At 35.1% G+C, this 523,413-nt stretch overlaps 1 protein-coding gene and 1 long non-coding RNA gene across 4 annotated transcripts; both read right to left on the bottom strand.

The window, feature by feature from the left end:
- Positions 1-36,100: 36,100 nt before the first annotated feature.
- On the bottom strand, positions 36,101-450,447 carry BRINP3 (BMP/retinoic acid inducible neural specific 3). 2 transcript variants are annotated; one of them, XM_079900069.1, is made up of 8 exons: positions 449,936-450,447; positions 430,787-431,072; positions 255,460-255,650; positions 233,602-233,792; positions 186,927-187,032; positions 180,496-180,732; positions 126,332-126,554; positions 36,101-37,536 (listed from the first exon to the last, which is right to left on the bottom strand). In XM_079900069.1, the coding sequence occupies exons 2-8, from the start codon at positions 431,020-431,022 to the stop codon at positions 36,420-36,422; spliced, it is 2,301 nt and encodes a 766-aa protein (XP_079756195.1). In that variant the 5' UTR covers positions 431,023-431,072; positions 449,936-450,447; the 3' UTR covers positions 36,101-36,419. The 2 variants fall into 2 exon arrangements, with proteins under 2 accessions (XP_079756195.1, XP_079756194.1); XM_079900068.1 differs by lacking the exon at positions 449,936-450,447 and adding an exon at positions 436,360-436,430.
- Positions 450,448-470,465: 20,018 nt separating this feature from the next.
- LOC307194791 lies at positions 470,466-515,649 on the bottom strand. Of its 2 annotated transcripts, none has more exons than XR_013830627.1 (4): positions 515,418-515,649; positions 491,726-491,859; positions 475,060-475,149; positions 470,466-471,172 (listed from the first exon to the last, which is right to left on the bottom strand). It is a non-coding gene; the product is annotated as an uncharacterized lncRNA (long non-coding RNA). The 2 variants fall into 2 exon arrangements; XR_013830628.1 differs by having other exon boundaries at positions 470,466-470,741.
- Positions 515,650-523,413: the final 7,764 nt, after the last annotated feature.

Below are 523,413 nucleotides of genomic sequence, written 5' to 3'. Positions count from 1 at the left end.
TACAAAGCAGTGGATCAGCAAAACTTGTACCTATGAAGAAGAACTTGTAGACACAAATTACTAGAAAAATATTATTTTAAATGATTAATAGAAATACATGGCATGGTAACTGAGCTTTGGGGGTATATGTGTGAGTGTACTTGTGCATCCATATATATGCTTAACTGTTTTGAAACCAGTATCATTATTATTAGATAATTTGATTTCATTAATTCTTGTACATCATTTGGTGATCTTTACAAAGTCCTATGTTGTACAACTCTTTCACATATCATCACATGTAAAATAAAACCTGAGAATATTTAACACTTGGCATTGAGATAAATTGTAAAAATATTTGTTCTGCAATAATTTATTGGTGGTGTTGGCCACCCAAGCCAGGGGCATTTCTGGTTTGTTTACATAATTAATTTAAAATCCTTGTTTAATTCTTTGTCTATGTGTGAAAGTATAAGACTAACTTGTGTTATTCTGGCTATGTGGGAAACACTATGTGGAGTTCTTGGTTATTCTCTATTATATTTTATATTTATTCCACTTATTTGTCTGTGCCATAAACAGTTTGTTATCCTAGGGACTATAGATTATCTTCACTGGGCTTTGTGTGTTGAATGGTATAACTGGTGGCCTGTTCTATTGGAATAAGACATTCATGGTGATCCCTTAACCATCTTGCCTTGCTGGTGTTCTTCCCATCTCCTTTCTAGCTGATGCTGCTGAACTTCAAAGAACCATTTGCCTTCTCCATATGCACAGTCACCTCATCTCATGCCTCAGAGAAACTTGAAGGCACATAAAATTTATTCCTCAGCTGTCACTCAAAGGGTTATTTGAGAGTTAATGTATTTTCAAACTGATACATACCATGGGGAACAAGAAGGGTGCTGGATTAAGTATGGTCTCTGCCTCACACATTACATAGTTATTTCTAACTTATCTGGCTAGGACCATATTGACTTGGGGCCTCTCTGAGAAACATGTAACTTCCAAAGTCTATGTCAAGGTATGACTCAAGATAAGTCCTGTATTAGTTTGCTTGGGCTGCCATAAAAAGATACTACAGACTAGTTGGATTAAAAAATAGGAATTTAACTTTTCATAGTTCTTGGGGTTGGAAGTCCAAGATCGAGGTGTCAGCACATATGGTTTCTCCTGAGGCCTGTGTCCTCAGTTTGCAAATGGCTACCTTCTCACTGTGTCCTCACATGGTCTTTTCTCTGTGAGCATATATTACTGGTGCCTCTTCCTCTTCTTGTAAGACACTGTCATGTTGAATTTCTGCCATATCCTTATGATCTTATTTAACCTTATTCACCTCTTTAAAGACCTTATCTTTGAATATAGTCATATCAGAGGTTAAGGTTTAAATATATGAATTGGCGGGGGGCGGGGGGGGGGAGCAAATTCAGCCTCTAAGTCCCAATGTTCTCAATTAGTCAAACCTATTCAGATATTTTGAAATCTCCAGTGGGTGCAGCCAGTGACCACTCTCACACTTTCCTCAATGAATAGCCATTTCTGTAAGTCCTGCGAAAATTCCAAATGCTCCAGCTGCCCAGTGCTTTCTCCAGAATAACCTGGGCACTCCATGCTTCAGTAAATAAAACTTCAGTTCTGACTGCTGGGGACCTCCTTGACCCTGTTCCAGTTCTATGGCAAGCATTAGGCCTGGTTGGTTAGGATTAATCATATTGTCCCTCCTTCCTGTAACAAGGATTTTAACAAGAGTTTTAGATGATTCATACTGCCTGAGATGACAAATATTTAAAGGCATTAAAATATCAGAAGAATTAGTATAAAATGTGATTATAACCAACGATTATTTGTGTTCCTATTGCTTATTTATAGACAAAGACTGAAATTAGAATTCAAAATTAAGTAATTAATTAACATGCCAGATATACAGACAGAGGCTAAAAGAATTAAAACAATATCTAAAATATGCTGCTTACAAGAGACTCACTTTAGCTTAAGAAACCATGAGGCTGAAAGTATAGTAATCAAAAAAGATATTCCAAACAAATAGTAACCAAAAGAAAGCATGAGTGGCTATATATATGTCAGACAAAATAGATGACTTTAAGTGCAAAACCATCACAAGGGACAAGAGAAGGTCATTAGATAATGAGAAAAGGGTCAATTCATCAAGAAGATACCATGGTTGTAAAAATATATGCACCCAACATGGAAGCACATAAATATATAAAGCAAATATTAACAGAACTGAAGGAAAAAATAGATAACAGTACAATAATGATGGAAACTTCAGTATCCCAGTACAATAATGATGGAAACTTCAGTATCCCACTCTCAACATTGAATCATCCCAACAGAAAATCAATAAGGAAACAGCAGACTTTAATAACCCTTTGATCAAGTGGAACTAAGAGGCATACATATAAGATTCCATCCAACAGCAACAGAATATACATTCTTCTCAAGTGCACACAGAACATTCTCAGGATAGATTGGACATTAGGTCACAAAACAAGTTGTAACAAATTTAAGAAGACTGAAATCATATCAGGTATCTCTTCTAACCACAATGGTAAAGAACTAGAAATCAATAATAGAAGGAAAATTCACAAATATGTAGAAATTAAACAAGACAATGCTGAACAACCAAAGAGGCAAAGAAGAAATCAAAAGGAAAACCAAAAAATACCTTGAGACAAATGAAAATGGAAACACACCATACCAAAACTTATGCAAAACTCATGCAGCAAAAGAAATTCTAACAGGAAGTTTATAATGACAAAAACTTACATTAAGAAAAAAAGAAATATCTCAAGTAAACAACCCAAATCAACTCAAAATGGATGAAAGATTTAAATATCAGACTTCCAACTGTAAACCTACTAGAAAGAGAAAAAAGGGAGAAAGCTCCTTGATATTGGTCTCGGCAAGGATTTTTTTTTTTAATCTGATACAATATCACTTCACAACTGTTGAAATGGTTAATATCAAAAAGACAAAAGTTAACCAGTGTTGGCAAAAAAGAAGCCCTGGTATACTCTAGGTGAGAATATAAATTGGTATAGTCACTATGAAAAATGCTATGGAGGTTCCTCAAAATATTAAAAATAGAACTATCATATCATCCAACAATCCTACTTCTGGTTACATATATGAAAGAAATGAAATCAGTATCTTTAGGAGATATGTGAACTCCCATGTTCATTGCAGCATTATTCACAATATCCAAAGTCTGAAAACAACCTAAATGTCCATTGATTGACAAAGAAAATGTGGTGTACATATCCAGTGGAATATCATTCAGCCTTAATTAAAAAAAATGGTGATCCTGTCATTTGTGACAACATGGATGAATCTGGAAGACTTTATACTAAGTAAAATAAGTCTGAAACAGAAAGGCAAATACTGCATGATCTCACTTATAGGTGGAATCTATAAAACACAAACTCATAAAAGAAGAATAGAGGGGTGGTTGCTGGAGGCTGAGAGGTAGGGTAAAATGAGAGATGTTGGTCAATTGGTAAAAAGTTTCAGTTATGCAGAATGAATAAATTCTGGAGAAAAATGTACTGCATGGTGATTATTGTTAAAAATATCATATTGTGTACTTGAAATTTGCTAAGAAAGTAGATCTTAAGTGTTCTCACCACACACAAAAAAAGCTGCTATGTGAGGTGATGGATATGTTAATTAGCTTGATTGTGGTAATCATTTCACAATGAATGTGTATATCAAACTACATTTTATACACCTTAAATATATACAATTTCTATTTATCAATTATACCTCAACAAATATGGGGGGAAAAAAAGGCAGCCCTTAAGTCCACAATAGCACTCTAATTTCTAAGTGAGCCAGAATATTGATTTACTATTTAAAACAGTTCATGTTTATTTTTCTGTTACTTATACCTAAAATGATACTAACAGATGCAGCAGGGCAATATGATATCCAGGAATTTAAAATGGCTTTATTATTTCAAAGATATTATTCCTTCTAGTTTTATTAAGTTGTATATAAGGGTGAACAAAAAATAAATCTGGGAAATAAATAATCTTTCAGGCCTTTATGAAAACATAATCTTTCAGACCAAAATGTGTTATGTTTAACAGCTTGAACTTATGGAACAAGAGACTGGGTTACAATCCAGATTCACTTTTTTGCTGTTGATTATGTTCTTTTACAGGTATTCTGAGGATTAAATGAAATATTTGTAAAATGTTTATTAGAACATTGCTTGCCACATAGTATGGACTCAATAAACATTGCCTATTTCTGTCTTTAGGATTGAGAGTATGCTCATTTTTTTTTTTGTGTGTGTGTAGTATAGAGTTTATTATTTTTAACATCTTTATTGGAGTGTAACTGCTTTACTGTGTTGTGTTAATTTCTGCTGTATAACAAAGTCAATCAGGAGGGCAGACAGCAGAAGCAAGAAGAACTACAATACGGCAGCCTGTGGAACAAAAAACCACACTCACAGAAAGATAGACAAGAAGAAAAGGCAGAGCGCTATGTACCAGATGAAGGAACAAGATAAAACCCCATAAAAACAACTAAATGAAGTTGAGATAGGCAACCTTCCAGAAAAAGAATTCAGAATAATGATAGTGAAGATGATACAGGACCTCGGAAAAAGAATGGAGGCAAAGATTGAGAAGATGCAAAAAATGTTTTAACGAAGACCTAGAAGAATTAAAGAACAAACAAGCAGAGATGAACAATACAGTAACTAAAATGAAAAATACACTAGAAGGAATAAATAGCAGAATAACTGAGGCAGAAAAACGGATAAGTGACCTGGAAGACAGAATGGTGGAATTCACTGCCATGGAACAGAATAAAGAAAAAAGGATGAAAAGAAATGAAGACAGCCTAAGAAATCTCTGGGACAACATTAAACACAACAACATTCACCTTATAGGGGTACCAGAAGTAGAAGAGAGAGAGAAAGAACCCAAGAAAATATTTGAAGAGATTATAGTCTAAAACTTCCCTAACATGGGAAAGGAACTAGCCAACCAAGTCCAGGAAGCACAGAAAATCCCAGGCAGGATAAACCCAAGAAGAAACACATCGAGACACATAGTAATCAAATTGACAAAACTTAAAGGCAAAGAAAAATTATTGAAAGCACCAAGGGAAAAATGACAAATAATATTCAAGGGAACTCCCATAAGGTTAACAGCTGATTTCTCAGCAGAAACTCTACAAGCCAGAAGGGAGTGGCATAACATATGTAAAGTGATGAAAGGGAAGAACCTACAACCAAGGTTACTCTACCAGTCAAGGATCTCATTCAGATTCCATGGAGAAATCAAAACCTTTACAGACAAGCAAAAGCTAAGAGAATTCAGCACCACTAAACCAGCTCTACAACAAATGGTAAAGGAACTTCTCTAAGTGGGAAACACAAGGGAAGAAAAGGACCGGCAAAACAAGCCCAAAACAATTAAGAATATGGTCATAGGAACATGAATATTGATAATTACCTTAAACGTAAATGGATTAAATGCTCCAACCAACTCTCTGAACGGATACAAAAACAAGATGTGCTGTCTACAAGAGACCCACTTCAGACCTAGGGACACATACAGACTGAAAGTGCGGGGATGGAAAAAGATATTCTATGCAAAAGGAAATCAAAAGAAAGCTGGAGTAGCAATACTCATATCAGATAAAATAGACTTTAAAATAAAGAATGTTACAAGAGACAAGGAAGGACACTACATAATGATCAAGGAATCAATCCAAGGAGAAGATATAACAATTATAAATATATATGCACCCAATATAGGAGCACCTCAATACATAAGGCAACTGTTACCAGATATAAAAGAGGAAATCGACAGTAACACAAAAATAGTAGGGGACTTTAACACCACACTTACACCAATGGACAGATCATCCAGACAGAAAATTAATAAGGAAACAGAAGCTTTAAATGACACAATAGACCGGATAGATTTAATTGATATTTATAGGACATTCCATCCAAAAACAGCAGATTATACTTTCTTCTACAGTGCACATGTAATATTCTCCAGGATAGATAACAACTGGGGTACAAATCAAACCTCAGTAAGGTCTTTTGTCTCTTTAGGTAGGTTTATTCCTAGGTATTTTATTCTTTTTGTTGCAATGGTAAATGGGAGTGTTTCCTTAATTTCTCGTTCAGATTTTTCATCATTAGTGTATAGGAATGCAAGAGATTTCTGTGCATTCATTTTGTATCCTACTACTTTACCGAATTCTTTAATTAGCTCTAGTAGTTTTCTGGTAGTATCCTTAGGATTCTCTATGTATATTACCATGTCAAACAGTGACAGCTTTACTTCTTCTTTTCTGATTTGGATTCCTTTTATTTCTTTTTCTTCTCAGATTGCCGAGGCTAACACTTCCAAAACTATGTTGAATAAAGATGGTGAGAGTGGGCAACCTTGTCTTGTTCCTGATTTTAGAGGAAATGATTTCTGTTTTTCACCATTGAGAATGATGTGAGCTGTGGCTTTGTCATATATGGCCTTTATGATGTTGAGGTAGGTTCCCTTTATGCCCACTTTCTGGAGACATTTTATCATAAATGGGTGTTGAATTTTGTCGAAAGCTTATTATGCTTTTATTGAAATTATCATATGGTTTTTCTCCTTCAATTGGTTAATATGGTGTATCACATTGATTGATTTGCATATATTGAAGAAGCCTTGCTTTCTTGATATAAACCCCACTTGATCATGAAGTAAGGTCCTTTTAATGTGCTGTTGGATTCTGTTTGCTAGTACTTTGTTGAGGAACTTTGCTTCTCTGTTCTTCAGTGATATTGACCTGTAATTATATTTTTTGTGACATCTTTGCCTGGTTTTGGTATCAGGATGATGGTGGCCTCACAGAATGAGTTTGGGAGTGTTCCTCCCTCTGCTATATTTTGGAAGAGTTTAAGGAGGATAGGTGTTAACTCTTCTCTAAACCTTTGATAGAATTCACCTGTGAAGCCTTCTGGTCCCGGGATTTTGTTTGTTGGAAGATTTTTAATCACACTTTCAATTTCAGTGCTTGTGATTGGTCTGTTCATATTTTCTATTTCTTCCTGGTTCAGTCTTGGACGGTTGTACTTTTCTAAGAGTTTGTCTATTTCTTCCAGGTTGTCCATTTTATTGGCATAGAGTTCCTTTTAGTAGTCTCCTGTGATCATTTGTATTTCTGCAGTGTCAGTTGCAGTTACTTCTCCTTTTTCATTTCTAATTCTATTGATTTGAGTCTTGATGAGTCTGGCTAAGAGTTTATCAATTTTGTTTATCTTCTCAAAGAACCAGCTTTTAGTTTTATTGATTTTTGCTATTGTTTTCTTCATTTCTTCTTCATATATTTCCAATCTGATATTTATGATTTCTTTCCTTGTGCTAACTTTGGGGTTTTTTTGTTGTTGTTGTTCTTCTCTCTCTAATTGCCTTAGGTGTAAGTTTAGTTTGTTTATTTGAGATTTTCCTTGTTTCCTGAGGTAGGATTTTATTGCTGTAAACTTCCCTTTTAGAACTACTTTTACTGCATCCCATAGGTTTTGGGTCATCGTGGTTTCATTGTCATTTGATTCTAGGTATTTTTTTTAAATCTCCTCTTTGATTTCTTCAGTGATCTCTTGGTTATTAAGTAGCATATTGTTTAGCCTTTATGTGTTTGTATTTTTTACATATTTTCTCCTGTAATTGATATCTATTCTCATAGTGTTGTGGTTGGAAAAGATACTTCATACAATTTCAATTTTCTTAAATTTACTGAAGCTTGATTTGTGACCCAAGATATGATCCATCCTGGAGAATGTTCCATGAGCACTTGAGAAGAAAGTGTATTCTGTTGTTTGTAGATGGAATGTCCTATAAATATTAATTAAGTCCTTCTGATCTAATTTGTCGTTTAAAGCTTGTGTTTCCTTATTTATTTTCATTTTGGATAATCTGTCCATTGGTGTGAGGTATTAAAGTCCCCCATTATTATTTTGTTACTGTCAATTTCCTCTTTCATAGCTGTTAGCATTTGCCTTATGTATTGAGGTGCTCCTATGTTGGGTGCATAAATATTTACAATTGTTATATCTTCTTCTTAGATTGATCCTTTGATCATTATGTTTTGTCCTTTTTTTGTCTCTTGTAATAGTCTTTATTTTAAAGTCCATTTTGTCTGATATGAGTATTGCTACTCCAGCTTTATTTTGATTTCCACTTGCATGAAATATATTTTTACATCTCCTCACTTTCAGTCTGTATGTGTCCCTAGGTCTGACATGGGTTTCCTGTAGACAGCATATATACAGGTCTTGTTTTTGTATCCATTAAGCCAGTCTGTGTCTTTTGGTTGGAGCATTCAATCCATTTACATTTAAGGTAATTATTGATATGTTTGTTCCTATTACCATTTTCTTAATTGTTTTGGGTTTGTTTTTGTAGGTCTTTTCCTCTCTTGTGTTTTCTGCCTAGAGAATTTCCTTTAGCATTTGTTGTAAACTGGTTTGGTGGTGGTGAATTCTCTTAACTTTTGCTTCTCTGTAAAGGTCTTAATTTCTTCATTGAATCTGTATGAGATCCTTGCTGTGTAGAGTAATCCAGGTTGTAGGTTGTTCCCTTTCATCACTTTAAATATGTCCTGCCACTCCCTTCTGGCTTGCAGAGTTTCTGCTGAAAGATCATCTGTTAACCTTATGGGGATTCCCTTGTATGTTATTTGTTGCCTTTCCCTTGTTGCTTCTAATATTTTTTCTTTGTATTTAATTTTTGATAATTTGATTAATATGTGTCTTGGCATGTTTCTCCCTGGATTTATCCTATGGGACTCTCTGCACTTCTGGGACTTGATTGACTATTTCCTTTCCCAAGTTAGGGAAGTTTTCAACTATAATCTCTTCATATATTTTCTCAGACCCTTTATTTTTCTCTTCCTCTGGGACCCCTATAATTCTAATGTTGGTGCTTTTAATGTTGTCCCAGAGGTCTCTGAGACTGTCCTCAATTCTTTTCATTCTTTTTTCTTTATTCTGTTCTGTGGCAGTTATTTCCACTATTTTATCTTCCAGGTCACTTAGCCATTCTTCTGCCTCAGTTATTCTGGTATTGATTCCTTCTAGAGTATTTTTCATTTCATTTATTGTGTTGTTCATCAGTGTTTGTTTTCTCTTCAGTTCTTCTAGGTCCTTGTTAAACGTTTCTTATATTTTCTCCATTCTATTTCGATATTTTGGATCATCTTTACTATCATTACTCTGAATTCTTTTTCAGATGGACTGCCTATTTCCTCTTCATTTCTTTGAACTGGTTGGTTTTTACTTTGCTCCTTCATCTGCTACATATTTCTCTGTCTTCTCATTTTGTTTAACTTTCTCTGTTTGGAATCTCCTTTTTGCAGGCTGCAGGGTCGTAGTTCCCATTTTTTTGGTGTCTTCCCCCAGTGGGTGAAGTTGGTTCAGTGGCTTGTGTAGGCTTCCTGATAGAGGGGACTGGTGCCTGTGTTCTGGTGGGTCGGGCTGGATCTTGTCTTTCTGGTGGGCACGGCTGCATCCAATGGTGTGTTTTGTGGTGTCTCTGAACTTAGTATGACTTTAGGCAGCCTCTCTGCTAATGGGTGGGGTAATGGGTGGGGTTGTGTTCCTGTCTTGCTAGTTGTTTTGCATGGAGCCTCCAGCACTGGAGCTTGCTGGCCATTGGATGCACCTGGGCTTAGTGCTGAAACAGAGATCTCTGGGAGACCTCTTGTTGATTGATATTACATGGGGCCAGGAGGTCTCTTGTGGTCCAATGTCCTGGACTCTGCTCTCCAACCTTGGAGGCCCAGGCCTGACACCCAGTTGGGCACCAAGATGCTGCCAGCCACACAGCTTAGAAGAAAAGGGAGAAAAGGAAGAAAATAGATAACAAAAAAAGAAAACAGATAGAACCCCAAACCCAATGGTAAAAGCAAAACTAAACAGACAAAATCACATGAAGAAACATACACAAACACACTCACAAGAAGAGAAAAAAGGGGAAAAAGTAAGATAAAATAAAAAAATAATTAAAATTAAAAAAAAGTAAGAGAGCAACCAAACCAATAAACAAATCCGCCAATGATAACAAACACTAAAAACAAAACTAAGATAAACATAAAATGAAATCAGACACAGAAAGCAAACCCCAAGTCTACCATTGCTCCCCAAATCCACTGCCTCAGTTTTGGGAACATTCATTGGCTATTCAAGTGTTCCACAGATTCAGGGTTTATCTAGTTGATTGTGGGGATTTAATCTGCTTCTCTTGAGGCTGGATGGAGAAATTTCCCTTTCTCTTCTTTGTTCGCACATCTCCTGGGGCTCAGCTTTGGTTTTGGCCCCGCCTCTGCATGTAGCTCACCCTCAGGCATCTGTTCCCCATTCAGACAGGAGGGGGTTAAAGCAGCAGCTGATTAGGGTTCTCTTGCTCACTCAGGCCAGGGAGAGGGAGAGGTATGGTGTCATAACTGGAATGCAGGGTGAGCCTGCTTCTGCAGAGGAGTGACGTTGCAACAGCCTGAGGCATGCCCTGTGTTCTCCTGGAGAAGTTGTCCCTGGTTCACAGGACCCTGGCTGTGGTGTGCTGCACAGGCTCCCAGGGCGTTGTGGGTAGTTACCTACGCTTGCACACAGGATTCTCAGTAGCTGCAACAGCAGCGTTAGTGGTTCATGCCCATCTCTGGGGTCTGAGCTGACAGCTGCGGCTCATGCCCATCTCTGGAGGTTGCTTAGGCAGTGCTCTGCCGTCTCTGGGCACATGAAGCAGGTAACCCATCTTCTCGTGCAGCCTGAAACAATGGTCTCTTGTTTCTCTGGCAGGTTCAGATTTTTTCCCGGACTCCCTCCTGGCTAGCTGTTGTGCACTAGCCCCCGCTTCAGGCTGTGGTCACGCAGCCAACCCCAGTCCTCTCCCTGGGATCTGACCAAAGCCCAAGCCTCAGCTCTCAGCCCTCACCCATCCCAGCAAGTGAGCAGACAGGCTTCTCAGGCTGGTGAGTGCTGGTCAGCACTGATCCTCTGTGCGTGAATCTCTCCACATTGCCCTCTGCACCCCTGTTGCTGCGCTCTCCTCCGTGGCTCCGAAGCTCCCCCCCTCCCCAATCCCCGTTCCCACCAGTGAAGGGGCTTCCTAGTGTGTGGAAACATTTCCTCCTTCACAGCTCCCTTCCAGAGGTGCAAGTCCTGTCCCTATTCTTTTGTCTCTGTTTTTTCTTTTTCCTTTTGCCCTACCCATATACGTGGGGAGTTTCTTGCCTTTTGGGAAGTCTGAGGTTTTCTGCCAGCGTTCAGTAGGTGTCCTGTAGGAGTTGTTCCACGTGTAGATGTATTTTTGAGGTATTTGTGGGGAGGAAGGTGTTCTCCACGTCTCACTCTTCTGCCATCTTGAAGGTCTCCTCGAGATTATGCTCATTTTTAAGATTATCATTAAAAAGAAATAATTATTAAAACCTATTTTTAGACAGAAATTATCTTCAAGTATATTTACATGAACTCACCACAGATTTGTACAAATTTTCATTTGAGAAACACTGATGTATAGAAAATTACATTGTTCAAGAAATAGCTGTCCAGATAGATTTGTGTTTCCTTTTCCATTGTGTACAGTTATTGCTGGGAATAGGCCATTCAGCCAAGGACTCTGTATTCCAAGTGCCCTTGTGATTAGATGCTATTATGTTTCTCACCAAAGAAATATTAGTAGAAATGATGTTACTGTGTAGCAGAGAATTTAACTTTGCTCAAAGAAAGGTCTAGTCTTTGGCCTTGGCTCCTAAGAGATAATTGCTGAACCCTTGGGATGCCCTACCTTATAAATGTTCCTCTGTTTACCTGAGGGCTTTGGGCCATGCCAAATAGTCTAACTATGTGATTTAGCATGAAGTTTTTAGTTCACATTACATGAGCTTGACCACTGGAGGAGGAAAGGTGGTTGGAACTGAGGTCAACCATGTAGGCAGTCAACCAGGTCTTGTGATATGCCCCAATAAAAACTCTAGAGACTAAGGCTTGGGTGAGCTAACATGGTGGCATATTGTCACACATCCTTGCTGGGAAGTTAGCATTGTCCATGACTCCACTGGAAGAGGACAAACAGAAGCTCCACACATGGAACTTTCCTAGACTCTGCCTGGTAGTGTCTTCCCTTGACTATATTTAATCTCTATCCTTTCCCTGTAATAAACCATAACTGTGAATGTAAAAGCTTTCAATGAGTTCTATGAATCCTTCTAGCAAATTATTGACTCTGAGGATAATCTGAGGGCTGCAAAACTCTTCAGGTGTTGTCAGGAGTGAGGATGTTTTAGTGGATTATTCCCTAACCTCACTGTCAATTTCTGGCTAAGGAGTGTAAGAAATGTGTGTACCTTCTCTTAGCTTAGAGCCTGTTCACAAACTTGATCCAAAGTATTTTTGACCCTAAGGGCAGATAGATCTTTAAGATGAAAGGAGTCTTGTCCATGAACCAGGCTTGTGGACAATTAGTGGGAATGCTGCCCACTGACCAGGAACATTCCAAATGACATTATTTTATGAGCAAAAATTGAACTTCTATTTATTTAATTGAAATTATTGCCAATATTATAACAGTATTGGCATAATTAATATACTCCTTATCAAGGTTTTAATATTTCTTTGATTGAGACAAATTCTTTGAAAAAATGACATAAATTTAAACAAAAAATAAACAAACTTGTTGCAGACATATCAAATAGTGTCTGTTACTATAATATGTTGACTTTGGAATCCATATTTTCTTGACTCTTTATGTCTCGAGTTCTGTTAGATGCATTTAGGGGTATTTTGGGTAGCAAAACTATTTTACTAGTAGTGACTATTCTACTCAAGTGAAAACTATAACTTTCTTATCACTTATTTCTTTCAATTATAAATATACCTCCACATTAAATTATAATATGAATGAGCAAAAATTACTATCTCTACATCCTCTATAAATTATTTTAAAGAACATAATATTTTGAAATTTATTTTAAGACACCAAACCAAAAAAAAAAAAAAATTAAAGACATTAAAATTGTCTGTCCACAACTTGGAATTTAATTCTACTTCATTGTTTCATTATTTCAACCAGTATCAATTGCCACTTAATTTACCCTAACTCTGTTTTCCTCTTATTCCTATTAGAATTTCCTTTGAAGCATCCTGGCCATTGAAATGCAGCCCCAGGTTTTGGCCTCTATGTAGCCAGTAGTGTTTCAGATGTCAATACAACAGGCTGTGAAACAGAGTTTCATTAGCCTGAAAAAGGTGATTTATTAGCTTGCCTTCTAGCAAGTTTGAACATTCAATAGCTGCTAAAAATCTGCAAATAAAATAATACCGCTCTCTACACTGAATCTTTAAATATTTTTGTAACTCAATATGTTCAAAAAGTAGCTTCCTCATACAATGTTTCAAGCTTTTATATTAATTATTGACTATTAGAAGATGATAAATAGACAACAAGAGGAATTCTTTTATATTTGTAGTTAGAATTATGAATACATTTTGGTCTTATTGGTTTATTTAAAAATCAATTCAAAATTGTCAATAGATGTCCATTCACTTGATGGTATAACATTTTGCTAGGCTTAAGAAATAATAAGCAATATATATCAAATGAAAATGGGCAATCTACTTTCCGTGGTTCCCTTTTACAGTCGAGTTATTTAATAGGAATTTAGAAGAGTGAACTTAGGAAACACAGAAAACTTCCTAAGCAAGTAACATAAAATGTTTTTCATTTCCACATCTAATTTAAATATGACATACAATCCTAGTTGAGAATTTCAGGTTTTCACTAGATTTTGTGAAGACAGAGACACTATATCTATCTATCTATCTATATGATCTGAAAACAAATTCAAGCTTTTTGGATCAATTCTTTTGAAAATATCCTGTCATGAAAGTTTTATTCATTTAGAAATTCTTGCCCATACTGATATTGCACCAAATTATTGATGTGTACTCTATAAAATTTCGCCTAGGGAGAAATATGATTCAAACCCTTTTAAAATTCTTTTTGTTTCCTTGTAACTTTTCTCTCTTACAATGTTTGTTCATGTCAATGAGAAAGAATGGCCTGAAGCTTTTTACATCCATAGCTAAGTCAAGAATCACCTAAAATACACTTTAATAATAATATGATTCTCCCAAATCCAACCTGCCTTTTTAAAAATTAATTTTTATAGGAGTATAGTTGATTTACAATGTTGTGTTAGTTTCTGCTGTACAGCAAAGTGAATCAGTTATACATATACATATACTCACTTTTTTTAGATTCTACGCCCTATAGGTCATTACAGAGTACTGAGTAGAGCTCTCTGTGCTATACAGTAGGTTTTTATTAGTTATCTATTTTATATATAGTAGTCGATATATGTCAATCCCAATCTCCCAATGCATTGGGGCCAACCCTGCCTTTTAATAACATTGATTCTGGATCAACACTTCCATCCTCCTCAGGATCACTCATGTACCCATATGTGCCCACTTATATTGTAGTGATTCCCTTGAGACTCCTATTTTTACTATTTTTCATTTCAAAAGCTTGTTACTGTATGTAGTTAAACCAACAATGTTTGTTTACCGTCTCATCACCACAATTCTCTTGATTTCCTTTCCTTCATGTACCTTCATTCTTTCAACTAGTTCCTTATCTTGGTATATGCATGTGACTGTGTGCTTTCCAGTCTAAAGTACAACTTTACAATAGCAATTTTACCATGAATCCTCTTCTACATATGGGATCCATTCCACTGCTTCCTAAGGAGCTCTTAGGAGCTAAACTTTCCTCTTTGTACTCTACTCTCAGTGTTTTCCCAAAAGGCTGAGAGGCGGGGGGATGTACCAAGGAAGCCAAAAACCAGGAAAGGCATTATAACATTGGTACAAAGTGGAGGTAGCAGTAATAGGAGTTGACTTATGTTGGAAGGTGTGCAGATACTCATATATGTTTTATTCCATGTCTTGCTCCAGTTCTGCATTTCTCAGGAATGTATTTCAAAATATCTGCAGATGTTATTGAATACCTCTGACAAAATATGTAAAGATATTAGAAGGCCAATATAGACTGACCCTTAGCCCAGATAACATAACCAAACTTTTAAAAAAGATATTATGCTTTCTGACCTTTACTTTCTCATCATCCATCCTCTCCTTCAATAATGAAGAGTTTCATCAAATGATTTCGTTGACTTTCTATAGCTAAGATGATTAAGAATGACAATCTTTGTCCTAGCTGCTACCCACAGTCTGTGACTCTACTGAGCGTCCTCTCCTTTTACCTATTGGCTTGTAGGAAGAAACCAGGTTTTTCTATTTTTTTAAATTATTTGTTACCACTTCTTTGTTTCCTCTGTCGACTTATCTTCTTATATTTATTTGTTCAGAGTTCCATCTGTGATACATTTCTGATGATTCATACTTGTTCTATAATATTTTGTCCATGCCTCTGGCTCTATACTACTGATATATGTGTGACATCTAATATATATTTCCAACTCAGGTTGAGCTAAAAATGTATACATCAAGATACCCCTTAGATAATTTCACCTGAAAGTTTCCTCAAAGTTTAACTTCAATATGCCTAAAATTAAACTCCTTATCCTTTTTGCCAAATTTGCTTTTACTGCCATATTGCCCATCCTGTTGATGATGTCCACAAAGTGGATGATATCCACTTTGACCAGATATCCATGGGCATTATGCTAAGTGAGATAAGCCAGTTACAAAAGGACAAATACAGTATAATTCCACTCATATGAAGAAGGTAATGTAGTCAAATCATAGAAACAGAAAGGGCTGGTGTTAGGGGGAGGGGGGAATTAATGTTTAATTAGTATAGTTTTAGTTTTGCAAGGTGAAAAACTTCCAGAGATGTGTTGCATAACAATGTGGATATACTTAACAATATTGAACTATACACTTGAAAATAGTTGAGTGTAAATTTAATGTTATACGTATTTTACCACAATAAAAAATTAATAAATGAATAACTGGATAATTTAGAACTAAATGCTTAAAAATAGAAGACACTCATATTTACACATATATTTTATCTGTCTAGACATATAGAAGTCAGCCTAGAAGCCATAATCCTGACCTTATTTGAACACTTTAATTTGGAATAAGTGTAAGAGATGCTTAGGCACCAGGCCTATGTTCATAAATCCCCTTTTCACTTTATAAGAAAACCATGGATTAATTTTCTAACAACTTTCCCTTCGTTATTATAGTAAGCTAAGTAATAGCTTACAAAAATGTCAAGTCCTAATTCCTTTAAATGTTACCCTACTTTGAAAATGGGATTTCGAAGATGTGATTACATTAAGAATTTTGAGATGATGAGATTATCCTAGTTTAGCCTGGTGAACCTTAAATGGAATCATGAGTGTCCGTCTCAGAAAAGGTTCAGAAGGAGATCTGACAGCACGCACAGAGAAGACAATATGAAGTCAGAAAAGAGTGATGTCCCCAGGAGCTAAAAATGCCGGCAGCAACCAAAAGCTCAAAGAGACAAGGAATGGATCCTCCCCACGAGCTTCTGTAGGGAGTGTGGCCCTACTGGCATTTTGATTTTAGCCCAGTAACACTGATTTCTTACTTCTGGCCTCCAGAAATGTGAGAAAATAAATTTTAAATGTTTTAAGCTTACCCAGTCTGTGGTAATTTGTTTCAGAAGCTACAGGAAAATAATACAGCTGCTAACTTCATAGGTATATGAGTCGTGCTTTGAATGCAAACAAACAAGTAAAACCCATAAAATAAATGATACAGACTGAGTCAAAAAGAGCTAAGAAAGAAAGAAATTAAGAACTAAGAACCCAAGGGATATGGTTAGTATCTGAGAAAGTAATTTGGTTATAGTATTAAGTATGCAGTAATTTGCATTTGGCTAAAGGAAAATTAATTTCCAGGGTTTTCATATTATCATGCGTAAATGCTCAATTATCATTTTAAAAAACATAAGAGCAACAAGTGAAGTAATTGAAGTGAATGGATAATTATTAATACAGTTTAAAAAGTTGCTAAAATTATTTCTATGAATCTAACAGCATGAGTCACTTACAGTCTCCAAGGTTTTCTTAAAATAGAAACCATGAATGAAGTTGCTAAAAAGGATATACATATAAGCACATACCATATATCATATTGTAATTTTTAAAAGAGATAAAAAGTATAGTCCTTAAGAGCAGAGAGTCTGGTACTAAAATTCCTCTGTCTAAATCCCAGTTCTATTATTTACCAGCTGTGTGAACTTGGGTAAATTACTTCACCTTTCTGTGCCTTGGTTTATTCAATCTGTAAACTAGTGATAAAAATAGACTTCACTGGGTTCTCTGTGAATTAAGTAGGTTGATATTTGTATAATACTTAGAACTATGCCAGGCATTTAGTTCTGTAAAAATGCCTGTTAATAAATAAACAAGAGAGACTAAAGTACTCCATTACCACTCAGGGCACAACCTAAATTTATGATTTTTAGGACACACTGGTGATTTTAAGAAGTTTTACCAATTTTATAAAAGTCTTAGTCTGTTCTCTTATAACAAAAATATCACAGACTGCATGGCTTAAATAACAAACATTTATTTCTCACAGATCTGGAGGCTGGGAAGTCCAAGATCAAAGCACAGGCAATTTCAGTCTGATGAGAGTCTGCATACTTGTGCACAGAAGACTGCTTTCTCCCTGTTTCATCACATGGTAGAAGGTGTGAGGGAGCCCTTTGGGACCCCTTTTATCAGGGCACTAATCCCATTCATGAGGTCTCCACCCTCAAGACCTAATCACCTCCCAAAGGGCACACCTCCAAATACCATCACTTTGTGGATTGGGTTTCAACAAAAGAATTTGGTGGAACACAAGCATTCAATCAATAGCAATAAAAAGCTGCTAGTTTTGGAAAACTAAAAGAAAAATAAAATAATACTCCCATATTAATGCTATGCATTAGGAGTAACTTGTTTCAGAAATGTTAACATAGAAAACAAATATTGAAAACAGGAAATAGCCTGATCAGGGCATGCATGCCTCAGGATGGTATTGGAGAACTATAGATGAATCATGACCTTGGACTCTTCTTTCTTTAGAATCCATGTAGGCAACTTTACTTTTGTTGAGATATTCTTCCTTTGTAAATGGCAATTCGATTGAAAATGTCATAGCCATCTTTTACACTGATTTATTTTCAAAGTTTTTTTAATTAACATTTCTGAATAGACAGGTAAATCTCTTATGTGCTGATTTTAACAATTCATCTTTTGGAAAGGTAGCATGTCTCTAAATTTTAGGTATACTTTTCTGTAACCTCTTGAATCAACATGACTAACATAAATTTTCAGGAACTTAATTTACTGTAGAAAGTGAGTTAACCTAATAAATCATTCATTGTATATTCTTTCTATTCAATCTCACCCTTCAGTCATCATGGGACAATAGACATTATGATTTTAGCAACTGCTGTATTGGAAAACTTAATTGTGGCTTTGTTATAGCAAGTGCCAAATATATCTGATTGTGTATAGGAACTTTTGCCAGGGGAAAGTGGCATTAATTTTTAAATCTCTCTGAACAATGAGTATATCATTGTCTTCAGCAATGTTTAAAGTATTTTTTACTCTTCTAAAATCAAAGTGTTTGGATCAAGGGTGAAAATTAAACTTTCAAGCAATGATAAACACATATATTTCTTGTTACCAGCACATGCATTTTCATTCCTAAATTATACATCATTTGCTTTATCTGGAATGTCCTCTCAAACTCTCTTAATTTATTAAGATCCTACTCTTATTTCAAGGCTCAGCTAGAAGCCATCATCACCATCAATATTTTCCAACAGCTTTCACCCAAATAGAGCTTTATTATTTGAATCATTTTGCACATGAGGTCATAAAAATTTTAAAGTTGAAAAAGAACTTAAAGCACAAGTAGACGTAACTTTATATGGGAGAAATCCAGGTCCCAGAGGAGTTAAGTGGCTTCCCCACTGCAACAAAATGCTTAGCATACACACACACAAAATTAGAGTTCCCGGCTGCTATTTATTATTAAAATAGTAGTTTTTATATTGTATATTTGTGTTTTTAGGGGTCCATGAAAATCAGTCAGGTGCTGCTGAAGAGGTCAATGGTGTTGTTGAATGACCAAGGCTTAGTTTCCCACATGATACTTCAAACTAGAGTGCAAGGATCATTTTAATTTGTACTGTTTACATGAGCTTTAGTTAGAAGAAATGGTCTTATTGTTAAAAAATAAACTGCTACATTGAAATTTTGCTCATTTCCATGTACTTTTTCCTTTGTGTTGCTGTCTAGCTATCATTTATATATCCGTTCATCCATCCATCTATCTGTATGAGTAGATAAGAAACAATGTATATTTCCTGTCACATGATTTTAATGTTACTGTCTTCAAAGGGAATGACAATGCCTTATATCATCTCCCACCTACCTAGTTGATTCACAACTGCCTAGAATAAACTATGTATTCAGTATAATTTCTGATATTGATGATAATGAGAGTAATGAAATCAGCTGAAGTTGAAACAGTATGTAAATTTTATATGTATCAACATTTGACATAACTGACATCAACATTAATTAATGAAATTAATGATTCATTAAATGAAATCAAATATCAGAGAAACATGTCTTATAAAGCAGAGTACAATATGCATATGCTCAACTATATTAAAGGCAGTTTAAGATCACCTTAATAAATAACATTCTATCTATCTATTCAGCTTTAAATTATAACTCTAGAAATTAAACATAATGATAATGAAAAATTAACTCTGTGGGTATTGAAATGACAGAGTCAAATTTATAAGATGGCCTTTTGAAAATGTTTGCATGTAACTTTGTCATCTGCCTATAATGAAGGGACTAAAACTTATAATAGCTGATATAAAATTTCTATTTCTATCTCACATAATATTGAAGGAATACATAGTTAGCCCAGCAATAATGGGTAGCTGTTTCATTTCTCATTACGTGGTTTTTATCTTTGGATCCATGGCTCTTCCAGGTCCTGACATAATTTTTGTATCTCAGCAAGTAAGGAAGGGATAAATGTACAAAAAACTGTTCAACCATGTTTCTTTTAAGAAAATGCAGGGTCAGCTTCAGGGATGTGCCACCAAGTGAGATTCCAAGGACCCCAGACTTAGAAGAGCCTCATGCTTGAGTTAATGCTCTATTGTCATGATCTTGAAATTATTAATTTTTTAAAAGGCCCCCGCATTTTCACTTTTGCATTGAACCCTGAAAATTTGTAGCTGTCCATGTTAGATTGACCCAGACACATTACTTCTTTTCATCTCTTATTTGCCAGAATTTGGTCACATGACCACAACTAGTCCCAAGAAATGCTAAGGAACGTACTATCTTGCCTGCTAAATCTCAGGAGTTCTAATATTAAAAGAAGCAAAGAATATTGCTGCAAATGGCATTATTTCATTCTTTTTTATGATTGTGTAATATTCCATTGTATATATATTTACCACATCATCTTTATCCTTTCATCTGTTGATGGACACTTAGGTTGCTTCCATGTCTTGGCTATTGTAAATAGTGCTGCAGTGAACATCCGGGTCCACATGTCTTTTTGAATTAGAGCTTTTGTCTTTTCTGGCTAGATTATCATACTAAGTGAAGTAAGTCAGACAGAGAAAAGGCAAATATTATATGATATCACTTATATGTGGAATCTAAAAAATAGTACAAATGAACTTATTTACCAAGCAGATACAGACTCACAGACATAGAAAACAAACTATGGTTACCAAAGGGGAAGGAGGGGAGAGGTAAATTGGGAGTATGGAATTAACAGGTTCACATTACCATATATAAAATAGATAAACCACAGCATTTACTGTCTAGCACAGGGAACTATATTCAATATCTTGTAATAAACTATAGTGGAAAAGAAGCAAAAAAGAATATAAACATATGCATATATATGTATAACCGAATCACTGCTGTACACCTGAAACTAATACAATATTGTAAATCAACTATAATTTAAAAAGGAAAGGATGAATATTACTTATATCTGGTGAATTCAACCACACTGTCTGCATTTTCCTTTTTCATTCCCAGAACATAGCAATAGGACAGGCATACGGTTGGTGCTTGGCATTTTGTTGTTGTTGAATAAATGAACATGTGGATCAATAACTGAATCGACAGAACAGAAACAAACTTAAACCTTTCAATTTTAGGTAAATGCATGCATGCCATCAAGGCCATTAAGAAAATGAGACTGGTCCAATCTAATAATATTAATATATCAGGTAAACATTTCCAAAGATTAGAAAATACTTCCAAAATTTTGGCTCATGATAAGCAAAAGTAGATAAGTAGTAGTCCTGTGGAGTTCTAGTTTTATAAGTATAAATCATATTTGCTCAAACCATATGTTACAGAGGTTTAAAACTTCATGTTCTCTAATCACTCAGTATGTTCTATCACTCCTGGAAAAAGAAGTCTTAATTCAGACACATTTGGATGTCCTAACTTCCTCTTTATAACCACCTTAACTAAGAGAAATATGTTTTTTAAAAGGAGGGTTAACATGACCTAGTGGCTGCTGTTTTGGACAGTATAGCATTTCGCTGGCAAGTAGGAGATAGGAGAAAAATACCTTTATATTTTACATGTGAAGCCCCATTAGAGGATTAATAAAGCACAGACATGGTTTTATGTAAAGAAGAGAATTTTTAAAAAATTTCAAATAAACTTGCTCTTGACAAAATAAAAAGTAAATATAAATAAATAAATAAAAAGGAAGGATAGAACAATTGCTACGTGATGCTAGGTACCCAAATGTAGGGTGATGCTCATAAAAATCACTTAAACAACAAAATTATAGCAATATAAGGTCAGTATAGAGCAAAAGAATTTTATGTGCCAAAATAATCGCTATGTTTTATATGCTATTACAATAGCATAAGGTAGCTAACGGTCATTTTGATTACTTAGCGTACTTGTACGTGAAATTTAGAAAAAGTTTCCTCAAAGAATTATAGCAAAATTGCAGCAAAATTACAGTGAGGAAATAAGCGGAGTGTAAAGTTTGCATTTCATATAAAAAAAACTAGTTCCTGCTCAGTTACTGAATAAAATGATTCTCATTTTATTGTAACTTAATTACTTCTTTAAAGTTCCTGTCTCCAAATACAGTCACTTTCTGAGGTACTGGTGGTTTGGGGGTACACAATTCAGCCCATAACAACAGTTCTTGGATATTCTGTTGTGCTATTGTTTTCATTCTTTTCCTCTTTGATTTCTAGTTAGGGAAATTTTTATTGACCTAACTTTAAGCACATAGATTCTTTGATTTTTTTTTTTCAACTGGTACAATCTACTAATAAATTTATCGATGGCATTTCTCATTTCTGTCAGGGTGTTTTTGTTTTCAACCATTTCCCCTTGATACTTTATTAGAATGTTTTTCTCTCTGCTTATATTACTAATATGTTTTTGCAGGCTGTCTACATTTTCCATTAGAAGCTTTAACGTATTAATTATCGTTATTTTAAATTCCCAGTCAGAAAATTCTAATATCTCTTTTTTTTCTCTCTTTGGCCCGCCTTGTAATTTTTTGTTGAAATGTAGACATGTTGTATTGGGTAATAGACACTGAGGTGAATATGCCTTAGTGAAAACTGGCAACGTCAACCTGCCGGTTGGGCTGTTTAATGTTTGCTGGAGCTGTAGACGCCAGAGCCTTCAAATTCCTCTATTTCCCTTGTTTTCGTCTCCCCTTTTCACTTTGTTCCCTTAGTATTTCCTCTCAGAAAGAGTCTGCAACTTGCAGCTATTTCAGCTTGACCCACTGTTATTATATTGGAGCCCTGTTGGTGTGATGGTAAGTATGGGAGAAAGAGCAGAAGTATTCTATAATTTTTTTTTTTTTGGCTGTGTTGGGTCTTCGTTGCGGTGCGCAGGCTTCTCATTGCCGTGGCTTCTCTTGTTGCAGAGCACAGGCCCTAGGCGCGCGGGCTTCAGTAGCTGGGGCAGTCGGCCTTTGTTGCTCCGCAGCACGTGGGATCTTCACAGACCAGGGCTCGAACTCATGTCCCCTGCAGTGGCAGGTGGATTCTTAACACCTCGCAACCAGGAAGTCTCCTATAATCTTTTGATTAAACGCTAGTCTTTTAGTGGATCTCTGGATCTGGTTGTGAACAAGTGTTTTTCTTTAGTGGTATAGCTTTCTTGCCACCACTTACACAAGAAAAGAAGTCTACTGGGGACTAGAATAAGCAGAATCCCCTTCCATCAGATGGGATAAGCTCTGGTAAAAGCTTTTCACCTGGAGAAAGCTCTGGGCATATTTCACGATGACTTCTCTTCCCCATTCTCTGTCAGACGTGGGTGGTTATCCTTTTTGATCTTCACTATGAGGACCAGTTGGGGTTCCCAAAGGTAAAATTTACAAAAATGGAAGGCAAGCTAAGAATGCCCCCAGGAGATTCTTAACATTGTGCTGGACTAAACTCAGCTTCCAGTAATTCATCAAAATTACTATTTAGATCTTCCCACCAGTTTGATTCCAGCAGCTTCTGTTCCAGAAAAAGAATATCTTGGTTTTTATTCTCTAGATGCACTTGTTTCTCTAGATATGAGGGTTGAGGTTTGTTCTGCAAACACAGTTCTCTAAGAGTCAATGAAAGTCACTTATTTTAAGTTAGATCCATTTTTTTCTTACTCTGTGGAGAGAAGTGATGACTTCCAAGCTCTTTATATGTTAACATTGAATCTGGAAGTCAAATTATGAGGTTTTATTTTGTATACTTAATGCATTATTATTTTACTGCATAGTATTTTCCTATGAATTTAACATATAAAATTTAATTATGATCATATTTGATTGAGAGGATATTTCATGATTTAATTTTTAAGAGTTTAGAAGACTCCATCAGCTTTCTGTATGAAATTAGATGGTTAGTACAGCCAATGTTAAATTATATAAAGTAAACAGGATGGAAGCAAAGCATAGAAAATAAAATTTATGAATTATGGTCAAATTTTATTTGTATAATTCCACTAACCCTCTCATTACAGATACAAAAGTAAGAGTAAAGGCCCCTTCTACCCAACCCTTTCTGTTCTGTTTTTTTTTACCATACTGAGACACTAAAGAGCAGTGATAAGATTAAAAATTCTTTGTATGCTCAACACCTAACACAGTCTCTGACATATATTAGCAAATATTTATATGATAAATCAATAAGTGATTTAATAAATACTGATAACATATGAAGTGAATCAAATGCAAAAAAATAGTAAGCAGTAAACTGGAAAGTGAATGATCAAGGCCTTGACACTCTATATTTACCTAAATTAATTTTAAGTAATTCAATTAAATTTTGAATAAAAAGTACATGTTAGAATTTCTAAGTTAACAGCAAGTGAGTATTTTATCATTTTAGACTAAATATAGACTATTAAAATTTGTAAAAGTCTTTCTAGGAAAATACATCACAGATGATAATGTGGTAAGCTGGATAGTAGAAACTTGTGTGTTTTTTCCCCCTTATTTCTCTTTTTCTTTAACCAGTCCAATATTGATTAATAACAACAAAAATAACAAAACAATATTTGAATTCCTTTAGTGGGGCAGCACTCTACAATTCCCTCCTTGCTATTATTTTGCCTTATATGTTTTAATTTCCTGGTGAAACTGAATGTATTTGTGATTAGTATATCTGATTTAGATTTTTGCTATTTCAAAAGAAAATAGCAGTTACATATAATGTAAATTGATGAGAATATTTTTGTTAGAAAGAGGTATTTATTAAACCGTGAATTTAGTATAGGAGATAAGAGCCTACCTGGTAAAGTTGTTTTGTGGAGACAGAGAACATAAAAATGATGTATTTTATTAATTATCTTATTACTTATTAGAATTTTTCTGGCCAAATTAAACAAGACAATCTAACACACTAGAGTGTAGAGTTCCTTAACTCAAGAAGATCATAGCGGAATTTTCATAAATATTATTGAAACAACACATTTAACACACTCAATACTTCCTTATACCTAATAAGTAAAACTCCTTTTAAGTATTTTACCTCACGCATTTTACAACTATAATCTGCATTTAAAAGATTTACTATAATATTTTTTCATTAGTTTTAATGTTTAGAAGTTTTCTTTTAAAGAAAGATGTGCTTTTATATTTATTGAAGCTGTGTATAATTATTATATAAACATTATAGAGCCTGAAAAGCCAGAAAATTATTTGGCATGGCTAAATTTTATTTTAAAAAGTACATAAGTGTTATTATGTTTTTTTAAAATATTGATGCTGCCAGCCTTTTACCTTAGTAGCCTCAAAGTGGAGGAGGGCTGTCCACTACAGGAAATAGCATATAGCAACCACTTACTTTAAAAGATTTATAAAGTAGTGCTTAATAATAACACAGTGGTTCATGGGTTTCCCTGGTGGTGGTGCAGTGGTTAAGAATCTGCCTGCCAATGCAGGGAACATGGGTTCAAGCCCTGGGCTGGGAAGATCCCACAAGTTGTGAAGCTATGAAGCCTGTGCGCCACAACTACTGAGCCTGAGCTCTAAAACCCATGAGCCACAACTACTGAAGTCCACGTGCCACAGCTACTGAAGCCCATGCACCTAGAGCCTATGCTCCACAACAAGAAAAGCCACTGTAATGAGAAGCCCGTGCACCACAACGAAGAGTAGCCCCCACTCACTGCAACTAGAGAAAGCCCGCACGCAGCAACGAAGACCCAATGCAGCCAAAAATAAATAAATAAATAATTTTTAAAAATAACACAACGGTTCCAGTAACTGTGGTTTTCCACCAAAAATACTTTATTTAAAAAATTAAATACATTAGCTTTCTTGTATGAAATGCAAGGGAATAAATTTCTTGGGAAAGTTATTTCATTTCCCACCTTCTTCCCTTTTAGGTTGGGTAGTATGGGTGGCTCTTTAAGAGAAGGACATATAAGTTTATATTTAAAATGAATGTTTAAATTATCAATTTTTATTAAATATTAAAAGATGAAGTGTCTCAGATGAATGATACTGAGATGTAGCAGTGGAAACAGCCATATGTTGCTGATATAATGACCAGTGAATACTATTGAAAGCATTGAATGATGATGTTCAAATTTAGAAGAAAAATGAGGGCTATCACTCATATAGTGTTAACTTTTAGCTGTGATGATTTCAAATTTACTATAATTTAAACAATGCAGAAACCAAAACAATCTTGAGAAAGAAAAACAAAGCTGGAGGTATCACACTCCCTGATTTTAAACTATACTACAAAGCTAAAGTAATCAAAACAGTATGATATTCCCACAAAATCAGACTCATAGATCAATGAAACAGAATAGAGAGCTCAGAAATGATTAAAGACTTAAATATAAGGCCTGAAACCATAAAAATTCTAGAAGAAGACATAGGCAATACAGTCTTTGACATCAGTCTTAGCAATATTTTTTTTGGATATGTCTCTTCTGCCAAGGGAAAAAAAATGTGACTACATCAAACTAAAAAGCTTTTACAGAGTGAAGGAAACTATAAACAAGACAGAAAGGCAAACTAATGAATGGGAGAAAATATCTGCAAATGATATACCATTGACCCTTGAAAAACATGAGTTTAAACTCTATGGGTCCACATGGATTTTTTTCACTAAATTTGTACTACAGTACTACACAATCGGGCATTGGTTGAACCAGAGGATGTGGAACCAGGGATACAGAGGGCCAACTGTAAAGTTATACACAGATACTTTACTTCACAGAGGGTCAGTGTCTGTAAACCTTGCGTCATTTGAGGGTTAACTATATTCTAAAAGGGTTTAATATCCAAAATATACAAATAATTTAAAAAAGAAAACAAAAAAGAAAACCAACAAAACTGCCAAAAGTATACAAAGGAAACATACAACTCAACATAAAAAAAACAAAAAAAACAAAACTCAATTTAAGAAATGGGCACAGTGGATTTCCTAGTATTAACAGCTACCTGCATGTGCCCAGGACAGCAGACTGGGTCCTGGCACCCACTCGTGGATTTCCAAGTAGGGGGAATTCAGATAAACCCACACATCTATGGCCACCTCAACTATGACAAAGGAGGCAAGAATATACAGTGGAGAAAACAAAGTGTCTTCAATAAGTGATGCTGGGAAAACTGGACAACTAAATGTAAAAGAATGAAATTGGAACACTCCCTAACACCATACACAAAAATAAGCTCAAAATGGATTAAAGACCTAAATGTAAGGCTGAACCTAAGTGTTCATGGATAGATGAATGAATATAGAAGAGAAGATGTGATATATGTGTGTGTGTGTGTGCATATATATATATAAATTTATATATATAAAGAGGGTATTATGTTAAGTGAAATAAGTCAGACAGAGAAAGACAAATACCATATGATCTCACTTATATGTGGAATCTAAAAAACCAACCAACAAAACAAAATTAAAAGACTCATAGATACAGAGAAAAAATGGGTAGTTGCTGGAAGGAAGGAGGGTAGGGAAGGTGTAATAGCTAAAGCAGTTTAAGAGGTACAAACGTCTAGTTATAAAATAAATAAGCCATGGGGATGTAATATACAGCATAAGAAAAATGGTCAATAATATTGCAATAACATTGTATGGGGACTTCCCTGTTGTCCACTGGTAAAGAATCTGCCTTCCAATGCATGGGAAGTGGGTTCGATCCCCAGTCAGGGAATTAAGATCCCATATGCTGCGGAGCAACTATGTCCACGTACCACAACTACTGAGCCAGTGCACCTCAACTAGAGAGCCTGCATGCTACAAACTACAGAGCCCATGCGTCCTGGAGCTCACGCCACAACTAGAGAGAAGCCCGTGTGCCGCAACGAAGAGACCATGCGCCGCAACAGAAAGATCCCACATGCCACGATGAAGGTCCCTCATGCCACAACAAAAGACCCGATGCAGCCAAACCAAACCAAACAAAACAAAACTTTGTATGGGAGGTTATGGAAGTAATCATTTCATTATATATGCAAATGTCCAATCACTATGCAGTACACCTGAAACTAACCTAATGTTATATGTCAACTATATATTCTTTCTCAGTTGATATAATTTATTGCAGGTAACACACAGTTTAAAAATACACCAACACGGGCTTCCCTGGTGGCACAGTGGTTGAGAGTCCGCCTGCTGATGCAGGGGACACGGGTTCGTGCCCCGGTCCAGGAAGATCCCACATGCCGCGGAGTGGCTGGGACCGTGAGCCATGGCCACTGGCGTCCGGAGCCTGTGCTCCGCAACGGGAGGGGCCACAGCAGTGAGAGGCCCGCGTACCGCAAAAAAAAAAAAAAAAAAAAAAAATACACCAACACAACAACAGTACAAAATTAACAACACTGGAAGTTATTTGCCCCTCAGGAAATACTAACCAAAAAGGACTGCATGAGGTTCAAATAATTACAAATAGGAGCTTTTTATTTTAAAGAATCTTTAAATTTAGAACCACCTTTCACATTATTCATTCACTGAACCAATCAGTTATTGGGCTTATACAATGTGTTATGTACTGGAAACTTTGATTTCAGGCTTGTCACTAACTGCACATATTAAAGGTTTATAAAAAAGAATATGAATATGTATGTATTCTGCCTTCTGGAATGTACAATCCATTAGATATATAAAAAATTAAGTTCAGTAAAATATCAAAAATGTTTTTTAGCATTTTTACCTTGTTGCAGTTGGGGTATAAAAGGTAATGGTTCCTTTTGCTAATGGGAAGATGAAGAATAAATTCAAATATGAGAATTTTTCATCTGACTCATGAATGAGAATTACTGTTATTACTTTTTAGAAGGCAATCAAGGGCTAGAGGATGGAAGAATGTCACAGGCTGAATGGAGAGTGCTGCATAAGAAAAAGTCTGTAGTCCTGAAAAAGCATGTCACCTTTGCACTGAAAGCACGCTTATACAGGTAGCTTATAGTTCCGTGTGAAATAAATGCTTTTGAAGAGGAAGACAAAGAAATAGTCAAGGACTGGATTAAGAACGGAATTACATGCCAAATAAAGGGTAATTATAACCCTATTCTGTAGAGAGATGTCTAACATTTTCATTTTAAAAAGTTTATAATTTAAGAGTTCACTCTGGTGACTGGGTGGAAGTCTGAAAAAGTATGGAGACCAATAGTGAAGAACATGTACTGTGGGCTTCCATGAATACAGCACACTCAGCAATATGAGAAAAAAAAGCTCCCTGGTAAACACTTAAAACTGACCAATTAAATAACTATTCAACTATCCTTTTAAGCAGAGCTAGCAAGAAAGCAAGAGAAATTGTCAGAGCCCCCAAGTTAAGCAGAAGTGGAAAAGCAGAGGCTGCTGTCAACCTTGGGATAATGGAGGAAGCGTGGGGAGGTTGGTGATGGCAGAGGGGGAGCAATTGGAGTCTTGCTAAGCAATTAGTTCAGATTTTAACCAGTGTACGAACATCAGGACAGACCTTGAAAATGTATAAAGAAAAACTTTCAACGTGCAGGTAACAAGGTTGAATCAAGATGGCAGGATAGTCTCTCACCTAGAAAACATCACTTTAGAGGTGAAGCTCTCAGGCAAAATAAAAAGTAGGAAAGTGTCACACCTTGGGGCTGCACTGTCAAAAGGGTATCCATTGGCAACGTGTGATTTTGACCCCTAGAAATGTGGCTGGTCCAAACTGAGATGGGTGTAAATGTAAAATATATACCCGATTTCCAAAACTTGGTACCAAAAAGTAATATAAAATATTCCTTTATTAACAATGTTTCTTACTGATTACATTTGAAATGATAATATTTTCAATACACTGATTTAATTAAAATATGTTCAAATTTATTTCTCCTTTTTAAAAAATATGGCTATAGGAAAATTTTAAATTACATACATGCTTGCATGTGTGGCTTGAATTATCTTTCTATTGAACTGCTCTGTCCTGGGGAATAATTTTTTAACACAAGGGATCTCTCTGGCTAGTCACTGTATTATTTTTTGGTGATAGTGTTAACTCCCTAAGCGACTAGAATTTAATTTCTTCTTTGCTTTTGCTTTAAGATATAAATTTAATTATTGAATATCCTTTTCCAAATAGAAAATCAAATGATCCAGCCTGTATGAACCATCTTCCCCTTAATCATTTAAAATGAGAATTTTGTTATAAATGCCATTTTCACAACTATTACACTATGTTTCTGGATATTTTATTTTTTCCACCATTTATACATTTTAATGTCTGTTGATGAAAGTTCCCACTAACTAGTCTCATTTTCAAATTGATTGGTTTGTTCACAGCCATTTGTTTCCCCAAACATATTTTTAATTATTATGTTATGTTTATAATAATGAGATTCTGTTAAGATCTTATTTAATTGGAAGTAAACTTAAAAATTACTTTGAGATAAGAGTTTACATCTTTTACACTATTGATCTAATTTCTGAAAGCATATATGCATTTTCCAAACCGTCAGTTTAGTTTGGTATTTTTTCTTTGCAATAATTTTATTTTTTACATTTCTCTAGTTAAGCCCCTGTCTTTTACATTACAGTTTCTTCATTAAAGACTTTGTCAACTTATGGTGAGAGAAATATCCAACTACATTAGAAATAAGAGTTTAATGGCTTATTCTTTGCTATAAAAACTGAGGCATTTTTTGTTCCCATTACAAACTCATCATTGGTGGTTTATCTAGAAGCATTTAAAACATTTATTATTGTTATTTTTATAATAGTTTTTATGTTAATTATGCTGGATCTCTTAAATACTAAGTATATAACCTACATAAGTGTAGAGTATAATCACTCTACAGAGAAATTTTTACTTATTTTTTCTCTCATTGTAATGATTGGAATGGATATATTTTAAAGGACCTGCCCACGTTACTGTAAAAGAGCAAAAAAAGCTACATTTCAAAATCAACAAGGTGGGAGATACCTCTTTAAATAGTTCTGTGTAAAATGATTAAATTGATTTCAGTTTTTTTGTAGTATATAGTTAATTTTAAAGTGTATTACTGCTGGCACTTAGAGTGTCGTAGCCTGTTTTTTTGCTACAAATCCTTCTTATGGGCTCATTTTTTCCTATTTATTTATTCTTGCACTTTTGAAAACCCTTTCAGGACTGCTTAATGCCCATAATAATGGTGACTGGAGGCACAGACAAGTTAGACACTCGTGGTTATGTCACTATGTTACCTCGAAATCCTTGAATTCACTACACCCTCTGAACAGTGCTTTACTTATTGTACATACTGCGGAGACATTTAATTAATCAAGTGTTATGCAGTATGGTTATTACGTGATAGTTGTACTGTAGAATCATAGAACAAAACAGTACTTCAGTCATTAAATGGTTAGTCTGATTGCCAGCACATGAGATTAATTTCAAGTGTGGAATTTTTGCTTTGAATTTCATTTATATGTACTAATTTACCACACTTGGCTGCATGACCTCAATATCAAATGATCTGACGTGGATAGTCTCATTCATCAGCCATTGATAGTTCATTAAAACGGCTAATGTTGCCTTCATGTAAAAGAAATGGAGATGCCTGTAAAAATGTTCAGCTAAGGCATATTTTCCAAATATTAGAATATTATGGAGGTGATTGAATTATAATTTGTCTTTCTATCTCTGGGAAAGCCTGGAGATAGAACTATAACTCTGAGGACATAGATGGAGAGGGGAGGAAAGTAGAACATCGATCGTTGTAGAAAAGTAGTCCGGTGAACGGGCATGGCAACATGTAAAGTCTCAGGTTTTAAAATTTCAGATGATTGCACTATTATTGCCAAAGAATACCACATGCTTAACATCCGTGACTCTGAGTTTTCAAATTATAAATACCTTATTTATGGCCAGAGGGAAGATGCATTTTTCCTAAAGGTTTATCACTCCAGTTAAATGATCTGGGCACCAAACCAGAATGAGGTTGTTATGTTAGTTTCTCTAAGGTTGACTTATTTGGTATGTTCTTTTCAATTGTCACATTGATTTGGGAGACCTATATGTAGCTTCTTAAAAATCTTAGGCCCAGTTAGTTATTTAAAAGTTGTATTTTCTACTAGGGTTCCAAAACTTTCAACTTTTCTTCCAGTTGAATTCCTATATCCTGTAACTCCCACTTCACAAATATATATAGTGTTATTTTGTTCTCAAATTCTTTCAAATTATTTATTTTCTAGGTCTGTTCAACCTGAAGATATCTTAAATATCCTCCATAACAAAAGAAGGAGACTCATTTACAAAAAGGGGACATATCTGATTAGAGGGCGGGGCATGGTCCTGGTTCCTTCCAAAATAGTTCTTCATGTTAGAGGAAGAGGGTCTGGAGACACCCCCTCGCGTGGGCCTCGGTTCTTGGTAAGGACGCAAAGAAGAATCTGAGGTCTTACCCGTTGCAAGAGAGTTTACTGAAGATAAGGAGAGAACACCTCAAGAGAGAGGTGGGCCAGGCCAAGGAAGGCAATGGCCCCGGAAGGCTGGGGTGTAGAGTTTTTAAGCAAGGTTTTTGCATAATCTAGGAGGTCGTTTATTGACAGTCTTAATTGACAGCTGCCGGTTATATAAGAGGCTCTGCTGCGCATGTACTTCCCAGAATTCAGTCTGCCTGTTATAATTGGATGTAGGTATTCATAGAATATTTATGAACATTTAATGAGCCCAGTGGCTGCCAAAGGTTATCTAAGGACATGATGGCGTGAGGTGTGCGCATGTGCCAGAGTGGGGAAAGTCCCTCAGTCGGCCAGTGGGGGATTTTTCCAGTGCCCTATTTTGGAGTACTGATGGGGGCATGTTTGGGGCGGGGTTAGCATATAACTTGGCGGGATTAGGCGGCTACTGGACGTTCAGCCCACGGGGCACCTTTCGTTGCTCATGGCTAACTTCCTGCCTAACATTCATATCGTGATAAGAGTCACAAAAAAAAGGGAGGCGGGAGGGAAATTACTTTTCTTCATTATTTAAATCAGAGAAGACCACCAGCTATTTCAGCATTTTGGTTTTTTTTTTTTGAGCTGACAATGATCATTTGAATACTGATTTAACTTGCTAAAAATCAACTTGAGGTTCCTGGGACAGGAAGGCAAATCAAACTTATGATAATCATCAAAATAGCTAGAGGAATAAGAGATGTTCCTGGAAAATCATATACTCAATAAATTGTGAATTTTCAGAATTTCAAGTTTCATTGAATTTATTAAGTTCAATTAACCCCTAATTTAGAGACCTACATTAGAAATATCAAAAAAGAAATCAAATACCCTGTCTTTTAAAATATGATTTTACATATATATATTTCAACGTTTGCTCGAAATAACATTTTGAGTAAAGTTATTTTTATTAAAAATCTTCAAATTCCTAAAGCAATAACGAGCAAAAATGTTTGCATATAGGCAAATTCAGGAAAAATGAAATGTTCACAGACTGCATTTTTTCCCATATGTTGGCAAACAAATGCTGAATTAAACTAGATTATATTGTCTATTGCTTGTTGGACACTACTGGTTAACATATGAGAAAGAAAAATACAAAAAGATGTTGATCCCTTACCCTTTAAATCTGTACGGGACTTTAGAATTTGGTTAGTAGGTTTATTTATATTGTATTCATGTTATCTTACACCCGGCATTCAGAGAAAGACATTCTTATTACTTTCCACTTTTAGGGGAAAAGCAGACTCAGAGATACAAAGGACTCACTGACTGACACTGTTACCAAGACAGTTAGAATGAAGATAATTTGATCCTATCCAGTTGGACTTTTGTGCCAACACACGCCAGGCACAAGAAGGCTCAGGATAGACCCGTAGTCATGTACTTCCTTACCTGTAGCTGTAGGAGCTTCTCTCTCATAAGTCAGTCAGGGCAGAGCAAGCTGAGCAATAGAAGAAGTAGCATTGCTGACATTTTCCTTAAGTTCCAGGGAATGATTGCTGTTCGGAGGCCACTGGTGACCACACATGTTGCTCAGGTGGTTTCCGGGATCAGTGGTTCTGGACATCTGGGCCTCCAAGATGCTTCTGGAAAAAGTTTTAGTGGCAATTTTGACTTTTACAGCAAATGTCTTTTTAAATGTATGATCTATATTTCATAAGCTTGGTCATTTTGTGGGTGATTGATTTTGGATGATACATTCTGGTTTATTTAATTACTCCAGTGTACTGTGAAGGTATGTGTTTTATAATGATTTAGACCTCAATTTCATAAGAGATTCTTGTTTCGCCATAAACCTTTGCATGTAATGAGATTAAATACAGAAACAGGATGGTTCATTTAAAACTCAGTGGCACAGTGAAAAGAAGACAGATTCGTTGCAGAAAAGTTTGTGTTGGAATCCTGGTCTTTTAACTTGCTTTGTGATCTTGGGGAATTTGACAAACCACTCTGACCTCTGTTTCTTTGTTTTTTTTCCACCAAGAACATGGGAATAATAATCTATAGCCTAGTACTGTCAGAATTAAATGAAAAGAATATGTATTATGATATCAGAAAGATGGTGTTAAATAATTGTGTATATTTTCAACTGGATTACCTATAATAGCAAAAGTAAAAAAAAAAAAAAAAAAATCAGGTGAATAAAGAAAGAAAAGCAGCTATCCAGATACTGGGTGTAAGAACTATGCTGTACATATGGTAGATTGAATAAATATTTGTTGTCTGAACTAACTTCTCTTAAAATGCTTTGGAATCCAAAACAAACAGCTTAAGGGACTTCCCTAGTGGCACAGTGGTTAAGAATCTGCCTGCCAGTGCAGGGGACGCGGGTTCGAGCCTGATCTGGGAAGCTCCCACATGCCTCGGAGCAGTTAAACCCGTGCGCCACAACTACTGAAGCCCGTGAGCCACAACTACTGAGCCTGTGCTCTAGAGCCCGTGAGCCACAACTACTGAGCTAGCACGCCTGGAGCCCATGCTCTGCAACAAGAGAAGCCACCGCAATGAGAAGCCCGCGCACCGCAACAAAGAGTAGCCCCCGCTCACTGCAGCTAGAGAAAGCCCGCACAAAGCAACGAAGACCCAAAGCAGCCAAAAATAAACAAATAAATAAATAAATTTTAAAATAAAATAAAACAAACAGCTTAAGAATACAGAATGTGGGTGTGATGTTTTCATCATCAGTCTTACTCTTTTCATTCATGTCATAGGTTCCCTACTCTGTGCCTTGAGGAATGACTTCATGACCACAACAGGAAAGCTGGGCTGGACGGTGCATTTGTTTACATTACAAGAAATGTTTATGAAATATTTAAACAAGAGCTGAGTAATAAATATCATAACCACACTTCACAGATACATCCATATATCTAAACAAAAATGCAATTTAAATTCACAGATAAAAAAGTATGAATTATATTATCTGATATTACACTGGGTAATATGGGAATTTCAAACCAAAAATTTGGACTAAAACTGGTTTGTATTGAAAGAGTTTGCTATTCAAAATATACTTTAGTAATACTAGTTTCTCTGAGAGGAAAGAAAATGTCTATTTACACTTGAATTAGTTACTTGATCATTTATTTTACACCAACACATTACAATTTGTGAATTCTAGAAATGTTATCTTATTGACATTGGTACAGTGTTGGAATAACTAGGTTTTCAGCACTTGAAATGAAAATGATTGTGCAGAGTATGCTGAGTGTTGGTTGTTAGAATGTAGAAAGAGAATGACAAAGCAAGTTGCTAAGGAAATTAAGGGTTTACTTTCTCCACGATGTGCTTATAATCACACTGACTTTTCTGTATGTTTGCCAAAATGTTCTGATATTTAGCTGCGAAATAAGTTTATCTGTTTATTTTAATAATGATGGTGTCTCTAGGAATGGTTTACAAGTATAGATAATAAAGCACTGCCATTATGCTGTTAACCATAAAAATACAACTGAACGCTAAGCATTCTACCTAGTTGAGTTTCCCCTACAGTCTGTTGAAAGGGACCTTCAAGTGTTTCAATTAAAATATCTTGGGGAATTTTCCCCAGGTTCTAACAAGCTATATCAAAATAGAACTCATTTCATGGAAAAAAGGAATCCCACAGCACTTCTTTTTAATAACTGTTCAGCTACAAAATTTTATTGGTATCTTTTTATGTTCCCTCTAGAGGATGTAATGCACAAAAGCATTGCCACGGAACATATAAAATTACAAATGAAATTTATTGTAAAAAGTAGAATGTCTTCTAGACTGGCGTCAGTATTTATTTCATTCAGAAACCAAAACTGCAGTATAATATATTCATTGTCAGCAAGTTCATGTGTGTAAATTGCCATCCAATGTTATTGACTGATATAAGACAGATATTGAAAAGACAATTTAAATTTACTCTTCCAAACATAAACCGTTCCACAAAAGCACTGTAAAAACTCCTTCAAGATTTGGGGTTGTGCTTGACATTTATGGTTAACTACATAATTTGGTCGTGTCATAATCCACTGTGTTTGGCAATTTGGCATTAAACGCCTGCAGAGCAGATTGGATCCTCACCACCTCACTAGTAGACAGCTTGAGTCTATGACGAAGCAAGCAAGAGAAGAGATCTAGACGACGCTGACCGGGTGGGGAGAGTTTATTTACACGGTCTCTTATCTCTAGAAGTTGCAAAAGTGCTGAGTCCTGGGATCCCTGAGTATAGGGGTAGTCCAGCTGCAGAATCAGGTCCCGAATTGCTTCCGGGTCAAAGTGCATGCTGTAGCCAAACACTTGAATGTTATTGATTTTCATATAACCCAGGTTCCGGGAAGGGTCGATGAACTCCAGAGGTTCGTAGTAAATGCTCTCGTTGCCGTTGGGGCCATTTGACTTGATGCGACTCCTCAGGTAGATGTGCACTGTCTCAAAAAATGTCTTCCACTTGTTCCCCAGAGTCAGCGACCAGTTGTAACACTGCAGGGGGAGGTCCAGCTTAGTCCGCTCCCAGTCGGGGAAGCTGTTTTCATCCACAGGCATAAACCAGCTCTCAGAGTGGCTGCCTCCGAAGGGATTGACGTAAACGGCCAACACCGGCTCCAGGGTGCTGTTTTTAGTTAAGCAAATCTGTAAAGAGAGACCCAGGATCATGTGGACCAGGCTCGACTTGTACTTGTTGCTCTTCAAAGTGAGGAGCATCCGCTTCCGCCAGGAGGGGTCGAACCAGCTGTTGAGGCGCATGTCGTTGCTGATGAAGATCGCATGGACCTCTAGTCGCCTGTCCGTTTTCTGCAACAGGTACTTCATCTCGAGATCTTGCAGGTCGGTCTCGAAGCCGATGTAATGATCGGTGGACTCAGCGACCTCGGGCTTGCAGAGCCCCTGGCTGAGCATGTAGCCCGTGTTGCAGGTGCCGCAGCGGGTGCGGTTGTCAGGGGCGCAGGTGAGGCAGGCGGACGCGTCGCCCACCGTGCAGGGCAGGAAGGCCGTGCAGACCACCTGGTCATTGGGACACGTGCACGAGTGCGTCTCTTCTGAAAAGCTGCCCAGGAGCCCATTCTCATTGCAGTAGAGAAAAGACTGGATGCGAGTGAGCCAGTAGGTTGAGGTTCTAAGAATAGAAAACAAAAGGAATCTGCATAAATGCAAAGGCGTTTGTGTTTGTGTGTCCTGCAATCAAGTTACCTTAGGTTTGAAAGCTTCACTATCACGTTCTTAGGTCCTTCCCAGTTATTTAACTGTGATATTAAAAAAACCCACCATAACTGAAAAGATATATACACATATAATATTCATATATTTAAGTATTATGTATATTTAAATTATGTATATATGTTTTCATTCATCATTGTACAACATTAACGATGGATACACTTGATTTGAACTGGAAAACTACATGAAATACCTTCTGAAGACATTGCATGGCATCTCACTAGTGTACTTGGAAGCTGGCTGTGACTATAAATGGGTTGGTTACAGTTTTTTTTTTTTTTTTTTTTTTGCGGAACGTGGGCCTCTCACTGTTGTGGCCTCTCCTGTTGCGGAGCACAGGCTCCGGACGCGCAGGCTCAGCGGTCATGGCTCACAGGCCCAGCCGCTCCGCGGCATGTGGGATCTTCCCGGACCGGGGCACGAACCCGTGTCCTCTGCATCGGCAGGCGGACCCTCAACCACTGCGCCACCAGGGAAGCCCTTGGTTATAGTTTTGAAATGATATCCAACAACGGGAAGTAAAAATGGTTTTATCATCAAATATCTAGAGTAGAATTAGAGTGTATGAATGACGATTGTTCATTCATTCACTCTTAGTTTCACAGAGCACTAATGCTGCAGGAAACCTAAATAGAGAGTGAAATAAAAATGAGAGAAAAACAAGAAACTTTAAATTGTCAATCAATGGATTTAAATCCTAGGGTTTCATCAACATTGAAAGAACAAGTACCCACTGAGAGGGAAAATATTATTAAAACATGTTTGATTTTTATCCTTATGGTCTGCTCAAGAAAATTGTTGAAAATATCTCATTAAAACTAACTACAAGTTCTCTTAATAAGGGTTAAGTGTGTTAGTTGAATGTGTTTGATTTGGATCATTAACATTATTTATATCCAGAAATCAGGCTAATCATGATGCAAATTTAAGATCTTACTTTTCCTGTTTTCCCACATTATTCAAACTCTTTTAGTGTGTTTAAAATCTCAGTAAAATAATGAAGGAAAAGCGAGTGGCCGTGTAATCAGATAATTCTTTGTTTTTATCTTGCTGCTTTCTCATACTAGCTGTATGATCATGGAAAAGTTGAATGGCCTATGTTAGTGATGTCTTCCATATTGAGTTCTTGTGAGAAATAGGCTCAGACTGGATGCATGTCTTTAGACAACTGTATAGAGCATGTGTCACAGTAGACACTAAAAATTGCATCTCTTTTTGGTATTCTTATGCCTTTCCAGTGTTCATTATTCAGTACATATGAGGTTTTCTACAAATTGTATATATTGTACTCAATCCTTTAGACTTATTACACTGCTGCCATTTTAAAGAATTTGTATATGCTGGTAAAATACAGGTATTAATCTGTGTAAATAATCAATAAAAACAATTTTTTATCACATTCAGAACAACATATGGGCTAGATATTCATTTTTGTACATTCATTTTTGGTCTCTGCTCCTTCCCCTTTGCAATATAACATTTTTTTTTAAAGTAAGCTCCTCCCTGTTTTTCCAAATAAATTAAATAACTCCTTAATTCCCTCTCATAACATTTACTTATTTTTATTCGTAGTGCCTTTTTCCACTTAAAATGTTATATTGTGTACTTACTTGTTTATACTCCATTTATCCCATTAAATATAATATTCAGCTTGCCTTTTTCCACTTAAAATGTTATATTGTGTACTTAGTTGTTTATACTCCATTTATCCCATTAAATATAGTATTCAGCTTGCCAGAATCATATATGCTTTGCTTATAGCTTTATATCCCATGCCTAGCAGAATGCCTCTCATACTTAATGAATATTAGATCAAAGGCATAGATGAATTAAAGGAACATTTTCTCAATAAGCATATTTTTAAGTGAAATTTAAAGCCCTAAACTGCATATTTAATACACTTTTAAAGACCTAACTCCCAAGTTGTGGTTTCACAACATACACTTTGACATTTGCACACAATTAAATCTATAAAAAAATCTTAGTAAACATATATTTTAAAAAACGTTTCTTTTCCAGATTCCCTAAATGGAACTGTTTTCTGTAGACCCAGAATAAAAGGTAAAACCAAATCAAACCCAACCAAAACATGAAACATTTTCCTCTTAATTATTTCTTACACTGAAAAACACTGACTGGGAAACTACATCTACAAAATTCATTTCTAACTTTCTCAAGATACTTTAAAAATAAGTTCTCAGGAAAACTCTCCCAGGAGGATGCCTGGGGTTGTGAAATAGGAATGATTGGCACTTTGTGAGCCATACATCTCTATATGAGTATCTCTCCTCCTCTCCTCTGGTTCCTTGTTTTCTTGCTGCAGAATAAATGTGCAAAGTTTCCTTTTTCTGGTTGAGGAAAGAGCCTGATTCATTATTTCTGTATTCAGTCTCAGAATATAGAAATTATTGCTGACTTGTTCTTTCTGCAGTTACTGATATATTTATTTCATCAATATGCTCTCAATGAATTAATCTCTCTCCCTCTTGCCCTCTTTCTCTTTCTCTCCTTCTCTTTCTCCTTCTCCTTCCTTCCTCCCTCATTTCTTTCCATTTTTCTTTTTCTTCCTTCCTTTTCTTCCTTCCTTCCTTTCTTGCTTGCTTGCCTCCTTGCTTTTTCTTTCTTTCTTTCTCTTCTCTCTCCCTTTCTCTCCTCTTTCTCTCTTTCTGTAGTTCTATTTACATCTATCTACTATAAGGCATATAAAATATATATGCTATCGGATTGAAAATTGTATTTTCTTCCTTGGAACCAAAGCATAAATTCCCTGAGTCAATTCATCTCTCACTGTAAGCTCTTATCATGTTTCCAAATCGTAAGGACAAACAAAAAACGAAATAATAGACCTAAGACTGAAGGCAGAGCTCACAAAACTAGGGCACCACAGAAAGACTCATTTGGACACTTTAGAAAAGCAATGGCTTTTCTAGCTTTCAGTCTTTTCCAATCCTTTTCACGTCCCCACAGATGCATTACTGAAGGAATGTGTCCCAGCTTCATGGGTTTCAGTTTGTCATGTATGACTATTGATAACTTGGTGTGCTGTCAAAGCTCCTGTTCCCTGAGACAGAAGAGCTAACACGTGGATTTTCTTCCTTGCTGCTTCTTGTCCTTCCCCCATTACCTACCTTTTGACTGTTTTAGTGCATTTCACAAGTAGGGAATAGATTTTTAAAGGAACAAATTTCGATAATTAGTCTTTACTCTTTGTAAAGTCTTGGTGAAGGCAGTGGTCAAAAATAGAAAACAGAGCAAATTTCAGGACTGTACATGCATTATTCACTTACCCAAAAGATCACTTTTTTTTCCCCTGACAAAGTAAAATTTAACTGTTTTTCTTTTTAAATCTAAACATTTTTTTTGAAATGTCTTCAACATTAAAATTAGGTGGTAGCAAGTATTTTTTTAAACTCTTTCTTTTTATACCTAAGTATTAAAACAAAGTAATGCTACAGTTTCTATTCTCGTATATAACTTTTATTCACATAAACTATTTAGGATCTACTAGGGCTAGGACAGAGGATGCAGTGTTGAAAGATGAGCTCCTGGCAGGCAGGTAGGTTTCTTTTTATCAAACATGTGGTCTTGTCCCTGACATCTACTTAATAACACTTCAATTAATATTTACTAAACAAAGGAAATAGGAAAAGAAGGAAAAAGGACGGAGAGAAGGAGTAAGGAGGGAGGGAGAGAGAAAGAAATTAAAGTGAAGGAACTACACAGATTATAGAAGAACAGAAGAAAGAAACTAGGGGAAGACAGTATTAAAGCCATTGACTTGAGAATGACAATGATATGGAACAATTCAAGGGATACAGGAACTCCTTTTCCATCAGGAAGTAAGTGTGCACGTGAAAATAATTTCTAAAAAGCTTTAAGATGATAGTGTTACAGAAAGAAAAATACCTTCCAGAGTTAAGTTAAACTTTTGGAAAAAATATAATTAGCTAAAAAGCCGATAGCCTGTTTTTATTTGAAAAATCAGGTAGCAAACTAAGTTGAGAAGATTAGACGTACATTAAGTTCAGTTGTCTCTGTTTAATCTGTAATATTCTCTATGTAGTTAAAATCTGCTCTTCTCTACAGGACACATGTTATGTGAGTGTCAAAAGAGCACTAGACTGGGAGAATGAACACTGGATTTCTAGGTCAGACTTCACCTGGTGACCTGGGACAAGTCACTTAGCCTCTTTAACTATGAGTGAAAGTTTTAGAATTCCAAGAAACATTGGTTCAGATTTTGATTCTGCACGACCCTGGGGAATGTGTACAGCTTTCTGAACCTCAATGGCTCACCCTGAGTTCACCTGTTGATCTGTTGTCAGGATGAGGTGATGTAACAAATCCCATCCCACATGGCACTTGCCATCTGGTTCTACCAGGATTAAGTCACTAGCCACTGCAGCTGCTGTCCTTCAACACCCTCCGAAAGGAGTTCAAGGTGGAGATCGGGAATGAGGCACTCTGTGCTCTGGGAAAAACTGGCAGAAAAGGCGTTCAGATAGTTAGGTACTGCCAGGAGAAGAATTTATGAGCCCAATTCTTGTATCTCCTCATATCCAGAAAAATGCTAAAATCCTTCATGGTGACGTCTGCTCCTCGTGACTAGCAAACAGCGTCTGCCACAATGTGTGCTTGACTGTGTGTACCCCCCCTTTACTAAAATCATATAGAACACTGACCTTCCCCCCTATCTCTTCAGAGCCATTTCTCAGAGCCATCTGATATGCTGTCTCCCAGGCTATAGTCCTCATTTTGCCCCCAATAAAACTTAATTCACAGCTCTCAGATTGTGCATTTTTTTCAGTCGACAATGTTAAATGGGATTGGCAAAACAGATTCCTGGACCCCACCCCAGACATACTATAAGAACTCCTAGGAGTAGGGCTCAGGAAGCTCTTTTTAAAATATGCAGTCCTACAGAAAAAACCAGTCTTGGCAAAGCAAAGAGCATTGCACTAAGAGAACTATATTTGCAAAGGACTTGAGGTTAGGAAAGGTTTTGTTTTAAGGAACTAAGTGAGAGCCAGTACAGCTGGAGTGAAGAGAATATCAGTGCAATATTAGACTGTGTAGTAAGTAGTGGCCAGATCAGGCAGAGTATTGTTTAGGTTTTAAATTTATTCTATGTGCAGTAAAGAGTGGTAAAGAGATTTAGCCAGAAGTCGATTGTATTAAATTTAACAACCATCTTTCTCCTTGTATTATACCAATAGTATTTTAAATATCACGTAAAGCTGATGTACTTTTAATAAAATGTTTTTTTTTTTCAGGGCTATAATAAAACAAAATAAGCAGTCCTGGAGAAATGTTTTGTACACAGAAGCTGTAAGTTTCCTATGTATGAAAATTAACAACCAAAACAACATTAGGGGCTCTTTAAATATCAATTAGCTCTCAAGCTGTAAGAATATGTCCAGAAGAAGGTAGGGAAAAGTTAAAATTTCTGTAAAGAGGGCAGCAGCAGATGGCTTTGAATTAACATGCATTTGGGGCCTTGTGGCCACCGTGTATGCTAAATTTGCAAACCCTGCAATAGAAATCTTTGGCATGCACATACACAGAAGAATAAACCAAACACTAAAGCCTACTTTAATAAATTCTACTGTGTTACAGTAATAATAATTAGCTATTTAGTGAATTTCTCTCATATCAGGGCCACCCACTTTGTACTTGTTATTTTTAATTCTTCACAGTAACTTGTAAAACTTAAACCCATTTTAAAATTTGAAAAATACTGAGGCTCAGAGTTTCAATGACTTTCTTGGTTATGTATCTATTAAGTATTACAATGAAGACAGACTCAGAGAAGCAAGTCTATTGTTTTTATAATGTGTGTTGAATAGTGAGGAAAAATGCTTAACAAATGACTTTAGGAAAAAAATATTTCCATGCTGGACAGCATCAAAGGTAAAATAACTTTTAATTATTAAATAAAATTAGGCACTTGAGTGACAGCCCACTATATTGGCTTCAACCCACTTTTGGGAGCTAAACTATCAACTTTGAATATTGTTTCTTAACTCATATGGAAAATGGGAATAAAATATAGGTTGTTGTAAGAATTAAAGCACAATTGCTGGAAAAGCCCTTAAAGAGTGCCTGTGCACAGAATAAATGGTAAATAAATGGAAATGCTTATTCTTATAATCACTGTTATTACTATTGTTATCTTTTAAAGAAATAGCATCATATGTACTTTCTTTATTACAAATGCTATTTTCTTCCAGGAAATGGAAATTTTCATTTTATCTTCAACCATTTGTGTACTACATGCATAATCTTACTCTTTATCTCTGCAATTCACTTTTATCAAATAGACCTAGTTATTGATAACACCACCAAGACTGTATCACATCCCAAGAAAAAGAATATCATTGTCAAAGGTCCCTTGGTTATGAGTCTCCCAAGGAAGCATATGTATATATATGTATCACATGTGTATATAGATATACATCTATAAACCTATAGATGCATATATACATACACATTTTATTTTTATAAACTTGAGTTCAAGTATCTACTAAAACTTTTGGCTTGCAGGAAGACAATGGAAAAGTGAGTGAAGCAGTTGAAGATGTAGGTCGTATTTTAAAGATAATATTAGCCAAGGTAACATTCATTAAGGTTTTCTCATGTGCACAGTCTTTTTACAGGCATTATTTCATTTAATTCTCCCAATTCTCACTCCTTGAAGTAAGGACCCTTGTTATCCCAATCGATATTTAAGGACATGAGTTGTAAAAAGCTTAGATAATTAGAACTTATAGAAGGTCAAATAGCTGGTAAGTGGTAGAACTGAAAGTGTATCCTGATCTTTATTACTCCCAACAATTTGGGGGGTATGACACCAAAAGCACAAAAGATAAGAGCAAAAAAGTAGTAAGTGGAACTATATCAAAGCAAAAAGCTTCGGTCCAACTAATCTGTAATTCATTTGGTTGAATGGTGTACACAGAAAAATCTGCTTACTTCTTAGAGAGCTACTGAAACATTTTGTCCACATCTGTGCTGCATTTAATGCTATAGTTCAAGAAAAATCAATAGATATGTCTTCCTTCTACTTATAACATAAAATATGAAAAGAAAAAGTCAACATTCAGGGTATGAAATGTGAGGCACACGAAGAACACAATTACTTTACTGGACATAAAGGGAATATATCATCAAAAAAAAAATAGAGTCCACGTCTAATTTTCCTCCAAAGATTACCAAAAATCAAAATATTTTGCCCACTAAATCACATTAGATGTTAAGTTAAAAAGACTTGAAAAGTATTTATTATGTGCAAGTTCAGTCTATTAAGTATTGTAATTGAGGAATACTGACACAAATGCAATTACTCTGCAAATGTGAGTAACTCAGGTCTCTCCTATGTGCTTTTATAACATCCTGATTTTCACCCACCATAATATTCATTATACCAAGTCATTATTACCCAATCATCTGTATCCCTCATTACATTATACATGCTGTGAGGGAAAAGATATATTTGTTTACTTCATCATTTTATTATCATAACATACCTAAATCAGTTTACAGTGTTTATGCTTAAGTTTTCCTATTACAACCTTTTGAAACTATTAGTCTTAAAATATGTTATGATGAATCCAAATATGAAAATCTAAACAATATAAATAGAATACGTTAAAATAAAATTTATGAAAAGACCATTTTATTTTATCTTTCACAGATCTGTTCATCTCTGACCCTAATATTTCAAGCTAAATATAAATTTGACATGAATGAATAAATTAATGAACAAAAAAGAGAAACTAAAGAAGCAACTTCAAGGCTAAATTGTTAATTCCTTGGTTGTATTTATTATTTTTAGTATTTCATATGATTTTCTTGATATCCAGTGAGTGATAAACATTTTCAAAAACTGTCTTATTTACATAATTTCTGTTTTTCTTTAAAGTACATTTCATGACCAACTTCTCATCAATTTAGAAAAAAACAATAAAATGTTCTTGTTGGGCACTGAAAACTTGAAAACAAATTAAACTATCATTTAAGTAATTTAATCAAATTTTAATATGTTTCTAAAAGTGATCCTATTTATATCTAAAGTATATATTTCAATTAAATAAAGAAAACATAATTTGTCCAAATTCAATGTCCCTCTAGTCATATAACCATGAACACAATTATGGTATGAACTGTCTATGTTATGCCTGCATTTGTGTGATAAGCATCTCTCCAAATTGAATGTCTCTGAACTCATTTTCTTCTCTCCTAATACAACCATGATTGTTATCTACAATGATGGATATTAACTCATCCCTTCCTGTCTCAACTAAAGTAAAACTTAGTTTCTGGAGGTCCTGTACCTTCTCTTTTTGTCATTTTATTACATTTGTGTACCTCCAAGCTAATCTTTCTAAAACTGATTTATTTCTTATTGCATGGCACCCAATATCCTTCATATAAAATATATATTTTGCCTAACTTTTAAAACCCTTTACAATCAGACAACACTTAGCTTTCAGTACTCTATAAAGTATGTTTTCCATTTAGGCTCTCCCTGTTCCCCTCCCTAAATACGCCAGATCAATTTCAACCACAATGAATTTTCTTGTTACAGAGTTTAATGTCCTTTCTCTTCCGCTTCAATGCAAATTGAATCATTTCTACTGTAAATAGTTTTTCTTAATAATCCTACTTACAACAACTTAATTCTTTGAATGAGTATATTATTTATCTATATTACCGTATTTGTAATTAAGCCACGTACAGCCATATATTACTGTTTAATAGATTCTTATTTCATTATTTCAACTAAAGTATACCATTCATTATAATAACTATAATTTTTACATGTTAGTTTTCATAGTTGGAATATAGGCTCCTCAGAAAGAAGAAAATGAATGTCGTTTCATTGGAATCCCTAGAGACTAGCAAAATTTCTTCCCATGCAACCCTGCTAAACCAAATTGCTAAAGCAAAATTGAATTCTAGATTTATGTTTATGGAAAAATGTCAGAGGAAATACTTTTAAAAACTCCTCAACACAAAATGCCAAATAATTCTGGCAAAAAATTTTTAAATGCATTTATGATGCAGAAAAAAATATGGAGTAAATTTCAGCTGCTGAAACTGAACTAAAAGAATATATATGTAGGAAGATGTGGGTGTACCTGATCTAGAGGTTTTGGTGGCTGTGTTGGGTATAGGAAACAAAGTCCAGAACAACTGAAGGGCAAGAAGTTGAATTGGAGACCTGCTCTAAGAAGCTGGGAAGACTGAGACTATGCACTTAAAGAAAGAGTCAGCTTAAAAACAAAACAAACAAACAAGTAAACAAACAAAAAGGCCTAGAAAAGGAAGAGAGCAAAATGAGTGCCTGCCCTGACCTCACTGTTAGTAGAAAATACATAATCTACAAATTCAAAGTTTTTTGCAGAAAGTACATAATCTAAAAATTCAAAAACACCAGTGAAAATCATAACTTATTTTAAAGTGCTCCAAATTGTTTTATTGTGGCAAAATGAAATATATACTTTCTAAAAGAATGCACATCCTTAACATTTTATGAAGGACTTGAAGAATCAATACAGATGAAATTATTTTGACCATGAACTCACAGTAGGAAAAAAAAAAAAGAAAGAGGAATCAGGGTCCCAAGATTAAAAATGTGCAAAAGGCATAATCTTAACACCACAGACTACAGAAATTGAATTATGTGATATTAAAGTCAATTATCAGAAACATATTTAAATAATTTCAAGGTAAAGTAAAATATGAGAGAGGCACCAGGGGTTACCAAAACAAATCTGAAAAAACAAAGGAACTAACATGATGATAACGATGATGATTTTAATTTAAACCTTATTAAAATGTAAAACAGCAGATTAGCTAAACTGAGCACAAAACTGGTGAATTAAAGATAAATGAAATAATAATACTGAGAATATACACCACAGAGAGGAAAAGAGATTGAAAATCTAAAACATATCTAGAGTATTATGTTACAAAAACTGACAAATACCTAATCAGAATTCCAGCAGCAGCAAACAGAGAAAATAGGGGAGATTCTATATAAAATTATAGTAAGTGAGAATTCTTCAAAATCAATGAAATACGTAAATCTTGAGATTCATGAAGCACAAAAAATTCCAAGAAAGTTAAATAAATAGAAATACATACCTATTCATACCATACTTAACATGTAGTTCTTGTTATATGCAACAAACTTTTGTTATAAATAACAAAAATTAGAGGTAACAAAACATAAAAGTATTAAAAAAAATTTAAAAGACATTGAAGCATAAGTAAATCAATGCAGTTGCATTCACAATATTCACAAATAGAAAGCCTCGTTAGGAAAGATATCAATTCTCCACAAATGTATTTCTATATCTAGTGCAACTCCAATAAAAATTCCTTCAGCTTTTTTTTAGTTGAAAATCAGTTAATACTAGAGTAGTTTGTCTTCAATTAACCCTCCCAATAATAATTTACAAAATTTGAGCAAAATAGAAAGAACCACTAGTTAAAGGAGTTATAGAAAGTCCAAAACAGTCAAAAGCTAAATGAGTTTTTAACCTAAAGGAAGGGAGCAGCATGAATGGAGAAACTGAGAGTTGCAGTCCTCTAGTTTTGCCCTAAGGACACTCCCCAATCTGGGCAACACGGGGAGGATGAAACTCAGTCAGAAACGACATTCTTAAAGGCTTGATGTGTGCAGAATGGAAATGGGGAGTTGCCAGAGAAGATGTAACTTGAGGAAAATAATTCTGAAAGAAGCAAAGGAGAGAGAAAACCCTGAACAAATTCCCCTCAAATCCATGACTGACTCCTAAACTCTACAATTGTGAGACAAACTTTGAGGAGCCAATCAGAAAGCAAAAGCTGAAAGATCTGCAGTGCTTAATAAAGGCTGTATTTCTTGCCTATCACAGATGAGACAGTGTTCGCAGTTTGGATATCTCCAAAGTAGAGTGGTTTGGTAAACACATTCAAATGCCAGAAAAGCCATGTCTTTGTAGTTAAGAGCCTCACAAGACTAAAGATTAGCCCTAAACTAAGTGTTGAACTAGGACAGACTCACTGTAATAAAATGTTAAACCAAATATCTGCAAAGACAATGTAGTCAACAAATAATAAAACTGCCTGCCAAGTTAAAAATCAACATTATTCCAATAAAATAACATACTTCAGAGTCAATATATACTATCATCTACAATACCCAATAAAAATATGTAGTTATGAGAATTGTGAACAAGCAAGCAAATGTCATTCATAGCAAGGAGACAAAGCTATTGATGGAAACAGATCCTGAGACAGTCTACATCATTGGTATTTACAGACAAATGTTGACCTGAAACAAAGAAACTGCCAGATACTTCTCCAGCAAAGATGGGTTTATTCAAATTGCAATTTTACCTATTAAAATAAAACCTAAACCTCTAATTATTCAAGACAAAAAACCGGATAAGGCATTCTGTGCTTTGGAAAAACAGGTCCCTTAGATAATTAGAGTTCTCTCAGAAAAGTAAAAATGAACGCAGATTCCTGCATCTTTCCATTCACAGAAAAACACTAAAATTATTAATGGAGATATCTAATCTTCATGACAAGCAGTAACCTTTTATTGAGATGTGTTTGACTGCCTGTTTTCCCTAGCCCAAATCACATATATCTGGCCACTTCTTCTTATCTCTTTGGAGCAGTTCCTCGGGGCTATCTGAGAGTCAGTCTACTGGGTTATATTCCTCAGTAAGACGCTAAATAAAACTCAACTCATAGCTCTTATTGTGTGTGTGGTTTTTTTTTTTTTTCAGTCAACAGTTTTGACAACCATGAAGGACACAGAGCAGACTGCTCTCCTTCACGTGAACTCTACAAAGATCTGGATCCTTGGTACCAACAAGGGCCCCTTATGCCCATCTACCTCCTTGGTGAATCCAGATGAATTGGGTGAGTCTCTCCTGGTCTCGGATCTCCCATCTTGGCTGACAATCCTGGGCTTTATTCAGTGGTTGCTAAACTCCTTGATATAACGCCAAGGTTTCCCTTGGACTTAAGTTCAAGAAGAGGTATCTGGATTTCCCAGTTGAAAGACACTGACAAGATTTTGCTCAGTTGAAAGACAATGAGGAGGTTTGGACTGGGTTATTAGGTAGGAGGCTGATCTGATGCCTTTGTTAGAACTGGCTATTTTAAACAGGGTTAGTTGGAATAATTTGAAGATACCATATGAGAGCTTTCAGCTCCAAAGATAAGGGCCACAGCTCTTCCCAGTCGGTACAGCTTTCTCAAGCAACTGAGAAATTTATGGGAGTGGTGGAGGCAAGTCCTCATACCATGCAGCACTCTTATAGGGAAAGCCACTCATTAATTTAAAAAAACTCTCTTGTCTAGGGATGCACACATAAGGATTTGCCATCCATTGTTCCGAGCACCCATGATGGTTTTAGACTGCCAGAGGGAGAAACCAGAAACTGAGACATAAAATTGCTGAAATAACTCAATTCGAGGGTAATACGTACAGGAGTTAAGCTCACAAACAGCACAACTGCCTACCACACAGTTTTCAATACTAATTTTATCCTGACAAACCAACTTTAAAATGAGGAATAAAGACTTCTGAACAAGACAGAGGGAAGTCAGATAGCCAATCACAAACTAACACAATACGTATGGAGCTTATTCTTGCAAGTGCTCAGTTTATTGGGAACTAAGAATATTTTGCCTCGAAATGGCCAAGATGGAGCTCTTTTAGCATTCCAAAACTGGCTTTTGTGTATGCAGTTAAAGAAAGCCAGCTTGATAAAACATCTTTTCAAAATTCTGACCCTAAGGGAACAAAAGTCCTTCTAGGAGGCTTACATTTCCCTCACTGTGCCTTTGAGATGTAAATGTTGTACAGGTCATTGAACTCTGACCTAGACCATCTCCAATTCCTGAGATTAAGTTAAAACAAAAAAGGGAAAAGAGGTCTTTGAAACTTCAACAAGTAAATTTAACTTATTCTAATTGTTACTCATAAACTAGTGAGTTTTATATTGTAATACCTGATTCATAACTAAGTTTTAAAAATGGAAACTATGAGATCTCTCTTTGTGTCTATCTGGATGTATGTATGTCTGTGTAATCAATAGATTATAAATATATGTTTCTACCTTTGGGTGGTATTGCCAAAATTAATTGTAAATGAGTTCTATTTAATAATTTAAGAGAAAATAAGTGCTTATATAAATTCTCAGAAACTAACCCAAATGAATTTCAGGTTCATGTGATCTGGGAATTATTCAGTATTAAATTAATATTCGGTATTAAAGTTAGTTTAAGTTTGTTGGTTTAATTCATATAGATATGTCTTTAGAGTCATCAACAGTAAGTATAGTACTTTTATTGTACGTAGGTTTACTAAAACTCAAATAAGTTCACATTATCTCTATTACAAAATTTGTTAGCAAAAATTGGGGGATGGTGGCTGGCTTGGTCCAATGTCTCATGAAGTTTTCATGGGTAATCTAAGTATAATTGTTGGGAACAAGTGAATTAAATAGACATAAACGGAGTAAGAGCTTTTAGGTGAACTCTTGAAGAATAATTACGTTTTATGGTGCGTCTACTTAAAAATAGTTTCTCCAGACTTTTGGTAACCTGAAACTAGAGTTTTTCTAAATTAAGTTAAATGATGGAAGTTTATTGAATATCTAGATTCCCAAATAAAATAAGATACTGAAACATTAATTACTGAGCATAGGCTCTTACAAAGAAACTAAAGTTATTTATGACTATTAATAAATAGGTTTGGTACCACACTGAGACATTTTCTATAAGAAAGTACATGTTTTTGAAATTATGAATAGTATTTATAAGTTTGTCATTCTACAGAATGCTAATGTAAAAGACAGTTTATAATTGCTTACTTCTTAGTTTTCACTAGAGCTTAATATTTCCAATATTTCTAAAAGCTTAATATTAAGCTTTTAGAGCTTAATATTTCTAATTAAAACCACTAAAAATTAAAAAGTAAAACATCTTTGTATGCAAGGAATAAAGTAGGTATAAGGAATGGAAATGCATTTTGTAAAGTGAAAAGAAAGAAATTTTGTCCTAAAAAGAGGCTAAGATGACAAAAAGAGACAATCTGAAGGTGAAAAAGGAAGTTATAGAAGGTTTGTGGAAAGGAGACGATGGGAAAAGAGTTTAATGTGTAGTCAGGACTGGCTAATTTAGAATAAATTTGAGTAAATAAATTTTAATATTAAAGGTAAGGTGGTGCAAAAGTAGAATTTGGTTTTCTCTCTGTTAAGAGGACAAGACTTCTTTATCTGCTTTTGAAAACAGATTGTAAATTTCTTTACTGTTTAAGTAATCTGTTATAACTTCCTGTATTTGCCTTTGAAATATTTTATTGTCATTTTGATTAAGTGAATAAGTATTGTTTCACAGTGATCTATTTGACCAAGTGTTTTAAAACCTTTTGATATCTTTGACTAACTTCCCAAATCAAATTCTAAATAAAGTTCTTCTGACCTCTATCTAACTCTGGGATGTTTCAGGGCCCCTGAAACATCTCAAAGAGAGAGATTAAATTAAGTAGCCTCATTTGGCATGTTAAATTAGATGGAAAGCATTGTCAAATGAGTGGTAATAAACCTTCTTAGGTTATATTATATGGATAAATGTTAATATGAATGTTCTAGAAACTATTTGAAATTTCTAAAATTTGGATATGCCCTGGTATAATGTTATCAGTCATAATTCTAGTTATTATTTTAAGAGGTTATATGTCACAGAAATAACCAAATTTCTTTGACAATTGCATTGTAATCAGATATTCAACCATGCCATGTTAAGTCTTGTCACTTACAGATAGTTATTGTTTTACCCTGATGCTTTTGCAAAAATGCTTCATCTTCTAGAAGATCCACAGAAACCACTTTTTTTTTTTTTTTTTTGCGGTACGCGGGCCTCTCACTGTTGTGGTCTCTCCCGTTGTGGAGCACAGGCTCCGGACGCGCAGGCTCAGCGGCCATGGCTCACGAGACCAGCCGCTCCGCGGCATGTGGGATCTTCCCGGACCGGGGCACGAACCCGTGTCCCCTGCATCGGCAGGCAGACTCTCAACCACTGCGCCACCAGAGAAGCCCCAGAAACCACTTTTTGACAAGTATAAGTTTCTGATAACTTTCAGGTCCTAAGAATGAACTGGATAATAAATCAAAGAATTCTAATGGAAAATCTGATGGTTTCATGAAACTGTTAACAGAAGATATAGGTCAACAATAATTAGTTACATATGGCTGAATAATAATTTTTATTGCTTTTTGTCTGAAATATTACTGGCTTTAATCTTTTTTTTCCCAGATATAAGGAAACCTTTCCCTTTAAGCTAATTATGACTTACAGCAACTTGATAAATTATACCTTTGTAAACAGAATTGAAACATTTACCTTTTCTCTCTACCTGATCCCTCCAGAATTTGGAAACACTGATTATATTAGCATGAGTTTGACTACAACGTCATATTTGAGAATATGTATAGAATCAAATATGACCAGACAGCTTTAAAGAACTAAGATGGACTTTGTGGAGCCACAAAGCCCCTTGGAAAATCAACCTTGTGCTTTGCTCACAGGGTTCCCAGAAGCCTTATCAGCTAAATAAGGAAAGACACTTCCTGGCAGGTGCAGGAACCCCAACATATTTTGCAGACCTCGAGAAGAGAGGAATCCATCCAAATCTGTAGGTATTGCAGGCAGAATCCAATGGCAATTCCTTGGCATGGCTTTTCTGTCCTTGAGAAGCCTTTTAAAAGCTCAACCTGAGATTCCTTATGAAAAGTTCCAGTAAAGGCAATTTAAAATAACATATGTGATCAACTACTTATGTAAATAATCAGGCCATATTTACTGAAACAAGATTCATTTTGCAAGCAAATTAAGCTATATTTTGGTACAAAATTTGGCTATATTTTGTAGAAATGAGGGTAACTTTAGAAATAAAAAATATGTTTAAGTGGATATTAAGTTCTAGTATCATTAATATTATTTGGGATTCTGTATTTACTGCATAAGACTCACTTCCAAGATGGCTCCCTGTTACTATGTTGCATTATTGTAAGGTTTAATTGAATCATTAAAAGGATACTCTATGCTCGTTTCTGAAGCTTATCACAATAATCTGTCTTTGGACAAAGATCAGATACTCCATGACCTGTAACCAGGAGGTTATGCATACTGGAAATACATCATTTAAAGGACATTTTCCTACCTAGATGGAAGGATCCTTATCAGGTCCTCTTAACCAGTTCATATATAGCAAAACTGAAGGGAAGTGATTTTTGGATTCATATTTCCCACTTAAAAAAGGCCCCTGCATCAGCCTGGTCTACAGAGAGGACAACCTCAAACTCACTTAAAAACAATGCTCAAACAGAGGAAAAATCACATCAGGACAAGAAGAAGATGACATCAGAAGTAGACAGCTATCCCAAGATGCTGAACCTGACCCATATGATTATAGTATTTTCTTGATTTCTTAGACCTTTTGCATATAAATCAAATGTTTTTCTATTATGTGCACAATCCTATGCAGAGTTTAAAAATCAATCAAATTCTTGGGTTTATGGTCAATTACCTATGTCTAGTACTTCTGGTTACCTTGGTGAATTTCTCCTCTCCTAGGTTCTGATTGGATGACCCTTAGGAAATTTATTCTAAAAATAAGAAGTTATACTTCTGTCTGAGCCATTACTGATACTACTAGGTGGGTCCCCTCACTTGGCCAATAATCATACTTGCTCTGATTATGGCCATAAGGGTGAATTTTCTTTAAAAGTTAGTTAAGCTCAATCAGAGCAATTGGCTAAATTTCAGTCAAAACCCATAACTGCCTCATTTATTAGGAGGGACCCTTCCTCAGTTATAGGATAGATTTATATGGGTAATAGCAGGCTTCAGTCACTTAAGTTTAAAACTCCCCTTATACTGGGAACAACTGAATCATGCTAAGAGTAATCAGCATAATGACACTAGGAAATTGGGCTGAGTGCCTTATGAAAAATGCCAATATATCATGGCCCTTAAAGGTAGCAACTGGTATGAAAGAGACTGGGTCAGATGACTGGGGATATACTGGGCTGTACCTAATGGAAGTTCTTGGCTTAATTTCTTACTTATGGCTTTACTAATGCCACTAGCTATATTACTTAAATTCTGCCTATTCTATAAGATTGTTCTTTCTTTTATTACCCAGTATATAACTGAGCCTCTGACAAAAATAATGATGACTAAGGAACTGGAAATCATTGACTAAATACACAGTTTTATACAAGATTAAAATGATTGTAATAGTGTAACTCCACATTTGGGAAGAAGCCACAGAGAGAATCATTTCCTAGAGCATAACAGACTAGGAAGACAGGTGGTCCAGAGACTTTTATGGCTAACAATAACAGGACAGACCAATAACAGCACACTGAGTGGCCTATTAATGAAAACTTTTCCTGAACTAGGAAAAAGCCTTCCTACCACTGTGGAACAAATTTGTCATGAAATGCTTCTCAAAGCTTGGTTGAATTAATGACCAAAAGTGGGGGGACTGTAAAACAAAGACTGTTGCCCACCACCTAGTTCTACAAGGATCAAGTCATTAGCCACTGCAGTCACTGACTGACAGTACACCCTGAAAGAAACTCAGGACAAAAACAGAATAAGGTACTCTGTGCTTTAGAGAAACAGGCCCCTTAGATAGTTGGAGATATTTCAGGGAAAAAAAATCAACAAACTTAGATTCTTGCATCTTCCCATACATAGAAAAGCATTAAAATCATTAACTGAGCTATCTGATCCTTGCAACTAGCAGTAGCCTTTTATTGAGATATATGCTTGACTGCATGTATTCCCTAGCCAAAATCCTCCTACCTCTTTGGAGCAGTTCCTCAAGATACATCTGCGAGACTGTCTCCCAAACTAGAGTCCTCAGTAAGACAACAAATAAAATTCAACTCATAGCTCTTACATTGTGCTTTTTTTTTTTTCAGTTAACACATAGTACCCTGTATTTACTCTAAGCTCTGTATATAACATAATTTATTATGATTATCTGTTTACCTTGTGCCCTCCTTTAGGAGAATGAAGTCCTTCAAGATAAGATTTGTGCCTAGTACAACACTTGGCACAGGTTAGATATTAACAAAAAATTATCTTGATAGTAAATGACAAGAAACTGGTAAAATCATGCTTTTATGTGCCACACAAGGAAATCTAAAAATGTGCAAATTATAATTTATAAAGCATCAGTATGATGTAGAATATTTTGTCATTCAAATTACTGAACTATGGGTAGTATAGAAATGATGTTTATTCTATAATAAGAATACCAGTGCTCTACACTAACCAGAAAATTGCAATAATTTTATTGACCTTGTGAATTATGAGTGTGATAGTATACAGGAGCACTCAGAGTGCTGATTTAATCATTAATCTTTATAGACAAGACATATGTGATGTCATTCTGAAAAAAAAACAAAACGAAGTACCTGCCAATTCAGAAACTGGAACAAAAGAATATAATGTCAGACTAGTCAACGGTATTAACAAGTATTTAAAACTATCTAAATAAAGGGAATGGTAACATGAGAACAAAGAAAAGTGGGGATTCAGTGAAGTGATATTTGGCAATGTTTATCTAGCATCATCCAGGGATGAAGTTGTACTTACTAAATGATGAGTGGGCTCAGACCTCTTGGCAAGTGATATGTGTGTCCGTGAATGTATCCAGATATCCAAACGTAATGTTATTAGGAATGTGCAGGGGAGCAAAATTTGACACACCAAAATGTCTCTTTGGAATGTCGATTATTTTCAGCTGAGAACAATCAAGGCCCAAAAGACTCAGGAAGTTTTTCTTTTTAGTTCTTAGCTGCCTAAAGAACTTAAAGTGCCTGTTCCCAGAATAGAGCTTTCACCAGAGAGATCAGGGTCAACTCTGTGTAAAATTGTTTCTGCATGGCCCAGCAAATATGTTTACAAAATATTTAGTTTTCTATCTCCATGAGAACTGTCTTGCTCCCCTTTGAAGCCCCAAACCACTACCCCCAACATCCTCTTTTGTCTTTAGCTGAAGATGGTATTTTAGGTGAGGTTTTTGGCCATTTTGGCCAGTTAGTTTTTCTTCGTCTCTCCCATATATATGTATATATTATTCAACTTCTGTTTGACTGTCTCCTGTTAATCTGTCTCATGTCAGTTTAATTCCTATATCAGCCGGAAGAACTTAGAAGGGCAGAGAAAAATTTCTTCTTCCCTAACAAATGAAAGCCAATTAAAATTCTCTTATTCTATGATATGTAAAGTTTATGATAATAATTTGGTTTCCCATGTAAGTTTCCTATAAGAATAAATCTGATCAAATTATATAAGTATTATAAGTCACGTGACAACTATGTCACCAAATAACAATATGAACTATATATTCTTCTTCAGGAACTTGACTGCCTGGGCTATGATCCTTAAATTGGTCATCCTTAAGGACCTAATGTGGATGGAGATCCTAGAGCTTTATAGTTTCAGAAACTGGACCATTGAAAAAAACACCAGGGAAACATCATCTTCCAGGGGTCCTGCTTAGGTAACGTTCATCAAAATACCTCAAAAGTCATACCCTCAATGCAATGGCTCTATATGAACACTGCTTGTGCTGGCTACAAGGACCTGTGCTCTGAATTATAAATGTGGTTAATGGTTACACCATGGTATCACCAAAAAATGAATGGGTGTCCATGGTCTTTACACATGTCACCTTTTATGGAAATAAGCAAGTACTGTGGTTGTGTATGTGTTAAATGTTGCAAAATTTATACAAAGTTTTAAGGAATGACAATTTACATCTCTAAAAGTTGGCTTGCTTAGCGTGCTAACACCTTTGACCCTATTTCACATGATATTGTTCATCAGGATGAAAAAAATATAGGTATTGCAATAGATGGAATGTTTGTATTCACTCAAAATTCATATGTTAAAATCCTAATCTCCAATGTATACTATCGTATTGGGAGTTAAGGTCTTTGGGAGGTAATTAGATAATGCGGGTGAAGCTCTCATGAATGGGATTAGTGTCCTTATAAAAGTTTCTAGAGAGCTATCTCTATCTTTCTACCATGCAAAGACTTAGTGAAAAGATGGCTATCTAGGACCCAGAAAGAGATTTCTTACCAGACACAAAGACTTAGTGAAAAGATGGCTATCTACGACCCAGAAAGAGATTTCTTACCAGACACTGAGTCTTCCAGTGCCTTGATCTCAGTCTTCCAGCCTCCAGAACTGTGAGAAATAGATGTGTGTGATTTGAGCCACTCAATCTATGGTATTTATGGTATAGCATCCCATACTGACTAAGACAAGTATTATCTTCTAATTTTTTTCTTTTTTTAGCAAACGGAAGCAATCCAGCATGTCTAGTCTTTGGCCTCATTATTTTCTAGATGAGACTACAGAAAATGATGAATTAGTTTAAATGACAGTCTCACATCTATTCAGAAAACAAATAGTAGAGGAAGCACTTTAATCTGTGGGTTCTCAGGCAGACATGAAATGTAGAACATCCCTTTTTTTCAGTGCACAAGATGTTCCATTAACCATAATGTATCTGATTGAGAAAAAAAATGAGTCACTCCAGATGATATCAGCAGCGACACAAATCAAATGGGTATTCGAAATGTACTGTTCTCTTTTATTTGCAGGGTGAACCACGACAATACAAATGGGAGCCTCTTATCAAGTGGAAGAAAGACAGAAACTTGTGTCACTTTAAGAACTTAATCTGTTCTGTTGGCAGGGGAAAAATCCCTAAATTCATTCCTTAGTGTTGCCAGTTTAGCCTTAATTTAATTTTGGACAGTAAATCCACTTTCAAATCATTTGAAAGTGAGACATTATTAACTTTTTAGTTACAAATTTATTTTAAATTAACTCTGTTTTTCTATTAATTTATTACCTTTGTCATTTATCACCTTTTGATAATAAAATGATTCCTTGGGGGAATAAAAGGAAAAAGACACATTAAAAAAACAAAAAAAACTGCTGAGACCATGGTGTAAAAAGATTATATGATTAATTTCTTTCATGTGTTTACATATGATACATAAAGTAAGTACCTATTCTAATAAAAATGGTTTGACTTAATAAAATCATATGCCATTTGCAAGTCAAGGATTAACAAAGGCCATTCCAGACATAGTTCATCAGATCCATTAGAATGTAGGTACTAGAGGTCAAAACCACATTCTCTCCAGTCCTCAGGTGTGCCATTGTGTAATAATCACAAATACATAAAGAGCACTTACTATGTGCCAGGGACTATTTAAACATTTTACATATATTAACAGTCCTTGTAACAACTCTGTGAGGTGAGTACTATCATTATTCACATTTCTAGGTGAGGAAGGAACTAAGGTACACAGGGTGCCCCTTAAGTGACAGCACAGACTCTAAAATGAGCCAAAGCCCATGCTCTTTACCACCCTTCTGTATGATCTATGGTACTACTGGCCCAAGAAATACATACAAAGTAAATAAATGTTGAGAAAGGACATTTTTCTAGATAACTATAATTTCAGTCTACCTTCTAAGGTGACAGTTGTCTAAAATGTTTTGGCAGCCCAGATTAGCTTTGGAAAAAAATGTGAAGTACTATCCTGTTTCTGGGTTAACCAACACAAAGTGAGATGAGAATGTGACTCACGCTGGCATCTTACTATCATCATGGTATTTAATAATCTTTCTACTCTTTAGCCAAGGGCACTCTAATAAAACCCATATTTGATACATCATGTTAGAGTCAGGAGACAGTGAGAATCATGCAGTATAAATGAAATTCTGAAGCGACTTGGGTCAGAGTGTCCCAGAATCATTTTATCCACATAAGCAAAGAAGGAGTGAACCCACTTCCTCTTCTGTTTGCAACTATAATGAAGACATTTTTAGGTCACGTGGATCTTCCATGTAAGAGAAACAACAACAAAAACTAAGTGGTTACAGGGCTAAAACCAACTTGCCTTTGATTCTGGAAGTTATTATTATGTAAACATGAAACTGAGCAGGACTTTGTGGAGTCCTCCACAAAAGCCTTTCTGTGCCCCTCCTTTCTTGTTTGTAGGAAAAAGGCTTTCAGCCTCCTAAACCTTCCCTGAGTTCCAAAGGGCAGATTCAAACAGTTACTAATTAGAGAAAGGAGAGAATGCAGAAACAAAGGAAAGGCAGTCAAGAAACAATAGTGCAGTGATGGGGCAAGGTCCTGGTTCCTCATCCGGGGACATGCATAGCAATCGGATACATATCTCTGAGGTCTTCTGCAGGAACTAAGGCTCTCACCCAAGTTGAGCATGGTAACTTTAGGCTAAGCACAAGCATGTGGACCCCAGACTGGCTGGAACCAGAAGGCTGAATTTTTTTTTTTTTTGCCTTGCAACATGGCATGTGGGATCCCAGTTCCCACACTAGGAATCGAACCTGTGCCCCCTCCAGTGGAAGTGTGGAGTCTTAATAACTGGACCACAAGGGAAGTCCTGAGAAGGCTGAATTTTGAGATTCCTGGAACACCACTCTGTTACCTCACCGCCAACCAGTTAGAGGAAGATCACACACCCAGCAGACCTCCCCACAAATTTTGCCTACTAAAAGCTCTTCCCCCAAAACCATCAGGGAGTTTGGGTCTTTTGAGCTGACCTGTCCATTCTCCTTGCTTGACCCTCGCAATAAACCTTTCTGTGCTCCAAACTCTAATGTTTCATTTTATTTGGCCTCACTGTGCATCAGGCACATGAACGTGGGTTGGACAAGCACTTTTAATCATGTTTCCTGATTCTTCTAGAATAGGACAAATCTGTCTGAAAATAATCATGAATTGGAATAAACTGTTTCATTAAATGTTTAACCTAGGAAAGGGAATTAGCTTGGACATTATGATAATCACATACTTCTCTAAATGCAGTAGTTTATTCAAGACTTCTTCCCATTCTCTTTTTACTTATGAGGTCATCTTAACATACATCAGAGTGTTACAGTATCTGGTTGTGTGAGGGCCAAGGGAAGCTGAGGAGGTAAATGAGAAACAACAATATGATTTGTCAGTTAAAAATGGGTGTCTCTGGTGCCCAGTGCCCTCATGATGCAGTACAGCAGAGACCTGAAGCGCCACTTGGCTTCTCTGTTTCTGAACGAAAACATCAACCTGGGTAAGAAGTATGTCTTCGATATTAAAAGAATCTCCAAGGACGAGTATGACCATGCTAGGAGGGCTCTGTACAATGCGGGTGTGGTGGATCTTGTGCTGAGTAGCGACCCCAGCCCCCCGAACTCTCCCCTGAAGTCCTCGGAGAGCAGCATGAGCTGCGGCAGCCGCCAGCAGCCCCGGGCCCTCCAGGAGAAGCTGCGCAAGCTCAAGGAGGCCATGCTGTGCGTTCTATGCTGCGAGGGTGAGATCAACTCAACCTTCCACCCCTGAGGCCACACTGTGTGCTGCAACGGCTGTGCCGCCCAGCTCCAGTCGTGTCCTGTCTGAAGGTCGCGGGTGGACCACGTCCAGCAAGCCTACCTGCCAACCCACACCAGTCTTCTCAACCTGACTGTGATCTGATCCACTGTGCACTTACTGGACATGCCACGTCTCCATGAACTGCACTAGTGTAAACTATAAACATGATAGATTGTGGGCAGAATAAATCCTCCAATGCCCATCTGCCATGCAACGTTTAGGGAAGGAAAGAAAAAAACAAAAAAGGAAGAATAGAAAGACTACTACTACTCCTCACCGCGAAAACGTACCATGCGTAGATCAGCACCTCCCAGGTGGCGACCAGGAAGAGCTCTGAGACCCAGACACATTCCTTGGACTTTTCTACTTTTTATGATCAAGTAAAGAAATCAGGAAGATCTTTGACGTCAGTTAAGTGGCAGCATAGCCCCAAAGTGGGTACCTTTTAGAAACTGATGTTTAAGTCTCCTTTACGTATCCCAAGGTAAGTTTCCTACTTGCAGCCAATTTTGTAAGAATTCGTTTTAAGGATTTACTTGGTTCTTTTTGTACGGGTCACGGAGCACCGGACATTTTTAATAGGAAAATTTTTTTTAAAGACATAGTCGTCATTTTAATGTCATTTCTGTTTTTCTAACTTGTTCAAGAAAGATTGGGAGGCAAACATATTTAAAAATCTATTCTGGGACTTTTTTAGAGAAGACACAAAGCTGTCAGATTTAAACCAGTCTGACCAGTGGAAAACAGATCACTCCACGTGGATAGTTTCCTATTCTTTCTCCCTCCCCCTCTCCTTACCCCGTCCCAAAGCCTTTCAATTATAAAATGCTACCAGTTTGGTTAGACGATTTCTGTGGAGTAGTCGGCACTTCTTGGGCCTCTTGAGTTGGTGGAATATTTTAAGATTGAAAAGGGAGCACATGTTCCTTGGAAGGAAGAGCATTGCTCGCTGAGATGAGGCTTCGTGGTGTGCAAAGCTGGGGTAGTTCGTGAGTTCTCCGATGCACCCTGCTCCAGCTTCACCTGGTGGGGTTGCTTTTGCTTGAGCCATCATGCCTTTTACAGACTTATCATAGATATCCTAGATATTTAAGCTTTTTTCTTTTTTTTTTTTGGGTAGTAAATGCTTAAGTATTAACTTTTTGTTGCCCCTCTATATATTTTAGAGGGGTTTCGGTTTTTTTTTTCTATATTCTTAATCATATTTTCCACTCCTACTTGGGCATTTTGGACGCTGGTCAGCTTGTGGGTTTTCTAGGATGTCTTGGACCTAGATGACTTTACTGGGTACAATACTAGCTAAGTTAAAGCTAGAAACCTACATTGTCACTTTACTGAGATTTCTGAGTATACTTTTCATATTGCCTTAATGCAGCAGTAATGTATTTATGCATTTATTTCTTTGCACAGACATTTTCTCAGATATTAAAGCTCTACTTTTTATGGCACATATTAGCATATAAGCCTTTATTCCAAGAGGTATTTATTTTTTCACTTGTAAAAAAATGTTTTACATAAAGAACTCTGTTATATCTTAAAAGGACTTCTGTCTTTTATATTCAGGATAATAAAGATGTTAAAGAAAAAAAAAATGGGTGTCTCATTTGCTGTTAATTGCCTCTCCAATATCCACAGGTCCCTTATTCCTACTAACAGAACCTTGGTTTTGTTCAACGCAAGGTGCCCAAATTAAACTACTTTCTCAGTTTCCATTGAAGTTACAGGTGGCTACATGGCACAGTTCTATTGTGGCAGAGTCTATGATAGCTTTTTTCTCCTGAAAGAAGTCAAAGGCCGTGGCTTGCTGCACCTCTTCTTGCTACTTATGTAATAGAGAAGAACAAATCTGACTCCATATTAGAGCTGTTCCTTTTACTTTACCCTTTGTGCTCTGTTGCCTGGGCTGAGGCATGCTGGCTCTGCACCTTTTGTAAAAGAATGTTGCTTATAGCCTGAAATATACAGGATAGCCTATTCTCAGGGCTCTGACCTTTAAGAGTCCCTTCGTGTAGAGACAAAAAGTTGCAGAAACATTTGTTTTGTTGGAGACTTAAAGGAACATCTGAGCTGACCTACAGGGACAGCTGCAAGAACAAAGGATTCTGTCACCGAGAAGTTTGTAACAACCAGCCTCACCCCCTCCCTCACCTTGCTTTAAAAGTGCTTTGCTGAAACCCTTCGGAGAGTTTGGGGTTTTCGGGGGCATGAGCCACCCGTCTCCTTGCTTGGCCTGCAATAAACCTTTCTCTGCTCCAAACTCCAACTTGCGGTTTGTTTGGCCTCACTGTGCTTTGGGCACAAGGACTTGCATTCAGCAACACACTGAAAATGGTTGTGGTGTCTTGAAGCTACAGGAGCCATCTTGTGATTTCAAGAGGAAAAACCCCCAAAAAGCATGTAAGGTATGTTGAGGGAAAGGCAAAAACAAAAAAACCAAAAAATAGAGATAACAGGTCCTGAAATCATCAAGTTGCAGAACCATTGCCAAGTTACTTTCCACGGAATTTTTTTTCTTTGAAAAAGAAAAATCCTTATGTTTTTAGGCTTCAATTAATCAAGTTTTCACTTACCTGTAGTAGAATATTGATTACTAGGAACCATTTAAAGTTTCTGATAAGTGTTCGAAATTTGAAAACAGATAAATAGTCCCTTGATCTTGCTCCTGAGACATCAAGAAACCTGCTGTGCTTGGATACTGAGAGATAGATATCTCAGGTGGAGCAACTTGAAATAATCTGCATCCTAGCTGTGAAAGCTTTTCGAAGGAAATACCCCATACTTGTTTTCAGGAACTCTAAAAAGAAAGCCAAGCAGGCCAAATCCTTGGAACAATTGCAGAATTAAAATGTGTAAAGACTGACAACCTGAAACAGAAAATTGAGTCTACTGGTTCCACCTACAGGTGATTTTATGTCACTGAACAGAGCCTGAAAACACCTAACACAACAATCAACAAAGGTATTAACAACTTGGGAAAGAGTGTGGCGTCTTCAAGCATTATTGGATAGACCTGAAAGCTTTTTAATTCTTGTTTAAAATAAAAGCCTTTTTAAAAATTAAGTGTTTTTAGCCTCAGTTAGCTGTAACCCTATAATGCATTTGTTTCTAAACAAAGTCAAATTAATGCTGAAATGATATGCTGTTTTCTTGGTTCATGAGGGTTTATTCAAATTTCAAATAATAATACATCATTAACTTAGCTGATATCAAAATCACTGAGTATTTCAATGTATTAGCATATCATGAATTACTTGAATATGGCGCCACAGAATCCAAGTAGAATACTGTATCTAAATACTTCACAATGCTGTTTTGGTTTTGCACTGCAAACTTTAGAGAATCCATTCACAGTTTTAGAATGTGCAACAAAGTCAGTAGGCCAATGAATACATACTGAATTTTTTAAACCAATGTATGCTTTTCCTCCTCCAGTGAACCAAAAGTCTTTTTAGTGTCTTCCTAACAAGTATTTGGGATCTTATAAGAAATGTTTTATTTTTCACTTCAGTTTATTCCCACATATATCACTCCTGTAAAGGATCTGAAGTACAACCTCTTCCTATTCCTCTAAATTGAAAGAAACATGTCACCATATATCAACGCCTTAAATTGTTTTAGTGAGAATTGTACTGAAGCATTACATTTCCCAGGAAAGAACCTAGGAGTAAATCAAACCTACAACTTTCATTTCAGTATTCAAAGCATAGTTTTTCAATGTAAAATGAAAATAACAGAGTATGTTTTATTCATAAAAGTATTAAAAAAACTGTGTCAAATCCTTCTACTCTCCCATTCCTGCTCTTCCTTTTATTCCCCCCCACTTCTTCTTTTTCTTAAAACATCTTTAAACACTTATGCAAATGCCTTGGATTATCTTATTTTTATCTGGAGAGGATATAGGTTGAGGTGGCACAAGCTGTGCTCATGAACATAAATTTCCAAATCAACGGATCAATTCCATTCCCAAAAAGTCAGCCCATTTAAAATATACGTGGAAAACAAAGGAAATAAATCAAATCTGTCTCACAGAATTGTGCTAATTAAGTCAACCAAATATTTTACTTTTAAGGAAACACATTTAGTAAGTTTTTATACATTAATTCATTTTCAGACATCTGGAATTCCAGAAAAATAAAGCTGGGTAAGAATCAATCAGAATCAAGTAGAACCACTTTCTCATTTATAAAGAGTGTATATATACATACACACACACATATATATATATATATATATTATTGTGTGCATTTCTCTATCATATTGCTAATATAACAGAACAACAATGGCTGGATTTGAAATCTGGAATGGGACCTGTCCAAGCCCTGGTTTGGGGACTTAAAAGCTATGTGACTTGAGGATATCATTAACTTCTCTGTGAATCTTTTTTTTTTGGTTTACAACACAAACTAGGTTGTACTAGACTATTTTTAAGTTTCGCTCCAGCTTGAACATTGTACTTTCTATCTAAAGACTCAATAATTCTGTTTTTTCACTAACAATACTTATACAGTACTCTAAAAAATGTAGTACCTATACATAAAGCTGTAGTACCTATAAAAAAGTCTGTTAATAAGAGCTGAGTAGTACTATCCAAAGGAAGGCAACCATCTTCTGTTCTCTACAAGTATTTTAGAAATAAGTTTGCCACATTGTGTTTGTATGTATTTATACTCACATTGGTCTCCTCTGAACTCACTGTGATTCCATTAACAGTTAAGTAGGGTCGTATTGCTTCTCAGATCAAAACCTCCTAGTTATCTCATTTAAAATAAAGGTGGAAATCCTTAGAGGGACCTCTAAGACCCTAATCATACCCCCACTACTCTCTACCCTCCCCAGGACCTCTTTCCCACTCTCTCATTCCAGACACACTTTGCTTCCGCCTCTGGGTATTTACATTTGCTGATTCCTATTCCTAGAACTCCCTTGATAATACGTCTGTATGGTTTCCTGCTTCATCTCCTTCAGATCTGTAAACTCATTATTTTCTTCATTGAGTCTTTTCATAGATATCCTATTTAAAGTTGCTGGCCACCTCAGCCTTCCCTAGACCCTTCTCTGCTTTACTTTCTTATAGCTCTAATATTTCATATGGTTTTAAATGTTTCTCTTCACCAGAACGTTAACTTTAGTGAAAGGTAGGAATTTTTATCTCACTTCCTTATGGTTGTATTTCCCAGAAACACGATCTGGCTCATGGTATGCATTCAATAAATTATGCTGAAGAACGAATGAATTCATTTTCAACAATTTATAAAGGGAGAGGCATATTTAGTAGACACAAGTAAGTAAAGTCTGTTCAATTTGCCTATGTTAAATTTACAGAAGGTTCTCTTACGTATAGTATGCTTCTCAGCAAATTAGAAATACATTTACTTGAAAATTATTAACCATTACTTCTCCCTTTAGCTCCCAACCCTAGGGTTTGTACTTCAACCATCAAAGCTCCACTCCATTTCATTTTCTTTTATCAAGCACTGGGATATTTGGAATAAAAATTTTTAGTTAGGGGAAATTTTTAGAATACAGCAAATGTGAAGAGCAAAGAGAAGGACCAATCCTTGAAGATCTTTGTCCCTTATACATTGACAAATATTTCTAGATCCCAGCTTCTCATAACATGCTCTGGATAGCATCCAGCTGCCTTTCCCCTGAAAAGTAAATGAATGTCACTCCCATCCAATATTGAAAGACCTCTTGCTCTATCATCAGTATTGGAGTTCATTATTTTCCACAGTTTCTTAAAAACAAGACCATGGGAAAGGAACTTCTATGCTTTTACATGATTTTAACAATAGAAATCAAGGTCAAACAATTAAAACAATAAAACTTAGGAATCCCCAGCCCTCATGCTCAGTGCTTTTTGGACAGAGAGATGGGGACAATCTCTGAGACTAAGAGAGAAGCCCTGAATGGTCATAGTCAGTGACAACTGTGGAAAAGCAAAGGTGACAGATAAGTTCTTCTTGTAGCTTTAACATTTAACTTAAGACTACTTTAATGGCTCTGATTACACATAAAACATGGTGGATGAAATTGATTTTCTGAACATGCTCTACATAGCTTTCTATTTGGTTTTCCTACATATTAATAGGAAAATTAGATTTCAAGTAAATATATATATTTCTCTGAGGAATCCTCTGAGAAAGAAAGCAACTTTATGAGAAAGAAAGGTCATTATGGAGTTCTGTGGTCCATCTTAACCTTGCTAATCTATTCACTCTATTCCTCTTCTTTTCGTTCTATACCATAAAGGGTAATCATCATTCATTGTCTCCTACAGAGTATAAAATCAGAGGAAAAACTGAAGTTGTTCTCTAAAGCTACATACAGAATTGCTTTTACTGGTAATTTTTATCTACATGATGCTATGTTACAATAGATCCTGGCAGCCTTAAATTTCTCCTCAGAGTAAATGTCATGTTGCTCCTGAAAAATACTAATTGAATGTCTCTGCCTTTCACAAATATAGTTAAAAGCTACCATTAATAGCTGAATATTGATTGAAGCAGACAACAACTGCTTTTAGAATCAAAGACTTCAACAAGTAATGTGTTATTCTGGAAAGTGGGAATACACACCTTTCAGATATGCTCTGGCATATCCTCCACACAAGAAAATTAGCTTTCAAAGTGGTACGTCAACATTAATTTTCATAGTTTTGTAATATCTCTAATCATAACCAGTGGGGTTAGACAAAAGCACCTGCTGTCCTTTCTGTTATTTGTTTGACAAATTAAATTCAGAGTAGCATGACTACAATATAACTGGATACCCACCCCAGGGTAAGTGTCCTCAAGTGTTCTTGCAAGGTCACTGGTTCGTGTTAACATTCTAAAGGGACTAAACAATTTCAAATAGACACATTTCCATTCCCCTTCTGAATAGATTTTCTGATTCAAAAATTGAGTGAGATAAATATATATATTTGTTTATGGAGTAGTTACCTGAAGAGAAATTGAAGGGATGATTTGAAGCTATAAAATTATTTGGTTATTTGCATATGAAACACTTTTGATTCTATCATGTTCTCCTACTGCCCAATGAATTTGAGTGTTTTGTGTTTCTTGACATTCCTATACACAGCTTCCTGTTTTTCTACATGACTGTAAAAAACAATGTTTTGGGTATAGGACACCATAATCCTCACAGTTATTCTCCAACTTGAAAAGATTATTACTTCTTTAAATCAAGTTATGGTTGATGAAAGGGAGCAATTGCCACTATTTGGTATTTAAACTGCTACTCTGCACAAAATATACTTGACCTTCTCAACATAATGCCTTTGCAGAATACGGAACTAAAAGGACTAAATTCTTTTGCAATCCAATTGTTCCATGTTAGAGGTAACTGTCTCAGTATCATTCAGGATAAATTAATCTAAGAAGAAACATCTTGTTAAAGGTTTTATAGTTGTAGTATCAATCTTTAAACAGTTTTGCTTAACAAATTTCTACAAAAGACTCCTGTTAGTATAAACTAAAATGTGCACATAACAATACATACAATTTAATACATATTTAAGTTCCTGCTCTACAAATAACTGTTTAAAACCCTAAAAGACATAAGAGCTAATATTAAGCTTCCATTCAATATCTATTAATTTTTAACAGCTTGTTTAGTATGCAATTTTCAAACACACAAAAACAGTAGCGATTTTCCCTGAGGTTTCAAGTACTCATTAGCCGGCCTCAACAACTACCAACATTTTGTTTTACACGTTTTATCTACTCCCTCTCCACTTTTTGGTGGGGTTGGAGTGGTCTGGAAGGTTTCAGAGCAAATCTTCCACCTCATGTGTGTGTGATTCTATCAATATATGCATCTCAAAAACTAAAATGTTATAAGGATATTAACTTACATAATCACAACCATTGTTAACCACAAAATTAACCATAATTCATTGACAGTGACTAATATCCAAGCCATATTCCAATTTGCCTGAAAGCCTAAAAATAATTCTTTTTAATTCTTACAAATCAAGATCCAAAAGGGTTCTACGATTTCATTAGGGAGTTATGTCCCCTAAATCTTTTTCAATATTTTCTTCTTTGTTTCTCCCCATGCCATTGGCGTTTTGGAAATAAGACTAAGTTTTATAAAATATCCCACTCTATGGATTTGAGTGATTAATTCCTCCTGGGGCTATTTGACTTGCTCCCTTATCCCTAACTAATTACCTGTAGACAAAAGTTGGCGGCCAAAATGTTATTAGATCCAAGTGCATTGTGTTTTGGGGCAGAGGGTACAAAAGAATTTCATAAGTGTTGCTGGTATTTTACTATTTTTATATTTAAATTAATTTTCTGCCCTCCAATCATAAACACACACACACGCATACACACACACACATTCATACACAAACACACACAGTATAAACAGCTTAGCTTTCAAGCTGTGTGACTAAGAAAATTTCATAAAAAACGTTCTATATAGTGTAATTAAGCCAAAAAACAGGTCATTCCATCTAACCCTAGACTTCTATTTCCTCCTGTGCAAATAAAACTGAAACACTGCATAGTAAAAAATACAACAGAAACTAGATTAAGAAATGTGTTTACAACTTATCTAGTATTTGTTTTTTTCTATTTTTAAAAAAGCAAAATCTAATTTTTTTTAAAACTCCACTGAGGGATTATATGGGGTATAAAATTGGCTTTATTACCATTAAAGCTGCTGAATAAACTCATTAGCCTAATGTTTTTCTCAAATCATTGGAAAGTCTAAGTTGGATAATCCTTAAAGAATCTGCTTACTAAATAAATACATTGTTTGGCATTTAAAAAACAAACAACCCCCCCCCCCCAAACAACAACAACAACAAAAGCAATGGGTTTATAACAGACCCAGCCCTTCACCAGAGGGCCTTCACAAGGTCTCTAAGTAAGAAGATAAAGGGATGGAACATTTATTAAGCAGCTGTTTCAGGCACTTTACCTAACACATTCATATAATTCTCACTACTCTAAGGTAAATGTTATTGATACTATTTTCTTACAGGGCAGATTACTGAGACTCAGGCTGAGTAACTTTTCTAAGGTCATATAGGTAATGAGTAAGCAGCAACTGAGGGATTAAGCAAAGGCCTTTCTACTCCCTAGCACAACCTCAGAAGTATACACTGATGGCTACAATTATAGGAGAAACCCCTGTCCAAAATGGACTCTTCCACAGCTTATAATCTTTTATTATAAAACAGATTCCCTTGCATCCACAAAAAAAGCTTATACTTCAAAGGAGGTAATTATGAAAATATGGCACCAAGACTACACATTATAATAGAAAGTACTTGCTTATAGACCCAGCTTAGCTACAGACTAATGCTAAGTTTTCCTTTCAATTTTAGCCTTAAAATAATTACTTTGTGCATAAACAAGGTTATTGATTATTATTATGAACTAGTGTTTATAATTTTGTAATAGTTAAGTGTTTTTGTGAGGACTTAATTTTGCCATAGTGTTAATATTGACTGCCTTCCATGTTCCAGATACTTTTATGAACATCTTACCTTTATTAACTTATTTAAGACTCACGTGAACCTGAGATGGGTACTAATGTCTCCATTTTGCAGATGAGGAAAGTGAATTACAGTAAAGAGTGAAGTAATTTTGAACATGAACACTGAAATGGCTGAGCTGGGATTCAAACAGGCAATATGGTACTCCTATGCACTACTTAATCCTACATTTCCATAAAACTAGCTTCTTTATAAAGGCACAGTAAAAGGGAATGGCACTTTCTTCAGGTAATTAAAACATCAATCAATTCTACAATAAAAGACCTATCTATACATGAAAGAGGTAAGCAAGTGTAGAAGAAGGAATAGAGAGGAAACTTTTTTTAACATCTTTACTGGAGTATAATTGCTTTACAATGGTGTGTTAGTTTCTGCTGTATAACAAAGTGAATCAGCTATACGTATACATATATCCCCATAACCCCTCCCTCTTACGTCTCCCTCCCACCCTCCCTATCCCACCCCTCTAGGTGGTCACAAAGCACCGAGCTGATCTCCCTGTGCTATGCGGCTGCTTCCCACTACCTATTTATTTTACATTTGGTAATGTATATATGTCCATGCCACTCTCTCACTTCATCCCAGCTTACCCTTCCCCCTCCCCGTGTCCTCAAGTCCATTCTCTACATCTGCATCTTTATTCCTGTCCTGCCCCTAGGTTCTTCAGAACCATTTTTTTTTGTAGATTCCATATATATGTGTTAGCATACAGTATTTGTTTTTCTCTTTCTGACTTACTTCATTCTGTATGACAGACTCTAGGTCCATTCACCTCACTACAAATAACTCAATTTCATTTCTTTTTATGGCTGAGTAATATTCCATTGTATATATGTGCCCCATCTTCTTTATCCATTCACCTGTTGATGGACACTTAGGTTGCTTCCATGTCCTGGCTATTGTAAATAGTGCTGCAATGAACATTGTGGTACATGACTCTTTTTGAATTAGGGTTTTCTCCAGGTATATGCCCAGTAGTGGGATTGCTGGGTTGTATGGTAGTTCTATTTTTAGTTTTTTAAGGAACCTCCATACTGTTGGAGAGGAAATTTTTTAGGAAGTAGAGAAAACCTAAATTATTTACTCATTTGTTCATTCAAGAAACACTTATTGAGCTGAGATTTTTTAATTTCTGGCATATTCATCAATTCGAAGCTTCTTCTAACAGCCCATCTCATGTTCTTTCTGGTTTGCTTACCTGTGTTTCTACATTAATAATAACAGTTAAAATCTGGACTTTTAGAATCTGTTGAAATCATGTTTGACATAAGAAGAGAAACAAAGGATAATTGCTATTTATATTTCTCTGATTTTCTGGTTTGTAGCTAAACAGAAAATATAAAATTCAGTTAGACTCATTTCTGTGCTACCATTATGAAAATTAATATAAACGTTTACATCTTTTACATGTCAGTATGTCTTGATGGTTTGTAAATTTTCAGGTGTTACATTAGACTAAACATTTTTTATCTTCTCTATTTTTTTAACCATTTATTATCCAAAAAGTTCACTTACACTGAATGCAGATGTCTATATTTCAGATAACTAGCTTGTGCTTTATTAAGGCATTTTACTGTGTAAAATTATGTGAGGGACAGGGAGAGCAGCAATGAGGAGATTTAACTAGTTTATTGATTGATTAACGCCTTACATACATCTTTTTGTGTAATAAAATTTTCTAGATGGAAGCCCCAGCATCTGATATTAGTAGCATTCAAGGCGGACAACAGTTGTGCTGCTTGTGGACTACTCAAGTGGGGGCTGCCTGCAGGCCACTCCTCAGTACTGGGGTGGGCAGGACCAGTGTCATCATTCTCAGGGTCTACTGATCCTCAGAGTGTGCTGTCTGCCTTCTCATTTTGTGATAAACTAACGAGTCAATTTGTGACTCCAGTGTAGTAGAGCACAATTTGGTACCCAAAGTATTTCTTTGGCGTGCAGATTATTTTGAGCTGAAAATAATCAAGGCCCCAAAGATGCAAAAAGAAACATTGGTTTTTCAACCTAACTGCTTAAAAGAATTTACATAGTGGGCCTGTTCCCAGAATAGAGCTATTACCAGAGGTATCTGCAAAGAATATTGACTAGGTATGGTGGGGAAACTTGGACAAGACCTGAGATCCGTCCAATCTGTGTTCCATTGTCTCTTTATGGCCTAGCAAACATTTATTTACCAAACATTTGCTTTTTTATCTTTGGGTCAATTGCCCTCCTCCCCTTTGAGGTCCCAAACCACTCTCCCCAACATTCTCTTTTGTCTTTAGCTGAAGCTGGTATTTAAGGTGAGGTTCTCAGTCATTCTTGCAAGTTATCAGTTTTCCTGGGTCTCTCCTGTGTATACATGTTATTAAATTTTGTTTGCTTTTCTCCTATTAATTCTCAGACCAGCCGGAAGAACTTAGAAGGGTAGAGGAAAATTTCTTCCGTAAACATCTCATTGCTGCATTTCCTTATCACTTTCCTTCAAATTGCTAGATCAGAGATATTTTTATTTTTTAGTTTATTTTATCTTTTAGGGAAAGGAGGTTAACTGCTTTCTCTGGTCATTACAAAAGTCATGTTTAAAAAAACGCAGAGGCGAGTGATAAGAAGCTAGTGGTTCTGAATTCTAACAATACAGGATTCTGAAAAGCCCAGTTCTTCCTTTTCTCCCTTTAGGATGATCTTTTCTTTGCTGTACCTTATTGCATTGCAGTCAATACACGATGAAGTATTTGATAATACAATTTAATTTGACCACTGCATGAAAAGGGACTAGAAAATATTTTGTTATATGGGATATCTGTATTAGAAAATACAACATATAAGAAAAGAAAACACCTGGTAGATTTATCAACTAGGACACATAAATATTGTCATTATAACTAATGTTTCCTTATAATGGCAAGCATATAAATAAAATTTTACAAATCTAGGTTTTATTAAGTGCAGAATTTGCCTCAAACTGGCTGTACAACAAAAGAAAATACCCTTTTTTTTTTTTTTTTTTTTTTGCGGTACGCGGGCCTGTCACTGTTGTGGCCTCTCTCGTTGCGGAGCACAGGCTCTCTGGACGCGCAGACTCAGCGGCCATGGTTCACGGGCCCAGCCGCTCCAAGGCACGTGGGATCTTCCCGGACCAGGGAACGAACCCGTGTCCCCTGCATCGGCAGGCAGACTCTCAACCACTGCGCCACCAGGGAAGCCCTGAAAATACCTTTTTAAAATAACATTTGAATTATGTACCTACACTACTCATAGATAATGCATTTCTAGGTCTGTAGACCAAAAAAAAAAACAAAAAAAACCAAAATTAAACTATGAGATAACATATGGAATTGGAATTAAACTAGGGAAAATGCAAACAAGAGGCCATTTAGTATAACACAACATGTTGTCAACCAAGATGAAAATGCCACGAAATAAAACTACTGAATGATGAATAGATCAGACAAATTTGCAAATCTAAAAAAAAAGTCTTGAAAGACAACTTCCTACTGAATCTGGCACACAATGTCCTGGGCTGGAACTGTAGTTTGTTTTGTTAGAGGAAGACTGTGACTAGTATAATCTCCAACAATATGACAAAATGTGTTTCATTACTTGCGGATATGAAGAGAATGAAAATGGTATATTAATATTAGAGATAAAAACTGAAATAAAACAAAAGTGAACTACAGCACTGTAGAACCAAAGGCACAGAACAAGGAAAGTTGTACAATTAAAAGGGTAAAGCACACATTAAGGGAACATGAAAGCAAAGAGAATATGGAGTGTCAAAAAGCAGAGCTGGGTGAATACCCAATGCTGCTTAAAACCAATTTGTACAGATAATGCTATTGAAACGTGTCTTTGTATACATTTATTTACAAAAGGGAATAATATTTCTATAAGCCAATGCTAAAATTTTAATTACCTTATTACCCTTCTTTGAAATAGGCTAAAATGCAGATGAAAATCTGAATTAGTTTACTTATGGAAAACTTGCATAAGCATAAATGTGAAAGTATAGCCAGTAAGTACTTAAGTTCTAATTATGTGTCTAGCATCATTTTAGATTATATTATATGAGGAAAGTGGGAAGGGGAGGATTAAAAATTAAATAGATTTTCTTTGTGAATTCCAAATGCCTATTACACTAGAAATGCATAAACATATGTAATAAATATATAATGTAAACACGAAAGCAAATTATGGGTTATGCTAATAAGTGTGGTAGACGTTATAAAAATACAAACCATGGGGACAGAAAAAGACAAAAAGGAGGTATCATGTCAACCAAGGATTACAGAATGAATATAATATGGGTAAGTGGAGGGAGACGCTAGAGCGATATTATTGTGGAGAACAATACGTTACATAGCATAGTAAGCAATGGAGTGTCAACACCCAACTTTTTTCCAACTGCCTCTGGGTTTTTTTCACCTTTAGTCTCATATCAACTTAAATTCAGCATGTCTAATATTGAATTCTTCCATTTTTTAATATTATTTTTCTGCCTTTGGATCCATTGTTCATTCATATAGTCAAGACATTACATGGTCTTGAATTCATTCATTTATTTATTTGTTAATTCACATACTGATTCATTCACATAATCCCTGGCTAGATATAGATATAGAGGTTATACTGGGCTACATAATTCCCCCCCCCCCCCCGCAATTCATGTCTACTCAAAACCTCACAATGTGACCTTATGTGGAAATAAGGTCTTGGTAGATGTAATTAGTTAAGCTTACATGAGTTCAAGTTGGATTAGGGTAGCCTCTGTATCCAAATACTAGTGTCCTTATAAAAAGAGGAAGTGGCACAGAGACACAGACTCAAAGAGGGAAGAAGGGCATGTGATCATGGAGGGATGCAGCTACAAGCCAAGGAACACCAAGAATTGCTGGCAATCACCAGAAGCTAGTGAGGTGCAAGGAAGGATTCTTCCCCAGAGTTTTCAGACGGAGGTCAGCTCTGTCAGTACCTTCATTTTGCATTTCTAGCCTCCTGAATGTTATAAGAATAAATGCCTGTTTGTTTGTTTTTAAGCCACCCAGTGGTCATTTGTTACAGCAGCTCTAGGGAACTAATACTGATATAGGTAGAGATATTGGTAAATAGGGCTTCACTGTGCCAGCCACTGAGATTTTGAAGATGAGTTAAATTTGATCCCATGCTCTTCAGAAGCTAAGAGTCTAGTGCAGAAAATATGGGAATCAATTCTGAATTCTCCTTTTGCTGGAACAGAGTCACCATGAGCCCTGAGCTTCGCAGCACATTCTTGCCGAGTGTGCCAGATGGCAAGCCTTATCTGTCCCGATACTGGGCAGTTTCTGTAGCTCATCACACAGGTAGCTAAGTAGGTCAAGGCAACCTCAGCCTGATGGTGAGTTCGGTGTAACTATGCACCTCCCAGGGGTGGGGGACTAGCTTGTTTACTGATTACTATAATACTAGTTTTTTGCTCAAAAGGTGTTGGGCCCTTGGCGCTGGGTTTCTCAGCTGTGATGAAATCCCACCATATATAAAGCATCTACCTGGCCCCATCACTTCATCCCCGTGTGCACTGGAGGTAAAGGGAACTGATACAAAATATGCAGTTTTGTTCACTGCTTTGCTATGTGGTGACCAATAAGGTCCTTTGTCTCTGAATCAGGAGTCTTGTGTCTTTTGTCAACATCCATGAAAGGTAACACGCTCACAGATTAGCTTGCAAGTAGGGTAAATTCTCAGAATCATGAACATTTCTTGACACTTCCTTACTATCCAGTTATTTATTAAATTTTATTGTTTCATCATTTTCAGTGTCTCTTAGCCCTACTCATAATGCCACCAAATCTATTAGATTATTAAAAACATTTTTTAAACAATTTTCTAAATGAACATGCATATCACTCAGCAGGAGAGAAAAACAATTGAGTCCCCATTGCAAAGCTCCCAATGCAGCATTGTGGGCTCTTGCATCTGTTCACATGCAGTGCCTGAAATTTGTATTTTACTATCCATCACTGAGCCTTTCCTTCAAATTATTAGCTAAATAGGCTTACTTCCACACCTTTGTTTAAATTATTTCCATTGTTTAGATGACTGCATCAAACTTGGCTTAAGCCCTGCTCTTATATTAATGGACAAACCCAGTAGATATTCTCTAAACTGTCTTCAGTTCCTGTCCCCTTGGTGATTCTGAAGTCATTTAAAGAATTTCTATACTTACATACCATCTGTGCCCTAACTGAGCCCCTAAATGGTGCTCAGCTTTTGGGGCTAATCACAATATCTTATGTTTTTGTTCTTGGAGTCCAGCAAAATGTACAACCTATAGAAGCTTCTCAGGAAATAATTATTTATAATGAAAATAACAACATGGTACATGAAAAGGATACATGGTGGGATTTAAAGAAACCATTCTAAATTAAACAGTTTAAAACTTAGTTTAGAAGTCTCATTTGTTTATGCTATCTATGTATTTAAGAAATAGTTTTGAACATGAAGAACTGCATGCAACACTGTTGGTATAAAAATGAACTTGACCCCATGTCATAGCTTATCAGAGGAGACAGAGATGTGCAAAATTAATGTAAGAAGAAGAACAAAGAGGGGAGAGAAGAGTTGTCCCATGCAATTAGTGTGCATTACCATAAATTCAACTCTGTGCCTTTCAGGAAAGCCAAAATTAGTGTTTATATTTAACTGAAATCTTTACGGATATACAAATCAACCTCTTGAACATCATGAGCAAATATATTTCACTGAATGTCGTGAAGGTGACTAAGAAAATGAATTAGATCAGCATTCACAGTGTACCATGAGTCAGAGAATCATGGAAATTAGAGCAGAATAGCACCTTGGAGATCACCTTGTCCAACACCTTCATTTGGCAGATGAGGAAATTGAAACTATATTGGTAAGGATAATTTCCCAAGGTCGCACAGATAATTAGTAGCAGAACAAGACCTTGAACATAAGTATTCAAACTCCTAACTAGGGTCCCTTCAACTGAATAAAGGTCATGCTGTTCCAAAGCATTTAAAAATAGAATAAAGAGCTCCACAATCAAGCACATTCTAAAAGATTAAAAGTGAATATATATACATAATATAAAATGTTATAGAAAGATATGTAGATATGCACATATGTCTCTGTCCCTTTTTTTTTTTTTTTTTTTTTTTTTTGCGGTACGTGGGCCTCTCACTGTTGTAGCCTCTCCCGTTGCAGAGCACAGCCTCCAGACGTGCAGGCTCAGCAGCCATGGCTCACAGGCCCAGCCGCTCTGTGGCATGTGGGATCTTCCCAGACCGGGGCACAAACCCGTGTCCCCTGCATCGGCAGGCGGACTCTCAACCACTGCGCCACCAGGGAAGACCCTCTGTCCTCTTTTCAAAAAACTTAAGTATATACTTGTTCTTCTTAAAGTATATGTTGCACATTTCATCTTAATTATTCACATGAGGTCTTTGTTGATAATGATGAAGGCGTAAGCAGTGTGAACGAGATAGCTATGCTAGAAACGTAATTGCTTTTCTGCACAGTTCATTTGATTATATCTTAAGAATCTGCTACATTTCCAGAAATGAATCTAACACTTGAAAATTAAAATCACAATGGGATGGTATGGCAGAGACTACAACTTGTTTCTTAATATTCATCCTTCCTTTCTTTGCATAGCAATCAACTTTTTAGCTGAGCTGAGCCAAAGGCCACCTTTCCTAACCTTTCTTGAAGCTTAAGTGATCTAAGAATAAGTTCTGGTCTCTGGGTTGCAATTAAGATGATACATTCAACTTTTGGGTCATGCCTTCAAAGGAAAGAAGTGTGGTCTCTTTTCCATTTCTCCCTCACAGTCACTGGAATGGAGTCACTATGGTGACAGATGAAGCAGTCATCTGTACCCTAAGATCAGAGCTGAGTGTCGAAGATGGCAAAGCAACAGTTGGAAGGAACCCAGGTCAATAACACTGTGAAGCCGTGATACCAGCCCTAAAAGTCCTATGCAGTTGCTTACATAAGAGGGAAAGACACTTCAAGCCCATGTAAACTATCATTCGAGTCTTCCTTTCACAGCAGCTTATCCTACATCTGACCTCATACAAACAGGATTGATTTGGCTGGGGAATTTAAAAGTTTACATTAACAATTTTATGTGCAGAATATTAGACAAAATTAGATTTTAAAAATGGGCCTTTGCCTGATATCACACTGACAGCATTCTTTCATCCTAAGAAGAATTTGAAAATATAATCAACCATTTAATGATTCATTGAACAGAAACACTGATTTAAAAAAAAAAAGAATAATTTTATTAAATTGCATTTCTGCACATTCCATAAGCTCGCCCTGAATTTAGAGGAATAGCTGCTGTAATAAAAGGAAGTCAATTCCACATTCCCCCTTCTACCACAGTCTGCTTTGACTGCCTCTCCTCTGTGCTTTTCTGGATAACCCAGAGGTAGATCCCATAAACATACCTCTACCGTAGGACTTACCACCTGGTATTATAATTGTTTATTTATTTATCTTTATTCTCCATTGAAGGCAGGATACCTCATTATAGAGCTTTCAACTCCCAGTTTACAGATTCAGTGTCTTTGCATTTGTTATTTCCTTTTCCCAGATTTATCTGGCCAAACTCTTTCTCATCCTCATACCTTCGCTCAAATCTTACTTCTTCAGAGGCTCTTCTATGCAAAATGGCTCTCTCCTTCACAGTCAACCATATCAATCCATCTGTTTATTTCCTCCATAGATTTTAATCTTATCTGAAATTATCTTATGTATTTATTTGCCAGTTATTTATTACCTGTCTGCCACCTTGCAGTCTTCTAGATGCACCTTACTTAAGAGGAATGCTGGGATTCAGCAAACGCGAACATAGACACATTTCCTACCTTCACTGGATTTACAGGACAGTCAAGAAAACAAACACTGAACAAATAATGACTATGGTGATCATGAAGAAGGTGATGTGGCTCATATGAAAACAAAGTATTGAATTTAATCAGAAACAGAACCCATTTAACTCTTAAAAGTACGAATCAAAACTCACTGAATCTCAGCATTGTACACAATATTGAACAAAACTGCAAATGTGCATAAATCAGTAAACTGCAGTATGATGAGTCTTTTCAAATAAACTGGAATCTAAATTGATACATTTTTTACCTTTTACATGAGTTTATTTTTCTTTTCTCACCTAAAGGGGTAACAATATATCTGAATAGCTATTCCAAATTTTGTTTTTGAAACTGGATAACATTAATTCATTTTATGTTTATCTGCCTAAATAATACCCAGTAAAAATACATGTGGTCAATAATTTAATCTGAAGTATAAAAATATTTTAAAATATCTTTAGTTTTTCATTCATATAAAATGCAAAAGATTGGGTTATATAAAACATTTTGTAAAATATAAGATCAGTTTTTTTCTAAGTTATGTAATCAAATGTTCTACTAACACACATTTGGTTTTCATCCTGTCTTCTTTCTTTTTTTTATAAAACTCTGAAAAGAGTCTCTCAAAACTATACAATCTTGTTTTTGTTTCTCCCAAAATTGTTTGACTGAATAACTAGGTACTACAGCATAGCCAAGCTGACACATAAAAGTAACCATCACAGTGGCCTAGATCAGATGACATATGTAAAAGATAATCACATGGTAGTCCCCAGAAAGTAGCTACTTGCTTTCCTAGACTTTAAAATGGCTTTTAACTGTATTATTTTGTAATTTAGTAACAATTTGTTTATTCTGCAAATAGTTATCAAGGGACTAGTATGTGTTACATAACTGACAATTCAATTCTATCTGCCACAGACTATTTTTTGAAGCTTCTAACTGATAAATCAATTTACCTACATCAAATGGACAAGGCTTCGTTAATGGATAAAGGTTATCATTATCTACTCATTTCATAGAACTTAAATACCAACTTGGTCCAGAATTAAATTGTTTTTTTTCTCTTGGCCCTGCCACACAGCTTGTGGTAGGACCTTAGTTCCCCGATCAGGGATCGAACCTGGGGCCCGGTACTGAAAGTGCTGAATTCTAACCACTGGACCACCTGGGAATTCCCCAAAATTAAATTTCTTAAAAGAGAATTCTGCCTGAGATCTGCCAAAGCAGGATACAATGCCACACTTAACACACATTATTTGTTAATAAGATAGGTTCTCAGGGGCTTCCTTGGTGGTGCAGTGGTTGAGAGTCTGCCTGCCGATGCAGGGGACACAGGTTCGTGCCCCGGTCCGGGAAGATCCCACATGCCGCGGAGCGGCTGGGCCCGTGAGCCATGGCCGCTGGGCCTGCGCGTCCGGAGGCTGTGCTCCGAAATGGAAGAGGCCACAACAGTGAGAGGCCCGCGTACTGCAAAAAAAAAAAAAAAAGATAGGTTCCCAGCATTAACTCTCATTTGCCATTTGCCATGGCTTACCAGTTTAACAAATGAATATTGGAATGGCTTTACCTATGCCCCAAGTAGTGGATAATCAGGACAAAGAATAAACTATGCAAACCAATTTTCTGATATACTTGGGGCAGACGGATAGTGAATAAAACATTTACATACAGCCTGTGTTTAGCAAGTCCTTGCTGAATTCATTTATTTATCAAGGCTTGACTTGCACTAGATCAAAGAAGGCCTTTATGTCAATACCAATTAGACAATAAAAAGTATAAGAATACAAAATACTTTTAAAATCTTTTAAATGTGTCTGATTACTATTTCATAAGAACAAACACTTCAAAGTTCTGATTTGATTGGGTAAGTCTACCATGTTTATACAGGACTGTCAAATATAATTTTTACTAGGCTTTCATTTATACATATTTCAATTTCTGTCAAAACAAAAATAAATCAGATTCAATTTTATTTGATACTCTCCTCTGCACAAAACCACTCTATTACTGTCTGTTAGGTAAGGATCAAGATAAGGGACAGAATTGTGAGAAGGTTAATAACAAACAAACGCTACTCCTTCATTCTTTTTATTCTTACTGATCGTCTCCTCTATAGAAACCAATTCTAAAATTTATCCAGCTCAGCCAATAATTAAAAACAGAAGTATCTTTTGGAAGTGAAATGATAGTAATTTTTTTTTTTTTGGTCTCCTAGATGTAGTGTGCTCAGCGACATATTTTTGGTCATCTACATGCAAATAAGCATTGAACTGTAATTATAGTTTGTCGTGCTATATTATTTATCAGTTCTGGGGATACTTGTAATTTGTGCAGTAGATAATTAGGGCATTATGTTCTTTTAAATACCATTAAAAAAGAACAGGTGCAGTTTCTGAACAGTAAGGACAATAAGCCAATCTGTGTTTAGAGCAGCATGCCTAATGTGAAGAATGAGAATGCAATTGACATGATGAAGACTTTTAAACTGTACATAATGTTAGCAAATAAAAGGTTGTTTTTAGCTGCCTAGTTAGCAGTCTCATTCTTCTAGCATTTTGTCCCAAAAGTCACAGAAGATTTATAGCGAAGTGGTTACATTAACTCCATATGCTGTAATGAATAGCATAGAGAACACTACTTGCACATTACACTTCTCAAATCAATAAGGAATAAGAGGTAAATGATGATAGTAAGAATGTGAATCAGTCAGTCCTCTTAGCTTTTTTTTTTTTTTCCGGTACGTGGGCCTCTCACTGTTGTGGCCTCTCCCGTTTCGGAGCACAGCCTCCGGACGCGCAGGCTCAGCGGCCATAGCTCACGGGCCCAGCCGCTCCGCGGCACGCGGGATCCTCCCAGACGGGGGCACGAACCCGTGTCCCCTGCATCGGCAGACGGACTCTCAACCACTGCACCACCAGGGAAGCCCCTCTTAGCTTTTTAATTGTTTCTTTCTAGTGGTCTTTGTAAGAGTATAGAAGCATTCCTTCTTTGATAATGTTAAATTTGTAATTATTGGGTGACATATTAAACCTTTTTCAAGATTTTTCTCTCAAAGTGTTGAAAAGCTATTAGCCAGGATCATAGTGGAAACATAACCATATTCCTTTAAGAAACTGAAGTGCGTGTATAGAGTTAAGATGCTGTTGTACATTTATGATCTAATAAAAGTCTTCTAAAAGAAAAAAATAAAATGGTGCACAAAATTCCTTTTAGAGAAAAATCCTTTACAAATAATTACATATCTATTTTGGAGACATGGATTTATCGTCTGAATTTCTGAGTAAAAATCTCAATGTGATTGTGCTCACCAATAGGAGTTGTCAAGCAAGGGAAATAGTGCAGTAGCAAAGCATATCTTCAGCAAAGAATTCTGAAAGCTTGTCCAGATATCAATTCGACTGCTGCCATCAAGCTTTCTATCTGATTTTAGACACAATACTTTATCTTCCTAGTTTATAGGTTTGTCTGAGCAAATGAAAGAGTTGACTAAGATCTTTGAGCTGTTTGACCGTATGTGTGACTTTTTCTTTAAAAACAAACAAAAGTCCTTCTGCAATCTTTCCCAGCCTTGTTACCCCATCTTCACACTACCATTTGAGCAATCAGGAGTCTAAACCAGCCAGACTCTTTGCTCTCTTTTTGGTTTGTTAGTTTGTTTTACTTAATCTACATCTTTCATCAAAACACTTTTGACTCCTTCTTGTAAAGTAATTAATTAATTAACTAGTGGTCTCAAACCTTGTTAGCTGCTTTCATTTATCCTAAGCATTACTGTAATCATCTCAAGAGAGGAAAAAGGTGCTGTGAAGGTTCTGAGCAAAGCAGGAAGAGGAGAATTGCTGCCCACAAACTTCCCCTCAACCTCGTATTTGTTGAGCACCTACTACATTTGAGATCCTGTTTGAAGAGAGCCACATGTATTACCTTAATTTCCTCAACAACTCTAAAGTTAGCCTGGCATTTTTCAGGTGTCACCAGGAAGGGGCTGCGCAGCCTGGGATTATATTTCCCAGTCAGGTTTGCATCCAGCTATGCTGTGACCATGTGACAGGTTCTTGATATGAAGTAGGAATGGAAGATTTAAGTACTGATCTAGGACCTTAAGAAGCAAATGGTGCTTCTCCACACACTGCAGTCCCTTTTACCGGCTGGATGTTGATGTCCCAGGTAAACTTGGAAGCCACTCATAGAAAATGCAAAGCCTCCATAAATCAGGATCCCCGAAGAACTTTGTGGAGTGAAGTCACACTTTCCGACACCAGTACAACCCTGCACTCCATCCCCTACCAACCCAGAACCATCTTGGGTTCTTTCAACGAGGGACAACAAATCTCTATTGTGTTTGATTATACATTTGTGTCTATGTGGTCTATTAGTCAGCTTGCCCTAACTAATAAAGATGGATATTATTAGTCCCACTTTATAGGTGATAAAAATGAGACCAAAAGATATTAGATTACTTGCCAAAGTTTACAAAGTAAACAGGTGGGAGGTGCCTAAATCCAAAATTTTGCTACCAAAAGCTGTGCAAAATGCCTTCACTCACAGTGAAATGGATATGAATTGTGTTGACTGTAACCTATACTGGGGATTTATGAGATCAGATTTTGAGATTAGCTAGAAATAATCTAATGATTGAAAATGAGTATAATCTTCTCACTGAAAACCCCTGAAATAATAATAATAAAACAGAAGACACCATCCATTTCAACTACTGTAACTATTCTAAGTCAGTAAATCATGTATCTTTAACCCAGATACCAAGCTAGAAGCTCACATCTTCCTAATTGCTTCCAATTCCCACATCCCCACAACAACTGTTCTATCACCAAGGTCTGTCTATTCTATTACTTAAATGTGTCTCCTATTTATTCCCTTATTCTGTGAAAATCTTTGTCGCTTTTGGTCTGGATATCCCCTGACTCTAATGTCAATCTCTTTTATCTATCTTTCATACTACTACCAAAGAGAACTATTTAACAAGTAAATCTGGTAGCCCCATCGCCCTGCTCAAATAATCAATGGCTCCACATTGTGGGCTTAAAAAGCTGTCTATGATCTTGCCCCATCTACAAGTTCATTTTCATTTACCCTCTTTCTTCCCTTTGAATTGTATGAGTTGGCAACTCTAAACTACAGTATATCTCGGCATTATTGGATTGAGTATTCTGTATTGGTCATTTACAATTGCCTTTGGAGATGTTAGTTATTTTTAATAGATGTAATGGTACCTACACATAGAGTTGTTGAGACGACTAAAAAAGTATGCAAAATGCTCAACAAAGGTTTGAACTGCTCATAACAACTAATGTGTTAAAGCAAATTACCTGCCTAAAAAGAATGCCTGTCAACTGTCCATGTTAATTGGCAGCATTCTCTAATGTGAACTTCAAGAAGTACTCAGGATCTACATATTAAATATGCCAATGGCTAATACTCACAGATTTCTGAACACACTTGCAGTGTCCACACTTCTGTACATTGCATATGATGCTCTTTCTGACTAGAACCACCTAAAGATGGGTGATTTATCTGGCAGCTGCCTAATCAATCACTCTTTACATCTTAACTCAAATTATAACTTCACTGTGAAAATTTTATTAGGTTAATTTCACCTATGTTAACAGTACCCTTCTGTTACACAAAGAATTGTATCATATGGTGTCATATAGCACTGTGTGGCCTCAGATATTTGAATTATATCATATTGGGTTGTAGTGGAATGTGTTTCGATGCAATCCACCTGCATTGGATTGTATTTTAAGTCATTTGTATCATATTTTCTTTTATCCAATTGTAGCACAAACCCTGACTTAATAAATCTTACCCTTCCCATTTCTTAACAAATGTTTAGCACCAACTAGATATTTACAGAATCAAAGCCAGAACATAATAAAAATATATTTACTCAGAGTTTACAAGATATAGGGCTCCATTATGACCTACTGGTGTTGTGGTGTTTTTGAGATATATCTACAAGTTCTTTGACACTCCTTTTTTCAGCAAGTGGTGCTGAATTCTTTTCTCCTTGACTGTGGGCTAGATTTGAATATAACAGATAGAAAAGGAAGAAAGTGATTTTAGCTTCTGAGAATAAGTTATAAAAAGCTTTGTGTTTCCTTCTTGCTCTCTTGGATCATGAACTCTGGGGGAAGCAAGCCAGCATATCGGGAGGACATACAGTGATATGTTACTTTGACAGCACCACCTGTCAGGGAACTAGGAACTCCTTCCAACAGGCATGTCTGTGAGCCATCTTGAATGTACCTCCACCGGCTGCAGTCAAGTCTTCGGATGACTACAGCTTCCCCTTCAATTTCAAGAGAGACTGAGAAAAAAACATCCAACTAAGATACTCCCAAAATTATGACTCACTGAAACTATGATATAAGCATCTACTATTTAACCTGCTAAATCTTAGAGTGATTTGTTATGCAGTCATAGATAATTAATATTTTCTAGTTTATAGTAAGACAATAAACGTATTCTGCAAGAACTTGTAATAGTTTATTTATGTGGGGGGCTTATATGTATTCACATGACAAAAATATAATGTATTGATAAGACATTTTACTACACAGGGCTAAAATAAGTAAGTCTACAAGGGTTTACTAAAAAAAAAAATTACCGTGTCTTATTGAAAAAAAGAATATACGGCTCAGCAATCCCACTCCTGGGTATATATCACAGAGGAATTCTCCACAGATCAGAGGCAGAACATGAAGCTGCATGTTCCCTGTGGCATAGTATATGGTGGCAGGGGTTAGGAATTGCTTGGGTGCAAGTCACTCAGGAATGTATGGAAAGTATGGTGGATGCCAATTATGAAATACTGTGCAACAATTTGAAGTCACAAAATATAGGTAAAGGAAGATGCATGGATCTTAAAAATGTTTTATGAAAAAAAGTAAGGAACAAAATGCATAATGCAATTCATGAAAATTAAATATGCATACTTGAATATCATCTCTACATATTTTACAATGACATTCCACATTTAAAGACATATATCAAGCCCAATGGAAGGGGCAACCATCAGGATGGAAGTGGAGATTAAAGAATAAACATACAATCCATGTATAAGTAAAGTGAGACAAGGTCCTAGCAGAGAACAAAAATTATACCTATGACCTGCAGGTATGATTAACTCAAATCTCTGTACCTAAGTTCCATAAAAAACAAACTAAACCGATAAAACAAAAACCACCTACACCATTTCTTGTATTTTGGGCTTAAGAATACAATAGTGAAAAAGAGACATTATCTCATTGTGGATTTAATTCTCAATAAATAAGTGAAACAATAAACAAAAGCAGGAAATATTAAATAAGCATAAGCTCTATGAAAAGGTTAACCATCTGTTAAAGGCACAAGGGCTACTGCGGGAAGAGAGCCCTGCAAAAGCCTCTCTGTGGAGGTGATATTTGAACGGAGAGCTGAAGAGCTGAATGTTTAGAATTTGCTATCTTTGCAAAGCTGAGCAAAGGATATGTATTCCAGGCAGAGTGCAGATGCTTTGGCTTGGCATGAAAGGGATAACAAAGATCATTGTGGCTGCCACCTAATGAGTTAGCAGAGAGTGATAAAACAGGGCCCAGAACAAGTAGGATTACGTTAATCTTAGGAGGCAGATTTGGATTACAGCCTTAGGGTGGAATAGAAAGGAAGCAAGGGAAAAAAAATGTTTTACAATGAAAAGCAACCTGACTGCTATGTGGAGAGTGAATTTAAAGAAAGATGAAAGCAGAAGTGTGATGAGGCAGACCGGTTATGATACCACAGCTGTCGCTGTAATTCAGGAAGATGTGATGGTCGCTTAGGCATTGGTGAGAGAAGTAAGGCTAGAAAGACCTAGATAAATGGATTATAAATGTTTAGAAGAAAGCTAACAAGACTTATTGCTGGATGGTGTCTGTAGTATGAAAGAGAGAAAGCAAGGATGACTCCTATGTTGTTGTTGTTGTTTTTTTCCCCCGGTACGCGGGTCTCTCACTGTTGTGACCTCTCCCGTTGCAGAGCACAGGCTCCAGACGCGCAGGCTCAGCGGCCATGGCTCACGGGCCCAGCCGCTCCGCAGCATGTGGGATCTTCCTGGAGCGCGGCACGAACCCGCGTCCCCTGCATTGGCAGGCGGACTCTCAACCACTGCGCCACCAGGGAAGCCCGACTCCTATGTTTTTTATTTGAGCGACTAAGTGGACGGGGACACTGCAGTATAGATTGGTAATATGTCTTATGTAAATAATGGGTTTAAACTAACCTTTTGACTATTGAGTCACTTATCTTAAATCAGACACTGAAGCATGAACATAATTGAGAATTAACTGTAAAATGAAAAGGTATAAAATGAACATGGCTTAAAGTTTCCTCTGTTTACCTGAATAGAGTTCTCAATACATTTATAATAGTTAGACATCCCTCCAACTCCCTCCCAGAGTTACAATATGTAGGATTTGAGATTATAAACTTGAATATTACAAATCCTGGGTTATCATCATCTCTGCCTCTTATTAGATCCTGTATATGAGATAAGACAATTACCTCTCTTTGACTCTATTTCCTCACCTGTCAATGGGGATAATAATAGTACATTACCCGTGAGGATTACACAAGCTGAGGCATGAAAAGAACTTTACACAGTGCTTGGTACACAGAAATCCCTTAATAATGTGCCTCTCAGAAAGAACGCATAAAAACTAAATAGGTTATTTTCCCTTTCCTGAAATATCTATTTTCCTAGGTGAAATTGGGATAATGTTCATTTTCTCTGTTCCAGAAAGCATGCTAAACTTTGAGGACAAATATTGAGTCAAATAATGAATGGTTCTCACCATTTGGACACTATTATCTAACAAGAAAGAAAGATGTTAATCAAATAATCACATAACTCAATATGACACGGCCTTTGCGAAAGGTGCAAAAAGTACAGGTAGATTGTGTTATGTGGGCAGAGGAGGGGAAGGGGCATGAATGGGCCTAAGGAACAGCATGTGCAAAGGCTCAGGGTAGGGCAGGAGCCTCCCAGGAAGGCGGGGCTGCTGTGGGGCTGGAGCAGTGTGGTGAGGAGGAGGCTCCAGACACAGGCAGGGATTATACAAACCAAGCTGGCCAGATTGGAGACCTCCCTGTCATCCCAGAGCAAATGGGTGGGAATGGAATCACATGATCTGATTTATACAATTATAACGTATATCTTAGCCCCTGCTTTTTGGGAGGGGTATTTAATTTGCATAATGCTCACAAATTACATAAATGAGAAACGATGAAGTGCCAGCCTTTAGGATAACTGGTCCTGGAGAGCTGGAGCATGAGCCTTTAGGGCAGGACAACAATCCTCTGGAGGAAGCTATGAAAAAGCCAGACGTGGGCTATGTCCCGGGTCCTCTTTACTACAGGTTTAGTGACATGGATCACCTGCTTTAATCCACGTGGAATTCAGGGAAGATGTGACATCTGAATATACTTTAATTAGCATGAAAAGTGGTTGCCAAGGCCTAGTCTGGCCTTGTTTAAATTTAAATCTTTCTAAGAGACTGACATGGCCTTTCTGGAATTGATCTCCATAAGGCATTATAGCATTTGTCATTAGAAATGCATCTGGGAATTAATCCTTAAGAACTGCTATGAAAAATTCTCAATCTAAATTGAGAATCAGTAATGTTGCCATTATAAAATATTTAAATAAAATGTCTTTAATGGTATATATTTTGTTTAAGGCTCTCCATAAAATACATTTATGGAAATGCTTCTGGGAATGTTCCCTGTTTCAATCATGCTTTGATGCTTTTTTCATTTGTTGGTAGAATTTGGAGTTCTTTAGTTTTAATACAGTGGGGATGACACTTTCAAAGTTTTTGGAAATATGTTATTTTCAATGTGGTGCTTGTACTTTATTGTGGTGTACACGTATTGATACATGCATGGGCAACAGAACCCACTTTGGGGAATTAAGGTAATATTGTAGGAGTAACCAGAAATCGTTAAGTATATATGCTTCATATTCCGTGGAGGTAGCAATTGCCATGCCAATTACAAATATGTTTACATTTAATATAATGACCGGTGACATTTGCATCTAACACTTTGATTTTAGATTATGGCCCCAGGATAAACAAGAGCATCAATGCATTCACCTCAAATCATGATTTTAGAAAGGAACAGGTTATAAAGTATGAATAAATGAATAACTGTTTCTGCCTTAGTTTATATTCTTTATTTCATTTGAATATCGTAGAATCTTTACAATATATTGTAAGTGGAAAAAGGTAAGATAAAAAGCAGTATATGCCATTGCAGCCTATTTTGTTAAAATGTCTGTATATTTCTCTAATTCTTTATCTCTATACCAATTTATAAATGTATAAAATAATACCTACACTACTATAATAGCTAACTTCTTGCAGAACAAAATTACCATGGAATGTACTAAAAATTAAGTCTGGAAATAATAAGACAAGACACACATGCACACACGTGCATGTGTGCCTGTGTGAACACCTTCTATTCACTCAATTACAATAAGAGGCATGTGCCTTAGGTTCCTGTCTTTTTAATGGTAAAAAAATATATATATATATATATTCTAAGACAGAGACCCTAGTATAGTGTAATCTTATTAAAATCATATTATTATCTGAAATCTCCAGAATATTATATTATGATCATCTTTTTCATTTCCTCTAGCTTTTGTTTAAATTAAAAAATGCAATTCAATTTATCTGACTCAAGAGGAGTTTTGAAAAAGTTGACTTAGTTAGCAATGTACTCAAAGGTCTAACATACATAGTTTAACAAAAATCACCATTTTTGAAAATATATTCAGCCACCATAACTTGTCAGCTCAGTTCATGTCAGATGGAGTCCTTCTTTTCTCTTTCCCATTGGCAATGTGCTAGGTACAGTCTTTATCTAACATGTTATTGGGATACGCTTCTAATACTTCTTCCTGCCTTCCCTCTTTGAACAATCTCATTCATCAAAATGTTTAACTCCATGAAATAATGCTTCAATCATTACTGTCATCACTGAAACTTTAATCAACATGAGCTTACAATTTCAGTATATTTACTAATTTTGCTCTGTTCCATCATCCAATTCATTTTTATATACAAATTCATTTTTCATATAATCTACATGAGTCCTGTAATTTGAGAGGAATAATTATTCCTATCTCAACTTTTACTGATAAATAAATTTTAAAAGACTAGTCCAAAACACTAGTAGGAAGCAAATTTAAGACTAGAAGAACAGTGAAAGAAGTGTGTATGGGATAATCATGGTCATCGATTACTGAGCACTTACTATACATCAGGCATTTATTAAACACTTTCATTTAAAAATCATTGACTCCAAATAAATTAAATATATATTTATATAAAAATGCTTACAAGTGACTGAGATAAAATAAATACTCAATAAAATTGAGCTATTCTAAACCCTCACAATATCTAGATGAGCAGGTATTACTCTTCTCCAATTAGCATTTTGAGATCCCTCTCCCAATGAAGGCAGCTAACCATACTAATAAGGCAAAGAAGAAGTTACTGCAGAAATTAAGAAGCAAAACATCAAATTCTTGAATTTTCAGTTCAAACGTTGAACATGAATTATCAGGGTGTATGTGTGAGTCAGAAAATGATTTGGTAGCCCATCCCAGAGAAGAAAATTGGAGGGAAACCCAGAGGTTAGATATTGGTCACTTTCTGTGCTCTGTCCGCTGTGTTGAGCCTGAGAAGGGGCAGCATTGGTGGGGGGCCTGTAATGGGACCCTTGTTAAGCTTAGGGATCAGTGCAAAGGGAGCCAGCAGTCCACCTGCATATTTGCACAACTCCAGCTATGTGCAGCCTTGCAGAAACAGCAGCAACAGAGAGAAAGATGGGCGGAACACCCAATTCCTTCCTTGGGTCCAGAGGTGTAGAGGGAGGAAAAAATATCTGAATGGCCTGAACATAAAGATGCAGAGGGGAAGATGCAGAGGAGAATGTGTACATTTGTCAAACACAGCCTAAGTCCGAATCATATACGCCTCCAAAAGAGCAACAGCGATAGACAAAGCTGGAGTTCCACAAAGAGGACATTCATATCAGAGTGGGACTTAGCAAACCCTTGTTAGGTTTAGACTAACCCAAGGGTGAAAGAGGGGAAAAAAATTCTAAAGAGATGATCTTATAATTGAATGCAATGAAAATATAGACCAGATTTGGCCATTAGATTTAGGAAGAAAATACATGCTTAGATGAAATTTCTGCATTGAATAAAAGAGATGGATCAATGTCAAAAGACTGCATCAGAGGAAAAAATGATACCCTTTTTTTCCACAACTGAGGGTGTGGCTATCAAAGTCATGCTGTGTCTTATTTATATTTTAAATATGAAGCAAATCATACCAAATCTTCTCATAGGAAAGAGCATTAGAAGGAAAGGTGGGTAGATGACTAGAGGAAACAGTAAACATTTTCAAATCACTGTAAAATATGAGAGAAAATGCTAATTAATTGCTAAGTGATACCTAGAGTTCAGCTAAGCCAGGTCTGCAACCACGTAGTACGTGAAATAAATACATGCAGTTAAGGTTTTCTCCAGGCAATGAACACATAACGTTATCTATCTCTCTTTTATACCCAGTATTATATCTATTGTAACTGCATATTCAGTGTTCATTATGTTAAACAAGGGCTACACAATAAATAAAACACAATCCTTGTCTCTGAGGGGCTTACTGTCTACTGGAAAGACAGGCACAGAAGCAAATATATACAATAAAAATGCCATAAGTTTTAACTGAGGAATGGAGAACACAGAAAGGCAATTCTTAACGTTTTGGCGAGAAAGGTGGTTAAGAAAAGTTTTCAGGAAAGGAGTAATATTTCAACTGAGTCTTGAAAGATATGAAGAAATTTACCAAGCAAATAAGGAGAAGAAATAGAGTAAACATATTAAGAAAAGAACATCCAAGGTGGGCTAACTTGAGTTTTTTGTAGTTTGTTCTACATGGCCATAAGCGTTTCTCCACTTAAACTTTATTTCTCTCAAATGTTGTTTGTATTGATGTAACCCTATATACACATTTTCACTAATGTTCAAAACCATACTGATCTGTACTTTAAAACATGCTTATATCAGTCTAAAATAAAAACTCATATAGATTAAAAGTTACAAAATCTACTCCTATATATTATACTGTCATCAATATTGTATGTTTATTGTTGGCCATGGAGTCATCTGCCATGAAAAATTAATTTCTGTGGGATGCCTGTTTACTTAACCACATTGTATAAGAATGGGCCAGAACAGGAATATATTTAGGCATATAATCCTATTATTAACTATTGACCTTATCACATACATAAAAGTTAACTTTAGATTAAAAAAGGAGTTGTTTATTTACTAAAACCACAAACTTTAGGGCCAGACCTAATTTAATTTTGATATTTTCTCAACATCACAACGAACCTTTTACAAAATGAAATGCTGATATTAAAGCCTAAGGGTATGTTTTCAAACTTTGTGAGGTGAAGTGAACTGTATTTCAAAACAACACTCAACGTTGAGTTAGTCACACAATTCAGGGATCACAAAATTAGCATTCCATGGATTCATTCATCAGAAAGTCCTGGTTGCCTCTTTCCCCACATACTGTAAAGCTATTCATACCAGCAGCTTAGAACCCTTAAGTCTGCCAAGTTTCACAGGTGCCTGCTGTGGAGAATGCCCCTGTAGTCTGCCACTCCCCCCTTGCAAAAGACAAATCTCTATTCACAAGAGGGGAAAATTTACTAACAGAGAGGCTATTCTTCAAAATCTTTGAAGCCAATTCAATCTGGAACTTGAGCACTTGTACCTCCTCTTAACAACAGGTGCAGAATGATACACTGGCTCTCTTATAAATATTCTTGAAAGGATCGCTTCGCTTTAGCATTTTAATGCCATGTCGCTTTAAATGAGGCCAGCTTTTCCCAGGTCTCTTAATTTAAATGCATCAACTCTTCCATACTGTATCTAACTTATTTTACTAATGAAAATATCAAACGTCAATTGGTTTGTGTTTCCTGTGCAAATTTTGCTATCAAGAGATTAATATATTTTATAGGTTTAATGTTTCTTACATAAAAATCCCATTTCTTTATCTATACTAAATGGCTATACCTCTTGGTTATTTTCCAGTAATATAGATAATTTTATGCCTGGAATTTAAATACACACCTTTTTGGTTGAGACTGGAATTTGCAGATGATTGTCTGAAATGTGGAGGAAATTGCACTAGACTAAGGCTATTCTAGACTTATCACCACAATTTTCTAACTGTACAATCTTTTGAATATCATTTAATATTTTAATCTTCATTTTCACTATTTGTAAGACAGAATAATAAATCCAGCCTGTACATTTCAAAGAGCTAATGGGAGGACTGAATATAATATCAGTCTTGAAAAATGTACATAAAGTTTAAAAAATGTAAGAAATAAATATAAAAAGCAAATATAAAAAGGGAAAATCAAATATAAAATATAAAAGACCCTTTTCCCAGAAGAAAACTTTGGAGAAAATTTTTTCAACCTTTTGTTTAACAAAGCTTTCTTACGACTTGAAAGTGCTAACCATAGAAGAAAATAATTGATAAATTAGATTTCAACAAAATTTTAAAAATCTACTCTTCAAAGGACAGCATTAAGAAAATGAAATGGCAAGACACATACTGGGTGACTATATTTGTGATTCCTATATATGAGAAAAAACTTATATCAGAATATACAAAGAACTATTATAATTCAGTAAGAGAAAATAAAATGCTTGATAAAAATGAACAAAATATTTGAACATACATTTCACAGAACATGATATGACTAGTCAATAAGCATCTGAAATTATACTTAACATAATTTGTTATGGGGAAAGAAAATATTTGGTAGCATTCCAGTCAGAAGCAAGAAAACTGATAATTTACACATGGCTGTAGCTAAGAACAGAGCTAAGAATATTTTAATTTTTATATAGTTGGCTTTGGGAAAGAAATGATAGACTTCATCTTACTGTTTTTTGTTTTCATGGAAGATGCCATCTGAAAAACTACAATGACCTTGAATGCAAATTTCAGTGGGTTTTGGTTTTTGTTTTAACAGTGTTTAACAGCTTCTCAAAAATATTTTTGTACTTAGGAAAATGCAACTTACAAATGGAAATTTTATAATATGGAATTGAAGTATTCTTGAGACGATTTATTAAAAAGCTCACTTTTATTTCAGGAATAAAGTTTATTAGAAAAAATAAAAAAAGAATGACCACGGTGTACTGAAGAGACCTGAGATAAAAGGAAAGACTGGAAATATACCTGAATAACTATTATCAAAAAAGATTTCCTCAAAGTCTGGAAGTAATTTTATTTTTCCTTTTGGAGATTTAGAGTTTTTGCTTGAGAGATCTATGGTTTCTGAGCAAAGAACAGAGGGGGAAAGAGGCTAGAGATCCATTCTATTGTTTAAAATAAAGGTGATTTGCAAATAATTTTTAATAAAAAATTGAAAATATTTTCAAATCTGAAAATCTCACAGAATTATAATCAGCATGGCGTGGAAGAAGATGAAAGACTGTGAGTCTATAGGTTCATCTGGTTATCTTTATAGAGATGGTTGGCTCTTGGAGCACAGCAAGACTCTCAGCTCCATGTCAGACTACATCTAGCACGCTGGGATTGCTGTCCCTCTAGACCCTACATCCACTCAGTTCAATTTAATTAAGCCATGACAGGTAATAAAACAAAGGAAGCCAGATGAAGAAAATGTGACGCTCCCCAACATCTAAAAAAAGGGAAACTGGCTCACCAATGGCCTACTCAGAAGTCAAATCTTTCAGCCGCTAACTGAGGGATGGGCTCCCAAATCACCTAGCTCTGAAAAGCAACAGGGCTTGCTTTATGAGTTCCACAGGACCATAGCAAAGAAAGAAGCAGTTGCTAATGGGTGTGCAAGCACTCACTGCAGCTATGTCCCCAGGGCTCAGTGCAGAGGGAACAGGTAGAAAAACCCATCTCCCAGGCTTTCCTAGAAGGGGTTTGATTGTATATTTTACAGCCACTGCCTGAGGGTCTGGCTTCTAATTTACATGCATCTGGATGCTGACTGCTACCCTCCCCTTTGGGAGGGTATATATTTTCATATATAAAAATCATGTGATTATTCCAATGGATAAAAAAATTGACAAAATTCAACATCCTTTCATGGTAGAACTAAACAAATTCAGTATAAAAGGAGTGTAGTTCAACTTAATAAAGACCATATATGACAAGTCCAAACATAGCATCACACTCAATGGTGAAAAGCTGAAATCTTTTCCTCTAAGATAAGGAACAAAACAATAATCTCACCTCTTGCCCCTTTTATTCAGCAAAGTACCAGAAGTCCTACTCAGAACAATTAGGTAAGAAAAAGAAATGGAAGGCTACTAAATTGGAAAGGAAGAAGCAAAATATTCTCTATTTGCAGATGCCATTACATTATATACAGAAAAAATACCCTGTTGGAACTAACAAATTAATTCAGTATGTTTCACTTCTGTACACTAACAACATACTATTGGAGAGAGATATGGAGAGAACAATCCTATTTACAAAAGCATCAAAAAGAATAAAATACTTAGGAATAAATTTCACCAAGGAGGTGAAAGATATGTACACTGAAAACTATAAAACATTGATAAAATAAATTAGACACAAATAAATGTAAAGATATTCCATGTTCACAGATCAGAAAAGTTAATATTGTTAAAATGTCTATACCACCCAAAGTGATCTACAGATGCAATGCAGTCCTTATTAAAATTCCAATGGCATTTTTTACAGAAAAAGAAAAAAAATCCTAAAATGTTTATGGAACAATAAAAGACCTGAATAGTCAAAAAACAATCTTGGGAATGATGAACAATGCTGGAGGCATCACATTTCCTGATCTCAAACTATAGTCGATCCTTGAACAACACAGGTTGGGACAGCATGAGTCCACTTACACGCTGATCTTTTTCACTAAAAGTGCACTACGTGATCCATAGTTGCTTTAATCCACGGATGGGGAACCATGGAACAGAGAACTGACTGTAAAGTATTCGACTGTGTGGATGGTTGGTCCTCCTAACCGCTACGTTGTCCAAGGGTTAAATGTATACAAAGCTATGTAATCAAAATAGTATGGTATTGGCACAAAACAAACAGACACATAGATCAATGGAACAGAATAGAAACTCCAGAAATAAATCTACTCATCTACATTCAACTGAGCATTGATAAGAGCACCAGGAACACCCAGTTGGGAAAGAAAAAAGCCTTTTCAATTAATGGCAATGGGAAAACTGGATATCCACATGCAAAATGACAACTGAAACTGGAGCCCTAACTTACACTACTCACAAAAATTAACTCAAGATAGATTAAGGACTTGATTGTGAGACCTGAAACCCTAAAACTCCTAGAAGATAACATAGGGATTAGGCTCCTTGACATTGGTCTTGGCAATGATTTTTGGATTTGACACCAAAAATAAAGGCAAAAAAAGTAAAACAAGTGTGACTCTATTGACTAAAAAGCTTCTGTACAGCAAAGGAAACCATCAACAAAATGAAAGGTAACATATGGAATGGGAGGAAATATTTGCAAATAGTGTGTGTAATGAGTTAATTTTCAAAATACACAAGAAACACTTCAACCTCAATAGCCAAAAAATAAATAACTCAATTGGAAAATGGGCAAAGAACCTGAATAGACATTTAACCAAAGAAAATATTCAAATGACTAACAAGTACATGAAAAGGTACTCTACATAACTAATCATCTGGAAAATGCATATCAAAACCACAAAGAGCTACATCTCACACTTGTCAGGATATCTATTACCAAAAAGACCAGAGACAACAAATAGTGGCAAGGATATGGCAAAAGGGAACCCTTGTACACTGTTGGTGGGAATGTAAACTGGTACAGCCACTATGGTAAACAGTATGGCGGTTCCTCAAGAAATTAAAAAGAGAACTACCATTTGATACAGCAATTCCATTTCTGAGTATATTGCCAAAAGAAATGAAATCATTCTACAAAGATATCTGTACTCCAGTGTTCACTGCCACATTACTCACAGTAGCCAAGTTATGGAAACAACTCATGTGTCTGTTGACAAATGAATATATAAAGAAAAATTTATGTATATATGTAGTAGAATATTATTCAGCCTTAAAAAAGAAGGAAATACTGTCATTTGCGACATGGATGCACCTGGAGAGTATTATACTAAGTGAAATAAGCCAGACAGAGAAAGACAAATACTGTATGGTATCACTTTTATGTGAAATCTACTCTGTGTGTGTGTGTGTGTGTGTGTGTGTGTGTGTGTGTGTATATAAATAAAATATATACAAAACTCATAATATCAGAGAGTAGAATGGTGGTTGCCATGGACTAGGGCAAGGGGGAAATAAAAAGAAGTTAGAAAAAGGGTACAAACTTTCAGTTATAAGATGAAAAAGGTCTAAAGATCTAATGTGTAACATGGCGACCATAGTTGGTAATACAGTGTTGCATAATTGAAATTTGCTGAGAGAGTAGAATTTAAGTGTTCTCACCAAAAAAGGGAAAAAAATGGCAAATGTATGAGGTGAAGTATATGTTAAAGATCATGGGAATCTTTTCCCAATGTATATCAAATGATCACACTGTATACTTCCAATATATTACAATTTTATTTGTCAATTATACCTTAATAAAAAAGAAGAAAGGCAAGAAGAGAGGGAGGGAGGAAGATACGAAGGAATGAAGGAAGAAGGCTAGTCAAGCCTTGCAGCTGAAAGTAAGGAAACAGATAACTCTTTTCCCAAGGTAGCCTGAGGGAGCATTCTTGACTGTTCACCTCTGTAGGACCAGCAGCCCTTTGTGGTTATGGAAATGACAGTAGAATATCCTGAGTGGTGCTTCAACAAGGAACCTCCCTAACACTGCGAAAGTTCTCTACCTGATCAATGCATACTTTTATAGATGTACTAGGGCTGAATTTGAAATATTTAATGAAGAGCATTGCATGGATACTAACCGTTCAGAAAAAACCCCCAACAGCTAATAATGGAAATCAGTTCCTATGCCATAGTGTTCTGGCTGTATCTGAGTATCAGTACTGAGGTATACTTGTGACTATTTTAAGTCCTTTTAGTCAAAAGTCAAGGTGGTAGCTAAGGAATATCCCTGTAACAAGTGGTAACTGGGCTACAAAAATTTAGAATTAACAGTCTCTATACAGATAGCTTATTGGAAACAGTTAATTTCTTGAGAATCATATAGGTGTAACCATTTATAACTTTACCAAAGGATATTAGGAGTGAATCAAAAGGCCTTAGAGCCTCATAAGTTCATGCAAGAAAAATGACGTCTGGTTGGTCTGTTTGGGTATCAACTGTCCATGAAAATGAATAGGAGGGTTTTAGAATCCCATTCATTGTATGGGATTCTATAAACGTCAATTAATTTACAGTCATAGAAGCCATGAAGATGCATCAAGTATATTCCAGGAAATTTCAGTATGAATCAACACCTTTTTGAAACACAAGATCTTTTTTTTTCTCCCTCTGTCACTGAAGTGGCTCATGCTAGTATCTGTTCCCTGTGCTCACATAAAAGAATACATGGCATCTGTAGCACCCATATTTCATCTTTGATGTCAAACAAAAGCAAAGGTCCTAAAACAAAGCAAAGGTCCTTGGAGAGTAGCTAATTTCAAGTTTGGGGCATGAAAATACAGGCTGGGCCTGGAATACTGTGAAAGGATAATGTGATCAACTGTGATACCATCAAAGAAATTGGTAACCTCAGGAAATTGCAATGCAATATTATGTAGCCTTTCCTGTAGGTGGTCATTTTATTTCCAGTAGGATATTTTATCTAATTAAATTATACATTTAAGCATATTCATCTATAGTTTCCACTTTTGTGTTACTTTTTTTTTCACATTAAAGTTGTGTATCATACTAAGTGAAATCAAAGACAATATCGTATGACTTATATAGGGAATCTAAAATATGACACAAATGAACCTATTTACGAAACAGAAACAGAATCAGGGACTTAGAGAAGAGACTGGTGTTTGCCAAGGGGGAGGGGCCTGGGAGAGGGTAGAAGTGGGAGTTTGGGATCAGCAGATGCAAACTGGTATATATAGAATGGATAACCAACAAGGTCCTACTGTATAGCACAGGGAACTATATCCAATATCCTGTGATGAACCATAATGGAAAAGAACGTGAAAAAGAATGTGTATATATGTGTGACTGAGTCACTTTGCTGTACAGCAGTAATTAACATAACATTGTAATTCAACTATACTTCAATAAAAAATAAAGAAAAAGAAGTTGTGTTGTCTTTATAAAACAAATTGCCTTCCAGAGCTTCCTGTAGCCTGGAAAAAGCAAATAATATTCTTAACCTTTAAAGGCTGGAGAAATCTTGTCTGTGAACATAACTCATCTTGATACTTTTCAAACTGGCTATTTTATCACCTTTCCCTAATATCTGCCACCTCACCCCACCCCATTACCTCTGACCACATTTCCTATTACTATCTCTGGCTCACTCTATTCTGGCCACTGGGGCTTCAAAAAATTCCTTAGGCAACCTGGGCTCCACTGCCGCTCAGGGCGCTGTATTTGCCTGAGTACGTGTTCACTCTGCCTATAATTTTCTCCCCCAGATATACATATGGCTTACTGTTCTCTCACCTCCTTTTAAGTCTTTGCTGTCAATTCAATTTAAAATTGTACACACTCACTCACACACACACACACACACACACACACACACACACACACACAAAGGCAAGCATGCACCATCCTTGAGACTCTCTATCTTCCTCTCTGGTTTATTTTTCTCCATAGCCTTCATCACCTTCTAAATCAATATATAATTTGCCTGTTCATTTTCTTCCTCACCCACTAAAACATTAACTCCAAGTTTCCTGGAAATAAGTAAATACATTTTATTTTGTAGGCTGATACACCTTCTGTGCCTATAAATGACATTAAAGATTTGTTGAATGGACAAATAAATGGTTACAAGATCTAAGTAATATTAATTAAAAATTTTTTTCTTTAATATTTAAGGCATTTAAAATAATGAAGGGCTTTCCTGGTGGTGCAGTGGTTGAGCGTCTGCCTGCCGATGCAGGGGACACGGGTTCCTGCCCCGGACCAGGAAGATCCCACATGCCGCGGAGCTGCTGGGCCCGTGAGCCATGGCCGCTGAGCCTGCGCGTCCGGAGCCTGTGCTCCGCAACGGGAGAGGCCACAACAGTGAGAGGCCCGTGTACCGCAAAAAAAAAAAAAAACAACCAAACAAACAAACAAAAAAAACAATGAATTTTACTCTGAGTCCAGAATCTGTTATGTTCTAATAGGTATTGCTATGAAAGTCTTCATTTTAATGCTTTCTCTAGAATTTGAAATTCTCCTTTGGATTTTATTTGATCCAAAGGTTATCTAGGGATGGATTTCTTGATTTCCAGCCAGGTCAGAATTGCATTTAAAACATTGCACTTCAGAAACTTCAGTTAAAATATTTAACCCTATTAGACTATGGTTTAAAAATGGCCTAATAAGTCTCTACCTTTTAAACTTTTTAAGATCAAGATATTAATTTAACAATAAGTGGGTTTGTATGCTCTCTCCTGGACACATCCTCTGGACTGCTGCAATCATAAACCAAATTGTTACATATACTTGAGTATATTTCTAGACTTTACAGTATTTTCTTTGCTATTTAATTACTGTAGCATCATCTACATCATCATCATCACCATCAGTGCCATTATCAAAGAGAGATTTTTTTGAGTATTTAATAAATGCTGAGACTTTACATATATAAGCCAGTTTAGTTTTCATAATACTTCTACAAGGTAGGTACTCTTATTACCCACACATTATAGTTAGGAAACTGAGACAAAGAGAGGTAAAGTAATTTCTCAAGGCTATTCAGCAGTATAGTCAGGACACTTCTAAAACTCTATCTTATTTCTTTTTTTTTTTTTAAAAAACAAACAAAAAAATCCCATTGGAGAGGGTATTTCCCACTGATAAGAAGCCTCCAGTGGGGAGATATGTGAATGACCCACAAAAGTGATCTCTAAGAGAAAGATAAATGTGTGTTCCTGACATACAGAGAGCCCTCATGCCATGACACAAACACATGAGCAAAGGAAGACTGCGGCCTTTTCTCTGATCACTATTCGCCTGAGTCCAGCCCGAGAAGGGGGCAGAAATAGGATTCAGAGAGTTGGAAAGAGGCAGAGAAGAAAAATAAAAGTAGAAGAGGACAAAGAGTGAAGAAAGCAATCTCAGCCTGCTTCTTCCCAAGCTTCTGTATCTTAGTGAGTCTCCAGCCGATATATGGGCCCAGCAGTGGGGTACTTCAATTGGGTGAGAAACTGGAGCGTCAATATCCGACTGCCTGTACTTTCTAAATACTTTATAAGCCAGGTTTTTCATTAATGCCTTAGAATGACGGAAAAAATAAGGATATGCCCAGGAGTCATCCAGTGGTTGGGAAGAATAATTCCACAAGGTGTAAAATGGGGCAGTGGTGAGAGAGAATAAAGTCGCTTTTTGCCTTCCCCTTTCTCATTACAGCTTCTTCAGTAAACTGATAATAGTTTATATTTGTTTCTATCTTAAAACTCTGTGATGTTTACACTCTTGAGTTCAAATAAAACCTGGGTATGACGATTTATAAGCACTGCCATATTTCCTGTTCTATCATGTTTTAGACCAGGTTTGCACATTGAAAAGCATCCCAATCCTACAAGGCAGCAAAAATGAATGAGGCAGGCCAAGAGCAACACAGCGCAGAAGAATGAAGACTGGAGAATGCATGGCTTCTAAATGTTTTAGAAACCCTCTGTCAGTCAAACGACCTAAACGTGGAGACCACTCATTGAGGACTTTTATGTTAGGTATTAGATACAATTCTTCCCCTACCCTGGACATTGCAAGCCTACATTGAAATGAATGTGGCCATGGGATGGGCACAGGGAACAAGGCAATGTCACATGAACCCACCTCACATTCAGATGTACTAAGCTAATGTCATTTTCTAGGTAAGTGTAGAAATATTTTGGGATTTCCCAAATCTATAATTTATAATTTCTTGTCTACATTCTTAGTACAAATAAGAAAGCATCAAAATGTCATCTTCACATTAATAAGAGGACAGATGAGGAAAGAAACAGAAAGTGTGCTTCACAAAACTCCTTTTCCCATCCTCTGCTAGGTCCTGGTAATGAACACCAACACCAGCCATTTTCTTTAGTAAGGAAGCCACTTTTTAAAAGGTTTCTGTTCAACTCGTTAAATATTTACTGAATGCCTACTATGTGCAAGCAAATAGTAGGAGGTCAGTTTTGACCAGAAGGATCTGAAATCGCTAGTGTGTAATTTTGTCATTTGGAATTATGCCTAAGTAACAATATGACAGCCTAAAGCAAAATACCCTGCCAGCAAAGTAAGAGCTTCCTCAACCCAGAACAAAACATATGAGCAAGATAGAAAAACAAGATTTCAGAATGAGAACAGTCCTGTGCTAGGGGAAAAGAAATGTAATTTTATTTCATTAAATGCTTTCAAAATGATTCTCTAAAAAATGAACCCAGGATTTGTTATTTTACATGGCATCTGAAAATACCACAGAATCTTGGGTGTTGGAAGGGTCCTCAAAGGCCAACCCTATCACACTCCCACGTGGGGCAAGCGTTCTCCTAAGAGCAGGGCCCTTTCCATGTTCTTCATCCCACCTAAGCTTGGCCACTCATGATGATTATAACCAGGTTCTGGTGTTCTCAGTTGTCCCAGACCATATGCAACTCAGTGGTGGGATCTAGAAAGATCTGTGGTGCTGGGCAAAGGTTAAGATTCTGGTTTTACAAGACACATGGAAGTGAGTTTGAGAGTTGGTCTATAACAGGAAGTTACCACAGTTATAATTACCATGGTTATAACTTCCCACATGGGTGGAAGGACTTGAGAACTGAGACCATCATAGAGGTGGTGCTGGTGGTGAGGTCTGACAGCAAGAATTAGAATCTACCTGGATGGTAGAGCCCTGAAATAGACAAGAAAAATATTCCTGAGACCTGAGAACAAGGCAGGGACCCAGCATTAGGGAAGAGTCTCCAAGGGCACAGTAATGTATCTAACAAGACTGCCCATAGGCCACGCCTTGAACGACCAATAAATGTCTCTCTGTCCCTTCTTCAGCATCAGTCCTGGCATGGGTGATCTTTGCCTGCTGGTAAAGTTAAGTTGTTTTCATCATCCAGAGGGGGAGAGAGATGGAACAGTAAGGTCTCAACAGGGAACTGTGAGATTCCTTCCATGGTAGGGAAATATCTGATTTTCATGGAATTTTCCTTAAATGGAATGACTTTTTCTTCACATACTTTCTTCTGTTGATTTTCATTATTCTACCCTCTCCAGGTTTGTCTCTTATCTCATTAGCCACCCTTTTTACTGACTCTGCCTTCTCTAACTGAGCTCTAAATATTGAAAGCCCCCAAAGCTCAGTTTGGGGGCCTCTTTTATTTCCTTCTATCCCTAGTCCCACGGCTCAAGTCCCATCTATGTGATGATGACTTCCAATCTTTGTTTCTCCAGCCATGACCTCTCTTGTGAGCTCCAGACTCATGTATCTAACTTTCTATATGATATATCCACTTCAGCGTCAAATTGGGATTTTAACAGAATATATCCAAACCATAACTCTTAACCCTGTTTATTGTCCACAATTTGCTCCTCTCAGTATTTCCCCATCTTAATAAAGGGCAGTACCATCCAACTGAGTATTTTAGCAAAAAACCCAAGAGTCATCCTTAATTATCCCTTTTCTTCAATGACACCTCCCCCCAACATTTAATTCATCAGCAGCTCCTGCCATTTCTACTTTTAAATGAGATAGAAATTTTAAATTTCTGGAATCCACCCATTTTTCTCTTTCTACAGTATTAACACCTTGCTTCAAGCTACTGTCTTTTGTCCCCTGGAATTCTGCTATAGCATCAACTCTCCCACACTCCATTCTATGCCTAATGGCCAGAGTGATCATTTAAAATATAATTTCGATCATTTTACTTCCTGAACAAATCCTGTCCCAAACTTACACAATACATAGTCTCCCATCACACTTGGGAAAAAAAAAAACAAAAACCCAAAGAGACTCGTATGGGTTTTCTCTGTCTACCTATCTGAATTCATCTGATACCCCATTCCCCATTCACCTTCCTTCAGCCACACTGGCCTACCTTCTTGTCCTCAAGAGCCCAGGCTCAACCCTGAGTTTTAGCCTTTCACTTGATGTTCACCCTGCCCAGAAAGCTCTTCCTAAGACTGGCTTCTTGTCATTCTGATCTCAGTATGTCACTTCCTTGGAAGGTCTTCCCCAGCAGCCAATCTAAGGAGTGTGTCCCCCACCATGTGCTCCCCCACTTGGCCACACTCTCTCTTCGTATGTACTCCTTTCCTCATAGTTCTTACCTGTATCTAAAGCCATTTATCTTGTTGATTATCTGTCTCCTTATCACTAGAATATGGACTTCAGGAGAAAAGGGACTTTATCTACCATGTTTCTCATTAGATCCCTGTACCTGTACCTAGAAACACTGCCTACTAAACGTAGGTCCTTAATAATTATTTACCGAGTAAATGCTAACCCTACCTGGGTGTAGCTTCCATTCATTGATCTGCTGGAGATATGTTCAATAAATCAATTGTTTCTTCTATGTGATGGCCCTTTAAATATTTGGAGGATGCCTTTTATTATGTATGCACATATCTGTGTGTGTGTGTGTCTGTGCGTGTGTGTGTTTCTCCTGGATGAATATCTGCAAGTATTTAAATCAATTCTCATATGAAACGATTTCTAGGTAGTTCACTATCCAGGTCACCTTCCCCTGGGTAAACCTCAAGAGAAGATTCTCCAAAGTTAATTCCAGTGGTGTCTAAAAATAAACTGAAGGACACCAAAAATAGGTAGTGGAAAAAAAAAAGTGCTTTCAGGCTGGGATTAACAGCCAACTCCTGTCCTGGTCTAAAGTGTTTTTTTCTGTACTGCAGAATCTAAGGCACAGACAATCTTAAAAGATTTTCTTTACTCTTCTTTCCTGTAGCAAATAGCTCTACCCTATGGCCCCCCAGCTGTCAGCCTTAAACTCGTAATTTTTACTTCCTTACTACTTCCCAAGCTCTGATCTAAGACAGGAGAATTAGAAGACAAGTTTTCTGCTTGTATTTCCAGCCCTAGTCTCTCCTCTGAACTTTAGACTTGTACGTCTAATATCCTGTTTGGCATCTCCCTCAGTCATCTGATAGGTGCCTCAAATTCAACACGTATCCCGATGTGGACTTCTCTTCCCCTGCCCTAATCTTCTCTTCTCTTCTCTTTCCAGTGCCTGTAAATGATACCACCATCCACCCTGTCATCCAAGCACCAAATTTCAGTCATTAGACTCCCTCTTCTTCCCCAATAGTCACACCTAATCAATTTCCAACTCTGAAATTTTACCATTTCCTTCGCCTTTAGTGTCACATCCTAGCTCACACCATCAAAATCATCAGCTGTAGCCTCCTGAACTAGGCTCCCCATTTTCCCAGCCCCTGCCTTGCTCCATTTAACCCTGTTCCCTAAGTTGCAGTCCCAGTGACTTTCAGTGCAGCTCCCTTATGAGGGGACGTAAACTTCTTACCATGGTACCCAAACCTTTTTAAGCCTGACCTGTCTTACCTTTCCAGCGGCATCCACTATGTCCTGACTTGCGCTTAATTCTAAAAAACTAAACTAGGTTCCCCCCAAACACCGCATACTTCAATCCTCCATGGCTTGTCTTCTCCCTGTACCTGGGCTTCCCTTCAAACCTTTCTTCACCTGAACAAACTTCAAGGCTTAGAAGAGCAGCTGCTTCTTTAGGGAGCCTTTCAAACCCTCTGCCTGGGCTATGCACTGCCCTTTCCTGCTAGGATAGTATACTGTGTACTTCTCTGCCTAACTTCCCAACATTAGTTATTGAAATTGTACATTTTTGCACCCTTCACAAGGTTGAAAACTCCTTCAAGGCAGGAAATGTCTATTAATTATCTTAGTACCTACTCCCTGGACCCAGCTAAACAGGTAGCACATAGTAGGTGTTCCACAAATGTTTGCTGATCTGAAAGATCCTTTAAGAGGGGGAAACTTTAAGAGTTCTAGATACTGCACCCTTAGACCTAAGATAACATCAGGATACCCCTACCTTACAAAATGAAAGTGTCTGTAGCTTTCCATCATTCATAGTTCCTGATATTTCAAACCTTGTATTCTAAAACACTAATATGATTTCTCATGCCACCACAGCAGGATTCAGAGGACTTAGCATATAGTTATAGCACAAACCACTCTATCTTTCACGTTTTTAATCTGTGGCTACACCCATATAAAATAAGAGGATGGTAAGATATGTGTCTAAGGTCAAAGTGATGAAACTTCACATGATCTAACTGTGGATAGTGATTAGACAGTAGAGACTCCAGTGTTCTCTTTTTATGCAACATGTCTTAGTGTCTGCTCCCATGTTTCCATCTGGAAGACAAGGCTTAGTACTCATTTATCTTTGAGATTCTGAGAGTCTCTATCACAGTGTTCCACACAGAGAATGACCTCCATAAATGCATACTGAATTGAACTGAGGCTGCAAAGCGGGATGAAGTTACTTTGAGGTACCATTTTTTTTTTTTTTTTTTTTTTTTGCAGTACGCGGGTCTCTCACTGTTGTGGCCTCTCCCGTTGCGGAGCACAGGCTCCAGACGCGCAGGCTCAGCGGCCATGGCTCACGGCCTAGCCGCTCCGCGGCATGTGGAATCTTCCCGGACCGGGGCACGAACCCGTGTCCCCTGCATCGGCAGGTGGACTCTCAACCACTGCGCCACCAGGGAAGCCCTGAGGTACCATTTTTATTGACATCAGTCATGGGAAAAAAATGGAGAGACCCTTTCCTTCTCTTTACAGTGAATTTCCTTCTCAAATGCCTCTTTAAAAGCCAGGTGAAGATAATTGCAAGTCAGCTGGAAGTGCTGGAAGACAACTGGTATCGTGCTGGGCGGCTAACACGCTATGTCTAACTGGTGCAAAGTAAAGAATCAATTTGAAATCAAGATGAGGAATGGCATCAAGCACTTACAGACATAGTGAAGGGCTTTGCCGCCAGGCCCTGGGAGAGATAAGAACACCTCTCTTCCCTTCTCAGCTTCCCCTTGTGCTATCAGACTCCAGCTGGTCAGACCCTCAGATGCTCTAAAATATTCCCTAAGTAAGGCACAGCATCTTTGCCACCTTTTGAATTCAACAATATCAATCTTCCCCAACACTGATTCATTTGGTCAAAAGTCATCCATCAGGCGGAGTCAAGATGGCGGACTAGGAGGACGTGGAATTCGCGTCTCCTCACAACTAGCGCACCTACCAGGCACCGGTGGGGGATGACGGACACCTAAGGGGATGGCAGGAACCCCAGGTAGGGCGTGGGGGGAGTGAAGGGGGAGGAGAACAGGGCTTGTGCCCCTGAGGGGCGGCTGCGGGAGGGGAACGGATCCCACACCCGAAGGGGCAAATGGGGGAACCACTGGGAGGGAAGAGGATCAAAAGGGAGCATGGCCAGGTTTCCCCTGCCCACTTGGGCCCCAAGGAACCTGCTGAGATCCCAGGCTTGATCCTCTGCCCACCTAGGCCCTCTCCAGCCGCGCGGGTCCTAAGGGAGTGGGAGGGAGGGAAGGGCGAGCAAAAGTAAAGGCCGGACCTCCGGGACCCGGACCCCTGAGGGGTGGCTGGGGGAGGGGAGGAGTTCCTGCACCCAGCGGGATCCACCCACGGCTAGGGGTCAAGCGGCGACAGGGGAGACCCTGGGGGAGACGGTGGGGGAGGGGCGCGGAGCAACGGAAGGAAACGCGGCCAGCGCTTTCCCTGTCCACATAGGCACCGGGGAGACTGTTGGGCTCCCAGGCCTAATCCTCGGAGCCTCCCTCCTGCGGCGCAGAACCCAAGCCCCGCACCTACACCCCCATCCAGGGTCCTACCTCCAAACTCCGGAACTCCACACTCCAGAGGCCCTCCTTTCGACCTGCCGCCTCTCACTTCCTTGCAGGTACTAAGCAAAGACTCCGCCCCACGCTTGAACGTTGCCCCATGTAGGCCCCGCCCCATGCTCAAACCTATCTTATTTCTTTAGAATAGATCTTAATATCTAGCGATGCTTGTCTACTATCATTATCCCCCTTTAAAATATAATTTACCACTTTCCCTTACTTGTTTTTTTCAGATAAATTTTGATTAATATGCATTAAATTGCATAATATTAATTTGAAGAAAAAATAATATCTTTATAAGATTTTTTCCTATTCAAAAACATGACTAAGCTCTCCATTTGTTCATAATTTTCCTTAATATCCTAAATAGTTTTGTTTTAGCTTATTTCCTTAGTTATATTATATACTTTGACATTCTTGTGAATGTAGTCTTCTTTTCTATTATATTTTGTCACTGGTTTTGCTCATTTAGTAGGCTACTGATTTTTTTATTTTCTCATTTTGTAACTAATTTGTTTAAGGTTGTTTAGGTTTTGTTTTGTTTTCTGCTCTAATTGATTCTCTGGAGGCTTTCCAGATAAATAATTATGCCACCTACAACTAATAATCGTACCTTCTTAAATACTAATATCTCTATTTTTGTTAATTACATATTTAAGTTTTATTTTACTAACATAAGTTCCTAAACAAGAGTAAGTAATAAAAGCAATAGCAGACATTCTTTTCTTGGTAGTATATCTAATAAGGGTAATTTTTATATAATTATATCTAATAAGGATAATTTTTTTAGGAACAATTTTATGTACTTTTAAAAATTAATTATTCTATTAATATCGTGACTTAAAAAGTAATATTTTCAGAAGAAATATTTAGAGATTATAATATCTGAGGCACTGCATAATGCAATGTCTTTTTGTTTTCCTCTTATATAGGAAATCACTTGACAAAGCCTAAAATTCTTGAGTCAGTATTTTTCCTCGCAAAACACCATTGATTGATCTTCCATACTTTAGTATTTAGCACTGTATATTAAATTATTTTTTCATGCACACTTAGTTACATTTTCAGTGAAGAAAAATAAAAACTCTTTTGCTGTCACAGTCTTGGAAAAAGAAGACAAGCTAGGAGTCAGCTTCCCTCTGGTGGTTACAGATTGGCTTGCTGCATTCGGCTTTATATGCATAAACTACATGGGATCCTGTCAAGATGCTCTGTTCCTCTGGTTCTCTCTAGGGCAAGAATGATAGGAATTCAAGAAGCCAAACTGATCCAGGAAGAGTCACTAGCTGTGTCTGCCTTCAGGTATCCCATCCAGAGATGAAGAAGCCTTGATCTGTGACAGACAGATGCCGTGGTGGTCATCCTTGAAGACCGCATGTGACATGAAGATGACTGAGTGCACACCTCTGTCTTTTCTTTTGAGTCCATGCACACGATAGGCTGGCTTTTAAAATGTGTCACATCTTTAAATGCTTTGATGAACTAAGAAGAACTGAAATGGACTAGCTAAAAATGACTGACGTTAACTCAGAAATCACAACACAGCGCCATCCTTCTTTATAAATTTTGCTTGGTGCTCTGTCCTTTTCTCATCCAGATTCAGGTCTTACAAGAAAAGCTCTCTCTCTCTCTTTTCCTTCTCAAATAGCTATTAGTTTTCTCCTTATGGAAATTCTATTATGCATTCTCCATGCTCTTCATGTACTTTTCTCTTTTCCTCCATAAATTACATCTCTCCATTCTTTATTTGCTGTTATGGATTAGTTTCTTAAGATTTTCTTCTAATAAAGCAATTCAGTTTTCTCTAACAGTTCGCTGCCTTTGTTTTAGTCTTCAATTTAATGATCATATTTTTTTAATCCTTCAAAACCTTTCTTATTTTCTGAGGATTCCATTTCATGACTTTATGCTTCTGCACGTTTTTAATATCCTCTCAAATTCCTTAGCAATGAGGGATGAGCAGGAACTGGGAACCTTCTTTTAACAAACATGGCAAATTTGGGAAGCACCAAATACCATGGCGGTGGTATTAAGAACCCAAGCTCTGTAGCCAAAGTGCCTGAGTTTGGATCCTAACTCTGCCATCACTAGTTGAGTAATCTTTTTGATACCAGTTGAGCAATCTTAGGCAAATTGTTTAGATTATCTAAACTTCAGTTTTACTCAATTGTAATTTTAGGGTAATAACATTAACTACCTTGTAACATTGTATTAAATGAGCAAAAACAGGTAAAGCACTTAAAAGAGTTTGACGAGGAATCTGTGTTTAATACATGTTAGCTAATTATGACAGCTCTCAATAGCAAGTCAACCCTGGAATCATCACCCTTTATCACGCTATTTCTGTGGCCCTGCAATAAAGGCTATGTCTCCTTTGTTTGCTACTTAGGTCACTCTTTCACTTGGATGTGGTATATTGTGAATTGATCAGCTTTAACCTCATTCCTATTTGTTTCTTGCAGTATATCTTTCAAAAATCTCTCCATATTAATTGAATGATTCCATAACTTCAAGTAGTGATATTCTGTTCATTTCAATAGGAATTTTGATGAGGTTATGAAACAAAAGTCATGTATTTAGCTCATAGTCATGTATTTTCCTCCTTATGCTTTTAATACACTGTCAACTTGTATGTGTGTGTGTGTTTAGCATAATAGGATATATATATATACATGTGTGTATGTATATATTAAAATTGGTAAGCTTTCTTTTATATTCTTACTATTTTGCTTTTAGATTTGTTTACAGCTTATATGAACTAATTTTACTTCAGCTCAGTAAAAGATAATACCTCGGACTTGATCTTTTTTGTTTCCTTTTAGAAACCTACATGAAGTCTTCCTGCTGGGTTTAACAGAACAACCACAACAAACTGATCTTCATTTTCTCCTGTGTTCTTTTGTCACATCAGCGTTCTTTTGTGTTGTTCTATTTGTCGCTGTCTGAAGTGCATCTGAATTGTGAGATAGGGGATTTTGATTTTAACTGGCATTGATTTTTGAGGTTGCTCAAATGAAGTGATTCAAAGTTTTTGTTTATTTATTTTTTGTTTTCTTTTCCAGTGTAAGGGATTTAAGCTGGTAATATAGCTTTGTAATATTTAGTTTTCCCATCCTTGATTCATAAAGCCATTTGTTTTTAGAAAATAGTACCTTACTTTAATGCTCAAGGAAAGGAACTCCGGGTTTTGGTTATATACCATTACAATTACTTGCTATATATATGCATACCTGTGTGTGTATACATAAACACAGATACATACATATACATGTGAGGAATACATGGAACAAAATAATGATGAAAGGAAAGCTATTTGATTTTTGTTTTGTTTTGGTTTGGTTTTTTGTCCTCAGCATGAAGTTTATAAGTTTAAAGATTGCACACTGCCTCTACAAGGTGTTACCAAATTAATGGGAAAGAATTTAGGACAAATACTATCTTATTGATACATTTACGAGTGACAGTTTTGACATAACCTATTTTATCTACACACATTGAAGCCTCCAATATTATTTGTATAAAAACCAACTTTCATATAATATGAGAAAACTGAGTGTTATTCCTCTCTTATGCATATACTATTATATTTTTTGCAGAATAAGACGTTCGGAAATTCTATTCTACTCTAAGTTAGTCAGATCACACCTACATCATTATGTTTACTTCTGGCTACAACATTTTAATGGGGGAATATTCAGGAGGAGAGTTTCATGGATAACATAATAATTCTGATTTAAAAGATGGGCTTCGTATTTGAGATAATAAAGCCACCACAGCATCCCAGTAGTGGATGATGTTCAGATTCCTATTTATTTTGGCAAGTAAACATATACCCATTTCTTCCATAAAATAAGTAAAATTGTTTAGAAGTGATTCAAGTAGAAATGAGACTGATCCTCAACACTGATTTAAATATTTTAAAAAATTGAATGTGTATCTCTTCTAAGAATTTTATTGTCAATAACAGTGTAAGATTTGGAGAGACATTAGTGTCCTTAAATCTGTATTGATTCTCACTTTGTGGTCCAGATATGGTTAATAATTGATAGTTAATATGCTGTCAACAAATATTCAGTTTATTTCCTTGTTCTCCATAACATTTTTTTTTCCTCTGAGATGTAACTTCATGTACCAATTAATCATCACAGGAAGGTTTTTATTTAATGTAACCTTCCATCTCATGCAAAATATTGGGATGAAAATCACAGAGTTCAAGGTTATAAAAAAGAAATGTGACAAATGTGTGTTTTAGTAAATAAATTAGCATTTAATTTGTAGTACCAGATCAAGTAATTCCGTTACAGAAATAAGGTAGTGTAACCTCCAAGTCTTTCTGAGAAAGTAATTAAAATAATTATTTGCCAAGCATTGGTACCTAGCACTCAGAAATCATCTAAGAAGCTGAGAAGGGCTTCCCTGGTGGCGCAGTGGTTGAGAGTCCGCCTGCCGATGCAGGGGACACGGGTTCGTGCCCCGGTCTGGGAAGATCCCACATACCGTGGAGCGGCTGGGCCCGTGAGCCATGGCCACTGAGCCTGCGCGTCCGGAGCCTGTGCTCCGCAACGGGAGAGGCCACAACAGTGAGAGGCCCGCGTACCACCAAAAAAAAAAAAAAAAAAAAAAAAAAAAAAGAAGCTAAGAAAACAAAACTCTTCTAAAATCATCTTCAGCTCAAGGTAATTGCAAATATTTTATGGCTATCAAGGTGATTGCATTATAACTGCGGACAATTCTAGAAGCTGTAAATATTGGATTAAAAATGGTGGCACAGTGTTTTCCAAGTGTATACTTCGAGAAGGTAACAGGTATTCTAGGAAGCAAAAAGTTTGTTCTGGAAAAATCGATGTTTAAACAAATCTACTTTTTTTTTCTAATTGTAAGACATTGTAGAGCACTTGTATGCATATATACATTGTAGATTTCCAACAAAATTTATAGTAATTACAGTCTCCGAATTTGCTTGACCATGGCTCTTTAAAAAAAAGTATGTGTTATGTATTTATTTTAGAAAACAAACATTAATATCTCACAAAATGCAAGTTTTTAGTGGAACACAATGAAGGATTATCGTCAGCTGCTTAGTGAGGAGAAAATGAAGGCTTCCAAGAGCAGAGGCTTCCAAGTACCCTCTGTGGCATGAACCTGTGGGCAATGTCAAATAAGGAACTGATTCTGATTGTTTAAATGAAGTGGTACTCACTCTAAATAGCCCTGGGAAATGGGCATCCTAATCTTGCACACTATGGACTTTATTTCCAAGATTCTATGAATAGGACTTTCCTTTCAAGAAAGTTAACTGAAGTGTCATGGTAGTTCTCTGGAGCCGTCCAAATTGTTACTGTTCTCAAATCTGACTATTTAAGCCAGCAACCCCACTGAGTTACAGGGGGAAAAGTACTTGGGAGTGACATGCAATCTTTCTTGGAAGACTGTTTTAATGCCATGAAGATGGAGTAGGAGGTATTGAAATGACATCTGCACAGTAAACCACATGAAAACAAAAAGGAACAAATCTCTCTTATTTGGAATATCTGTATACTCAAGACTATTTCCCTTGTCTTTTGGCTTTCTTTTCCTCAGGTCAGAGAATAAACAAATTTAAAAGAAGGATAAGACAACATTATAAGATTTTTACTTAAAACGTATAATGAACTGATGACCTGTCATTTTGCACTATTCTCACACACATACAAATAAACACATACACGTAAGTCCACAGAATTTCCAAAAGGAGCAGAGCCTTTTGATTCTGTTAATATTATTGAAAGCAACTGTCTAAAAAGAATTTGGATCACTTTCCTGTATAGACTGTGGGTTGTAGACAGCATTCTCTAGGCAAAATTTCAAGGTGACAAGCCCTCTGATTGCTCCACATAATCTTTTATCCAAGAGGAAAAAAAAAAAAAAAGAAGGGCAAGCACAACACAATAATCCCACAGGTTTTTATTTTGTTTTAATATTATTTTTTTACTCTGCCTAAGGCTGAAGACTTCTATGACTAGTATATAATTGATTTAAAAAATCACAAATAGCTTTTTATACATAAGTATGAATTTGCTTTAGAAGAATTATTTTCAACTAACATCTAGCAAGATCTAATAAACCAAAAAATCATGAAATGAGCTCTGGGCTGAAGGTCAAATAGAAACATTACAGTTACAAGATAAGGACATTTTAGAGCCATGAGAACTGAAACACAGGTCACTCCAAGAGTTAGGTGAAAGGAAATAGCATGATAGAAAGAACAAATCTGCCTATTGTGAAATTTGTTTGGAAGTGGCCCAGTACCCAGGAGATTGGAGCATACCAACTATTTTTTTTTTCTTTTTTTTCTCTCCTTGAATTCATCTCTCTGGCTCCCTTGAATAAGAATCCAGTCACATATGAGTTATCCTGTACAAAGAACAATGTGTTTCTTACAGCATTTATGCCATTATCCTTATGACAAATTTTATTTTGACTATGAAACACATGAAAACACATTTTGCAGAAAATTCACTACATTAGAATTGACCTGTAGATTAAAAATATGATGTTTTTTACTTTGTAAATATTAAATAATAATTATTTAAGCACCTTCCATGTGCTGGGTACTTTATAGTTCCTCTATTTTTTACATTTCTCAATAACACATTGAAGATATCTGAATATTATATTAAACTTTTTAAATTTACTGATTCATTATTACCTAGCATATGCCTGTGAGTCATTGGAGTGGTTGAAACACAAAAAATAATAAAAAATTACTATGTAATATAGAAATATAAGGAAAATTAATATGTTGACTTTTCCATACAGTTTCATATAAAATTACTCTCAGCATATTCACTTGTATTAATATATAAGTGCTATTTTTAATTAAATCACAAATTCTGCAATATTAAAGGATTTTGGAGGCCATACAGTAAGGTACTTTCATTAGCTGGGATGCAAGTTTGGCTAGTAACATAAGCCAAATAATACTGGCTCAGAAAAACTGCAATTTCATCCTCTCTCAAATAAGAGTGCAAACATAAACAATCAAGGACTGATATGCTAATTTCAAAGAGATCAGGCTTTACATATCTTAATATGTTTTTTCACGTCATAATTTTTAGTTCTAGCCATCACATTTGCATTTTAGCCAGGGAGAAGATGAGAGTGTAGATGGCATGCATTCTTCTTTTTTTAAGGATCCAATTCAGAAGTTTCATGCATTCCTTCCACTTACATCCATTCGGTATCCATCCTGGGTTCAAGGGAAACTGAGAGGGGTGGTACAGCATGTGCTTTGCTAAAACCAGGGGTTGCATTATGAAAGAAAGAGAATTAAAGGAAGAAGGGATGTAACCTCTATGATAGCCCCACAATTTGTCTTCTAGGTCTATTAGGTCCTTATAAAACCATATACAAGCTCCTGTGTCCCTACCCTTTGAAGTGAAAGGCTTTTGCTTTAGTCTCCCAGGCCTCCCTTGAGTCTCTAAAGGCTGGCTCAAAAGTTAATGATTGGGAAATGTGAAGATGTAGAAACAAGGAATAGCTGTTGAGCCAGGAAACTTGTAACAATCTAGACTATAAATCCACCACAGAGCAGAATCACTGAACTCCCAGTTCCCTGAAAGATACAGATAAAGGCCTGACACACATTCCTAAGTTGTTTTTATAGGAAGCAGAACCCCACGAGATGAAAACTGCTGACTGCGAAACATAGACTCTAGGCTGGTTGAAACCAGAAGGTTGATGATGCTAGAAACTTCACTTTGATGCCAACCAAGCATAGAATTGTGCACGAGCTGATCACGCACCCTGCAGCCCCCTCCCTCCCTCACACTGCCTTTAAAACCTCTTCTCTGAAAGCCATTGGGAAGTTCAGGTCTTTTGAGCACGAGCGCCTGTTCTCCTTGATTGGCCCTGCAATAAACGCTGCCCTTTCCTTCACCACTACCCTGTGTCAGTAGATTGGCTCTACTGCATATTGGAGAGCAGATCCAAGTTTGGTTCAGTAACATTATAAGGAGTTGAAATTGACCTAGAGTGGCTTTCTCAAAGAGTGGTCCACTAGCCCTTTGGTGTGGGTGAGTGGGAAGTGGGAAAGCAAAGTAAGATCCTGTAAGGTGTGTACAAAGTGAAAAGAAGTATTTGCGCAGAAATGCCAAGATGTTATTTTTTTTTTGCATTCTGTTGACTTTTGCATTGATGGTGTCAAAAACAATGGTGGGTAAGCTACTGCAAGAAACTTAGCACAAATCATGAATGTACTAGTAGATATATATTCTTTTTGGCTACATGCTTGTAGGACAAAAAGAAAGTATATTTGGTTTTAAAATGTTCCTGGTGAGGCAGTAAAAACAAGTTTATTATATCTCAATTTTCAGTACAAGTCATGTCAAAACCAAATGGGCACATGAATAGTGCACTTGTGCTGCACACTGAACTACAGTGGTTGCCTTGAGCAACAGCACTCGTGCAGTTGTCTCAGTTGCAACCTGAGGTAACCAATGTTTTTCTGGCAACTATTTTTACTTGAGAGTATGATGACAGACCAACTCTGGTTATTCAGACTTGGATATTTGGCAGATCTGTTATCAAAACTGAAAACAAATAAATCTCTCACTTCATGACAAACTGATATATTTAAGGGCAATGTTAAAATTCTAGCTTTCAAGTGAAAATTAGAAATTTGGAAAACTTGTATCTGCCACTAAGAGACTAACAGCTTCCCAATATATAAAGACTTTTCTTATGAATCCAATGATGATATTAAGGAATGAGGTGTTTTTTTTGTTATTATATAATGATATGCATCAACATTTAGGAGATCTTCATAGTTGAGTGAACCAGTATTTTTCAAATGACTAACACATGATTTTCTATGCATAGGTAGAAGATCCATCTGAGGTACAAATCAGACTAAATAATTTAATGTAATAGACCTTAATATGTTCATTGCAGGGTTTTAGATTCTGTATTACAACTGACTTATAAGAATCTCCCACTTGTTGAATTTTGGTGTAGTATCTAAGAATAATATCCACAATTATTCAAAAAGGGCACTGCAATTCTCATTTCTCCAGTAAAACTGTGTGAAGCTACAAAACTACAGTTTGCAACAGATTACATGCAGAAACAGCAATGCAAATTCAATTAGCTTAAGCCAAATATTAAGGAAATGTGCAAAAATCATTAAAGTTTAAATGTCCTATATGTTAATATGTAATGAGCTTGCTTATTGTTCTTTAAATTGTATTAATAAGTACATATTTTAAAAGCTCTTAGTTTTAATTTTTACTATGGTAAATATAGACTTCCATGTACATACATACATATATAGCTTTACAACTTCCATACACAAAAGCTCTTTGGGTTTCTTAATAATTTTTATGTGTTTGAAAAGGTCCTGAGACCAAACAGTTGATAACTTCTGGTCAAGGTCATCATAGAGAATTTCAGCTAGAAGATTTGCCACTAAAATAACAGGAAAAAACTACACTGAACTCACTTTGTAGAGTGACTCTTAAAGAATGAAATTTAAGGTCATTAAAATGGGAGAGTTGAAATACACCTCCACCCCAAACTTTCCTTTTTTTTTGTTAAGGGAATAGTATCTATAACCCTATCATTATTCTTGCTCAAGCTAGCAGTAGCCTAAAAAATGCTTCTTATGTATAAATGCCTCTTTAAAGCATGTTTAGTCCATTCTTTCTAGGAATAAATACTGTAATATTGCATATAATATAACCAAAGTTTATTTCTGTTCATTATTAAAGAAACAAAAAAATTAATATTTTTTGTTTGCTGAGATTATATATTTTATAAATACAAGATAAGAATTATAAACCCTGGTCACTTTTTTGAATACTCAAAACTACTTAAAAATATCCTGATAATGACTTAAAATTCTTCTCATTTCTGTATTTCTATTGTTTATAAATTAGGAAGTTATAATTTACCTTCACAGATTTCGATTTTGTTCATGTACCAAATAAAATGTGATTTTTTCCAATGTTTAACAGCTATATTTACCTTATATTGTTGCTTTTAATGTTATGTATTTTTTTTTTTTTTTTTCGGTACGCGGGCCTCTCACTGTTGTGGCTTCTCCCGTTGCGGAGCACAGGCTCCGGACGCGCAGGCTCAGCGGCCATGGCTCTGCGGCATGTGGGATCTTCCCGGACCGGGGCATGAACCCGTGTCCCCTGCATCGGCAGGCAGACTCTCAACCACTGCGCCACCAGGGAAGCCCTAATGTTATGTATTTATAGTTCTTTATTAGTTTATATAATGTACATTAAGACTTGGCAACAACTTATGCTTTTTCATTGTTCGCATCCCCAGGCCAATAGTCTCCCAAATTGCCTCTCTCAACATTGTGTAATAATGGTGAATTTGATGATTATATTTACACTAATAATACACAGACTTCGATAAAATTAACTATCAAAACAAAGAAAAAAGCAAACATATTTACTGTACTAGACTTTGAGAGTCCTCCTCTGTCTCAAGTAAGTTTTATGCCATGTTGAGGATATTTATTACCACAGGAAAATCACATGTTCATACTTCATTATTACTGCTTCCAGGACATATTCAAAATGGAAACAGATTTTTATTAGCTTTTTCATATCATCTAGATTGATATCTATTTATATGTTAGATTTTACAAGTGAAGGAAACCAACTCCAATTAACTAATTTATTGGAAAGATAATCAGATGCAGTATCTCATGTGTTTGAATGTATTAAAAAGGAAAGTTTAAGGTGAAGAGGCACTATTTTGCAGAAGATTAGTGAGAAATTGTAAATTGGGATTCCAGGAGCACTAAATCATCTGAAATAAAAAAGTTTATAGAAAGATTTCAGTAAAGAGGGGACATATTGAAGAGAATGAGGGTCAATAAAGAGGGAAAATGTTTGGATATTCAGCAAAGGAGGACAGGAAGAAAGAAAATAGGCTGAAAAGGGATGAAAAAGAACGAAGGGAAAAATATGATTTAAAAGGATTTTTATACATCATTTCTGTATGTCAGATATTGGGAAACATCATTCGCAAAGATTTCTCCCCATGAAAATGTTAAAATATCTATTTTTCTTGTATGCATAATAGAGTGGTAACTGCTTGATGATGCATATGGGACAAAAAGGGTCATGTCTGAGTCAGAGAAGGAAAAGTTGAATAACAAAACCTCAGAACGAGAAGTACACTGGATCTAGAAGTCAAATGAAAGCAGAGGTTTGAATGATACCTGAATTCTCTGTCTCATATTGGGTCTACCTGCCAGCTTCATTGTCATCCACCATGGACAGGATGCCTGCACAAAAGAAATGGCTGGCTAGTCTTCTCACCCTCACATCTCAAGGTCTTACTAATAGAGACCAACCCTGTCTGCTACAATATGAATACTGTGTCCCCCCAAAATTTATGTATTGGAATCCTAACCCCCAAAGATGATGCTATTAGGAGGTGGGGTCTTTGGGAGGTGCTTAGGTCATGAGGATGGAGCCCTCTTGAATGAGATTAGTGTTCTTCACCAGAACCCCACCACGATGGCACCTAGATCTTGGACTTGAATCTTCAGAATTGTGAACTGTTGTTTGTGAGCCACCCAGTCTGTGGCATTTTTTGTGAAGAGCAGCCTGAAGAGACAAAGACACTGTCTCAGGTCCATTTGAAGGAATGGGGGACGGCATTCACCTGCTTAATGGAGAAACAAAATAGAACATGGGGCTTCCCTGGTGGCGCAGTGGTTAAGAGTCCGCCTGCCGATGCAGGGGACGCGGGTTCGTGCCCCGGTCTGGGAAGATGCCACATGCCGCGGAGCGGCTGAGCCCGTGAGCCATGGCCGCTGAGCCTGCACGTCCGGAGCCTGTGCTCCGCAACGGGAGAGGCCACAACAGTGAGAGACCCGCGTACCGCAAAAAAAAAAAAAAAAAAAAAAAAAGAACATGATATTCATATTGTAACAGATGATCCAATTTATGTAGAGTGGAAAACATTTTACATAAAGTAATAATTCATTGCTGTGTGTGTTCAGAGGTTGAACTAAAGTATTAAGAAAAATATCACAGAGCACTTATCAAATATGTATTGAGCACTTGCTGTCTGTGAATGTGAGAGTTGACTCTAGGAGCTCTAGCAGATAACTAAGCATTCAGATGTCTTAAAATTCTGCCTGCGTTTCATGTTTTCAGAGTTCCAGTGGGCAGGGCAATCCTTCCCAAACATGTTAAATATTCCCATAGTTTATTTCAGCATTCCCAGACTTTATCCTCCCCTACCCACAGATACTGTTCAGTCTTTCAACCTCCTTCTCCTCAAGTGTTCATTTTCTTTGTTCTTCCTCTTAGTTCATGATCATAGTATCATTTTGAATTGGACTAGAATTGGAGGAGATCATGAGGAGAGAGATGGGAAATTTGTCTGACTCCATGAAATAATGCAAATCTGCATTTGGAGATCAGCTTGAAATGGCACTTCAACTAAAATCATTTTGATATATAGGGTTTTAGACTATTCCTATGGTTGTTATGTTAAAGTACATATACATGTGCATATATATGTATTGATATATATATTATATATTAAAGTTTATATATAATGTATAGATCTATATATAATGTATGCATATAATATATAATATAATGTATGCACATGTGTATGTATTTATATATATATATATATAATTATATATGTTATTATTAGTAAGATAGTATTACTCCACAAATACTCGGGACTCAGGATTCAGTCTGGTTGTATAAGGTTTCCATATGATGGAGACTAAAGTAATAATATTCTTTCTTTAACATAAAGTGTATTTATAATATAAAACATTTCAACGATATACAAGTTAAATACCTTTAAAACACTTGATAACATTTTTAAAGACAGAGAATATATATTATATTAGAGCACAGGCTGACAAAATTTTTCTGTTGGAGCCAGGTAACAAATATTGTAGCGTTTCAGGACCGTGCTGTCTGTGGCAACTAACTGCCATTAGGGTGTGAAAGTGGCCACAGACAATATGTAAATATATAAGCATGGCTATTTCATTTATGCACATTTTAATATGAATTCCATACATCTTCATCAATCAAAAATATTATTCTCCTTTTGATTTTTTTCAACAATTTAAAATATAAAAAAACATCCTTGCCTCACAGGCTGATACAAAAACTGGTGAGGGCTGGATTTGGCCTATATGCCAATTTCTAACTCCTGTCATAGAGCATATATAAGAAGTACATGACATAGCTCTCAGATAAAGAATGAAATAGACCTAAACTCATTCTTCTTTGTGACGTTAGAGAAGTGATTTCATCCTATCTCACTTTCCATTGTTAAGGAAGAAGAGATAACTTTGTAAAAATGTTTTAATAAATTTTTAGTGGTTTACTGCAGCCACATGCACTGCCTCAGGAGAACCAACTGTGCAGACCTGCCCAACTCCACGTGGCGTGACAGCACATTGCTAGCTTGAAATTGACCATGGTGGAAATATTTATACTACAAGAACTAGTAAATTCTATAAGTCAGGTGTTTTTCTCCCCTAAAGAGTTTGTTGTTAAGCCTTTACCAACAGACCTTTAAATGTAATATTTCTATGGACCCTTGGCTGCTCTGTGAATAAGACATGACAGCACAAAATAGTATAGTTGAGGCACTTTATAGGAACACTACCTAATTACTTCTCAATAATTGTTACAAATATTTTTCTCTAATGAAATGAATATGTCATTTTTACTTATCTCAAAAATTTTAGAATAGCAACAAAAGTTGACTACCTCAAAGAAACAAGATTATCACAGGCTTTGGAATTTACTTCGGTAAGAAAAAGGATTTTGATGTCACGCGAATTCATGAGAGGGATAGTGGTAGCAGTGCAGACTTGCTATTTGGATAGAGGGCCACACGCTTTACCAGAAAGAAAGAATTACACTGTACATTATAAAGAAAAACTTCAACTGACCCGCATTATACAGGAAGTGTTAAGAAACAATGTTAATGGAGGCGTACTTTGCAGGTTTCATTTTAGTTTGTTTTTGTTTATTTTTCCAGACTTTAAAATATCAGATATTGAAAACCAGTTCTTAGGGTTAGATGAATTCAAGAGAATAGCTGAAAAAATTCTATAAAGACAGGGTAAAAAACCAGAATTTCTGCTAGAAGTGAGTCACTGATACTGCTTACCCACTTTCTCTTTCAAAACTTTCTGAAAACACACCCTACAAATTTCCAGCCTCTTTTCCACTGTATTCTACTAACAAACTCTAGTACATATCTTTTTGTTGTCCTAATGTAATTTTATATTATTCTATTAAAATGGGAAAAATAAAAAGCAAAACAGAAACAAAAATCTCACATTCCTGTAAACGTTCTGGGGAAAAAAATCCAAATTCAATAAAAATCTTTCATCTAGCAAGAAGTCTGTATTTTTTTTTACTGTGTGTGATGAGTAATAACCAACATAGTAATTAAGCTAAATTTAAAAAAGAAAGTCAAGAAAAGCCTTTGGCGATCTTTTTTTTTTTTTGTGATACGCGGGCCTCTCACCGCTGCGGCCTCCCCCGTTGCGGAGCACAGGCTCCGGACGCGCAGGCCCAGCGGCCACGGCCCACGGGTCCAGCCGCCCCGCGGCACGCGGGATCCTCCCGGACCGGGGCATGAACCCGCGTCCCCTGCATCGGCAAGCGGACCCTCAACCACTGCGCCACCAGGGAAGCCCCTTTGGCGACCTTTGATTTATTTAGTTCAAAAGTTTTGGAAAACAAATATTTATTTCTATCATTTACTGAATTTTGTTCCAAATAATGCATCTTTATTTTATGCTGCCTATTTATTTATTCTGTAATATCCAACTTGAATTATTTCATATTTTTCTTAAAAATCTTGCACTCTAATGACATATTTGAATATTTAATTTTTATTTTAATAGAAATTAATGTCTCTTTTGATATATTTTACCCCACTATTTGTTTCAGTTTCAGTTTCCATTTCTCCACTCATTCCTTAAACACATCCTCAGATTCTGTCTACATATTTCCCACGGTATTACATTCAGATCTTATGGTTTCACGTGCACTGATGTTTGCCATCTTACTCTCTCAAATCTCCCCTGAGCTTCAGACATACATATCCAGCTCCAGTTGAATGTGATTGAAAGAACACTTAAAGTCAACAAGTTTATAAGCAAACTCATCAATTTGCTTCCATCCCATTCTATTGTATTTCGTTTGAGGGTAGAACCATCTATTTCAGTGGTTTGAGGGTAGAACCATCTATTTTGAGGGTAGAACCATTACGTTTGAGGGTAGAACCATCTATTTCAGTGGTTTACAAACTCTATTTAACCCACACAGAGCATAAAGTAACAGTGTCTTTCTCCAGCCATAATTCTCTGTTAAGGAATATTTCCTTGAAGTATGCAGGCAGATATATAAAAAATATCCTATGCATGGAAGGAATAAGAAAACTTACAGGATGCATAAAATAACAAATCTTAATACCAGTGCTTGCAGAGAAATTTATAGCAGTGAAAGCCTATATTAAAAAAAAAAAGAAAGTTCTCAAGTCCATAACCCACCTTTTCTCTCTATGAAACTAGAAAAAGAAAATTACAGTACACACAAAGCAAATAGAAGAAAAGAAATAATAATAATCACAGTGGAAAAATCAAATAAAAAGGAGAAAAATAATAGAGAATATAAAGAAAACTAAAAGTTAATGTTTTGAAAAGAAACAAAATTGACAAACTTTTGGGCTAGACTGACCAGACAGACAGACAGGTGGGGAGAAGAGATGGATAAGAAAGTGAAAAGACTGGAAGGAGATATTTATATATCATACTACTGATAAGGAACTGGCATCAAAATACATAACTTACAACTTAATGCAAATAAAAAACAAACAAAAAATGAGTGAAGAAAATTCAAATAGATATCTCTCCAAAGAATATACACAATGGGCAATAAACACATGAAAAGATGTTTAACATCTTTAGTCGCTGGAGAGATATAAATTAAAATCACAGGAAGATGCCACTTCACATCCACTTGGATGACTATAATCAAAAGGTCAGATAATAAAAACTGTTGGTGGGTTTCCCTGGTGGCACAGTGGTTGAGAGTTCGCCTGCCAATGCAGGGGACACGGGTTCGTGCCCCAGTCCGGGAACATCCCACATGCCGCGGAGCGGCTGGGCCCGTGAGCCATGGCCACTGAGCCTGGGTGTCCGGAGCCTGTGCTCCGCAGCGGGAGAGGCCACAGCAGTGAGAGGCCCGCGTACCGCGAAAAAAAAGAAAACAGTGTTGGTGAGAATATGGAGTCATGGGAGCTGTCACTCATGGTTGGTGGAAATATAAAATAGTACGGCCATTTTGGCAAACACTTTGGCAGGTCCTCAAAATGTTAAATATAGAATTATCTTCTGAATAGTCAATTCTGCTCATAGATACATATCCAAGAAAATTGAAAACGTATGTCCACATTTAAAAAAAAGCACATGAATGTTGACAGCACATTATTTATATTAGCCAAAAAGTGGAAACAACCTGTGTCCATCAAACGATTAACTGATAAGTAAAATGTGATATACACATACTACTGATACATGCTACAACATAGGTGAACCAGAAAGCACTATGCTAAGTGAAGGAAGCCAGTAACGAAAGACCACATATGGTATGAAATGTCCAAAATAGGCAAATCTATGAGGACAGTTAGTAGATTAGACAAATCTATAGAGACAAATAGCAGGGATGGGTGTGGAGTATGGGGACAGACTGAGGTTTTTTGGGGACAGTGGCAATGTTCTCAGCTTAGATTGTGGTGATGGTTGCATAAATTTGAATATGCTAAAATGCAATGACTTGTAAAAAAATTCCAATAATTTATTTTGAAATCGAATTTTAAAAATGTGTAGACTCAGTTGTTTGGGATTTTTTTGTGAAAGAAATCTGTAATTACAGATTTCTTAATGATTTAAGCATCAGGTCAAACTTCAAGTATTTTATAATAGAGATACTGGTACAAATGCATACTTTCTTATGATTTTGTCCTAAATTTGTCCTTAGCTTTTCATTTTATGTATTTTCAACCTGACTTCTACTAAATACATGCAAATTTTTATTGTACTGACTGGTCAACACATCTTAAACTAGCAAATCTAAAACTCGTGCTTCCCTAGATCAGTTCAGGCACAAATATTTTAATAGTCTGTCAACATTCATAAAAATTGTTTGAAACTTTCCCATCAATTTTCATAGAGTCATGTAGAATGAGTTTTATGGTTTTCTGAACACAAAGAAAACACAAAGAAAAAATTAAAATTCTTTTAAAGAATTTAAAAATTAAAATTCTTTTATTTGAAAATCTTAAGAAATTTCACTTTTTATTCCTGCTTAGTTCCTAGGCTTACAATGTAACTGTAAGTCTTTGTGTTTTTATATTCACTGTGATACAATTATCAGTTGACTACCATGCGCAACAAGTTAGAAAAATTTATTGATTCAGATAGTAAAAGAAAAGTTAAAAAAAAGAAAATAGTGTATGTGCTCTCATTGTACTATTACTTTGGAAAATAACTACAATTAATTATTATGAGACTTAAGACTACATGTTGTTTTCTGATTATCTCTAATAATATAAATAACATTGCGTTATATATATTACTACATCTACATTCAGAAAATCAATAGAGCTGTCCTCAGTTGTCTACATTGTTACATGTCTTACCTTTGTCTTGGCAAGCTGATGAGGGGTTGTTTATGACATCTCTTGCTAAGGCTAAAGAGCTTGTGTACAATTTTCTGTGCCTTTAGGAAAAGTTGCTTCATGCTGTTCTCCAGTTGTTCATAGCGGCGCTGAAAATTAGAGTCCATTGTCCACAAATGCATTATGGTAGATGTGTTGAGGAAATAATTCATGGGTAGCCTTTTCATAAAGAACTTGAATTCATCTGAAAAAATGTCAAAATTCAACACTTTAATAATAAAATAATTATTTTCCCTTTTCCCCAAAACACATTTAGTATGTTAATGTTAAAAAAGAATACAATCTATTATTTTCTGTGTAGCAAATTAATGGCAAGAAGGAAATTTTTTTATGCTTTAGGATTGTTGTCTTTTTTTGTTCCCCTCAAGAAAGAACATTCACAGAAAAAGATAATTAAAAGAATCGTGCTACAGCAAATAATGGGGGCAGAAAGTTTAAGGTGAACTTAATTTTTCCACATTCTCCTTTCGATGGTATTTGAATTTGATGATACTGAAGTTTTTCCCATAGGTAGTGGTCATTAATCTAGCTTTCATTTTTTGGCAACAGTATTAATAATTTGTTCCAAGTATTGTTCGTTAAATAAATATTCTCAGAAAATTTCATTAAATCAGTATATATATATATTATCATTACTAAATTATTATATTGTTTAAGGAAAAAGAGGAAACTTTTATAGTGTAAAATATAATATTCAATGATGTACTCTGGTTGTTCCCTTAGTAACTGACCACATTTCAATTTGTTAAAACAACAGTTTAAAACCTAACTGTATAATTAAGAGAAAAAAATAAAAAAGAATTTAAAGCTCCAGTATTGGCTTTTTGTGTGTGTCAATAATTATTATGTCTAAATTATTTTCTTTTCAAATGTCTAAGTAACTAACAGTAGGAACAAAAGTTGACACTACAATAAAATAATCATCTGAAAGGTCTATTAATTATCTCAACACAGAAGAGCCAAAAGATAGAAACAACCCAACTATTCATCAATAGATGAATGGCTCTACCAAGTGTGGTATATACCTAAAATAGAATATTACTGAGCCATAAAAATGAAGTTCTGATGCATGCTACAACATGGATGAACCTTCAAAATATCATGCTAAAAGTGAAATAAGCCTGAGAACAAAGGACAAGTATTGTATGATTCCACTTATATAAAATATTTAGAATGTTCAAGTTCATTGAGACAGAAAATAGATTAGAATTTACCAGGGGATGGGGGAAGAGCAGATGGGAAGTTTTTGCATAATAGCTATAGAATTTCTGTTTGGGGTGATAAGAACTTTTTGGAAAAGAGACAGTGGTGATGGTTGCACAGCATTGTGAGTGTAATTAATGTCACTAAATTGTCCATTTAAAATGGCAAATTTTATGCTATATACATTTTACCACAAAAATATTTAAAAAAACAGAAACAAAGAGAGTAGAGCCTTCTCCCCATCTCTCCTTTTCTTCTTAAATATTATGATCATGGACTCAAAACATAAACTTTTTATTTATTTTAGTATTTCTTTAAAGGATTTATTGTGTTTAGCATACCACATTGCCCCCAGTTCCATGTTGGAGTGGCTGGGTTTCCTCAGCATCTATACTCCAGCACAGGACAAGATTTGGAAAATGTTTTCAGTGGCTGAAGATGTTTTATTTAGTAAGTGATACAAACCACATTTTAATTACTATTCTACCCATAAAAGTGTTATATTGCATGCATTAAACCTCAGTCTTTCTGTGCCTTAATTTCCTCCTTTGTAAATGAGATAGAAAGTTTTGGATAATAATAATCTCATTTTATTTTTAAATTCTATGGTGTTACTGTTGTTTTAAATGACTGTTAGTTTTAAATATCCAATTCAAAAACAGTTGTTTTCAAATAGCCAGTTACAGGCATTAGTGTTTAACTGAACTTGGACAAGGTATGTTAATACCGATTCCTTATTAGTAGAGAATGGCTCAATTGCAGTGTTTCAAAACCTCCAAATTATCATCCACATTTTAAAAAATATGCCGTTAACATGGGAAAAGATAAACTACACTGATACATATACATATTTAAAGCAACTAATTTATAGTTTTATAAATCAGGACTATTTCAATAATCAAATCCAAACTATTTCATCAGTGATGGAAAATGCAACTTTTAAACAATTAACAGAAAATTATATTCATGAATTTTGGGGTTGATATTTTTTCTAGAGGAAATAAATACAAAGTTCTGGCATCTTTTGGACATTAAAGGTATAGACTTTACCAGAAGAACAAGGAAAAAAAAAAACAAAAGGAAAAAATAGGACATTTTATTGCAAAATCTATGGGGAAAGATTTTTGAGAATATATCCATTTGATGTGCTTCAAATCATTTTTTTAAGTAAGCAGGGTATAAATAAGAGATACATTTTAAAATTCCAATTTCACAGTACCCTACATTTTGTTTGGTCCCATATGTCTCTTTTGAGAAACTCTCTCCTTTGAATAAAGAAGTTCGTGCATGGAAACTGGAAAGCATTCCTTGGATTATTCACAGAGCAGATGCCACTACTGTGAAAACTAATCATTCATTTCATTGTCATCTTTTACTTGAACACTTTTGATAAGCCTTTATTGTTTCATGGGTATGCATATTTTAGTTATTTTCATTGTTTGTTATAGTAGCATTATGCAAGTTTCTAAATCAGTAAATTTCATTCACGTTAAAGAATATGTTAATTTATTTAATTTTACCAAAGTGTATGTAATAGTGTATGTCCGTTGAAAACTGGCACTATGTAATTTCTAAGAAACAGTTTTAACATGACATTTGAATAATTACTTCATTATGAAGTCATTAAGAGTCACCACTGACAGTCACCCAAAACATTTATTGGACACCTGTTGTGTACAAAACATACAGATGTTTCAGTCTATGAGTGAGAATATGAATAAACCTTTCATCTTATTTTTTTAATGAAAAATAATATTAAATATTTTTAAATGTTATAATAACATCTTATCTAAAATTCATTCTACTTAGAAGTCAATAGAACCTCCAGAAATATTCCTGTGGATATCTTTTCTTTTATTTTTGGCAATTAGTAAAGTTCTTATTTATAGAATATGAAAATAAAATTTGAATGATACGTTAGAATTATTATATAAATCTAGAGATTTACGTAACTACAAAGAGAAAAGATAATGATTAGGGGACACCAGATAACACTTTACCTTACAATAATTTCCAAACCCATGTAGGAGATAAAGTGCTGTTGCTTTTCACATGGCAAGTAAACAATGACTAGCCATACTTTTGGGGGGGATAAATTTATAAAAGAAAACAAATTAATGTCATATAAAAATAGCCCCGGAGAAATACATTCAATATCTGAATTACTAGAGAGAGATTAATCTGGAAATCCCTGTTTGCTAAGTATGTATGAACTGAGTACTTCTGCTCAGCATAGTTTTGAGGACTATAGAGAAACAAAACAACAACAACAATAATACTAGTGGTAATAAACATCCTGTATGCTGGAAGGAATTTACAGTCAGTCGTCTTCGCAAAACTAATTCACGTGAAGCAAAAAATAATACGAAGGTAGTTGTATGATATTAATGAATTCTGTGGAGGTGAAGAGAATTAGGGTAGGTGACATCTTTCCAATAAATTATAGAAGACTAGCCAGGCACCGTGTTAATTCTCTAGATTACAACTATTCCTCCATTAAAAATGAGGTTTTTTCTAAAATAGCTGAGCAAGGTTTGTTGGTGTTTTTCCCCTCTCTAATGCAAACTCTAGTTAACATTTGATATCTAATTAGCTAATTTTGAAACTAATTCGCTCTCTCTCTCTGTTAACATGAGTTCTTACTTTGGTAGGAACTCAATTTTAAGTGCTTTAAATATTAACTCAATCCCCCCAATAATCCTTCATGTAAATTTTACTGGAGCTGTTATGTATGTAGAATGCTGACGATTTCTAGTTTCATGACTTCAATGTCAGCAAAAATATTTTATTAATGCTACTGCATTTGTATATTGATTTTATGTATTTATATATTTATGCACTTTATTCTCATGCTTCACAGTTGAATTAAATAGGTGAGAGTGGAGAATGGAACATTTTCAGGGTGTAAAAGAACCAGCCATAATACATAGAGCCTGATTTGTGTTTCTGCCTTTATTGATGAGCATGAAAAGCATTGACCAATGTATTGATAATGCATTTTCACATATTCAGAACCTCTGATCAGAACTGCTTTGGAATATATTTTCAAAGGTGTTCTAAAGCATTCTAAATTTTCTAGAGCTTTGGGAGCACATAAATTACTTCCTCAAAAGTGTATAAAAGTAATCAGATACTTTTGTATTATTTAGAGACAATTTCTTGAGTTATAAATCCACCAAAATATCCAAAACAGAAGCTGTTTCCATTAGAAAGTAGGACTATGGGTAGGGAGGACTCAGGGAGGAAACTTGTGCTTTTATGGTATTTATGATTTCATATGAATGTGTTATTTTACTAAAATTTAAATAAATACTGTGAATCAGTAAAAAACATAGCCAAAAAATACTATTAAATTGTCAGTACACTATGTTTATATCTTATGTTTCATACATTTACATAAAATGTTATTATTTAGTGACTTGCTAATATAAAAGTAAAAGTGTACTGGCTCACATTCCATGTTTTTTTTCCTGTATCAATTAACATAGTGGTACGCTCAAAGTATCTTTTCAGTAGAAATGACAATGCAATATGGATAATAATTTCAAGTATTATGAAAGCATAGCAATACTCTTACTACAATAACAAAATATTGTACAGTATATAGCAAAGTATGTAAAGAACATGGACACAGAGCAATCTTTAAATGAAAGGATGTAATAGGCAAAAAAAAAAAATGTGTGTCAAATATATAAGAAGAATCCATGCAAACATTTGTTTTTAAGCAGGAAGGATAATCGTTTCTCATTTTGTGATACTACTGGTCTAGTGTCTTCAAACTCCTCTCTCCTGCTTATGTTTGTAAACACAGGATTTTTTGAAATAATACACGTTAATATCATATTCTAGTAACATAAATTTTCTGTAATCTGTAAGTTAAAAAAGCAAACATTATCTCCTTATACTGAATGCAGTACCGAGGCCTTATCTATACATGAACACATGGCAAATATAGTCTGTTTCTATGGATGGATTTTTGTTTATCAGTTTGTTTAGCTTTCAGTAGGTTTATACCTATACGGAGTACTATCTCCAATGCTGACAAATAAATATCAAACTACCTACCACCGGACCTCAAAGTTATTGCTCAACCAGAATCCCTTCAAATAAAGCTGTTTCTTGTTTCTTGAGAATCACAGTTTCCTAGAAGATAGTATGGATTCTTCTATCTTCCTCTGATTTTCAAGGACAAAGATTTGCCTAGCAAATAAGTTGTGAACCTTGATGCTCCAGAAATGCAAGCCTTAAGTAGGTTAAGACACAAAACTGAGAAACAAATGCAAAAGTGCGTAGGAAGAAGGGCTGATGGGGAAAAAAAGTCAAGATAGAGAAAATTTAGGTAATGGGTGTCCTGAATGGCAGAAGTTACCAATGGCTGAAATGACAATCTAACCTTTGACGGAGTACAATGAACAGGCAAATTTTGACCCATTCCATAATCCTGACTAGAACTGGTTGATTTTTAACTTTTACAAAGTATTTTATTTCCTCCAAACATTTCTCAGGGACTATTTGAATCACTTGTACCAGTTTAGAATTTTGTCAACTTCTACAGTAAATCACTGAGACGACTTTGAGTGGTCACGTATCAATGCAAGTCTATTCAAACTGTTCTATAAGCCACGGGTATAGAGTTTACGTTGAAACTGACAAAATACCATAATGCTGCATAAAGTAAACGGCAAGCCTGTTTAATAGCTTGTGAACTGGCCAATTTTCTGAGGCTACAAAGGGGTTCAAGCGGGCATAAATCAGAAGTTGAACCTAATTCCTTAGTAGCTGCCTAGAAATAAGTTGTGCTTTCCCTGACCATTTTCTTTTTCTCTGAAAGATACATCATATTTTTGTATTAAAATACTTCAATACAGCAAGACAATGAATCTGTCCTTCATTGGATTGCCCTGTTTATGAACCCCTCTTCAAATGTTTGAGAACTTACCCAAACAGAGCTTTATCTCTATAATTATAACTAACTATGTTATTTCTATAGTTATAGCTTATCTCTCTAACTATAACTAACTAACCCTAACTACAGAACAGGCAAGACCCAGGTCTTGACTTTTCCAGTGGCCTTGCAGCTACAGAGTGGATGCATCATCTAAGATATAGAAATCAGGTGTACCCACGCAGAGTTTGGATCTTAAGCTGTTGATGCAATAACAAAGAGGATGCCTACAGCAATTCTCTAAGGAGATAGTGGTTACAGCAGTAATGGTAGTGCTATTGTATGGTCAGGCCACTCAAGATGGCTGTTCTCTTGCTCTCTGTCCATCCCCTGCTTGACCAGTGCCTGCTTCACCTACATCCCACTCACATAACTGACCTTCCTAAGTACTTGCCCCAGGCTTCAGCTAGTGATTGTTCTAGCTTTAGATCAGAACTCTCCACTATGCTTATCAAAGGGGGATGACCCTCTGCTGGTTTCCTTGGCAACCAATAAGCCAACCTGATGTCAATTCTCCTATAACTGGTAACCTCCCCCTGTCTATGGGAGCAAAGATGGCCACTCTATCCTGTCCTGGTGCCTGCAGCACACGATGGAGTATCACTCCAGGACCTTGCTTCAGACGTGTAAGCTCCCCCATCCATTAAACCCTTGAGGTCTCTGTCACTGACTCTGGGCTCTTTCTTCAGTCTGGAAGCTAGGCAAGTACAAGCCTTTCAGGCCTGCGGGGTGCAGCCCGACAGCGATCCACTGTTCATTGCATTTAGCAATGGTGACCTCACTAAATAAGTCTTCTGCAAGATTTTTCACTTGGTCCCAACTATGTAGCACAAGAGTATGCTTCTCTAGCTTTCTTGATGATTCTATATGCTACCCAACATCCTTTAATAGATTCCTTATCAGGTTGGGTCAGCTAGAGCCTGTTTTTCTTACTTGCAGCAAAAAATCTGGGTGATAGAGGTACTGGTATGAGAAGTGGTTTGGAAGAGTCTCCATGGACAATAAGGAGAGTATGTGCTTGGTTTTCTGGATTAGTTGGAAAAAAAATGCTTTTTAAATCCATGCAGTATTAAAGGTGGAAGTCTGACAACAGAAGTACCACCTGTGCTCACCTAGAATGAAGAGTTTGTTGTAGAAATGGCATTTGGGATTATGTGCCTACATAGAACTGAATGAGGAGCATAAAAAATTCAAAGACTGAGCGTGACTTGGTTACTACAAATAGAGATAGCTTGCTTAAAGAGCTCAAAATCCTATACCTTTTTTTTTTTCCCTCAAAGCACAGAATGAGTACTGGTGAGTACTGGAGACTTTCAAGGACTGTGCTAAAGGGATCTTTTATCTCTTGCAGCTGTAGGGCTTCAAAACAAACTTTTATCCCAAGATTGAATTTAAATTCCTGCCAGATCTGTTAAAGTTAGAAAGAACACTGGGAAGAGGTGGGAACCTGGGAACTGGAAGGTAGATGTGGGGGATGACTGGGATGAACTCAGAATAATCCAAAGCATTGATGCTTACTTTACTTGTCCCCACGAAATAGCCCCTTCTGTCCTGCCTGATGGACTAACTCTGTCCTGCTTTCAGTCACTGTAATGATCTTAATCGAAGGAATGACCTTCGTTAGGAAGCCAATGTTCATCACGTCCCACTTTCATCACCAATCATGCCCCAGGGGAGTTTACTGAAAATATTCCAATTTTCCAATGGTTCTCAAGAACTTGCTGATTTTTATTGGAGAAAGGACATTAAACGCATTGGTAAAAAGAATACCTGCCAGCATCTCTGATGAACATTGTATTCTGTAGGATGGGAACACCAGTTACTGTGTGAAATCAGATGGGATCTCTGGTTTTAATTAGGATACAATTACCCCTCTGTGACTGAAGCCTAGAAGCAGCTATTAACAATCAGAGGCACAGTGGACATGGGTACTGTAATAGGTCCCGTGTATTACTCAGAAAAGGTCTAACCTGTAGGAATTTTAGAGTTTGTTAATCAGGTCATGGTCCCTCGGGATTTAAATGTGGAACCAGTGCTGTGAGGTCCTATTTAATTTGTATAATAGAAAAAAAAGTTAAGTCTGCAACAAAGGCCTGACTTGAGTTTTCATGAGCGAGAAGAATGCTGTCCCTGGTCCTGAATAATTTCAAGGACTCAGAACTCCTGCACCACAGCTTAAGTAGAGCAAATAATTCCTTTGCATTGTGAACTAATTCCTTGGGCTCCTAAATGCCACAATATTCCATGAATCGGAGAGTGGCCTTATAGAAATAAGATAGCAAATTGGGTTTTCCTTGAATCCTCAAATCAGGTCCAGTGGGACCCTAACCCATGCCGTGTTTATTTTCCCAGTCTCTGAATAAAGAATTAGAATACAGCATCGGCTCCCTAGCCTATTAAGTAAAATCTATAAAGGAAAGATAAAATGAAGCTTCCCTCTCCTATGAAAAGACTAAATTCAAAGTGATGTTGCTTGTTTTTTATGCTTGACACCGTTGCAGGAATTAGAGATCGGCTCAACACTGAAAATTTTGAGAATCATCATCATATTCCATCCCTAATTAACTCACATGTTGGTGATGGCTCAATCATAGAGTAACTCTAATTAAAACTGCCATTCCAGATGTGGTAGCTTACTGGTGGCAGGACTCCTCACACTAGGGATAAAGTTTCTTCTCTGGTACAAACTCTTTTCTCTATCATTGTAAACAGAGAATACTAGAAGCAATTTTCTTTCCTATGCCAGCTGCGAGAGTGAAACATACCTATTGTATTCAAGGATCAAATCATTTCGCAGCCTATGTGCGACAACTTACTTCACAGGAACGCACACCATCTCATCTTATCACGGGACATATATTGTTAATGACATCATACTGAAAAGATGTGAAACACACAAGTGGCGGGTATCCTGGCTGCTGGCCCATACTTTAGCTGTGTGCAAGGTCTGCAAATACATTCTGTGAAAACTCAAGCATCTGATGCCTGAGTGAACTTTCTGAGAGTCCAGTGGATATCTTGTCCAAAGCAAAGAACAAGTAACTATTCCTCCAGCTCCCCTCAATAACAAAGATGTACAGATCTTGGAAGTAGCGGCAGAGGAATCATCTGGTAGCATTACTTACAACAATGACTTCAGTGATCTGTCTCGGGATGTCAGAGATGCCAGCTGCAGATTCTGTTGCTCCTTATATCCTCAAGCAATCACTCTTGCTATGTGATTTAGGAATCGTTCCTGGCACAGCCTCGGGGCCAGGCTCTCCAGTTCCCCTGCTGATTCTGTGAGTAATCCAATCCGATGTCTGAACATAAATTCCTTTTCTGCTGCAGTCAGATTCTATTCTCACAAGAATGCTGACTGATACAGCTAATGGGGGCCTCAAATGTAATTAGAATCTGGAGTTCAACAAGAGTATAACAAATATTTATTGAGTGTCTAATGTGTGCCAATCACTATACTAGTTAAGTGCTAAAACTACATTAATAATCATTTTTGTAGCTATGATAATAGTACTTTCTTCATAGGTTTAGCAGATTAAATTAGGTAATTATGAAAATGTAATAGAATACCTTTTACACAATTAGTGATAAATAAATGCTAGCTATTATTTTTCTTTTTATAATTTATTCCGTGATTCTATGTGTGCTGGGCTGAGCACTTTAAGCGAATTATCTCATTTAATCCTTCCAGCAGTCCTAGGAGATGGGTACTATTATTTCGGCATTTCACCGAGGAGGACGTGTGCCTTAGCAAGGTTCAGCCAATTGTTCAAAGTGACACAGTTATTAATTAGAGCCCAGAACAAAAGAAGTCTGAAAAAAGTATGGCTCCTGCCTTAATAAACATAAACTCTTCTGGGAGTTGACAGAAAAATAAAATTATTATTCCCTATATTTAAAGACTGCTTTTCTTTGGTAGACTTTTCACAAATATTATCACATCCAATCTCATAATAACCCTGCAGGGATCGGCAGGTTTTATTGAGACTTGATGTGAAACAATTTTGAATTAAGAGATCATTACACAGAGTCAACTGTGAGAGAAAAATGAGAAAAACAATGGACTCAAAGAAATATAAAAGGAGAGACCAGTTTCTATTTTTTCTGAGGGGCAGGACAATGTTTTAGTTTTCTTTGTATTCTCCCTTTACAAAAGCCTAAGACAGCACATTACAGAGAGTATGAATTAAGAATGTTTCTTAAGTGGCTTAACCAATTGACAAGATCCAGAAAGAAACAGTTGCAGTTAACTATAAACATGTATAGAATAATTCATTTGGAAAAGCAGAGTTTGAGTTTAGTCATATAAAATATGAAGCCATGAGTGGGAAAATAAAGTTGAAATAAGATGTGTAGTACAGTTCTAAGCCTTAATATTGCTATGGAAAAAGGATTTCAGGTTGAAGGAAACATTATGAGATAAAGGCATAGATAAATGTCTTAGTTTTATGGATAAGAAACTGACAAATGGGGTTCAGATGGTAAAGTTACAGTGTATGTGAATTTCAGAGTATTGATAAATAATCAAAATATCCTGCAATGACATGTGATCATTAGTTATAAACAAAACTGTAAGTATGTACTCATGATTACATAAGGATTTTTACATCTGGTATCTTTTAAGTATCAAGCACTCTTCTAGGCACTTAATTCTCTTAATTCTACATAGTACTTATTGCTGTTAGATCCACTGTATTAAAACCATACCTATGACTTAGAGATGCTGAGTAAATTTTGTCAGGTGGGAAGCCTTGTAAGTAATGCCTAGAGAAAAACTGCTGAACACAGAAGCAGTATCTGCCATGAGATCAAATCCATCTGAAACCTTGTACCCACCATCAGAGAATCCAGAGCCACGGTGATGCTGGTGAGAATAGAATTTACCTCATACTCTCTAAATAGGAAGTAATATTAAAGGATATATCCTTTCTCTTGAAACAGAAAAAGCATGCCAGTCACCACCCCCTGCCCCTTATACACAAATCGTCAATTTTTGCAGCAGTTTTTATTTTTCATCAATAATGAAAAATGGAGGCCAAAGAAGTTTAGTGATATCCATATGAACACAGGTCTACAGAAAAGTTGAATTAATACTTAAACTAAGACCTTTAGCCCATAATCTGTCTTTTATACTATGTGACCATCTTAGATGTCATAAACATACACGAAAATATATAATCAGTATTAAAATAATACTAATTCACATGTTATTTAACTATTAGAAACTATTTCCAAACAGGACAATTTTTAAAACTATGTAAATAAAATCATGATTTTTTATAATGTTCAAATTGGCAAATTTATAATTAAATACAAGCATTAAGGTTTTTATCTTAAGTTATTCTTATATCGTTTATTCCGGGTATAGTTCCAAGTATAGTTAGGACTCTCAATACACTATAGAAAAATTATCTTAGTCACTTCTCACTTGATGGAATCTTAATAAATTATCTTAGAACTTTGGAAAACCGAACTTTAACAAAGAGTAGACACACCTTTCAAATAGTGAAACCTCTGAGAAAAAAGCACCCCAGATCCTGCACAGAAAGGACAGGGAGAGTGTATCAAGAGAAAAAAGGCCTCTCCACCAGCCACAGGGCGTGTCTCTACACACAGCTAGGCAGGATTGGCTCCATGATATTCAACTGAAATCTGTTTTTTTTCCTTCCTTTTTCACAAGTCCTACATACAATTGAAGTATATACTAGAAGAAAAAAATATGATAAAATATTCAGTAAAACAGCATCAGTACCTGTGGTAGCAAATAAATGCCTAACCTATATAAACCTATATATGTGTGTATATAGATAAATATCCTTAATTCCATCCTCAAATATTTACATATTAGCTTTAATGTAGAATTAAGAGATGTTATAATCTCTATTTTTATCATGCCATGATTGAAACTGGTTCCTCGTATTTCTTGTTGAAAGCCTTTTTCTCTGAATTCAATTAACCAAATACACTGTGTGTTGTGTTCCTCCAATAGATTTTTCATATTACTCAAATTTGTCAGGAACTTGGCTTTTTGAATAAAGACAATATGTGATGCTTCCAATTGTTCATGCTTAGTCTATTTATTCCAAATGAAAACATCTCAGACTGTGGCGTTTACACTTTCACACTGCTGGCAGTCGTGCTCAGTTGTTTATCAGGAACTTGGCACCATCATCACCAATCCAAGGCTGAGAACTCTTTCCCTAAAGCCCCGTACTTGGACAATTCTGTGTTAGAGTCTGTCAATGAGAGAAACTTGTGAGGTGTGGAAGGTGGACATGAAATGGAAGCCATTATTCTCAGAAGTTTATGATGATGAACATGAGACAGTCACATACAGTTCTTTCCAAAATTCAGTGACATGGTGGCTTCTACAGCTAGACCAGGTTCACAGAAGTGGCAACTTGCCCAGAAGTAGCAACTTCCAAATACCTCTCCCTGGGCTCCCACTTCACAGTGGGCAGATGCTCGCAGCCTCTTGGACGTGTCCACAGACTCTGCCTTTTCCATCCATTCCATGGCTTTGAGATTAAGTGGATTATAGATGTTTCTCTAATTCCCTGTCTACCCCTTTCATTCCTTCACTTTCCAAGTTCCTCCCTCATGTAAAACACTATTTCCCATTTCAAGCCCCTTTATTCCCATAATACTTTCTGTGGCTTTATTTTCCTAAGCTCAGAGGAAGAAAGCAGGTGAGGCAGCTGTGGCTGATTTCCTACTACATCCATTGTCCTCTTACAGAACATTGATTTTAGTGCTGACCGCGATGGGTCCAAATGTAAAACTCCTTGCAGCCTCTGGTGGATATATGACAACGTCTGGCCAAAGTGACAAAAGCAACAATCTGCATCTGTGTGTTTTGCGGGGCAAGGGGGAACTTCTGTGTGGATAAAGTTTTGCTTTTCAGATTTAGGTACTGCCCTCTTTTTTCTCAGCCTTTGCTGCATCCTTCTGAGTGAACTGCTGACCGGAAGCTGGAGCAGCCATATTGTAACCATGGGGGGAAAAGCCAACGGCAAGGGAGACATTTTGGTCTTCATCTTCTTAAGCCCTTGAAGCAGTCCTGGTCTTACTACCTCACTTCTGTAATATGCAGATTGTTTTAACTGAGGATGAAAAAGAAAGAGCGGGAAATGCAAATCTTTAAAGCAATAGTTCCTTGATGTCTTATCTTGAGAGCCCCTTATGTTCTTAGAAATTACTGAAGACTCCAAAGAGCTTTTGTTTCTGTGGTGTATTTTATAGGTATTTACCATGTTAAATTAAATATCTAGGGAATTCCCTGGCAGTCCAGTGGTTAGGACTCCATGCTTTCACTGTCAAGGGCCTGGGTTTGATCCCTGGTCAGGGAACAAAGATCCCACAAGTTGTGGAGTGTGACACTCCAAAATATATTTACTTTTTCTTGTAAAATAACAATAATTAACCCTTTACATATAAACAACGTATTTTAATAAAACTAACTATATTTTCTAAAACAAAAAATAATAATTTGGGAGAGATTGGCATTGTTTTACATTTTTGCAAACCTCTTTAATGTCTAGCTTAAGAGAAAACACCTGATTCTTATACCTGCTTCGGCACTAGACTTACTGCCATATCACACACCCTGTGATTTCTAGACACCTTCACTGTACACTCAAGAGACAATGAAATTGGAAAAAAAGCAATGAAATCTCAAAATATTATAACAAGGGGCATGATCTCATGGACCTTCTAAAAGTATCTCAGGGACCACCAGGCTTCCCCTGAGGATACACTGAGAACCTCTGTTCTAAAGAAAATTATAATATAAACTGCAGTATTCAGAGTTTATGTATTAGGTAGCAAATATATATATCATGTAGTTAAGATATAAGATAGCTATATAGTTTTATAGGTAATAACAAACATTAATACTTATAATAGGGCTTAATACTATAATAGAAATAATAATAAACAGGATAAATTTCACAGTAAGAGGCAATATCACCTTTTATGTGCTTATCAACAGAAGATGGTATGTTTCTTATTTGAAGAAAAGGGAATCTGTGATATTTATTTCCCAAGAATTTAACATACAGTGTTTCATTTTTCAAATCATCTAAACATAATAATCAAAGATAAAAATCATATGTTAGTTTAAAGTTAACAGCTGCTGTATGCTTTCAAGAATCTTGCCCTTTTTCATCATAGATTATCTTGGAATTTCATGGGGCAGAGAAACCGAATGAAAACAGTTATCATCTGATTTTTTTCCTGAAATGTGCTGCCAGATTTCAAAATCGAAGCATCATATTTATTTGGTCTGCTGCAGTGGTGAGCTGCTATGACCAGAGCTCTGAAAACCACCATTACTATTCTTAGTGGAGAACTCTGAGTGACAGTCATAAAAGATATAAATGATACCAAACGGCCTGAGAACCTGATGCTTTTGTAGGCGCTTGGCATTATGTACAAGTGGTCTAATAATAAAATCATGGCAATATTACTTCTTTCTCACAACAATATTTTCAATAGTAATCTAAGCAATAAAAATAATAGCAGGTCTAACACCACTGGCAATATTAAATTGAAAAAGCAAACTGCAAAGCTAATGAACTTGTTATCAGAGGAATTGATCTATAATAGAACCAATATTTCAAGCTCCCAAATAAATGTTCAGTAAAATGATGCTTCACTATTGTGCAAGCATTATGGTAGTGATTTACCAAAGATATATGACTTCAAAATATCTTGCAGTCTTTCAAATGCTGGGGCAAAACATAAAGAACTAAAATGAAAGTACATTTATTTTAATGTTGCATTGGATTTTAGTTGTTCACAACACATTACTTAACTCATCCTAAAAAAAACTAGACTCCCAATTTCAAGAAATAATTCTTTGTATTGGAAATAATGGAAACCTTAGACCTTAGCCAGAAATGTTGTTGCTTCTCCGTATGAACAAATGCACTCAGTGCATTTGTTGTGCATAGGAACAATTCTTTATATATTACAAAAAAATTACAGGTTTCTTTTCTCTACTGGATATTAAGGAAACATAAAAAAAGATTACTATAAATTTTTACCTTTACAGGTCACTAAACATATAAACAGAAACTTATCTCTGTATTTATTTATCATCAATATCTATCTATCATCTATCTATCTATCTATCTGTCTATCAATCATCTATCTATCGTCTCTTACGTGTCTTGTAATTCTCAGGAAAGGCCACATTTTGCTGCTATAACAAACTGCTCCCAAATCCCAGATGCTTAAAACAACAACAATGTATTTCTTGCTAACATCACATGCACCATGGAGCAGTGGTGGGCTCTGCTGGGTCCCAGGCTCACAGAGGCTCTACCTGGAACTGCACACCCTGGAACATAAAGCCTTCCTGATCTTCACAGTAAGGAGAGAGAAAGTGACATGTGTTTTTGTTTTTGTGTTTTACTGCCTTAGCCCATAAAGGACACCTTTTACTTGCACTTATTCTTTGTCAGAATTTGTCATATGGCACTATGTAACTGCAAGAGGACTAGAAAAAAAAAGGGGAGTAAGTAGAATATCTGGTAAGTACTCCTCTCTCTGCAGTCTGCCCTCCTAATCATCAAACATCCTTCTCTGTTCTTCCCATGTGTAGAACATACTCCACTCTCCTCCAGGGAAGATAACACAAATATTCCATCACTGTATCAAGGGCAAAGCCCAGGTTATCTGAGAGGTGTGGACTAGTCTGTAAATCAAGTTCAGATATGGCTCCCATTTGTTTACAGGACAACAAATTAAAGAGATGAGTTATGTGCCTCCCATACCTAATATAAAAGGTGGGAAAAAGAACTACACTAAACACTACTATTTGTAAAAGATGTGAACAGGAGACACAAAGAGGTTGCTGTGAGCAGCCATCCTGGAACCCACCAAGGCACACACTGTAAGGGCTCTTTACCCCAGGGGAGGAGAGGGTTTCTTGATTAGGCCTGGCTTTACTGTCTGGGAGGTTCTTCCTTTCACGATTCCCCTTTACCAGTAACTGCATCCACAGTTCTTTTCCAGAGATAGTTCTTAGATCTGCTACATTTCATTACATTTTTGCCTTTCTCTCTCTCTTAGATCTAAAGGGGACTGACGACCTGGAAGCTGTAAAGATTCTAAAGGGAGGCCACATCCTTATTCTGATCTTTTACTGAACATGCATCCCTTAGGCTTTCTCTTTCTTAACTTCTTAGTGCTTGGAGTCAAGAAGCAGTTAGTTCTTTTAAGTCTGAATGCCTGAAATGTTTGGACTTTTTCCCTTTCATGTCCCAAAGAGAGCTCATTTGCTTCTTTATCATGCAGCCAAACACAGCTATTAGCTATCAACACATACCATGAAGGCTTTGCTCTTTAACCTCTTTCACTAGAGCTATAATTGAATGAGGCAAGTGGCTTCCCTTGCAAGTAACTGCAGACAACATTACCAAAGCACAACATGGGTAGACATCATTTCTTGCTACCTATTGATTGGCCAGTTGGCCAATATCTGCTTTGTTTTTGTTTGTTTCTCATGGAAGTATCTCACTACTAACATGCAACTACCATGGTAGTCAGGGAAGACAAGGTTATACAGTGACAACAAATCCAGAGATGACATAATCTGTGTGTCTTTGTCATTATTTTGGGACTCAATGTGAAACTATTTGTTTTGAAAAAAATCCTATACCTCTTTAATGCATAATGCTTATGCAAAAATTAAAAGTTACTTACCTAATAATTGCAAAATCAGAAAAATAATGTTTTGCTAATAAATTCCATATACCTGTGTTTACAATATTAAAATCCAAGAAGCTCTAAAATCCAAAGAAGAATTTATAATTAATTTGACAACCAAGCCCGATCTTATCTACTTTCTCTTGGAAACAAATCTTTCCTGAAGCGATATGAGGCTACTACATACTCCCAGACAATTTGGAGTGTTGTGTAATATGCAGTATTTGTATCATGTTATCATTCTAAAAGGTGAAATATTATGAATTCTGTAGCACATATTCCCCAAATATGTTTTGCATATGGTACTATGGACCTGTAATTCCTAAATCATGTAGAATAATGGGGTATCATGTGTGACTGCTTGTACATAGTACTTTGACACACATTATGTCTCCCCATTTTTAGTATATTTAAATTTGTGACCTTTCCCCCATTCACTATGTATTTTCTTTCTGATATGTATGTTGTTATTATTGTTAGTGTTATAACCCTCTGGGTTATAAAGATATTTATTCAGCGTAATTGCCTTTTGTATAAGTTAATATCCCACTTTGCAAGTACTCATTTTTGTCAATCAAAAATCCAATACTTTGTGATAATTTATGGCATGTAGGAAAGAGTAGAGAAAATATCTAAGGAACTAGGTAAAAATATTGATGCCAAAAATCTGAACACTGGTTCTGTATCTTCCTTGCTTACCGATGAAGATTAATCACATCTCAGAACATCCATGATTGCTTTGCCAGCACTGTGATAGAGATTGAATTTCATCTTTCTCTCAGCTCCCACCCATTACTTACATAAGTATCTATAAATGTATTGGCAACTGCTGTAGAGATGAAAGAAAACAGATTTGCTATAAAAGGAATATTAAACAAATTGGGTGAGTTAACCTATAAAACAATATCTGAGTAATAAAAAAGTCAAGAGAAATTTAAGAACTATAATTGGAAGTAATATATTTAAATTCAGTAGGTTTTATTTTGTACAAAGTTATGTGAAGTATTTCTATGAATAGAATGTGGTTACCAGCTTTGTGGGCATAACAGTACCTACTACATAGAGCAGACATCAGTAGAATAAGATCATACCTACCTTTCTCCTTTCTTTTATTACAATGTCAGCATAATATTTAAAATGTCCCAGCAAAGTCTTCCCTTCGCCACTTTAATAAGCAGATTTGACAGGTGCAGCACTAGCAGGGGGCTCATAATGTATTTAAGTTTGAAAATGAGGCAATTATATTACAAAGTTCTGATTGGCTACATTTTAATTTCAGAACTATGAGAGGCACTGATTTAGCTGGTGGCTTTCTGAAGTAACCTTATACATTTGCACCTGTTCATTTTATTAAAACAGAAACACCTTGCCAGAGGTGAGAAGAGGATACTGGTCACAGAAACCATGACAGCCTGGCCCCTCTGCTCTTACTATTGATTACATTTCTTGACAGTCACATGGGAAGTTAATTACTAGTAGGCAATTAACAGCCTCGCAAAATAATAAGGAAAACATAATTATATTGAGAACTCCCCGAGACTTTTTGTAATCTTAAATGTGATATTCCCAGGTCTCTGAATAGCTCTGGCAACCCAGATTTTGGCATTTCTTTTCGTCTACATTCTTCAACTCGGGTCCTGTCCTTGACAAAATGTGGTAATTATTAATACTATATTTCCTTTCAAATTACTGAAAAGAATACTAAATTTTCATCCGTCTAATTAAAAACTCCCCAAGGAATTTTTCAGTGAAAGCAAGATAAAATTTACTTTGCATATAAAGTGAATCATCTTTCTAGAAAAATAGATCTGCTTGAAAAAGACTCAGGATACCTTATCTAATATTAGTTTGTAATCTCGTTAAATTAAATTTCTGCCTTCTCTATTACAAGTTGGGAGCTCAATGAATAGATTCTAAATCCAGGCTATCTAGGCTTTGGTTCCCACACTGTCTTCCAGAAATCCTATGACCTTGGGGAAGGTTATTTACCTTCTCTGTGATACATCTGTTCTATAAAGTGGAGTAATGGGTTTGCAATATTTATTGTCATTAATTTTATCCTGAACACTAGGTGTTCCCGTTCAGAGAGAGGCACCTTATGAGGTACTTCACAACACATAATAACGTGTCCGCTCCTCTTGCCCCAGTCTTTACTTCGGGGCGACATGATGAAAGGTAATGCAGTTTCTTTTCCCCATAAGTAGTCCAATACCCTCATAGATGAGGGGCCAAGAAAAATGAACTGGTTCCACCTACAAAGAGAAAGGAGACAGCTGTCCCCTTCCCTACCTAAAGGTCTCCTTGGAAACAAATGAGCTTGAATCTGAACTTCAGCTCTTTGGTATGTGAATGAAATAGCTTCAGGAACCAGCTAACCTCTTGTGTTTCAAATTTTACGTAATTGTCTCACAGCCCAGAGTGTCTCCAAATTCTGGATCTTCACCCCTCCTTGAAAAGTACAGACCCAGGGAGACAGTCGCTGCTGTCTTCCTAGCCCTTTGGGGCTTAAGCAAGGAAATTAGTATGGGTTGTGACTATTTGGCTCTCTTGAAATGATAAAAGAAGTTTTATTATCCTTTGAAATCAGAGCAATCAGCTTCTGCATTAGGGAAACAGATCTAACCGTCATGGTAGGTGAACATGTCTTTAGGAGTCTAAGAATTGTTGCAGGACAGGTAAGAAATCCAGCGAAGGTATATATTCTCACAAGAAATAAGTAGCCACCTGAGAAGATCTGTGAGGTTTAAGTGAGTTAGTGATGAAATTACTTAATAAATCACTTATAATTAGCTACTCAAAAATAGCAAAAAAGAGTCTAGCTCTAACTGATTTTTCGATGACTTTAGAAGTCAATATATTACTTATTTAAAGATGAGAAAAACTTTAACACACTGTCATTTAATACTAAACCCCCTTTCTTTAAGTTTTTATTTTAAAATAATAAAAATCCATAGGGAGCTACAAATTTGTACAGAGAGACACCTTTTATTCAGTGTCTCCTACTGATTACATTTTACATCAAGATGGCACAGTATCAAAACCAGGACACTGACATGGAATAATGCAGGTGTAGAGTTCTATGCTATTTTCTCATAAGAGTAGCTATATTAATTACCACCACAATCAGGATACAGAACAATTCTCTTAATGCAAAGATATCCGTGCTTCTGCCCCTTTATAGTCAACTAATTTCTCTTCCTCTGACCATCCCTAACCCTGACAGACACTAACCAATTTTTTATTCGAAATTTGTCATTTTGAAAATGTTATGCAAATGGAATTAGAAGATATATGATCTATTGAAACTTTTTTTTTCATTCAGCATAATGCCCTCGAGATCTAGCCAAGTTATCATGTGTACCAATACGATTGCTCATTCCCTGTTAATGGTGAGTAGAATTCCATGGTGTGAATGCACTGCAGTTTATTTAACCAGTCCCCTAATGAGGGACGTTATACTTATTTACAGTTTGTCTAATACAAATGAATTGAACAATTTATATTTCAGGAAATTATTGATGAGATGTGAAGGCTTGACCCTGCCATTTTATTTTTTATTTTCTTTTTTGTTCCCTGTTTTTACTTTTTTTTTTTTCTGTCTTACTGTGCATTGCTTGGACATTTCTTAGAATTTTATTTTGATTTAGCTATAGTAATTGGAAGTATCTCTTTGTATAGGCCGATTTTTAAATACTTGCATTAGGTATTACATTTTACACATATAACTTATTACAGTGTATTAGCATGGAGATCTCGCCAGTTTGAAATGGAGTGTAGAAACATTACCTCCCCTTTAAGTCCCTTTACTCTTCTCCTTTTACAATATAATTCTCTTATGTATTTTCTCTACATACATGGAGAACCACATCAGACAGTATTATAATTTTTTTGGCTATCAAACATACTTTAGAAAACTCAAGAGGAAAAGGAAAGTCTATTGTATTTACTTATATATATATAATTATTATTATTTTTTTGCAGTACGCGGGCCTCTCACTGCTGTGGCCTCTCCCGTTGCGGAGCACAGGCTCCAGATGCGCGGGCTCAGCGGCCATGGCTCACGGCCCCAGCCGCTCCGCGGCCTGTGGGATCTTCCCAGACCAGGGCACGAACCCGTGTCCCCTGCATCGGCAGGTGGACTCTCAACCACTGCGCCATCAGGGAAGCCCTATTTACTTATATTTTTAATGTTATTCTGTTGTTCTTTCTTTTTCCTAGATGATCCAATTGCTTCTTTTATTATTTCCTTTTTGTTTAGATAAATTTCCTTAGCTATCATTTTGGATAGCTACGTTGGTGACAAATTATCTTAATTTTCCTTCATCTGAGAATGTCTTGAAACTCCTTAGTTTCTGAAGGATATTTTTCCCGGATATTGAATCCTGGTTAACATTTCTTTTCTATCAACACTTGAAAAATGTGTCACTTCCTCTGTTCTCCATGGTTTTCAATGGAAGTCATTCAACTTGTTCCCCCTTAGGTAAGGTGTTATTTCTCTCCTACCGTTTTCAAGATATTTTATTTGCCTTTAGTTTTCAGAAGTTGACTCTGATGTCCTCGGTGTGGATTTCTTTATGTCCATTCTGTTTGGGGAATTTCTTCAACTTCTTGATCTTGTAGCTTTATATCTTTGACAAACTAGGGAAATTTTCAGCTATAACGTCTTTGAATAATTTTCACCCTCTCCTTCTCTCTTTCCTGGCAGGACCCCAATGACACGAAAGTTAGATCTTTTTTTAGAGTACCACAGTTCCCTAGATCTCTGTTTATTTTTTTTAATTTAATTTTTTTAGTCTATTTTGTCTATCTTGTTTAGATTCAGTAATTTATATTGTTTTATCTTGCAGTTCATTGGCTCTTTTCTCTGACTTCTACATTCAGTTATTGAACCTATCTATTGTTTTGTTTCAGTTATAATGGTTTTCATTTCTAGAATTCCCAGGCGGTCTTCTCTTAATAACTTTTATTTCTTTTCAGAGTGTACGACAACAACAACAACAGAAAAAAAATTTATCCTTGCCATAAAAGAGGTCTGGTCTCTGCTCTCTGCTCTTGTGAGGTAATCTCTGTCATGCCTGTTAGGAGTGTCTTTCTTGCCTGGGGGGACTTGGGTTGTGTCACATAGTCTACCAGTTATTTAGGGAGGGGGCTGACACACCAGAAAGATAAACAATGTAATGTACTGTGGGGCTTTGGGTCACACAATATCAGTTGACCTGGAGACTGAGATTAACTACACAGGCAATCAATTAATCAACTGTGTCTATGTGATGCAGAGCCAAGTAAACACTCTGAACACAGAGGCTCAGATGAGCTTCCCTGGCTGGCAATATACCATACATATTATCAAAAACCAACACCCTGACTCTGCCAGAAGAGAGCAAAAGAAGATCCAAGTCTGGTAATTCCTTGGACTCTGTCCTATGCACTTATTTCCTGGTTGACTAAAATGTATCCTTTTCTTGTAATGAAGCATAATGAAGAGTATAGTAGCTTTTAGTGAATCTGTGAGTCCTTCTTTATCAAAAGTGAGGGTGATTTGGGGAAACTTTCAGACTTGTAATTGGTGTCAAAAATTAAAGCAGTCTTGTGAGAAATGTGTTGCCTCTACCTCAGCAGTTGGCTTAAGTTCATGCTGAGACTTTGTATTTTTTTCATTTGTTTGAAGCATGTTCATATCTGCTCATTGAAGCATTTTGTGATGGCTCCTTTAAAAGCCTTGTCAGATAAATCTGTATCATCCTGCTGTTGGTATTTATTAATGGTCTTTTCTCATTCAAGTTAAGATTTTCTGGTACTTCCTATAAGTAGTTTCAATTGAACACGAACCTTTTGGGTATTATGTTAGGGACCACCAGCTCTTATTTAAATGTGTTTTAGAAGGTCACTTCTGACACTGCTCAAGCAGGGAAGAAGGGTGTCACTTTATTAACGCCAGGTCAAGATGAAAGTCCAAGTTTCAATCTTGTCATACACTGAACCCCCTGGAAATAAGGGCTTTCCATTACTGTTAGAAGGGGGTGCATCTCGGGTTTCCCATGATGCCTCTGCTGATAAAGTCTTAATATGAGGGAATGGGGGCCTCATTACTGCTCTACACTTAATCTCCCCTGACACTGCAGGGCTTTGGTCTTCTTGCTCCTTTGATGGTAAAGTCCTGACTCTTCCCTAGGCATCCTCTGACACCATGGGGGTGAGGGTAAACACTATCACTCAGCAGGACTGAAAGTCCAGGCTCCCCACTTGGTCTTTTATGACACCAGCTCATGAGGGGGCATGGGTAACTTCATCACAGAAATCAAGGTTCACAACTTGGCCTCTGCTGGCAGGGATAGGTTAGGGCTGCAGGTTTTTCTGGGGCATTTGGCAGGAGTAGGGTATTTATTGTCTAAAAGTTTTCTATCTTTCCAGGTTGCCCCTTTTCTGGTCCTTTTACCTAAGAGAACATCCTTTCCTTGGGGTTTCTTTTTCCCCCCACCCATTGATGTTTTCATGTTTCTGGAGATTACATCACCAAGGTTTTTGACATATAAGGTCATAGAAAAGGAAAAAGAAAAGGAAAGTAGAAAACAACAACAAAAATAACAAAAACATAGGACTTATGGCTGTGTTTTGCTCATGCCCTGTGTTCCCCAGCCTGTCTGCTATCTTTTACACATCTTTTACAGGCTCATGTTTGTTTCATATATAATGTCCAGCGTTTTAGCTGAATTCTGAGTTTTAGCAGGAGGAAGAGAGAAAAGTATGGCTAAACCCTTTTATATTTTTCTTTATTAATTGTCTCACAACCACACTTACAGAAAAAAAAAAACTGAATCTCTGAGATATTACTTTATTTGAAAATTACACACTGGTAGAAAACTGACTGAGCTGGTGCAGCAATTTATCAACTTGATTCTATGGGGTTTTAATTGAAGAGATTACAAAAGTACAAAATGAATATAAATAGTGTACATATCACTGTCTCCTACACTTGTCTTACTATTTTGAATTTATATTATGCCATCTATTAGATTATAATACTCAGATTTGGACTCAAAAATGTAGCTGTAAAAAACATTCAAGGAATGGGGTTAATTAGGGCTACCCAATGAGTATAACATAAATATCTAGTCTATAAGTGAAAGAAATATTCTTTTAAAACATATTTAAAAGTAAAATTATTTCAAATACATTTGTGGAGCACCTATTCTTTTCACAAACCCAGGCCAAAAAAATGTGTGTATAAAGTACTATAATGAAGGCCACATCTTCCTCAATAGTAGATGGTGAAATCTCTGGGGCTGTGGACCAAAAGTTCAGTAACCATAAATGGCTCTCTTTGGTACTGCCACAGCATTCATTCACTCTGTTATCTTTACAAGCACTATCCTGAGCGCCTTTCAAAAACACGAACTATGTTTATTTCATATTTTAATCTTTAGGGCCTCACATTCCCATAAATAAAATACACAATTACAACTTGTTTACTTTATAAAAAAATGCCTGGGGAGAATTTCACATTATATTAGCAGTGTAATTTCTCTAAATTCAGAAATGGTGCTTGGTGAAGTGGTATGGTAATAGAAAAAGATATGTTTTTTTTTTTTTTTTTAAAACATCTTTATTGGGGTGTAATTGCTTTACAATGGTGTGTTAGTTTCTGCTTTATAACAAAGTGAATCAGTTATACATATACATATGTTCCCATATCTCTTCCCTCTTGCGTCTCCCTCCCTCCCACCCTCCCTATCCCACCCCTCCAGGCTGTCACAAAGCACCGAGCCAATATCTCTGTGCCATGCGGCTGCTTCCCACTAGCTATCTACCTTACTACGTTTGTTAGTGTGTATATGTCCATGACTCTCTCTCGCCCTGCCACAGCTCACCCTTCCCCCTCCCCATAAAAGATATGTTTTAAATGTGTCTAGGGAACTAGAATTCTGTATTTTTGAAGGACTCCTCAGATTAGTGTAGGGTCTGATCCATTTTGGCTTTTAGGTAAGTTTCTTCATTTTACAGATAATCCATTAGTGTTAAATTGTGTACTCAACAACTCAGACAGTTGATAAAAGCACAGATGGTGTTAAGACTCAGATTCCAGTGTTCTTCAACCACAGGCTTTTCAAACTCCTGGGTGAAGCCTTGATAGGAAAAAAATCTACCCCTCCCCCAACCCAAATGATTACATATTTCTTCTATTGGAGAGCATACAAATACTTGTCTTTCAAAATTCAGAATACCATTTTAATCATGAAAGAAAGTGAAGTATATGGAGAATTAGGAAACATGGGGAAAAACAGAGTGGTTTTTCACTAATAAAATAATTCTTACATTGAGCTCACTGGGATTTAAAAAAATCACTCTACACAATCAACTTTGTGTTCAATATGACATGATTTCTGTATTTATAAAATAACTTGGTCACCATCTAATTACAGTAAAATATATTTTGCTCTCCACAAAGCTGTTCTTTTCACTAAAAAGAAACAAGATGGAAATTTTCAAGTATTATCTTTAGTGGAAAATAATTTTTAAATGCAAATAGGAAAAATGTTAGGCATTATGAGCTAGTGATCTGTTAGGCATTATGAACAAGTGATGGTGGAGATATTTTTAAGTTCTACTGGATTGGAAATCAGAGCTAAAAATATTTAACTGCATGTATAACACAGGCATGCTAATTTCTAGGATGCAACCTCCCTGAACTTATCAATCATCAATCATTTAATTTCAAAAAGAAAACTTATTTCCCTACAGCAGTGGTTCTCTTCTCAAGCTTTGGTACACATTAGCATCGCGTGGGGTCTTTTAAAAGCCCAATCCAGGTTGCATCCTATATCGCTAGATATAAAGCAATATATCTAAGGATGGAATGCAGGTATCCATATTTTTAGTAATCCCCATGACTTGTAAATGAAGCAAAGTTTGGGAACCAGTGTTTCTTTACATTGGTGTTAAATACACTATTTAAGAGTAAAAGAAAATTTTTTTAAATTTTTCTTTTCTCTAATTTTTTGGCCACGCTATGCAGCATGCGGGATCTTAGTTCCCCAACCATGGGAACCCATGCCTCTGTGTTGGAAATGCAGAGTCTAAACCACTGGACTGCCAGGGAAGTTCCCAAAATAGATTTAAAGATATAAATATATGTAACATTTTTGTTAAATAAAGTGTTCCAGTCAATGTTTATCAAATTTCAAGATTTTTAAAAAACTAAGTTTTTGTTGTTCAAATTGACTTAATTTTTCACTAATTAAGTTACAACCAATTGTTACAGAGCTGTGCTGAACCTGAGTTTTAGAAATGTGGTCTCTGAATGCTCTTATTAGCTGACCTACTATTCAAAACTTCACAGGAAATATTTATAAAGCATGGTTTTAGATAACAAAGAAGCATTTTTTCTTTATGCTTAAAAAAGGCTTCAGCATATTAGAAGACATTTTAAAGTAAATTTTAAATGGAAATAATCCTTACGCTACTGAGCTTCATGTTTGATTTCAAATAATAGTTTAAGAACAAATCAATCTTGCTCTTTAAAAAAAATCTATATAGTGTTGATTAGTGTATTGACTCATGAAAGAACATTAAAAATGCTGTTACTTAAAGGAGAAACATTAAAGTGATATTCCTAAACAAGATTTAGTTGAAAAGTGAACAGTTATTTCATTTGGTATGTGTTCTTTGCATCAGCATCTACCAAAGTGTTCCATTTGGTATCAGTCTGCAGGACGGTTTCCCTTGTCAGGAAGGGATGTTAAAGCCTGCTCTAGAAGATTCCAATTAGCAGATTCCAGTTAGCATTAGCATAATCTTCCAAAAGGAAGGAAAGACTTTCAAGAGGGAGAACTATTAAGTTTGCAGGAGGTTTTGTAAGACACTCAAAAATATGCACCTATAGACAAGAAGGATAAATGGAATCAGTAGTGGATTTTCTACAAGATAAAATGTTTAAAAAAATGAAGTAGTTTAAGAAAAATAAATAAATGTCCATTTCTAGAAGCCACTCTGACTAAAACAGGCTGGGTTTTGACTTGTGTGAGGAAGAACTGAAACAAGATGATTATAACAGCTGAAAACCAAGATTTTCAATGTTCTGCTATAATTATGGAGTTTGTTGCTTCATGTTTTGCTTACATTTAAAAAATTTTATTTTCATTGGGTGATGATAAAGCAACCTTTGTGACCCTCAAAACATATCTGCTTTACTCTGAAGTCAGTTTTACAACATTTGTACAGAAAGTAAAGATGAATGAGTCCATGACAGCTCCGAAGCTCTCATCGTTAATGTGCTTTGTGTTCAAATTGTTTGAATTTGTGAATCTCTCTACTCTTCCTGGAAACGCTGAGTGGACTGATTTATGACTGACAAGAGATGACTGAATGGGCTTCCTTTAAAGAAAACTTATTGGGCTTCCCTGGTGGCGCAGTGGTTGAGAATCTGCCTGCTACTGCAGGGGACACGGGTTCGAGCCCTGGTCTGGGAGGATCCCGCATGCCGCGGAGCAACTAGGCCCGTGAGCCACAACTACTGAGCCTGCGTGTCTGGAGCCGGTGCTCTGCAACAAGAGAGGCCACGATAGTGAGAGGCCCGTGCACCGCGATGAAGAGTGGCCCCCGCTCGCCACAACTAGAGAAAGCCCTCGCACAGAAACGAAGACCCAACACAGCAAAAATAAATAAAATAAATTAATAAACTCCTACCCCCAACATCTTCTTTAAAAAAAAAGAAAAGAAAACTATCAATATGGGGGAAAGGGGAGGGGTTATAACATAAAATAAACTTGGGAATATACAAAAGTATCTTGAAAAAGAGTGAAAGAATATTTGAAAAGAGATAAGAGGTAATGCATTGAGGCCCAAGAAGAAATTTCTGCAATTTAGTCTTGTAAGATATAAGGAAGTGTGTTAGGCAAGTTTACCCAATGCTTTTACACTTTCAAGGATCTTTTAATATTACCAAGAGGTTTTAAGAACCTTGACTATAAAAAGAGTTAGCAATCTTATTTACTATTTTGGTGATTATATTTGGTGATTACTATTTGGTGATTATTTTAGTAGATGGAAAAATGAGCAAGCAGGCTCTCACCAAACACTGAATCTCAGCCTCCAGAACTGTGAGAAATAAACTTCTTTTGTTCATAAGCCACCAGCTTATGATATTTTTGTTATAGCAGCCCCAATGGACTAAGGCAGCCCTGACCTCATGTGGCTTAGAACATTTACTTTAGAAAAACTGCAATTGTAAATTCTGTCTCCGACCCTTTGAGATGTAAATCTTATCCCAGCCTCTGGACAGTTTTACAACTCAGGAATGTCTTTCTCAAGGACCTGGGAGCCGTCCCTTTAAAATATAGCCATTAAGAAAGATACCGCCCTTCTCTCTCATTCTCTGTGGGAAGGTAGAAGCCTAACTATAACCAATTAGAAAACACAGACGGCCTCTTGACATTGCTAACCTCTCCCCTGACTTGTCCTCCAGTACTTTTCCACCAGCTCACCCCAGTGTTTATAAATGCTCCTGCCTTTTGTCAAAGCAGAATTAAGGGGGCTTCCCTGGTGACGCAGTGGTTGAGAGTCCGCCTGCCGATGCAGGGGACACGGGTTCGTGCCCTGGTCCGGGAAGATCCCACATGCTGCGGAGCGGCTGGACCCGTGAGCCATGGCCGCTGAGCCTGTGCGTCCGGAGCCTGTGCTCCGCAACGGGAGAGGCAACAGCAGTGAGAGGCCCGCGTACCACACACACACAAAAAAGCAGAATTAAGGTCCATCTTTCTCTCCTATTGGAATAGTTTTGAAGAAAACTGTCCTTGCCTTTTTAATTTGTCTGTTGCGATTTTTTTCTTTGATAACATGGGCTGATTAACCTGGACTACTGGTGTGTGTTCTAAACGCCATCGTAAGTGTTATTTTGGTGGAGAGGCAGAAGATTATACACAAAGTAGAGCAGGAGAAGGAATGGGACCACAGGTGCAGAGATTGGAGTGACACAGGCATAGTCAAGAAGGGCTGGCAGCAAACTGAATCTGGGGGAAGCAAGGAGGTATTCTCCCCCAGAGCATTCAGAGGTAGGGTGGTCCTACTGACACCTTGATTTTGTCCCTCTGGCCTCCAGAACTGTGAGAGAATTAATTTCTGTAGTTTTAAGCCACCAAGTATGGTAATTTGTTATAGCAACCCTAGGACATTAATAGAGTTGATCAGAAATCATCTGTGTTTAAATCTATCTTCTTAAAATTATAATAATTAAACTATTGTAAAAATGTTAATTCCATTCGAAACATTTTAGATGGAGACCACTCTTTAATTAAAGCAATGCCATAAGAGTACCATATGTTGGCAACTGTGCACTGTTTTCATAAGAAAAAGCAGTAGTAAATGAAAGCAATCATATTATTTTGTTTTAGTAGAAAATGTGAAGTATTTTTTTTCTAAGTACTATTGTTAAAATGATAGAACTAGGATAAGCCACTTAAGCACCTGTTTTTAAGGAAGATGCTGTTTAAATAGATTAATTCAGCCAGAGCCCTGGAGATACTAATGAAATTCACCAATTTAGGATAAACAGCTTCCGTATGGATTTTTGATAAGAAAACAGCTGCTTCTAGATAGAAGTAGTAGTAGCTAAAGTCTGAAGGCCATGAAATTTGTCTGTTCTGGAAGATATAATATGCAAGGAACAGATGGTTAGCATAAATAATTCAAAATCACTCTACAGTCACTTCTTTGGGTAAAAACAATGTGTTGAACTATGTTTACAAGGTTACTTGAAACTTTAAGCATACAAACAATTTCTATTTCCATTCCAAGCTTGCTTTCAACATGCAGTTTCAAAACAAAACACAAGTTTTAATCATTTAAGTGTTAGTCCTCTAAAATCAATACAGGCAGAGATATGACATGCATTATACAAGAGCATTATACGTGCAATCATATGTGCAATCACGATTAAATATATCTAGGTCTCCAATGTAAATTTTGTTGAGGTTAAAATGATGTTCACTTACACCTCACATGTAGGTAAGTGAACATGTAAAACTAATAACAATGTTGATAACAATCAACAATGAATAAATGAAACTAACTTTTGCATAGCATTTTAGAGTTTATAAATATTTTTTCTAATCCTTCATCTAATTTTATTTAATTTTATATATAAAAATCTGAAATCATTCCATCAATTAAGAAAATAAAATACTAGCCCTATAATTTTATAATACTTTTTAAAGTTTTACATATCCCTTGTTAATTACTCTAATTTTTCTTTCTCTTCTTGAAAAGAGATTTAAAAATTGACAAATTTCTTTCCTTTTACTTCAAATTTTCCTACATATTATATTGATGAAGAATTCCTTTTTTCCTGCCTCATGGAAGGATATATATCTTTGCCTGTATTTACCCATGGCCACGAGCCTTTATAACATGATTCATAATCCCCTTTCTTTGGTTAATTAATATTTCCTTTTCACTGTTTCATTCTCTTTGGTGTGAATATGGGTCTTGTGACTTTTCTAATCAAACATTTACCAGACTCTGTATTTTCCTCAGTCCTCCACTGCAAGTTTCTTCCTCTTCTCATAATCAAATTTCTTGAAAAAAAAAAATGTATTTGTTGTTCCTACTTTCTTTCCACTCAATTATTCTTAAGCTCATGTTCAGCTACACAACACTAATACCTATGTATTTGGCATATGTTCTCAGTCCAAAACATTTCATGTCAAGTAACTATTGTTGACAGTGGCCAAGAAGATGTCAGCTAGAGTTTTCTGCTCTAGATCCTATGGAGGCTTTCAAATCTCCTCTGGCAACTTCCGTGTTACCATTCTCTAACCAAGATTATAAGTGTTACAGTTTCTAACCCTATAAAGCAGACATCGCCATCAGTCACTAATATATTATTCTGACCCTGGCTTCCAAGTTTCAGTCATGCTTCCCTGAATAGTAGATTCTGTGCCTTGAAAACCACTACAATTCTGCCCACCTACCAATAAGTACCCTGTCCTCTGAAGTCAGCCTTCCATCATTAGTCAGGTATGATGCCAAATGTGGCATATAGATTTAGCCTTCTTATGTGCTATAAATCAAATAGTCAAATTGCTTGCCTAACACCAGAGAGCTATTCAGCTACTGTGAGATTTAGTAATTTTCTGGATATTTTATATGAGCTTTGATAGGGCCTTGAAACTCTTGTGTACATCTTTCCTCCCAAAATGTTTAAACATGTATTTGTATTCCATAGTCAACAGTTAGAATAACAGCTTCCTGAACCACAAATTCAACAGAGAAGCACACATCTAGGTATTGATATTGAACTATTAAAAGGAAGCTATGGATAAACATAATTAGGGACTTAGGTACCTCAGCTGTTACTGCTTTCTGTACCCACAGTGGTTGGCAACATTTAATAGTAGTTCATTGTTCATTTGTATATTTCTTTTCTAACACTTAGGAGAATTTTCAGGAAAATGTTTATACTTTGTATTTCAGAATCAATAATTAAATTTAAGCCATCAGTCTTCCTAGGGCAATGCTTAACTCATTGAAAAAAGCCATCCCATGAACGGAGTCTAACTAACTGCTGGGAAAGTGTCAAGGATGCTCTTCACTGTACAATTTCTCTTTCAAACAAACACAAGCAGTGTCAGGCCTAGAATAGGCCCATTGTTATAATCAACAGAACAATAAATTGTATGTTAGCAAACAGGCATCTCGTTGCCCCTGTTATATATCCATCTTCTTCTCTCTTTTTCCATTATCCCTGGGGGTACAATGAAATGAAGAATAATCCTGAAATGGTACCTTATTCACCACAAAGGCTGAGCCTGAAGAAGAGGAAGACATGCCCCAGGCCTGGTAAACCAGAACATTTCACCCCAACTGCATCCCCTTTGACTGTAGTGATTAGTTCAGAGTCATGCACATAGTACACATCAGAGCTACGAGGCCCCCATCCATTGCTTTTTTTGCAACACTGGGAAAAAATATTCTTTCTCTCTTAGGCTAACCTGGCAGGATAAAATTCTAATGATGCTGATCGTTATCTTTGTCACAAATTTGAAGAAAACTGGACAAGATGAAAGTCATAACAAAGAAAAGAAGATACAATAGTTAAAGAGACAGATTCCTGATGACTGCAATCTGCTCTTCTGCTCTAGGCTCATTCTGCCTAAAATGAAAATCTGGCCACAGTCCTTCCCTTTAAAAAAAAAAAAATGACTTCATTTAAGTATAAATGAAATATTTTTAATATTAAAAATAAACTTTCATCATGTGACAAATAACTAAATTGCCAACCTCATTTCTACCCTTTTCCCCTCTATTTTATAACCTGGCGGTCCCTGACCATGACAGGCTCTTCCCTGGCTAAGGCCTACTTATCCTTCTAGGTTTAGCTGAAGTGTTCACTTCCCCAGAAGCTCTTCCTCACTGCTTCTCATCAACACACCAAGCTTTATTTTTATTCTTTGCACCAACACCACCCCAGGGCATACCTGTGTCCTATTTATATTGGTATCAGATGTTAAAATCTCTCTTCCCAGACAGATTGTGAGTTCCATAAGGACACAGTCTCCATCATTTTACATCTCTTCTGCCTATTCCTCAGTAAAGCTACTGTTTGTGATCATGGCAAATTCTTTCGGTGCCTTCTGCCTGGTTCCAAACACTACTTTTTCATCTTGAGATAGATTTTGACTTGTAATGAATTTAGAATTGGACTGGAATAGAATAGGCAGAACATGACCTCAGGCATCCTGGGGTTCACATTTTAGTCCCAACCCGAGAGAGGGCGTAATACACAAGTCAGGAACAAGTGTTGAATCACCTCCCAAGGCATTTAGACTTTCAGGAAACATTTACTACTATGTATGGGTCTTAGCAAAGTAGATATGTCAGCTGAGACATTGACATAACTCCCAAACCTAAATATCTACAAATTTTCATCATTTAGTCATCCGACGATGGAAGAAAAGGGTGATTTACTGTGAGGGCAGTTTGCCCAGCAAACAGCATCACTTATAAAATGCATTAACAGATCCACTATACTTAGGTATTATAATGGTAAATGTGGCAGCTGCAATTTTTACAAGTCATCTTCCTATGGGCTTAATGATTCCTGAGAAATATGTCACTGTATTGACTTGTATTCACTCTTCTTCGATTTTGTACCAGGATCGTCTCTGTAAAATTCCATTACTCAAATTTATGTATCATTCTCTCTCACTAAGAGTATTATTAGACATGCCTAGACTTTATTGTGGATGTGAGATGAAGTTCTAACTCCCATTTTATACATGGATATAATACTTTTAAATGAAGTACAATTCAATACAGGAAGTATATGTTTATTCAAGAATTATTTTTTTAAAAAATACCTGTGTTTGTTTCTCCAAAAGAATATGGGTGGAATTACAATGCAGAGAGAACAAAGAACATTTTTAAAAGACATGCATTACAAATGTATTCTCTTTTAAAAAAGATCTATTTATTAAAGTTTCAACTAACTGGATTCCTCTGCAGCTCCTCACCCTCCTGGGAAGGATTTTCACATCCTAGAATGTTATCATCAAAGCTAGCTTAGAATTTTAAAATGCTGAGAAATTCAAGCATTGTTTTAAAGATTGTTGAACAGATGTAGTTTCTCCTAAGAGACTTTCTTGATGGTAAATACTTTGTATTTCATCTAAAAACTTCAAAATATAAGTATCCATTTTAGCAGAAAGACATCAGGAAAGAAAAAAAATTATCAAGGATGGAAACTAAGGACATGTTGGCACTTATCTGTGGCTTCTCTTACTGCACAATTAAATACATTTTAAACTGAAAGATCAGTTTTTATTTTAAAAATTTTTAAATCTTTATTTTAAAGATCAGTGAATATTTTTCACAGAAATAAGAACACCCAATCAGAAGTAGCATAATATATTGAAAATTGGCATGTATAATGTATACTTGGGTTTGAGGGCAATTAAATACAATCTCTAATTACATTATATAGTTGTAGTCCTTTTCTAAAAAAATTAAAATGTTAAATTCTTGGGTATACAGATGTCATTTCAGACCGGGCATTAATTTTCAATAAAATTTGAATTAATTAAATTGATATTGAATAAAAGCTAATTGAATTTTGCCTTGATAAAATAGACCCCAACAAGACTTGAACAGTCCGGACAAACTTTCTAGATAAGTAAGATTCCAGCTGAGTATCATAATACAGAAATTTGAAGCCACATAATAGTAATAAGAAATGTTTAGCCTGTAAATAGAAGACTCTATGGTAATAAATTATTTCACTTCAATACTTTTAAAAAGTAACACTATCTAAAATTTTAAGTGGCTGCCATTGGAGAGCAAAAGTGATCTGGTCACCTTAGGAAGATCACCCATCAATGTTCAGAGTATTATATAAGTGGAATTCAAATATTGGATGGGTAGGACATATTATTTGATTTCTAATATATTCATCCAACTTCAGATTGTGATGCTATGAGGTGATTTCAGAGTCTGTCTGCCAAATAACCCAAAATACCATCTATCTCATAGCTTGGGTTTTCCCTTGCATTAATTTATACAATATACATTCTCAATACTTAAAGATTTATTTAGAACAACAAGTAACCTCCCTTAAGAATGAAAATAACTGTCACTTGTTGGACATTAGCATGGATTAGTTCAAGCTAGTTGTTTTCCTTCTTAAACACTGACATAGTTCAATCTGGTGAATCCACGTTTTTCATAGGAAGTGTGATAAGACTTTGTGACTATTTCCCCATAGTTGGTAACTTTTTTGTGATGTCCTTCCCTGTGGATGAATAATACATCCCTACCCTATTAAATTCAGGATTGGTCATATAACTTCCTTTGGCCAGTAAAATGTGAATCTACATGATGTATGCCACTTCTGAGCAGAAGCTTTAGAAGCCAACGTGCCGTTAATCTCTGTCTCTTCTCTGCCTGCGATGACTATGACTGTTCAAGTGAGAAACTATTCTGTCAGCCTGGGTCTCTGATGAGTAAGGAGCAGAGGGCAGCTGACTTGCAGTACACACGCAGGGCAAAGGCTAAATCAATGTATGCAGTTGTAGAGCTCTAAGCTTCTAGGTCATTTGTTACCTTGTCCGTTCTGGCTAATATGAACAACTGGAGTTGGTAAAAGACTATTCTGAGCATTATGCATTTTCAGAAGCAGACTATGTCCCTGGCTGGGGAGAAAAAATGATAGGGTCAAAGTTGGGGTATGGTTACATATGAACCTAAGGAAAGCCATTTAAAAAAGCCAGTGTAAGCTTATTATAATTCTAAATACGTTTAGGGCCAGGCCTACAGCCAAGAAAAGGATACATCCTTTCCCTCCAACTTCTATACGTTGAGCTTCATGACATTTTGCTTCCAAACCCAGAGCAAAGGTTAATACTATAGTGACACCATGTATTTCTATTATGAGTTACATAAGCCTTAAGGACTTAAAGTAGGAATGAAATGCTAAGATGGTATTTTCTTGTACGAAAACTTTAAGACAAACTATAATTAGATAATCACCCCGTGAGGAAAAAGAAGATAGGGAAAAACATTAGGCTAGAAAGATATCCTAATGTGCTTCGGTGGATAAGTTTACCCATTGCCTAGAGCAAGACTATCCATAGCCTAAAATAATCTTTCAAGTGAGCAAGTTTTGATTTACAGCTAAATTAAGGCTCACTGCTTTTCTCCATGAGTTATATGTAGAAACACAGAAATCATGGAATGTTATTTTATGTATACTGAGATTGAAGTGTAAAAGGGAGATGAAAATTACTAAAATCAATATGGAACTCTTCACAAATTCCAGGGAAACCCTAGTATGGCTTATGACAGGGTTCTGGTATTTTCCCTGTTCTGCTCAAACAAACAAACTGCCAATGATTAATAAGAAATCATAAAAGACAATTTTAGTCCATGATGTAATCAGAATCCAAAAAGAGCTCAAGGAGTGCAACAATGGCAGAAATATCCAAACGAAGTTAAATCCAGCATTTACTTCCAAAAAGTGTGTGTGTGTGTGTATGTGTGTGTGAGAGAGAGACAGAGAGAGAGAGAGAGAAAGAGAGAGAGAAAGAGAGGGGATCTGACTGGCCAGCAGGTTATGCAAAACATACTTAGAAAATTTTGCTCACAAGTCAATGTGTATGAACAGTATGACAAAACTGCCAAAAAATTAATGGATTCTTAGTCTGCATTTATGTCTGGAATAAAGGAGGTAATTATTTTATTTTATTTTACACTAATAAAACCACATTTACAGAACTGTGTTCTATTCAGTTCTGAATTCCACTGACAAACCACAATTACCCCTGAAGGATTATAAGAATGGTTAATGGTTTATAAATAAAGGATAATCTAAGAGAGTGGGAATACTAAATTTGCTAGTACAAATACATGGCAGATGTGACAGTTTGCAAACACCTGAAGGCTGCCCTGTGGAAGAGGGAGTAGACGTTTGCACTAGTACAGAGAAGGAGACTAAGGCTACTGGACAGAAGTTAAAGTTACATATATTTTAGCACACAGCAACATCATGCTATTTTTACAGAAAAGTGAGGAATAAATAAAATTTTAAAATAAATGAGTCATCTTATAATTAGAGCCATTCAAACTCATACTCCTCAGCTTCATGATATACTAAACTTCCCAAATCTAGAACTTGAAGTTAAATAATCAACACTAAACTGTATGAAGCGAGGATTCTTCATCAGGGAGGTTTGACAAACTGGTCACTAAAGAATCCATTAGTTTTAAAACGTTGAGGCACGTCTCTATGCTTCAGTGGTGTTTGGGGAAATTTATCTTGTTATTCTATGTGTGTTATCTTGCATAGCCAGTGCGACACATTTGGTCAACCTTCCTGGGATGATGCTTGTTCAGAGTTCACACAACACAGCTACCTGACAATCTGACATAACACCACACACTTGTTTTGCTGCCAATTAACTTCAAGATCTTTCCACTAACACTTTGTCAACTCCTTAAATGCAGTGCTGACTCTTGCCAATGGAAGGGTGATTTCTTCTTCACAGCTAGCTGTTAAGAGATTATACTAGCAAGATAACAAAAATTAAATGAGACTCTCAGTGACAGGCCATTTAGCTGCATAGCAGATGCTATGTGCACGCTATAGGTATCACTATAAAAGAATGGAGGAGGTTGAAGGGACATTGGTTAAATCAAAGGTAATATATCTTTTACAAACAGCTTTAATAATTGTTATGAGTCATCTGGCTATGCTCCACAAAATGTGCAGTTATCAATGTACACAGAATCTTGAATTATCATAATAGTAATGAAAAAATATTTTTTTATAAAAAGTCAGAGATACAGAAATACTATTGTTAGTATGACAGCCTAGATTACTGTATTTAAAATTAGAATCTTGCTGAAATATAGCTAGCAAATATTAACAGTGAGTGAAGGTGTCCTGTATGGAGTTCAACTCACTCTAAATAAAAATATTATGTTTGGGCTCTAGAGCCTTCTATCATTCCCTAATGAAAAAAGAAAATGATGATGTATATAATTCACTGTCAGCAGTTAGAAGAATTTAAGACATACAGAATTAGTTATCAATATCATATTTCATATACATTTACAAAACTCACAATGACAATGTCACTTCATGTGTCTACATTTATTCATTGCCTACATGTGTATTCAACTTTGATCACAAGGGCCTTATTGCAACCTCTAGATCATAGCAAGCCACTCCCTAAGTTAATATAAGCTATGACATATGGGTGAGGAATTTCCTTATGTAATAATAGCACTTGTTCATGAAAGAGCTTGGTATGCAGTACAAGAACCATGCACTTTTGTCTGAGCTTGATTTCCTTTTGCGTGTGTGCGCGGCATGTGAGATCTTAGTTCTCTGACCAAGGCTCGAACCCAGGCACCCTGCAATGGAAGCTCGGAGTACTAATGACTGCACTGCCAGGGAATTCCCTGAACTTGAATTTTTGATTTACCACAAATTAGATATGTTGGACAAGTAACTTAACATGTGTTAGACCTGGCTTTCTTATCTGTAAAATAAAAACAAAATACAGTCATCATATTAGTACTCTGTAGGATTACTTTAAATAATAAAGGGCATAAGGTCTAAACTGCGTCTAAGTGGTCCATATACTTTCTATTAAACCCATTAAATAATGAACTTGGAAAATATAGGAAATATTTACCATGATTTCTTAGAGAAAGTGGTCAAACTAAATGTCTCATAATGCTCCATTTTAATTACATAAATAAATCATAACACCAGGCTCTATATTTCTTTCATCTTCAGTGAATTAGAAAGTGTAGTCTTCTCATATGCAAGTCAGCAGAGGCTAACTTTTCCCAGCATAACAAACATTGCCAGGCTATTGCTAGGTTTCAACAACAAAGGCTTATTTCTTGCTCATATGATACATCCACCTTGGAGTGGGTGGGGCTCTACTGCCCACTGTCCTATTTCAGTGACACAAGCTGCCAGAGTCTTCACCATTTGGATCATCGTCAACTGCTCTGGCTGAAGAAGCAAACCTAAGAAATTGTGCCTGGTTCTCAAAGGCTTCCTCTAAGAAAGGAATGACAAGGATTGTTTCCTCTCATATTTCCTTTATTTCAAGTCGCATGGCATATCTAAGGATGCTGCAAGGTCAATTTTCTCATGTGCCCATAAGGATGAGAATCAACTATATTTTCTGAAGAGCATAACTGACAACTTTATATTCTATATCAACGTCATTAGGCAACCTGGAAATGTTGCTATATGCTTTAAATATCTAATTTTAAAGATTTTATGACTAAGTAAAATTTTCATAGGTTTTACCTTGACTTTGTGTTAATTTCTAATGCTCTATAAGTAGATTATCTGCATGAATCCAAAAGTCCAGGTTAAAATTCATATATTGTTGTCTTCATTTATCAGTGAAATAACTAACAAAGCAGTTCATGCAAAAGACAGCAAAATTAACTAACTCTGCACCCATATAAAGAGTTCACTCATTTTCTTTAGCGAAATGATTAAATTTCATAATAAATAGGACATTCTCTGAAAATGAATGAGCAGAACTACTTGTTAGTTTGCCATAAGGGGATACTGTCGAAAATGTAAATGTATACAACAATGGAATATTTAACACACAAAGTACTGAGTATACTACATTAGAAGATTTTAACAAAATTTATGAGACCAGTGTGAGGTAATTGTAGAAGGTATGAACACACTGAGTGTTGATAGCCTTTGTCATAGCTTCCTAGAATTTGGTTGAAATAAATAACTATTTTTATCAAAATGACCCAGAAGTCATTAGAAAAGTCATTACACAGATTCTTATAAAACTGAGCATACAGTAGCAAGTAAAAATTCTCTGAATACTCAGTATTATTTATTAATCTCTCTTCATCATAGTCTGTATTTATATGAGAAAACAAACACTTAATGAAGTCACCATTTATTTTATTTTTATGATGCTGAATCAAAGCCTTGAATGATTTGTTTCAGACTAAACTGGACAGGTGACCAAATTATGAGTTCTAATAAATATACAGACTATGATAGCTTTAGAACAAACACATACATATATTGAGAGATAATTCTTCATAACAAATACATTTAAACTGATAGAAAAAGCATTATATTTTTGTGTTCTGATGTTTCTATATAATCTATCGTGTTGTTGGGAGGAGAAATACATGGCAATTGCTCATGCTATTATTCAGATTTGAGTGATAGAAAAGAAGACCCAAAAAAAAGAAAAATAAAGCCCTCAAAATGCTTTGGTAAAAAAAAAACAATATAACATAGAGGTAAGGTATTTTTGTTTCTTAGAATTTTTTTAGAATATGCTTACTGAAAAGATGAATGGTGTTATACTTATTGTGACATTCTAAGAGGTGGTGAATGAGGTAGGTTGAACCAAAACCTCGGCAATGTTTGGCCAAACATTTATTTTGTTATCTCATTCATCAATCAGTCAATATATATTGTGATATATAATGTGTCTACTAAATATGGCACACTTTACTAGTTTCTGTGCAATGATAAAAAGACATATGATGTTCTCTGCCCTCAGGAAACATCAAACTTTTTTTAGATAGTTGGGATGATGGCACTGATCTAGGTACGGAAATACATCAGGCAAACTGGAACAGGTAGAAGGCATTTGGCAGAAGGCCTTTTGGGATCTAAATCAGGAGTCGTTACATAAAGCACCTGCTTGGCATTCTACAACCATCTTATTTCAGATGATGTTAAAAAATTAATTAAAGTACAAAATAAAATTTGGTTATGGCAAAGGTGATATTCCTAATATATTAAATATGACACAGCCAGGCATTGATGAATCAGAGTGGAAACAGTGAACAATCAGAACAAACAGCAGTGAAAACCAAGATGGTTCTGCTATATCAGTCTTGAAGCAGACTACTGTCTCTGGTGCTGAGGATATCTATAAATCACAGTAGAGCCAATGAACAGATTAACACAATAAACTCAAACATATTCTATACTGCGAGACTCACAATTGAGACTTGATATTATAAAAAGCTTACTTTCTTGACCTTACTCTTATATTCCAATTACCAAATGGTAGAAAATTACTGTGTAATAAGTATAAGCATATGACGGCCAAAAAGCTTTACTCATGAGAAGGCACTATTATGTGATAGCTAATTCAGAATTAGAATTTTATACCTACTTCCTCTAATCTAAATAAAGTAACTGAATGACAAATGAGGTAGCTGAAGTTTTAAGAGGTTAAGTGATCAAAAAGCTTGGTACTGATAAAGCTTGTTTATCAGGTGTTCCCCAATTTAGTTTGGACACAATTATGGGGACAGTGGGTTGACTGTGTCAAAGTTCATTTAACAATATATATATATCGCCTTTCCCTGCTAATATATAAGACTGTAGAACTTCAGATAGCAAGAGCAAAACATATATTTCCATCTAAGATGAGAATATGATATTTTTAGTTGCTGTTTTAGTTGCTGAAAAGCCAACTGTGCCTGACATTATGTCTATTCACAAATATTCTGGATCTTCTTCTAGGCATATGGTAAAATGGTATTTCTCTGTTCTTTTTGAAATTAGGCTTGGCCATGAACTGTGATCATAAGTAATGGGAGCTGCTTTTCAGCAGTTCTTATAAGAGCCAGTGACAATTTACAGCACTTTTTCCATGGCCTCCATGACCAAACCACTTCAGATGGTGACACTTCCTTCAGCCTGAATCCAGCCGTGAGGGCAATGCAGTGCAGACTCCAGCTAACCTGTGTGGACATGTAGACGAGTAAGAAATGAACTTTGTTTTTATATGAGATTTTAGGGGTGTTTATTACTATTGTCGTGTTACCAAGCTGATCTTGACTTATACAGAAATGGAAGCCAAAATGGAGGGGACAACCTGTGCTGAAGAAAGCAAAAGCGTAAATTTGTGACACCGACGTAGTGGATCATGGCTGTGTGTCACTTTATCAGAGGCTGGAATGATGACCATCACATTAACCAGTGGGGAAACAGCTGGTAGAAAGGCTGCCTGTGGTAACTGGGGATGAAGATCACGTACCCAGTAAACTCACAGTGCCAGGGACAATGCCAGAAAACAGAATGTTAGTTCTGATGAAAATGACTGTTTCTGGCAAGGTATGGCAAGATAGTACCCTCTGTCACAGTGACACATTGCTCCAGATGGAGGCTGCACTGTTAGCCCAAGTCCTGGAGGGAGCAGACGTCGAGAGGACTCCATAGCTGACTCGCCATGGACAAGTGGTGTGAGAAAAAAATAAACTGTAATGTCATACTCCAAAGGGAATTTTTGATTGTGCCTTTTTTAGCTAATTACCTAGATTGTGTGTCTGATACACTGCATGAAATTTAGAAGAGAATTAGTGAGTTTGAAAGCAAAAATAAAAGGGAATAAATAGCAAAACAATGAATCAGGTAGAGTTGAGGCAACTGCTTCTCAACCCCTAATATTAAGAGATAATTTATTTAGTTACAGTGGTCAAGTAAAAGTCAGTCTCATAACATGGATCAAATCTGGTGTGTGGCCTCCATGTTTCTTGTCAAGACCACAGAATAGGTTAACTTGTTTTAGGGAGTATGTCCAACAAAATGTGTAGGACCCAGTAAATACTCTCACTGGACAAGGCACAGATAAAGGAGTTTAACACAATCCAATGATTCAAATGAGAGAGGGAGGAAGGGAAATAGGGTGAAAAAGAAAAGAAAAAGAGCAAATTTGGAAAACAGATCTAGGGAAAACTGGGTGTGGCTGTTGTGTAATAGGGAAGAATAAATCTGACTCTATACTGGATCTGTTTCTTTCACTTTAACCTTTGTATTCTATTGCTTTTGCTACAAGTTAAGAATGTTACCTAGAGCCTAAAATATACAGGAGCCATTCTTAAGGCTCTGACCTTCAAAGGTATAACAGTTTTCCATTCATATAGAGATTAAAAGTTGCAAAACAGAGAATAATATTTGTCTTATCCAAGGTTTACAGGAACATTGTGACCTGGCCTACGTAGACAGCTGCAAGAACAAAGGATTCTGATACCAAGAAGTTTGCGGCAACCAACTACACCCCTTCCCCTTTCAGTATAAAAGAAGCCTGAATTCTAACTCTGGTAAGATGGTTCTTTGGGACACTATTCCACTGTCTTCTTGCTCTGCTGGCTTTCCAAATAAAGTCGCTATTCCTTTTGCCCTAACAACTCATTTCTTGATTTACTGGCTTGTTGTGCAACGAGCAATATGAGCTTGGACTCAGTAATAACTGGTCCATGGAACTGACTGAGCTCAAATGGATAAAAGATCAGTAAACTTATACATGAGTTGTAATGCGAAAGAAACTATGACTGCGGGCCAAAAAGCATGTGAAATTTAAGATTAAAATCACCTTTGATTCCCAATGTTTTCCACTTTGCATTGCTCAAACATCTCCTGTGGTTGCAAGATGGTTCTCTAAAGCTCTTCTGACTATGTTATTTTTTCATATCTAAGAAGAAAAATGTAGAGCACTTCCTATAACTATTGTGGAAAAAGAGAGAATCTTTTGTCTCTCTGAGATACTCCTAGGAAATATATATCTGGGTCTCATTGACCCAATTTTTCAGGTATCTTGAACTGATCTTTGTAGCTGGGGGAATGGATTCTTGTGATCTGCTTGCATTAATCAGAGAGCAATTCTGGATCTCAGTATGAGCTGAATCTCATAAACTGTGCAATACTAAGAATGGGAGTGCGAGTTCCTCAAAGAAAAATCAGGATGTTTTAGTGTAAAGGAAAGAGATAGAACACTGAGAGGAAACAGTAGGCTTTTATTAAAGTTATAACATGTAAAGTGGACTGTTAGCTAAACTTCAAATGTTTTATTTAGATATACTTATTTTCCCTGGAAAATATCCTTTTCCCATAAACTGGTAGTTAAATATCATCTGAGGGAGAAACTGTTCTCGTGAAAGAAAATTAAGAATAGTCTACATAAAAATAACAAGAAGAAATACATTATTTTTTTTAAAGTTTGTAAGTTTAAAACTTACAAAAGTTAAGTATAAAAGTTAACCCAACTTTTATACTACATTTTGCCATTACAGCATTAGAAAGTTTATCCATTTTCAGATGAAGTGTCAAATGGACAGTATTCTCTAAAAGTAACACCTAGACAATTTCATTACCAGGTGGCCTCCAGCTGCCATTCTTGGTTCATCAAATGAGTATCCTTACATTTAATAGGATATGATCCTGATAAAGATCTATGTGGATAGCATACAATACACCTTAGATTTCCTATACACCAGTGATAACACCATTTTGCTAAAGAGTAAAGAAGTCATGTCAAAAATTTCTAAAAGATTTATGTTCTCTGTAAACCAAGCTCTTTATTTTTTTCTTAAGAATATATATTACTTGTATCATCATATTACATAGTTACAGCTTAAATAATTAAGTTTCTTATTTATCCCCAAAAGAATTGAGGATAATTCAGAATATTATATAGGAAAAATACCACATTGCTATCTATTTAGTGGTTTTTAAAATTTTTTCTGGCAATTTTGTTAAATGGTTGCATAATCCAAATTAAAATTGTGGTTTTAATCATTTAGATGCATCAGTAAAACTGTAAGGACTTCCAGTTTTTTCATTAGGTTCGAATCCTTGATCCAGATCTGGGTAGAAGTAGTCCCTAAGTAATTGGTAACAAAATTTTTCTTTTTATCTAATTAAATATAACATATAAACAAGTTTTTGTTCGGCACTGCTACTGTGAGGGTGCATGTGAGTTCCTTTTTTTTCTTTTTTCTGTCTCTATTTTTCTCTATATCTTTCCCTGAATTTTTATCCTATATCCTCTCTTTCACTTTAATCAATGGTATATATATGCCATCATTATTTCTTATTAAACAACATTCATTTGTTTCTGAAAATATAAAGGTAGAGAATGGATAGATTTGTTTAAAATATAGTTCTCTCAACCAATACTTCTCTCAGATGGCAAGATATGAAAAGAGAAATGCATTCTATTTTGGAATTTTCTGACATTTTTATTTGCAGGGTGTGAAAGGTGTATTTTCCAGGACTTTTTTTACAGAACAAAATGAATCATATATAATCAAATTAAAAAATAGCTTAGCATTATATGCTAATCTGATCTACTGTTTGACTTTTACTCTTGGTGATAATAGAAAACAAATACAACAGAAAGATATTTACAAACAAGTTATCCTGACCCAATAAAATTCGCAATATATTTTGTCTCATTTTATGTTGTGACTGGCATTCTCATTCTGTATGGTTACTCTGTGCATTCTAATTTATATACTTCCACACGTATGTTGTAATTTGTGTTTAAGGAAGAATTTCCTAAATGCCGATGCATTATTCTATTTTGATAAAATAACAGATACAAACTTATTTTTTCCTCAGCTTCAATAAATATAACCTTCAGATACATTATTTGCATTTTAAATGCAAATTAAAATTTTTAAAAAATCAAGTTAATTTGAATTAAATGTTTGAAAGTAACCTAAGTTGCCAGCGCAATTTGTATTGTCTGTCTAGAATACACCTGGATTTGAATTTTAGGCTTGTAGATAAAAATACACAAATAACTATGTATTTTACCTAAAATTCAAGGAAATCTCTAAAGAGTTTGCTTGCACCCAGTGTCACTGCTTTCCCAATCACCAGGAAAATGAAATAAGCTGGTGCATTTCCTTACTATCAAGGTACTGAGAATATAGTCAATCAACTTAAAGGTGTCTGCGGGTGGTGGTAACAATTTAGAAATCTTTTCCCAGTGCAATCTCTGCCTCATTACTTTTTGTATTTTGTTTAACTCTATGGGGCAAAAAAAGTTTTATTTCTCAAAAACAAAAGCTCTTCTTAAAACTATCAGGCATGCTCATGCACAGGTTTCACTACTTTTGAAAGTAGTCCAGTAAAAATAGAATGTGTTAATCAGTCGTTTAGTTCCAAGAGTGAATAAGTGAATACGGTTTTGCTAAAGAGCTAATGTACTAAAAAAAATTTTCAGTTCATTCTTTAACTATCTACACATTGAAATTGATAAAAGAATACCCTCAATATTATCTAGGATGGGTCATAAAATTTACAGCAAAGTAGGGCCACTCCTCCAGTTAAATATGAATCAGCTAAATACACTGGATACCAATTGGAACAAATAATTAAATATAAACATTTTCAGTCTTAGAGACAGTTTCAGAGATATCATGTAAAAAAACAGATTTGTCCTGTAAATCATTGTTGTCCTAACATTAACACAACTGAACTGGTATGGTAAGAGTCTGGTTTTTAAACCTAAGATGGCAACCCAAATATGAATTAAGATTAAAATGTCTGATTTTATTAATAGTACTAGCTTTTAAGTAGTAGTTCAAAACCTCTGGACATTGAATATTTCTGACTAATTTTTGACCAATTTACTATAAATTTAGGCATACAATATGTAGCAAACTTTAAAAATATTGATTCATTCAATTTTTCTGAGATTATGTTCTTCAGATTATTTAGATGTCAAAATTCTTGTTATTTTTAAATTTTTAATTAAATTATGATATAAATACAGTAAAATGCACATAAGTATAAACCCAGAGAATTTTCAGAAACCCAACATATTACAGTAGCCAGCCTATGGAGCAAGGAATCTTGAGTTTTTAACACCAAATGAGACACCCAGACCCTTATCCATCACATCAGCCCTTGCCTCAGCAAAGGCACCATATTCCTGATTTGGAATAGCACAGCTCAACTTTGCCCGTTTTTATACTTAATATAAATGGAATCACTTTATATATATATATATATATATATATATATATATACACACACACACACACACACACACACACACACACACATATATATATACACCATATAGTATGTATACACACTATATATAAATATATATAGTATAGTATATATATACACTATATATAAATATATATATTTCAATATGGTTTCTTTTGTCCAATTTGATGTTTGAGAAATTTATTCTTATCATTCTGGATGGATAGTTCATTCCCTTTGCTTTATAGAATTCCATTGTGTAAATAGACCACAATTTTTTACTCTATCTTTGTGGACGAGAATTTGGTAGTTTCCACTTTTAGAGTGTTAAGAATAATGCTACTGTGAACATTCTTGTACATTTTTGTATATTTGTTGTTGCAAATATGCAAATATTTCTTTTGGGTTTCTATCTAGGAACGAAATTGCTGGGTCATAGGATATGACACATTTGCCTTTGGTAATTTTTTCCAAAGAGAAAAAATATTAATTACACACACCCACCGTTATTATGTGAGAGTTCCAGTTGTTTTAAGTTTTCACTTATTTTCTCTGTCTCTCCTTCCTTCCCTCTCTCTCTCCTCTCCTTCTTTCCTTTTCTTGTTTTTTTTTTGTTTGTTTTTTTGTAATTTTAGCCATTCTGGTAGATGTGTAGTGATATCATATGACAGCTTTATGGTTTTATTTACCTTTTTCTGATGACTAATGCCATTGAACACTTTGTCATATGATTCTTATCATTTGAAGTTCCTCTTTTGCAAGGTGTTGAAATAGTTTGACCATTTCTTTATTGCTTTGTCTGTATTTTTCTTATTGATTAGAAGGAGTTCTGTATATATTCTCCATAGGAGTTCTTTGGTTGACAAATGTATTGCAAATATATTCTAATGGTGTCTTTTGATTATAGAAGTTTTAAATTTTGTTGTATTCAAATTTATTTTTTTGTCTTTTACATTTAGTATTGGAAATTCTGTTCGTAACATTTTTGCTTATTCAGGAAGATCTTCTCCTATGCTTTCCTCTCAAGCTTTTATATTTCTTTCTATCTTTTCGTATTTAGATCAGCAATCAATCTGGGATTGAATTTTCTGGTGTGATGAGCAAAGATTCATTTTCTTTATGCATAGACGTCCAAATGACCCAGTATTATGGAAAATACTGTTTTTTTCCTTTGCACTGCAGGGTCACCTTAAACGTAAATCAGAAGGCCATATATATGTAAATCTTTTTCTGGACACTCTTCTCTTCCATTGGTCAGTATGTCTATTCTTAATTTCCCACAATTTACAAGCTTTAAGTATCTAATAGTCTCCCAGATTCATTCTACTTAAGATTGTCTTGGCGATACTAAGTCTACTGTATTTCTATATAAACTCTAGAATCAGCTTGCCAATTTCTGGCATGGGGGGAGAATTATAAGACGTTTTATTAGAAATGTGTTGAATAGATTATTTTGGGAAGACTTGACATCTTTACATTTTGAGTCTTTTGATCCAAGAACATGATATGGTCCTCTACTTAGGTCTTCCATTTTTTTCCTCAGATATATTTTGTCTTTTTCAGTGTGGATATTTTTACATCTCTAAAAAGTGCTGTTTTGTTAGATTTATTTCAAGATATCTGATATTTTTGTGTTACTCTTGTAAATGGTATCACCTTTAACAATTTCATTTTAAATTTGTGGTATATGGCTGTACAAATTACTTTGTATGATCTTTTATGCTGTGAACTTGCTAAATTCACTTATTTATTCAAAATAGTTTATCTTTTGAATTTTCTATGTACAAAATCATATTATATTTGAATATGATAATTTTATTCTTCCTTTCCAATACTTATGCCTTTATTCCTTTTTTTCTTGCCTAACTACACTAACTAGAACTTTGTGTACATTTTTCAATAAAAGTGGTGAGAATGGACATTGGTATCTCATTCCTGCTCTAGGGGGGAAACTGTTCAAATCTTCACCATTATACATGAAGTTTTTGTAGAAATTGTTAAAATATGAGGGTTCCAGAATTCCAAATTTGTTCAAAGATTTTTTTAAAAATCATGAATAAGTGTTTTTTTTCCCTGAATTTTGTGAAATGTTCACATGATCCTATTCTATTTCTTGTTTGTGATGAAATCTGATAGATATTTTGAAACAAATTAATCTTGAATCTTGAATAAATCTTCCCTGATATTCAATTTGTTTGTTCTTTCATATATTAAATAAGCATGTTAAAATGTCACACTATGATTCTGTATGTGTTTTTTGTTCCTTTTAGTTCTGTCAATTTATCTTCATGGTTTTTGGGGCTCTGCTTTTAAGTATTGACCAAGACAGCCTGAACATACGCCACAGCTTCACTAAAGTTTAAACAGGTTTCTTCCCTGACTTCCCTTTTCTTTAGAGAACTTGCAATTGTAAAGCATTTCTTTGTCCCTTAAAGAAGTAAATCTTCTTCAAACAAGATAATGTCATTCTCAAGGATCTAGGAGTCATCTTTGACTTGGAATCATCAAAGGAAGAGGAGATAGTATGCTTTTCTCCCAGTCTCTGTGGAAAAGTAGGAGACCAACCTCAATAAGGCACAATTAGCAAATACAGATGGCCTAATCAGGTGGTCCACCCTCTACTAAAATACCAGTGGGTCAATGATGAAATCCAAGGGAAAATTAAAAAATTCCTTGAGACAAATGACAATGAAAATAGAACCATACAAAATCTATGGGATGCAGCAGAAACAGTTCTTAGAGAGAAGTTCATAGCAATACAGGTCTTCCTCAAAAAACAAGAAAAATCTCAAATAAAAAATCTAACCTACCACCTGAAAGAATTAGAAAAAGAGGAACAAACAAAACTTAAAGTTAGCCGAAGGAAGGAAATACAAAAGATTGGAGAGGAAATGAACAAAATAGAGATTAGAGAAACAATAGAAAAAATCAATAAAACCAAGAGTTGGGTCTTTGAAAGGGTAAACAAAATTGACAAACCTCTGGCCAGGCTCACCAAGAAGAAAAGAGGGAAGACCCAAATAAACAAAATAAGAAATGAAAGAGGAGAAGTTACAACTGATACTGCAGAAATGTCGACCATTCTCCCTGCTACTGTCCTCTGGTACATTTCCATGAGCTAATCCCAAGTTTTAAAAATTCTCCTGTCCTTTGTATCAGAGGAGTTGAGTTCAATCTTCCTTCCCTATTGTAAGTCTCTATCCTTTATTACAAGAGTCTTTAGCAGTCTTACTTGCCCGTTTAACTGGTGTGGTGTAATTTTTATTTTGCAGTTCATATAAATTAATAATTATGATATTGATTCCTGTTGGATTGACTACTTTATTATTATGAAATATTTTTTAATCTCAATTAATGTATCTTGCTTTCAAATTTACCTTAGTATTTTTTGGCTAGTGTTTACTTTACATATTTCTCCACTATTCAACCTCAGTTTATCTATGTCTTTATCAGGTCTCTAGTAAACAGCAAATAGTCTTTTATTTATTTTTATTATTATTAATCACCAGTCCTACAATATTAGTCTTTTATTTAGACTATTTAGTGTAATAAGAAAATAGAATATTTAATATAATAACCATTACAGTGGAATTAATCTGACCCAACACATTTATTGTAAAGACAATCCAAACCTTCCTCTTTCCGCTGCATTGATCTATTTGACCCAGATGATTTTTCTCCTGTTTTCTACTTTATTTTCTTATTATGGAGTGATCAAATAATTTTTATCTTATTTTATTTTCTTGACTATAATTAAACATTCTTATTTTAGTAGATATTCCAGAGATTATATTATTCTTGATTTATTTCACTCTAATGCAAATTACATCTCTTAGCTCATCCTCAACAATGCCAGTACCTTGGGAGACTTTGAATATTAACACTTTCCATTCACCACCCATTATAACACTATTATCATATATTAGAATTCTACATATATTTTATGTTCACATCACCTCATAATTGTTATTTTGTAAGGCTGATATTCACTTATATTTACTCGTGTATATTTGCCATCTCTAGAATTCCTCTTCCCCTCTACATCTATATTTTCATGTAGCATTTCTTGTCTGAACACATCTTTATTTTCACCTTCATTTTTGAAACTCTTGTGGAACGTTACATAATTCTAGATTGACTGTTATTTTCTTTAGCACTTTATGTCAAAAATCTGTTTTTGCTTTTGTTTTGATAAGTCAGGCTCATTATGAGTCCAATGAAAGTAATGTCTTTTTTCTCTATGTTAGAAGAATTTTTTTTCTGTCTTTTTTCCAACAGATTTACTATGATACACTTATCTGTGGTTTTCTTTGTATTAATCATTCTTTGTGTTTGCTGTGCTTTTTGAATCTGTAGGTTGAATTTGGAAGTTTTCAGTTGAAAAAAATTTCATGCATATCTCACATGCTTGCCATGCATCTATCCAATATTTCGTTGTTGCTTTTCTCACTGCTTCCATTTCTATCTATTCCATTAACCTCTCTTACTGTTCACTAATCCTGTTCCCCACTATGCCAAGACTCCTATGAAAACAAAATTTTGAGTTATTTATTTCAGATACTGCATTTTTATGTTTTAGAAGGTCCTTCAGTCCAGTTGTATAGATTCCAAATCTCTGGTGAACTTTTCAATATCTCCATCTACTTTATCCTTCCTTTCCTTTCATTTTTTGAGCATTTTAATAATAATTATCTGAAAATTGTTCCTATTAATTTCAATATCTGGTTCATCTTACATCTGTTACCTGGTTTCTTTTTGATATTAGCCATAAGGTCTTATCTGCTCACATATGTTGTAAATTAGAGTTTTATGTTCATCATAAATAAAAAAAAATTGCAGAGATTTTAGAAAATGTTTTCCTCCTCAAGACGTCACTCTCTTCATATGTAACAGACACTATAGGGAGTTGATCCTAAAAAAATCAGGATATGAGCTATATCAGTGTGGGGTTATATTTGTAGAGAACTCAGTCTGGCTCTGACTCTCCCCTGTTCTTAGGGTATGGCCCTGCAGAACTTTCAGTTAAGGACCTGGTGAGTGTTTGCTACTTCAGGCCTGTAACACTGCAGAAGACTCAATGCTATCATTCAGAGGTTTTCAGTTTCCCTCTTTAGGAACATCCGCCATTGGTTAAGGCAAATGTCTTAAAGAGAAGACTGGTCATATATTTAAAACTCCTAAGCCTCCAATTTTCTCACTTTAATCTACTATGACTGCCAAATTTTCTTCTGATTTCTCTGTCCTGGAATGCCAGCATTTTTCAGGGACTAGTCCTAGATTCTCAGCTTCTAACTCTGCCCTGAATTGATAAATATGCCCCAGGGGAAAGCAGTTATAGAAACACAGTGTCACTTCCTCATTCCCTTGGGGGTTTTCCATCCTTCCCTGTTTTATTTTCAAGCTCTTCCTTCTAGAGAGTTTTTATCTCTTAAGCACCTAAAGTCTGTGGTAAACTTCATTAAGTTTGAAAAGACTTTTGAATAGTTCTTTAGCATCCAGCACTATCTGAAATTCAGCATATATCTTGTGGTAAAACTGAACTTCTTTAGTCTCCATAATCGCTAGAAGTGTGTTGATTTTTCTTTCTCCCATCAGCCACTCTCTGCCTGGGGAAATGCAGAGCTCTCAGGCTCTGTTCTCAGAATTAAATAAATTAATGAATAAAATGAAAGAAAGAAACAGAAATAAAGAAAGGAAGGAAACAAGCTATGGATCCCACACATCTCACGCCATGAATTTTAGTCTATTTAGTTGTTGTTACTTTTATGATCTATTATGTCTTTAAAAATATAATTTTAAAAATTATTCAACTTTTTAGTTACTATCAATAGAAGTATTGGACTACTTCAATCTACTACATTTCACCTGGAAACAAAAAACCCAATGCTCATTTGGTGATTTTTAAAAATATAGTCTCAAGGCAAAATAATAGGGGGGGCAATCCTATGTGAGTTCCACAAATATGGGGTTTCTGAGATTCCCTGGTATAACACATTATACATTATCTAAAAGTGTTGCATTTCATGATTATTTTTAACATCAGATGGTTCTACTTGAATATAACATATTAGATTTCCAATACATTACTTATGAGTATTCTATTGGAAAAACAAAAGAAGAATTTGAGGTTAGAAATAAATGCATTTCAACAATGTCAAGGAGATATGACTTTTTGATTCCTAGACAGTTTTTGCTATTTGTATAGAGAGAAATATTACCCTAATAGAGGAGGATTATATATTATACACTATTTTGATCAAAATATATCTTAATAAAATCTAAATCTATTAACTCTTTCTAAATCTATTTACCTACCCTTTTACTTTATAATTTGGTGGTTCTACTACACAAAAAGATGAGGGTTTGTTGAAACCATCAATTGTGGTTTTTCTTGTCTGATGTTAGCTGTGGGCTTGTCATATATGGCTTTTATTATGTTGAAATATGTTCCTTCTATGCTTAAATTAAGTGTTTTTATTGTGAATGTATGTTAAATTTCATTATCATTTTTAAGTGTGCTTGGTTAAATGAATCACTGGAAAAATTATGACATTCAAACATATACATCTGATCTCAGGGCAGTTAAAACCTCTCCTGTCACTTTGAAAGTTAGCCATGTCCAACACTTTTGACTAAATGCTACATAATTACACTCACCACATTCTGGGGATTTTTATTATTCTATTATCATGAATGATTATATATGTTGTTATCAATATTTTTCATTTCATGTTGAGGCATTCTTAACCTTTTATTAAAGTTCACTGCTTTATGAAATGAAGGCCATTACAGGTTACACAGTCCATAAGTAACAATATTGAAAACACAATTATGCACTCATAAAAATTCAGAAATAACAAAAACAAACTGCACAAACATTAAGTCAAAACTAATCTGAATTTGGTTTAAAAAGAAGTAGTTGAGTGAAAGTGTATGTGCATGAGATTCACTTTAATGTAAAGAAAGTATAGAACATTCGCACTTTGGATCTTGCCTCACAAGTGAATCTCAGGGGCCATGCGAATAGTCCAGAGGGGTATCAGAGGTATTGGACTAAGAACGCCGTCTGCCATATCAATAAACAAGAAACAAAGGCTGTTGTGGCCATCAGCCATCAGCCACCTCAGCCACTACAGCCACCCTGTCGTGAGCCCTGAGGGAACTCAGGGTGGAAACAAGATACCAGCTCTCAAGCTATCAGCCTCTGCAGCCACCCTTGTACGTGCACCCTGAGGAGGCTGAGGATGACAAAGCACAGGATAGGTTTCTACCACCAGGATGGCACCTAAAGCCAGGATAGCACCTCAGCTATTTGGCCCCAGATAGCTGAGGTGCATATCAAAGGAAAGAGTTCAATGAGCTTTGACTTTGCATTTTCCCATACCCAGAAAAGCACTAAATTCCTTAACTTGAGAAACCTGGTTTTCCTTAATTAACAGTATCTTTTGATACTGTTCCCACTACCTGGACTCTATATAGGAGTCTTCCAAAACTCCTATATATCCCGGCTTCTCCTTTACCTCTTTGGAGCCCTCCCTCAGAGCGATCTGAGAGTCCTGTCTCCTGGGCTTGAAGTGCTCAGAAAATCCGCCCAATAAAACATAAATACGTAATTCTCAACTTCTAGGTTGCACATTTTTTTTCAGTCAACAATTTAAATTCTTATATTGAGAAAGGCAGGGACTTTCTTCATTAAATGACTAATAAATCAGCTCAAGAGCAGGCTAGGTCCTAGTGCCAATAGTACATAGCAATACACAAAGTACCATATAGGCTTTCAGTAAAATACTGAATAACCGACAATGAAAGCAATACACGTGTCCATTTGAAAGAATAATAAGGATAAATTGAATAAAATCCTCCAAGTATGTAATAGTTTCTCCCAAAAGGGTAAAACAGTCTTCTCAATATGGCAATTTTTTTGGCAAAGTTTAGAAGTGTTAGATAAAATATATGTCTTACCTGATTCCTCAAAGTCGATGTTGTAGGATTTCCAGGTTTCAGTTATGCGAAGAAGATTCTCCTCCATGGCTTGAATGTCCATGGAGGGGCAGTTGCATTCTGGAAATCTGGGACCACACTGACACCAGCAGTCATTGTCCTTGCAGATAAACTCTCCCTCTGAATTGCAAGCAATGTAGCTCAAAGCTGCTTGTACAAAACGCTCCTGAAGGTAGTCTGGAAGGAGTACTTGCAGCCCTTAAAGAACAAACCAAAACAGTAAGTTTACTCTGATAAGGAAAAAAGCATAATACATATCTACATATTCACAAAAAGTCAAAATTTGAGTATATTGTTATGTATTTATGCATATTTTAAAACCATCATTAGAAAATTATTGAAGTCTGTAAAATTGCAAATATTTATAATTCTTTTTAATATATACTGACTCCATGAACTGCTCAAGAATCCTGGAAACGGACTTCCCTGGTGGTCCAGTGGTAAAGAATCTGCCTTCCAATGCAAGGAACGCACGTTTAATCCTTGGTCCGGGAACTAAGATCCCACATGCCGTGGGGCAACTAAGCCTGCATGCCACAACTACTGAGTTTGCGGCCTCAACGAGAGAGCCCATGTGCTGCAAACTACAGAGCCCATGAGCTCTGGAGCCTGCACACTGCACTAGAGAGAGAAAACCCTCACGCCACAACTAGAGAGAAGCCTGCGCGCCACAGCGAAGAGCCAGCCCACAGTGAAGATCCCACACGCCTCAATGAAGACACCGCATGCCACAAATAAGACCCGAGCCACAACTAAGACCCGATGCAGCCAAAATAAATAAATAAATTAAATAAATTTTAAAAAAAAGAATCCTGAAAATTATAGAGGTGTTTAATATCTCAGACTATTTGATTTTGTTTTTTAAACTGATTTGATTGGCATTTGACTTAACTGATCAGAATATTTGGTTATTTTTATATAATGTAGATGGAACCTATCTTCCCATACTTTTGAAAAGAGATGTATGCATTTATTTTACACTACTTGATTTCAAATAGTTTTCAATATTTTCATATACCTTTAGCTCATGTTCTATCAGCTCACATCTACATAGACATCATAATACAAAGGGTTTGTGGCATCAGCAAAAGAGTTATGAAATATTGCTATAATGCTTATCTCATGCCACTAACAACACATAACTTTATATGAGTTTATTTTTCATATGATCACTTAGATTGACTACAGGGAAACTATTAGACTGATTTAATTATTTCACAGTTTATTTCCTTGTCATGTATTAAGACAGCCTTAGTGATACAGTTTATTTCTTTTCTACAAGCAAGTTTAGTAAATTTGCTAACTCTTAAGAAAATATAAAAAATGAAAGTAAGGCTATAAAATTAACATTTGGAGATCTCTACTAGTTTTATATTTTAGCATTTCTTGCTATGGAGAAAAATCTAATCAAAAGGGTAAATATTCAATATAATAAAATAAACATAAAAGTAAGGGAAAACTTAGTCAATACCTAATTGCTATTTACTACAAAATTTGATTTTTACAACTTTTATATGTCTCCTTTCTAACAAAAACAAAAAACACAATTTTTTGATACAACCATCATCTATGAGATTAATTCAACTAAAATCGTGAATTAGCATTTAGGAAAAAATTCTACTTTGTAAATATCTTGACAATTATACCTATCTCATTCTTTCAGATTAATTCTCCCATAGGTGGGTCAGGAAAAGTACTTTTAGCACTTACATATTTACTTTATTATTCATTTTAATTTTACCTCAAATAAATAACATTTATGGAATGCCTTCCATTTGGAAGAGACGTTCTAGCGAAAGTACAAGTATGAAGATGACCGAAACATATCCCTGCCCTAAAGGTACTTGCAATACACTTAGGAAAAAATAAAAGAAGTAATATAATATGTAATATTAGAAGTATGTAATAATATTATACAATAGTACTTAATAACTACTAGAGTTGGGTTACAGATATTTCACTAGGTATGATTAATTGTTCCATAAAAAAGGTAGACTGGAACAGTATTTGACACGTGGATATGCTTCAACATTAAGAGAGGTTTTTTTGTGGCATAGGATAATACATTAACAACATCACACACAAATGAACTGTGGAATATATTTTTTAAAATAGCAACTAGCAGTATTGTTTTAATACATATACAGTATAAGAATGCAATGAGTGAGTTGCTTAGAAAAATAAATCTAGAGTAATGTTATTGAGGTTCCCATAACAGGGTGAAGTATATGGAATTAATTCATTTGTATTTAAATGATGTTTAACAATGAAGGTACTCTGAGTGGTACATTATTTCGATATAGAAGATATAAAGAAAAAAGATCAGTTTAGACGGAAGACTAAAAAATATCTAAACTAAGGAAATGGTGATCAAAAGGCAGTTTAGGAGACAGGAGAAGAGGAGTTAGAATCTACTAGACACTACTTTATTTGATGTAAGGCAGGTGAAATATGTCAAATGACCTGAAGGAATAAAATGATAAAGCTAGAAATATTCTTAAATGATTAGTCCTGTGGGTCACCAAATTACTGTATAGTTGAGAAACATCTAGTGATTGCTTCTGACAATTCTGCCATTCAGTGTTAAAAACAAAGTCAGAGTCTCTGTTAATACGACTCAGGAGTCCAAATATACTTATTTTAATATTGCATGTTTTAACATCTCAGGTAACTGTAAGTCTATGGACCAGATATATGGAACCCGCTGATTATGTCAACCTTAATTTTATAAAAAAGCACCCCCCAAAACAAAAAGAAATTCGAAGAATTTATGTTACATTTAAAATGTCATAAACAAAGTCATAATTATCATAATTTTCAGTCTGTAAAAATGATAGTGCCTTTGCAGAAATAGAGAAGGCTGGAAAAGTAATTTGAGGAGGAATGATTGGTGGCAAGAAACGATGAGTTCAGTTTTAGACATGCAAGGATTTCTGCTGTATTATCTGTCTTATCTATCTATCTATCTATATCTATCATCTATGCGTTTATCTATCTCTAAAGAAAGGAAACTGACATTCTGTAAAACCCACACTAAAAATAACAAAGATTTTTTGGAAAAGAGCTCTACAGACAGACCACTCAAAATTTTATAATTTTATAACTAGACCACTAACGTAAACAATAACTGATACCTAGAGAGAAAACTTGAACTGCCTTGGTAGACAACTCAGAGGGACTGGGGGCTGTCCTATAGACCATTTTTTTTTTTTAGGTACAGAAACAATAGAGTACAAAATATTGATAAATGAATTGATAGAGCTAGACTTTATGGGTTTTTTTTGCTAGAAATATAAATTAATATAAATTATTTCAATATAAATTATTTGCCTTCCTTTAAATTTTATATGTGTAAAGCTTTGAGAAAATTTGCTCCAACATATCAATAAACAATAGGAAAGAAAAAATATTTTTAAGCAATATCATCAGATTTTTATTACAAGCAAAAGATAATTGCATGGTGTCCCATCTTTAAAAGTTACATTAAATCTTCTATTTGATAATAATGCCATCCTTTGCCAATTTTGATGAAATAAAACATTAGGAACTAACTGATCCGGAAAAGCATTTGTTACCTAGTCATATGGATCATTCACTTTCTGGGAATTTTCCTAAAAAGTTACTGCCAAGATTTTATAACTTTTAATTACTACTGTTACCCTTTCACTCAAATGTACCTTGCTTGATATGTTAAATTCATAAGGGGTTGAGGAAATTGGAATATCGTTAATTTCAGTATGTATTTGCTCACACTTCTTATGAATTACTTTTTGTCATATGTTTTAAATATATTTTATTAACAATTTGGAGTTGTAGATATGGATATTTCAGTTTTGTTTTTTTTTTAATGTCTGTTCTGTACCCTAATTGGCAAAGCCAGACAGACAAGCAGGTAAATCCAGCTTACTCACTGCCAGAAAACATTTCATTTCATTTGTTTTCAGTCAAAATCAGTGTGTTAATGTGTAATGCATCTCTCTGACATCTCATTTATGAATGTCAATTCCAATGTTAAGTCATGGAATTCTTTCTGAATTTGTTGCCTAATGCTGTAGCTTCAATAATTCTTACTGATGCTTTCTTTGCTCTGATAAAATTCTACTTCAGGAGTAATTCTTCTTTTTCTACAAGAGTAGAGTTTTGGAAGAAGAAGGTCAATACTGAAAAACTCTTATAATTCTAGATTCCTCTCAATAATAGAGGTGAATTCAGAAGATCTCCAAATGGGTCAAACACTGATTCTAATGCTTCACCTGGTGCTTACAAACAAAACAGGAGACACTAACTCTTTCTTTCTCTCTCTCTTTCTTTCTCTCTCTCTGTGTGTGTATATATATATATATATATATATATATATATATATATATATACACACATATACATATATATACACATATATATGTATATATATATATACGCACACACACACAATATGTCATCTATGTCTATATCCATCTATCCATAAAACCAACCAACTTACTATATAACTATATAACTAACTATGAAAGACACAAAGACCTCTGGTGGTACCTTAATAAAAGATTCTTCAGAGACACAAGTTTTTCCAATTGCCACATATAGTGATCCAGAGTTTTTTATACCCTTTAAAGAAATGTACATTGGTAAGTTTATTCCAGAATTTGTGAGTGCTTTGCATTCTTTTTCAAAGTGGAGAAAAGCTACTTTTAAAGGTAGATTGAAAGGTGAATCAACCTGATACTTGTACTGTAAGTACAGATGAAATTTAAGAAAGAGTACAAGGGGAATTGAGGGTCTCAACATTGATTTCCTAATGTTATGTTTGGAAGGATCTTTGTTCATTGGGGTACAAATATAGTTGCAATAGACAACTGAAAATATAGGCCTAGCCGATAAAAAAGGTGAAAGAGATGCAGATTTCTGCCTTACAAAAATTGAGGAGAGTAGAAATAGTAGTTATATAAGGAGTATTGATTCATTTATTCCTTGTGTTAATTTTTCTTCAAAGAAGATTGGAGGATGAAGTTTTGTGTTTATAATATAATATTTTTAAAACTGAATACAGTGATTCACAAAGAGTAAAAATCAATAAATAGTGTTAATAAATAAAATTTAATAATAAATTAATTGAAATAAACATTTGATATAAACATTCTTTCTCTTTTTCTATTAAAGTTAATACTCTGATGGAAAGTTAATACACACATTTAAAAAGGAGTGACTAGTAGAGAATTACAAGTAATATTGATAGATTGGGTTTCTATTTAAATTAGAGAAAATATTTCAATAACTGTAAATCTAAAATTGACAATGATAAATTGGATAGCATTTAAAGTTTAAAAATGTTAAGTGCTTTCTTTGTGATTTTTATACAATTTAAAATGAATGAAATTCATTTATTATTTAGGGTAAATTTAAATAGCCTGATGCCATTACATTTTTTAGATGGAAAAGTTGAGGAAAAATGGCATATTTCTGAAACTTTTAAGCATTTTCATGTAAAACTGAATAATGTAAATACAGATCTAACCTCTGCAATTAAAAAAGGTAGACTAGAAAGAACAACTCAGAACTACCCCTTTGATCAGTCAACTTAATTTAGATGATCTGTCATCACAAAGACATTTCTGAACTTATTCAACTAGTACGTGTTTAAACATGTGGATTCATAACCTTTCCCTGCCTGTATGAATGAGTGATATACACATCCTTATAACCAGTTAGGATAATATGTATTTGTTAAAGTTATTATTTTAAAAAGTCCTCTATTGAATTATCTCACAAAATACAGTAACAGAAAGAAGATGATAAATTACCTTTATCACATAATGTATCTCTATAAATGAAATAATGCAAGTATAAGTATTTTGTTAATATATTCTTAAGTATATTTCTGTTTGTCAGAAGAGAAATGAAGCCTTAATTATCATATTAGGTTATATTTAAAATGTCAAATGTTCACATCACAGTATGCATAAATATGGTTACGATTTTTATCAGAATCTATAAGGAAGAAGTCAAAGCTCGGGAGACCTATGGAAAAACTGCTACTTACTGAGACAATGGTTACTGTATGGAAGAAAAATATTATCACAATACATTTTCAATTGTTATTGATTACTTAATTTAAGAAGTAAAGTGAATTTTGACATTCCCTTCATCTGGTCTAGAATGTTCATATCAGTTAAAAATTAGGAGATTAGCCTTTTATGAGAACTCTAAAAGCCTAGTACTGCACATACAGCTTGAAAGAAAGAAACAAAGAAAGAAACAACCAAACAAACAAAGAGAGAGAGAGAGGGAGGGAGGGAGGGAGGGAGGGAGGAAGAAGGAAGGAAGAGAGAAGAAAGAAATCATAACTGGATAACTGTCATGCAGGCTCATAGAGAATTAATGAAATTTCACCTACATACCTTGCAACTGAATCTTATTCTCAGGACTCTGAACCAGAACAGAACTGACAGAATCTAGGTTGTCATAGTTACTGCAGCCAAGAGGACCCGTCCGTGTTTCTGTTACCTAAAGAACAAAACATCAACTTTATTTTATATACCAGACTTTACCGTGTTCTTTCCATTCAATGTAGTTGTCACACACTGCTATTATACATCTGACAGTAAACATCACTAAAAGGTCTAGGATCTGATACACACCAACAGTACACCTAAGCACAGAGGAGACAAATGACGCCCTTTATCTTCAATTCCATTTCCTTCTCTTTGGCCAGTCATTCATCTTCAGAGAAAATAATGGAAGCCCTCTTTGGTCAACAACATCCTTCATATAAGCTCAACTGATTTTACCCAAGATAAGACAGAGCACGCTTTTAGGTAGAGAGCAAGTTTGACTCATATGAGAATTATTTTTTGTTTGTTTATCTTTCCTCAATAAATCAAAACCATTTACCAGGCTACGGTCTAAAGACTGATATTATTATTGTATTCTTCTACTTAAAAATCTATAATTTCCCATTCTTTTATGGTGGTATCAATGTCTAAACTCTTCTGCTTGGCTTCTATCTGCCCCACTTCTCCCAGCAGGCAGGCGATCTTGCTGTCCAGTTGGACTTTGTTAATTCTATGCCTTTGCTTATACAACATCCTTCACCTTATCCCACCTTTCTCCTTTTGGACTAATTGGTTTTCTCTATCCTCAAGATCAACGTCATGTTCAAACACCCACACAAAGTAGTTCCTAATGATTCCCACTTGCATTACTTCACCATTTCTATAAAGTTATGGTTTGCAGGGCCCAACCTTAGCACTTAATTATGGAATCACATATTGAAGAGTAATTTTTTTCCCATGGGTGTCTTGGATGGATGGTGTCAGGAGATGAGGAGGCATTTAATCAATTATGTCAGACTGGAAATTTGTCCTGAGGATATTTTTTTTTAAAACCAAACATTTTAAAGCAGAGGAGTATTGGAATCATTTTTGTGTTTTAAAAAGATATTCACAACAACCAGAATGGTTTGCAAAACATCATTCAGCTCATTTTATTTCACAGTTCACAGCCACATAATGGCTTCCCATCTAGCTCAGGGTAAAAGCCAGAGCCCTTTTCCATGGCTAAAAAGATGCCCTATTTTCCAGCTGCCTGTTACCCCTCTGAACTCATCTCTCTTCCACTTTTCCTCATTTACTCCACTCCAAGAACACTGGCTTCTTTGCTGTTCCCCAAACACATGCTAGGTATCCTCCTGCTTCATGATTTTTGACTTGCTGTTCCCGAACCTGGAATGTTCTTCCTCGAAATATTTCTAAGCTCACTCGTTCATTTTCTTCAAGTTTTTGTTCAAATGTCTCTCTCTCTGGACTTCTTGGACTAACCTATTTTAAATGAATATACCTTCCCATATTTCCCTCTTCCAACCATTATTTCCTTTGCTCCTTACATTGTTCTATCTTTTCCACAGAGGTTTTCAGCTTCTAACATGCTGTATAATTTACTCACTTAACATGATTATGGTCAACACCTCTTATTAGAATGCAAGCTCCACAAGTGCAGAGAATATTGCCTATTTGTTTACTGAAGTATTCACGGAACATATTATGTTCTGGTATAAGCTCATAGGTATTAATATTAAGACAAAGAGAAGTGGAGAGTGTGAGGGGAAAACCAAACCAAGGAAGATGTTAAGGCCTTTATCAAGATGATGAAGGTCTGAATGGAGCAGTGGCAATATGATTTATCTGAAGAAGATGGATTTTGAAAAACAATTAGAATAGGCAAGATTATGAAACATTGAAAATGTACATGATGGGAGGAGGGAAATTCAACAGAAGTTTCTAGCATAAGTGATAACATTAAGATATGAGGCAAAGAAGCTCCACTGTGAAGAGAATGTAAGGAAGCCTGGTTTTGATTGTTTTGACTCTGAGTTGAATAACACTCTTAGTTGGAAACATCCAGTAGAAGAAGTGACAATGTAGATATATTTCTTAGAAGTTACGTCGAAGATGGGATTACTATTTTAGGAATCAAAAACTTATAGGTGATAGTCAAAGATAGGGCGATGGACATTTTAGCTCAGGTGCATGGAGGGAATGCATAATTGTATCATGACAACTCTACCACATTTTCTAAACAACGAGTCCGTTAGAATAACCGAGATTGGCTATGAGCACACAGCAACAATTGGGAATGTGATTTACTCTTTCTCTAACACCACACTGACTGTGTAGTCCTCTACTGCTGTTCTCCAGTGATGACACAGAATATCCCTTATTTTGTTCAGGAAAATAATTTCTGATGTTGATATGTGTCACATACATGCATGTGCATGTATATGTGTATATGGTTAATATTAAATATAAATGATTAATCACAAATGAGTAAAAGGAAGATTAAGGTACCAAAGGAAATATTTAGAATTTAAGATCATTTAAATCTTCATCTTGTCCTATCAAGTAGCTTAACTATTTTCCCCCAACACACACAAATGTATACACACCACATTAATATAAAGAAATTCCAATGTTTGTCATTTTTAAGGAAGTTTTCTAAATAAAAGTGGCTTAAAGCACATACTCATTGACATAAGAGATCTTAGAAATTGGTATGCAATCTCCTGAACACTTAACCGTTGAAAGAGGATACGTAGTATTATTTTATCTCATTACAGACAGTCCCTTATATTCAGTTACTGTGTTCTTGAGAATAAATTCAGGAGATGTAAATAACAGTCTTATAAACTTAGAGGTTTGAATATCTCTATCTACCTCTATAACTATAGATCATTTTATTCCCTTACCTTTCACAGCATACAATAATAAAATATAGTATACCCTACTGATGACTTAATTTTGTTCTTTACCATTCACAGCTGACTTCACTGATCATTGTCTGATTTAATATAAAAATTCACAAACTCTAGCACATTCAATGATGCAAATCCATTTTTCCAATTGTATTATATTTTAAGAACCTTACATGTCAGCATTAATAAATGTGCCAATACTTATTTTATATGTTCAATACTAGTGAAAGGAATAAAAATGAAAAGAAAGTAATAAAAACTAGCTTATTGTACAAACAGTTCTATAGAGATGTTAACTCTACCAAAAAATGAATTGTGTAGTTGTGCCACAAAGAGCTTGAACTTTTGTTCATCAGCTGATGGATGAACATCTGATTTTGGAGTCTCCATGTATAATGTAACAAAGGAAGAGTTATTCAATAGCTAAACTTAAAAATGATTAAGGGCTTCCCTGGTGGTGCAGTGGTTGGGAATCCGCCTGCCAATGCAGGGGCACAGGTTCAAGCCCTGGTCCGGGAAGATCCCACATGCCACGGAGCAGCTAAGCCCATGAGCCACAACTACTGAGCCTGCGCTCTAGAGCCCACGAGCCACAACTACTGAAGCCCGCGTGCCTAGAACCCGTGCTCCGCAACAATAGAAGCCACCGCAATGAGAAGCCCGCCACGGCAACGAAGAGTAGCCCCGGCTCGCCACAACTACAGAAAGCCTGTATGCAGCAAGCAAGACCCAATGCAGCCAAAAATAATAAATAAATGTTAATTAATTAATTAATTAACTTAAAAAATAACTCTAAAAAAATGATTAAGACTGACAATAACCCAGTACTGATAGCATTCAGTGTTTTGATAAATGACATATAGAATGAGAAAAAACTTTTTTTTTTCACTTATCTGTTGGTGAGAAGATGTTGAAACAGGGAACACTGTTTTTAGGATACAAAAATGATGTCCTTTTTGAGGTGTTACATTGATTTGTGGTTTTATCTGAATATTATGAGGAAAATTAATGTTCTTGAGGGGCTGGGAAATTGAAAAGCAGAGTGGAATGTACAGAAATGGAAGACATGGCTAGGCCAGCTGTGGAATGTAAATTCAAAACTTTTCAAAATGTATTTAGCACAAATTTGTCTTCAAAATGTAACAAATGTGCTCTTCTCTAATTGACCACTTATGTGAACTGTGTTTAAATATATTGTTAAAATTCAGAAAGGATATTAAAAGTATAGTAAATGGAAAAAATGCCCATGTTTTCATTTCAACTTTTCCTATATTGTTTCTATTTCGTTTCATTAAACTGATGCCTATTATTTTCACAGTTGGAGAATTTTACAGAGAGTAAAAGAAAATAAATAATCTTCCTAATTCAAAGAGACGACTTGGAAGTAATTATGTAAACAATAATATAAATTCAACTTTATTTAGGTTAAAATAAAGTGGTATAGATAATTCAGTTGGAAATAAAAAGTCTTTGTTATTTTTGATCAAATCTTCTGAGTCTTACACATTCTTAAGATAATATCATGCCACAACAATGCATTGGAGTTATAAAATTAATTCAGCAAGAATTAGTTGAAGAAAAACTATCTCAAGCAAAAAAATAAACTATCTCAAGGAAGAAAAAAGTTAAAACAATGAAAAAAAAGTGGGACAAAAAAAGAGTAAACAAACAAAAACACATCACATTTCTAAAGGAAAATAGAACTACTAGTACTATAGTACTATTAGAGAGTCCATTGTCTTAAAATTAACACATTATATATATTTAAAATATTTCCAGTCAAAATCATAATCATGTTATATAATTTGAAGAAAATAGACTTAAATGAGAATGCTCAGGTCACCATCATAACTCCACTGCTTACTAGAGAGGAACCGATCTAAGATTCAAGTTTCTGTCTGGTGAAATGGGTAAAATTTTCTTACAGTGTAAAGAGGTTGTGAAGAAAAATGAGATAATCCATGATATGTGCTTATCATGGGCCTGGACCACAGTAATGATTTCATAGTAAATGTAAAATGTGTGTAAATGTTTACTATTAAAAGGCAGAGGCACAATAACTCTATGGTAAACTTACTGGAATCATTCATAGCCCACCTCTCAATTAAGGCTGTAAAATCCTATTATTTTTTCTGACATCAGTGCTGCATGTTAACATTTTTCTCTGTAGACAGAGAAAGGGTGCCTGTGTTTTAGAACATCCTAAATCAAACTAACCCTTAAATGAGGCTATGCACAAATTTTGTATGTCACATCGATAAGCAAATCAAGTACAATATAGTAAGAATAATGCACAACAAGACTAAATCAGAAATATTGGTATAGAAAAAACAATGGGTAGTTCAACTGCATAGAACAGAAAAGAACATGAACGGAAAAGAACAACAGCAACTACACTGAAAATAGAAAAAGTTTCCTTATCTCTAGTGTAAAAGACAATCAAGGAGTCTCTCAAAAAAGTATGCTTGTATGAGAAAATCTTTATCCACACTGAATGAAAAAAGTGAAAGAAAATGTATACGCACTTTGTAAAATTATACATACACACATATTATAAATAGCTCTGTGGACCTCCTATTGCTCTAAGCTTTTTTCAAAATGAAACAGTTTTAGTTCACCATTTTAACTGAACTGATTATTGTTTATCAACAACATAATAAAATGCATGATTGTATGAAGTGTATCTCTTATTGCAAATCTGTAAATACACATTTTTAAAGTTTATAATGTTCCTAGAAATTTTATCTGAAATCAAGAGGGAGAAATATTTTTACCTCCTAAACTCAAAAAAAGACAGGAATGTGTCTATTCTCTATTACAATGACTTGTTATCTATAAACTATTTATTGATCATATGATAATACATATGGAATAGCAGGATTATCGTTTGTTCCAAAATGTCATTTTTAATGACAAAATTAATAAATGTGCATGCTGGAAATTCAAGCAATGAAATAAATTGAAAAGCCCAGAGGAACAACTACTTTCCCCTGATTATATATTTGTCCTCATCTTTTTATCAGACTTGAAAATGGTTAAAATTAGGAGCAACTGCTATTCATGGCCATCGTTTATTCACAGCACCAAATTTTCATGTGCTTACATTTTTACAGCCATTTTCTCCTTAAAAAATATTGCATTTAATTTGTTTCAAAATTATATTAGAGTATATTGAAACAGTTTTTGAATAATTTCATATCACCATTGATTATGTATATGAAACAATAGAATATTGCTAAGTACAATCTGGCTCATTTACAAAGAGTTATGTGCAGAGAGAGGATCTAGTGTCTCCCTTGTGGATTTGATTATCTCTTCTAGAGACCTACATCTTAGCTAGATAATACAAAAGAAATGCTAATATTTAAGATAGGATCTTGCCTATTCCATATTATAGTAAGAGAAATGCATTTACACAGGGGGCTGGGGTAGAAGGAGCAGTGAAATTGGTTACTGGTACCTACATCTGGATGAACTGCAGTACCAGATACTGTGGACCACATTCTTTGTTTTTAGTGTGGACCACATTCTTTCATATTTCATTCAAAAATGCCATACAGGGCTTCCCTGGTGGTGCAGTGGTTGAGAGTCAGCCTGCCGATGCAGGGGACACGGGTTCGTGCCCCGGTCCGGGAGGATCCCACATGCCGCAGAGCGGCTGGGCCTGCGCGTCTGGAGCCTGCGCGTCCGGAGCCTGTGCTCCGCAACAGGAGAGGCCACAACAGTGAGAGGCCCGCGTACCGCAAAAAAAAAAAAAAAAAAAAAAAAAGCCATACAATATAGTACACTTCAAATGCCACTTCTTCCAGAAATAATCTTTTTAATCTTTAATCACCTAACACACTTAAAATTTTTTTTGTTACGAATTAATTAGAGGACATCAACCATATTTGTCTCATATTGAACTTTCAATGTCTTAACAAGTTTTCTCACTTAATATAAGAACTGGTAATTTTTTTCAAATAAAAATAAAGATATATTATTGTATAAATTTTTCCTCAAAAGTTATTCATTTTACTATCTCTTTCTTTATTAAAAAACATCAGTTAGCATCATTGAAATCTAATAAGTGACTCATATCCAGAATATATGAAGAAATCTATAGGACTTCTGGTTTCCAGTTCTGCATATATGGAGGTTGGAAGTCACTACTCCCTCCTAACAACAAGTCAAACCCTAACAATAATAAAAACAGACTGAACAATCAACAACTCTTCTTGGACCCATCAGAGAAGGAAGCAAACTGCTACCCACAAGATTGAAAAGACAGGGAATACAGGGAGTCACAGCTCAGAGCAGAAACTTGAGAGTTGAAACAAGTATGGAAATCAGTGCTAAGGTAAGAAAAACTGAACTTCCACTGACAAATGGCTACAGAGTAAGTGTGTGGAAAAGTCTGGGAGTTAAAAACTCCAGAGGGACCCAGTCATAAAAAAGAGTCCTCATCATATTTTGAGATTTACCTCCAGGGGCTCAATCAGGTTCCTACAGTAAATATTAAAGAAAAGTCCCCTCTTGCTTCCCACAGTGCGAGGGGAAACGGAACCATTTTGAAATACTGTGGAGCACTCTGCTCTCCTCTGCCCTCAGGGGAAACTAGTTAACCAGAGCCTAACTCTCTATGGGACTTTCTGAGCCTAACTGACCTAGGGGAAGAGGAATACCTAATTCCAGCCCACTTTAGCCATCTTGTCCCACTCCAGGGGTGAGGAAGAAAAAAACTGAGAAACTCTCACGAAGTTTACAGTCCAAAGGCATAGGCTCCATAAAAGACAGACCAAACTATAGGACCATGGAATGCTTCCCCTTCCCCACACCTCATCATCACATTACTAAAGGCCTGTTTATAGTAGCTCCTTTTACCCAGTACATCATGTCCAGCTGTCAAGAAAAAAAGTACAAGTTATACCAAAAGGCAAGAAACACAATCTGAAGAGACAGAGCAAGCACCAGAACAAGACATGACAAAGATGCTGGAATGATCAGATCAAGAACTTAAAACCACTATGATTAATATGATAAGGGCTCTAATGGATAAAGTAGACAGCATACAAAAACATAGACAATATAAGCGGAGAGATGGAAATCCTAAGAAAGAATGGAAAAGAAATGCTAGAGGTAAAAAGCACTGTAACAGAAAAGAAGAATGCCTCTGATGGGTTCATCAGTAGACAGGTCTGAGGAAAGAATCTCTGAGCTAGAGGATATATCAATAGTATCCTCAAAAATCAAAAGCAAAAACAACAAAGACTGATTAAAAAAAAACAGAATAGAATATCCAAGGATTGAGGGACAACCACAAAGGGTGTGACACAAACATAATGAGAATACCAGAAGAAGAAAGAGAACAAGGAACAGAAAAAAATATTTGAAGCAAGAATGACTGAGAATTTCCCCCAAATTAACGTTCAAGGTCAAACCACAGATCCAGGAAGATCAGAAAACACCAAGTAGAAAAAAATGCCTAAAAACGATACTAGGCATATCATTTTTAAATTACAGAAAATCAAAAATAAAGAAAAAATCCTGAATGAAGCCAGAGGAATAAAATACGTTGCCTATAGAGGAAGCAAGATACAAATTACATCTGGCTTCTCCTCAGAAACAAAACAAGTAGACATTGAAATATTTACAGTGAAATATTTATGGTGTTGAAAGAAAAAAACACCAACCTAGAATTTTGTACCCTACAAAGTTAACCTTCAAAAATGAAAGAGAAATAGACTTTCATACACAAAAATTGAGGAAATTTGTTATCAGTAGACTTGCCTTGCAAGAACTATTAAATGAAGATCTTCATAAAGAAGAAAAAATATTATAGGTCAGAAACTCAGATCTATATAAAGTAACAAAGAACATCAAAGAAGGAATATGTGAAGACAAAATTAGAACTTTTTATTTTTCTTATTCTTAATTGACCTAACTGATAATAGTTCATTCAAAATAATAATACCAAAAATGTATAAATTATGTATGTTTACATATATATCTTATGAGTATATATATCTTATGTGTGTATTGCATATACATATATACACATATGTGTATATATATATAAGTGAAATGAATGACAAAAATGATAGAGTAATACAAGGGATGGGAGGGAAAGTTAAGCTTATTTTGTTATTATAAGGTACTCACACTACCCATGAAGTGGTATAGTGTTATTTGAAAGTGGACTTGAATTAGCTATAAATGTATATTGCACACTCCAGGATGATGACTAGAAGATGTTAAAAAAAAAAAAAAGAATTATAACCAATATGTTTCAGAAGGAGAGAAAATGGAATAATATAAAATGCTCAATTAAAACTACAGAAGGCAGACAAAGAGTGGAGGACAAAAAAAGGAAAAAAGAACAAGGGCAACAAATAGAAAACATTAATGAATATGGTAGATATTAATGCAGCTATATCAATAATCACTTGGAACATCAATACGTCAATTAAAAGACAGAGATTGTCAGAATGGAGCAAAAAATAAGGCCAAACTATAGACTGTCTACAAGGAACCCCCTTTAAATGTAAATCTACACATAGATTAAAAGTAAATAAATGGAGAAAAATACACAATGCTAACACTAATCAAAAGAAAGTAAGAGTATAATTACATAACTCTCTCTCTTTTTTTTTTTTTTTTTTTTTGTGGTACACGGGCCTCTCACCGCTGTGGCCTCTCCCGCTGGGGAGCGCAGGCTTCGGACGCGCAGGCTCAGCGGCCATGGCTCACGGGCCCAGCCGCTCCGCGGCACAGGGGATCCTCCCGGACCGGGGCACGAACCCGCATCCCCTGCATCGGCAGGTGGACTCTCAACCACTGCGCCACCAGGGAAGCCCACATAACTCTCTTAATTTCAGACAGAGCAGACTTTGAAGCTAGTAAAGTAACAAGGGATAAAGAAGGGCATCACACAATGATGAAAATGTCAACTCTCCAAGAAGATATAATAATACTTAATATGTATGTGCCTAACAACAGTGCATCAAACTATATGAGGCAAAAATTAATAGAATTGTAAAAAGAAATGGATGAATCCAATAGCTTAGTTGGAAATTTCAACACCCTTCTATTAGAAATGGACAGGTACAGCAGGCACTAATGTAAGTAAACCTTACTTACAACTTACTGTTGTAAACGAACAGTAAAATGGCAACAGCAATACTTAAAAAAACACTTGACAAACAGACAACATTAGCATCTAATGATCATGAAACTCTGCAATTTCCTTATCAGGGAATTTAAAAGAACAATGAGGTAGCATTATCCATTCCCAAATGTCTTAAAATAGTATAATGATAGAATACGCCAAGTGCTGATAATAATGCAGAAGAAGTGTAATTCTCATACACTGCAGCTGGGAGTGTAAATTAGTACCACCACTTACACTTTAGAAAATTCTTTGAAACTATCTACGTAAGCAGATGGAGGCAAATCTTATGAGCCTGACCTACAGCCAACAAAAATATGAACATGTGTGTAACCTAAAGACACATGCAAAAAAAAAAAAAAGACACATGCAAATAGGTTCATAGCAACACCATTCTCAATAACCCCTAACAGAAAAAAAATCAAAATGTTAATCAATAATTCAATGTATAAGTAAATTGAGGATTTGAATACTGTACCACAATAAGAATAAATTAAAGTCAATGGCACAGAATAACTTGAATGAATCTCACAAATATAAAGTTCAGTGAAATAAGCCACATATATTATGCTTCCTCCAATATGAAGTTCAAAGTCAGACAAAAATAATTTATGATGTTACAAGCCAGGATGGTGGTAACACTTTGTGAATAGAAGTTACAGTAGAGGATACAGGGGGACTTCTTGGATTCTGGTAATGTTCTGTGTTTTATATAGATGATTGAAGTTCAAATGTGTTCCAATCTCAATACTACGATTGTGCACTTTTCTGTATATATGTTATATATGAGTAAAACATTTACCAATAAAAGTTGGTTAATATTATTCTCCTCATGAATTACATCAGGGCAGGTACCATGTCATCTACATCTACATCTGTATGGATATCTATGTATCTATCTATCTACCTATCAATTTATATTATATCTGTCTGTCATCTATTTATACTACAATACTAGCTTGGATCTTTGCACATGTATCCTTTCAAATTATTATTATAATGTGATTTTGTAAAAAAAATGTGCTAATCTGACACTGAATGATTGTGAAAAACAAATGACTTATTTTTAGATTATTAACATAATAGCTTACTTAATCAAATCAAATCCCCTTTTAATCATCTTAAAATATCATATTTATTTTATCTTTTTTCAAGGCCACAATTATGTCTATTCTATAATTGCACATATGCACATGATAAATCAATTCTATACACTAGGCACTAACTTATAGATTAATCATTCATTTTTATTTTGTAGTTACTCATAATTCCAAAATATATACTTATCTCTGATAAAAAGAAAATAGCCTTTTCCTAATAATCTCATCTATAGGTATAACAATCAAATTATGATTATATAAGCAAGCTAATTAAATATTCCATTTTTCCTAATGGGAATTAATTTTTAAGTTTACTTTGGTTAAAAGTTTTGAAATCCTTTGCAAATAAATCATTGTTTGATATTAAAACGATAAGAGTTTACTGAATTTCTATAATTAATACTCAAAACAGAAACCCTAATAATGACAACAGTATCAGAAAAAGATCCCATGGGTCTCTTTGGAAAGACTTCTGAAAGCAACGATGTTTTAAACAAAATTAAAAGCACTATTTCCCAAGAGTAGAACGTTATTTGAGAGAGTAAATATACTAAGAATCAGGAGACTGAAACCCTCAAGATATTTTAATATCTTACTCCTTTTTCTTATCACAAAATTTTCTTTGTTTCAATATGGCAATTATAAAATTACAATCATCTGCTTCCTTTTTTTTTTTTTTTTTTTTTTTTTTTTTACTTATTTAACAGTAAACTCCCTATTCATAGTTAAACACAGTACCTGGCACGTGGTAGAAATTCAATAATTGTGAACCAAATTGGTGGATAAATATTTACCTTTTAGTTAGAAGTCTTTATTTAAAAATACTTTAACATTTTTGAGAACCTCTTGAAGAAAATGGAGCAGTGCTAGCATATATAAATTTTAGAGCTATCAGGAGTCTTAGAAATCATCTAGTCTCACCGTCTCATTACACAAATGAGGTATCTGGAACCTAGGGAAGTTTTACCATCTCCCTATCACATAAGTGAAATGAGCGCTGCAACTGGGTCTTGAACCTCCTGACTTATAAATCATATACCCATTCCAAATATCATATCGGCTTTCCAAGCTCTAGACTTAACGTTTTTGAAACTTTGCTTGTCTTAATTGATCTTACTCATTCTGTCTCTCTCTTTCACTCTCTCTACCAATAAAGTTAAAACAAAGCACAATTTAATTGGTCTGGATTGAAATACAAGTCAATTAGAATGGTGTAGTATCTTGGTCATTCTCATGAACAATAAATATTGCTATGAATGTGCAGTCAATATAACTTTGATGGGAAGCCAAATGAGTTAGCTTTTATTCTAAGTATTAATGCTTTGAAATATAACTTCCCACATATTCTTAAATTACTCTAGCCCAGACTTCTGAAAAGGAAAATACAAGTGTTGATTAGTTTCTACTATGTCATAAAACAGTATGCTTGTTCTGTTCCTACACATATAGGATCTTTTACCATTGCATATGGCTAAATCTATCAAACTAACAAAAAGCTTTAGAACATGTTGATACCAAAAAAAATGTAATTTTGTATATATAAATTTATATATATAGTATATGTTATAATTGATTATATGTGATAATATCATATGATATAATACTTAAACATATAATTTTATGTATGCAGCTATATAAATTTTATATATTATAATATATAAACTATAGTTAAGTACATATGAAACTATACCATATGATATTGATATTACATATGATAATTATAAATTGTATATAATTAGAAATTAAATACATATATAACATGTTTCTTTCAAATGTGAATATTGAGTTAAAAGACATTTTACCATTTTTTTCTTCTGCCAGTCATTAATTTTTATTTCAAAATTTTACTAAGAACTTAACATCAAACTTCAGTTCAATATAGTTCTATTTTTTTATCCTGCTGCAATATTTCTTGGCCTTAATATTTAATTAGAAATGAATTTTCAAACACATTGTTAACTATATGAAGCATATAAAAATATTCATATTGGAATGAATATATCAGTAGCAAAGACTTCCTTAATTTTTAAAATTATTTTATTACTTACAATAGTTTTGTGGGAAAAGTGCAAGTTTGCGTGTAAAATGTATGTTCTCAAGTGAAAAATACAAAAGTATATCAATGCTAAATTTCCTTGCATCTCCACACAATAATACACATGACAGTACATTATTCACAATTAATATCATGATTTAAAATATATTTGACACTGTCAATGTTTTTTGAACCTGCTCCAACAATTTAATCGACGTTTAAAATAGTACATGAGATACAATCAGTGCTCAGACGACTCATATCTTTACATGAAAATCACAAACATGAATCAAAAATAAATTCAATGTAAAGGAGCAGTACCATTGTTGAATTATTTACCTATGCAAATGACTTTATATTGAAAACTATTTCCCCTAATTCAATTCCCCATAGTTTCAATAGATAACACACTTTCATCTATTAGAATCATAGATTTATAGGATTGTGGGGTTTTTTGACACTTTAAAAAATTGAACTATAGCTGAAGAATTGTATTCTTAAAAGCTATCTAGAGTTTATTCTAGGGAAGAACAGTGATACTTTAAATGTGAGGATAAAAAGTATAATTATAAACTATATTAAGTTATGTATATAAATTATAAAATATAAGGAATGAGAAACAATGTAGATAAAATATGTAAAATAAACTATTAAGTTTTGAGGAGAGTAATACAAAACACATGGCACACTTTTAAATTAGGGAGAAAACAGAGTATGTCTTCTTGGAGAGCAATTGCTTCAGTGCAATTTCCACTTATACTAGCTACTGTGAGTCCAGGCATGGCTACAGTGATTGACCTATTTTCTCATACCCTACAAATTATCCTCTATCAAAATAACACACATGTACATGACCCACAATCACCCACAGGTAAACCTGTTGAGAAAGACTGTGTGTGCCCTTTGAGCGCACGTTAAAATACAAAATTGCACAGGAAGCTAGAAAAGAGTTTTCTCAGGTTCTTAAAGTGTCTATTCAGTGTGATATGGAATAAGGTGAACTGGACACAATTTAGTCAGAAGAAGTCCAAATAACATCAGGACTCCTTTATGCTTAAACCATGGTTATCATGGAATTTAAATGTGTGGCACTTGATTGGTCTTGGAGAGGCCAAATCTATATGCTCACCCTTACAGATGTTATTTTGATTTATTTTTTAAATAACACAAAGCTTAAGATCACAGCAATTTTAAGAAAACTATAGCAAAAAAAAAGAAAAAGGTTTCATTAGATTTCTTTTCTTTTTGGCTTTCTGGGTCTTTTATTTGTACCCATGTATGTCTGTCACCCCCATGAATGGGCCCAGGAGGATCAACTGACCTCCTAGAACGCTTCATGCAGTGAGGGGATGGGGTGAAGAAAGAAAGAAGGAAGTGATTCTGATGCAGGGGTCACCCTCCACCCCTCCTCACTGGTGCGGTTGGGCGGGGAGAAGGGAGGGCCTGATTGTCCTGGTGGCTCAGCGTTGCAGGAGACTGGGGCCGGGTGTGGAGGAGGAAGGGCCAGGCTGAAGGCTAGGCTGTTGGCGTCTCCTCCCACCGTTCACTCTGGGCTTGGGTTTGCCATGGCTTCCTTTGGTCCAAGTTTTGGCCTGGTGCTTAGTCCTGTGTCCTGTCTGGCTATTGGCCCAGAGGCCTTTTTATGCTGCTGCTGCTGCAGGGCCAGCTGCGTGGCCCAGATTCTCAGTGGCCGCATGTAGGCCAGCGAGCGGAACACCCACTGCTGGCAGTACGCCTCCGGGGTCTGAAAGGCCAGGCCCAGGCGTTCCCCCACAGTACGGTAGCAGCCTTCAGCCATCTGGAAGCCTTTCCAAGTCAGGCCCTCTTGGATCATGGTGGCTGCCAGCCCGTAGCCCACAGCCACACAGACTTCATCAGACTGAACACTGGATCTATCAGGAACACCATGGACTGCATTCCATTCAGGGCTCCCATGGCCCCTCCTGCAAAGGCCTGGACATTGAACTCAAAGATAGTTTGGAGAGCACGGACCACATGTGGGGTAGGAAATACCTCACTGTCTCCTTCTCCTAGGCCACTGGCCCTTAGGAACCACTGGCCAGCACACTGGTCAGACATGATGCTATAGGACTGAGGCTGAGCGCTGCATAGTTGCAATAGCGGCCACTCCACAGCAGTCTCTCACAGGCCTCTTGACCCCAGCTAAGGATGGAAGAAAATTTATCCTGGACCTCCTGTGCCCCACACAGAGCCGCCATCTTGACCATCACAGCCACAGCTGCCAGCCACAGTCCTCCAGAGTAAGCACTGGGGTCTGTGGTGACCCATCCATCATAGGTTTGGTCTGCATAGCCTCCATTCTCAATGAGTTCATCTTGGTCCTTGTCAAACTTCATTTCAGACCCCATCACAGCCAGACACACAGGCTACATGTCCCTCAGGAAGCACTGGTCACCCATCAGGTAATAGTCCCAATAAACCTGCAGCACAAACTTCAAGTTCAGGCCCTTCCAGTCTGCTATTAGATTGCTAACTACATATATATATATATATATATATATATATATATATATATATATATATATATATATATATATATATTTATAAAACTGACATCTTTTAAAAAGCTGCATTTGTGATAGCTATAACTGACGATGTTACATAAATGGTAACCTTGTACCTCATTATATGAAGTCTAAAGGGATATTGTCATTACACTATAATTGGCTAAAAGTTTTCGATGTATTCAATATTCATGTGAAAAAAATAAAGCTTCACCACCACAGGGCAGTTACAAACAACAAACACAGATTGCAAGCCGGTTCAGGGCTGTGGCATGCCACCTGCACTGTGGCAAGAGTTATTAGGCCACCACTGCACATGTTAATGCTACTGTGAGCCTGAATGCCACTTCTCCCAGACCTGAGAAATTACACTTTAGGGAACTCAGGAGCCAGAGGTTTTTTTCTGTTGCTTCACATAAAAAATAGATGTAATCTCAGATAGCATTCATTACATTTGTTTTAGAAATGAAAGAAACAGAAAAGGTAAAACATTAAGAATGATTTTACTTTCTTCATTGTTTATTCTATGACTTGCAATCTCATTGCCTTTTAGTTGTTAAAGCTACTTAAAATTATCACGAATTTTAAAACGCAATGGCAATTTCAGAATACAAGTACAATTTTTTTGGAGTTCGTGTAAATCATGATATAAAACTAAGTGTTTTGTAATCATTTTCAACAATGATGTTGTCAGCTATCCTATACAAGTGAAAATTCAAAACTAGGAGTTACATGAAATGCTACATTGAATACAACAACATCACTGAAGAAATGGGATTAGGAGATTCTTCAGCCCCTATTGCCACTCCCTTGGAGAAAGTAATCTCTAACTGCAAAGGAACATGCATGGCTGTTTCCTCTGGTTTTTCTTATTCATTTCCCAAATAGTTTCTGTACCTCTTGATCCAACCACTCCAAGCTATTCCTCTATGTTGATGTGTTTTCTCTCTTCTTTGATGGAGTAAGCAAAGAAGCAGTTAGGCTGAATATACCAAAGATGTTATAGACGCTAACCTACAACTGAGCAAACGCCATTAAGTTCACAAACAAAAACCTGCTGCCAGGACGAGTGAGCAAAGGGTAACACTAAACAGAGCCACTTACTTCATTAATCCTGTTACATAAATTATTTTATCAGTGTATTTCTAAATCTATCCAATCTGCCCAATTGGTACTCACCTGGAGTCTCAGTCAAGCAGTTAACTGTGAGCTGATGCTCCAGATGATATAAACACTAACCAATTGACTTATCTACTTTGCTTCCTTTTGACAGAGTAGCTAAAAATATGCAGATGCAAATGTCAAGTGCTGGAGGAAAAGCACCCATCACCATATTAGAGGACGATGGCAGCTGAATCAAGGGTGCTGCCACTCTATCATGGCTGGTAGGGCATATAAAGCACACCCGGGACAATCTGTCTGTCAAAATGCCAATTGCAAAATGCTCTGCCACACTAAGATACTGAAGCAGGGCACTTGGTTAGAATAGGCTTATGTTGTGTCGCAAATTTAATAAAACTATTTCATCATTATTATTTTTAATTTTCTCCTTTAATTTAGGAGTCAGTAGAGTATCGTAACATTTCCCACAGCTCCCACTACTTTATTTCAAAAAAATACTTTCGCTAAAATTGTCGCATGACTCCTCTGAAATTCCACGTTTAATATGAGTGCTCCGAACTACTTATTAAAACATTTCTTACTGCTTCTGATTAGAAATGGAAAACTTTTTATTATAGTCTTTTGAAGTTTCAGCAGTATTGAATATTTCTGAATTTCTTAAGCATATCAAAAGCTTCTGACTTCAGTTATCTTATTATAATAGGACAACTAATACCTGTGCACAGACTGGCTAAACTTTCATACCAAGAATGTCATATTCTTCCATTTGTCACCCAATTAAACAAGCGCCCAGAGAACTGATAAGTGCACCACACTGAAACTCAACAGACTGAGGCATAATTAGAGAGACAGAATTGGATTTCTTGTTTCAACTGTCCATTACAGAAACGGTTCTGCTGTCATTCTTTTCTTTCTTCTTTCCTTTCTCTCTCTTTTTTTCTTCTTTCTTTCTTTCCTTTTTTTTTTCCAAAAAATAAATTGGCTTTGCTCACACACAAAACAGTTGGGGCAAATTCAAATTCTTTAGCAACTGATTATCACTAAAAGTCAGCACTAAGATAACTTCAAATGAATTGAAAAACTGTAAGAGAAGGCAGAATCTTATAGTCCACATAAATTACATATGCGTTATTAAAATTCTAAGGGCCAGAAAAAAGCAATAAATTGGCCAAGTATGTCAGCAATATCAAAATCATATTCTTCAGTGCTGTTCTCCGTCCACTTTTTCTTAGTTGAAACATAGACTGAGGATTATAATTAAGATAATTCTTTATCATAAAAAATTAATGGAAGCATAACAAAAGTGGCAAGGACAAAGTTTCATTTTCCAAGTATGTGTTTGTGTATTTCCTGGAATAAATTTAGGAGTAAAATAATAAAAAGCCAATGTGCACTCTCACTGAAATTTTTATTTTCCTTTTCTATTACTCTTGCCCAAATCCTATCTCCGTTATATTATTTCTTTTTATTTCCTTCAGAAACCAGGGTGCCAAAGGGACTTCTGGACCTCCATGCCACCTCTGGGACTTCATGGAGCCTTGCCGGTAATAAGCATTTCAGTGAGCCCCAGAAACCACGTGCACTGGAGTCCCCTGTGGTTATAAAGCACCAGGTACATGAACTTTGAATCTCTGGAAGTTCTCTTTAGACATACAACCAGGTGATTTTCAGCCACACTAAACACTAAAACCCTCCATGTTCACCATCCTAAAGGAGAAAATGATTCTTCAGTGTGTATACAATTTTGATTTTGTATCTATGAACAACTACAAAGAAAACACCTATTGATTCATATCTCATTCATTTAACATTGTTAGGAAAAGTTTTTTAAAGGAGCAATTTACTCTAAGCAACTCAACCTTGGCTAATTTAATTTTTTTGTAAAAAAGCTTTTGTTTTAATTATTCTCTATGGAAGATTTTCAAAATTAGAAAATAATCTGCCTTTTAAAACAAATTATAATTTCATCTTTCCTTGGCTCAGTTGGAAAACAAGTAGTCTTTACTTGCTAACATTGAGTGTATGAGTATTTGCCCGTGTATTATATGAGGCCTGATGAAAACATCTGAGCTGCTACTTCAGCTGTATTATGTTGAGGTGTTATTTCAGCTGTTCAGGTTGGTTGCCTGCTCCCCCTACTTTACTATAAATTTAATTTCCCTTATTGATACAACCATTGTGTCTCCCACTAGCAGCCATTTTTGTCTCCTGAAAGTCTATTACTAATCTATTATCAGTGAGGAAGTCAGATAAGCAAGCTGGGCAGATTTGTTCCTGAATAGTTTCTATGTGAAAATATGGCAGACGCCATATCCTAAAGATATGGGCTTTAGGAATGGAAATCTCTTTTGACTGATTACTCAGGAGTCTTCTCTACTTGCCTTTAAGTTTTCTGACATAATATAGTTTAGGTTATTGAAAAATAACACTCAAATTTTTTAAAGTGATATATTTCAAATTACAAGTATCAGGATTATGCTTAATCCTATAGTTATGCTAAATTTTCAAGCATAGAGGATGAAGCAATTAGGTTACCAGAAAGGGAAAAAAAACCCCGAAAGTACAGATGGGAATTAATTTCTATTTCTAGGTTTGTCACCTGTTAGTTGTGTAGCTACAAGTAAGAAGTTGCTGAGATTCCACAACAGCCTCCCCATAGATAAAGAAAAATACCTTACCTGAATTATCTCGGGAAAAAATAAATTTTTATATATATTATATTGTATTATATATTATACATATTACATATATTATATACAATGAACTAGTTAATTTCCATACAAATCCAGGTTTTTGTTATCATAAAAAAACTAAAGACTCCACGGTGTACTTCTCATATTAGTCAAGTTTCTGTTAGCAAGGTGGTAAAGTTCTTAGATATCAGAAATTGTGTATTTGTCCATGTTGATGGATCTGATATCTGAACTGCAAGTAAGAATTGCACTTGACATACATGAGTACTCAATATATAAGATTTTCTAAGAAAGATATTCCAAAGATAGGTAGGTAGATAGGGAGAGAGATAGAGAGATAGAAAGGGAAAGATATCTCAAGAGATCTATATCTGTATCTATATTTATATATAATCTATATATTTGTGTAATCTCTGAAAATGTAGATCAAATTAATTGACAATTTTTAAAGAAAACTATATATTTTGAACTTAAAATAATCAAACAATAAAAAGATGAGTTATATAGAAATATCTGAGTCATTCCTTATGGTACAGTTTTAAGACCTAATGTCAACATAAAGATGCTAAAGTTATTCTACTGTTTACCTGTCCTTAATAGTGTAAAACTGAAGTGAATAGTTTCTGGTCCTCTGTATTATACAGAATGATAATCTATCAAATCAGGTTATACCTCCTCAATATTTCTAAATTTTGCACTCTCAATAAAGAAACCTGGGTTCTAGTCCTAATTTTGTTCTTCCTTTTCCTGGAAGAAATCACCCAGAATAATTGGCCTTAGCTGTCTCACATATAAAAGGAGATAATTTAAGAAGATGATCTCTAAAGCCCTTTGATTAACACCTAACCTTATTTCAAATGGTGGTGGGTGGTAGAGGGAGGTGAAAAAGGATACCCCCCCTTTGGTTTTCTTTTTCTTTTTTTTTATTATGGCCTTTTTTTGCCTCTCACTGATCTCCTCTACACAATATTAATTGAAATATAATTATATGTATACATTTTTGAGAGATTAACACATATATGTTAATATCTTTATATTAAAAACTTGTTTCCATTAGTTCAACCATCCTTCAAAGATACTCCATAGAGTCAATATTGTCACTTGTACCTTGTGCCCAATGAGACTAAACCTTGGAAGGTTCAAATCCATCCAACTCAGCAAATGCTATCAAGGCAAAAAGCCTAGTTTAGTGTCCCTTCTTTGAATGGTTTCTTGTTTCACTCCTGTTTCAGAATTCCTTTCATGTCAACATATGGATTCATAGAAAAAAAATGTGTTTTTTAAACAAAATATTTTATCCATCTTTCTTAGTTATTTTCAGTGGAAGATCTGCATTACCTCTTGCTACATGAGAAGAAGGCTTTGACTTTCTTAATCACATTACATTAATTTGCTCTTTCTTTTTTATAGTCTCTGTTGTTTTGTTTTCCTGTTTGCTTGTTTGTTTCAATGGCAAAATCCAATCCATTCACATTTTGCCTTCTATTGATATTCTTGATTTGTATCCTTTTTTATGTTAGGATTGTTTTTTATTTTCTTTATTTGATTCTTCTTTTTCCCTCATTTCACTGATTTAATCACATTGTTATTTACTTCTTTTTTTCTCATATAATATAGGATATACTGTTGCACCTCTGTCTTCCATTAATATTTAGTTTCCCTTTGTCAATACTAATAATCAAAATTATTCTGTGCTATAATATGAAAATTATATTCCACAAAACTCTATTCCACAATGTGTCCCTTACCTAATAAGATGATATCTTTTGAATATTTTCTTTTCTCACCACCTATTCTTCACCTTTCCCCAAATGAATAAAGACCTTTGGAATCCCATTTTCTTCCACTTTTCAATCAAATACAAGATTTTTGTGTATTTTTCCCCTAAGTTTTTATAGTTCTATACTTCATAAGAATTACTTTTGCATTATGTGACTTATGTTTAAAAAATCTTGACTTAGAACTTATATTTTGTATTTTCAAAGACTGTATCCATTTACATTTAGATTGAACTCTATGACTGACTGTACGTGCACGCGCTCACGCACACACACACACAGACACACACATACAGTGTGGCTGAACCACACGGACTCCATTTTGTCAATTCTGTTTTAGGCCTTCTGTCCTACACCTTCCCTTTCTTTTTTTTATTTTTTTTATTTTAACATTTTTATTGGAGTATAATTGTTTTACAATGTTGTGTTAGTTTCTGTTGTATAACGAAATGAATCAGCTATATGTATACATATATCCCCATATCCCCTCCCTCTTGCGTCTCCCTCCCACCCTCCTATCTCACCCCTCTAGGTGGTCACAAAGCACCAAGCTGATCTCCCTGTGCTATGCAGCTGCTTCCCACTAGCTATCTATCTTACATTTGGTAGTGTATATATGTCAATGCCACTCTTTCACTTCATCCCAGCTTACCCTTTCCCCTCCCTGTGTCCTCAAGTCCATTCTCTACGTCTGCATCTTTATTCCTGTCCTGCCCCTAGGTTCTTCAGAACCATTTGTTTCCATTTGTTTTTTGGGGGTTTTTTTTGGGTTTTTTTTAGATTCCATATATATGTGTTAGCATATGGTATTTGTTTTTCTCTTCCTGACTTACTTCACTCTGTATGACAGACTCTAGGTCCATCCACCTCACTACAAATAACTCAATTTCATTTCTTTTTATGGCTGAGTAATATTCCATTGTATACATGTGCCACATCTTCTTTATCCATTCATCTGTCGATGGACACTTAGGTTGCTTCCATGTCCTGGCTATTGTAAATAGTGCTGCAATGAACATTGGGGTGCATGTATCTTTTTGAATTATGGTTTTCTCTGGGTATATGCCCAGTAGTGGGATTGTTGGGCCATATGGTAATTCTATTTTTAGTTTTTTAAGGAACCTCCATACTGTTCTCCATAGTGGCTCTATCAGTTTACATTCCCACCAACAGTGCAAGATGGTTCCCTTTTCTCCACATCCCCTTCCCTTTCTACAGGAGTGAGCTTCATCCTAACTCACAAGAAATGCACCCAAACCAGATAAGTTCCCAGTCAATTTTTACCCTTGCCTGCATCTGTTATAAAAAGTGGAAGAGTGCCTTTTGCTGAGGCAGATGCTTAATAGTCATGAGACCCCCAGGGGGGTTGGTGCAGACATGCTTCTCCATTGGTAGTCAGATTCTAATTTTAGCTTTGGCCCCTTTCGCTGCCCCTGTACTCCTTTCAGCAGCATGGAGTGCAGCTGAGAATGCCTCTGGATCATCATCTGCCTGATCCTGCCTGTATGTATGATACCCACAATAAACTTCATATTGCACATTATAAAGCTTCCTGCTTCATTTTTCGGTCTCAAAGTTCCTTCTCAGTTCAGAGGATATTATTGAATATCCTCGGCTTCCAATGCATACACACATTTGTATATTTTGAGATCCACCACTTACCACTACTTCCAATTCTCATCTTTCCTATCCTGCGATCTCTGGTTTTAACATTTATTATTTGGTTGGAATCCTTTTTAAAAATATAAGCTTCAGATTGAGTGCATGAATGATATATTTGCTCAATTTATGCATATTCATGAAATATTTTATCATTACAAACATTCCTATTTTCATAGTTATATTTTTTGAGTTATATATTATTTGAGTTGAAGATGTTTTACTTCTGTAGATTATAAACTTTATTTCTCTGTTATTTTTTATTGTGTGCTTTTTTCTTTTTTGTGAAATTTCTATATTTTCAAATGATATATATCTCCAGGATATATTATCTAAATGTCATCCTAATTTCAGATTTTTGTAGTTTTCTTTGTATTCATTTTTTTAGGTTTGAGATACACTTTCTGTTATTTGTTTATTTGTAACAATTCTCCACTAATTGGTATACTTAATCTCAACCACAAAGTATTTTGGGCTATATTTTCCAAGTTTTCAAGAATTTTCTCTTTCATCTATACTTATTTAGAGGCTTAGAGTGATTGTACTCTATGCTTTCTCTTTCTGATCTGACTCCACTTAAATAGGTTGACATTTTTTCTTTGTTTACTCACTGGGACTCCACTTCAACTGCTAGAATATTAGAATACTCCATTGGCAGTAATTCTGAGTAGTGAAGACTGTGCCATGTAGTTGTGGCCTCAAGTAGTACAGCAGTAGCTTATCCATAGTTCTCTTGCTCTGCTATTAAGATTTAGTTTCTTTACCCTGAAGAGCTTTCCATGCCTTAGGTAGGAAAACTTGCCCATTTATTCAACTACTCTTCAGCTCCTAAGGGTCAGGGAAACAAAGCTAAACTCATATGGTGCCAGACATCTTTGAGTGCTAAATTTTCCCTGGTAACAGTTACATCCGAATCCTCAAAATTAAGACTTTCAGAAGCTGCTTCTCAGGTCTGCAGTAATCTCAGATGGAAGAAAATGCTTCGCATATTCTCATGCTTAGTCTGTCCAGGGCCTGTTTTCCTTTGGGTATCTAAGCGTATTTGGCTCAAGAGGTTTGGATGGGTGGCAATGGGAGTGGGGGATAGAAGAAAGTCAATCCTCTCTTTAACCTGCTGTCGTGCCCAAACTCCCCTCTTATCTTTCAAACCGATAAGCTCTCAGTGATTGATCTAATTCACTCTCATCTCTTCATTTGTTACCTATATATTAGTGATTCTCACATATCTTCTCCTTATTAGATTCTCTCTTGAACTCCAGGACCCATAATTGCAACTATCTTCTATATGTTGCCATTTGGATTTTCACTAATACCTCACAAATTTTGTGTCACAAACTGAACTTACTATCTCTATCTATAAAACCTGTCTTCTGTCATGCCCTATCAAATTAATGGAAGCACCATATCCACCAATTCTCTCAGGTTTAAATCCACTTTTATCTTCTCTAGCTTCTTCCCCTATATGCCTAACATTGGTTAGTATACAATAATGTAAATTCTATTTTCCCAAACCCACATGGTTCTCTACTGCTACTGCATGAGTTAAGCCTTTTATCCACTCTTCCATTATTTACTGCAATAACATCCTAACTTATTTATATGCCATTAGACTTTTCTAATCTGATAAGCTCTCCATTATGGTTCTGAGTTATAATGTTGATAAATTTTTCATATAACAACAACAAAATTACTGACATGTGAAAAGATTGCTACAGACCCCCCAACTGGCTTCTTGCTTTCTTCACACATTTTTGTAACTACCTGGAAGTAGTTCTACACTCAATGAGCTGGTGCTAAAAACTGCTTTATTTTGATTTATTCTCAGTGGTTTGAGTGTATGCTACAATGGCTTGGTCAGGCTAACATTGAGCTCATGCTCCTGGCTGTGCAGTGAGCTCAGGTCTGCTCTACAAGTGTTCATTCTAGGTCCCAGGCTAAACAGACAGTGATTTTCTAGAGAAAATCTCTCACATGACAATGATGGAAGCACAATGATGGAAGCACAAAAACAGAAACGTAACCACAAAAATATATTTCGAACCTGTGTGTCATGTCCAGTAACTTTCTATTGACCAAAATCACATGACCAAGGATAATATTAAAGGGACAGAAAACATGTTCCCTAGACATCATCAGAAAAATTACAAACTCATTTGGCAAACGGTTTGCTAAAGGCATGGGTAAATAATTGGGAAAAGCTAAACGCATGGGTAAAGAACTGGGGGAAAAAAAAAAAACTCGATTTATGTCATTATAACTTTGCTAAACACTGCTCTTCGCAAATCAGTTGCAGACTCCTTCAGACACGCTGAAATTCTCCATATTCTTTAGCATGCCATATTCTTTCACATTTTAAAGCTTTTGTCTTCTGTCTGGATTTAACTTTCCATGATACCGCCTTACTATTTATCCTTCAAAACCCAGATCAGATATTTCTGAGTATTCTTATCAATTCTCTCAGACAAGAATCAATGAGTGTCCTTGCAGTAAATTTATTTTTGCCATATTGTCTTTCTCTGTCCAGATATCTGCCTCCCCAGACTAAATATGTCAAGGCTAAAAATCATATTATTTTAATTTATTTAGTCCTAATACCTAGCAGTGTTGAGTACATCACAGATCTTAAATGAACATTCACCAAATAAGCAAGTTAATTGGGTAATTTGTAAACTTCTGGACAATCTTACACTGATATAGGGCACTGAACACTATACCTAGCAATGACAGGATCATATGTTATGTATATGTGTTGCTTTAATTTCCAAATCTATTTATTCAACTAAGAGAAATTGTTTTAATTAATCTTATTAAAATAAAAATTTAATTATTAGATGCTTCAAATTTAAAAACTAGCAACTGATTTCTATCAAAAGAATCAAAAAAAGAATCAAGAAAATAAAAGGTTTTAAAGTAAGTAAAAATTGTATGTATTCATTTAAAAAATAAAAGAAATAATTTAAAATCTTAATCTCCTTTTTAGGTTATAATTTTCTCTGGGCATGATTCCATTTTGGATGAGATTTTTCAAACTTTATCTTGGACCAAATGTGAACTTGTTTGAAAGTTTGAACTAAATTGCTTTAGCCATTTTTGAGTTATGTGAAGGTGAGAGTACATTTTTCATGCACCTAAGATAGGCTCCAACCTTTTCTACTTACGTAAGTCACAAATGACTAATGCTATATATTTTAAACTTGACAGGATTATTACATTTCTCAAAGAAACCTCTAAATTTAAAAGAAAATATCTAATCATTTTTAAAATGACAAAATTTTCCATTTATGTGTCCAAAGATTGCTAAAAGAGGACTGTAGATTAAAAGTAAAGAAAATACAATGAAGGTCAACTCAGATTTCTGTCTAGATTAGATAGAAAAAGAGATATAGGACAAATATCAAATTAGTGTAGCATTTCAGGGCAGAAATGTTAGGAAGTTAATGCACTTTAAAGTGCACTTTAAAATGTAAAAGTAATTTAACCTCAACCTTTTGCAATCCAGCTGGAGGAAAATGCAGCAATCTGAAATATAAATTCTTTGCCCAGCACATTCTTGAATGAGTTTTGATCACTTAAACTTTGCGATCCTCTTAAGCAGTGTGATAGGAAAAATATCCGTTATCAAGTGGCATAAAATAGATTTGGTATTATATATCACATCACAAATTCCTTTTTAAACCTAGCTTAGTCTTCTTCAATTCCCTGGGCAAAAGTGTTAAACTTTTAAGGTAGGAAAATAATATATTAAATATTTAGAATATTACAGAAGAAAAATGCAATATCTTTCTTTAACTTTACATTTCTATCAATGACATGCCATATTTTCACAATCATTTGCACTCTGGCTCACTGAGATGGTTTTGGATCTCTATTCATTTCCTTTCCAGTTTCCACCAATTTGTTCAGCTTGTCCTTTATATTGTTACTCTAGTCAGTGATGAAATGGCTGAGTAGGAAACAGTCAAAAGCACTGCATCATTCAAATCTAGAGGCTACTCCCTATGGAGCCTTAGATGTAACAGGAAATAAGTCCTCCAAGTGTTGAACAACTTTGTAGTATGGTTCAAGAAAGTATTGTGGAGGATTTATCTTGAGATAGTATGCAGGCTGCATTAGAAAGGTAATAAGACAAGGTAAGGGAGAACATCTGGGAAGGTTTACAATGGGAAGTGCCTCAACTAGATTCCCATAATGAATGGAAAGGAAGGAATGGAAACCAGAGAAAGTTGCAGTACTCATAGACTGATTAAATACAGAGAATAAACAGAGAGAATAGCATACAAATAATTCATTTGTAATCATTTAGAATTTGATAAAAATGTGATAAACAGAGGAAAACATTTTAGGTTACTGAAAAAATTAGAGGGACCTTGGGTTTGGAGATGGGAATGGCAGTACATATTTAGGGGTTGCTGACATAGTGTTGATGGTTGATAAAATATAAAATACATAAAACAGATGGTCTTCTTTGACATAACTTATTGAATGTCAATACTTCTATTAGTAAAAATGTATCTCAAATTCACAATTATTTAGTAGCAACATCCTCCTTATATTGAGTTAAACTGATAGTAACTGGTATGTAGGTCATTTATTCCCTTATACTATACTTCATACCTTTTACTTTTCTATTAAGCTACAAATATTTAAGTTTTTTATTCTCTCTGAAAAGGTTTATTTTGAAGATGATCTTTCCTAGGATTTTCTCATTTTATCAACCAGTTAAAAATTGCTATAATTTCAGAGGGGACATATCAAATTTTCTATCATCTCCTTTAGTCATGAAAAACAATCACTTTGTTATAGGATAAAAGGCAAGTCAAGAACATCTAGACCTAATAATCTTATTACCCATAATTAATGATAAACTAGCAAAAATTGAACTTGACCACTCATGAGAAGAAGGTTGTCTAGATTTGAAAGCTCTAAAATTCTGCTTATTCCCCGAAACTTGGAAAGGAGAATTTTGGAATGTTCTACAAACCCTTTTCCCCAAAAGCCTTACTGTGACTTTGAGTGACTATACATAAATTCATCAGAAAGCCTAGCCTCCATCTTAGGTGTAGTGAGTTTTCATAAATTCCAATAGAGGACTGCTGCATTGTAGCTTAGTTCTAATTAGTAATCTGCCCTTTTCTACCCCTTGATTTGGTTCCCTCTTTAATAACTGACTTCTTTTGAAAAGGGTCAAGGGATCCTGACTTATTTCTTCTCTCTTTCAAATTGTTTTTCTGTATTAGAGCTTGTTCCTGAGTCCTCTGTTTATCTGCTTCATCTTGTAACCATGGGCATAATTTTTAAAATTTACATTTATATGGCACTTAATAGGTGTGAGGCACTGGTGTATAGTACCTTAAATATATTAACTCTTTTAATCTCCATGACAGCCAGATAATCTAAGTGTTATTATTATCTCCCTTTTACAGATGGTTAAACTGATAGAGAAGACAGTTAACTTGAGCAAATCACACAATCAGTAGATAGTGGAATTGGGGCTCCAACCCAGGGGGCTGTGGCTGCAGAATCAGGCCTCCTCACGGCTCTATTCCCTTGGCTCTTTCTGACATGATGTGACATACTAAACCAGGGAATATATAAAAATATGTAGAGAAAAAGTAAACAACAGGATCTATCACTCTTAATTATTTGACTCTATCCCCGGGAACGTAATAGAAGAAATTGAGAAAAACATGTAATGTCTAACAGTGGCTGGTTACCATCTGTTGACAGGTAGATGCATCAAATTCAGAACAATATGGGAGGTGGAATAAAATTCTTTTTATGTCATTTAACTTAATATGATATTTAGTGGTTATCTTTTTGAATGGAGACAGTAACAAGATCAGTGGTTGCCAGTAGGGGGAGGAGGGAAGGGATGAGTTGGTGGAGAATTTGAAGGCAGTGAAAATACTGTGTGTGTGATACTGTAATAATAGATGCATGTCATTACACATTTATCCAAACCCATAGAATGTGCAACACCAAGAATGAGCCATAATGTAACCTGCGGGCTTTGGGTCATTACGAGGTGTCAATACAGGTTCATCAGTTGTAACAAATGTACCATCTGGTGGTGGATGTTGATAATGGACGAGGCTGTGCATATGTGAAGGCAGGGAGTGCATGAGAAACATCTGTTCCCCTTAGTTGTATTGTAAACCTAAACCTTCTCTAAAAACAAATTCTTAATTAAAAATAAACAAATTTTAAAAACCCAGATAACTCAGAAACAATGCATATTCATTCCCATTCCAACTTACAGTTTCTTACTTTACTTCCCAGAGCTGTTATCAAATGCAAGAAAACCAACCCAGTTTTTTTTTTGTATTCATACACTAACAGTTCATTAAAAGATAATTTTGAAAAAACCAAATTCCTATTCGCTCAATGAATGAGAGAACACACACTGAGAACACTCAGCCTCTCTACACAAGGGTAGTCAGATATAGTGTAAAAAGGATTCAACAGATAGTCAATCTGTACTTAGTTAAGGAAGCCGATTTTTCCCTTCTAAGCACCTTTATCACTGGCAGCTGGTCTTTCACAAATTCAACAAAATGGTCAGTCACCAAGTACAGTACTGCATGTGTTCCATGCTTAGTGCTGCCAGCATTTCAAAGACCAGGAGATTCTGCCAAAGAGCTTCATGTGTTATTTACAGTGATGGGATTTCCTAGTTTAGCAGTGCTGTGGTCTTGATACTTTGGAGAACAGGAAGTAGAATATACAGAATTATAACAAAGGAAAAGAGAAATTCTATGCTCTTACTAAAAAATAAGGTATTTCCAAAAGAGGGTTTTGAATTTTCTTTCTGCTTATTAGAAGAGCTGTTATTCTGCTACTCAGAGGCAGAAGATACATGAGGATGCTGAAAGATAAAAGAGTATCGGGGATTCCTGTAAAACCTGTCAAAGCTGTTTCAGCATCCATGCTATAGTTGCAACCACTTACCTAATTTTAGCAATCTGAAACTCTGGGGTTGCTGCAGTTTCTGATTGCTACATCATCAATTCTGCTCATGCTGAGTTAGGTTCATTCAATTTCAATTAGCATTTATTGAGCTCCTATCTTGTACTGAGCTCTGGGTGGAGAGATCAGAAGATAAATAAGCTACTTCTTTGAATATTACACAAGCTCGATAATTACATGTTAAATAATTACAGCTAACACTTTATAGCACTTTTACATGCTAGGCACTTTTCTAAGAGCCTTTCAAATATTAACCCATTTGACCCTCACAACAAATCTATATGATCCTCATTCTAGAGACAATGAACCTAAGTCAAGGAGAAGTTGAGTGTATTAATTCATCTAGGTGTCATGGGATTTAGAAAACAGCATCCTGCACGAGACTATTTTTTTAAATTATCTAGCAATTTTCTGAAAATCCAGTTCTTTCCCCAGTCTATATCTTAAGTCCTCTCACTTTTATGCTACTGAAAGTTTGAATGGTATCAAATATTGAGGTGTGATCATAGGAGGGTAAGAGAAGGTCTTGAAATATATTATTTTTATATAATATAGAGTCTATTTTCTTACAATATAGTCTATTTTTATATAAATACTTATATAAATATTTTATATAATATAAAAATATATTTTTATATAATATACACTAATATACACATATATGTGTATATATATATGTCTCATTCCTAAGCTATTAGAATTATTCACCAGTCATTATAAGAGTTATTCAATAATTTATATTGGTTATTAATTATTAAATTGGTTATTTTTAGGATCTTCAGATTACTAGAGAATAGTACCCAGAGTTGCTATGTGTATTATCTAAACTGTCCTGTTACATTACCAACCAAAATGTATGAGTCATGCAAAGAAATAGGAAATTATTATCTGTACACTGGAAAACAAGCAAGAATACAAATTACTTGTGAGAGCAACCAGATGTTGTATTTAACAGAAAAAACCTTCAAAATAGACATTATAAATATCCACAGAACCAAAGGAAAGCAAGACTAAAGTAGCAAAGGAAAGTCATTGTCACATCCAATAGGAAATATTGATAAAGAGATGTAAATTATAAAAACAACCAAATGGAAATTCTGGAGTTGAAAAGTACAATAACTGAATTTAAAAAAAAATCACCAGAGGGAATCAACAGTAGGTTTGAACTGGAAAAACTAAGAAGTAGTAAAATTGAAGACAGATCAATAGATATTATGCAGCCCTGAGAACACAGAGAAGGAAGAACACACACACACACACACACACACACACACACACAAAACAGAGCCTCAGAGAAATGTAGAACACTTTGAGTGCATCTACATACACAGAAAGAGAGGAAAGGAGTAGAAAAATAGTTGAAAAAATAATAACAATAACTTCTCAAGTTTATTGAAAAACCAATAACCTACATATCCAGGAAGCTCAACAAACTCTAAGTAATGTAAGCACAAAGAGATCCACAAACTGACACATCATAATAACAATGCTGACAGTAAAAGACAAGGAGAAATATATAGTTGTAAATGCCTAAAACAAGAAAGAAGGCACTGGAGGAAAAAGAACAAACAAACCCAAAGCAAGCTGAAAGAAGGAAATAATAAAGATTGAAGTGGAAGTTAATAAACTAGAGAATTAAAAAAATAGTTAAGAAAATCAATGAATTAAAAAGCTGGGCCTGTGAAAAAAATCAAAAAAATTGACAAACATTTAGTTAGATTGACCAAGATAAAAAACAGAAGAATCAAATAACTAGAATGAAGAATTAACAAAGGATATTACTATTTACCTTAGAGCAATAAAAAGGATTTTAAAAGAATGCTGTGAACCATTGTACAACAATAAATTAGATAATTTAGAATAAAAGGAGACATTCCTAGGAAGACACAAACTACCAAAACTGACTCAAGAAGAAATAAACTGTGTAAATAGACCTGTAACAAGTAAAGATATTGAGTAGTAATCAAACAACCCACAAAAAGAAAGTGCAGGCCCAAATGGCTTCATCACTCAATTTTACCAACCACTTAAAGAATACTTAAAACCAATTCTTCACAAACTCCTCCATAAAATAAAAGAGAGACATTTCCCAACTCCTTTTATAAAGCCAGTATTACTCTGATACTAAAACCAAGAAAATCACAAGATAACAACAGACCAATATCTCCTACAAATATGGGTGTAAAAACCCTCAACACAAGGTTGGTTCAACATCCAGAAATTAATTAATGTAATACATCATCTCAGAATTTAATAAGTGAAAAGCATATGCTCACCTCATTAGACACAGAAAAAGCATTTGGCAAGATCAACACTTTTCATCATAAAATCATTCATCAAACTATGAATTGAAAGGAACTTCCTCCACATGTGAAAGAACATCTATGAAAAAACCCACAGCTAACATCATACTTAACGGTAAAAGAAAGGACGCTGTCTTCCTTAATCAGGAAAAAATAAGGATATTTGTTCTCATTACCTCTATCCATCATTATAAGAGACCTTCCAGCCAGGGCAATTAGGCAAGAAAAAGAAATAAAAGGCATATCCACTGGGAAGAAAAAGAAGTAAAATTACCTCTATTTGAAGATGACATGATCTTATATATAAACAATTCCATGGAATCCACTAAAAAATAAACTGACAAATTCAGCAAGATTTCAGGATACAGTATCAATTAAAAACTTCATTGTATTTTTATACACTTACTGTAATAATTAATTTTATGTGTCACCTTGATCAGGATACAGTGTGCTCAAACATTTGCCTGAACATTATTTCTGGGTGTGTCTGTGAGGGTGTTTCTGGATGAGATAAGCATAAGGGTAAACTGAGTAACACTGACTGCCCTTCCCAGTATGGGTGGGCATCATCCAATCCACTGAGGGCCTTATAGGGAAAAAAAATGCAAAGAAATAACTTGTTCTCTGTTTGACTATGGAGCTGTGATATATGTCTTCTCCTAAACTCAGACTGGAACTTACATCATCAGTTTCCCTGTTGATTTGGGCCTTTGAACTTAGCTGGACTTACACCATTGTCTTCCCTGGTTCTCAAGCTTTCAGGCTTAGACATAAACTATACCAGCAGAGGCCAGATCATGAGACTTCTTAGCCTCTATAATCATGTGAGCCAATTGCTCTCTAGATAGATAGATAATAGATAGATAGATAGATAGATATAGATGTAGATATGGATATATAGATATAGAGATATATATCTTCTATTGGTTGTTTCTCTAAGAAACCCTGACTAATATACTTGCTATGAACAATCTAAAAACAAAATTTGAAAAAAAATTTCATTCACAATAGCATGAAAAGGAAGAAAATCTTCCTTGAAGATGCCTTGACATAGAGCTTATACTTTAACTTCAGTCTTGGTGATTTCTATGAGTATTTCTTAACTGGTTCTAAAGTCTCTAAGGGGGGAAAAAAGTGTATGATGCTAGAGCTCATGCACTTCAACAGGAATAATGCTAGAAATGTTATGGAGTATAAAATAAAAACCTGGAGTGTCTTAATAATCTCCAGGAAGTTTCTATGACCTTACATGAGAAGAAAAACTGATGTGATCCAATATAGTGTTTTGAACAAATTTATATAGTTAACATGGGATTCAGAGAAATAGGAATGAAATAGCAGAGGCTAAAAGTAAGGACTTCCAACTCTAGCGAGGATGTAGAAAATCACAAGAGGCCATTGTTCTCACCCTAACAATGAAAATAAGTCAGATAAACTCAAATTCAAGGTTTCTTGATTTAACTATAAGAGTACAGTGGATGCTGTAAATGAACTAAAGTCCAGAAAATCACTAGCTCTTTCTGGGAGGAAAGGAACACAAGGCTGTTCTCATCTCTGGCAGAGAGGGAGGAAGATAAATCTGCCATTGATAAGGTAAAGGGAAACTAGAAAGAATGCTTAATGGCTCTGTCAGTCCTGATACGATGGATTAAAATACCAGGAAGTACCAAAGTGAGTATACACCCACACAGTAAATTGCTGCCATTAGCCTTTAGAGAGTACATGAATACAGCACATGGGAGGTTACGTGCAAAACAGCAGAGCTGAGAGAAATACTCTCGGAAGCACCTGGGCTTTCCGCAAGTACAAGGCTTTGGGAGAAACCCTCCAAAGTGCTTTTGGCTTTCACCAAGTTCAGGGCACAAAATGGGAAGAAGAGCTGGGAAAGATGCCTTTGAAGCATTTCCAGCTTCTACCAAGTACCAGGCACTGGCTTTCCAAATGCTGGAGACATGGCAGCAAGGAGGACAGAGATCCCTCAGTATGTAGAAAGAGAGGGCAAGACTAAAAACCAAAGATAATTCTGCAGGAGACTGGCAGCCAAGCCTTCATGCAGAGTTTCCCCATGATTTAGAAAGTTGGCAGCTGGGTTGTGAAGATGTGGTAATTTCCTGAATCTCACTCTTGGCCAGATCCTTAGCCCTTCTAAAAGCAAAGTGCTGATGCTGTCTTCAAACTGTTTTAAGCCAGAAGTCAATAAATCAAGTTAAATTTTGAAGAAAGCACAGGTCTACCTCAATTCCAGATTAGACTGACTCAGCTTCACATAATAGCAGCCTAACAGAGGAAGGGGTATGCTTATTTTCAGTGGAAATATTATTTACTTCAGTGTCTTTTTTGGTCTGTTTTTTTTTCTTTTTTTTACACACGATGTTTGTCAATAAAAATAATATGTGAAAAAGCATGAAAATGTGAACTCAAAGGGCAAGACAGGCAATAGTCAAGGGAAGCAGACTCAGAAATGAATAAGGTTGAATCACCAGACAGAAATGTTTAAATAATACTAATGACTATGTTAAAATATCTAGTAGAAAAGTTAGACAATATAAATAAACAAATGGGGAATTGCAGAAACTATAAAGAAACTATAAAAAATAAACAAATATAAATGGTAGAAAAGAAAAACATATCATAAAGGAAGAATTTATTTAATTGGCTTTACATTACACTGGACAAATAAGGAAAAAATGAATTAACTAAAGACGAGTTAATTCAGAAATTAATAAATTCTGAATTTATTAGAAATTAATAAAACTGAAAAGAAATTATTAGAATTTATTAGAAATTTATAAATTAACTAAAGACAAGTTAATTCAGAAATTAATAAATTCTGAATTTATTAGAAATTAATAAAACTGAAAAGCAAAGAGAAAAAGAATGGCAACATAATACAGATAGTACAAGATTTTAAGGACGATATCAAACAGTCTAGCATCAGAGTCCCAGAGGAGGCATCCCAGAAGGATAAATGGGAAGAAAACCACACCAAGGCATATTACAGTCAATCTCCTGAAAGTTCAAAACAAAGAGAAAGTGTGAAAATCAGTCAGGAGAAGTGAAATATTACATTCAAGAGAAAAACTACAATAAATACTAGCTACTCATCAGAAAAAAAATGATGGTCAGAAGACAATAATATAATAGAAAGAGAGAGAGAGTGAGAGAGAGAGAGAGAGAGAAACAAAAAGAACGGACTGATGGATGATATCTACATATATGAATGGGGATACACACATGTATTTTTTTTGTGTGTGTGTATTTAAAATAGAATGGAAATAATAAAATAACAACTAGATTTAATTTAAGTAATTTTGGGGTTTTCAGTATATAGAGCTTTTAAATCTTTTGTCAAATTTATATGGTATCGATTTTAATTTAAACTTCTGATTGTTGCTTATATACAGAAATACACATAGTAATATACATATATAGAATTACACATGAATTAATCTTGTATCCTTCAAATGATCAACTCCTTTTTATTTCTTGTACCTTTTAAAACTATTTCACTGGATTTTCTATAGGTACATGTCTTCTGCGAATAAAAACAGTTTTACTTCTTCCTTTCAAATCTGAACGCCTGATTTCTTTTTATTGTTTAATTGCACTGTCTAGAACTTATAGTAAAATGTTACTACTAGAATGTTTAGTACTATTATTAGTAGAATGTTTAGCAGTATTCTACTACAATAAAAGTAGTGATAGCATAAATCTTTGTCTTGTTCCTGAACATAAATGAAAAAGCATTTACTCTTTCACTGTTGAGTATCATGCTACCCACAGGTTTGCAAATCCTCTCTTTATCAAGTTGAAGAAGTTCTTTTCTCTTTCTAGTTTTTTTTTTTAATAAGAAATATGTCAGATTTTTTCTAAAGATTTTTCTGCAAGCCCTAAGAAGATACTATCTATCTATCTATCTATCTATAGCGACATGTATTTTGTTGATATAATAAATTACATTGGTTGATTTTTTAATACTACTCATCTTGGACTTCTAGGATAAATCCCAAGTAGTCCTGATGTGTAATCCTTTTGATCTATTGTTGGATTCAAATTGCTTAAATTTTGTTTAAAATATGTGTATATATACACATGAAATATATTGATAGTTTTATTTCCTTGTAATATTTTACTTTGTTTTTATATCAGAGTAATGTTGGATTTAAAGAATGATTTGATAATTTGTCAAGTGTCTCAAATGTTCTAGAAGAGTTTATATAGATTGTTATTATATTGCTTAAAATGTTAGAATTCAGTAGTGAAGCCATCTTGGCCAGGAGTTTTCTTTGCAGAAAATGTTTTTATCTAAACATCAATTTGCTTAATAAATTTAGGACTATTCATGTTATTTATTCTTGAATGAGCCTTGGAAATTGTCTTTCAAGAAATGTGTTTACTAATTTTCAAAGTGATAGTCACAATGTTGTTCGTGATACATCCTTACATTTAGAAACCTGTGTAATTTTACTGATGTTACTTCTCCCATTCCTGATACTCATAATTTGTCTATTCATTATTCTATTTCATAATTCTGGCTAAATGTTTTCCAGTTTTATTCATACACTAAAAAAACCCCACAGAAACAAAACAGCTTTTGGTTCCATTTTTTTCTCTATTACTCTTCTGCTTTCTATTTCGTATTCTATTTCTATTGCTTTCCATTTTATTTTACTTTGGGTTTAATTGCTCATCTTTATCATTAGTTTCTTAAGGGGAAATCTTTAGTCATTGTTTTATCACTTTTTTTCCCAAATAAAAACATTGTTTGCTGCAAATTTTCCCCTCAGTACTGCTTTACCAATATTTGACAGATCTTGATATGCTGTATTTTCATTATTACATTCAGTTCAAAATAATTTCTAATACGCTTTTTGCTTTCTTCTCTGAGCCATGGGCTATTTAGAAATTTGGCATTTAGTTTTTAAATATTTGAGGATTTTCCCGATATGTTTGTATTATTAATACATTTTCATGATTCGAATGATAGTGTTGTTTGAATCTACAATGCCCTTGCTGATTTTCTGTCTACTTGTTCTGTCAAAGATTGAGAGGAGGCTGTTAAAATCTCTGACTATAATTATGAATTTCTTTATTACTTTTTTCTCTCCTAAAATTTTGAAGCTCTGCTACATGTTTAGGATTATTATTTCCTCTGGATTAACTGCCAAGTATATCACTCTGAAATGACTTTGTCCCTGGTAAGACTCTTCACTGAGACATATTTTTCTTATGTTAAAATAGCCACTCCAGTGCTAGCATAGTATACCTACTCTCATCCTTTTACTTTTAATTATTTTCAAATTTTAAGTGATTTTCTTGTACACAACATATAGTTTAATCTTGCTTTTTAAAAGAATTCAATGTGACAATGTGCCTTTTAATAGGAAAGTTTAGACTACTGATATTTAATATGACTATTGATGCTATTAGGTTTAAGTCTATCTACTAGATATTTGTCTCGATTTCTCCATCTGTTCTTTCTTCCCTTTTGCTTATTTTTAACTTCCTTTGAATTAATTTTTAAGATAATTCTATTATATCACCTTTTTGTCCTATTAACTGTAACTCCTTATTTTGTTATTTTAGTGGTTGCTTTAAGGTTCATAGTGTACACACTTATCAGTCTACCTTTAAATTATATTATAGCATTTTACTGATAATACAAGAACTTTAAACTTTTATACCTTTGATTCTTGAACAACAGGGGGTTAGGGGCACCAAGCCTCCACACAGTAGAAAATATGAGTATAACTCATAGTTGGCCATCTCCAAGTTTCCTCTGTATCCTCAGTTCTGCACCCATGAACTCAGCCAACCATAGATTGTGTAGTACTGTAGTATTTACTATTGAAAAAAATCTGCTTGTAAGTAGACCCTTGTAATTCAAAGCTGTGTTGTTCAGAGGTCGACTGTACTTCCAGTATACTTCTTCTGATCTTCATGCTATTGTTGGCATACTGCTTATTGCTACATGTACCTCATCATACATTGATTGTGGTATTGTTTAAAGAATTGATTCTCTTTTAAAGAGATAATAATAATAATGACGATGATGATAAAAGATATAATGACCCAGGGCTTCCCTGGTGGCACGGTGGTTGAGAGTCCGCCTGCTGATGCAGGGGACACGGGTTTGTGCCCCGGTCCGGGAAGATCCCACATGCTGCGGAGCAGCTGGGCCCGTGAGCCATGGCCGCTGGGCCTGTGCGTCCGGAGCCTGTGCTCCGCAATGGGAGAGGCCACAGCAGTGAGAGGCCCGCGTACCGCAAAAAAAAAAAAAAAAAAAAAAGATATAATGACCCATGTTGGTACCATTTTCACTCTTCTTCACTCATTTGTGTAAATACATATTTCTGACTGACATCCGCTGCCTTCTTGCCTGAAAGATTTCCTATGTCATTTTTCAAATTACAAATTTGAAATTTTTCAAATTACATTTTTCAAATTACAAATTAACATGTTGTGAACTGCCATATGGAGGAGGTCACTTGGCAAATAGTTGAGGGTCACCTCCCACCAACAGCCAGCAAGAAAAGGGTCCTTTACACTGACAAGGACATTATTGCTACCATCAATCATGTAAGCTTGGAAAAGGATGCTTCCCAAGTTGACTGTCAGGTGAAAATCTAGATCTGGTGGACACCTTGATTTGAGAATTAGCTAAGCCATGTAAGCCATGCCTGGACTCTTGACCTTCCAAAAAAAAAAATCCCTAAGGCATGATAATGTGATAATGTGTTTTATTATGTCTCTAAAGTAACGATAACATTGCTATATAGCAAGAGGTATCTAATACTTCCCTCCACCTCCAGCCTCCTTTGGGGACTCTAACTACACATATTTATGGCTGCATGAAGTCCCAGGGCTCACTGTTGATTGCTTTTTGCATTTTGTTCTCTTTTTGTTTCATTGTAAATAGTTTATATATCTATGTCTCAATTTCACCTGTCTTTTCCTGTGCAATAAATGACAATGATTATGAGACAGACACAACTGTAGGTGTCTAATCTTATTCAGTGTATTTTTTATGTCACACATTACAGCCAATGTCAGGTCAATTTGGTTCTTTTCTCTATCTTCATGTCTGTACTAATACTTTAAAAAATATGGAATACAGTTATAATATCCATTTTAGTGTTCTTGTCTGGTAAGTTTAATGTCTGTGATCATTCTGAGTCAGTTTTAATTGGCTGAATGTTCTCTTCATTATGGTTTGTGTTTTCCTGCTTCTTCACTGCCTGGGAAATTTTACTGGTTTTTATCATTGTGAATCTTACTTTTTTGGATATTAGATTATTTATTTATTTATTTTGCATTCCTACAAGCAGTCTTGAGTTTTGTTCTGGGGTGTAGTTCTTGGAAAGGGTTTGATTCATGTTGGTCTTGTTTTTTATAATTTTTGAGGTGAGTCCAGAGAAGAACTTAATCAAGGTTGATTATTCCCCACCACTGAGGCATGCCATTTCTAAGCATTTCATGCAGCGCTCCATGAATTATTAGTATTTCCTTTCTGGCTTATGGGAACACTTTTCTAGGCCCTGAGTGAGTGCCAAATGCTGTTCTAGGCCCGGAGTGCATGCCAAATACTGTTCTCTAATCCTAATCCATGGTGTAGTTTTCTTCCCTGATGTCAGGTAATTTCTTCACATGTATGTACTCAACAGCATTCTGCTAAGTATTTGAGGGCAAACCTCTATGGTTCCTGGGGTTTTCTCTCTACATGGCTTTCTTCTCTTTGGTGTTCTGTCCAACAACTAAAAACACCTAGGTCTCTCAACTCTGACCTCTATCCTCAATTTAAGGAATTTTTTGGTCTCTGTCTGGATTTTCTCTCCCTGAACCACATCCTGGAAACTCTTTCAAGACAGCAAGCTGGGACAATCACAGCACTCACCTCAGTTGTGTCCATTTCTCATAATCATCATCCTTTATTACCTATTGTTCAATGCCTGGTAGACCATTATTTTTATATCTTTTATCACTGTCTTTGATTGTCAGGTAGGAGGGTAAATTCAGTCCCTGTTAATCCATCTTGGTTAGAAGCAGTTCTAACTACTTAGAGATTTAAAATTTTATTTAATATTGTTTGCTTTGCTTGATTTTATTTTTTTCAGGCTTCTTCAGGTCAAATATTCTTTGTATATGGAAGAGATAATTTAGTCAGCGCTCAGTTATAACACAGAAAATATAATTTTATATAACTTGTCACAAGAAAGATAAACACAAGATGCATTTTGAGTGAAGATAGTAAGACAACTGCGATGTGAGAGAGCAGAAAACAAATAAAATATAATGGCTTCAAACAGTATAGGCTTTGTCACAGGAAATAAGATTTTTGACTAGGAAAGAGCTGAAAAAAGAAGTATGGAATGAAACAGATGTTAAAATATACCACAAATTGAAGTTTTAATTTTTTCCCCTAATTTATATAATTAATATTTAATCTAAAAAACAAAGCTTAACTCTATTTTACAAATTTACCATTTGGTAGCCACTATATATATAAGAAGTTATTTTGATTAAAAAACAAACAAAAATAAAAACAGATTCTGCTTTTGCCCTCCAGCAAATTAGGGTTGTTTGTCAAAACTAGAGAAGACATGGCAGAGGGGAAATAAGTATCTATAATGCAAACTAGAAAAATATTATAAAGCATGTGAAAGTTCAGAATATGAAAAAAATATGATTCTTAATTATTCTGGAACTTTTTGCTTTCATGAATTTAATCATGACACTCAATTTACACATATTAATTATTATGGAATGATATATTTTTCCTTTATACTAAAAAAATTGGGGCAGATAAATAAAAAATTCAGATAGGTTTGTGGTCAACTTGATCAAAATTGTCCAACTTGTTAAATGTACTAAGCTAAAAGTACAGCTTGTACTAAATAATTAAATACTTTTATGTGTGTGTAAGTTAAAACATTCTTTTGAAACCCTAAGAGAGTTTGCTATTTAAAAGAGAGACCTTCCTGAAAATAAAACTAATATATGAAATCAAACCTCTAATTATTATGAATTATTTACATGTAAACTGTTTTACTGAGTTTTCTTGAATTAAGAGTTTTTGAACATATAGAAATTTAAAAATTAATTGTAAACTTTTCCTAATTTAAATTACCCCAAATCAAATAATTTACATATCAAAAATGCTTCTTGGAAAATTATTGTCAGGCCTAATTTTATCAATAGCTTTTCAAATTTATTTTTGTTCCCTGTGCTATACAGTAGGTCCTTGTTGTTTATATATTTTACATGTAGTAGTTTGTATCTGCTAATGCCAAACTCCTTATTTATCCCTCCCCACTCCTTTCCCCTTTGGTAACCATATATTTGTTTTCTACATCCATGAGTCTCTTTCTGTTTTGTATCCTTTTTTAGATTCCACAAACAAGTGATATCAGATGATATTTGTCTTCCTCTGTATGGCTCAATTCACTTAGTATGAAAATCTCTAGGTACATCCATGTTGCTGCAAATGGAATTATTTCATTATTTTTCATAGCTGAGTAATATTCCATTGTATATATACACCACATCTTCTTTATCCATTCATCTGTTGATGGACATTTAGGTTGCTTCCACGTCTTGGCTATTGTAAATAGTGCTGCAATGAACATTGGGGTTCATGCATCTTTTTGAGTTAGAGTTTCCTCCAGATATATGCCCAGAAGTAGGATTGCTGGATCATATGGCGACTCTATTTTTAGTTTTTTGAGGAACCTCCATACTGTTCTCCATAGTGGCTGAGCCAATTTACATTCCTGCCAACAGTGCAAGAGGGTTCCCTTTTCTCCACACCCTCTCCAGCATTTATTATTTGTAGACTTTTTGGTGATGGCCATTCTGACTGGTGTGAGGTGATACCTCAATGTAGTTTTGATTTGCATTTCTCTAATAATTAGCAATGTTGAGCATCTTTTCATGCGCCTGTTGACCATCTGTATGTCTTCTTTGGAGAAATGTATATTTAGGTCTTCTGCCCATTTTGTGATTGGGTTTTTGTTGTTGTTGTTGTTTTTGAGTTGTATGAGTTGATTGCATATTTTGGAAATTAAACCCTTGCCCGTCTCATAGTTTGCAGGTATTTTCTCCCAGTCCATTTGTTGTCTTCATTTTGTTTATGGTTTCCTTTGCTGTGCAAAAGCTTATAAATTTGATTAGGTCCCATTTGTTTTTTTTGTTTGTTTGTTTGTTTTTGCTTTTATTTCTATTGCCTTAGGAGACTGGCCTAAGACAACATTGCTACGATTTATGTCAGTGTATGTTTTGCCTATGTTCTCTTCTAGGAATTTTATGGTGTCATGTCTTATATTTAAGTCTTTAAGCCATTTTGAGTTTATTTTTGTGTATGGTGTGAGGGAGTGTTCTAACTTCATTGATTTACATGCAGCTGTCCAGCTTTCCCAGCACCACTTGCCAAAGAGACTGTATTTTCTCCATTGAATATTCTAATATTCTAAGGCATATCCTAATTTTATGAATAGATTTTGAAATTTTAATTTAATGTATTTTTATAATTTGAGAAATAGAAATGTAGCTCTAAGTTGTGGAGCCTCTTCTCAACATCACCTTCAACACCCTTAAGTAAACTATGCAGCACTAAAACATCACTTGGAGATAGATTTTTAGCTGGAATACTGACCTGTAAGTTAATTTTATCATAGTGTTTGTGCTTTTTCCTAAATTTGTTGGAAAAAATTCTAAACACTATAATTTTTAAAATCTTTCAAATAATTTTTCTATATTAGAAAAAATGCTAGCAATACAGTATGTTATTTTTTCTTTTAGAAAAATAACTTAGCTCTTTTAAATATTTAACAGTTACAAAAATTTTAATTTTATTCACTGCATGTAATCTGATATTTAAAACTTAAAGTATTAAGGAAATTTTTGAAAATCCATATACCACATCAGGTAATAGATTGGATTTTTCCCAAAATGTATATTTTGATTTTCTCATCATTGTCAATCACATATTAAAGTTTATTTGACTATTTCAAAAGAAACCTAAAGAATATGTTAGTATGATTATTTTAGATAACTTGAGTCAACTGAATTGAATCTTCTCAAAATAATTGACAATTCTAGACATTATACTTGACATGTTTTTGCACTAATAATTATATTGAGAAATAATATTTGATATAAATGCCATTATGAAATAGTATAACAGTTAATTACGCTCTATGGGCATTTGAGCCATTCATTTTTGTTTACAGATGTGTTAATAAAGTTCAACCTACATTTACATTCATAATTAGAAGAGGTTAAACACAACCATTTGTTCTATTCCATTTTCTAGAAACTGGCTCAGTTAACGCTATGTGTCCAACTCTTTTGTGTTTTTGCAAGAATTAGCATGATAAAAGAAGGCGTGCTTATGCAGATTTAATTATATTTTTGCTGTTATCAGATAATGATTTTATTTGACTTTATTTTTTAACAAAACTCTGTCTCCTAAATTCTGTGAATCAAGGGACATCTTCATACAACATTTGTCCAAGAAATTAAATGCCCACTACACGGCACTTAAAAACCCAAGGTGTTTTTATCTAATCAAAGAAATTGTAGACTTGCTACCCTTCATATGAATCTTTAAAATATAAAAGCAATGCACTGAACCTTTAGAGATTTAGTAAAGGAGTTAAGCTTTTGATTTCAAATATCTACAGAAGCACTTTGCATTGAGTTATTTATTCAAGTATAAAGGATTTCAGTAGTTGAATGCCCTTGGATTCCGTTTACACACCCACTACCCTCACCACTCAGTCCCTCTTACCCTGTTAACTCACATCTAAGCAATTAAAATCTTATAATTGTGGGGAGACATCTTTTATCTGTGTAGGGATACATTTGATAACTAAGGAAAATAAAAGATACTCTCCCCAGGAAATTACACAGGAGCATAAAAGTGTGCATGAAGTTCAAGGGCCATGTCGACCTGCTGGAGCATTTTTCCTGGAGCTTTCACAGTAGCCCAGGCTGCAGCTGACCCTGGGCCAGATAATCACTAGTCACTTAAAACTATAACTGCCTCAGGTGAGAACTCCATCCAGGCCTAAATTTAATCCTGAAAAGTCTGATCTCCCTCCCCTCTTTCCCAGTCCCTACTACCTCACCCTTGCCTGCCCTATGTACTTCCAGGATTATTTTCTTAGTCATGTTGCTGCCAGTACACACACCTCATTCTCTTTTTTTTCCCCTTAGTTATGCACAAGATATGTGTACTTCTCTTTACAACCCATCTCTGTATCATTCCCATACTTTTCTCTGTTTCCTCTCCTTGATCTAAAGTTCCACTTTTCCTTCCTGTTCCCAGCCCCACTACACACACTTTAAAATACTTCCGTTATGTGCTCTAGAACTCCCTTCCAAGACTAATGGGCTCCAGCATTTTCTGGAGTCCTTTCACGGTGAGGCTGTTCACTCTCCCACATTCCAGGTTACTCCTTTGTCTTCCCCAGAGCTGTTCTTAGATCACTCTTTTATGAAAGTCACTTCCCCTTCAGGGCTAGCTCATTTCTACCACACATGAAGCTTTATCATCTCCAGTTGTATCATCAGGGTCTAAGAACAATGCCTGTACACAATAGCCTGCACCATTAAAACATGTGCCTTTTGTGATACATACTTCTCTTGTGGGAGAAAAGAGTATGTACAAATATCCATTAAGTTTTGACATGAACTGTGAATGAATATTTCTTACTCAGTATGGATACATAAAGTCTACTGTATAATTCTACTTGGCACTGAGCAACAAAATCAATAGCCGTATAATAAACATATTTACTACTAGGATGTCTTCTTTTAGAAAATACACTTTAAGTTTCTGTTTATATCATTGAAATTGATTTCTGAAAAAGCCTATTTCTTCTCAGCAACCTCAAGCTAAATACCTACAACACTATCCTACCTTACAACATTTTTAAATTAACTACAACGTCTGCGTTCATGCTGGCTACATTTTTATCTATTCAGCATAAATATTATTTATACACTTGATTAGTCAATATAACGTAAGTCCTACAGTCAGGAGTAGACTAACTATAATTGTATAATCTATATCTACAGAAGTCTTTTACTTAACCTCATCTACTAGCAGTATTGAAGATGGGCAGTTATGGTTTGTGTAACCCTTAAGCTAAAGATATTTTCTTTCTTTTTTTTTTATTGGGGTATACTTGTTTTACAATGTTGTGTTAGTTTCTACCATACAGCGAAGTGAAGTAGAGTTCCCTGTGCTATACAGCAGGTTCTTATTAGTTATCTATTTTATACATATTAGTGTATATACATCAATCCCAGTCTTCCAGTTCATCCCACCTCACCCCCCCGCCCCCCGCTTCCCCCCTGGTGTCCATATATTTGTTCTCTACATCTGTGTCTCTATATAGCTAAAAGTATTTTCATGTCATCTTTTATTCTCTCTGGGACAGTCTTGAACAAAAGATGTACGTTGGGCTAATTTTTCTTAGCATTCTCAACATATCAACGTACTAACTTTTCAATTAACTGAAAAAAAAACACACATTAATTTTAATCTCATAAAGCAATAAAATGATATGTTTAAAAGAGTGCTTTTTACATTAATTATGAAATGTTACATTTGAAACAGTGGGAAATTCTCTTTATGTTTTATTTTGCTCTTATTAACTTAGTCCAGAATCACACTATCACATGTGCCAACTCTTTGGTCTGTTAGTTTTGCAGTGGCCACTGGCCAAACACAATAACATGCTGATCTAAACTGCCAAAGAAATATGTCAAAACATCTACTGTTTTGGAAACCACTGCCTTTCTCTCTCTGTCTCTGTCTCTCTCTCTTTCTATCCCTTCATTTCTTCTGAAAATTAAAGGTATCTTATTCTCCCATGCTCTCAGTTTTTGTAAAGTCAACCTTAGTTGTTTCAAAGGCAAAGGATTTTAGTGAACATACAGAGTTTATCCAGTAGTTCTAGATTATGGTGTATCTTGACTTCTAGAAACTTATAAACAAATAATTGTACTTCTTTGCTGTGTCTTAAAAACATGGGGGGCAGGGAATACTCCTTGAACCAGACTTAATGATTTTTGTGTCACTGACCCACTTTGAACCTAATAGAGCCCCTTCTCAGGATAATGTTTTTAAATGCACACAATAAAATATGAAGTTTTACAAAATAAATCAGTGTTATTAAAACAAAGTTTCATCTATGTATGTTTTGTGAGGGAGTCTGTGTACCCGAGGATAAACTGACACTACTCAAGTGTATTTCAATTAATGTTCTGACATGAAACACCTTGACCCAATCATCAAGTTAACAAAATTACATGAAAATATATACAATTTCATCTTAAATGTACTGCAACACTTAAAGCAGAAGGACACATTAACTTATTTTTCAGGACACAATTGTTTAAATCAGCGAGACATGAACATATAGAGACATGGATTTTAGAGACAGAGAACAAAATGGTATGACATAATTCTAGGGTAAACATACTCATACCTTTATGGCAGTGGATGCAATTTGAATGTGGTGAAGTCTCCGAAGGGTGCTGTCCCTGTCAATGAAATAGGAAGCAGCTAGTTGATGTAGCGTCTCCAGAGTGACCGAGGAGCTGTTGGTGCTGGGATCACTTCCTTCAGATCGTTTGCTCAGCTTCCGCTTGTCCACAAAAATTGTGAGTGACTCCTCTCCTGCATTAATAATATTTTACATTATTCCATTTCCCACTTCAAATCAATTTTTTCAACTACCTGCAGGTGAGGATGCCTAGATTACAGCCATAATGAAACAAAAGAGTGATAAACAACAAACAGGCAGGGAGTTTTACTTTTCTTTTGTTCACAAAGATTTCCCTATTATACCTAGAAAAGTACCCGGGATGTTGATGGTTGTGAATACATATTTCATAAATATTAAACAGCAAGCTTTTGCAGAACACGTTCTCTAGATTTTATTGACTTTCTCATACAGTTTAGCTTACCTAACACTCATTGGGTCTCAAAGCAAATTAAGATAGGAAAATATGTAAAACAAACTCAACCTTTACTACAGATCAGCATGGTAAATGGAAACATGACCAAGCATATTACAAAACATTAGCTGTTTTCAATTGTACCTTTAAAATGCAGAGAAAACATATACATGCATATACAGTAATATAAATATTTATCTATTAAATTCAGAGGTTTCCTACACATGGCATTAAATATTAAAATATTGTGTGTTAATAAGCTCTATGGAACTCACTAACCTCCATGAGAAGCTTTAGGTACTTGACAATGGATCCTCTAAGGTGAAATTTAAAGCAAATTACAATTAAGCTGCAATTTTCAATGTTTGAATATTGACAAAAAAGTGTCAATGCCATTCAAGTCTAACATTAAGAACTTGCCATCCTCAGACTTCCAGATTCTTAGATATTCAACTAGCATATAATTGTCAGACTTGAAGCTTGTTCTCATTCTTTCAGAAACCCATCTGTTTAGGTGGCATTAGGCCCACTGACAATTTGTCGAGCCAGTTTTCTAAAAGACCAAACAAGATTTTCTAGCGGACGAATAGGTTGCATTTCTTCTCCAAATTAAAAATAATACCAAATTTAAAATGCCGCAGCCTAACTGACCATCCAATTCTAAGTGACAGTTCATACTTCTCTGCAAGAGATCAGGTGAATTGGTATCAGAAATAAGGTGTCAACAATGTTATTTCGGAAAGTTGCATTCTCAGTTTGTATTTGGACATCAATATGCAAGCTGGAAATGAAGCAGACTAACTAGAATTGCTGAAGGAAAAAAAAAAACTCTCAAAAATATGAATGAGTGGGTCAAGTTATCAACAGCGTTAAGTCATGTACATGATAAACAGCTTTCGGTGGGAACATCTGAAAGCAAAAAGGGAATATATATGTCAAATATTATAGAAAATAAAATCCACGCTAATTATTTACCCCCAAAGAAGAGGATGAACTGGTGTGGAAATCTGAGAGAATACATTCTCAGAAAGACCACTGAATCTGAGAAATTCACCCATGTGCCCAAACAAACATCTTGTACATGGAGACAGAAAGAACAGCGTTGTGATAGTCTAAGAATTTATAATGCAGCTCGACGACACATGAAAGTGCTATGGTCTGAATGTTTGTGTCTCCCAAAATTCATATGTTGAAATTCTGTCCTTTTAAGATGATAGTATTAGGAGATGGGGCTTGTGGGAGGTGTCTGGGTCATGAGGGCAGAGCCCTCAAGAATGGAATTAGTTCCTTTGTAAAGAAGGCTCCAAAGAGATTCCTTGTCCCTTCCGCCATGTGAAGATACAAGGAAAAATCTGTGACCTGGAAGACAGCCCTCACCCAACCGTGCTGGCATTCTAATCTCAAACTTGCAGCCCCCAGAACTGTGCTGTTTATAAGCTACCTTATCTGTGGTATTTTGCTATAGCAGCCCGAACAGGCTATGAAATCAAGAGATATATCTTCTTAAGTAAGGTTAAAAACAAAATGATAATGATATCTTGGTGAATGTAATAAAAAAGGAAGCAAAGTTAATGATCTCTTCAGGACAAAATTATTAAATGAGAAAATGAAATAGACTGAATAGTGCTAAAGACTAAAACTTGCAAAACTGCTTTAATTGCAGCACTTTTCATAAAGCAGAATATACAGAAGATATAGGTTAAAATATACATAAACTGCCAGTATTACAAGACTCCAGCACACACTTTCTAGACCTAGATAGACCCAGTGGGGGTAAAAATGTAATGATAGAGATACACACAACCTACTTAATAAGGTAGATCTTATAGGTAAATATTAAACTTTATATTAATAAAGAGGAAATGAAAGCTCTTTTCAAGAGTACACAGAACATTTAGAAAAACTGGCCATATATTTTGTTAAAAAAAATCCTTAGTAAATTCCAAAAATTTGAAAAAAAAATATCATTTGATAAAGACTTTCTCCTTGACCAAACGCTAGACAGGCTCCTATGAGCTTGTTTCTTGGGCATGTTCTCAAGAGCCCAGTTTTAGGAAGAATCCTGTCAAGTCACTTTGGCAAGGATCCCCTACCCTGGACATATGATCATCTTTAACATCTGACCAAATTCCTCATCCCCTACCATCTCCCTGGTGATATTTGATAACCCTGCTCTGCTTTCAGCAAGAATCATGTTAGGTCTCTTTAGCAAGAATTATCCTACCCTCTTTGTAATTTTCCATCCACTAATCTGCCTACTCTGCTCATTGTCAATAAATTCCCACTTTTCCTGGTTCTGTTCAAAATTGAGCTCAGTCTCTCTCCCCTCCTGTAAAACTCCAATGCAGGAGACCCCCTGAATAAAGTCTCCCTTACTGTTCTTTAACAAATGTCAGAATATTGTTTCTTTAACACATTTACTGACTACAATATAGTACAATTAAAAATTGATAGAAAAATTTTTAAAAATTCATATGGATAAATTTTCTATTGTGTAATTCTTGAATAATAGGATACCTGAAAGCAAAATGACAAATTTTCTAAGAAAACCTGAGGAAAACAGTATATAATACAATCTAAGGGACATGGCTAAAGCAGTACTCAAATAAATATTCACAGCATTAAATATGTACTTTATGTAGATTATGAAAATATTTGAGATAGCCATATAACTCTAAAACTAAAAAAAATGACAAAAATAAGCTTCTATAAATTAAAAAGAACTAAAAGGAAGAAAACTAGTGTTAATGAGTTAAAAAAAAACAGAAGAAAAGAAGGAATAATAAATTCAAAAACAGCTTCCTTTGAAGGGAAGGAAAAAAAACAGATAAATACACCAACTCGTCAACCTACCTTTTTTAATAGAGAAAGAAAAATAAATAATAAAATAACAGAGTAAAGTAAACATATTATTTAAAAATAAAATTATTTTGCAAAGCTTTTGCAAATAAGTTTAGGTGTCATAGAACACCTCCACAAAATTAAAAAAAAAAAAATCAATCGGCCAAGATGGTTTCACAGGAGAGTTCAGACAAAACTCTAAGGATCAAAAAATCTGATACTATTTACTTAAAATGTTTCCAGAGGATATGAAATGAAGGAAAACTTTTAATTAGTTGTTATATATTGAGTAAAACATTGACATAAATATCTGGGGAAGATCACACACACAACAACAAAAACAACAACAAACATTATTACAACTTATTATTAGTGATGCAAAATAATAAATAAAGCAATAGTAAACAGTAACACACAGTTTTAAAAATGTATATCTCAAAAAGAATAATTCTAGGAGGGCAAGGGTCATTTGATATTAGGAAATCATTAATATAATTCAGCATATTAACACATCTAGAAAGAAAAACCTTGATGTCCATTAATGCCTCAAATGCATTTGATGAATATTTATACCTATTGCTGGGTAATTTTCAGTAAGTTAGGAGTCAGTGGAAAATTCCTTAAAAGGATAAAATATGTGTTTGTCAACCTAAAACCAACTGTCTTACTTAATCAGAAAACTCAGAAGTCATTCCCATTAAAATCATAACCTGACAAACAAACCCACAACTGGTACTACTTTTTGACATGATATTAAATATATTAAAATGTAAACATAGAAGAGAATAAAATTAGAGTAATAGTTTTTTAAAAACATTTAAAATTATCTCTTTTTGCAGATAACATGATTATTCATCTGGAAAACTCAAGAAAAGCAACGGACAAACTACTATGCAGAGTAACAGAACTTAGTAACTGCAGAAAATAATAAAAACTTTACTAACTCAAAAAATTGAAATATACAAATAATAGTTAGAGGTAATAATGGATTAGCATATACCATTTAAAATACCAATAAAAATGCAATACATATATGAAAAATTATATGCCACCCCTGAAATAACAAAAGTAAACTGAAAATGGCATGGAATTTCAAATAGGAATATTTAAATTAAATATATCAATTTTACTTAGGTTAATGTATAACTTTAATGCAAATATCATTTTTTGTTTGTTTCCTTGAACTAGTCATGTTTATTATAAATTTTTTAGGTAAAAATTAGTCAAAGAAAAGTCACCAGAAGCTTTCCAAAAAATAGGCAACAGTGAGAATGCCTTGCTACATATGAATACATATTGTAAAATATGTATAATTAAGACAGTGTAGTAAAGAAGCATGAATAGACAGACCACACAAACAGGAAAATTAAAAAAATTTAGTACATGATAAGGATGGAATATTAATTCAATTGGGGAAAGGTAGACCTTCTAATAAATGACACTTTGACATCAGAATGGTCATTTGCAAAGTAAAGGATATGATTGTATATGAGGAGATATTGCAAAAAACTGGAGACATGAATATTTAATAAGATGAAACTACTCAACTAGAAAAAAAAAGAATGAAAACACATGAGTGGGAAAAGCATTCCTAACTATCACTAAACGTCTGAAAGTAATAAAATAAAAGATAGATGAATTAGACCTATAAAAAGAGATTTTTTTTTTCCTAGCACAGAATCACCATAAGTAAATTTTGCATTGGGAAGAGATGTTTGCAACTTACATAAGGGACACATGGCTAATACCTCTAACATTCCAAAAACTCCTAAAACTCAAGGAAAAAAAAGAAATAAGTTTCGGGCATAAAAAATAGGAAAATAGTATTTAGATAAGAAGAGACAAAATGGCCCATATAAATTTGAAAAGGCTTTCAATCTGTCATAGTATGAGAAATGCAAATTAAAAATATATTGATATATCACGTAGCTATTATGGAATTTGCCAAAATTCAAAAATTTGACAACTTTGTCAAAGCTGTTGGCAAACTAGAAGGAAACGGGCCCTATGATATACTGCTGCTGGAGTGCAAAATGATGTAACTATGAAGAGAAATTTGGCAATAGTTAGCAAAAATTGACTCTGCAATCCTACTTTTAAGAATCTATCCCAATTCTCAGAAATGCACAACCTGCCGAGACTGAAACAGGAAGAAATAGAAAATATGAACAGACCAATCACAAGCACTGAAGTTGAAACTGTGATTAAAAATCTTCCAACAAACAAAAGCCCAGGACCAGATGGCTTCACAGGCGAATTCTATCAAACATTTAGAGAAGAGCTAACACCTATCCTTCTCAAACTCTTCCAAAATATAGCCGAGGGTGGAACACTCCCAAACTCATTCTACGAGGCCACCATCACCCTGATACCATAACCAGACAAAGATGTCACAAAGAAAGAAAACTACAGGCCAATATCACTGATGAACATAGATGCAAAAATCCTCAACAAAATAGTAGCAAACAGAATCCAACAGCACATTAAAAGCATCATACACTATGATCAAGTGGGATTTATTCCAGGAATGCAAGGATTCTTCAATATATGCAAATCAATCAACGTGATACACCATACAAACAAATTGAAGGAGAAAAACCATATGATCATCTCAATAGAAGCAGAGAAAGCTTTCAACAAAATTCAACACCCATTTATGATAAAAACCCTGCAGAAAGTAGGCATAGAGGGAACTTACCTCAACATAATAAAGGCCATATATGACAAACCCACAGCCAACATCGTCCTCAATGGTGAAAAACTGAAAGCATTTACACTAAGATCAGGAACAAGACAAGGTTGCCCACTCTCACCACTCTTAAACATAGTTTTGGAAGTTTTAGCCACAGCAATCAGAGAAGAAAAAGAAATAAAAGGAATCCAAATCGGAAAAGAAGAAGTAAAGCTGTCACTATTTACAGATGACATGATACTATACATAGAGAATCCTAAAGATGCTACCAGAAAACTACAAGAGCTAATAAATGAATTTGGTAAAGTAGCAGGATACAAAATTAATGCACAGAAATTGCTGGCATTCCTATACACTAATAATGAAAAATCTGAAAGTGAAATTAAGAAAACACTCCCATTTACCATTGCAACAAAAAGAATAAAATATCTAGGAATAAACCTACCTAAGGAGACAAAAGACCTATATGCAGAAAATTATAAGACACTGATGAAAGAAATTAAAGATGATACAAATAGATGGAGAGATATGTCATGCTTTTGGATTGGAAGAATCAACATTGTGAAAATAACTCTACTACTCAAAGCAATCTACAGATTCAATGCAATCCCTATCAAACTACTACTGGCATTTTTTACAGAACTAGAACAAAAAATTTCACAATTTGTATGGAAACACAAAAGACCCCGAATAGCCAAAGCAATCTTGAGAACAAACAATGGGGCTGGAGGAATCAGGCTCCCTGACTTCAGACTATACTACAAAGTTACAGTAATCAAGACAGTATGGTACTGGCACAAAAACAGAAATATAGATCAATAGAACAGAATAGAAAACGCAGAGGTAAACCCACACACATATGGTCACCTTATCTTTGATAAAGGAGGCAAGAATATACAGTGGAGAAAAGACAGCCTCTTCAATAAGTGGTGCTGGGAAAACTGGACAGGTACATGTAAAAGTATGAAATTAGAACACTCCCTAACACCATACACAAAAATAAACTCAAAATGGATTAAAGACCTAAATGTAAGGCCAGACACTATCAAACTCTTAGAGGGACTTTTTTATAAGAAAGTGTATGATACAAATATATGGATGGATTTCTTTTTATTTGGGGAAAAAAATAAAAACACTGGAAGGATTAACCAAAATCTTTTATCTATATTTACAGAGTGGAGGTAACACTTTGGGAAGAAAGGCTTCTCTGAATATACTTTGTTAAAGTTTTTTAAACACTGGAAAGATATTTTTAAATATTTTATTTATTGTAAAAATCAATCAAATCAAATAGAAAAAAAATCAATCCCTAAGAATTAAAAACAGAAGCCAATGTTACTAAATGCTTATTGTTTAGAGAAGTAATTATTTTAAGTGATTACAAACACAGTACTTTAAATGTAATCCAGTTTTGGAATATATTCTGAGGACAAAAAATGTAAAAAGGATCAGAAAACTTCATTCTGTAGTCTATTTGTAGGTAGGAATATTAGTAGTTGTAGTACAGTTTTATATAGTTTGTATGGTTACATATGGGTGTATGGGCACTCACTGTACAAGTCTCTCCACTTTGAGTGTGTTTGAAAATTTCATTTGAAAAAAATATCATGGCATAAGTGTTTACGTTTGGCCCACGTTTAAAATATGTTTAGTCATAATAAAATTTTCTTAAGTAATTAGTAAACTCATGACTTTAATATTATGACTAAAATAAAATTCTAAATGATTTGACAGTTTCAGATGATTCCATTTGTAAAATACATCTAAATCCAAGCTCAGCCTCAGTGCATCAGTAATGTTTTCTACAGATTCCTGTATTTAGAAGGACGCTTACTGTAATCTTTACTTCAATTCAGCAATACACAAATGAAGTTCAAAACACGGGTTCAACTGATTATTGGACATTACTTTTGCCTTCTGGAGAGGCATGAAAGCCATATAAATACGTGAAGAGAATCATCTTCACTATGTCTCTCTTGCATTGTAGTGATTTTCCCATTACTAGAGGTGTCCAACATTAATTATATGTCATAGAGCAGAAGAGATAATTAGACCGCTATAAAGGATTCTTTCACTGGATTATGAGGTTCTGTATGAAAAAAAAATGTAGAATTAATTATTATGGTTTAGGTGTAAGTCTACCAGCTACTGGTACCAAACAGATTCAGGTTCTAATGCTGGCTTCTACTTAGTAATTGAATGATCTTGAATATATAATTTATGATTCTGCTTCCTCTTACATAACATGAATATAGTAATTTCTTCTTCAAAGCATGGCTATAAGCATGAAACAGATAATATCTGTAAAGATATCTTACCACATGACTAGAATTCAGAAGTTGCTAGTACACATTTTTTTATTCATCACAATTCCTTAGAACTGCATAAAGCAACTCATTCCATATCTGGGCATTTCTAGTAATTTTAGCTATTTTGTCTTATTTGTGAGGAACAGAAGACTGTCCTAATTCTTTAATGATCTCCTTCTTTTATAAACTTATTAACTCTAGTCCTAGTTTGCGTTCACATATAGAAAGTAAAGATCTCCCAAAATAGTCCATTATATACTGTATCCCCCTAATCCCCCTATATGTCTTCACTCTTCAGGTGAAATATGCTATACCATTAATTCTTCTTAATAGGACCTCTATTGAGTCCTACCTCACCCAAAAAGGGAAAATAGCATACGCTAATTTTAGAAAGCAAATTAAATCTTACACCTACAGGAATTAGAAAAAGAAGAATAAATAAAACCCAAAGTTAGTAGAAGGAAAGAAATAAAAAAAGATCAGAGCAGAAATAAATGAAATAGAGACTAAAAAAAACAGAAAATATCAATGAAACTAAAAGCTGCTTCTTTGAAAAGGTAAACAAAATTGATAAACCTTTAGCTAGACCCATCAAGAAAAAAAGGGATGGAATTTCCTGGTGGTCCAGTGGTTAGGACTCTGGATTTTCACTGCAGAGGGCGTGAGTTCAGTCCCTGGTTGGGGAACTAAGATCCCGCAAGCTGCATGGCACGGCCCAAAAAAGAAAAAAAACAAAGAAAAGAAAAAAAGGGAGAGGGTCCAAATCAATAAAATCAGAAATGAAAAAAATTACAACCAACACCACAGGAATACAAAAGATTATGAGACTATTATGAACAACTACAGGCCAATTAAATGGACGACCCACAAGAAATGGACAAATTCTTAAAAAGGTACAATCTCTCAAGACTGAACCAGGAAGAAATAGAAAATAAGAACAGACCAATTACCAGTACTGAAATTGAATCAGTACTGAACCAGAAGAAATAGAAAATAAGAACAGACCAATTACCAGTACTGAAATTAAAACATCCCACAAACAAAAGTCCGGGGCCAGATGACTTCACAGGTGAATTCTATCAAACATTTAGAGAAGAGTTAAGATCTATCCTTCTGAAACTACTCCAAAAAACTGCAGAGGAAAGAATACTTCTGAACTCATTCTATGAGGCCATTGTCACCCTGATACCAAAACTGGGCAACAATATCACACACACAAAAAAGAAAATTACAGGCCAATATCTCTGATGAACATAGATGCAAAAATCTTCAACAAAATACCAGCAAACTGAATCCAACAATATATTAAAAGGGTCATAAACCATGATCAAGGGACATCTATCCCAGGGATGCAAGGATTTTTCAATATCCCCATATCAATCAATGTGATATAACACATTAACAAAGTGAAGAATAAAAAATAATATGATCACCTCAATAGATGCAGAAAAAGCTTTTGACAAAATTCAACATCCATTCATGATAAAAACTCTCCAGAAAATGGGCATAGAGGGAACATACCTCAACGTAATAAAGGCCACACATGACAAACCCACAGCAAACATCATATTCAATGGCGAGAAGATGAAAGCATTTCTTCTAATATCAGGAACAAGACAAGGATACCCACTCCTGACCCTTTTATATAACACAGTATTGGAAGTTCTAGCCACAGCAATCAGACAACAAAAAGGCGTAAAAGGAATCCAAATTTGAAAGGAAGAAGTAAAACTGTCACTGTTTGCCAATGACAGGACACTATACATAGAAAATCCTAAAGAAGCTACCAGAAAACTGCTAGAGCTCATCAATGAATTCAGGAAAGTTTCAGGATACAGAAATCTGTTGCACTTCTATAAACTAACAATGAACTATCAGAAAGGGAAATTAAGAAAACAATCCATTTACCATCACATCAAAAAGAACACAATACCTAAGAATAAACCTACCTGAGGAGGTAAAAGATCTTTACTTGGAAAACTATGACACTGGTGAAAGAAACTGAAGATGACACAAACAGATGAAAAGATATACTATGTTCATAGATTGGAAAAATTAATATCGCAAAAATGACCATACTACCCAAGGCCATTTACAGATTCAATGCAATCCCTATTATAATACCAAGGGCATTTTTCACAGAAGTAGAACTAATTTTAAAATTTGTATAGAAACAGAAAAGACCCAAATAGCAAAACAATCTTGAGAAAGATGAACAGAGCTGGAGTAATCACACTCCCTAACTTCAGACTACACTACAAAAGTACAGTAATCAAAACATTATGTTACTGGCATAAAAAAAGACACACAGATCAATAGAAGAGTATAGAGAGCCCATAAATAAACCCACTCACTTATGGTCAATTAATCTATGACAACGGAAGCAAGAATACACAGTGGAGAAAAGACAGTGTCTTCGATAAGTGGTACTGGGAAAACTAGACAGCTGCATGTAAAAGAATGAAATTAGAAGACTTTCTTACCCTGTATACAAAAATAAACTCAAAATGGATTAAAGACCTAAATGCAACACTGGAAACCATAAAATTCCTAGAGGAAAACATAGGCAGAATACTCTTTGACATAAATTGTAGCAACATTTTTTATGGATCTGTCTCTTAAAGCAAAGGAAATAAAAGCAAAAATAAACAAATGAGGCCTACTTAAATTTAAAAGTTTTTGCACTGCAAAGGAAAGCACTGACAAAACAAAAAGACAAACTACTAAATGGGAGAAAATATTTGCAAATTATATGACAAATAAGGGGCTATTATCCAAAATATATAAACAGTTCATACAACTCAAGATCAAAAAAACAAACAACTGGATTAAAAAATGGACAAAAGGCCTAAATAGACATTTTTCCAAGGAGCACATGCAGATGGCCAACAAGCACATGAGAAGATGCTCAACATCACTAGTAATCAGGGAAATGCAAATCAAATCCACCATGAGATATTACCTCACACCTGCAAGAATGGCTATCATCAAAAAGAACACAAATAACAAATATCAATGAGGATATGGAGAAAAGGGAACTCTCATACACTCATGGTGGGAATGTAAACTGGTGCAGCCACTGTGGAAAATAGGCTTCTCAAAAAACTAAAAATAGAATTACTGTATGACCCAGCAAAATTCCCCTCCTGGGTATATATACAAAAAAACCAAAAACACTAACTGGAAAAGATACATGCGCCCCAATGTTCATAGCAGCATTATTTACAATTACAAATATATGGAAGCAACCTAAGTGTCCATCAACAGATGAACGGATAAAGAAGATGTGATATATATATACACAATGGAATTCTACTCAGCCATAAAATGAAGGAAATTTTGCCATTTGCAGCCACATGGATAAACTTGGAGGTTATTATGTTAAGTGAAATAAGTCAGAGAAAGACAAATACTTTATAATATCACCTATATGTGCAATCTAAAAACTACAACAAACTAGTGAACAATACAAAAAAGAAGCAAACTCACAGATAAAGAGAACAAGCTAGTGGTTACCAGAGGGGAAGGGGAAAAGGGAGGAGTGGTATAAGGGTAAGGGATAAAAAAAATAAAAAGCAAATTCAAACTAATTTGATTTAAGAATATTTTAGAAATGTTAGATTGTCTCATGATACAACTGGAAAATGAAACAAAATAAGAGCTAGGGATTAACTATTTCAGAGTATTTCTAATTATAAGAATATGAAGGAGAAGACAAACATTAATATATGTTTCAGCAATCAAAGATGAAGGTAGGAAAATGATGGCCCGTGAAGATCATCATGAATATTTGAAGTTTTCATTCTCTATCTACTGGAGATTTTTGAAATATTTCTTTTGTTTTTCACAGAGTTCACATTTGCTTGTAAGGTACAGGTAAATGTGTCTTTAGCATTCTATGCTGAGAATAAATATATGTTACAGACAACAGGGAAAATCAAATGGAAAAACTTCGTTGTAAATTTTAATATACTTTTATTATTAATTATGCTGTTTATTTTTTAATTTGATAAAATTTAATGATATATTGAGGTAAAGGAAAGCATGAGTTTTGGAGTCAGGTGTATGTGAGGGCTTAATTTCATAGATATTAAATTTCACCACAGAAACCTGATCTTAGTCAAAATTGTTTTCTAGTGGAACTTTTAATCAGGATGTATAGGATGACTAAAGATAGTAGTTGATTATCCTTCCAATAAGCAGATAAAGAGAAGCCATTCATAAATTGCTTGTGGTTGTTCTCCACAAAGGAACATTATTCCATGTATGCAAAAGCTTTCATTGCAGTCAAGCATGTAAGGCAGTTTAAATCTGCAGTTTAAATTATCATAATTGTTCTTTTATGAATGCTTTGTTTTAAACCCTTACTTACAACAGACCAGACAACTAGGTGATGTAAGCTGGCTAGCTTATGCCACATTCCAAGTTTTGTAAATCATGGATTGTTAAATATCTAAGATATTTTGACAAGGCCATTCAGTCTAAATGGAAAATAAGGCTATTTCTTTCCTCCAAGAGATCTGTTTTTCAAATTATACACAACTACCTTGCTTTTGTGATGATATTCATGGTCTTTACCTTCTTTGAGACTTTCATAGTCGTCTTAAGAAAGAAGAATGCATTCTCAACTTTAATTGCAAATCTCAATATAAAAATATTCAGATTTGAAAACTGAGATATATTATTCAACTAAAAATTTGTGTTCAAATGTCATTTTCATTCACATTTTTTAAACCAGCTGTAGCTCATAAGCATGACATGAGTGCCAAAGGACATCCACCCATTTTGTAAAAACTAAATGTGATTTTGAAGTGATTCAATATTCTGAGTCTGTTAGAAAGTGAAAAGGATTAATGATTGTAGAGATAAAAAGATGTGATTATTTCACACAGAAATCATGCAGCTGTGCCTTTTACAACTAAAACGCTGTGGTAGTTTATGGACATTAAAAGCACATATTGAAGGATGCTTTCATAGAGAATGAGAAACAGAGGACAATAAAACAAAAAAAATCATGACTTTAATGTTATCCTATGATTAGTTCATAGGGTAGAAGTAGGTATATTTGATATGTTGTGGACCTCACAATTATGTATTTTTCTGTCCTGGTTTTCAGGTAATTGATGTTGTGTCCATGACAAACAGAAATGAAAGAACTTTCATACAATTATCTCTCCACTTGAACTTTCTCAACTGGCATTCTCATGTATATAGTTATTGGGGATAGAGGTAATACTTTCAAAATGTTAGAACAAAAAGCAATGGATAAGAGAATGAGTAAAAGAATCCTAGGGATAAATCAAGAAGATGCCGCAGATTATTCTTTGCAATTTTAATTCTGTCATGGATGTAAACATGTATACGTGTATTTATAGTCCATTGTAAAGAACAAGTGATGCCCTTTAACCTGGTATTGAAAATAAAAATGTTTAGATCAGTGAATACATACGAACCAGCTATGTCATGATTCAGTATAGGTTTTGAGAGGCATCAGAAAGTTACACTCATTTTTTTGCTTTTGCCCTCTGCCAGGAGGACAGCATGTTCCGAAGAGGGCCTTCCTCATCTTTATTCCCAGAATGAGCCAACAACACTCAGAGCAGAATCGCAGGGGATCCACAGTCAAAACATGTAATATCAGGGAGACACAACCATTATAGTTGTAATGCACTGAGATTCGAGGTTATTTCTTTTTTAACTGCAAGGAAGCTAACTCTTGGATGTCGGCTGTATTTTATTTTATTTTATCATTGCTACTGTCATTGGACTAGTATCCTGACCTGTAATGTGTACCGTTCTACCCAGGGAAAAAAAGGTACATTTATGGCAAATATCTTTCTGGTCATTCAACTTCCTTATACCTGAAAATCTTATTGTGAATGTCTATTTTGCTTTTGTGTGAGTTTTACTTATCAAAAACTGCTATTTGAGTAGAAATTCTTTGCACAGGAATAACCAGTGCAAATATAGCTTAAATGTAATTGTTTGTAGTTTTACTTTTGATGTATCGTTTTAGTTAAAAAATGTTATCCTATTGTTAGTAATAACAGATCATATTATTCATTGTGTTTTTTATCCCTTAAAAAACTCCCTAAGTTTTACTATATTTTAAGTATCACTGTCCTTTTGAAATTTTATTTCACTTTTCACAGTGTTTTACTTTACTCTCACTACTAATGATCATCCTTCCCTAGCTTAATGTGTTAAAAGGTATACATCCTGACATGCATCTTTCCACTAACGTAGTGTTGTAGAAAAAAATGGTGTTTTAGAAACATATAGAAGGGAAAAAATTCTAGAAAAATAGGCTTCTAACACGGAGCAGAGGCAAATATATAAAGACAGTAAAAAACAGACATGTTGGCTTAACACCAATTGGCATCTGCAAGATATTTTTGGAAGGAAATAGCTAGCCTTCTACAGCTTTGACAAAGAAACATAATATGTTTTGCAAAACATTCCAAAAGAAAACAACTGATCTTATGATTATTAACAGTTATCCCCCCTGAAAAGTCTGAAAAATTTCTAAATGAAATTGCCCAGATACAATAGTCTCTATAGAACGATGACATGAAAGAAGAGTAACTGGAAATATATTTCCAGTTCAAGGATAGAGGGAACAGAATACATCCTGAATGAAATACAATTAAGGTACTTCTATTTTGGAGCTGCTTATAAACAATGCTATAATGAACATTTTGTTATGTAAAATTACAGACTCTTGCTATTGTTTTGGTAAAATTAATTCTCAGAAGCGAGATTTCTGGAACAGTTAAGTACTCTCTAAATTTATATAGATACTCTAAATAGTGCTGTTCAAACTTAATGTGCATGTAAATCACCTGGAGATCTTGTTAACATGTTTCTGATTCATTAATCAGGGATGGAATCTGAGATTCTGCACTTCTAACAAGCTACAAGGTGATGTTGATGCTGTTGGATCATGGACCACACTCAAGTAACGAGGCTCTAAACCACAGTAAAATTTATTACCAATTTAAATGTCTGTCTTTATCAGTGACCTGTGTGTTCCTTTAAGGAAGGTGGTGAATCTTTGCACTTTTATAGGTAACTCAGTACATGTGTGTCAAATAAATGGACAGGTGATTTATCTGTCCTATTAAAGTGCTACAAAGAACAAGAAAGTACATAATCATATTTACAAAATTCTAAAATTTAGCATTTATCTTTTGACTTAGTTGCCAAGAACGCTATTATTAAGATCAACTGACATAGCAATTTTAATTTCATCTTCTTTGTTATCTTATTATTTTTATAAATGGGCTCAAATCACTTTAGTAGCAGCTGCCTTATAAACCATAAAAAGTGAATTAACAATATTATTTTAATTTCAAAGTTTTCATTTTATTTACCAGATAAACATGAGAGATAGGGATAGCGATGAGAGAGTGAAAGAGAGAAAGGACAGAGACAGAGAGATGAACTGATATAATTAATCTTAAGTAGTATGAGTAAATATTCGGTTTAATACCAGTAATGGCAGTACCATTATTTTAATAATTCCCTGGAATATAAAGCTTCAGAAAATTGTTCTTTTCTTCCTTTCAGTTCTTTTTCTTCAACAGAATATGTATTCTAATGGAATGCATACATTCCATGTATCTTCAATTATTTATATTTAATTAAGAAATTATATATACATATCTTGGCAGATTAACTTCTTTAAATTACACTACAGATAAACTAAAATAAAAGGATTTGTACCTCCTAAGAAGAGACAAAGTGAAAATGAGAAAGACAGCTGTTAATCTATTTTGAAAGAAGATGGTACATGACATAGAATTAAAAACTAACTGTGAATACTTTATACAGAATGTAATTCACATAGTAAAAAGTGAGAATTGAGTATTTCTGAAATTAAATAAGGATATTTGGAGTCCTATACTTACAGGGATGCTAGAATATAGGGAAAAAAACTAACTAATTTTCTATCATACCACAGCTTACCTCTGTTTTTTCTTTGAGAGATATACACACAAAAAATATGTATCATAAAACTAAATAAACTACCTTGCAGGCATAGTTAGTTATATACTATGTAGTTATATACTATGTAGTCACTGAGGTAATACTTGTTATTTTAAATAATTGCCCTAAGTAAGTTAATTTTACTCTGGACCACAATCAGGCATTTTTTTTCACTCCAACAATGAAGAAAATACTTTCTATATTTAACAAAATTAAATACCTGACAAAATATTTAAGTTGAGCAATATGGTAACCGCAGATACATGTTCAGAAGAAGCACTTTCAGAAAAAAATTTCAAAAACAAACTTGCATGTGCAAAAAACAACTGTAACTCTTTCTGCTAAAAATTTAATTATGGCCTTTAAAACTATGCATTCAAAGCCAGTGGTAAAAATGGAACTGTTTTTATGTTGCTGAGAATGAAAAATATTCTTTAAAGTTGTAAATGAACAAATCTTAATACATTATCCAGTTGCTCCTAGAATGAATTTTGGTCCAATAAAAAAAAAATCTCTATCAGGAAAAGAGTACTTTGGAGGGAAGCTATTTTGCCTCCAAAGTCCTCACTGTGTCCACATTCCTGACTCCACCCACAGAGGTGTAGTGAGCTGACAGACAAGCTGGGTGTCGGGAAGGGACTGGCATGAGAAACCCAGCCTTTTGCTCTTCTTCCTCTTTAGGATGTGCTGTCCGGAGAGCAGAGCACCTGTTTCCGTCAGCTTCTCACTGCCTTAAGCTTTAGAGAGCCAAGTCTCACCCAGGAGGTGTTCACATTCTCATGTGACGGTGAGTGGCTGAGGGCTTGGCCTATGGACTAATTAGACAAGTCTGTGTAATTCTGGAGGTGAAGATGAGGTCACATTTAAAATTACTATAAATATTTTGCTATAACATTTTTATAAATTTTTAAATGAATTTTTGGTTTTCATCTTCCTTAGTCCTTTGTCCTTTACTATGGATCTAAAATCCTGATCTGGTACTTTTAGCAAACACCCTCTGTCTGCTCAGTAAGCCCAACAATTTTAAGGTCTTTGTTTTCATTCACTTATTATTTTTTTGTATTTCTATATTCACTGAAATAAAAGATACACTTTTATTTCAGTGTTTGTCATATATTGTATTATAATGAAATATATTACAAAAACAGTCATGAAATATATTCCATAGCTAGAAATCAATATACCCCAGGAGTGCAATCTATTTCAAGATTGATTCTTTAAATTGAGTAGCTTATTTTAGATTTTAAACAGTGATGGAGTTTAGATATCATTATCCCAAATAGAAGCAAGCTAAATTACTATATTGATAAATAGTCTGGAAGCTATAAGATGAAACAAATAGGGAAAGTGATATATATTGAAGAAGGTTTTTTATGAATTATTTTTCCCTATAGGAAGATAATTCAATCACTGGCTTTATCTATCATAAAATATCCCATTAAAGGCTTCAAATATGCTATCCCAAGTTTTATGTCTAAGTCAATAATATGATGTACTAAATAACTCTTGGGGAAAAAAGACATTTTTCATTTATTTCCTTTTCACTGCTTTAATGCTGGTAGAGAGTATTTTGCACTCAACTTGTTTTGAAAAATGTTTAAATTTAGTTGAAGATCTAGTTACTTAGGAGGCATCTACTTATAAAATAACTGGCTTTTTCAGATGCAAAGTAGTATGTATAGACTGGATAAACAGCAAGGTCCTACTGCATAGCACAGGGAACTATATTCAATATTCTGTGATAAACCGTAATGGAAAAGAGTATAAAAATGTATATATATATGTATAACTGAATCACTTTACTGTAAAGCAGAAATTAACACATTGTAAATCAACTATATTTCAATTAAAAATAAAAAATAAGAAAATAATTTTTTTAAAACTGGCTTTTTGTTAAAAATATTTGCTTCTATACATGACACCCTCAGTGTGTTAATATTAGAGTTGTTCCTCAATCTGGGTCAATTAAGGAGAGAGAAAGAGAATTTGCTCAAGTTAAATACCACCAATCTCAATTTTTTAAGAAATAGAGTAATACAATTTCATGTTCAGTCAGGTAAAACATATGAAATTAAAATACACTTAGAGCAACAAAAAAGACAGTGTAGTTACAACAGCAATAATTTAAAAATTGCCTGAAATCAACCTAGTATATATTTTAATTGCAAACAGTTTATATCCTTAAGCTACTTAACTAATTTCATGCATTTTAGCTAAATTATTAACATCACCCAACAGAGAGATTCCTGAAGGAAAATATAAGTAACATTTAAAGACAAAAAGAGAATTCCAATAGAAAATACCAGGAACAATACATCCAAAGAATGGTCAGAGATTAGAAGGCAAGTGAGAGTGGCAATTCTATTCTTTTCCCCTCCCCACCATTGAAGAAATTGCTTGAACTAGACTTTTAAATAACTGAACTAAAGCAATTTTGAGAAAGCGTATTGTCATTATTAATCAACCCAAAGAAGTGATTTACCACAAAGGTTTTTATAAACCCCCTTTATAAAAACAAACAAAAAACATGCAAAACAAAAACTATTTTAAGACAACAGTGTGGCATTCATAATGCGGAAACAATGAAATAAATCAAAATGTCACCGTAATTTTGCTACTAAGGAACAAAAATGTCCTTGAGAATCATCTGTACTTTTGATCTCTTCTGCCTTCCCCCTTGTCCTTTCCTTCCTTTCTTGTTTGAAGAATACATTTCATGCTCTGAAATTCTTCTGGGAACTCTGTATTGTTGATACAATGGTAACGAAACCTAGGATGTGTTTCAAGACCACTGAACTTTTTAAAAGGAGATGTTATAGAAATAATTTAATTTTCACTTTTACTTCAGATTTTATTACATTAATAATCATTGTCAATACTAAGCCAAATAGACACAGCTTTCAAAGAATCAGTTTTCACAATTATGGGAATATTTTGTCATTGTTTTGCTATCCATACTGCTGTAGTAACAATAGCAATAACATTAATTCATGGCATGTTTATGCCAAGGACATTTTCCTACACTTACACTAATCTTCCCATGGCCTTGTCACACAGGTGTTACTCTCCCCCTTTCAACTAAAACAACCCCCTAAAAATCAGTGAAGTTACTTAACAGTTTTTAAAGTCTCACAATTGGTTAAAAAAAAAAAAAAAAAAGGAGCCAGGATTCAACACCAGGCTTGTCTGATCTCTTTATCTCATTATTTTAGTATTATTCATTTATGGAGGAAAGCAATGGAGAGAGAGTGCATATTCACTGCTAACCTTTCCTCTCCTCTTGAACCCCCTACATCTTCTGCCTTTAATTCCTTAGGGTTACATGGCAGACTTGTTTCTTTGGCTTATCCAGGGATCTCTCTTTCTCCACCCTCTCCATGCCTGGCTCTCCTGCTCTCCCTTTCATCCTGATTCTCTCCAATTCTGCATCTATTTGTTTAACTGACTTTTTTGGATCCATGGATTTTCTTTCTCATTCAGTCTTCTTCCTGAATTAGATCTCAATTATCCTCTGTCCATTTCAGAGTTTTGATGTTTATCTAGTGGACTGGGCAGCCTCAGCCTCCTAGCAAAGTGTAGTTTCACTTATTTTCATTTAACAAGTATGTAATGAGAACCTATCGTGTGCCAAGCACTACTATAACGTTGACTGAAAAAAATTCACAACCTAAAAGTTGAGAATTAAGTTTTATTTGGTAGACAAAATGGAAGACTTCAGCCCGAAACACAGCATCTCAGAGAGCTCTGAGGGATGGCTCCAAAGAAGTAAGGGCTGAGCCAGGATATATAGGAGTTTTGCAATAAAAGCAGGTAGTGGAACATCAAAAGATTGCTGTTAATTAAAGAAAACCGGACATCTCAAGTTAATGAATTTAGTGCTTTTCTATTTATGGGAAGATGCAAGAGTCTGGGCTCACTGAAATCATTCCTCTGATATGCACCTTAGCTATCTAGGGCCACTATCCTGCTTTTCTCCATCCTGAGTCCCCTCAGGGTGCACAGTCGGAGGCAGCTGCAGTGGCTGTTGGCCTGATGGCCGCAACATGCTTTGTTTACTGATATGGCAGGAGACATTTTCCATCCACAATAACTACGTGAGTAAATTGGTAACAAATATAGGCAAGATTCCTGTTTTCAAGAAAATAAAAAAATTCACATAATAATAAATACTATGAAGAATGCAGAGTGAGATCATGAAGTAGTAGAGAATATTGGTTGTCTATGGGCACTGTTGCTGGTAGGATGATTAGAAAAGGTCTCTCTGAGAAAGTAACATTTGAGCAGAAAAATATGAAGTTTCCTTGTGGCTGAAACATAGAGCATGATCAGGAGAGAGAACAGATGAGGTCTGAGATGAAAGCCAATGGCAGAGCATTCATGTGGTGCCTTAAGAAACCACAGAAAGACATCTGGATTTCATTTCAACTGGCTAACTGTAGGTTTTAATTAAAACAGAAAATGATTTGACCCAACTCAAGTTTAAAAGATCTGTGTGAAGGATGGACCTTAGGAATATTCTAAGAGAAACATGGTGGTGACTTGGTGTAGGGACACTGCGGTGGAAGTCAGGAAAGAGTTGGATATGAGATATATTCTAGAGGAATAAACTGACGTGACTTGGTGACAGACTGAACTGGCAGGTAAATGGAAAAAAAGACACATCCTCTAAGACTGGGAAAATGAAGAGCATTTTCACACTACCTCACCATTGGTGTGAACTAGCCTGCCCGGCTTCAGTAAACTTAACTGAGAAACTGACAAGGGAGCAGGGAATCACTGTTTTCATGGTGATTCCTATCCAATTTTGTCCACTGCTCCTATTATAGAAAAAAGTAAGATCTATTTAAAACGGAATGTTTGGACATTATTTAAAGTCCTACACAAAAGTAAATATACAGAATTCTGGGGTATTTATAAGTTTTAGAAAAATGTCATTTTCTTCCTATTACACACTATCTCCCCCCAAATCATTTAATGTATTCAAAATACTGAATTATACATCACCATGATAAAACACACATTTAATGGTATTACATCACATTGAGGAGGGTGACATTATTAATCTCTACTTTCATATCATGCATCTTCATTGATATTTATTACTCCCTTCACATCATATATCAACTACAATCAGAAATGTTAAAATAGCTCTAAAAAATGTAATTTTAGAATTTCAACATTTACTTTGGGACCTTTCCTGCTCTCTGTAACCTGAAGTCCCAGCTGTGACCTGATTGCTTATTATTCAATTTTTAAATAAAATTCGGCTCATCACCTTGCATTATAGAGTGTAAGAACTATGCCTATATTTAACAGAGGCTATTAGTTTGTAAATTGCTTTCAGGCAGAAACTAAGTGAAAATCCTCTACCTCATCATTGTGATCACCATACAAGATATTTAGTAATAGCTCAATAAATGTTTTGATTAAAAGTTAATGAATAAAATTTAGGATTATTCAAACTGCAGTGATTTGGATGAATCAACACTTTTCCTTGACTTATACAGTTTTATGCACAAGCACACACAGGCACAAATATTTTCAAAGAGTCGTACCTCCCAGAGTAGCAGATAGCAAGAAATGTGTCCCATATTTCTTGATAAGGTTTTCTGTGATTTGCTGAAGGGTAGGTCGACGTCCCAAAAGTCTTATGTTGCGGAAGAATTCAGGGGCAAGAGGCAGAGGGGAGCCAAGGAAATTTCTTCTCTCAACTGCAAGGTTATTTACTTTCCAGCGGCCAAACTCCCTGAAAAGCAAATTTATTTTTATTCATAAATACATAATCTATCTGAATGTTTTCATTTGAAAAGTTCACTTGATAGTTTCGTTGGGGTTACTACATTACAATGATTCTTATTTGTAATAATACTTCATGTGCTATGAGTAAGTAGGAGAAGCAATATTTAGAATTTATGTAGCTGGAGTGAATATCCTGAAACCAAGTCATGGAGAGGAAAAATAAACCACTTAAAGCAACAGACTCCACTGATTTTTTTTCCAAAGGAAAAATGATTTCAGGGCTTCCCTGGTGGCGCAGTGGTTGAGAGTCCACCTGCCGATGCAGGGGACACGGGTTCGTGCCCCGGTCCGGGAATCCCACATGCCGCGGAGCAGCTGGGCCCGTGAGCCATGGCCGCTGAGCCTGCGCGTCCGGAGCCTGTGCTCCGCAACGGGAGAGGCCACAACACTGAGAGGCCCGCGTACCACAAACAAACAAACAAAAGATTTCATTATGTATAGAATATTAATGTAGAATTATTTTTTAAAAGGGAAACTAAAGTAATATTTTACCATTTTCCAATGGAAATTGAAAAAAGAATAAATTTATTTTCATCATTAATGATAATTTTCTATTCACTTTAGAGTGGGAACTTGTCAAACCTCAAGAATACTAAGGCACTGTAGAAGAATTTTTTAAAATATGATCCAAAGAAAAACTTTTTTTATAATAATTATTGTTTACAACATAATTTGAAGCCCCAATTCAACTTAATTAGTAATTACTCAAGATGCAAAATAACTTTTAAGGTGGATATGGTCAAATTAGAGAAGTAGCAAATATGATTATAAAAAATTTATGTATAAAAAATGTATACACTTATATTAAGTTAAAGTCAACCTAATAATAATTTAGAAAATAACTATGGTGAACTGGATTGCCTGATATCAACCATACAGATTTTTTTCTGAGGAGCAGTCTGATAAAATCTCAAATACCTTCCACAGAGAAGACTTCCCTCTACTAGATTTAGACACTCCTACGTGTGTAATTTAACTGTTACTACTTAGCAAATAAAATGTTGATTAAATATTGTATAAATACTTGCCATACTTATTTATATTTTTGCCTCCAAAAAATTCCTGGAATGCACCACGAAAAGGTGCATGATAGATACATCTGTGAACCAGACTCTGCATGGAGTTCACATTCTAGAGAAAGTTTTAAAAATAAATAAAATAAAGATGTTAAGTTAAATTTTAAAAACATCCAGATTGTGACAAGGGCTGAGAGCTACCACAAACAGACTGCTGTGATGGGCCGTAGGGCTGTGGACAGGATGGCCCTATTTTATTTTAAGTGACCTGAGAGGGCAACTCTGGAGAGGTGGTATTTGATACTCAGTCTCTAAAGGTAAAATAAAAGAGGCTAGATGTGGGGAAGCACCGAATAGATTTACACAGAATAAGGAAAAACAGTAAATACTTCCAGGACCAAGAACCATGCCCCTGATAGAGTCGCTTGCCATGAATAACTTGTTCCTGTGACACACATCTGGCAGCCACACAATCCATCCAGTCTTTTGGAAGTTAATTATAAGATAAGATTCACTAAAGAATCTAGGTAAGGCCTTGGCCTGAAAATAAGTCAACTTAGTGTTTCCTTCATTGAGAAACTCTCGCTATTACCTCTGCAAATCAGCTGATCCAAACAGTTTTGAATAGTATTATTCTACCAATGGTTCTCAAATGTCAGCACCTATCAGAATCACCTGGAAACTCCACCCCAGAGTTTCTGATACATGAGGCCTCGGGTGGGGTCAAGAGTTTGCATTTTCAACAAGCAATGCCAGTACTGCTATTCTGGGGAACACACTTTGAAGAAAACTACTGATTAGGTAATTTGGTGTGTTGTTTTGAAAATTTACTCAAAGTGCTCTCTTTTCAGTAAATCTTGGGCTTTTAGAGATACTATACTGGATTTATTACTTCATATTTCCTCAGAAGAGAGTAAGAATGTCATTGTTATTGTTCCAAACTTAATTGGTATCAGTAATTTTTTGTCTTTTCATCTTGTAAGAAATTTACCTGAATGTATTTGTGCATGTGTGTGTTCGATATATATGTAGAATATACATATGTAAATACATATTCAAAACTGTGGAGAGCATTTAAAATAAAATATTTAAGTTTTAGTATTTTGTGAATATAAGGTATATAGTAATACAATGCTTCTAAGAAGTTGTTTATTAAACCATGACCTAAATAATAGCTGCTCATTAATTTCCGAACTTTTCCCTCAAATATTTACTTTTTTATTTGCTGAAAAAACTTTATAATTTTATCAAGGGATAGTAACATAGCTTGAACCTAAAGTTGTGGTATATCTTTTTCAATGGTTTAAATTACAAAATTTATAAACTCATATGTATATTTTCATAACTTAAAATGTGAGTTGCTAAGTGAAGTAATTGGACTTAAGTAACCAAGAAGATTATCAATGGTGGTATTTTACAACCCATACAAACTCTCTCTAAACTGCTGAGTATTTCTTGCTAGATGGCTGTGGGTAACTACATATTGGGAGAGTGCCATTCTAGCCTCCCTTATTTTTTTAACAATTTGTAAATATATAATACCAACCTGCAATCAGTACCAACCCATGATCTATTCTGACTTGAAATATTTGCAACTTTATTTAGTTTGTTCCTCTTAAATTTGACAAAGAATGGATGTAATATGAAAGAGCTAGAACAAATTTACATCATTTTCTGAAATCAGTTTATAACATTAATTTAACAAGAAAATTTATTAATGGTTTGCTACTTATTGTCATAACTACCAGATATCTTAGTAGTAATATAGATGAATAGAAGAAAACCTCTGACCTCAAGGGTTCCAAAATTATACTAAGTGAAGTATAATATTAATGAATAAATTGCAATTCAATGGCTTTACAATATTTTTATGTGCAAAAATACAAGTAGGCCAGTAGCTTATTGAGCACAACCCCTCTGCCCAATTCCTTGATATAAATGTTGCTAATCTAACTCACTTCGAATATGTTTTCTCTTCCCTTATATTCACACACTTCAGAAGGATATAAAGAGCCTAAGACTATGGACAACCTTCCAGGGAGCTTTCTTCATCTATCAGGTGCTTTTTATTACCGCAGTATGTTAACCTCAATTAAGTTTATGGTCTCAATTCACCTTTTGACATTTCATTGGGACAAAACACTTTGCCACCCCATCTGGTTAATTTATCCTCTCTGTCATGCAACACCAAAAGTAAAGGACAAACTCTTTGGAAGTATCACCAGACTAAGACTATAACTAAATCAACCAATCAACTAACTAACTGAATGAATGAATGAATGGATTTTAAAAAACAGGATTGTTAGTAACCATAGCAAATTGTTTTCTTAATTTTCAGAGCTTCATCTAAAATTCTTCTCCTAGTTTTTTTTTAAATATTTTCATATAAAGAATGAAGTAAAATATTTTACTTTCTATTGTGTATACCCCTGCAGCTTCTTAGGATGAACAAGAGCATGAACTAAAAAGAGATCTTGCCATGTAAATCTACCAAGATTACAGAGTTAGTAGTTGGTTTCCTTGCTTTCTAGCAAAGTCATCTAGTATACCATGGCTGATGTAGAGTATTTTGACTGTGGGGTAACTTGAGAAGGCAAAAAGGAACTAATGGTTGTACATAAATTAGAAACATATGGGCACAGTTTTTTTTCCCTTCCTTAAGAATAGATCTACTTCAGTTGGAACTAGACCACGCACTCATTAAATTTTGGAAAAACAAAGCAATGGAGTGCTGAATTGAAAACATGCTGTCTGGTATGATTATCATAATGAGAGCATTTTACCCAAAGGCATCTATGGAGTCTATCCAGATGCATTATGTTTATATTAAATAAGAACATTGTTGTATCTAACTAAATGCTGCCTTCTACCTGAAGCCTTCACAGAATGTAAATATCTTCTCATCATAACCTTTGGAAGTCTTTAAATGAAATCAGCACAATCATCATTGTTTAATTTAACTCAGCCCCTTTAGAATCACCACTAGTTTGTGGAACACATAAATGGACTGTAAACAGTTCAGCTGGAACATTGCTTTGAAAATGTTTTTTTTGGCTCTAAGGAGCCTCCATTAGTTGATTAGAGTTATATGTTTGCTGCTAAAAATTCTGACTTGCAAGCATCATTTTTTATGCGTGTCCATGTAATGTTTACTTTTCTACAACAATATATATTATAATTTTATCCCCACACATCTCATAAAAAAGGTTGGAAAACCAGAATGACATCAACAAATTCCATTTAAATAACGGTTACATCATTGCCACATTGCCACTGACCTTCCTTATTTGTATTTAAATTCTGTGTGAATGCATAAATGTACTCAGTATATTTGAAATATATTAACTACCATGATTTCTTTAAAATTACACATGTATACTTGGTTCCTGAAAAATACAGAATCTGCCACTGTTGATATTATATATTTTGGACTCACTACCAAAGGAAAGGCAACATAAAAATATTGATAAAATCAGACGACGCATTTGCTGAAAAGGCTTATCTTTAACTGCTAACTTAACACTAAATAAAGTTGTTTGTGTAAAGCCCTAAAAGTTTTTATTACATTACTTTTCACAATACTACACTTGTTGGCTTGCAATTTTAATTCTGTCAATATTCATTAACACTTGCAGACACAACAGAATATTAAAACAAAATATATTACCCAAGCACTAATCTGTGAACAAATCCAGCCTAAGAATTATAAATTGAATTGCCAATCTTTAGTAGTAATAACTTTCTAATTACATCTGTAAAGTCATACTGTTCTTAAGAAATGCCATTAATAATCAATACTATCCCCCCATAATTCTATTATGTGTAACTGTTATATATAAAATTGGCTCTTTTAACGTTCTTTCTGTAGCACTTCCACGTCTCACAAATGATGCTGTTTTCCATTTGGCCAGAACAAGGGAAATGTTCCTAATGACCTGAATAGCTGTAGCTCTGAAGGCAGTTTTTTAAAAGCAGCTAAATGCTGAGCAGTTGGCAGGGTAGAGAATCCACTCTCTTTCACCCTCCTGCCCCTTAATACACTAATATGTTTTTTTTTTTTTAATTTAACAGTAGCAGGGCTCTTAAAGCTTGGGAGGTATTTTGGTGTGAAGCTAGGAATTTAGAAGAATGAATCTATTTAAAAAAAAATGGAAGAAAGGCACAATCACAAATATGACATTTGTGAAATGTTTACATGCAGGATTTTGAGAAGCATCATTAATGACTATTGTGTTTTGAATGAGCCGCCAAATTCAGAGGAGAATGGAGAAGACAAATTAGCATTATTGCAACAAAACATTGCCCAACCCAGTAAAGCAACAAGAATTCATTGTAGCTGTAGCCTCTTGACTATATTATTGAATATATAAGATTGGAGTGGGGTTACTGAGAATTTTTAATGAATGGTCTGGTTTATGGCTACTAATGTATATTTTTAATTCTTAAAATATGTTAAATTTTTAGGGCTATGAAATAACTGAAAGTGATTTAATTTTATCTTATAGCTTTAAATCATTTTCTGTAGTTTAATAAATAGGGGTTTAAATGAAATTTTAAGGGAAATACCACAGAATTCAATTGTCATAGTTACTGTCATTATTCCCAAAGGTAATTCATTTCATAGGACTATAACGGTACCACATGCTTATACCCTTGCAGATATATATACATATATATATAAAATAGAGATTTATTATCCATTTTTTAATTAAATCACTCCTTTGAAGAGGTGTTAGCAAAAGTTTTGATGTAAAAAATATACATACATGCTGTCAATGAATTACTTTCTAAATTGAGGAGAGAGGGAATTATTTAACAAGCAAAAGCTTTTCTTTCTAAATTTTGGAAGTATAGTTTTAACATCTATTACAACTCATCACAATTATTCCTCAATCACATTCATATAATTATACAGATTTGGTAATTATTGATCAGTGTAGATAAGCTAAGAGACAAATACAACTGAGCTAAAATAAAATGTCTACTCTGATTCCCTGTGAAAAAAAGCAATAAACAAATAAAAATGTCTCTTTTTTGAAATTTATAATTAAAAAATTAATTATTTATTTGGGTTACTAAGTTGAAAAATTTACACTTCTTACATAAATTTAAATATTTTAGGGAGCTAGATAATGTTAGTTTTCCAAAGGAGACTGGATTTAGGAGTCAGATAGCTAAAGTTTCAAATCTCATCCTCACCAATTCAGTTCACAAAATTCAAAGCTGATTACATTTTGGCAAGTTCTTAACCTCACTGATGTAAAGTCATTCCATTTATAAGTGTACGTCCAATAATACTGACTCTGTAGCGTTTTTAAAGAAGTAAAATTTGTAGCAATTAACTAAAATAGTGCAAGGAGCACAGTTTACTTCTGTGCTCCTTGCTGCACAGAATTTTGGTGTGTGTACCACATTTTGGTGTGTGTACACTTGTGAAGTCACAGATTTTTGTCCCAGGATGTCAATGTGAATAAAGATAGCTAGCTAGCTAGATAGATCAAGGTAATAAGCTTTAGTGAAATTAATGAGTAAAATTAACAAAAGAATTTTTAAATAGAGCCACACTCAAAGAATCTGCAAACTGTTTTTCTCGGTCCAGGCACAGATTAATAAATTAAATGCTCATCAGTAAGAATAAATGCCAAAAGAATAGTTACCTGCTAATGAAAAATTAATCTGCATTTGATAATTTCTTTAAACATTTAAGCAATAATTTCATTGACATTTCTTTATAATGGTACAACCTCTACCGTAAACATTGGGACAAATATTTATAAATCATGAATTATGACAATGTGGCTAACCAATTAAATATCTGAGGTTGCAATAAATCAAAACTTCATATACTTCTTAATTTCAAATAACCTTCAAGTTGCCTCCAAAAAGGCAAGATCAAGGACTTTTTTTAGAGTAACTAAATGTTTAGAGACAGTGAATACAAATTGTTAATCTTTTAATGAAAATTTTCCATAATAAAAATTATATTTAAGTAATAGTAACTCAATTTAATAGAATATTTTTCCTGTAGTAAGTTTAAAATATCTTAAAGAAAACTCTTTTTAAATGTTATGATTTTTAAGGAAAATAAAAATGTGTTGTAGTAGGTCACAGGTTTTAAGATACATATAATTTATTTCAACTTTATGTCTTTCAAATCCACATGTCGTAGGGAGGCTGGATATGGTATTTTATGACAAAATAAATTTTCAGAAAAATGTATAATTTTAATTTTACAAGGTATAAATTACTCATTCCCTAAATTATAACCTTTCAGTTTGAGTCAGGCTTGAGTTGTCAAAATACCACTTTACACACAAAAAGCTTTTGAAACATAAACTGGTTATGTTACTTTTCTCTGGATATTATTGTCAGAATCTATGGATTACAAATTGAAACATATTATCTGACAGGCACTTAGTCCTCCTGTCTTCTATGCTTGGAATTCATATCAAATAAATTTGTTATACTTAAAATAGATAACCAAAAAGCACCTACTGTGTAGTACAGGGAACTCTGCTTAATATTCTGTAATAACCTAAATGGGCAAAGAATTTGAAAAAGAATAGATACATGTATATGTATAACTGAATCACTTTGCTAGACACCTGAAACTAACACAACAATGTTAATGTTAATCAACTATACTCCAATATAAATAAAAATTAAAAAAAAGAAAAGATATTAGTTGAATATCACCCACTATATAACCCTTCAAAGACATCAATAACCCATGGGGAAATTGCTGTCTTCTCTGCTCTGCCAACCCTGTCTCCAACTAATTCTGCTATGTATTCATAGCAGAGTATTCTTTTCCCTCCTAGTAGTTAATATATTTATCTGTGTGGTTATTCAATTAATGTCTGCCTCTTCCATTATATAATAAGCTCCACATAGACATGGATTATGTCTTCTTTTTACAACTATGTATTCTGAAGACTCAGATACATGGTCCATAGTAGTCACTCAATAAATACATACTGAAACAACAAAGGAGTGAATGTTATCATGTGAGCTAAAATGAAATAACCACCTAAGAAAGAAAAAGGCTGAAGTTTCTGACTTGTGAGCCCACGCCCTGGCTAAAGTTCACAGAAAACCAAGCTCATTGGAAGAATTCATTTTTCAGTTGGGCTCTTTGAGTGTACAAGTGACTAGGGGTGGTTAGGAGTTAACTATTTGCTTTAAATTGAGAATCACTAAGGACTAGGTAAAAACCTACTCCTACTAAAAGTTGAAACATATATTTGAATGTTGAAAAAAAAGCTACCATTGTCTGTGAGTACAGTGAAATCTACAGAGTTGGGGCTCACAGCCTCCATTAGCTAATGCACTTCGGGGAGAGGAGTCCTGCTATCAGTTATAAGAGGATCTTCAATCTTTCGTATCTGTGTCAGCCTAAAGGCAAGGGAAAGACACTGACTGTACAAACTCAAATTCCATACTGCTAGGGGATAGATAAATATATAATATATACTCTGACAAGTTTTTTTCCTAAAAACATTAAAATATAAGTTTTAACAGGCAATAAGTTTAAAGTCTGACTGGCAAAAAGCAAAATTTTCATATTATTTGAAATTTTGATTGTCAAGTAACATTTACCTCAAGATGGAATTTGAAATGATAGTTAAATTAGACTTGTGTTTAAAGTGACTCATTGGTTTAAACTATTGCACTGTGAGGTATATATGCTCTTCTTATCTCCTTTTGGCACATGAGAGGGTTTTGGTGCAAATTATTTCTCTAAGGGTGTATACCTAACAACAGCTTGAATCCAGGGAATTTGACACCAAAAGTAATGAACTTAACTTCTTTATAGATTAACAGCAACTTTGAAAGGTGGATTTTAATAGTAATGCATGATACTTGTGTGTGTAGGGATTGTAAAAGGGAGCATATGGTGAAAGAGAGGGAAAGAGAGAGAAATAGAGAGAGAGAGAGAGAGAGAGAGAATGGTGGAAAGGAAGGAAGTTGGGAGAAGTTTATCAATAAAATGGGGAGGAATGTGAGAAATATTAATATAAATTATTATAATAGAAACAAAATACTGACTATAGATTAATCCTTTATTGTCCTGACTAAACAGTCATCCAAGAAATACAGAATGTAAATATCTGTTTGGTAGAAGGAGCTAAAGAACGCTTGGGACTAATTCACATTTCTCAGAAGAGGGCAGTAGAATTGTAGGAACTGAATGATTAAAGAGGTTTACGATTAATTGCTTTCATAAGTGATATAGTACAGTCCAAACTCCAGCCTCAGAGTACAGAGAATAAAAGTCTCAGAGTGAGTCTCAGATGGTGAGAAAGAAAAGAGATTCTTCGACGGGATCACCCAGCTGTGATGAGGGAATTCAAGGATGAAATTGGGAAAATGATGGGAAAAATCTGTTACATCAAACAATCACTAAGCTGAAGGTTGCCAATATGTCTCTAATGCGTAAGAAGGATTCCAGAGAAGGATGAAGTACTGTAAACCCACAGGGAAGCTTAGATTCCATGATAAAACGTTAACATCACCGAACACAAAGGGAGGTACTCCATCACAAAGAGTGTTATTCCACAATGGGGATATTATGTCTCATCCCTTTACTGGAACTACTTGTAATGAAAAATATGCATGTAGAAAAAAATAAATTCATAAATATAATCAATTGATTCTTAACAAAATAAATGATGTCTCCTCTTCAAAGTTTGCTTAAAAAAAACAGGTCACTGGACTACTGAGTAGTACAGAACACTTTGAGAAAAACCTATGCAAATACTGAAAATATCTGGAAAGAACGGTTAATCACAGCAGAAAGAACCAAACAGATGTGCAGCCTAATTAGTGCAAAGTAAATAAACAAGCTATATTCAGTTAAAGTGCTAACACACCTATAGATGAAGAACAACTGAGAAGGATTCAGGGGGAAAACTGTTAAAAGAGAAAAGACTTTTTTTAAAAAAAATGAAAGGGCATAATGAAGGATATACCAGCGATGGCAGTGAAAGACAGTACTTTGGGAAATATAACAACCACTGAAATATAATCTTTGGATGATTATATTATCACTTCATTATTGACTCTGAAAAGGAAGTGAATAAACAGGTCTAAAATACTGATGAACCTAAAAACTTATCATGGAGAGTCACTCCATGTGACCAAAGAAAATAGAAAATAAAACGGTGAAACAATAATCAAGGGAGTATCTAAAGAAAATTTCCTAGAATCAGAGAAGAGTGTGGGTGGGGTAAAACTGAGGACACTACAGAGGAAAAATGAGAGCAAACAAAAGGAAAAATAAAAGATTTATATCATTTTGAAAGGAGAAAACAAAAAGTGTTTCCATCTCAGCAATAGAGGATTAAGAGAAACAAATGAAAATGGATATATAAAAGTGGTTGTTTTTAATTGCTCAGTCACCATCATAAGTTTGTAGTTATCAGCATGACAGACCTGTACATGATTTTTTAGATTTGCACCTATGTATTTCCTTTTTTTTGATTGACTGTAGATGATATTGTATTTTTAATTTTGGTGTCGATATGTTCTTTGCTAGCTTAGAAACGCAATTGATTCTTGAATGTTTATCTTGTATCCTACAAACTTATTAAACTCCTTCATTATTCTGGAGTGTTTTGTAGAGTCTCTTGGAATTTCCTATGTAGACAATTATGTCATCTGCAGACAGTGACAGCTTTATATCTTCTTTTCTCATCTGTAGAATTTTCACTTTCTTTTATTGCCATATTTTACTGGATAGAATTTCCAGCAATATATTGAGTAGAAGAGCTTAGAGTGGATGGATGTCCATGCCTAGTTTAATTTTGTTAAATGCTTTATCTTCATCAAGTGATGTGATCATCTTTTTTTTTTTATCCTGTTAATGTGGTGGATTATATTTATTAATTTTCAAATGGTGAGCTAGCCTTGCAACACTGGAATAAACCCCACTTTTTCATTTATGTATAATTATTTTTACATATTGCTGAATTCTATTTACTCAGATGTTATCAATAAACTTTTATCAATATTCATGAAAGAGATTGGTCTATAGTTTTCTACTTTGGAGCTGTTTTTTGTTCATTTTTTTTTCTTTTTTGGTTTTGATATCAGGTAACACTTGGGTGATAAAAATAAATTGGTATGTGTTCCTCCTCTCCTATTTTCTGAGAGAGACTGTGCAGAATTAATTTTAATTCTTATTTAAATATTTAGTAGAGTTTTGCAGTGAAATTATCTGAGCCTAGAGATCTATTTATCTGGAGTTTTAAAACTAAAAATTCCATTTCTTTAATAGTCATAGGGCTAGTAAAATTAAATCTTTTATAGTAGGTGTTCTATGAAAGTTTGTATTTTTGAAGACTTGGTCCATCTTATCTAAGTTGTCAATTGTATGTGTGTAGAGTCATTCATTGCATTCACTTATTATCATTTTGATATCCATAGGGTCTGTAGTGATAATCACTGTTAAATCCTGATATTGGTAGTTTGTGTCTTCTGTTTTTTTTCCTAGAGTTTTGCCAATTTAATTGATTTTTCCAAAGAACCTGCATGTTTTACTAGTTCAGTCTATTGTTTCTCTGTTTTTAATCATTGATTTGTGCTATTGTTTCTATTTTTAAAAATTTTGTTTGGGTTTATTTTGCTTTTCTTTTTTGAGGTCTTTTTATTGTTGGTACGCAATTTTTTTCCCTTTACTATTGTGAGCAGTTTGTGCTATAAATTTCTCTCTCAGTATCACTTAAACTGCGTACTATAATTTTTGATACTTTGTATTTTTCTTTTCACTTAGTTCAAACTATTTTTTGTTTATTGAGATTTATTATTTAACACACAGTTTATTTAGTAGTATGTGATTTAGTTCCCAAGTGTTTGGAATTTTTCATATTGTTTTGTCATTGATTTCTAGTATGATTTCATTATGATCAAAAAAAAACACTGTACAATTATAATTCTTTCAAATTTGTTGAGGTTTATCTTATGATTGAGGAGATCTTCTATTTGTTATATGTTCCATGAGTACTAGAATATCTGTACTGGGCTGTTTTACAGTAAAGGGTTAAATAAATGATTATATTCTATTGGTTAATAGTGGTGTTAAGTTTTTCTATATTCTTGCTGATTTTTTTGTCTAGTTGCTCTACCAATTGATTAGAGACACTGAAATCTCCAACTATAATTGTGGATTTTTCTATTCCTTCATTTCTATTAGTTTTTATTTCTCATATCTTGTAGCCTGGTCTTCTGGTGGACACACATTTAAGATTAGTATGTCTTCATACTGGATTGCTTTCTGATTACATTAGGCTGTTCTTTGTTATGATTTCCTTGTTTTGAATCTTACTTTATCTGATGTTAATGGATACTACTGCTTTATTTTAATTAATGTTTGCATGATATTTTTCTATTCTTTTATCATTCTGAAGTGAGGTTTATCATAGACAATCTATATTTGGCTTGTGTTTTGTGGTCCATTCAGCCAATCTCTGTCTTTTAATTAGAATACTTATACCATTTGTAATTAATGCAATTATTGATATTTTGGGGCTTAGTTATTTTTATATTTTATTTTGTCTCTCTGCTTTTCATTTTTATGTTTTCTCTTTCCTATCTTTTTGTAGGTTACTTAAATAGTTTTTAGAACTTCATTTTGATGTGTCTATAGTTATTTTGAGTACACATTTTTGTGTACTATTTATTATTGACTGCTTTGTATATTAATTTTTTTGCCTTTGAGGGATGGGCAATTTAATAGGAGAGATAGATATATGAACAGACAAATCCAATAAATTATGTGGATGAGATAATACATCTATGTGAGTCATATAGAAGGATAGTTCAAAATATATTCAGAAAAGATTAATATATGAATCTGTTACAGGGATGGTATGTCTAAGAAATTAATCATCAATTCAACCAGCCTCACTAAAGACTCAGAGTTATAACAATAAGCAGCCAGATGAGAGGAAAGGCACATTGCCAGAGTCACAAATATTTTTAATGAACCATAAGGATATAAATATATCTCTGAAAATGACATGGGAAAATATTTTCTTTTTCTTTTAAGTTGTGGCAAAATGAAATTTACCATCATAACCATTTTAAAGTACACAGTTTAGTAGTGTTAAGTGGTTGCAAGACTGAAACTCATTTCTCACTAAACACTATACCCTGGGCACCACAATTCCACTTTCTGTTTCTATGAGTTTGAATACTCTAGATAGCTCGTATAAATGGAATCATACAGTATTTGTCTTTTTGTGACTGGCATTTTATTTAGAACAATTACCTTAAGATTCATTCATGTTATAGCCTGTGTCACAATTTCTTCCCTCTGTAAGGCTGATTAATATTTTATTGTTTGTATACAGCATATTTTATTTATCCATTCATTCACTGATGGACACTTAGGTTGCTACCATGGTTGGCTATTGTGAATAATGCTGCCATGAGCATAGTGTACAACTATCTCTTCAAGACCCTACCTACTTTCAATTCATTTGGTATCCACAAAGGTAATTACTGGATCATATGGCAATTCTATATTTAAATTTTTGAGAAACTACCATTTTTTTCCCCCACAGCAGCTACAGCAGTTTACAGTTCTCCCAATGGTGCACAAGGGTTTTATTAATTTCTCCACATCGTCACTTAACACTTGCTATTCTGTGATTTTTTTTAAATAGTAGCTACATTAATGGGAATAAGGTAATACCTTGTGGTTTTGATTTGCTTTTAGCTAAAGACTGGTGATGTCGAGCATCTTTTTATATGCTTATTGGTCATTTCTGTATCTTCCTTGGAGAAATTTCTATTTAAGTCCCTTGCCCATTTTTAAATCATGTTTGTTTGTTTGCGAGTTTTAGCATACTACATTTTATATACGTAACTAACAATGGTCTACTGGTGTTAATCAACATTTTACCATTTCATTCAAGCATAGACACCATACTTCTATTTCCTTTTCTCTTCCCCATTTATAATAAAATTGTCTTAAATGTTTGTTCAAATTTATTTTGAACCATATAAGACAGTGTTATAATTTTTATTTCATAATTCAAAAATAATATAAAAAAATGGGAAGGAAAATGTTTTGTGCTTACCCATTTTTACTCTTATTTTTTCCCCTTCTTAATGTTTCAAGGTTCCTTCTTTTATCATTTTATTCCTATTTAGAGAACTCTCTTTTAGATTACATTTTATGGCAATAAAATCTCTTCATTTTCCTTAATCTGAGAATGTCTTAATTTTTCCTTTTATTCCTAACAATTGAATAGATTTCGAGTAGATATTGAATTCTGGGTTGACAGTTCTTTTCTTCCAGCACTTGAAAAAAATGTTCTGCCATTTCTTTTCAGCTTCCATTTTTTCTAATGAGAAATCTGCATTTAAATTGAATTTCCCCTAGTATGGTGTTATTATTTTCTTGTTGCTTTGAAGATTTTTTCTTTCTCTTTTGCCTTCAGAAGTTTGATATGATGTGGCTTAGTAGGTATTTCTCTACATTTCCCTATTCAGATTTTTCAGTTTCTTGAATCAGAGGGATTATGTTTTTTGACAAACTTGAAAAGGTGTTGTTTGTTTGAGTTCTTTTTCCTCCTTGCCATCTACCTTCTGGGATTTCAGTGACATAAATGTTAGATATTTTGTTATAGTCCCATGGATCTCTGAGGCTCTGTTCATTGTGTTTTGTTATTGTTTATTTATGTTGAATTTATTTGTTTTTGTTTGGGGGAAGCAATATATAACTATATATAGTTATTCAGATAAGACAATGTCTTTTGTTCTGTCTTTAAGTTCACAATTCTTTTTCTCTTTCCCTATCATTTACTGCTACCCAATCCATTGAGATTTTGCTAAAGAATTTATCATATTTTAGGGCAGTTTTAGGTTCACAGCAAAATTGGGGAAAGGTACAGAGATTTTCTATGTATTCCCTAGCTCCACACACGCATAGCCCCCCTCCATTATCAACATCACTCACCAGAGAGGTACATTTGTTACAACTGATTAACCTACATTGACACATTATAATCACCCAAAGTCCACAGTTCATATAAGGTTCACTTTGGGTGTACATTCTTTGTGTTTGGACAAATGTATAATGATACGTATTCACCACTACAGTATTTTCACTGTCTTGAAAACACTCAAAGATTTGCATATTCATCCCTGTTTGCAACAACACCTGGCAACCGTAGAACATTTTACTGTCTCCATAGTTTTGTGTTTTCCAGAATGCTGTAGCTTTGAAAACATATAGGATGCAGCCTTTATAGATCGGCTTCTTTCCCTTAGTAATACGCATTTAAGTTTCCTCCATATCTTTTCATGGTTTGTAGCTCATTTATTTTTAGCACTGAAAATCATTCCATTGTCCGGATGTCCATACCTACCAAAGGGCATCTTAGTTGCTTCCAAGTTTTGGCAATTATGAGTAAAGCTGCTATAAACATTTGGGTACAGGTTTTTCTGTGGATATAACTTTTGAAATCCTTTGGGTAAATACCTAGTACAATTGCTAGATCATATGGTAAGAGTAGGTTTAGTTTTCTAAAGGAACTGCCAAACTGACTTCCAGAGTACCTGAACCATTTTGCATTCCCACAAGCAATGTATGAGAGTTCCCATTGTTTTACATCCTTGCCGTATAACGTTGCCATTGTTCTGGATTTTGGCTATTCTAATAGATGTGTAGGGGTATCATTGTTGTTTTAATTTGCATTTCTCTGATGACACATGATGTGGAGCATCTTTTCTTATGCTTATTTGCCATCTGTATATCTTCTTTGGTAAGATGGTTGTTAAGAACTTTGGCCCATTTATTAATTGCTTGCTTTATTTATTTATTTATTTGCTTTATTTATTTACTATTAGGTTGCTTTCTTATTGTTGAATTTTGAGTTCTTTGCATATTTCAGATCAGAGTCCTTTATCAGATGTGTCTTTTGCAAATTTTTTTTCCACTCTGGGTCTTGTCTCCTCATTCTCTTGACATTGTCTTTTGCATAGCAGAGGTTTTTAATTTTAATGAAGTTCACCTTATGAATTATTGCTTTCATGAATCATCCTTTTGGTGTTGTATCTAAAAGTCATTGCCAAACCCAGGAACAGCTAGGTTTTTTTCTCCTATGTTATCTTCTAGAAGTTTTATACTTTTGCATTTACATTTAAGTCTGAGATCCATTTGAAATTAGCTTTTGTGAAGAGTGTTAAGTCTCTGTCTAGATTTTTTTTTTTATTTTGCAAGTGGATATCTAGTTATTCCAGCATCATTTGTTGGAAAGACTATCTTCACCTCATTTTATTGCCTTTGCCAAAGATTAGTTGAACATATTTATGTGGGTCTTTTTCTAGGTTATCTATTCTGTTCCACTGATCTATTTATCTATTCTTTTGCCAATACTCCACTCTCTTGAAACTACTTCTTTATAGTAGATCTTGAAGTTGTTAGTGTTAGTCCTCCAATTTTTTTCCTCATTATTGTGTTAGTTATTCTAGGATTTTGCCTCTCCCTTTAGAGTCAGTTTGACAATATCCATAAAATAACTTCTTGGGAATTTAATTGAGAAGTCATTGACTCTACAGACCAAATTGAAAAGAACTGACATCTTGAGAATATTGTATCTTTCTCTCCATTAATGGAATTATCTCTCCATTTATTTAGTTCTTCTTTGGTTTCATTCATCAGAGTTTTGTAGTTTTACTCTTATAGATCTTGCACATATTTTATTATATTTATACATAAGTATTTATTTTTTGTATTGTGTCTTTAAATACAAATTCCGCTTTTTCATTGACAGTATATAGGAAAGCAATGGACTGTGTATTAACCTTATATCCTGAAACCTCACCTGTAATCACATGAGTTTAGGGAGTTTTCTTGTTGATTCTTTCAGATTTTTTTTTTTTGACATAGATTTTCATGTTATCCGAGAACAGTTTTACCATTTCCTTCCTAATCTGCATAACTTTTATTTCTTTTTCTTGTCTTATTGCATTAACTACAACTTCATACACAATCTTGAAAAGGAGTGATGATAAGGGACATCCTTGTCTTAGGTAAAAAACTTCTAGCTTCTCACCATTAAATGTGATGTTAACTGTAGGCTTTGTGTAGATATTCTTTATCAAGTTGAGGAGTTCCCCACTATTCCTAATTTACTGAGAGTTTTTATTATGAATGGGTGTTGGATTTTGTCAAATGCCTTTCTGCATCTATTGAAATGATCATAAGATTTTTCTTTTCTAGACTGCTATGTGATGGATTACATTAATTTTCAAATGTTGAACCAAGCTTGCATGCCTGGGTTAATTCCCACTTGATCATGGTGTGTAATGCTTTTTTAAACTTTGTTGGGTTAAATTTGTTAATATTTTGTTGAGGATTTTTACATCTATGTTCATGAGAGATATTGTTCTACAATTAACTTTACTTGTAATATCTTTGCCTGGTTTTGGTATTAGAGTAATGCTGGCTTCTTAGAATGAATTAGGAAGTATTCTTAGAATGAATTAGGAAGTATTCCTTCAGCTTCTATTCTCTGAATGAGATTGTGGAGAATTGATACAATTTCTTTCTCAAATGTTTCGTATAATTCACCAATGAACCCATCTGGACTTTGTGCTTTCTATTTTCGAAGGTTATTAAGGATTGTTTCAATGTATTTAATAGATATAGGTCTACTCAAACTGTTTTTTCTTGTGTGATTTTATGCCTGCTGGATCTGTCCATTTCTGATAGAAGGATGTTAAAGTCTTCCACTGAGTTTCTTAAATCAATTTTTGTATTTTTCCATTCTGAAATTTCCATTTGGTTCTTTTTAAATAATGTTATTCTTTTATATAAACTTTTTCAAGAGTAATTGGGCCATGTGTTAAGAGACAACATCACAAGGCAAAAGGCCAAATGTCATGGACAGTTCTGAGGCCCCAGCCCATAGGTCTCCAAGATCCAGGATGGCCTCAGACTGTAGTTTTCCACACTGTCACCAGAGGGCACCCAAACTAGCCCATCAGGGAGTGATGACCTGGCAAGGAGGAAAAGGGAGTGGGTTTAATGAATTTAACTTAGAGCTTCAAAGATTTCCACTCTATCACTCTTCAAGATGTACCCTCCCTGAGGAGAAATGAAGATGATCATATTCCCTCACCATTAATGTCTTGAATAAACACTGTGCTGCTGCTTAAAAAAAGAAAAATACTTGAAATAAGTTGAGACTTTCTATTGCTTTACTGAGGGTTTCTATTCTTTTTTTCTACTGTTTAAGCTTGTTCATAATTGTTCAATGACACAATTTTATTATGAGTGTTTTCAAGTAGTTCTCAAATAGTTCTAATGCATCTGACATCTCAATGCTTTCATCTATTCATATTTTTTATTCCAATTGAGATTTTCCTGGTTTTTGGTATGACAATCAATTTTTAATGAAAACCTAGATATTTTATATATTGTGTTATAAGACACTGGGTCTTATTTAAATCATCTCTTATAGCTGGCGTCCCCTGATACCTTATATAGTGGAAAGGGGGAGCACTGCTGCATTGTTGCCAGGTGCAAGTAGACATCCAGTTTCCCTATTCAGCCTCTTTGGCACCCAATAGAAGAAATGGTTCCTGGGGTAGGTGGGGGGTGAGAGTTCCAGCTCTGAACTAGACTTTTGCTAAGTCTACCCTTGCTGTTAGAAGTAGTAGTATTAGTCATAAAGCTACTAATACTACTAGTACTACTAGTAGTGCTACTGTTCCCCACCTGGCCCCTACTGACACCACGGTTGGGGCGGGAGCTTGCTTCATTTCTGCTTAGTGTGGTAAAAGTCTTCTTATCTATTTGGCCTCCTCTGACGCCACACCAGTGGAGAGAGGAAGGCAAATCTGGTTAATGGCTTGGTGGGGGTTAACATGTGTGCTCCACATGTAGATTCCACTGACACTGTGAGGGAGGGGTCTTGTTACCACCAGCAGGGATGAAAAATTCAGGCTTCCACTCACCTGGACTTCCCTGGCACAACCCTTGATCCAGGGGTTGGCTCCCTTGTTACAGCACAGCAAGGGTAGAAGTCTAGGACCCATTTGGTCTTTGCTGGCATGGGAGCAGTAAAGACAGAGTGGTTTTCTGTAAGTGTTTGGCTGGGGTAGAGACATTACCATCTAATTTCTATCTGTTTTTGCTAGCCAGCTCCTTTCCTGGTTGTTTAGCTAGAGAGCAGGCTTTTACTGATTTTTTTTTTTTTTTTTTTGGGTCTACATTCAATGGCATTTCTGGCTTACTGGTGTTTTCACACCAAGTATGGGATATATGAGGCAAAAAGCAAATCTAGAAACTCATCAACTGTCAGTGCTTGGATTTCAACATCCCTAGCCAGTCTGCCTGCATCCCTATAACTTTTAAAGGCTCCTCAGTTTTGTTTTATATCTAATATCCAGGTTATTTTAGCTGGGCTTAGTGGGAGAAATCAAGAAAACTACACCTACATTTTTCCTTGCTATAACAATGCTAATATTTTTAAATTACTTTTCATTTATTTTATAATGGGTATTAAAATGTAATTGCATTATTAAATACAAAACACTGCGAAGAGGCTAATAATCCTGTTAAATGCTAAGGAGGAGTTACTAAACTTTCAACACAGGTGTCTGTGAAAAATGGTGAGTGAAAAATCCTTTCTACCAAGTTTACACACTTTTCTGAAGATCTGTGGAAAGAAAACAAAGAGAAAAGTGTATAGTATATTTTTAAATCTTTTAGAGTTTTGGGAATGTATAAAAATATAAAAGTGGTAAATTAGGAAACAAACTCAGATGGAAAAACCATCCATTTGCAATTACATAGACAATTTAATTTAGTAAAAGTATAATTGGGGTAATCTGAGGGAGAGTTATGTGTTCATTTAATCATAGGGCTTTTGTAATAATCTATAGAAAAGTCACATGACTGTATAAAAAATGCTATTTGTTAAGATTAAAATGTGAGCAATGGGACCTAATCGAACTTACAAGCTTTTGCACAGCAAAGGAAATCATAAACAAAACAAAAAGACAACATACAGACTAAAAGAAAATATTTGCAAATGATGCAACTGACAAGGGCTTAATTTCCAAAATATACAAACAGCTCATACAACTCAATAACAAAAAACCAAACAACTCGATCAAAAAATGGGCAGAAGATCTAAATAGACATTTATCCAGAGAAGACATACAAATGGCCAATAGGCACATGAAAAGATGTTCAACATCGCTAATTATTAGATAAACGCAAATCAAAACTACAATGAGGCATCACCTCACACTGGTCAGAATGGCCATTATTAAAAAGTCTAGAAATAATAAATGTTGGAGAGGGTGTGGAGAAAAGGGAACCCTCCTACACCGTTGGTGGGAATGTAAATTGGTGCAGCCACTATGGAAAACAGTACAGAGGTTCCTCAAAAAACTAAAAACAGAGCTACTATATGATCCAGCAATCCCACTCCTGGGCCTATATCTGGAGAAAAACATGGTTCAAAAGGATACATGCACTGCAATGTTCATTGCAGCACTATTTAAAATAGCCAAGACATGGAAGCAATCTAAATGTCCATTGACAGATGAACGGATAAAGAAGATGTGGAACATATATACAATGGAATATTGCTCAGCCATTAAAAAGAATGAAATAATTCCATTTGCAGCAACAGGGATGGACCTAGAGATTATCATACTAAGTGAAGTAAGTCAGAAAGAAAAAGAAAAATACCATACAACATCACTTATATGTGGACTCTAAAATATGACACAAATGAACTTATTTACAAAACAGAAACAGACTCACAGACATAGAAAACAAAGTTATGGTTACCAAAGGGGAAAGGGGGGTGGGGAGGGGATAAATTAGAAGTTTGGGATCAGCAGATACAAGCTACTATATATAAAATAGATAAAGAACAAGCACCTAATGTATAGCACAGGGAACTATATTAAATGCTTTGTAATAAACCATAATGGAAAAGTATATGAAAAAGAATGTGTATATATCTGAATCACTTTGCTGTACACCAGAAATTAACATTGTAAATCAACTATACTTCAATAAAAAATAAATAATAAGTAAAATGGGAGCACAAAACCAAGCATTTTCCAATAAAATGTATAATTTAATTATGTATAATATTGATATAAAAACACATTTTTCTATGTATGTATAGGAATGGCTTGTATATTCGTATTTCCCTAGATTCCTATGTTGAAAGGGTTTTTGGTGCCAAATTTGATAGGTTCAAGTTTTATTTTTTTATAATCGAAAGTTGTAACAATTATCAAACACACTCTATAAGAAAAAAAAGAAACTCACACAATAAAAATAATAAAGTCAATAACAAAAACAATCTATTACTAGTTACAACAGCAAGAACAAGAACAAAAAAAAATTTGTCTAATATGTGACTTAGTAATAACATGTAACATATGCCTTAGTTACTAACTTCTCACACTTTAATTATTCCCCATGCCTCCCAGAGACAGAATTCCTCTTGTTGGTTACTCAGACCATAAATGTGAAAAATAGGCAAGAATCTCAGGACTACAGAGTTCCTCTAAATAAGAATATTTTTAATAGTTAAATGCTGTACATACTCAAATATAATGCAAATATGACTTTAGAATGCAGAAAACACTCAGCTTCTATCTGCTGAATGTTATTTTAAGTGCTTATTAGAAAGCAAAATTAATGCTGACCATAAAATAGTTTTTAAATGTGTAGACTTTTAATAGTGTTTTTTCTTCAGTGGACAAACTTCAGAGAAATATACATTTAATTTTAACATCTAAAATAACTGTCTTATTACATCAAAGTGGGGTGAGGGGATTCCAAGGCATTTTTAATTTTTTGTACTGGTCGAGGACTTAATGATAACTCTAATATTAGATAACATATTTTAATTTATGAAGTTTAAGCATTAGCAGCAGATGGAAATTAAGTTTTTGTTAACTTTAACAGGAAGATCATGCCAAGAGGATCCCCAGAGAATAATTAAAATTGAGTTTTGTAGAAAAATTAATATTTTGAGGTCCATTGCAACCTAAGTTAAATTGTGTGATGACTCTTCTGATGATAATTTAATGAAAATGTTTCTTAGGAAGGAAAGAATTCAGGTGGCTAAGGTGACTGTGAGGTTGAAGATGACCATGGTTTTGGTAAAGCTGATATATTCTAATCAGAGACAGCAACTAGGTAACACAAAAATAATAGTAAATAAAGGCTGAAAAGGGAGGTGGTAAGAAAATACAAGTTAAATATTCAGACATCAGGCTAAATTGTTATAAAATTAAGCTGACAATGAAAAGAAATAAATTTTTAATGCCCAAAACCAGACACTTATTTCATTTATAAAGTTTATAATAAAATTGCAATTAAGTATTCGAACAAGTGACCTTCCTCATTCTGGGCTGAGCTTGAATAACTATTTTATAAATTAGGTATTACGACTCTTCTGAAAGAAGTAGGTCAATTAAAAGTTAGTAAAGCCAGAAGTCCAGATGGCATTGAATTCACCCAACTAAAATTAACTCTCCTGGATTTGGCTGATTCTCATTATTCAATTATTCATGTGATATATGTGAAAATCTGGCAAATCGGAAAATTGCCAGTGATCTGCTCTATCAGTGGGAGATGACTCAGTTCTCCTAATTATAGACTTAGACACAATAAGTGCCTTCAGACACAATAAGTGTCTTCTCTTCCCCCATAGGTATTTTGAAAAGCAACTGACTCTATAATATTAAAAAAAAATTAACAATCAAAAGAAAATCACAGGTAATTAATTTTTTCCCACAAGTTAGTAACACAAGTAACCATTCACATAAAAGGTAACAAGTAGTCATCTAATGGAGAAGTAAACTCTGTATTGAGTAAACTGATGAAGAAAAAAATTTAAGAAATGGAAACCTCACAGAGGAAGAATTCTATATTCATACATTTTTGCACTACATTGTTTTATGACCTTGAGTAAATCCCGTTATCACTCAGATTCTTAATTTTCTATGCTATAAAATCAAGCACATGCACTTAAAAAATCCTTGTCCTTTTTTCATATTTCTGATTTCCTGCTTTAAATTTATATAATTCTGTAGAAGAAAATTTAAACGATTAAACTTCTCAAGATTAAGCACATCTGTAGATAGCTAGCATGTGTTTCATATTATTTTAAAAGGACTTATATACTGAAAATTATTTTATATTGTACCATCATATCATATGTATATACTTTAACAACAAAATGTTGCTTGTTCACTTGTGCTTTTTTGTTTTTTTGTCAATATTCAACTAATACTCTGTGAAAACAATGATAATTACAATCAAAAATATAGATAACTTTATGTCTTCTCACTGAAGACTCACAATAACCCTATAAGGCATATGTATTTATTTTCAGTTTTCACTATTTACAGATGATGAAAATAAGGCATAGTTAAGTTAAAGTACTTGACCTACCTGAAACAGTGTTTAAGTCAGTACTGCCCAATAGAAATACTTTGTGACCCACAAATGCTATTGATCATCTGAGCAGGAAGGTGACATAATCAAAAGGCAAGTGAAGAGAAGGGTGTTGTGACCCTCAGGCTAGAAAACGGTATCTGAATTTTTTGTTGTTAGTAGTGTTTTTACATTATCATTATGTCTTATTTCTTTTTTAATTTTTTAAATTTTTATATAATTTTAAAGGTTACTTTCCATTTACAGTTACTACAAAATATTGGCTATATTCCCTGTGTTGTATAATGCATCCTTAAGCCTATCTTACACCCAATAAGTTTATGCCTCTCATCCCCCCACCCCTTTATTGCCCCTCCCCACCCCCCTGGTAACCACTAGTTTGTTCTCTGTATCTGAGTCTGCTTCTTTTTTTGTTATATTCATCAGTTTGTTATATTTTTTAGATTCCACATATAAGTGATATCATACAGTTTTTGTCTTTCTATGTCTGACTTATTTCACTTAGCATAATGCCCTCCAAGTCCAAGGGATATCTAAATTTAAATAAGCCATTTTGGAGGCCACTGAAACATTCTGGTTGTGAGAAAAGTGAGGCCAAGAATCATAATGACAGGAATGCAAAGAAAAGGAAGAGTTTGAAAGGAAACAGAAAGATATGTTTTTATTATCTATTTGCAATATGACCTAGCGAAAAACATAAATTACCTCTTCAAGATGATAGAATTCTTTTCAGATTAAAGCCAACGCTGAATGGAGGAGCATGCACTATTTTAGTGAAAATGGCTATGACCTGGATTTAGTTGATCAATTTGCAAGATAACAAACATCTCATCTCTGTAGTCCAACTGAGTAAATCAGTTGTTTATTTTCTGTGCTAGAGATCACTTAGCACAGATAATCAAGATTCCTTGTACAATAGCTACAGTAGACACAAGAATGAGGTAAAGAGACCAAGTCAGGAAAAATGGTTTACATAAATGTTGTATCTCAAAGGTAGATTGGATAATTTCTATGTGTAAAATTCATAAAATATTATTAGGCTATCTAAATAAAAAGTACTCAGATAATATTACCTTGATCTTTACATTGCTCAAATTTTATAGCCTTGCTTAACAGTAAAAATTACAATTGGCTGTACTAATTTCCCAAACAATGAAAATTGTATGGTACTGAGGAGCACAGAGTGCAAAACACTCTGTGTCTTGTTTAATGCATTTGTCACTTTACAGACTTGGAAACCAAGTTCTAAGTAGGCTTGGTTAAATGGCATTGCTAAGGTCAAGGAGTAATAGTTAAGAACATGAATTAAAAATTAAAACATAATTGGTACTAAAACATTTTTAGTTTTTCTATAAATTGAATGCACTGTGATGAACTGTACCTCATATTAAACACATCTTTAAATTGTTCCTAAAAATGAGAATAATATTATTAGTCAAATTTCAGAGAAGTCTGGGCTGTCCCAAAGTGAGTATGTTATGATCCCATCTCCCTCTGTATATATAAATAGCATTATACAAAGATTCACTTAATATGTTAGTGGATAAACAGAAATATCATATATTAATTTAAACTAGCTATTATCATAGTATGATGGTATTTACTCCTGAAATTCAAAGTCTAATTTCTCTCTTTGTAATTAAAATATTTTCCAGGGTAGATTTTAGTCATCAATAATGATAAGCAAGGCTCAATTCTACCAAAAAAACCCCCAAAAAACAAAAAGGTTTCCGTATTTAGAAACAGTTTCCTTTTTTCCTTTGCCTTACATATGTGCTTTGAAATAGTAACAAAAAGACAATTAAAATAATGAACAAAGTTTCCATTTACAGCAAAATGGTAGACTGTCTCTACCATGAAAGTAATTAAATATGCTAGACTAAGTCTTTTAAAATTGTTGAACTGAGAATAAAATTAGAATTCTTCAGAAGCAAAAATCTGAAAGAGCAAAAACATAGAAATAAGAAACAGTTTAAAACTGAATAATGCTATAAGTCAACAACTGTTGGACACAGCTAAAGTAGTTCTAAGGATGATATTTATAATCTCAAATGTTTACATTAGAAAGCCCCAAAATACTGAAAAGTAGTTAGATGTACACCTGTTAACAGGAATAAAAAATCACAGCAAGAAGAAAGAAGGAGAAAAAAAACAGAGAACAAAGTAACAGAAAAATACAACATGGAGAATCAATAAAAGACAAAAGTTGTATCTCTGACATAGGCAACGACAGATAGATAGATGATAGATAGTCCAATAGATAAATTGGACTACATGAAAATTAAAACTTTTTCTTCAAAGGATACAATCAACAAAGTGAAAAGGCAACCTACAGAATGGGAGATAATATTTTTAAATCATGTAACTTGTAAGGGGTTAATATCCAGCATACGTAAAGAGCTCCTTTAGCTCAACAAAAACAAAAAGAACCAACGACCCAGTTATAAAATGGGCAAGGGACTTGAATAGACATTTCTCCTAAGAAGATATACATATGGCCAAGGAGCATATGAAAAGATGCTTGACATCACTAATCACTAGGGAAATGAAAATCAAAACCACAATGAGGTAGCACCTCATACCTATTAAGATGGCTACTATGAAAGAGAGAAGACAGGAAGGAAGGAAGGAAGGAAGGAAGGAAGGAAGGAAGGAAGGAAGGAAGGAAGGAAGGGAGGAAGGAAGGAAGGAAGGAAATAAGTAATGGTGTTGGCAAGGATGTGAAAAAATAGAACTTTTGAACTTTGTGCACCGTTGGTGGGAATGTGCAGCCAGCAGCCACTGTGGAAAACAATAAAGTGGTACCTTTAAAAATTAAAAATAGAATTACCACGTGATGCACCTATTTTACTTCTGGATATACACCACCCCCAAAGTTGAAAGCTGGATCTCAAAGAAATAGTTGTATACTCATGTTCACAGCAGCAAAAGCTAAAAGGTAGAAGCAACCCAAATGCCCATAGACAGACGAGTGGATAATGTGGTATAAACATGCAGTGGAGTATTATACAGACTTAATACATTCTACAACATGGGTGAACCATGACATTCTGCTATATCAAATAAGCCAGTCATAAAAGACAAATACTGTATGATTCTACTTATTTGAGCTAGGTAGAATAGTCATAGAAAGTAGAAAGGTGTTTGCCAGGGCTGGGGAAGGGGCAATGGAGAGTTATTGTTTAATGGATAGAGTTTCAGTTTTCACAAGATGAGAAGATTTCTAGAGCTGGATGGTGCTGATGGTTGCACAACAATGTGAACATATTTAATACCACTGAACTGCACACTTAAAAATGGTCAAGATGGTAAATTTTATGTCATGTGTATTTGGCAACTATTTAGAAAAAAATAAATTTCTTTTTAAAAAGTATGATCCAGACACATATTTTCAGAGATGTGGAATATATATTTCGTATAGTTACAAAAAAAAAATAATTTGAGGAGAAAGGTTCAAATGAATGGTATGACTGGCATTAAATTCATTGTTTAAGATTTTTATTTTACAAATTTTATCCTGTGTTTTACTCTATATTGTACCATAGGATTCTATATAGGAGATAGGAAATTTTTTAAATGGGATCTTGTTGCCAAAGAATTATTTGAAAGGAAAGCACTTTTATTTTCCAGTCCCTTAGCAATTTCTAGATTGCTTCTATAAAGGGAGCTATCTCATGTTCCTTAAAAATAATTATACCTATTATAGGATATTTTACTCTAATTTATAATTTGCTAATCTGAAAATATTATTGTTACTTAATCCTTATGAAAATAAACTTTAAATCTCAAAATTAGTCTTCAGAATAACAATGAAATATACTCCTGAAATTAATCTCATGCATTTTATTTTAATCTTCTAGTGTAGTAGTTTAGAAATTTTGCCCAGTTTTACAGAACTCTCTTCAGGGACTGCAGCTATAAGACATGGAGTGGGCAACGGAGCCAATCTCTACTTGTCTGTACATTCTCTCCTCTTCGTTACTTTTAGTTTTTAGAATATTGGTGCTCACTTTTTTTTGTTTTCTTAAGAAAACTGTTTTTTAAGTGACTACTATTTAAAATAACACAAAGTAAAAAGCCCACAATAGGAAGGGTTAATAAGGAAAAAGATGAGGCTTCCCTGGTGGCGCAGCGGCTGAGAGTCCGCCTGCCGATGCAGGTTCGTGCCCCGGTCCGCGAGGATCCCACATGCCGCGGAGCGGCTGGGCCCGTGAGCCATGGCCGCTGAGCCTGCGCGTCCGGAGCCTATGCTCCGCAACGGGAGAGGCCGCGACAGTGAGAGGCAGCGACAGCGAGAGGCCCGCGTACCGCAAAAAGTAAAAATAAAATAAATAAAATAATAAGGAAGAAGATGGTATATTAAACCCGAAGAATTTACAGTTGATTGTATGGGAATTTTTTGTCTGTCTCCTGACTTTTGGTTTACCAAGAAAAGCTTTGACAGCTCACACTCACGTTTATAAAAGCACACAGGCTTTCTGAGGCCATTAATTTGTCATTCAGATGGTGATTCAAGTGCTAGTCCACTAAGATGAAATGAAAATACATTTCTGTAGTGTTTTCAATACTAATATCTTTTTATGTATGCTTACAATAATTTCAATACCATTCTGACATGTTTTATCAACCAAAAAATTTTGGAAGAAATACAATAGGATATGTAAAATGCCTAGCACAATGTCTGGCATTTAATTATTTACTAAAGGAGCACCGCTAAAGGCTAAGACCATCATCATTATGGCCATTTAAAATCTATATCGTGAGTTTCTCATATTGAATCCTCATAATTTTTTCCCTCTGTTACTGTTTCCTCCCCCAGTTTCTCTACCTCATTAATTATATAATCACAGAACAGCCCTCTTTGCAAATACCTGAAGCCTCCACCTTCTAACCCAAGGCTTCTTACTGCTCATCCTCAAACATCATCAACATTACTTATCCTATACTTTTCCCTCTCCAGGTCATTCAAAATACACAAGGTGAGAATAAATTAAATTAAGTGATTAGCCCATGATGCATTACAAAATGGCTATTTAATTTTCAACACAAAGGGCATAATTCAAGTCAATAAACATTGAATGAATACCTGCCAATGTAAGTAATTCCTTAACCATGGGCTGGATTCCATACTTTAAGGAAGGAACTAAGGACTCTCCATTTCCCTCACATCTTCTTAGCCACTTGGTAAATCAGTTCTTCATGCCAGAGCCTGGTCTAAAACCCTGGTATCTTTCATTTCCAAACCCAAGCATTTTCTCTTATCCTGTATTTTCTCCTTGATTCTAGGAGTCAGGAGTCTAGTAAGAGTGCCAGGGAACTAAAACAGTAAGCCCCAAGTCTCACATGTTAGTATTTAGTATCATCCATTTTTGTGGTTTGAAAAGGTAGGCCATTTATTTTAATCTTGATTATCAAGGAAGGCATCATAAAAGACACAGAATTTAAACTTTGCCTTGAAAACTGACAAGAATGTTCATATATGAGAAATGTGAGTAAAGCATTCAAGGTTAAAGGAAAGACTATATCCAAAGGCACACATAATAAAAAGTGCACTGAATGTTGATGGAACAGAGATTAATCCCAGGTTACTGAAAGGTAGACTGTAAGGAGGTAAATAATAAAATTTGGGAAAAAAACACAGACACAAACATGGTGGTTGGCAACAGAGTATAATGATTAAGAGTTTGAGCTCTGAAACCAAAAAGAATAGGAATAAAATAGAAGTAATAATGATACTTGTTTTGAGGATTCAAAGAGGAATGTTAATGAGTTAATCACAGAATCTGGAAAACAGTGTTAACCAAATGTCACTATTAATTTTACTGTTATCTTGAGTATATATAGAATAAAGATTGCTTTATTCTGTGAGAAAGCTTAAATCATCATAGTTTTATTTTTTAAAAAAGGATCAAAAAAACTTTCCTTGTATAAAAAGAAGTTTATTTGATCTTTTAGGTAAAATAAAAATACAAAAAAACTGGTGACACTGAATAGATGAGAGAGAGAGAAATTGGAACTAAAGAGAGTAGAGGGATAAAACAAATGTAAAGTCTATTGCCACAGATCAAAAAGAGTTTATAAAGACTGAAACATCAAAACTTATAAGGCTGGTGCCAGTAGAATGAACACTCACATGCCTGGAAGCATGTTGATCACATTTTCTGAATATAAATTCAAAGCATATGTATGGTCTTTTAATTGCACAGAATATTTAAAATCAAGACTGTCCAGAAAACTCCAGTCACAATAACTATTTCTAAGGTCACCTTGTAGATGAAAACACTTAATAATAGAAGCTTTTTTATGTTTCAGTAACTAACCACATTTGAAATATTGTCAAGACTTAATAGAAAATGATGGTCATTTATAAATTGTGTTCTTGAAAAGCTGAACATAACAACAGTCCAAAGAGTTCCTACATAGTTGAAAATGAGCTATAAATTAGAGACATTATAAAAGGGAATATACATGCATTTCAAAGAACTAAATAAATCTTGGAGTGGTATCAAAGCATGGAGGCAAGTCAAAATAGAGAATTTCTAACAATACATTTATATGCTCCCCAGAGGCATTTGAAAAAAAAAATTATGCATCTCAGTGATCTTCTAAATTTATCTACCCTACCCTAGAGTGTTGAAATATATAGAGCAGCTTTTCCTAAGTTCAAAATACCTTACTTGTAGATCTGGTTATATCTAAGTTGCCTCTGTGTCTCTAAATAGGAAATGAAACAGACCTTAAGGAGTATTTTCAATATTCTCAGGTTTTCTTCTGAAAAGATTCTTCCCAAAGTTACTGAGAGATTACAAATGTGAGAGGTACAAAGGTTTTGAAAGCAGAGTAAGATAAAATTTCTTAAATTAAAGCTCTAAAATACTGACCCCAAATCTTAAATTAAATCTCATTTTGTATCATCAGAAAATAACAGATAGCTAAGGATATGGGTGATATTTGGAGGAAATGTCCCATCATATGTGAAGGGCTATTTCTTTCATAGTCTCTAACATTTAATTGGAAATCTTTGCCAACTTGTGGATATTATAACCTATTCTGGGAATATGTGGCTTATTGCTTAAGCAAAATTGTCATTCTATTCAATTTGAGTTTAAAACATTCATTTCAAATTCACCAATGTAGTCTTGCAATAACTAATATTGTAATCAATTACAAACTTTACATTGCATAATGATTTTTAATTTACAAATAACTTTTTTTTTTTTTAATTTATTTATTTTTTTGCGGTACGCAGGCCTCTCACTGTCGTGGCCTCTCCCGTTGCGGAGCACAGGCTCCGGACGCGCAGGCTCAGCGGCCATGGCTCACGGGCCGAGCCGCTCCGCGGCATGCGGGATCTTCCCGGACCGGGGCACGAACCCGCGTCCCCTGCATCGGCAGGCGGACTCTCAACCACTGCGCCACCAGGGAAGCCCCTACAAATAACTTTTAACATATATATTGTCATGTTAAGATGGGGACCACAGATTACAAAAGATTTGCAATAAATTGAAAATAGAAAAGAATTAAAAGTATAATTGGCTGTACCTATTTGAGTGTAATTAAATATAATGGGAAAAATTGGTTGTCTAGTTAATGAAGTACAGGGGATTAGTACTTCCAGGGTTTTTTGAGACTATCTCAAGAGAAGCTGGTACTATGCTTAGTATATCAGTCCAACAAAATTTGGTAGTGTCTTATTCTGATGCATTTATATCAAGCCAATAAGTAAAATGAAAGTAGAAGAAATAGGTAGCATATATGAAGCAGGAGCATGAAAAAAAGCAGAAGTCAGGGTGGGGAGAGGTGAGGAGGGAAAAATGAAAGGGACAAAAGTGGTAAAATAATATGCACCAAAACAATAATGGGAACTGAACACATTTTGTTAAGTAGGGAAGGCTATCTAAACAGAGAGAACTACAAAGGAGAACTCTACAAACTATGTGATATATATTGGAACAGTAAATACATATAATGTAAAGTATATCTACCCATTTTTACTTGTGCAACATTTTCATTCATATAATAACATCATTAAAAATATGCTCCAGGGCTTCCCTGGTGGCGCAGTGGTTGAGAGTCCGCCTGCCGATGCAGGGGACACGGGTTCGTGCCCCGGTCCGGGAAGATCCCACATGCCGCGGAGCGGCTGGGCCCGTGGGCCATGGCCACTGAGCCTGCGTGTCTGGAGCCTGTGCTCCGCAACGGGAGAGGCCACAGCAATGAGAGGCCCGCGTACCGCACACACACACAAAAAATATGCTCCAGGCATTTTGATAAGTGCTTTCTAAGTTGTATCTCATTTAATCCTCATAACAACCCTTGAGGTAGCTCCTTGGACTCTCCCTACACAACAAATTAGAAAACTGAGGTTTAAGGACGTAAGTAAATTGTCCTGATACACACTAAGAAAAGTGGAATTCTAGTTCAGATTCATCTGACCTTGACGGCTTCTTATTGTTCGAGTTTTATGCCTCTATTATGCAGATACTTTGTGAACTAAATATTAAAACACTTTTCAAGTCATATTATCAAATTCAGAAAAACAGTGGCTAAGTACTTGAATGTCTGGGCTGAACTTTCTTCTGTCAAATGCAATTTTATAAAATAAAATATAGCTGGAAGAGATTTTAAGAGCCACCTAGTCCACTTATGGGCCTTGTTTTTTTTTTTTTGCTAAGTGATCTGATTTATTTTCAACCTATAATAGGTGACTTGTATATACAGAGACTGGGCTAGACATTTTTATATTTAAAAAGAATATTTTAAAACTTTGATCTCCATCCGGGATCAAACTGCATCAAAAATATACTTTTTAATGGAGAATAAAATACCTGAGAAATGCACACACAAATAATATGCTGTGGAAATGGAGAGAAAGGTATAATTAATGGTAACCAAGGAAATTAAATCTTAAGTAGGTTATACTTGAAGGTATTAAAGGATTATTAATATTTCAATAAATGAAAGATGAGAAAAGATTTATTCTGGGAAGGAGGGAACAGTATAGACACTGGAAATACCATTTCACCAGTTTTTCTCCCTTGTTTAATGGAAATATAACTCAGAAAAGTATAGTGATTATCGAGAAAGTTAATGGATACAAAGCTCATGTAATATTTGAAATAATGTAAATGTTACCACTACCACCAATGCTGTTGTTATAGTTAGAGAATAGAGTGGGCAGTTGCCATGAGTATTCTTGGAAAATACATTTTACAATGAAATAAATAATAGGTCATTTTACAGAGAATGATATGATATGGCTTAGGAATAGAGTATAATAAAAACTGACTGGAAAAAAGAGATATGACTATGGGATATTTTTTGACACAGTTTTAGAAAAATAAATTTAGGCCAGTTAATGGAGGATCTTAATAATAAAATCCATCGAATTTGAAAATTTATTTCTGGACTAATTCTCATGGCTAGGTCTTTGAGAAAGGAAGTAAAAAGATTCAATTTATGTTTTAATAACATATCACTTTACATACATATATTAATAGGCTTACCAATTAACAACACATATTATGTGTTTTAGTTCATATTATTAATTTGATAACTTTCAAAAGTAGGACACATAATATTTTGTGTAATTTGTAGATAAAGAAATGGAGACTTGAAACATTAAATGATTTCCATATCATTAGCTTCTAAGTGGTAGAGCCAAGACTTAACCTGGTCCTCTAACTTCAAATCTAAGCTTTCTGCACAATGTATTCATTCATTCATTTGGTTTATTTCTGGAGGAACTACTGTGTGTATGAGTATTATAATAGTGAATAATTCAGACGCAGCCCCTGCCATCATGCAGTTTACAACCTAGCAGTAGAGACAAAAATATTTAGGTTGTGACCTACAGTATAATAAGTGATATTTAAATTTTAGAAGTAGAATTTCAGGAGCACAAATGAGGAATAATCATCTAGACAGGGGAATAAGGGAAGGTTTCCTGGAGAAACAAATTCTGGAGTAGGCAGGATGAATTGGGAGATTGGGATTGACATATATACACTAATGTATAAAATAGATAACTAATAATAACCTGCTGTATAAAAAATAAATAAAATAAAATACAAAAATTAAAAAAAAACTAAACTAAAACTGGTTTGGAGTACACAGGAATGGAATAAAAAAAAACACAGTGACATTTTAAATTTTCAGATAGTTACTCTGCAAGTATTTGTTAAGTACCTAATATATAGAGGCTCTGATTACCATGAACAATGAAACATATCCAAAAGAAAATAAATGTCTTTTTTAATTAAAAAAAAAAATTCTGCAGTAGGCAGAATAATGCCCCCATTTCCAAATGTCCACATTCTACTCCAAAGAACCTGTGACTATCTTAGGTATGTGACAAAGGAGAAAGAAGTTTGCTAATCAGCTAACTTTAAAATAGGGAGATTATCCTGGATTAACCAGGTGGGCACAATGTAAACAAAGGGATTGTTAAAAAATGGACGAGAGAATCAAAAGAGAGAATCAGAGATGGCAGCATAAGAAAGACTTGGCTTGACCATGCTGGCTTGACATGGCCATAGACCAAGTGATGCTGGTGACCGCTAGAAAGAAAAAAGGCAAAAGCATTCATTTGGTTCTAGAGCCTTTAAAATAAGTACAGCACTACTGACATTTTCTTTTTAGTATGAGACCCATGTTGGACTTCTGACCCCCAGAACTAAAAGATAATAAATTTGTGTTGTAGTAAGCTATCAAGTTTGTGGTAATTTGTTATAGCAGCAATAGAAAATTAATACAGATTCCTACACTGAGGCCTTCAATGTACTAGTAAGAATCATGGCATCTCTATGATGAATCATTTAAAATTCATAAGCAGGGAAGTAGCAAAAAGTTTGTATTTAAGAAAATAGCACAAGTGTTAAAGATGTAGGAGATGAGAGTTAAAGGAGAAGGTAATTAAGACAGAAGACAAGTATTAATGGTAAGTTGACAGAAAGGTGTTAAAGATTGTGACGAAATAAAAAACAGGGTCCCTGCCTCCAGACCAATACATATTCTCATGCTAAAACAATCACATATAATTATAATAAAATTTGAAGGAGCACCACCATGCAAAATCCAGAGGGAGAATTGAACTTAAGGCAAAATGTCAGAAAGATTGTAAGGAAGGTCCTGAGAAAAAAGTGGTATTTGAGCTGTAAGAGAGTAAGATGAGTCAAGCTTCTTTAGGAGAAACGTAAAAGGGAAGAAGAAATAATCTCTAGTAGAGAAGAGCATGGGCGTGTGGCTTAATACAAGATTGATGTGTTGACAAATAATAACTTTAGGTGACTAAAGTTAATGTTTCCAGTGTAAAACAGCTCTAGGTCATGACAAAGCTAAGAATGTGACCAAGAAAATAGTTGTCCAAGTAAACCGAAGGTGAAAGGAGCTAAACATGAAAATGGAGAGGAACTAAAAGACTGGCATATGATGTGTGTGTGGCCCAAATGGATGTTTAAATTAGCCCCAGATATTAGTCAAGACTTGATTTAAGAGGAGTGTATACACTTTGTTATTAATCAGAAACTAACACTCCACTGTAAAGCAATTATACTCCAATAAAGATGTTAAAAAAAAAAAAAAGAGGCGTGTATAGAGCCTGGAGATACAGTCTCCAGAAAATGTCATGAGATGACCTACCGATCAATATTTTACAGGATGAGGAGAGGGAAGGGGGAAAATGGTCTGACAGTTTAAGCTTTAAAACAGCCGATGATTTTATTCAATGGCAGAAGAGATACTGACAGGGAGTAATAATATGGTAGTGGTGTAAGGAAGTTAATTTAAGGTAAGGAAGGGTGAGTGAGAATAAGCTTCTCCTCCTTGATTTGGCTGCAGGGAAAATAGCTTCAGTGGAGAGCTAGGTGTCAATTATACCACTACGAGGTAAAGAAGCTTACTATGTGGGATGTTTATTTACTGTGAAATCAGATGTTCCAGAAGGCATGGGGAAAATGCCAGGTAGGGGTCAGATTAAAGGGAAGTTGCTTCAGGAGAAACGTAGCAGACTAACATCTGAGAGACTAGCAGAGGACATAAACCGTCGGCACTCTGTATCCAGGGGTTCTGCATTGGTGGATTCAATCAACCACAGATTAAATATTTTTGAAAAAAATTCCAGAAAGATCCAAAAAGCAAACCTTGAATTTGCTCTGCACCCAGCCACTATTTTCAGAGCATTTATATTGTATTTAGAAACATTTACATTGTATTAGGTATTATAAGTAACCTAGAGATGATATAAAGTATACAAGAGGATGTGCATAGGTTATATGCAAATCCCATTTGCATAGGTTATATGCAAATGTTATATGCATAGGTTATATTGTTATATGCATAGGTTATATAAATGTTATACTGCATAGGTTATATGCATAGGTTATATGCAAATCCCATTTTATATAAGGGACTTGAGCATCCACAGATTTTGGTATCTACAGGGGGTCCTGGAACCAGTCCCCCGTGGATACCAAGGGACAGCTGTAATGAGCAGCTTATGTCCGGCAACACTAGGCCATGATGACCATATGAAGAATGAATGCAGAGTCTAGAAATCATAGGATGGAAAACTTGCTAGGGCTTATTTTAATAGCTCAAATAAAAAATAATAAGTAAAATAAAGTCACAGGAGGAATAAAGAAATAAGAGAATCATTACATATTTGAATCTATAAGACTTAGCCACCATAACCTAAAAGTATGAAAGGGAAAGGTGAAGGAGAAAAGTCTGATGTTGCTATTCTAAGAAATTAGAAGGCTGATGATGCTAATATAGGGACATACGCAATAAGGAGTGAGTTTTGGAATACAGTGTGTTCATTTTCTCAAATACTAAGCCTGATGAAGTAGGGACATCCCAGAGGAGGTACCTACCAAATCATCTGAAATTTTGTTCTGGAATTCAGCGATTAGGGGATTAGGTCAGGGATTAATCTATACTCTCCAAAATCATCAACACACAACTATAGTTAAAGCTATGTTAAACATATGATCACCAATATAGAGAAAGAAGTTTAAGAAGAAAAATATGACTAAGAACAAAACACTAAGAGAAATTATCATTTAAATTGTGGACAGAGTAAAAGGACAGAACAGAAAGCTATGAAATGTTCTGGGAGTTCGGAGGAGAACTAGAAATGATATAGACTTTGGAAGGTAAGTATTAACTGTGGTCATATATACAAAGTAGCCAAAAAATCATTGGAAATGTTAATTAAGCACTTTGTTTCACAGTTGTTCCAAGTGTAGCAGTGAGTATTAATTGATCACCAAAACCATTCCCTTTTTTCTTGAGCACACAGGTGGGCACCATGCTTCCTTCCCCTTTGCAGAGGATGTGGCTCTGTAATTGAGATCTAGCTACTAGAACAGGAGCGAAAGTGATGTCTACCACATCCATTCCTGGCCAACCAAACCGCCAACACAATTCACTATGTGCTTTTCCTATTTATTTTAGTAAAGGCAGCCTTAAGAAAGCTCTATTAAGTTGAGAGAGAAAACGGCATGGGGCAAGAAGGCAAATAAATACAGGAGATCTTGAAAACTATGACTCCATAAAGACTTTGAGTGGGATTACTTAAGATTGGAAGCAAATAAATTCAAAGAACACTAACTAGGGTTTTATGGACCCAATACTGACAAAGAAACCATAAAACCCGGATCAAATGAAACAATGAGAAAACATTTACCTGTTTAAACCTTGAAAACGTTTAACTGTTTGAAGCTTAAAACAGCTCTATGTGTCCACCCTAGAATAGGCAAGTGGGCTGCAGAAGCAGTGGTAGCCCCAAGGAGGAAACTCCACCTGATGCCCATTGCAGATATGGCCATGAAGAGCAACGGATAAGGAAGAATCTTCAAGAAGGAAGAGTTCAGGGCCACAGAGAACACAGACAACTAATTTTCTCACAGAGAGCAGAGCCTAAGTCTAATCAATCTACGTATTCCTAGGGCAGGAAGTCTTCAGCATGTCTACCAGCAGGGTTGCATACCATCTATTGGTCAATAATTACTGTATGTCTTCTATTCTTCTTCGGAATGAGAAATTGTATTATGGTTGTCCAGTCTCCAGTCCATAGAATAAGTCTTTTTAGTTCATTAGTTGAAAGAACTCTGCTACACCCAGAAATCTTGGGTACAATGACTTGATAAAACTTTGATCTGTCTTCCTTGGGGTGTAAGTGTATTCTATATATAAAAAAGAAGGTTGAATAGATATTTGATGTCCAGAAGGGTGGAATTTTACAGAGATTGCTACCTGATCGCCACTCTCAGTTCTTCCTCAACACAAAGCCAAACCACATTTTCTAGCCTCCCATATAGATAGAAGTAGCCACATGATTGAGTTCTAGCAAAAAGAAGGCACACGGAAATGAAGAAACTCATTTCTAAGCTTGGTGCATGAAAACATCTCATGACAGATCCTCCATGATCCATCCCAACCAGCAACTGCACACCAATGCAGTGGAAGATGGTAGAGCTGCCAGCAACACGGGCCCCTGAATGACTTCTACCAACAGGATGAAAAAAGGAATTAGTGAAAAGCCATCTTGAGCCATCCTCCCAAACTCAAGGCAAAGAACAAAAACATACAAATCACTAGAACAACTATGTAACAGACCAATCCCCAAGGATATTCACATTCGCAGTCAGTTTAATCTTTTCTTGAACACTAAGTTTCAGGAAATATTCTAAGCAGTGTGGGCACAGGTGAGAAAAAAATAGACAATGTCCCTAAACAAAATAATTTCAGGTAAGAATAGATGCTCTAAAGGAAAAAAAGAAAAAAAGCCCCAGCACTCTTACCTCTGCAGACCAGGAATACGAACATCGGAGTGTTCTGTGAGTGCCGAAAATGGTTTAGTCACTGAAACTTGGGAGTTTGTGACAGCTGCTAACGGAACCTCAACCCAGACATTCTTACATTCTTATATTCTAGATATAAGAAAATGGAGACCCTGAGAAGTCAGGCAACTTGCCCAAGGTTACACTAATTAGTATGTAGCAGAGTCAGATTTGAACCCAGGAAGTTTGGCTACAGGCGCTTCTTAACGTGTCTTACACGTGTTACTGTATGACAAAAAGTCTTTGAGATTGAACAAGAATAAGCACTGATGATCCTGGAAAGAATTATTTTAGAGTAGTCGTGAGGATAAGGTGTGATTGTGTACAGAAGATAAAAGATAGTGAATATAAACTATTTTACTGAATCTCTCACCTAAGATGGATCATTTTCATAGATCCTGACAAACTCAGCATTATAAAGCTTAAGAATTGCAGATACCCTTGAGACCTCTAAAATCTGAATACAATTGTATTTCTAGGCAAAAACATCAATGATAATATTCACCCTGAATATAAGTTCTGAAAGAATTTCTGGGCTTGTGTTAAATACATTTTAAATTCACTAATTTAGCATTCTTTTGTATTCAACAAAAGCAAATAAAAGGGTCAATATAGAAAAATTGTTAATTTTTGTAATGGTTTTCATTATGCTAAAATATCTCTAAAGTAGTTTGCCTTTCAAAACGCAGTTGCTCTCAGCAGCAGCCTATCTAAGGATCTTTAGAAAAAGCAAGACACATAGTAATTGTTGCTAAGTTTTAGGCTTAAAAATGGACGAGGCTGGCATTAGCCTATCCCAGCCTCAAACATTTCCAGGGGCAGCTATTCCAAGTTTTTCTCTCTTGTCTCAAACCTCCACAGAGCTCCCATGTTGTCCATAAACGGTCTTGCCTCCAATTTTATAGTAGAAATTGAGGTCATTAGGGAGAAAATCCTTTATATTCCTTATCTCCATTTCTTGAGTTGTCTGCCAAAGCTCCCATGCGCCCCTTCTGCCCCCCTACCTCAGGGAAGGTAGTGATGTCCTTCTACTTTAACTCCCTGTCCCATCTTCAAGTCCTTTGTTCCATCAATGACTCCCTTTATCTTGCATTTTCAATCGTGCTTTCTCTGCCATTCATTAGTTTCCCAGTTCTTTAGAAAGTCACTTTGAAAAAAAATCACATTGAACTATTGTCATTTTCCAAATATAGTGCATATTTCTTCATGTATCTATATGCCTTTCCCCATCTCATTCCCCTGCCTGATAGCCCTCTTCCTTACCTTTGCCTGTTTAAATCACATTCTTCCTGTAATATTTTGACCTTTCCTTCTCCTTCTCAGTAAAATCTATACCGGTTTCAGTGGACAGAATCATTCAGCCCTGTGACATTCTGGGTACGATTGATTGATATCTCTATTTGTTACTTGTGTTATAACATAGTTTATCTGTTACATGTCGGTCTCCCTCCTAGACTGAAGGCAGAGTTCATGTGTAAGCATAATCAGTCCTCAAAAGACCAGCATTTAAATGCTCAATATATATTTGACACAATGAATGAAAACACTATTCAAAGAAAGAAAGCAAAGAAAATACGCCTTTCCTCTTTCTTTATATTGGTAAAAAAAAATTGGACAAGGGAAAGTTTGCTCAAACTGATTCTGGATCTTAAAGCTAGACTTGTTGGATGATAAAATAAATATAGTAATACCTGTCTCTGCATCTCTTTCTAAGAATCTTTCTTCATTTTTAGCTGAGCTCTCATTCCCATTCTAATTTTATTTACCTTTATCTAATGTTTTCAAGTACCTTTGGATATGTAATGAGAATGTTAACTCCATGGTCTGATTGTTTCATTTCTATAAAGACCTCACCTTAAGCTCAATATCTTGATTTGTTCCAATCTGCCCTTCACTTGCTTAGAGGAATGAGGCTGGAAAAAAACAATTTATTGTTTCAAGTGTTTTTTATCCCATCAAGGTTTTTAAAAAATAAGTGCTTATATATTGTCACCAACTGTCCATGCAACCCTATCTTCCAACCTGCTTCTCAAGGTAATGCACCCATGGACTGAAGGTTCTCCTTGTGTCTTGTGATAAATGTGGGAGTAGAGAAAATAATTTTAATTATTATAATCTCCTCCTTCCATCTTTATTCTCCTGTGTAAAAGAATAAAGATAAAGAATATATCAGGATTAAATCTTTTGCAGATATGCTTCACCCAAATTGACCCTTGAATTATGAAACTGGACCACGTTCTGACTGGTTCCTCTTCCCTAAAATGATTACATCAGACATAGAGTCTTATATTTCCTTGTATTGTTCACTCATTTGATTAGGTGAAAAGTTTTAATTAATTTATCTCATTGAATGAGTAAAAGCTTATTAACAGGAAGAAATAAAACATTCTTTTGGTGAGCATATAATAATAATAATAAAATGATTATTAATTTGCTTTCTTGTTATGGCTCCCTTCTTGCCCTTACTTTTTCTGGCTGGATAATTGCAGTCAGAACTTTAGGACATTCCTTGCCTGTGGCTGGCTCAAATATGACACCTCCATCTAAATCCACCTTTTAAGACCTACACCCATTCATCTGGCTTCACACCCTCTTCCTGAAGCAAGGAGCACCACAGATTCCCTTACTCTTCTTTTCCTCTCTTCATGGTTCTGTCTTTCTCTGACACATCTTTTTCCCTCCACTGTCCTCATCATGGGTTTTAATACTATATCATCCTATGCATTCCACTGTCATAATTCCTATCCCAAGATAGCTTTTCCTTTTTTTTTTAAACTTCTCTCCTTCCCCTACCAGAGAATTAAGTACATCTTTGATAAACACTGTATTATATTTATCTTTGTATACTGATACCTGGCACTGGGCCTACCACTTAGAAGGTGTCCTAAAAATTAATTAATAACTGAAAAAGTAAAGATGTTTAGAAAATAGAAGAAATAATAGAAATCCCATAGATCATTGTTGAAATCTTGCTCTTTGTGCTATTCCTGTGTATTTATGTCTTTATTGCCAAATTAAAGTTGAGTTTATAACAAATTATCCTTTAAGATAAAAGATAAATGTTTAGAAAAATAATGAACTATCTTAGTTTTTCCATGATTAATTGGGACCAAGGCTAGACTTCTTAGTTAGACAACATGACCCTACCATCCTTTGGGTGAAAATATTGAAGAATAGGGTTAGGTCAGCAGACACAGAATAAATCAAAGCTAATCTCCACCATAAACTCAATAAACGATGACAAGTATCAGAGGTGGAAGGAAGTGATTACCTTTATATTTATTACCCTCAACTTGAACAAAACAACCATGATTTGAGTTAAGCTGAAAAAAACAAAACCTTTTAAAATACCTTTCGCTTATATTCTCAACACACTTCAATTAACTATTTATAAATCATATATAAAACAAAATTCCAAGGGAGAAATATTTGAAAAAAATAAAGTGTAAATCTCAAGAATCTTATATATCTAAATAAAAATTAGACTTCTGTATATTTGAAAATCTTACAAAATGGTAGAATCAAGTTTGTGTAAAGAATGGTATCTTATATGTTAAAATTAGACAAAGGGTCTCAATTAAGAAACAATCAAATCTTTTCAGTGCCACTGGTTTTACATTTTAACTGATGAAACAAATTAGGATATCATTTGCTCATCATTTTTCATGAATTGTTTTTTCATTATCTTTGGAAACGTTATGATGTCAAAAAACGTCCTTAATGCATTTTTATTTGAAAATAATTATGCCACATATTTTCACCTGAAGTTGATATAACCATAAATATTTAAACACAGTTGATTTCCATGCTGATACGAAAACTTCATACCATTTGGAAAAATTGTTGCTTGCCATAGCATTTAGTAGATGTTGTTTTTAAAACGTATGTTGTTTTTCATGTTACATGCAGAAAAAATATAAGGCTTACAATGATTAGGTGGATATTTTCTGAAATTAGTAAAAGGATGTTTTTAAAAACTAACTATATATATATATGTATATATACATAAATCAAATACTCTTTAAATCAAATATACCAATAGATTTCATATAATACATCTAGAAACTGGAGAATTTGAAATTTCAAGCAAATACAGTAGTTGATCCTGAAAATTTTCTCTGTACCTTACCCAGTTCTGGGGATGATGGGGGTGGGAGAAAGTCCTGAAAGGTTGGGCACTTGAGAAGAAAATCAGTCCTCTGTCCCTAAATATAGTCCATGAAAAATGGCAAGGTCCAGCCTCTTTGCTCCCAGCTTTGCCTGGGAACAAAATACAAGTCGGTACCCAATGTTTAAGCAGATACGCCTAAGAGTGATCCACAGGGATTAGAGATAGAGAGCACCTGTTTCTCATTCATGCTATAACGACATGGATGTGACTAAGTAAGCAGACAGATCTGAAGAAAGAGAAGTGGCTTTCTAATGGCTGAGAAAGGGGAATATCAGAGAGTGAATTTTATCAACTAAGGGCAGTGGTGAAGATATTTCAGTGGATGTCAGGATGAATAAATGATGATCCCAATGACCAGAAATAGTCCTCCCCAACATCTACCACCAGGTGCCATGTCAATCTTCCCAACCAATTTCAAAGAAAGGAAAGAGGAACCCTGGATGGATCAAGCTTAAATTTCTGCTATCCCGACAAATGAAAACTCATGTTGAAATGTAAATCTTCTGATAAAAATAAAGTTACATTCCTCTTACTTCTGCAATTGTGTGATTGTTAGCTGTGTAATCATCATTATCATCATCACCATGTCCGGAGTGCTCATTTTGCTTCAAGCAGTAATAACTTGCTTCACATTAATCATCTCATTTAATCTGATGAACCCCTTTAAAGAGTAGGTGACGTAACTCACATCTTTTTACATATACGAAGATCAGAATTAAGTAACTTGACCAAATCATACTTTAAGGATCCAAGATCCTTACTAGGATTGTAATAATTAGTTCTAGGTATGTAGATCAGCTACCTATAGAAGTACTTAGATACATAGATAGACTGCCATATGATAAAGACATCTCTTTTATACATAAGTCCTAGTCAGTGAGAATTTAATGATGAGAAAAGCTTTTTCCACCACAAATTTTTACCTAAAGTTGGATTTTTTTTTATTATTGTCACTACCATCATTTTTCTGTTTAACAAAAAAACTGGAAGAAAACAGAAAGGATATTAAGTCCCTTTGTTTTCATAGTCTCAAAGAATGTTGGGTATCAAAATGATGACTTGATTTTAAAATGCAGTTGACATGTTTAGTGATCAGATGGGAGCAATGGAGATGCTCATTAAGAACCATAACATTTACAAAAGGAGAAAAAAAAAACACTTCTAACTTTTGCAGTCTTCTCTTGAGGAATGCAGCATGTTGTAGTAATTTAATTTTCTTTTAATCTGATGAAATTTACCCAACTGAGCGAATAAGATAATAATAAATGATTTAATATTTAACAGATAACAAAATTGCATGTACTTCAGAGAAATGCTTAAAAGAATATGGAAAGTTTACACAAGAATTTTTTTCTAATCTGCATTATAACTAGTTATTTAACTGTTCTTTGTGGTTGAATATTATAGCTCATGTCACTGAGATTACACAAAAAAGCAAGACAAACATGACAAGCATGGCAGAATCATGAGACAGCTGCATAAGTACTGCAAATGAAAGCCTTCAGTTACCTGTAAGAAATTTGAAGAGAAAATCCCTCTGCAGCTTCACAGCTTGAGTGCGTAAAAGTACTGAGTGATAAATTCTTAGGTTTTTTGGAAAAAATATTGACAGTTTTACAACCTGAACTCTAAATAAATAAATGAATAAAGCATGCTTAAAGGAAGGCAAATATACCATAGGAAGAGCATGCTTCTGGCATTAAAGATAGGAACTCTTGAAAATAAATATATACAAATGACTGTTTCATGACCATTCGTTGGTTAAGAGCAAGTGAAATTGTTTTCAGCTTGTTCCACAATGCAAAAAGTGGAAGGAACATGTGGAAAAAATGCTAGATGTAGTCAAACCATGTTTTTATTATAATCCAAGCTACTAACTTCGTTTGGTAAGCAGCAAGGAAAAAAGATCCCTTTCTATGTTCTATAGTTATAAAATTTGAGTGACGTCTCAAAACTAGGAGGCAGAAAGAGAAAGAAAACTTAAAAAGAGGGGTGAAACATGAATAGGGTGAAAAGTAATATGGCAGTTTCCAAAATTATGTTCTATTCTAATTTTTGGAGATTGAGATCACACACACCTGTCTCCAATACATAATGAAGCTATATTCCACAGCCAATAACTTCACCACAAGCCACTGAACATAAACATTTTCCCTAATAAATAGCTGAATGTTATCGGTAATAAACAAGAAACTATTTTGGGGAAAATCTTAGCTTTGATAAATCACTGAAAAGTATAGTATTTCATTCTGTTTCCAGAATATGACGACAAATATTGCTCTTCAAACATTTGCCAAAGTTTGATAAGTGTTCCTTTTGATTAATTTTGGGGAAAAAACCAACTTGTTTAAACTGTTTCATCAATAATTTTTACTGTTGCTAATTATCAAATATTTCTAAAATATCATTTATATTTTAAATAATAATCAATGTTTATATAATTAGCTATATAAAAATACTTTGTAACCACAAAGCAATTATTATCTTGATGATATTTGTTGTCATAAGTTTCGTGATAAATTACCTCTAACTGAACTAGAAGAGATGCAAGGGAGCATGAAAAAATAGCGATATCTATGGCTTTTGAAAAACTTCAGTATCTTGCAAGCATTAGGTTAGCCAGAGGGAATAAGATTCAAAAACATGGGGACCTTAATAAACAAAAATCTGATAACGAACTGTGTTCAGAGGATGAAAACAAAAAGTGATAACATTAATATATTTCTGATTTTTTTCAGTGTGCTTGAATTTTAAAATAAGATTAAAAATTAAATAAAAGGAGTATCAGCAGAACAAATACAAGAAAGTCATAAATAACTAGCATGTGAAATACTGATACCCAGAGAGAAGCTTATGTCAAATACTGAAGGGAATAAAAAGATATTTTAAAGTCATTTTGAGTGATAAAGAGATAGATATTGCTTTAGACAGCAAAATTCTTCATTTGCTCCCAACTTCCTTGAAAAATAATATTGGAATGAAGTATCTGTTGGTTTTAGAGGGAATAAAGTTTACAAAAGGAAAATTATAGTGAGCAAGGATTTAAATAGCTACTTTAAATTCCAGATCTGGAATATTACTGCCCTCACTGCTGATAAATGGGCTGACAGAATGATAAAACTACATTGAGAAATAATGTACCAAAAAGGCTTAAGAAAAAACTTACACTGACTTTTAAAGGTTGGGGAAGTGGTATGAAGTAGATATTTAAACTTCATGCTGAAGACTTTGATATCAAGTCCATGCAAACATTTAATCAGAATTGTAAACTAATAGTTTGGGTGTAAGAAAGGAGCATTCCCTAGGTGCTGATGTAAAGACTAGGCCACTGAAGAAAGTTATCCTCGGGCTTCCCTGGTGGCGCACTGATTGAGAGCTCGCCTGCCAATGCAGGGGACACGGGTTCGTGTCCCGGTCCGGGAAGATCCCACATGCCACGGAGCGGCTGGACCCGTGAGCCATGGCCGCTGAGCCTGTGTGTCCGGAGCCTGTGCTCTGCAACGGGAGAGGCCACAACAGTGAGACGGCCGCGTAACGGAAAAAAAAAAAAAGAAAGTTATCCTCAGTTATCTGATAATACTCAAGTAACTAGGTAAGCATCTATTCAGAAGCCAGTTTTATAACATGCCCGTGTAACCACAGACCCAAATATGTTAGTCCCTTTGCTGAGTCCCTTTGTTATTGTGTTTATTACTTGTCCTGCCCATGTCCAAAAATATTTTTATTGTATCTCATTTGTACTATTAAAATTGATCCTATTATTACAAAATTTTAAAAAATATATAAACCAAACTATTTTATAAAAACTCAATCCTGTTTGAGTTCTCTGAGGTCAACTCATTAAAAATAATGAACTCTTCTTCAACTTCACTAATCATCAGGGAAATTCAAATCAAAACCACAATGAGGTATCACCTCACACTTGTTAGGATAGCTTTTATCAAAAAGACAAGAGATAACAAATGTTGGTGAGGATGGAGAGAAAAAGGACCCCTTATACACTGTTGGTGGGAAAGTAAATTGGTGCAGCCACTATGGAAAACAGTTTGGTGGTTCCTCAAAAAATTGAAAATTGGACTACCATACACATTATCCAGCAACCCCACTCCTGGCTACATATCTGAAGGAACTGAAATCAGTATCGCAAAGTGACATCTGCATTCCCATGTTCCTTGAGCCATTATTCACAACAGCCAAGACATGGAAACAACCTAAGTATCTGTCAACAGATGAATGGATAAAGAAGTAATGGTATATATATATATACAATGCAATTCGGCTACGAGAAATAAGGAAATCAAGTCATTTATGACAACATGAACCCAATCTTGAAATCATTTTGTTAAATGAGATAAGTCAGACAGAAAAAACACAAATACTGCATGATGTCGCTTATACGTGGAATCTAAAAAATCTTAACCTGTAAAAACAGTGAGCAGAATGTTATTGGGGCTAGAGGCTGAAGGGGAATTGGGGAGATGTTGTTTAAGAGTATAAACTTACAACTAGTAGCTAAATAAGTTCTGGAGATCTAATGCACAACATAGTGAGTATAGTCAACAATATTATATTATAAACTTCAAAATTGCTAAGAGATTTAATCTTAACTGTTCTCAACACAAAATAAATGATAACTATATGACATTAAAAAAGTGTTAACTTACGCTATTGTAGTTATATTGCAAAATATAAATGTATCAAACCAACACATAATTAACCTTAAATTTACACAAAGTTATATGTCAATTATATCTCAATGAAAAATGAAAAAAGAAATGAGTTTTTGATTGAATGATGTACAATTTCATGGACTTTTTTTTACCTATACATTGCAACCACTTGAAACCATCTTAATTTAGCTATGAAACTTAATTTATCTAGATTTATGAACTAAAGTGAGTGTGTTAGGACAATAGTTTACTGAGGATTGTTCATCATGCTTTTAAGAAGTCCAATATTTATTCAGTGTATAGTGAAGTCTGTTCAACACTCACACACACACACACACACACACAAAATGTTCTGTTACACCTGGACACACCCACAGACATCCAGAGGTGACCATGTGACTGATTTCTGCCATCTATTGCAAGCATATATGATATGTGGTTTCTTTCAGGCCTGGTCTATGAAAATCCACCATCTGAACTTTAACATGCTCTTTTCCTCTTCCAGCTAATTAAAATGGGGTTAACCCCTAGGGCAAACACAGAAACCACATATTAAAGAGCAGATTACCCAATTCTATTACATGAGCAAGAAATAAATCCATTTATATTTGAATCATGAACTCTTGTATCTATTTGTTGCAGTAGTGAGCTTACCAACACAAAATTTAGCAATATCACCAAGTTGCTTCCATTATGTAGACATGTTGATAACTTAAATTTCCATAATTCTAAGGAAAATTCTTTTGTTATCAGAGCATCACTAGTATTTTCTTGATTTGGTTGTGATTACTAGTTGTCTGTTTTTTTTGTTTTGGTTTGGTTTTTTTGCGGTACGTGGGCCTCTCACTGCTGTGGCCTCTCCCGTTGCGGAGCACAGGCTCTGGATGCGCAGGCTCAGCGGCCATGGCTCACGGGCCCAGCCGCTCCGCGGCATGTGGGATCTTCCCAGACTGGGGCACGAACCCGTGTCCCCTGCATCAGCAGGCGGACTCTCAACCACTGTGCCACCAGGGAAGCCCGTGTTCTTTTTGATAACAAATTTCTTCTAATTATCAATATTTTGTTTGGTTAACTTGATAATTCATAATAAAACATATCTACATCAACACTGTTTTGAACTATTCCAATAACCAGATATAAAGTATATAACATTTCTGTTTTCATATTAAATATTGATAAAGTGAGTATATATTTCAAAGAAGAAATACATGAGTGCGTATATGTGTATGTGTCTGTGTGAAATTGCACAATGCCATCTGTTCTTTATCTCTTAGTTCTTTCACTACAGGAAGGTGGGAATAAGTATGACAGATGAGTGCCAAAGGGAAAATTGCCCTAACTAAAGGTTCCATCATCAAGAAAACTTGAAGGTCACTGCCAAAGAACTCATATTTGGCTGAACTGGCATACTGTATGTTAACCGACTACTAATTATTCTTATTTCATATTGATCACTGCATCTGTCCATTCTGACCACCTCCCCCAGTGTGCTCAACATGTGAATTTAAATCTACCTGCTCTCCTTTACCAGCTTGTTCTCATCAGTGGAAAGAGTAGCCAAGCTTGAACTTGTAGCTATCAGAATTCAGTAATGTCTCCTGGTAGGATGCCACCAGGAAGACAGGCCTTCTAGAAACAATAGACCCCTTCTATTTTTTTGCCCTGTTTACATCTTTCACATTTCCTTTTTGGCAATCCCTGAGTGACTGGAAATAAAGTCACATTGCTGCATGCATCAAAGACAAGACATACTTTCACAGTGATTTAGTTAGTCTACTATGATTTCTCCAAGGGCAGTTCATAACAATGAACCAGATGATTCCTTTTTAATACACTTTCTCTGGAAAAAAAACATAAGAAAAACACAATAGAATATATGCTTCTTAATTTATCAAGACATTTAATTAAGGCTCTTGTCAATCCGGATGTGTTTCATTGTGAGGGGTTCTTCAGTGATTTGCTCCAGTTTTCCTGTTCATCCATCCATATACCTACACATTCATTATGTTAAACAAAATCTACTTCAGACCTTTTTTGCACATAAAACTGTGTAAAAATTTTGGATGCAAAGATGAAAAAATCTGTTCTTATCCTTAACATTTTAAGTATATTTATTTTTAATTATAATATCAATTATTACCAAACAATAGTTGTTACCAAATGTTATTGCCAACATTTCTGGATGCTTATTATGAGCCTGATGCCATGCTAACTGATTTGCATAAAGGATCTCATTTAACTCTTACAATAGCTAAGGTAGATTTTCTTTCCCTATGATATTTCGATGAGAAAACCAAAGTACAAAAAAAGTTAAAACTAACCCTAAATACACAGGCTATTATGTGGTGAACCTATGATTCAAGAACATGTCATTTTCTGAAGCCTTTCTCCTAAATTAAATGCATGCTCAATATAGGTACGGTGATCCAATTTGTTAATGACCCTAAGCTTAATGGACAGCTGTGCAGCAGGTGGTCAAATCTTCAATTTTTAAGCTATCAAAAGAGTGACAGAGTCAAAATAAAGATAAAGTTAATAGGATGAATGTAGCATATGCACATTTTAGTAGAGTTGAACCAAATATTCATTTCTAATGATCAAATTATAGCACTGCATTTTGAGGCAAATTTTTTTAAATATTTACTCCTCTGTTTATGAAAATGAATTTAAAGTTATACCTTTAAGATTATTTTCTAATGTAGGAATTACCTTAATCACATCCATAGCAATTGAGCATCAATGTCTACTTAAGACGTTTCTGTGGAAAAGATCAATTCCTCATAACGGAACCCAATCTATACAGTGTGATCTTTCTGAAATCTATCCCACTGCTTTCTAACTTCAACTCATTGATCCCAGTTCTGTCCTCTGAGGAACACATAATTAATTTACTGACAGATTCTACTTGACAGCCTTCAAATACTTATAGATCTCCATAATGATCCCAATGAGTTTCTCATTTCCAGAGTAACTCCTTAGTTTAGATACATTGTATTACAATAAGCACAATATTATAGGGGAACACCTTTCCTCCTCACCCCACATGTGCATACATAAGAACACTAAGGTCTTTAACTAAACGAATAATAAAAATGGAAATTAAAACAATTTAAATTCTAGAAACTTCAGGTTAGGTCCATATAAGGTCACTCTACAAATAGGGTGGAGTGGCTATTAAGTAACTTGATTCTGTCCTCTGGTTTCACTTTTCCTTCAAATTTCTTGTTTTCAAAGGCTCCTGGCTGAGTTGTTTTTAAGAGTTGGATGCTTCTCCATTTAAACCCATAGTCAAAAATATATAAAACATTTTTTTTTGGTTTCCCCTATCACAGTTGAGAGAAAATCTGTATCTTTTCAAGTTTTCTTTTTGAAAAGATATGCCATTGTGAAAGTTTCTAATTCCATTATAGTTTGTTAGTTTATTGTATTTTATATATGGGGTTTTTTCTGAATAGAGCCAGAGTGTATTTCCTCTTATTTACTGGAGACGCATGACTCTTCTACCCTTGAATAAGGTCAGATTCTACCCACTACATGTATTATAGAAAGGAAAATGCTCTGAAAATTGATCATGGTCTTTTCTGTATTTTATGTTTGAGCAAAATTGATCTCTAAGGTAAACTGTATTTCATTTAGGTGGTGGCCCTTAAATATGAAGTGATACTTGATCTCATATGGGCAGGTTCAAACTGGAAATTTCTTAATGTAGGAATGTGTGAAAAAGAAGTAATAGTCTCTGCAGAAAGAAGGAAGCATCAGAAACAAAAGAGAAATGCCTCTTGGAAGAGACTTCCTATGTTAGGTACGGCCCATGGGCTTGATGAATTTTGAGATTTTATTGATATAACCAGTTCGAAGATGTTTCCTCTTTTATATTCTAATTCCTCCCTAAGACTTCTTCTTTCGACTCTGTAGAGTCTCCAGGAAAACTTAGTTAACTATAGTTATCATTTAGTATTAGGGAAAGAAGAGACAATGGGGTGAAAGATTTGGGCAAAGTGGAGCAGAAAGACCTGGATCAAGATTAGAAGGTCATGATAAGATAGCTAGAAGATTAATAGAATTAATAGAATGGGCTGAACACCCACAACCAACACCACTAAACACATACCTTACGACATTTCATCAATCACATAAAAGATGGAGGCTAAAGTTACTGTGCTTTACTATTTCCCTCAAAGGATGAGTAATTCCAGAAAAAAGAGGACTTTTAGGTCCCTAAGTTACAAATATAGGCTAGTATCTTTACCTTATAAGGCATTTATTATATACTAAAACAATTAATTAAAAATTACCTAACATGTTAGTTTTTAAGTAATATATGTTTATATATTGAGTGGTTTGAACCACAGATTGCTAAAGAAGACATTTCAGGTTGGATGGATATTTAGCATGAGATGATATAAATGTGCTTCGTGTGTTCTGAAGCTTGCATAAAATCTTACTCCCCCAAAATGTTAGGAACTTCCAAAGAATATGTGACTCATTTACACTTTAGTATAAATCTGAATTGAAATTACCAAGTATTTTCAAACTAAACTCAAGGTAGTCTCAGGAAAATAATTTCAACAGATAAAAAATATAATATCACTGGGGAATCTTCTTTATAAACCAGATTTAAAAATCCTTCTGGAGCCAGAGAGCCTAAACTTGTCTTGTTCATCTGTATCATGTTCTTCAACAATTAAAGGTTTTCCCCTTTGGTATTTCAGTAGCAAACTCTAGGAATAGTGGGAGTGGAAACCTTCCTTTCCTCTCAGATGTGATATCTGGTCAGTCACAGAACTACTTGGTGATCTCCAGGAAACCAAGGACTATATAATGAAGTAAGCCCATCACTGTGGGAAGTCTGGCATTTTAGAATCCAGCCGTGTGATATATATTACAGCAAGTGGCTTAATTTCTGCTTCCCAAAATAACCACACAATGGTGACCATTGAGATTCCATCAAGCTACAGTATTCACTGATTCTATGATTATTTTCCCTTGTTCTTTGAATTGAAACTTCTGCAACTTCAGTTGTACACAAATGAGTAGGAGTTTAGTGAACACTCTATCTGCAGTTATAGCCATGGGTTACTTGGTAGGGCCATCTATGTTATACTGAGATCCTTTTGATGCTCTGAAGGGGCTTCAAGCAAGGATTACACATCTACCTTCTTTAAGCAATAAACTTAGAATCGTTACTCTGTTTTTGTTTACTCATTTATTATAAACTATATTATGGGTTGGATACTTGCATAGATTCTGGAAGAAAACCACATAGATCAACATCAACACCAAGGGAATTAAAATATCAGAAGGAAAAATCTAAAGCTAAAGCTACTACATTGTCATGAAAGTGACTATTCTCCACTCAAGAAAATGTAAATCTTATCAAGGCCTATGTGTGTTTAATGAGAATGTTAAGATAAATATTACTGTGTATGTTATTTACAAAGGGAACTTACTTTGTAGAAAGATGGGTTCCTGAAAATATGAGTGTAAATTAAAGCTGGTGTACACAAAATCACGTAACAAACTCTAATAAAATGTGCTTTTTCTACAGCACATTCACAAAGTGAATAATAAATAATATTCCACTAAACTGAAAAATATTCTCCTTTCTTTCCCTCCCTCCATTCCTCCCTCCCTTCATTCTTTCCTTTCTTCCTTTTTCTTTCTCTCTCTCACTCCTTACCTCAATCTTTCATTTTTTTGTAAATGTTTTTACCTAGAAAAATATCCACGAAGAGCATGATGAATATTTGATGAAATAACAGAATTTCATGAATGTCAGAGAAAGCAGGAGTTACATATAATATTAAATTATACTAATAATAACAGCAGGCATCTTTGAAGGAGAGAAAGATCTAAGTGAGAAGTCAGCCTCTGTGGACCATATGTTTAATGCTGAAGATGCTAGGCCTATGGGTAGATTTCTAGATAATCAAAAGAAGCTAAGAGTCCCTCTGTTGCCCATGCCCACTCTTATTCTAGAAAAAAGAATTGAACTAAACTGAGTAGTACCCTCCAATTCCCTATGCCTGTCAACTTGCTAGTTTTTGTTGCCTTCTTTTGACTTTCGATTTGGACACAGACTTGGACCCTATCAAAGGCCATGCTCAAACTTGTTTTAGTATGTGTTTTTAATTATGATAGTATCTACTTCTGGTCATAATTCCACATGAAATAGATTCTTCCACATGAAAATAAATTTTTTTGCCTAATTTTGACTTCATTTCCTCAGTTCTGCATTGATTATTCTAAGTGGAACCACTCCATTTTGTCCATATAATAAGCCCTTCATCCAAGAATTTGAAGGTAACAAACTCTGAGAAACTTGGTCTGACGTCCAGGGGAAACTATTTTAAAATTTAAGTTTGCAAAATTAGTGATTTGAGCAATTTGAGACAGCATCCAAGAAGCCAAAAAACTTTACAAAATAGTAGGAGCAACTTCTCTTCTGCTGTGGTATCTGAGGTTAGTCAAAAACGAGAAAGAATAGAATGCCTAAGGCTAGCTCTAGAGGTAATGTGTTGTGTTGTTTAGTTTTCAAGAGTTAAAGATTACTAGAGGGAATGCAGCAACATGGACGGACCTAGAGAATATTATACTTAGTGAAGTAAGTGAGACCAAGAAAGACAAATAGTATATGATATCACTTCTATGTGGAATTTAAAAATAATGAATCTATATACAAAACAGAAACAGACTCACAGACATAGAAAACAAATTTATGGTTACCAAAGGGAAGAAGGAAGGAGGGAGGGACAAATTAGCAGTGTGGAATTAACAGATATGAACTACTCTACATAAAACAGAGAAGCAACGCGATTTACTGTATAGTACAGGGAATTATATTCAATATCTTGTAATAACCTATAAAGGAATATGATCAGAAAAAAAGAACTGAATCACTTTGCTGTACACTTGAAACTAAAACAATATTGTAAATCAACTATACTTCCAGAAAACTTTTTTTTTTTAATTAAAAAAAGATTACTAGAAGAAGTTAAGGATTTTATATCTTGGATATTGAGAGAAATGTAAATTTTCTGTATGCTGACTGTACAACTGAGGAGGCAAACTTGAAATATATGGAATGTTAAGGTTGACTTGTCCTTTCAGCTCTCAAATTCCGAAGAGGGAGTAAGGTACTGATACCAGCACTGCTACTGGTTGCGACATTGTGCACATGTATCTTATTAACATATTTTCAGGACTAGAATATATGGAAAAAACAAAAGATGCACAGCAAAACATAAGAGATGTGTAATTGAAATAAGCTGAGCAAATTGTAAACACTTCCTTGTTTTTATCTATCAGTCTGCAGTACATTTGCAGTAGTGTTATCTTTTCTCGGGGAGCTGTGTCTTACCTCTACTCTCTTATAGATATTATTCAAGAACTGTGGAAATAATAACAGTTCCTCAATTTTTAATGCAATATAATGTAATTTAGACTTCGAAACAGTTAGTGAGGAGCTTTAACTAAGAAGGGCTTTGTACAGCAACCTCCATTTCACAAAGGCTAAAGGATAGTTGGCAATATATTCTGGCCTACAAAAGGGAATGGTTCCGTGTATAGTTTCAAGGTGTGACAGTTGATTAAAGCAAGCACACATTAAGGAGGCATGCCAATTTTTTCCCATCTATTTTCGTCCTATGAGGCAGAGTATAGGTGATCCTGAATGAAAAGAAAAATGAAGCTCATTCTTCAGCCTTCAGTATTTAAACTAAGCAGCATGCCTATAATCTTGAAAGAATGCTCAGCAACAAACCAATTTGTCTCACCCTCCTTAGGACAGCGGCCTTTCAAAAACTTCACAAAAATGGTTAATCTGCTTTGTCCCTGTTGCTCTCAAAGCTTCACAGAGCACTTTGTGAAGCACAGCTGCACTGCAGATAGCCCTACAGTGTCATTAAAATGGAAAGTATCTCTGGAAAACGATTGTAATCCTAGACTGGAAAAATAAAAAAATTGAATTCTTCCCTTTTCTATCTGGTAGAACCCCTGATAACATGGAGGACTCTTAACATAACTTTCAATAATATTTGTACAACTTGCACTAGAATCACAGCTCGATTCATTGTGCTCATGACCTTGGAGAAAATAAGAAGGTTGCTCGGGAATCTACTCTAAAGTGTAACAGAGAATCAGAAAAAGAAATGGATACTGTGAAAGGAGTCAAATGCAAATCTGTGAGGAGAGGCTCTTCTTCCACCACTCCGACAGCAGAAATGATGGAAATATTTCTTGTGTGATGACTCCTTTCAGAGCTGTTCATCCAGTGTTAGATATTCATGTTGATCCTGTCTGATTGCCTATCTACCAAACTCCTCCCTATACTTTAGAAAAAATATGAAAATCAACCAAATCCTTTCTCTAATAATATAATTCAGTTGGGCCTTTGTTCATCAGCTCATAGGTGCACTTTGATTTCTTCATTTCTTGTCTTCAGAAGTATTTTTTACTTAGCTGAGGTACATTTTAGATCAATACCTAAAATATACTACCTGGATATTGTGTGTGTGTGTGTGTGTGTGTGTGTGTGTGTGTGTGTGTGTGTGTGTGAGAATTATAACTTAGGATAGCAAAAGACATCGAGTTATTCTTCTGTGGAAAGGTACATCTTTCAAACTAGACTTCTATGTCCATTGGTCCATCTTATTAGATAAGTGTCTAATGACAAAAATCTAGTAAAATTTGACTGGCTGGACTTAGTAGCCATTACTGAGTATCAGAAAAAGAGAAGTAGAAATGGCTATCTTTATAATCACATTTAAAAGTGACTCATTGTATTATTTTATATATCAATTCTGTATACTGTGCGAAAATCAAAGATAAATAAAATCTTTAGATAAGAAAACGTTTCATTCAACTTATTATGGGAGTCCCGGCTGACCTCTGAGTTAAGTTGCATGTATTCTGATAGCAGACAGGGAGAGGACTTACTGACTTGAAAAGTTTATTAATAAAGGATTGGGAAAGTGGAGGACATTCCTCAGGAGACATATGCCCAACCACATGAGGTGTTAGGGAGTCTTTCTCTGCTGTCCACCCAAGAGCCAAGGTTCTCCATTCCACAGTCAAGTATTTGAAGATTCTGCCACTAAATAAAATATTTGAGGACATCGTTTTCTGTTTTAGCTCAAAACACTGCTTTGTGCTCTGTTTTTATGTTGACTGGGTTATCTCTCCATGGATTTACAAGTCATCCCTGGAGCTCAATGCAAAATAGCCTAAGAGCCTTGAAGTATAAACAATTTATACCAACCTTTCTAACATATCAGTTGGCCAGTCAAGACTAAGTGTTCCTCACACTCATGTTCCAAAAATAGAAGGTTGAGATTCAGTGTTTATACTGGATATAATAATGCAAGTTCTTATTCCATTTTTCACACATGGATATTAGAATAGAACCCTCTTTGTGCATGAGATAACCAAATCTTTTGAGTCCTCTCAAAAACATTAATGTGGGATACAATGGCAGACGCTCCTCCCAATGCCAGATACTTGATCCTCAGTTCATTTCCTAAAGTTATTCTCTAAGAGAAGGCTGAGTAGACTGTGTTCTGACTTAGAGACTCAAAGTGAGAAGATCCTGACAATGTATGCTTCTGATACTCACTTGTTAATCCAAAAATTATTTTTGATGTGTCTAGCTCTAGGAGATGTACTAGTTAACAGGAAAGACAAAACTCCCCGCTCTCATGCAGTTTACACTCTATTGAGTAAAAATTAACATTTATGATATTAGGGACAGAGGGACATGTTAGCACTTCTTTTTGCTTAGGCCAAGTGATGGGCTCCAGCAGTGGAAAGTACAATCTGTGGTCCAAGCATCTGGAACTTAGAAGACCAAATGCTGTCACAGCCAACGGGGAAGCAATCAACCCCTGATTAGTTATTTTTATTCTTCACTTTGGTACATTTAGCAAACATCCCATCCTTTTTCATGTTAACTCATGGCAGACACTCGCATAACCTAATGCAGACAACCTACACACAAACTAAAACTTAGTAGAAGAGATCATGTATCCTTTTTAATTACAAAATCTCTAACACCTTTATTACACATGATAGTCTATGATGTTTAACACACTTTATATATCCATCATGTTTCATTTGCACAAGATATTTAAAATACTTTTTTTCTGCATATTCCCTGGTATAAAACATGCCAAAACACAATGTGATCTCTAATGTATAGTTAATGCTGCCCAGTTCATAAACACATATAATGTAATACCACTGGTGGCAACAACAGCAAAAAACCAATCTATGAAAAAGGAGCACACATATATTCACAGAAAGGAATTAACACTCTGGATTTCAAAGAAGTGTCTTTTGACCTGGTCTTACAAGATAACATTATTTTGAGATGGTGATGGAGATGGGAAAAAAGAGGCAGATAGCAAAAGTACAGAGTTGGGAAAAAAAAAATACCCACAAATACATATGTAAATATACATCTACAAACATTTATGTGGGCCATGGTCAGGAAGTAATATTAACATTTTCATTTTTCTGCATTGTATTAATTTGCTATTTCTACTATAACAAATTATCACAAACTTAGTGGCTTAAAAAAACAAATTTATTTTCTTTAAGTTTTCTCAGTCAGAAGTCTAAAATGGGTCTTACTGAATAAACTCAAATTGTTAGCAAGGCTGCTTTCTTCCTGGAAGTCATACTGGAGGGTCTATTTCTGTGCCTTTTGCAGTTTCTAGAGGCAGCCCACATTTATTGGCTTGTGGCCCCATTCCTGTACCTTCAAAGTCAACAAGGATGGGCTGAGTCCTTTCCAATCTGCCATTTCTCTGATTTCCCTCATTTGTTTCTATCATTTGCTCCTTGCATTCCAAGGATATAAAACCTGGAGTCATCTGCTCCCATTCAAAGTGTATTAAAACTTTATCCCTGATGTCAAATGTTTGTATTTCAGGAGGCAGTCCTTTCCCCTTTCTCTTCCTGAGAAATCTGTGGGGTATTTTTATTTTGTTTTTACTGTTTGTATTTTTTACATTCCAAAGGATTTGTTTATATTAGGGAAGTAAGCTTTCTCTCCTTCTCTCAGGAGGGGTAGAAGTAGCAACTGGAAACCAGTTAACCTATACAAACTTCTAGATTCATGATTTTGAGGCCCTTGTCCTGCAGTACAGAACCCTGCATGTGCATCTCACTTCTCCCTTATGGCATCACCCCAGAGGTTGAGGTAAAGGGATAAATGTGATTATTGCTATAAGAAATAGTAACTCTGATCTCCAGAAATTAGTTTGTTTTCAATGAATGAACTTATGTTTATTCAATAATAAATAAATATAGATATGAAAAGCTTATAAAGAATGCCCAGAATGAAAAATATCTGTATTTAGCAGGTGCATAGAATACAGAATTCTAATATGGGCTGAAAACAAAATTATGTTAGGACCAAATGATGAAAAGATTTGAATATGAGTATAAGGATTGTGGACTTTACTCAGTAAAGATTGGAGAGCCATTGTACATCTTTGATCAGAACTGTGCTCTTTATGTTTTAAGAAAAAACATCTCTCATCGATCAAAGGATTGCTTAAGTTAAGATAAACAGGTAGATGTGTCAATCATTGTCTGAACTAAGAGAAGAAACTGGTGGATGCATAATGAGAACGAACCACCAGGGTTAGATTTCAGGAGCAGAGGAGTCAGAGTGAATAAAGATGTTGACAGAAAAATAAGACAACTTGGATTCAGGGAGGCAAATATTTAGATGTCTGTGGCACATATTGATAGAAAGAAGTTGAGCATTTAGGACAAAATTTGAGAGAAGGTAAGAATGGAGATGAATGAAAGCAGAAACTCTACACAGTAAAGTGAAAACAAAATGGTTTTTCTAAACCAGATTAAACTGATTTTGAGTATGAATTCTGCTACTTACTGTGGCATCTTAGGGAAGTCACTTAACCTCTCCAAGTCTGAGTTTACTGAACTACAAAATGGGAAAATAATATGCACTTTGAATAAGTACTGTGAAGTAGGACCTATAATGTAAGTAAAGTGATTATTTAAGTGTCTAGTCTATAATGTTTTTTCAATGATGATTTCTGTTATCATTACAATGAGAAGAAGAAGGAGAGGAGGAAGAGGAGGGGAAGAAGAACGAGAAGGAGAAGGAGAAGGGGAAGGGGAAGGGGAAGAGGAAGAGGAAGAGGAAGAAGAAGAAGAAGAGGAAGATTCATTATTATCATCATTATCATTATTTTTGTTACAGTTGGTACTCAGTTTGTTAGAGGTGATAAAGTTAAGGAAATGGATGAAATTGCCAAGGGAGAGAGTTTTCACTAACAATCAATAAACTGCCTCTATGTGTTCTTTAATTCCCTTTATGCAGCCAAAGGATAACATAACGAAATTATTTCTACTAAAAATGAAATGGGAAGAATAATATTCAGATATCATATTAGAGAGCAGATTTCTCCTTATAAATATCCAAAGGCAAAAGCTTCCCCCCCGAGACTTGCTCATAAATCCATATTGCCTATGAGATTATCTTCCTAAGCATGTTACTGCAATAATTTAATCATAGCATGAGGATACAGCATACTGTAGCATGGTATACCATGTTATGAGTAGATCTTGGGCTCATGAGCAAATATACAGAAAATAAATATGAATGGAGAAGTGTGTACCAGATACATGGTAAAACACACTGTGTTCACTAAGGTCAGATGTGGTGTCCTTCAATCTCAATTGTGAAGAACCTTCAGCCGTTACTGAATAAAAAGAGAACGCTTTTTGAAAACATAACTGGAGAATATTTTATTTGAGAATTCTCTGATAGGCATTATGCCAATTGTTTAATGTGCATTAATTTATTTCTCCTATGAGTTTGTCAGCTTAATATTCCCAATTTTAGCTGAGTAAACTGAGATACAGAGAAGATGCGCAAATACTCTGAGATCACATAGTTAGAAGGTATTAAACCTGACTATTACCCAGGCAGCTTGACACTGAAAAGGGGATACCTCAACTACTATTGTTAAATTGACCACCAACAGTACCATCTCAAAAGTTTTGAGTGCAAATATAAGCAGCAAAGCAATGATTGTCTACTGCTGCTATGGTATGAATATTTGTGTCTCTCCCAAAATTCATATGTTGAAACCTAATGCCCAGCGTGATGATACTGGGAGGCGATCAGGTCATGACAGCTTCTCTCTCATGAATGAGATAAATGTGCTTATAAAAGAGGCCCTTCTGCAATGTGGCAGACAAGAAGTCTGCAGCCTGGAAGAGGGCCCTCACCCTACCATGCTGGCACCCTGATATCAGACTTCCAGCCTCTAGAACTGTTAGAAATAAATTTCTGTTGTTTGTAACCCACTCAATCTGTAGTATTTCATTATAGCAGCCTGAGCAGACTAAGAAAACTGCTGTCTTCAGTTCACGTTTTTTACTCAATAGTTTTTTTCACTCATTTGTAAAAAAATGAAATCAGAAACTCCTTGCTATTTACCCAAAAGAGTTGAAAATATATGTCTACTCAAAAACCTGCACACAGATGTTTATAGCAGCTTTATTCATAATTGTCAAAACTTGGAAGCAACTAGGGTATCCTGCAGTGGATAAATGGATAAATAAACTGTGGTATATCCAGACAATGGGATGTTATTCAGCACTAAAAAGAAATGAGCTATCAAGCCATATGGAGGAAACATAAATGCATATTACTAAGTGAAAGAAGCCAGTCTGTAAAGACTTCATAATCTATGATTCCAACTATAGGACATTATGGCAAAAGCAAACTACGGAGACAATAAGAAGATCAGAAGTTGCCAGGAGTAGGGGTGGGAAGAGACCAATAGGCAGAGCACAGGAAATTTTAGAACAGTAAAAATACTCTGTGTGGTACTGTAATGGTGGATATATATTATTAGACATTTCTCCAAACCAACAGAATGTACTACATCAATACTGAACCCTAATGAAAACTATGGACTTCGGGAGATTACGATGTATCAGTGTAGGTTCATCCCTGGAAAAAAAATTCGCCATTCTGGTGAGTGTGGTTGATAATGGGGAGGCTATGCATATCTGGGGGCAGAGGGTTTATGGAAAATCTCTGTACCTCCCTCAAATTTTGCTGTAAACCTAAAACTTCTCTAAAAAATAAAATCTTAAAAAATGAATTCCAGGGCTTCCCTGGTGGTGCAGTGGTTGAGAGTCTGCCTGCCAATGCAGGGGACACGGGTTCGTGCCCCGGTCCGGGAAGATCCCACATGCCGCGGAGTGGCTGGGCCCGTGAGCCATGGCCACTGAGCCTGCGCGTCCGGAGCCTATGCTCCGCAACGGGAGGGGCCACAGCAGTGAGAGGCCCGCGTACCGCAAAAAAACAAAAACAAAACAAACAAACAAAAAACAACAACAACAACAAAATGAATTCCAACATCATGACATTCTTAGAGAATGCTTTTTCTGGTAGTCTCAATTTACTCTCCCGTTCATCTTGAAAAATGTAATGGGAACCAGACCGCAAAAGAAAGAATGTGTATAAAATCAAATGTTCACTGATGATCAATCATATATGAACCTCTTAGCTATGAAGCAGTTGAAAAGTTTAGCATAATAAAACCTAGCTCAATAATGATAGTAATAGGCTTAGTATTAAATTAATACTAGTCATAGGATAAAGTTCAAATATTTGAACAATTTAGCATTATTTTAACCTATATGCCATCAGTGACCTTATGGGAATAAAAATTCAGAAGAGACTGTTATGACAGGGTGATAAAGAACATGTAAGTAGAAGCAGTGAGCACTATGTGAGATATATAATCGGCTTTAATATAAGTGTACTGAATATACATTACACACATGGTCATAAATATTCTCCCAAATGATTAATGATTCTCTAAATCATGGTATGAGTTTCAGATCATTTTATTAAGTCCATTAACCCACAAAGTATTTTAGTCATGATCTTTGTTCCTTTTTATGAATATTCAATGTCGTATTCACTTAGAAAGTTGTAAACATTTGGACTCACAGATCTGGAAGCACTCTTGATAAGTTTGCTTGTCTCACCTCCACTCACTGACTAGTTGTGTACTTCAATCATTCCAGAAAAAGACACTTAGATCTTCTCTGGAGAAGAGAAATAGAGACACCGACATAGAGAACAAATGTATGGCTAACAAGGGGGAGGGGGAGGTGCTGGGATGAACTGGGAGATTCTGATTGACACATATACACTACTGATACTACGTATAAAACAGATGACTAGCGAGAACCTACTCTATAGCACAGGGAACTCTACCCAATGCTCTGTGGTGACCTAAATGAGAAGGAAATCCAAAAAAGAGGGGATATATGTATACGTATAGCTGATTCACTTTGCTGTGCTATATAAACTAACACAGTATTGTAACGCAACTATACCCCAATAAGAATTAAAAAAAAAAAAGAATTCCAAGAACAAATTATTTAAACTTTAAAAATTCAAAAAATGCCAATTCACCCACGAAACAAAGCAATAGTTTACGTCCTAGAATGGGAGTAAAACCAAGAATTGGAGTCAGGAAGACAGATTTAGGAAATCTTAAATTATTTCTTCCTCCCTCCTCCCTTCCTTTGTTTTCAGTGTTTTAACCTTTTTGTTTTGAGATACAATATTATTACTTGTGTTTGTTACTTATATATAGCTTTTTTCATTATACTGTGTAGGGATTAAAATAGTGTTAATTTAGAATTGGAAAAAATGAAAAATTATGCACATTTTGCAAATTCAGAAGATTATTGATAAAACAAGGTAACCTAACTTGGAAAACCTGCCATGAAATGAATTAAGGTACTAAGTCAAGCACAAAATATCCATTTACCCTCAGAAAAACAATAACCTTCAAAATATATGGCACAGTTTATCATCTGTCCCCTCAAAACAGTAAAATAACGAAAGGATAATCTACTAATTTAAATGAAGTAACATTTTCTTCTGTAAAACATTTGCTGAAAATCTTTTCCAAGTATCTTCCAGTTCTAAAATTAATCCTAAATATGGAAATATGTATCTTCTCCGGAAATGATCAACATCAGTAATAGCAGAAATATCCAGTTTATTTTAAAGAAGGTCCATATTTACATACATTATAATAACCATGACCTACATAAGAGAAAGATTAGATAAAATGGAAAATGATAATATTTCCGAGTATCAGACATTAGAACAATAAAATAGTTAAGAAAATGTGGCCTTTCTGGCAGCTAAATCATCTTAACAAACTTTTAAAGGCGAAGAGCAGATATTCACACAATGGTGAGGATAACCATCAACTGTACTGAAACGATCAGGCATAGAACAATTTTTGTATAGGCCACTCAAGGGAATATCCTAGGAAAAAACTGCAAAGGTGGTATTTCAACTGAGGTAGGAGAATATTGCCAAAATATATAATGAGGAAAATTTGCCTATTTATCCATATGTATAATATAACTGCTATAAGAAAATACTGGGGAGCACCTCAAAGCAATGGCTATAGAATGCTAATCTAATTGATGTCAGGGGCTCTAAGATGTAGTTCGTTACATGCAACAAATCCTGAGACGTTTTTTCTCTTTAGATAATAATGTATTACTTTTAGTCTTTGGTATCTTTGTACTATTGTCTATGATCCCCCAATAACTTTTTACTGTTTGAAAGCCTTAGGTTGGTGATGTTCCTATACTTAATCGCAACCAAAGAAGACTCATTACTTGTCAATTTCTATCTAATTGATGGGTTTGAATCTGAAAATCCTAGCCAATCTCACTGAATCTGGACACTTTTATAGGTTGCTTCCTCTCCCTAGAAGGCCCCTGTTAAATTTTTTCCCATGTTCTGCCTGACAAACTCCTCGTCATTGTTAACTCAGTTGAGGGTTGCCTGTCCCTAGCAGCAATCTCTGAAATGCCAAAGACTAGTTTATTATGGTTAACCTCAAACTTTGTGCAAACTGCCTTGGCCCTTATAATAGCTTTTGTCACACAGTATTATTATTGACTTGAATATCTTCCCCAGAAGAATGTAAATAGCCTGGGATAGAAACCATCTTATATATTTTTTTCATTTATTCAACCAATATTTATTGAGCACCTACTATGTTCCAGGAACTCTAGATCATCAGCAAACAAAACAAAGATCCCTGCCTTCATAGAGCCTACGTTTTACTGGTCATCAGGAATAATGTCTGTGTACTTTTGGTTAAGTATATCCCCATTATTCACTCCATGCTTCACTGCTTTGGTTCTACTTTCCTGGAAGATAAAACCAACATGCCTGAAACTAAAAGAAAACATTTATGTGAGAGTGTTTGCAGGTATTGGATTTAAACTGGGAGTGATAATGGCCACCTAAGATTAATCAGGGAAAGCTCCTGGGGTAAGCGAGCCTCAAGCTTGTTTTAAAGAAGAGATGATATTAAAATGAGAGGGAGGGACTTCCCCAGTGGCACAGTGGTTAAGAATCCACCTGCCATTGCAGGGGACACAGGTTCGAGCCCTGGTCTGGGAAGATCCCACATGCTGTGGAGCAACTAAGCCCGTGCACCACAATGACTGAGCCTGTGCTCTAGAGCCTGGAAGCCACAACTACTGAGCCCGCGTGCCACAACTACTGAAGCCCGCATGCCTAGAGCCCATGCTCCACAATAAGAGAAGCCACAGCTCGCCACAACGAGAAAAAGTCCATGCACAGCAACAAAGACCCAATGCAGCCAAAAATAAATAAATAAATAAATAAATTTATTTTTAAAAAGTGAGGGAAAGAGAAAAAAAGTGTCCTGGGTGGAAATACAAGAGGAAGGGCACACATATTAGAAAGTGCACATGATTCCAAGAGACAAAGAAAACTATTTACAGATAAGGCCAGAATTCAAAAACAACCATGGAACTCTCTTTACCCTACCCCTTTTCTTTATGGAAGAATTAGTAGAAACAATATAATCTATTGACACATCATAGGATGCCATATATGGATAATTTTCAAGAAAGAAATGTGCTTTCCAAAAGAGCATCCATGGATGAAACCACAGATTAAGGTCTAATCTCAACAAGTCAACCAGTTTTTGTGAAACTACAGAAACTGTCTTATAATTTTATTGTTGTATTCTCAGTAACAAGCACACAGAGGGTTATCGATAAATAAATATGATTCACTGAAGGATTTTGACAATTAACCAGTAATAAAAATATATGGAAGGCAGAAAAACACTATCTGCAAGCCACCAACCCTCCACACACACAAAGGCAGTAATAATTATCATCATAATAGCTATCTCGGAGAGCTTGCTCTATGTCAAAGCTTTATAGACACTATAGTTTTTAATTGTCACACCCATCACAAAAGTCAGAATTTTATGTCTGAGGAGACTGAGGCTTTAAGGGATTAAGTAATTGGTCCAGGATCTTGAATCTGGCTGCCTGATTGCACCTGTAGTCATTATGTTATAGTTCTTTGGCTTCCTATGTACTCAGTACTTCCATTTGTTCATTTATTTAAAAGTAAAGATTGAATGCCCATTATGGGTATACAACATGTATTAAAATGATAAGTTTTCCCATGCCATGCAAGCATGGGAAGGGAAAATATACAAACAAGGGTGGAGAGATGGCATGTAGCGGAAATGGAGGCCAACACTGAAAGCATCTATATCATAATTTTGAGGTAGCTGGAATGAATGCTATATTTTAAAAAAAGAAGAAATGATATACAGTGCAATAGCTTCCCCAAAATAGAGAAAACTTAATTTTCCAATTTGTCTGACCCTCCCCCAATTTGAGTTTTCTTAATTCATATATTTGTTAGAAATTCTTCCAGCGCCTTGAAAAAATTCTAATGAAATCCAAGGTTTAAATTCAGTATTTTGAAAAGCATGGGAATTTGCACATAGAACTATATTAAAGCAGCATCCTCTTTATTGCATTAGCAAATATTTCAGTTAAAATATAATTAACAAAAAGAAGGACCACTTTCCATTTAGTCAATTTAAGCCTGTGCTATACAATTTTAAGGCGTGTGTGTGTGTGTGTGTGTGTGTGTATCTATGTGTCTAACTTCAAATTCAACCCAGCCAATAATGAGGGAACCAATCAAAATGAACAAAATAGTTTTTAGAAGACAGAATACGGAAAATGCCTCAAGATAAGACTGGTTGATAACTTGCCATAGTGATAAGAATAAAACATATTCATGCCTGTATCTCCTACTAGTCCACAAATTTCAGGAAAGAAAGAATCATGACGTATACCTCTTTCATTTCAAGTTGCCATGTTTTGGCACACAATAGGCACTCAACACGTATTTGCTGAAAAGTAACTGACCACATACTTATTTTCCCCTAAATTAACAATTTCCAGAAACTGGCACAAAGAAATGTGAATTTCTCATTCTACTTGACAACGACAGAAAGGTTATTCTTATGTTTTTCCCTGGTAACCTTAGGATCATTGAAGGCTTGTGCTTAATACCCGTAAGGTAACCCCTGGATGCCTGAAGTAGAGCTTGCTTCATTTCTTTTCTTTTGCTTAGAACTTTTCAGTTACAATGCAGGAACTACATTTATGAGGAAAACTGTTCCCTTTACCTTTTCCACTATGTGGCCAAGTAGCTAGATCACAAACAAAGCAAAGAATGAGGTCATGAATTTAAGGCTTTTTACAGAAAATAAGGAATGCAGTCATAAGGAGGAGGATAAGTTGAAACAGTAATATTTTAATAAAAAAAGAATGGAATGGACCAAATTGGAAATTTAACCTAGGGAGCACATCCAGAATGTTACTGCTGCCACTCTGCTTTTTACACAACTTTCAATAAAATTCAAATAGGGAAGACAAGCTTACTGTAAATTACAGCAGATAAAGTACAAATAGCCATTCAGACAGACTGAACTCACAGAGGAAGGAAATGGCCTCTTGTTAGACCTAGAATTTAGGAAATGGAAGAAAATTCAGGTTTTTTACTTTGAATTGAGACATTATTGCCTTAGTCCTTTTGACCTCAAGACCTTATAAATGCTTGGGTCACGTGTTTCCAGCTCTGTAAATTGAGAAGAGTGCTCTCTCTATATGACTTCACTCAGTAAATACTATTCGATCAAGCTCAAAACATTCTGCTAGGACCTAGGAAAACTGCAGAGAAAGGCAGTCATCTGCAAATAATTCAGCTCTGTGGTCAGAATACTTTACATGAAATAAATAAAACCTCACCTTACTTCCAGGCTATCTGTGTCAATGACTGTAGGTCTAAAATTCTCTTGACACATTCTTAATGGTTGTATAAAGAATCCTGGGAGCTTCCTAGGATTTGACCTTCCTAACTTGTCCAGATTATTGTTCTGTGAGCAGTATCTCATTTACTGCTCCATATTTTATGACCTAAATGACCCTGCCAATATACTAAGCAGTTATATATCTCCCAAAGGGTCTACCATTTTGACCTGCACACACAGGTGTACTAGCAGAGTTTTGCTCCATGTTTAGCTTTTACCTTTAAATCCTCCAGGTTTAGGCCATTCATGCAGAGTCAAGAATAGAAGACACAACCCTTTGGAGTTCATTTTCAGTTTATCTAACAGCTACTTAGGATGAAACATGCTTCAATCCAGGCTCAGTGTGCATTCGCCCCCGCATCCCCACACACTTGAGAAGAAGACAAACATTTATTTAAAATACATTACGGTTTGTTTTTCAAGAAATATGGTATTACAATATTATTATTTTTTGTTAATTCCTATTATATGGTAAGGCACATTAAACAAATAATGAGGAACTTATAGATTCAGTCTATAAAATGTAATAGCTAGACTTATGTAGGTACAATTTTTCCATGAAGTGAAATGCTGATACTCCAGTGCAAGAATAATAATAAATTTAACACCTTAAACTATGTATTAAGAGATAGGCTTGGTAGCTGAAGGCCAATTGATTCCAGAAAATGATTGCAGTCTTAGTCTAGGTTTCAAGCTGGTTTAAATTTCTCCATTTTTAGAAAGCAAACCCAAATAGGATTTTCCCTTATTAGTCTCATGAGCCATTTCATGTCACCTATTTTGTAATTGCTTAATTGTAGAATAGTTTGCAGAGATTGTAGATGGGATAAGAGTAGGGTGTGGGTCAGCAGGCAAGTGGGGAAGGGGAAACAAGAGGATTAAGAAAGATAATTTTCTGGGCTTCCCTGGTGGCGCAGTGGTTAAGAATCCACCTACCAAGGCAGGGGACACGAGTTCGAGCCCTGGTCTGGGAACGATCCCACATGCCGCAGAGCAACTAAGCCCGTGTGCCACAACGACTGAGCCTGAGCTCTAGAGAATGGGAGCCATAACTACTGAGCCTGCGTGCCACAACTACTGAAGCCTGCATGCCTAGAGCCCGTGCCCTGCAACAAGAGAAGCCACCGCAGTGAGAAGCCCACACAGTGCAACGAAGAGTAGGCCCCGCTCGTCGCAACTAGAGAAAGCCCATGCGCAGCAATGAAGACCCAATGCAGCCAAAAATAAATAAAATAAATTTTAAAAAGAAAAGATTTGAGCATTTCACTATACATAAATTATATCTCCATTAAAAAAATTTTTTTAAAGAAAGAAAGATAATTTTCTGGAATGTCTTTAGGTGAAGAACTCGAAACCCATGTGACAGAAGGAGAGCTCAAGAGAGAGAAAGGGTTAGATTTAAGGATGTCAACCTATTTCTGCCCTGGTTGAGAATGTAATTTCTATCGGTGTCATTTAGAAGATACAGAGACCCTAGCCCCATAGAGACTAATGTACGTTTCTTACGAAGTCATTAATGGACTGTTAGTGACTTGGATTTCCAGAAAGGCTCCTAAAACGGACAGAGTGGTGGCAATGCCCCTTTTGTCCTCCTCACTTCCTTCTTCCTGTTGGCTGGAATAATATCATAGCAGCCAGTGCTCCAGTGGCACAAAGGACAGTAAAACGACCTTGTAAAATGGACATCACGTACTAGAAAGGTAGAGCCAAAAGATGAAAGGAACCAAACTAGTAATGACTGTATACCCCTGGATTGCTGGCTTTATTAAGAGAGAAAAATGAACCTCCAGCTTGTCAAACCACTGTGAAGTTAGGTTGTCTTTTAACGCAGCTATGCCTAATCTAAGTGAATTACTGGTCTCTCTTGACACTATAGAAGATGTGACAATGTTTGGGCCCATATCCAAATGACATGGTGGGCAGACACCTGGTGACCACCAGCTAGCATTTATCCTGTTCCCCACAGCCTCTGAAAGGGCTTCCCTAGGCAAAATCTATCCAGTTTTAGGCCTGCCTCTTTTGATATTTCAGTTTGCACTATAGCTCCAAAGCACACAAAGAATGCCACTTAGAGAATAAAACCTTTTCTTTTGGGAAATAGAGAGAGCAAGGGAATGAAAGACAAAGAGAAAGTGTTTTACATTTCTATTTCTCATCATATTTCAGACTTTAAGTCCAAGCAATTGGACACACCAGGCAGAGCAATTTACACTGGAAACATTGCTAATATATGACAAATCATTACTATAGTTATTTTGTAAATACTTATCATTTCTGTAATACTTTATTTTACAAATTGATATTATCAACAGTTTATGAATATTCATAAGAATGTCTGACAAAGCAATATTTGGAAGAGAAGTAGCTTTATAATGTAAAAATCCTTTGTGGCATTTGCAAAATATATACATATTGAACACTAGTAAGATATGGTATTGTCTGACCGTAAAAGCATGCAATTTTGAAGAAAAATATGCCTTTTGCCTTGTTGAATACAGCCAAGTCAGTTCAGGCTTTTCAACCTGTTAATAAGCATGTTTTCCAAAAGAAAAATCACAGAAATAAGTCCTCTATTAATTTCTAGCTAACTGTAGGCTAGCATAGATTCAGATAGATTTAAGAGTTTGAAGATGGATCAGTAGTTTCTTATGATATGGATAAGAACTTAACAAAAATACTCTTTGAAATGTGCACTTATTACACTGATCGAACTTTCAACATTTCTCAGATGAACATATCAGTGTAAGTGAATTATTTGGTAAAATATGAAACTTAATTATCTTTAATATGTTAATACGGTTGAAAGTTCTCTAGAAAGAGTGATTTGAACATACTTTGAATCAGCTTGATATAAAGGTTTCTGAACATTTTACATTTTTCATAGGAAAATTCCTTTGTTTTTACATGTTAAATATAGAACTTTACTTTTTTTGCAATCAACCAATAATATATGCTCAGTAATAAAAATCATTGCACCTCGCTCCAAATTTCAGGGATGGTTCATCAGACTAACTGAAAAATTGAAAGGAAATATGTATGTAGAAAAAAGTATCCCCTATAGAAAACATAAAAGTTTAGATGATCCGTGCATTTATATAATATGGTTCCTAGAGCATTTTGGCTAAAGAAAATTTGATTTAGACCTTCAAAAACATACTTAAACACCATTCTCAGGATTCTGTGAACTTTAATCTGTTTGGGTGAATCTATTCCACTGGGAGAAGCTTTGGAATTTCTGGGAGCATTTTTTTAAAGTGTCTAATGTGGAAGAATGAATACTAGACGTCTGTGGGTGCTAAATATTCTACAATGAGAGGGACAGTATCTCAAAAGAAATGTTGTCTTGTGAAATATCCACAATGATGTGCCTCCTGAGAAAACAGTGACTGATCTAGGTGTTATACATAATGGGAATGGTTAAATTCAATGATTTATATATATTTATATGTATAATTTATATATATTATTATAATTTATATATATATTGATATATATATATCAATAGATAGGAGCTTTTAATCAAAAGAGAATCCACTAAATCTGCCCTTCTACTAATGGAAGGAAAGGTAGTCCAGACATCTTTTTTTTTTTTTTAATTTATTTATTTTTGGCTGTGTTGGGTCTTCGTTTCTGTGCGCGGGCTTTCTCTATTTGCGGCCAGCGGGGGCCACTCTGCATCACGGTGTGTGGGCCTCACTGTCGCGGCCTCTCTTGTTGCAGAGCACATGCTCCAGACGTGCAAGCTCAGTAGTTGTAGCTCACAGGCCTAGTTGCTCCGCGGCATGTGGGATCTTCCAGGACCAGGGCTCGAACCCGTGTCCCCTGCATTGGCAGGCTGATTCTCAACCACTGCGCCACCAGGGAAGCCCAGACATTTTTTTTTTAATGTCAAAATATGTTTTTATGCAATGTCTCAAAGCTTCTTAACCTAATTTATACTATTTGCCCCATTTAACACACCATTCTTTTATCCTTATTCCAAAATCTTTCTGTACCACCCAGCAATAAAACCCATTCCTTCATTACATTTATGCTAAGGCATAAATATTATCATGATTTTTTTCTCAAGGGTAATTACACTGTAACAGACATTCTAATCTCTTTCCTTTGCTCCCCCTCTCTGTCTCTCTCTCTCTTTCTCTTTCTATTGCAATTTGAAATTAGGCAAGTGAGGACTCTGCATATAGAACATTTTCCAGGACTCCCAGGACTCAGAGCAGACACGTGTGGTTGTTACTCAAGAAAGATGCATTATCTTTGCTTCCTATGGACAACCACACTAAAAAAAAATCTTCATTTACTAAACATTTTAACTAAAATGATATATGCAGGCTCTCACCAGAGAACATGCTTTGTTTTAAATCTATTCCACATTTTACATATTGCTGGGCTTTTTATAATAAGGTACGTTGCTTATCAGGCTAGAAAAGAAGTACAACAATGTAAGAATCAAAATTGCCTCTAATTAGTAATACAAAATTCACAAAGTGAAGAAGCAAATGGTTACTATATTTTAGTATTCTTCAGCATAATGTAACACGTGGCCATAATAGTATTATAAGCCAAAAAATTCATAAGTAATGCCACCTGACTAGTGGCTAAGTAAAACTATGGTGTTTTAAAGTGAGATGATCCTGGAAGTGTGTCCGCAGCATCACTTCACATTAAAGGATACAATTTGGTTCGATTAAAACTTGATGATTCTGGTATAGAGAATGGTCATGGTGACTTATGCAAAATTAAACTCTGATTTTAAGCAGTTATAACTGAAACATGGCTATTACAAAAATAATGCAAATGAAATTGAATATCAAAAATGTTTTATTCTCCTTGTTTGATGCTTATGTACTTATATGTATGTGTGTAGCTGCACATAATTAATACATTTCCCTATCTTTAGAAAGAAAGTGAATGACAAGCCCCCAACCACTTTATCATTCTATTCCGAAACCTCAACTTTTTCTCGGTTCCCCACCGTGTCTAATTTGTTCCCACATTCTCTGTATTCCACCCCATATGACTATCTCTCAAATCTGTCCCCATTTCTCCATCACTACTGACACTACCTGTTTCAAATCTTTCCACTTGAATGTCCTCTAAATAATCTAGCCTTCAGTGTATTTATGAGCTTACCTTTTTGTTCTTAGTTGTGATTTCTAGAACACAACTCTAACCATATCAGTCTTCCTTCAATGGCTCCTCACTGCCTTCAAACCAAATCCAAATTCTTTTTTTTATTATTAATTTTTACTTTGTTGTGTTAGTTTCTGCTGTACAGCAAAGCATATGTGTACATATATCCACTCTTTTTTGGATTTCCTTCCCATGTAGGTCACCACAGAGCACTGAGTAGAGTTCCCTGTGCTATACATACAGTAGGTTCTCATTAGTTATCTGTTTTATACATAGTAATGTATATATGCCAATCCAAATTCTTAACGTGCAAGTCACTTAAAGGCTTGGTGCTGACCTACTGATCCAGTCTCATTTCTGTAGAAGACGTTTAGCAACATCTAATATTTGATTATTATAACTGGAAGGGGGTTCCACTGGCTTCTTATGGGTAGAGACCAGAGGTGCTACTAAACCTCCTACAATGCACATTCAGCCCCCCACAACAAAGAATTATCCAGCCCCAAATGTTACCTGAAGGTGTCGGGAAAGCCTGCTTCAGGACAAAAATAACGTCCTTTATGTTGAAATCCTTAGCACCTCACAGAGGGCCTGACTCTTAAAGGGGGTTTCATAAATTCATACTAAATGAATGTACATAAAGATATATGGTCGTTGTGCTATCAAAATTAAATACTGACATAGACTGGTTAAGGTTTAAAAATTAATTTTCATAATTTGTTCCCTCGTCTGTTCCTAAGCACACGATATTTCCTTGGCTTGGATACCCTGCCCACCCTCACATATTTCTAACATCCCATCAAATATTTTTTGTTCTATGTCTAAAATATATCTCAAATATGCCCATTCCTCTCTCCTCCACTGCCACCATCCTCCTTCAGGTCATAGCTATTTCTTATTCTAAATAGTCTTCTAAGTGTGTTTTTCTGTTTAAGCACCCCTTCCATCCATTTTATACAGAAGCCAGTGATCATCTGAAAAACATAATAATATTAATTATATTACTCCTCTGCTTAGCATGTGGAAGTTTTTTTTTCCATTTCACTTAAGATAATAATAATAATAATGATACCCTAATTAGATAGTAAAGACTCCACGTATTCTGTTTCTCTTTATTTCTGCCTTATCTAATTCAGCTGCATCAGTGTTAGTCTTTCCAATTCTTCACATTTTGTGAACAAGAAATTGCAATTTCTTGGAATACTCGGGCATCCCCCAAATCATAAATAACTATCTAGTATTGTTTTGTTTTGGTTTTTTTTGCGGTACACGGGCCTCTCACTGTTGTGGCCTCTCCCACTGCAGAGCACAGGCTCCGGACGCGCAGGCTCAGCGGCCATGGCTCATGGGCCCAGCCGCTCCGCGGCATGTGGGATCTTCCCGGACCGGGGCACGAACCCGTGTCCCCTGCATCGGCAGGCGGTTTCTCAACCACTGCGCCACCAGGGAAACCCCTATCTAGTATTCTTAATATCTCCAGTCACTATTATGAAAGCATAAAATGTTTACTCACTAAAAAGGAAACAGTAAGTTTAGTATTATTTACAAAGAACTATAGTCTACAGTAAATATTCAAACACTGGAAAACTCCAGCGAAAGTACTACGTGGCATTTGAATAACACATCATTCAGATCTCTTAGTAAGGTAAGAGCAACACACAGAATCACTTGGAAAATTGCCAAAGTAGGGATTTATTTTGCCTCCAAACTTGACATTTCTTGGAACACTTATAGGATTTGTATACAGTAAGTACATTAACTTCTTAATATGTATTTTATTTGTAAGAACAACTCACCTTTAGCCATAGACAAAGCCACAAACATACAGTATAATGTGGGAATAGTTACAACCAGGACTGACAGTAGACTGTGACCACATCTTTTCTACCTGCTACTGTCCTGGTTCCCCAAAATGTTGGCCTTAACCTTCTGCTCTATGTTGGCATTTCCTGCTTACTTAATATGAATTTTTCTTACTTTTCTGATTCCCCAACTGATTGTTCTCAGGAATAAGATTCAGAAAAAAACATTTAAATTTGCTAAGAAATATAAGGAAGAAATTCCCATTTTTGGAAACTAAGCTACACAATTATTCCTTCCACAACTCATGGTCACTAAGTTGTTCTCACAGTTTGGGGTTTTTCATGTGCTGCTCCCTCTGCCTGGAATGCCTTGCCCTTCAATCTTCATGGGACTCATTTGATTCATTCTTCAGGTCAAAGGTGGAATGTCCTTTCTTGAATGAGGGCATGTAGGAATGCCTTTCCAAGTCAGTCTCTAGTCCTAATCATTTCTTTCTATCTACCTATCTATTATCTATCTATATCTATCTATCTATCTATCTACCTATCTATATATATATCTACCTATTTACCTATCATTTATTTACCTATCTACTTATCTATCTCTATCTATCATCTATATGTGTCTCATCAAACTATAAAGGTATATATTGTATTTACTTAGGTGTTTACGCATTCAATATCTGTTTAATAGGTGACAGCCATTCAACATATTAGCCGGAAAGAATCATACCCATTCAAGCTTTGATTTCCATAAACAAAAACATGTTCTATTTTTTCTTCTTTTGGAACCACCTGAAATGTTAACTAAAATGATGTGTACTTCATGAGGGGAACACATCATGATTATTTTGTTTAATTCTATCTTTAGGTTTGAGCAGAATTCCTGGAATTTGGGAGGGTAGTGTATAAGCATTTCTTAAATGAATGGTGTATACCTGTTCATCCGCTTCTGTGATCTGGCTTTAATAAGAGGGAGAAAAATCTAATATTGTCTTTTTTATTGAAGTATAGTTGATTTTATGATGTTGGGTTAGTTTTAGGTGTACAGCAAAATTATGCAAAATTATATATATATTTTTTTCAGATTCTTTTCCCTTATAGGTTATGCCAAAATATTGAGTACAGTTCCCTGTGCAATATAGTAGGTCCCTGTTGGTCATTTATTTTATATACAGTGGTGCATGTATGTTAATCCCAAACTCCTAATTTATCCCTCTCCCCTCCCCTTTGGTAACCATAACTTTGCTTTCTATGTCTGTGGGTCTATTTCTGTTTTGTATACAAGTTCATTTATATAAGTTTTTTAGATTCCACATATAAACAATATCATATGATATTTGTCTAATATTGTCTTTTGAGGCCTACGGCCTGATAAAGAGTTCAGCGTTTATCAGACTTTAAATAACAATTCTTCCATTTAGGCTCAGTGGAAAGTGTTTGACGGGACAGCAGCAGATCCCAAGTGTATTAGTTACCTATAACAATTTTGTAACAAATTCCCAGAAACCTAGTGGCTTAAAACAACACAAATGTGTTATCTTAGTATTCTGGAGGTCAAAAGTCTAAAATGGGTCAGCATGGTGGCGTTCCTTCTGGGGGCTCATTGTGAACAATCTTTTAAATTCCTTGACTTTTCTAGCTTCTAGAGGCTGACTGCATCCCTTGGCTCATGGCTCCTTCCTCTGTCTTCAAAGCCAGGTGTGTAAGCATCTTCAAATCTCCCTTCTTCTCTTACCTTTAATGCTATGGTAACATTTTGCTCTCTAATTCTGACCCTCCTGCCTTTCTTATAAATGGATTAGGTCCCTTTGGATAATCCAGGACCATCTCTTCATTACAAGGTCCTTAACTTGATGACATCTGCAATGTCCCTCTTGCCATTTAAGTAACATATTCCCAGGTGTAGCAGATTAGGGGATTAGGGGTGAGCCATTATCCTCACTACCACATCAAATAATCCAGTTCTCCTATTTGAATGGAAAGTAATTACTCATTCACCAATTCACTCATTTAACAAATATGCAGTTCACTCAAGGAACTGCACTAGGCAAGATTCCCTTAAGGTACTGGAAGGAAAGGATGATAGGTCAGAAAACTAGGTTAACAGTTACCATATAGAATGAGAGTGATAAATGCTTTCACGGAGGAAAGGAAGGGGCTTCGGGAATGGCCAGCACCACTCCTAATAGTGTTTATTAGTGTTAATAGAGACTCTCCCCGCCCAAGAATCATAATTTACTTTAATAATCAAATTTTTATTTTATATTCAAATGGTTAGCACAGATAAAGGTAACTATAAGTTTTACAGAACTATGTTAGCCACCAAAAAAAAGTCCTGCACATCTTTTTTTAAGACATTTTGAAACTGACCTCATTGAGTCAACTACTTAACCTAGATTTTTATTTGACTAATGTCTGTGTTTTTAAATGTTTTATTTTTAAATAAATGAGATTTTTAATGTAATTTCCACAAGAACTTTGATTGTAGTATTATTTCACTAGCATTTCACTTCAACACTCTATGTTTAATACAGAATTTGGGGTCATTTTAGCTTAAAATTTCCACAGTTGGGATGCTGAATGTAAGGCCTTGGTGTACTCCTGAATCTGTATTTAGTGTAGCATCTTTTAAGAACATCAAAATGCAAGAGCGCTGTTTAATAAAGAATTTAACCCTGCTCCAAAAGAAGTCTAACCTTACCCTTAGCTCCTGGGAAGTTATATTTGTTTTCCTTGGGATAGCCAGATATTCATAATGTGATTCAGAGTGAAGACAGGTCACTTTTAAAAACTAAAAGACTGGGCTTCCCTGGTGGCACAGTGGTTGAGGGTCCGCCTGCCGATGCAGGGGACACGGGTTTGTGCCCCGGTCCAGGAAGATCCCACATGCCGCGGAGCAGCTAGGCCCGTGAGCCATGGCCTCTGAGCCTGCGTGTCCGGAGCCTGTGCTCCGCAGCGGGAGAGGCCACAACAGTGAGAGGCCCACGTACCGCAAAAAAAAAAAAAAAAAAAACCTAAAAGACTAACGGTGTGATTTAGGGTGGAAGCTTTTTGTCATGCAGTATCAGTACACATGGAGACTGAGAACCATGTGGGCAAGCAATCAATCATGTCTACATGATGGTGCACCAATAAAAACTCTGAACACCATGCTTGTGTGAGCTTGGCAATACCTCACGAGTATTATCACATGCTGAAGTTAGGAAAGCAGCACAAACCAACTCCATAGGGAGAAGACAAGGGAAGCTCCACATGTGATACGTCTTCAGATTTCACCCCATGCAGTTCTCTTGTGGCTGATTTTAATCTCTACTTTTTCCCTTTAATTAAATATAAGTGAGTATAATAGCTTTCAGTGAGTTCTTTGAGTTTTCACTTTCCACTCTCCTCCCCAAAACACACACACACACACACACACACACACACGAATAAGCCTTGGAGAACAGAATACATGTCTTTCTTGCTTACCATTTTAAACTCGCTGTCTAGCACAATATGATCTACATGGCACTCAACACATATTTTTTAAATGGATAAATGACTATTTATGCATGGTTGTTCTATTTTGATCTCAAAATAAAGTGCCATGCCTGTGTTTGTTCACCTTATAAGAATTACTATTGTCTAGAAAATACAAATATACATACACATATATAATTGCACATGGACACATTTAACCTTGGGAAAAATAAGTGAATTCACATATAATAACTTATTATTTCTGTTCTTGTTGCAGGTCCCGCTGAGATAATTTAAGTAAGAGGTTACTCTTCAAGTCAAAAGATCGTGGTTTAAATAAATCCATGGGGCCCACAACAACAAAACAAGTAGCCTCTTTAGTTGGGAAAAAGAAAAAAACATACAGGTGATGCAATCCACAACTAAAAAACAAACAATCTCAGGACAGTAATAGTTCATTCTTACTAACTGAACTGTTTCTCTAGCTACTTCTGACTGTTAGAGCTGCAGGTTTTTAAAGGATTTTCCCCTGCAGATGTGTATAGTAGTCTATCAGAATATATTTATGTTGTATAAAATCTATATAAATCATGAATAAGAAACATGATCAAAGAAACTTAAAAGGCAATAATTTTGGCCCTTTTGACAAAATTGGAATAATATCATAACCACACAGGTAGAAAAATATTCTGAAATGAGAAAAGTGTTTGTACTTAGAAGGAGCGCAGGAAATAGTTGAATTACTTCCATTTCTGAAAGTGGATTTCTTTTTATAATTCCATTGATAGTTTTAATCTTGTTTTAAAATTCATGTAAGATATCTGACATTTATGATTACACTCTAATATATGGCAATATGTATGTGTATCTTTGTATTACTAAAAATATTTTCATGTTTTATATCTCTCCCATTGAGTTTCAGCCAAAACATTTTTCAGTGTTTGCAGTCTGTCAACAATCTGTTAGGTTTCAAGGACATAAAGATGAATAAAACACAGGTGCTCTCCTCAAGGATCACAGTGTATGTGTGTGGGGGGGGGAGGGGAAATTAGATAGGAAAATAAATGATACAGTAAAAATATATCATTTCTTCAGATTGATTTTTAACTTATTCCAGCATAACTGTTATGCAGTATTATTATTTTCTACAATATAATTTCAAGGGATACATTAGTTTCCATTGTAAATATATAATTAGTATGACCAATCCCCTATAACAGAACATTTATTTCTTTCTATTTTGTATATTGCTCTATAATGTTTCAGTTAAAGAAAGATATTTATCTCAGCATTTCTCTTTCTCTATCTCTCTGGACCTCTGGAGCTAGATCAGTTTAGGGAATATAGACGTTTTTGTATACAATAATAAGGTAATGAGGTGATATAATCAAGGTTAAAGTTGATGAATTAAATTACTTAGAAAGGTATAAAGCAATATTAGAGCATAAAGACTGGAGAAAGGGTGACAAATTCGGAGAATCTGACAAAAAAATAACATTAAGATAGAACAGGGCTTCCCTGGTGGCACAGTGGTTGAGAGTCTGCCTGCCGATGCAGGGAACACGGGTTCGTGCCCCGGTCCGGGAAGATTCCACATGCCGTGGAGTGGCTGGGCCCGTGAGCCATGGCCGCTGAGCCTGCGTGTCCGGAGCCTGTGCTCCGCAACGGGAGAGGCCACAACAGTGAGAGGCCCGCATACCACAAAAAAAAAAAAAAAAAAAAAGCAAGAATCTCTATGTAAATATAAAGAAACAAGCCAAGACATGGAAACAACATGTGTCCACTGACAGATGAATGGATTAAAAACTGTGATATACGGGACTTCCCTGGTGGTCCAGTGGTTAAGACTCCGCGCTTCCAATGCAGGGAACTTGGGTTCCATCCCTGGTCAGGGAACTAAGATCCCACATGCCGTGCAGCCAAAAAATTTTTTTTAAATGTGATATATACATATATAAATATATATATATATATACACACACACACACACACACACATACACACACAGAGTGATCTTCGATGTTACTAACTGCAAAAAGATTACAACTCACTGAAGGCTCAGATGATGGTTAGCATTTTTTAGCAATAAAGTATTTTTTTTAATTAAGGTATGGATATTTTTTTAGACATAATGCTATTGCATAGTTAATAGATTACAGTATGAAGTAAACATAACTTATATATGCACTGGGAAACCGAAAATTTCAAATAACTCATTTTATTGCAATGGTCTGGAACTGAACTTGTGGCATTGCCAAGGTATGTCTGTACTTGCCAATTCAGAGTTTGTGGTGATTTTATAGAACATAACTACCATGAAGAATGAGAACCGAGTGTGTAGATATATATTACATACATATATATAAAATACATACATAATATATATAATACATACATATATATGTATATATGTGTCTCTTATATGTACGTGTGTGTATCACATATGTCTGAAAAGTAAGTATGGTGTACACAGGCTAATACTGGAGGCTTTATTGCTAAGTCAAGCACATGGAAATCCTATAATCAGCTTTACTATCTAGCACAGTATTAGATGTTCTCACCAATGTAACTGGTCAAAAGAGATAAATTAGAAGTATAAATACTCAAAAGGGAGCACTAAAACATTAATGTTTGCAGATGATATGATTTAAACCTGAAATTCCACTAGACTCAACTGAAAAACTTCTACAAAAAATAAATAATTCTTTCAGGTAGTGGGGTGTGAAATTAAAATACAGAAATCAATAGCCTTCATGTATACACACAATGACCAACTGAATATATAAGGTAAAAGAAGACCTTATTTATATTAGCAACAAAAGTAAAATCAAAAGCATAGGAAAAAACAATGAAAAATGGGAAAAGTCTACTTGAGAAAAAATTTTAAACACTCTTAACAATTACAAAAGTAGAATGAAACAAGTGGAAATGTATACCACAGAAAGACTCAGCCTCATAAAGTTGTCATGTGCAGGATATACGGAAAAATAAATTGGCATAAATATCCAGAAAAACTTTGGAAAAAGGAGTGACAAGGGGAAATTAAGCCTACCAGAAAACAAACATAAAATTACAAATTGAGTTATTGACTTCTAGATTAACAGACCAACAAAATAAGCCAAAGTTTCAGAAATGGACTCACATACATATAGAAATTTACTATATCATAAAGGAAGCATTTCAGGTAGGATTGGAATTTTAAATCAATGGTATTGTGATAAATTGGGTAGTTATTTGTGAAATAATGGAGTTAATACCTCATCATACTCTAAAATGGATCAAAATTGATCAAAGACATATACATACATACATACATATAATTTTTATATTTATCTCCAGCAGCAGTGTAGAAGACATGGCTAATTTATTTATGATCATGGAGTGGAAAAGGCTATTCTAACTATGCTTCAAAATCTAGAAGTCATAAAAAATATTTATTTCTACTTTATATAATTAAGAATCTATGCCTAGCTAACCCCCATCACAATAATCAAAGGCAAAAGGTATAACAAACTGAAAAAATTAGATTCATAGTACAGATAAAAAGTCTAACATACCTAACTTATAAAAAGCTCTATATATTAAAAGATAAATTCAATAGAAAATTGGTAAAACATATGAATAGACAATTGTATATGTTGAGTAATAAGTTCATCATCCCATATAGCTGGATCCTGAAGAAATAGTCTTTGATACTAACGTAATATCATTGTTTATATACAGGTACAGAAAGTTCACTTTAAAAGCATGTCAACTTTCATTTGCACAATGATCAGAGAATAATTTCAAAAAGGCACTCTGGGGCTTCCCGGGTGGCGCAGTGGTTGAGAGTGTCCGCCTGCTGATGCAGGGGACACGGGTTCGTGCCCCGGTGTGGGAGGACCCCACATGCCGCGGAGCTGCTGGGCCCGTGAGCCATGGCCGCTGAGCCTGCGTGTCCGGAGCCTGTGCTCCGCAACGCGAGAGGCCACAGCAGTGAGAGGCCCGCGAACCGCAAAAAAAAAAAAAAAAAAAAAAAAAGGCACTCTGAAATATTTGACTTCTGAAAATATTACCATTTTAAGGACATAGAATAAACAATGTTAGTGATTTTGTTTTTACATTTTAATTAATGAGAATTTTTAATTCTCCTTTCATGACATTCTTAATTTTAAATATACTATTCATCATAATAAAAACAAAAGTTTCATCAGGCACACTATCTAATTTACTCAGAAAAGCACCCTTCTGATGATTGTGGACATCTATAAATATTAAGGGACACACAATTTTCCAAGCCACAAACAATTAAGGGACACACAATTTTCCAAGCCACAAACAAGTGTAACCACATTTTTTTTTCCATTCTCGTAACAATCCAAGTAGTCAAAAATATCATATCCCCATTGTTTCAATGAAGAAAAAGAAGACTGCAAATTCTATCTCTGTAGTGTTTAATACACATAATAATTGATGAACATTATTTTATTTTAATATAGTAGCAGCTCACTGAGAAAAAAGACCTAAACAAATTAAGTAACTGTTTATGTTTGGGTGTTCTGGGGTTTTTCATTCGGTCATTGTTTTGATTAAATGATATACAGAAGTAGCACAAAATCTAGAATGTTCAGTATACTCAAAGGAATGCACATTATTAAATCTCATATTAAATCTGTGAACTTTCCTCAGAATTTGAAGCAGGCATAACTAAATTAGAGCTGTTTAATGAAATCATGTTATTATCTATCTGCCCATCTATTTATAACTTGTTTTCATAGATGTTTTTATAGATATTTTTAATTTTGTGTTTCAGTAAGCATTTTAAATGTGCTAGAAATTGTGCTATAGGCTTTATTTTTTTATTCTCGTAACAATGCAACTAGTCAAAAATATCATCCCCATAATATCTGTGAAAAAACGGAGGATTATAAGTATTCATATCTGTTTTGATATGGAATAAAAATAAGTCTGACATCACAGCATAATTTCTTATACAGCAGATAATATTGTCTCCTTAAAAATACTGTCATGGATATTCATCTATAATGAATGTACTTTGTTGAACTTTTGATATAAACAAATGCAACTACCTTGCATGGATATTAATTGATATAAGTATGTTACATTAGTAAAATAATTTTATCTATTTAAAGGTTAATGTTTATTTTTCTTTTAAACTCATTTTATCTTTCTGAGCCATGAGAAAGGAAAGAAGGCAGAGCTCAATACACAGGCAGGATTTAGGGCAGTGCTGTCCAATAGAATCTTCTATAATTATGGAATTGTTCTTTATCTCCACTCTCTTATATGATAGCCACTAGCCACATGGGAAGAATGGGTGAAGGTGGTCCAAGAGTGTAAACCTCCACTTATAAGATAAATAAGTTCTGGGGAAGTAATGTACAGCATGGTGGCTATAAGGTACTGTATACTTGAAAGTTGCTAAGAGAATAGATCTTAAATGTTCTCACCACACACACACACACACACACACACACACACACACACACTCAGACACAGACACAAGTTAACTCTGTGAAGTGACGGATGTGTTAACTAACCTTGTTTTGGTAGTCATTTCACTAAATCATCAAGTTGTAAACATTACGCTTATAAAATGTTATTTATCAATCATATCTCAGTAAACTTGAAAGAATGTGTTAAATATTATTTTATTGTTTTGACTTTTTAAAAGGAACTAATATAAGTGAAGAACTGAATTTTTAATTTTAATTTTCAATAGCCATATACGACCAATGGATGATGTATTGGACAGTGTACTTCTAAAGTTTATGCCAAACTACTACCCTGTACATGGTAGACCTCCTGTCAACCTACATCCAAGTATGTCTCTAATATGCCCACTTTTTTTTTCATCTTTCAAACCACGATAGCAACAAAGGGTACAATTTCTTTCAAATTAGTACACCTGGTCTACTCCCTGAAGTCCATTCTCCAGACATCAATAAAAGTAAATCTTCTAAAAAAAAAAACAAATTAACATAATACTTAACGGTGAAAGATTGAGAGTTTTTTCCCTAAAATCAGGCACAAGACAAGGATGCCCACATTTACCACTTCTATTTAACACAGTACTAGAGTTTCTAGTCAGAGCACTTGGTGTTGAAAAAGAAATAAATGGCATTCAAACTGGAAAGGAAGAAGTAAAACTATCTCTGCAGATAAAATGATCTTATAAAAAGAAAAACCTAAAGAATACACACACACACACACACACACACTGTTAAAGCTAGTAAACAAATTCAGTAAAGTACAGGACTCAAAATCAACACAGAAAAATTTGTTGTATATAAATACACTAGCAATGAATAAGCCAGAAACTGTATTAAAAGAACAATCCTATTTACAATAATGTTAAAAAGAATAAAATTACTCAGGAATAAATTTAGCCAAGGAGGTATAAGACCTGTATACTGAAAAGTAAAAAGCATTTCTAAAGAAATTAAAGAAGACCTAATAAACGGAAAGACATCCCATATTCATGGATTGGAAGAATTAATATTGTTAAGATGACAACATTACCCAGAGCAATTCAGAGATTCAATGCATCCCTATGAAAATATCAACAGCATTTTTGAAGAAATGTAAAAATCCATTTTTAAATTCATGTGAAATCTCAGGGGAGCTGAATAGGCAAAGCAATCTTAAAAAATGAATAACAAGGTTCGAAGACTCATACTTCCTGATTTCAAAATTTACCACAAATCCACAATAATTAAAATATTGTAGTACATGGAATAGATGTAGAGACCCGTGGAATAACATTTAGAGCCTAGAGATAAACTCTTACAACTATGGTCAACTAATTTTCCACAAGGATGCTGAGACCATTCAATGGAAAGGAACAGTATCTTCACAAACAATGCTGAGAAAATTGTATATCCACATGCAAAAGAGTGAAGTTGGAACTTTACCTTACACCAGATACATAAATTAACTCAAAATGTATCAAAGATATAAATAGTAGAGCTAACACTATAAAACTCTTGGAAGAAAACATAGGGGCAAATCTTTATCATCTTGGACTTGGCAATGGTTTTCAAATATGACTCCAAAAGCATAGCAGAAACAACAAGAAAGAGATATATTGAACTTCATCAGAACTAAAAACATGTATGGATCAAAGAATGCTATGAAGAAAGTGAAAAAACACAGAATAGGAAAATGTATTTGCAAATTATATTTCTGAAAAGTGTTTAATATTAAAAATATTTTTAAAGTTTACAACTCAACAACAAAAAGAGAAACAACTCAAGTTTTTAAATGGGCCAAGGACATGAATAGACATTTCTCCAAAGAAGATTTACAAAATGGCCAATAAGCACACTAAAAGGTACTCAACAGCATTACTCATTTGGGAAATGCAAATCAAAGCACAAATCAATACCAGGATGGTTATAATGAAAAAAGAAAGAGAACAAAATGGAGAGAGAGGGAGGGAGGAAGGGAGGGGAAGGAAGGAAAGAAGGAAATAACAAGTGTTTGCCAGGATGTGGAGAAACTGGAACCCTTGTACGTTGCTGGTGGGAATGTAAAATGTTGCAGCTGCTATAGAAAAGAGCTTTGCAGTTCCTCAAAACTGTATACATAGATTTACCATAGGACCCAGCAATTCAACTCCTAGGTACCTAAAATATTGGAAACAAGAACTCATACAGATGACTGTACATCAATGTTTATTGCAGCATTACTCACAGTAGCCAAAAGATGGAAATAATTCAAGTATCCATCAACAGATGAATAGATAAACAAAATGTGGTATATACATGTAATGGCTATTTTTCAGCCTTACAAAGGAATAAAGTTCTGGTACATGCTACAACATGGATAAACCTTAAAAACAGTATGCTGAGTGAAATAAGCCAGACACAAAAAGAAAAATACTTGTATGATTCATATAAAAATATTGAGATGAAATATCTAAAGTAGGCAAATTTATAGAGACAGAAAGTATATTAGAGGTTACCACGGCCTGGGAGGGGGGTGGAATTGGGAGTTATTAGTTAATGGGTACAGAGTTTCTGTTTGGGTTGATAAAAATTTTTCAAAACAGGTAGTAGTGGTGATGGTTGCACAGCACTGTGAATTTAATTAATACCACTGAATTTTATACTTAAACATTGTTAAAATGGCAAATTTTGTTATGCATATGTATTTTACCACAATTGAAAAAGGGGTAGAGTAACAATAAAATTCCAAGGCATATTTAAAAGAAACTCTCGAATCATATCATTCTATCACCCAAAAGTCCTCCAACAGATGATCATCATTTAAAAAATAAAATCAGGGCTTCCCTGGTGGCGCAGTGGTTGGGAGTCCGCCTGCCAATGCAGGGGACGCTGGTTCGTGCCGCGGTCCGGTAAGATCCCACGTGCCGCGGAGCCTATGGGCCCGTGAGCCATGTCCGCTGAGCCTGCGCGTCTGGAGCCTGTGCTCCGCAACAGGAGAGGCCACAACAGTGAGAGGCCCACGTACCGCAAAAAAAACAATAAAATCAGAATTCCGCACCTAGGCTTTCAAGCCTCTATGTATTTTGGCTCTTGTCTACTTCTCCAATGTGAAGCCACAAAATGGTCTTTTACCTGTTTCCTGAACATATTAAGCTTTTATCCACATTAGGACCTTTACATCAGATTTTTTCTGTCAACAAAGCCTAGAGTATATTTATGCAATGCACACATGTTGGCATTCTCTATAAATTCAATTTTCTTGCTGTTGAGAAGGGAGTTGCATAGCATCATAGTTAAAACCATCAATTCTGGAGCCAGATTATTAGGGTTTAAACCCAAGCCTCATCACATACTGGACCCATGACTTTGAAAGTTACTATGTCTCAATTTCCTCAAATGTAGAAAGAAAATAATAATAAAAATTGCCTTAAGAGATTATTATAGTATAGTGTAACATGTATGGGTAGGACATTAGTAAATTAATGAATATAGTTACGTCCTTAAACTAATATCTGGCTCATGGCAAACGTTACTGAGTATGTTCCATTTACTATTATTATTATTCAAGAATTATCTTACCTCTTCCTCCTACTTCCTGCCCCTTCCTTACCAAGAGAAGACAGCTGATGTACTCAGCAGGCAGCAACCTTCTCAGGGGGGTAAGGCCGTATCTTTAGTTTTAAAGGACTGACCTCAACTGAGCTAAATCAGACATGGGAATCCCCTTCCTGCTTGACTGTCTTTGATCTAGAGGTAAATATGTGATCAAGTTCTGGCCAAGAATTCCAAATAGAAAGTCTCCTGGCATCTCTCCAGGAAAGACTCACATCACTAATTGAAAAAAATCATGTTGCAGGGGAAAAAAGTGCCTGTTTTTACATTGCTCTGTTCTTTTTGTCTTGAAAGGAATTATGTGAAGATGTGATTTTGGAGCTACAGCAGCCCTCTTGCATCAGCAGACTGTTAGGAGGTAATTCTCCATGTTGTTTCTATTCCTATCATAACAGCTTTTGTTTTAGATTATCTTTTTAAGGATGTTTGCGTGGTGAACAGTCTTTAAATCTAGAAATAGTATTTCCCTTGGGAAAGAGGGCATATTTGTTTTCTGACTAGGATGATAAAGATAACTCCTCCCTCCAGTGCAAAGCGTGGGCAAGTTTGCTAGCTGTCCCCTTGAAAGATTTGGGATTTCCCACCTTGGGGCTCCTCAGTGTTCCTCCTACCTGAGTGTGTGTGCAGCTCCAAAGGGGCCCTGAGAGGTTTTCAGAGTAATGAGAACCAATATGAATGTGAAGCTTCTTATTCTGTCTCTGACCCAGAAGTTTCCCGTCTTCTGCCAGCTTTTATGAAACTGTGGCAGGTTAACTACTTATTTTGCAAGCAGGGTAAAGTCTCAGATCCTTTACAGCTTCTCACAAAGACAAGTTTAAATACAAAAGCCAGCTTGCTGAAAAGTACTAGAGCAAAAGATAGGAACTTCCTATTGAACCACTGTACTTAACCTGGAATACCTACCTCCAGACACATCACATGATTAAAACACACACACACACACACACACACACAAACAAATAAAAGACTGCTATTCATATATTCATCTGATGAACACATTCTATCTAAAAATATGAAGAAAATGTATTATACTCACTCATCATTTGCTGATTTGAGTACCAAGAAGAATAGGCTGGAATACCCATTTGAAGAGATGTTCTTTTTATTTAGCCTTCTCATACCTCCTGTAAAATCTGCTATAGTTCAGGCTCAACTCTTATAAAATCTATTATAATTTTGGTTCCATGCCACAAACCGCTAGCATGGCTGCTTACAATTATGTACCATGCCAGCCCTGAGCAATCAGTAAAACTATTTTTTTAAAAAATGCTGGTTAAATACATTGGTTGTAGATATATCTAAAGAGGTTGTTTTGCATGAGAATATTTTTGGTTTTCAAGAAGCAACCTCCTTATCTTCTCCCTACGTCCTGTGATGCTAGCCACACAGGACTTCATGGAGGTTCCACACACACCAGATGTTTGTCCACCTTTATAAATATGAAAACTCTGCTTTCTATTGCTCTGATGTTTTTATTCCACTTTGGTCTCTTGGAGAAGTTCTCTCTAATAAACTTAATGTCTTTGTTTTCTCAAATCACTCTCAGTCAGAATTCTCTGCCCTTTCTCCTATTTCCCTATGCTATTTTACACTTACCAATGTTTTCATCCATTTTGTGTCACATTGTAACTTGTATACATGCCTCTCTCCTCCATCACATTTTGTCTTGCTTTAGGATTTTTCCTGCATTATATTTTTGTAGTCCCACTCATTTTTTCATTAAACAAATACTTGTTGAGAACCTACTCTGTGCTAGCCACTGTCCTTGGCAATGGGAATATAGCTATATGAGAGTCAGGTTGAGATATTTTCTTGGCAGAACTTACATTCTAGTGAGAGAGGCAAGGTAAAAACAATAAATAAGTGGAGAAATACAATGACAAAATAAGTACAGTTTGAGATTAGTGTTATGAAGGAAAAAAAACAGCAAAATAACTGAAAAATAAAAAGTAACTGAGAAATCCAATTTGGACAGAGCAGCCAAGAAATGCTTTTCTGAGAAAGTAGCGTTTTGGTGCTGACTTGAAAGGTGAGAATGAGACAGCCATGAGAAAAGCCAGGGAAGCCCATTTTGGATGCGACACACAAAAGAGAAGACTGGGAAAGGGTGCCTGGAGACCAAGCTAGTTAGATGACAAGAAGGAGGGGAAGAATGATAGTAAAGCTTAGAGAGATGGAGAGAAGAACTGTGTGGGTTGTGCAAAGGGATTTAGAATTTGTCCCAAGAGCAACAGAAAAAAAAAAAAAATCACCGAATATTTTCCAAGAATTGATGTGATCTAACACACATTCCTGAGAAGTCACTCTGGCTTCTCTGAGGTACATTTATTCAGCACTGTTGGATGCCTGTAAACAATAGTCCAGGTCAAATAATGTGACATCTAGACTAAGGCTGAGGTATGGGATGGAGCAAAATGGATGAATTAGAGATCTAAAAGTGTTTATTAATGGATTGAATATGGTTAATGAGGGGAAAGAGGGTATTGGGAATAATCCATAGGTTTTAAAACTGAGCAAGCAGCTGAGTGATGATAAAAGAATGAAAGGAGGTAGAATTTTTGGAAGAATATCAAGAGCTCCAGTTTCAACATATTAATTTTGAGACAGTCATTTAATATCTAAAAGAAGATGTCCAAAACAGTAGATGATTATTAGAATCAGGATGGCCTTCTGAAGAGAGATCTGAATGGAAGAAACACATTTGATGTCTATAGGAGTAATACTTGTATTTAACACTATGGGTGGATAAGATTTCTTAGGAAGATATTTCAGTTTCAGAGGAAAAGATTACCAGGACAGAGATTCGAGGCAAGAAAATATGTAAATGAGGAGCATTAGATCAATTATGATCCATAAAACTTCTCCAACTGAACATGAGTTAAGAAGGAAACTTATCAAGTAACATACAAATAAATCTAGAGGTTGGATAGGCTTCAGAGTTTGTGGGGTCACCATTTCAATGATACTGACAACCCCTAGAGGGAGTTGTTATTTATGTTTACCCACTTTACAGATAACAAAACTTATTGTCATAGAAAAAAAAAAAAAACTTGGTCAAGTTTACATAATTAGCAAATAAAGGAGCAAGGCATTAAAGTTTAGACTCATTTCTCTCATACCACTCTATCTCTCATAAACAATATATATATTTAATGTTCCTCATTATGATATTCTAAACCTACGAAATTAGGATGGTAAATCCAGTTATCCTCATTTTTTTAATCAATGAGAAATACGAGCTTCAAAAATATTTGATGATCTGTTCAGGGTCCCACTGGTAAGTGGTAGAGTCATGGCTGGAGTTCAAGTCTCAAGTCCTGCCTAAATCAGTTTGCCTGTCTAGCCATGCCCCAATTATAAAAAAAGCTTTACATTTCTCCCATTATCTTTTTTTTTTTAAACATCTTTATTGGGATATAATTGCTTTACAATGGTGTGTTAGTTTCTGCTGTATAACAAAGTGAATCAGCTATATGTATACATATATCCCCATATCTCCTCCCTCTTGCGTCTCCCTCCCACCCTCCCTATCCCACCCTTCTAGGTGGTCAAAAAGTACCGAGCTGATCTCCCTGTGCTATGCAGCTGCTTCCCACTAGCTATCTATTTTATGTTTGGTAGTGTATATATGTCAATGTCACTCTCTCACTTCGTCCCAGCTTACCCTTCCCCCTCCCCATGTCCTCAAGTCCATTCTCTACGTATCTGTTTTCTTAACTGTATTATTTAAAAAACTTTGTGTGTTGGTCCTAGTTTCTCCTTTAGGCAATACTTTGCTTCCTTGACTTTTTCCTCCACCAAAAACACATCGGTGACACACACCACCTTCTCAGCATCTGTGTCAGCACAGGCTTTCAAGATCCACAAACCACTGGCATCGCTACTTACAATTTCGTGCTGAGCCAGCCCTGAGCTTCAGAAGCAGTACTCATATTATTTTTATTATAAGACACGACTCTCACTTACTAATTTAAAAGTGAAATAAAGGTGAAAAACCATAAGTATGTATTTATGTCTTATTTCTATTTTTATACATTGATACCTCTAACTTTACTGAATCTTCATATGCATGTATACCAATGACCTTGAGTTTTCTTTTTTTGCCACCTTTCCTTTTAGCCTAAATCATCTGAAAATATTCATAACCTTCTATCAGAGATTCATTAAATATCAAATAATAATAATGTAAATGAATGGTAATGAATAGCACATTTTTCATTAAATCCATCAGCTAATTCTCATTCATCTTCCAACCCAATTTCATTCAACACACACTGATATCTTGTAGGTCCTAGGCATATGGATCAGTACTTATTTCCAGGACTATTTCAATATTCTTTTTCTTTTCATACAGATAATTTGTGGAAATTAACTTCCTCAGATTTTATGTGGCAATTTCCATGTTAGAAAGTTTTATATTAAGCTTAAATCCTCTGGGTAAAGCTTATGATGTATGAATTTGAAAGTACAAAGGCACAAATAATCAGTAGTGGCAGAAAATTGTATGTACACATACAAAACACAGGTACACGTATTGCCTAAAATCATTTATACCTTGCAAGGAATATATGTGACAGTACATTTTCTCTTTTAATATTAACTGTTCTGTTTTAAAATATAATACTTCTCTACTTCAGGAAGTCAAAAAATTTGCATTACAATGAACTTTCCAGATCCATTTGCCCTTTTCATTGACATAAACATAAAATCAGAAAGAAAAAAAAACAAGATGCATGTACATACTTCTAAAGAACCTTGAGTTGTTGGTGTTGTTTTTAAAATTTTCAATACTCCCAAATTTTCCTAATTACTCCATACTTAGAAATCCTGTCACATCTTTCCTTGTCTACAAAACTGGGATTTACATGCTCCCTCCTAATACACCATCACCAGTGACAATATTGTTTTGGGTTCCCAGTGCATATTCAACTGCTGAGAAAATTAGAAATGTGTACTTGCTTAACAAGTCCTAACAAACTCATACTTCAGCTTAGTAGCGCAATAAGTTTTAAAAAAACAAAGAAACTACAAATTTCTGCAAAAGATCACAGTGAGCCAGGAGAAGAGCAGAGTGTGGCACTAATTTTCTTTTCTTCCTGAGAAAAGGACAGCCTACCACTGGCAAATGCTGAAGCCAAGTACATGTTTATTCAACTTTTTGTCCTTTCAAAACATGACCTTCAAAGTTGTCCTTTATCTGACAATTCAAATGTCCTTCTAATGAATTTCACTGGCTTTCACATAGTAAGTGTCCTATCATTATATATTTCCTTTGACAAAATTAGCAGCCACTGACTTGCCCACAGCATAGTTCCAACAGGTCTGTCCAGGTTGTGAAATCCAAAAGCATGCTCCTCGTTACGGACTTTGAGGTTCAAGCTGTGTCAATGAGGCACACCAACCCAATCCGGGCAGAGCGAATGCTGCAGCCATTCCAATTCACTGCAGTCATGTAGTCCTAGCCTCATTCTGAATTTTCTCAAGTGCTTTCACCACTTGGGTTTGGCAAATTGACAACTCAGAATAGATACAGTATTGATTTTTGTCTTCTCAGAGGTGCAGGTGGAACAGGGAAATGAAAGGAGGCTCTTGAAATTAGTAAATTGGCAGGCATCCATTCCTGGATGCATTTTTTCCTCTCTATTCATCTCACTTTGACCAGGAAAATATCTAACTGAGTGCTTTGTATGAGGTCATACACAAAGTAATCCCCTTGTTTTTTTAAAATATTTTTAGTGGACCATTAAATTCAGGAGAGCCTCAATTTCTTGTTCTAGTATTAAAATTACAATAAAACCTGACTTCTGATTAATTGAAGACATTATTTGCTACCTTAGGATTGCAATAATATGGCATTTGTAATTATGAGCACACTCAGAATGAAAAAAGCATCATGATTAAATTCCAAAATTATATTTTCCTTGTAAAGTCATAGTAATCTGTGGCCTATATTCCTCTTAGCAAATACTCTTATCTAAGTTCTAATAGCTTTCCCTGACTCCCTAAAGATTTCTAGAAAATAATGAACTATGTATCAATTATGTGAGATTCATATCTGTTAGTACATTTAGTATATATATATATATATATATATATATATATATATATATGTATTTTTTTTTTTTTTTTCTTGCTGTACGCGGGCCTCTCACTGTTGTGGCCTCTCCCGTACGGAGTACAGGCTCCGGACGCACAGGCTCAGCGGCCATGGCTCACGGGCCCAGCCACTCCGCGCCATGTGGGATCTTCCTGGACCGGGGCACGAACCCGTGTCCCCTGCATCGGCAGGCGGACTCTCAACCACTGCGCCACCAGGGAAGCCCAGTATATATTTTATGGTGTTAGAGACTGAATCATCTTTTTGTTAGTGAGCAAAATAAAGCATGGATAATGAAATAAATTTAAATCATACAGCCCTGGGTGTAAGTCCTAGCTCTACCATTATACCATCTATTTAACATGGAAAAATTACTCACAACTTTTAAACTTTATGTTTCTTGACCTCTGTATAGTGAAAATAAGAATATTGAGTTCAAAGGGTTATGTGACATCTAATATTTGTGAAAAGGCATTTCTTAAATTATTAAGTAATAAACAGATATTAACTATTATTGGTTTTTATAGGTAATCACTGTACTCTCCCAAATTTTATAGACTTCTACAATAATACATGCTGTGGATTATTAATTGATTACTAGGTGCTACTTGTTGTTATAAGTATCAATACTTGACATGTATGAACTCATTCAGTCATTACAATAAGCTCATGAGGTAGTTATAATTATCCCAATTTCACAAATGAGGAAATTGTGGCACAGAACAGTTTAAGTAACATCACACATCTAGTAAATAATGGGGCTAAGTCTCAAATCTCAGGCTACCTACATCCAGAGTCTTTGATTTAACTTAGTCATTACATTTTAATGCCTTTCCATTTTACATTTGCAAAATTACATTTCCTAAAATGAAAATTTTATTTACATTGCTTCTCTTCTATATTTTGTAAGATAAAAATAAAACAAAACCTAAGACTGAGGCCCTCTGTTACTTAGTAACTCCAAGACTCCACGAAGTATTGCAATTATAATTGGAGTTTCAACATAGAATCAGTTACTATAAGGATAAAGAAATTCATTTTTTTAAAGTATGGTTGTGATATTTGGAGTAAAAAGCATACATTCCACATAGTAAATGTTTAAAATATTTGTGTACTGATCATTAAACAATGTTCAGAGGGAGGTTTATGACGGAGAAGAAAGCACAACGTAAATCATCGACATCATTGAGGAACATTAATATGAATATTTCTCTTTTGTCACTTTTGATAAATATATAACTCCCAGATAATGAAATGTATTTGTATATAGCTACTCTTCCATGTGTGGGCAAAGATGATTGAGTTAAGCATAAATTTACAAGGGCATAAATTTCCTTTGGGTTAATAGTGGAATGTTAATTTGTGGGCAACATAATACCTGCTCTTCCAGTTAAACTGATACATTGTGAATCAGTACTGGTTTGATGGCCTCTAACTTTCTGGTAAATTAAACTCTTGGTTCTCACACACTCAATCCTAGAATTTTCCTTGTGGAAGGACCCAGAAGTATTAGCATCCTTAACCAGTTTATGGGAATAAAGGGGTCAGAGACTATCCTGAAACCCATGTAGCCACTTCAGCTCTAAAATAGTTACCTCTAAAATAGTTACCTCATTAGTTTGTGAAAACATATAGTATCATATCATTCCACATTACTTTACTGATGGAAGAGTCTTGGCCTCAAATTCCTTTTACATTACTTTACCGTGACTTTCTTTTTTGTTGAACTTTTATTTTTGAATATTTTATCAGAATAGGGTCATGTAAAAGTAGCCATCACAAGTGGATCTTTAAAAAAAAGAAGACTATTGCTTTAAGTTTTATATGAAATAAGAAGAAAACTTCATTTTTGCAAAAGGAAACACAGAGACAAATGAATTACATATTTGTTCTAGGAAAACTGAACATAAAATGCCACTTCTTTTTTTTTTTCTTTTTTTTTGCGGTACGCGGGCCTCTCACTGTTGTGGCCTCTCCTGTTGCGGAGCACAGGCTCAGGACGCGCAGGCTCAGCGGCCATGGCTCACGGGCCCAGCCGCTCCGCGGCATGTGGGATCCTCCCGGACCGGGGCACGAACCCACGACCCTGCATCGGCAGGCGGACTCTCAACCACTGAGCCACCGGGAAGCCCCAATTCTTATTTTCAGTAATGAAAACTGAAAACTCTGATCTATATCAATGAAATTAAATGTGTTTCCCCATTGTAAAGTTTTAATTGGCTCTAGTAAAATATTTCTGGAGAGAAATTTCACGTATATACCAAAATGAAGAAAACTATACATATTGTATTTTATGTTCCCCAAATTTCACTTTCAGGGACTTAGTCTATAGAAATAATGAGACAAGTTGCACATATATAAGTGTAAAAATAATAGTTCTTAGTCATCCAAGCACTACTCTAAGCTTTCTCTGGTACTCTCTTACTTTATCCATACCTCAACTCTATGAAGCTGATACTGTTACTATATTTTTCCATCATAAGTGATCTGAAGCTTAATAGAATCTAAGTAATTCATGGAGCACCCTGGATTAAAATTTAAGCAATGTGATTCCAAACCACTATATCATAATGGCTACAATTTTGTAATGTACATTTTTATCATCTTTGTTTAAAATATAAAAAATATTTAGAAACAAAGTTAGGTGATACGACATTGATAAAATAATGACATCCTTTCAGTATAAGTTATGCGGTTACTACAACAAATGCTGTAGTTCTATACTCTTTGACATGGGAATGTGTTTAAGGTATGTTTTCTAGTAAAGAAAAAAAAGTCAGATTTTAAAATCAATTCTATAGCAAGAATTTTAATGTCTAAGTAAAGATCTATACGCAAAAATGTGAAAAATCTACAGTTGGAAAATATCTACATAATTATATCTGGTAGAGAGATTCCTTATGGTTTTAATTTTACACTGATCTCCTTAGAAAGACTGATTTGTACAGATGCAAAATGGCCTATTGGATTAGTGCAGGAGCTCTGGAGTTGAGTGCCTGGGCGCATACATCAACTCCGTCTTTTGAGTGTTGATTACCAGCTGAAGGGTTACTCTGCTGACTTCCTTAAACCTCAGCTTCCTTTTCTGTAAAATGAAGATGTTAGTAGTATCTAGCCTAGACTTTCACTATGGATTAAATGACTATCCAAGTAAGGAATATACAACTTCTATCAGTCAATATTGGCTAGCCATTTCTTTACTATAGGGAGAAAATGATTTTATAATGTCTTTATGCTCTAATCATCCAATAATAAAAAGTATTTTTTAAAGATAAAATCAGGACTTATCATTTTGATTTTGTAAATGTTTTGCAAACCCCAATACCATCATCAAGAAATATCACCTCTTAACAATGGTGAGAGGAATCAGTATTATTCTGTATTGAGGTTTCTAAGAGCCACAGACCTCATCTCTTCTGATCATTGTTGTCAATGAGCTGGAGAAGGCAAATAATATATGGTTACCAAATTTGGATATGACATCTAGTTAAACTATAACTATTTTATTTTATTGCTGAAAGAAGAGAAGTAATTTGAAAGGCAAAATCAGCTAAAGCTAAATGATGTCTTTAATAAGGATAAATGCAAATTTCTGGATATAATTTCTAAAAATCAATAGTAAAAGTTAAAGAATAGAGGAACCTTGGCTTGAAAACAGTTCATGTGCTAAGGATCTGGGGATTTTCAGTTAATCAAAGCAAATAATATGACAAGCTAGCAGAAGCTAATTTAATCCTAGGCAGCATTAATAGAGTTATAGTGTGCTTATCATGGGAATTGATAAGCCCACTATACTCTGCACTGTCAAAATGAATTTGGAACACTATTTAATTCTGGATACTAAAACTTAGGAAAGGCAATAAAAACGAGAGACTATCATTCTTTGTTAAAGATGGGGACAGGTCTGTAATTTGATATGTATGAGAATTCTTTTTTTATTAAAGTATAGTTGATCTACAATATTATATTAGTTTCAAGTATACAACATATTGATTCGAAATTTTTATGTATTATACTTCCAGCAAACAAAAGTCCAGGGCTGGACAGCTTCACAGAGGAATTCTACCAAACATACAAGGAAGAGATAATACCTATTCTTTTCAAACTATTCCAAAAAGTTGAAGAGGAGGGAACACTCCCAAATTTATTCTACAAGGCCACCATTAACTTGATACCAAGACCAGACAAAGACACCTCAAAAAAAAAGAAAGAAAATTACAGGCTAAATATAGTTGCAAAAGTCCTCAAAAAATATTAGCAAACTGTATGAGAATTCTTGAAGAGACTATGCATGTTTAGAATGAACTTGAGTTGCAGGACACCATACTCTATTTGTTATTTTATTTTACTGGCTGTTTTTTCTCAGTCTTGTTTGTTTGCTTATCCTCATCTCACCGTCTCTAAGCATTGGAGTGCTTCAAGGCTTAGTCTTGACCTCTTTTTGGCTCTATTGACATTAACCTTTTTGATGACCTCATCCAGCTTCATGGCTTTAAAATGCCATCTTTACAATGATGACTTACAAATTTGTATCTTCAGCTTGGATTTCTTTGCTGGACTTTATGCTGCAATACCTAACTATCTTCTGGATATCTCTACTTGGAAGTCTAATAAATCTTAAACTCAATAAATCCAAAATTAAATTCTTGATTTTCTCCCCACCAAAATAATTATTCTAATTCCTCCTCTTCTAAATAAATGACTTCATCATTGCTGTTACTTAAACAAAGCATCCAGTGTCATCCTTGACAATTCTCTCTTTCTCACTTTACCTACAATTCATCAACATCTTCCATTGTGTGCACGAACTGTTCCGTTCTCACCAACTTCAAGACTATTACCTTCGTCCAAATCACCAACTCTCACCTGGATAAAAGCAACAAACTGGAGTCCTTGCTTTGGCCTTTGCTTCACTCAAGTCAATTCTTAATACAATGGTCAGAGTAGTACTTTAAAAAAAGGTCTGCTTATACATGTATGCATATACATTAATTATATGCGCACATATATAAAATTACGTATATAATTATTAAGAGCTGACCAACTAGTAAAAAAAATTCCCAAAGCAACAAATGCTCCTTCACTATAAATACGCAAATAGAGGCAGAATAAACATCATAAATCCTGAAGGAATTCCTTCTCTAGGTTGCTATTAAAAATGTATAGCACATTATATTCATTTATTAAATTATTTCAGGTTATGTGGAATATATTTCAGTATCCATAGGAGGAAAAATCACTCAGTCTGTCACTCAATATGATTTTCTGAGCTCCTACTATGTTCCAGACACTATAGGGTGCTGGGTTGAATCATGTCCCCTAAAAATATATGGCCACGTCTTAACCTCTGGTACCCATGAATGTGACCTTATTTTGAAAAAGAATTTTTGGAAATGAGATCATACTGGATTAGTATGATTCCAGTGATTGATTTCCCTATAAGAAGACAGAAATTTGGACAAAAAGACATACAAGGAAAATGCCATGTGATGACAAAGGCAGAGATTGGAATAATTCATCTACAAGTCAAGGAACACCAAGGACTGCGAGTAACCACCAGAAGCTATAAGGAGATAATTAAGTGTTCTCCCCTATAGCCTTCAGAGAGGGCATGGCCCTACTGACACTTTGATTTTGGACTTCTAGCCTCCAGAAATGTAAGTCAACAAATTTATATTGCTTTATGTCACCCAGTTTGTGATAACTTGTTACAACAGCCCTAGGAAACTAATACTAGCAGGTACTAATTATAGAGTGGTAAAGTCATAGTCACTATGCTTGGCTACCAGTGGGAAAAGCCATCAAAGATGAATAATCACCAGCATGCAAACGTGTTACGAATATATACAGGGTGCTATGAGATTATTTAGCAGAGACAGCAGGAAAAACGTTCCTGAAGTGAGGCACTGGGCAAGTTCTAGCTTCCTTATTGAGCCTAGCAGTGTACTGGGTACAGAAGTCGATACTTAACGATTGCTTGAACAAAAAACAAATTACTGATTTAATGTCTGGAGTAGAAATAAGGCAAACTGAGGGCAGAATAGTATCCTAGACAGAAGGAACACCGTGTAGTCAGCAATATTTTGTTTAGCAAAGAATAAAGAAGAAAAAAATGAACTAATACAAATACAAGCACTGTAATAAATATCTCATTTCTATTTTTATTAGCTACACATTTGGATGAATGGCCAAGATTTGACATGCTTGTATGTGATAAAATCCTCACCAAAAAAGGGAAAAGGCATCTAAAACTGTGTGGTGACCACACGCTACTACCCATTCCCTCTAGTCCCCCATTTCTTCTTCCTAACAGAATCCTATTTTTGATCAACTACATAACCATATAACATATGGCTCATGAATCTAAAAAAAAAAGACTCTTTTCCTATTTCCAAGAATAGATTTTGATAAACTGACACCATTATTTTCCTTTGCAAATAACTGGTTTAGGAACCAAGGCTTCAGCTAACTGGTAGACAAAGGGTCCAAAAGACTATTATCAAAGGCTGTTACATAGGACCTAATTTGGCCCAATCATACTGATATAAAGGACTCTATTTCATGAATTGTGAGAGATATATTCTGCTTTTCTGGGAAAATAAAAATCATTAGCTTAAGTCATATCATTTGGCACATTTGATCATATCCTTTTCTTTGAAGCATTAATAAGGCCTCAATAAATGAAAATAGATATTATCAGAACTGAACTGAACCAGGTGACCATTGATTTTAGGAACATGAGAATTCTTGGCAATCTTGAAATGAACAATGGTGTTAGTATTTTGAGCCAAACCCTAATTAGAGTTCACACAAGAAAAAGTGGAAGGAGAAGAAATGGAAATAAAATGTATATAGATTTCTTTTGATGAGTTTTATTGTCCCCAAGTGCAGAGAAATGTGCAGTTGTGGATCAAAAGAGTCTTTTGCTGTTCTTATTGTTAATTGATAGAAGCAGTGACAGCATGTTTATATGCTGATGAAAATGTTCCTGTAGAGATGAAATGAAACTTCCTGAAACAGCTTTTGGAAGGAAGAGGACATGGATTACTCATCTCTAGAACTCCGCAGTGCCTCACTGTGGTGCTTCATAGTAGATACCTCAAAAAATATGTTGGATTCCATTTGTTGATATATAGTTGCTAGTCTATGCTCAGCATGATTAGCATTTGAATTTGAATTATAAAGAGCATTTATATTATGTCAACAGTACTATGATAGCAACTTGTTATCATGATAGGTGTCTAGTCTTTGATTAACTATTAGAAGACAAAAATTATATTCCCTAGAGAACAACAGATTTTAAAGTAGCTCTTTTTAAATAGAAACTTGAAAAGATCAAACTGACGTTTTTAAAACCTCACAGGTTTCTTAGGGATCGTAGGGTATAGAAATGTTCTTTTCAGTCACTTTTTCTCCAGGAATTAAGGCTTCCCGTGGTGATCTACAGGTAGGAAAAGATTGAGTTGTAGCCACACTGTAAGTTAAATCTATTTTGCCAGATTATTAGGGTCAATGAGAGAGACCACACATGCCTGTCTTCATCACTTCTTTAAGCACTGAAGACAGTTAACTTTATTGCTTTACAGTCAATACCTGAAGGAAGACAGACAGTACTAATTAGTTTTCAGAAGCCATTCTCTTCAATTCTGCAATATTTTACAGGGAATGGTAATGTATGCATAACGTTAATCTTGGATTCATTGCAATTTTACTTCGTTAGCACAGCATACGGTATAAAGTTAAAAATGGAACAAGGGATTAGATTGGTCAAACACCCTAAACTTTGTAATTAAAAAGGCTCTTTTGGAGATTAACTTCAAAAACGTTTTGGTGCCAGATGATTAATACTCCTCTTAAAATGGGCTTTAAAATTATACTGTATCTGCATGCTCTATTTCATAATATAAATATGAGATTAAAGGAAAAAAATCTTAATAAATCTTGCCAACCTGTACTACTACAGCCCTAATAATGGCAATAATAAAGATAAATATAATAATATCTAAAATGTTCAGTTCCTTTACTACGAGCTAGAAACTAGGTGGTATATACAGAGTTCACATCATTTAATTCTAGCAACAAATCTGTAAGGTAGATACTATTATTCCTGATCAATTGATGGAAAAAAAACTGAGGATAAGAAAAGTGATGTAACTTGACTAAGGTTATCCAGCTCAAATGTGGTGTAACTGGAACTCCCAAGCAATCTGCCTTTCATGATACACTGTACTCCTGTGTTGATAGGGGTGGCACAAGTTTAAAAGGATTTTTTGAAAAGGTCACTTTTGATCCTTCCCAATATAAAAGTTTCTCAAAAGGAAAAGTAAGATACCCCTAACCTATATAGTTCACATTTCCTTTCCATTTTCACGTTTTCTATATTTTTTCAGTAAGAAAAGTAAGATACCCCTAACCTATATAGTTCACATTTCCTTTCCATTTTCACGTTTTCTATATTTTTTCAGTAAGGGTAAGGGTGAAAAATTAAAACCTTCATTCCCAATAGAGCCATACCTAGTTCCAGTGCCATCCTATAAATACCTGGGTACACTGTAGGAAAATAAATCTCAATTCTCAATGCAAACAAAATAAAATAAAAGGAAAGTCATTTGAGGATCAGGAAAAAAAGAATTTAAGACTTCCTTTAACCTAAACTTTATTAATTATTGTTTGTATATTCTTAGAAATGCTATTAATGTAATGAAATGCTTGTGTTAGATTTAACTACTTTGAGTTTCTTGCTATATTCTAATTTACTGTATTTTCTTTATAGTTATGATCAGGCTGAAGTCACAAGGATGGGAACAAATCATGTCTGAATTAAAAGCTATCCACAGGAATAGTGTTTTGTCAAGGACCTAAGAAGCCTTTTCAATACCTGAAAACTCTTTAATTATAGTATTAGGAGAATTTTATATCTAGTACATGATTCTAATTTTTTGTTGTTGTTAACATGTACTTGAACATTAACTGTGGGACTCTGGAAAACATTATATATCATTTAAATATGTTAAACGTATTTATATGTATGCATATGTGTGCATGCATTTGTGTGTGTGTGTGTGTGTGTGTGTATGTGTGTGTGTGTGTGTGTTTGCCAAAGGACCAGTAAGTTTGACTAGGATGATTACAAAATTCTCTGAAGATCAGGATAGCAATCAAGTATTACTTACGCCAACTTATTTTATTGATTGATAATGGCCTTCTGATTTGGGTGCAATTCTAAGAGGGACAGTAAGGTGAGACCATCTCTGATAGTAAAGAAAGCCCTCCATGGTGAGGCGAGGGGAGGGAACATAGTAGCACATATTAATAAGCATAACGTTGGTATTCTTTTAGACTTCCACACAAAACCTTGCCGATACATCAATGTGCTTTTCATCATATACCTGAATAAAACCTATGATATAAAGTATATATGGAATCCATTTCTGCAATAACAACAATGCAAGGAAAGCAGCAGTCTCTTAATATACATATATATTTTTTTAATATGGCAATCGACATTAGAAAACTTTAGACTTGTAAAATCACATCTTTCTGCACTCCCTTCTAATTATATAGTAAAATCACATACTTCAAGGAAGAATTCAAAACATACTTTAGATTAATTTTCTTATATATAGCTCACATCTCAGAACTATTAAATCTAAAAGCATGTTGAAAAACATTGAGTGCATGTATTACCCTGTGAATGGTTGCTAAGATTTGCATTTGATTATGCTAAAATGGATGTTATGGCTACTTTTGCACACTCACTGCACAATTTCATTTTTAAGAAACGTTTTAATGTATCCACATGCCCTAAAGCTAAGGCAAGGGAAAAGGGAATAAGTAGATGAAACACAGTTTAAGTATTTTATTTTAAAATTTCCCTCTGCATTAAAACTAATATATTGCTTGAGAAATTACTAAACAGCAAGTCTTTCATTCTTTTAAACTCAATTTTAATCCATACAAAATATTTAACAACGATTCTGTTGTATTTTGAATTTCTTACCAGTTAGGTAAGTGAAGTAGTGTAGGTAAATTGCTCATCATAATTAGTTTTGAGCTCAATTCAAAGAAACAAATTAAACCAGAGAACACGTACATGATTTTAAAAAGTGTCAAGTCTTTCACTGCTGTAACATTTCTCACTCTTTACTTATGATTATTCAGTCTTATTATTATGGAGTATTTAATGAGTTCTCAGAACAAAATATAATTTCCCCTTTTAATAAAAATGGAATTATTAAACAGAGTAGTACAATTAAATTGTCATTATTTCCAATAACACTGATTTCAGCTGTCAGTGGGTTCCTTGTACTCTTTTTCTAATGATGAATTCTCCTTTCTATAGAGAATATGCATGTGCATATGCCCTAAATAGCAAAATCTCTAAATTTATATCATTGCAAACTATGCTGGTTTCTCTTTCAGGGGCTCTATTCTTCTCTTAAATTAGGCAGTTAAAATATCGTAAGTCTTAGATATTAAAACTAAAACATAGCATAGAAGATTAAAAAACACAATTTAATTAGAGGTAGGAATAAACTTTATTTTGCTATCCATAGTTCTTTTTTCAAGTATTGTACACTGTGTTCACTATTAATGTTTCCATACGAACTATGTTTATTTAAATATTCCTTTTATACAAAGGTTTGCACACTCAGAAAATATACTATATAGACATTCACTTATATCATAGGATTAAGTGGACAAGGTAATGCACAACATAGCTTTTGCCTTCTGGAAAGAGAAAGACTCCTGAATAAATGCAGAATTGCACCATTTCAAAGAGATGGGTTTATAGCATGTTCAGAATGTGTTATTTTTAAAGTGGAGATTTAGTAAAACCACTAAGGAATTCTCATACGTAATTCTTTTGAATGGACAAGATCTTGTAAAATCAAAGCATATTACAATGTTTGTGGTTATCTTATATATCAAGGGCTTACGTGCAGGCCTTTATTTATTTTTCCTATCGTTTTGCCAAAAATTCTTACATGTTACCATGAGTAAAAATGGATCAAAATTATATTTTGAATTCCTCCTCTAAATACATGGTTTTACTAGGCAATAACTGAGAAGAGAGTAAGAGGAGATGTGTGACCTTACCTCTGTGTAATTTTTGCTAAATCCAGTTGCATAACAAAGTTCATAAGCATGGCTAACAGGAGAAATCACAATTTTAATAGAAGAAAAAATATCTTTCATTTAACTATGTTTTTGGCACAATTCAATTTTTTATTAAAGCTATTAAACAGCTTATCCAGTTTTTGTGGTATATTGCAAGTAAATATACCATTGCTTTCATGCTCCGGTCTTAGTCTTTGCACCTAGTAAGCATTTAACAAGTATTAAATTAAGACTTAAGAAATATGTATCCATGTACACACTGCTATATTTGAAACGGATAACCAACAAGGACCTACTGTATAGAACAGGGAACTCTGCTCAATGTTACGTGGCAGCCTGGATGGGAGGAGAGTTTGGGGGAGAATGGATACATGTATATGTATGGTTGAGTCGCTTTGCTGTGCATCTGAAACTAACACGACATTGTTAGTCGGCTATACACCAATATAAAATTAAAAGTTTTTAAAAAAAGATATACTACTAAGTTGAAAAAGTTAAGCATAAAAAAAGAAATATGCATTATTTTATACTATGCAGTTAAGTCTTATGTAATATATAATTATATTAAGAAATATAAATTATCATACTTAATTATACCTCACCACCGATATTGATAACTGAATATTTGTTGCAAAACCTACTTTCATTCAAATTCAACCTTTGCCTCTAAAGGAAGATGCTGCCTGGACCCTTCAAGTCAGTTTGTCATAAATGGCTCTTACATAAACTTTATTCAGTTGTGAGAAATTCCTCTCTAGAAACACTGAAGAGTCGATTGACTCTCCTTGGGTTATCGGTAATAATGAAAGGAATATCATTTGTTTTCCTTCCTAATGCTTTTTCAAAGCCACAGGATATCTCTTGTAAAATCTTTACAGATTCTCTTTCATTACAGTACATGAGAAATGGTAAAAATAAGAGGGCGTTTGGAGTGCTCCTAATGTACCAGGTAAGATTCAGGGTTCTTAATATTCATATCATCATCCTCCTAACTAACTTAGGAGGCAAGTAATATCACTGCCATTTTATAGAGGAAGAACCCAGAAGATGATACATTTAAATGAACTGCTCAATGCACAAAGCTAGTAAATGAGCAATGCTAGGTTTGAAACTTACAGTCAACCTTACATCTAAAGAAAGTAATGTCTCCACCAAGTAATCATTACCAGCTTTAACTATTTTTAAATTAAATAGTAATATTTTAACTAAAAAGTTATACAATTTACAATATTATGTATACTGCACAAAGCAAAACATTGTCACCTTCAACCACAGTGGCCAAGGATGTAGCTCCTGGCATAGTTCCTTATCCTATTCCATTTATCAAACGTGGACACCAGTTTAGGTTTGAATACCTCCTTCTTACTAAGTCTTCAAAGACTATGTGTCTACTTATTTACTGAAAAATACTGACCTTACCAGTCAATTACAGAAACCCTCGAACTAAATCTAATGTGTTTATCTAGATGAGTTCCATTCTTTTTTAGGTTACAATTTCAAAACTACTAGAATATAACTTTTAGAACACTTAAAGAAGAGTGGCAAACACAGGAGTAGATAAATATATGTGTGTGTGTGTGTGTGTGTGTGTGTGTGTGTGTGTGTGTGTATATATACACACACGTACATACATACACTTTTGACCCTTGAACAACGTGGGTTTGAACTGAGTGGGTCCACTTACATATGAATTTTCTTTAATAGTAGATATTACAGTACTACACCATCCCAGGTTAGTTGAAACTATGGATGCAGAACCTCAGATATGGAGGAACCACGTATTATATATGGAGGGCCAACTGTAAGTTTTACACAGATTTCTAACTGTGTAGAGAGTTTCAGTGCCCCTAACCTCCATGTTCAAGGATCAACTGTATATTTGTTATATAAACATAAGAGTGTGTGTGTGTGTGTGTGTGTGTGTGTGTGTGTGTGTAGAGAGACAGAGAGAGAGAGAGATTAATTAATGTCTACATTAATTTCTAACTGAGCATGTGTTCTTAAATGCCCCATCTGCCAAGCTGGATATGGGGAGGGGGTATGAGTAGGAAGAAAGATAACAACTAAAATGGTGTAGTCAGATAAACACAGTCATTTAATATTTAAACATTAATATTTAAACATTTCCCTTTAGGTGTATGTCCTGACTCTGTAGGCATAAAGCTTTCACTTTCCCTTTCTTAAACCCTCTTCGAGACAAAGGAGATGTGTGACTTTCTTAACCACGGGGAGAGAGAGGATGGACATGGGTCCAATATGTTGAGGCTGTTGTCTTTGCCACTATGGACTGAAGTTCAGTTGGTCTTGTGACTTTTCATTGGAGAATGTGGTCCTTAACCTTCTACCTCTAGACTCAATGCTTAGACCCATTTTTGCCTTTTCATTTTCTGAGCTTCTGCCAGTATACTTCTCATCCTTCTGCAGCCCCTTAGTATAACAAGTAGGTACTTACGGCTCCTTGTATACCACTTGCAAGCCATGGAGAACCAAGAACCATGCCCCAGTTTCATCTGCCTAAGCATATTCTACTATCACCAGGCCACCCACATCATGTTGAAATTGTTCATGTATAGTGTTCTTTGACAGGCTTGCAGCCTCCCCCAATAACTAGTGAAGTACATCACTGTGGCTGCTGGTCTCAAAATTTCCATAACTATCTCGATATTTCTAGCCCTATCTCTCCCCACCCACTCATACATTTGGACTCAGTCATTTGACTTATTTTACCCACTTCACCCTTAATTATCCTCCACTTCCTAGGTTGGAAACAATAAGTCTTGGACTTTTTGCTTCCCTCATGCCATATCCCAATTCTTTCTTCACTGAGAATACAGTGAAACTCTCTGATTTAATTATAATCTAAATTTGGTACTCCCTGAGTCAGCAAGTTTGGAACAGAAATGAATACCCTTTTGGAGTTTAAATATAGGGACTGAATTAAGGCTATAATTAATTATCCTTGTGAATAATTTAATTAAGTGAATTTAATTATTAAAATTCTCTCTAATATACTAAGAAAACTATCTCATGAAAAAGAAGAGGTAAATAATATTTTAATATTTAAATAATAATACATAAATAATTGACTATATTTTCTGAATTGGTATCTTTATGTATGAGATGATTTCTACAATCTTTATCCAAGAAAAGAAAATGAATATATGAATCTGTCATATTTTGCTGAAATGATACTACACTATTGGATTAATATCCTGTTCAGTGTGGATTTTGTTTTTATGAAATAAATTTACCTGGAACATATTTTTTAAGCTATAAAAAACAGAAGTTGAGTTAATTTTGAAATATCCCAATCAATCAAACTGTAGTTTTTAAAATATCACATAAATTCAAAACAACTCAAAAGTCAAGTGTTTTTTCTCTGTGATACACAATACAGTTTTAGAATACAGACAAATTTCTTATAATTAATATTCCACTTAAGTTAACATTAACATTAGTTCATGTCCTTGAGTGCAGAGAGGCTGTGTAATTCCTTTAGAGATGAAGAGGATGAAGATTCATATGTATGTTTATAAAGGTGATAAACTATTAGTTTTAAAACCTTCATTGATTATCCACATCTGATTAATAGGGGGTAGATAGTTTAAGTACACTCTACTTTGAACATCTGAATTAATAGAAGTGGTAACACAAAGTTAAGGATGGCAGAAAAGATAACCTAATTTTACAGGAAGTTTTCTCCTTACAGGTGACTATATCTCATATATTAAATATGATGCTGAAAAAATTATAAATGCACATTCTGCAAATCTGGATCAAATGAACCTAGAGAGTCTAGTTTCTAGCTTATTGCATTGAATGTCATCCGTGAAACACTCTATGCTAGGCATATAATGTTTCACTTTTCATATTGATGCAGTACTTTGGGCTAAAAATGAGACAAAATCCATTCAGTGTTAAGTATTTCTCTAAGTATTCCTCACTGAACATCTGCACCAGAATGCCCTGAAGTACTTAATAAAAATCCACATTTCCAGGTTGTGGACGAGGCCTGCAAAATCAGACTCCACAGGGTCCAGGAATCTTCATTATCATAAACACAAGCAAGTCATATGCAAACTGGAGTTTGAGAATTTCTTTCTCATATAAACTTTCTTTCTATTGTAGTACAGTTGATTTACAATATTGTGTTAGTTTCAGGTACACAGCACAGTGATTCAGTTATACGTATATAACTGAATATATATATTCTTTTTCAGATTCTTTTCCCTTATAGATTATTACGAACTATTGGGTATGGTTCCCTGTGCTATACAGTAGGTCCTTGTTGTCTTTTTTATATATAGTAGTTTCTATCTGCTAATCCCAAAGTCCTAATTTATCCCTTTCCCCTTTAGTAACCATAGGTTTGTTTTCTATGTCTGTGGGTCTATTTTTGTTTTGTAAATAAGTTCATTTGTATCTCATATAAACATTTTTACATGAGAGAATTAACTTAGTGGTTGGTTCATCATTTCCTTGAGTTAAGGATGTAACTCTTTTGGTTTACAAGGATTTAACTTTTTTGATATATATATATATATGTATGTATGGGGGGAGAGAGAGCTATACAATTTATGTTAACAGAGAGGCTACCTAAGCAGCATAGTTTTATTTAAAAGAGCATTTCCTCCATTAATTTCCTGACATATAATTAAGTACAAATAGAAAAACAGTTCACATTTATTGAGCACCTACTACAGGCTAAGTACAGTGTTTTATGTTTATATTTCATTTTAATTTCACAACAGTTATGAGGTAGGTATTATTTATATTGTAATAGGTGAGGAAACTAGGATGATCACATAAATAGAATGCTGTCTCCTTCCTGGTGTGCCCTTGCTGCCAAAGCCTCCCCCGTTCTCACTTAGCTAAAAATGCAGCTGCTTCAAAACTAAGTTCTCCTAAGAAGGCTTCACGATCCACCTGTGCCCAGTGCTTCTCCTCAGGTATGTCTCTTATAAAGAGTAGTCATACGCCATCACTGGGCGGGTTGCAGTGTTAATTAGTGTCTGCTTTTATGTCTGTTCCCTCCAGCAACTATGAGTTCTTTGTGGATAGGAATTTGTCTTAATTTATCTTGTTGATGCCTTTTGAGCCGAACAGAGGGGACACTTCATCTATAAGCTAAATTCTGAAACATTCTTAAGACATACTAGATATATGTGAATCAAGATGACTCACTTAAAATTTTTAATTAAATACACACACTTACATGAAAAACAAATATCCATTCCTCCAAACAAGCAAACAATAAACAAAAAGCACCAGTAGTGCCCTTAGAAAACAAAGATAGAGAGTAGTTCCAAAAACTTCTGACAGTTTTTTTTTTTCCTTTGAGTTACTAAAGTCCCAGACTAAAAATAGAAAATCTTCCCAGGGGAGCTAATTTGCGACCCTATGTGTCTCTTCATCAAGTTACAATGACTTCAAGCTAAAAATGAAAGTAACACTACTTGAGTATGAAATTGAAGTGTATCTTTATAAAGTATAGTAAATAGTTTTCATTTAGAATTTCCCAGGGGTTTTATAGATAGAAAAATTTAAATAGGTATGTAGTACTCTGCTGTTCATAACCAATCTCTGGGTATGTATAGGTACAAGTGAAACAGAAAAAGAAGCACATGTCACATGGTATTTCCCTATGTTGAGTATCATGTACTGAAACTAGCATAGAGACTGTCTTCCACCAAGGTATAAGATAATTAAAGACCTTCTGACTGTTAAAAACAAAAAACAAAACAAAAACAAAAAATTCCCCTCCTGAACTATCTAATCTGAAATTCACAATATTAGGTTCTCTGGAATCAAGAACAAAAGTCACAATTACGTCATCCATTTTTAGCACCGTAAAGCATGTCTGAAGTTGTCTATATTCAGCTGCTCCCTGTCTTACAGATGAATATATTGAGTCTCTAATTTTTTTAAGTATAGAACATTGATACATGCATCCTAATGGCTTAATGATCAGAGTGGTCTGATCACTTTCAATTCGTTGCTCCTTATACCACATCACTCTTTTTCTCTCCATCCTTCTTCACTCTCTAGTCATTGACTCAGATAACAAGCATTTATTGACTTCCCAGCTCTGTTGACATCTAAATCCTGAAAGACTGAGATGTATAATAAAACTGAGTGAAGACATCTCAAATCCATGGAAGGGTTTGGCTAAAAACATCTAGTATGGCATAGAAGAGAGAACTCAAAAGAATATTTTGTCATTCTGAATTTATAAAAGACCTCCAATTTATTAGGTATTGGCAATTTCCAGAATTTCAGATCTGAAAAGAATATTAAAGATTATCACAGAGACTGAATAATTATCACTCACATAGGTTAATTAGACATGTAAATAAGTCACATAATTTAATTTTGAAAGAACACAGAACAACCTCAAAATACCACCACCCATCTTCAAAAACTCTTAGAACCAATAAATGAATTTGGTAAAGTTGCAGGATTCAAAATCAATATACAAAAATCTATTGCATTTCTATGTATTAATAACAAACTATCAGAAAAGAAATAACAAACTATAAATTAATAACAAACCAGAAGAAAACAATCCCATTTACAATTGCATCACAAAGAATAAAATACCTAGGGATAAATTTAACCAAGGAGGTGAAAGACCTGTACACTGAAAACTATAAGATATTGATGAAAGAAACGAAGAAGACACAAAATAATTGGAAAGATATTCCATGCTCATGTATTGTATCCCATGCTACCCAAAACAATCTACAGATTCAACACAATCACTATCAAAATTCCAATGGAATTCTTCACAGAAATAGAATAAATAATCTTAAAATTTGGGGGGGACACAAAAGACCCCAAATAGCCAAAGTAATCTTGAGAAAAAAGAACAAAGCTGGAGACATCACACACCCTGATTTCAAACTATGTTACAAAGTTATACTAATCAAAACAGTATGATAAAAACAGACACATAGATCAATGGAACAGAAGAGAGAGCTCAGAAATAAACCTATCCAAATATAGTCCATTAATTTAAGACAAAGGAGTCAATATACAATGGGAAAGGACAATCTCTGCAACAAACAGTGCTGGGAAAACTGGACAGCCACAGGCAAAAGAATGAAACTGGACCACTATCTTACACAATACGTAAAAATTAACTCAAAAGAGATTAAAGACATAATGTAAGACCTGAAATCATAGAACTCCTAGAAGAAAACATAGGCAGTAATTTCCTTGACATTGGTCTTGGAGAGGCTTTTGGATTTGACACAAAAAGCAAAGGCAACAAAAGTAAAAATAAGTAAGTGGAACTACAGTAAACTACACCTGCACAGCAAAGAAAACTATCAGTAAAATGAAAAGGAAACTTATGGAATGGGAGAAAATATTTGCAAATCATATATCTGATAAGAGGCTAAAATACAAAATATATAAGGAACTCATACAACCCAATAACAAACAAACAAACAAAAAATCCAGTTAAAAAATGGGTAGAGGATCTGAATAGACAGTTTTTCCAAAGAAGACACACAGATGACCAACAGGTATATGAAAAGATGCTCAATATCACTAATCATTAGGGAAATGTGAATCAAAACCACAATGAGATATATCACCTTATACCAGTTAGAATGACTAATCAAAAAGACAGGAAATAACAAATGAGTGAGGCAGTGGAGAAAAGGGAACCCTTGTGCACTGTTGGCAGGACTATAAATTGGTGCAAACAATATGGAAAACAGTATGAGGTTTCTCAAATAAATAAAAATAGAACTAACTAATGATCCAGCAATTTCACTTCTGAGCATTTATCGGAAGAAAATGAAAATACTAACTTAAAAGTTATATGCACCTCCATGTTCATGCAGAACTATTTACAATAGCCAAGACATGGAAACAACCTAAGTGTCCATGATGGATGAATGGATAAAAAAATCTTGCCATTGTAAATAGTGCTGCAATGAACATTGAGGTGCATGTATCTTTTCAAATTATGGTTTTTCTGGGTATATGCCAGGAGTGGGATTGCTGGGTCATATGGTAGTTCTATTTTTAATTTTTTAAGGAACCTCCATACTGTTCTCCATAGTGGCTGTATCAATTTACATTCCCACCAACAACAATTTACATTCCCACCAACAACAATTTACATGTCCCCCACAGGAGAACAATACTGTTCTCCATAGTGGGTGTATCAATTTACATTCCCACCAACAACACAGGAGGGTTCCCTTTTCTCCACACCCTCTCCAGCATTTATTGTTTGTATATGGAAGCAACCTAAATGTCCAACAACAGAAGAATGGATAAAGAATATGTGGTACATATATACAATGGAATATTACTCAGCCATAAAAAGAACAAAATAATGCCATTCACAGCAACATGGATGGACCTAGAGACACTCATACTGAGTGAAGTAAGTCACACACAGAAAGACAAATATCATATGATATCGCTTATATGTGGAATCTAAAAAAAGTATATAAATGAACTTATTTACAAAACAGAAGTATAGTCACGGATGTAGACGACAAACTTATGGTTACCAGGAAGTAAAGGCAGGGAGGGATAAATTGGGAGATTGGGATTGACATGTACACACTACTGTATGTAAAATAGCTAACTAATAAGAACCTGCTGTATAGCGCAAGGAACTCTATTCGATACTCTGTAATGGCCTTTATGGGAAAAGAAACTAAAAAAAAAAAAGAATGGATATATGTGTACGTATAAATGATTTACTTTGCTGTACACCTGAAACTAATACAACATTGTAAATCAACTATACTCCAATAAACCCTTCTTAAAAATAAAAAAATAAATACACCACTAAAATAAAGTTATGTTTAAAAAAAATCTTGCCATTTGGAGCAACATAGGTGGAGCAACATAGGTGGAACTTGAGGGCATTATGCTAAACACAATAAGTCAGACAAAGAAAAATACTGTATAATTTCACTTACATGTAGAATCTGAAAACAAAAAACAAACAAATAGAAAAACAAGATAGATACACAGAACAGATTGGTGGTTGCCAGGGGTTGGGGGGGGCGGGTAGAGAGGGTGGGTGAAATGGGTGAAGGGAGTCAAAAGGTACAAACTTCCAGTTATAAAATAAATAAATGCTGAGGACGTAATGTACAGCATCGTGACTATAGTTAATAATACTGCATTGCACATTTGAATGTTGCCAAGAGAGTAGATCTTTAAAGTTCTCATCATAAGGAAAAATAATTTGTAACTATGTATGGCGATGGATGTTAACTAGATTTATTGTGGTAATCATTTTACAATATATATAAAAATTAATTCATTACATTGTACACCTATAACTAATATTATATGTCCATTATACCTCAACTTAAAAATAGGAATATAGATAAGTCATATAATTCAATTTTGAAAGAACATAGGACAACCTCAAAATATTTTAGGTTTTCAAAAATGGTTGGGAGTTAGGCAAAATCAATTCTTCTGATTAGTAAATTTTTAAAAAATGTTAATAAGTACTCTGCATTAAACAACAACTGTGAACAAAAGAGAGAGTTTAATCCAGTGAAAATTCTAGATTTTTAAAAAACTCCCCAATACATCTAGTGAAAGGGTTATTTTATCAGTCACTTAGATGTGATGGGTCACTACTCTTTTCTTCATTTTTTATGCATCACTTTGTGTGAAAATACACCTTGGTCAGTATTTGAAAGCAATAGTAGTATTTGCCAGTGCCATCAACTTCCTTCTGCCTTCATAACAGAACACTGATCTTGTTCAATTTTCATCCCATTTGGTGCAGCCCATATGACTCAGAAAAGCAGATCTTAACCATAGCTCTATAAATTACTCCTGATTTGTATAAACCAGTCAAGGTAACCTAACGTCCTTGCCAGTAACATTGCTGCAGGAACACCAGCTTAAGCCAAGCTGATCATGCAATCCCCTAGCAAATATTATTTGCTCATAATTAGGTGCGTGATCCATGTTGGTCCCATTAGGTCTTACAAAAGACCTTATATTTCATGATTCAGGGAAAGTTTTCATTCTCTTTTGCTGAATGTGAACAAGGAAGCTTTCTGTCTCAGATGTTGCCTTCACTCATATCATGGCCCTGAGGGAAGCCTGCGTGAGGACAAATCCAGCAGGTGTTGGTGGAGCACGGAGCAGAGAAACACAAGGGAAAAAACAGCCCAGCCAACCTGGGGCTCAATTGTGTCTTGGAGTGTGTCCAACCTTCAGACTGTTTAATGTGTCTTTTTGTTTAAGCCAGTTTTTGTGAGCGTGGTGCATGGGTTTGGAAGATCAGCATCACTGGGCAGATGGATACAAGTGTAAATTCTAGGCCCCATCCTAGACCAAGTAAATCAGAGACTTGGAGTGTTGCCTATGGATGTGCTTGGGCTGAATGAGGTCTCTGTGACATTCTCAGGTGCACCAAAGTTTGAGAGGCATTAATGTGAACTACTTTTGAGTCAAGATTTCTATTACTTATAGTCAAATGTACCCAGAGAAATAAAGAAAACCAAGCATTTCTATCAAACCAAGTGTGCCACTTACACATACAGAGTTGCCAAAATAATACTATATTTTTAAAATAAAATTTAACTTTTATAAATATTCATTAAATCTAATGCAAACCTCTTTAAAATTGCAATTTGAAGTTATATTATTCATACCAATTTTAATTCATAGAAATTCATTTTCTTCACTGAACAAAAAGAAATATAATATATATATACATGTGTATATATATATTATCTACTATTTTATATATGTGTATATATATATATACACACACACATATATATATATGTATGTATGTATCTGCCCCTATTACTTAACACAGAGCTCCTAAAATCCTTGTAATCTCCTGAGTGATAGGGGTGCTAAGAGTATTTTTTTGTTCTAATGTTGGGGTGGCCAAAAAGTTCGTTCAGGTTTTCCCGTGCGATCTTAACAGAAAAACCCAAACGAACTTTTTGGCCAACCCAATATTTGGTCTTTGACTCCAATTCCTGACACAGAGCTCCTAAATCCCTTGGAATTTCCTGAGTGATAGGAGCATCTCTTGACCTAATGAAGTAACTGGGTGTGTTCCTGGATGGGGCTGGTCAGAAAGATCAAGCCATGATTAGAAACTTGTAACTTTTAGCCCCATCCCTATCCTCCAGGAAGGGGAGATAATAATTAATCAAGGCTACATGATGAAGCTGCCATAAAAATCCATAAACTAGGAGGTTCAGAGAGCTTCTGTGTTGGTGAACATACCCGTATGCGTGGAGGATGTGCACCCTGACTCCACAAGGACAGAAACTCCTGGGCTTGGGACCCTTCTAGACTTTGCCCTGTTCTGGCTATTTATCTGTATTCTTTACCACATCCTTTATAATAACCTGCTAAACATAAGTAACTATTTCCCTGAGTTCTGAGGACCATTATAGCAAGGTATCCAACCTGAGGAAGCAACTGTAGGAATCCCCATTTTCAGCCACTTTTACCCAAGTGTGGGTAACCTGGGGATCACTACCTGTGACTGGCATCCAAAATGGGACAGTCTTGTGGGACTGAGCCTTCAACCTATGGGGTCTGCACTAACCCCAGGTAGTTAGTGTCATAATGGAATTGCAGGACCCCAGTTGGTGCCTGGGAAAGTTAGAGAATTGGTTGGTATGGGGAAAAAACCTACATATTTGGTGTCACAAGTGTTGTGGTGTGAGCAAAGAGGACCAACAGCCTACTTTTAGTAGGCAGTTTTATTACTAGTCTAATATGCACCATTTAAATCTAGTAGTTAGTACAAAATCATCCTTAGAAGAATAACAGTTTTGAGAATAAATCCACATGAAACATCCTTAAATGGAAACTGACATCATGTCATGTAGGTATGTATATTTGTATGTATGACAGTTAAAGCTTCATTTTTATGGTATACTCTTATTCCTCAAAAGGGAGTTTCACTTAAAGAAACTGAAGTAATACATTTCTGTATTTAAAAAATTACATAGTTGATTATAATTTCATTTGTGAAATTATAGGCCATTTAAAATTATATAAATATATACGGACTTCCCTGGTGGCGCAGTGGTTGAGAGTCCGCCTGCCGATGCAGGGGACACGGGTTCGTGCCCCGGTCCGGGAAGATCCCACATGCCGCGGAACGGCTGTGCCCGTGAGCCATGGCCGCTGAGCCTGCGCGTCTGGAGCCTGTGCTCCGCAACGGGAGAGGCCACAACAGTAAGAGGCCCGCGTACCGCAAAAAAAAAAAAAAATATATATATATATATATATATATAATATAAATATATGAAACTAATATATTCCTATATTCTTCAACTGGAAGACTTTTAGACACATGAGCATTCAAATGTTAATGGTCTATAATAGCTCCTTCTTATTGTAAATTAAAATTAGTTACATCATCTTTATACTTAACAGCAACTATCAATTTTAGAAATCCAATTTACTTTACAAAAAATCTTTTTAAACTCTATGTTAAAATATCTTTGAAGGTGTCTCCACAGGAGAATGCTTTGCCATTAAAATCACCCAGTCTATTCACAGAACAGATGAAAAAGTCCTAAGTTTACATACTGATGCTGAACTCATTAGAAAATTAGAATCAAGCTTTATACTCATCAGAACATATTTAGAATTTAATGCTTAAATTTGACTATTCTACATAAAAAACAAGCTAAATGATAAAATTTGAAACCTCTACTAAAAATAAAAAAGGCACGATACACAAAAGTGATACACTGAACTTTTCTGCCATGACTCCTTTAAAAGTGTGCTTACATTTAATTGCTTTAAAATATTAGATTTTTTATTATTAAAATTATTTTCCATAATGTTCTGAAAACATAATTTTCTGAACTAACAAACTATACATTTAAGTTATTAAAAACATTCAGTGGGGCTTCCCTGGTGGCGCAGTGGTTGAGAGTCCACTGGCCGATGCAGGGGACACGGGTTCGTGCCCCGGTCCGGGAAGATCCCACATGCCGCGGAGCGGCTGTGCCCGTGAGCCATGGCCGCTGAGCCTGCGCGTCCGGAGCCTGTTGCTCCGCAACGGGAGAGGCCACAACAGTGAGAGGCCCGCGTACCGCAAAAAAAATAAAAAAAACACATTCAGTGTTGAATTGGTCTAGGGAAATATGAGCATGAAGAAGTGAATAGCCTATAATCTAACTTGATATGTGTCAAATTGTGATACTCTGGCTAAATAGGAAAGATTTATTAGATTTATATTCAGTTAACCCATTAAGTTCTGCTGAGTGAATCACTTGAATTCAAAAGGCAAAATCTTAGCAGCTGCATTTCCCAGGTCTGGTTCCAATTTTTCTAACAAGGTGAAAACAGAATGAATGCAATCAAAATCCCTGATAAAACCGTGCATGGAGAGAAGAGATGCCAACATCACGTTAGGTTAGATCAAATACAGACGGAGGAGCCAAATGATCTCATTCTATCTTCACTGCCTAGCAGAGAACAAGGCTTGTAGGGACTTCCACTGAATATCACCCGAGTACATGATTTAATGATTGCATGACGAACAAATCAACATGTTAATGAATCGGAATATGAATAAGAAATGTACTTTCTAAAGGAAACTGAGAACTAAAGGGCGATTCTGTAAGTAAACTAAAAAGTATTGAGCTTCCTCCACATTTTGGAGCTAATCTAATTCTCTTCAATGTAAACCTTTTATCACTGCATGTACTGATTTTGAATCAATGTTTCCATCTCCATATGTAATTTGATAAATATGTCCATACCAAAGTGAAAATTGAGTGGAGAAGTCCTTGGTTCAGAGAGCAATGTGTATTTTAAGCAGAGCTTCTTAAGAGAATGCATGAAAGGGATGTGAATTCATTTGGAATCTACAATATGCCAGTGAACTTACCTCATCTCATTTAATCCTCCAAAAAGCCCTAAGAGATAGTGATAATTACTCCATGTAATTTTACAAATGGCCAAATCTGCTCAGAAAAAAAGAGTATACAAATTATAATTGAACCCTTAACTCTCACCTCATAATCCACTCTTGAAATCAAATTACTGGTTATTCTGCAGTCTCTCTATGGATTTTTTATTTGCAAATAATAATTTTAATGGATAAAATTTCAGTCCATAGCATACTAAAATTAGTAGCAGTATTATGCGATAGAACAATCTGACATATTTTGAAAGTTACTACTGAAGGAAGGAAAATGAATCCACTAAAGAAGTACTATAGTCCAGGGCTGAAATTCAATAAAAAGATATATTTTACTTTCAGAAGAATTTTGTTAGATGGAAAAATGGAACCATGCTAAAAAGATGTTTGTTTTTTCTTAATAAAGTTACAGATGCTCACAACTTCATAGAGCATGTTGTTACTTAATATATTTACTTCTTTTGATTAGAGAAGAATGACAATTACTAAAAATGTTTTGATATTTGCATAGCAACAAAGGCAGAATATCGTTAGCCAATGAAGAAAACATAATCTTTAGCAAAAAACAAGTTCATAATGTTACCTTAAATTTATAAAGCACTTTATAGTTTTCAAGTCTCTTTCATACATGTTATATCATGTAGCCCTTCAAAAGCCCTGTGAGACTGCAAGGAAAGATAAATTATTAACCCAATTTTATGGGTGAGATAATTAAGGCTCAGAAAGACTACATAATAATGCACATAGTTTTTACGGTGCCATTTATATATTATTAGAGTCAAGTTTCTTTCTAGATTTTCTGGTGTCTCTCAACACAATGACTTTACTATTTGGGATAAAGTTTTACAATGTTTTCCCAGTTTTCAAAATGTTTTTAACCTAAAAATTAGAACTGAATGACTGCCATGAAATAACAACCATAAAGACCCATAAAGGCTTTCAAAAATCGTACACAGAAATTAGTTAGTATATTTCTAATGCAGAAAACCAAATATGTAAACAAATGAACCAAAAAGAGAGCAACTGTTCTTCACTTTATCAAAGTAGTTAAAAAGGACATCCATGCACTGCATCAACAGTTCCTGAATTTTAGGATTAATAATACCTCATTTTCTTAGTTTGTAGTAATAAAAAATATTTTCAAAGAATCAGTGACATGTCACATCCTTTTTAGCATGAATAGTGATGAGCAGGTTTGAGCTCTAATGATGCTGCACGATCACAGAGAATGCAGCTTGGAGGCTTACCATATAAATTAGTGCAGTATTACATTAGCAAGCAAGGCACAATCAGAGAAATGAATTCAAACTGAAGGAAAGGAATTGCCATATACTGAAATAAAGCAAAAACGCGCAATAATACTGTTTTACTGCTCAGTTTAAGCTTTCTGAATTCTGAAGGTGGATTTGAAGATTTCATTTTGCAATCATCCTTTACCATGCGGATATGCTGCAGTAACTATACAAGGACAGACAAGTAACAAAATTAATCCAAATATGTTCAAGTAATAAGACCAAAGACTAGTCAGCCAGATCAATGTTTCTTTTTCATCTTGTTACTTAGGTGGTACAGGATGCCTAGTAACACTGAGCAATACCTGATGACTTGTGGTGTTTAGGCAGCCTGCGTTTGCCCATTTCTAGATTTGCACATTGTATATTTGACTTCCAAGTTATTGTCTGCTTTAGAAAGGGGCAACAATTTCTTCAGGCTAACCCTCTTAGATTTCACCAGGATTTCATAAAGTATAAACTGTTAAGTACTTTAAAATTGTTAGTTGTTAATACTATGTACAGTTGCAGAAGTAAAAATGTACAAATGGTTACAGGATATTGGTACTGAACTCAGCTCCACCTCTAATTCTTTGTGCTACCAGTTCTTAGACACAACTGCTCCACTGGCTACTTTTTTTCCTCTTACTAAGAAATCAACAATAATAATATAAAAGTTTTCATAGTAATCATCTATCCATCACCATCTTTTAATATGCTATGGACCATGTTTTATAAGCTTAACACAAATCACATTATGCTGGTGTTTCTGCTCAGCCTGTATGCTCATACGACCACATGAGTCAGAACTATCTGGATGAGTTTCCTGACAGATCAGATTTCAATCTCAAGTGATATAAAAAGAATGCATTTTAGTTTGGCTTTTCCCTCACTTATTTTTCAAGAACTTGATACGGCTTTGAGATGAACTGGGATAATGCTGTTGTGCTGTGATATACAGTTAATTTAAAATAGGCAAGCATCCTGTGCACTGAAAACAGTTTTATCATCATGAAACAGGAGTTTCCTCAAAAAAAAAAAACAAAAAACAAAAAGCTTTGGGTTCTTTTATCTAATTTCTGTTAGGAAAAAAAATTGTTCCATGAAAATTCAACCAAAACTAAAATAATTGACTCTGGCAGGTGTTTTCTAAAGTTCAAATGAAAACTACAAAACAGTTCCATCTAGTAATTAATTTAGTTACCTTTTATAGCTAATTCACTTTAATTAAAGCATTGCAAGTGAAAGGAGAGATCAGTACAAAGGTTTCACGTGAACATCACTGAAGCTCTTCTTTTGTCAAATTAGATGCCAGATTACAACCGATCTTAAAATATTTCAGTCTGAGATATTATCCATCTTCCTTGATCAGAATCCCTTTGATCATTATAGAACAAGTTTTGTCACAGCAGCAAAGTAATTTATTGAGGAAAAAAATACAAATTGCTTGAATTTTGCCAGCAACTGTGAGGGCCATGCCCACAGAAGATGGGTGTCCTTCCAATTGGAGATCAACACAGTTCTGGTTTACCACCTTACATAATAGATTATTAACCCCCTTACACTATAACTGGAATCTAAAATATTTAAACCCCTCTATAGTCAATAAATGATATTGACACATCAAGTTCTTTCCAGATAGTTTTAATCTGAAGGCACTGCTGTTATCCAGTTCTTTGGTAAATCCTGGCAAAAAGAAGTGATATTCAAGAAAAGAGATTTATGTGCCATGGAGTGTATTCATTCAAAGCATGTAACCTCTAATTTATACATGGTTTGGTACATGGAAATAAGAACATATTTTCATTGTTAATTTAACTTTTTAACAAAACATAATATTTTAAATGTTATGTCTTTGGTTTTTATTCAGAACAAATGTACATAATAAAATGAAAAAAATATTTTATACATGTAGCAAATTTCTCTTAAAATTGGTTAATAAAACCCAAAAATTTGGTATCACTTGAACAGCCAATTTTTTTTTTAATAAATTTATTTATTTATTTTTGGCTGCGTTGGGTCTTTGTTGCCGTGCGCAGGCAGCGAGAGGGGGCTACTCTTCATTGCGGTGCGCAGGCTTCTCACTGCCGTGGCTTCTCTTGTTGTGGAGCATGGGCTCTAGGCGCACGGGCTTCAGTAGTTGTGGCACATGGGCTCAGTAGTTGTGGCTCGTGGGCTCTAGAGTGCAGGCTCAGTAGTTGTGGCTCACAGGCTTAGTTGCTCTGCGGTATGTGGAATCTTCCCAGACCAGGGCTCAAATCCATGTCCCCTGCATTGGCAGATAGATTCTTAACCACTGCGCCACCATGGAAGCCTTAATGTTCTTTTATTAGATGAGAATTTACTACTTTAACTGAAAGGAATTTCTAAACCAAATTAAAAATTTAATCAATTATGTTAGCCCTTGATATATTTCCATTCCTCCTCACTATAATGTCTGTTCTATGTTTATTTGTTTACATTTTTGCTATTTTTATAGATACAGTTCTCTTCTTTCAATTATATTGGTTATAAATTATTTTTAAAAATAGTTTTTTATGTGATCTTGGATAAAGTCCATACATTTTATTATTGTTGTTTCAATTTCTTAACCTATAAAATGAATGTTTGAACTACACACTTCTTAGGGCCCCTTTCAGCTCTAAAAAGCTCTGATTTTAAAGCTCTGAAAATATTAATTAGTAGAAAAGAATGATGTTACTGATTAATTCCAAGCACATGGGTCAGTGAAGTTTATTTACTAGTACCTTTTCATTTTATTTGTAAGAGCAATATACTGAAACTTATTATCTCATATAGTAGATCATTCGTTCTCAACTGAGATGCTTTTGCCCTCCAGGGGGTATCTGTCAGTGTCTGGAGATACTTAGTTGTAGAAAGAGCACTGAGTAGTCTTTTTAAACCAGGGGTCCCCAACCCCCAGGCCACAGACCAGTACCGGTCCGTGGCCTGTTAGGAACTGGGCCGCACAGCAGGAGGCGAGCGGCAGGCGAGCCAGCGAAGCTTCATCTGTAGGTACAGCTGCTCCCCATCGCTCGCATTACCGCCTGAGCTCTGTTTCCTGTTAGATCAGCGGCAGCATTACATTTTCATAGGAGCGCGAACCCTACTGTGAACTGTGCATTCAAGGGATCTAGGCTGAGCGCTCCTTATGAGAATCTAATGCCTGATGATCTAGGTGGAGCTGAGGCAGTAATGCTAGCACTGGGGAGCGGCTGCAAATACAGATTATCATTAGCAGAGAGGTTTGACTGCACAGCGACCATAATAAATCATTTGCTTGCAGACTCATCAAAATCCTATCAGTGAGTGGCAAGTGAAAACAAGCTCGGGGCTGCCACTGACCCTGCATTATGGTGACTTGTATAATTATTTCATTAGATATTACAGTGTAATAATAATAGAAATAAAGTGCACAATAAAGGTAATGCGCTTGAATCATCCCGAAACCATCCCTTCCCCCGTCTGTGGAAAAATTGTCTTCCACAGAACTGGTCCCTGGTGCCAAGAAGGTTGGGGACCATTGTTTTAAGCTATCAAGCTCTGACGGTCAGCCATATGAGTAGGTAGGGTAAAACATCCTTTCTGAAGGAGGCCTGAAGAAATTATTTATATTAAACCAGTGGTTGTGGGAAGTGGGGGGGATTTCACTTCCAGGGGAGATTTGGCAGTGTGTGAAGACATTTTTAGTTGTAACAACTTGGGGTGGGGGAGTTGCTACTGGCCTCTGATAGGTAGAGGCCTGCGATGCTGCTAAGCATCTGACAATGCACAGGACAGCCACCCAGGACAAAGAATTACCCAACCCAAAATGTCAACAGTGCAGTTCTGAGGTTGAGAAGCCCTGTACCAAGTGGAAAAAACCTTCCTGTCTTTAGCCTACTCTCTTGTAAGAGAAATATAAATGCCTATATATTAAATAACCTTATGATGACCATAACATATTTCAGGAAAAAAGCAAGAAACTCAGTCTTTTAATTTCTAGATCTTTATCACCCTTCAAAACTGCAGTCTAATATCTCAGCTTCTTTTTTCTTAATCTTATAAAGATATTTTGCATATCTTACACATTAAAAAATAAAAGCCTTAGAGTAAAAAAAAAATTTTTTTAAGTTAAACTGCCATTCTGTTTTATAAACTGATCATTCTTTGGCAGAAGTTTCAAATAGTTTCTCTTTAAACATTTTCTAAAAAAAAATTAATGTGAATATCTCACTTTGGAAAATAGAAACTGAGAATTACACTGAATATCATTCATGCAGCACATATTTCCTGAGCACCTGCTGCATGCCAGCATGACGGGAAGGAGCAGACCACATGTCGAACTAGAGAAACAAAAAGGGAAATGTTTCTATAAAAGGCCAAGGAAGAGTAAATGGGATTATCCAAGGGAAAAAGAAAACTAGCCTTTTAAGGATGGAGAGTAATGAGTGAGAGGGAATGGGGAATGACAGAAAATGAATCCAGAGATGCAGAGACAGGAGGAAAAATCACATAAAGCATGGAGGGCCATGTAATGGAAACCAGGAGAATATTGTATGAAGGAAAATGACAAGAATTAGCTTAACTTCTTTTCTTTTTTCTTTTCTTTTTTTTCTTTTCTTTTCTTTTCTCCTCCCTCTGTCCCTCCCTCTCTTCCTTCCTTCCTTTCTTCCTTCTTTCATTTTTCCTTTTAGATTTCAGTAGCTGTTTAGAAGAGTATAGACTGAAAACATGAGAAATGGTGATGATCTGGACTAGGTTAGTGGTGTTGGGAATGGGGAAAAGATTGAATATAGTATAAAGGTTAACCACATGAGATCTGCTAGCAAATCAGATATGAGGGTCAAGGAAGTGTTATGCCTCCAAATTTTTTGGCTTAAACAATTGGATACATGGTATTGGTTGTCACTAAGAAATGGAGACCAAGGAGCAAGTTTTGTTTGAGCAGTTTTTACTTGCTTGCTTGCTTTGGTGGGAAAGAACTAAGCCTTCTGTTTTGAACATGTTAAGTTTAGGATGTCCATTACACATATAAATAGAGATATAAGAAAATATTCGGGACTCATGGGAAAGTTAAAATTTGGATTATAAATTTGATGGCATCAGCACATAGGAGAATGCAGATAGAATTAAATTAAGTGAAATCAGCTGTAGAGAATATAAAGCTATAAAAGAGAAAAAGAAATAGAGCAGAGGCTAAAGCATTAGAAAACTTAGAGGTCAAGAAAACAACATGGCTTCAGAAAAGGAGAATGAGAGGATCAGCCAGTTTCAGAAGGGAAACCAATAGAAAATGTTGTCCTTAAAGACAAGTGAAGCAACGGTTCAAGAAAGAGCGTCTGATAACAGAGTCTAATGCTGCTGAGGGTCAAATAAGGAGAGGACAGAGAATCGACAACTAGACCTAGTGAGAGACAATTTTCTGATGACTTTAAGAAGAGTTATTTCAGTGAAGTGCCTGGGGCAAAAGTCTGATTGGAGCGGTTACAAAAATGGAGACTTCTGGAAATCTGGTCTATTGGGTGAGGGTCTATTTTTCTCCCTACTGAAATATTGCTAAAATGACAGTAAGCCTGTTTAAATGGTATAAATTTACAAGGTGGAAAAGCAAAGACAGAGAGTAAAATAAGAGCAGACCAGATATTAAAACACATTTTGGAATTTGGAAAGCAGTTTAGAAGTAAGAGGAAGCTATAACCTACGTGCTTGAAGGGATAAATGCAGAGAAAGCAAGTCAGTTTGCTCACAGAATCACCAGGCATATGGGAAACGGAGCTGGAAGAAAGTATACAGTTACAAGTCTGTTTACACCTCAGACGCTTTCTTACCCTACCACACAGCCCCAGCTCACCACCTCCCTACCCCCATGCCCTGCATACTCCCCTTCTGCCCCTATTCTGTCCAGGAAATCTGACATTGATTCTTGGGAAAAGTACTCACAAACTTCCTGTCTGTATGATACCGGAAACAGCAGAATTCAAGGCAAAAGCAAACAAGCAAACCAAGAACAAGAAGAAGTTCACAAGGATCGGGGAAGAACTGAAGGGTGGGAAGAGGTCTGTTGGTCACATTACTTGGTAATTAACACCTAACTATGTAATAGATATTAGTTGTCATGTGAAATATAGATGATTATTTATATAAACTTGTGGTAAAGAAGATGAAAAAATCATCTACTGTAAATAAAAACACAATTAACAATGTTAACAACAAACTTGGACAAGATGTTTATGATATATATATAACCAAGAGAGGGCTATACCTCCTGTCACAAGGGGTCTTGCAATTAAGTTAAAGGAAGTTGAACTCCACAGTGAAATGAGCGAAGAATGTATATAAACTATTTAAATAAAGTAAGAACTATACTGACCTTTACTGCCGCTTAAAAAAAAAAGCATTAATGGGATATTTTGCTCCAGCAGATTAAAACTGAAGTTTAATTCTACCCACTGCTGAATGTGTAGTAATAACTTTTTGAAGGGCTTTTTGATAATGTGCTTTGGCATTTCAATGTTCAAATCCTTTGATAAGGCATGTTCAGATCCTTTGATTTAGAAAAAAAAGAAATATGTGTTTGTATGTGTGTTTGTGTGTGTGTTGTTTTTGTTTACATTAACTCAAAAATCAAAGTGACTTAAATGCATATCCTAGGGAATTGATAAAATTAGGCATCAAATATATACACATGCAATATCATGCAAATACTTAAAAAGGATGATGCCACTTACAAGAGGCTGCTCAAAGATAATGGACCCTAATCTCTGAAACCTGTAAATGTTAATTTATAAGGAAAAGATGTCTTTGTGCATATAATTAAGAATCTTGACACGAACAGATTTTGCTGAATTATCCCGGTAGGTTATCCTCATAAGAGAGAGGCAGATGAAAGAAGAGAAGGCAATGGTCCCACCAAGGCAGAGATTGGAGTAATGTGGCTACAATTCAAGAGATGCTGGCAGCCATCAGATGCTAGAAGAAGCAAGGAACATATACCCCACAAGCCTCCAGAAGTAGCACAACTCTGCTAATACTTTGATTTCAGTCTAGTGATATTAAATTTTGGAGGTCTGGCATCCAGCACTATGAGGGAATAGATTTTTATTTTTTAAACCATCAAAATTATGATAATATGTTACAGAAGCCATAGGAAGCTAATATGATACCTATATTCATCAACAAGGAAAATGTCTGTTATATTTTAATTAAGATTGTCAGTTCATGAATAATACATATCCAAAACTACATGAAAAATGCCTAGAAAATATATTGATAGGACTTAAACATGAATATTATTGGTGGTTTGCAATTTTTTTAAGTTTTTGAATTTTCACAATAACCATGTATTATTTTTCTGGTAAAATGTTATTTTCATTTTTAAACAAAAACTAATGATATGTGTTTATGTGTATATACTGCAAAATATCCCCATGTCTAACCAAGTAGGCTAAAGTGACATAGTTGCAGTTTTCCGTACCTAAGGGTATGGAGCTCTGTGAAGTGGCATGGCTACCCGATGAAGTTTTGTTATACATGTTATCAGTAATGATTTGAGAATGAATGAATCTCTATTTTTCCTGTGTATCAGTTAGGAATTACATTTTGCTGCTAATATCAGAGAACTTAGTTCACTGACTTCAGTGTATTATAGGTTTATTTCCTCTCATGTAAAATTAATCTGAAGATAGGATAGTGAGAGCTGGTGTAGCAGCTCTAGAAGTCACCAGGGGCACACGTGTCTTCTGCCTTTTTATTCTTCCTTTTTTAGTGCACGTCTTCCCTCCCAAGGGCATTCGGTTGTCATAAGATATGTGCTGGACCAACATTTTAGGAGAATGCAAAGGGGCAAAGAAGAAGACACTTCCAGCTGAACCTCTGCTCTTTTAGGAGCTATACCTACTAATCTCCACTCATATCTAATTGGCCATCCCATTTTGCAGTGAGGCAGCAATGTGTAGTCTTATTGACAGGCACAATTACTATGGCAGAAGGGAGAATGGATATTGGCTTGACAACTGGCAGTGTCTCCCATACCCATGGAACCCATGGAACCAACAACTAAAAATGTCACTGAGAAGTATTCAAATCAAGATCCAAGAAGAATCACTGCTGTGATATTTGTTGCCAGTCATATCACTCTAGAAAGAACAACTAGATGCTAAGACTGTTCTGCCTTAAGACTAAAGACAATGTCTCTTACTCTTGCTTGCCCACTATAGACTGTAAATAGACTAAGTTACTATGTTAAGTGCTTGGTTCAGAAAGCATTCCATTTGTTTCACCTAAATACGTAAGACTTGTAAATCTTCAATTTTTAGATTATATAAATTAATGGTTAATATTAATTGCTTCATTTCTAGTGAATCACTGATAGAAAATAAAGCAAAATGAAACAAAACAAAGTATAAATGAATATTAAATAAGCATACTAGTGAGCATTTTTAATATAAATGTAATTGTTACTCTTTTAAATTAAAAGATTACTCAACAAATTAATATCAGCATAATATCAAAGAGAATCTAAATATAATTCAGTATCAAAAAAAAGATCTTCAAACAATGTTCCCTTCCTATACTTCTATGTTTATTTTACATGTTTCATCCTACTGTCTCAGTCACATTCAGTATGTTCCTGAAGTTAAAGCCAATTTTGGTCCCCGTTGAATGTCTTTTAAATTAACTTTTATAGCAAACCAAATAAAATCTTGATTAAAGAATGATCAACTCAATACACAAATATGTTAGGTGGTCTCAAGAACTAAGAACCTCTTCAAAGATTTATTTGCTCTCTGCATGTATATACGTGTGTGTGTGTTTGCTTATATTTCCTCCACATCTGCAACAGGGAAATATTTGTATAAATATATAAAGCTAAAACATAGATCTTAGCTCTGCTGTGAAAATGCACAAGTTGCTTTCTCCCTATTTTTAAGTTGCCCAGTTTTCAATCTGTTATCATTATTAAACGTCCACTGGATGCTAATCCTGCTTATATGCTCCTAGCTGCCCCTTGCCCAGGAGCACTATGAGAAAAGGAACTTTTTGATTTATTCCAAGCATAACTGCTCCCCTTATAAGATTTGTTCCAAGCATAACTGCTGCTGGCACATTGGGTGTGCTTAAGAAATCACCTGGAGTTCATCTGAACTACGTTTCAAAAACAGAAGTAGAACATAGACACATGAGCATAATACTTGAAAAACTTTTGTAGTGGAGCAGGTGTCCATGGATGTTCCTGACCACCATGGCCTGTTGGATGTCTCTAATATGAATCTGAGATGGGTCATAATGATGCAAACATTAATTCAGCACTAAATATACTCCAGTCGCTGTGATGTACCTTATGCTCATTATCCCATGTAATCCAAACATTATTATTATTATTATTCGTCATTTACCAATAAGGAAGCTAAAGCTTAGAGAGTATCAATTTGTTTTGTCTGAGATTTTACAGCTGTTGACAGTCTTACTCCAGAACTGAAGGCTTTAGCCACAGGTTAATGACCTGTATTTTTGAACGTGAAAAACCTTACTGAGTAGAAACACCTATAGGATTTTCTTCCAGAGCAAAACCATTTTGGATTGTCTTTATCTCTAGATTCATAGTTGTACCTAAACCAGAGGAAAGTATACGTAGGAGATTAAATAGAAGGTTTATTGATATACTTATTTCAGAAACTAAAATTAGTTTCATGATAATCCCCATTTTTTTCTTGTTGCTAAGAAACTGACACTTCAGAGTTGTGTAAAATGCCGCTAAATTCAAGTGAACAGAAAAGATTTTCTGAAATACAGTGAAAAATCTATTAAAATGGAATCACAAGTTAAAGTAAACAAAACTCACTTGAAAGGTGGTTTTTCTAATATTAGATATACCTATTTATTGACTTTTTAAAAAGATAATTTACTATGAAATGAGTCAGTAAAGCAAAACTACATCTTTGAATTTCATTTCCTTTAAAAAATTGCATATAGAATTCCATATCTTGTGCATTTGTTTTACTCTATATATTAAGGACTTTGGCAGAACTCTTTGAGATCTAAGTAAATTTGATCAACACAATATGCCTAATTGTCTACTAACATTTATTTGAAAACCCTACTCAGCAACGTATAGATATTTAACTATTAATGCTACTTATTACCTGTACAATATTTCTGTTGTTATTGTAGTACTTCCCAGGAAGTTATCTGTCAAAATTTTAGATGTCTTAATTATTTTTTATAAAAGCATATTTGGCCCCTCAACTAACCTGTTTTTTTGTTTGTTTGTTTGTCTTTTGGTTTTCTTCTTTAGTGCTTTGTAATTGGCCTTTTTCTAAAGTTAAAGCAGAAGGATTTGAGTAGCAAGCAATACAAAAATACAGAATATTCAAAAAAGAACTTGTTCTCATTTTAAATGCAAAAGTTATTTCAATACGAGAAAAGGAATCTTACATTCCTAGACTGTAAAAAAATATGACATATTTGATAATATGAAGATGATGCAAGGTGGGAGAAATATTGAAAACTATGGGTGGGTCATTCTTTATAAAAACTCACAAAAATAATTGTCTCCTTTTAGAATGCAAGATGATAGCTATTACTCAGTTTGGTCCTGATCCATTGAAAGATAGCTGGATAAAATACATAGTATAAAGTCAGAAGAAGTTTCTTCTCTGAATTTAGAGAATTAATTAAGTGCACCAAAATATCACTCAACTCACACTGCATTTGTGACCTAGTATAACCCTACTTAAAATTCTCTTTTCTGTATCTTGTATTTTTGCAATTTTTCCTCTTTCTTAAGTGAATTTTTATCTTCCTTCTCCTTACACATTTTTTTAAAATATTTATTCATTTATTTGGTTGTGCCGGGTCTTAGTTGCAGCACATGGGATCTTTAGTTGTAGCACGCAGACTCTTAGTTGTGGCATGTGGGATCTCGTTCCCTGACCAGGGATCAAACCCGGGCCCCCTGCAGTGGGAGTGTGGAGTCTCCTTGCACATTTATCTAAATACTTCTTAAATATTCTGCTCTGTTCTTCATGACAAAAACAACCTGGAAATGCAGTATTTGTCCTTCTGTGACTGGTTTATTTCACATAGCATAATGTCCTCCAGTTTCATCCATGTTGTCCAGATGGCAGGATCTTCTTGTTTTTTAAGGTTGAGTAATATTCCATTGTATGAATATACCACATTTCTTTATCCATTCATCTGTCGATGGACACTTGAATTGTTTTGATATCTTGGCAATTGTGAATAATGCTACAATGAACATGGGAGTGCAGATACCTCCTCGAAATCCTGATTTCATTTTCTTTAGGTATGTACACCTAAAGTGGTATTGCTGGATCCAATGGCAGTTATATTTTTAGTTTTTCTGAGGAATCTTCATACTGTTTCCTCTAACTGCTGCTTAATTTTCATGTCCACTAACAGTATACAATTCTTCCAATTTCTCCATATCCTCACCAACATTTGTTATCTTTTTCTTTTGATGAGTCACCCTAACAGATGTAAGGTGATATCTCACTGTAGTTTTGAATTGCATTTCCCTGATAATGATGTTGAGCATCTTTTCATATACCTCTTTGAAAGAAACTAATCACTTTTAAAACTTTGAAAAATAAATCCTTTTAGGTATAACTTATCCTAAAATTAAATATATCTCTGATTTTTTTACCCAAAATCTGCAAAATAAAAAATATATACAGCAAAAAAACCCTTAGCTTGTTTATTGGTTACAGAATTTTGCAACCTGAATGCTTTGTCTGGCATCAGTTTGAGAGGGACTGTGGAATGCATGGAATGAACCATATTCAGAGACTAACTGAATAGACACTGGCAAGAATCATCAAAACCTAGTGTAAGCCCCTATGAGGCTCTCATCCGCCTTCTACCTGCCAACCAAGACTTGTGCTGCTTTAACTTGGGGCTTCAAACCTAATACAAAATCAGCCTCTTTGTGATACTCCACATCCTGTGGTTTCACAACCCAGCTATGATTTAAAAAAGAAAAAAATGTTGCCTTTAATATACTCGTTATTTCCCTGTCAAACCCAAACCAAGGTATGATTGATCTTTATTCAAAATTTACCTCTGAGAGTTTACTTTTTCTATGAAAAACTAAATCATATGAAGTTTATTGAAATACAAATCATTCTTTGTAAAATATCTGAGACCCTGCTATTCTAATTTTCATGGAAAATTAGAATTATTCTGCAATTTCCATGTAAGTACCCATTTGTAAGCTATAGATTGTTTAGCTTGTCTAAGAAAGCAAGCAAATCTTAAAATCAATATCCATCCTTTAAACTTCAAATAATACAAAACTCTAATTACTTAAGTTCCTTTATGATCAAAAGGGAAAATGAACAAAACTGAATGTTTTGACAGAATTACATTTAGAAAAGTTAAAATTAATCTCATAACTCTGAAACTAATTTTCAAAAATAAAAATTCAGTCATTGCATACTCACCAATTTCTTACTGAATTAATAGAGTTAAGAAAACTAAATCCAGTATGTTACTTTTGGTTACTTTTGTTCCAAAGGAACAAAATAAAAATTTATATGAATTTTAAGTTTAAATCATCCTTCATACTTATAAAAAATCTGTTTAGTAATATTTATAATTGAGTTTAAAGATGAATAATACAAGTACCTATCCTGTGACATTTCCATCTAAACTTAGCTTTAAAAATATTTTATCATAATGAATGGATATTTGAAATAAAACTATATGCAGAAGTAGCTTATACCAAATTTTGATACTCGATGCTAAGGTGAACAAAGATGGCAAACCCTACACACACACACACACACACACACACACACACACACAGTTTTTTGTATGTGTTTTCTGTATGGTTCCTAGTCTTAGAGTATATGTATAAATACATATACACACACACACACATACACACATTTTAGGTTCCTAAGAAACTAGAAAGAGAACAGTGGCCATAAGAAACAAAGTTAATGCAAAATGCTGGTGTATAGGCCAATGCTAGCTACAAGAAAACAAATTCTTTATTAAGAAAAAAATATTTCCAGGTTAATATGCAAATGTCATTTGAAAGCATTCTGACTTTTGAAATAATCTGATTCTCTTGAGAGGTTTTAAAAATATCAGCCGTGTCGGTGTAATATGTTTGCAAGCAAACCAAATTTGGGGGCCAAAGTTGATTTTTATAATGAATCTATATATGAATCTTAAATAAGTTTCAATAAGCACACAGATGGCTTTGCAGGTGGTAATGTCTTAACAACTAAAGCTTTTCAAGAAGAAGCATGTGTTAGTGTCTTGAAACAATGATGGACACACAAAGCAGCTCTAAGAATTCTCCAGTCCACGGAGTTGACCTCTTCTGTCAATCATTTGGTCACCATTATGTTTTCAATTGCCTAAACATGTCACACTCACTCAACAGTCTTTGTGTTACCAGCCCTGAATGTACATCCTGAACAGGTGTATAAGACATATGGGAAAAGGTTGGAGACTGTCAGAGCTTGGAAGGATGCAGTAACTGCCCAAAGGGAAAAAGAAAACCTTTAGTAGTAAATGCAGTTAGATCAGACTTCTCACCTTCCACATGAAAGCAGGCTAAAATCAAATGGTTTTATCCATTTGTAACCCTATATTAACCAAATTTTTTAATCTCAAAAAATGTTTCACATTTTATAGTTAGAGTCACAGTCGCAGCACTGGATTATTTCTAATTAACATATGAATTACCCACATGATTTCAGTAAAGTGTTAGGTTTTGACAAATTACTGTTTAGAAAAATGGCCACTTTGGCCCCCCAATTGTAGAAAATGTCGTCAAACCATCATCCTTGGCAAAAAATCTTTTTATTCCTTCAAAGTGAAAGATCATAAATCCTGTCACTTATTCAGTTAACAACAGCTATCTCATTCAAAGGTCCAGCAAAGACAGTTGAGATTTTATAGACTGCCGAGCCGGAAGGAGGATGTTAGCAAAAGACGTGCTTCCAGAGGGATTTCAGTCCTTCCACCATCTAAAGGTTTCTATTTTAGTTACCTGAAAGATGTCAGAACAAGCTTGTTCGGTGAAACCTCCTGAGTGAAAAGGGGTTAATGTCCTGCCCTTATGACGTTAGCAATATAATAGGTGCATGATTCTCACTTAATATGAAAAGAATGACACAAATATGATCTTGGTACTAGCTATTCTACTGACAATGGCACAAACCTTTCACCTAATGCTAATTGTAATTAGAAATTAAATTATTCATACTGTAATCCAATAAACTGCTAATCACTACATTTTTTCATATGTATTCCCAACAACTGTGAATTTTTAAATCGCGAATGTCTTATTTTGTGGACTGGATGCGATGGAAATGTTAAAATAATGAGCAGCCTATCTATGAAAAATAGTAAAGGGTACTCGAACAAGAATTTTTTTTCTTACTGCTATTTATAGTGGTATAAATGGCATCTGCGCTTTTAGGGTAACCCTGGCTTTTGGCAGATTCCTTAGTCCATCTATGATCGATGAACTGTTGAAGATGTATTTTTTTAAATGATACTGAAAATGAATCTATACTTGATTTTATTCAACCTTGTGTAGAAATATATCATTATACATATGTCAGACTAAAGGAGATTCTATGATATGACCATAATAATGTGTAGTAACAAAAGACATTTTATGAAAAGTAATTGATTCTCTATGATATAAATTTTACCTCTATTTCTTGAAATTGGTTACATATGTGATTACATAAATAAATATCATTTTGTTCTGTTTAGACTCCACACAACATAAAGGGTATGTTCTAATTATTAAGATTTCATGAGTCCTGAAATCACTATTCCCATATTCTGTAGTCATTGTATTTTTATCTCCAAAAGTTCTAATATTTTATTTCAAAATTCTTATGAGAAATGACTAGAATTTTAATGTTTCCTTGATGTTGTTGTTCATATGAAAATAATGGGTCAATCCACCTCCTAGAGTAATAGAAATAAAAACAAAAATAAACAAACGGGACCTAATGAAACTTAAAAGCTTTTGCAAAGCAAAGGAAACTACAAGCAAGACGAAAAGACAACCCTCAGAATGGAGAAAATATTTGCAAAAAAATCAACTGACAAAAGATTAATCTCCAAAATATATAAATAGCTCATGCAGCTCAATATTAAAAAGACAAACAACCCAATCCAAAAATGGGCAGAAGACCTAAACAGACATTTCTCCAAAGAAGACATACAGATTGCCAACAAACACATGAAAGAATGCTCAACATCACTAAGTATTAGAGAAATCAAATCAAAACTACAATGAGGTATCACCTCATACCAGTTAGAATGGGCATCATCAGAAAATCTACAAACAACAAATGCTGGAGAGGGTGTGGAGAAAAGGGAACCTTCTTGCACTGTTGGTGGGAATATAAATGGATACAGCCACTATGGAGAACAGTATGGAGGTTCCTCAAAAAACTAAAACTGGAATTACCATATTACCCAGCAATCCCACTACTGGGCATATACCCAGAGAAAACCATAAATCAAAAAGACACATGCACCCAAATGTTCATTGCAGCACTATTTACAACAGCCAGGTCACGGAAGCAACCTAAATGCCCATCGACGGACAAATGGATAAAGAAGATGTGGTACATATAAACAATGGAATATTACTCAGCCATAAAAAGGAATGAAATTGGGTCATTTGTGGAGACATGGATGGATCTAGAGACTGTCATACAGAGTGAAGTAAGTCAGAAAGAGAAAAACAAATATCGTATATTAATGCATATATGTGGAACCTAGAAAAATGGTACAGATGAACCGGTTTGCAGGGCAGAAATAGAGACACAGATGTAGAGAAAAAACCGTATGGACACCAAGGGGGGAAAGTGGCAGGGGGGGTGGGGGTGTTGGTAGGATGCATTGGAAGATTGGGATTGACATATATACACTAATATGTATAAAACAGATAACTAATAAGAACCTACTGTATAAAAAACTAAATTTAATTTAATTTAAAATTTTTTTAAAAAGAAGAAAATAATGGGTCACAAAGAAATTTCTGAGTAGAACCTTGTTATTTAGAATGAGCATAAGACATTTGAGAGTCAAGCTTGGCTGGACCCAAACGATGGCCTACATCAGAAACATACTTGGAGGAGTAACAAAGGCAAAACTATGTAGGGTTCTGAGGTAAGAATTCATCTTTATTTTTCTTGATGACACACTGAATTGTAATGCCATATTTGGAAGAACACATGTTTTTCCAAAAACACCCAATCCCACACAACACTTCTAGCTTCAAATTATGTGAATGAATTCAAAGATTTATTTCTGGAAAATAATAATCAACTGATATATATCCCAGACCTCTCTCCACTATTTTCTCCATTTTTATTGAGAAATAATTGGCATGCATCACTGTATAAATTTATATATAAGCATTTTTGTTTTTTACTTTGGATAGACTATTATGTGTGGCTGGATTAACAAAGCTGATTTTCAGTAAGTTCACCGTGGGATTGCTAAGAAGAACAAATTGGAGGTATGATATAAAACTTCTTCAGTTTCTATACGACTTTCTCAAAGAGTTCTTTTCAGGCCCTGCCTTCAGTAGACATTTACATACGTACCCTTCCACTTGACCTGCCATGTTTTTCCTCCATAATACCTACCACCATACAACACACATATACATATGTACATTATCCACTGGACCTGCCATGTTTTTCCTCTGTAATACCTATCACCATACAACACAATATGAATATACCCATTTACCCATTTTTTACTATATACCCTTAATTAGAATGGAGGTTCCATAAGGAAAAACATTTTTATCTTTGTTTTTTCCCACTGTGGTAATCCCAGAAACCAGAATTTCTTCTAGCTTATGGTAAAACACAGTAAATAACAGACAAATAACTACAAGCATGAATTAATGATTGATTTAAGATAGAAATATTCAAATCCTATATTATAAAAGAATTTATAATAACTGTGTCCCAAATGAATCTAAAGTAATGTATAATTACATTCAGGAATGTCAAAGTTTGTAATCAGAGGGATTTTTAACTCTCTGAGTATGTATGTGTACCATTGTAAAACTCCTTATTTATACTGAATTAACTTGAACTCTGAGAAAAAAGATATTCTATTTTAATTAATTGAAAATGAAAAATAAAATTTAGTATTTATACTCTTTTTTCTCCTGATGAGTAATAACAATGTTAATACTACTGGAAAGTGCAAAAGTATTAATAAACAAAAATAATCCCATGTTTCCCCACTGATTAAAATGAACCACTCAACATTTTGGTGCATGAAGCTATCTATTCAGGTTTTAAAATAATCTTTGAAGCTGTGGTTGCAATCCAACAGCATTGATAGTATTACTGTAGTTATTTTTCTTTAATATTGTATCATTAGCATATCAAAGATGACTAAAAACTCAGCAATTCTATTTAATCATATTCTTTACATTATTTATCAAATGTGATTTGTTTTTAATGTTGGTAACTTTCAAGGTTTTTAAAGTTTCTCAAAGTTACTCCTTCAGTCAATGTTCTGGAAAATATTTTTTGAACTCCTTCTATGTGTCAGACACTCTGCTGAGGTTATAAAACTGAATAGAAACTGCTGGGCCTTGCACACACGGAACATGTTTTCTTAAGAAAAGGGACCGACATCAAACATCAAACAACAAAAGAACAGACTATAGTTATTTCTATAAAGGGCAGAGATAGGGCTCTGCAATCATAACTGGGGGACCATGGTAAGTGGCACTGTAAATATAGATTTCATAATAAGGGTAAATAAAGAGGCTTCCAATATATATATGTACTTATTTATAGCTGTCTATAAATTTTATCTATTTTATTGTTTGTTATTAAAAAGTTAAGAAAGAAGTATGGCAATGTGATTGCGTGAATACTGACACCTTAAATAATATGTATTTAAATACTAGATTTGGAAAATATTAGGAATAATGGGAATTCATGGTAAATGTCGTGAAAATACTTTTTAAGCATGAAAATTATTTTAAAAAACTGCTTCAACAAGAAATTTCTTACTGTGTAATTTGGTTACCATTTTACACACTTATCTATCAAAGGTAATACTTATTAGAATATTCACATAAAACTTCTGGATAATAATATAATGATTCTAAGACATTTTTTCAAAATGTACACATTTTTATTATGTTTTCTACTATATTGCCTTAAAAACAACTTGTTCTTCATTTAAATCACAGAATATGCACATTACTGCATTTAAGGATAATACATATTGCCTGTGATAGCATTTGTCTAAAATGTTGTAAGTTTCTGTGTCCTTGCCTATATGATTTAAAAACGTATAAAGCCAAATGTAACATAAATAGCTAGTGGGAAGCAGCCACATAGCACAGGGAGATCAGCTCGGTGCTTTGTGACCACCTAGAGGGGTGGGATGGAGGGTGGGATAGGGAGGGTGGAAGAGAGACGCAAGAGGGAGGGGATATGGGGATATATGTATATGTATAGCTGATTCACTTTATTATACAGCAGAAACTAACAAAACATTGTAAAGCAATTATACTCCAATAAAGATGTTAAAAAAAAAAATAATGAAGACCCAGAACACAAGTTTGTGTGTGTGTGTATGGTGTGTGTGAATTTGGTGAACATAAATTTTCAGAATATATGCCTAATTTGTCTCGTTTTGGCTTTTATGTTCAGAATAATACAGATAATTTCAGATTCATAATTGGAGACATAGACAACCTAAACATTTAGTTTTCTCATTTATTCAATGTTATCTTGACTTTCAGGTTTGAACCATGTAAAGAACTGAAGAGAGTAAAACCTCTTAAGGTGCTAATATAAATATGCTGAACTGGGAGTTTGGGGGGTTATTTTGTTTGTTTGTTTGTTTTTAAGTAATGTCTGCTTTAGTGTGTTAAATACTACAAGATTTACAGTACCAGAAAAAGTTCAGTTTTCCAATAATCAAAATGAGTATAATATAACCACATTATAGATGTGTCTAATTTGCTTAAATGTAATAAAATATGGAATTCTATCACAAGGCAAATGCCAGAGTCATTTAGGAAAAAAAAAACTGCTTCTTTAAAAAACAAATGATTTAATAATTTTTAAGTTGTTTCTAAAACTTTAACATTCAGTGTCATTTCTGTGCATTAAGTCCCAGATTAATCCAAAATTCCACAAGACTGTAATTAAACTGAATTGTCAAACAAACATGGAATTAGTTTCAAGAGAAAAAACTACTCCAATTATAAGCACCAATTCTGAGTCCAAAGTAGTGAAGTTTTTAGAAAGTAAGAGTTAACTACAAGATATGTTACTCCCTATTGCAAACAATTGGTTGTTACACACTTTTTAAAAAATTTATAATTGTCTGAAAACATTTTATAGTCATATTGTGACTAACACGGTATGTAGGTTTAATCCAGGCAATACTATCCACTTGGTTCTGTGTCCTCAAACAAATGGTTCAACTTCCCTGAGCTTCAGTTTCCTCCTCTGAAAAATGTACTAGGTACAGATTGTGAAAGAGTAAAAAATGGTCACGAGTATGTAGTGTTTAACATAATGTCCACAATGTCAAAATCCCAGTCCCTACTTTTATTACTCATTTGTGTTTCTTTCATGGATGTTTTCTACATTATTTTCTTATTCTTCATTTTTTTTTTTTTCTTTTCTTTACGGTACTCGGGCCTCTCACTGTTGTGGAGCACAGGCTCCGGACGCGCAGGCTCAGCAGCCACGGCATGTGGGATCCTCCCGGACTGGGGCACGAACCCATGCCCCCTGCATCGGCAGGCAGACTCTCAACCACTGCGCCACCAAGGAAGCCCTATTCTTCACTATTTTTAAAACCATTTTAGCCTTTATGTCTTTCTGGCTACTCAATGAATTATGTATCTGGCACCCATTTCTAGAAAGTGCCTTTTTGTGTCCATGTTTCTCAAGGTAGTCCTGACATCTCATCAGATGATTGAATTTATGTCCCAACTCTGCCACCTGATAGTCCTGTGGTCTATCAGGGGTGAGTTACATAACATTTTTACATCTCAGCCTTCTAATCTGTATAGTGAAAATCATAGTGGTACTTAACTCATGGTATAATTTGAGAGTTAACTAAAGACAATGTGTGAAGCATTTAGAACTAGGCCTGCAACCCTTAACTGTGACCAGTGTGATATAAGTGAATGTGTGCTTTTGCTCTTCTTAGAATCAAGTTGACAAGTGATTGTCAGTATAGAGATGGATATATTTTGAATATACGAACTAATCTAGAACTGGGAAGATCATACTGCTCAGATTCTCTCTGAAACTCAGAAAAGACACCAGAAAATGAGATCCTATATTATTAAATTATTTAAACCTTCAGAAACCACAAAAGTAACTGTCACTGAAAAATGACACCTGCTGAAGAGGAGTCAACATGAGAAATAACACATTCAGAACATATGCTGCAAATTCATTATAAACATTCCCCACTGTGATAGGTAACTAGAAACGTAGTGAAAACCAGAGCAGCTGTAGGATTTCTGGAATTTGTAAGTGATTGATTCCTCCCATAAATATCACATATTCTAGGCCTAGTTTCCAGAAATAAGAGTTGAAGTCCAGTTTGGGGGGAGTGGGATGCGGGAAAGAGTGAATTTAAAATTTTGAATCTCTTTCAAAAACTAAAGAGCATGTTGAGTATTTTTAGTTAAGCATGTATTTTAGGTTTGCAATTTTTGACAATTGAAACAGCTTTCCATATTAAAAAATCTTTTTCGACATATCTCATTTGGAAAAACTAGTAACTTTTACAGAAAAACTTAAAATGCTAGGGTATTACCCTGTTTCAACGTATTACTTTGTAGATTGAAACAATAATTGAAATATTAAGAGTTTTTAATCTGGCTTTGGAAAGGTGACCTATTTTCATTTGTGGCCCAGGCAAGCAGCAAATTTCCATTGATCTTTCTCATTTGAAAAGAGGGGAGGAATTTTTCTAGACCCTTGACCCTTCTTCATACTGTTTTTTTTAGATGAGCAGCTCTTTATGCTTTGGTCAGTTCCAGCTCCCTGGAGGGTAATGTCTGAGGATATATTTCCCTGGATGGGGTGTCCTTAGAGCACCAAATCTAGTCATGAAGGCTTAAATATTGTTTCATACTCTTGTATGGGGGTTGACCACTTCATTTCTGAAAGCTGAACATTTCCCTTTCACAGCTGTATGTTTCAATTCATCATCAACAACAACAACAAATTATCCCACATTTCAGTAGGATGGGGTGGACCAGAGTCTTTCTAAGGCAGCTGAATCCACTACATTGACTTGAGTTCTGTATTTATTTAGCCTAAAATCAGAGAAAGGGTATTGACCAAAATTATAAATATTTAAATCTATCCATATGATAGTGTAAAATTTTCCCTCCATAAATATTAAGAACTGGCATCAGATAGATCAATTACTCCTACTGTGCAAAAAATTATTGTAACTTTACATATTTGGCGATTTGACAAGAAAAATATTGCCAATCCTTTTAACTTAGGTTTACTTATACTTTACATTTATGCATCCAATATAGCATAACTTAAAACATTTTGAAGATTAAATATTACAAGATAATAAAATATTTTCTTTTGATATTTTCCTATTCACAAATGAATCTGTCAAACTTTTGACTTCACACATTACCCTCTACTCCTCCAACCCAGAAACAGAGCATATGCACACACACCTCCTGCCACTTATGTCAGACATAAGAGTTTTATTTTCTTTTATTATTATTATAGCAGCTTTTTCTTGTCTCTCAAAGGGATTTTATAATTTTATATCACTGCCACCCAATTTTGAACAATGTGAAGTCAGTTTGTGTTAACCTAGTTTCGGTGTTGCTCACAACCTGTTCTTTTATAGACTTTGCATCCTGGATATTAAGTTATTTTAACTTCTTAGTTGGTGAGAGTTCCATACACAGGATTTTCCTTTTTTAAGTAGGTATATGTGAGATTTATTTTTTGTATTATTAATCCAAATAAATAAATCCGACTTATTACAGATTTAAAAATATGTCTCCTGCCTTTTTCCATGAAAGATTACTTACGTATGCATAAAATTCTTGAGTCTTAAACTTTACCCTAAATTGTGCTATAAATATTACTTCACTGTATTCTGGAACGTGCTGTTACACAGCCAAAGTATTGAGGCCAACATAAAGTACATTAATGGTTATTATTTTCTAGTCACTCAAAATCGTAAGTACTGCCCCCTCCTCATCTTTCTATATCTATTCAGAGACATCAAGGCTCAGAAAACAACCTGATGTTGGCAGACAGGCATTTTAAAATGGGAGGCAGTTTCTCTGTATGAAGAACAATACAGTCAGGGAGAGTAGGAGATTAATATTGTTAGAAATATGTCATTACAGGACTTACATTCAAGTCTTTACTCCATTTTGAGTTAATTTTTATGTATATTGTGGCTTTCTTTTGTATGTAGTCCAATTTTCCCAACACCATTTATTGCAGACACTGGCCTTTCCCCATTGTTCTAAGTATCCATTGATGGATGAATGGATAAAGATGTGAGATATATATATATGCAATGGAATTCTATTTACCCATAAAAAATAATAAAATATTGCTATTTGCAATAACATGGATGAACTTTGAAGGCAGAGCAAGACAAATATCATATGATCCCACTTATATGTGGAATCTAAAAAACAAAACAAACAAACAAAACCAAGCTTACAGATACAGAAATAAATTGATAGTTTTAGAGGGGTGGATGGTGGGGGAAAAATGAGAGAAGGAGGTCAAAAGGTACAAACTTCCAGTTATAAAATAAATAAGACAGGATGATATAATGCACAACATGGTGACTATAATTAAGACTACTGTATTGCATATTTGAAAGTTGCTAAGAGAGTACACCTTAAAAGTCCTCAACACAAGAAAAAAAGAGAAAAATTTTTGTAACATCTATGGTGATGGGTGTTTACCGGATTTATCATGGTGATCATTTTGCAAAGTATACAGATGCCACATCATGCTGTTGTATACCTGAAATTAATATAACGTTATATGTTAATTATACCTCAGCGAAAATATATTATTATAGGGACTTTAGAGAGTCATACATATTTTTAATTCAGATTGTCAAGGAACCATGCAATGGCTTATGATAACATTCCAACTCTGCACCACTAAGAACTGGCTGATAGAAAGTTTGGTCTAGAAACTGCATGACAGACTACCTTCTTGCTATACATATGAGAAAGGAATGGCAACAGCATGTACAGTAGAAATATCTGTAAACATTCAGTCTTTTTAGAACTTAAAGATTAGATCATGTGAAAATGATAGAGGAGCTCTATAAAATACCACAGATCAAGGAAAATTAAATCCGGAAGATCAGGGATGTTAGCTTTAGAAAGTCATCTTTAGAAAGGATGCTTCTGTCTAACAACAGAAGGAAATTTCAGTACTGTGCCAGTAATATGCAGAGACATATGTAAGATGACACGGCCTCTTTAAAAGAGCACACCAGGGAGGTGAAGAAGCCAGAGAGAGAAAACAGATGTGATTAAGGGAAGATGGATGAGAGAAGGGAGGACTTCTAGGGAACTAGAATTGCAATAATAAAATAAAAATCAGATGGAAGGCAAATACAAACAGAACTGGCAGTTCAAATAACTGTAGCAGGACGTGGAGGAAAATATTAAGAAAGATATCTTAGAATGGAAAGGAAAAGAAAAAAGTTTAAAATAAGGAGAAGCAAGGTGATAGTCTGAAGGTCAGAAAAAGAATGAAACCTATGAATTAGATGTGCTGTAGAACAATTTCCACGCATGGAAAATAATGAAAACCTTAGATGGCAAAAAGTCTTAATGAGATAAAAAAAAATGAATGCTTGTGGATTGCAATGATTTAACAATATCAAGGCAATACAAATAACTTAAACATTTCACAGATGCTAGCAAATACACAGATATTACCTCAAAATAAGCATAGCATATCTCCTAAAAATAAATGAACAATGCTTTTACATCTTCAATCAATCTCCAGTGACCAATTTATTTAAACAATGAAGAAATCTGACAGTGTGCTAGAACTAAGAAAGTGAGGGCCAAAAATCGCTTGTTTCAAAGAAGTTTGTATCTTTAACTTGCAAATAATGGCAATTTCTTCTATCATGAGTCGGCAACAACATACTTAACAAGGCAATAGTGCATATTATGAAAAAGACTAACATTTCACCACGTGTACTGGAAATATGAACTGCAAACCAAATAAAGTTGATCTATGAAAAGAGGCTCAGGCAATGCACAACGTTGTACAAGAGCTAAGTAGGCAAAACCTTTGCTTGACCTTAAGGAACCATACTTGTCAGAATTATTTCCAAATCAATAACCATTAGCCCCAAACAATGTTGATTTGTGCCTTTCTGAAAGCTAAATGGCTCAAACAAAATTATTGCAATAAAATCTTCCTCTCTTAACAGTATTCATTTCAACAGGAAGCCAATAAATCTGACTTTCATGAAAAGCCAGTAAATAATGAAAAGCCCAGCATTTTATTTTTAATCAGCAAAAATTTTAATGCATTGGCATATGCAATGTCAGTACTGCAAAAAAGATCTGCAGTTATATATTTATATGTATAACGTGAAGTTTCAAAAATGAAGACGCACACTTGCTTTCATTATTACAACCTAATCTGAAGATTGTAAAAGTCTATTTGTATCCTTTTGTCTGAAATTATATAAGAGAAATATTTATCTAAATCCAGAGGATAATTTTCAGGATTATTTCTGAGGGAACTAAAATATTCTGTCTCATCTTAACACCATGCCCATCATAAAATTATAATAATAAAATAGAAGTGTTGCTATGTATGGCAACACTAATGCATAATATATAATCTATGTGTAATTTTATTTCATATAGTGTAGTTTCTATCGTTTTACTTTCCTATTCCTTATGAAAGGGCATGTGACCTAATTAAATTGAATGCATTTATTAAATACAATTACTATAGAGAACATAATAATAACAGAAGTGTTTATAATATAAAATTTAGAAAAAAGTAAGATTTTTTAAAAACACATAATCTCAATTGTGTAGTATATGCCCAGTAAAAATACTAGATGGATGGAAAACACCACAAGTTAAATTTACTTGTCTCTCAGTGGTAGGCTTATAGAAGTATTATAATTTAAATACTTATACCTAGCCTTGTTTCAGACAGTCAAATCACTCTGCTTTCTTTATAGTTTTCATTAGTTTACAATTATCCACATAATACTAATTAATTTACTAATTGAAAAATAGAAACTTGTCTTAAGGGCTATATAATGTTGAGTTTTGGATTAATATTTAGAGCATTATGCTGTAAACAGGTTACTTAACTTTGTCTAATACCCATTTTGCGGAGGGAAGTCTAAAAAAATGTTATTTCAGGGATTAGTGTGAGAATTAAAAGAGACAATATAAAATATCCACTATACTACCTGGAACCTCAGAGAATACTATGTAAATGTTCAATTTCCTGCCAATGGGTTCTCTTGTCTTTACATTTGATCTATGTATTTGTTTACTCTTTTTTCTAGCTTTAAAATGTTAGACTCTTAAAATCAAAGACTTTATTATAGAATACATTTTCAGATGAGCTTAGAAAACACTTCTATACCTTTCAACTATGGGTGTGGAGAACAAGACACACTTTTAAATAGTGTCAGCCCAAGTAATGTGTTCTCTACTATTTGGACAGTGTGCTTTATATGGAAAAAAAAGACAAGTAATTACATCTGCTTATAAAAATAACAAAGTCCCCTAAATTTCAAACTATTTAAAATGCTCTCTGTATGCACCCATGTTGTATTAACACAAAATTCTAAAAATAAGACTATTGAAGGATTACATGTACATGTGAATAAATAAATCATACAAGCAAAATTAATTTGAAGGCCTGCTTTCAACAAGAGCCACTCCCTATGAAAAGGGAACCCTCCTGCCCTGTTGGTGGGGATGTAAATTGATACATCCACTATGGAGAACAGTATGCAAGTTCCTTAAAAATCTAGAAATAGAACTACCATATGACCCAGCAATCCCATTACTGGGCATATACCCTGAGAAAACCATAATTCCAAAAGATACATGTACCACAATGTTCACTGCAGCACTATTTACAATAGCCAAGACATGGAAGCAACCTAAATGTCTGTTGACAGATGAATGGATAAAGAAGATGTGGCACATATATACAATGGAATATTACTCAGCCATAAAAAGGAATGAAATTGAGTTATTTGTAATGAGGTGGATGGACCTAGAGTCTGTCATAGAGTGAAGTAAGTCAGAAAGAGAAAAACAAATACCGGATGCTAAGACGCATATATGGAATCTAAAAAAACAGTACTGATGAATACAGGTGGCAGGGCAGGAATAAAGATGCAGACGTACAGAACGGACTTGAGGACACAGTGGGGAAAGGGTAAGCTGGGACGAAGTGAGAGAGTAGCACTGACATATATACACTACCCAATGTAAAATAAATAGCTAGTGAGAAGCAGCCACATAGTACAGGGAGATCAGCTCAGTGCTTTGTGACCACCTAGAGGGGTGGGAAAGGGAGGGTGGGAGGAAGGCTCAAGAGAGAGGGGATATAGTAATATATGTATGCATATAGCTGATTCACTTTGTTGTACAGCAGAAACTAACACAACATTGTAAAGCAATTATACTCCAATAAAGATATAAAAAAAAAGAAAAAGAATCACTCTCTATGATATACTACATGGAATAGTTGAATTTAAATTGCATTTATAAAATAATTTCATTACTTTTGAATGTAAGGGAAGTTTGCTTTTTAAAAAAGTCCACTTGGGAATTACTTTGTGAAAGCTAATAATCATTCTCAAATTACTGAGTGTGCAAAATATTTGCATATCATTATAAAAAAGAACCGTAAGGAAATACATTCTCCCTTAGAGCCTTAAGCAGGAATGCAGCCTTCTAACCCATTTTAGATGTCTGACTCCAGAACTGTAAAATAAATTGTGTTCTTTTAAGCCACTGAGTTTGTGGTAATTTGTCACAGCAGCAATAGAAAGCCAATATGTCTATTGATACTAAAATATATTATGAATGGGGATTTTTGTGCTTTTAATTCAGGAAAAGGATGCTTTCTGGCTCTATCACTTCCTCTCCATTGTTAATACCACATAACCAAAAAAAACATACTCATGCTTCCTCCTGCTAAAAAAAGTTTCTGTTAACCTTGTCACACTTTCTCTTTTCTTCTTGACTCTGCAGTGCTTCTTGAAAATGTTGTCTGAAATATGTCTTTTGTTCATTCATTTTTTTAAAACAGGTTTTTTTTGAGGTATGTTTGATATACAAAGAACTGCACATAGTTAATCTTTACAATTTGATGAGTTTGAACATTATACATACACCCCTGATACCATCTCCACAATCAAGGTAACAGACATATCCCAGAGTCCATTGTGTCCTTTGGTTTTGGTTTTTGTTTCTGTTCTTGTTGTTGTTTCTGCCTTTTGTGGTAAGAACACTTAACATGAAATCAGCCTTCTTAATAAAGTTTAAAATGCCGTCACTGTATTGTTACCTGTAGGCACAATGTTGTTCGGCAAATCTCTAGAATCATCTTGCATAATCAAAACTTCATACCCGCTGAATCACAAGTCCTCATTTTCCCTACCCCCAGCCCTTGGCAACCACTACTGTATTCTCTGCTTCTATGAGTTTGACTATTTTAGATGCTTCATGTAAGTGAAATCATGTGGTATTTATCCCTCCATAACTGACTTATTTTACTTAGCATAATTTCTTCCATGTTGTCAAAAGTGGTAGTATTTTCTTCTTTTTTAAGGCCAAATCATATTCCATTTTGTGCATTTCTTTATTCATTCATTTGTCAATGGGCATTTGGGTTGTTTCTCTAGCTTGGTTATTGGGAATAATGCTGCAGTGAACATGGGCACATAGATCTCTCTTAGAGATCGTGATTTTGATTCTTTTGGATATATACCCACAAGTGGGATTGCTGGATCAGTTCTATTTTTAATTTTCTGAGGAATGTCCATACAGTTTTTCAAAGCTGCTGTACCATTTTACATTCCTACCAACAGTGTACAAGGGTTCTGATTTCTCCACACCCTCCCCAATACTTACCTCTTTTTTTAATATTAGCCAGGAGTCCACCAGATGTCTTTTTATATTAAATTTGTTATACCAAATATCAAATTATTCAAGGTATTAAATATACTTTTCATTCTCTATTTCTTTTAATTACATCATTATCATCATAATCATTTTGGCTAAGTTGTCTACTGCTTCCTTTCCTTACTCCCAAAATATAAGATATCAATTCTACCTCTGAAAGATATCATCCCTGATATATTTCCTTTATTTTTGCCACTACCTTAAAGCTGCAGATCTTAATATTTTCCCATATACTGTGATAACATTTTGTTCTCCCTAAGTATATGCACTCCCTTCTAAAGATCAATCTTTTCCAAATAAAACTTTTGGAAGCACAGCTTAAAGCAGTCCATTGGGTTCCCCAATAAATATTTGTTAAAATAAAAACTCATAGATCTTAGATTCAAGATCACAAAATCTGTTCAAAATCAACTTTTTAACCTTATCCTAAAAATAATAAGAGAAAACACATTGACTACTTGCTGTGTATTAAACACTTCTTTAGCTAGTTTCCATATATTCATTCAATCAGAATACATTAAGAGCCTAGCACATGGCACATAGTATACTAAGGTTTCCACATATTATAGCAGTGAAAAACTAGAAAAGAATCCTTGCCATTCACAGAGATTTCATTCAAATGGGGGGCTTTGTATTACAATGGGAAAGGCAGACACAGACAAGTAATAAGCTATTGAGAAAAATGAGTCAGGGGAGGATGGTGTAGAGGTTTGAAATGGTACCAAATTTAAGTAAACTGATCAGGAAGACTTTACTGAAAAGGCAAAAATACTTCAGTGAAAAGACTTCACAGGAGAAGGTAAAAAAATGAACCATATGAGTATCTGGTCAAAGAGTATTCCAGGAAAGGAACAGAATATGCAAAGGCCCTGAGGTAGTGTGCTTGGTATAGTCCTAGGAAAAGCAAGAAGGCAAAGAGAACTGGAGCTCAGTAAGTGAGGAACAGTAGGAAAAGTGATCCACGACCAGTTCACTTAATACTCATATATCAATGAACCAGTTTTAATTTCTATTTTGAGTGAGATGGGAAAATCTGGGAGATATTGGAGCCAATGAATTACTTAATTTCCCTTCTATGTTAACGGAATCTTTCTTGATGCTAAGTCAAGATACACTGAAAAAGGGCAAGAGTTGAAACAGAAACAAGTAAGGTGCCATTGAGACAATGCAGGTGTTTAATCACCACACAGGTAGAGATAGTGAAAAATAGTAGAACAGACTGGATTTGTTGATAATAGGCATCCTGAACTCATCAATTTTCACATAATTTTAATATATCATATCTCCTATTTCTTTTTATCTTTTTGTTTTATTTTCTCTATATATTATCAAATCTGTTATTAATTTTATCAAAACAGTTGTTAATCAAATTACATGTCAAAATAGTTGTCAATATGAGCACACAGTTACAAGGAATAATTTAGATAAGTATGCGTTATGGATTTGTTCAAATTATCATCAAAATGACCATAGAAAAGCAAAACACCCTAGAAGTTTAGATGACCCCTATAATACATTTGTAGAGTTCTAGTTGATGCACCTTGATCTGTTACAGCTTCTTCAGAAAACTGCTTTCTACAGACATAAACTAGTGTGTAACAAATTCATACATATTTTGATTGCCATAATTCAAAACCACATTTCTCAATTCTAAATTTGGTGTTCTTTCTGCACAATATATCCCTGGATTTTAACTCTGGGATAGCTCATAGAAGAGTTTCAAAAATCAGGGAATTCCCTGGCGGTCCAGTAATTAGGACTCTGCGCTTTCACTGCAAAGGGCCCAGGTTTGATCCCTGGTCAGGGAACTAAGATCCCACAAGCTGCGTGGCACAGCCAAAAAACAAAAAAAAAAGCAAAAAATAAGTTTACTGGTAATTAAGACCTACTGAAGTTTTAATCAGAGTGATAACATGGTCAGAACTGTGACTAGGCAACATTCATCTCATATCTAATATGATAGCCTCCAAAAATAGAAATACTCACTAAACAGATGAAAGAGGATCAAGAAAGAAACTGTAAGAGTTATCAGAGAAGTAGAAGAGCCAAGTACCTATAACTATTAACTAAAAGGAAAAATGAGTGTGGACCTTAAGGTGTGGTCAAGAGCAGCTAATGATACGTTGACAAGATGCCAATAATATTCATACTGATAGCAACTTCGCTTCCTTTGTGTCAACCACTACACCAAGTGCTTTCTTGACACATCATTTAGTTGAATTATCACATAAAATATGTAAGGTAAATACTATCATTATCTTCATTTTATAGACAATAATACAGATAACTAGAGAGTTTAAGTGACTTGTTCAAGGTTCCGAGATATTGAAGTGGCCAGACCATAATTCAAACCTAGGCCATGCTTTTTAATTATTATGCTATTTAGCTACTCCCCCACTGTCACAAAATTGAGAAGAAGTCACTGGATTTGGTAATTAGATGACCGCTTTTGAATTAAAGACACTAGATTGTGTCAAGAGTGACAGGATAAAACACCAAATCTATTTTCCTCTCTTGGCACTTTTGCTAAAATACTTCTTTTCACATTCTCATCTTACACATTAATCTATGCGTTTATCCATTTCTTTGAAACATCACCTTCAGTTTCATAACATCACCTTCACTTTTTTAAACATGGAAGTTGCTCAAAGATAATAAAAAGAGTCAAAAGTCATGAAAAGATGGTTTTTAGCAAAAGAAAATATAAGATTTGTAAGCTCACTCATAATAAAGACAAACACATTTAAACACCCAGGTATCACTTTAACCTATAAGGTCATTGGAAGCCATGTCAAAATTTTAAAGGTATATCATTTTTCATCAACAATGCCACTTATAAACATTTATTTTACAGCTATACTGATGCATGTGGACAAAGATATATATGCAGGGCTTCCCTGGTGGCGCGGTGGTTGAGGGTCTGCCTGCCGATGCAGGGGACACGGGTTCGTGCCCTGGTCCGGGAGGATCCCACGTGCCGTGGAGCAGCTGGGCCCGTGAGCCATGGCCGCTGGGCCTGGGCGTCCGGAGCCTGTGCTCCGCAGCAGGAGAGGCCATAGCAGAGAGAGGCCCACGTACAGCAAAAAAAAAAAAAAAAAAAGATATATATGCAAAGATATATTTCATTTCAATATGGACTTTCAAAGAATTTGAATGTCAACACTAGAGGAATGGTTTAATAAGTTGTGTTTTTACATGTACTGAAAACTATGCAACCGCTACAAAAAAAAAATGGTAGGCTTATATACACTGAAACTGTGGTTGCCTCTAATAAAAAATTGAGAACCAGTGTACTGAGATTCAAAAGTGGGATGGAGACCTATATTTCATCATATATCCATTTGCACTGTTTGATTCATACTAAATTTGTTCATTTCTTCTTGTATGTATATTTTAACTATAACTATCTAAAGATCTTATAATTAATTTTGTCTACCTGTTTTTGAAAGGGCTATGTGAGTAGTGTATATTTTCATAATCTTAAGGATATACTTAATGAACATAGCAACTACAGCATAACATAAGATTCTAGATCTTTTATGTCTACAGGTACTTTCCTATACTTTGGAGGGTTTAGGGACATTACTAACAAAACTTTACTTCACTTTAGCCTGATCTCTCCTGCTTTTCCTCGTAACAATTGATCACCAAATACAGACGTTTACTTAAAATTCGACTTTTATCAGAGGTTAGGTGAATCACAGAAAGATAAGATTTTCGAACATCTGAAGTCAGTCAGTTTTGGTCCTCATTTGCAAATTTGCCAGCAGTAGGATTTAAAAATGAGACAGAGAGAAATATTAATGCTGTGACTAAAACAAAAACCCACAGCAGTAAGCTAAGTACCACTACAACTGTACAGGTTATTACTGACTCCTAGAAACAAGATGGAATCCCAGTTAGCAGAACTGAGCATATGTAATTCAAGTTGCACTAGAAAAATACAGGGGGAAAGGCTCAGTCCTACAATGTCGGTCTATAGCCACCATCCACATTTCTTTCCATTGAGCTAAGATGTATAGAAGGGCTGAATAAGCTTATGCCAAAGGATAAAAGTCAAAGTGTTCCAATTTGGGGGGAAAGAAGGAATAGCAGGCATAGGGAATAGGTTAGAACCTTTGGGCTAAATTGTATAATTAAAATGTATTTTAGTATTATATGTGTTTCTCATATCTAAACTTTGCAACTTCATCCATTATAAGGGATAATTTCCAATTCTCAATGACACTTAAAGATCATCAGATACAAAGCAGTGGTGATACCACATTTTCTTGGTGTGGAATGTTGAAGTATTGACAAAAACCCATAATTTAGCTTTATGAGGCAAGGAATAAAACTGTTGTGGCTCTTGCTGTTGAAGCCAATCTATAAAATAAAACTCTTCAACCCCACTGTATAATTTATAAGTCAAATTAATGGTGCTATAAATTACTCAAATCTGTTTATCCTGTTCAAATGATAACCTTACAAGTATTTTTTTCTCAGAAAACTTATTCCTGAGTCATATGTCTGATAGAACTACAGGATAATATGTTAATTACTGAGAGATCTCAGGAAATAGATAATTTATGACATATTATGTATTATCCCTCTCACTAGAATGTTACTTTGAGCGGCCATGTCTAAAAGTATGGTACATTCCTGAATTCTCATAACATTATTATTTTTAAATAAAATAGTTCTGGAATTTTAATGGATATTTTATCTAAATAATAAAATAAGCATGGCTATTGCTTAATTAACTGACTTTTAAATGCATTTGATGTTCTGTTACATAGGTCATACTCAAATATTTATATGCAAGTTTAAAAGAGATCTCTTACAGAAATTTTATTTTGTAAATTTTATTACTCCTTACTTAAAAATAAATATTTTAACAAAATAGTAAACTAAAATTGATTAGTACTTCATTTTCAATAAAAACTATGTCACGGGATAATGAATGTACTCATAAACTTTACAAGTAAACCATGGTTTCTTTCAAGAATTTCCTACTGCATAATTATAGTTCTTTTTCTGTCAGTTAATACAAATTATATGAGTATTAACCTACAATATAACGTATTTTCTTCTGAAATGCCGTTCAAACACTTACCTGTATTGTTGAAAGAATTGAAAAAACAAAAACAAAAATTAAGTTGCACATAAACCCAGGAGACCTAATAGGCATTCTTTTTTTTTTTTTTTTTTTTTTGCCGTACGCGGGCCTCTCACTGTTGTGGCCTCTCCCGTTGCGGAGCACAGGCTCCGGACGTGCAGGCTCAGCGGCCACGGCTCACGGGCCCAGCCGCTCTGCGGCATGTGGGATCTTCCCGGACCGCGGCACGAACTCGTGTCCTCTGCATAGGCAGGCGGACTCTCAACCACTGCACCACCAGGGAAGCCCTAGGCATTCATTTTTAGTATAAAATATGAACCAAATAATGCCATTAAAAAGGATGTACTGAAGGTAATAGGAGAATACAGTAACAAAGCATGGTCATCCATACACACACAAATGGGAAGAGAGATACACTGGAAATAATCAAAACTGCAAATCAAAATATGTAAATCCCAGTAGTTTTCTATAAAACAGAACCTTTCTACCCACACCTTAGTACTGCTCTCATTCACACAGAAGTCAAATTATGTTCCATTAAACACAGCCTTCATACTTAAAGTACAGATATCACAAGTCTTAAACAGAACATTAAAGTCATGGAATTCTACTGCAATGGAAACAATGGAATGCCCAGCTGCCATACAGTTCTTCTATTTCCAAAATAAGATACTTTAAGAACCATAATATGCAGCTGACAATTTATGAATTTGGAGCAAACATCTCACCTTTCTGGGCCACTCAAAATTGGTGACATTAAGAATCTATATCACACACAGAATGGTGAAAAGCATGATTTTTATTTGTTATACTTTGACCATCAGAAACTTCCATCTTCCAGGGCTCTATGAGTGTTTTAGGATTGTGAAAATAGATAATGGAAATCTGGTTTAAAATGGAGCTGGGAAGCTGGGAAGGAGAGTTTTCCCATACCTACCCCTGGTCTCAACTCACACAGACAAAGGAAGAAAGACTACCTCACTCCTCAGACCAAACTGCTCATTACTTGCAACCAATGTGCAACTGCCACAACCCTGAACTCTCCTTCTCCTCCAATGAACTTTTGTTCAAAACAACTTCTTCCAAGAACCTACGTAATAAAAACTAGCCTCCCTTTTCTCTCCTTGGACTTGCTCGTGGTGCACCATAGTTTGCAATTCCTCTGTTACCTCGAATAAACTTATCCTTTGCCTAATAACAACTGCCATTAATTTTAAAGTCAACAGTACAACGGAGAAGCATGGGGCTTCAGGGCAGAACACTTCTTAAATAAGATAAGAACTATCTGCTTTTGCTGGCAATTCTACTGCCTGTTACAAGAGGTGGGATGTGGTTGTTAAAGGTTTTGCCTCCACAGGACTAAATAGAGGCATGAACCTGTTTTCATACTTCCCAGATGAAATCTACTTTAATCCATCTGAGGAAATTCTTGCATTTGCTATGAGAATTAGGAATAGACCTGCAGCATTAACCTTCCAGATGTTGCAACTTACCAACAGCTCACAGATAATGGTCACATCCAGTATTGGGGACAGCAGCAAAAGATGACCTATTTGTGTTAATTTATGAACATAGTTTATAATGTTTGCTTTTAATTTTTCTGAAAAACACATACTTTATATGACCCATTGGATAAACATGAATAAATAAATCAAATTTATTAAAAGGAAGAGATACAGACTAACAAACATTTTAGAATATGCTGTTTTGTTAACAGGATCACCCCTAATGGATTGAGAAGTTAGGAATATTGTTCCAAATTAGAACTAAAGAAGTGGAGAAATTTACATGTATTCTATTACTACCCTGGATCCACATCTTTATCTATTCTTCATTATACTACTGTAAGTCTCACAGCTGCTATCCTTGTTTCTACTGATATTTGCTCCCTAATCCATTATCTTCATGGTGCCAAATAATCTTTTAAAAAGTAAATCAGATCAACCACTATCCTCTGGTTACAAGCTATCAACATTCTCTCCTTGTGTTTAGAATATACACCTGAAGTCAACTCTGGCATTCAAAAGCCGCAAGATCTAGCTTCTAGGTCTCTCTAACCTCATCTAACACCACGAACCTGATTTTCCAAGGCCTTCCAAGCCCTTTCTCTGATGAATAACTGCAATTCCTCTGCCTGGGATATTCTTTCTCCTTGCAGCTTTTGTACGGTGCATGCTCACTTTTCAGATCTCAGTTCAAGTATCACATTTTAGAACTATCACTCCTTTCTATCATCATTGTTAATACCTCCCTCCCCAGCTTTCCTCTCTCAGTTTTCCCCACTTCTTTCCCTTACAGGAAGGGTCACAACCTGATAACATTTTATCCTATCTGTCAATATACCCCATTCCATTATCTTCTGACCTCCGATTATCTAGTGAGTAGCTAGACATCATTCTTGTAATTGCCCCGTTACGTACTTGTGCTCCTTATTCATATTTACAATTTAAAGGCTATATCTTTTGGTCACGTTAATGGAAATGTTAATTCTTGCCACTGTAAAAAAAAGTGAAAAAGGGATGTATGTACTATAAGAAGAATTATGTATAGTCACGTGCTTTGCTAGTCTGTCCAAATAGTTTGTATACGACAGGAAATTCTCAATTATCCAGATTTCAGTGAAATAGAAGTTAGTTACTTTGGTTAAAAGTTATAATTTATATAAGTGGTAGCGACCATACTAGGAGCAAGAGTGGCAGAGAAATATAATTGTGTATGTGTTTTTGTTTTTCAAGGAAAAATTAGTTTTGCCCTAAAGCAGTGGTTGTTGGCTGTGTGTGTGTGTGTGTGTGTGTGTGCTCGCCACAACTTGAGAGAGCCTTTGTGCAGCAATGAAGACCCAATGCAGCCAAAAAAAAAAGAAAAAAAAATTGGCTAAGGGTTCTGAATAGACGTCACTTAGACAACTTTCAGATCGTGGACTGTGTCAGGATTTTCAGAACACTTCTTTAGTTGAGAAGCATATAGCTTCCTGAGACTGCTAACCCAAGATCCAGCAGACCAAAAGCTAATTACATAGGAATAAGTGAAGAGATGAGAAAAATTGTTTTATAGTTGCTTATTTGTTATTTTATTTTAATGCTCAACCTTCTAGATATAGAAGGAAGTCTATCTTCTTGAACTATCTAACCCACAACAATATTATAATCTATGTTTTGCAAACTAAAATGAAAGTTTTTTAAATGACATCTGATTCTCACTGACCCTTCAGAATTCAGAATCTCTCTTGCTGTCTTCTTTTCACAACAATATATTTATTCACATTGGTCAGTAAAAGTCTGCCCTCTTTCTTACCAGGATTTAATTCAGCAACTCAATTTTATAATCAAAGCCTTATTGAAGTGTCATATTAGTGGAATAACAAGGTTTCTTACTTAAGAAACAAATGGTGGCTGTCCTTATGGGACCAATTCTCACAAAGACTTTCCAAGAAAATTAGCCTAATACTTGGCTTCCAAGGTTCAAGGCTTATAAGTGGTAAGGAAGGTTTCTTCTTGCCAGGCTAAGAATTGCAGGTGAAATCTGCTAGAGAAAGTTTCTTGGACTTGGCGTCCAAGTATTGGGATAGAAAAAGGTAAAAGGGTTTTAAAAGTGCAATCCAAGATTTATTAAAAACTTCCAGACAGAAATTAAATTTGTGGCCTTAATGATTGCTCAGTATTGTATACCTCTAGTATTGCAAGCAAATTCAAGGCCTCTTTAGAAAATTAACATCCATGCTGCACCTATATAAATGGTCAGGCCAAATCAAAAAATGCAGACCTTTTTGCAATCAAGAATCTCACATTGAGATTTTTATGATCACAAAGGGAGTAAGGGGAGAGTGTAGGAACAAAATACAAATGACTTTGAAATACACCAGAAATATTACTGGGTGTCTTCAGTGGAAAATGTAGCATTGCCCAAGCACACCTTTTAGGGTTATTTTATTCTATGAGGACTCTGCACTTTCCATAGCCTTTGAGCTTTTCATAACTCTGCAAGTTTTAGATAACTGAAAGCAATGCAAATGACTCTTGCTCATAGACATGCAAATAGCTTTTGTAAGATAGACAATTACCCTCTCCACCATGGAATAAACTAGTTACTCGTTGCTACTTACTATTTGTAAATTCATTTCTGTATTCCTGATTGAATTCTTCTTTGAACCAGTTATAACTTCTTACTAGTTCCCCATTAATTAGTGAGTTAAATAAAATTTTTGCATGTGTTTATCATATGTCTATGAAAGTCATACCCTGTTTATAAAATAATCTTTTAACACATGCATGGATTGGGGAAATAATTTACCTTAGTTAGATATAGATAAATGGGAATTAAATATTTTTGAATCAGAAGAAGCATGAAATTTCGTTTTCTTTTTGTCCTGGTGTACTTACATTAATTTTGGGGTGGACAATTCTAGAGCTAAAGATCCTAAAATTTATATGGCCAATAATCTTTCCTAGAAGGCCAATAATTCCATCACTTTCTTAGACAAATGGTACCAGTACCTTACAGGATAAATTTACCCAGACTAAATTATCATTCCCAAAAGAAGAGCAAACAGGAGATCCAAATTTGCATCTCTTAACATCTTTGAATTATAAATGGCAAATATGTGAGACAAATAATAGTGCTTAAGAATTCATTTTTTAAAATTTTGTTCTTAAATAAAATTGTCTGTTCCTAAAAAAATTATCTGAATAATTTGTCCTGTGCAATATAATAAATATAGAACAATATGTTTGACTGAAAATCCTATTAAGCAAACAGAAACATGAGACTTAGTCTCAGTTTACGGCTCAGTTGTCTGTGGCTGCAAACAAGCAAATGACTTGGTGTGAACTACAGGAGCTCAGTGCCATCTGGTGGAAGCATTTATTGTATTTATTGAGCATATATTATGTGCAAGACTGTGCTACATACTGGAACTACGATAAATAGGATATTATATTTGCTCTCAGGAAGCTCACAGTCTCAGATAATTCTGTAAGATAAACAATTACAATATAAGATATATTGTAATATATAATATACATATATAATATATATACATATATGTATGTATGTATATGTATGTACATGTGTGTATATATGTACACATGTGTGTACATGTGTGTATATATACATATATGTTATGTGTAAGATATATCATATTGTAATATAAGATATATAAATTCTATCCTTTTAATGAAGACAAATCTTCACCTAACTGAGAACTGCTCAAAGAGTTCTGTATAACCAGTATTGTTTAAAGTGGCTGCTTGTTTTTATAGTGTTTTTCATATTAATAAATTTTTATTAAAAATTTAGATGACCTCACTTGCTAGGCTAGGAACTGCAGGTGAAATCTGCTAGAGAAAGTTTCTTGGACTTGGTTTCTTCAGCAAAGTGCCAAGACGGCCCATCATACATGAAAATACTTGGGCTCTAGTCTTTTTGCTCACCAAAGAGATACAGTATAAGACCATAGGTAATTTATTTTACCTTTCTGAGCTACTTTTTGTCCATCTCCAATAAACAACAGAGTTCTGAGACAGAACCACCTCTATGCAAATACTAACATCTTCATCAATATAACCTTATTATTCCAAAAAATTCTTACCCAGGAAAGTAAGTTACAAATAACTGTATTGTCCATTGCAGGATCTTCCTGATAGACTTATATACTCCTCAATTGAAAGCATCAAACAATAGTTTATTACCAATACTCAACACCTGTTCTCAAAATCCTCCCTTTGCTCTGTCCATTAGTCCTAAACTAGTAGAGCCAGGATACTTATCCAATCTTATCCAGTCCTTATCCAATCCAAGCCTCTCACTACCCACATTGAAAGACCCACTGAAACAAAACTGGAAATATTCCAACTCTACCTTCTCTTCTCTGAGACACTATTAAATCTCTATTTTAGAAACACTCATTTATGATGGTAGGAATAAAGTCAGCTTTGTTGTATCAAAGGGTTATTTTGATAATACTTTTGGAAGCCAGCATTCAACAATTTTATTATTTGTTTAGGTAATTTTTGTGGTTATATTTGAAAATGTTTAATGATTTCTTAGTATACAATTTGTTTAAAATTATATCAAAATATAATTAATCCATTTAATTTTCCATTAATAAACTGTGGACAATAAAATACATTGAGGAGAAGTAAATATTTAAAAAAATAATGCTCCACAGGATTTTATAATTTTTTTCCTTGTAAGATATATAGTGCAACTACAGAAGTCATCTAAAACAAATTTAGGGGGCCACACTTATATAGTGGTATTTTGTGAAAGTATATGCTTCACTCCTCAAGATATTATAATAAAATCAAAACTGTAAAATGAGGAGATTCCAAATGAATAATCCCTAAGGTCTCTTCAAAGTCCAAGAGTTATTTTAGAATCACTTTTTGATCCTTGTATAATATTAAGTACAATCTTTAGATGTTTCAACAAAAATTACAAAAGTAATCAAAAGATTGTTATTTTGTTATAAAACAACATAGAAATGAACCCTAAATATAATTTTAAGCCGTATATTCATTTTAGACACTAGATGACATGACCCTGTAATGATTCTCTATTTCTCTTCTCTTGCTCTGTCTTATCACCCCTCTCTGTATGTAAACTGTACTAAAATCAAGGCCACAAAAGTTTTTATTAACAATATTTTCAGAATTACTTTGTCAAAAAGACATATGTCCTTACTTTGGGGAAACTTACATTTTACCGGTAGAACTCCATTGTTAGATTAAACTGGTAGCCTATGCTACCTATGCATTTTTACATGAAATCCCTTATGTACCTTCATATTTAAAACCACTGGGATGATTTTCGCAAAGATTCCATCCACATTTAGAAAATGCTGGTATATACTAAATCCAACTCCTTAAATGAATTGTGAACAGCAGTGTTGTATGAGATACATGCTGGTCCAGCACAGATACAAACAGGTCATTACCCCTGCCACTGAGGAGCTGGGCACCCACCAAGAATAGATGTTTCCTCCCAAGAAAGGTTAACAGTGATGCACTCTTAGCTATCAATGCAATCTAAGTGACACAGAAGTAAAAGACAGGTTAACGCCAGCCCTGTTGTAGGAGTTCCTTGTTCTTCTTCACAGGATCCACCAACCTCGGATTCCAAAGACCAATTTCACTAGACTTTTGAGATTCACCTATATTCATTTTTGCCCTGGTTGCCTATGGCAAAGGAGGAAGTGGCCAAGCCTTTTCTGATTTGAAATCATACCTTCTATCTACTTTGTTTAATGGTACCATATTCAGAGGGTGTGTGTGTGTGTGTGTGTGGACATAGAACGAGAGAGGCTTGGAAGTGAGTATGTTTCTTTCCTTTTGACTCTGAAATAATTCAGGGCAGCAGACGTAAAGGTGAAAGTGACTTCCCGTACACTCTACTTTTTACTCTTCCAAGGAAAGAAAAATGTCTTGCTCATAAGTAGGCATGATGTTCATATGAATATTACAATAAAGAAGAAATGAAGACTATCTCAGCTGAAATTGGCTATATTAATATAAAGTGTTTTTATATAACTCCAGTACCCTAATGTGGTTTTAGTTTCCAGTTTTAATTTATTTTGAAGTTTAAAATAACAAAAGCATGGCATAAGACTCCTTTATATTTAACAAAATATAAGGGATATGTCAAAATCCAGATCAAGAGTAATGTACAGCATGGTGACTATAGTTAATAATACTGTATTTCTTGTTTGGAGGTTGCTGAGAAGGTGGATCTTAAGAGCCCTCATCACAAGAAAAAAAATTTTGTGACTACGTATTGTGATGACTGTTGATTAGAATTATCATAGTGGTCATTTTGCAATGTGTACAAATATCAAATAATAATGTTGTACATCTGAAACTAATATAATCAAGTATATATATAATCAATTGTGTATATATATATATATATATATATATATATATCGATTATGCCTCAGTTAAAAAAAAAAAGTTTCTTCTAAGACAGAAGTACCGGGGCTTCCCTGGTGGTGCAGTGGTTGAGAGTCCGCCTGCCGATGCAGGGGACATGGGTTCGTGCCCCGGTCCGGGAAGATCCCACATGCCGCGGAGCGGCTAGGCCCATGAGCCGTAGCCACTGAGCCTGTGCATCTGGAGCCTGTGTTCCGCAACGGGAGAGGGCACAACAGTGAGAGGCCCGCGTACCACAAAAAAAAAAATAAAATAAGACAGAAGTACCAGTTCATTACTATTTTCTATAATAAGATGTGTGTGTATGTGTGTGTGTGAGTGTGTGTGTATTTTGAATGAATTAATGGTAGAAAGATGTTTAACTGTTTGATCATCTAATTTATAAGTATTACTGAGGCCAGAAGCAGAAAGAAGATAACTTGAATGTAAGGCCTGAACAGTAAAACTCAAAATGTGAAGAGTGCCAAGGAAGGGTTAAAGTATGAGCCCAATTTTGATGGTTAAAATGCCAGAAATAGAGGTAGAGAATCTGTCTTATGAAATATAATCCTAACCTCATATCATATCAACAATAAATCCTGTTTCCTCTAATAAGGCACCTGAGTCCACAAATAGGGACAAAAACAGGACTCAAGGTATTAAGTTCCCGTGTCCTGAGCCAATATTTTTACTCTCATTTGAATAATTTTTCCATTGGTGAAATGAAAGGAATACTCACAATGCTTTAGTTTTTTCAGAAAAATACTTTGAATCAAACTGCTTTAATCTGAAATATGCAAATATAACATAACATTTAAGAATCTTACTAGACTACGATTCTTTAAGCAGATACCAAAAAGCATTTTTGAAAGGTAAAATATAATGTAAAATGCATTCATTGAATGTTTACAGTTTGATTATAGGAAGCAACTATTTGGATTCTTTATAAAATAAAAAAAATATCTCACATGATTTGCTAAAACTACATAGTAACTAAATTATCATGGCAGGGTCAACAATGGAAATTTCATTACCTTCCAACAGATTTAAGTTTTTGATTCATGTAGCTTACATTATTTCAATATCATTCTCCTTTTAGAAGCAACTAAGATTATTTATCTTGAAAAATTACACATGAACTTTAGAAATTCTAGAAAAATCTGAGATCTTTATGTTCAGACACAATGTTCACTAAGTAAAAGTCTTTAAATCACAAAACTATGTTCAAAACAAATTCAAATATTGATCCTAAAGAAAAACTATGCAGTCAGTTCTACGGCATATTTACAAACATTTAATTTCTATATGCAGCGATAAAATCCTTCATGATCATTAACATTATGAAATAGCTTCTGTCAAAAAGACACCAGCAAGGACTCTGCTTCAATGGAATCTCATGGTGAGAAATAGACTTACAGAATTTCCTGTCATCCTCATTTACTAGATGAGGACTCACAGACAAGGAGGGGTGATACAATTGTATACGTTTACACAAAAACTAAATGATAGATACAGGCCTGAAACCTTAGTTCTATAATGCCAATTCATTTTCTATCCTATGCTTAGCTCCTTTTATCTCTCTATTCTATGAGCAGGATTAAATCAATATAATGCCCAAAAATAAGTAGTTTAACTCTAAGTTAAAGGTCAAATGAAAAAAAAAGATTTAAGAACTTTTCAATAGGGTATAAGGATTACAAGGTCACAACCTAAAAATAAGGATCTGCAAATATAATTTCAATGTTTAAAATGGAAAAGGAGTGTCCTAGATTGCATTTCATACATGTTTGAAAAGTTGGAAAATGAAGAATAGGAAAATCTGTTTAATTTCCTCCATAGATGGCATTTATAACCTAACAGATTATCAAATAAGTCAGTATTCTGTAAAATATCTGTGTGTTATAGGGGAGGTGCGGAGGAGGATTGGGGTTTGTTTGATAGGTGGTGCGAACCAGGCTCCTTACGGATGAGTCTGGGACCAGGGGCCTCTGGCACCTGGGTTACCCAAGTGGTTCTCATCCCAGGAATCCTCTGCTGCCCGGTATAACTCCTGATATCTGAGGCCACGAAGCACGCCCTGTGGGATCCAACTGTGCCTTGTTCACACTTTAACAGGGTCAAAAGCAATATCCTAATGGGGAAGCTAGAGAAAAGCCTGGAAGTTAATACAGAGCCACAGGGCTTTATCTGAAGTCCTTGAGGTCAAATGCATCTGAGTTCAGAGTTTTTCAGACTTCAGAGGGAAAATGAGGTATATATAGTATAAGGTATATATACCTTATGTTATAGCCTCAGTGGAGTCTAAACCATCAACCCATAATTAAATACCTCAGTGTCCCTAAAATGCAACATATGAATATTTGCATTAAGTACAAAAATAAAAACTATAGCCTCACGTCTGTCCAGGGCAGGGCAGGTTTTGAAACTAAATGTGCTAAGAGAAAAAAGGCTCATCTTCAGAACTTTGGGATTTTGAAATTGTTAATAAAGGGCTTTGAACATTACAAAAACTGAAATTTATCTATTTGGAGGGTTTCTCATGATGTGGTTGAGAGATCTGTTTTCACTCTTATTCATCTATAATTTTTTATCACTAATGCAAATGAATATATATACGAGCCATTCTTTTCAAATGTGCAGATTTGAAATACAAGCGGATGTTGGATTATAATGTTCAAGAACAGAAAATTCTTGATAGATCTGTCAAATGGGGCCAAAATGTTTTTATATTACATTCAATGAGATATGGACACACAGGCAGTCCTCTCAGCAGTAGGAGAGTCAAACTGTGCCATACACAGAGCAGTATGATTTCTGCAAAACTAAAGATTAATAGCACACCTGGGTACTATAATGTAAATAAACGATGAAGAAGTAGATTTGGTACAGTAGTTAGAAGACGCAAGCTCACAAATTCTGGCTCTTCACCAGGAAGGCATTCCCAAGAGTCATAAGTGTTCATCCATTGATTCAGTTGTCTTGGGATGGAGTGAGTACTCTATCATTGGAAACATTTAAAGAAAGGGTTGATGACCACTTGACAGTAATATTACAGATGGAGATTATACAGCATGAGCTAAATATCATTAATTTAAATAGATGAATATTAAGAGCATTTTTAATTGTTCGATTTATATTTTAATTGTTGTTTATATTTAAAACAGTCTATCTTCTGAAAAGATAAATGCAAAGAAAGTTATTATCCCTTTTTTATAATAAATGTGAAAAAGTATTCTTATGTGTAATGAATTTAGTGACGACTATAAAAAGCACTTTTTATACAATGGATAATCCTTGAAAGATTATATTTTGTGAGGAAATACTTTGTAACTTTAAATGGGTGTGTTTATTTAAACCTAATGTTCTATTCTGCTTTGGGATAATAGTAGTGTGTGTCTTTAAGATAGGACAGCATACAAGGCCACAGACAAACAGAGCCTTTGCTAATTTCAGGCTGACAGGGAGGTAGTTTAATTAGTGAGCTGCTAATATCTATTTAAGTGAGCAGCCAAGGAAATGTCTGTTAGAAAAAGGACTTGCAAATGAATGGCAAGGCCATTCTCTCTGCCTCTTTTCAACTGTGTCAAAAAGGAAGAGAACAGGGAGCCTGCACCTATGTGGAAAAGAGAAGATTACTAAAAAAAAGTAGAGACAGACACAAAAGTAATCGTATGTCTGTGGAACATACACAGTGAGGTTTTGAGGTACTAATGCTTCACAATAAACTTTTACATAAGTGAACTACTTCCAAATATTGTGGAATCTCTGTTTCTTGACTATGGGTAAAACATTCAGAAAAGCTTTAATAATTGTTTAATAGTAAGCAAAGAGCATGAAAATGTCTCCTGTGCCTATAATCAAGGTTATAAGCTTTTACACTTAAACTAAAATGGTTTATTAATAAATATTGTTTTTTTGATATAATAAATAGTACGTGTTTTACATTGCCTTTGTTTACTGGAATATTTAGAGAAATAGATGAAAGGAAAATAAGACTATATGAACACTCTGAGTAATTTTTTTCAACCAACATTTGCTGAACATCTATGTATTTCATATATCACTTCAGTCTGAGGCAAATTCCATTAATAAATATTACTAATTAATTGATGTAAAACTCTTCTCTAGGCCAAATGAATTTCACTGGATAATTTTTACAATCTAAGGCAGATTATGGAATTATGATTCCAGTCGAAAATAATAGGGAAAATAAGCAATTTATAGAAAAAGTAATTTCAAAAAAATAAAACTTGTTACTTCTATAAAAGAATGATTTAATTATAGATATTGAATAAACTCTATTAAAAACCATAAATATTCAGTATAAATTTCAGCTTTAACTTTGGAAGGTACAATATGAACGTGAGTAATCTTTTACTGTAATTCATATTACATGCTTGTTAAAATAAAAGAGATAATAACCTAATCTTAATTTTATGACTAATTTTTAAAAGTTGGAAATTTTTTTAAAGTATTGCAATTAAATAGCAATTACTTTATTTTATATTAAAGCAGAGAAGACATAATAAATGCCATTTTAGGACCTTTTCTTACTTACAATGAGAAATATAATGCAAATGACTTTTTTTCATAACAGTCCTTTTAAATACACACAATGCACACACACTCAAGGAAGAAGCCAAGGAAACCCCTAAAAAAACTAATATTACTCAGCTTTTTTCTCTAGTTTAAAATTTTGCATTTTTGGAATACTGCTCAATAAAAAAAAAAAAAAAAATGCATGTTAGCAATTCAAATGCACCAAAGAAAACAACACTGATAATTTTGGCAATTAAATTTGTAAGAAGACCACAGAGATAAAGGCTGTGAAGTATCAGAATGCTTGGGAAGATGAAACTAGAGAGAGAATTAATCAAATAATTTACTTGTCTGAATGCCAAAAAATCATAATTGTTATTTCTTCTTTTGTAAATAATTGTGTGAACTAGGAGCTCTGTTCATTTTTTCATTTTAATAGAAACAAACACGAATGCACTATTAGACTAAATATTATTTATAAATTCTATTAATTGTTACAAAGCATGTATTTTATTTATGATCATGAGATTATAATACAATCCTCATTAAGAACTAGCTTTCCTGAATTTCGATAATTCCTAAAGCCTTGAATTAATATTTCTATTTTATTCCTGACTGAAATTTTTCCAATGTCAACTAAAGAATAAAGTATGAATTCATATGGATATCTGATTATGAATTAGAATTAAGTGACAAAAATTTAAATTTATTTTATGGCTTAATCTCAAAATTAGAGATGTAAATAGAGTTGTTTAATAGATGTATTCAATTAATTTAGGTTATTTATTTATAAAATCACTACCTAGAATACTCTCCTTAATTTATCACTGACTGTAAAATGTGCTAACAGACTAATGGAAGGATTTATGGAAAATCAACCAACTAAGAAAAATAGCTTTATTCTCTGTATAGTCTCTTCAATATAACATATACAAAATAGAAAAGAATTGGAGTGATGAAGAAAAGGGAAATTATTACATAATTTATGTTTAAGTACAAATGAACACAGAGTAATATGAGACATTCTTAGATATTATTTTTTAAAAGCATTTATAAGTGACTTTTACAAAAGACAGAAGAATGCAGATAGAAGAATTAACAAGAGTTGATTTTTGTTTTCATGCCATGTATTTGTTCTGACATTTTCCATTTTGCTTTTGGGCTTACAAGCTTTGAAGTTTATAACACAAAAGATCTTTAGAGATCTAGAGCACCCTTAATTTTACAAAAGAGGATACTGAGGTCTGAGAAATTAGTTTCTAAATCTGAGGTAACACAGTTGGTTAGTGACAAAAACAGAAACAATTCGTGTCTCCTTGCTTACATTCAAGAGACGATATTTTCAATGGTATGAGGGCTGGCTTTGAAACCAAGCAGCCCAAATCTAAAGCCGATGCTTTTGATGACTGAGCAACTGCTCTCTCTAGGAATATAAAGACAAATAAAAATATAGAAATAAAATAAGGTATATAAAATTTTAAATAGAAAGCAGAAAGGTCCTGCCTCCAAGGCATTCATAGTTCAGAGGAGTCAACAGGTGATTTTAGAACAATAGCATAAGTTTAAGGACAGATATTCAGGGATAGGAGGGGTAAACAAAAGGGCAACAGGTTTATGTTTTTATTTTGTTAATCTGTAAATTGGGAATTTTTATATGAGGGTTGTCTGGAAAATTAAACGACATGTGAAAGCACAATCACATAATGAAAGCACAGTATTTAGTTCCATCTTTACCCCTTTTAGTCTACACTATATATATGTTCCATAGAACACTACTGACTCATTTTATAGTTCTTACTTGTGATATAAAGCTGTTTTATTACAATTATTTTTAAACTAGGTGTTAACGCTCAAAGAGAAAATATACCTCATTTTTAAAAACTTTTATTTAAATAATCCTGGTAAATTCTCATAATTTTACTGTTAATTATTTGGAAGTGGTTTTTCAAGTAACGTATGTCTCATCCTAATATTTTAATGACATTTAGTATTTTGCCCAATCATATGAATTCCACATACTATTATACAAAAATGTAAGGAAAAATCTATAAAACTTTCCAACCAGTGATACATTGGAAACATTTACTTGTAATCTTTATATCCTACATGTTTATACACTAAAAAAGTAAGATCATGGGAAAAATCACAAACCCTACTTTCTGATTTTAACTTTTGGGGGTTTTATATGTTTCATTTAACTTTGTAATTGAAAGAATAGGAAAGAATGCTTCATAATATTCAATATCTTTGAAAATAAATCATATTTAATGACATTAAATATTTTTGAATTTGCAACTTTATGAGCCAATAGTTGAATTAATTGCTTTAAATTTACATTCTGAATAATTCGTTTTAAGGTTACGTGGTTACATTTCAACACCCCTAAAATGTAGGGATATATTGCGTTTAAAGTTTTTTTTATAAGTATCCCATGTATGTTCTTAAGAAGTATACATGTTAGGTACAAAATTTAGTACAATTGTACTAAATTCAATACTCAAATTATCTGCCTTTCCCCACCCCTACGTTACTTTTTTTGTGGTCTATTTTATCCATGCAGAATAAGAATGGTAAATTAAAATCTCATGTTACAGTTATATTTTGTTCAATTGCTTTTAGAAGATCTAGTATAATATACTATTCATTAGGTAGTATTATAGGGATTTTAAGATAATTGATCATCTTTTTACATTTTATGGCCTTTTCTCCTAGGTGTAATTTTGTTTTAGGTAACTTTGTTATAAGTAGCATATTTAAGTAAATGTTTTAATCCAATTACAATAGTTATTTTCAGAGCTTGAAATATTTACATTCGTCACGTTAACTATACTTTTCTGCAGTCACCTTGTTTTAAGTTATGTTTATCAGTTTTATTTAATCTTTAAATTTTTGTATGTTTGTTTTCATATGTAGCAGGGAAATTTAAGATATAATGCTGCTTTTTATATCTACCTGTTTTTATCCTTAAGGTTTGCAATAACATTTAAACTTATTTTTTCCAGTTCCTATTTTCAGAATTTAAATAAATATAAATTTTAACTCTCCACTTAAACGTTTCAAAGACTGTACTTGATCTTTAACATGGCCCTTCTTCTAGATATTTATTTATATTGTCTGAGCTTATAAACCCAAATGATTTAAACTTAATCACTATCTTTCATGTTAAATACTGTCTTCCAAGAATTGTATTTTAACATTTCCATGCAACTTCATAACCATATTTGCAGTTTTTACACTTAACTCTGTGTCATGGTTTTTAATGTGGATTTTATTCCTGTTGCTAAATTTATTTGCAGTATTACCTTACCCTACACAATTCCTTTTTATTTTCAAAGTTTTCTTTCCTTACCATCTCTTCTGTTTTGTAGATGTCATACTTTCTTACAACCTATTGATAAGACCAAGTGTGCATGTGTGTACATGCTTGTGTATGTGTGTATTGGTGGGGGGGGAGCATAAAGTGGCGATTTCTTCCACCGAATCTTTATGATAAATCTTTATTTCTTTTGTTCTGCCATTTTTTATTTGTTCCTTTCTTCCTTCAGTGAAGATAACCTCCCTACAATGTGACAGACACACAGTTATGCACTGCAAGCCCAAAGGTACTATTACAGTATTATATTTTATTTATATCATGTGGAATAGAGAGATCTGTCAATACCAAGATCTGCTAAGAGACAGAGTGTGTGTGTCATTTTTTCTCGCTCACTCTTTGGTTTGCTGGAAAGTACACTGAAGTGTAGAGGTTTGGGCTTAATTGTCAATGTGTGGCTGTCTTCTTCTAAGGCAGGATTTACAGGGACATTAATTTCTCTGACAGTCTAAACAAAAAAAGTGCATGAGAAACTCTATTTACTGCATTCTGGGCTCTTTCCTTTCCTGTTCCAAATTTACTTCTGAGAGTCCTTGTCACTGATACATAATCATCAATGTCAGTAATCACTTATTTCCTCCTAGAGTGGCCAGATTTTGCAAATAAAATATATGGCAACCAGTTAAATTAGAATTTAAATTTTTAAAATTCTAACTTATTAGAATTTAATTTTTATTTTTTAGTATAAGTATTTCCCAAATATTGCATAGGACATATTTATCTGGCAAAATCTCTACCTACCATGCTATTCTTGGGAACTGCTATCACCAAATGTAGTGGGAAAGAAAGATGATTATTTATACTTTGGTTACATCACAAAGCAGGGTTCTGCAGTAGAGAGAGGACTGCATAGTTTCTATTAGGTGACAACTCTGGGTTTCTGAGTAGGTAGCTGATAGTAATGATGTAGTTCCCACCTGTATTTAAGGTAAGTGTCACCTTTGTCAAGACTATTAGGCTTGCTCTATCTTAAGCACTAAACTGTTTGCTAATCACTGATTCTTATAACCACTGAAATGCCTCTCATATTCTGGCAGAGAGTTGAATACCAACCATAGTGATTGTGTTGTTGTGAGTTTTCAGTCTCCCTTACCCCCATGGATTCATACTATTTTAGTAGGAAATTTGAAGTGATTCTGTAAGGAATTGCTATTTAGAAGACATTTTAAACTAGAATCCCCTTCTTTTTTTATTTAAAAAACTGTATACATTCTTTTTTTTTATCTTCTCTGTAGTTTTATTTCCATGTTCTTTTTTTTCTTCCAGTTTTATTCAGATATAGTTCATATACAGCACTGTACATTTAAAAACACTTGTATATATTCTTAAATAAAGCTCTTCATAAATGATATAATTACCATTTCACATTATTTATATCATTAATAAATACCTGCCCAATTTATATTCCTGATGAAAAATACTTGTATCAATTATATGCAGTACACAGAAAACCTTCCCAAAACTTGGAGGCTTAGAGCAAGATTTTGCGTCTGTTTATTAATGATTCTGTGAATGAATGAGCAGTACTGGCTGGGCTCAGCAGTTTGGTTCTTCCAGTATGCCTAGGGTCACTAATGTGGTTTCTATTTTCTACCAGTTCAGCTAGGTTGACTATCATAAGATGGCCTCACTTGTCCAGTGATTGTTTCTGTCTGGTGGCTATCAGGTCCAAAGGACATCAACTGGCCTGGTTCCTCTCTGCTCCATGTGGCCTCTCCTGCTCTACTTGTCCAGACTGAACTTCACAGGGTGGTTTCAGATCAGATTCAGGGCAAACCCAGTGCACAAGCACTTTTATAAGCTTCTGCTTGCATCATATTTGCTGATGTTACATTGACAAGGGAAGGTCAAGCCCAAAGCCAATAATGGAGGGAATACACAAGGCTGTTGAGATAGAGAGGTCTGATTCACCAGGAGCCTTGACTCTAACAATCTAACACAGTTTTATTAGATCTCTGTCAACAACAAAGGATGTAGATTAGATCGAGGATATATTTACTAAGCAAAACTGACTAATATATGTGAACACAGAAGGAAACACGAGTTGTCCAACAGAGTTATTTTTACATATCAGAAGATTTAATTCCAAAGATGTAGTCAGTTATCTATGGGGGCTTTTGTTTTTTTTTTTTTTAATTGTGGTAAGATGATTATTGAATTTAAATTTTAAAATATGGGTTTTAATTTTTTTTAACATTTACTGTTTATAGACATGCTATTTAAAATCTCTGAATGTTAACTTTTTGAAATTGATATAATAATACCATCAATAAAAGGCTACAGTTAAAATCACATATGAAAAAATGGAAGGTCTTTGTAAACAACAACAAGCGAAAATTTTACTTTTGTATAAGAATGTATGTATATATACCAAAATATAATTTTGTATTGGGGCATATCTTACTCACATATTGAACATTTCTATGGAATATAAAAGGGCTTCATAAACTTTAATAGTAAATATTGAACTGGGGAATAATTCAAAGGGATTAATTAATATACTTAATTTGAGGACTCCAGTTTTTCAATTCAAAGCTGACACAACATTCACTTACTTTTTAAATATTTTATTTTATGAAATATAAAATCTATACGAATAATTGTCTAAAATATTTAGGGTCTAATTAACAACAGTGTAACAACTATCCAGTTTAAGAAATTGAGTATTGTCATTATTTTAGAAATCCCTCATGTTCTCCCCTAAAAATCCCATCCTTCTCCTTTCCTCTTGGAAATAACTGCTATCTTGATTTTTATTATAGTCATTTTCTTGCTTTTTATTATAGTCATTTCCTTGCTTTTTTTTTTCTTTAAGGTTTTACCAACCGTCTTTAGTTATGCATATCTAAACAGTGTAAATTAGTTGTATCTGTTTTGTGAACCTCATATAATAGAATCACACTATGTGCAAAGTTTTCCTGTTGTGCTTCTTTCACTTTACATTCTGCTTGGGAGATTTATCCAGGATACTGCTGGTGGCTACACTCCTGTTAATGTTAACATACCTGAACTGATCAGGGTTTTTTGGTTGTTTAATACCTTGTATTCTAAGAAATCCTTGCATATCTGAAAGTGTTTTCCTCTGTTTTCTTCTAGAAACTTAATATTTTTGCCTTTTTTATTTAGATCCTTATTCCATATAAAGCAGATTTGTGTATATGGTATTGGAAAGAGACTTCACTTCTGTTTTTCTCATATGGCTACCCAAATTCCAGAACTATTTACTCAAAAGCTCCCACCTCATCCCCACACACTATTTCATTAAACCCCTGTCATGAAGTGTCCATACACTTATTTTTTTTCTAGGTTGACTTATCCTTTCCAAGACTTTTCTTTAAATAAAATTTTTCTCAGGGAACGTTACCAGGAAGACCCATGAGGCATCGTGTTTATTTCAATTTTTTCCTATTCTCACTCAAATTTTGCTTTGAAAAATTGCTCTGAAGAAGCAAGCTAAGTGGCAGTAATATGACATATCTTAATATTATTTTAAAAAGTTGTAAGAAAAGCATCATCATTTCCCACAAAATTCACTTGCACATGTGGTTAGGCAAAGAATGGTAGAAGTTAGGCCAAAAAAAAAAAAGACTTTTATTTTCTAGCAATGTATCTTAAGATTTACATATGTGAAATGTCTCTTTTATGGGAATAAAAATCACCACCCATCTGACCTTAGAATTCATATCTGTGGTTCAAGATAATGGTGTCTGGATTACTAAAAGGGTGTCCCTCATCCAGAACTCCATAACTTATTAAAAGAATGAGGATTTCCGCACCCTGGAAAAAATTATGCATTTGCTGGTAGGCATACTGCCTGAGGGTGTTTCGAGAACATAATAACTGTAGTCACAAGGCTCCAGCTTATTAAGGGGCCAAGCATGCTCCTATTCTATGCTTCAAATGGGGCACAATTTCTCTAGGCATAGCCCACTGTCTAAGAGTAGAACACTTACTTAAAATGCCTACCCTAAGTTCCATTATCAATCTTTAGCTAAAAGATAGCAGAAAATCCAACTTTTACTATTTAACCAAATAACAATTTAAGTGTTAGCAAGCTCATTCTATGCCTTCAATTCAATGATCTGCTCATAAAATAATCACCTCTTATGTCATAATGTAGCTTCAGAATAAAACCTAAAAATACTTTATAATACACTTCAATTTAAAACATAAGCTTTGACAGTTGACAAAAATGCAGCCTATCAAGAAAAAGTGGTACTTTTTTTCTTTAAGCCCTGACTATGGTTCTAGTAATGTTCAGTTGTTATGATCTTGCTGTTCTGTATTTGAAGTGAAAAGAAAAATATGTTACTGAAGAAGAAGATAAAATGAAAACAGACAACTGAAAGGAATTTGACCTAATTATTTTAACAGGCTTAATATGTTTTACATTCGTAACTAAAGAATTTCAGGAATTATGTCAACGAAATACCTAGCATAAAGAAGCTTATGACAGTAATAATAAGCACTAGTAGAATTTGGCTGATCACTTTTGAAAATTATGTGGTCTTTTAAAATGATAAATCTAGTGCTTAATATGGAAAAATACTAATTTTTCATCTATATGTCTTAGAGAGTCACCAATTATATAACTAGAGTAAACATTTGTGAAACATAAAGTCTCTAATAATTATTTTTAAGACAAATATTAAAAACAAAAGTAAAAGCAAAATAAAGCCAAACACCAGGAAGCTATTCTAATCCTTGGATTTGGGATGTTCTAATATCTCAAAAATAAGGTCAACTTCACCAGGAAGAACTCAGATCCATTATATCATATGGATAAGTGGATAGCATTCTCTGAAATTTGGAGAAATACTAGTGGGACAGATGAAATATCTCACAGTGCCAAGGCAAAAGAGTCCTCATGAGTATATTATACTGCCCATTTTATAGCAACCATCAGTGATCACAGCATCATGAGCCAATGTTTCAAAGGTTATATAAGTTGTAGTCTGGTCCAGGCAGGAGGACAGGGACATCTTATTCCATTGTTTATAAATAAACAATTTCCATCCACGTTTATCCAAGCCACAAAGGTAAAGACATAGGAAGGATGAAGAGTAGCGGGTTACTGAAGGTATTTAAGATAGAGTCCCATGAAAACTACAGGGAATGCACGAGCCTTGCAAACAAATCCCAAGGCATTATGTTTCATTACCTTCCACTGTGGTGATCCAAAAAATGTCTCTTTCATTCAGCTTAGAACCTCTAAACACATGTCAAACCATGTTTGCAACTCATAGCTGATCAACCGATAAGCCGAACCACAACAATCACACACAAGACAACATCTCAGACCTCCCAACAGAGATGCCCATAGATCACGGACACACGCTCTGGCATCAGTCTTTTGACAGACTGTTAAAAATCCTCTTGAAGAATGCTGAAATAGAAGACATTCTCACAGTCTGAAATTCAAGTAGCTTCAATTTGTGAAAGAAAGCTGGCTAAACCCACAAACACATGTAAAACTGAATACAGCTGGACTCATAATATATTGACTTTCCTGCTGCATGTCAGAAAGAAATCTTTAGTATTTGTCATTTCATTTAAAAAAGTAGAATGTCTTTTTTGTAGACTTGTGACCAGGCCCTGACTACCTGGACTAAAGGATTTCTTATTTAAGCGCACGCGCACACACACACACACAGAGCAATAATTGTATGATGTTTAATGGAACGTGTTCAGTACCCCTCAGTCTCTTCTGTAAATATGCATGGCTGATAGGATTTATACATTTCTCACAATGCTGTATAAAAGACTGCATACAGACCAGAAGCACAGTGCCCTCTGGTGCACATATAAAACAAAATATTTATATAACAGGATCTACATAGATACAGGCACAAAAACAAAACTAAGTTTTGCTTCTGCATACATCTAAACCAGTCACTGGGAATTGTACATTTCTACCATGAAGAAACAAACCAAAATGATAACCTTCATAAAACATTCTTTATGGCATAGATCAAGGCAATCTAATCCATTCAGGCAACCACTTGTATACCCTTCTATTTAATGGATTCACTAGGCTTGGGTGGAGTATGACTCCTTTTTTGTAACTTATTTAGATTCAAACAGAATAACCGTAGAAGTTAAAGGCCATATATCTCAGCCTCCTCCTTTTCCTTGGCCTTTGTTACCGCATCCTATTTATCTGCATTTCCTTTGTATTCCCTGGCCATTTCCTCCAGGTTCTGAATGTGCAATTACCTTGTAGGTAAAAAAGGATGAGGTGACTCAACTTCTCAGTGACTAAGTAGAAGACACCATTTCCACTTAAGCTAAAAAAAGGTAACAAATCCTGATACAAGGTAGAAAGGAAAGGCCATTCAAGAAATTTCCTTTTAAAATTTTGAGTATTTAAAATGGTAAACTCAGCCTCAGAGTTAACTGAAACTTACTTTACGGCAGTTTAGCAGTCAAGAATTTGGGAGTTCTGCACTTGTGGTCACCATTATCCAGTTTTTCCATAACAAGTTACATCTCCAAGAAATACTTTTAAATAACCAGAAAACATTACCATGGTGAATGGTCAATAATAACCCTTCTGATAATAACCCTTTCCCACCTGAAACTTTCCCTTAGAGCAACTTAGTTATCCACCACCTTCAAGGAAGATATCTGTAATTGCTTTCCCTTTGCTTCATACCTGTATATCTTGTATCTTGTGCTAAATCCCTGCCGGCTTCTGTCCACAAAATCTGTGTATTCCTGTGAACGATGGAAGGGTCCCTTATCAGAGAGGAGCCAGTCGAAGGGGCTTGTGGCATGCTGATCCGAAACAGCAGCAACTGCTAAAACCCAGCAATGAAGACTCAGTGCTATCCACTCCCATAGAGCCATCAGAGAGAACAATTCAGCACCAGCTCTGCTCCGCCATATCATGCTTCCACTGGGGACTTAGAGCCTTCATTCTCTTAGCTTTCCCTCAACACCTAGACAAAACACACAGGCAATTAGTTAGCCCCTGGAAGATTCTTTTCTAGCAATTAAGGTACTGAAGTGGCAAATCCTTTTTCAAAAATCTAATATCAGTGTTTTAAATTAGATAATAGCAAAAGTGATTAACAAGTAAACTGAAATAATTTCTTTTTTTCAGAGCTGTGTATCTTTCAAACTTTGGTTCTTTTTGTATTTATTGGAAAATAAGTCACTGAGTTACAGCAAGCCTTGTCAGGACAGCATCATACAGTGGATCATTAAACCCACTGAGCAACAACTAGCAGAAGTTTTGACTCATAATTATTTTTTCAGCTTAAATGTTTTATAACACTGGACACTTTCAAAAGAAATATTGAATATGTTTACTTAATAAATTGTGTTATAAATTTTAATACATGTATTTTATTGTTTACTTATTAGAAAAAGGCTTTAAAATGGATTAAAATATAGATAGATGGAATGAAACTGTGGGTCTAAGAATACATAAACAAGTAAATAAATATGTGTATCTATGCCTCTATCATTTATCTATTTCTAGCAATATATTTAGATGCATGGATGGGTGGATGTGGGGGTGGGTGGGAGTAGAGGTATGCATTTTTGCTCAGTTATTTTTAACATTATTCTATTAGGGAAAAACTTCCTTGATTATTTAAACAGAATTATAATTATTTCTAGCACATTTAAAAGATTTAAATGGACATCTGTGTCTTATTCATAAGATAAACAGGCATACCTACAAAATTCATATACATACACAAACTAAAACAATATAGATTATACATAAACTATGAAAACACATACATTAATTTTATAGGCATTCAAAACCAAAGTAACAAAGAGGTGTCATCCCAATGTGATATAGTATAAATGACCTTACACAAAGCAACTGATGCAGTTTATATGCTATGCAAAATATTCTACAAATATTTGAATTTCAATTTTACTTTCCATCCCACCAAACTTTTTCAAAATTATTATTTATAACACATAGAACCATGCATTATAGAAATTCTGACTAGCAAGAAAGTTTGGTTGTGAGCATTTTGGGTCAGCAAAATCTCTTTAGGAAGCCATCAAAATGCACAGTATTAAGTAAAATATTTTAACTATGACAGTTGCCATATGTCTCTGGTGTTTGGTTACGGCGATTGATAATTTTAATTTGCTGTTAGTTGTAACCCTGTAATTCACAATTTAATCCTGAATTATTTCAATATGAGAGGTATACAGCAATTTTGCCACTAAAAACTATCTCAAAACAGTGATACAATATGGCTGACCTAGGTCTTTAGATTCAGTCTTACCCTCTACACAATTAAAAGGTTCAATACCCACATACGATCTGATTTGCCCCAATCATATGAGTTGTTTATGTGGTGATTTTAAAATGTGATGATTAAAATATGCCCTCGTCTGTAAGTAACAGAGGACATCTTACAAGTGAAGATGTTTTAACAATGATTTATCATAAGAAAGGACAATATCACATAATAAAAATACTTTGGAGTAGGAGTTAAAAGATCCTGTATCCCCATCAATTACTTGTATAAATATAGCACTGTCAAATGATTCAGATCATAACTTCCAGTTCTGATGAAGAAAATAGATTTTTTTACATATTGTTTTCCTTATGTGGAAGCAATACTATTTACCTTAAAAACAGTATATTTCATTTTCATTCATAAACTAAGAATTATTATTATGTGTGATGGTATGGTATAATCCCCAAATGGTTAATAAATATTTCTTATCTTTGTGAAACACACATTTTTATTCTGCTAATCAAATATATTCAAGGTAGCAAATTAATCATTGTTACCAAAAACTTATATAAAGCACGTAGAAAAGCACCTATAGCATGTAAGGACATTAGGAGTGTTTCAAAGCATATTTCATACTTACAGGAAATCATGTAATTATATACCATCAAATTAAACCCTACTCTTTGTGGTGAAGTACATGACTTTGTTAAGAAACAGCATGTTGTGAAAGTAGGATATGACTGACCTAGATGACATTGAAGGTCCTATTTTAAAATTCTGTCATTTTTCAATATATAATTACCCAGAACAACTGCTTTTATTATTTTCTTTATCAAATATATTGAAGATGTTTCATGGTCCTCATATTCCCTAATATTAACATATAAGAAAATGGAAAGATGTTCCTAAATTGTGTACAGGGGAACTACCTAAAAAATGTTAGTGTTAGGTTTTAATTATTTCTGTTTCTTCAACTTCTGATATGGATACATGTTCCCACTTATGTTCAGAAATGAGTTTTTCTGAAAGAACAGTTTATTAGCACATGGGAATAACAATCCTGTTCAAGTTTAAATTAATTTGGGGGAACTACTGAAATCATTATAAGGTCTTTTTAAAGGGATGTAAAATAAACCGAACTATGATACCCAACAGTTCTACAGAAGCCTTCTTTGAGAAATAACTTTGAAGAGTTACAAAACAGGAAGAAACGTAGTGTTAAAATACATTAACACATTTATGTATTTAGGCTTCCAAAGATCCTTAGGACAAGTGGCCATTAGGCTCAATATTCAGGAACAACAGGACTTCATTAGCCTAGTTTGTCACAAAAGCAGGTAAATGCACATTTGAATCACCTTTGTATATGAGTACTAATTTTAAAATTATTCCTGAATGGCCTTTATAATATGATAACTTTATGATACAGATTACCAGTGACAATTACCAGTAGCATTCCTTTGAGGACATTTGGAGTTCACTGCTGAAGTAAACAGCTAAACTTAGAAGTACTGCTAGGAAAAGAAATCATGAGGTACAATGAAAGAAAGTGAAAATGATTAAGTGAATTCATCAATTCCACTCCCTGGAGTGCAGGGATAATGCACAATGATCTTGAACTTACTATTCCTGGATAAGTGCCTAAGCAAACAACTAAGGAAATAACAATGTCAATGCACAATATTTTCCAGAACATGTAAGGGTGTATTTTATGAAGAATAAAGGAGATTGAAGATCAAAACACAACAAAACATTAAAAACAAAACAAAAACTTGAGTTCATGTTAAAAAGTGGTATTGATCAAGTTTTTCTTTTCATAAACTAAAAGGAAGTAAAAATAGTGAATTATCATACTGTTTAAAAATACATCTTTAGTACATGGCCTACTCATAACAAATTTTTTCTCATAAAATAAAATTTAGTGAGAACATTATCAACTCACACAACATTATTACTTGCAAATACCCAATGGCCTTGAGAATCTGTACAGAAGAAAACACACCAAGAAGATGTTACATATATAGTAATACACACTAATACATAAAATACATCATAAATACACATATTATAATACATATATATTCTTGTATATAATTATTCTTCCTCACTAGCTCTCTGTAATCCTATTCCAGGCTAGTAGTGCACTACTTTTATCTAAAATACTGACATACCATGTGTATTTGCAATTTATAAACTACTGAAATTTATAAAATAAAATATGTCCTATCATATTGAAACTGAATTTCTAGTATACCTGAAACTATAAAGGTAAAAAGAAGACTAAGCATCACTGATATATCCTTTAGAATTGTGTGTAACATCATTGAGGCTCATCATTTAGACCACATTATTTCATTATCCAATATCTAGTTGGTATTTCAATGTTAATGATTCCTATTCGTTAAATAATTAACATTGCATGTTGTATGATTTCTTCTTTTATGTCTGCATTTGGACTGATTTTTATTGCTAACATATCTAAAGTATTTTCTTAGGGAATAAAATCCACTTGTGACCTTGCAAATGCAAAGAAGTTTCATAAGTAATTGTGTCAAATATATTTCTTTTTTTATTTTGAAAAATGTAAAACCCACAGAAGAGCTAAGAGACTAGTACAGTACACACATATATCCTTCAACTAGATTCACCAATTGTTTATATGTTACCACATATTCTAGTCAGTATCTCTTTCTCTCTCTCTCTCTCTCTCAATCCCTTAGAACAGAATCTAAGGAAAACTGACTGATTTGCCAAGGTCATATACCCATTCTCTAAATTTCTCGATTTGAGCAACTACTGCATTTCTCTATAAAATAGCTCCTTAACATTCATAATCACTAATACTAAAATGTGTAAATATAAAACTTTCAATCTTCAAAATAAAGTCTCCAATTCCCAAAGTGACTGTATTCATTTAAAAGCCACATTCTTCCAAGTAATTAAATGTAACATATTATTCTACTAAGTATAAATTTTAGAATCATTTTATTATTATAAAATAAGTATATCTGTATAAAACGGTCCCAAATTCTATTCAAATATAAAACATATTATTGTATTATCATATATTACATAATATATGGTAATTATTTTATTATGTATTGAAATAAATGCTAGCTCTGCAGTAAATAACTGTTAAATATAACATTGTATAAGTGAATGAATGATGGAAAAGTTAAAACATATTTTAACTGTAAATTTTTAATAGGTTTTTCCACAGTTATTCATTGTTTATATTCCTATTTAATATAGAAAATAAGCATAAAAGAGTAAATCTTATTTATTATTTACAATGTGCAAAATACTCTGATATGTTTTGAGATGGAGGTAAACCACAGGTATCACTAAAAATACCACTTCTGTCCTCAGAAATTTAGAATTAACTGAGGAAGGCCGTGTGTAAGGTGGGACCCACTGCCTATGGTCCCCTCTGTCAAAAACCAATACCCCCGTCAACTGAAAATCAACATTCTTCCATTTGTTTCTTTTTCTGGTCCCTTATCTTAAAAATGATAAAAATGATAGATACTTCCATTCACTCAAATCTTTTTTTTTTTTTTTTTTTTTGCGGTACGCGGGCCTCTCACTGTTGTGGCCTCTCTCGTTGCGGAGCACAGGCTCCGGACGCGCAGGCTCAGCGGCCATGGCTCACGGGCCCAGCCGCTCCGCGGCATGGGGGATCTTCCCGGACCAGGGCACGAACCCGTGTCCCCTGCATCGGCAGGCGGACTCTCAACCACTGCGCCACCAGGGAAGCCCCATCCACTCAAATCTTTAAGCCCAAATCCTACTTTCCTCTGCCTTCCAAATTCCAAATTCTAGGCGTTCTTCCTCCTGTTGTGAGGGAACCACGGACCGAAACCACCAGCCTCCGCTAGGCACGCTGATAACCGCTGGTCTGAGCTGTGTTGCAACAGGAGGTCCCAGTACGCCGCTGAAAACTAACTGGGAGAATTCAGGAGGGGCTGAAAGGAGGGAGGACACGCCAGCCCACAGTATATCTGATAAAACTAACCTGGAAGAATTCTCTAGCGGGGCTAAACGGAGGGAGGAGACGATGTGTCCTTCCAAGCTCCCAGGATCCTTTGCGCTGGAATCCCTCTCGGCTGAGAGATGCGCGCGCCACCCAGAAAGACCCTGAGTCAGGAGGATTGGCCAGAGACAACCCGGAAACTAACCCCACCACCATAAAACCGGAGAGCCACGTGGCAGAGCAGTCCTCCTGGGTTGCCTTACTCTCCTGCTTTCCGCCAGGACGCTGCTTCCCAATCAAGTCTCTTGCTTTGCCAGCATGTGTGCCTCCTCGGAGAATTCATTTCCGAGTGTTAGACGAGAGCCCATTCTTGGGCCCTGAAGGGGTCCCCCCCTCCGTGTAACACTATGAATCAAATCTATCACTTTCTTCCATACCCACTTTACTTAACTGGGTCATTCTGTACCCCCAACAGTCTCACGGTTGCCTCTTCACTGAATTACTGCAATAGTTTCATAATTGGTCATCCTATCACCCCTGTGACTCTCTCCAATCTCTTCTTTTAACTGCAAAAGTTATCTTACTAAAAAAGATAAATGTGAACGTACAACAGTTTTACCCCACTTATATAATTATGCTTTTGCCCTCTGGATAACATCCAAACTCTAAGAAAATTTATAAAATTGTCTTCCCTTGCTTAACTCTTCATCCATATGCCCCGCCGTGTGTATGCCAGCACCATTATCAACTAAACATCAACTGTTTCAGTCATAGTTGTATTCCACAAACTTACCTCACTTTCTCCCTATCCTCAGCATCTTTGCTTATGCAGTTTACTGCACCTGAACCTGATTTCTACTTGGATCCCTTCACCTGCCCAACCCTACCCTATCTTTGAACTTCAGCCTTGGTTGTGACTTCCTCCACAAAGCCTCTGTGACCCTTTCAGGTTGACTGGTCATAGTTTACGAAGCCATTACTTCCTCTATTATAGCACATTTACACTGCATATTTATATGTATATTTTATCTATTTGCCTGCATACCTCCCCTGCCTCCAAATAAACTTTGTTTTAGGAGGACAATAATCATTCCTATTTTAATGACAGCTGAGTACAGTTAGCAAAGTGCCTGAAATAAAGTTGCTTAATAAGTATTGTCTGAGTGAATGAATAAATGATGATTAATTAAGTACTAAATTGAGGTGTAATTAATGTGATATGGATGGCAAGATTAAGAAAACTTCTTCGATGTGGAAATAAAGAACGTTTTACGAAGGAGTTTGCATCTGAGCTATGCTTCAGGATGGCAAAGACTTTGATAGCGGAGAAAAGAGAGAAATGGAGTTCTGAGGTCATGGTTTCTGTGTCCAAATCATAATCATAAATGACATGTTCAAGTAGTATCAAAGCAAAGCATTCTTAACCTTCAAAAATTGTTAAGAACAAGGATATGAAAGCATCGTTATTAATTACTGTACTAGCTTTAGGTAAAAATATAAGGTATTATCATGATCTCACACACAATTGTGGACAACTAGGAATCTTTTCATTTATGTTCCATTATTCATGGTTTCAGAAGATAGACAAAATGAATGAGAGTTCACGGCGAAAGTCAAACACAAATCCTCTTCTCGTTAACAAGTACAGTGTCTTACATAGTACTGCAACTGTTGAATTTAAAGAATAATAATATAGAAACAGCAGTTGAATGGCTTGCCCCTCCCGCTTTGGAAGGTCATATTCTAGGGATAACTTTATCTGAAGCCCCTCCAAACCCTATACGGTCGGGGTGGAGGGGTGGGGGGAAGACAGTGATGATGAAAATGACATGCTATACTTATTTCCTTCACAACAAAATAAACATTTATTGAGTTCGTTTGATATGCCAAGCATTTTACCAATATTTCCTTATTTTACCCCCAAGCTGCACAGTGTGGTATATATTATTATCACCATTTGCTTATTTAGATGACTGAGGTTCAAGGTGAATAAACATGCAGCAGAGCAAGCTTTAAATGGCATTTCTCTTGAAGTCAAACTGAAAACCAAGCTCTCCCTGTTACACCACACTACAGCCTAATTAGAACTAATTGCATATTGAAGGTTATTTATTAGGATTTTTGTTGTCACTTACTGAAATGCTTTTGAACAAAATAAAAATTTTAAATGGACAATATAAATAATAAAAATAGAAAATAAAATTAAAATGGGATAATTTTATCTCAGGCTATTATAAGCAAGGGATCTGAGTAACTACATATTATGAGTTTTCATCATACACGTTTTCATATTATGGGTTTTCAAAGCATATCTGCTCCATATAATTTAATGTTTTCAATAAAGATTATATCCTAATCAACTAAATGTGATTCAGTTTAATATCTTTTGAGACATGTACCATAAACTAAAAAAATCAGGAAACTAAGGTTTTCAGCTTGTGTGTGTTATTTATTGGGCTAAAAAGTATACTCACGATCAGACTGATTTAATTTACCTATCTGCTGTTCAGAGATACTGTAAGATTAATTCAATAGGCTTGATTACTCGATCTTGTTATAAATTGCTTTATAGTTTTACTAAAAGAAAAAAATACTATCCCACATACATAAAACAGAATTGGTATCTCACAGTGGGAGAAATAATAACATTTCAGTGGAATGAGATGACTTTAATATTCTGTTGAAATGTAATCATAAATTTTTATATAAAGTCAGTTTTCTTATGTTCCCAAACATGCCAAATAATGACAAGAATATGAGGATCATTTCTAATGAGATTATTTTAAAGAACAATAGTGTGAAAACTCAGGACTACTGCTAAAAATATACATATATGTTATATTTTATAGTAACTTTTGGCAAGGAAGATCCCTGGATATAGCAAAAATAATTTTAAAGGTATAGCTTTTTAAGAGCACCAGTTAAACTCAAGTATTCAGTTTGAAAAGCTTATTCAAACACATATGGATAATATAATGCATCATCATATATGCATGTGCATATGGATTTTCATCTTTGAATGTTCATGACCTACATATAGTATATAGCCAAATTTAATAAAAGAATGAGTTCCATTATTCAATGATTTACATCCTCACTTTAGTAATGATGTATTAATTTATGGCTTTAATTAAATTCTAGTTATGATCTGTACTTTTAGATTTCAAATGACCTAAAATTGCTCTTCCATAATCTAGACATTGTTTATTTAAAGGTATTGAATTTTTAAATAGCCTAATGGAGTAGAATTTGGCATTTTATTATGTAAAGATGTCAAGATATTCATCAAGGTATAAAATTTTGCATGTTTTACATAATGTGTACCATATTCCATATAAATAGGTAGGATTTTGCCACTCTTTTTTTCTATATTTCACCAGGGGTATAGAGAAGTGATTGCTTTACCTTTGTCTGTGCATCTGTTCAAATAAACAGTAATATGTTGAAATGGGAATAAAATCATTCTGACTTTTAGCTACGCAATTTATCACTAAGTCTATCTAGGAATTAAACCAAAAACTAAGTTTTTCTTTTCCTTATGAATTGATAATTCTTTCATTTTTCCCTTAAGAAAGTAAAACTAATTTATAAAAAGCTAAAAGTAACGCTAATCCCTAAAGTAAAAAAAAAAAAAAAAAAAAAAACCCTTTCAACTCCAGGCATCGCAGAAACCTGAGGTTACCCATTCAGAGACTACAGCTACAGAAAGAATGGAATGCATTCATATGAATTAGCAATTCCTTTTGAATTTGAAAAACAAACGTTTGGGTGGGTTAACAACTACCTTAAATTCTTTTCAATATGGTGGTTTGAAAATTATTTAAATAACTGCAGATGGATTTCCATTCATTAGTCTTCTAAATTTTACAATATACTACTATTATCCTCTTAAACACCTTTGTTTATGACCAGATGATGAAGGATCAACTGGCATAGTAATCCTTTGGCCTCTAATGCTTAAAACTCTGTCAATGCGCATTGATTGTAAGGTTTTGGAACATGCACTGACTTGAATTCCTCTTTATTTTATTTTATTTTTTTAACCTTATGAGCTGCTTATTAAGTCTGCTTATAAGAGATTTTCATTATTTAGTATGTTAGTAATGCATTATTATTGTACTTTTTCACCTTTCTTATTCTTAAAAAAAAAAAAATGGGCTTCCTTGTTTTAAATCACATTGTAAGACTGGCCTTAGAAGTGAAACTTTTTAGTCATTTAACTCTGCTAAACCTGTATTCCAGAGGGTCCTTGTCATTATTTATTTTATTTAGCTGATCAGGCAATACAGTGCCTCTGAATTACAGCTTTAAGTGTTTTCCATCTTAATGAGGGTTTGTATTCCTCTGAGGAGGTTATACTGCAGAGGGAACTAATCTCCTGCTTGATCCTGTCAATACAATCTTGTCCTACCAATAAAGAGGAAGTTAAATGCTACTACCTAATGATAGAACTGATTAGAAAAAATGAAGAGAAAGTGAGTTCCATTCTTTACTTCTGTCCAGAACATAGGAGAAATTATTCTTAAAAGCCCAAAGTTCAAGAGTAACCTGGGTTATCTTTACATTTTAAATATAAAATATCTTGGTGTTTCAACATAAGTGATTATATTAAAAAACTCTTGGTAAGATTCAGATTGTACTCAATTTTAATTCAAAAGGAAAGTGACCACAGACTAAAGAACAAAGTTTGGAGGCAGGATGTTTAGAATAGTATATTTAGATTATAAAATCTAATTTTAAAGCAAAATACGAGGACTGCTTCAGAAACCTTATTATAACTAGTATCTTTGACTACCAAAACAGAGGAACAGAAGACAGCCTAAAATAAAGATTAAAATAATCAATGTACAGGAGTGGAGTGGAAATAATGGTAACAGACATCTGGATTTAATATGGTTACTATAACTGGCAATATGATTCTGCTTTTTCTGGCATGATCCAATAATAAAAAGCATTCTAGTTTGTGAGGAGAATAAAATATCTCTTGTCAGTAAAAAGAATTCTGTCACATAAATGTAAATTTAAAGAGAATTTGAGGAAAAAGTTAATTGAAAAAACATACTATGTGCAAATCCATGTAGATGCAAAGATAATAAACCTTTTGCCCCTGCCTTTATGGACAACGTCAGCAGTTACAGTTTTGCAAAGCTTTAGAAATGCTTTTTTAAAAAATATTTATAGTGATCCTGAGTAAAAATTGAAAGTACAATACTAACTTGCTGCTCAGCAAAGGCATCTGAACTACTGTAAATAAAGGCTCACTAATATATTCCAAGACTAAGACATAATACTGGGATAAAATTCAGAAAACTTGAAGTTTGGTGTCCAAATGGACAATAAATCAATCTCTTGATCTATAAGGGGACTAAAACTTGTTTTGGAGTTAACCAGGCCTAGAAGGTGAAATAAGCTTTTTAATTAGAAATTACTCTACAGAGAAACACAAATAGAAGTGTATCTTCTGAAGTCTCACACACACACACACACACACACACACACACACACACACACACACACACGAGTACATTTAAGAAAGTTTCAAAGAAAGTTTCGTAAAATTATTAAAAAGTGTTTTTTAAAGATCCTGATTATTTAGGCCATAGGGAAAACTTGTAAAATTTCAAAATAATAATCTTAGTTTCTTTTTATCCATTTGCAAGGAAATGAAAATATTCAAACTTTTCAACCTAGGAGTGTGGGTTATAAACATTGTCAGTGGACTCCTAACCTATCTTCTAATTCTGGTTACAGGGATCATTCAACTTACAGGATAATAATTCCTGTAATAATGCAATAATTCCTGAAATTCCTGTAATAATGAATTCCAGTATAAGCAACAATAGGCAAGGATTTGTGTTGTTTGATTCACTAATGCACCTGTACCACCAACAAAAGTACCTGGTGCACGGAAGGCCCTCAATAAATACATGATAGAATAAGAAAATTAAATTAATAAAGTGCATTTTTGCAATGTTAATATGATTTTTTATTAATTTTAATTCCTAAAAATCAAAAGGCATAACCCATTAAAAATGTTTCCATTGAAAAAAGCTAACATTGAAGCAAACAAACAAAATCACCACACAATCAGATGTCAACTAAATCATCACTCTGAGAATTATTATGACTTTATTAGCAGAACCGTCCTGGTTCCTCCATTTCTCTTAATAGTCATCCTTTAACTCTCTAGATAGAAAATACTTTCTTTACTGACCTATCTATATTCTGAGGAATTTGACAGCCTTCCTCTTCTCTTAAAGAGAATTATATGCACAATATCAAAATTGGACATGTGTGAAAATAAAATGAGTGACCAAGCATTAAATTTGCCTGAGTGGATTAATTAAATCAAAGTGTACTTCAAATAGCAAAAAACCCCATAAGCCTCTTAAGTGCAATTGTATCTTTTCATTGTTATATTCCCAAGCTTTACCCTAGCACACACCATTGATCAGAAATCCAATAAATATTTCTTGAAAAAGAACCAAAAGTAACAAAAAGACATGATCTACAACAAGCAAACCAATCTAGCAGCAAGTAGTTAAATCTGTCTGCTGTTTTCCAATTTCTTCTGAACCACCAGCTAACAAAGAGTGTCAGAACTCTGGGTATTTCTAACTGTAGAATGAGTCTTCAGCAATGGACTTTTGCACAGCTTACCCAGTTGCCAAAGATGCTGGGATGGCCCATATTTGCATATGGTAGCTACCCTTACAGTGCCTGGTATTGGCAATATATTCTACCTTGTGTAACTAAACTCTTTTCTAACAGTGAACACCTGCTTTCCCCATTATTCCCCAACGTGGAATTTTGAAAGCATTTGGTATTTTCAAGGACCACTCTTGTCAATATATTACTTTAACTTTTAAAATAGCTCAAACTGACTCCAAATTCAGGGAGATATAAAGAATTTAAGATACTAAGTTTCAAAAGTAAAGTAAAGTAAACCTATTTTTTTAAAAATCTGTATTATTGAAGAGAGTTTTTATATAAAAAGAGCCAGCCAGATTTTGAAGGATATTATAGGGAAAAATAAATGGGGCATTACTATATCTGACACATAGAAACTGTTGAGTATTAGCTAATACCCAGCATATCATGTACATACTAGTGTAATAGTGGTAATTTTTTAAATCATATTGTCTGAACTGGTCAGGCAATACCTTCTAAATAATAATCATAGAAATCAATATTGCAGGACTTATCTGAGACCAAAATTTGGTAATAGATAAACTTTTAATAATCAGTTAATAATTGTCCAATTTCAAATGCTGAGCAAATAAATTATCTTCAGCTTAGAACTTTGCAAATCTATATCCAAAAGACAGTAAAGCATATCAAATTGTTATCACTTTTGTCATGAAAGAATCATGTGAAGCTAGATTAAACTTTTGTTTACCTTACTGATTCAATATTATTGATGAGAAAGAAATATTTTTAATAGTTAATCACAGCAGTTTATATTGGAGTTGTTGGGTCTTACTCTAAATCCAAATTGATCTCCTTAAAGAGAAGCTGTTAAGGATAGATTTACAAAGTTATAATGACATGAGTGATCTTTTATATTCATTCTGGCCTGTCATCATATGGTTGTAATTTGTTGTTTCATCTTTTAGATTGGTTAAATAAGAGATGTGTTAAAATGTCCACATTTCATGGATGGATGGAAGAGACACATGAAAACCTGCTAGAGCTCACTCTAAGAGGAAACATGGATGCTCCAAGTTATTTTTCTCCAGTTCAAACATAATTAGTGTTATCTTTTTAGCTGAAATATAAAGATAGTTATACATTTAAAATGTCAATAATATGTCCTTGATCTACAAGTTCTCAAATAAGGAGAGAAGTGTTACAAAAAGCTGTGTGTGTTGGGGAGGAGCGGTGTAAGTCTAGAATCTGTCTGCACTCAAAGGTGAGAAGATGCTGAAAACAAGTACTTTAGTCAAAAAAAAGGTTCAAGAATAATTTTGTGCTTCTTAAGAAATTGCTTGGGATTGCCTTTTTCTTAGCTATGAACTTTAAGTTTCAATTCACAGTGAAGACTGGATTCATTTCTCTTAGTTCACATTTCAAAAAATGAAAGTGCTATTTTTTAAGTGACTGTGAAACTTTCAGTAAGTAGGAAAGAGTATCTCTTACAAATCCAAAAAACTCACATGCTATCATAATCGCTTACTCAAGACAGGTTTTGAATTCAAATTAACGAGTTGTTTAAAAACTTCATTTGGGGGCTTCCCTGGTGGCACAGTGGTTGAGAGTCCGCCTGCCGATACAGGGGACACGGGTTCGTGCCCCGGTCCGGGAAGCGGCTAGGCCCGAGAGCCATGGCCGCTGACCCTGAGCGTCCGGCTCCGCAGCGGGAGAGGCCACAATAGTGAGAGGCCCGCGTACCACAAAAAAAAAAAAAAAAAAAAAAAAAAACTTCGTTTGGAGTGAAATTAGTAATAAGGAACAGAAAATATACTTTCTAGTTTGTTGCTGTTGTTCATTGATCACTGGCAATTCATTTTTTTTCTAGATTATTCAATTTTGGAAACTTTAGTCTTCTTCCACATTATTTGATAGTATAATCTTGGAAATATTACTTTTCACATGTATATAATGTATTGAAACTTTGTATATTGGTGACAGGTCTGAATGAATAATCAGAAATTCTCATTATAAATTCAAGTAAAGCCACTCAATTTAAATGTTTTGAGTAAGCTAGACTTGGTCTGTATATTAATATATTTGCTGTTATATAAGAACATTTTGAGAAAAGTATGGGTTAATTATCTTAAAGGATCATTTGTTTACTTTATTGTGTGATTTATTCAACCTTTAATGATTTTCTTCTAAATATTTAGATTTTGTTCATTACTATTTGAGGTGTTCACGTCTGAAAAAGACTGTTCCACCATCTCTGTACATACATTTATGGGGCTGATTTTTCAAACCATTAGAAATACTGCCACACTAAAGACAGGAAAGCCACAACTGTATTGTCTACCCCAGGAATTTCGCGATTGAATTAACTTTTGTTCTATATTTACTTTAGCTAAACAGAAGGAGCTTCTGTACACAGTATTAAAACAGTTACAAATACTTGCATCTTAAAAGTGCATGCATATCAAAGATATTACAAATTACAAAGAATACATGATTAACAACCTGCATAAACATATGTGATTTTGTATTATGATACTTGAGTGAACCCATGCTAAATTTACTCCTTGATTTGACTTAATCACTTGCCCAAACTGGCTTATATTTGTGGACATCATCTGAAATGTTTAAAAGATTATAGTTTTCAGTTGTGAGAGTGTTAAACGAATCTGTAAAGTAGCAGTGTGTTTATATACAGCCACTGTTTGACACTGAAAAGCTAAATGCATGCTTACTCAATTCTGGTCTTCCCAAGGCTAGATTGCTTTTTAATAGTGCAATATTCTAGAGATAGCTTTTAAAATTAACAAAATGCAAAACTCCAGAAAAGTTCATAAAAAACAGCTCAATCCTGATGAGGTTGTCTGATATCTGCAGAAATCAGGAAGAATAAGTCTATCTGTAAGTATTCTTTCACAATAAATCTATAATGGAATTTAAATGAAACACACCATTATGAGACAATAATTCTTATACAGCAGAGAGCTACAATACGTTCGAATGTAATGTTAACATATTTATTAATTTAATCAATAAATGTGTATTTTATAGATTTAATTTGCTGAAACTATAACATGGTAGCTCCTTTATCAGCTATTAAAAGAAATTTGCTATGCCTTGGGTGCTTTCAGAGGCATCCACATCTGAGTAAATTAGGGTTTATGCATTAATACAAATGCTCCTAAAGAAATAATTATAAATATAGTTTACACTGAGATACATACCATTTTTAACTCTAAACTTAAAAAATAAAAAATCTGAGAAATTATGAATTGTGTGTAAGAAATAGCAATGAATATAGAAGAATAAGACTCTTTAAGATTTCCTAATTTATTATATTGCATGTCATTTTTCCACATCTGAATTTATGCTTTCCTGGTTAAAAATAAACAGTTACAAAATTAACACAACTATTTATGTCATGATAAAATATGTAGTAATTCAATCAGCTCATTAAAAGTATATTAGTTATATCTTTTAATCTTGGGGGAAATGCAAAACTGGTTAGAAAATAACTGTGTTTATTTCAATTAGAGCATCTATTAGTTATTCATGATTTGTTACTTTGAATATGAAATTGAGAAATATCCCAGAACTGTTTGCATGAATACTTTATTTCAAACCATAAGTATAGAAGAGCTAATTCATAGCTTATGAAATAATTATCTATGGAGATTTTGTAACTGGATAGGTCTGCAAATAACTAATTGGATATAAATATTCTTAATAACCCATCAAATATGCCTTGAAATGATAACAATAAAAGTCTTAAAATGTTATTGATGGGGATATTTGATGACCAGTGTAAAATGGTTTGAGTGGCTATTTGATATCGCTAAAAAGAAAAAAAAAAAAGGGGGAGCTAGGCCAGGACTTCTAGATATATTTTCAGCAAAAGGGCCATTAGTGTTCATGATTAAATTTCATCTTCAGAGAATCTTTTACTCTTTTATAGAATAGAATAGACATCTTAATACTATTTTCTTCTTTTAAGAATCAAGATCATCCATTAGCAATCAATAATATTAAACACAATTTTTTTTCTTTTGTTCTCCTTTAGAACTCATGAATTGTAAATATTAAAATCATAAAACCAAATAGCAGTGCATGGAAAAACTGGTCAGAGTTACACTACTAAATGTCTAAATGAAATTATCCATGTAGCTGCTAAATTAAAACACCAACAATGCTAGATGTCACCTAATTAATCCTGGTAAGCTGAATAAGAGTTGATAATGTCAGAAATTACAAGTCTGGCTTTTCTCGAGTTTCTTCATTATGAAAGTTGTTATATGAGAATATCTCGATCTTGTTTTCAATTAAACTGACAGAGATCAACAAGTTAATATAAATCTGCTAAGAAATCAGACTTTCACTAAATGACGCTGAAAAGTCAGTCAAGAGCAACTATTTTTGTAAGTGACTCTTCTCCGAGAACTTCATTAAAGCCAAGGTAAATACGATGTAAATAAGAACTAATGTGCCTTAAGGAGTGTACTCTTTAAGCTTGTGGTTTTTGTTTTTTGTTTTTTAGCTACACAATATCAAAACAAAAGAGATGCTATGTAAACTCATTAGACACCATAAAAACATAGACCAAGAATATTTGGTGCTAATTTTTTTTTCAGTTGAGTCAACATTACTTCTTGCATGGAAAAAGAATTTTATCCAGAAACCAAACAAAAAAATCAAACATACATGGTATCTTTTTCAAAATACATTTTGTTTTCATAACGTTTGTAATTTTAAAGCATCCTCATCTCTTCTATCATTTTTTCTGCAAAAACACTATGAAGTAGATGGTGTTTTCAACCATGTGAGAGATGAGGGCTGGAAGGAGTAGTCAAGACACCTTACTAGGATCGCATTAGTGAGATGGAACTAGAAATAAAATTGAGGAAGGGTTCTTAGATCCATCTCTCTCTACTTTTCACAATAACCCAATACTAAGAGGTAAAAAGAAAACTGTTAAGAATCTTAGAAGAGGACCTCATTAATCATAAGTCATAATCATAACATACAAACACCTTTGGGATATTTTTTAATAAAAGATAGATTTGTGCTAAACTTGCCACGGATGGGCGTTACATTTGTCTTTGCGTCTGAACTTTGAACTTCTAATACTAATATCTAATTTTCTAAATTATTAAAATTTTAGACACTCTACTCAGTAACTACTCTTTTTGGAGATAATATGAAAAAAGTCAAAATAACAGGTAATATAGGAAACTGAAGTATAGGCTGATAACAGAGCATCAAAGTTTTGAAGTCCTATCAGTTGAGTTCTTTGCACTTGTGGAGAGAAACACACAAAGGCACTATTCAGAAAAGAAATTCCATCTTTATTTAAAAAACACACAAATCTAGGAGTAAGGCTAATTTCATATATGCATGTATGCATATGATACACACACACATGCACACACACACTCTTAGAGTCCCAATGGTTTCTTCCTACTTAGGTTTGATTTACTTGATTATCATATATCAATCATTCTACATGAAGAAAATCAAAATGTACTGTATTTTATAAAAAATGTACATTTTCATTACAACGTTGAGTTTATTAAGAGAAAATATCTCATGAGAAGCTGGAATGACATATTATCTGATTAAATGATAAATGAAATCAATCATATGGTATCATGTCTACTTCATTTAAAAACACTATTAAAGCAATGTAATTTAAAATAAATACCTTTTTCACTCACCCAAAAGTGGGCATACATATGTAATACAATGTATAATAATGGTATATTCATTGCAGTAGAATTCCAGAGGGTAAAATGCAAAAGAATTCAGGAATTGGAATTCATTGACAAATTACTTTTTCCAGTGGAGTAAAAACTACCTCTTGCATCAAACTAAGAAAAGCACCATAACTTTGCAATTTTATGACCCAAAGTCACAATTATCTTTCATATTTCTTCAAGATGTTATCAGTGAGCCTTACAAGCAGAAAAATTATTGATCAGGGATCTACGTCAATAAATGTAAGTACTAAAATTATTTCCAGAGAAAAATCTTAAAGAATACAATTTCTTAGAAAAGAAAAACTGCTAGAAATAAATGAAATAGTTTTAGGATTATAGCTTATCAAAATTTTTTGCTTCACTGTGTGGGGACTCCAGACTCCTTCAACATGTAAGCAAAACAATATCAATAATAACAACATAACTTATTCAAATTGTGGTTTTCATTTTAATTGAGATTTTTGGGGGTTGTTACGTCTGATAGTGGAAGAAATCTATTGGCTAGTAACATTATACATCTCCAGAACCTGGAATTTTAAAAAGCTTTATTTATGGGAGATTTTCCATAATTTAAAAAATGTGTTTATATTTTATTTTTCAGTTTCCAACTGGTTTCTTAAGCCCAAAGATTTCTATACTGGGGTCATACATAACACTGCTTTAGGGCAAGCTCTTTTCTCATCCTGTTTGACAACTCAACCCACCTTTACCCCAAGGATTTTTTTTTTTTTTGAAATTGAGAAAATTACATGAAAATACCCACAAAACATTTCTCTCAAGTAGTCAGAATTAAATTGCTAGCTGAAGACGCCCTTAATAGTTCTCCAATTCTCCTTTATATATTCAGGTCTATGACCTTAACAAGAAGCAGTTTTAAGGCATTTCTGCAACTACTAGCTTACATCCTTCATTAGGGTTCTACATTCCTTCCTCTAACTTCTACCCTCCCCATTTCTTCCTCTCACCTTGGCCCAGTTTATGATTTTTGTAACATTGTTAAACATTTAAATAAATGTACCTTGAACATTCAAGTGAATGCATGTTAAACATTTAAGTGGATTTAAATGGTTCTTGAATGCAAATATCAAGAAGTTATGCATCATATCAGACCCATTTGAAAATACATGTATTCCATCGCTTCAAACAGGGAAAAATTACCACGGGAGGGGTCAAACACAGGTTATATCATTGTCAATAAAATACAGACATTCAGTCCTTACCTGCTTAACTGCATGATGACAAATCTAAACAGCTTGCAAAAGAAAAAGTACCCCAAATCTGAATCATCCGTCTTCGAAGCTGCTGTGACAGTTTTATACCCTAGTGCTTTCTTCTTTGCTTACAACTATTTGACAGGCTAGACTACTTGTAAGCAATAGGAGGGTTATTTAGCAACCCCAGTCACCTCTTCCTCGTTTCAAGCCTCGGGTTGGTATCTCACACAGCCGGAAAAATGCATCTTATCTTCGAGGGTAGAGCCTCCCCAGCGTTTCCCAGTCGGATTCCCATCAGAAGGTGGTCCCTACTCTAAAGGGCTGATTACGTTTCTGACCTGGTGCAAAGTAAAAGGGACTGGGGCTCAACTCTTGGAGACTAGTAGAACAGCCATCGGAGTCTTAAACTCTCTGCCACTGCTCGGCTGCAGAACGAGCATCGCCAGCAGCCCAGAAGCACCACCCCCTCGCGGGTGGACGCCGGAGGGGAGCGCTCCCAGCCTGGACCCTCCTACCTCCCGCCCCGCCTCCAGGAAAGGGGGACGGAAACCGAAAAGCCTAACTTGAAAGTGGGTATAACAGAAGCTGAAAGACTCACAACCCTTACTCTGTGCTTTTCACTTATATTCCAACCTCTGGCTCCAAGTTCACATCCAACTCTTTCTTTCCCCCACCGCTCCACCCTCCGGATTCCTGCGAGTTGGTGAAGGAAGGGAGGGTGTGACGGTCAGCAACACTTTCACACAGAGCCTGAGAAGTCAGCTATTCTAAGCCCAACTAAACGGATGGATGGAGACTCATTTTTTATGAAGCAGGCATGCTGGAGAGCCGTCATTTCTCAGTCCTAGGTACAGCTCATTAAAAATAATAATAATAATAATTAATAAATGCAAACGCAGATGGGCGCTGCTGAGGGATTCTAGAGCTTCCAAATCTGGCCTCTAGCACAGAAAAGAGGTTTTGCTCAAATTCGGCGGGAGGAAGACTGGAAATGGAGCGTGAAGCAAGGATGAACCCCCTGGCGCGCGCCCGGCTCCAGGGCTGCGAATGCCCACGCCGGGCGCCCGATTGCCGCAGGGGCCTAGAGCCGAGCCTGCGCCGGCGGAGCGGGCGGGGCGCGGGGCACGGTCCCCACCCGTGAGGGTCATCCCCATTCCCGGCGCCAAGCCCGGGCCGCCCGGTCTACAGGGCACCTTGTCCTCCGCGCACCTTGTCCTCCGTGCTCCCGGCGCCCAGGTGGCTTAGGCGTTGCCACGAGCTGCGGACAAATCTCCAGGCAGAGTCGCCTGTTGCTCGCCCTCCCGGTTAAAGCGTCCTTGACGGTGCAATGCACATCTCCCCTCCACCAACCTGAGTTTCAGGTTATGATACAGGAAAAAAAAAAAAAAAAAGCACTTACCTAAGTACCTGACGTCTGTGCCTTACTGGAGTAGACTAGGTTAAGAAGCAAAGGTCTGACTGCACGGAAAGTTGGGTTTTTTTTTTTTCCTTCCCTCCCTCCACTCCTGCGCAAAAGCAGCAGTCCTCCAAAGAGGATGTTTGAATTGGTGAATTATGGTAAGCCCCTCGTTTCTTCAGCTGAAGTCTCGGGCGCTGATGGCACTTGTCAGTCAGGACGACCAGGCTGGGAAGGAGACCAGGTAGAAACTAGTGACGGGTGAGGGGAGCCCAGTGGTGCGGACCACAGGCAGCCCCGTTCTCTCGGTGGAAGCCAAGGGGGAAAAGCCCTTGAATCCCGAGATGGGGGATGGATGATGCCGCAGCTGGAGTACTTTTCTGTCTGGAAGCTAAAAGGGCTTTTGAATTTAAAAAAGCATGACTTAGGGTGTCGAGTCAGCCATCAATGACGACAGAAATAGTTCTTTCCGAGAAATTTAAAAAAGGCGGGGGGGGGGGGGGAGAGAAAAAGGAAGAAAGAAAAGAAAGAAGGAAAGAAAGAAAATCTTGAACAATAGGTTTTCACCTCCATCCATCCCAGTAACCAGAAATGTAGAAACCAGCAACTTGTTCTTATGGGGAGGGGTTGGGAGGGGGGTTCACAGAGAAAAAACCCCAAACCTCAGCATGCGTTAGAGACGACCGATACATTCGGGTTTGGCAATTAATAAATTCTGTGTCCTTGTCAATGTGTGAAGTAAAAGCTAAGATTTAAATGTTTCTCAGCACACCTATACTTAAAGGGGAAGTGATAATCATAACTGTCAGTTAATCTCATAAAAATGCTCATAAAAGAAAAAAACACTGACATATTAACATACTTATTAAAATTGAGTCTGGGGGTTGAACAAGTGTGAAGATTGAGGCAATTAAATTTTTCATATAAAGTCTGTTCCTGAATTTCAATGATTAGTACCAAGATAATCAGTGCTTTCTTCTGATAGCTCTCTTCCTCTGAAATGAGCACTCTGTGTCCAACTAACTGTTCACCCGTTAAATTCACAAAGTCGGAAACCTACTCCCAAATGTGATGCCTGAATTTAAATACAACACCCAAAATAATGTGTTCATGTGTGATTTGGGATGTTGTAAAAAAAATAATAATAAAAATGGTGCACTCAAAACTCACACTCCTCATGTTACCATACAGTGGCTTTTAGTGTTTAGTATCCTGCTGAACTCATAAAAATACACTTTACAAAAGTCCCCCCTATTCATGTAATTGCTTGCAATGAACAAACAGTGACCTGAACAACCTTCTGAAGATCAGAAAAGAGTGAACTTTGCCAGACCCTGCAATTGTCAGAAGGTCTGTGTTAAGCTTACTCTTAGATAAACATAAAATTTGACCTTTCAAATGGCTCAGGAATGTGTGCCAAGAAGCATTACTGGGGTGGGGTGGGGGATGGTTAATGTTTCCTATAACCTGAAATATAAATGAGGGCAGAAATAAATAAAGAATGTAAAAGGTGATAGGGTAATTCATTACATGGGCTACATCAGCACAACTGCAACTAACATACTAAATAATCAACACATTCACATAGATCTTTGAGTTCTGAAAGTGACAAAAATGTAAGAAATAAGACATTTTTTAAACTAACAAGCTTATTAAAAATAACACTAGTACTAAGTTTCTCACAACATATAAAGAGAAGAACTTACCAGAGGAAATTTCAGGAAGCAAGATGACTATGAGAAAAATACATCCAAGATGCCAACAGATATTCCATGATCTTCCAAACCAAGGTAAAGTGATGAGCTTCAGGGTGGTGCAACTTTGAAATAATCAGCAGTTCCTGGTGGCATACCAAGTAAAAACAAGTTACACGCAGAGCCAGGAAGCCCCAAGGGAGGGAAGCAAAGTGTGAAAGAGGTGCCTTTTATTTTAGGGGGAGTGGGAGGGGGCTTATTTGTGGTGAGCCTTAGGCAGACAAAGTGAAATTTTACGGACTGTACAGCCCCATACAGTGGGGAAAAATAGAAGCTGTGTAACCCCAGAGACCAGGAGGTGGACTACCGATAAATCTGCAAAGATAAGTAAAAGGATGTGTTGAAGACAGCGGGATAAAGAGAGAACTAGGGAGCGAGGCTGGAGTCATCCTGATAGATACAGCAGCAAGAGTGATTTAGGCTGCTGGGAAGGATCCAATGAGAATTCAAGAGGCCACCGCTTCGGAAATCCTGCTCTGATCTTCCCACTCTCGGTTCTTTAAGAGTTACCTGCGTTGGGAACATGTTCATTAGGATTAATAGTATTCCATCAGTACATTTCACTAGGATTTCCCTTGAACCCTCTCCCTTGCAGCAACCGAGGGAGGCGTAGTAAGGAACCCAACACAACCAAGCCCCCCAATAACCACCGTGGTCACTTTAGGATAACCAGATCATCCGCGATTTGCATTGGGGGCTGAAGACGCAGAGGAGGCCGGGTCGCCTGGCGCTTTCGGGGGCGCTGTGCCGGGAGGCTTAGGCACGGGGCCAGGGAACCGGCGGGTGGAAGCGGCAGCGGCGGCGGCAGGAGCCCTCCCAGGTCCTGCTTCCTCCGCGAAGGCTGCTTCCCCGGGACTCCAGGCAATTGACTTCCCTTCGAAACCTCAGCTCTAAACGCCTCGCTTTAGAAGCTAGAGCTTTGGAGGTTCTGACGACCGTCCCTGGGGGAGCAGGTGGCAGGCTGTGAGACTCCCGCGTCACCTCTTATACCTAAACAATTGCGTAGGGAGACGGTGCCAGAAATGGCTTTGCTGCCGAATGCATTATCTTGCCTTTTTCATAGCCCGATACAGCACAAACGATCGCCTGATCGATCGGGTAAGACTAGATTTATTCCTTCTCCCCCTTTCCTCTACGGCCCCATCCCTCCTCCAAGCCCAAATCCCAAACCCAAATCCCAGTCTCTCTCTCTCTCTCTCTCATTCAATTCAGGAACTTGCTTTTTTTCTTTGAAACCTACTTCCCCTAGGGAATTGCTTGTGTGACTGAGGGGCTAGCGATTCTCTTTGCGGATGATTTATGTTTTGACAGTGAAATTAATCCCCCCGTCGCCACTCCCCCGCACCCTCCTTAGAGAATCTCCCTTCCTCCCCCCCAGGGGTTCACTCTCGGCGCTGGGATCTGGGTACAGAGCGCTGTGGGAGTCTTCTGCCCTCTGTATCTTCCTCTGGACCCTGAAGCTTAAGCATTATCCGCCTCTCTCGCTCTCTCTCTCTTTCTTTTAGAAATAGGAGGAAAAGGTAGAGTGGAAATTGATTTCTTGCAGAGACTGAGGCGCCGAATGATAGAGGGAATAAACATTTCCCCCGGATAAAAATGTTCTTGGTAAGTAATCTTATTTTCTGCGGTTGAAAAGGAAACACTTCGCTTCTCACCGTCCCATCCCCCTCTCCATTCATTTCTTTGCTCTCTGTATGGAAATCACGAGCTGGGTCAGCGGAAATTTTCTTTTCCTCCTTCCTAGGAGAGTAGTAGCTTGTAAGGGTGAATTTGAAGAAACGGGCTTTAAGCAGGCAACGTGAAGGCTTTAAGGTCCTAAATTTCCTACGTTCACAATCCAGACACAGATAAAGATGCTGCCTGCTTGCTTGCTAAATGGGTAAATATCTCCCTTATTTCTTACTCTCTTTCCTTTCTGAAAATAAAATAGTTTGGGGTCATAGCCCCGTGTCTGTGCCCCCTTCACCATGTTCTAAAATATATATATTTTTTCAGTTTCAGATATGAGAACGTGTATTTTTCACATTTTTGGCCAGGAAAGTTAAAGTCATAGAAACGGCTTACTAGTGTGTACACCCTCTGTCCAATTCTTGCACCAGAAACAAATTCATGGCGACCGAAGTAGGTGTTTGCATGTCGAGGTGATACCTATGAATTCATCAAGCCCTCTGGCTTCCGTGAGTCTGCAGCACCCCCAGGCTGCACACGCTCATTCTGTGGAGAATGGGTAGGTGTAGGAGTGGGAAGGAGCTAAAGGGCTCTTGATTGTGCTGACATCCTATGTCACTAGGTGCGCAGAATAACAAAGATTGCAAGTTGTGTGAACTTGGTTTTTCATGTGTAAGCTGACCGTTTTGGATGTGAACAACTAAAAGAGACTTCCTCTAAGAGAAACCATTGCAATTTTGAGGTAGAATATATTTTACTAGTGAACTATTCATATTCATTTTTTTCCTCCGTTGTCATTCTTTCCGCTGTCAATTCCTTATCCCCAAATTTTAATGCTAATTGTCATAAAATGTATTCAGGATGCCCTCAGCCTCATCTAAAATATCTGATCTTAAAATTCCATTGATAAGATGGTAAGAATAGACTTTATTTCAGATAATCAATTTTCTAGAAAGCACCAATATAAAATCCTAGAAGAGAGATAGCCAAGTGGGATATTACAATAGTAAGGCGCACCGTGCAGGTGTGCAAATCTGTAGTCATCATTACTATCAAACTTGGCAAGGGAAAAAATTTCACTAAGGATATGTTTGTATAACTTTTTTTTTCTTTCTCTCCTCAGGCTGTATTCCATTCCTAATGATGTCCTGGAACAGAAGGTTTTCTTAAGTCATCTCATTTTACCAAAAGGATGATTTCTGTGTATGTCCAAGTGTTTTAGACATATGTTGCTAGGGGGGATCTGAGGTCCACACAAGGAGGATGAATATCCTGAATTACATTCATTACAAACACAAACATAACATTTGTGGCAGAAAGAAAGCATACTTTTCATATAAAAATTCCAATATGCTTCCTAAACCTACTTACCTAATTTGTTATTCAAGGAAATAGATTTATTTGTTGAGGACCCAACTTAAATTAGAAAATGTAACATTAGCATTTTTAGCATATATGTGAAATAAATGTGAGGTTGATTTTAAATATTTGGAGAAAAACAGGACAGGATAAAAAAATATTAATTTTGTGACCCATTGTTCCTTAACCTTAAAATAGTTTATAGCACTTTAATAAACAATGTATTTTAACATTATATTAAATCATATGATTATATTTGATCAACCCCCAAATAGAGCCATAGGCTTTATATCTCCTAGCTGGTTTTTACCTTAAGTACAATTCAGGTTTGAACTTATTTTCAAACTTATGTACTCATAAGTTATGCATTTTAATTTTATGTTGAGCATGTCTTTTCCTGGATAATCTCCAGGCACATCTGCAGTTGGTATTTTAGCAAGTTTTGTATTACAGGTAATGTTTTTGTCTGCTCTTCTGGCTCCATCTTTTGAAATATACAGGTACCACCTAATGTATTTCTTACCTATTAATCCACTAAAATTTCCAATCTAAAAGCAACATCCAAGATATGTTGAATTAGAGAAGTGAATTAGTGAAGCAAGTTGCTTGTGAAGATTATTTTAACCTGAAATCAAATTTACAACAAAAATGGGTTATAAGTACATTCAAAATGTTCCTCATATACAAAAGTCATACATAACACGCACATTTATGCATATATAATTGCCCTCATTAGAATATTTACATTTATTCCTTTTAGTCTCTTTGTTATGTGATTATTTTGGTTTTAGAGTTTTCTCTTTGAAAGTGTCTAAAACTTCTTAAATACTTAAGTGTGCAAGCATCTTCACGTCTCACTTCATGAGACTATAACCAAGCAGGACCCTGCAAGCCCTTCCCAGAATACATACACACCCATGTCCTGCGCCTGTGTTTTGTCTGTAGAAAAACTTTACTCAAAGAATAAATTTAATCAGAGAAGTCAGAAAATGCAGAAAGAAAGGAAAACAGTCAAGCAAGATAAAATAATAATACTTTAGCCTTTAAACAAAGTCAAGGACTTTTAGTTCTTAATCAAGGACTGTAGATAATATTCTGAGCCATGTCCTTTGAGCTGTTTTGCAGATACTAAAACCCCCGCCAGTAGGATAAGTTAACTGTCTGCTGCCCACAAGCACGGAGACCCCAGACTGGCTGGAACCAGAAGGGTGATGATGTTGACTCCTGATGACCTCACCACCAAGCAATCAGAAGAATGTCCACAAGCTGACCACGCCCTGCTCCCTGAACACTATAAGACTCCTCACTACCCTCTCCAGGGCGGGACACACAGTCTTGAGGGCATTAGCCAAGGCAAGAAAGCTGTTTCTTTCTACTTCACCCAAAACTCCGTCTCAGAGATTTAATCCAGCACAGGTGTACAGAGGCCGAATTTCAGCAACAAGATCAATATGCTGCTAAATAAACTGACCAACATATTCAAATCTCAAAAAAGTGTGTTGGAACTTGTAGGGACATTAAAGATAGTTTAGTCTAACTCCTTCATTATGATTGAGAGATTGAGAACCAGAGAGATTAAGTGATTAGTGTAATCATACACTAACTAGTAACCCAAGGAACTTTAAATGTAGCTTTCCTAGCTTCTTAGCTAGTATTCATTCTAAATCAATTAAATTCTATTACTACCTGCTAAAACAAGTAGTGCTTCTGAGATTGGGCTAAGTAATAAATGAAGAAGAGAGAGAGCAGTGCAGAGATAAATAAATTGCAGTCTTTTCTGAGTTTTTTTGTTGATAACACTCTTCATTGTAGAAAACTTTTCTTTCCCTGCTGTGTTTTATCCTCCCCTCCTCCCTCCACCCCTGCCCTCAATGATTGGAGAACATTTCATTATGTAATTTTACTTCCTCAGGAAAGATTCTCAGCGTTCTTTTTGTTTGTGCATTGGCTTGTTCCCTAGACTATTTTCAACCACACAGTACAACCTTAAACTGTAGATAATTCCAACCACCTGAAGATCATACTCCATCATGTCACCTCTATGTTCTACTTTTTAAATTTCCTACCAATATAGGAATAGGACTGTATCAAGAGGAACCCCATCATCTCAAAATAAGCTGCTTAACTAGACCCTGACTTACATCAGAAATGACAAACTCTCACACACACACACACAATATGAAATAAATGCAGAGACTAAGACAGTGCATTGTTAAGAAAACATCATGCAAAAAAAATAAAATCCATGTTCCATTAAAAATGGGCTATCCTTATTAGGAGAAAAGCTGCAAGACTTTAGCCATTTAGGGGGTGTTCAATTTTCTGCAGTGGCTGAAGCCATATCAGTCTTCATTCTTTCATATACATCAATATTTGAGTATTACATTCAAGTCATAAGTTTTAGAAATAGCAAACCTAAAAGACAAACTTAAACACTAAAATCTATTGGGAGTTATTATTACTTCAGAAGGGGTATCGTTCCAGGATTAAACAAGACGAGAGTAGAATCAGATTTAAACATTAGAATGTGCTCTTTAATATAAAATTAAATTTTTACACTAATCTAGAATATTCCAGAAGATGAAACACATGTGAAGAAGAATTTATATTGGTTATTTTATGTTTCAAGTCTTGAAAAAAATCCACACTAATCAAAACCTACTTGTTGATAAATAAAAATATCTAATTGTTAAAGGGAAAGATAAGTAAGTTCATAGAATTCTTTTAAAAGCCTTCTATGGACCTGTTTCTTTAAATAAATTATCTCAATATCAAATTGTGCAATTTTGTTATGAACATTTCATATATGACGTAACAGTCTCAAAGAGCTTAATTAATTTGCCAAACCAAGTAGAAGAATCAGAATTGGAAGTCGGGGGACACACAGTTTTGAGGGCATTAGCCCACTGTGGCCCCCTTTGCCTGCGAAAGCAATAAAGCTATTCTTTTCTACTTCAAAAAAAAAAAAAAGAATTGGAAGTCAGTTTTTATGATGTCATAGTTTCAGTGGATTTCCACTGTACCTTTCTATCACATATAAAATACTGGGATATAGAAGCATTCTGGGAAGATTTGTTAAGTAGCATTTATATTGCTATATGTGTTTTTGTGTGATTGATAATGTCTTCACATGTACATAATGGGATTCAGAGCCTAACCTATAATATTTCAAACACAAGCTGCTTACTATCAGTTCCATGAAGAAGGAACCGTTACTGTATTTTTTCAATATTTATTCTTAACTCACTCACTTGTATCTTCACTGATGAGTACAGGATACTACATAGAAAAGGAGCTGAATTAGTATTTATTTAATAGATGAAATTAAGTACCTCACCAAGCTTTCCCCCTTTAACATTCTTATAAAGGCTTATTATATTTAATTTTTATCCAACATTTAGAAATATTGTTACTAAATGACAGCATTCTTCAAAATATTTTCAGAATATTTGACATATATTAGGCCTAGTAAACCATGTTAATGATGATGACGCTTGGCTGTTACATGGGAGTTTATGTTTTTATAGATACCTTACTAGCCACCATACTAATTTAATCCTCTCACCATGCTGTGAATTAAAGCATTTTGTTTATTTAAAAATAAGAAAAATGAGGTTTGAGGAAATTGAAGCATCAGTTTCCATTACTAAAAGAAATAATTAAGCTATTTTTAAATCATCTTTCAGTTCTTAATTTGTTGGACAGAAGAAGAAATTTAATGAAAATATCAAGTTATTTGTTAATTTTATTAATAAATTATTTATGCAAGTGTAAATTGTTTGTCAACTTTTGCAAGTAAATTATATTTATAGAAGAGTGAAATGTTTTTAATATTATGAGTTGTCCTACAAAGCTATAAGGTTATATAACATTTTGCTATTCAGAATTCTCAGAATTAAATTTTTGACATTAACAAAAATGATTATTTTCTAAATTGTACTATAAAATGTATTCATGAGTATAGTGACCAAAGTATGTTCATTGGCATAGTGGTTCTATGGATTGATGGAATATCAATTGACATGTATAAACTTGCACAATTTTTGAAGTAACTTACAAAAATGTCAGTCTTGAAAACATTCAAAGAAATGATCAGATACAACTTCCTTATAATCCATCCTTGTATCTGGATTTCAATAGTTAATCAGTTTGGTAGAAAGAATACTAGCCCCCAAAATGTCCACATTCTAATTCCCAGAACGTGTGAACTAGGCTCCTTTATATGGCCAAAGGAACTTTGCCAATTTCATAAGGTTAAGGACCTTGAGAAACAGATAGAAGCCTACATGAGCTGTGTCTACCTAATGTAATCACAAGCGTCTTTACAAGAGAAAGGCAGAAGGACGGAGTCAGAGAAAGAGATGTGATGGCAGAAGCAATGGAGTGATGGGGACCACCATAGCCAAGGAATGCAGGCAGGGCACCCTGTAGAAGCTGGAAAAGGGAAGGACACAGATTCTTCCCTAGACCTTCCAAAGGAAATGAAGCCTTGCTGACCCATTTTAGACTTCTGACCTCAGGACTGTAGGAATAAATTTGTGTTGTTTTAAGACACTATGTATTTCTGGTAATTTATAATAGCAGCAATAGGAAACTGAGTCAGTCAGCAAAGAGTTCAAAAATAGCTAGTATGTTGTTTCCTCTCAAGTAACTTTATGATTTAACAGCAAACTCTTGCTTCATGGCCATTCCATTCCTCCAGGTACTGAAATATTTCATCAAGAGCCAAGTTGATTCTTCCAACTTGGTTGTATAAGGAATGGATAGAAACCAGGGTGTGAAGAACTGGACAAAGCACCACTTTCCATAAATAAACTAACAATTTTAAAGCTTATGATATTACATAGTTTTGTTCATTTATAATGTACTACTTAGTATAGTTTTACACATATTATCATTCAATCCATACTGACTTGGTTTTTTAAAATATAGATATAGGTATAAGAGAGTGAATAAAGATCTTTACATTTGAAGATTATATGAAAAATATATGGTATGGAGAAAAAGCACAATAAGATTAAGGGCAGAAGCCAAGGGAAATTAGCAAAATATTACAAGAAATTTGAGATCTAAAATGAGACCACTAGGGAATGACTGACAGGGAGTGGGAGGATTTTTATTTTCATGAAAAGACTGACATGAAGCAATTTGATTGTTTTCTCCTTTTATTTTGTACAGTATTGCAATCAAGAAAAGAAACTGAACATTTACTTAATTAGGATGCATCATTAATTTTAGGGTCTCATGAACTCCTAAGGCCTATCACCCCTTTAACGAAAATGAAAAGAAACTAAGCTGCATGATTGCCAGTTCTCTTGGTATCTCTAAATCTCTCTAACACTTGTACTTCCTATTCTGAAAAAATACATACCTTGTAAGAGGATGAAAAGCAATCCCTCAGATTGATCACGGAGTTTCGCCTCTGAGGAGAAAATATGAATTTACAGACAAAAGCAATTTTAAAAGACCATATAAAATGAATTCATTTTGTATTTATGGAAGGAAACCAAGCCTAAAAGTCAATTCAACAAATACTTATTGAGCACGTATTCAACAATCATTTATTGATGGTATTATATATAAGCAGCAAGGTTCTAAATGTTATAAGAATATAAAAATAAATAAGTTACAGTTTTATGTCCTAGGAGGAGGATAAGGGGAGTAAACTGATAAACATAAAGGTCTTTTTGACTCCATACCACACTCTATTCACATAATCAATCATCCTTTTATTAAAAGACAAAAAAATATTGATTGTCATCTAAAGGCCAACACTTCTGAGGATAATGTACTGAATAAGATGACCAAAGTCACAGACCCCAAGTATCTTACAAATATTGACACAGCAGCACCAACAAAAAAAATAACAAACCTAGAGTTGAATAATTGCTGGTGTCTTTAGCCTAGGCATAAGATCCCTTGAGCAATACATGCTTCATTTATTTACATTATTTAATAGCTTCTGGAAGCATGTAAGTTTGTTACGTATTGCCTGCACTTGTTGGGAGGAAGAGTTTGCTTAGAGTTTAAGAGTTCAGGAGGATGGATGGTTTTAACACTATAATTTTAAAGTGGCAATTAACAATTCCAGTATCCTGTTGTTCAATTAAAATTTGAAATTTGTGCTGATGCACCATTCAGTTGAGTCAGCGGGATGAGTGTGGTGATCTGATACATAGTAATTCAGGGACCCAGATGCCTTCCATCTCATGACCCAGTGTTCCTCTAAGTCCTTAGATATTCTCTATTCATTCAGTAAATGTGGTAAAGAGAAATTGTGGAGGATCACTTAGGAGATTTTGTGGGCCAGATCTAGAAGTGGCTCATATCACCTCCATTCACACTCCATTGACCAGAACAATTCTTATGACCACATCTAACTGCAAAGGAAGGTGTAAAATGAAGTCAAGCTTTGTGTCTAAGAAGAGACCATGGATAGCAATCTGCTGCACTGATACTCTCAAACCACAGCATTCTGATATGTGACTAAAGCATCAAACCATACATTCGGTGCAGGGCAGAGACTTCAACTTTGCTGTGGGAAGGAATTAGATAGAGTTTTATGTGGTGCATTGTTAGGTAACAGGGGAAATTCCAGTCCTTGTCAGCATCTAGAATGGGCTCTGCACATGGTTGGTGTTTAATAAATGTTTGTTAATGAATGAATACCTATGGCCTTGGGCATGCCCATAAAATATCCCTGTGCCCAAATTTGGCATTCAACTGTATATCCACACACACGAAAGTGAATCTAAACACAGAATTATACTTTTTACAAAAATGAACTCAAAATAGATCACAGGCCTAAATGTAAAATGCAAAACTAGAAGCTCCTAGAAAATAATATAGGAGAAATCTAGGTGACCTTGACTTTGAAAATGATGTTTTAGGTACAACACCAAAAGCACAATTCATGAAAGAAAAACATTGATAAGTTGGACTTCATTAAAATTAACAACTTTTGCTCTGCAAAAACACTAGGAGAATGAAAAGACATGCCACAGACTAGGAGAAAATATTTGCAAAACACATACCTGATAAAGGATCGGTATGCAAAATATACAAAGAACCCTTAAAACTCAAAATAAGAAAAAAAATTAAACATGGGCAAAAGATCTGAACAGTGATCTCACTAAAGATTTGCAGATAGCAAATAAGCATATGAAAGATGCCCAACATCGTGTCATTAGAACTCTACAACTTAAAAGAACTAACACAATATTGTAAATCAACTATACTTCACTTCAAAAAGAACAATGAAATGGCACTGCACATCTACTAGAATGACCAAAATCCAAAAAACTAATAATAGCAAATGGTCAGAGGATGTGGGGAAACAGGAATTCTTATTTATTGCTGGTGGGAATGCAAAATGGTACGGCCATTTTGGAAGAAAGTTTTGGCAGGTTCTTATAAAGCTAAATGTAGTATTATCATATGATTCATCAACAGCATTCCTTGTTATTTACCCAAATGAGTTGAAAAAGTATGTTCACAGAAATACCTGCAGTTTTATTCTTAACTGCCCCAAACTGGAAGCAACCAAGTCATCCCTCAAAAGGAAAATGGATAAACAAACTGTGGTATGTCTGTACAGTACAATATTATCCAGTGATTGAAAGAAGTGTACTACTAAGCCACAAAAAGACATGGAGGAACCTTAAATCCATATTGCTTAGTGAAAAAAGCCAATCTGAAAAGGGTATGCACTGTATGATTTGAACTATGTGACATTTTGGAAAAAAAAAAACTACAGAGACAGTAAAACAATTAGTGATTGATCAGTGGTTGGGTTTTATTGGTGATGGTGGTAGGGTAGAATGGGATGAATAAATAGAACACAGGGGATGTCTATCTCAAACCGATGGTCAATACTTTCAGGACAAAACAATAATTGATCTTCTTTCTACATCTTTGATTGCTGCCTTTGAGTCACTTTTTCTACTATATTCTCATCATCTTGAACTTTTAAAGTTGGAATTCCCTAAGACCCAGTCCTTGAACTTTTTCACATTTACATCTACACTAAATCTCTTGGAGAATTCATTTATTTCCATGGCGTCCAATACCATTTGTCTACTGATTACTCCCAAGTTTATATTTTCAGGCTGACCTTTTCTCCTAGACTTTCCAGAATCTATACAAATTCCTATTGAACAATTTCACTTGGAAGCATAGTAATCATCCTAACTTTAACATGTCCAAAATTCAGCTGTTGGACCCCAACCCTTCCTCAAACCGGTTCTACGTATGTTCTTTGCCAACTCAATTAGAGACAATCCATCTGTGCACATAGGAAAAAAAAGAGAGAGAGAGAGGGATCTTTGACTTCTCTCTTTTTCACAGAGCTCATACCCAAATAATCAACAAATCATCTTAACCCTACCTACAAAATACATCCAGCATTTTACTACTTCTGATCCTTTTCATTGCTAATATTTTTTTTTTTTTGCGGTACGTGGGCCTCTCACTGTTGTGGCCTCTCCCGTTGCGGAGCACAGGCTCCGGATGTGCAGGCTCAGCGGCCATGGCTCACGGGCCCAGCTGCTCCGTGGCATGTGGGATCTTCCCGGACCGGGGCACGAACCCATGTCCCCTGCATCGGCAGGCGGACTCTCAACCACTGTGCCACCAGGGAAGCCCTCATTGCTAACATTCTAACCCAAGCCACCAATTATCTCTAACCTGATTTATTGCAAGAATATCTTCTTTGCCCTGCCTCCCCCATTACCATTTCTTTCTATCCATAGCAACAAATACTATAATCCTGTTAAAATGAAAATTGATCATGTAACTCCTCTGCTAAAAATATACAATGAGTTCCTGTTTATCTAGAACAAACACCAAAATCATCACCATGGATCCCAAGACCCTAAAACGTTTCATCTTTCTTTATCCCCTAGTCTGTGAGTACTGTATCCTTAGTCACTCTCTCCCAGCCACCTTGGCTTCTTTACAGAAATTTCAAGTCATGCTCCTTCCTTAGGCCATCATATTGATAAGAAGTCCCATTTTATACTTGTCTCCTAATTCCAGTGCTCATTGGGTCCCAAAGCAGCTGTTCAGTATGATCTCCCTCTGGAAAAGCTGGATAGTCTCCACAACATACACAGTTCATGAGAAACAAAGAGATACTTCTTCAGGCCCCTTTTCTTTCCAAAAGGCCACAGTGCAACCTTTCCTGTATTGTCAACAGCACCCTTGAAAGTTGTTCCTTTCCAAAACTCCAGGAGAAAAGTGGAGCAGAAATTTCTCTCCTCTATGACATCTTATTATCTCTATTCACACCCAGCCTTCACCTTGCTCTTCGCTTCCTCTCCTTTCTTCCTGTGGCCAAGTAGACTTTAGTTAACTTTCTATAAGTAAGAAACCTGTCCTTATGTCTAATGTTCTAAACATTAAAGTAAAAATTCTCTAGATTAAAAATTCTCTGCCAGAGTAATAAGATTCTGCTGTGAATCCACTGAGATCTGGCTCTCAAAGGGAAGTTTTTAAAACTTACTTTCTTCAATGTTTAGCTCTTATAAACAAAAAAGCACTTTGGTTTCATACCATATAACCAGTTGAGACTAAAGAAACACATTCAGGACATTAATTGACATTGTTTTTCCCTTAGGGGAGGAAAGAGCAAACAACTGCTGAGTTAAAATATTCAAATTCTACCCCATTGCATTAAAGCAAAAATGGGCTTATGTAAAACTTTTACAAGAAAGAGAAACATGAATTAATGAGTTTGAATCTATCTACATGCAAGAATGTGCTTTTATTTCAGGGCAAATATTCCTTTGTGGTCTTCTCTATGACACTTTCTAGTGTGCTATCTAATACATCCTAGGAGATGCTGAATATTTGACTCAGAAAAATTCCTGCCCTCAAGAGCCAGATGCCATCCCTCCTATTCTTGTCAGAATATTGATTCTATCAAGTATCTGCTTCTTTATTATTTTAAAAATCAAATCTCAAATTAATTCTGAATTATGGGGTCTAGGCCACATGCTTGGGCTACAAAAAGAAGACAAAAGAGGAAAATAAGTTTGAGACTCAAATTGTCTCAAAGTGTGTAGAGAATATGCAAGGAAGTTACAATACATTGCAAATATCTACCAATTTGTATATAGCTTCTACAGTTAAAAGGTAATGAACTTCACAGTCAATATGAGGAGGTTAAAGCAAAATAGTGACTATCTAAAATTAAATTTTAATTGACAGATTATTGTAAATTTCTTATAGAATCATAGAATATTCTTGATTGATTAAAATTACCATGCAAATATATTTAAAAGAGATTTGAAATGTACTCATCTTACTTTTTTCCCATGCAAATGTTATTTTTCCAGCAGCTTTTCTTCAACTTGCAAACCAAATATCCAGTATATAAAAAGCTATGAACATTGTCCAGTACAATTATTCCTTTTTAATAAATTCTAATTGAGTTCTAGGAAAAGTTGTAATTGAACTAATGAAACGATTCATGCTTTTACCCATATCATTGCCTAATACATATTAATACATATAAACTTTTGAGATTATTAATATTGGAAAAATACTTTCAATCTAGGATGTAAAAGGAAATAATTATTGACAATTATAAAGAGGATTAATTTTCTTAAATATTATAAATGTAATTAATAATATTTTAAACACTATGTTTACTAAAAATTCGTACATATGTGCTGCAGAATCCTCAGTTTATTTGCCATTCTCTCATGAATCAATTGATAATCCTTAGAGGAAAGATACAAAGTATTTAAAGTAAATATTGTTTATATAGACAACATTAGGGGCCCTAAAGATTTCTTTGTTAAATACAATAATACATACACTCAAGTTTTCTAGATTTAATTATGTTTAATTATATGCCATAGAGGAAAAAGCAATATAATCAATTAAAAGCAGAAAAGACATTGGGACGGAAGGGTAGAAATTTTGGTCACAGATAATATAACCAACTATTTCTAGTAAAATAAAATTTCTTTCAGCAATTATTGCTATATTTCTTTGATGAGATCTTAATTTGCTTTGAGAATCCCATAAAAAAATTTTATTTGCTCATAGAAAATAAGACAGTATTTGTTGTTAAGCATGAGTAATTAATAGCAGATTTTTAAAAGTCACCATCGTCTTGAACAAGTATAAGAAAATGTGTAAGTTTTCAAAGGGCAAATATATATTTGCAGATTAATATATATAAAATATAAAAGAATGTAAACTCAATATATTCATCATGCTATATGTCCCACACATGGATACTAGCAGGTTTGCATACATTTTAATCATTTTACTATTAATATATACTTATATAACCAAGTTCTTACTAAATATTCTCAGTAATAAATTCTGCCTAATATGTAAATAGTTGATTTATTTTTAATAGTGTATAAAATTCATTGTTACATTAGAGTTCAGAAAAAATATACTTATTTATATATCTATTATAAGTAAAAGTATCTTTCTTTTGTTTAATACAGGTCATTTTTATTCTATGCATTCACAGAAAATTCTTCGAACATCATCACAACACTAATGATAAACTTGGTAGCATGACCTTGGTAACTCTCCTTTATGCACTCAGAGTTGGAATATACACCAGTCTTCTCATATCTTCCTACAACTGTGGATAGAACAAAATCAGTAAAAGGCAGGTAGTGTATTAGTCTGCTCAAGCTGCCATAAGAAAATACTATAGACTGGGCCTGTTAAACAACAGAAATTTATTTCTCACAGTTCTGGAGGCTGTGAAGTCAAAGATCAAGGTGTCTACATGGTTGGTTTCTGTTGAGAGCTCGCTTCCTGGCTTGTAGATGGCTACCTTCTCACTGTGTTCTCACATGGTAGAGAGAAAGCTTTGGCGTCTCTTCCTCTTCTTATAAGGGCATCAGTTCTACTGGATCAGACACTGCCTTTAGGACCTCATTTAGCTTTAATCACCTCCTCAAAGGCCCTATGTCCAACGCAGTCACATGGGGTAGGGGGTTAGGGTTTCCATATCTGAATTTGAGGTGACCCAATTCAATCCACAGCAGATAGACTATGCCAAAAATGATAATTCACCTCAAAAATAATTTACCTTTACTTTTAATTTACCTGATGGTTCTTTTTAACCATCAGTCTAGACCAGGAGTAGTTCACCACTTTCTGTTTTACCAGAGATGGTAATGCTTCCACGCAGAGTATCCTCCAAAAAGAATGCTCATGAAGTAAACTGTGAGTTATGCATAATTTCTTACTAAACTCCGGCAAGAAAACAATCGTTAACTGGAAGACCCAGGATATTAAGTTAAACAAACACCACAAGAACATATAGGGGCAAAAACTAGGGAGATTCACAACTGAACTTTCTGAGACAGTTTTTTGCCATATGGGGATAATTAAATAGATTAACTTCTAAATAGAAGCATTTGCATTTTCTCAATCTGCACTCTCTCCCTAAGAGATTTCTTAAAATCTATTATATGGTTAGTATAATGGCTGGATTGGACTGGATACTTGTCATAATACGAGTTGCTCATCGTCTGAAACCCATTCCTATGAGTGAGGAATTCTCCACTGCATGAGACTAGTTTGGACTCAGAGAAGCTACAAAGATGCACTTTTCCAGCTCAAGCATATGTTCTAGGTTGGATAATCAGATGCACATGCCTAGCAGAGTTTAAATCTCCAACTAGGAAACAAATCATCTCACACAGTCAGAGGTTCATTTTCAGGGTAGCCTCCGGCACAGCTGCGGCTTGGGCACAGCACTGCTCCTGCAGTGCTGCACTGCTCTTTGCGGCACTGCAGGAGCAGTGCTGGCAACACCTTTAGCAACATCCAGTATCCTATGGCACAGAGGGGTCGAGGTGAATGAGGTGGGAGGTACGAACATTCTCACTAGAAGGGCTCTGGGGTATGATTTTTGCTTTGAGTTGACTACCTTGCATTCTTTGCCCTTGATTGTTTTCTGAGCCTGGTTCTGTGGACATATTTGAGAATACCTGAGTCAATAAAAATCCTTCCAGTAAAGCCACACTTCTGCTTAAATGATCCACAGTTGTTTCTATTGCTTATTTATAGGAAACCTATTTGCAAGTAACTGTAACTTGTGTACTACCAGTCCAGACTCCTCTTCTGTGCTCCCGATGGGCACGTACAACTGACCATGCAATATCTCCTATTAGAAGAATGTCACAAAATACTCCAAATCAATAAACTCAAAACTGAACTCATCTTCTTTTTCGTCAAATCCTACTACTTTTCCAGTATCCCTAAACTCAGTGAATGCTCCCACCATCCATCCAACTGTGTAAGTCATTCCTGAATTACTTTCTTACTCTTCCCCCAAATTGAATCATCAGGAAGTGCATACAACACCATAAAAAACCCTATTCTGATCAGTTCTCACTCTGTCATTATAACCCTTGCCCAAGCTGTTATTGTTTGTCATTTGGACGACTGAAAGCAACTCCTAATTGCACCTAATCTGAATTCTCTACAACCTAGTCAGTGACATGTTTTCAAATGTCATATAAACCATGTCATCCCCCCAATTATAATTATTTTCAGGTTGTACAAAACTCTTCTTTACGTTCGTTAATCAAGACACTGCTTTATTTCATTCTCTTCTGTCTGCCATGCTCCCACATGCTTCACGTCCTTTACACTTGCTATTTGTCTGCCTGGAATAAGATCCCTTTTCATCTAAACTTGCTTGATTTCTACTCTGCTGTCATATCACAGGTCAGGTGATATTTTCTGGTGGACCTTTGACATCTCTGACAAAATAAAATCATTACTATAGGCCTAACATTTGTAGGTATGTAGTCATACTGCATATAACAACCAGTAATCATTATACAAGAAAATGAATTAGTTTTTCAACTCAGTGTAAACCTATAATTGAGTTAGCTGCCCTTAGACATTGATATTAGAATATTAAAGGCCAGTTTGCCATGGTAAAGGATTATATCAGGTAAACTTTGCAGCTTTTCTTATTTTTAATAAAAATAGCATGTTATAAAATAAGAATTAAATGCCCTTCAAATACATATAAATATTGAGAAAAAAGGAATAGCAATGACCTAAACAAACAAACAAACAAAAAACTTTTGTTTTCTCAAAGAATAGGATATTGCTTATTCTTAACTGTAGAGATGACTTTCCCAAAAAGAAAAGCAAGTGGTCAAGTGCTCAAATGCCAGGCCTGTTGGAAGAGTGTTCATTGGAAAACTCACAGGGATAGAAGCAGTAGCAGCTGTGTAGGTCCCTGATCACCTAGTACACATCTAGAGGGCTAGCAAGGCATGACATCACACTCCAGGAGAGGGATGCTGATCCTTCGGCCACAGATCCTTTACGTGGCAAGAGTGGTAATGTTACCGAGTCTAAACTCATACTGCTCGCTGCATGACAGGCCAATAATCGAGAGATGAGTTGCTGGGGAAAGAAATAATGACTTTATTCAGAAAGCCAGCAAAATGAGACGATGTGCCCCAAAGAACCATGTTGCCTGAGTTAGAATTCAGGCCTCTTTTATACTAAAAGGGAGGGAGTAAAGCCAAACACTTTACAGGTTCCCGTCAGCCTCCAGAGGGGATGTGTTAATTTCTTCCTCCTGCAGTCATTCACAGGTGGGTCTGGTCAGGATGTTTCCTGTGAGCTAAACAAAGGTATTTTAGCTTAATGCTCATTACCTGGGAAGCAGGGTTGCCAGAGATGGCTCATTATGTATAATTTAAGCTTATAGGCAACATCCCTTTAGTGATTAACTTGTAATAGAATACAAAATATTCTTCCCTGTTACAGTAAATGCCCCCTCTTTGTGAGACTGGGATCAAGATAATAGCAATATGACAGGACAGAATCTTGGCTCCAGTCTTATCCTGACAGTCCACTATTTTTGAATGGAAAAGCACAGACCTCTCATTGGCAGGATCAGGAATCTCAGTCCAAGTCTTGCCCTGGACCAGAAGTGGTTGCTTGAGCACCAGACTGTGACTGCTTTCTTTAGGACTCTGCCTGAGCCAACTCCTTTTCTGGGAGGTCAGCTTCTTGGAGATCAGTTTTGGTCAAGTAAACACTAACTTTTCACTGAAATAATTAAAATAAAGTTTGAAGTAATTCTAATTACCATAGTAATTTGTATTTCCAATACTATTTATAATTTAATAAACCTGATGTAGTAATATTTTTATCTCAGGCTGCTTGTATTTCCTTCTCCACCATCCTGTATCTTCCCATATTTCCTTTCCTATTATACATCCTTGTATAAAAGATCTGAGGTAGAATTCAGTTTAAATTCTCTATTTTTCAAAGGGACTTTAACCTTATTTGTTTTCTTCAGAATTAGACATTTTTGGATATATCAATTGTGCATCTTCACATCTGCCCTGAGAATGTGAAGGTTTCCTTATCATTTGTCTAAAGAAATATGTATATTTCCCTCTGGACTTCAAGATTTTTGAAATATATAAAGATCTTGATTCTTATTAATGCTGTAAACTTTAAAAAGTAAATTCTTACTCCAGTTGTAGATATTTATATATAGTATATTTTTTCAATAATGTATTATTTACATTTTTCTTTCAAGTATTATAACTGGAGTTATAATACTTAAATGCATAAATCTCAACCTTCTGGTGCATAATACTATATTCTTACTAAATCACAAGTAGAAAATACCATAAAAACTTAAAATTTTAAATGGTACATGATTAAATTTGGGAGCAATATTAATTAAAGATTTCCATCATGGTTTTAAACTTTGAATTCGTATTTTCTATTATTATTACTACTCTTCAAATTTTTATTAGAAACTAACTATAATTTTAAACTGAGAAGGAAGCAAAATAAAAGTCATTTTTTGGTACAGATTCTGAGTAGATTATCTTTAAAAATTTTAAGTGAGAAAAAATGAAAATTTCAAATCCTTCCCATATTGTGAAAAAAACCTCTTAATAATCAAGAATAATGTATTTCATAATAGAAAGTTGGAAATGCTACATAAACTGAAAACACTATATTGTATATAAATGTTATCTATAAATATATATATAGATAAGATATTGTATATAATAATATATAACCATATAAGACACTATATATAATATTTTTACCAAATTGAAAATTACTTTTTGTAATTCTTTATATAGAATTAACGGTGTGCTTCACCATAGGTTGAACAATAAAAAAATATATGAAAACAAAGAAGATAGAGACCATACATGTATGATTAAAATCTAAATAAACATCATCTTAATAACTGTCAGTTTGCCTGAACATTAAAAAAAATACAAAAATTGTTTCAGATGAATATGTCATTTATCTATTAATTTTATGGATATCAAGTTATTTGGTATGTAAATTTATATTGCTTATTTTCTTAAATACTTCAGTGTGACCCTGACATTTTGGACAAATTTTAGTGAAAACCCAAAAGAATTTCAATAGTACCGGTAGAAGACACACAGTCAAGATCTGCAGGGTTAATTTGTGCTCTAATTTATTAAGGAGTGTCAGTAATGCCTGAAACTCCGTGTATTTTATTATTACCCTCCATCAATCATTAGTTCCAAAAACTATTCCTGTATAGTCCCAAGGAAGGGGTGGTGGATAATGCCCGAGAGGAAGGAGAATATGACATATTGAAGCTTTTGAACACTTAAGAAAGAGGAAAAAGCCCCAACTTTGGAATAAGAAAATGATCAAAGTAGATAAAACAGTCAGTGAGACATATGGTTATTTAAGACCTCCTAATCCTGAGGCAAAGCACTTGAGCAGGGAAACCTGAGGAAGTTGAGAACAAATTGACTTTTCTTTCTCCTTCCTCCCCTCCTCCCTCCCTCCTTCCCTTCCTTCCTTCCTTTCTTTCCTTCCTCCCTCTCTCTTTCTCTCTTTATATATCCCCTTCTTTTTTCCTTTTTTTCACATTTTAGACTCAGAGAAGAGGCTGGCTTTCAAGATGCATCATCACTAACACTGTAAGACATCAGAACAAAATTGGTGTTCGGGCATGGTTTCCAAGACACGAGGTGTCCTATGGTTCCAGCTTGCCATTTGAAGTGACAGGTTACAAAGCTACAGAAACCAGTTAGTGAATGCATCCGATGGTTCACTGTAATGGAGAAAAGCACACTTGTAGAAAACGACCAAAGGGCTGAATTACCAGGTGAAGAATTGAGTAAGAGTCACAGGCAGTCCTCAAAGGGAAATAACAATGAGACTTGAAATGGGAGTCCATCAGCAAAGAGGAGACCATCTCAAGAGCAAACTGAAACAGAAAACATCTTGAGTTCTGTAGCTGCACAACAGAAGCCCACAAAATATGTATTGAACAGCCAGACAGGGACATTATTGTCATTGAGACTCATGTGGATTCAGATGATACTACATAAATCTAAGACTGTCTCCCTTCCTACCACAAGGCCACAGTAAACTCCGCCATATATTAGGACACTATATTTGGAGTACAATGGGAAGGAATGAAAATCTGAGATTTCAATGATTTATCACAAAAGAAACAACCAATAGATCTGGATGGCTATAGTAAGATCAGACAAAACAGTCTTTAAGACAAAACTATCAATGGAGGAAAAAAAGTTCATTTTGTTACAAGAAAATGCTCAGTTTATCAGGAAAACATGATGATTATGTCTCTACCTAAAATAAACATTCAAAGTTATATTTTTTTAAATTACATAATTGCAAAGACCAAGGCTTGCTTGCTGGCCTAATGTGTATGGTCTACACTGGAGAATGTATTTAACAGTAATAACTGGAGATGTCAATATCCCACTTTCAAAGCCAGAGAGAAAAATTAGGCATAAGATCAACAAGCAAATAGAAAAACACTATAAAACAACTAGACTTCTACAAAAGAGGCACCTAATAAGAGCAGAGTGACACATTCTTCTTGAGAACCCAGGGAACATTCTCCAGTGTAGACCATATGTATTAGGCCACAAAACAAGTCTTGATAAAAGAACTGAAATCATACAAAAGCATACAAAGAATGTTCTCCAATCCAGTGTAATTAAATTTTTGTAAATTACAGGAGAAAATGTAGGATATTCACAAATATATGAAAAGTAACATATTCCTAAATAATAAATAAGATAAAGAAGAAACAACAAGGGAAACTAGAAAATACTCTGAGATGAATGCAGTTAAACTAGTTTTTAGAAAGAAATTAATGGCTATAAGTGCCTATTTTTAAAAAAAGAGAGAGAAAAGATCTCAAATCAGTAATGTAAATTTACATCTTGAGAAACTAGAAAAAGAAAAAGAGCAATCTGGATGGAAATCAAGCATTAAGGAGAAAATAATAAGGATTAGAATGAAAATCAATGAAATAGAAGATAAACACATAGAGAAAATCAATAATATCCTATTTGGTTCTTTGAAAGTACTGACAAAATTGAAAAACTTTTAGGTATATTGACAAAGAAAAAAGAAGTCAAATTATTAAAATCACAAATGAAAAAGGAGATTACACCATTGAATTTACAGATACAAACATATTTATAAGGGAATACCATGAGCAACTGTATGCTAACATAGTATTATGCTAACATATATTAAATAATCTTGATGAAATGGAACATTCCTGGAAAGGCACAAATTACCAAGTCTGACTCAGAAAAAGGAAGAAAATTTGAATAGACTTGTAATAAGTAAACAGATAGAATTAGTAATTCAAAAACTCCCCCAGAAGAAAACCTCACTCCAGGTCCAGATGGCTTCACTGGAGAATTCTCAACATTTCAAGAAGAATTTATCCCTATTCTTCACAACTCTCAAAAATAGAAAAGGAAAGAACACTTTCTATACTAGTCATATTTCTCCAGAGGAACAGAATCAATATTATATATGTGTATATGCGTGTGTGTGTGTGTGTGTGTGTGTGTGTGTGTGTGTGTGTGTGTGTTTATAGAGAGAGAGAGAGAGAGAGAGAAATTTATTAGAAGGAACTGACTCACCCAATTATGGAGGCTTAGATGTCCCACAAGCTGCCTTCTATAAGCTGGAGGCCCAGGAAAATGTGTATAATTCAGTCTGAGTCCAAGGGCCTGAAAACCAGAGGAGTCAACGATGTAAATCCCAGTCCGAGGGCCAGAGAAGATGAGATGAACTGTCCCTGGTCAAACAGTGGTACACAGAAAAAGGGATGGATTCGTCCTTTCTCCATTTCTTGTTCTTTTCCGTCCCTCAGTGGATCAGGAAGGTCAAACTCCCTTATTGACTCCACAGACTCAAATGCTAATCCCATCCAGAAATGCTCTCACAGACACTCCAAGTGTAACGCTCAATCTGGGCACTTCATGACCAGTCAAGTTCATACACAAAATTAACCATCAAACTCCCCAACTCAATCTTATGGGACCAGTATTGCACTGATAACAAAAAGACATAGACATCACAGGAAAACTATCCCTTATGTGGATATATATGGAAATCCTCAAGAAAATACTACTTAGCTAAATTTAGCAACCTAACGAAAGGATATATAAAATGACTAGTTAGGACTTACTGCTGAAAAGCCAGGTTGATTTACCATACAAAATCAACCAGTATTACATACCATATTAATAGATATTAATACATTAAGGAACAAATGCCATTTGGTCATTCAATATATGCAGAATAAGCATATAAACAATCTAGTACTTTATCATGACAAAATCACTCAATAAGCTAGGAATAAAAGGGATCGTCCTCAACTTGGTAAAGTTTGGCTATGAAAAATCCACGGCTAACATCATACTTAAAGGTAAAAGACTAAGTACTTTCCAACTATGATTAGCAACATATATAAAGGATGCCTGCTCTTACATGTGGATATGGGAAGGGGCAAGAGGAGGGTAGGATGAATTGGGAGATTAGGATTGATGTATATACACTACCATGTGTAAAATAGACAGCTAGTGGGAACCTGCTGTATATAGCACAGGGAGCTCAGCTCGGTGCTCTGTGATGACCTAGACGGGTGGGATGGTAGGGTGAGAGGGAGGTCCAAGAGGCAGGGGATATGTGTATACATATAGCTGATTCACTTAGTTGTACAGCAGAAACTATCACAACATTATAAAGAAATTATACTCCAATAAAAAAAAAAAGATTCCTGCCCTTGCCACTTCAATTCAACGTTGTGCTACAGGATTCAGCCAGGGAAATTCAACAAGTAAGAGAACTACAAGATATTTAGATTAGAAAGAAAGAGATAAATTATCTCTCCTCACAGATGGCCAGAATCATGTGTATAAAAAACCTTAAGAAATCCACCAAAGACCTATTGGAACTAATAAACTAGTTTAGCAAGTTTGCAGGACAATTAATCTATGACAAAAGGGGCAAGAATACCATGCAGAAAGAAAGTCTCTTCAGTAAATGGACAGCAAAAGAACCAAACTGGACTACTCTCTCACACCAAACACAAAAATAAATTCAAAATGGATTAAGACTTAAATGGAAGACCTGAAACCCTAAACCTTCTAAAATAAAGCATAGGCAGTAAGCTCTTTGACATAGGTCTTAGTAATATTTTTTTTGGATATGTCTCCTCAGGCAAGGAAAACAAAAGCAAAAAGAAACAAATGGGACTACATCAGAATAAATAACTCGTTGAATTAATGCATTTGACTCTTTTACATTTTGTTTCTTTCTCTCTCCCTCTTTCTCATACTAAGTGGATTTTAAAATGTTTTATCTAACATTTTATCCTGCTTATTTTATGTAATAGTGCCCTCTCATGCTTTAAAATAGTCTTTGTAATACTTAACTTCTTATGGCAGCATAGAATTTCATTGGTTTATTTTTTTAAATCTGCTTTATTTAAATATCATTTGCAAATGTTAAAACACCTCTACTCAAATGTATTTCAAAAAGTTTTAACAAATTAATGGACCTGTGTAACCACCACTGCATTCAAATTATAGAATATTTCTATCACCTCAGAAGTTCCCATACAAACACTGCTACTTCCCCACCTTATCTGGGCTTTAGGAAAAAACTGATCTTCTTTGGGTCACTATAGATTAGACCTGTCTTTTCTAAATTTTCCTGTAAATGGAATTCTACTGTCTAACATCTTTGCTCAGCATGTTTTTGATATTTATTTCTGTTGTTGTGGGTATCAGTAGTTCTTTGCTTCTTATATTTAAGTAACATTACAGTGAATGACTATATCACACTATGTTCATTCTGTTGATGCAGGTTGTTTCCAGTTTTCTACTCTTAAAAGTAAAGCTGCTGTGAACAATCATGTACACATGTTAGGGTAAGCAAATGTTTTTATTTCTTCTTTGTGAATTTCTGAAAATTACATTGCAAGAGCACAGGATAGAAGTAGGTTTAACTTTATAATCTGTCAAGTTGTTTTCCAAAGTGTTTATATTAATTTTTATTCCCAGCAGGATGAGTGTCTAAATTGATCTATATCCTCAGCCACACATGGTATTATCAGTCTTTTTAATTTTAGCTCTTCTAATGTTTATTTCATTGTGGATTATTTTTCATTTCCTAGAAGAAGAATAACAAACACCTTAACAGGCATGAATTAGTTATTTGGCTATCTTGTTTTCTGGAGTGTACTTTCAAATAATTTATCCATTTTAAATTCTTTCTTATTCATCTTTGCTGTTTTCATTATTCAATTGTAATTTTTTTTTCAGAATTCTCAACACAAATTTTTGTCATATACACACACACAAGCACACACACACGATAGTTTTCAAAGAGGAAATTTAATTATGATAAAAGTCAAGTTTATCATTTTTTTCTTTTAAAATTTGTGCCTTCTATATCTTATCTAAGAAGTTTTTGTATAATTGAGTCCCCCAAATTTCCTCTATGTTGTCTCTAATAGTTTCATAATTTCAGCTCTCATATTTTGGTCTATGATCCATTTCCATTTAATTTGTGTATATGGTATAAGGTAAGAGTTAAGGTTCACTTTTTTAATATGAATATCTATTTTTTTCAGTACCATTTGTTGAGAGGATTACACTGTAAATGTAATGCTGATTCAGTGATGGTGGTACATCACTTAGAGATGTAATTAGAGAGAGAAGAACAAGAAAACCCCAAAGTTAGCAGAAGGAAAGAAGTCATAAAGATCAGTTCAGAAATAAATGAAAAAGAAATGAAGGAAACAATAGCAAAGCTCAGTAAAACTAAAAGCTGGTTCTTTGAGAAGATAAACAAAATTGATAAACCATTAGCCAGCCTCATCAAGAAAAAAAGGGAGAAGACTCAAATCAATAGATTTAGAAATGAAAAAGGAGAAGTAACAACTGACACTGCAGAAATACAAAGGATCATGAGAGATTACTATAAGCAAGTATATACCAATAAAATGGACAACCTGGAAGATAAGGAAAAATTCTTAGAAAAGAACAGCCTTCCAAGAGTGAACCAGGAAGAAATAGAAAATATAAACAGACCAATCACAAGCACTGAAATTGAAACTGTGATTAAAAATCTTCCAACAAATAAAATTCCAGGACCAGGTGGCTTCACAGGTGAATTCTATCAGACATTTAGAGAAGAACTAATGCCTATCCTTCTCAAACTCTTCCAAAATATACCAGAGGGAGGAACACTCCCAAACTCATTCTACGAGGCCACCATCACCCTGACACCAAAACCAAAGATGTCACAAAGAAAGAAAACTACAGGCCAATATTGGTGATGAAAATAGATGCAGAAATCCTCAACAAAATACTAGCAAACAGAATCCAACAGCACATTAAAAGGATCATACACCACAATCAAGTGGGGTTTATCTCAGGAATGCAAGGATTCTTCAATATACACAAATCATTCAATGTGATACACCATATTAACAAATTGAAGGAGGAAACCAAATGATCATCTCAATAGATGCAGAAAAATCTTTTGACAAAATTCAACACCCATTTATGATAAAAACCCTCCAGAAAGTAGGCATAGAGGGAAAACTTTGCTCAACATAATAAAGGCCATATATGACAAACTCACAGCCAACATCATTCTCAATGGTGAAAAACTGAAACCATTTCCACTAAGATCAGGAACAAGACAAGTTTACCCACTCTCACCACTATTATTTGACATAGTTTTGGAAGTCTTAACCACAGCAATCAGAGAAGAAAAAGAAATAAAAGGAATCCAAATTGGAAAAGAAGTAAAATTGTCACTGTTTGCAGATGTCAGGATAGTATGCATAGAGAATCCTAAAGACTCTTCCAGAAAACTACTAGAGCTAGTCAATGAATTTGTAAAGTAGCAGGATACAAAATTAATGCACAGAAATCTCTTGCATTCCTATACACTGATGATGAAAAATCTGAAAGAGAAATTAAGGAAACACTCCCATTTACCATTGCAACAAAAATAATAAAATACCTAGGTATAAAACTACCTAAGGAGACAAAAGACCTATATGCAGAAAACTATAAGACACTGATGAAAGAAATTAAAGATGATACAAACAGATGGAGAGATATACCATGTTCTTGGATTGGAAGAATCAACATTGTGAAATGACTATACTCCCCAAAGCAATCCACAGATTCAATGCAATCCCTATCAAACTACCAATGGCATTTTTCATAGAACTAGAAGAAAATATTTCACAATTTGTATGGAAACACAAAAGACCCCGAAGAGCCAAAGCAATCTTGAGAAAGAAAAACAGAGCTGGAAGAATCAGGCTCCCAGACTTCAGACTATACTACAAAGCTACAGAAATCAAGACAGTATGGTAGTGACACAAGAACAGAAATATAGATCAATGGAACAGGATAGAAACCCCAGAGATAAACTCACACACATATGGTCATCTTATTTTTGATAAAGGAGGCAAGAATATACAATGGAGCACAGACAACCTCTTCAATAAGTGGTTCTGGGAAAACTGGACAGCTACATGTCAAAGAATGAAATTAGAATACTCCCTAACACCATACACAAAAATAAACTCAAAATGGATTAAAGACCTACATTTAAGGCCAGACACTATAAAACTCTTAGAGGAAAACATAGGCAGAACACTCTATTGCAGAAATCACAGCAAGATCCTTTTTGACCCATCTTCTAGAGAAATGGAAATAAAAACAAAATTAAACAAATGGGACCTAATGAAACTTAAAAGCTTTTGCACAGCAGAAGAAACCATAAACAAGATGAAAAGACAACTCTCACTATGAGAGAAAATATTTGCAAATGAAGCAACTGACAAAGGATTAATCTCCCAAATTTACAAGCAGCTCATGCAGTTCAATATCAAAAAAACAAAAAACCCATCCAAAAATGGCCCTGAAGACCTAAATAGACATTTCTCCAAAGAAGATATACAGCTTGTCAACAAACACATGAAAGAATGCTCAACATCACTAATCATTAGAAAAATGCAAATCCAAACTACAATGAGATATCACCTCACACCAGTCAGAATGATCATCATCAAAAATCTGCAAACAATAAATGCTGGAGAGGATGTGGAGAAAAGGGAATCCTCTTGCACTGTTGGTGGAAATGTAAATTGATACAGCCACTATGAAGAACAGTATGGACATTCCTTAAAAAACTAAAAATAGAACTACCATATGACCCAGCAATCCCACTACTGGGCATATACCCTGAGAAAATCATAATTCAAAAAGAGTCATGTACCTCAATGTTCACTGCAGCTCTATTTACAATAGCCAGGACATGGAAGCAACCTAAGTGCCCATTGACAGATTAATGGATACAGAAGATGTGGCACATATGTACAATGGAATATTACTCAGCCATAAAAAGAAACGAAATTGAGTCATTTGTAGTGAGGTGGGTGAACCTAGAGGCTGTCATACAGAGTGAAGTAAGTCAGAAAGAGAAAAACAAATACCATATGCTAACACATATATATGGAATCTAAAAAAAATAAAATGGTTATGAAGAACCTAGGGGCAGGACAGGAATAAAGATGCAGACCTAGAGAATGGACTTGAGGACACAGGGAGTGGGAAGTGTAAGCTGGGACAAAGTGAGAGAGTGGCATGGACTTATATATACTACCAATCTAAAATAGATAGCTAGTGGGAAGCAGACACATAGCACAGGGAAATCAGCTCAGTGCTTTTTGTCCACTTAGAGGGGTGGGATAGGGAGGGTGGGAGGGAGACGCAAGAGGGAGGAGATATGGGGATATATGTATACATATAGCTGATTCACTTTGTTATACAGCAGAAACTAACACACCATTGTAAAGCAATTATATTCCAATAAAGATGTTAAAAATAAAGTATATAATATATATAACTACAAAAAAAATAAAAATAAAAAGACTTCTAAATCCCTATAGGCTAGGTTACCCACAGGCATGTATTTTTTCTTACCTTTAGTCTATCTTTAGTGGTGTCCAGTTGACTATTTGTGTTACTCTCTCATTCACTAGGTTTTGATATCCTTGAGAGAATGGAACAGAGCCTAAGCACTGTTGTATAAGCCGCAGAACAAGATGTTATTAGTTAAAAATGAATAAACTAATAAATAAATGACTTGAAGATGCTATTTTTTGGGGAGTGGAAAGATAATTTAAGTTCATGTGAGTCAAAAAATTACTAAGGACAGTTTTCATTATAAGAAATACCATAATTTGTCTGGCAGAGAAATATGGAAATCTCATTAATATGGCTTCAGGACATTATATGATTCTAATATAAATTATTTCTCTAATTCACATAAATGTAAAATGATACATTAAATTTACTTGATCCATGTATTTGTGAAATGCTTGGTGAAACGAAAAGGTTCCTGTAGAGATTTCAGAGTCTAAAATAATTTTCTGTTATTACTAACTATAGGCTTCCACAACTGGAAAATTTTTTTTTTTTTTTTTAACTGGAAAATTTTTATACGCTATTTTGGAGCACAATATTTTTAAAGATGCACTTGTGAATAATTATTGGTTTTACTCCACTTTTTTGTCACTTTTAAATATCATAATTATTAATTATATTTTAAAAATCTGTTGGTGATTTCATTATTCAAAAACTGAGTTGAAGATTCATATTTATTTCTGTACCTCATAGAATGTTATCTGAGGATACTGACCCTTATTTTGGTTACAATCATAAAATCTTTTCTGTTATTGGCATAATACGTTTGCCATGTAGCTTCTCAAATGTATAGGAAGCCTAATTTCAAAATACTTTTAAAATATTTTTCTTTCCTTCCCACAGTGTCTGTCAATTTTTTCATTATTGTTTTCTATATGTTTCATAAAATAAATTCTGATGCTTGTGCATGTAACAAAATGTGACTTACTGATTGCCAACCCCAGAGTTTTCTCTCAGTCTTAATTCTGCTCAATTTAACAGTGGTCTTGCATACAGTCAATCACAATGTTCTTGTTACTTGACTTCACGGGGTAGCAGTGACTTCTCATCTTGCATCTTATCTTTCCAATCATCCTTTTTTTTGCCTGTGTAGTAAAGACATTTCCTAGGATTCCTAATATGACACTTAGAGTGTATAATTAATGGCAAGGATTGGTTGAAGCACCATGGGGCTCCTCAGTCGCTGCTGTGTTTCCTGAACTCACAGTCTATACAGGACTTAATAGTAATAGATGCTCAGGGAGCATTAGATAAAGAAAGAATGTGTCACTTGATCATAATGTATTTCTTCATAAATATTCCATGTTCAGAATTCTGGATTTTTCATCCTGAAGTAGACAGTAGTTTCTATATTCTAAGAGAAAAAGACTAGACTTTCCTTCAATTGACAAAGCTTTTAGAATAAATACATGTCAGATATTAGCCAATTTAATAAAATTAGTACATTGATCTCATATATGACAAGGCAATACATTATCATATCCTTAGGATGGGTGTAAAAAACGTGCACTCAGAGAGTATCAATGCATGCTGGACCAGAAAAAAGTCAAGTATCAGATATTACAGATTTTCTTCTTTAATAAATATCGGGATGGCCAAAAAGTTCATTCGGGTATTTGTAGCATCTTATGAAAAACCCGAACGCACTTTTTGGCCAACCCAATATTATATATGTATATATATGATATCTATATTCCTATTTGCAAGTTGGCCTTTCAACTGAAATATGCTATGTACACCAACATGACTAGTTCAGTTTATTCATCCAATTTCTTGGAGTTTGCCTAGATAATTTAAGTCTATTAAGTGATTCAAATGTTAACAATGGATATAATTTTTTAATCAATCAAGCTCCTTGAGATATTTAGATTTACAAAGGTTGCAAAGTCTTTAAAGAATGAAATGGGATGATATTGAAATTTCTTCATTTTTGTTTGGTTACTTTCCTTATCAATTCAATCAGCAATCCTAAGGCATTGAGTTTATTGACCTCTCCAGTAGAGCTTATATTTAGAGATTATATTTGAAGAACTTAATACGTGAAAATTATTTTTGGAAGCACAGCATTTATTGAAAGAGAAAGGAAAGAATATAGGCATCAGAAGAATCAGGTTTGAAAGATAGTTCTTCCATATTCCTGTGACCTATTCCCAAACATGTAACTATGAGCTCAGTGTTAAGAGATGAACTGTGTGTGTGTGTTTGTGTGTGTGTGTGTGTGTGTGTGTGTGTGTGTGTGTGTGTGTATGAAATGGAGCAGGACCCTATGGTCCTCCACCTGCCTTTTGTCTATAGAAAAACTTTAGCTAAAGAATAAGTTTAATCAGAGAAGTGAGAAAATACAGGAGCAAAAGAGAGCAGTCAAACAGGACAAAACAATAATAGTTTAGTCACTAAGCAAAGTCAAATACTTTTAGTTCTTCCTCAAGGACTATAGATAATATTCTGAACCATATCCTGTGAGCTGTTTTGTAGATACTGAAACCCTCATCAGGTGGAAGAAGTTAACTAATTATGACCAGACTGTACTCATGACATAAGTTGTCACAATTCTGAGACCTGGCCTCAAAGAAATGAGAACAAACCGACCCTGCAACTGAAGACTAACTGTATTTAAAACAGCCAAGATGATGCTAATCAGACCACCACATGACCAATTTCAAGATGACTGTCAGAGCTGACTGTGCTGTTTCTGTATGTAGCCCCCACCCTCTGCCTACAAAATCTCTTGCCCACTGATTGTCAATTCGTGGGGGAGTCGGCCTTTGTACTGGAGCTCCCTCCCATGCCAGTTGCCAGCCTCCAAAATAAAGCAAACTTTCCTTTCCAACAAACTTGCCTCTTTATTGGCTTCAGAGCAGTGAGCAGCTGGACCCCACTTTTGGTAACAGTTTTTAGCACCCAATGTGGGGCTGCTGTGCTCTCAGACTGGGTCATCCAGGTTTCCTGGAGTAAAGCCACTGGCCACAGCAACGTACTGGGATGGTTGCACTGATGCCCAAAGTGAGGCTGTGCTCTTGTGATATCTGGCTCCCCAGTGTTTTCCAGAGCAGAGTGCCACGGCAGCACTCTGGGATGGTGACCGTGAGCCCACCGCTCACGGTCATGGCCCAGAGAGGGGGATTTTGGGGGATGTTCCTAGCATCTGCCGAAACCATTTGTTTCCAGTGGCCTCCCTGTTTCTCCTCTTCAAGGCACTGCTGCCAACTTACACTTTTCTTTGGTGTAATGGAAAGATGCATCTGGATGAGCCAATGAGCTCCAAGACTGAGTAAGTCCGTCCACCACTGTGCACCTGGGCAAACTTCTCTTTTGAGCATGAAGTGCTATTTGGACATTTTGCCAGTTGGTTCTGATGTCTGTCTGCTGTTGAGGACAGTTTGTGAGCACTGAGTGTTTTGGGGTATTTGTGTCAATTGGTTCTGACGTGTGTCTGCCATTGAGGACCATTTGTGTTGGGAAATTATTTGTTTGGGGCTCTGTATCAGACATCCTCTTGAAGGATTTGTGACAGTTCTGTCTTCTGGTGTGTGAATGTGTATTCCATTTGTGTGATTGGTATTCTTGCTGCCTTGTGTAAAATGGGAAATTCAGGTTCAATTCATTAGAAAACTTTAAGCTATGAATTAAATATGACTAAAGAAAAAGAAAGAAGTTTTTGTTTGTTTGTTTTAACATTGTGTAGCCAACTGTACTCTTTAGATTCTTGAGGAAATTGGTTAAGATGAAACTATTTTGAAAATCCAAAACTGGTTCTTTTTGCATATGCAGTTAGAGAAAGCTAGCTTGATAAAATATTTTCTTCAGAATTCTGACCCTGAGAGAATAAAAATATGCCTAGGAGAAAGCTTGAAGTTAACTCTTATTGTGTCCTTGAAATACAAGAATCAACAGAGATACAATGGAGAAAAGACAGTCTCTTCAATAAGTGGTGCTGGGAAAACTGGACAGCTACATGTAAAAGAATGAAATTAGTACACTCCCGAACACCATACACAAAAATAAACTCAAAATGGATTAAAGACCAAAATGTAAGCCTGGGCGCTATAAAACTCTTAGAGGAAAACATAGGAAGAACACTGTATGACATAAATCTCAGCAAGATCTTTTTTGACCCACCTCCTAGAGTAATGGAAATAAAAGCAAAAATAAACAAATGGGACCTAATGAAACTTAAAAGCTTTTGCACAGCAAAGGAAACTATAAACAAGATGAAAAGACAACCCTCAGAACGGGAGAAAATATTTGCAAATGAATCAACCAACAAAGGATTAATCTCCAAAATGTACAAGCAGCTCATGCAGCTCAATATTAAAAAAACAAACAACCCAATCCAAAAACGGGCAGAAGACCTAAATAGACATTTCTCCAAAGAAGACATACAGATTGCTAACAAACACATGAAAGGATGCTCAACATCGCTAATCATTAGAGAAATGCAAATCAAAACCACAATGAGGTATCACCTCTCACCGGTCAGAATGGCCATCATCAGAAAACCTACAAACAACAAATGCTGGAGAGGGTGTGCAGCAAAGGGAACCCTCTTGCACTGTTGTTGGGAATGTGAATTGGTACAGCCACGATGGAGCACAGTATGGAGGTTCCTTAAAAAATGAAAAAGAGAACTACCCTATGACCCAGCAATCCCACTACTGGGCGTATACCCTGAGAAAACCATAATTCAAAAAGACACATGCACCCCAATGTTCATTGCAGTACTATTTACAATAGCCAGGTCATGCAAGCAACCTAAATGCCCATCGACGGACAAATGGATAAAGAAGATGTGGTACGTATATACAATGGAATATTACTCAGCCACAAAAAAGAATGAAATTGGGTTATTTGTAGAGACGTGGATGGGCCTCGAGACTGTCATGCATAGTGAAGTAAGTCAGAAACAGAAAAATAAATATTGTATATTCTTTTTTTTAAATTTACTTATTTTATTTATTTTTGGTTGCCGTTGGGTCTGCATTGCTGTGTGTGGGCTTTCTCTAGTTGCAGCAAGCAGGGGCTACTCTTCGTTGCAGTGCATGGGCTTCTCATTGCAGTGGCTTCTCTTGTTGCGGAGCATGGGCTCTAGGCTCGAGGGGTCTGGTAGTTGTGGCACGCAGACTCAGCAGTTGTGGTGCATGGGCTTAGTTGCTCCATGGCATGTGGGATCTTCCTGGACCAGAGATCAAACCTGTGTCCCCTGCATTGGCAGGCAGATTCTTTACCACTGTGCCACCAGGGAAGTCCCTAAACATTGTATATTAATGCATATATGTGGAATCTAGAAAAATGGTACAGATGAACCAGTTTGCAAGGCAGAAATAGAAACTCAGATGTAGAGAACAAAGGTATGGACACCAAGGGGGGGAAGCGGGGTGGGGGGCAGGTGGTGGTGGGATGAATTGGGAGATTGGGATTGACATAGATACACTAATATGTATAAAATAGATAACTAATAAGAACCTGCTGTATAAAACTAAAATAAAATTCAAAAAAAAATCAACAGGGATACAGCTCATTGGGGTGGAGAGCAGGTAAGGGGTATGTTGAGGGGAGCTTTAGTGTGAAGCCTTGGCAGGTGAATCAGGGCTACATAAATCATTGTGTAAATGGTAGGTCACCAAGAGGATGCAGGGTATACCCACGTGGTTTGAGAGGTCAGAAGACTGAAAGAGGAAAAGTCTCAAAGAAAAAACGCATCTTTCTTTTTAATTGGGATATAGTTGCTTTACAATGTTGTGTTAGTTTCTGCTGTACAACAAAGTGAATCAGCTATATGCATACATATATCTCCTCCCTCTTGGACCTCCCTCCCACCTTACCCCCCCACCATCCCACCCATCTAGGTTACCACAGAGCACCGAGCTGAGCTCCCTGTGTTATACAGCACGTTCCCACTAGCTATCTGTTTTACACATGGTAGTGTATATATGTCAATCCCAATCTCTCAGTTCATTCCACCCCACCCCCCCAGGCTGCATCCACATATCTGTTCTCTACGTCTGCATCTCTATTCCTGCCCTGCAAATAGATTCATCTATACCATTTTTCTAGATTTCACATATATGTGTGTCTTTGAAGGCATAGGCAACTCTCCACAGTTTGCAAATCATTCAGATTTGAATTTGATTAATTGCTTCCTAATCCAAATTATCAAATTGCAAGTCCAAATTCAAACCATTTTCAACTGCTGAGGGCTCGTTTTTGAACAGAGCTGACAATAGAATTTGTGGGTTCCTAAATCATTTTGCCTCCTCTTTTCCCATCTAATTTTCAGGGATGGTTCCCTCATAGCACTGTGATGGGACATACGTTTTACTTTATATTATATTTAAAAAACAAGTAGTTTCCTGTCACTGCAGGAATAAAATTAAGTTCTTACATTGGTGTTTGCTATTTGAACCCCTCCTACCAGAAAAAAAAAAAAAGAAAAGAAAAATTCAGGATCTTAATACCACCTACACATACTTATAAATAAAGCACATGCACACATTTTGTTATAAAATACAGCATTTGTAGCTCAGTTTCAACAAATATATTTTAAATGATATCTTTCAGATCCATGATATAGCTGTCATGTATTAATGACTATTAAACTTGGACCACAGCCACTGTTTTCAGCCCAGTGGCAGCAGCAATAACAGCTGGTTGTGAAAACACTGGTCTCTAGCCACCCATTTGCTGGCTTTTTAACATGTGACTGAGGCAGAGAGTTGTTAGAATTCACAGATTCCATCCCGTACACCCCTTTTTTTGGCCATTGTCTGTGTTTGCACTGTCGAAGCACAGCTATTGGCTTTTAGACTTTGGCACCCCCAGGCGCTTAATACGTTAGTTGAGGTTTTCTGGAAATTTGCCCACCCCAAGCACAAGAGAAGCTCCTTGCTTCTCAGTACTTTCTTCAAGTCATTTAAATACAGAACTGTAGGGATTCCTGACATCGTTTAAAAAAAAAAGATGCACAGACAAAAACCAACCCTTTTTTCTCTGCTCTCTGAAATATGATGAACGTTTGAACAAACAGGTACAGGGATTTGATTCAGACTAGAGTTTCAAACATGAATTCTTGAAGTACAGACATAGTCTGTCAAAATTTAGTGACTTTTCTGACTTCCCAATCTTCTTTGATAATCTGCATGACTGTCTGGTTAAGGACCATTCAAAAAACCTACCTGACCTGGTGATTTTGGTCACTTAACAGTTTGAAATCTATGGAAATAATGAGAGTTTGAAGCAGTGTTTAAAAAAAATTGCACAAATTATGAGCTATATGATAAGCTACCTCACATCCTGTTTCTAAGTGGTCAGTTTTTCATTCCTCTGGGAAAAATAAGGGAAAATAACCCAAATTGATTTCCTTTACTCATAAATTGTAGGGTTATTTTGATACTTAAGAAACTGGAGAGTAAACAAATGGATTATTGCAAAGGTCGTAGCAGTACTTCTGTGCCTGGTAAAGGCTTAAATTTTATAGTAATACATATTGGATAATAGCACACAACTAGGGACATCACAGGCAATTTAAAGTACAAGTGAGTTTAGATTAATATAAGTAGGTCTTTATTAGAGTAAAATGCAACAATCAGATTATATTTTAAATAACAGGGAGATAGGAAATGATGACAACTGTGAACTGTATAACATAGAGCAGAACAAAATACACAAAAGTAAGGAACTCAGGGAAATGTAGTCAGCACTTGTAAAATGACTGGCTGCAGTAAAACAGGAAGGCTTACCCTTTGTGCTCAAGCAGTAAACACTCAGAGGAAAGGGAAAAGCTAAAAGAATCTGTTCATGTATTACTGTGAACTTCGATTGAATTGCTAAGTGTAGCTCTGCCTTGGTGTTGCTCCATCACAGCCTCTGTTCTCCATCAGGTCATTTCTGAATCTGATTCTTTCTTTTACCAGGATTAGCTATGACAAAACGTAAATAAATCTGTGCATGAGTTGAGATTGTCCTAGACCAAGGTTAAAATTCCAGGGTGATTTTCTTTTTTTAAGTTCTGAAACAGAGCTGTTTTGCCATTTCTGGTTCAAATTGACCCTTCCAATTTTTTATCAATTTTATGAAGGTTTCTGAAAAGGAATTTTGGTGGAATTGTAAAATAAAGATTTGCAATGAGAAACTCAGATGCCTTAAAGAGTGTAATGTATTTTCCCATAATTAAATTCATTTTATATCATATACCTGATTCTCTCTGCTGTACAATGACACAGAAACTTGGTCATTTCCAGTTAAATTGTGTTATTTTCAGTTATTTCACAGTCATGTCAGATTATCACTCCAATTGTGTTCAGTAACATTTCCATTTTCTACTTTCCGCCCTTCTGAATTTCATGCTAAACATCTAGTGGCTTACAAAAATACCACTCATATTTGTGGGGAGGGGAAAAGAGAAGACTCCTTATTGATTTTTCTTGATGCTATATTAACAGCATTTGAGATATAATAATTTCTATCTGATCTTTGGACATTTGTCCTGTCTTTACTGCAATATTCTAGAATGCAGCCCTGTTTTCTTCAAACCCAGCAGGATAGTTCACGTGATATCTTTTGCTGTGTGGACAGCTGTCCCAGCTGCAAACATTGCCACAGGTCTACCAGCTTCCTCACTGCCAACTTTGCTACTTTATCTGTTGGACACTGTGGAGTGGACTGTTGTATCCTCCTTTGACCCAGAGTTGTAGGTGGAGACTTGCTCTGCCCCTTGTTATATTAACTAAACAAGGAAGCCATCAGACCGCAGTGCCTCTAATGTCATGAGAGCCTACATAAGCAAGTGAAAATCTAAGCTTGTAAATGCCTCAAGTTTACAAAATCAAACCACTAAGGACAACCAATCATAGTTAACTAAGCTTTAAGCTTTAGCTAATCAATACTTTCCCTTCTTTGCTTCTGCACCTTCTCTATATATGTCTTCCCTTTGGTTCCTGTGGGGCAAAGCACTGGTCTCCCCAGATTCAGTAGCTTACCTCACCACTACCTTTCAGTGTAATAGTCAGGGTTCTACAGAAAAACAGAGCCAATAGGAGACATATTAAAGAAACAATTCCAGAAACCCCAGACCCAATTTGGAAAACTCATCCTTAAAATTCTCCTTTTCTAGAACCACTCTCAATACTGAAATAATTCTTACCAGAGAACAGAGCCATTGTTTTATAATCATGTGATTATGGGGCTGAGAGATCACATGATGTGTCATCTGCAAGCTGGAGACCCGAGAAAGTCAGTGGTATAGTTTGATGGCCTGAGACCCAGGACTTCTTAGCACAGAAGATGGATGTTCCAGCTCAATCAGTCAAGCAGAGAGAGGGAATCCTCCCTTCCTCTACCTTTTTGTTCTGTTCAGGCCCTCAGTGGATTGGATTAACTCACCCACATTGCTTTAATCCAGTCACCAATTTATATGTTAATCTCTTTCAGAAACACCCTCACAGACAAACCCAGAAATAACATTTAATGATATACCTGGGCATCCCATAGTCCAGTCAAGTTGAAACATAAAATTAACCATCACAATTCCCACCCCTGTCAACTAGGCACTGATACGTATTGCCTTAAACCATACTTAATCTCCAAAAGACACACTATCAGGGTCATAACATGATATAAATGTCCTGTGTACAGCTGAAAACACACTGATCACTTCCCTAGAAAAAGAAGTAAAGTTCTTGTGTGTCGTTTCCTTGATATCCCATAACCTAGAAACTATTATGTAAAATTAACAATACTTAAATACTGTGATATAAAGTCAAAAGATCTTATGTTACATGGTAAAGGAATAGGAGGCAAAAATGAAACAAAAGCATTTACACACACATATATAGAGTATACTTGTACAACAATTGAATACACACACACACACACACACACACACACAAAAATGTTTCCATAACAAGGTAAAGAAGGAAATACTTGTGACAATTAGAGTCCTTGTTTCTGTAACTAACCATGTGGACATAGCTGGTATTTATAGCTGCCTTTCTCTACTACCCATTCTAATTACCCTTTGCCTTCAACAAGCACCTCAGCTAATCACAGTTCTTTCCTGGTGGACTGACACATACCTTCATTCCTGAAGAATCTGGGTCATTATTAGCCCTGCCTGTGTTGGGTTGTTGTAGTTTCCCACTGACCTTAATCACAGGGCACGGTAATACTAAGAGACACCCTAAGTGATCTCCTGTAACCTAGACATACTCTTCCTTACCTCCATTGTGGAGTAGTAGTCCAATTTCCCTTTGGTAGTCAGGATCACTCACCACAGCCATCGCCTTACCTTCCTTCTTTGCTTGTTGATTCAGAGGCATGGGGAGCCCAAAATGACTGGGTGACAGTCTTAATTTCCAGTTCAATGGGATCGTTGTTGTGTCTCCTGGAACTAAGTGCTCTAGGCCGGCAGATTATACAATCCTGGAAACACAAAATAAACATTTGCTAGTGGGTCACCGGGAGTAATAGTGAGTGATGTCACTCTCATTTCCATTCTGCAATTTCTGGGCCTGTGAATCCTGACTATGGGAGAAACAGTACCAAATACTGGAAACTGATTTATAGCATTAAAAGCCTTCTGTAGGCCCTTGCTCCAGCCCTGCAAGTGACTGCACCTAACTGCCACTATAACTGAGTCTTCAAAAGGCCATTCTATCATTCTATTAAACCACCTGCTTCAGGTTGGTGGGAAACATGGTACAACCAATGAATTCCATGAGAATGAGTCTGTTTCTGCACCTCATGTGCTGTGAAATGAATTCCTTGATCAGAATCAATGCTGTGCGTAATACCGTGATGGTGGCTAAGGCACTATGTAGTTCTTCTCGCAGAGGCCTTGTGTGCAGGAAAGGCAAATTCAAATCCAGAATAAATATTCCAGAAAGAACAAAATACTTCTCTTTCCATGATGGAAGTGGTCCATTGTAATCAACCTGCTACTAGGCAGCTGGAGGATCACCCCAGTGATTTTTGCCGTATCAGGGAATCAGTGCTGGTCTCAGTTGCTGGAAGATTGAGCATTCAGTAGTGACCATAGCTCCATCAGCCTTGGGAGTAGAAGTCCATGTTGCTGAGCCTAAGCATAACCTCCATCCCTGCCACCATGGCCATTTTGTTCATGAGCCCATTAGGTAATGACAGAGGTGGCTGAGAAAAGAGGTTAATTGGTATCCATAGAATGGGTCATATTATCCACTTCATTGTTAAAATCTTCCTCTGTTGATGCCACCCTTTGGTAAATATTCACATGGGATACAAGTATCTTCATGCGTTTTGACCATGTGGAGAGGTCTATACTCAAAAGTCTTTTCCAAATATCCTTGTCACTAATTTTCCAAAAATATTGCTTTCATGACCCTGACCACCCAGCCAAACGTTGTCCACAGCCCATGAATCAGCTAACAACTGCATGTCTAGTCATTTCTCCTTCCAAGTAAAAGGAACCACCATGTGTACTGCTCGAAGTTCTGCCCACTAGGAGGACTGCCCTTCACCGTTCCCTTTCTGTGGTGTTCTAGAAAGGGGCTGTAAGGCAGCAGCTGTCACTTTCTGGTAGTGACTGCATATGGTGCAGAACTATATATAAACCAGGCCTGAGTCTTTGTTTTCTTGTCAATTAATAGTAGGGAACATCCCATGAGGCCACAGGTACAGATTGGGAGAGAGAAAGGCAGTGTAGCAAGGATGGGGACCATGGGCATTTACACTACTTCATGGAACTTGCTGGTGCCTTAATGTCCTGCTCAGACCCAATCATGCTTCCATTTGAGTATGGCTATTCATGCCAAAATGTATGGCTTGATTTCTCAGATAACACCCAGGTCATGATGGGCAGCTCAGGTCACATGGTAACTTGATGGCCCACGGCTAAGTGTTCAGTGTCTACTGAAGCCCAGTAGCAAGCCAAGACCTGTTTCTCAAAAGGAGAATAGTGACCCACAGGGGAGGGCATATCTTTCCCTCACATCCTAAGGGCGTGCACCGAAATTTATTATAGGGGCTTAACAAAGCCCAAGTGCCAGAGTAGCCTTCACAATAGAACATATCTAATACAGAGCTTGCCTCTCTTCTGGACTCCACTCAAAACCTGCAACTTCACATGTCACTCAGTATTGGGCTGGAGTTAATATCCAAATGGGGAACACGTTGCTTTCCAAATCCAAACCGGTCCATAAGTATTGTGCCTACTTTTTGGTTGTAGGAATGGCAGGTACACCAACTTATTCTTCATCTTGGAAGGGATATCTTGACCTGCCTCACACCACTGGACCCCTAGAAATTTCACTGAGGTAAAAGGCTCCTAGATTGTAGTTGGATTTATTGCCCATCTCGTGACACACAAGTGTCTTACCGATAAGTCTAAAGTAGTTGCTACTCCTTGCTTACTAGGTCCAATCAGCATAACATTATCAATGTAATGGACTAGTGTGGTATCTTCTGGAAGAGAATGACAATCAAAATCCCTATGAACTAAATTATGACATGGCTCTGGAGAGCTGAGCTGTGTGTGATTTTCAGCAATTTCAGGTTTGCATCTACAAGAAAGTCTACTTCAGGGCTACATAGAATCAGGTAATTTACACAGTACTTGAGCTGAGAATTTTAATCCCTGAGTTTATCCTTTCCTCTCATTATTTTGTCCAGAGACATTTGGTGTGAACCAGCCAAACTTACTATATTTATTAGTTTTCGAAAAATGTTTAAAAATATCATATATACTTTCACCCAGCTTCTGGCTTCTTACAAGTGGTTGATTAGGAGTAATAATGCAGGTATTTGCATACCTCTACTGCCAAATCCCACCATGAATGTTATGGACTATCAGAGTTCTCTTTATTGCTATAAATAAAGTCACTTGTGTCTTTACATCAGGTTAGAGGGCCAACTCCAGGAAATCCAATTTGGAAAACTCATCTTTAAAATTCTGTTCCTCTGGAACTACTCTCAATACCAAAATCTATATTAGTCAGGGTTCTCCAAAGAACAGAACAGTACCTTATAATACTTTTATTATCTGTCAAGGTGTTGGCTTATCCAATTATGGAGGCTAAATCCCGTGTTCTACCATCTGCAAGCTGGAAACCCAGGACGGACAGTGATATAGTTTGGGGAAAGCACCTGTTTTACACAGTTTGCCAATTCAATTGCTAATTTCTTCTACGAACACCCTCACAAACACACCCAGAAATCATGTTTAACAAGATATCGGGCATCCTGGAGCAGTCAAGTTGACACATAGAATTAAGCATTACACTCAGTCCTTCATAGCTGTGACCACACTATCTTAACTCTCTTGTTCACTGACATATTTTGAAAAGTGGTCTATGCTTATTGCCTCTACTTCCTCACCTATAGTACATTCTCTTACCCATTTTATTCTCTTCCCATTCCTATGCCATGAGCAGCCCATTTTCCCTTTCCCTCCTCACTTCAAAACTGAATGTTTACTGCAAAGTCACCAATTATGTTTCATTTAAAAATCTGTGTATAGATTATATGATTGGCTTTTTCTGGACCATTAGATACCGTTAACCACTACCCACTTCCTCAAATTACTTTCCTGTCTTGCAACTTTGTGGTAACTAATTCAACACCATTTTAGCGGCCATTATTTCTCATTCTCCTTAATTAGTTTCTCTACTATTCTTTTCCCTTAAAGGTTGATGTTTTCCAACTCTGTCCTTTATTATATGTGTATTCTAAGTGAATCTTTAATTGAATCTTTATAGACTACTACCATTCCCTGAACATTCTACCATCTTGACAATATTCCCGTGGTTTTCTAATGCTGTAACCTCATTTAAAATATAACTGGAGAGCTTATTAAAATCTATAAAAGCCTATTACAACATTACCCTAAATAACATGTCCTATTTTGTTTTCAAGTCTTTGTAATGTATACCTTAATAGTGATTATTTTCTAATCTTACATGCTAGTCACTTTTGCTTTCCATTACAGAAATTTAACAATCAATATCCATAAAACTTTCAATTAACCTAAAAATAGATGTGAATTCTTGTTTTCTACTTTATGTGCCATTGTGGACCTAGAGTCTATTAACAGATATTGTCTTTGTAAATAACAGGCTGTATATTTATTTACTGCACACTGTCATAGTAAAGTATATTGTATCCCAAATGTGTTAATAGTAGTTTTATACACTTTACTAAACACATCTGAAACGGAGTTTGCTGATGAGCACATATTCCTTTAACACATAACATGCTGCCAGTTACTCTTACAACTGCAGTATAACTTTAAGTTAAATATACAAAAAAGTTGTTTAATAGAGAGATAGTAATATTGAAGAGATAATCAGTATCTATGTTTCTTCTTCAATAATACTTTCAAACTGTAAACCTTGGAAACGCAAACAGAAATAATAAATTATACATATATCAATAAAAAAGAATATGGATGCTCTAAAAATGGATGCTATGTTAAGGGGATGGCAGAAATGTTGTGGATTTTAACTAATGTGGACTTATATTAAATCTTTTTCATTTTAGGGAAAAAAATCCCAAAGTATCTTCAATCTGGATTTATTTTTGACATTCATACAGTGTTACTTTCAGCTGTTATAAATGCATCATAAATTTGACCCCATTTTCTTGTATAACGTGAGAGACTACTGAATATTGTCTATATCATTATTTTTACAGTTTTTGTAATATTCTTTCCAAATTTTGTGCAGTTTCTTGCCATTAATGTAGACTCTAAAATATTGTCTAAAGCCCACCTAGAAATGCCTGGATTCAACTAAGATATATATCTTAATTCAAGATATATATAGTTGAATGAGTTTAGAAATAAATGAGGGAGGTTTGCTGGTGACATGGTTATCTTTGGGAATGAAGACAGGATTTCTATCTAAATTAAAATTTGAAGAAATTACTTGTAAATATCTCCATAATAAGATAATGAATAAATGCAGTATTTTATTAAAAGATAGCTTTAAAATTCACAGGTTTCCTTGAAAATCCTTTGAAATTGTCTGATTATGCTTCCATAGACATTATGCTAAAGTAATATTTATTAGACAAAATAAATTAATCACTGGAGAAATAATTTAAGGTACTTGAAATCTGAGTAAATAGTATTCTAAGGCGATGGTATTAAATTGGGTAAAAGGACTTGTTATTTAGTGAAACAATTTCAAAGGAAACTATGTTAGGCTCAGTCCGCTAAGACATGAAGCTATTTTCAGTGGCTGGATGATTTGAAATGTTGATTGCCAGCCAAGTAATAGATTAAGTCCTTTAGGAACACAGATGAATCAGTGGTGAAGTAATAAGCATATTAATACTTAGCACTTTTAATCTTCAAAATATTTTATAAACATTATCTAATTAATCCATACATCAATCCCATGAGACAGATGAATATCATTCTCATTTTACTGATGGTAGAACAAAGAATACTATGTGCAAATGCTAAGTCAGAGAGCATAAAATGTTGATTTTGTACCACTAATCTCAGAAATTTAGGACTTTTAAACTAATTGCAAATTCGAGGCTCTATAGATGATTTAAGTTGATTTTTAGAGATTAAGTATATGATTCCTGAAAGGTGGTACACTGTAGTTAGCATTATATAAATACTTAACATAAAAATATAATTGTTTATTTTAACTGTAAAGGCCATTTCACTATATTATCCTTTCAAATTATGGCCAAGATTCTGAATTAATTATCCTTTTAATATTTTGTGCTTTACTATACTTCTTGTTCAACTATAATTATGGTTGATAATATTTAAACTTTCTTCATCCTCATCGTTTTTGGATGATTTTAAAATTACACAGAGAATACAATCTCACTGTAACAAATGACACAGACCTGTGGCAGCAAGACCAGAAGCCTGGAAGGTCATACCAACCATACACACACATTTGGAGGGATTCCATTTATTTTCTTGTACATTTTTATAAAGAAGTAGTAAGATATTTTACCCTTTGCTTTGTCACTTGCTTTTTTCACTTAACGATAAAGCTAAGCCCACCTTGCCATTACTTCACTCCAAATCCTCCAAGGCCTTCAATGTTAAGTCCTTTCCATGTTCTCCAAGGCCAATGTGAGTCTGCCTCTGTTTCCTCTGGTCTCAGTTCTCACATCTTTCTCAGCTGCATGATCTGTTCTGGTCACACTAGTCTCCTTGGAAATCGTCAAGCTTGCTGTCACCTCAAGGCCTTCAATTTTTATATTTACACCTCAGGTAACCACTTGCCTTATTATTATTTTAAATTTATTTTATTTATTTATTTAATTTACCTATTTTTGGCTGTGTTGGGTCTTCATTGCTGCGTGCAGGCTTTCTCTAGTTGTGGCGAGTGGGGGCTAATCTTAGATGCGGTGCACGGGCTTCTCATTGCAGTGGCTTCTCTTGTTGCGGAGCACGGGCTCTAGGCGCTAGGGCTTCAGTAGTTGCAGCGTGCGGGCTCAGTAGTTGTAGCTCGCGGGTTCTAGAGCACAGGCTCAGTAGTTGTGCCGCACGGGCTTAACTGCTCCATGGCATGTGGGATCTTCCCGTACCAGGGCTTGAACCCTTGTCCGGTGCATTGGCAGGCAGATTCTTAACCACTGAGCCACCAGAGAAGTCCCCATTATTGTTTAACAACTTAAATCATAATGATGATGCATTCGGCCTCCAGAAAAACAAGTAATCACACCTCTTTCTTGGCAAAAGCAAGACTCATTTGACCTTTTACTGAAGGAGTGCTGTTTAAACACAATGAAACTTTTCAGTAGCTAATCTCATTTTTAACAAAGATGGCAGAGTCCTCGGGTTTATTTCATCTTCTTAATGGGTCGTCATGAGTGGCCAGAGCCCCACTTGGCAGGGTGTCACTGCCACTACCCCATTCCCTTCCTATTTGGAGAAGCTATTTCTGACTACATTATCTAAAAACAAAACAAAACAAATCTCGCTTCTCACTCCTTACTGTGACTTACTCCTCCTCTTGGCACTTACCAAAAACTGATAGATAATATCTGTTGATTTATTATCTTTAACCATCATCCTGCTAATATCAACCAATTAATAAGTGTAGATATTTTTGCAAACTTTGCATTTCACTGACCACTAATAAATTGGAGATTATTTTCATACATGTATTGCTGATGTTTTTTTCTGCAAATTTTTATAGTCTGTCAAATTTTCAAAATGTTTTAGTTTAAGACTTTTGTTTGCTAAATAAGAAACTTTTGTCTATAATGTGAGTTGGATTTTTCTTATTTTTTGTCATAGAAGTTAATTTTTAATATGCCAAAATATACCTATTTTTTCTTTTGTTACCTATGGGATAGAGAGGTGTTCCTTACCCCCATAGTGTATATGTAGTTCCCTATCTTGTAAGGTTTTTTTTAAAAATTAATTCCTTAAGTCATTTTGGTATTTATATTAAATTGTATTGTAACATGGGAGCCTTTTATCTTCTTTTTAACTGGCACTCAGCAATACCATCACATTTATTAGCTGAAACACCTTTTTTATTTCACTTAATGAAATTCCACCTTTGTCACACATTTAAATATACTAATATATGTATATATATTTCTTCATTATTAATAATATTTCTTATATCTGTACTAAAACAATATAATGGTGATTCGATTTCAGTTGTTTATATTATAGTTTGATATCAGGCAGTACAAGTCTCTTTTCAGAGATTTATTGACTATTCTTGGGTATTAAATTGTCTATATTGTTAAATGAAAAGTTTGGGATTATGAGTTTAAATGCATTCAATTATCTTTATCAAGTTTTTAAATTTTTTTTCCTAAATCCCTGGTGACTTAGCCTGAGTCCTCTGCATAACAGAGCCTGCGACAAAGAATCAAAGGATGGATACTTTATATAGGAAGTGCAAATATATGGCAATAAGAATGGAAAGAAAAAATAGGAGTAAGGAAAGATGAGAGGCAATGGGAAGGGATGCATTGCCATGTTAGTTACTGATTTAAAACAAGTCCAGGAAAAAAAAAATAGACTGCTCCAAAAGATTTTACTGGACGCTAAGGACTTCTTCCAAAGAGGTTCACAGAGAAACTTTTTCTTAGTGTAATCCATAAAGTGGGGAAAAAAGGTTTATTCCACAAGTGATTAATTCCTCCATCTTCTCTGGTTGTCATAACCAGCCTTTCAGCAGCTATTTGGGATCATCCATCTATGCCCTGCAGTGTGGGGTTCAGTAGATGATGAACCATAATCCCAGGCATAAAACCGGTTGGTCCAGCTATGAGCTGGTGATAGAGGAGAGACTGTCCTCCCATCCCCAAGTGATTCTATTATTTAGAGTGTAGATGGACCACAGTGGGAAGGCTACCTATATTCAGGGTCTTTTAACATAGATTTTTAATTTCCATCCTAAGTGTCTCTCTCTTGCATTGGTCTTCAAGTTTTATATTTATTCTTGTCAATAAATATGTTTACTAAGGAGCCATTCATTTCCCCAGTACTTACACATTTGTTCTCATAAATTTGCAAGCAGTGTATTCTTATTTTAATCTCTTCTCTATAGATGTTTGTCTTATTTCTCACTCCCATTCTTTTCCTTTTTGATTGTCACTCTCTGTTTTTAATATTAGAAAAGTTTTAGCTAATTCATTGCTCTTTTCAAAAAGAATCAGCTTTTGGATTATTCACCTTTGATTTTTTTTGTTTATTTTCCACATAATTAATGCTAACTTTTATTCTAAACATATTTTTAGTTTGTTTTCTTATACTGAAATTAAACATTATAGTAATTTAGACATAGTCTTGTTTGAAGAAAGTGAGCTTTATAGAATAATGTCAACATTTCTTTTTATAATAAGCTTAAAACTTTTATGAGTTATTAGTCTAAAATAATGTTATAACCATCTGAAGAATGACTACAGATGATTACATTAACAGTATAAATTAAATTTACTTCTAGACATTGGAGAAACTTCAGTGAAAGATTTGTGTTCACTTTGAAAGTTAGGATACAACTAATGTAATAAGTATATATTAAAATGCCTAATAAATCTCAGTATTTCAAAGAAAAATAATAGGTACATATTTTCCAGAGTTTCAAAAGATATATCAGTTCACTGATACATCACTATTTCTAGTAGTAATTTTTAAAACTGTCTTTGCTATAAAATGTCCCATAATATTGAATCAAATGTGAAAGTATAACAATGGATATGAACAGAGAATTTATACAAATCACGGTCTAGTTATTTAAAAATATCTAACATATTTTTAAATTAGATTTCCAAAATGTGATCCGTGAAGGATTTTGTTCACTCACGAGCTCTTCCGTAAGTGATGTTTATATCAGCTGAGCTCTGTGACTTTACATGAACTTCCTCAGTGATTTTAACACCATTTCATAATTATTCTCTCTATATATCCTTTATAAATACTACATTTATTGTGATAAATCATGTTATATTTGCTATATTTCCTCTAGTAAGTTTGCTTAAGTCTTCACTTTGATGAAATAAAATTTGTATTTTAAGGCAGGGCAAGAAATTAAACAAAATTCTCTCTCTGTGTCCATCTGGGCCTCCTTCCTCTCTTCCTAATGGCCCATGTGCATCTGCATTACACACTAACCACAGCTTCTCAAAGATGGCATTGCCTAGGGAGGGTGGGAGGGAGGGAGACGCAAGAGGGAAGAGATATGGAAACATATGTATAACTGATTCACTTTGTTATAAAGCAGAAACTAACACACCATTGTAAAGTAATTATATCCCAATAAAGATGTTAAAAGAAACATAGAAAAAAACAAACAAAAACAAACAAACAAAAAAAGATGGCATTGCCTGCTTGACCTTAAAGATCTACTTTTTTCCCTGTCTTCTGAAAGGAATAGCATTCTTTCCCAGCTCTGTAGGGGGTCATGGTGACTGGCTGATTGTTTTGTATGTGCTTACCTGGACTATGGACATCGACAGTATACTATATAGTCTGTACAGTTCAAGAATTACTTCAAATTGATTTTTTTTTCGTCTAGTCTGTTTGGCAACTTAGTTAAAGATGAAAGTCAGATTTTTCTCTCCTATCTACTTTTTAGAAGCTTTGCAGACTATAAATTGATTTCTCTTATAATTTTCCAAAATGTACTCTACTTTTAAAGCTCTTACTAGTTAGACATAAAAATTAAGGAATATATTTCAACCTTGATGTGTGTGTGTGTGTGTGTGTGTGTGTGTGTGTGTGTGTGTGTGTGTGGTGGATAGAAGAAGGGGTCACTGGAGAATTTCAAAATCTGACCCATTTTTCTCCTACAGTCTAATGTTTAACTCTCTTTAATCAACTTCGTTGAAGTCTATGTAAAAATCCCATTATTTGCCATATAAAAGCAATCTTCAGATGTAATCTATCTAGACAATCAGAAAAAAAAAATTATCTTCATAATTCTAAAATTTTTAATTAAAGATATCTGAATTCTAAATAGATTTCTAAGTAAAAAAATCACACCACTCTAATGTTGGAAACATTAGCTAATGTATCTTATGTTTCTGATACATTCATATCCATCATTATTACGTGAACAGTTATTTTATAATTATTTTAATGGTAATATATTTTTATAATTTTGTAAGTCACCTCAAGTACATTTTTAATTGCTTGATATAATAAACATAAGTATACATGTTAATAAGTCACTGAAAACTCAGCGAGATTTACATTTCTTTTCTAGCACAAAGAACTAAAGAAATCTTTAAATATATATGTCTAATTTTTGAACTTTGTCTTACAAATTTTTATTCTAGATTTTTTATTTCAGCATCTTATCTCCAGAGTCCCTTTTGTCTTAAATTATATATTTGAGGGAATCCTACACGTGTGATAAAGCCTCAAATACCTCAACCTCAGTCTGTTCCTGACCGAACTATACGTCATGAAAATGAAGACATATTTTGATTTGTGATCATCTTAGATTTGGTAAAATATACCAATCTAAATCTTTACGTTTCTAATCCTCTTTTATAATCTTTGCCACACACTATAGATTTAGTTGAAGACAAGGTCATAGTAATGAAAAAATAAGTGACAAACAGAATAGGAAGAGAAAGAAGAGAGGTAGATGAGAAGCCAGATTGAAAAATGTCTTGTGGAAACAGTTGATTCAGAACTTCAACAACAAGATCACAGAGTCAAAAACCAAATTTGAGGGAGTAGAATTTCACACAGGTATCTCAAGGATATGAAATGGAAATTGGTGGAACAAATGGGCATCCAAATTTGTAAGGCAAACACATGACTATAATCACTTTCTTATACCAACTATACAGACTTTGTTCCAAAAAATATTTAAGGTTGCACACTAGTAAAATTAACCTTGGTGATAATGAGAAGAAAGGTTTTCAACAACTCTGTGATGGTCTGAGAGTATAAAAGCATTGTTACCTCAAATATTGAATGTGATGGACTTCAGCAATGAATGTTCATGAGAGGAGGCTTGCCAGGAAGATGTTTAGAGAGAAGTGATAATGGCTCAAAAACATTGGGGGAATCCCTTTTCTGCTGTGCCTAAATACAGAAATAATTTTATTCAAAAAAGAGATGTACGGCTCCTCTACACTGATAAGCAGAAGGCAAACTAAGTGTTGTAAAGAGGTATGTAGGCAAAAAAAGTAGAGACTTCGAATGTTTTAGTCAGAGAATTGAAGAAATGTGATATGGTAGTCATCTGCAACTCATAAGCAGACAGAAGACACTTGGTGAAATATAGTGGAAGAAAAAATGCTTGCCAAAAACCAACGGAGGAAACGTACTCAAAGACAATACTGGGAACAAGTAGATAAGCCAAGATCCGAGACTCTTTATGATTAAGTAAGAAAGGTACCTGTAGGGAGAAGCAGACACCCAACTTGTGAACACAGGCGAAGTCAAGTTTACAGGAAAAGGTGAAGCTTTTGCCCTTGAAGTGCCTAGTTGCAGGTGATCCACAGAAGCTAGGCGAGGATGAATTGGAGTTTACGTAGCACACAGTGCATATACATTATAAATGATTATATATCATTGCCAAGGTCCCAAAAAGCAAACTTGAAGAAGCAGACTGTGCATATAACTTACAAAGAAGTGCGCCTGGGAAAACTGATAAAGGTGTAGGGAAGGCTGGGCAAGAAAGAGGAAGAAGCCACAACCACACAAGTGTTTGATTTCAAGCCAGTCCCCTTACCTGGCAGAGGACTTCTGAAATGTTAGAAAGTCATTATTAAAAACTGCCCCAGGAAAACTGAAATTCCCAGGTGCTTTGGAGCCCAAGAGCAGACCCCTAAAGGTGCTCAGATATCAGCCAATGGAAGGGAAAGCACATCCAAGCAGAGGAAGAGGTGCCCCTAATGTAAAGAGTGTTCGAGAAGATCTAGGTGAAGCACTAACAATGTCTGTTGCATCATTTATAGCTAGCTGTTCATGTAGCTGATAATAACAGTATCCATGTTATGCTGAATTCTATTGTTAACAATAAAAATGGAGAAACAATTTTTCCACATTGTAAGGTTAATGGTTTTCAGGAAATTCTATTGTGATTTTCACATAGTTCTGAGTTCTGGGTTTGGGGTCCTGAGAACCCCAAAGTATTGTGAAATACAGATTGTTGGTTATATCTGCATAATGATCTTCAAGAGACGGTTAATTCAGGAAAGCATCTTTCCTTAATAATTGGGCTTTACAAGGCATATTATCTGTCTGAATACATTCTGAACTATACTATGTAAATTTTTTAGAGAGTGATTACTAAAATTTGTATGACCTTTACTTTAAAGCCTATTAGGAATTGGAAGCAAAATTATTATTGCTGTTATGTTTGTATCTAATTATAATTAGGGAGTGTAACCACAGTGTGTACTTCCTTTCACCTTTTGCATGTAGAGACAACCCATGGGTAAGCAGCAGCAGTAAAGCATCACTGTCCAAATGCTATTTATCTGAGAGGATCCTGAAAAACAGAATCTTTCCTTAGTGAGAAATAAGCAGGGACAATGGTACTAGATGGCAGTGATGGGTAGATATTTATTGGTTTCATACTTCAGAGAAAGTACAACTTACTAAGAGTCTTGGCTTCTTAGAAAGTTCTAGTTAATTCATAGTCTTTCCTTGATATAAAGTTAGTGTAACACAAACACACTAAAAAGAGAATGAATGTTTGGAGACCATGTCTTGATCTCTGAAATTCAGAAGACTGGTTCCAAAGTTCAAAATTTTATTGAGGGAAAAAGAGTAAAAGCCAATGAAATTGGAATTTGATAAACATGAGGAATCTATTACATATCTATGTGTTCTTGCTATAGGAATTTACTGCAGACAACTATTTTTTAGTTTGAGCAAGACAGTCTAGTTCAGTGTTAGTTACTGGGGTGGTAGGTAGTTGTAAGGAATTGTTACAAAAAATGGATGAGATGTCTCTGTCCTCAAGGAACTTATGGCCCATTTTGAAAAACACAACGAATAGTCAATGCGAAAACAGTATGATTCAACATAAATTAAATGCAAGAGGAATCATTCAAAGTCAGAGTCACCCCTTGCTACTATGTGAAATAATATCTCATGAAATTATATATAGCACCTTGCCAAAGAAGGGTTCCAGAAGGGGAGGAGCCTAAACTTAGCAAAAGATCAGTATAGAAGACTGAGAAATAAGCAAGAAATCAAGGCATACAAAGACATCCAATGAAAGTTGGAGGCTTTGCCAGTCAGTGTGGTGAGAAACAGTACCAAACATGCAGGTAGTCCCGAGGTGTAGTCAGCACAGCCACAGCCCCAACCTAAAGGTACAGGAATGAGAGCCCAGGCTTATCTGGGAGATGAGGGATGCTAAATGTGAAAAGGAAACATAGTGGCCATTTTTTCAGACTGAAATACACAGTCAAGTGCTTTTGTTCTAGGACCCCGGGGATACCAAAATCCATGGATGTTCAAGTCCCTTATATAAAATGCATAGTATTTGCATATAGCATATGCACACCCTCCCGTATACTTTAAATCACCTCTAGATTACATACGGTACCCGTCACCATGTAAGTGCTACTTAAATAATTGCCTGAAAGCAGCAAATTCAAGTTTTGCTTTTCGGAATTTTCTGGATTTTTTAAAAAATATTTTTCATCTGCAGTTGATGGAATCTGTGGACCCAAAACCCATGGACATGAGGGCCAATTGTACCACATTTATTTGTCAGTTCTATTACTGTTGAACATTTGGATTATTTCAGTGTTATGCTCTTATAAAGCAAGTTGCTGTGAACTTTCTCATACATACAACTCTGTGCACATGTGCAAAAGTTTCTCTGTGGCATACATTGGCATTGGCAGATGTGGGGTAAACATATACATATTATGTGTGTGTGTATATATACATATATATATATGTATGTATCAATATGTGTGTGTATGTGTGTGTAGGTATATGTTTTTATAAACACACACCTGCAGGTGAATGAATGATATTTCCCTGATTATTGTTGTGGTTAAGTATGCTTTCATCTTGCTTCTCCTCTGTGAAATACCTGTTCACATCCTCTGCCAAAATTTCTACTAGGTATTTAGCCTTTTCCTCATTGATTTTTAGTAGTTAGTCATATTCCCCAAGATCAATCTTTGTCTCTTATATATGTTGCAGATACCTTGTGCAAATTTTCTTGACTGTTTTATTCTCTTTATGATATTTTTGCATTTAGAAAAGTTCTTAATTTTACTGTAGTTCTATTTATGTCTGTTTCTTCTAGTATGTAGTTTTCTGATGTATCTGAGAAATCTTTGTCTATCTCAAGGTCATAAGACTGCCTTCTATAGTTATTTTAACAAGTGCTATAATGTTGCTTTTCACATTTGAGTATTCCCTTATGTGGGATTGATATATATATAATTTCTGTGAGGAAGGTATCTCTTGTAATTTCTCTCTATAGGGATATCTAGTTGTACCAGCATCATTTATTTTAAGTCTTTCCCATCCCCTAGGGATCTGCCAGCCATCACTCTCAAGTCTTCACATACACGTTTCTGTTTCTGTGTTGTCTACTGTGTGTTTCTAAGCCTGCACAGCCCCCTCAAAATTCCACTATCTTAATCACTACTGTTAACACTCTGACAGTTTACTCTTAATTGTAAGTGACTGCTGATGCTTTAGAATTATTCTTATCATTTTACATCATTTTTTATTTTCTCCCAGGAGGGGCCTAAAATGGGTGATTTACTTGGATATTTGCACCAAGTGACATAACTTTTTTTATCACTTGGGTATGACCTGACATTTTATTGTTTAAGGTGAATTAAAACTGTGTTTCTATTTTCTTTTTTTCTAATGAGATATTAGACTCTCTTTAATTTTGACTTGAGTTGCTGCTACTTGAAGCTGTTACCTATATGGCAGTACAAACCAAAAAAAAATTGCTTTTTTAAAAGTTATTTTTAAAAATTCCAGAAAAGCTGGAATTTTAGAGGCAAAAAGTAACTTTAAAAACACTCCTAATTAATTCTTCACTAATATATAGAGTCTAGAATGTGATTTTTAAAATAAGAAAACACATATGGATGTCTGTTGAAAATAAGAGTGACTGAATTCCTCCTGCATTGATCTCTCTTAGGGGTATGTTGGTGACATACAATAAGGACTTTTTGTGAGCATTTCTCTGCCTTACACGTATGTCCCTGTTTCTTCTTGCCCTGTTGTTATCACAGTTTGGTTGAATTCTAGCTCATCAAGAATCACAGTTCTGTTCTTCATTTAATTAAGACTATTAAAAGGAGCTGTTCTTCCTTCACTTGAGTAAAGCTGTAGCCTCCTAGTCACCTCTGCTCAGCATCTTCTTCCAATTAAATGTGAATCCTTTTTTGTCATAATTCTCACAAATGTGACAACTTTAAAAAAATCTTTGATGCAGTGACCTTATTTTGGCTACTTGGTGGGAACTGGGCAGCTCACATTTACTTTGATTCTCCTCTTTGAATACCCTCTCCTTTTTCTGGAGTTTCTGTTTATCCACCACTTGATGTAATATATTGTGAGTAAAATTAATCACTAATCTTTTTTTTTTAACCTATTAAAGTTTCTAATTTATTTTTCATGACCAAAACACAGATAAATACACATAATATACAGATCTATTTATATCTATCCAGAGTTTACTCCTCAACAGTTTTTTAATTTTTTTTCTTTTTCAAGAAGAAGTAATTTTCTTGGGATTACAGATATTCAATAAAAATGACTCATTTTATCTGTAGATGGCCTTGTGCCTGTATTCAAATATATAGGGCTAACCTAATTTTGATTAGTAATGTGACACTATGTAGACATTCAATCCATAGATAACAAACCATATACCTGATACCTATCTAGATATGTTTACAAATAGCTACTTGTTTGATTTTTGAAGTCAGAAGGAAAGAACCTATAGATGATTGATCAATGAATGCAATAGTTTTAAAAAGTCTTCACAGGGATTTTTATCAAAAGTTTTAAAGCTAGTGGGAAGCAGCCGCATGTCACAGGGATATTGGCTCGGTGCTTTGTGACAGCCTGGAGGGGTGGGATAGGGAGGGTGGGAGGGAGGGAGACGCAAGAGGGAAGACATATGGGAACATATGTTTATGTATGACTGATTCACTTTGTTATAAAGCAGAAACTAACACACCATTGTAAAGCAATTATACCCCAATAAAGATGTTAAAAAAAAAAAGTTTTAAGAAAAAACAAAATAGATGTATTTAGCACATCTAGATGTATTTAGCCTTTAGTAAAAAGGCTTTTAAGGCCTTTTTACTCTTATAAAACTTCTAACAGTGAAAAGGCCCCAAATCAGAAAGCTCTAAGGACTTCCAATAATGGTGGCATGAGAAGGTTAGTGACTTTCTTCTGGAAAAATTAAGTCTAAAACAGGACAACATTTTAAAAAATAACTGTTTTGGGGTACTGAGCATGGATTGACAAATATTTAAGGCAGACGGAAAATAGAGAAACATTTCCTTCCTGAAAAATTATTAGAGCTTTGGGGAAGCTTCTGGCTCCATCTAGCTCTTTGGTAAGAACTCTTCCTTTGCAGCATGAGGATGATCATTCAGATAAGGAGTTTTCTTTTCAGAGGCAAGCAGACTTCATTTGGGCTGAGTGAGGGAAGCCCATGGCTTTTCCAGCTAAAAGCAGGAGAGTCAGTTGAGAAAAGAAGGGATACCCCTGGAGATTTGCTAGCCAAAATGTTCAGTCCTGGTGTGCGGCAATCAATGGACTAGGCAGAACCTTTAAAGAGAAATCCTAGAAAAGAGAAAGCTATAGAAGCCCTCAGCAAAGCTCTCTGTACACTCCTGGCAGATGAGAAAACTATCCACAAGCAGAGGAGACCCCAGAGAAGACAGTGAAAAGTGAAAGCAAAGGAAGCCTTATGAGCTGGTGGCAACTTCAACTGTGTTGCCTTGCCCACAGTCTGATTAGGAGAGGGTAGGGGACTTCTGTGCCGAAGGTGTTTGAACACAACTTCTGTCCAACTCATTGGCTGACCTATTAGCTGTGCAGATACAGTGGCAACCTTTAGGTAGATAGGCTAAAAAAAAATCACAGTAAGCTTAAAAAACCTAAGTAGTTAAGTTAGTGCCTAAACACAATGGGAGAGACAGATTCTGAAGTTTAAGTACAGGCAAGTTACTTAAAAAAAAAAAAAAGAGCAACCTTCAGAAAAAAGATTTTTAAAAATCCAGACTTGCTAAGTATATTATCTAAAATATTCAGTTTTCAACATAAGTTACTGGACATGCAAAGACACAGGAAAGAGTAATACTTAGATACAAAAGAGTCAAAAGAAACTGACCATGAAACATTCCAGAAGATTGATTTAGCAAACAGAGACTTCAAAGCACTTATTATAAATATGTTCATAAAGTAAACTGTGTTAATTATGATTCAATATAGAGAGAGACTCAGAAAAAACAAACTGTAAAAAAGAACAAAATGGAATTCTACAGATAGTGATTTAAATATAGTGATTTAAATGAAAAATTCACTAGGTATACTTAATTGCAGATTTGAAATAGCATAAGAAAGGAAAAATAGGCTTGAAAATAGATTAGTGGAAAATATCCAATTCAACAAAGAGAGAAAAAAGGTTTAAAGAAAAATTAGAAGAGGTTTGCTGACCTGTGCAATACAATCAAGCATTCCAACATAAGTTTAATGGGAGTCCCAGAAGGAAAAGAGATATTAAAAATGGTAGAAAAATTATTTGATAAAATAATGGTTTCAAACTTCCAGAATTCGATGTAAAACATAAAGCTACTGACATAATAAACTCAGAAAACACAAAAATGACACTGACACACAACAGTTAAAGAGCTGAAAGCCAGAAACAAAGAGAAAGTAGCAGACTATAGCTACCAATGTACAGAGAATAACAATGTGATTGAAAACAACTGTATTCTCAGGGGATAAAAAGGAAGGCAGTGGAATGACATTTAAATTGCCAAAAGGAAAAAAAAAAAATCTATCAAAGAAAATTTCTCAACCAAGAATGCTAACCAGTTGCAGCAGGATACCCTTTCTTATCTAGTGCATACGGCACATTCTCCAGGATAAACCAAATGGTAAACCACAAAACAAATCTATTGCATTTAAAATTATTAAAATTATGCAAAGTATATTCTCCCATATACTGATTTAAATCAGAAATCAGTAGTACAAAATAATCTGAGAAATCTCCAAGTACCTAAAAATTAAATAACTCAACACTAATTAACCCAGGGGAAGTCACAAAAAAATTCAGAAAATATTTTGATTCGAATGAAAATGAAAGATAACAATACATGGATATAATGGAATACAGCGAAAGTAGTGCTTAGAGAAAAATTTGCAGCTTTAAACACCTCCATTAAAAAGGAAGACCCAAAATTATTAATTTAAGCTTCTACCTTATGAATCTAGAAAATAAAGAACTCAAATTCAACACAACTAAAAAGAAGGGGGGAAATATCAGATTAAAAATCGATGGGATAAAATAGAAAATAGGGTGAATTATAGGGAGAGAAGAGAAAAAGAGACAGACAGACAGACACAGATTATCAAAATCAAGAATGACCGTTCATCAATACAGATCCCAGAACAATTAAAAGGATGAGACGCTACTTTTACAAATTATTTTACGTCAGTGAATACAATGAAAAAGAAAAAGTCCTAGAAACACACAAATATAGGTTTATGAGGTAGAAGAAAGACTTACGAACCTACATCAGGGAAAGGAATTGATTTAGTCCAGAAAAGTATCTTCAGAAGTGCTTCCCTACTCATTTTATAAGGTCTGTGTTACCCGGATATCCAACCAGATAAAGACAAAACAAGAGAAGGAAACTACATACCAGTATATCTTGTGAACATGAACACAAAAGTCTGTCATTAAATATTAGCAATCCAGCAAAATATAGAAATTGTCCTATATCATGAACAATGGTATTTATCCCAGAAATACAAGGTTGTTTTGATATTCAAAGAATAAAAGACAAAACCCATAAGATCATCTCAGTAGATGCAGAAAAATCATTTCATAAAAATCACCCATTCAAGATTAAAAAAAATATTGACAATCTAGGGGTAGAAGGGATTTTATTAACCTAACACAGCATCTATGAAAAACATACAACCAATATCATACTTAAAGGTAAAGGTCTGAATGCTCTCCCCTTAAGATTGGGAAAAGAGTTAAGGATGTTCACTCTTGTCACTTCTAATCAGTATTTTATTGGAAGTTCTAGCCAATGAAGTAAGGCACAGAACAGAAATAAAAGACCTACAGATGGGAAAGGATGAAGTAAAACTGTCCTTATTCAATGATGACATAATCTTGTATGTAGAGATTTCTAAGGTTTAGGAAATATTTATATATCACCCTCCTACAGCCAATAAGCAAGTTTAACAGGGCCATGAGATAGATGATCATTATACACATATCTATTGTAATTCTATCTACTATTTACAGTTTCCAAAAGTGAAATAAAAAAAATTCCTTTCATAATAACATCAAGATGAATAAAATACTTACAAATAATTTAACATATTTAATGAAATTTTAACAAAATAAATACAATTCCTATACACTGAAAACTATAAAACATTGCTGAAATAAAATGGAACACTACTTCTCAATAAAAAAGAACAGACTATTTATACATGCAACAATGTGAAGAAACATATAGAGGCAGACACATAAGAGTACATATTGTATGATTTCATTTATATGAAATTTCTTTAGAAGGCAAAATCATAAAAATTAGCTGGGTGGTACCCCGGAGCTGGGGAGGTGAGGGATCATTTCAGAGTGAAGGGAATGGTATAAAACTGTATTGTGGTGATTAGCTGAATAATTTGTAAAGAACTTATTAAAGCTCATTGAAATGAACAAGTAAAATGAATAAAATTTGTGCAAAAATGAATAAATTTTGCCACAATAAAGTTATTTTAAAAAGAGAAAAATAGCCCTTTGATTATAAATAAAAATATTCTCTGAAACAAACAAATTACTGAGAGAAAAGAACAATGACAACACTAAAGATTTCCTGACATTCATTGAAAATGTTGAAACAAAACAAAGCCTGTAATATTATACTCAGAATCCATTCTGAAAATAATATAACCATAGATTGAGCATATAGATATGAAATTATTTAAAAATTGCCACAATAAAATTTTCAGAGTGCTAGGACATTAGCTATCTTCACAAATATTTTATACCAAATTTATTTGGGTCTGAAGTACAGTATGAGGTCAATAAATATATTTTGATTGAATAAATGAATAAAAGTAATTTGCTACTTCTATTTAAGTCTCTGGTGATTTAATCTGGACTTTTACCTAAATTATTATTACATATTTGCATGCATTTGTTAGAAATATGAGACAACTTTGAATACAACAGTAATATCACTATTACTTACAGATTAAAGAGGAAATACATTTTGTTTGCTGTTATGTTTTCATTACATCTGAAGTGGATTAATAAACAGAAAGCAATTAATTGCTTCACTTGCTTCTGTAAAATGATATTCTTAGAGGACCACTAGGGTTTTGAATAAGAACTACTTAATTTAAGTAATTTAATTTAAGCATTATGCATTATGTGATACTTATTGCCAACTAATAAGAAAATGTTACATTATTTTATATTAAACATTTTATTTATAATTGCAGGTATCCCTTTCAATGATTTAATTGAAAAATTTTTTTAGAAAAACTTATTCTTTTAGGGTTTTGAGAAAAAGGAACTTCTCTTAAATTGGACAACATTCACAGTATCTGCATACATAGAACAATTTTATATTTGGTTAATTCAAATAAACACATAAAACTGAAATCACACTTACTCTTTGTTTTCGAACAGTATTGAACTACTGTACTAGGGCACTTTCATGAAAAATAATATATGAAAAGATATCCTTTCTCTCCATGTTCTTGTAGAGATTTCATATGCATCAGTTTGAGATATGCTATTGGTGTCTTACTTCCCCATTTATAATAAACACGATAAACCATTCTCTCTACGCGGACCTCTCACTGTTGTGGCCTCTCCCGTTGCGGAGCACAGGCTCCGGACGCGCAGGCTCAGTGGCCATGGCTCACGGGCCCAGCCGCTCCGCGGCATGTGGGATCTTCCCGGACCGGGCCACGAACCCGTGTCCCCTGCATAGGCAGGCAGACTCTCAACCACTGCGCCACCAGGGAAGCCCCCATTCTCGTTTTGACATAGTTCAGGGAGACAGGCTTTGATCCAACTGCCTCTTGGCTAAGCCTCTAGACTCTGAGACTCAAACAGATCAAAACTACTGATTCTAGGGATAAAGACGTTGAAACTGTGCTTCCCATGGAAAGGCATTACAGTTCACATTCTGTAAGTGTGCATATTATTAGAACATCTTTACTGCATTTTAAAAAATGCGTATAAGCTAATATATAATGGTAAAAAAGCACCTTTGTCTTGTTTCATGTGAAAGGAATGAGTTTTCAATTAAGAAATTCTCCTTAAAATTTTAGTTTAATAACTTATTTGTGCTCTTCTGATTTTTGAATATAAAAAAATATTCTTGATACAGTTTCATGTTAACGGTTATAATTCTAAAATTAAAGAGCACTTTTTATATCACCATTTTTTGCCAGTGACATTAGCATTTTCTGGTGTCATCAGCCTAACTCCCTAATCCCTAAGAACCATGATCTACTAGTAAAATGAACTTAAAGTTAATCTAATTTTTTGTTTCCCTCATTGAGTTATGTTCCATACTTAATAACCGAACAATATATTTATATATACTTCCCTAAAACAAGATAATAGTGATCTGTTTAAGAATTTTCTAGACATTCCACAAGTTCAAAATGCTGTAAAAGAGTGATCACTACGGGCTTCCCTGGTGGCGCAGTGGTTGAGAGTCCGCCTGCCGATGCAGGGGACACGGGTTCGTGGCCCGGTCCGGGAAGATCCCACATGCCGCGGAGCGGCTGGGCCCGTGAGCCATGGCCACTGAGCCTGCACGTCCGGAGCCTGTGCTCCGCAACGGGAGAGGCCACGACAGTGAGAGGCCTGCGTACCGCAAAAAAAAAAAGAGTGATCACTACAATGGTCTCGGTGTCCTTCCCTTCTGAATGGTGTCTTCTGGACTGAGCATTGGGATTGACAGTGTAAATGTCAAGTCTTGAAATTTACATATCTTACTTTCTACCCAGTTACCTATGAATCTCTACACTCTCACAGATTGTGCTTCCCCTGGCCTATATTTATTTTGAATATTTTTTTGTCTAGGTTTATATTTTTATTACACTTATTTTGTGTGATTTTACCATAGTTATTGCATGAATATTATAATTATCAATATCCATTGCTTTTCTAGAGAGTACTGACTCTGAAGGAAAGAAAACTTGGCTCCATTTTAATAAACTATTTAGAAACAATTTTATGCTTCTGTTTTAGAGGTGAAGGGTATTTCAAACCCTCTTTAGGCACTGTGAAACACATGAAGACTGAGGCCCTTAACCCTAATCTCTTCCTCATTATTTCACCACTCTCCTCTTCCATAAGCATTTCTAGGAAATTCAACATTTAACATGCACCTACCCCCCAATACAATGCTCATATAATTGCGAAATTGTAAACTAAAATTCAAATCCCTTTGAGGAAGTAAACATTGTGAACATATATTGCCAAACTCTTATTCAAAACAATAAATATGAACCATTTCAAACATAGATGCTTGGTATCCCATAGACACAGGCTTTAGTGTAGAGAAACCAAATGCTAAGTGGCTTATACTTATCCAATATACAAAACTTTTGTGATATATAAATGTATTTTCGGTGTTTCTCAGAGATGAATTATAGAAGAATATCACCAATAAATACAAAAACAAAATTGTTTTAAGTATTTGTCCTAGGCTTCCAGGAAGATGGCAAAACAGTAAGACACGGAGATACCTTCCTCCCCACAGATACACCAGAAATACATCTACACGTGGAACAACTCCTACAGAACACCTACTGAACACTGGCAGAAGACCTCAGACCTCCCAAAAGGCAAGAAACCCCCCACGTACCTGGGTAGGGCAAAAGAAAAAAGAATAAACAGAGACAAAAGAATAGGGACGGGCCCTGCACCAGTGGGAAGGAGCTGTGAAGGAGGAAAAGTTTCCACACACTAGGAAGCCCCTTCGCGGGCAGAGACTGCGGGTGGCGGAGGGTGGGGAAAGCTTCGGGGCCGCGGAGGAGAGCGCAGCCACAGGGGTGCGGAGGGCAAAGCGGAGAGATTTCCGCACAGAGGATCAGGGCCGACCGGCACTCACCAGCCCGAGAGGCTTGTCTGCTCACCCGCCAGGGCGGGCGGGGCTGGGAGTTGAGGCTTGGGCTTCGGTCGGAGCACCGGGAGAGGACTGGGATTGGTGGCGTGAACACAGACTGCAGGGGGTTAGTGCGCCACGGCTAGCCGGGAGGGAGTCCGGGGAAAAGTCTGGAGCTGCCGAAGAGGCAAGAGACTTTTTCTTACCTTTGTTTCCTGGTGCGCGAGAAGAGGGGATTAAGAACGCTGCTTAAAGGAGCCCCAGAGACGGGCGCGAGCCGCGGCTAAAAGCGCAGACCCCAGAGACGGGCATGAGACGCTAAGGCTGCTGCTGCTGCCACCAAGAAGCCTGTGTGCGAGCACAGGTCACTATCCACACACCCCGCTTCCGGGGAGCCTGTGCAGCCCGCCACTGCCAGGGTCCCGGGATCCAGGGTCAACTCCTACGGGAGAACGCACGGTGCGCCACGGGCTGCTGCAACGTCACGCCGGCCTCTGCCGCCGCAGGCCCGCCCCGCACTCCGTGCCCCTCCCTCCCCCCCCCACCACCCCCCGGCCTGAGTGAGCCAGAGCCCTCGAATCAGCGGCTCCTTTAACCCAGTCCTGTCTGAGCGAATAACAGACGCCCTCGGGCAACCTACACGCAGAGGCGGGGCCAAATCCAAAGCGGAGCCCCGGGAGCTGTGAGAACGAAGAAGAGAAAAGGAAATCTCTCCCAGCAGCCTCAGGAGCTGCGGATTAAAGCTCCACAATCAACCTGATGTACCTGCATCTGTGGAATACATGAATAGACAAGGAATCATCCCAAATTAAGGAGGTGGACTTTGAGAGCAAGGTTTATGATTTTTTTCCCCTTTTCCTCTTTTTGTGAGTGTGTATGTGTATGCTTCTGTGTGAGATTTTGTCTGTATAGCTTTGCTTCCGCCATTTGTCCTAGGGTTCTATCCGTCCGTTTTTTTAAAAAATTTTTTTTCTTAATAATTATTATTTCAATAACTTTATTTTACTTTATCCTCTTTCTTTCTTTTTTCCTTCCTTCCTTCCTTCCTTCCTTCCTCCCTCCCTCCCTCCTTTCTTTCTTTCTCTCTTTCTACTTCTACTAATTCTTTCTTTCTACTTTTTCTCCCTTTTATTCTGAGCCGTGTGGATGAAAGGCTCTTGGTGCAGCAGCCAGGAGTCAGTGCTGTGCCTCTGAGGAGGGAGAGCCAACTTCAGGACACTGCTCCACAAGACACCTCCCAGCTCCACATAATATTAAACAGCGAAAATCTCCCAGAGATCTCCACCTCAACACCAGCACCCAGCTTCACTCAACGACCAGCAAGCTACAGTGCTGGACATCCTATGCCAAACAACTAGCAAGACAGGAACACAACCCCACCCATTAGCAGAGAGGCTGCCTAAAATCATAATAAGTCCACAGACACCCCAAAACACACCACCAGACGTGGACCTACCCACTAGAAAGACAAGATCCAGCCTCATCCACCAGAACACAGGCACTAGTCCCCTCCACCAGGAAGCCTACACAACCCACTGAACCAACCTTAGCCACTGGGGACAGACACCAAAAACAACGGGAACTACGAACCTGCAGCCTGCAAAAAGGAGACTCCAAACACAGTAAGATAAGCAAAATGAGAAGACAGAAAAACACACAGCAGATGAAGGAGCAAGGTGAAAACCCACCAGACCTAACAAATGAAGAGGAAATAGGCAGTCTACATGAAAAAGAATTCAGAATAATGATAGTAAAGATGATCTAAAATCTTGGATATAGAATAGACAAAATGCAAGAAACATTTAACCAGGACCTAGAAGAACTAAAGATGAAACTAACAACGATGAACAACACAATAAATGAAATGAAAAATACTCTAGATGGGATCAATAGCAGAATAATTGAGGCAGAAGAACAGATAAGTGACCTGGAAGATAAAATAGTGGAAATAACTACTGCAGAGCAGAATAAAGAAAAAAGAATGAAAAGAACTGAGGAAAGTCTCAGAGACCTCTGGGACAACATCAAACGCACCAACATTCGAATTATAGGCGTTCCAGAAGAAGAAGAGAAGAAGAAAGGGACTGAGAAAATATTTGAAGAGATTATAGTTGAAAACTTCCCTAATATGGGAAAGGAAATAGTTAGTCAAGTCCAGGAAGCACAGAGAGTCCCATACAGGATAAATCCAAGGAGAAATACACCAAGACACATATTAATCAAACTGTTAAAAATTAAATACAAAAAAAACATATTAAAAGCAGCAAGGGAAAAACAAATAACACACAAGGGAATCCCCATAAGGTTAACAGCTGATCTTTCAGCAGAAACTCTGCAAGCCAGAAAGGACTGCCAGGACATATTTAAAGTGATGAAGGAGAAAAACCTGCAACCAAGATTACTCTACCCAGCAAAGATCTCATTCAGATTTGATGGAGAAATTAAAACCTTTACAGACAAGCAAAAGCTGAGAGAGTTCAGCACCACCAAACCAGCTTTACAACAACTGCTAAAGGAACTTTTCTAAGCAAGAAACACAAGAGAAGGAAAAGACCTACAATAACGAACCCAAAACAATTAAGAAAATGGGAATTTTCTTAATTCCCATACATACATATCGATAATTACCTTAAATGTAAATGGACTAAATGCTCCCACCAAAAGGCACAGATTGGCTGAATGGATACAAAAACAAGTACAAATACAAAAACAAGACCCATATATTTGCTGTCTACAAGAGACCCACTTCAGACCTAGAGACACATACAGACTTTAAGTGAGGGGATGGAAAAAGATATTTCATGCAAATGGAAACCAAAAGAAAGCTGGAGTAGCAATTCTCATATCAGACAAAATAGACTTTAAAATAAAGACTATTAGAAGAGACAAAGAAGGACACTATATAATGATCAAGAGATCGATCCAAGAAGAAGATATAACAATTGTAAATATTTATTCACCCAACATAGGAGCACCTCAATACATAAGGCAAATACTAACAGCCATAAAAGGGGAAATCAACAGTAACACATTCATAGTAGGGGACTTTAACACCCCACTTTCACCAATGGACAGATCATCCAAAATGAAAATAAATAAGGAGACACAAGCTTTAAATGATACATTAAACAAGATGGACTTAATTGATATTTATAGGACATTCCATCCAAAAACAACAGAATACACATTTTTCTCAAGTGCTCATGGAATGTTCTCCAGGATAGATCATATCTTGGGTCACAAATCAAGCCTTGGTAAATTTAAGAAAATTGAAATTGTATCAAGTTTCTTTTCTGACAACAATGCTATGAGACTAGATATCAATTACAGGAAAAGATCTGTAAAGTATACAAACACATGGAGGCTAAACAATACACTACTTAATAACGAAGTGACCACAGAAGAAATCAAAGAGGAAATCAAAAAATACCTAGAAACAAATGACAATGTAGACACGACGACCCAAAATCTATGGGATGCAGCAAAAGCACTTCTAAGAGGGAAGTTTATAGCAATACAATCTTACCTTACGAAACAGGAAACATCTCGAATAAACAACCTAACCTTGCACCTAAAGCAATTAGAGAAAGAAGAACAAAAAAAACCCCACAGTTAGCAGAAGGAAAGAAATCATAAAACTCAGATCAGATATAAATGAAAAAGAAATGAAGGAAATGATAGCAAAGATCAATAAAACTAAAAGCTGGTTCTTTGAGAAGATAAACAAAATAGATAAACCATTAGCCAGACTCATCAAGAAAAAAAGGGAGAAGACTCAAATCAATAGAATTAGAAAGAAAAACGGGAAGTAACAACTGACACTGCAGAAATACAAAAGATCATGAGTGATTACTAGAAGCAACTCTATCCCAATAAAATGGACAACCTGGAAGAAATGGACAAATGCTTAGAAATGCACAACCTGCCAAGACTGAATCAGGAAGAAATAGAAAATATGAACAGACCAATCACAAGCACTGAAATTGAAACTGTGATTAAAAATCTTCCAACAAACAAAAGCCCAGGACCAGATGGCTTCACAGGTGAATTCTATCAAACATTTAGCGAATAGCTACCACCTATCCTTCTCAAACTCTTCCAAAATATAGCAGAGGGAGGAACACTCCCAAACTCATTCTACGAGGCCACCATCACCCTGATACCAAAACCAGACAAGGATGTCACAAAGAAAGAAAACTACAGGCCAATATCACTAATGAACATAGATGCAAAACTCCTCAACAAAATACTAGCAAACAGAATCCAACAGCACATTAAACGGATCATACACCATGATCAAGTGGGGTTTATTCCAGGAATGCAAGGATTCTGCAATATACACAAATCAATCAACGTGATACACCATATTAACAAACTGAAGGAGAAAAACTGTATGATCATCTCAATAGATGCAGAGAAATCTTTCAACAAAATTCAACACCCATTTATGATAAAAACGCTGCAGAAAGTAGGCATAGAGGGAAATTTCCTCAACATAATAAAGGCCATATATGACAAACCCACAGCCAACATCGTCCTCAATGGTGAAAAACTGAAAGCATTTCCACTAAGATCAGGAACAAGACAAGGTTGCCCACTCTCACCACTCTTATTCAACATAGTTTTGGAAGTTTTAGCCACAGCAATCAGAGAAGAAAAAGAAATAAAAGGAATCCAAATTGGAAAAGAAGAAGTAAAGCTGTCACTCTTTGCAGATGACATGATACTATACATAGAGAATCCTAAAGATGCTACCAGAAAACTACTAGAGCTAATCAATGAATTTGGTAAAGTAGCAGGATACAAAATTAATGCACAGAAATCTCTGGCATTCCTATACACTAATGATGAAAAAGCTGAAAGTGAAATCAAGAAAATGCTCCCATTTACCATTGCAACAAAAAGAATAAAATATCTAGGAATAAACCTACCTAAGGAGCCAAAAGACCTGTATGCAGAAAATTATAAGACACTGATGAAAGAAATTAAAGATGATACAAATAGATGGAGAGATATACGATGTTCTTGGATTGGAAGAATCAACATTGTGAAAATGATGATACTACCCAAAGCAATCTACAGATTCAATGCAATCCCTATCAAACTACTACTGGCATTTTTCACAGAACTAGAACAAAAAATTTCACAATTTGTATGGAAACACAAAACACCCCGAATAGCCAAAGTAATCTTGAGAACGAAAAACAGAGCTGGAGGAATCAGGCTCCCTGACTTCAGACTATACTACAAAGCTACAGTAATCAAAACAGTATGGAACTGGCACAAAAACAGAAAGATAGATCAATGGAACAGGATAGAAAGCCCAGAGATAAACCCACACACATATGGTCACCTTATCTTTGATAAAGGAGGCAGGAATGTACAGTGGAGAAAGGCCAGCCTCTTCAATAAGTGGTGCTGGGAAAACTGGACAGGTACATGTAAAAGTATGAGATTAGATCACTCCCTAACACCATACACAAAAATAAGCTCAAAATGGATTAAAGACCTAAATTAAGGCCAGAAACTATCAAACTCTTAGAGGAAAACATAGGCAGAACATCTATGACTTAAATCACAGCAAGATCCTTTTTGACCCACCTCCTAGAGAAATGGAAATAAAAACAAAAATAAACAAATGGGACCTAATGAAACTTCAAAGCTTTTGCACAGCAAAGGAAGCCATAAACAAGACCAAAAGACAACCCTCAGAATGGGAGAAAATATTTGCAAATGAAGCAACTGACAAAGGATTAATCTCCAAAATTTATAAGCAGCTCATGCAGCTCAATAACAAAAAGCAAACAACCCAATCCAAAAATGGGTAGAAAACCTAAATAGACATTTCTCCAAAGAAGATATACAGACTGCCAACAAACACATGAAAGAATGCTCAACATCATTAATCATTAGAGAAATGCAAATCAAAACTACAATGAGATATCATCTCACACTGGTCAGAATGGCCATCATCAAAAAATCTAGAAACAATAAATGCTGGATTGTGTGTGGATAAAAGGAACTCTCTTGCACTGCTGGTGGGAATGTAAATTGATACAGCCACTGTGGAGAACAGTATGGAGGTTCCTTAAAAAACTACAAATAGAACTACCATATGACCCAGCAATCCCACTACTGGGCATCTACCCTGAGAAAACCATAATTCAAAAAGAATCATGTACCAAAGTGTTCTTTGCAGCTCTATTTACAATAGCCAGGAGATGGAAACAACCTAAGTGTCCATCTTTGGATGAATGGATAAAGAAGATGTGGCACATATATAGAATGGAATATTACTCAGCCATAAAAAGAAACGAAATTGAGCTATTTGTAATGAGGTGGATAGACCTAGAGTCTGTCATACAGAGTGAAGTAAGTCAGAAAGAGAAAGACAAATACCGTATGCTAACACATATATATGGAATTTAAGAAAAAAATGTCATGAAGAACCTAAGGGTAAGACAGGAATAAAGACACAGACCTACTAGAGAATGGACTTGAGGATATGCGGAGGGGTAAGGGTAAGCTGTGACAAAGCGAGAGAGAGGCATGGACATATATACACTACCGAACGTAAGGTAGATAGCTAGTGGGAAGCAGCCGCATAGCACAGGGAGATTAGCTAGGTGCTTTGTGGCTGCCTGGAGGGGTGGGATAGGGAGGGTGGGAGAGGGGAGACGCAAGAGGGAAGAGATATGGGAACATATGTATGTGTATAACTGATTCACTTTGTTTTAAAGCAGGAACTAACACACCATTGTAAAGCAATTATACTCCAATAAAGATGTAAAAAAAAAAAAGTATTTGTCCTATTAAAATCTTCCATCCTATGAATTTAACATAGATTACATTCTTTGTAATTTTACCTGTTAAACAGCTAGAAATTTTATAGACCTTTTCTTAAATACTTTACTCCTTTAAATTCACTTTCTGTTCTTCAGCCTGGATTATTTTTATTCACTGGTAAAGGGCACCTTAGTTTTATAGCACCTGTCAGTATTGTGGGTCATAAGTTTCTCTCAGTACATTTGGATAGGAGTTGGTAGAAGATATCAGTGCATTGTATGGCCAGTCATCCTTTTGCCCAGAAACTTACTAAATCCTTTTTATAACACACTTCATCATTCCTATCTACAGGCCTGATAACCAAGGCTTTTTGCACGGCAATGGTATAGTTCAGCTCTTCAAGCAGGTTTTATCCCAAATAGAACTAATAATGTACATTTAGTAGAAGATGGCTAGGTAATAAAATCCACAGACATTTCTATTCTTTATTTGAATGTTACATTTGTTTCCAATGAGTTTGTGTATACAGTATAAATGTACACATCTATAATGAGTGTGTGTGTATTGTATGTGAATGAAAGGTGTGGTGGGATCTAAAATCTTTTAGAGTCAAATGTTGCTAAGCCCTTCTCAGATATGATCTATTTACATGTGTCTTTTATATGCAATACAAAGGTTTTATATGTTATATATATGTTATATACTTGAATTTTTAGTTAAGTAAATATAAAACTTCTGGAAGTTACCTTTATTTATTTATTTATTTATTTTGTGGTATGCGGGCCTCTCACTGCTGTGGTCTCTCCTGTTGCGGAGCACAGGCTCCGGATGCGCAGGCTCAGGGGCCATGTTTCACGTGCCCAGCCGCTCCGCGGCATGTGGAATCCTCCCGGACTGGGGCACGAACCCATGTCCCCTGCATCGGCAGGCGGACTCTCAACCACTGTGCCACCAGGGAATCCCTGGAAGTTACCTTTTTAGAGAAATTTGGAGCACCTGATGTGAATTACCAAATTAGATTTAATTTCATAAACCTCATAAAGTATTCTAATAAAGCTTACCTGTCCTAAAGTAGAAAAAAAAATGTATATAGGACTTACTTATGAACAAATAAAATATTGAAAATAGGAAAGGAAAGCAACAATAAAGTCCAATATCCTTCTCTTGGCTTTTATATCCTCACATGATTTGTCTTCTCCCTAATTTTCTGATTGCAAGTCCGGCTAGTCTCTCCTTTATTTATGAGTTTCTAATTAAGTTGGTCTCTTAATTCCTAAACTTCTAAGTTTGTATTACTTTAAAGCTTTTGTGCTTACTTTCTACTGTTTCCAAAAGACTCTATCTCTTTGGACTTTGGTAAAGTCTTTGCCTCCGGTCTTAAAGTCTCAGATTAAATGCCACATCCTCAAAATAGTC

The sequence above is a fragment of the Stenella coeruleoalba genome (assembly GCF_951394435.1).
Source record: "Stenella coeruleoalba genome assembly, chromosome: 1".
Lineage (NCBI taxonomy): Eukaryota > Metazoa > Chordata > Mammalia > Artiodactyla > Delphinidae > Stenella > Stenella coeruleoalba.
This window is presented reverse-complemented; position numbering and strand designations above follow the sequence as displayed.

What these genes read in the sequence shown, in the direction of transcription:
- BRINP3 (XM_079900069.1), bottom strand. Translation starts at nt 431,022, where the DNA reads ATGATATGGCGGAGCAGAGCTGGTGCTGAATTGTTCTCTCTGATGGCT. An exon ending in GCTATCTGCTACTCTGGGAG is followed by an intron (nt 233,793 to 255,459) that starts GTACGACTCTTT and finishes TTATTAATGCAG; the next exon opens with GAGAGGAGTCACTCACAATT. An exon ending in ATCAGCTTGCCAAGACAAAG is followed by an intron (nt 37,537 to 126,331) that starts GTAAGACATGTA and finishes TTCTATTCTTAG; the next exon opens with AACCTCAACCTACTGGCTCA.